Raw genomic sequence first — 489,069 nt, 5'->3', positions numbered from 1 at the left:
CTTTGAATACGTGTAGGAATTATAATTCAACCTAATTAAATTTTTAGTCTAATATTCATAGCGCGCCACCGGTCTTCTGTGCCGCGGTGGCAGAATTATTTTTGCGAATGTCTTTAGACCGGGCGGAACATGATCCCGTGTATTTTTTTTTTCGATGAGTCAAAAAAGTTCTATGTGACTAAAAAGGCTAATCACTCATTAAATAATATACCAGTCAATGAACCCAGTCGTGGTTTCAAATATAATCAGGTAACTTTTAAAAGCACTCTTTCACCTTTAACAAACCAATATTTCAATTTTACAAATAATGTTGTTACAAATCGACAATTAAAATCTCAGATCTAGCTTGTAGAATCTCCTAGCTAATTTATAAGGGCCGGTCCTCGTATCGATGTAGTCATAGTGAGGCGTCGCGAGGAGACCTATTTAAAGTTTAAAATTTGGTAAATATAACAAAAAGACTTCTGTTTGCTATTTGAATGGAGTAAACTTAATTTAAGTTCAATTCAAAACATCGAACTGTTGATGCTAATACCAAATAAAACGCACCTTTTAATTACGCAGGTAAATATCGCGTATTATGTCCATGCCACCCATGATCGAAAACAGTGGAAGAACGTCAAATGTGGTCGCGATCCACAGTAGTGAGGGAACGATATAGAAGATTAAACTAAATAGCCTTTCCGATAAATTTCCACGAATTTTGGTACCGACAAACAGATTTGTCCATGCCGCCCAATGATTGCTAAATTATATATAAAAACACGTCCAATCTTCTTTGAATAGTGTTGACGCGTGACGGAAGTGAAAAAATTAAGGCGTGCAGTCGATGAATCTTTATTTACTTATTAAAGCGTTACATTAGTTTTTATTATAGTAATTTTATTGGCGCTTCCAGTCGTGTTTACTTGTGTATTATATTTAATATTAATTACGTGAATATTTGTATTTTAATATGCATTACAATTTATGAGCGTCTGTCTCTTGTATAAGATATTGTGTATAAGACGTTCGTAGTACAAGTTCTAGTAAAATAGATGACGTTATATCGGAGATGTATTGGTCATGTTTGTGTTAATCAAATGAGAAATAACACATTGAATATTTTCTCTTGTACATCTTCAATTTTTGTGTCTCTTAATATGTACATCATCTACATTTGTTACAAACTAGTCGAATAGTTTTTTATGTATTTAAAATAGTAAGCATTTTGCACAAACGGTGGAGTGTACTGGTGGTAGGATCTCTTGTGAGTCCGCGCGGGTAGGTACCACCACCCTGCCTATTTCAGCCGTGAAGCAGTAATGCGTTTCGGTTTGAATGGTGGGGCGCCCGTTGTAACTATATTGAGACCTTAGAACTTATCTCAAGGTGGGTGGCGCATTTACGTTGTAGATGTCTATGGGCTCCAGTAACCACTTAACACCAGGTGGGCTGTGAGCTTGTCCACCCATCTAAGCAATAAATAAAAAAATAAAAAAAAGTGAACAAATTTTCAAACTCCCTGAATCTCATTTTGTGACTTCGAAATATATTCCACATTAATCTGGGTGATTTTCGTTTGTTTATTGCTAATCAATTTGCTTTCCGGCTTGAAGGGGACGATTAGCGGTTTATTTTCATGTAATTGAGACTATGAACTTATATGACTGGGCGCGTAATGGTATTTATTATCTTATGCTGTTTATGGGCTCGATATCGACTTAACATCAGATCGACCGTGGGCTCGTATCCATGAACATCGAAATAAAATCGTTAATCTGTAAATAGAGGCTTAATGTTGGCTTAATGTTCAAACAGATTTAAACTTATCTAGATTAATTAATTCTCTATCTATCCGCTGGTAACCTAAGGGGCTATTATAGCTACGTCCGGACGGGTAGCGAGCTCACGGGCCCAATCTGAAAGAATTGGCTAACGCTATTTCCCGAGCGCTATGACAATGACATGTCCTTCTTCAAACGAGGTTTGTGCAGAGTATTAAACGGTAGGCAGCGGCTTGGCTCTGCCCCTGGCGTTGCTGACGTCTATGAGCGACGGTAACCACTCACCATCAGGTGGGCCGTATGCTCGTCTGCCTATAAGGCAATAAAAAAATTAAAAAAAAAAAACCGCTAGCCCTAGTAAGAGCAGTGCTTCACAGAATCTATCTACGGATCGGATCGCGACCCATTGAGAAGATTGAAAAACTCAGTGGGTTGTGTCCAAAGGTGGGTTCGCTTGTCGAACGAGGACGGTGACTTGTGCTTGAGGGATAACAAGACTTTACAAGACATGTTTCAGGCGACGGCGCCTTTGCGTTACCTCGTCACCTGGATCGGATAAGAATCACTGCAAAATATTCTTTATTTTACTGATTAATTTTCAACTGTCAAATAAAAAAATATTCTTTAGAAGAACAGTACAATATAAATTTAATATAAGCATTTGGTAGAATCAACTCAATAGATTCGCTTTTAAATTTCTTTCTTCGGCATTTGACCCTAGCGATTTTTATCTAGAACGTTCAGATACTTTGTAAAATATGGAGTAGGTATATTTTTGAAAACTAAATTATATGTTGTATCGAGTGTTATTTCCATGTTCTTATATTATTATAGTCTTTGTATAACGTCTTGTGTGTATACTGTAATACTATCATTAGCTTTTTAGTCGTTTTGTGCTGTTACGAAAATAATCATGATGACTGTTCTATTTCAAAACGATGTTTTCAATTAAGATTTTTATTTATAATATGATTGATGTTTAACTTCTACAAAAAAAGTTCTACAGTTTTCTTAGTAGATAATAAAAACATGCTTGGTGCTAAAATTCCTACTTCACAAATTATGAATAGTAATAATCAATTCACATTGTGACATCAAAATATTATATTAACAAAAAGTAATAAATATTATTAATGAAATTCGCGCCTATTATTGTAGACTACTCAACAATGTTTTTGGTCAATGGTTATATTATACAAAAAGAATGTTGCGACCAAAGGCAAAAGATTTGTTGAAAGGCAAACGTGACTAAGCGACAATGCGTGAACTTTACAGTAGACTAATTTAAAATTGAAATACCTGAAAACAAAATGTATTTTAACGAATCTAGCTGTAGTAGAATCTAGCTAGTAGCTGTAGGATTGAAATGATTTTAATAGACCTAGAAATATATTTTTTTTGCGCATCGAATATGGTTATTGCCTATCATTTATGTACAAAGCAGTTATTGTCGCTTAGTCACGTTTGCCTTTCAAGCGTCGATATGTATAAGCTTGACAGTTTTATCAAATAAAATAATAAAACAAAAGTAGACATTAATGTAAAAAAAAACTGATTATTGTTAAAAACATTTCTTGTTCCAGTTGTCGTAAAAGCTTGATGCAAATTGAAATAATGTTATATTGCTATGCAGATAAATGAATGTGTTTTATCCAAGCAGTTTAATATTCATTAATATTACGGGTGATAATTATTTATGTTTGCAATAATCTTTTGATTGTTCACTAGCGATTGTCTTTTATCTTTAGTTTATTTATACACCGATGATATGCGCGTCAGTAACAAAATATATATTTGTTGACAAAGGTCAGACTTGAAACTTATGTAAGCGAAGGAGCAAAATCGGGGCAAGCTTATTTCGAACTGTTGACGGTGAATTAATATTTGATTACTTGTTAAACTCGATTTGATTACGTTTTCTTTTATTTTTAAGAATTTGAATAATAGATCATTCGGATACGGATTGTATATTGAATCAGACAAAAGTCTTACATATTATAATATGTACATACATATATATAAAGTATAGATGTGACGTTTTAAAATAAGACAGTCATTACGATGTACATAAATTTATATCTGTTTATATTGATGTCTATGAAATGAATTTAATGTGATTGTTATACGCTTAATCTAGTTCTTATACCTATAAATATATAGAGCAGGCCTAAGTCTGAAAATAAGCCAAGCTTTATTGTATTTTTCTTAACGGACTTGTGTTTTGAACACGGAAAGCGAAATCCAATAATTTTTTTGTTAAACAACATTTATCTTCATATAAATTATCTTAGATCAGTAATTAGTTCAAAATAAACATTCTGTGTTTTTATTAATTTCAAATTGTCTTCAAAACCACACACTAATAATACTAAAATAAAATTAAACAAATTTTAATATAATGATATTGACTTCATTGATGATTATTTTATCGCTGCTAAAAAATTTCAGAGCTTATGTAGAATTATGATTATTTTTTATCGTCGAGATAAACAACGTTTTGTGCCAAACATTTTAAAGTTAGAAAAAATACTGACGGCAAGTACAGCTGGATATGCTCTGGTCATCTACTGGACATAGCTAAGCCTATCTTCGTCGCAATGACCATTACTGAAAGCTGAATACAGATATAGAAATATTAATTTATAAAATATATAATTTCACTCATTGTAAGTTGTGTGATTAAAGCTTATTCGCGCCATTCAAGTTCTTATCGACGCTTGAAAGGCAAACGTGACTAAGCGACAATAACTGCTTAATACATAAATGATAGGCAATAATCATATTCAATGCGCAAAAAATATATATTTCTAGGTCTATTAAAATAATTTCAATCCTACAGCTAGATTCGTTAAAATAGACTTTTTTTCAGGTATTTCAACTTTAAATTAGTCTACTGTAAAGTTCACACATTGTCACTTAGTCACGTTTGCCTTTCAAGCGTCGTTATGTAATGTGGGAAAAAAATAGCATCGGAGACCTCGGTCAGGTCTTCATCGAAAACTTTTAGCGCAATTCAAACCTTAACGGATAATTCGATGTTTGTAATTATATCCTTTTTACGATATTCTGGTTTATAGTATTCCGGGTTCGAAGTGGCCTCGATTTCCGTGAGTCTCGTGAACTCGCCGAAAAGAGATTTAAGGAGAGTCGGTTGTGGTATAGAGCATGAGTACTCTTGGGCGACATCGCCAAGGTTCATAAGCTTTTTGAAAAATTCCTGCCAGCGACGAATAAAGTCAAGTCGCTGTAGTGTCTATCGTGTATTAGATAGTGTACTTCCAGTAGGATTGGCCAGGAATGCAACTCCGAAATAGTAAAATTGCCAATAATATGGAATAATACCTTTTTTATCCCGTTAACAGTCCTAAATCTTGATTATGTTTTGATAATTAAACATACATCATACTTATCCATCTCATTGATACATTATATTTTACATATTACGTATTATGTTTTTTTAACAATCGTTTCAATGTTTGGCAGTTATTTTTTTTTATGTTTTTATTTTTTTTATTAAGATCCATCCACAAATCATCTATATACGTTTAAAATTTATTATAATTATTTGTAGTACATTAATTGTATACAACGTAATGTGTCGTAAACAAGTCTTGATGCTGAATGTTAAAATTAATTTTGGTATTCAAATGTGTCAATGCTTTATGATAAGTAGATTTTTTTTGTATTGCTCAGAGCCTAAGCAAATTTTGAAGAGATCGATACATACTTGACTGAGTTTTTTTTATTTTTTATTGCCCCTGTAGGCAGACGAGCATACGGCCCACCTGATAGTGAGTTGTTACCGTCGCCCATGGACCTCAGCAATGCCAGGGGCAGAGCCAAGACGCTGCCTGCCGCTATACCACTATACCTACCGCTGTGTGCGACAAGACTAACATTATCTTTCTATAGAGTGTGTTATAAGAATAAAACAGAAGAAATTAGATAATTTTATTACTGGTTGTAGGACCTCTTGTAAGTCCGCACGGGTAGGTACCACCACCCTGCTTATATCTGCCGTGAAGCAGTAATGCGTTTCGGGTTGAAGGGTGGGGGGGCAGCCGTTGTAACTATACTGAGACCTTTGAACTTATATCTCAAGTTGGGTGGCGCATTTACGTTGTAGATGTCTGAAGGCTCCAGTAATCACTTAACACCAGGTGGGCCGTGAGCTCGTCCACACTTCTAAGCAATAAAAAAATCGTTTGAATTATCGGAGAGGTATTGTAAACAAGGCTCATGCCTCGATTGAAGTACCAATGCAGAGAAACGATAGCCGGAAAGAAAATAAGATATTCAACATTTGATTAGGCTCGTATTCAATATTGAATTTTTAGAGGAAGCATTATATTCGATGTAAAACATTTATCAAATTGAATGTAAGTAAAAAAATATTATGTAATGTGTACGTAAGGTGTAAGAATTATTTATAGTAAATATTGTAATTATTTTTGTGAAAGTCATCTTGTCAATAAATACATTTCCATTTAAATGTAGTGTTTTGTTTTAATTTAATTAAAACTTGTATGTGCCATTTTAAAGGGTTATGTTTTTGCTTAAAAACTCGTAAGATATTTGGAAAAACGTGAACGTAAAAAATACAGACAAATATATTCGAAATAGTTTTTATTTGGATTAAAAATTAAACTAAGCTCGCAGGAAAATTAATAATAACTGAGAGTGATATTTTATTTAAAGAAACAAAATTTAATTTATCTTTTTAAATAAATTGTAATAAATCTTTCAAAATATTATAAAATTGTCCCTTTTTCCTGTAAGGGAAATTAAATGATTTATAACATTATTAATCAGTATTTCTTCAGTTCCTCTACGTTATCTAGATCGTCAACGGAACCCGGGAAAGGTGAATATTTGTCCCAAGTTTTGATGAGCTCATACAAAGCGTCTCCGGGGCAGGCCGTTCTCCTGACCTGCCTGTGTCCGATAATCTTATGGGCCGGTTTCACGAAGCCGAGTTCCACTCCGGTCGCAATCAGCGATTTAGCAGCTGCGATTTGTTCCACCGATGGAACTGTGACTGTAATTTAGGCAATCAACATTAAACATCTAATATTGACGTGACAACGTCTTATAATTCGATGGAGCCGGCTGCACGCACGCAAAACATGACTTATTGAGGCGTTCCATTTAAGGCTTGAAGGGCAAGCGAAAGCGCGCAACGAGCGACAAAGAGGCACAATCGGCCTCCGCGTTCGGCAGCGTTCGACATCTGTCTCTCTCCTACTTGAGTGAGCGATGCATCCGCGTGGACAGCTGCTATACAATAATACATTTACATGTTTTCGTCAAGTATGAAGTTCAGTGAAAAGTGAATGTAGTGTCATTTGTCTATACAAAATATCTATCAAACAAATAAAATTAAATATTTTTTTTAAAAATGTAACCATTCCTTCAGTATTTTCTTATGACGTTGTCACGTTCAACTATCGTCAGTAAACCGACTTTACAGACAACCGATTTTTTTTTATTGGTTGATTTTATTGACCCCATCATCACATGTTTACTGAGTATTGTAAATTTTCGCACCTAAAGGCCAATTAGAGAGAAATTATTATATAAACATAAATATTAGATAATTATTATCTAAAGTAATTTTATAATTCCTTAAGGATGTTTTTGAAGTAAGGATTACTGGTGGCCTGGAGGCCTTTCCAGTTTCACCAGGATATTTGTTAAGTTGTATGTTCAAAGCCTTATTTTTATCCCACCCATCATCTCCAACAACAAAACATCAACTACTTCGCGGCAGAAATGAGAAGGTTCATAGCACCAGTAAATTATTCATAATACATTTCAATTGCCATGAATAAATCTATATCTATACTAATATTATATACTAATATTATAAAGAGGAAAGATTTGTTTGTTTGTTTGTTTCGAATAGGCTCCGAAACTACTGGACCGATTTGAAAAATTCTTTTTCCATTAGAAGCCGACATTGTCTCTGATGAACATAGGCTACTTTTTTATTTATTTTTTTAATTTTTTTTTTTGGTTTCATGTGTGTTTTAATGTTTCCGAAGCGAAGCGAGGGCGGGTCGCTAGTGCTAGATAAAATGAGTGTATTTAGGAAATATTTGTACTTAGGAAAAGTTCATCACGCCGTGAATCAAATACACCGAGAATATGACACTTTAGGCTACGGACGCTTCAATTACGTCCGATAGTGCTCTCCTTTCCGTTTAAATTAATAATCATATAATTTACTCCAAATAGTAGATAGTCCCACAGGACAACCCTAGTGTAATCTATACCAATAAATAACATTGGAGTGTCTGTCTGTTTGTAATAATAAAATAACCACCCTTTACTAAAGTAAGTATGTATTCACAGTACCAAAATAATATTATAATTTAATTTATATTTTGTCTGTCTGGCTGTTTGTTCCGGCTAAACTCTGGAACGGCTTGACCGATTTTGACAGGACTTTCACTGATAGGTAGCTGATGATATAAGAAATAACTTAGGCTACTTTTTTTAGACTCAATTCGCCCCGCGGTATCACCCGCAGTACGACAATAGCCGCGGGTAGCATCGTTGGACTCAACTAGTGCGACACTAAATTTAAAAAAATATGTAAAGAAACGCATGACATTAAAAAGTTAGGCGTGCTCTTACATCGGTAGTCTCCAATAAAACATATTCCAATACTGATATTATTGAAATGTAGCGAATGTGCCCCTCGATCGGTCCATCCTCGGCCTTCATAGACAGCGCCGTCGCCTCCCACTGCGAAACTGGAAAAGCAACGGTCTCTTTTTGAATTCGAAAATATCCATCCAAAACTTATTTTAAATTATTATTAACTGGTGCTAGGACGTCTTGTGAGTCCGTACCGCAACCACCACCCTGCGTATTTCTGCCGTGAAGCAGTAATGCGGGGGCAGCAGGGTGGGGAAATAATAAAAAAAAAAATTACCATATTGAATAATTCAATAGATACTTTCAGGTGTAGGCAGAGCTCGCAACAAAAGTTTTTTCGTGTGTTGCGATTTTGGTAAATTTCATATTGATAGCATAAACATTATTTAGATGATCCTTTGCGGGTAATTGAAAAACGGATTACTAATGGATAATCAAGAGATTGATAGACACAAGTAATCACTCACTATTACAAAAAGTTTAATGAATATTGCTGATTTTTTCTTATTTACTTTTTAGGGTGCATTGTGTGATGGCCGACTTCTGGTTCAAACCGGTTCAAAATATAAGTCTAAAATAAAAATACTACTTATTCGAATCGCCCGTACTTTTGGAGAGTTAGTTGAACCAATTTCATTTGTGGAACAAGATTAACCTCTATATATGTAAGATAATTTCTTTCAACGTAATTTCGGCAGCTTCAAGTTAAATGATTAACTAGAAAATTTTCATACGAATTACATTAATAATCGAGGACAGTAGAATAAATTTTATTACTTCGGCCCATTGTTCCAGGTCAAAATAACTAAGAATAAAGGTTATTTTAAGTACTTTTTAATCATTTATTTTATTATTTCATTAAAAGTGTTTTAATAATGCAAATTAACGACAACTTTTTAATTTTAAGAGACAGTATTTTTAAACAACGATTATAAATTCGATTAAAGTGATGTCTTTCTTACTTGTAGCCGATGTCCCACCAGTTATTATCTATCATATTATAATTCTGCATGCCCCTCATGGCGCTACTGCACTGTTCTCTAGTGTGACAGGCGCCCGGGATGTACGTGTGATGGATCACGACATACGGCACGGGAGTTCTTAAAGGTGTCGTCTGAACTGGCGTTTTTGCTTGCCACTCTGTCCTCATCACATAACGAAAATCGTAAGTGGTGACGTCGTTTGTCGATGGATCCGCTGTGAATTTTTGTTTTATTAATACATATGCCTAAATAATGTTGCCCATATGATAACAGTACAACATCTCAATGCAGTCATCTACCAAGAATCTATATGTTAATACGTGAAGCAAAAACTTTGTATCCCTTTTTACGAAAATTGCGCGGACGGAGGAGTATGAAATTTCCCACACTTATAGAGAATATAGAAAAGAAGTGCACAATGCTAATATCTTTTTAAAATAATGCGTAAAAGGTACATTAAATCAATAAAGAAAACATTACACACACTACATACCATGTATTTGACGCACACACGCATGCATACTATTTATTGTCAAACTTTTGTTCTTGACGTCTGTTGTCAAATTGAGAATAGAATATGGTTTGTCTTTGTTAATATTTTTTATAGTGTAGTCTTGGCGAAATTTGTGATTATAGTAGTATAAAATACAATCATAATAGTGTACAAACTTACAATTCCCATTAATGATAGTCGAATTTCGACTACTGCGGGACCTTCCTTTAAGAAGGAAGGAAAGAAATCCTTTAAGATAACGACAAACCAATAATATTTTTCACTTATAATGGTGTTCTAAAGTTTTAAGTTTCGCTTTCGTTGTGAGATACATCGTGTGGATGCGCCATAACAATGAGAGTAGATTGAGTTGTTACGATTGGGTATCCCATTTTATCTATTTAATTCTGGCGGTAAATAATTCGACAGTAGGAACATCTACAGTTTGACTTCGAATGTAAAATTCCGTTACGTAATATTATGTATATTAAATGTGTTAAATGTACATAATCCATGTAAACTTTCTCACAATAACACAAGATAGTGTAGATAATGACAGAGGAAAGTGGTAGGCAGCGGCTTGGCACTGCCCCTGGCATTGCTGACGTCCATGAGCGACGGTAACCACTCACCATCAGGTGGGCCGTATGCTCGTCTGCCTATACGGCAATTAAAAAAAAAAGTGAGGATATTGCACGGCCCTTATGTAATTACATATTATGTATATTAATTTTACCTTTATCAACTGAAGGGTATCCGATAGAGGAACTTATAATGCCAAATAAAATTAATATTGCGATCATTTTCGTCGAAGTTGTTGAACAGTCGAGACAAAAATCTGCAACACAAAATGTTAATCTATCTATATACATAAAAATGAATTGCTGTTCGTTAGTCTCGCTAAAACTCGAGAACGGCTGGACCGATTTGGCTAATTTTGGTCTTGAATTATTTGTGGAAGTCCAGAGATGGTTTGAAAGGTAGATAAATATGAAAATGCTCGGAATTAAATAAAATAAAATAAATTGTTTTTCCTTTGCTGGGTCTCCCGTCGGACGGATTCCTATTGTTTGTTGTAAGTTTATTTTATACAAAAGTCTAGGACTTTTATTTAGCGATTGAGGCACTACGATGTCTGCCGGTTCAGCTAGTTATTCATAAAAACAACCATTTGATGATCACGTATGTTATATAATATTATAGTCAATTTTCTAGGTAACGATATCAAACATAAGAGATAACATAGAATGTTATGTGATAAGATTTTCATCTTTGGTATGTCCGTTGGTTATCATAATTTATCGGACGGATGTGTGATAGAAAAGCCTGTGTTCCATACAGTATGGCAAACGGAATGCAGTGAATGTAGAAACGATTCTACGAGCCCTAAATTCGACGCAGTAATTACGTGCAATTTAGATAAATCAATTTGATTACATGATTCTACGTTTTTACCGCGTTAAAGTCATTCACTAACAGATACTAAAATTAAAATTATTTTTACGGTTTAATTTCGCGTTTTTTTTTCTCTACCATTATGTTCGTTCCGAATTTTTTTTGAAATTTAGAGTTCGTATCCTTTACAGTTTTCGTGGCGGCACGGAAAACAGTTGTGCGATGAGTTAATTTTAATTACAGTCAAACCTGGGTAAGTGAGAACTGGATAAGTGAGAAAACTCTATAAGTGAGAGTAATAGCCAGGACCCGTCATTTTAAGCTCCCAAAACCTCTATTAGCGAGAAACAGAAACCTCTGTAAGAGAGAGTCGTTTGTCCCTCATGGACCTCCGTAAGTGAGACTGCTACTTATCTATACCTCTATAAGCGACAGTCGAGCTTTATTTAAATACTAGCGACCCGCCCTCGCTTCGCTTCGGAAACATTAAAACACACATGAAACCAAAAAAATAAAATTAAAAAAAATTAAAAAAAAGTAGCCTATGTTCATCAGGGACAATGTCGGCTTCTAATGGAAAAAGAATTTTTCAAATCGGTCCAGTAGTTTCGGAGCCTATTCGAAACAAACAAACAAACAAATCTTTCCTCTTTATAATATTAGTATAGATATAGATATAGATATTATTTAGGAGGAACAAATGACAAAACAAATTCTGCTATTTTATGACTCATTCTTAGCTTTCGTGGAACTTCCTACCATTGTTTTTGTATTGTTTTCTCGTCAATATTGAACCTATTCTATTTTGTGGAACTAAATAACGTTGTTATTTTATCGCATTCTTTTCGAATGGACACGTGTCCCTGTGTACCGTCCTGTTTGTCGGACTTACTCTTTTTTTTTTAATCGTTAATTGCGAAGAAAAGTTCTGTTCTGCATCATATCAAAACGGAAAATTAAAGTACTGTCATTAAGTGATAAACTTAAAATAGTGAATGCGTTTCAATCCGGAAAATCGCGAAATGAAATTCAGAGAATGCATTAGCGAGAAACTCGGCTTAGTGAGAAACCTCTATAAGCGAGAATGAGATTGTGCTCCCTTGAACTCTCGCTTATCCAGGTTTGACTGTATTTCTAAGTCTCGCGAACAATGATGCTAGTTACTTTAATATGTATGTTTTACGTATATATGTATGTTCTAGAAACTGTTCCATGGGTATTATTATTGATACCAGTACACGAATGCCTTAATTACGTCACACGCGTCAAAAAGTCATAACCATGACCACGTTTTGTTTTCTTTGGCAAATGTATTAGTGATTAAAAGCTCAATTTAATCACGCTTATTCGGATTTTTGTTTGGTTTATTTCATATTTTTCGATGCGTTTTTTTCCTTACCTATTCGCTGGCAGCAGCTATTTCAGCTACGCCCTGGGCGGGTAGATGAGCTCACGAGCTCAACCTGAGAGAATTTGCTAACAGTAGGCCTAGCAAGAGCAGTGCTTCGCAGAATCTACTATCGGATCGGATTCGCGACCCACTGAGAAGATCCGGCGAGAAACTCAGTGGGCTGAGTCTGTGTGTCCGACATGTCAGCGACAAGTTAGGACACCATAAATAATACAGTGCTCTTGCACAAAATATTTGTGAGGTTAAGCTGTAATACTTTCATTCGTTATTAAGACGTCTAGCGAGAATTGAATCTTACGTATTGGTACCGTAATTCACTTTACCGATGGGTTCAAGTAAATTCAATAAATAACATTTAATGTTTGTCTATTTATTTAGTTAAATTTTTGTTTTTTTGTTACTCATTTTCTTCGTCATTGTTCGTTTTTTTGAGGGTATATACTGTCCGAATTTTAATTAAAATAACTCTACAATATTTTAACTCAATACATGCACAATAACTAAACTACAATAACTACAACTATATATTTTATTGCTTAGATGGGTGGACGAGCTCACAGCCCACCACAGATATTGTTAGAATTCGAAATTTAAAAAAAACCCGAATATTTACTCCGCTAACTGACTCTGGATGATGCGGAGAATATGCTGGCAATGTATTCTATCAAAATAAATAGGACTGGTTACATTTACTTTATAACGTGCATCAAAGTGAGCATTTAAATTTGAATCCCTTAAAGCATTCATTATATTTAATAGGAAAGCAGTGTATCTTAAACTCGGAATCACCTTAACTCGGAATGATTAATATAAAATAATGATAAGATTTATATAAAATAACTGTAACAAAGTAATAGTTTCACCTCCTACAATTTAATAGGGACAAGCGCGATAGTGAATAACTATTCAGAGAATACTTTACTTGATCTTTATTATTATACAAAATGAGTGGTCATTATTTCCCACAATACGTGGCGTCTATTAAAAATAATCTTTGCAATCCTGAATAATACGCATTCATAATATAACTGACAAAACTAATCAAGTAACACAAGTAATAAATAGTACTATTTACAGGTTTTAAATTTCCCTAAGATAAATTTCCAATTAATTGATACAAGTCAAGATATTCACAATATAAATTTGACAATTGAAGCCATAGAAATAAGTGCGAAGTTTAATTTATGAGAAAGAATTTAGCTAGGTATATTCCGGAGATTGGTTCCTATTATTTACGTTAGTAAAATTAATAACAAATAAAATAATCCATACCTTAAAGCGACAAATTACACAAAAACTAATTTACTTTTGAAATTACTTGAATGTAATTCTAGTATTTCATTGAAAAATTATAAATACTAATTGTAAAATTTTATGCCGTCGTACAATCTAATTCAGTTCGGGCGTAGTTTCGTTCAGATATTATAACACAGCCTCTGAACAAATGTTTGTTATATAGTTATAGTATACGGATGTTTTTATAGCTGCGTATTCGTCGAGGTGAATCCCCCTGAGAGCAATATCACGACGAAAAGTCATACACGAAACGGACGAAAGAAATTAGTTTAAATTCTAAGCCGACAGGTTTTGACCGAGAATACGTCCGTTGTTTTTCTAAATGATTTATTTTTCTTTTTAAAGCAACCATATTGTTCAAATTTGTATTCCTGATATTTTTCATATGACGAGTAACTAGTTTGGGATTATGTTTTTCACTGTTACTCTTATTAATATAAAAAAGCCTGGCTTATTAATTACTAGTAGTATCATTTAATAATAAAATTGCAGGGTTAGAGGCTCTGTGAGAAAATATATTGAGCATTTTCGTTGTGTTCGAATACGATTTTTGCATTTTGTTATCATTAATGTTTAATCATTAATTTTAATCATTATCATTGATTTAATTATATTAGGGTCAATATTAAATAAAATGTAAAAGGAGTGGAACGAAATACATAAAGTAAACAATAACTTGAGATTTCAGATTTTTCCGTACAAAACTATCGAATTTCCAAGCTTAACCAATTAGACGTGTCTTGTAAATAATTAAATGAATTAATTTTTATTAATGACGATTAGATACAATGAAACATATGAGTCGTCTATTATCAAAGGTGGCAATCTGTGCATTTGGAGAAAAAAAATGTTATTGATATGTCAATACAGATTGATTTGAATATAATCGTCTCCTTCAAAGAATACGGTTCAAAACCTGTATTAAATAAAGATTAATACTTAGCCTGTTATTTATCTAAGATGTCGTTCAGAAGAGTTTTGTGACTGCCAATGGAATACAAAGTCAATAATTCGTTTTTCTGATTTACCAATAATTGTCCAAAAGTCACATTGCCGGCTTTGATAATAGTCGACTCATATATACGTTAAGAACGAAGTTCTTTGGTTGCCTGTGTGTGATTTTGTGTTGAAATTCCTTTTGTTATGTATGTACATTTACTTTATCCAATAAAGGCCCACGTTACTGATCTTTAAAGGAGAGAAATTGTATAATTAGAATAGTGTTGTATCAAAGAAATGCGTATAGCCTTCAGAATCATCTGTACACGTGATAAAGTTCTGTTGTTAAATTCAGTAATCACACGATTTTTCATACAAATATAATGAATTTCACATGCAGAGCAAAATCGTTAAAAAACTTTGCTTAATTGTACATTTGAAACAAAATCATAAAAACAGTAAGTGTACAAAATTACTCCTTTAATCAACCTGAGGTTACATGTTTTGTGTCCGTGGTTTTAAATTTAAAATTACTACTCGCTCACAAATTATTTTGCAAAGCATAAACTTTTTACCCTTCCTTGTCTATATATATACGAAGTTGCATCTTTTGTTAAAACTTGTCCCAATAGATTCACCAAGATGTCTAATGTGGCAAACAGAAATCGACGCGACGAAAAACTATGTGTTCCAAAATCCAAAACTACCTTAAAGAATAATAGTATACTAGGTATGAGCGTTAGGATATTTAATTAACTACCAAAGAAATTAAGAGACTTAGACGATTTTCATTTTAAGAAAAAACTAAAAGATAATCTCATTAGTGGAAATTATTATCACATAAATAATTTTCTTAGGGACGACATCTATACTAATATTATAAAGAGGAAAGATTTGTTTGTTTGTTTGTTTCGAATAGGCTCCGAAACTACTGGACCGATTTGAAAAATTATTTTTCCATTAGAAGCCGACATTGTCCCTGATGAACATAGGCTACTTTTTTTCATGTGTGTTTTAATGTTTCCGAAGCGAAGCGAGGGCGGGTCGCTAGTTGAAAATAAATGGATTTTTTAATTATTCGTTGAATTAAGGATGAATGAATGGTAAATTATATGTCGGCGCAAATATGACCTACTGATCATCAACTAATTACTCTGTGATAAGAAATTGATGTTAAACAGTTCCTTTTATTGTAATTTCAATACTTTAAAACGTGTTTGAAAAACGTGTAAACCCGCTCACGTGTTTGAAAAACGTGTAAACACGCTCACGTGTTTAAAACGTGTCAACACGCTCACGGGTACGAAGCCCCATAAATACGGCCGTGCTGTCTAGCACTGATTGATTCGTGTCCAAGCCGTTGTACTGTACGGATATATATCTCTGTAACGTTATTATGCTTCTCGTGCAATATACGAAGTTTTCGTGAAGTTCTCGTGAAGTTTTGTTTCGGAAACCCAAACATGAGTCATTCGTCAAGAAAGTGATGACCGCGACGTCAGCAGTGCTGACGTCACACTTTTTAAAAACACTACGGACGTCCCGTTTCCGTCATATATAATATTATAATATCTTGCACAAATTAAAATGGAAATCTATATTACTACTACTAATCCTACTTCTTTATAAAAAATCATAAATCATCATAAAAAATATCTAACTTTAAATGACATGTATGTCGTATATAATGCTTTTTACAGTGATTAGTTTACTTACGCAATAAGATTTTTAATCACAGGTATAGTAACCGGCAAACATCTTGAGCAAATGACCTTGACTGCGCAGAACCGAATTTTAGATCACTTTGGTGGTGAGGGTGAGGTGCGACGGCAGGGGAAATCGTATCGAGCGCTTTATTGGTAGATCAGTCGAACCTTGCGTCCCGCACCGCGCCCTCATTCCGCTTGCTCCCAAAAGTACGCTTGCGTACAGTGGAAAGTTATTATATTATTAAAGTCTATCGTTATTAATCGTTAAGTTATTTGTTATATTACTTGTGGACTTTGTTGCCATTGCTATTTGTTGAGTGTTTGTTGTTTTTTTATAAAACATACACTATGCCGCGACAAACCGGTGTAGTATTCAAAAGAAAGGGTAGAAAAATTGTGTACGACGTATATTGCTTCATTATAAAACAGGGGAAGAATGATATGGAAAAATTAAAACAGACTTCGGAAGTAACAAAACCATCAGTGAGGACTGTTAGGTGCATTATTAAGGAAGCTAAAGGCTCTGGCTTGCTCGCCGTGTTTCGGACTCCGGGTAAGAAAAGATCAGGGAAGAAGAAAGTTACCGGAATGGATAGTTTCGTTCAATCTGTAATAAAAAGATGTAATCATAATAACTACATAACAAGCAGCGAAACTCCGTACCGTAGAAAGGCTTCGAAAATTTTAAAGAAGATATAAATTTTAATGGCTCGGAATGAAGCTTACGACGTATTATGAAAGAGCTAGGCTTTAGATGGAAAAAAAGAACAGAAAATAATCGGAAGCTGGTAATTGAAAAAAGTAACATTCGATTACTACGAATCGAATATCTTCAAAAAATAATTAATTATAGACAAAAAAGAAGACCGAATCGACCGAGTTGTAAACTACACCGATGAGCCCTATGTCGACTAATCACTATGATAGCGACTCGGGTGATGAAAACAGTGATGATGATGATGATGGTCAAGATTATGATAACGAAAAAAAATATACAAATACCAGCTTCGCTTCAACTGAACCAAGACCTGGCAACAGCTCTAGTTTTGACTTAATAGAAGGAATATCTATTTTACCCCAAGATTAAATTATTACAATTATTAACCTACATTTTTTGTTGATGTTCTAATAAATATATAAAAAAATACATATGTTGATTTTAATAATTTAATTGCATTATGACGCAGAGTATATAATGTTTTTGCACGTGAGTGTACCATGCGCAAACTTACCCCCACTACGTCAACAAATGCTCAAGAAGTTTGCCGGCTATTATACGCTGTACTGAACAACATGATTAGGATATTATGGTGTTTACCATCGGACGGTCGCTTAAAAACTGATTGGACATTCTCGAATGACTAAAATAATTCACATAGAGATAGAGATGTTGATCTCAACAGGTCTCAAATATTTAACTAAACACAATTAATAATATTTTAACTAGATTTTGCTCTGTATAGTAGATTCAGGCCGATACTAAATCTTGAGAAATGCTGTTGTATATAATAATTGTAGCTCTGGAATGAGATTATTTTGGATTTTTATCGAGTTCGAAGAAAGATGTGTATTTGTGTTGACGATGAGTGATTGGTTATTGATACTGGCAGTGGCAAGGAAATAAATAGCCAAGCCGCTGCCTATCGCTGACGACGACTTCAAGCTTCGTGAAGAGCGCAGATGTTTGAATTAGGAACGTCAAAAGTGTCAACGAGCGACGTCTGCTATGACACTTATATGTAGTATACAATTATTGTTATTTTACGGACAGGGGGCCGAGCCTTAACGAGGTGTCCGCAAGTAGGGGGCACGCGGGGTATGTGGAACTTGATGGCCTGCAGATGTTGGGAGCATGTCGTGGGTCCAAGGATGTTTTAGGAACTTACCCATCAAACGACTCCCTTTGCATTCTTTTACCCGAAATTCGATCTGTGGTCGGGGTCAAAACCCGAGCAGAATAGGAAGGGTCCCGCGGCCAACACTACAAACAGACCAGCGATACCACTCCGAGGACGCCCGACCGACGGGTCGTCGAGGCGATCGTCGACGACCGATGACGCCGGTCTCATGTTGTATACACCGGATTAACCTCATCATAGCAGCTATAACTCATAGCTTTATTATTGGTGGTAGAACCTCTTGTGAGTCCGCATGGGTAGGTACCACCGCCCCGCCTATTTCTGCGGTGAAGCAGTAATGCGTTTCGGTTTGAAGGGTGGGGCAGCTTTTGTAACTATACTGAGACCTTAGAACCTCAAGGGGGGAGGCGCATTTACTTTGTAGATGTCTATAGGCTTCGATAACCACTTAACACCAAGCAATAAAAAAAATGTAGGCCCTCTTATATTAGTCGGACAAAGGATAAAGGAAATTGTATTAAATTGTAATAAAGATTTTCGTTTATCAATTTCGTACAGCAATTTTATATGATGTCTATAGATTTTTTCGTTTTTATTAGTGCATGTTATTAGAACATCTATGTTTTTGAAAAGTCTATTACTGTACCCGTGGACCTCCATGAATTTAGTCTGAAAGGAGCAACTATAGTCTCGTCTGAATATTCTTAAAGACGTAGCTGTGTAAATGTCGTAGTAGATATTTCGTATTTTCTTGTTTCCTCGTTCAAAATAAAGCGTTATCAAGATTATCTTTTTATAAATTTTGGTTATGCCAGCCTTTACTTTTATTTATACTGGGTGTTAGGAGACAGCTTCCGAAAACGAAGACAGACGACAGTACTAATGACAAATTTGATGACGAGCCGGAAAAAAATCGATCCTGATTTTAAAAAAAAACTTATTTTTAAAACGCTTTATTAGTATTATTTACGCTCCATCATGTTAGTAAAGCTAAATGAAACGATAGTTTCATAATAATACATTACAAAAATCGAGTTTATATAAACTAGGTATCTTTCTTTAAATTTTTACTATATAATTTACGTAGTTCATGTATAGCTTAACTTGTCATTTTGGTTATTATTCATTTCCACGTGCTAATAATTTGGCAAAACAGTGTATCTAATTGGAAAAAAACAATTATTAAAATATTCTACCATAACATAAACAAATTGGTCACCATACATGAAACTCTTCGTGTAAATTCCTGAAGGTAAAAAAAACTTGGTGTTGACATTTACACATAAACTAAATGTTTGTTTCTTTATAGAAACTTCAAAAATTTTCTTTTTCTTTTTCTCCACCTTATCCCACTCGGTGGGGTCGGTACAGCAATTTTTTTCTCTTCCTTTCTCTTCTATCAGTCGTCAGCTCAACACTCACTCCTCTCTATCTCTCTCATATCATTCACACACTCCATCCATGTCTTCTTCGGTCGATCTCTTCCCCCTCTACCTTGCACTACCATTTCCATACATCTCCTGGTGATATGCATCTTATCTCTACGCATCACATGTCCATACCACGCTAACCGTTCAAACTTCAAAAATTATTTAATTTATTGTCTTTCAATCGTTATGATGAGTTAAAAGCTGTCGAGACTACGTATTTTACAAGAACTCCTATGTTGAACTATTGTTCTAAATTATAATTATTATTATTGGTTTTGGAAATTCGTATATTGTGCTGCGTAATCGATTAGCGTTCGACGCAATGTGGATGCAATCTGCCGGTGGATCGATTGTTAGTCTGTGAAGTACCATGTAGTCCTGCCTATTGCTGTCGTTCTTGTTTGAAGAGTTGTGCGTTAGATTAGAAGAGGCCGTAAACCCTGACGCAAAATGTGTCAGCGAAGTGCTGCTCTTGTTAGGGCGGTTGTTAGAAAAGTCTCCGAGGCTGTGCCCCAAGTTCTCACCTAGACATTTGGTAAAGCTAGTATAACCCATTGAGGCTACTAGCAGTAGGCAGGCAAAAGAAGGAAGCAAAATAAGTGTTGGCGATTATATTGGACGTAAGCTAGTTGTCCCAATTAGTGCAATAAAAATAACTTGGCCATACCGTGCTATTGACAAGATCCCTTGCAAAACCTGTACAATATTTATTTAGACTAATATTAAAATTAAAATTAAATTTCTAAGGATTTATGAGCAGAAGTGTACTTGTATACTGTACTTTTGAACCACAAAGTACCTAAGATCACTTGGAGCTACCCAGTATCTGCATCCTGTTGCAATGTGATGACTGACGTAAGTATTCTAGAACCATCATTACATGTTCGGTACACAAATCTTATCTTATTGTTATTATTATTATACCTTTAAACGAGCAATTTTTGTATAATATATATAATCTGAATCTCGGAAACGGCTCCAACGATTTTCATAAAATTTAGTATACAGGGAATATCGGGGGCGATAAATCGATCTAGCTACGATTTACTTTCAGAAAATGTCGTTTTATTCGTGTTTTCAATAATCATCTCTTCCCGACATCTATTGGCGAATAATAATACAATTTTTCTTAATTGAGGGCAACTAACTGCTTTAAAGACACGACAAGATGGCGTTATAAAAAAAAAAGCGAGTGAAACTCGGTCATCATCTAATTAATAATTAATTATGCCGATTTCTAGGATATATCATCGCATTGTGTTGATTTCATTATTACGTCATATTTGTGCAGTGACATTGACCTACACTTAGTAACATTTTCCTAAGTGAAATTTTCCTTTACATAACTATGTGTATTGTGTTGTTTTTATTGGCATAAAAAGGTAGACGAGCCACGATAGTGTGACACTATGTATCGTATTTTGACTGTTAAGTATAGGATCGTGGGAATTGATCCCACATCGGGCAAACATAGGCTATTATGTTTGTTTGCTCTTTCTCTAAGTTTCTTATTATCTATGTATATATACGTCAACGTATAAAAGTATGATATGTATATTAATCTCTGGTTTCCATAGTACAGGGAATCCTAATTTGGGACCAGATTTACGTGCGTGACTTCTTCCCGGTTATTATTATTATATATTCCTCCCTGCGTCGTATTCCTCATTGCTGAGGGTCGTGACCACCCTTTTGTATCACCTTCGCACGCACGATCTTTCTCCATCCATTCTTGTCTTTGGCGGTGTGAAGGCCGTTGTGAAACGTGGAATCAAGAGCAGTGCGGATCTGGTCGGACCAACGTATTGGGCTGCGCCCCCGAGGTCTTTTCCCATCTACCTTACCAGTCAGTCCGCACGGGTAGGTACCACCACCCCGCCTGTTTCTGCCGTGAAGCAGTAATGCGTTTCGGTTTGAAGGGTGGGACAGCCGTTGTACTGTAAAACTGAGGCCTTAGAACTCATGCCTCAAGGTAGGTGACAGCATTTACTTTGTAGATGTCTATGGGCTCCAATAATCACTTTACATCAGGTGAATCGTGAGCTCATCCACCTAACTAAGCTATAAAAAAAAAGATAAGACCCCCGGTGTACTTGTAGGGGAACTCGATGCGAAAATCTATCTCGGCATTTAGTCGGCTTTCCAGGAACCTCCTGTAAATTATAATTTAAACAAAAATAGTAAAGTATGTTAAAAGGTTTCAGTGAGCTATAATGACAATACTCCATTGCCTACAATTTACGCGATTTTACAGGCTTAATACTAGTTATGAACAATTATGAGCAATATATCATATTTGTCATAAAGTATTTTGTAGTACAAAGAACGATGTTCGTCATTTTTTTATACTTTTGTTCGCCATTACACAATCCTAATAACTAACACTAACAATAATGGACAGAGCCAAAAGACAAATCTCACCTCATTTAAAAACAAATATTAGTAAAGGCTACGTTTTTTGTTTAAAGCACTGAAACATTACGCCATAAAAGTAATTTTTGAAACATTACTTACTATTTTTCTCAAGCAAACATTGATCGCATCTAATTTGTGTGTGGGAAATATTCAAACCACTATGATACCAACTAAGGTGGCCAAGAGACATGCGCAACACTGGAAAAGTGTCACCTTGTCCCCCACTGGCCTCGGGTGCCTTATTCAAAGCTCAAACGTAGATTGTTGAAAAAGTTTAGACGCAATACGAAAATAACCAAATTAGGGCTGCGCTAATGTCTTGTTTGTAATTAATTATATAAAAAAAACAAAATTATTTCATCGGTGGTTACTAAGACAGTGATAGTAAGTACTATGGTGCCAAATTAAGTATATGTTTGGAATCAGCACACTCTTCAAAGAAATGTAATGTAAATAAAATATAAGATAAAGGGAGAAAAAAAATGGGGATTGAACTGGATTGAATGCGAAGCGTTTAATTAATTAATTTAATTTTTTGATCTGAGATGCATTAGTGAAAGACCTATTTGTGGGGCTGACGTATTTAGCTAAATTCATAACGCAATGCTTCGAATATGTTAGATCTGACTCCAATCTTAACCGCATATTACCAATTTATGTATTTTAACTTTTTATTTATTGCTTAGGTGTGTGGATGAGCTCATAACCAGAGTGGCGTTAAGTGGTTACTGGAGCCCATAGACATTTACGACGTAAATGCGCCACCCACCTTGAGATATAAGTTCTAAGGTCTCAAGTATAGTTACAACGGCTGCCCCACCCTTCAAACCAAAACGCATTACTGCTTCACGGCAGAAATAGGCAGGGTGGTGGTACCTAAACGCGCGGACTGATCTTGGGATAGTGAGATACTCGCTACGAGTATGTGGTTCATAAGCTGGTGTTAGGAAGCTCTATAAGCGACCGCGTGAAGTGCCTCCACATGAGGAGTCTCTTCTGCCTATTTCGGCTGCGAAGCAGTAATTCGTTATAGTTGAAGGGCAGAAGTTGAGTTTTTCATTTTGAGATCTCGTGTATCAGGTCAGGCTGTGACATTATTAGGCTCCGGTGAGCAATTATCGCTGGGTAAGCCGTGAGCTCCTAATCTTTAGCAATGACTATTTTGGAGGACAAGGGCAGGAAGAACTTGGGAATGGGTAAGTAATTCAAAACAAGATGCGTCATGAAGATAAGTACGATTAATGTAGTAGTAATAGCAAGACGTGACCTTAGCTACGAAGCCGTACAACCTAGCCTCAATATAAGGTTCTATATATCCACCAACAACGTAAATATGTATCCCAAAATAAAATCAAAATCAAAATTTTGTCTGTTTATTTAGTTCTCTAAAATTAACGTGTCCAGGATGATAATTATCCCAGGTTGAAATCTCTTCCAGCAGCGCTCCTCCCGGACATTCTGTCGTCATAGCCTGATTGTGTCCTATTAGCTTGTAATCGGAGCTAATAGCTCCCATTTCCACTCCCGTGGACAGAAGCTTTTTTGTCGTAGCCAACTGCTCAGCTGAAGGTGTCTCGACTGAGAAAAGAAAATATAAATATTTATATGTGAAGTTTTAACGAAATCAATACGGATTCTCTAATATTAAATACCAAAGAGGCATTTAAAGCTTCAAATAGGAATATGCTTCTTTTTCCTGCCTTTATCCCACTATGGGAGTCAAGGCACTATGTATCCTTTTCCGTTCAGACCAATCATTCGTCCTCTCCCACGGCACTCACACCCTCATTCACACAACCCGTTCTAGTGTTTTTAAGATTCCCCTTCGTCACATTACCGACTACTTTCATACCCAGGGTCATCTTTGGTCACATCAAAAGATCACGATGTGTGTGTGGGTGCGTGTGTGTGTGTTTTTCCTTATTTTATTTTTATTTCATAGACGGACGGATGAGCTTCTGGCTGACCTGGTCTTAAAAGTAAGTAACTGCTTGCGGGATTCGATGCACCGGCATAGTATTCATTATTCGATACGAATACAGTAGAGATCTTATTCTTTAGGCTACGACGAATTCTACTTTTAACTAAATTGGTCCACAAAAGTGAGAACGCACAGTTTTTTTTGCTTAGACGGGTGGACGTTCTTACAGCCCATCTAGTGGCTAGGTTACCGGAGCCCGTAGTCATCAACTACATCAATCATTTTTATAGCATAAGTGGCTGCCCTCTTCGAACCGAAACGTTTTACTGCTTCGCGGCAAAAATAGGCAGGGTTGTGCTAACTTTAAGGGTTCATAAGGTACCCTACCACACATGACTGTGCGTCTCTAATTATGTGTGTGTGTTTTTTTATTTTTTTTTATTGCTTAATTGGGTGGACGAGCTCACAGCCCAACTGGTGTTAAGTGGTTACAACGTAAATGCGCCACCCGCCTTGAGATAATAAATCCTACGATCTCAGTATAGTTACAACGGCTGTCCTACACTTCAGACCGAAACGCATTACTGCTTCACGGCAGAAATAGGTAAGGCGGTGGTACCTACCCGTGCGGACTCACAAGAGGTCCTACCACCAGTAACAAAAATAAGTAAGTAAGTAAAATGTAAAAAAGTAAAATGTAAGTAAGTAATGTAAGTAAGTTTTGAAGTCGTCGTGGCCTAAAGGATAAGACGTCCGGCGCATTCGTATCTAGCGATGCACCGGTGTTCGAATCCCGCAGGCGGGGGTACCAATTTTTCTTATGAAATACGTACTTAACAAATGTTCACGATTGACTTCCACGGTGAAGGAATAACATCGTGTAATAAAAATCAAACCCGCAAAATTATAATTTGCGTAATTACTGGTGGTAGGACCTCTTGTGAGTCCGCACGGGTAGGTACCACCGCCCCGGCTATTTCTGCCGTGAAGCAGTAATGCGTTTCGGTTTGAAGGATGGGTCAGCCGTTGTAACTATACTGAGACCTTAGAACTTATATCTCAAGGTGTGTGGCGCATTTACGCTGTAGATGTCTATGGGCTCCAGTAACCACTTAACACCAGGTGGGCTGTGAGCTCGTCCACACATATAAGCAATAAAAAAATTAAAAAAAATGTTTGTGGTTTACCTCTCCAATCTCCAATCAGGCAAATGCCGATGCTCAATTTATTGGCTGGTCCAGCATGAATACCTATGACGTTCCACCCGCGGCCTTCGTACGCCACCCCATCGCCGCCCACGCAGAAACTGTAAATAAAATATTAATTTGTTCATTACTGTAACTTGTAACATAATCTGTGGATTTATGTTGAAGATGGTGTTTCATAAAAAATAGCAAGTGTCATAACAGTAATTTTCGCGCGCACTATGACATGTCCTTCTTCTAATAAAATATTTTTTACTATAGGAGCTTTAAATATTTAAATTGTAGACAAAAACTGTTTATTCAACACGTCTTTACAGCCTCCAATTATTTACTTGTCAAGTCATCGAAGTTCACAGTTCACAATTTATTTATTTATTTATCTAACACTGGATGTTTATTTAAAGTTTTGCATAATGTGTTTTTACTGAACGTTGATGATTTTCAAGAGTTTATTATTTTCCCTAAGGAAAATGATAGTTGAAAATGTCCAAGCGGATCATTTTAGTGGTTTGTAAAAAACTTGTTTGTCTTGATGTTACAATTTTGATTTTAAGCCTTAGAACGATTTACATTGGGGATCGATCTGGGTCGTAGTTGAAATAATTCCGAAAAAATATAGCTTATTGTAAAATACAGCGCATTAAATATTTAGAACATAAAGTGGTTGTGTCCTAAAGAATAAGATGTCTAGTGCACTAGAATCGCATGACACGACCACGACAGCATTTAAATCCCTCGAGAGTGTATTAATTTTCCAACAAAAAAAAAAAATTAACCTCAAGTTTTCGAATTACTTCCATAATTATCAAATAATATCGTATATAATAAAAAAAGTAAGCTGCGTAACTATTGAGAAGTAAACCTCTGTGGGTTCCGATAATCACTTAACATCAAATGAACCGTAAGCTCATGTGAATGGAACAAAAACCTTGTAGGGACACAGTTTAGCAGCGTATGCAGTTTTGTATATCGCTTGCATTTAGTCACCCGACACGGCAGACACTGGTGAATATACGGAGTTAAATTGTAATCAACTTGTTTCATTAATAAGGGCAGTTTACTATTTACCTTGCTAAAGCTACCGTGCAAACCTTAAAACAACATTCTACAAACTGCTTAAAACGTTGCCTAAAACTAACGAAGGTGATTAAGTATATTTCACTATTGAAGTAGAACTTTTTTAGGCGCGTTTAGAATAAAATGTAATTCGCAACAGATTGGTTACGGCTAGAGAGAGAAGATACAAATTAGGAAGAGCGAGAGTGAGAAAATAGACAGAGCGTCTCGCGAAAACCTTGACCGCGGAGAGAGAGAAAGCGAGCTAAGTAGTTGCTCTTTTACACATTCTGTTTTCGGGCATCAGCCACTAGATGGCTTGTTATTAGTTTCTCATTGCTCCTGTAGATGGCAGTAGCATAGTAACTATCTTATATTTATTATTAATGAAGGATATGAAAAAAAAACATATTTTTCTATAATATATAATTAAAAATATTATATATAAATAAATGGTAAAGAGGTCGTTCCTTATATACACAGCATTCTCTATTAAAAGATAAATTTGATTTAAATTTCATTTAAGAGTGAAAAATGAAGAAAACAACAAATTTTAATACTATACAAAAGAATACTACGCAAAAGAAATTTCACTTCTATCACGTGCACCAAGTTGCACGGGCGCCATTTTTTTTAACAATTTGAATGTAACTCTACGCATCCTTCCGTTGATAGAATACAAAACGAACTCATTATATGTGAGCACAGCTATTAATGAACACACGACCGTATTTTAAAATGTGTCTCGCACCCTTACTTATTAGAAAGATTCCATGAATGAAAATCTCGTACATTTTTATCAATAGTTTTCAACACGTGTTCGAATACGTGATCCGTGTATAATGTGTACTACTTTATTGTGGCTCCAAAAGGTTATCATTGCCAGCACGTCATCACAGTAATGTTAGGTTTGAACAGCAAAGGAGGTCGTGTCAACACAATCGCAATTATTTTAGCGTAGTTGGGGTACGTATTAATCTACGGAACGTTGCAGAGGTCACTAATAAATGAGATGTTTTACGAGGACAAACGATAAAATATTCCACAAAGATTACGTACTTTTGAATACATTTATAATCGTGACTTTTAATTTTAAATAGACATAATGATACTTTTAAAATTCAGTGCAATTTAAATTTTAACTTAAAACAATTAGGATCTAGCCAATAGTTTTTAAGATCGCATTTGTACTGTTTCGTCATCGACTCAGTTCGTTCGAAATTCGATTCTAATTACAGACACTTTAAGATCGCATTTGTACTAACTGTTTCCACAACTATGCCCGTTCAATTATAATCTCTGCTTCGCATCGACATCAGTTTCAATTTGGCATACACATTTAGATGTCGAATTTAAACGATAACCAACCTTAACCTGGTACATTTACAGCCCATTTCTAAATAAAATCTCTATGATGGGATAAGGAGAAAGAGAATCACGGCTCACTGCGGGAGTTAAATGGTTACCAGAGTCCACAGACAAAAACAAAATCAATGCTTCTACCTACCTTGAAACATGACTTCTAAGATACAATTTGACAGAACAAATTGGAAATATTTTGATTATGTCTATGGACTTAAGTAACCACCACGGACCATCGCGTAATTGATCAAATTAGAACCATAAGGTCGCGTATCCATGGTCAAATTTTCAAATTAATCAAATCACGACTTTCATGTATGTAAACAAAAGGAAATAACCCAAATAATAAAAGTGATAAGTGATTGGGGAAAATAAAATAAATAAATAAACTTACTGGTATCCAATGTCACCCCAGCCTAAGGAATTGTGGTATTTCTGCATGCTTCGCATATCTCTCATACATTGGGTTGTGGTGTTGCATACAGTCGGAATAGCGGTGTGATGAATAATGACGTAGGGCACTGGCTTGTTCAGAGGTCTTGTGTCTTTGGAAGGAACAGCGCCCCAGCAGTCGCGTGAGCAAACCGGGAAATCCACGGATAGATGATCTGTTGAAAACAAGATAATACAATTATATCTCTAGATCGATTGATATATTTTTTTTCTTAGATGAATGGACGAGCTCACAGCCCACCTGGTGTTAAGTGGTTACTGGAGCCCATAGACATCTACAACGTAAATGCGCCACCCACCTTGAGATATAACTTCTAAGATCTCAGTATAGTTAAAACGGCTGCCCTACCCTTGAAACAATGAAGCACAATTTTAATTTTTTATTGCATAGCTAATAAATATTTCCATGGCTAAACGTTATTCGTTGCTCGTCCTGGGTGAAGGCTGCTCACAACCCGCCCGATGGTAAGCTGTTATCGGAGTTCGTACGAATCACAATGTAAAAGCCACCACGTTGGAAATGAGACCCAAATGTCAATTTTGTAATGCAATGACTGTACCGCGCCCCAAGCCAGATAGGCAAAAATAAGCATTCTCCCTCATCGGTAATTACAGAAGTCAAATATCTTTAATCAGTATCAGTTGATATTCTACGAAGTATTCCAAGATGATTCACCTTTTTCGATAAGCCGAGGATGGCTCGAAGTGTAATCACAAAAAACTATGAAAATACAAAATGACAGAAACATGATTACTGTAATACTCAATTGTAAATAATGAAAAAAACAATTTGCTGTCCGCTATTTATATCAAAATACTAAGGCGCAATACTCGAATGAACTGAAGTGAGAATCATTACCGAGGTACTTTCCCGAGATCGAATTTCAAGGGAATATTGCTCGTTTAATAATATTATTTAAATTCGGCGAAGTTACCATTTAAAACGATAGGAATAGAAGAAATTCGCAGGAAGTCAATATACCTTATTGTGTCAATCCTTTTACTGTTTCAGAGGATATTTTTGTGGAATGTCCTTGCAGCCATACGTTTTTTTCCAAATAAAACTCAAATGTTGTTGCTCACCTTCGAAAAAAAAAATTTAACATATTATTGTAGTAAAAATTTTGGTAGATTTCATAGTTAAAACTGTTATGTAATAAAATTGATGTTTAATACCTTAATCTCTGTCTTGTTCTTCTTTGAACTATGACCTTGGTGTACTTGTATCAAGATACTAATAAAGTGCGAAAGGGTTCAAATAGCTGGGGCCAGTAAAAAAAATTTTTATCCATATTTTATACAAAAATACTTTGCTCGTTACGTTACTACTTATGATTTCACCGAAATCATATCATCCTCATCACCCGCCGACAGTCATCCATGATTATCACATCGTTCAGGGTATAATCTAGTACTAAAATCAAACCCACGGAATTTATTAATGTAAATGCATATGTAATATGTATATTTTTTTTTCTTTATTGCTTAGATGGGTGGACGAGCTCACAGCCCACCTGGTGTTAAGTGGTTACTGGAGCCCATAGACATCCACAACGTAAATGCGCCACCCACCTTGAGATATAAGTTCTAAGGTCTCAGTATAGTTACAACGCCTGTCCCACCCTTAAACCGAAACGCATTACTGCTTCACGGCAGAAATAGGCAGGGCGGTGGTACCCACCCGTGCGAACCCACAAGATGTCCTACCACCAGTAATTACGCAAATTATAACTTTTCGGGTTTCATTTTTATTACACGATGTTAGTCCTTCACCGTGGAAGTCAATCGTGAACATTTGTTGAGTACGAATTTCATTAGAAAAATTGGTACCTGCCTGAGATTCGAACATCGGTGCATCGCTCAACACGAATGCATCGGACGTCTTAATCCTTTAGGCCACGACGACTTCGAAGTGGAGTATAATTGAGAATGAATGAGAATGAGTCACTGTACAAATTGTACTTACCCCAGGTACAATATTTGCAAGTGACTCATTGGTTCTGATATGAAAGCGTGGGAAAGTCACTGATACGCTACAACTGAAAGTTTCATTTCGCGTTCAACTCGGTTACGGAGGTGTGATTTTTATATTATCTCCGATACTACATATTATCTGGCGAGCGGTGAGCTCAAAAGCTACCTATAGTAATAAATGCAGTATTTTTTTAATTATTAATTAACTGAGCAATAAACAATTGATTTTTTATTTAAAAATTAAACTGAAATCAAATCACTATGTGAAAATAGAGACATTCTCTTTCATATTATTTTTACCAGATTTCTTATCACGTTATTCGTTAAAGTAATCATTTTGGAAATATCAACACAGAGAACTCAGTATTTTTTAACATTGAAATTAAATGCTTTTATTTAATCGTTAATATAAAAATAAAGTTTATCTTTAGCAATAAGATGAGTCGAATGTTTTTCTTTTATTGCTTAGATGGGTTTACGAGCTCACAGCCCACCTGGTGTTAAGTGGTTACTGGAGCCCATAGACATCTACAACGTAAATGCACCCACCGATATTCAGACCCATATTGTCGAGTCAAAAAAACACGGATCAGATGAAGATCAGAACGAAGGTCACATCAGTATGAAGCGGCACAATGGCGCTCAATATTAGATGGAGAGCGTGGGAAATCGAGTAAGAGACCGTGCAGGTCCCTGCTATGGTAAAAGACAGATCCATCGTATCTGGCGATGAGTTTCATTATCCTAATCACGACGCAGTTCCCTTGGAATCGCAACGCCACGGATTTAGCTCAGTCTCCTATACTAGGAAGTTATCAATTTGGTAATGCATAATTCTAAAACTTTATTAAATTATTAAAAAAAAGAACACCTAACCTAAAAGTACATGTTATTATCCGCAACATGCTTCGTCAGATAATCAAAAATGGTAATCTAAGAAAAATTCAACGACTTAAAAACGCTACTGCTAAATAATAGAATCTTGTTCTTTGTAAGAGAACCACTAATGAGCACAGACTATTTTTTTGTTTGTTTCTTTCATTGAAACAACGTTTCGAGGATTAATTGGCCAGCTGATTCCAGAATATAAATTTTTAATGAAAGAGAATCAATCTTTCATTGCCATTCATTGATATTTTTAAATAAAAATGTCAACCCTTTTTATATCTTTTTTTGTCCTCAAATGTCGTGTCCATGTTTGCTTTATTGAAATGGATAATTTAGTCTATATTTTTATTGACTCCGTATATGACTCAAATGTTAGCTTTCTTAGGTTTTATTGATAACCTCAAAACACTTTTCTAATTTCAACTTGAAGTATGAAGATAGTCATGACCTGAAAGCTGTTAAGACTTATGGTCTTGTTTGTTTGTTTATCAATGCGGTGTAAAACAATTCGAATAAGTTTTCAGAGACATAGTACTTAGTTCGTAGAATAAAATAAAAAAAATATATTTAATGAACGGGTTACATTGGTGAAAGGACTAGTATGTCACATCCTATTAACTGAATAGGCCCAAACTGGTTTACACGGGAGCCCTCTTCTTTAGCGTCACGAAGCTATTCAACAAAGTCTGGTACGACCATTTGATCTACAAATGGTAGAATATGGCGGTCATTCTTGTGCTCATTTTGCGAGACTTTGTTAAACTCTTCGTTTTCGGTCGAAGGACCTTCGTCCCTCATGCCATCCAATTATGGTCAGAGTCCTTCAAGACTCCGCTTTCTCTCTGCTCCTTTTCAGTCTATTTATTGATGACATTATTAGGTAGCTACCGTCCCAGTTAGCCTTCATTCATAATAAGACCGTTTACTATTCCTATAGGAACAAGTTCTCCATCGTAACGAAACTTCAGACTACAGTCCTAACCCTCGGATAGTGGTTCCGGAAGTTTTTATTTTATTTTTTTATTGTAAAGATAGGTGGACGAGCTCACAGCCTACCTAGTGTTAAGTGGTTACCGAAGCCCATAGATATCTACAACGTAAATGCCGCCATCCACCTTGAGATACGGGTACTAAGATCTCAGTATATTAGTAGAAAAAGATCTAGTAAAGCTACAACGGCTGCCCCACCCTTCAAACCGAAACGAATTACTGCTTCACGGCTGAAATAGGCAGGGTGTTGTGCGCACTCACAACAGGTCCTACCACCAGTAAAAGTAAAGAGATGCATTTAACACATCACACCCGGAAGACACATCTTCGGCCAATCAATACCCTAAGAAAATTGATCGATCGAGGCAGATAGATCAGTTATTAATTAAGGAAAATAAAGAAACTTGATTTTCATGAAATTACAATAGCCTTTATTCAGTCCGAAATCGTGTTATTTTATTTTATATTTTAATCCCAATTAAGTGAAAAGTGATCCCATTTTGAGATTTCATCAAACAATCTCTGTCCAGGGCATTCAGTGGGAGTGACTTGTTTGTGCCCGATGAGTTTGTAATCAGATCGGATGTGACCGAGTCTCATACCAGCTTCGATCAGGTCCTTGACGGATTGTAGCTGCGCCTGTGGCGGTTTATTAGCTGGAATGAGATTGGACATGTTAAATTCAACAATGTAATGATATCTCAAACTTAATGTAATTACTAGTTAGATTAATACGTTGACGAAATAGCGAGCAGTAATCGCCGTATGCTGATGTTTACTTAGTGTGGGAACCAAATGGCACCAAAAAAACCGGATTATACTCGAACAAGGAAAAAGCAGAGATAGTATTCTTTATTGTACATCAAAAAATAAATAAACAATGCGATACATTAAATACAAAAAAAGTACAATTGGCGGTCTTATCGCTAAGAGCGATCTCTTCCAGACAACCATCAGGTGGACAAGAATCATTTGGAAACGAATTACGCGCGGTGTACTAATCCAATGAAATACATATACATACACACATACATACATATATAATTCGTAAATATACAAACAAATACACAATATAAATTACTGTTTACAATACAAAAAATACTGTTTGCCATTTCACCCAGCTGGACCGAATAAATAACCTTAAAACTTCTAAAATTATGATTAAGTCAATGGCCAATATCAGATTTCAACGATAAACCCCATGGCACTCTGTTTAGATTTGATTAAATTCCACTAGCAATCCTGGCAGGTATGTAACTAAAAAGAATATTGGATAAGACGGGACTACGTCAATCGTCGTAATAGAACATTTTCCATATTTAAAATGTATAGCTGAAGGAATATTTACTAATAAAATCTCCAATCAACAAGATTCCGATGCTTCGGGTGTTGACGCCGAATGTGTGAGCTCCAAGTGAACTCCAGCCACGGCCCTCGAACACAGTTCCTTCTCCGCCGACAGCGAAACTGTTAAAAATATTAAATGCATAAAATTGTAACTTTCGGCTTTATGAAAATGTATTAAATAGAAAATCCGGATACATAGTGTATCCGGTTGGAAGAACTGAATGAAAAAATTACTTTTATTCCAAACATTCCAAATTTTCAAAGGTCATTTAATATTTTGGAATCTTGAATTGAATTGGAATTGGAATTGGAATTGAATTTTGAATTTGAATTTGAATTTGAATTTGAATTTGAATTTGAATTTGAATTTGAATTTGAATTTGAATTTGAATTTGAATTTGAATTTGAATTTGAATTTGAATTTGAATTTGAATTTGAATTTGAATTTGAATTTGAATTTGAATTTGAATTTGAATTTGAATTTGAATTTGAATTTGAATTTGAATTTGAATTTGAATTTGAATTTGAATTTGAATTTGAATTTGAATTTGAATTTGAATTTGAATTTGAATTTGAATTTGAATTTGAATTTGAATTTGAATTTGAATTTGAATTTGCTGTATTTGACTCGAGCTGTGTTGTGTACATATATGTATGTCACACAGGAAAATGCTATGGATCCCATGAATTGTCTATAGGACCAATGCATCAATACTCACGAAGCTCGAAATTTAAACAAAGCTTTATAACATCTGCCTCAAGCGAATCCTACGGTACTTCGAACACATTTCCAGGAAAGACGGAGACAATCTAGAAAAATTGGTGATTTCTGGCAAGGGGAAGGAATAAGATCGCGAGGGCGCAATCCAATGCGTTTTTTTTTTTATTGCTTAGATGGGTAGACGAGCTCACAGCCCACCTGGTGTTAAGTGGTTATTGGAGCCCACAGACGTCTACGACGTAAATGCGTCACCCACCTTGAGATATAAGTTCTAAGGTCTCAGTATAGTTACAACGGCTACCCCACCCTCCAATGGCCTGACCAGGTCCGCACTACCCTTGATTCGACCGTCTAGGATACGTCGGACTAGCCGAAGACAGGACGAGATGCTACAACATCGTGAGAACGAAACTCATGGAAGAGGTGGTCAGGACTCTCAGATATAAGGAGCGCGATACATAATATTGACTTTGAAATTCAGTTCTATTTATGTCACATATCTATATATTAATACGTGAAGCAAAAACTTTGTATACCTTTTAACGAAAATTGCGGGGACGGAGGAGTATGAAATTTTCCACACTTATAAAGAATATAGAGAAGAAGTGCACAATGCTAATATTTTTTTTAAATAATGCATAAAAGATACATCAAATCAATAAAGAAAACATTACACGTACTACCGTGTATTTGACACACACGCGCATGCATACTATTTATTTATTGTCAATCTTTTGTTCTTGACGTCTGTGGTCAAATTGAGAATAGATTAAATATTTTTGTCTATAATGTAGTCTTGGCGAAATCTGTGATAAAAGAAGTATAATAATAGTATTTGACAATAGAATCATAATAGTGTACGAACTTATAATTTCAATTAATTATAGTCGAATTTCGACTACTACGGGTCCACTAGTACATAATATTCGATTGATGGTGGGATGATAATATCGAAATGCAAATTATCTGTTATATTATCTCCGGTTATCGTGATTCAATTTGCGTCAAGCTTAAGTGAAATTCGATTATAATCACAAAACCTACGTCATTTTTTATTGGTATGCGAAGTCACTCGGCATTTTTTGTCTTTGTGTTTTGTATGATAATCTACCAAATCTACGTACTTTACCGATTGTGATTTACGTAGTTTTTTTTTGGATCTTGCGTTATCATATATCACTTTTATTACGCAATGCCACGTAAAGTACTTACATACCTACGATGATTGTACTGTAAAAAAATTTATAGGCGTGTACTCCGCCAAAACATTGAATTGCTTATTATCTGTATATTAGGAATATGAAGGTATTAATGTATTTTTTTCATTTTTTTTATTCTTAAATATAGTTATTTTTTAGTTCATTTTGTGATATTTTACGGCAGGCTTGTGGAGAGTATTAAGCGCAGGGCAGCGGCTTGGCTCTGCCCCTGGCATTGCTGAAGTCCATGGGCGACGATAACCACTCACCATCAGGTGGGCCATATGCTTTTTTTTTTTTATTGCCCTTGTAGGCAGACGAGCATACGGCCCACCTGATGGTGAGTGGTTACTGTTGCCCATGGACTTCAGCCAGGGGCAATGCCAGGGGCAGAGCCAAGCCGCTGCCTGCTCGTCTGCCTACAAGGGCAATAAAAAAAAGAGATTAAATTGGTCTAAATATACAGACCTTTTTATTTGCTCATCTACTAAGATTTATTATTATTTTTTCTAATATCGTACATAAAAACGTATCGTATATAAAAACACAATCAAACCCACGAATTTAATGAATTTCTGTGTGATTAAGGCGTATTCTGAGCGCAAGGGTTTTTTTTATTGCTTCGATGGGTGGACGAACTCACAGCCCACCTGGTGTTATGTGGTTACTGGAGCCCATAGACATCTACAACGTAAATGCGCCACCCATCTTGAGATATCAGTTCTAAGGTCTCAAGTATAGTTACAACGGCTGCCCTACCCTTCAAACCGAAACGCATTACTGCTTCACGGCAGAAATAGGCAGGGTGGTGGTACCTACCTACGCGGACTCACAATAGGTCCTACCACCAGTTCAGTTTTTCGATAGAAGCTATATGGCTGTTGCTAATTCAGTCGCAGCTTGACTATCATCAGTTTATATCCGCGGGAACGTAACGATTGATATATATTTTTAGGCTTAATTTTCTTTAATGCATTAGATGTTACTAACTGATATCCGATATCTGTCCAGCCATTGGTTACTTGGTGAACTCTCTGCATGTTGCGCATATCTCTCTCACAGTTTGCCCGAGTTAAGCATATTCTGGGAATATAGCTGTGATGGATCACTACTATGGGCACTGGACTAACTCCGAGGGGTGATGACGCTGTCGATGGCCTTGCACCCCACTCCTCTCGGCTTACGAAAGGGAAGGAATACGCTGGAAGAAAGTAAGATCATTGGAATTTTAAAGAATCGAGTCTAATAAGTAATTTTGCTGCAACAAAAAAAATATATATACCCCGGTTGATTATTTTTGACTGTCCTGACCCTCAAACCTTTATTTTAATTTTTAAGCATCAACTTTTAAGCCCAATACAACAAATTCGCGGGTTGACGTTGCTTTTAAATTTACTTAGTGTGTTATTAACTAAAGGAGCATAAAGTTAACGGACATCTATGCATTTTATGTTTCAGTTGGAATATTTCAAACTGTTCTTGATGTAATATTGATAATAACCATATCAATCTAATATTTACTTAAATATTTTTTTAAATTACAGACTATAGGTTGAGGGCCTAAGAAAAAAACCTGTAATGCGAATGTAGCGATTTGCCATTACGGAACAGATTTCGATGCAGATAATAGCGATATATACATACATATATAAATAATAATAATCTATGGCATACTGCTTAAAATTATGACTCATTAAATAAATAAATTTACCCGTAGAAGTGGATCAAAACAGGATTTTTTGTCATTGGAAGCGACAATTTATCTGCATCGCTGCTTATCTTATTTTTTGAGGATCATTTACTGTTTTAATTAGTTTTTAAAATTTTAGAATTACTTACCACTAGCTGTTTGTATTGGACTAGGTAATGCAGTCACTACCGAGATTAAGCTGATGGCAATGAATAAAAATCGACCAGCCATCGTTCCTGAAAATATTATAATATCCTTTATTCATATTTTATGTATATTTACTTTTGTATAGGCTCTATACTATTTATCATCTATACTATTTATCAATCTTATTTTTTATTATTATTATTTGCTACCATAGTCCGTATGTATTTTGTTACGTACGTATTCTAATACTGTGAGGCAATATTCAATATCTTATCATTCGACGAAGATGCAATCCGATAAAGAATAATAAATTACTTTGATTTCGATTTGATTTCGATAATATTGACGTCCTGTTTAATTATATCAAGACGAAAATTTTCCATATTTTATTATTTAACTGCGTAGTTCAGAATAGTGCCATCTCATCCTTTACTATGGCTGTCGGGAACTAAAGGATGGTCTAGAAAACAGGCAGAAGCGTTATGTTAATATTATACGCCACTTGGTGGTGGAAAGGCGTTTTATAAGCCCACACAGGAGGGTATCACCAGTCTGCCTATTCACGCCATGAAGCATTAATGCGATCCAAATTATGAAATGGATCAGCTTGCAAAAACAACCGAGACTAAAAATCTGTGTGTGTATGAATATATGTACATTTGTAACAAAGCAGATGGCAGCATTTCAGTTTTGACATTTATGGACTCTGGTAATCTGTACTTCTATACTAATGTTATAAAGAGGATAGATTTGTTTGTTTGTTTGTATTGAATAGGCTCCGAAGCTACTGAACCAATTTGAAAAATTCTTGATGAAGCTACACTATTCCCGAGTGACAGAGGCCTTAATCTGTTTTGAAAAAAGTGGGGATCCTTACTAAAACTCAAATAAATTAGAATTACTACGACTTTGTAGAACACATTATTATTTACAAAAAGTGTCGCGACAGCGTATGTCTAACTATTATAGTTATGCAATAAGTGTTCTTTTATTTAAATAAATAAAAGAACGTCAAACATCGTTGAAATTTTTGTTAAATACCCGAACGGAGCCAGAGTGGGTCGCTAGTCACTTAATATTGGGAAATGGGGTTGCTATCCATTTAAAGCAATAAAGAACAAGTCAATGAAATTTGAATTTTAGAAGGTATATTGTTTTTATTTATTCGGGCAGTCGTGGGATAAAGGTTAATTTCCCAAAACACAATTCAATAGTTCACTAAAAGGGAACAACTATATAATTTAAAATCTTTGGTCTGAATAATTCAGCTTTGCAATTAGCATTAAAATTTTATTTAAAGCATATTTCGAACACTACTGTTGAGTTTGTGAATTATTATTACACAGTATGCGTATTATTATTACTCAGCTCAGTTATTTTTAGGTAAAGGGGCTCGTAAGCATGCAAAGAACACACATTAAATCCTATTATTATAAGTTTACTTAAAAAAATAGTTTTAGAAAAAAAAAACAATAGTATTATCTAAATCCAATGATTGACTGGAAGAAATCACTTTCAGCGAAAAGTCCACCCATTGTATTTCTTTAGTTTTAAGTTTAATTTTTATTATTCGTTTTTTCTATATAACATCGCTATCTTTGTGTACCAAACACCATTTTTTTTTATTATATTGCACTATTTTCAAACTTATAATAAACATTTTTATTTTAGGCAAAATTTATTTTTAAATTATATTAATTGAAATAATAATATAATGTCATATTCACCTTTTCATTCAATACAAATACCTTATTTAAGGCAACATCTAACAGACTAATAGTTATTATTTGGATTGGATTAAGGAAACTGATTTTCAATTACTAATATGCCATTAATTTTAATAGTAAAATATATATTTTAATTAAGATATTTTCTATTGAAAAATATTTTTTCGATGCTCAGTACATTGTTATTGAGAAATATGTCTCACTGTTCAGAGACTTTTTAGGGGATGTCTCTAGCAAAGCGATCCATAAATTTTCATTGTTTTTTTTTTTTTTTTTTATTGCTTAGATGTGTGGACGAGCTCACAGCCCACCTGGTGTTAAGTGGTTACTGGAGCCCATAGACATCTACAACGTAAATGCGCCACACACCTTGAGATATAGTTCTATGGTCTCAGTATAGTCACAACGGCTGCCCCACCCTTCAAACCGAAACACATTACTGCTTCACGGCAGAAATAGGCGGGGCGGTGGTACCTACCCGTGCGGACTCACAACAGGTCCTACCACCAGTAAAATTGTGTTAAAAGCCGACCTAACCTAATAGGTGTATGGCTCTAATAAAGAAAAGAAAAAACGTGAAATTATTATAATGATATTTGTAGTTAAAATAAATAATATATTCCAAACTTCTAATCTAAAATTGAATGTAAATCCTAAGAAAGATTTGAATACTTACCAAAATGAAATTAAATAATTCACAACACAGATATAAATAAATAATATACTATGTAGGTACTCACGTTTATGACCAATGAATCAATGTAATTTATTATATAAATTCTTTCTTTATATACGTACGATATTTAAGACGCTCTACTGTTATATGTTGGTGTTTTTAGATAATTATCCTAACCAAATGAAACTATGAATACGATTAATCTACGTCACCGATAAAGGTAGTGTTATTATCTTGAGTAGGGCTGGTTAATACCCATTTTATTTTGATTAATCGATAACGTTAGAAGTTAATGAACTGTTCGAAAAATTAATAATCAAACTTTATTCGATTTAAATTTATGTTCTATGTGTTTAAAGAAAAAAAATCTATAATGTGTTAATCGTTTTCGATAAAGACGTATTTATCATTTAAATCCGCAATAGTTTTAATAGGTAATTGAAAACCCGCTTTTTCCGATAGCGAACTCTTGAGAGCTGCTTATCATTATAAGACTTTTATTAATTACTAGCTGACCCGGCAGACTTCATAGTACCTCAATCAATAGATAAAAAACATAAACTGTTGTATAAAATAAACTTAAAACAAACAAAAGGAATCCGTCCGACGAGGAACACATCAAAAGGAAAAACAAAAGTGTTATTTTTATTTCATTCCGAGCATTTTCACCTTCTTTGGGCTTCGACAAATAATTCAAAACAAAAATTAGCCAAATCGATCCAGCCGTTCTCAAGTTTTAGCGAGATTAACGAACAGCAATTCATTTTTATATAATAATATATCTAGATAGATAGATAGATAGATTACCGTTACGTTAACTAATTGTTGAGTTTAATTTAATTATTGAGCCTTTTATAAAAGAGTTTCTAATTTCTTCACAAACTTTGTGAATGCCATTACATTTAATTTTAGAACTGGCGATTGTTTATCAATGGCAAGATGGTCGTTCAAGGAAAACCACATTCTATTTTAGCAATCCTTATTAGTTTTTTGTTTGTTTGTAATCAATGTGTTCGTACATTTTTGTGTTATGCTTGCTACAGTTGCTGTTGTCAATTTAGGGAAGATTTTTGTCTTAGCACGCTATAAAACGTTGATGATACTCGCCTTTTTTATAAGCGGTGGCCGAGTATTAAGAAACTGGTTTATTTCATTTATTAGCGATAGTAATGGCGAAGCGAGGCTTTTATTGCTTAATTTATTTGCTTTATGCAAAATTAAATAAATAAATACATTTTGAAATAAAAAGGTGTTTTAATCTAGCTTATCGTATCTATATTATCGTAGGGTCAGGTGAGAGACTTATCTAATTTTAGCGTTATAATAATGAGAAACAGTCAAAATCTTCATCAAGATAACAATGATTTTGAGTTGGGTTGTTGTTTGTCACGTGACTGGGAGCGTGGATTCTTCTGTAATCCGGCTACTCAGAGATCGGGTACAGAGGATAGGTTGAGACCGAGATACATTGGCACTGAGTGGTCCATGTTTTTTTTCTCACGTACTAACGTCAAATAAATAATGCGATTGATGACGATTGTTAGATATCAATCAAAGTAAATGAGATGTTTTGTCATCCTGTCTTGTGCTTGCTCCTTGACATCGCTCTAGGTCAGACTGTGGCGGTCTTTATCTCACTCTCCATAATGCGTCGCCAAGTGTGTACAGGCGACCAGGTCTTCTCTTGCCACGCGGTTGCTACTCAAAAGCAAGCGTTGCTGAATTGACTCCGGTGTACCTATTCAGCGCCATTTCCGATGGGCAATGTCTTGCGCGTTGGAAGTTTGGCTACATTCTGTCCAGAGGTCTTTATTAGATATCGTTTCTGGCCAGAATCTGGGGAGTATCGATCTCAAGCACTTAGTTACAAGCACCTGTAATTGGTTCGTGAGTGTCCTGGTCACCTCCAGGTCGCACATCTATACAGGAGATACAATTTTGACAATGGAATCGAATATGGTCAGCTTGATTCGACGAGTCAGGGCACTTGACTCCCAGACTGGTTTCAACTGCGCGAACGCACCCTTGGCTTTCCTCATTCGTGATTCTATATTTCTCGTCTATATTTTACGAGTACACCCTTGGCTTTCCTCATTTGTGATTCTATATTTCTCGTCTATATTTTACGAGTACTTGAATTAAATTTCCACGACTCACCGACACCGTAATTTATTTGATATTGTTTTTTTTTGTACTTTTGTCATGTAGAATAAGACCGGTTAACGCTACTTGTAAATTCACACGTCAAAGAGATTTACAGTTAGAGTTGTTTATCAAACTAAAACCGTTGATTGAAACTTAATTACAACCAAAATAAATCTTGAAAAATTGACGTTCAAAATATTGATAAGCACGTTTGACTGAATAGTGTCTGATATGCCTACACGAAAAACCACAAGAGGATTTTTTTTGGGATCTAGGTATTAGAGGGTTTGGGCTGAAGGGGTATTATTGACAAATTTCCGAGCGCTTAACAGGTCAAGGGCAGCTGATTTATATATTTTTTTAACAGACAGCGCACCAGCTCAAATAATAGTCTGAAAATGAATGCGTGTCGCGACATAGTATAAATATTAAATCGGACTACAAAAAGAGATATGTGTGTTAATCTTTATGTGTTTGTGTTAACTTATAATGATTTATTAAAATAAAAAAGGGCACAAAGGAGTTAGTTATTACGAGTATATCATAATTAAGCGAATCATAAAATGTGAATAAATATGTGACTAAAGCTGGTAATGCAGATAATTTTCTGGAATATTAGTGGAAAAAATATATCACTATTTTATTATTCTTGAAATTTGACGTTACACTTTTTCCGATCTAGCCCCTTAGTGTGTAATCAAAACGCGCGATAAGGAACTCGGTTCACACAAAAAATCTAATACTCAAAACGATCTTTTGATCGTTACTTTAACAAGTTTTTATGGTTACTACTCACCGTTGTTTATTACTGTGAAATACACGTTGCATGAATGAGAATATTATTCACGTGTTTCAGATAGATATTATTTTTTTTGCTGCGTGTTCCATGATCCTAAAATAATAGTCGAGAAGTTACGTTCAAATCGCCCTCATTAAAGCATTTAAATGTATTTGTGCACATTTACACGTATAGAATTCAATGTTATTTTATGTAACTAGTATTTCTAATCGGTCAGGTTCTTTCCCGGTTAGAAGAAGATGGAAATGTTGTTAGAAAAATGTTTGCACAGTGAGTTCGATATGGTTTTTTGTTCATTATATTTAACTAGATGATGACAGAGCTTTGCTGGGTTTTTTTTTTGATAACGCCATCTTGTTGTGTCTTTAAAGCAGTTAGTTGCTCTCAATTAAGAAAATAGTATTATTATTCGCCAATAGATGTCGGGAACAGTTACAAAGTTGATTATCGATTAAGTTGATTACTGAAAACACGAATAAAACAACATTTTCTGAAAATAAATCGAAGCTAGATCGATTTATTGCCCCCGAAATCCCCTGTATACTAAATTTTATGAAAATCGTTGGAGCCGTTTCCCAGATTCAGATTATATACAAAAATTGCTCGTATAGGTAAAAATCTTTTCAATGTTTTTACTGTTTCGTGTTTAACACATTCTTTCGAAAATTTTTAAACTAATTCGATTGAAACCCTATCTGGTGTTAAGTGGTTGCCGGAGCCATGAGTGACTGAGTTCTAAGGTCTCAAATTTTACAGTACAACGGCTGCTTCACCCTTCAAACCGAAACACATTAATGCTTCACGACACAAATAGGTGGCGGATACTAACTTATACTTTATATAGGCAAAGAGAGACAAGCAGCACACTAAATACTCCAAGAACGGAAAAGGCAAGGTCCAGCGTTTTGGAACAACCAATCGAACAGAAGCTTCTGTATATTAGACTTTATATTCATCAGATATCACACCTATATAGTAGGGACACGACATATTGTTCTATACGTACAATTGCTTATATAAATAGCACCCATTTTGAAGGCACACACATAAACATATATCTATCTCGTTCTTACTCAGCACTTTAACTCGCAGGAAAACAATATAACAGTATTTCAGTGCGTACATAAAATGAAACATGAATATACGTAAATGTCTAATGAGGCCGAAAATCCGCCATGTTGAGCGCACCAAATGTCATTGTCACGTCAGTTCGGCCGTCTGTTTTGGGCATAAACCTATTCAGTGATCACAGCTCACTGTTTTTGGTCACCGTCATTTCTTGACATTTGTCATTTTTAGGCTATATCTTTTTTGGTGTTCCATAATACACAAATCCATACTAATAATATAAGTATGAAAGTTAGTTTGTTTATTACGCTTTCAACTATTAACTACTCAGCCGATAACAATAAATAATTTATACACGATGTCAGGGGTACTGTATACCACAAATACTTTTCATGTCGGAAAAAAATTAAGATCATTAGCTAGATTTTTGAAAAGGTTGAAGAATTATAAATGTCTATTTCGGCTATTTCTATCCGTTTTCACGTTGAGATGTCTTCGCTTGGTTAACTCCTTCAATCTCTGGGCGGGTGCTCACCAGATCTTTTTTATTATTGCCAGATCTTTTCTATTATTGCCTTTATAGGAAGACGAGCATACGATCCACCTGATGGTGAGTAGTTATCGTCGCTCATGGACGCTAGTAATGCTAGGGGCACAATCAAGTCGCTGCCTACCACTGACTATTGTCTGCGAGCTTGGTTTGAAAACCATTTAAACCCATTGTGGATGAACGTAGTGGTTTCAGATAGTATGGATGAACTCTAATCTGCTGGCGGGAAGTTTAATGGTAAAAAAGAGTAGAGATCACCCAGGATAATGCATCAGACCACTCCCCGTGGAACATACGGTATAAAACACAGAAATAGCCGAAGTCCCATCGAAAACGCAGAGGTACGAAAAGATTGTGAATAAAATTATTTCCTTACATTATAAGTTAGATTATTTTTCGTTATCTTGTTGTTTTGTCGTATAATTGTAAAGAACGTTGTGTACAAATTCAGCACTTTGTCTTGTTTTGTCGTGCGCAAATAACTTATTTTGAGAGCAAGATTTTGTTTCTTTTTACTTGTGTTTTTTATGTATCTTTTTAGCTTGTGATGTGTATTGTGAGCCTAATAAATAAATAAAAATAAAAAATAAAATAAAAGATCCATCTAAGAGGTTCCAGTAACTTTCATTTGACTCCATCCAAAGCCCTTCGTGTCGTGAATCACGTTCTCACGGAGCTTTTGTAACCTCTGGGACTTCTGTTCTCTCTCTGTTTTGTATAGTATGTTCCGTGGGAAATGCTCTGAAGCATTATTCCAGATTAACCTTTTACTAATTCTTTACCGTAGTACAGCCCATGAACTCTGTCTAGGTAATCCTAGGTAGCCCTAGACAGAATTCATGGATACTATTTGAAACTACTCCGTTCATCTACGGTACTTTCTGTGCCTACTGCCTGAGACTGCTTTCTTCAAACGAAGTTTGAAAGGATTTCCCAGCAGTAGGCAATAGTTTGGCTATTCCTCTGGCATTAATGAATGAACAAAAATAAAAATGGTATTAAAGGATTAAACCCTTTCAAATACTTTTATAAGGAATTTCTACTTAAATAGCAAAGTGCGGAGGCAGGGATTCTGTAGATTATGCCACATAATTTTAAATTTAGGTATTATTAGATTTAAGTTTATAGATTAAGATTACAGGCAGCGGCAGAATAACAGCGATAGTTTCGGCTATCACAAAGCTGAGCCGCGGCCTTTTTAACTCCACTGTGTTAGTATAATATATTGTAATATTGTTTAGAATTAGAATTTTTATGTCATATTAATTGAAAATTTATTTGTATTGTGGAGTAAATAAATGCAATTATTATTATTATTATTATTTTCATATGTTTCCCGTTTCTCAGTTCAGTCTGTCGACAGAGCCGGTGGAACTGTATATCCGGGCTTTTGGCCAAGTAATGTACATTAGTTATGAGTTAATAATTATGCTAGTTTTTTTTATTATTATTTTTTTAAATTTTTACTTTCTCAGCTTGCGCTGGTAGTACTTTAGCGACATTTACGGACTCGCTCAAGTAAATGTCACCGTTTCTTGGGGTCGGCTAATTAAGTGTGTTCTACTATTGCATTAAATGGTTGATCATCTATTTGCAGAAACTTTCTTACGATTCTGCACGTGTTTAATTATTATTATTATTATTATCATTAACTTTAAAAGAGCAGCTGGAGCTATTCTAACATCAGTTTTCCTCATACCGTCAAGGTGAAAACTCAAGTCTCACTCAACTCAACTCATTCTAACATCAGTTTTCCTCATACCGTCAAGGTGAAAACTCAAGCCTCACTCAAATCAAATAAAATTATTTCGGTATCAAAAGAAAGGTAAATGTTAAAAAAAATATTTATAAAAATTGGACGGAAGAAAATACCTTAACCACCCGTGACCACGAAAACTGTACAGTATTCGAAATGTCGAATGTGGTAAAGCGAAAATAACAAACTCTTAAGCCGTAAAACTATGTCTATGATTAAATGAAGACGAAGATAATACAATATTGCTGTGTCAATATGTATTGTGTTAAGGTCTGGTAAAACGTAATACAGTCAAAACCGTTTACTGCGACATCGTTTAGAACAACATGCCGGTTATAATAACCTAGAACAAAGGTCCCGGCTGAATGCCATATGACCGCCTTATTAAAAATATTGCTTTATACGACATTGCTAATAACGACATACCTCATAAAACGACCACATTTAACTAATATTTCGGAGAATTAGATCTGTTAGAACGACCGACTAAGCTGTATTGTAAACAATTTGAATAGGTAGGTATCGTCATTTGTCTTCAATGGCTATTAAAATCAGGAAAGAAAACAATAGGATTTACTTTAGTGTAGGGTCTTTTCTAATTCTTAGAAACAAAACACGTGCATGCGGTAGAGTCAAAGCCCGCTTCTTCATATCTCTTCAGTTAGTTTGTTACTTATCTATACACAAAACGCACCAAAACTTTGTGGAGTTATTCGTGAAACTTTCAAAATGCCGCAAAGAAAAAGAAAACAAATTAATATTAAAGAAAAATCGCGTATTATGTAAATATTTTTTTCCAATAATTCCCTATCGATTTGTTTGTACTTGCACGATACACATTAAACATCACCGGTTGTTACGACTATCGGTTTTTACGACTGAATATGAGCAGTCCCTTCGATGTCGTTATAACAGATTTTGACTGTATAAGCTTTTCGAAATAAATAGTTTAAGTGTATAACATTCCCTAATGATGATAATTTTTTTTATTTTAAATATTTTCTAAATTTCGAATTATTCTAACATACGGTGCGAAGGAATTTTGGGTATCCACTGCGTTCACTTGGCAATTGAGAAAAATAAACAAACTTCAAACTTAACAAACAACAAATTCCTTTATTCAGTTCATAAATATTATTAATATGTACTTATTTTAAATTTTAATCATCCCAATTCAGTGAAAAGTGATCCCATTTTGAGATTTCATCAAACAGTCTCTGTCCAGGGCATTCAGTGGGATTGACTTGTCTGTGTCCGACGAGTTTGTAATCAGATCGGATGTGACCGAGCCTCACACCGGCCTCGATCAGATCCTTGACAGATTGTAGCTGCGCCTGGGGCGGTTGATTAGCTGGAATGAGATTGGACATGTTAAATTTAACACCGTAATCGGTACCTATCTCATGTTAAATGTATAATAATTTACTAGATATTTTTGGAAGTTAAAGAAATATTTATAGGAACGTATGCTAATCGTCAATACCAAGCGCCCTATGAAATTTTATTCTCGTTGAATCTGTTCAGATCTGATTAACTACTACTAGAAATCAATCGCGTGTAACCTCTAGCTCTAGACTCTAGGACGTAACTCAGATCTTGGACAAAAGGGAATTTGGTTGGTCAACATTAATAAACTCGATTTTTTGGTTTTCTAAAAGCAATGTTCAATCACATTTATAGTTATAAAAGAATATTTACTAATAAAATCTCCAATCAATAAGATTCCGATGCTTCGGGTGTTGACGCCGAACGCGTGAGCTCCAATTGAACTCCAGCCACGGCCCTCGAACACAGTTCCTTCACCGCCGACTGCGAAACTGTAATTTTTGATAAATATATTAAACTCTCTCTCTCTCTGACTCTCTCTTGTCGTAAAGCTACCGGCAGAAAGTAGCGGAGCAACCCTTCAAAATTTTAAAACACCTTCGAGTAGAAGCATAAAATTGGTTTCAATTCGGGTCCTACTTGTCGCTGTTTGAAAGGGGTGATTCGTGGCAGGCAATTGCCACTTCTACACTTGTAGACTTTTAGAAGTTAACAATTGTCGACTTGTAGAAGGGCACCAACACCAACGGCGACGGTTCAATGCGGAGAGAGTAGTGTGATTAGTGCGAGTTTTTTAACTTCTCGATAGCGTAACAGCCTGGCCACGGGACATTCGCCGATACGAATATTCGCGCGGTGCGAACGGCGAAGCGTCTAGCGACTAAAATAAGAGCATAGAAATGTACCTAACAAGCCACGCGCACCGGCGACCGGCGAAGCGACCGGCGGAATGTACCGAGCGAATCGCGCGGGCGACTTACGATGCTGCGGGCGAGCAAAACAAATGCATGATTATGGACGGCGCAAGCCACGGAGTCGAGCGGTAGTCGCGGCGAATAGTGCAGTGATTAAATGAGTTTAGTTGTTTTCGCCGCGAAAAATGAACGCCGAAATTTTTATATTTTTTATTTTATATTTTTAAAGCCGTCGTGGCCTAACGGATAAGACGTCCGGTGCAATCGTATTGAGCGATGCACCGGTAGTCGAATATCAGGCGGGTACCAATTTTTGTAATGAAATACGTACTCAACAAATTTTAATGTTCACGATTGATTTCCACGGTGAAGAAATAACATCGTGTAATAAAAATGAAACCCTCAAAATTATAATTTGCGTAATTACTGCTGGTAGGACCTCTTGTGAGTCCGCGCGGGTGGGTACCACCATCCTGCCTATGTCTGCCGTGAAGTAGTAATGCGTTTCGGTTTGAAGTGTGGGGCAGCCGTTGTAACTATACTTGAGACCTTAGAACTTATATCTCAAGGTGGGTGGCGCATTTACGTTGTGGATGTCTATGGGCTTCAGTAACCACTTAACACAAGGTGGGCTGTGAGCTCATCCACCCATCTAAGCAATAAAAAAAAATGTAGCTGAAATATTAGCTAGACCAGCTATTTGGAAGTCTAGCCACCCAAAGTATTTCTCGTACTTCTTGTGGAATTCTCCATCTATAGGTATACTCCGATTCTTATTCAAATCATGTACTTCACAATATTTTCCAAATAATAGGTCCTGAACCAAATACTATTAATTTGTAAGCAATATCGAGATAATTTCGATATAGACATTTCGCTGTCGGACTTCCTTACTAGTCGCGGCGGCGAACGTGAGTACCCGTGGCCTGCAAACGGTGCTGCGCGAATGGTCGCCTCGTCCACCGCTTCGCTGTTCGCACCGCCGATCCCCGTGGCCAGGCCGTAAAAGTTAACTCAAATTTGTATGGAGTTGGAATAGATTTCCTTTGTTTGCCGCTAGGGGCGCTGTTCCAGCTCCATACAAATTTGAGTTAACTTTTACGAAAAAACTTGCACTAAGCACATAGATCTGTCTTTCTACGTTTGCCCCATCCATTTTTCAAGCTTTGCCAATTTGATGCTAACGTCTAAAGCTGTTGCTAACTCAACCGTAGAATGAATATCCTTAGTTCATATCCACGGGAAATTATGATTTATATTTAATTAACATATATATTACGAACCTATATCCAATATCTGCCCAGCCATTAGTCTCTTGGTGCACTCTTTGCATATTGCGCAAATCTCTCTCACAGTCTGCTCGAACTAAGCATATTTTGGGAATGTAGCTGTGGTGAATCACTACTATGGGCACTGGACTGACTTTGAGTGGTGATGTCATTGTTGGTGGCCTTGCACCCCATTCCTCTCGGCTTACGAAGGGGAAGGAATAGTCTGGAAGAAAGTTAAAACATTCGAATTTTAAATAATCGTGTCTAATTTGAAATCGAATCGGATTTGACATCTAACTACCTAGTCAGGTCATAAATTCTGTCACATGTTTAATGTAAAATAATTGAAACAAGTTTATTCATTATGTAACCATTCATATACCAAAATGAACTTAACAAAACATAGATTCTTATGACACTAAAGTTTATTCAAAATGACCTCCGTGATTTTGAATACAGGCCTTCAATCTGCGCGGCCAGTCGTCTATCGCAGCACGAACGAGGTCCATGTCAATATCGGCGGCTGCCTTAATCAAGGATGTCTTGAGTGACTCCAAATTGGGAGGAGGCTTTGAGCACGCCTTTTCCTCCAAGTGTTGCCATATCTTGTAATCTAACGGATTCAAACCTGGACTGGAGGAGGGCCAGTCTTCGTGCCGGATGAAGTCGATTTCACGCGCCGCCAGTCAGTCTTGTGTGCTCTTCGCTCTATGAGCTGGCGCCGAATCTTGTTGGAATACCCAGTGCCTGTTATTGAACATGGTATGAGAAACAGGTTCCACAAGGTTCGTTAGGACTGTATTTTGATACACAACTGCATTCGTTTTCACACCTTTCTCACAAAAATGTACCTCTGTTAAGCCCCAATAAGAAACTCCCAACCATACCATGAGGGAGGATGGAAAATGACCTCGTTGGACACGCGGAATACGGTTGCTCGCTTCTTCACTACTGTGTGCGTACACCTTATCATTTTGTTTGTTGTAGCTCTCTTGTACGGTAAAAAATATTTCATCCGAAAAAAGAATTTCCCGATATTTTTTTCCCGCGTACCGCTTCAACAAAGCGCGGCATCTCTTCAGTCTCAGGTCCATTAGACGAGCATTCAAACGATGTCCTGTTTTTCTTCGATATGCCCGAAGCCCTAAGTCTTCATTTAACACCCTTTTCACCGTGGTTCTGCTTAACCCCATCTGAAGGGCCAACAGTTTCTGCTTACGTTTGGGATTTCTTTGAATTCGCGCCTTCACATCTTTTATCACTGCTGGAGTCCTAACAGACCGAGGGTGACCACTTCTTGACCTGTCATCTACACTAGAGTCTTCATTGTATCGTGTTTTTCTTCGATATGCCCGAAGCCCTAAGTCTTCATTTAACACCCTTTTCACCGTGGTTCTGCTTAACCCCATCTGAAGGGCCAACAGTTTCTGCTTACGTTTGGGATTTCTTTGAATTCGCGCCTTCACATCTTTTATAACTGCTGGAGTCCTAACAGACCGAGGGCGACCACTTCTTGACCTGTCATCTACACTAGAGTCTTCATTGTATCGTTTGATGGTACGATAAACGAATTTTTTGGTTATATTCAAATTTTTCAGTATGTTAAAAATTTGAATTGGCGCGTAACCGCGACGATGCAACGCAATAACTGCAACACGGTCTTCTTTAAGCGTCCACTCCATATTTAAAAATGAGTCAAATTCTAAAAGTATACCTTTTTTATTTTCATGAACAATTCGAAATTCGAATTCAATAAACTTTTTTGTGGCCAGCATTCTAAAAGAAAAGTTTTTACTGTGTGACAATACTTATGACCTGACTAGTTATAATCAAATATGACTTGGGTTAAGTACCGTTTTTGCTATAGTTAAGTAGACGAGGTCACTAACTCAGTAATAGCTGCCAGACTTAATTCATATTTCATCGTCTCAATTGTTTAGCACCACAATTATTGTCCTAACCTAGAAACCATCACTGTTTCTAGACAGGAACAAAAAGGTTTTTTTTTTATTGCCCTTGTAGGTAGACGAGCATACGGCCCACCTGAGTGGTTACCGTCGCCCATGGACTTCAGCAATGCCAGGGGCAGAGCCAAGCCGCTGCCTACCGCTTAATACTCTCCACAAGCCTCGTTTGAAGAAGGACATGTCATAGCGCTCGGGAAACACCGTGGAGGGGAGCTCATTCCATAGCCGGATGGTACATGGCAAAAAAGACCTCTGGAAACGCACTGTGGATGACCGCAGTGGCTCCAGGTAGTATGGATGAACTCTACTCCGGTGGCGGGCGGTGCGATGGTAAAAACGAGATGCCGGTATCATCTCGAACAATTCCTCAGAGAACTTAATGGGTTCAATTACAGCCTAATCATTCTATATATTTGAAATCAAATAAAACAAATAAGCAGGGCAGTGTTTTTTACCAAGTGTGTCTGTGACCATGGTCAGTACAATAAGCTCAAATTGTCAACTAAAACTTTGCCACCCACCTTGAGATATAAGTTCTAAGATCTCAAGTATATTTACAACGGCTGCCCCACCCTTCAAACCGAAACGCATTACTGCTTCACGGCAGAAATAGGCAGGGTGGTGGTACCTACCCGCGCGGACTCACAAGAGGTCCTACCACTAGTTAATATTAATTTAAAATAGTAATATTAAATAGTCATTAAATTTTTTTCTTATATTTCGAATACTTAACAATTGTCGTGGTCACTGACGACTAAGGTTTTATTCGTCGAATGTCAAATGTAATGGCAATAACAAAAAAACGCGGTATTAAACCGTAAAAGTCGACAAGTTGAAGGTGTAAATTGCGTATTAGCCTTTCCGGAATCCGAAATGGCTAAGTCACTTTATAAAATAGTGTTGGTGGGCCTTCAGAGACGATAACAGTTTTCTTTATTTTTTATATAATTTTTTGGTACTATCTTTTGTTGCACAATGGAGTGACATATTCACTAAGTGAATAAACTCCTTAAATAAAGATAAAAAAAAAACTTTATTTATATCCAGGTTTTTTGTTAATAAAACTATAAGCATACTCTTTTAATTGTTTTTTTTTTTTTTTTTTTATGATTGAAAGTTTACTGGTGGCCCGAAGGCCTTTCCAGTTTCACCAGGACAGGTGGGCGAGCAAAGGCTCAGCCAAGAGGGGCGGGATTTGCTAACAACTGCCCGAGCGCCTCCGAAGGAGACCTAACAACTCAAGAGCAATTGTTTCGCGAATGAATCTACTACCGGATCGGAATCGCGACCCGCTGAGAAGACCCGTTGAGAAACTCAGCGGGCTGATGCATGGGTTAGGTTGCACGTCGACCTCTTTGTCGAGTTCGACGAGTACGGTTACCGGGGTCCCTAAGCCTGCCCCTAGTATTAGAGCTGAAGGCATCTAATGCAACGGTTATTGGATCTGATGGATCCGTAAGGACGTGTCTAGGGCGTCGACGGTGACTGGCTCCTGCATGATCAGGATTCGGGGAGTAGTCAGCGGCGGCAACGATAAGGCGATTATCATGACGCTTTTAATTGTCTTATGAGGTCACTAAAACTTCAGAGGTCACTTTTGTAAAGTGCGAGTGTAATCATTGATAAGAACTAGCTGTGTAAGGTTTGCAATTACAGTAATTTTAAAACCAGTTAGAAATATTTGAATAATTGCCATAACTATTTTAATTGTACAGAAAAAATAATACATAAAATGACATGAAACTATATCTTACAAGTTAATATCGATGTTTCTTATTTGTTCGAACATTCAAATTGGAATGCTTTTATATTTTTTTATTAGATTTTTTTAAACTGCACACTGTTACAAACAAGTAGATAACAGTTGAGACCCTTAAAAAATTAAAAAATTAAAACTGTAGACATATCGGTATACAGCAATTTTAGAACAAAAAAAACGATCTAATACATCTGATCTAGTCGAGATTAAAGTCAACACAACATTTTATATTACATATTATGTACACTTAAATAAGTAGTAATAATATACTCCGTATCTGGCAGGTATATTCATGTCCGGATCACTTGGCACACGCGCTCAACTAACACATAATGACTTGTTAGCCTTACGTCACAGATGTCGGATATCTATGGCGTACGGGGTCACTGCCAAAATTATGACTCATTAATTAAATAAATTCACACGTAGAAACGGACCAAAACGGGATTTTTTTTCCATTTGAAGTAACGATATATCTTTCTTACTGCTTCATGGTATTTAGGGGTTTTTTTATTTATTTTGCCACACAGAAAAAACGTCTGTAATATTTTAGAAAAACTTACCACTAACTAATTTTATTGGACTAGGCAATGCGGTCACTGCCGAGATTAAGCTAATTGTAATAAATAAAAGTCGACCAGCCATCGTACCTGTAAATAATGAGAATAAAATAATAAAACATTTGGAACTAAAATTTGCTGACATACTATAAGATTGCTTAGAATAGAGTTTGAAAATTCGTGGTTAATAGCTCGTGGCTTGGACTTGTGTCTTTAAATAGAAATGGTCTTTGGAATTACGTCTCCGAAAACATTCACACATTGATGATGATTTTATGCAATATTTTCTTATTGATCTTCGTAAAGATTCTTCAACCTGTAATCGAAGTTTCGGTCTTTGACGCATATTTATTATTCGTTATAAAATATGCTGTGTACTACTTCAATTGATTTTTATTCTTTTTTATGCGTAGATTGGTGATCAAGTTCACGGCTAACTTGACGTATAGCGGTTACCGGAGCACGTAGACTTATATACATATTTCGTTAAGTATGTATTATTATATCGTGAGGTAATACTAGTAATGTAATATTCAGTATCTTATCAAACGTTGTACATGCAGTACGATAAGGGAATAATAAATGACTTTGATTTTAATTTGACTTTGATATGGTATTGACTTCCGGTTTAATTACATCAAATTACATCGACGTGACGTTATTACTTTAAACTACTTTGTTCATAGGTATTTATTTGGTTATGTTTTTACGGTTCAGAATAGCAACAACTCATCTTTTTCCGTGAGTACCGAAAAGGGTGTGACTATGGGATTCACTAGAAAAAGGACAGAAGCGTTGTTGGGTAGGTATATACACAGGATATTGTGATCGCTAACCGAAGTTAATTGGAGGTAAGGCGGGATTTGAGTACACAGAAGTAGGTATCACTATTCCGCCTATTCTTACGAAGCATTCATGCATTCAGAATCAATAAATAGAATATGCAAAAATCAAATTTAGACTTCGATGTCCAAGATGGGGGGGGGGGGGGTTGGAATTCACGTTGTGATATCTCTAGGCTCTTTTTCTTCTTCATTGCTTAGATGGGTGGACGAGCTCACGATCCTAGTGGTATTCGGTGGTTACCGGATCCAATAGGCATCAACAACGATCGTGAATGCCGCTACTCACTTTGAGACACGAGTTCTAAGTATCAGTTTTACAGTACAACCTTCAAAGCTTTTTTTTTTTTTTTTTTTCTCGGGCCGTGGGCCGAACCTCCTACGAGGTCCCCGCGCCTAGGGGGCGCGCGGGGTATGTGAGACTCAACGATCTGCAGGTGTTGAGAGCAGATCGCGGGCCCAAGGATTTTAGGGCCCACCCACTAAACGACTCCCCTGCACTCTTACACCCGACGTTCGATCTCCGTCCGGGGTCAGAGTAGGGGGGTTCCCGCGGTCAACACTACAACCAGACACGCGGCGCCACCCCGAGGACGCCCGACTGACGGGTCGTCGAGGCGATAGTCGACGACCAACGACGTCAGTCTCCGCGGTACGGCGGCCCTACCAGGCCGCCCGGGCGGTGCCGCTGGTGTTCCGAGATACACCGCCGATCGGGACAACCTTCAAACCTGCCGCAACCTACAAACCGAAACGCATTAGTGCTTCATGACAGAAATAGGCAGGATGGTGATACCAACCAGTTTGGCCTCACAAGACGCCCTACCATCTGATATTCCGCAAATTACAATTTTTACGGGTTTCATTTTTATTATGCGATATTATTCCTTCACTGTGGAACTCATTTGTGAACATTTGTGGGGTAAATATTTCATTACAAAAATTGGTACCTGCCAGCGAGATTCGAACACCGGTAGAGTCACATCGCTCGATACAAGTGCTCTGTGCCTCTTATCCTTTAGGCCACGACGTCTCAAAACGGCTCTGGTAACCACTTATTACAATTACAAAGAACCTTGTCTGCCTATTTTAGACAAAAAAAAACCATTCAACTTCCATTTTAAATTTAAAATGGAACGTTTTTCTCATTAATTCAGGTAGTGCAGGCAAAAAGTTAGATTTGCAAAACACAATTTAGTATTCACTAAAAGGGAACAAACAGTATGAATAAAAACCTTTGGTCTGAATATGTTGAACTTCGCAATTGGCATTACGTAGTGTTAATATTCATATAAAAAATTCATTTACTTCTCCTATTGTTTACTCATAAGTGTGAAAGCTTTTACTATTTTTGAATATTGATTATTTTGAATATATTGAAATTATAATTTTTTTTTTTATTGCTTAGATGCATGGACGAGCTCACAGCCCACCTGATGTTAAGTGGTTACTGGAGCCCATAGACTTCTACAACGTAAATGCGCCACCCACCTCGAGATATAAGTTCTAAGGTCTCAGTATAGTTACAACGGCTACCCCACCCTTCGAACCGAAACGCATTACTGCTTCACGGCGGAAATAGGCAGGGTGGTGGTACCTACCCGTGCGGACTCCCAAGAGGTCCTACCACCAGTGATTACGCAAATTATAGTTTTGCGGGTATGATTTTTATTACACGATGTTATTCCTTCACCGTGGAAGTCAATCGTGAACATTTGTTGAGTACGTATTTCATTAGAAAAATTGGTACCCGCCTGCGGGATTCGAACACCGGTGCATCGCTTCATACGAATGCACCGGACGTCCTATCCTTTAGGCCACGACGACTTCAAAATGTATATCGATACTTTATTGTTGGTTATTTTTTTGAAATAGAATTAATATAATACTTACTATATGAAATTTAATTATTCACAGCACAGAGATATTATAATATACTATGTTTTCACTTCTGTGATCGATCAATCAATGTGACTTAGTACATAAATTCTATCGTTATGTTCGCAAAATGTATAACAAGCTCTATTTATATATGTGGTGTTATTTTTTAGGTATTTAGTCTGACCAATGACATAAGCCTAATTCGACGTCACCGATAAGGGTAGTGTTTATTAATGTATTGAATAGGGCTGTCAGGTTAATACCCTTTTTAATTTGATTGATTGATAACATTAAAACTTAATGAGATGTTCGCATGATTCATTCTTGAGATTGCTTCAAATTACCTTATTTTTTATATAAGTGAGTCATTCAGACAAACTACGTTAAACATTTACGATACAAATGTGCTTTTCGAGTAAGTTCGTAGTAATTTTAATAGGTATTTCATGATAGGTACTCTACTGGTGGTAAGACATCTTGTGGGTTCGCACGGGTAGGTACCACCACCCTGCCTATTTCTGCCGTGAAGCAGTAATGAGTTTCGATTTTAAGAGTGGGGCAGCCGTTGTAACTATACTGAGACAGCTTGCAAGTGCGAGAGGCATAAATGCGTGAACTATAATGAATGAGAAAACTTAGATTAATAAGATCCCGTTGAGCCTATGAACGGGGAAAGGCAGGATTATAAAATAAAAAAAAAACTATACTGAGACTTTAGAACTCATATCCCAAGGTGGGCTGTGAGTTCGTCTACCCATCTAAGCAATAATAATAAACAAATAAAAGTTTCAAAACTACTATTCTTGGGGATACATTCATTCTTTTTGTAGGAAAGCAGAGAGGGCGCGTCGGTCATTAAGGCATGCCCCCACAATTTGGATTCCGCGCGCGAGATTTCGCGTACTTGTGAAATTAACTTAATTTAATGAGTTCGTGATATTTCACGAAAGAGTTTCTACTATCTTCAAAATGTTTTTGAATGGCATTCCTTTACCTTTAAAATGGCCGTTTGTTTGCAAATATTAAGGATAACTAGATTCTATTTTAATAACTTTAGATCTAGTATAGAAGCGAATGTTTGTCCGTTTTTTTATTTGGTTCGTAATCGATGGTTTGTATGTAGATTGTTTTTGTACTTAACACAGTTGCTGTTGCCGCTTTGAGAAGGTTTTTGTCATATCACGATTAAAGTTGAATGGACGGAGCGCGAATAATATCAACATGTAGGTTTGTTTCATTTATTAGCGACAGTAATTTTTTTGTTGCATAGATGGGTAGACGAGCTCACAGCCCACCTGGTGTTAAGTGGTTACTGGAGCCCATAGACATCTACAACGTAAACGCGCCACCCACCTTGAGATATAAGTTCTAAGGTCTCAGTATAGTTACAACGGCTGCCCCACCCTTCAAACCAAAACACATTACTGCTTCACGGCAGAAATAAGCAGGGTGGTGGTACATACCCGTGCGGGCTCACAACAGGTCCTACCACCAGATGGCGACGTGAGGCTGTTATTGCTTAATTCATTTGCTTTGTACAAAATGAAATAAGCACTTTTTGAAATAGGAATATGTTGTAATCTAGCTGAAGTGACAATAGTGTGTGTTGAGTAGGTAAATCCGATCTCGCTTGCAGGTGGTTAAAAATATAGTTTCGAATACTGTACAGAGTTAGATAAATACCCAAGTTCAAGGTTAATGCAGCTGAGCGTATATTTATGGCTTATAGGATCCACGACCATCAGGCGAGAGTTAAGATAATAAGAGATAAGTTAATAAGGAAAAAAGGCAAAATAGTCATCACGATAACAGTGATGGATTGCTGTTTACTAATGTGAAATAAATAATATGATTGAAAACGATTGTCCCACACTAATTAAAGTAATTGAGATATTTTGCGAGCACTTGAATTAAATCTCTAGGAATCAGTAGTACCGCGATTTATTTTTTACTAGTTTCGATTTCAGTTTGATTAGTAATCTGAAGCTTATTTCGTGCCGCGCTGACTCAGCAACGGTAAGTTAGTTCAATCAGAAAAAATATGAAAATAATTTTTGGCAATTTTAATACGTACTAGAGGTCCCGCAGTAATCGAAATTAGACTATAATTAATTGGAATTGTACCTAAGTTTGTACACTATTATGATTGTATTTTATACTTCTATAATCACAAATTTCGCCAAGACTACAATATAAAAAATATTAACAAAGACAAACCATATTCTATTCTCAATTTGACAACAGACGTCAAGAACAAAAGTTTGACAGTAAATAGTATGCATGCGTGTGTGCGTCAAATACATGGTATGTAGTGTGTGTAATGTTTTCTTTATTGATTTAATGTATCTTTTATGCATTATTTTAAGAAAATATTAGCATTGTGCACTTCTTCTCTATATTCTCTATAAGTATAGAAAATTTCATACTCCCCCGTCCGCGCAATTTTCTTAAAAAGGGATACAAAGTTTTTGCTTCACGTATTAATATATAGATAAACTGAAATAGTCTAAACAGATTGACAAGTTTGTATGGTTACTCTACTGATAGGCATATATGTACATGTTTGATGGATGATAAATCTAATGAATAAAATAAAATTTATTCTGTATTTTCCTGATAGAAGTTAAGTTTTATGCTGAACATTATTATTCTAACGTAATAGTCAGGAACTGTGTCTGTTCAAATCGCCTTCATTAAAGTAATTTAACTGTATTTTTCCACATTTACACAATCAGGTCCGTGTTATTCTAGTATTTCTAATCGGCCAGGTTCTTTCCCGCTTAGAATAATATAGATATTTTGTTAGAAAATCGTTTGTAGATGCATTCGCGAACCAGCTGCTCTTGAGCTGTTAGCTTTCCTCCAGAGGTTCCTCTTTCGGGCAGCTGCTAGCAAATCCCATCCCTCCTGTCTGAGCCCATGCTCGCCCACCTGTCCTGGTGAAACTGGAAAGGTCTCCGAACCACTAAAAATCCCTCGCTGCCTAAAAAAGCCTTGTCCTGTAAGTTCGGTATGTTTTTTTTTTTGCTTAGACTGAATAAGATCGAAATCCTCATTCTAATAATAATATTTTTTTTAACAATTTGGACATCATCATCATTTCATCATTATCCTGCCCTTCTCCCAGTCACCTGGGGTCGGCGCAACATGTTTTCTCCTTCCATACTCTTCTATCATATACCATTTCTTCGCTCACTCCCCTCCTACCCATATCGTCTTTCACACAATCCATCCATTTCTTCTTAGGTCTACCTCTTCCTCTAAATCCTTCCACATTCATAGTTAACACTCTCTTAACAACCTCATTTTCATTCCGTCTCATCACATGTCCATACCATCCCAAACGTGCACTCCTCAGCTTCTCTGTCACAGGTGCCACTTTCAGACTTCCTCTAACATATTCATTCCGTATTCTATCCATTCTCGTTATTCCACACATCCATCGCAACATTCGCATCTCTGCTGCATGCAATCGCCTTTCATCCGCCACTTTCGTTGTCCAACACGCTGATCCATACAAGACGGCAGGCCTTATTAAGGTCTTATATATCTTCCCTTTTAGGGGAAGAGGGATGTGCGAGTCACATATGGTGCCCGTGACCTGCCGCCATTTCATCCATCCTGCGTCAATTCTGTGCCTGACAGTACGATCCAGTTCACCGTCGCTTTGGATAACAGACCCTAGGTAGCGGAAGTCTTGACATACTGGCAAAGGTGTTCCGTCGAGGGAAATGGGTGCAAAATTGGAGAGACCGCCAAAATCACAGAACAGATGTTCGGTTTTCGATCTGCTGATTTTTAGGCCAACACTCTCCAACTTGCATCGCCATTTCTCCAGTATGTTTTGGACCTCGAGCCCGTTTTCTCCGACGAGCACTATGTCATCGGCAAACAGCATACACCAAGGGGGCTCTTCCTGTATCTCCGATGTCAAGGCATCCATCACAAGCAGGAAGAGATAGGGACTTAGTGCAGACCCTTGGTGTAAGCCCACTGCCACATTGAACTCGTCGGAATTCCCCGCGGCGGTTCGTACATACGTCCTGGCTCGACTGTACATGGCACAGATTAACCTCACATACTTACCAGGTATACCTTTCTCATTCAATGCCCACCACAAAACTGCTCTAGGTACTCGGTCGTACGCTTTCTCTAGATCAACGAACACCATATGCAGATTCCTGTGCACGTCGCGATGTTTTTCGCACACTTGGCGGAGTGCAAATATGGCGTCCGTTGTCCCGCGACCAGGCATGAACCCGAACTGGTTTTGGGTGATCTCACTTTCATCTCGCAATCGCTTTTCTATCACTTTCTCCCAAACTTTCATACTATGAGATATAAGCTTTATTCCCCGATAGCTGCCACAGTCTTGCACATCCCCTTTATTTTTGTATATGGGCACCAGCGTACTGATGCTCCATTCCGTAGGGATCACTTCTTCTTGCAGCAGCTTATTGAAGAATAAAGTCAGCCACTTATATCCGTCTTCTCCCAGTATCTTCCATACTTCCACTGGTATACCGTCTGGTCCTTCCGATTTTCCATTTTTCATACTTCTCACTGCTTCTCTAACTTCATACATACTAATCTCATTCACAAGTCCGACGTTCTCTGGCTTCCTATTAATCACTCTATTCCAGTCGTTCTCCTCATTCATTAATTTTTCAAAATATATCTTCCAGCGCTCTTTTATTTCGTCATCTTTCATTAAAACTTTACCTGTCTCATTTTTCATACATCTGACATGCTTAATATCTTTCGCTCTTTCTTCTCTAGCTCTTGTAATACGGTAAAGTTCCTTTTGTCCACGAGGTCCATCTAAAGCGGCATACAACCGTTTCTGAGCGTCAGACCTGGCTATAGCAACTGCTTTAGTGGCCTTTTTCTTACATTCTCTATACTCATTCTTCCTAGCTTGCCTCTCACTTTCATTACCTCTTTCTAGTTGCCACTTTTTGAATGCATTCTTCTTTTCTTTCAATTCTCTCTGTACATTCTCATTCCACCACCATGTATCCTTGTCAATTATACCTTTCCCTTTTGATTCGCCGAGCACAGCCTTAGCTGTCTTCCTGACACTATTTTTATACACAAATAAACAAAAATACAAATTTTTTATACACATACACAATGAATAAAATTAATCTATTTTATTCATTTGTTGGTTATTATGTAATGCGATGAAGAGAGATGATAGAAGAGAGGGATAGAAGAGAAGAGATGATATAGATTGAGTGGTTACCGGTGCGCTTATATTTTACAAAATGATTCCTATCTTAGACATGCGGTCAAAACTGTTTAATTTTGAAAAAAAATTCCAAAACGGGGTATTTCAAATTAACTCTGAGTGATATTCTCCTGTGACACACACACACACACACACACACACACACACACACACACACACACACACACACACACACACACGCACGCACGCAACACGCACACACACGCAGACACACGCACACACAGAGTCTGTATACGATATGCATGTGTTGAAACGTATTACTATATTTTAATAAACAACAATTGACGTGTAGTGTTCTTCGAGCCATCGGTCGCCGTCTATTTCTACCGTGACGCAATCATACGTTTCAACAAATAAGATGGGATTACCGATATATGAATATTATTTTAAAATATCCCCATAGTCAAATTTGTAGGTTTCTAACTTTGTAATCTCTGAATATTCATTCATATCATAATCTTCGTGCTGTGTTGTAACTATACTGAGACCTTAGAACTTATATCTCAAGGTTGGTGGCGCATTTACGTTGTCTATGAGCTCTAGTAACCACTTAACACCAGGTGGGCTGTGAGCTCGTCCACCCATCTAAACAATAAAAAAAAATCGAGAGCATTTTGTTATAAGCTATAAATTTCGTCGTCATCCGTGTTTAGAGACACGCACAGCACTCGTGCGTTCGGGTTTTAAAGTCGTTATTCTTCTAGCTGATATCTCAAGGTGGAAGGGATTCATAGGTTAAAGAAACAAGAAATAATCTCGGAAAACTATGCCTCGTCTTGTTTCTATAATCGCCGTCTTACGTTCGTGGCAGTAAGTCGTTTACGTACTTAGTCTGGCCATAAATACTGTTACAACTAAAAATAAACAAAACATTACATTTGAATTTGGAATCTGTCATTTTTATATGATTGGTCATTGAGTTTTCTCATTTTGGCGCCAATACATTGTACAATATTTTGCGATATTAAAATGGAGTGGGGTTATAAAGAGAACCGAATCGCTGTGATGCATTACACAAAGTAGGTATGGAGCCAAATGCAATTTTTAAAACTCTCCATACGCTTGGTATTGGTAAAATGTTTGTGTACCGGGCTATTAATGAATTATGTTCAGTTTTAGAAAGTACGGCTTGCTCTAAGCGCCATGATAATTTGGAGTCCCTAAAACAATCCGTACGATTGGCAGTGAAAATTTTTCCCATGGAAAGAGTGCGTGCTTCTATTGATAACTGGCCTCAACGTTTAAAGGACTGTATTGCAGCCAATGGAGACCACTTCGAATAAGCTTTTTATACTTTAAATTGTTTTATATTTATGTATTAAACTAACACACTGTAAAAGTAATAAATGTTATTTGCAATATATATTTTTTTTCTTTTGTCTCAGTATTTATGGCAAGACTAGGTATAATAAAACAATTTTATCACTAAGAAACGAGAATGTTTGTTTTTGTGAGCCGAATATTTCGACTACGATATTCTGTGAAGCGGTTATAATTTTAACTTTTTGATATGCTGTCGTGAAGGCGTGATCTATGGTCATGCTAAGATGAACTCAATCAGTCAACGGCCGTGAAGACACGGGCGTGCCGGAGAAGCAGGAAATAACGTCACGACGAAACGTATAGGAGCAGCAACGATAGACGGAAGTGAAACGCCGTTAATAGCTTATAATGTTAACTAAACAATGGTACTATATCTTTTAGTTTTATTGCATTGATGGCTCACACTCCACCCAGGTTTAGCTATCGTAGCTCATAGATATCACGACGTAACTGACGCCACCCAGTTACGGATGTGTAGTCATAAATGTTAATTGTATTGTTAGTCTAGTATAGTAATAGCTATCTCGACCTATCAAACCAGACCCAGAAATTCGCGCCAGAAATAGGCAAATTGTTGCTTATTACTAGTGCGGGCGTCAATCCTATTATAAAATACATTGTACCATCCATAATCTACTAGACATACAAGTTATACGAATTTCTTTTTTCAATAAGTTGTACGAAAGTATTTTTTTAATAAGCTACTAGCTGATCCGGCAGACTTCGTAGTGCCTCAACCCATAAATAAAAGATCTAAGCTTTAGTATAAAATAAACTTAAAACAAACAAAAAGAATCCGTCCGACGAGGGACACATCAAAGGGAAAACAAAATTGTTATTTTTATTTAATTCTGAGCATTTTCATATTTCTCTGGACTTTCACAAATAATTTAAGACCAAAATTAGCCAAATCGGTCCAGCCGTTCTCGAGTTTTAGGGAGACTAACGAACAGGAATTAATTTATATATATATAGATAATAATTAACTTAACCTTCAGTTTTGCTGCCATATCACGAACTTTCTTTTGAGCCTCAGTGAGTTCACGTGAGCCCCAACGTGATACAATCCTTCTGATTCTAAGATGAACGGATAGAATTAAACGCACATTTTTAAAATAAGCTGTTAGATAATTTATACTGAATATCTTCGAATGCAATTCGCCTCTTATGAACCAATTGAAATTAGAATAAAAATTGTCACATCATTCTCCGTCCACCAAATTTACTCGACTGGTCAAATATTAAGTGTATAATCTATGGACTGGGCCTAAAAACCAACTGTAAGCAGTCGCTTTAGAAGGTCGCTTTTTGTCTTTGATCTCCATTCAAATTGAATGACACTTCTGACTTTAGTCGACATTGGGACATTGTACAAAAAAGGTCGAGTAAATGTGTAGACCTGTTTTTTAAAACTACAAAAACGCAAAATTAAAATTAGAACCTTCATTAGAAAATTAAATGGGTTTTCTAAATATTTTTTTGTGATGTAGTAACTGCATGTCTGTGTCTTAATGTTTGATAAGGTTTTCTTTTTTACTAAATTTTTCGCATGACTCAGTCTAACAAAATCATCATAACCATTATACAGATAATAAAGGGATTCCTTTCAATAAAGATTACTTATTCAAAAAAAAAGATAAAGAGATAATGTGACGAATGTTATTGTAAGAATATCTGAAACCGGATTAGGTGCCAAATGCTGAGTGGCTAATATCGTTACCTGGGAAAACCTCTAGGGACTTTTTTCAGGTTGCCCTCAACATATTGGACATAAAAGAGTAAATTGTTTGGTTTCAACCTTATCGTGGCGACCTTCATTAAGGATTAATGACAACATTTAGTCAGCTACCGTCTAAACGCTTGTTGGTTATTTATGAGTACCACATATTTTTTTCTGATTTATATTGACATGATATATATAATTTTTTTATGATTTTGACCTAGAATAGCAACACCTCTTTCCTTCCCGGGTTGCATGCAACATACTACTATCGATAATGGGCATTTACCAGTTGCAAGGCATATTGTAAGCCCGCACGGTAGGTACGCAGGTTTGAAGTCGTCGTGGCCTAAAGGATAAGACGTCCGGTACATTCGTGTTGAGCGATGCACCGGTGTTCGAATCGCAGGAGGGTACCAATTTTTCTAATGGAATATAATCTCAAAAAATGTTCACGATTGACTTCCACGGTGAAGGAATAACATCGTGTAATAAAAAATAAACCCGCAAAATTTTAATTTGAGTAATTACTGGTGGTAGGACCTCTTGTGAATCCGCGCGGGTAGGTACCTACCACCACCCTGCCTATTTCTGCCGTGAAGCAGTAATGCGTTTCGGTTTGAAGGGCGAGACAGCCGTTGTAACTATACTTGAGACCCTACAACTTATATCTCAAGGTGGATGGCGCATTTATGTTGTAGATGTCTATGGGCTCCAGTAACCACAACACCAGGTGGGCTGTGAGCCCGTCCACTCATCTAAACAATAAAAATAAAAAACAACGACATCTTAGCTATTTCTGCCGCGAAGCTTTCATGCCTTCCGGCTTGAATGACAAGTCAGCGGTCATACAACGCAATTCATCATTATGCCTCAACAAGGGTGGTGGCATTTATGTTGTTACGCCTATGATCTCGATTTATTTCTTAACAGCACGTGACCCCTGGCTCTTTCACTATAAAAAAAGATGTGTGATGTCGTGGGACACCGGAGAGGAACGAAGTTCCATATATAAAAATAAAAAAAAAGAATTACGAGAAAAAAATCGCGCGGTGAAATATCGCTGTGCGGAAAACAAGGCCTTATTCCACGGACTTTTTCTTACGGTTTTTACTATCACGTCATTTTTTTCAGTTCGGTCGCGCAGCAAAATCCGTATCTCCTCCAAGCCTGCCGTAAGGAACTTCGTTCCAATAAATATAATATAAAATTAATAATATAATTTAGCGCAAAATTCTTCTAATACGTGGTAACTAACTTTTTATAACTTTATGTAACTAACTATCTTTTTGGAAATGTTTTCGATAAAATCAAGACTGTGATGTAAAGATTTTAAGAAGTGAATTGATCTTTAAATGTAATTCTTTGTATTCTTTTAAGCTTTATGTATTATATAATTAGAGTAAATACATTTTTATGTAAAAATAAAATGTATGTATATTTATTATAATACTGAAGGATGGATAGAAGCGGTATTATAGCCCAAAACAATTGTACCTATACATGAATGGAGAAGAATATTTTTATATTATTACAGTAAGCATATTTTTTCCATTTTCATTACAAACTTTGAGTGCTAAAAAGTTTACTAATTTATAATAATATATTCATTATTTAAAATTGATTATTAATGTGTACGACCATTCTGAGTACGGAACCCTACATTTCACATGATCTGACACACATTCGTTTCATTAAATTTGCATCTTCATCAATCATTTTTTTATTATTACTTAGATGGGTGGACGAGCTCACAGCCCACTCGGTGTTAAGTAGTTACTGGAGTCCATAGACATCTACAAAGCAAATGCACCACTCACCTTAAGATATAAGTTCAATTTTTTTTTTTTTTTCCTACCTATGCTGATAGCCTTGAGAGGCTATTTCAGCTTCACCCTAACGTTTATAGGTGAGCTCACGGGGCTCAAACCAGAGCGTTGCTAACACTGACCCTAGCAAGAGCAGTGCTTCGCAGAATCTACCACCGGATCGGAAACGCGACCCACTGAGAAGATCCGGCGAGAAACTCAGTGGGCTGTGTCTATCTATGGGTTAGTTCGCTGGTCGAGCCCCTCGTCGCAAGCGACGGGTTCGACGAGGATGGTGACCGGATAAGTTCTAAGGTCTCAGTCTCAGTATAGTAACAACGGCTACACCACCCTTCAAACCGAAACTCATTACTTCTTCACGGCAGAAATAAGCGAATCTCTATTCACATTTAATACAATAATATTAATATTAATTCCTCTCGTTTTGTTTTGTGCATAATGTTTAACAAAGATAATTAATGAATAGAGACATTTGTTACGAAACTGTAATAAGAAGGCGATCGTAAAATCGGATCATCTAAACGACACGTAAAGTTTTCACGGCACTGGTTTCGGCGCGCCTATTTATAAGTTCCAGTGGCCGACATCAAATTCCTCTGGTAGTCGCGAGCGACGCGCCGGATAAACGCGGCGTATTCATAACTTTGAAAAACGGGATGAACTCTGTGAACTGTTGTGTACTGTGATTGTCGAGACACACTCCGGAATATAAAAAAACACAAGTAAGACATATTTATATTTCATGGTGGACATTTACAAGCTTTGTACTCGTTATGTATTTATTTATTTTGTTTATAGATTAATAATTATGTTTAAACTAGTTGCATGTAAAATTTTCTTATGTAAGAAGCACTTTTTATTATTACCACATTATTTTTCTTTATTGTACGTGTTTTTTGAATGTAGCATTACATAAGCTAATAATTAACGTGAATGGTTCAAATTCCTTATAAATAATTACCTAACATTTTTAACCCAAAAAGGGTAGTGAGAATTTTGTAAATTAACGAGAACTTTCAGTTATATGTAGACAACCATGCAAAGATTATTAAGAAATGCTTGTTAATGAAACAGTATTTATTCTAACAAAAATTTCAGCTAGGTAATTTCTCAATTTAAAATCTAGTAGAGTGCAACGGACATGACGTCACAGATGCGGATGGGTAATAAAGACGCGTTTTGATCTTTTATTATCTTATGTTTTTAATCGTTCGTATGTTGCCAAATGCTGTTTTTTTTTCAAGTACAATGTTACTATTTTTTATTTCCTAGAACAAAAAGCCTTGGTCAATTTTGTAGATGATGTAAGATTTAATTATGAAAGTAAACTTGAATTAAAGTGTAAACACGAAGCCCGTTACTGTGTTTGCTTTGAAATAAAATTTCAATACATAAATATAACAACTAGATCACGAAAACAAATGAAATCACACAATATTAATACCACAGATCGTACACAGCTTAGTGTAAATATTTATAATCACAGAACAATACAGAATTTTACGTGAGCGGGTTCGTTTTTGATGCCCTTCATCAAATCAATGCTCTTTACAGTTATATTAAAGCGTTACTTTGGCATTTACTTTGAGTTAAATAAATAAAGAACACAATAATATATGGGAAAGGTAAACAGTATTTCATTATCGGATTTCACGTAGCACAAACATCACAAATTAGAATGGTAATTTGAAATAAAAGACAACATTGCTTCTACTTTTAAATTTTAAACCAGTTACCTTTCTTTTAATTTCCCGTCATGCCTTGTCATATTAGTGGTAGCAGAGCCTTTCCACCACTGTGATTGAAACTTTGACTTAGGAGGGGACCTCGTTGTGTCCTCTGTAACTGCGTGTGTCTCAAAAGCCTTGATGCTTTTAGGTACCACAAGCACCGGTCACCGTCCTAGTCGAACCCGTCGCTTGCGACGAAGGGCTCGACGTGTGAATCAACCCATAGACACAGCCCATTGAATTTCTCGCCGGATCTTCTCAGTGGGTCGTGTTTCCGATCCGGTGGTAGATTCTGCGAAGCACTGCTCTTACTAGGGCCAGTGTTAGCAACGTCGTTAGGTTTGAGTCCCGTGAGCTTACCTACACGTCAAGGAGAAGCTGAAATAGCCTCTCAAGGCTATCAGCATAGGTAGAGAAAAAAAAAATGAAAAGCCTAGCACCAGATCGTTTGTAGAACTCATTTATCTATACTTCTATACTAATATTATAAAGAGGAAAGATTTGTTTGTTTGTTTGTTTGTTAATAAGCTCCGTAACTACTGAAGCGATTTGGATAATTCTTTCACTGTTTGGACGCTACACTATTCCCGAGTGACACAGGCTATAATATTTTTTGAAAAAAATTAGGAATTCTTACTAAAACTCCAATAATATAACCCAATGGGTAAAAAAATTACCTAAAATTTTACCTTTACATTGCGTGCCCTGCGAAAACTATTGATGATAGAATAAAATAATGTACTAGGACTTTGTGGAACACATTATTATTTACAAAAAGTGTCGCGACAGCATATGTCTAACTATTATAGCTATGCCGCAATAAATGTTCTTTTATTTAAAAAAATAAAATAACGTCAAATATCGTTAAAATTTTTGTTAAAGACCCGAGCGAAGCCGGAGCGGGCCGCTTGTTCAATAATAAAACTAAACGGTTCGTCTACTACATTCTTAGTTTCGAAACATTACTTATAGCTTTTGAACATTCAGTGTGCAAAATTGGTGCAATTAGCTGGTAATAATATCTTAAAGATAATGAAACTCGTCGAGGACTTTTTGGCGGGAACGCGAGGAGTGAAGTTGTGTGATTTGTTTTATTTTGTCTATTTAGCGTTTCTTCAGGTTTAAATGTGTAATAACAGTGGTTTATTAACTGTTTAATATCTGTGAAAGTGCACAAATGTGGGAAAATAAAACAAAGCCGCTGGACGCAACTTCTCGGGATCCTCCAAAAAGTCCACTGAAAAAATCTTAGTAAATGACCACCATTTTACTAAGATTATATTTCATCCCATATCATCTCATTTCATTTAATTTCATCCCAGTTGATTAATGTCTCAAATTAATCATTTTCATTTCATTTCACTCCATATATCATTTTTCATAAAAATAAGAAAATAAATTAAAATAAGACATGACTTAAAGGTCTTAGTTACCAGGTCATAAAATCACTTAAAAAAAAATAATGAAACTCGTTATTTTTTTCTTTTCACGTAGAATATTCGAAGCATTGAACTGAATAATGCAATTAAATTTTTAAGACAAACAAAATATTCTACATTGTGACTGTTTTTATAGTTTAATTTCATAATTTTCATAATGTTTACTGTTTTCATTTTATGATTACATACCGTCATTTGGTAAAATTGCAGTTTTCGTATTCACGGACGACCAAAGCACAGAGTACTGAGAATAATTAATGTTTTATTCATCGATTCATTTGAATCAAAGAATATAATTGAATGTATTATTTTATTTTAAAAACTTACCATCTAATTTGTTATAAAATTTGTTTAGTGTCATTTAAATTTAAACCGTAAATAAATTCGATAAGGGCTTTTGTAATTACATTTACGAATTACAATAACCGATATAAATAATACGGTAGATTGTCAGTTATATTTATCACAGAATGTATTCGTTAGATTTATAACAAAACTCCTTTCCGCCTCATTAACTTATTTGTTTAGAACGTTATTTGGCAAGAATATTATTATTTGAATTTATCGCCTTTATTTATTTATTACCCTGTGAATTCCAATAGAAAACTATTAAGCTGTAGGTATCTACAACCCTAGTTGGATGTAACTACCATTCAAAGCGGTTTTTTTTATGTACATAATTTTTACATATTTGTCGTCGTCGTGGCCTAAAGGATAAGACGTCCGGTGCATTCGTGTTGAAGCGATGCACCGGTGTTCGAATCCCGCAGGCGGGTACCAATTTTTCTAATGAAATATGTACTCAACAAATGTTCACGATTGACTTCCACGGTGAAGGAATAACATCGTGTAATAAAAATCAAACCCGCAAAATTATAATTTGCGTAATTACTGGTGGTAGGACCTCTTGTGAGTTCGCGCGGATAGGTACCACCGCCCTGCTTATTTCTGCCGTGAAGCAGTAATGCGTTTCGGTTTGAAGGGTGGGGTAGCCGTTGTAACTATACTGAGATTTTAGAACTTGTATCTCAAGGAGGGTGGCGCGTCTACGTTGTAGATGTCTATGGGCTCCAGTAACCACTTAACATCAGGTGGGCTGTGAGCTCGTCCACCCATCTACGCAATAAAAAAAAAAAAAAAAAAAACATAAATACCTACAAAATTAAATCTAATTTTAGGGTTTAATCTCGCCCTGACCGTCAATAGGCCGTGACCACGAAAACCGTACCTACAGAACTCGAAACTTCGGAAATATAATATAATGATATTTAAACAGACGAGACTAAGCCGTAAAAGTAGTCTTAGTTATGTCAACAAATCGAGAAAACCGAAGAAAATACTGTCAGTACAGATACTTTTTAACAAGGAGTTAGGTGGGTTTCAAGAAGATGAAGACAAAAGTTCTTTCATTCATATTATTATTCCATTTTTGATTACGCTACGCAAACATAGAATCTATCGTATCTAACCTATCGCTAAATAATTAACAGAGCTCATAGATATCACAACATGAATGCCGTCCAGTATCTTGAGGCATGATAGAAACAAGCACGGTGTTGATATCTATCTGTTCAGGCTCATATTACGACCTAAAGGTTTTTTCTTTTGTTTGATTTCTAATAGTATCAGTCTCTCTGTCTTCAATCGGTCCCTCATTGCTGTGGATCGAACTAGTTGTCTCCATCGATCCCGTTCTGTAGGTTGGTGGAGTGCGTCGCTGACAGGTATTTTCAGTTCCTCCGCTATTTGGTCCGACCATCGTTTGGGACCTCTACCCCTAGGCCTTTTTCCCTCGCTTTTACCGGTCACCACAAGGCGTTCCAAATTGTATCAGTAATTACACGAATTTAAATTAATTCCAATTTGATTTTTATTACACGATGCTATCTATCCCTTCTTCGTCGAAGTCATTCGTGAACATATTTTAACTAAGTATTTCATTATTACTCATTTAAAGATAATTATTCTATAGCCACGTATTTGAATAATGCACGGAACTTAACGAATGCTGCCGTTCGTGTATAGTCAATAGCTTTAACACTTCTAAGGATTGGCCCTCAAGCAATGACAGCGATTGAAAATCTTACGCCATTTAATTAATATATTATAAATGCATCTACACTTTCATAAAGGTTACAGATAAACGAATCGGTGAGTGAATGAGAATTAATTTAGTTTAATTTATTAATGGGTCACTGAGACTTTCCAATAAAATGATGAATGATGAATTTTAAATCAGAAATACGAGAAAATTGGGAAACCCGAGTATCCATTGTTTACAAAAATGTAACTCTCACAGTCGTCAATATCCTCGTTACCATACGCGTACATAAATATTAAAATCTGGTCACAGAGACTACAAACCGTCTTCTTCTTGGAGGTATGTAATCGGAACTTAGCTCGTGCATCTTATTTTTTTTGAAACGGTAAACAAATCACACTCGGTCATTCGGCCCCAAATTAGAATACCCTGTATTATGGGTACCAGAGATTGACATACATACGTATCATTCCGATAGAGGCACCCGTCACGTGCGGACGTGCTCATCGACCACTCGTTCGCCCGGTCTTTGTTCGGCCGGCTTTTGTTAGCCCGGCCATTGTTCGCGCGGCCTGTGATCGTGATACATCTGCCGACCAAGTGTTTTTCCTGGAAGCTTTTATTTTTTTTCGTTTTAGTTATTTTTGTGTTCGTGGTACATTTGCCGACAAAGTGGTTTCCTGCAAGTATTTATTTGTTTTGTTTCTTTTTGTTATTTCTGATTTGTTTTGCTTTTTCTTTGTCCTGTAGTAATCGCGCCGCATTGCCACCTGTGTTCAATAGAACCGCTCAGGTCCGAGAAGTTGGGGCCTCGCCGCAAGGCGAGTGTTTTCAAAACCCGGGGCCGCCCCACCTGGGTACTCAGCGATCATGGACGCTGTATTCGCGGAATTCCTCCGACTTCACCACCCACAGCTCGCCTCAGAGTTTCTGGCCTTCAAGGCCAATCACACTGCGAGCCCTCTCGAGGACTCCGCCGCGCTCGCTGCTCCTGCGTCGCCTGTACCTGCGTGCAAAGCTTCTGCATTGAGCAACGCAGCCTCCGTCGTGCCTGCCGCGCCCGTGTCGCCTATACTGGCGAGTAAAGCTGCTGCGTCGTCCGCTGTGACCATCGTTTCAGCTGAGCGATCATCCGCGGCCTCCGTCGCGCCCTCTAAAACACCTACACTTGCTCGTAGGTCGCCTGCACCCGCCTCCTCATGCTCCGACTCTGACTCGGACATGGAGGTTGACCTCGCCCCCGCCTCATCGACGGATGGATTCACCCTGGTACAGAAGGGTAAGAAGCGTGCCGCGGAGTCCCGAGCTCCCGCGGCCGCTAAAATTAGCAAAGCCGCGAACGCGTCGCGCCCCCGCCCTCAGACTCCCGTTGCGCCCCCAGCCCGTGCCACTCCGTCGCCGCGTCCGGTGGCACAAAATAAAACCCAGACCCCTCCCCCGGTTATCCTTCAGGAGAAGGCAGCTTGGGATCGAGTTTGCTTGGCCCTTAAGGCCAAAAATATAAATTTCACGAATGCCCGTAACCTCGCGAACGGCATTCAAATTAAGGTTCAAACACCCGACGACCATAGGGCCCTCTCTTCTTACCTCCGTAAGGAACGTATAAGTTTCCATACTTATACGCTCCAGGAGGAGCGCGAACTCCGCGTTGTAATACGCGGAATCCCTAAAGAGTTAGATGTAGAGCTCGTCAAGGCCGATCTGTTAGAACAGGGCTTTCCAGTGAATTCTGTGCACCGTATGCACACCGGTCGCGGTAGGGAGCCATATAATATGGTTCTAGTCACCCTCCAGCCTACCCCCGAGGGTAAGAAAATCTTCAACACACAGGCCGTCTGTAGGCTCTCCGGTATCGCCGTCGAAGCCCCCCATAAAAAAGGCACTCCTAGCCAGTGCCATAACTGTCAACTGTACGGGCACTCTTCCCGTAACTGTCACGCGCGCTCCCGATGTGTTAAGTGTTTGGGCGATCACGCCACGGTCCTCTGCGCTCGCGACCAAAAAACCGCGACGGAACCGCCTAGCTGCGTCCTGTGTCAAACACAGGGTCACCCCGCAAATTACCGCGGATGCCCCCGAGCCCCGAAAATAAATCGCCGCGTCGCCCGCCAAAACCGCCTCCGAGCTTCCGGCCCAGACATCAAAGCCTCGGCACCCTCTGTGTCGCAGGCTAAGCCAGCGTTCGTTCCGGCGCCGGTGCCCAGTGTCTCGGCCTGGGCGAAACCGCTGCCGTATATGAACACGGCTACAATTCCCTCCTCCGCGATTCGTCCCGCCCCCGCGACTCGTCCCGCCCCCGCGACTCGTCCCTCTCCCGCGACTTGCCCTCCGACCGCGTCCGACAATCTCGCTTTAGCGATCGACTTCTTTCAGTCGATCAACTTTGAGCGCGTTAACGCTTTGGGCGACGCCATTCGCGCTGCCTCCACTGCACAACACTTTATCGCCGTTGTGCAAGAATACGCCGACGTATACGCGTCATTAAATACGTACGTCCTCCCCTCACTCCGCCGGTAATCAATGGCGTATATAAGTAGAGTAAAGCCCCTATCCGTAACGATAGGATTTTTTAACGCTTACGGTCTCGCAAATCAACGTGATCAGGCTTCTGACTTTTTGCGTGACCATCAAATTGATATATTTTTAGTGCAGGAGACCCTACTTAAGCCCGCGCGCCGTGACCCTAAAATCGCGAACTATAACATGGTCAGGAACGACAGGCTCTCTGCTCGTGGTGGTGGTACCGTCATTTACTATAGAAGAGCCCTGCATTGCGTCCCGCTCGATCCTCCCGCGCTCGCTAATATCGAAGCATCATTGTGCCGAATCTCACTGACGGGACACGCGCCGATCGTTATCGCGTCCGTTTATCTTCCACCGGATAAGATCGTTTTAAGCAGTGATATCGAGGCGCTGCTCGGCATGGGGAGCTCTGTCATTCTGGCGGGCGACCTAAATTGTAAACACATCAGGTGGAACTCACACACCACAACCCCGAATGGCAGGCGGCTTGACGCGTTAGTCGATGATCTCGCCTTCGATATCGTCGCTCCGCTAACCCCGACTCACTACCCGCTAAATATCGCACATCGCCCGGATATACTCGACATAGCGTTATTAAAAAACGTAACTCTGAGCTTACACTCGATCGAAGTAGTTTCAGAGTTAGATTCAGACCACCGTCCCGTCGTTATGAAGCTCGGTCGCGCTCCCGACTCCGTTCCCGTCACGAGGACTGTGGTGGATTGGCATACGCTGGGCATCAGCCTGGCTGAATCTGATCCACCATCGCTCCCGTTTAGCTCGGACTCTACCCCGTCTCCTCAGGATACCGCTGAAGCCATAGACATCTTAACGTCACACATCACCTCGACATTAGATAGGTCATCGAAACAAGTTGTAGCGGAGGACTTCCTTTACCGCTTCGGGTTGCCCGACGATATTAGGGAGCTCCTTAGAGCTAAGAACGCCTCGATACGCGCCTACGACAGGTATCCTACCGCGGAAAATCGTATTCGAATGCGTGCCTTACAACGCGACGTAAAGTCTCGCATCGCCGAAGTCCGAGATGCCAGATGGTCTGATTTCTTAGAAGGACTCGCGCCCTCCCAAAGGTCTTACTACCGCTTAGCTCGTACTCTCAAATCGGATACGGTAGTAACTATGCCCCCCCTCGTAGGCCCCTCAGGCCGACTCGCGGCGTTCGATGATGACGAAAAAGCAGAGCTGCTGGCCGATACATTGCAAACCCAGTGCACGCCCAGCACTCAATCCGTGGACCCTGTTCATGTAGAATTAGTAGACAGTGAGGTAGAACGCAGAGTCTCCTTGCCACCCTCGGATGCGTTACCACCCGTCACCCCGATGGAAGTTAAAGACTTGATCAAAGACCTACGTCCTCGCAAGGCTCCCGGTTCCGACGGTATATCCAACCGCGTTATTAAACTTCTACCCGTCCAACTCATCGTGATGTTGGCATCTATTTTCAATGCCGCTATGGCGAACTGTATCTTTCCCGCGGTGTGGAAAGAAGCAGACGTTATCGGCATACATAAACCCGGTAAACCAAAAAATCATCCGACGAGCTACCGCCCGATTAGCCTCCTCATGTCTCTAGGCAAACTGTATGAGCGTCTGCTCTACAAACGCCTCAGAGACTTCGTCTCATCCAAGGGCATTCTCATCGATGAACAATTCGGATTCCGTACAAATCACTCATGCGTTCAACAGGTGCACCGCCTCACGGAGCACATTCTTGTGGGGCTTAATCGACCAAAACCGTTATACACGGGAGCTCTCTTCTTCGACGTCGCAAAAGCGTTCGACAAAGTCTGGCACAACGGTTTGATTTTCAAACTATTCAACATGGGGGTGCCGGATAGTCTCGTGCTCATCATACGGGACTTCTTGTCGAACCGCTCTTTTCGATATCGAGTCGAGGGAACCCGCTCCTCCCCACGATCTCTCACAGCTGGAGTCCCGCAAGGCTCTGTCCTCTCACCCCTCCTATTTAGCTTATTCGTTAACGATATTCCCCGGTCGCCGCCGACCCATTTAGCTTTATTCGCCGACGACACGACTGTTTACTATTCCAGTAGAAACAAGTCCCTAATCGCGAAGAAGCTTCAGAGCGCAGCCCTAGCCCTAGGACAGTGGTTCCGAAAATGGCGCATAGACATTAACCCAGCGAAAAGTACTGCGGTGCTATTTCAGAGGGGAAGCTCCACACGGATTTCCTCCCGGATTAGGAGGAGGAATCTCACACCCCCGATTACTCTCTTTAGACAACCCATACCCTGGGCCAGGAAGGTCAAGTACCTGGGCGTTACCCTGGATGCATCGATGACATTCCGCCCGCATATAAAATCAGTCCGTGACCGTGCCGCGTTTATTCTCGGTAGACTCTACCCCATGATCTGTAAGCGGAGTAAAATGTCCCTTCGGAACAAGGTGACACTTTACAAAACTTGCATAAGGCCCGTCATGACTTACGCGAGTGTGGTGTTCGCTCACGCGGCCCGCACACACATAGACACCCTCCAATCCCTACAATCCCGCTTTTGCAGGTTAGCTGTCGGGGCTCCGTGGTTCGTGAGGAACGTTGACCTACACGACGACCTGGGCCTCGAATCAATTCGGAAATACATGAAGTCAGCGTCGGAACGATACTTCGATAAGGCTATGCGTCATGATAATCGCCTTATCGTTGCCGCCGCTGACTACTCCCCGAATCCTGATCATGCAGGAGCCAGTCACCGTCGACGCCCTAGACACGTCCTTACGGATCCATCAGATCCAATAACCTTTGCATTAGATGCCTTCAGCTCTAATACTAGGGGCAGGCTTAGGGACCCCGGTAACCGTACTCGTCGAACTCGACAAAGAAGTCGACGTGCAACCTAACCCATGCATCAGCCCGCTGAGTTTCTCGCCGGATCTTCTCAGCGGGTCGCGATTCCGATCCGGTAGTAGATTCATTCGCGAAACAATTGCTCTTGAGTTGTTAGGTCTCCTTCGGAGGCGCTCGGGCAGTTGTTAGCAAATCCCACCCCTCTTGGCTGAGCCTTTGCTCGCCCACCTGTCCTGGTGAAACTGGAAAGGCCTTCGGGCCACCAGTAAACTTTCAATCATAAAAAAAAAAAAAAAAAAAAAAAACATACGTATATACGTTTAAATATATACATATGTGGATAATAAACAGCCAGACAAAGTGCAAGCAAACCTGTTCATCACACGAATGTTTGCTCGATGTGGGAATCGAACCCACAACCCTCGGCGCAACCGTCAGAAGCGCTAACTACTGCACCACCAAGTCAGACAAATTGAAGTATACGATCAACTTTTTATTATATGTTTAACACAACCATAATTTTTGGGGGTCATCTGCTATCGGAGCAAGGTTTATCTGTTATACCTGGAACTGCTTCTTTCATCCTAAAGCTTTTCCCGGGATATTTCTGTCGCGTACCATCCGACTCTGGAATGAACTCACTCTCTCTTTCTTGTGTACGTCCTTGTTCAAGCAAACGGTTGGAAAGAAGTCCCGAACGACTGGCAGCAATATGGTAGATAGCGGTAAAATGACATGTGAACTCATCGTCGTTATTATCGTTAATACGCTGTTTTGTACCTTAATGCTACGAAAACATGTACAATGAAATTGAATTTTAAATTGCTAGATGTTTTTCTAAATTTTCACAAAAATAAACAGAGATTCATCATTAACGCTCAACACATGCATTCACTGCCATTATATTTTTTTTAGTAGAACGTAAACATGAAAAACGCTTTCCGTTGCGTATTGTTCACGTCATTTCAACGACGTTCGGTGATTTATATTAGTGTTGCTCTCACACGAGTCACCTCGATCTTTAAAAATGTCACTTTTCTCTTCATCAGGGTATAAAGGCTCGTTGCCCCGACTACCTCCAAGTACTCAATCACTTTATTTATCTACAGTGGTAATATCCGCTTTTTTTTTTTTTTTTATTGCTTAGACGGGTTGACGAGCTCACAGCCCACCTGGTGTTAAGTGGTTACTGGAGCCCATAGATATCTACAACCTAAATGCGCCACCCACCTTGAGACATAAGTTCTAAGGTCTCAGGTATAGTTACAACGGCTGCCCCACCCTTCAAACCGAAACGCATTACTGCTTCACGGCAGAAATAAGCAGGGAGGTGGTACCTACCCGCGCGGACTCTCAAGAGGTCCTACCACCAGTTCTTTAGTTGCGTTTTTCTTTTCATATTATTTCGGTCTCCGCGCTTAATATCTCCTAATCGTACTGATGGTGGAGAGCATTATAATCCGATTAGACAGGTAGGGTAGTCGAATTACGATACTACTGAGATATCAATTACTAGCCTCAAAGTGAGCGGCTATATTCAGTTTGAGATATCCATAGTCTCCAGTAACACAAAATAGACGCAAAAAAACCGTATCTTGTAATTAATTAGCTGGACATATAATTTAATATTATAGTCATAAAATCAGGGTACTCCTTAACCTATCCAAAGGTATATAACTACATATTTGACTATACATAATATTAGAGAGCTTTCTTATTAACATCAACCAAAAGAAATCTTCATACTTTTGCATATTTTTGTTCGTTTTGTATGGCTCATAAAAAGATCCTCTTGCCTAATTAGCTTAACATAATTCAATTTGAACGGTTACAATGTATTTTCCGCTTAATCTGCTTCAGGTGTTAAATAGACGCGGATTCTTGTCAAATGACAGAAGTACACTATGAATTTATTTATTTACAGCTCAATAAAACATAGAAAAGTGATTGTATATCAATATACCTAGTCAGGTCATAAATTCTGTCACATGTTTAATGTAAAATAATTGAAACAAATTTATTCATTATGTAACCATTCATATACCAAAATGAACTTAACAAAACATAGATTCTTATGACACTAAAGTTTATTCAAAATGACCTCCGTGATTTTGAATACAGGCCTTCAATCTGCGCGGCCAGTCGTCTATCGCAGCACGAACGAGGTCCATGTCAATATCGGCGGCTGCCTTAATCAAGGATGTCTTGAGTGACTCCAAATTGGGATGAGGCTTTGAGCACGCCTTTTCCTCCAAGTGTTGCCATATCTTGTAATCTAACGGATTCAAATCTGGACTGGAGGAGGGCCAGTCTTCGTGCCGGATGAAGTCGATTTCACGCGCCACCAGCCAGTCTTGTGTGCTCTTCGCTCTATGAGCTGGCGCCGAATCTTGTTGGAATATCCAGTGCCTGTTATTGAACATGGTATGAGAAACAGGTTCCACAAGATTCGTCAGGACTGTATTTTGATACACAACTGCATTCGTTTTTACACCTTTCTCACAAAAATGTACCTCTGTTAAGCCCCAATAAGAAACTCCCAACCATACCATGAGCGAGGATGGAAAATGACCTCGTTGGACACGCGGAATACGGTTGCTCGCTTCTTCACTACTGTGTGCGTACACCTTATCATTTTGTTTGTTGTAGCTCTCTTCTACGGTAAAAATTTTTTCATCCGAAAAAAGAATTTCCCGATATTTTTTTCCCGCGTACCGCTTCAACAAAGCGCGGCATCTCTTCAGTCTCAGGTCCATTAGACGAGCATTCAAACGATGTCCTGTTTTTCTTCGATATGCCCGAAGCCCTAAGTCTTCATTTAACACCCTTTTCACCGTGGTTCTGCTTAACCCCATCTGAAGGGCCAACAGTTTCTGCTTACGTTTGGGATTTCTTTGAATTCGCGCCTTCACAGCTTTTATCACTGCTGGAGTCCTAACAGACCGAGGGCGACCATTTCTTGACCTGTCATCTACACTAGAGTCTTCATTGTATCGTTTGATGGCACGATAAACGAATCTTTTGGTTATATTCAAATTTTTCAGTATGTTAAAAATTTGAATTGGCGCGTAACCGCAACGATGCAACGCAATAACTGCAACACGGTCTTCTTTAAGTGTCCACTCCATATTTAAAAATGAGTAAAATTCTAAAAGTATACATTTTTATTTTCATGAACAATTCGAAATTCGAATTCAATAAACTTTTTTGTGGCCTGCATTCTAAAAGAAAAGTTTTTACTGTGTGACAATACTTATGACCTGACTAGTTACATAGTTCTTAATGCATCTCATAATTGTAGTATGAATGGTCGTTGTAAAAAGTTCCGAGCGTGTTGACGTAGTTGTGATACTAAATATAATAACTAATGCTTATGAAGCAAAGTGCGTTTAAAAATAAATCTCTAGAATAATTACGACGATGACTCGCGATCAACGGAATTTCGCACGAGACTCCGTTCTCGACAATAACGTAGCACACATTAAAACCTCTACTAGCACACATTAACGGCCGTCTGGTGTAGTGGTAAGTGACATGGTCACTACACAAGGGGGTCGCGGGTTCGAATCCCGCCAAGGCAAGATATTTGTATGATAAATATAAATGTCTTTTCCAGGGTCATGGATGTATATTAAATATATGTATGTGTATAATAAAAATCTTACATTTATATCCGTTATCTGGTACCTGTAACACAAGTTCTTTACGAACGGGACCAGTTAACGTGGCGTGATTGTTAGTCAATATTTATTTATTTATTTATTACTATATAACTTCAAATGAAACAAATCAACATTTTATCTGATTATTGGAATGGAAGAAGGAAAGTATCGCGTATTTTATTATACCTGCATATAATATACTATTACTAAAAGTGTATTATAAGAGATTGCTGTACATGCCTGTAACTGGCTAATATACCAGTACCTAATTTTATACTTGTTAATTTTAAGCTTGAACGTTTTGTGTGTATTGCTGTTGGTGTGTCTAAATAAATAAATAAATCATTACCAAAATATGATCTTAAAATACAACACTCCATTTTAAATAATTTATATGAGAAAATGGACGTAGGTCTTCCAAATTATTTTTGAGAATTTTTTCGCCTATGGTATTAGGTACTGCTTCTCTGGTATTGATTTTTTTCCTATCAGGAAGCTGTCCAACCGTTGGAAACAGTAGAAGTCTGTCGGCGCAAGGTCTATTGAGTACGGTGGATGACGCAAAACTTCCATCCCTAAACTCTTGTAGCTTGGAGACCGTTTGTTGTATGTATGCGTATGAGGCTGGACCTTTGTCATGTAGTGAGGACGACCGATTAAATATGTATCAGTTTATCACAATACACATCTGCAGTAATGTTGGTGCCATTTGATAAGAAGTTGTAATGAATAGATAGATCATTAGACCACTAGGTATTGCCGGGTTGCTGACCAGATTCTAACCAACAGGATGTCCGCTTACAAAAATAACCCATTTTTAATCGCAAGCGATTATGCAGCTCAAAACTGCTTCGTTTCTGTGTCTTTTAAGCCCGCACGATAAACCTTGATATGTTCATAGCGCTGATTATCATTCCAGTTCTATCATTGCCAGTTTGACGCAAATGAACTAATATTGTTTGGATGTCAACGTTTACAGCTGCTTAACTCAGTATCCTTAGCTTTCCACAATTGCCTTTGATTCGTGGTTGTAAACTTTAGTTTTCGGGTGACTATTTGGTGAATTTTTTGATCCAAATTTCTGATCTGAGACCCTCAAACTAATAATAATTTGTCTGATGCATCTGTAATGTTTACTTCGTACACGTCAGTAATGTTGTTAGTTGTTCGGGCGATTTTGCTACCGCAACGGAATTGCTACTTCATAATTACTCGTACTTTTAACGTGTCCATATTGATGGTAATGATTCAAATGCAGTGAAAACGAAACACTAATCAATAATCAAACGACTGAATTTGAAAATAGACTTCCATTTTTTTTTAAATAAAACTCATTTGCATTTATTGCCAGCCATACATAAATAACGTTTCAAATTGCCAGTATTGGTAAAACGGCAACTTCATAGGTAAAAACACATTATTTTATTTTTTTTATTGCTTAGATGGGTGAACGAGCTCACAGCCCACCTGGTGTTAAGTGGTTACTGAAGCCCATAGACATCTACAACGTAAATGCGCTATACATCTTGAGATATAAGTTCTAAGGTCTCAGTATAATTACAACGGCTGCCCCACCCTTCAAACCGAAACGTATTACTGCTTCACGTCAGAAATAAGCAGGGTGGTGGTGGTATCTACCCGTGCGGACTCACAAGAAGTCCTACCACCAGTAAAAATCTATAATATAAATAATATATTAATAATATAAAATTGTAATACACAGCTGTATCCTGAGCTAATTCGGTACTATAATTGCTATAATATATCAAACGGCGAATGTTTTTAACAGTACGAATCTAAGATTAGCAATTTCAGCGGCATGTGACTTGCCTCAAATATATATTTGTTAGAATGAATGGTCGATCTATTCGGGCCAAGTCCTCCAGCTGCTATTCATGAAGATTTGCCGTTCGGTTATAACAACGTCATTTATAACAGAAAATCTTACGATAATTATTACAAATACATACTTTAATTTAATTACTCATTTAATATATTCTTATAATACAAGCCTTTCTTAAGATATACAAATATAGTTGTTTCTTTTTTATTTATTTAATGAATATGTTTTTAGTATCCTTGACAATAACCTTGGCTTTTTAAGCTTTTTCATTTACACTCATTTTCGAAAATAAACAATTTCTTAAATTTCTTATCTCATTCTTTCCCCAGAACCCAGTATGCCGATTGGGAACGTCAGCAAAGAGACGGCACCCAGACGGGACAGCTTCAGGCCCCCCTGGGTTAAGGAGAAAGACACAGAGAGTCCACCAGCATGGACTCAGAGGAAGCTGAAGCCTGTGGACAGCTTCGGCAAGACAGCGACCGCGGAGAGCACTGATGCGGCACCTATCACGAAACCTTTAAAACGTATGTATTGTAGGCTGAATGAATAGTCCACCATGCGGGATCACTATGATGACGTTGCCTGTGTCCACCTTGAAGCGGTCGTTCGTTCGATTTCAAAGGATTTAAAAACCGTCATTTCAATACAGTGGACATTTCAACCTCATTTCTCAAGGTGGGCCGCAGAATCCATTGCGTTTATTGTTTTCGGAAATCGCTACAAGGGTGTCTATATATCGTCTATATCGTCTATAGAATCATAACTTCAGACTGAGAGCGGTAGTAGGCGAGCGCCTTATATTTATGATTTTCAAAGCAATTGGGTCAAAATTATATAGGATTTGTGTGTATCGAAATGAGTATTGCACTCGAAGAGAGGCGTATGCCCAGCAGTGGACAACTACGGGCTGAAAATGTTCAAGGATACACCTATCCCGGAAATCATTTTAATACGAACACATGAGACCATATTCTGTATTGATTAATGGGGATATCACGCTTCACACAGGACCCCGTGTTTGCTTCGCGACAAAAACTACAGGATAATAATTAAAACAATCCAATTTGTGCCGCAAAATAATATTGTTTCGGTTTGATAAGTAGGTACGACAGATGTGTATTTGAATATTGAAAACTTGCAACTATTCCTGAAGTTCGCATATAATCGACCAGACTGTACTAATTTTTGTATTGGTAATGAGCCGAACCACCTTATTATTTCAATTTTTATTTCTACATCTAATAATTTAGATGTTTTTTACGCACTGAAAATGCGATTATTATAATTTATAAACGCATAAAAAATTGGTGGCTTTCATCTAGTCACATCCGTCATATAACAAAATGTAGAGTCAGCAGTGTAAATAAGAATATCATTTAATTTTTAATTTAGCAAATGTAAACAGTACCTATATTATGTACTTCTTCGAAAAATTTATTTTAGTAAAAGGTACGGAATACAAATTACTATATTTTCTAATAATAATTAAACTACAATATTTGATAAAATGGGCTTTCTTAGATTACAATAATTTTGTAAATAACTAATTGTGTAATTGAACCAAATTAAACAATAGCTGTTTCTTAGATGAAAATAAATGTTTCATGAAAGGAAGACTACGTAAAAAAAGCTTTTTTAGTTATGACTGTTATGAGTAAGTATTTCGAAAATGTATGCTCACATTTAGCATGTAAAACGATTACGTTTTTTTAGCTTCTTATTTTTATAAGAAGCTAAAATTTCTTTTGAAAGAAATTTTTGTTTTTACGGAACAACAAAAATCAGTCTTTTTTTGTTGACGCTACTGTAACGGAGGGCAATAATTCAAATTACGTTATTTGTAACAGTGTATTTGTGGGTATTCGTGTTGATATACATACGTGTACACAAATGACGTCAGCAGCCTGCCAGAAAGTTTGGCAGGAGACACGGCCTCTGAATAATTGACTCCGAAAACGTTCAGAAGTTTGTTAGTCTGGAGTGTGGAACCGAATGACGTTGGCGTGCCCACTTACGGGAACTAAAGTGTAACGTTTTGAGGCCAGTTCCTTTGAAAATTTTTCTAACGCAGTGCGTGTAGTTCTTGAGCTGGAAGAGTTTGTTGTGTTTCTCAGATATACCGGATAACCCTCACTGTAAGTTCGGTCTTATCTAGGTTTGTACGCATACCTATAATTTATAAGCTCAAGGCATTTGCCAAATATTTCTGCCCTGACGTCTTAGTGGATTTGATTTTCGAACACTTTTTTTTTTTTTTTTTAAATAAAATTAAATTTATCATCAACGATTAAGATAGAAAGAAAAGCAGCGAAATGAATTTATTAGGTACAATTCGCTATTTAGTGACGTATCGCAACGTCGAAGTTGTTAAGAAGATATTTCGAGCACGACGCCAACCATCCGGGATATTTTTAGAGAGGACAGACTTTTTACAAAATAAACGCAGTTGTTGGGGTTAGCTTCAGATTCACATGATACACAACGATACTCCCCGAAAATAGCTTTAAAATAACGCGAATGACCCGAAAAAAGGGCGCAGAGTATGTCACACGTTTCACATGTACTTATCAAGTACTAATTTTACAAGTGTTATTGCAGTATCTTCTGAAATAAAAATGAAACACAATTAAATTCCTATATGACGCTGCAAAAACGCTAAGTCGTCGTGGTCTTAAAGATATGCATGCACTAATTAATATCTACTGCAAAAACGTCGGTACTGAAGTCCAGCATTCGGATACCATTTTTTTTAAGGAAATACGTAATTAGCACCTCTTCGCGAATAACTTCTACGAGGAACGAAAGGAATAACATAGTATATTAGAAAACAAACCAATAATAAAAAACCTAATAATAATTGATAGTAGGGCGAATTATGAACCGGCACGGAGAGGCACTATCATCTTACCTACTTCTCTCGCGAAGCAGTTAAATGTTCGGTTTTGAAGGATGAGGCAGTTACGAAATAAAATTCCAGCGATTCCAAGATTGATGATGGCATTCATATTATGAAACTTATAGACTTCAAAATTTATCAAAAAATAATAGGGATGCTGCTTTTGTAGCTTTGCAAAACTTTTCCTCTTTTTGTCGATTTTATACACAATCTTGGCGTTTAAATAGGGAATTTGACAAATAATATCGCTAGAATAACGAAGGCCGGCAATCTTGGCAGCAGCCATGTTTATTTACGTACGAATGCCATCATTGCACCGTGTCGGGGCTGAAACACGTGTTCCGATCAATTCTACAATTCTTTGTCGTGGATTGAGAAAAATATCCTTTCTTTATTTATTTAGATCAACTTTGATTGGTACACAAGTTCAGTATCCAACTGGTGATAAACATGTACCCGAATCCGTGTAAGCCACAATTCGGAAGCCACCGCTCATTGAAATGTGAAAGCCCTATACCTTGGGATTGTCCATTTTCACAATAATTATCCTCAAAACTGATTGAAGATGACTTAGGATCAAATTTAAGTAGTGAATACAAATTAAAATACTTTAATGAAGAGGGGTTGTTTTATCTTCTTTCTACGGGAAGTAGAAGTTTTTGCTCGAGTAGTCGTGTTCGATTAACACTTCTTTTGATCAATAATCGAACGAAAATGGAAAGTCATGAAAACAAAGATCGTACAATCTACGATCGTCTTGACTACTACTACTACTACATGATATTTTGTTATAGATTATTATTATTATTATAAAAAAAGTGACAGAGTAGCTATAGACAGACTTCTTTGTAAATCTCGTCATAACCTGCTTTACATCTTTAATAGCTTATTTTTTCGGTACCATACAATACTTTGAAATCTGTAGCGCGGAAATTGGTAATCTATATAAAAGAAAAATTGATCAATATCGTTCAAAATATCTGCTCCTGAAGTAGATAATTTTACGAGATAAATTTATAGAAACTGCGTGCGAAGCTACGGTTAATATTTTAAAATTTAATTAATCCAAGTTCTTTTTTCAGCGGTACTTAAAAAGCAGGTAACAATAAGAGAAAAATCGGAAAACGGTTCGTCTGAAACGGTAGAAGAAAAACTAGTTAAGCCTTCAACAGCAAAACAGGCTGATAGAGCAAATAATCCCACAGATGAAAAATCAAGATTTACAAAACCAGCCCTTAAAACTATTGACAAGTCTATCAAATCAGAAGACAAAGTAACCAATGACAAAATTCCGGAAAAATCAACTTTAAAAAGCGTCAGAACTATTGATGACAAAGCAAAAGAAAAATCAGTAACAATTGTTGATAGAAAACCAGATAGAAATGGTACAGATAAAGCAAATAATTCTGTCAATGATAAGATTACAAACGATAAAGGTTCTACTTTGAATAATAATACGAAAACCATCAACAAAGTAGGAGCACCTGAAAAATCAATCTCAAAAACAGTTGCACCGAAATCAAGTCAAACATCTGAAAAGCCTGCACCTAAATCATCTACTGAAAAAAATTCAAAATCACCAGCGGTCGACAAACCTGTTACAAAATCATCTGAAAAGCTTACATCGAAAACTACGGCACCTGAAAAACCAGCACCTAAAGAGATATCTCAAAAAACTGCTGCTCTTGAAAAAACTGAAGAAGTAACCAAGATGGCTACTAAACCTCCACTTGAAAAAACCCCATCCAAGGTAACATAAACCACTGCATATGAAATTCTTTATAACTAATTACTAACAGGTTTCAATTTCTGTATATGTGGTCATTATCCACACTACATAAAGTCCTGTTGTAATAAGTGGCTGCGATACACGACTTACTAGAGCAAATTGAAATTATTGCATGGCATAGGTTGCTATCCCATCACTTACTCATCAACCAGGTGGTAATAAAGAATCTCGTTGAATTTTGGTCATATTGTTCATTGTTTCATATTTCACTTTCAACTGTTTACAGGTTTTGCGCAAACCACCTCTTCAAAAACAACCTTCAAAAGATGAAATACAAGTAAAAAAATGGAGGGATCCCCTGCTGGAGCGTGTAAAGGAAAACATTGACAAGACTTTAAATAACGAAGTACCCAAGGGCCACACTTTAACTAAAAATGAAAGTTTAAGAAGTGAGTATCAAATAATGACATTTCCAATCTATTAGCTTATCGATAACTATATTATTCATTATCTTCGGCTATTTGGAACCCTCTGCTAGGCATAAGTCACCCTTGTTTATGCCAGAATACTTTATCCGACATATGCAACTGGGCCGTCGCCTGAAACATGTCTTGTCGGATCCTTTGGATCTAATCCCGGTGCTTATAGGCTCCTCAAGCACCGGTGACCGTCCTCGTCAAACTATTCGTCGTAATCGACTAGCGAGCGAAGTAACCCAAAGACAGAGCCCACTGGTTTTCTCGTCGGATTTTCTCAGTGGGTCGCGATTCCAATCCAGTGGTATATTCTGCAAAGCACTGCTTTTGCTAGGGCCAGACTTAGCATATTTTTTCAAGTTGAATAGGTATATTGAAAATGTATGTCCGAATTATTATGCGAAAATAGGTTTTTTGCATTTATTTACATTTACATTTTACATTGATGTAAGTTAGACTGTAAGTACAGATTGATTTCCAGATGATCACAAATACCTACCTAATTTAAATTACACTTTATTTAAATGCTACTGAGTTATCACAATTGACAACAGGAGAAACTATGAAATACTCTTCATAAGCCTTATTTGGAGAAAATTATATCATAGGGCTCGAAGAACATGAAGGAAGGAAGTTCATTTTAAGGGTTTAAAAATGGATTTCTAGTAACGCACAATGGGCACTAACAGGAGAGGTTAAATTTATTTAAATGCGACAGTACTTAAAGTTTTAAAGCAATTTTTTTTATGTATTTTTCGATATGCGAATAATATGAGACTACATGGTATCACAAAGACAAAAATATCAATACTATAAATAGCTTGAGCAAAGAGTATTTCATGTTTAGTTTATCGTTTGATTTATTTTCATACGTCTACGATTGATAAGTATAATGATTCTAGTTCCTGGCTCATAAGTTGGTGGACCTGATATGACATATAAATCGGAATACTAAAAATACAGATATTTATTTCTTATCGGACCGCGACGAAACAACGCAAAGCTGCCGTCGCCTGAAACATGTCTTGTCGGATCCCCCAGATTCACTCTCGGTGCTTTTAGGCCTCACAAGCACCGGTCACCGTCCTCGTCCAACTCGTCGATTATGACGAAGAGCTCGACGAGCGACCTAACCCATAGACCCACTGAGTTTCTCGCCGGATCTTCTCAGTGAGTCGCGATCCCGATCCGACGGTAGATTCTACGGAGCACTGCTCTTGCTAGGCCTAGTGTTAGCATTCTCTGAGGTTGAGCCCGTGAGCTCACCTACCCTTCCTGGCGTAGCTGGAATACCCTCTTAGGCTACCAGAGAATAGGTGGGGAAAAATCAATACAAAAAAACCACCTTAATTTGGTATATTGAAGGCTAACTAGCTCATGCTCATGAATGCGTATAGCATTCAAGAAATGAATATTTTAAAGATTTATTGAAGTGAATGATGAAGTTTCCGAAGAAAATCTGTATGCAATTAAACAAAGGCAATACTGTTAACCACAATTTTCTCGTCTGTTTGGCAACAGATTTTCTTTTTGTGCTACTGTGTTTTCGATATTTTTTTTGATAAGAGTCAGTGTTTTTCTTATTTTCAATTTTTTATTATTTCAATTTTGGTAAAACACCAAAGAAGCAAAATACATATAAGGAATTCAAATATTGAAGTATTCGGTGAATGCTAGCTTAACAAAATATCTAATGATTTTGACTATATGTGCTCACTATCACAAATTGCAATTAGAAATTAGGTGCAGGCACATTTACTGTAATGGGATGCAAGCCGTCCTCAAGTGCATCACCTAACGATCTTTACTCTTTGATCTCTTGTGCGCTAGACTACTTGTGGTCTAAATGCGACCCAAAATAGTATTGGTAGTTCCGCGTGCGTCGCGAGTTCATCAGGTGCGAATGCAAATAGTAGTTCGAATCTTCAGTAAGACTGAACAACAGCTAAGACGCGAACTTAGTTCACTATAAACACCTGAGTTCAATTGATAAATTGAATTTCGCTTAGTTCAGTGGCAATCTCATATTCTCCTACATAAACTTATTTCATTTTTTTATCTTTTTCTTTTATTCTTATCGTGCGGTGATTAATAAATAATACAGTGAATTATGGCTGAAACAGAGGAAGGAGAAATGTATAAAGGTTAGTTATAAAAATAACAAGTCATAGAGTTACTGGTAATTTTATAGATGTGTTTAAGTCACAGGCTTTACTTTGTTTGTTTTAAATTATCATCAGCTATTTTTACGAAAAATCTATTTGGATAGTATTTTATTTAAAAATAAGTAAAATCAAAAAAGACAGATATGATTAACTACCAGTGAACTAAATGCTACAATTAAATAGACGAATAAATATGTTTACAAATCCGATTGCATGACTTCTTCGCGGCAGAAATGAGTAGGATTATGTTACCTACTCTTGCGCACTTACGCTATACGACGGTGAATTTAACGTGAATTTTATTTCAGAAAAAATGTTATAAAAAAAAAACTTTGTACTGTATATTTATAAATATATTTACTTGACATACTTTGACTACGCTCAGAAAAATCTCTTAAAGTAATAAATAGCATTAAATCAATTAAAAGCGAAATTAAATACCTCAGGTTTGCTAAAACCAACACCACCACCTATGCCACCTCCTTTACCACCAAAGATGCCACCACCTCCGGAGTTCAAGAAAGCACCAGTCGATCCTGCTAAGTTGAAGAGATTGGAGCAGCTCCGAAGCAGGCCAAGGAGGCGGCCTGATTGGAGTGACATGATGAAAGAAGTAGAAGAGGGTAGAAAACTGCGTCACGTTGAATGTAATGACAGGTAATAAATGAGTAAAATTGAATTGTTGTTGCAGTTGGAATGGTTTTTCATAAATTTAAACATTAAGTTAGATATTATCCCGAGATAAGTAGCACCATACATATTGTTGTAGATGGACAGTAACACCTTAATCTCCCGGTAGGGAGATTCTACAGCTTGTTTGTTCTTCTACACTAAGAAAATAGAATAGAACAGAATATAATCTAAGTTAACTAAACTACAATTACGAAGGGAAGCTAAAAATGTGGCTCTCCTAAAAAGTCATAATCACTACTTATTTTCTTGAATCTTGAAGGATGTAAAATTCGAAGTGAATTTAGAGTGCATTCGAATCTTTATTCAGTAAAACTCGACATGATTGCGATAATCGAAATGTGACCAAAAATTGGTGAGCTATCTTTATCACAAACAAAAGAATCAAACTATAAAATACCAACTTTCCAATTTTACTGACACATTAATGATTAATATTTACAGATCAAATCCGATAATAACAAGGTCGACCATTGTAAAGAACAAAGGACAGTTTATTTTCGAATCTGAAAAACCAAACACGCATAATGAGCTCCTGAAAGAAATCAACAAGGGTATTAAATTGAAGAAAGTAAAAACCAATGACAGGAGTAAACCTAATTTGGAAGGCTTGAGGAAATTCAGAAGACAGATGACTATAGAAGAGCAAGTGCAGAAGTCTATGTCGCAAGCCAATCTCGCGGCGTCGCCTTCGGGAGTACTTGTTCCAGAGGTGTGCAGCATAAGTTCCACTATTACATAAAAAAAAAACATAATATATTCTTATTTATATGCATAATTATATTCAGGGAGCCGCACCTCAAGAAGAAGAAGAAATTGATGAAATGGACGACATTGACAAAGTCAGAGATGACTTACAATCCACAAAACAGCTGTTGGCTATGGAACTAAGGTATTATTATCAGTTCTTTAACGTTATTTTGTAACGGTGTACCTTTAAAAATTCAGAATGGAACGGTTTTCTCGTGACTCAAAACTATAAATCTTTAATAAAACATGAAACGTCTTTAAATTATAGAACAAAAGAAGCACAGGAAAGGGAAATTAAGCGATTACAAACTAGAATACAAAACTTAGAAGCCGAGGTAGCTAGGGAACGCGCTATTATTAAACAAGAACAGCAGAAAACAGTAATATCAGTGACAGATGCCTACGATGAAAGATTAGTTAAAAATCTTAAAGAAGAAGTAGAAAAAGCCAAAGAAAGTGCTGATAACTTAGAAAAGAAATATTTAGAAGCAGCAGAAGAAAGAGATACTGCTATAACAGAGGCAGAAGAATTAAAGAGAAGAAACGCCGAATTAGAAAAGAAATTAGAACAAGCAATGGCCGTAAGCATTGTATAGTTATAGATTTCACTATTAATCTAAAATAGAACGCATTCATTATCCAACAATAATGCCGTCAGAAAACTCATTTTTACGCCATTAACAATTAAGCTTTGCTAACGTTTCAGGGTAATCTTGAAGACTTGTACACATCAGAAGAGCCCATGTCGTACTATCAAAAACGACAGCTAGACTTTGAGAAAGAGTGTAGGTTATTAAATATCGATACTAATTCGCCTGAAGCACAAGAGCTAAGAAAAAAATCTGCTGACGCTAACAACAATACAACTAATGCTGCTTTTACTAACACTTTCGAAGATCAGGTATGAACAGAGGGTATGCGTTTTGGGAAATAAACTGTAATAACTCTTTCCTTGACAGTGTTTTTGCAATAAATGCTTCCTTCAAAAGCCATAGAAAAATATCTATGCTTTTTAATTAATTATCATTTTGATTTTTATTACAATTTACACAAGCGAGGTTTGGGACCATTTAGATCAAGCAATGCGAACATATCGTCTTATTTTTTTTTTCTAAAGAAATATGCTACAGATACGCGATCATGAACAACTTTTACGATGAACATATAATAAAAACATACACATAAACGGATTATATCTTAGAATAAAAACAAAACTGCAAAAAAAGTCAAATCTACGGGATAGGTCACTACTATTATATAATCTACTGACGGTAGGGCATATTACGAAAAGGAGATGAAGGGATCATCTCTAAGCTTTTTAAAGCTCTTCACTTGTAGAAAATACAGTAAATATCAAAGTCTACTCGTAGGCCCATAGATTCAGAACGATTCACTAAGCGTTTTGATACAAAAAGAGATGAAGTAGAAATATTTTTACATGAATATATACTTACTTGTAATTTATATACACATTATGTACTGATTGAACTACAGATATCTAAGACTATTTAAATCTACATATGTTTCATGTGCTCCGTTGCCTCCTGCAGAAAAAGAAAAAGAGTTTACCAATTTAAAACCGGATTTGCACATTTTCAGGGTATTATGCCAACAGGTGTGGGTTCGAGACGTTCGAGTCACGCTATCAAACAACTATCGGTTACAAAAGATGACAGTTTTGAAGAAGAATCAGAATCTGAACCGGAGGAGGTAAATTTTCATAAGAATTAAAATACATCAACTTTACAACGTCTACGCTATGCTATAATAGCATTAGACGTTGTACAGTTGATTCGATTTTACTAAACTTTTATTTGATTTTATTTTTTTCCAGGAGGAAAGTGAAGAAAAGAAACAAAAGAGGCTTGAAAAGGAAGTGAAAAATATGAAAAATAAAATCAAACATTTAAAAGAGAAACAGGACCATATGAAAAAAGAACGTATGGGCTTCAAAATGGCTCTTAAAAATCAACAGGCTGCACTGAAGTGTGTTACTTTGTATTATTATTTGTGAATGTAATGAATCATTGTATGGCATTACCTTGAAAATATAAATAAACAACTTGTAACTAACTAGGAGCGAGTGATCTCGCTAACCAGTTACATAAAAATCTAAAATTCATCTGTTCCCATCAATACCAATAATTCAACTTAATCTACGATATCTATATCTATACTAATATTATAAAGAGGAAAGATTTGTTTGTTTGTTTGTTTCGAATAGGCTCCGAAACTACTGGACCGATTTGAAAAATTCTTTTTCCATTAGAAGCCGACATTGTCCCTGATGAACATAGGCTACTTTTTAAAAAAAAAAAAATATTTTATTTTTTTGGTTTCATGTGTGTTTTAATGTTTCCGAAGCGAAGCGAGGGCGGGTCGCTAGTTAAAAATATATACACTGATAAATACAAACGTTTTCACCCTTTTAGGGAAGAAAAACGTAAATACAAAGAATTGAAGCGTGAAGTTGATAAGATGGCGGCTATGATGAAAGAAGTTGGTTCGGACGAAGAAGAAGAGGAAGAAGAGGAGGAAGAATCCGAAGAAGAAAAGAAGACAGAGTCAGAGGAAGAAGAATCAGAGACTGAAACAGAACAAGACACTGAAAGCGAGACTGAGAGCGAAAGTGAACCAGAAGTAAGATTTTGGTTTTATTATAAACGCAACGAAAGGTTTTGTAATTATGTTTGACTACTTGGATATTAATATTTTACTATTCGTATTATTTTCAGGATGCTCCACTCCCGAACAAAAAAGATAATCTGACAAAGCGAATGAAACGACACGAGACAAGAGTACACGCTTTGAAAAAAGGAAATGCTTTGCTCATGGCCAATGTAGATCGGCTCAAAGACGATGTTTTAAAGCAAAGAGAAGAATCTGTGTCGTTACAAAAGGAGCTTGACTCTTTAATTGATGATCTTGAGTAATAACATTAGTGGAATAACGTAATACCTAAAACAATACTAGCTTACTACTTAATAAGTATTAATAATTACAGATGTTATAATACTACCGATAATGCCTAGCTTTCTAATAACGTTATTGCAAAGTTATTATTTGTTTTGAGCCACCGTTGCAATAATGTTTTCATGTGTGAATTACTCTTTAAGCATTATGACTTTAAATTATAGTAATATAGTAATTATAAGATGTTGATCGAATATGAACTATTTAAAACTTCTTTTTCTGAAACGTTATATGATTTCAAATTATAATAATCAACTCAGTTGTACTTACTGAAAATTTAACATATCAGAATGAGATTTAAATATTTTTATACAATTTATTTTGTGATATGTTTTCATAAAAAAAAGTTACTTCAAAGGATGTGCATTATTATTTTCTAGCAGTTAGAATAGAAACAAACGAATTGCCTTTAATTTAGAAATGCAAATGCATAACAGAAAAATAAGACATTGTAAGTAAGTGCTTGTTTCAATATTTTTTTAAACGAGCTCTAGGTATAAACTTAGAAGCAGCTGTGCAAAAAGTTCGTTTTTCGTCGCAAGGAGTATGTATTTCGTCGCTATACGCTAACATGACAATTTGTACATTTCAACGCGCCTAATAAAAATCATGATATGGAACTTTTTCCAAAAAGTTTCGAGCTATTTATTACAAAGTCGGATTTTATTTTCTATAGGTACTAGTGTTATTAATAGTTTATAATAAATATTAATTAAAAGAAATTTTCAAAATCATTCGATAACCTAACTGCTTTTTTTGTATGCCACTAAATTTAAATATTTGCATCATTCATTTTATAGGATTTGTAAATATTAATTTAATATTAATACAGACTTCCTAAACTTTTGTATGTATACAAAAAAAAACAATAAATTCTTAAATTGCATACTGTGAGATCGTTTTCTTTATCATTTGACTTTTTACTAATGTAGATATGTAAGGTTTTGTACTATATAATTACTGAAACACGTAGACACGTGAATCTTGAAATTTAAAAAAATAAGTATTTTCAGTATATTATAATATTGGTTGTACAGTTTTTCAAAAGCAGAGCATGACTTTTTTTATTTATTGCTTAGATGAGTGGACGAGCTCACAGTCCACCTGGTGTTAAATCGTTACTTTTTTTTTTATGATTGAAGGATTACTGGTGGCCCAGAGGCCTTTCCAGTTTCACCAGGACAGGGAAATACTGGAGCCCATAGATCTACAACATAAAGGCCGCCACCCCACCTTGAGATATGAATTCTAAGGTCTCAGTATAGTTACAACGGCTGCCTCGCCCTTCAAACCGAAACGCATTACTGCTTCACGGCAGAAATAGGCAGAGTGGTGGTGCCTACAAGTGCGGACTCGCAAGAGGTCCTACTACCAGTAATTACGCAAATTATAATTTTGCGGGTTTGATTTTTATTACATGATGTTATTCCTTCACCGTGGAAGTCAATCGTGAACATTAATGTATTAAGTACGTATTTCATTAGAAAAATTGGTACCCACCTGTGGGATTCGAACACCGTTGCATCACTAGAAACGAATGCACCGAACGTCTTATCCTTTAGGCCGCGACGTCTTCAAAAGTTACATGTTACATGGCAATAATAAGCAAGCTGCTGATTTTTCGTACACCTTACTACCAATTCTTGTAATGTTCTATGTAATGTTCATTGAGGTCCATGTAAATTTCATTGAAATTATTTCAGGATTTTACCAAGGCATTATTTGTTTCATTTCTCCTCATTTCGTCATGTCTTTTTTTAATTGCTTAGCTGAGTAGACGATCTCCTGGCCCACCTGGTATTAAGTGATTACCGAAGCCCATAGACATCAACCACGTCAATGTCGCTGCCCAGCTTGAGACAAATTCTAATTCTCACCTTTTTACAGTTTAACGGCTACCCCGCCCTTCAAACCGAAACGTGTTATTGCTCGCTTGATACGACTATACCGGACGTCTTTTCCTTTAGGCCACGACGACGTCAATTTCATTTCATGTAATAAATTTCAAATAAAATAACTTAATTACACTTGCTCCGTTTTAATTGAAACGGTAACCATCACAGATTAAAATATATTTTTGCAAAACCCGAGTCGCGCTAATTACAATTTGAAGATAATCTTATGCAAGCACCGAAAAACATCTTTCAGATCGTCAGTGTACCGAGCAATGACGCCCCTATCTGGAGGTATGTTACAGTTGGTGTTTCCTAAATACTTTTTATAAAACAGATATGGATTTGATTTCTGAAACCAACAAAGATGCGGCCGTATGATAAAATCCTTTCGCCTCTTCTAACAAAAAGCTACGGTACTCCTTTGACTTTGACACTCAATTTGATTACTCAAATTTAAATCACAAAACAACAACGGTCGCCCTTAAATCTGGCAAAATATCAAATATTTTGTCGTTGGTATCTAGTTTTTTTTATTTAAAGTACATCATTTTATAATAAAATATAAATGCAGTGTTAGGATTTCGTGTATTGAGTATCATAAATAAAAATGGCTCCGACGGATGCTGAGATACCGACCACTGTACTGTCTTCTAGACCAAACCCGCGAAACAATCTAATAATGTTCAAAATATTTCAAAACGTCCAATTTAATGTTGTACAACACAAGAAATATGTTAAAGAAATGAGTAAACTATATAGGAAGGTAAACTGGCTGCTAGTCTTTAATTAGTGAATAATGTTTTTGTTTTATTCGTCTTGTATTCTCACTGTTCATAAACACCAGCACAAAATATTTATTTTCTCACTTTCAACTATAACTGTATTAATTATTATTATTATTTATTTATATTTATTTAAAATCTTATTAATTTTATAATATTTTTTAAAAAAGATATTAAAAATACAATTTTTAAAAAACACTATAAAAATAGATTGCCGCTGAAGGCGGTGTCTACGACACAAGCCCCCGGTGGGTAGGACGTCAGAGTGAGAAACCGCCTCACAATGCGTGCAGTATCGAGGATAACTGCTTTCTATATTAGGCCCTTAACCCAGCTAGATAACGAAAGTTTCTTAAGATGTTGATAGAAACTTTTCGCTATCAAGCCATGTACCGACACAACTATTGGAACAATGATAGTTGAATCAACATGCCACATGGCGGTAGTCTCGTGGGCCAGGTCTAAATATTTTATTAATTTGTCCTTTTCTGCCTTCACGAGGTTCTCGTCATGAGGAATGGTAACATCAACCAACACTGCTCGACGCGCAGATCGATCTATTATCACAATATCAGAGGCTTATTGGCAACAATATACATATCTGTGATAATAGATCGGTCCCAGTAGAGCATAACATGACCGTTATCAAGAACTGTTATTATTATTATTATTAATACAAGGTATTTAGGCTTGTTCAGTTGTTATAATTTTTCTGTATGTACCTGTTTTGAATTGCAATCCAAATTGCTATATTAAATATTTAAACTTATAATTTATATGGTTGTAATTTGTTTTGTGCATCAATAAATGAAATTATAAAATTTGTAAAATAAAAATGGTCATATGAGTGGAGTGGAATTCGTGAAAGTATCAACTGAGATCAATATTGCTCTCAAAATTCTTTTGTCAATGTAATTGCGGCTTGCTAATGGATGAAATATATAAATTCTGACAAAGGCTGACTTTTTAAAGTATCACAGTAAGAAGCAAATATTTTATTGGGTGGAGAATTTTGAATGAAAAAACAACATAAAAGAATAGACATTTCATTTTACTGGTGAGATGAAAATTATGTTATTAGATGTCTATCAGCTCTGAAAACAATTTGACACAAAGTGGCTGGTCAGCTCGTTCAAATTAAGTACTATGATGTGCTCCATTTATTTCACTGCAATCTATTCATACTGATTATTTCTAACATTCTTAAAATATACATTACAAGTTGTAAGTTTATTAAAACATTTACAGTTAGATGAAGAATCATTCCGTGAAAGTTTCAAAAATGCCCTTATGTATCTGTTTACTTTTGGAGATACAAGTGCTAATGTTGATCGTGTAATACAGTTTGTGGCTACATATTGTACTTCTCTAAATGATGAAGAAGAATTCTTGCTGTTTATCTTTGAAGTAATATTTGATGTAAGTATGATATTTACTTTATTTGATCAATATAAAGATAGAGTCTAGAACTTTGTTTTAGTACTTTTTAAAATATTTTAATCACATAATGACAGAATGAAATAGTGTGTATCATTCAGCTGTTGTTTTTAAAAATAGTTCAAGAAGTATCTACTATTTACTTATTTTTGGTTCAGTTCATGGGGTGGGGGTTGGTAGTTCTTGAAGGCAATACAATTTACCATATTCACATTGCCATAGCTGGTCTCATCTAGAAGTTTCTCATCTGAAATCAGGAAGCTAATGATTGTGTACAACAATTTAAAAAAAAAACACTTAAAAGAAAATTAACTACAATCTAAATCAGCTCAAGTTCCCTTCATAATCTTTTATTCCTGTGATTTCAGTGTCAATGTGTTTCTGGACAATCTGTCAGGTATAGAGCCAGTCAGTTGCTGGCAGCCGTATTAGCTGCTCTTGGTGAAGATGCTTCTCTTGATGATGATTTGTGTGATAAGCTTCTTGCGTCACAGGTGAGTCTTCTCTTGTGCCTGCATTGTATCTCCATTATGAAAAGCTACCTGATAACTAGAATCCTATTTATTCATTGATTTTGATTTCCACGTGATCCAATTGAAAGTGAAACTGAAAAGCTAAAAAGAAAAAACTAAAGCTGAAAAGAAAAGAAAATTTATATTATTTATTTAAATTTATTATTGCTTAAATGGATGGACAAAGTAAAGGTCCATATAGAATATTATGAAACTTCCAGAGCCCATAGAGATCAACCACTTAGCAAAATGCAATTAAAATTTTCAATCATATTGTGTAATGGCTGTCAAAGCTTTGCTCTTGAGTTGAAGATGCTTCATGGTAAATGTGGGTAGAATGGTGGTGCCTACCTGTGTGGGCACACAATTTGTCCATCAGTGAATATGAATCCGTACAAGGAATGCCAGTTTGAAACTTTTTTTTAACTCTATGTAATATATATTTTTACAACTTTATCTTGCGTTTAGATAAACACATTTATCTATAAATACCAGTAGCTAATGGGTTAAAGTAAAGTCTGAAATTTCTCATTTTGGTCAGATGCAAAGGCTTCAAGACACTCGTGGGGCAGTACGTTGCCGCGCTGCTTTAGCTCTTCAACGTCTACAAAACCCAATGGAGCCCGACGATGAAGTCACCAGAGCCTACCGTTTTCACATGAGCTGTGACCCTAGCTCTTCAGTAAGAAGGTTGGTTGATAAATATAAAATTAAAAGTAATATAATTAGTACTGGTAGTTAATATACTTAATGACAAATAAAACTATTGAACTATGCATGCATGCATACACACACAACATAATAATATTATTTATATAATTTATTCTTTAAATCTTTATTTTGCAGAGCTGTAGTCATGTCAATAGCCAAATGCACTCGAAACGTACCATTTGTGTTAGAACGTCTGTGTGACGTCGACGAGGCCGTACGACGTGCTGCATTCTTGTATATAGCAGCACTAAATGTAACACAGCTTCGCGTTAGACAAAGGGTTTTGACACTAAAGGTAAATAATATGAATACCCATATTCTTAACAATGTCATTGATATACAAGTAAATTTAAGAAGGGATACAGGATGTTACATTATAATAGATATTGGTATTTTTCTCACAATTTTTTCCCACATGCCATCCATTTTTTTTACTATTTATTACTGTCGTGAAAGAAAAACACATTCCAGTATGAAGATAAAGATGTCCTGTATATTATTATACTTTACAAGGTCATAGTGCATTTTTGAATTGCTTAGATGGATGAACGAGCTCACTCTCCGCTTATTGTTAAATGGTTGTTGGAGTACATAGACAGGAATGTAAACGCCGCCACCCACCTTGAGATATGTTTTTATAGTTCAACGGCCGCCCAACCCTTCAAACCGAAACAAATTACTTTTATACTGCAGTACTGATATACGGCAGAAATAGGCAAGGTGGTGATACCTTCTCGTGTGGGCCCCCAAGATGCTGAACTAAATTACCACCACTAAATTTCCCTGCATATCCTTGCTTAACTAAATGAAAAGAATGAATTAAATATTAAACAACTACTTTACTACTGTTTATAAGGTCGGCCTAACAGAGCGTTCCGTTCGAGTTCGGCGTGTTGTTGAAGAAATATTGATTCCGAGCTGGCTAAGCTCATTTCAAGGGAACATCATACATCTACTAAAAGCTATACGGTTAGACAATGCCCACGACGCCAAAGACTCCCAATACGTAGCCGGTAAACTTCTGGAGTCTTTGTTTAAGTAAGCACCTTCAGTATTTATCCTATAATTAATCAAATAGCTAAATAAACGCTTTACGCCTTTCATAATAATAATAAATAAAAACAAAATATTTTCAAAAACTTACCGAAATTCTTTAACTCACAGGCGACTTCCCATCTCGGAACTTCTAGAATGGTTACCAACAGAGAAGAATTTACGATTAATACCAGCGGACAAGCTGAACAAGGAAACCGCTTGGTACTGGCGACACCTGACCGAGCACTTGCAGAAAATCGACGACGACGAGACCCTGGAGACCATACTGCCGGACCTCGTTGTGCTCACTGGCTACATAAGAGCGTAATTAAAAATATTTATTATTGAAACTAAATACATGAGCTTTCGAATTAAACTAGAAAATAAGCTACAAATTCACTTGTAGTGTATATATGAGTCTGCATTTAATCTAAAGTCTAAAGCAGTATATTTCAACGGAAGAGCCCTTTGGACAAAGACACTGGTGCTTTGATTTCGAAACTGAAGATGGGCGCCGGATATTACATTGTCCTGTGCGATAAAGGATTGTTTACTCATACACTGTTCACACTCATAAACTGCTGCGGACACGCGACTCGAGACGCTTCGAAATCTCAATTACACTTCAGTACAAAAAGTTGTATAGTGACACTATTCCCTGTCTACCATACCAATACAAGATGGATTAGGGGATGAATTAAATTAGCATATCTGGTCTGGTTTTTACTACAGACCGATCCCCTCCTTGCGTCTATAATCCTCAATGCTGACAGACGTGGCCTCATAAGGCTTTCTTGTGAAAATACACGCGGTGGGGTCCCGCGTTATTCCATGCAGTGCTTTTCGAAAAGACTTAGTTCTTCGAGGCCGCTGAAGCCTTATTTGGGTCTGACTAATTAACCGCCGCCAGAAATTCGTCGTTGACCGTTTTACGGTGGAAAGGTCGAACTCCAACTCAACGCTTCTCTTTTGTCATCCGAGCTTGAGGCCGGCATTAGCAGAGTTACATACCGATCAGGTAACAATAAAGAAGCACGTTAGTAGTTGCAGGATTGATGCTGTCAGTCTTTTTTTTATGGGATTTTATGATCTAGTAACTAAGACCTTTAATTCATGTCTTATTTTAATTTATATTCTTATTTTTATGAAAAATGATAATATGGAGTGAAATGAAATGAAATAAAGATGATTAATTTGAGACATTAATCAACTGGGATGAAATTGAATGAAATGAGATGAAAAATAATCTCAGTAAAATGGTGGTCATTTACTGAGATTTTTTCAGTGAACTTTTTGGAGGAACCCGTGAAGTTACGTCCAGCGGCCTTGTTTCATTTTTCCACATTTGTGCACTTTCACAGATATTAAACAGTTAATAAACCACCGTTATTACACATTTAAACCTGAAGAAACACTGAATAGACAAAATAAAACAAATCACACAACTTCACTCCTCGCGTTCCCCGATGCTGTCAGTTTTCTAAAAGTACAGATAATGAAATGTTTCAGTATCGTAGAATCACCGTGCCCGTCTGAAAGCGAAGACCCCGTGGGGTTCAGCACGCGGCAGTATGTGCTGCACGAGCTGGGCAGCATGCTGCGGGCCTACGACGCGACCGACCCCGCGGGCCGGGTCGCCCTTCAAGCACTCATCACTGACGTTCTCACCGGTGAGACTCGATTGTAAATCTATATATTAACTAGAGGTCCCGCAGTAGTCGAAATTCGACTATAATTAATTGGAATTGTAAGTTTGTACACTATTATGATTGTATTTTATACTTCTATAATCACAAATTTCGCCAAGACTACACTATAAAAAAATATTAATAAAGACAAACAATATTTAATCTCAATTTGACAACAGACGTCCAGAACAAAAGTTTGACAATAAATAGTATGCATGCGTGTGTGCGTCAAATACATGGTATGTAGTGTGTGTAAAGTTTTTTTTATTGATTTAATTTAATTTTTATTAATACATATTTATTAAACTGCTCTTTAATGAGCATGACGAACACCAAGAAAATTCACATTAATAAATCGAGGGGTGAAAGGCTTAGTGAACCTTTTTTTTATTGCTTAGATAGGTGGACGAGCTCACAGCCCACCGGGTGTTAAGTGGTTACTGGAGCTCATAGACATCTACAAAGTAAATGCGCCACCCCTTGACATATAAGATCTAAGGCTAAGGTCTCAAGTATAGTTACAACGGCTGCCCCACCCTTCAAACCGAAACGCATTACTGCTTCACGGCTGAAATAGGTGGGGTGGTGGTAACCACCCGTGCCGCCTCACAAGAGGTCCTACCACTAGTACAATAGAATACAATAAGTACCTTCGGCGCGTGAGATGTTCGTTGTCCTTATACTATGGATGTGCTGTTGTGAAGTATTCAAGCGTCTTGTATGAGAGAGCTGGAGCTGATATTATACAATATACTTCGATCTCATATCACACAACTTATTAATAGCAACTAAGTATTAATAATCTTTCGCCACATGTTATACATAATATGAAGCTAGAACTGGCTACATATGGTTATATAAAGCTTTTTTAAAAGCAAGGTATAAAATATGGATATGTTTTTTCTTGTTCGCTATTTAAAATGTTATTTGAACCTTATTTCTCTATGAGGAATACTCATGTTGTGATTAATGCCTACTAACTTGACGACTACTTAACAACAAATGGGCCGGTAGTTTGACTGCCCATCTAGAACAATATTAAAAGCTGCGACCTTCGCATCGTGCCATGCTTAGCTTCTACAGCATATTTATTCCAGGTGACTACGGTCCACTGTGTTCGGACGTGATCCGCGCACTAGTGGCAGCTTTAGAACTGGTCGTGCCCGAAGTGTCTCCTCGCATGGAGGTCATCAGCGGCGTCATATCCGCCTTACGGGATCCTCCAGAAACGGAAGCGCCCCCTATTATACCTCCACCGGCCGTTGACACTAACGAAATGAAATTACAGGTACTTTAAAAATGTTAAAAAATGACACCTCATAAATATTACAAATAGAATAGGTAGTATAATCCTTCATGTAAATTTTGGATCTAGTATAATCTGTCATATAATCTATAACAATAACTACATATATGATCTAGTAACTTTTTGGCGGGAACGCGAGGAGTGAAGTTGTGTGATTTGTTTTATTTTGTCTATTTAGTGTTTCTCCGGGTTTAAATGTGTAATAATGGTGGTTTATTAACTGTTTAATATCTGTGAAAGTGCACAAATGTGGGAAAATGAAACAAAGCCGCTAGACGTAAATTCTCGGGATCCTCCAAAAAGTCCACTGAAAAATCTTAGTAAATGACCGCCATTTTTCGTCTCATATCATCTCATTTAATTTCATCCCAGTTGATTAATGTCTCAAATTAATCATTTTCATTTCATTTCACTCCATAATATCATTTTTCATAAAATTAAGAATATAGATTAAAATAAGACATGACTTAAGGGTCTCAGTTACCAGGTCATAAAATCTCTTAAAAAAATATGATCTAGTATAATCTGTAATTGAATATGCAATTTCGAAAAGGGCACATGTTGCATATTTTGTCAAATACGTTTTTTCATATACATCTAGTTTTGAGGCTTACCTGCACCCATTTTATAATAATTCCAGTAATTTTCAATTGCTAATTAACACTAAAATATATCTCAAAAGTAAATATTTTAAATTTTACACTGCTTTAGAAAATAATCAGTTTTTTTCATTTCCTGAAAATTCTCTGAAAATTTTTTCAGAGATGTGCCCATTTCGAAATTGCATATTCAATTATTCATTAACCCTTAGAGCGCGAACCGTCGATAGATCGACTCTCTATTAATGCGTATAAAGTGCAGAACGTCGAAATACCGAATATTGGCGCAGTTCGATTATAGGTATTAGGTATCGACCTGTACGGACGTGTCTTAGCGCGCGCATGCATAACGTTTTTAATAAGTTAATAACATTTATAAATAACCATGTAAAATTATTTTGCTGTGAATTTAGTATTGATTTGTTAAGTTAAAATTTTTGCAACGTTTTTTTTTCATAAATCCTTTAGCAATTTCTGCTAAATGTGTGAAAATGAGCTCAGCACTAAAAGGATTATTTTTAGTTGTATTGCGTTAGATACGAACACGCGACTCACTTCACATATGAATTTTAGGAATTAAATAGCATTTAAATAGAATATGTCCTATTTTAGAAACGTACCGCGTCATTGCTGGCAGAGTTGGACAGGGTAGCGGTACCAACCGGGAACTCGCAATAATGTCCATATATTCTGCCGCAAAGCAGTAATGCATACCAGTTTGAACAGTGGCACTGCCGTTATACACATAGAATAAAGTTGTTACTATTATCTATTTCATAGAATTTCAAAACAAATACTTTACGGATAAGAAACTTCGGCAATTTACCTTCCAAAACTATAATAGGTATATTATTATATCAGTAGACTTTCTTTAATATATTATTATATCAGTAGACTTTCTTATTTCTATGCTGCCGAACATAGGGGATGCCAAGGACAGGGCCAAACCTTTAAAGCACAAACGTCATCATATTAAAGAGGGGTTTCATTCCTTGATTTAATGGGAAAAGAAAAAAATATTTCTGAGATCGTACAGAAATCTTGTGCAATTATCCCAAATAATCCTTTGTACTAGTTGGTGTGGTCGATATTTCTCGATGGAACATTTAATACAGTAAGGCTCATTATCATTGGTCGTTAATTCAGTCGTTATACAGCGTGCGGGGTATACCCGAATACGGGCTATCGACTAATTAAAGTAGGCAATCTATACAATCTTGATCTATATACAGCATGCGGGTATTTCCCGCACACGGCGTAACAAATTCATCGGTTGGTGTACGGGTATTCCCCGCACACGGCCTAACAACCAATGAAATTCATCGGTTGGTGTAAAGCGGTTGGTGTAAGTCGACTCAGTTTACGAATATGATTCTGATTTTGTACGGGAGTATAATGAAAAGTAGTAGAAACGTATCGAGATTACCCAATGTTTATGGAATGTAACAAGTGATTTATATAAAAACCGAAATGGATAGCAGCTACGTGTGCTCAGTACAAGTCTTACAAAACAAATGCGTGGTGAACAATATCCAACAATCGGCAAGCTGGTCCTATCTATCGACTAATGAAAACAGCTATCGCGTGCTGGTTCTGTGGCATATGCTTAAAAGGAAATCCCCCGTACCCCGAATGTGAGTTCTAACGACCAATGAAAAAGAGCCTGTGCTCATTATTAGCATTCTAAATATGATTGCAAGCCCGCTGGACTGCATATACGTGAATCGCTGCAGTGCTATGTCTAATGCGATAGTACGTACAGCTGATGATGTGACTCAACTTGACGTGATAACGTCTTATAATTCGATGGAGCCGGCTGCACGCACGAAAAAACATGACTCATTGAGGCGTTCCATTTAAGGCTTGAAGTGCAAGCGAGAGCGCGCAGCGAGCGACAAAGAGGCACAATCGGCCTCCGCGTTCGGCAGCGTTCGACATCTGTCTCTCCCCTACTTGAGTGAGCGATGCATCCGCGTGGACAGCTGCTATACAATAATACATATACATGTTTTCGTCAAGTATGAAGTTCAGTGAAAAGTGAATGTGGTGTCAATTGTCTATACAAAATATCTATCAAACAAATAAAATTAAAATTTTCTTTTGAAAAATGAAACCATTCCATCAGTATTTTCTTATGACGTTGTCACGTTCAACTATCGTCGGTAAACCGACTTTACAGACAACCGATATTTTTTTTAATAATTAGTTTTATATAAATTCTAACATAGTTTTTTTTAAAAGTTGTACCAACATCTATGAGTCTTATATCTTACAATAAAGAAATAAGTTATAGTAAAATCAGGTGGTCTAAATATACCTTAAATTGTTTAAATATGAGATTCAGATTGTTTTTTTATCAAAATAACATTTTACAGCGAGCAAGACTTCGTGTTTCACTGAACGTGGCAATGGAAGCGCAGGAAGAAGCCGTAAAAGATCAGAACTACAGCCTCGCGGCCCAGTGTAAGGCTAAGGTAACTAACCAATTTTCTACAACTTTACATGTGGTAGGACCTCTGGAAAGTCCGCACGGGTAGGTACCACCACCCTGCCTAGTTCTGCCGTGAAGCAGTAATGCGTTTCGGTTTGAAAGGCGGGGCAGCCGTTGTAACTATACTGAGAACTTAGAACTTATATCTCAAGGTGAGTGGCGCATTTACTTTGTAGATTTCTATGTGCTCCAGTAACCACCCATCTAAGCAATAAAAAAAAATCTTTCATTACCTTATTCATAAACAGTAAATATTTACCCAGACTCGCTTCAGAACCGATCTCTACTTTTATTTAATATGTTTTAATTTAGTTTCACTTTTACCCTGGCTTTAGGTAGAAGACATACAAAAGAAACTGGAAGAATTGAACATACAACCAACGCCGCCTCCCCCAGCAGCACCGGTAAGTTAACTTAAAAATATCTCACACAAATATGTCGATCGGCTCGTTAGAGTAAGATTTGTTATAGAACTAGGTGTCCTTCCGCATCATCGCCTATATTATTTCGCAGGGTTCAAACTATTTCCATATCGAATTTTGTCGAAATCGGCTCAGTGATTTGAACGTGAAAACGTAACAGATAGACAGAGCTATTTTTGTATATTATATTATTATATGTGTATATTATATTATGTAGTAGTATATTATGTAATGTTTATTTGCTATGTAACGTCTAACATCTAACAGTATAAAAGTAAATCAATTTTTTTTTATCAATAACATTTTTTTGACATCCGATTTTAATGAAACACTCAATGTACCACCGCCGTCATTATATAATTGGGAATATTCACTCATGTCTCAGCATGGCAGCATCGTTGAAGCTATGAAGTCAACCATTGAAGTTTAGAAAGACCAGCCAGCCAGCGTATTTACAGCAATAAAATTAAAAACAAATTTTAGGACGATTTAAATAATAATACAATATTTGTTTAGACGATAAGAGAGAAACTGTCGGATGCCGCGACTCTGAACAAATGCCTCACGATACTGAACAGCGCCCTCGACACGCCACAACTGCAAACCGTCACACCGATGCTGAGGATGATCTTCAATGAGTTGGAGGTCAGATAACTTTTTGAACGTCACTAATAAAAACTTATTACTTCTAATTAAAAAAAATGTCTAATGTATTAAATTTTCTATAGGTCGAGATCTTTCAAAATCCCGAAATAATCGAAACGGCTTTGGAGACTGTAGCTCTATTCGGTATATTAGACAAGGAATTCGCCAAAGAAAACAAATCATTCTTCTTTGCAAACGTAAGTTATACACACAAATTTGAATAATTATATTCAAATTTAACAATTTAGCAACAAATTAGCGTCTTGATTATAACTTGTTGTCTGGCTATACTTGCTGGTAAAATATCACAAGACTACGGCCGAGGAGCCACGAGTTTCAAGTAAAATATAAAATATAAAATTTTAACGATTATTCGTTAAAATCATAAATTTATAAAATTTATCTTTTATAAAAAGATACTTAAAATCAATCAAAGATGTAAGTAATGATTTTAGAAACCTTTTATTTTATTATAAATTTGTAATATCTACGCTTTTGAACATTAAAATTGCTAAATACATACTCTGCACACATAATAAGTAATACTGTTGAGCAACAACTTCAGTGATTTATTAAATTAATATTTTTCATTTGACGTGGGCTCGTTTAATTTATTTGCCGCGGGTCTGAAATATTATAGCCACGCTACTGCTTATAATGATTTATTTCTCATAGCTCACTATCAGAATTATATAACTAATTTATTGTCAATGCAAAACTATGAATTAAATTTGGGTTATAATTAAAAATTAATAATTTTTATTGAAAAGGAAGTTATTTTTGTTATCAATTGTTCATAAACCTAAGCCTAAATTGTAAACATTTTGAAAATAATTAATCCGAAATTAAGCCGCAAAAGTATTTAATACAATAAAAAGTAAAAAAAAAAACTGTCTTCATTCCGTAAGGACAAACTAAAAATAGATTCTACAGGACGTATATGTCGTCGTGGCCTAAAGAAGACGTCGCGTCCGGTGCATTCGTGTCGAGCGATGCACCGGTGTTCAAATCCCAGGCGGGTACCAATTTTTCTAATGAAATACGTACTTAACAAATGCTCGCGATTGACTTCCACGGTGAAGGAATAACATCGTGTAATAAAAATCAAACCCGCAAAATTATAATTTGCGTAATTACTGGTGGTGGGACCTCTTGTGAGTCCGCACGGTTAGGTACCACCACCCTGCCTATTTCTGCCGTGAAGCAGTATGCGTTTCGGTTTGAAGGGTGGGGCAGCCATTGTAACTATACTGAGACCTTAGAGCTCATATCTCAAGGTGGGTAGTGGCATTTACGTTGTAGATAACCACTTAACACCAGGTGGGCTGTGAGCTCGTCCACCCATCTATGCAATAAATAAATAAATCGACGCCAATAATACATTGTTTTGTTTCACAGTTGATAGACACTTCAAACGAAGCCGTCGTATCGACGGTGCTGAAGTGCATAGTGGATTTGTTATGCGTGCACGGCGCTAAGGTGTTCGAGGACGAAGCGACGGAGCTGACCTGTGACGTCACCGACTCTGCGAACGCCTCACGAAAACGGAGCACGTATATAGATGCTATTGATGACGAAGGTTAGTCGCTATATCATTTCCATTTCTTTATTTTCTTGATGACAGCTCCTGTGGATACTTGAGCGAGCATCTTTTTTACATTATGTATACATAATTATTAATTAATAAAAATATGACGCTTACGCAAGTACAAGGTCATAGCAGAGTCGGAAAAACTGATAGGGATGGAGCTATCGATAAACGTAATACGATAACAGACCCGATATTTTTTTACAAAGTGTAAGAAACTAAACGATTGCCGGATAACTGTCATCGAGAAAATAAAGAAATGGAAATAGTATATAAGCCAAAATCCAACCGCACCATGTGTAATTATAATAGCACAAGCTCAAACCACTGTGTTATAATGGGAATTATCAGAGCTCTATAGGTCAGTTATAAAAATACTGCAATTGATCAATAAAAAAGTGCAATCAATAGACATCCCGCCCTGCGTACTCGTATTGAGATGCGGCTATGCCAGTATTCGAATCTTGCAAACAGGTAACGATTTTTCTATTAAAACACGTAAGTCATGTTCACGGTTGACTTGTCTTCTTCTTACTCAACCCGTATCCACCTAATGCTTGGTTTAGGTCTCTTTGAATGCACCTTATGCTCTTCGGTCTCTTGCATTTTTCATCCAACCCCTGCCAACTACTTTGACCAGGTCATCGGTCCACCTCATTGGCTGTCTGCCTACGCTACGACGTCCAGTACGAGGTCTCCACTCCAGTACTTTTGTACCCCACCGATTGTCAGTGCGACGACATATGTGGCTGGCCCACTTCCACTTTTTCTGAGCAATCACTTTGGCTATGTCTCTATCCGCTTAAGCCTGTAAACAATATATTAAATTGGTTCAATTCGGTTGCAGGGAATATATCAGAGTCAGCAATATCAATGTCACCGAATCACAGCACCGTCATAGAACTGCTCCTGAAGATTATGGACAGCGCAGTGAGTTCATCTCTAGTACTCTCTTGAACTATTTGTAATGTAGATGATTGGCAAGATTCCCAATTATGAACTTGTTTGTTTTTAATTATGTTAAATGATACATAAAATCAGAAATAAAGACCCATTAATTTACCTTATTTTAAAATTTGTATCTGTAATTTTCTATAATAATTGGCTAATTGGTTCACGTTGTTTTTAACGATATGTAAATACTCGGGATAGACTATAATTTATCCAAAGAACGCAAATAAATAAGCATTAATAAAGACTTAAAACAATAATAATTGCAATTGCATTATTTTTAATTCTATAAAATAACTTCATTTTTGTGTGAAGCTCCATTTTGTAAATTAGTACACTGAAATTAAAACCAGACACTCTTGATCACTACCAGCTTAAAAAAAAACATGCAAGCTACACGTGCAAGCTTACATTACTATATTTTTTCAAACAGTGCGCCGCATACAGACTGATTATAGTGGAAGGGATGTGCCGCCTTCTACACTTAGGTCATTTAGAGTCACCGGCGATTCTTAGCAGACTACTGTTGCTATGGTTCAACCCTGCTACGGGTAAGTCTATGATTGAATTACAATTTTTTCTGATTGCTCGTATACGTATGTAAACTCAATTCCAAAATTTAAAAAAGTTTGATTATAGAATACATTTCTTGAAAATTGTAGTATCTCGCTATGCTCTTTGCGGAACTCGAACTTTGAACTAATCAGCCCAAAGTAATGAACATTTTCCAAATATGATATGACCTAAAGGTCTCTGTTACCAGGTCATAAAATTAAAAAAAAATGAACTAATCAGGTATAGTATTAGTGTAAGAAAAAATAAAAATAAAAGCTATATTATTTTTATTGTTCCATAGTCGATGAAGATATGCTTCGTCAAACAATCGGGGTGTTCTTCCAAACGTTTCCAATGTGCGTTGATGGCGCTCAAGAACAAATACAGGTATAACTTACTTCATATTAAAATAAGTAGTATTTTTGACGTGACAAAGTCTTATAATTCGATGGAGCCGGCTGCACGCACGAAAAATCATGACTCAAGCGGCGTTACCTCGCTCTGAGGCGTATTTTCTTATGACGTCACGTTCAACTATCGTCAGTAAACCGACTTTACAGACAACCGATTTTTTTCTGTTTATTTAAATTAAAATTAGAGGTGGGTTTGTTGTGATTCGACTTGTTACAACAGTACTGCATATTTATGGTCTTCAGGATCCAATACCCGTTACTGCGATGCCATTGAGAATAAAATCATGTATCAGTATAGTATTCAGTATAGTATAACTTACCTTGGCCAATAAGACTGACACTAAATTAATAATAATAATAATAATATTTATTCAAGCCTCTTAAAATGCAAACACGTACAAAAATTTTTAACACTAATATAATAATATACATGGCTTTTTTATGAGGTATACAATAACAAAATTCCCTGACTTTTATGCTAGGAAAACCTGTGTTACAAAAGTCAGTGGTTCAGTGCTAGGTCACCAGGTAAAGAAAGTTAACCAGGAAGAACGATCTGTAAGAATATAGTACGTACGTGTGTGTGTGTGTGTGTGTGTGTGTGTGTGAGAGAGAGAGAGAGTGTGTGTGTTAGAGTGTTTGTGTGTGTGTGTCATACAATAAATTATAATAAAATATTAAGTTAAAATTAGCTACAATAAATGAACAGTATGACTTGTTCTGTTTCAAAATAGTCTAAGTTTAAGAGCCAAGACTTCTTCAGATTATTTTTAACGTCATACCTATTTAAGCCATCTATCTTTCATCATCAAATTACCTTATTGGTCTGGTAGTTACTCTATCTGGATACTGTACCATATGGCTCAGCTTCGATTCTAGAACAACATGAATGCGTGATACAAACCATAAAGGTATATATATCTATTATATAAAATAACTTGAATATTTGTGTGAAGCTAAGACGCAAATAAACGTAACCACTATTATTAATATAAATACCCTTATAGTTTAGTGACGCTTGTTGACTTTTTTTATTTTTATTTAACAGAAAGCAACTTTGCCCACCATACGCGCCCTGGCGAACGCACCAGCCAGTTCTCCTCTATCAGAAATCGACCAAGAAGCCGTCGTCAGATTCATTGTGTCGCTAACCAAAACTAATTACGAAGTGAGTGTGATCAATTGAAATGGAAATAATTTGTATAATACAATTAACAACAAATAACAATTGGTATAATACAAATTATAATATATAAATTGTTTGGAAATGAGACATTAAACTTTAGATTGAAATAAGCGGGCCACATCGGAGATGATACCAAACCGTTTGAGATTGTGAATTTGGCAGGAAAACGGGTGGATTTGAAATTTCAAATTTGGAAGATAAATTATTATTATTCTTTTGTTTTAAACAATTTTTATAATTTTTCTCTCAAATCTTGGAGTTAATTTATAAAAAAAAAACGAATGCATTGCATAGCAACAACAAATATAAATCGTAAGGTATACTATGCCATTTATTTGAGGACGGTACTGGGAGATACGGTTGGCATAAAGAGAGAGAGGAGAGTATTCTTTATTATACACTAAAAAAAGAAATAAACAATGCAATACATTAAATACAAAAAAGTACAATTGGCAGTTTTATCTCTAAAAGCGATTACCTCCAGACAACCATTAGGTGGACAAGAATTATTTGGAAATGAATTACGCGCGGTGTACTAATCCAGTGAAATATATTTGTATGTAATATATACATACAAATACACAACGTAATATAATAATAATTATAAAAACATAATGTAACATAAACAAAATGTTATGTATGTAATTAATCTAAGCTTTTCCATTTGAACAGTTGGAAGACAGCCAGGCGGGCATGGCGACGGTGCTGTGCCAGTACCTGGTGCGGCGGAGCGGGGCGCCGGAGTCGGGGCTGGCGTGCCGCGTGCTCGCACTACTGGCGCCACCGCGGGACGTGCGCCGCGCCAGCGAGCTCGCCGCCACGCTCAGAGACCTCTGCGTGGTAACGGACAACTTGTTCTTTCTTTGTATCGTTATACTGGTGGTAGATAGGACCTTTGAGTCGGCACGGGTAGGTACCACCACCCTGCCTATTTCTGCCGTGAAGCCGTAATGCGTTTCGGTTTGAAGGGTGGGCCAGCCGTTGTAACTATACGACCTTAGAACTTATATCTCAAGGTGGGTGGCGCATTTACGTTGTAGATGTCTATGGGCTCCAGTAACCACTTAACACTAACTAGGTGGGCTGTGAGCTCGTCCACCCATCTAAGCAATAAAAAAAACAGGCAACATTTTCGAATGTATTGAAAAATGGTACGTGTATATTAATGGTCTGGTGAAATAACTTAGAATGGGCACAGGACTTTTAATTAATATTTTTATTGATGAGACATTAATCTCAGCCTCAAATCTGTTGTATAAATAAAAGCTGTACCGACCCCTTCTAACCGGAACACATTACCGTTTTCCAAATTTACGATACGTTTTACCTCCAAATGGATCACAAATCTTCCTCACTTTTCTACTTATATAAGGCAATAAATTTTTAAAAATTAAATAATATGTTATTTTACCTACACAGAATTTACCCGATAAACAATCGTGTCGAAACTTAACACGTTACTTGGGCGCTTTGGAAGCTACCGAACGAGCCAGTCTCCACAAAATTTCGAGTGAGTTCTAATGCAGTTGCTTTTTGTAAGAATATAATATAGTATTTGTAGCCTTTTTTAAGAGATTTTGTGATCTGGTAACTGAGACCTTTAAGTCATGTCTTATTTTAATTTATATTATTCATATTTTTATGAAAAATGATATTACGGAGTGAAATGAAATTAAGATGATTAATTTGAGACACTAATCAATTGGGATGAAATTAAATGAAATGAATTAAGATGATATGGTGGTAATTTACTAAGATTTTTTCAGTGGACTTTTTGGAGGATCCCGAGTAGCTACGTCCAGCGGCTTTGTTTCATTTTCCCACATTTGTGCACTTTCACAGATATTAAACAGTTAATAAACCACCATTATTACACATTTAAACCCGAAGAAACACTAAATAGACAAAATAAAACAAATCACACAACTTCACTCCTCGCGTTCCCGCCAAAAATCATCAGTATTTGTAGCGGTAGCTGTTATTGAACAGAAGATATTTGACAGATACCTAAATTGCGAAGTCCCGAACAAATAACACACGGACCGTTAGTTTACACAATAACTTCACTCGCTCGATAGAATATCTTCCGTTTGTCGATTACCTATATTCAATGTTCACCCACTTTTGTTCTTGTATACCAAAAATTGTCAATACTTTTGATGTTAATACCAAATTGTACCGACAAGCTTGTCCGGCAGTAAACTTGTTTGATACAAAACAAAAATCTTAAATATTTTTGAAATTAGTAACTACCTATATCTAATGTAGGCTCATTAAATATGTCTCAACTAATACAGAACACAAAGCGCTTATTATTTATTACCTATTTAAATAATAACCTTAATTGCATTCGAAGAGCAAACGAGGTATTGAGAGAGAGAGAGAGAGAGTATTGATGAAATATTCTATGATATTTCGGGGGGTGCGCTAATTTAAACCGTAAGCATCTGAAAATAGAGAGTACAATAATCTCATAATTGTAACACTGTTGCTTACCCAGTATATAATATTGCAGGCATAGCGGAAGGAACGTTACAGGATGACACGATGGTGATGGGTCGCGCCACCACGTCGTTACGTAAGAATTTACTTTTTTTTAAATTAGTCTCTATTGCATAACAGTTTACGGTTCATATTATTATAAAGCTAAAAAAACAAGGATTTTCTCAATTCGGCCGTATTTATATTTGTGTTATCCCACAGCTTTTGAGTGAATCGTTTTGGATTATTCTTTTTCTATGTGAAAGCTGCCGCTTCTCATGTGGTCCTATTTAAATTTTATCTAGATCTGATCAGTAGTTTTTGAGTTATCTTTGATAGATCATATTAAATTGATTTTTACATTGACTACACTGATGATATTCTTTTTTATTATGTTCAATTCAGTTTTTTTTTTCTTCGTAATATTCGTCTAATATTGTCTGAAAATAGTGGTTCAATTTGGTAGATAAGATTATTTATTATTAGCACATATACAAGTATCCGTCCATATCGGTACTACGATTTATTATTTAGTTAGCCACATTAAATTATTATTACATTTCTATACTATGTTTAAAATGCGAAAACATAAAAAACAAAAAGTTCTTAATAGATGAAGAAATTAAAAAAACTATTGTCGAACACGATCGTAAGGATCAGCAAAAATATTAATAGTTAAGTATGTACTGACGGTTACGCCTGAACATAAACATAGCAACATTGCGTTTCAATGTCGATCATTATTATTATTATTTTTATTGTCCTTGTAGGCGGACGAGCATACGGCCCACCTGATGGTGAGTGGTTACCATCGCCCATGGACTTTAGCAATGCCAGGGGCAGAGCCAAGCCGCTGCCTACCGAATAATTGTAAATAAATAATTACCTTAAATAAAATAACTTTCAGCACAACCGATAGCGCGCAGTACGCACGTGGTCGTCAACGAAACCGTCGAGGAAAAAGACGAAATCGATGAGACGTCTCCAACTGAAATCTTCTGTAAGATACCAGAAGGTGCGTACTGTTATATCCGGACTTCAGTGCCGTAGATATGCAGACCCTACCGTATTCCTGCTGCATCAGCTTTGCCATATCCTTATCCATACCATACCTCATTACCATTTCCGCTCCACTCAATCAGTTCGTCTCCATCCTTCGCCGCGTTCACGCCTATCACTGTATCCATACAATTCTAAATCTTTTATATTTCTCTAGCTGACCCGTCAGATTTCGTAGTGCCTCAATCGATAAATAAAAGACATAAACTTTTGTATAAAATAAACATAAAACAAACAAAAGGAATCGATCCGACGGGGGACACATCAAAGGAAAAACAAAATTGTTATTATTATTTAATTCCGAGCATTGTAATATTTATCTACCTTTTAAACCCTCTCTGGACTTCCACAAATAATTCAAGACCAAAATTAGCCAAATCGGTTCAGCCGTTCTCGAGTTTTAACGAGACTAACGAACAGCAATTCATTTTTATATATAGAGATTACTATTGAATAAGTTTTAATTAAATCCAGTGTAAATTAAAATTTAGTTTTTTTTAAAAAGGGATTTATACAATCCCGTATAACAGCACGATGCTTTGTATTTTTTTTTACATTTATTAGATTCCTATCGTATTTACTAATAAATAGTTCTAACTAATAAATAGTAATAACTAATAAATATTCACGATAGTTATTTTCTATTGTTCACTTTGCATTAAAAAGCATACTCGATGTTTGACGATTTACGAATAACCACTTTCATTTATGAATGGATATTATCGTGTATTATGTAGTCCCGCCTTAACTCGACTAACTTATTGTTTTTATTTAAATATGTTGGTCGATGTGTAGAATACCATACTCTATACCTAAATGTTTTACAGAAAAATCACAAACTGAAGAGAGTAATACAAAGTCCAGTAGACAGTCTACCGAATCAGAATCTGTTCCAATACGAGATACCAAAGATATATTGTCGGATTCTAGCAGCGGAGTATCTCCGGTGAAGAAAGCTAAAATATCAAAAGGTGTTTATTTATAATTAATATTCTTATTTAATTCATTAAATATCTAGTATAATAATAGTACTTCTGAAAATTATATGCTGATTAATTATTTTGAACTCCTATTATGAAGCATATGGCCCATTTTATAGTAAATACAAAATGTCTAATATTTTTTTAGTATTGCCTACTTTTATAGTTGCCTATCAGCCAGTAAATACCTCAAAAGCCTTATAAAACAGTAAAATTATCTTTAACAGAGTTTTCAGACCTACATTAAAAAAATGTTTACAATTATTATACCTTTATTGTATGTGTATGTATTTGCCTTTTGTGACATTTTCGTAAAGTATAAATCAAATTAAATGCAAATAAACGTTTTACAGTACCAAAAAAGAAGATGCCGGCGAAGAAATCGTCTACCATTGAAACGGCCAACAAAGCGAAAGTCACAGAAACCATCAAAAAGTCCAAACAGAAAAGTGAAGAAACTGAAAAGGGTGTCAAACGAAGTCGATCGCAACGATCCCTGGTGGACGTCGATAGAGGTGAGGTACCGTTACCGAAATAAGAATATAAAATATGAATTTTATAGACTTATTTGTTTGTGTTTTATCCATTCACGCATCTAATTAAGTTGCATTATTTTGCGGTCTCGCTAGTAAAACAGTTAGCGCGCCTGACCAAGTATTGAATTCCCGTATTGAGCATTAGTTTCCATGGTGTAATATAGTCGACGTCGCCCTGAGCACGTTATTGCGCATCCTCCCGATCCATTAACGGTGCTTTTAGGCACCACAAACACCTGTCACTGCTCTCGCCGAACCCATCGCTTGCGACGAAGGGCTCGACGAGTAAATTAACCCATAAACACAGCCCACTGAGTTTCTCGCCGGATCTTCTCGGGCGGTCGCGTTTCCGATCCGGTGGTAGATTCTGCGAAGCACTGTTCTTGCTAGGGCCAGTGTTAGCAACACTCCCGGTTTGAGCCCTGTGAGGTCACCTACACGTTAGGGCGAAGCTGAAATAGCCTCACAAGGAGAAAAAAGAAAAAAAAATGGTATTGGGAATCCTAGCTTGAGGCCAGATTGTAAATTGCCGTCAACTTTTTCATTATTAGTGTTTAGTAGTGTAAACAATCACATTAACCGAAAAATGTTCAGTTTCATCCAAAGGTCAAAAAGACAAAGAGTCTAAAACAAAGATGGCCTCTCCGCCGCCGAGCGTGCCCGCAGAGCTGGACGTGTCGAACGTGACCGTGCGGCGCTCCGCCCGCACCACGCACTCCTCCAGCCGCGAATCGACCGTATCGAATGGGACTCAACGAAAAAATAAAAAAGGTACAATTCAATAAATAAATTGACTGTGCCCCTGCATTATCGATGACCATGAGCGACAGTCACTCACCATCAGGTGGACCGTATGATCCTCTGCAAACAAGGCAACAACAAAAATTGAGAGGTGTCAAGGTACACACGGATGGAATGAAGTTCCTTTCGATTAATTAGTGAAGGAATTGTAATAAAAAATTTTAAGTTATAATAATATTATGTTTTTTATTATTAACAAATATAATGTAATATAAACTTAATCTATATTACTATCAAAAATTTTAAGCATTTATTATTGTCTGTATAAACTCTCTTACATAACTCTAATGAACTAACTAATGAACAATTTTTTTTTTTAATTAATATGTCTAACTAACTAATGAACAGTAAATTTTTCAATTAATATGTCACTTCATAATTTAAAAAAAACTTTAAATATTTTCCAGGAGAAGTCAGAACAGGAACACGCTCGTCGGGGCGCAGTAGTACGGCAAGCAGCTCGCGCGATTCTCTCCAAGACTCGTTCGACGATACCACACTCCACACTATTGTTTACGACAAGGAAATGGTAAGACTTTTTAATACGCTTTTATTAGCTTCAGACGGTACGTATGTAACGGAATCTTTGAACATGATTTTGACCACTTTCAAAACGTCGGATTAACTCGAAATTTGATATACTTATTAAGGACCTAAGACAATTCAATATTTAAAAAAAAATGGAAAAAAAATTAAATTCAACTAAAAAATGGAAAATAAATAATAGTTTAAAAAACTAACAAAATACGCTTTAATAGAAAATATATAGAAATTTTATAGAAAATAGAAGAAAAATATTTTTTTCTTACACTATTTTTAAAACAAATTTATTAAAATTTATTATCAATTTTTTAGTTGAATATGAAATTTTTTAAATTTTTTTTAATGCAACACTTAATAAAGTTGGCGACAATTTACCAGATGGTGGGCACCAGAGGGCGCTGTCTGTGAACGCTAACATGATCGCTCGCGCGGTGCATAGCTTGCTTTAACGAAACTATGAATATTAAATTTCGAGTTCAATTCGAATTGAAATTAGTCAAATATAATTCAGTCAAATACAAAAAAAGAGACGTATTACAACCTACATTACCTATAAATTCGTATGGAGCTACGTTATAATTCAATCTAAGAATTCGATATACAGGGTGTTACAAAACTACCCGTAAAGCCAAAAGGAGGTTAAATGGGACCTTATAACGAGTCCATTCACAATATTTAAGAACCGTAGTAACGCTGTATAACATACCCTAAAAAAATTACTGATGTGTAATCCCTATTTCAGTAAAATTAAAGAGTAAACTACGCAGAATAGACCTACATTTCTACCTAATTCGCGGAAAGACAAAAATATTAAGAGATTTTAAATTAATAACATTTTTTTTTCCAACTTGACATTTTTTGAAGCCAGTACTCAAGTATAATGACATCTTTGGAGCAAACATTTACGAATGAAAAATGGAGAAACTATTAAATTAGACAATTATTAGGTAAAATAGGTACCTTTATATAGGCCTTTCTGTTAAATAGTCTAGATCCCTGACATACCAACTTACTAGGGAAGGGTTGACAAAATTTTTAGGTTTGATAATTAATTATGTTTTTTACGGGATATTTTGTAACACTTTGTATATTCCTCGCGGCTAGGCATGCGCAAAAGTCTGGCGTGACAATGAATGGGCTCGGTGAATATAAAGTGAACGAATTTCGAAGTGAGGTCAAAGAGAATAGTTTCCACCGAGCGGGTGGTATTGCTCGGTAGACTGACGGTCCGAGTTCGGAAATTGTATATATCGTCGCTGTCAAACCAAAATCTGCGATGTGCAAAAACTCTATTTTGAATTAACGAGTAAAAACATTTTCGTATAAAATTTTATAAGAAGGTGAATTTTTAAGAACTATATCAAGTGAAAGCTATAGATAAATATTAAAGCTATAGACACATAATAGTTTTTTTTATACGGTAGATAGGGCTCTGAATTATATGAAAAGGTCAAAAAGTAAATATCTCAAAAAGTGCACATAGCAGATTTTGGCTTGACAACGACGATATGCAAGCTTATTTTTAGGAGTTAGCGAGGTTCAGGCATCCATCAAATATCTTGACTTCTATGATAGCTACCCGCTACACGAGCGCACGGCTCACCTAGGGCTAAGTGGTTACCGGAATCATAGACATTAATAACATAAATGCCGCTCCAACCTTAAGAGATGATTTCTAACTCTTAGTTTTTTAAAGTTATGCGGTCAGTTGAAGTCAAGTTTGTGATCACCTCTATAATTCATAATATGGCACCATATACAGTGACATCGTACATATTTTTGTGATTAGGAAATAAAATCGTACCGAAACTAAAGCTATTAAGATATTAATTTCTTATTCGTAAAATAATTTGAATCATTAATTGAACAGGAACAAGAAATATTGGACGATTCTAGTGAGCTGATGGAGAGTAAACGAGCGTCAAAAGGAAACGTCACAATACCTGAAACACCGGAGGCGAGCGATGAGTAAATATTTGTATTCACTTTCGTTATTAATTTTTTTTTTAAATGGATTTCATGACCTGGTAACTAATACCTTTAAGTCATGTCTTATTTTAATTTATATTCTAATTTTTAGAAAAATGATAATATGGAGTGAAATGAAATGAAATGAAATGAGATGAGATGATATGGGATGAAATATAATTCAGTAAAATGGTGGTCATTTACTAAGATTTTTTCAGTGGATTTTTTGGAGGATCCCGAGAAGTTACGGCCAACGGCTTTGTTTCATTTTCCCACATTTGTGCGCTTTCACAGATATTAAACAGTTAATAAACCACCGTTATTACACCTTTGAACCTGAAGAAACACTAAATAGGTAAAATAAAACAAATCACACAAATTCACTCCTCGCGTTCCCGCCAAAAAACCCCGTTATTAAATAAAGCCAGATATTAACGGAGCAATTTAGGTCTGATCTGCTATTAGGAGCTAATTTCTTTATTCTCTACCTAATCGTTGGTAGCCTAAACAGCTATTCCAACTACGCGCAGACCGGTAGGTGAGCTCACGGGGTTCAACCTGAGAGAATTTGCTAACATTGGCCCTAGTAAGAGCAGTGCTTCGCTGAATCTGCCACCGGTCAGAATCGCGACCAAGTCAGAGATCCGACGAGAAACTTAGTAGGCTGTATCTATGGGCCAGTTCACACGTCAAACTCTTCGAGTCGTCACGTGAACGCCCGCACCCACCTTGAAACATGAGATCGAAGTCTCAATTGTATAACGGTTGCCTCACCAATATTACAGAAAAACTATAATAATAGCTTCCGGAGGACAACGATCGACTTCCACGAGCTGATCTGATACTGACTACATGAAGGGAGGCATTATTGTAAAATATTTAATGACACAAGAAAAATATTTTTACAGATCTGAACCCGAACCAGAGACAATAAAACCGAAAGGGAAAAGAAACACAAAAAAGAAATAATTATAGCAAGTAGTATATTTAATAAAACTATTTTATAAACATCTATTTGTTTCATTGTAGTATCTGGTTTTTTTTTGTTGATTTCGTTGTTTTTGTAACGGTTTGTGTTCACTTTATTCTCTAATTGATACTAGCTGCGCATCTGTCTCTGGTGGTTTTCAACTGTTCAATTACCTGTGTTACCTTGTCATATACTTTAGATTTTTGGCTGTTGCCGTGATTTCCTTTGCATCTAGAAATTACGTTAAATAAAAAAAGTAAAGTAGTTACGGCTTGTGGGTTGTAATGCTAAAAGATAATACAAACGTTATTACAAAACAATTGAGATTTCAATATATAATTCAAGTAAGCGACGATCACTTCATGGTGTACTCGTCTTGATTATTTTTCACCTGGTCGTGAAACTCAACCGTAATTACTGATATCTATCTCGTTGTAAGTGTTTAATTTTCTCTTTGGTTTCATTATTAACATTTTGAAAAGAAAAATATTTCGTTTTTTTACATAACATAACCTAAAGCTCGGTAAAATCTGAACAATAAAACAAGTGAATATTTTGGATGACAAGTAGAGGACTAAACTGGTGGTAGGACCTCTTGTGAGTCCGCACGGGTAGGTACCACCACCCTGCCTATTTCTGCCGTGAAGCAGTAATGCGTTTCGGTTTGAAGGGTGGGGCAGCCGTTGTAACTATACTGGGACCTTAGAACTTATATCTCAAGGTGTGTGGCGCATTTACGTTATAGATGTCTATGGGCTCCAGTAACCACTTAACACCAGGTGGACTGTGAGCTCGTCCACACATCTAGTCAATAAATGGTACTTAAGTATTTTTTTGTCTTTGCCTGTTTATATTGTTTAACCTTTGCCTTTTATTAGGGACTCAATTTATCAGTAAATATTTTGTTTAAGTGAGTGATTGTAACATATTGAATAAGATTTTTTATTTACTTCTTGGATGGGTGGACGAGCTCACGGCCCACCCGATGTTAAGTGGTTACTCTTACTTCCTCACTAATCTGTTTTCGCTATAGAACATAACCGTAGAGCTGGAAACATCCAACTACAGCGTGCGATGTTCTAGACGCACCGCGCTGTCGTGTTCAATCATATAATAAGAAATCTTAAATATTGAGTGTAATCTTATTACATACATATTCTAAATTAATGTTTTCGCATTTGTTTATCCGGTTGACTTGATACTTGGAATAGTTATTGTTGGCATTTCCTTAGCCCACTGAGTTTCTCGCCGGATCTTCTCAGTGGGTCGCGTTTCCGATCCGGTGGTAGATTCTGCGAAGCACTGCTCTTGCTAGGGTCAGTGTTAGCAACTCTCCGGTTGAGCCCCGCGAGCTCACCTACAAACGTTAGGGTGAAGCTGAAATAGCCTCTCAAGGCTACAAGAATAGGAAAAAAAAAAAAATATTTGGCATTTCAAGAATGGTTTTTATAACTGTACCGTCGGCTTAATATAAGTGTCACATGAGTAGTTTTAACAAATAAGTCTATTTCACACATTTACCGATAGCCTATAGAAACGAAGAAACAAAAAAGGAAAAACGGAAATAATTCTGGCGTGTAATTTATTTATTAAATTTGTTATTACAAACATCAAATTTGTTTAATCGTAGTATCTCTGGCTTTGTTCTTGTGGGTTGTTTTTGTGCCAGTCTGAATTCGGTTTGTTCTGCCATTCATGCCAGCCGTGCCAGTTTTTGTCCCAAGGTTTCCATCTTTGGTCCCACTGGTGGTTTTTGTTTGTTTCCTTGTCTGTTAACTTGTCGTCTTTATTTTCTTGGCTATATGTGCCAAATCCTCCTGGCCTAAAAATAATATGAATTTTAAAAAAATAGTTTTATAAGAATAATATATTTAACCAGCTGCTTCGCTCATGTTAATGTTTGTCAATCAGATGATGTGCCCACAGGCTGAGTATCCGCTGAGTTACTCGTCGGAACTTATCAGTGGGTTGCTATTCCGATCCGGTGGTAGATTCAGCGAAGCACCGCTCTTGCTAGGGCTAACAAGTCCCTCTAGGTTGAGCTCACGAATGAGCTGGCAGGACTTGGAGCCAAAATGTGCATAGGTAGCTGGAATAGCCCCTTAGACTACCAACAAATAGGAAGGAGGAAAAAAAAGGAACTATTCTATAGCTGCTAATTGGAAAAACGCAAAACTTGCATACATACATAATGGGAGTAATATGCCTTTTTCAAATACTATATTATTGTGCATTTTTTTTCTTGGCCCCTTCTAATAGTGGCACTATAAAGTATGGAAAATTCTCTTGAAGGAAATTTAAATTTATAGTGTTATTTCTTCGCCGAAAAAATATCCTCTACAGATAGTATTTATTGAAAGGTATCAAATTTTCTTTCGTGTGCCCTGGACAAACTGTATGCAAAATTCTATACGCATGTTTAATTGGTAACGGATTAAATAGTTTCTTTATACTGTCGTTGAGACAATCCAGTTTTTTTGCTATATTTCTTCTATTTGGCTACAGTACCTGTTCTCATTATTGGCGCTGGAGTCGCTGGGGTGACCGAATCGATTCCCAAGTTCCGCTGGCGTTCTCTTCGCTTGTTGGTATCTGATTGTAACAAATTCTGCTGCTCTTTCCGCTATCATTATGGTAGGTGCTGCCGTATTACCTGTATTATTAATATTCAAAGTTATTTCGATAAAAACTCACGAAAGTAACGTTGGACTGGAAAATAAACGACAAGGGTCCGTCGCCTGGTATGTAAGACGCCGTACAATATATGAAGCCGTCAGTGCAATAGTGGCCTAAGCTTACCACAGCTAATATGGAGATAATGAAGTTCGAATTCACCTTTACAATACTTTGGAGGCAAAAAAATACGCGCTAAAATGATGTTTACAAAGTCTTCTGTTATCTATGGATGAAACTAGGGATAGGCCGATTTTGCATCAAAATTTGTTATGCTTTAAATAAATTGCAATACATAATCACAAATATGAATTGTGGGTTAGGTCACTTTTGCGCTGATGGCCTCATATGTTGTATTTCAAAATGAATTGATCGTGTGAAAATTTTTCTAAATAACTTTATAATAATGAAATAATGAAAATAGAACTAACAAGTTTCTAGAAAAACGTATTTAACAGCGGTAGGGATGTGTGAAAAGGGATACTGTGAGCTCATAATAATATAGATTCATATCAACATCTCGTGTGCTACGAAAGATTACGACAGCTTTTATTAAAATACAAAAGAGACCTCGTATTAATATCTTATTATGGACAACGGTACTGTCTGACTGTGACACTAATAAAAACTTAAGATCGTGTAGTTAAACGTCCGTCTATCAAAGGTGTCATCCGCTTCAAAATAGAAAAGATAGCAGGCTAAATAATTGAAACACACTGTTTCGCAAAATTTTAAGTAAACTACGAGGTATCAGGTGCTGCAATTGTTCTTCCTACAAGGACTAACATAACACTTCAACTCGTGTAACGAATTATAATCTATACTAATATTATAAAGCTGAAGAGTTTGTTTATTTGTTTGAACGCGCTAATCTCAGGAACTACTGTTCCCATTTTGAAAAATTATTTCAGTGTTAGATAGCCCATTTATTGAGGAAGGCTATAGGCTATATAGCGTCACGGTAAGACCAATACAAGTGGAGCACCAATATAGAATGTTTCTAAATAGGGGTATAAATAGCTCCTTAACATTCTATAATTCAAAAATATTGTCACTTTCTACGTAAATGAAGTGGGGGGTAAAATTTAGCGTTATGCTAAAGTAACTATTCCACGCGGACGGAGTCGCGGGCAAAAGTTACTGAAATCATACCTGACGGAACCGTTGGCATTATTGACGCATCAGCCACGCGTAAACCTGAAATTCAAGAACAAAACCTTAATTAATCATCTTTACGTCAACTATATGCGATTTTAATAAACTAAGAAAAATTTAATAAGCTAAATTGTTGGTCAATTTATTAACCTTTAATGAAATTTCTACATAGTGTCGAAAAAAAAAAAAAAAAAAAAAACATTCTCGTAATCCTCAAGGCTTTATTACAAGACATATTATGTAGAACTATTAGATTTCTTGAAAACCTACCCTTTATTCCATGAACCCTAAGCTGCATATCCACTACAGCCATCGGGTCGGTACGCGGCCCCATCTTGCAAGTACCAACTTGGTGGTTTTCAGGGGCGGTTTGATGTTGCGCCAAACATCTAAAGAATTCAGGTGTCGGAGAAAGTCCACCGCCCTCACATTCATTCCCATATCCTTCTGTTGGAGTCATTCCATACTTTTCACGCATTATCTATTAGAAAATGCACAATTACAAATTTTTATTTAAACACTACTTTACCCCGATTACGTTTTACTGTGATTGACACTAAATTATTGACTTAAATACACTCACTATTTGAAATAGCTCAAGCACCACTTTTGTTACGTTGTTCAGAAACTACATAGCAGATATCTTCCTAGGCCTCCCTAAATTTTTTTTCTTTTTATACTATCTGCTTCAATAACTTTGGTTAAGGAATTCCGACAACAATAACGATTTTGGCCCGATGTTCGATGACATTTTTTGTATAGATAATACGACAAGACTGATTCTTGAGTGATGATCGTATTGGGAAACGTAAAGTGAAACACGCCCCCCTCCCCTCCCTCTTACGTAAGGTGGCCCGGTAAAAAATGTTGTGAAGACCCCTAGACTGGGCTCACTGATTTAAATTGGGAGTGACCTATGTCCAGCAGTGTCGACATACGATGCTGATGTTTGATGCTAAACCTTACTAAAGCTTTTTTTTTATTGCCGTTTAGGCAGACGAGCATACGACCCACCTGGTGGTGAGTGGTTACCATTTATCATGGACGTCAGCAATGCCAGGAGCAGAGCCAAGCCGCTGTCTACCGTTTAATACTCTCCACAAGCCTCGTTTGAAGAAGGACATGTACATTATACAAGGTACATTATTAATTATATGTCCATAATTACCGTAGTGTTAGCTAGTTTATAAGCGATTTGAGCGGCCTCAACTAGCACATCCATCTCGTGCTCGTCATAAAAGTAGTTCGGTTGCATGAGCGGAGGCTGCGTTGGATCAACGGACTGCAAAGTGAGGTAGCCGCGACTGCGTGGATGTAGAGATATCGCTGATATCCTGTAATTCAGAATACACGTTAAAATATCTAAAAGAAAATTGTAAAATGTAGATTATTTTATATTAAAAACGAAATAAATAAGACTTCAGTTAATAATTACTGATTGTTTACTCCTGAAAAATACGTGAACTTCCTAAACGAATAAGTTTTTAATAAGCCTTAATAAAATAAAAAAATATTGGAAACAAATCACGCACGGTCATCCGGCCTCAATTTAGGATTCCCTGTATTATGGATACCAGAAACCGACAAACATACTTATAAACGTTAACACCCAGACAGAGAGCAAACAAAACTGTTTAATACACAATGTAAGCCCGATGTGGGAATCGAACCCAATACCCTCGGCGCAAAGTTAGGGGTGCTAACTAATGCTCTACCGATTCAATCGAACAATAAATATAATAATCAAGATTAAATAAATACTACTTACGATATCTCCTTCTTATCTGTAATTTCTTTCACTTTCACGTCATCAGGTATTACACCGTCTCCACAGGTGGCATAATAACCGCCAAAGAAGAATTGTATGTCAGGATGACGTCCGCCCGAAGGCGCGTACCGAGAGTTAACAATACCTGTTAACTGAAGCGTTTTGATTATAGATACATATAAAAAAAATATGTTAGATTTTCTAGAAAACGATTTTTTTTCTTGCTTAGATGGGTGGACGAGCTCACATCCCACCTGGTGTTAAGTGGTTACTGGAGCCCATAGACATATACAACGTAAATGCGCCACCCACCTTGGTATATAAGGTCTGAGTATAGTTACAATGGCTGCCCTTCAAACCGAAACGCATTACTGCTTCACGACAGAAATAGGCGAGGTGGTGGTACCTACCCGTGCGGACTCACAAGAGGTCCTACCAACAGTAATAAACAAACAATAATGAATAATAATGTAACAACGAGTTTAAATCTATTTAGACTTCATTAATATAAATTTGTGATGTGTCGTGAGCTTGACTCAGATCTAGGATAATAAAAAAATTAAAATTATACAGCTTCCACTTCGTGTTTCATGGTACGCGATGGTATCTTTGTGGTCTGCATGAACTCTATTTAACCCATAATGTGTCTAACTAGTGCATTAAAATATGATAATCCTCTTATTAAGCGATACACCATGTAGTTACAATATCGCTAGAAGGTTACCTATCAATCCTTATTTACTGGTGTTAGGACATCTTGTGAGTCCGCACGGGTAGATGCCACCGCCTTACCTATTTCTGCCGTGAAGCAGAAATGCGTTTCGGTTTGAAGGGCGGGGTAGCCGTTGTAATGTAAAAACTGTAGGTGTCTATGGGCTCAGGTAAGCACATAACACCAGGTGGGCCGGAAAGTCGTCCACCCATCAAATCAATAAAAAAAAAATTTGGAGCAGTAGCGTAATAATAGGTGTTTATATTGGATCCAGGCGACGGAGTAACACAAAGCCGCCGCAGCTCGAAATATATTTTACGACCACGACGGTCCGCCTTCATGTTTTCAAAACCATCACTAAAAGTGAACCTTAAAATAAATTTCACTCACTTGAGACATTCCAGTTCCTGACATAGGACCCATTCTGTTAAGCATATACTCCATAGCGGTTGCCCAATTCAATACAGGCACATCGGGCTCCTTTGTCAATGTGAAGGAGAGCTGAACTCCGACATGATTTTGTAAGTTTTGTCCTACACCTGGGAGCTCTTGTATAGTTGGTATATTAAATTTATCAAGGGTCTCTCTTGGCCCCACTCCAGACAGAAGTAATATTTGCGGAGAGTTCAATGTCCCTGCTGATAGTATTGCCTGGAAAATATAATCTTATTTGTATATCAATACACTCATGATAGTCGAGTGCAAAGAAAACTATTGCAATCTGACTTGTAAATATTCCATTTTGTGTACAATATTATCTTTAAAAGGAATAACACATCATAATCCGACTATTTGCTAATGTTAGTATTTGAAGTTCCAACATAGGTTTAGTTGTTTTGCCCTTGTTATTTATTTTTATCAACATATTGTAAGCAACCGTATTTTTAGGCATCTTACTAATTACCTCTTTTATAACTCCGACTGTTTTCGTTTGACCATCTTTTATGTACTCAACAGCAGTGACTTTCTTTTCAAGTGGATCAATGATGACCCTTGAACCCATGGCGTTAAGTAATACGTGTAGATTCTCCCTGTGTGCCGCAGGACGGAGGAATGCACGAGCCGAACTATAGCGTGAACCTCCACTACAATTAAACACATCCTGTAGTCAAGGTTTAAATTTATGACACTTTAAGATATCGGTTCCCATTTACAACAAAAATCAATGACATAATCGAAAATAGTAAGATTGTATTTAAAAAATTATATCAATAACGTCTGTTAAAAATTTATCTACAGTAATATATAAATCAACAGTGGTTTTTACAGATGTTCCGTTATAACTACTGAACCATGCATCCGATTGACTTCAAACTTGGTATCCATGTAGAAAAAACATGTACTTAATGGATAGGCTTATATTTATGAGTGTTGGACTCCCTACACCAGTTACGGGTGCGTTAATCATGAGAATCTTTGTGAGGGTGAGAAATAATAATGTTAATTTTAAATGCCTAGCGAAGCGGACGGGTACAGCTAGTATATGTTATAAATTTTCATAAATTTTATATTTGGTTCCAATTCTAGTTTAGATTTCGAGCATTTATTTCAATAGAAGTAGTGGCATATACGCTACGGTATCTGGTAATCATGAGATGGACTGTTGCTTAGAACTTTCCATATACCGCAAACAAAAAAATCTTATTATATAATATTTATTTTATACTTTAGAAACCTTTGTGTGGTAATTGGTAATTAACGTAACTCACTCGTTCATAGCTTGCGCGATTGTGAATCCTGTTATCGTTTCCCCATTCAGATCACTAGTAGGAGGATATCCGAGCTCAATTGCAGCTGAGACCACATCATGAGCGAACTGCGGCGCATACCGGAACTGCGAATTTAAGGCACAATGTAATGGCATGACATGACGAAGACACAAATCTAAAATGCAAAAAGAATATATATCTAGATCGTAAAATTGTAATAATGTGGACCCAAAGCGTAGAAACCTGTTTTTTTTTTCATAAAATAAAAATGCGAAAATGACGTACATCAAAAACTGCGGCAACAAATTGTGTAAAAATATTTTGGGGGTGACAAACGGCTTTTTTTTCGAATTGAATTGTTAAACTAATCTTTTAAGGGCTAGTTTTAGATATGTTTAATTAAATAGATACCCTCAAAGTTCACTTCTACGTTTCGAAAACCGTATTTAAACCACGATTAAGAACTTGGAACTAGAATTAAAATCAGTTCTGGATCGCAATCTCCTCGACTTCTTTATTTATACTTATAATGTCTATCTACCTTTTGCACTGGCATGAGGCCACCAGTTGTATGATATTGACTAGAAACCCCATTCCCGATTTCCTTATTGTCTTCGCTTTTTAAGAAGTGCGGAAGTACATCGAACCACGACCAACCCTCGGCGCCGTTTACCGCCCATCCGTCGTAATCGGCAGCGTGACCTCTCATATACATCATGCCGTTGATAACACTACAGCCACCTAAAGTAAATTTCAGCGCATGAAGATTGATTCAGACTAAACAAACATTCAGATTTCTATTCGGTTTTTGATACTTTACTTCGAATAGCCGAGTTATGTATCGACAAAATGACCAACAGTAATTACCTATAGTGATAGTAACTTAATTTTGAGTCTATTTAATACGATAATAGCATTAAAATGTAGAAGGTAATGACTGAAAACAATATACAGAGAACAGGCTATAACCTTGTGTGATATTTACAGGGATCCTAATATCATAAAAACTATAAAAATTGGACGCCTACGATGAGCAGGACATGTAGTTCGAATGGAGGAGACCAGAATGTCAAGACAACTAGTATAGACGGCTGTAACGGGCTGTAAGGCCTAAGATGGTGAATGACTGAAAAGAACTGTTGATATCCATAAGCGACGGTAACTACTTATTATCAAATGGGCCAGATGCTCGTCGATGCAATTAATAAAATTAATTTACCCAACATCTTTCCTCTTGGCCACGAGCATATTCCTCCATTTGCGAGGCATGCTTTCTCTTGAGGCTCAGTATAATACAGCCAATCTGTGTCATTGCGACCCCAATAAGCGGTCACCCAAGATGGCACCGCTGATTGAATAGGCTCGTCTCCTCCGGCTTCTAATAGTAACACCTGGCAACAATATTAAACATATCTTTCAATAAGTTATTAAAAGACGATGTTAAGGGACTCTCAAAGCCCATAGACACCAGATATAAGGTAGAACTTCTGCCGCATAAATAGACGTAGTACGTTTTGGGAAACTGTTTTAGATTGACATATTGTGTTAAAAGGCCAGTTAATGTATATTTATTTACGCGGTTTTAAGTGTTTGCTAAATAAAACCATAAGTATTTTGTGTGATAATTCACGTGACCATCAAACAATGCAGAAGCTATTACGATGTGATACGAGGCCTTGATTTTTTCTAGAAGATGTAACATCGAGGTAATTTTGTATATACTCGTAATTATAAACTGACCGCAAGGTGTTTTGTACGTCAAAAAAACACAAATCCTTTAATGAACCACGAATTGCTTCTTAATGTAGTATACTTTGCAAAAAAATCACAATCATAATTAGTTTATACCATAAATAAAAACATTATTGTAATAAAAACAGTAATATGAGGAAAGGGCATCCTAAAATGACTTGGTGAATGATACAGATATGATATCTGATCTGTATGAAAAAATAGGTCATTCTGCGCCGACCCCATAGTGTGATAATTGTAAGAAGAAGACAATTATAAATAAAGCCCTTTACACTCTGCGATTCTTAAAAAGTAATATTTAAAAAAAATATATTGTTCATGATCGCAATCCATGTTTTCATTACGGAAATTTCACAAACGAAAACGTAAAGAAATAGATTTCAGCACTGGTGAAGTTAATTAAGTTTATTCTACGATAATTTTTTAAATAATTTAATGTACAAAATACATGATTCGTTTACGATACGATAAACTCTTTTTTTTTAAATGCACTATAATTTTTTACATTTCTTGGAGTTTAGGCGACTTGGGATCGAAATCTCTATTGGAATTATGGAGCAAAATTGCAACACAAACAAGCCATACCGTAATGCCGGAACCACACTGCGCTATTAGCTATTCGTTATGCGAGCTATTCACGCGCATACGGCGAAGTGTGGAGAGTATATTCGTCAATATTCGCTTTATTCGTACGCATAACACATAAGGACGAATAGCAAATATGTACGCGTATCCTTCGACTTGTCGGTTTTTTGACACACTTCAAAGGACAGGAATAAGGCGAATATGCGCATCGACTGCCCACACTTCGGTGAGTCATTCGCTCGCTTGTGGCGGTCGTATATCGACGTGTCTTATGACTTGTAATCATCCACCAGCGTTTTCTTTTCGGTCTTTTAGGTCTTTTAGGTCTTTTAGTAACTTTGTACAACAAGTATTGGTAAGAAACATTTAGGAAATAATAAATGGCGGCAACTCTCAACACGTCCATCGCTCCACGCAAACAAGACACATATTTGCCTTATTTGGCATAATTCAGCGCACAAGTTCGAAGTGTGGATGACATGTTTCTTGCTTGCGCGCTTAACATATATTTTGGCGAATACGGCGTAGTCACATAACGAATAGCGCATAACGCAGTGTGGTTCCAGCATAATACCAAGCAAAGCGAGCTCACAATATGCCTCATACCTAACGTGACCATACGTCCCGCTTTGGGCGGGATTGTCCCGCTTTCAGGCTGTCTGTCCCGCTGTCCCGAACGAGAACGAAAATGTCCCGCTTTCATTTATTTGTTGTGCATGTGTATAATAGAAACTTACCGAATACTTACTTATCCCAAATCCTTATTGTATTACAAAATACATACTAAAGTAACTAATTTTGCTGTAGAAAACTAGTTTTTTGTTGCGAAATTATTTATAAATATAATTTTAAACGAGGTTGGTGTAAGAATTAAGAGGCCAGTGAAGGTAAGATACCATAATAAATTATTTCAAGTCATTTTAGACCATATATTTTATTTTGCACTTAAATATTGTATTTTACTCCGACGTACCCTATATATGTATTTATTTATACTAGAGGTCCCGCAGTAGTCGAAATGCGACTATAATAATTAATTGGAATGGTAAGTTTGTACACTATTATGATTGTATTTTATACTTCTATAATCACAAATTTTGCCAAGGCTACACTATAAATAATATGTGGTGTCGTGGGAAACCAGGTAGGAACGAAGTTCCTTCGGCTAATGTAGAATCGACACAAATTGCAAAAAAAATCGTGCTCATTTTTATGTAGGTTTTCTTGATTTTTCTCTTAAATTTTGCTGATTACTTTTTATTTAAGTACAAGAAAGTATTTAGGAAATTCAGTATTTTAGGAAATAATAAATTACTTTAAATAAAAAAACATCGTAATTCAAATTATCAACTAAAATAACAAAATATGTCTCTTTATTTTTGTTTGACAACATAAAATTACATAGAAATAGAAAAATAGAAATAATAATAGAAAAAGAATGGATGAGAGAACGAAAAGAAAGAGGGAGAAAGAGAAAGGTACTACTCGCTTGTGTATGCGACGGTCGCGCCTGCGCACGTCTCATTTAACGGTTTTATTCCACGCACTTTTTTCCACGGATTTTTTCTTACGGTTTTACTATCACATTTTTTTCAGTTCGGTCGCGCAGCAAAATCTCTATCCCTCCAAGCCTGCCGTAAGGAACTTCGTTCCAAAAAATATTAATAAAGACAAACAATATTTAATCTATTCTCAATTTGACCACAAACTTCAAGAACAAAAGCTTGACAATAAATAGTATGCAGGCGTGTGTGCGTCAAATACATGGTATGTAGTGTGTGTAATGTTTTCTTTATTGATTTAATGTATCTTTTGTGCATTATTTAAAAAAAAAATTAGCATTGTGCACTTCTTCTCTATATTCTCTATAAGTGTGGAAAATTTCATACTCCTCCGTCCACGCAGTTTTCGTAAAAAGGGATACAAAGTTTTTGCTTCACATATTAATATATAGATACGAAATTCCGTAGACGTCCCGCTTTGACACGAAAAAAAATGTTCACGTTACTCATACCACATAATCGAACGTTTTATAGTCAACTACTAAAGTACTTTAAAACTGCGTCGAATTTGTACGTTAAGGAGAATAAACTGCATGTGCGAACACAATCGACGGAACTTCGCTTCATCAATGATCGTAGTTGTAATAAAACGCACAGTCTGGAGTCCTAAGTTGTTAAGTCTTATTTTTGGAACGAAGTTCCTTACGGCAGGCTTGGAGGGGATAGGGATTTTGCTGCGCGACCGAACTGAAAAAAATGTGATAGTAAAACCGTAAGAAAAAATCCGTGGAAAAAAGGGCGTGGAATAAAACCGTTAAATGAGACGCGCGCAGGCGCGACAGTCGCATACACAAGCGAGTAGTGTATAATACCTTTCTCTTTCTCCCTCTTTCTTTTCGTTCTCTCATCCATTCTCTTTCTATTATTATTTCTATTTTTCTATTTCTATGTAATTTTATGTTGTCAAACAAAAATAAAGAGACATATTTTGTTATTTTAGTTGATAATTTGAATTACGATGTTTTTTTTTTATTTTAAGTAATTTATTATTTCCTAAAATACTGAATTTCCTAAATACTTTCTTGTACTTAAATAAAAACTAATCAGCAAAATTTAAGAGAAAAATCAAGAAAACCTACATAAAATTGAGCACGATTTTTTTTGCAATTTGTGTCGATTCTACATTAGCCGAAGGAACTTCGTTCCTACCTGGTGTCCCACGACACCACATAATTTTTTACCTTGAGCACAGCGCACCAATTACCCAGCAATGTCACGCATTCCTCCCATTCAGAAAGCCATAGATTCGGATCTGGGTGCGTAAGGGCGTGGATTGAGATCCGTGTCGTATATAACATCTAAACATATGTAAAAAAATATTGCTGAACCAATGTTCAGCGAAAGAAAATTCTTTACGGTCACAAGGTTCGAACAAATACCTTTTAAATTTAATTTTTTATTACTAACGCTATTTTTAAATGTTTATAAATTACGGTAACTACATGACATTAGGTTGACCTTGAGATTATTTAATTTAGAATAATAAAAATCATCTTGCATGGCTGTGCATTACTGGACTCGAATTTGTCAGGCACTTTACCTACGGTTATAAAACCTTAATTGCTGAGTCTGGATTGAAAATATTACCTTCCATTGAGGATTCTCCGAGAGTCTTGCAGCCACCACTGCACCAGCTGTCCCACCGCCCACGACAACAAAGTCGTAGCTATCATCAAGTTGATCTCTGCTCTTGATTCTGTTGCAAGGGTCTGCTAAATCACAGCGCCCATTGATGAATGACTCCAATATACTCATGAAGAGTAGGAATTGGCCAGGACAAGACCCCGCCATTGCTGGCCCCACCTCTTCGATGGGACATGCGCATGCCTAAGGTAATAGATTAATTTGTTAAATTGCATTTTGTGTATTAACAATGAATGGTAAACAAATAAAGTTCACATTACAATGTGAACTTTTTTTTATTGCTTAGATGGGTGGACAAGCTCACAGCACACCTGGTGTTAAGTGGTTACTAGAGACATCGACAACGTAAATGCTCCACCCACCTTGAGATATAAGTTCTAAGGTCTCAAGTATAGTTACAACGGCTGCCCTACCCTTCAAACCGAAACGCATTACTGATTCACGGCAGAAATAGGCAGGGTGGTGGTACCTACCCGCGCGGACTCTCAATAGGTCCTACCACCAGTAAAAAACTTATTTATTATTGCTTAGATGGGTGGATGAGTTTACGGCTCACTGGGTTTTAAGTGGTTACCGGAGCTCATAGACGTAACAACGTAATGCCGCCTCCCAATTTGAGTTTGTAGTCTCAGTTTTATAGTACGCAAAACTCTAAGTTATCTTATTTAAGTATTAGATTTGATTTTGAGGTCGAAAACAACATAAATTAAGGAAGCTACATAGAAAAAAACAAGAATATAAATTAAAATAATTATGATTAATATTAATTTATATTAGTTTATATTAATATTAATATTAGATTAAATTTAAATAAAAAAATATACAATAGTCCTCGTCGATCACAATTTCAATTACTATACAGATTTATGACTTACAAGCGTGATCCGTAAGATAACTTGTTACACCAGACTATCTTTTTTTTATTGCCATTGCAGGGAGACGAGCCTACGGTCCATCTGAACCATGAACGTCAGCAATACCAGGGCCAGAGCTAAGCCACTACCTACCGGAAATCTATCTATCTTGAAAACTTAACCACTAGACTGACAATAGAGTTGTTCGCCGTTGCTTCACAGTTGTTTAAAATTATAACAGGACTAACTAACAGGATAACTAGGTTCTTCTTTGATGATGTGGTATTTTCTATCAAGTAATATGTATATAGGTGATTTTATTTTAAACCTTTTATATAAATAGCTTAGTGTCTGTACCATATTTTATTAATAATTTTACTTTGTCTTTTGTCTTTACGGCTTTGTCGTGTTTTTCTTCAAACAAATTTTGAAAAGCGACAATATGATAGGTAGCGGCGCTGCCATGCATCTAGTACCACTATACATGAGACAGGATGGGCACTTACCACCATGTTCTTAAGCTGGTTTAGTTTTGATCAATAAAACATAACAATGCTTAACCTACACTTATCCATTGAAATCTGTGTTTTTGTTACTGACGGTAGAGCATCTTGTGAGTCCACATGGTAGGTACTACCCTGCCAAATTCTACCGCGTAGCAGTAATGCATTCTGACTCGAAGAGTAGGGTCATCATTGTACGATAAAACTGAGTTTTCATTGTCATGATGGGATTCATGTCTTAAGGTGGGTGGCGGCATTAACGTTTTTGATGGGGTAACCACTTAACACCATGTGAGCATGGTGTCCGTTCAACCATTTATGCAATAAAAAACCAGTACTATTAAAGTGAAGAATGAACAAATCGCGATCAGGAATGAAATGTCGTGTATTTCCTTGTTAGCCTGATTTTACAGTCACGCAATATTTAATGGTGACTTCGTGATATAATTAGAAAAACTGAATTGTCCTATTATCCTTGGTTCTTGTAACTCACTGAACTACACAAAGAAGATCAATAGAATGCACGCAGGTATGGATAATAAGAAAAAAAATTCTTCCGCGGTGTCGCAGAGTAACTTAGACGTCGGGCCGTCGGAAGTGTAGTATACGAGCGGGCTGTAAGCGACCCCTAGGAACACCTCGAGAATATAGAAGGGAGCTCCTGGCCCCTTCGTCTAGCTTGCGGTAGTGTGGTCCAACCTTAAGTGGTGCGGGAGTACACATAACAAGTGCCTCTCGCCTTGGGTTGCCTATGGGGCTCCCCCATTTGCAACCCTTCGCTATTCCCTCCCGTGACTTTTTTCTGGGTAGAGTTTTCATCCCCTCTCATTCCCGAGCTTCGCGATAAAGAGGGCCCAAGTTGGAAGTAGCATACTTAACGCCTTAAGCTGCCTCTGTGAGCCGGAGCAATGCCAGCCTGCCAAAAACTATCAAATATGATTTCACAAACTATCATTGTTCTCGTGTAAGTATTATCCGGCAAAATCATCATCCCTGCTCCATTGGATAAAGAGTTTCTGTCCGGGTAAAGGGATTTTCCTCGTGGCTATCCGTGTCCGGTAAACACGATGACCCGTTATTGTTATTAAAATTATTATTTTTATTGCCCTTGTAGGCAAACGAGCATACGGCCCACCTGATGGTGAATGATTAAAGTCGCCCATGGACTTCAGCAATGCCAGGGGCAGAGCCAACCCTCTGCCTACCGTTAAGTACTCTCCACAAGCCTCGTTTGGAGAAGGATATTTCATAGCAATCGGAAAACACCGTGGAGGGGAGCTCATTCCAAAACCGGATGGTACGTGGCAAAAAAGATCTCTGGAAACGTACTGTGGATGAACGCAGTGGCACCAGGTAGTATGGATGAGATGATGATGGAAACGAGATGATGGCATCATCTCAAACAATTGGATGTTGGATTAGTTTAACTACTACAAAACTGTCAATAAAAAGTACAAATTTTGCCACATCATGGCGATACGGCGTTGTCACCGATTTGTGTATAATAATTCCGGCATGACTTGTCACCTTAGGCGAGGTCGCGTGCGTGCGAAGTAGCAATTAATTTATTTGTAAAGTGCTTCCGATATATGTACATACAAAAGAACACCCCCAGATATTTTCAGGCATAAATCACCAAATCTCCTTATAATATAATAATTTCTTCGTTTTTCGTGATATATAAAATATATAAGACCTTAAGGCCTGCCGTCTTGTATGAATCAGCTTGTTGGAAGACTAAGATAGCGGATAAGGCGATTGCATGCAGCAGAGATGCGAATGTTGCGATGGATGTGTGGAGTAACGAGAATGGATAGAATACCGAATAAATATGCTAGAGGAAGTCTGAAAGTGGCACCTATGACAAAGAAGCTGAGAAGTGCGCGTTTGGGATGGTATGGACATGTGATGAGACGAAATGAAAATGAGGTTGGTAAGAGAATGTTAACTATGAATGTGGAAGGACATAGAGGAAGAGATAGACCTAAGAAGAAATGGATGGATTGCGTGAAAGACGATATGGGTAAGAAGGGAGTGAGCGAAGAAATGGTATATGATAGAAGAGTATGGAAGGAGAAAACATGTTACGCCAACCCCAGATGACTGGGAGAAGGGCTGGATAATGATGATGAATAAAAAAAGCGGGATCAAACCGCAAAAGTACTTTTAATTATGTCAGTATTGGTCAATTCGTGACTAACACAAGGGCGAGCTCAGCTCACCTGTTAATTAGTGTTTATCAGAGCCCATCGAAATCACAATGTGAATACGGCCACCCACCCGCCTTACTCTGCATTGAAGGGCGACACTATAACAGCTAAATACTTTTAACTAATTAGTTTTAATTGACACATTTTAATATTACGAACCTCTGCTGCTCGTATCATCTTCTGTCTTCAAAAAAGATACCTGTAAAAAAATGTAAAAACCATCAATGGTTTCCAATGTTACAATTCGACCTAAAAAAAATAGGAAAGTTCAACTCAGCACGTACCTAACTTCTTTTTGTATCTTGTGTTGTACTTTTTGTAAATTATGTGGGGCAAGTACATACTCTTATTAAATTATGTGAATTACTCGTATATTTAATGTAGGACACATTCAGCGGTGGATTTACACTAGGAGCAGTCGGGGCAAGTGCCTATGGCGGCAATTTTTTAGGGCGGCAAAATTTTGAAAGTGAAAAAAATTTTTAATTGTTAGAAAAAAACAAATATTTATTTATGTTTTTGGAATATATAATAAAATTTCTGCAATAAATTAGTTATTTTAATTTTGAAAAACAAAATATATAAACTATATTAATATACTTACTAGTTTAAGTAAAATTCCAGTATTGGGGCGGTTTTTTTTCCGGTGCCCAGGAGCGGTATTAAGTTTAAATCCGGTCCTGGACTACTACTACTAGCAATAGGACATATTAATAAGCCGAACGTGTAAGTACCGTTAATCTGTTCATTACTACCGCGAAGTAGCCATAAAATTCGTCGTAATAGGGGTCTAAGAGATTCACCGGAGAATGCATGGTACCGTTTTCTGTATACTATATCAGGCTACTGCAATGACCAACGCGCATCCACCATGATAAGGCGTCTAAGTCCACACGTGTATATACTACCCTGCCTATTTCTGCAGCGGAGCAGTCATACCTTCTGATTTGAAGTTCCGATGTTTTACAATACCATTAACATTAGGACGGGGTGCACTATTGACTTTGCATAACTTGAATCTGTGTTGCATAACCGCACCGTGACTACATAACGTATTGAAAACCACCGAAAGATTAAAAATATATATTTATTAATTAACTAGCTGACCCGGCGGACTTCGTAGTGCCTCAATTGATAAATAAAAGACCGACGGGGGACACATCAAAGGAAAAACAAAATTGTTATTTTTATTCAATTCCGAGCATTTTCATATTTATCTACCTTTTAAACCTTCTCTGGACTTCCGCCAGTAATTCAAGACCAAAATCAGCCAAATCGGTTCAGCCGTTCTCGAGTTTTAGCGAGACTAACGAACAGCAATTAATTCTTATATATAGAGATTATCTAAGTATTAATTTCCTGTAAACTTTTTTTTCTTGTCTTACTGAAAAGATCTATTGATACCAAATAAATTACGAACCTAAAATTTATCATACTTCTTCTTGAGAATTAATCTGAAAACCAGAATTTTAAAACGATGCAAATATCCCTTACAGTTATAAAAATGAGAAGGTTATTAAACTTTGAACAAAGGCATTACCATCAGAACCAGTTATTTATTTATACAAACAAATATGAAACATTAGGAATGCAAGCTCAAACACAGAAAACTAGTTACCTACTTTAAGAAATTGTCTGTTTCATGTACAGTTATGATTTTGTTTACTTGTATTAATCAAGCACATAAGTAAACTAAGCATAGTCTAAAAAGTTCAAGCATAGTAAAAACCAAAAGTTACAAAAAATTGACGTGATAGTAGGTCTTTTTCGGTTAGTATTCAAAAAATCAATTAGGAATAGGCTTTTTTTCAGTAAATACAGTAATCGCTTTTTACGGCCCCTAGAGAAAGAGATAGTATGATGCTATTCTAGGCATCTAGTCTAGAAGGGACAAAATCCAAATATATAGCAAGAAACACACACGGGAATTTGAATCCCCTATTTTTTTGCTCATTTTTCGTATGTTGCCAAGAGGTTAGTGACACTTCCATTAGTTAGAGTTCATCCATACTACCTGGAGCCATTGCGGTCATCCACAGTGCGTTTCCAGCGGTCTTTTTTGCCACGTACCATCCGGCTATGAAATGAGCTCCCCTCCCCGGTCTTTCCCGAGCGCTATGACATGTCTTTCTTCAAACGAGGCTTGTGGAGAGTATTAAGCAGTAGGCAGCGGCTTGGCTCTGCTCCTGGCATTGCTGAAGTCCATGGGCGACGGTAACCACTCACCATCAGGTGGGCCGTACGCTCGTCTGCCTACAAAGGCAATAAAAAAAAAAAAAAACTTCCAGTTATCATAACTATTTACGGCTTCTTAAAACGCGTATCTCCGACTTTGTTGCCGCTACCATTGAAAAATTTAGTCCATACATTGAGTGATTGTAAATCGTGCAAGCATTTCCTTATCGTCTCTATTCAATAATATTCTATATGATAAATAAATTATAATTGTTTATGAAAAATGAAAGAACTCGTCGCGACTCCCCAACCAAAACGTACGTAACTTAACCATCCTACATCTAAAAACTGCCACCTCCATAATAACTTTAATGCATACTTTATAAAGTACTAGCTGACCCGGCAGACTTCGTAGTGCCTCAATCGATAAATAAAAGACCTAAACTTTTGTATAAACAAAATTGTTATTTTTATTTAAATCCGACCATTTTCATATTTATCTACCTTTTAAACCTTCTCTGGACTTCCACAATTAATTCAAGACCAAAATTAGCCAAATTGGTTCAGCCGTTCACGAGTTTTAGCGAGACTAACGAACAGCAATACATTTTAATATATATAGATACATAAATATCGTTACATCGTATCTTACTTTACTCTATCTTCAAGTTTATGATATTACTTCATTTCGACAAAATAATTTTGTACATTATCATACATTTATTAGCTGGTTTGCGCTTTCAGATGGATTTAATATGTTCGTCTTACAACTTTAAAGTAAGTGTTTACAGCTATAGTAGCCGTCTTTCAAGGGTCACCTTTTTAAGAGCATTGAAATGCTAATGACACATCTTAACAACTCTTACAGAAAAGTTATATACTTACAAAACGTATCGGAGATAATTGTCATGTATTTCATTGTTTATATTATTATTATTATTGTTGTTTTTTTATAGTATTTATAGCCCACCCGTGTATACGTAATAATATGCAAAGCTGTGTAATAATACCTTGTTCTCCTCTGCATATCAATCGAGATTCTTTTCTTTTTGTTAAGTCGTTTTACAGTTTTCAATAAAGTTTGAAAATGTATTTTTTCCACCTCTACAAGAATCAAATGTCAATAACACAACCAAAAAGAAAACGTAATACAAAAAACGATTCTTGAGCTGTAGGTAATTATGTTCAAATTTCAACCACAGGGTGAATAGTTGCATATGCATAAAAGAGTTGAAAATAATAGTTTAAAAAAACTAACAAAATACGCTTTTATAGAAAATCCAACTAAAAAATAGAAAATGTACGAAAAATTGATATTTGTTTTTTTACAATAAAATCATTTTTTCTTCACTATTTTTAATTCAAATTTATTTTCTATTTAGTATTTTGTTTGTTTTTTTTAACTATTAATTATTTTTCATTTTTTAGTTGACTTTGAATTTTTTCAGTATATTTTTTTAAATTGAAATTGGTATTTTAATTTGAATTTAAATTGATTGTCATCGGTCCTTAATAAGTATACCAAATTTCGAGTTAATCCTACGTTTTGAAGGGGGTCAAAATCATGTTCAAAGATTCTCTTACATACTAACATACACACATCTGAAGCTAATAAAAGTGTATTAAAAACCGAATTAGCAAACGATAAAATAATGTGATTTTAAAATCAAAATTTATTGTATAAATAATTATAATAATTCTCGTTTTTCTGTCTACATTTCTTAAGGGTTGCTTTACGTATTTATTCTTTAAAAATATACACTACGATCAAATAAAAAAAAGTCTAATAAAAATATACGAACCTGTATAAATTTTGTCACTCACACTATAATAATATAAATGGTAAATGAAGATGAGCGCGCGTTGCAGGTGAGTTTGTTACCGCGGACCGCGTCAAACTAACGCAGTCTGTATGAGATGATTGTATACTATATCAATTCAAAGTACGGGAATTTTACCTGGATGACGATTTTATTTTTTATTTTTTTATTGCTTAGACGGGTGGACGAGCTCACAGCCCACCTGGTATTAAGTGGTTACTGGAGCCCATAGACATCTACGACGTAAATGCGCCACCCACCTTGAGATACAAGTTCTAAGGTCTCAAGTATAGTTACAACGGCTGCCCCACCCTTCAAACCGAAACGCATCACTGCTTCACGGCAGAAATAAGCAGGGCCTACCCGCGCGGACTCACAAGAGGTCTTACCACCAGTAAATCTGTAAAACTGTTTAAGCGTCAAAATATATCGCTCCTGTCAACAATGCATGATACATTTAAATGGCCACGAGGATAGGCGGATAGAACACACATGTAATTTTTTACTGAAACCTGAAAATGTCGGTATTAATGAAATTTAAACTTCATTGTGAAGAAGTCGTCATACAATGTACCTATCGCGGTGTTCGAATCCCACAAGCACGCGAGCAAGGGACCAAACTATCTTAAGTAATTAATTTAGCGGTATTTTATTACCTGATACTGTTCCGTCAGCATTGAGGTCATTCATTACCTAGTGGAAGATTCAAACCTCAACATTGCATGACATGAGAAGATGAGTAGATAACGTGGAGGCAGCAGCGGAAGCATGAAATTTGAACATGATGCTTAGCTTTTGCCTGGCGTCGTGGCGTCGATGCTTGGCGGCGATGAGTCATGGAAGTCTATGCTCGACTTCTGCAAGTGCACCATCTCGCAGAAGGAGGCGGCGGGGCGAGTGAGGCAAAGCTCTCCTCACTACGCAGAAACCCGCCGCCGCCGAGCAGGGGGTCGGGACCGGGGTCGTATCCGTGACCTGGCCCCCTAAGAGCTAGGGGTCCCACCCGTTTTGTGCGGAGAGAGACCCAGACGTGGGGTGGCTTGCTTTGCACGCTCACCCGCAGTAGGAAGCCGGGTGATGGTAGAACGCGTTCCCCCGACCGCTCTGGGGGAAGGTGTAACGCGGCGCCATCAAAGCGGGCTCTCGGCCCGCTGAACGAGGGAACCGGTGGTCGTGTCGCTGGCGGCCGCCGGTCCGGCGTCCGTGGGACGGTGGGATGGATGTAATGTGCTCTGCGTCAACCCTGTCCCGCCGTTTCAATAGCCCCGACTGGGCTCCGGCCCGGTCCGAGGTAGGGCGCCGGTTGTGAGCGGCAGGAGTTTTTAGTGAGGTTCAACTCCCACATACCCCACCGGCCGCGCGGGTGGGGATCCGGCGATTTTCTCCTGTGGAAAAAAAAAATGATGCTTAGCTTTAGACTAAATAGCAAAATAATTCAAATCCAATATGAAACCATCGCAATATGTGCGATAAAATGACAAGATTTCGTACTTGGATGGGTGGACGAGCTCACAGCCCACCTGGTGTTAAGTGGTTACTGGAGCCCATAAACATCTACAACGTAAATGCGCCACCCACGTATAGTTACAACGGCTGCCCCACCCTTCAAACCGAAACGCATTACTGCTTCACGTCAGAAATAGGCGGGGTGGTGGTACCTACCCGTGCGGACTCACAAGAGGTCCTACCACCAACTTACGAATAGGTAGCTTATTCTCTGTTTATCCTATGATTATAGTACTTTTTGTTATTATTTTTTGTCAAACTCTTGTCCAGGTAAATGACCGAAGTCAAAACTCAACAGTGATTTTATTTTGAACGCAATCATTACAGTACATTTTTGTAAAAAAATTCTCGCAAAATGGAAGGATTTCATTAATAGGTAGGTACATGTATACATAAAAATCACTGTTTACTACACATACAAATTTGAAGACCTGATTCGTTTTTGGCTGTTCCTATCAAGGCCTAACAAATAACTCCTGCAAATATTTAGCACTCACATGCAAGCAGAATAAAAATTTTCATAAGTAATGATGACCGTGTAATTTTTTAATAAAGCCTGGTCACTGTGGTCACTCTTTTTTTTATATCTTCATATCAATAACTCTACTTTACTACACGGAAGTAGCAATATTTTTTCCATATTTTTTTTTACATAACCAGTACCGAATTGGTGTGATTTCCATTTAGGCATACAAGTTTTTGTTAATTGTTCTGTTATGACTTAAAATCATATGATTAGTTTACTTTTGTTTACAAAACTCACGGCCGTGAACTAAACGTGCAAAGGATTTTGACATGCCAACTAATGATAAAATGTAGGCATACTTACCTTACTATATTTCGTCTTTGTCAGCAACTTATCGTCATCGTCCATTATTAGCGATAACTCTCTTAGAAAACACTTAATTTATGTTTGATGAGTTCTTACTACAATATTCGAATGGAGCTCCTAACTTTTCAGCGATATTGCGATCCCCATAAACATGAACACTATGTTAAAAATATTATATTTCCATGGATTTATTATTGCCTATAGCTATTGCCTATAGCGTAAGCCTTAGTTTTTGTTGTTGTTGTAGAAACACACTGCCCTCGTAATCTAACAACAATTCACTACCAATAACAAGTCACCGGAGACATTACTACGTTAATCCCATCACCTCATTCAAATACGAGGATTAAATCTCAATTTTATAGTATGACATCCTTCAAAACGGCACACATTGTTGCTTCACGACAGAAATAGGCACGATGGTTCCTTGCCTAATCAAACCATCTGGGGTCACAAAACATCCATTATGAAGTCGTCGTGGCCTAAAGGATAAGAAGTCCGGTGCATTCTTGTTGAGCGATGCACCGGTGTTCGAATCCCAGGCGGGTACCAATTTTTCTAATGAAATACGTACTCAAAAAATGTTCACGATTCACTTCCACGGTTAAGAAATAACATCGTGTAATAAAAATAAAACCCGCAAAAATTATAATTTGCGTAATTACTGGTGGTAGGGCCCCTTGAGTCCGCACGGTTAGGTACCACCGCCCTGCCTATTTCTGCCGTGAAGCAGTAATGCGTTTCGGTTAGAAGGGTGGTGCAGCCGTTGTAACTATACTGAGACTTTAGAACATATATCTCAAAGTGGGTGGCGCATTTACGTTGTAGATGTCTATGGGCTCCAATAACCACTTAGCACCAGGTGGGCTGTGAGCTCGTCCACCTAAAAAAGCAATAATTTTTTTTTTTTTTAAATTCACAAATTAATACTTTACGCAAATGAACACGACAGTTTTCCTTTTGTGAACGTGTAATGTAATTTACCTGCTCAAGCCAAAACCATATTTTATAATGATTTTGATGTCTGATTGCCTATTAGTACTCTTAGTCTAAAGTAAAATATGCCATTACATTTTTTATTGCAACATTGAAGAAAAGAACATTTTGAATTATTATCATCGGCAACTTTTATTCAGACAAGCTCCGATATCAAATATTTTTATCTATTAAGCGCAGAAACTCTGTAACCGGGGAAATAAAGATTCCCATGAAGGCAACAATTAGAGGCCACGAATGCTTCGTCGGTGCAATCACAAATCACAATACGTGGCCATTACTAATGCACATGTTCCGGTCGTTGTCAAACTGGCGCGGCTTATTTAACCGTAGTGACATCGTGCCGAACCGATTTCTGGTTCAAACATGAAAAGCAAACACAATGCCAATGAATTGCTTGGATATGTGAAAAACCTTGTTTTTTTTGTGATTGAAGTATTACTGGTGTCCCGGAGGCCTTTCCAGTTTCACCAGGACAGGTGGGCGAGCAAGGCTCAGCAGAAGGGGTGGGATTTGCTAACAACTACCCGAACGCCTTCGAAGAAGACCTAACAACTCAAGAGTAGCTGCTTCACGAATGAATCTACTACCGAGTCTGAATCGTGACCCGCTGAGAAGATCTGGCGAGAAACTCAGTAGGCTGATGCATGGGTTATTATGTTATTATTATGTTGCACGTCGAACGAACCCTTTGCCGAGTTCTACGACTACGGTTACCGGAATCCCTAAGCCTGCTCCTAGTGTTAGAGCTGAAGGTATCTAATGCAAGAGTTATTGGATCTGATGGATCCGTAAAGACCTGTCTAGGGCGACGACGGTTACTTGCTCATGCGTGATCAGGACTTTCTTGAAAACCTTGGAAAAAACAGGTTAAGCCTTGTTTCGACTACTTAACCAAAATTATGAGCTACCGTAATGAAGAATGAAAATGAAAGAAAGCGTCAGTGATCTTAGAAGTAAGACGCCCGGTCATCAAATGTTCTGATAGTTACTATTACTCTAAGCACATTATGCTTTATTTAGTACTTAACAGGCATATGCAAATACCATCTTGGAATATTATGTTTATAAAATTTGGCTAGGTGGTGCTGTGTTGCGCATTGGTACGACCCAGTATGCCTATTCATTTCTATTCGGGTCCCCAATGCCACAAATGATCACAAATAACCACGAGACTGGTAAAGCGATCGATGTAATGACCCAATTCTCAACTTTTACCTAGTTTGCACCCGCATTGTCAGATTTACTACAAAATTATCATATCCTACATATGCGGAATGCTGTATAGATAAAGTAGATAGATAGTAAAGATGTCCCGTATGACAACATAATAACTTACTAGATCCCGATCATTGATCCTCATTCACGATTATTGAAATAAATATTCATAATGAATAATCACAAAATTAATGTAGGTACATTATTGTTCGTTTGGTTGCACACGACCAAACCTGATGGAAGCTGGTTACCGTCGACTTCAACTTAAAACCCTTTAACCTCAAGAATGAATTCCGTTCCACATTTATTTTCACTATGAAAACTGAAAATAACAAGTTTTAAAATAGCAAAACTTTAAAATAACAATAATTTTCTTCCTAAAAGAATACTCTGAAGTATTCATTATAATTCTACTACCATAACATTCCAACTTCGCTGTTTTCGATACCTGTTTTGATCACACATTTGATAAACCCAAATAATTTAATTTAAAATCTCTCGGCTTTTTTTTTTGTATCGCGTACATTAAATCTTATGGTAGGTACTTTAATTGCACGGTCCTCTTTTTAATCTGCCTCAGCTTTAAACAATGTATCAAAACCTCCAGGACCGTCACAAATTGAAGTGCGACTTGCTTTCTAAGAATCAATTTTGTTTTATTAAGATACTAGTTGACCCGACCGACGTTGCTTGTCCATTTAAATATCGTTTCCTAAAAAACCTCATTTATAATTTTGCTAAAATTTTAAGACCACCTTCGGTCCGAACCTTCTCACATGATCCGATTACGAACGAACAACATTTCCTTTTTATTTTTACATATATGCAGAACAGGCAACGTGAAACTGTCCGCTAGACATTATGTTGTGAAAGTTCTAACTGGAGTGCCGACTACTAAATTATTACTTTTTACATTTATTTTCCTTTAATTCAAGGAAAAAACACCAAAAGGATGACATAATGGTGATGTCCTATTTTTCAAAATGCCCTTGGTATTTCCCCACCGATAACTGAATACTGATATTTAGGTACTGAACATATATTGTTTTTCATTATGTTTAGTGTAGTGATTTAATGCCATTTCAACTTTGAATACGGTTTCCTATTTCAACAAATAAACTAAATTAAAATAAACAAGTTTGTTAGTTATCGTTATTATTTTTTTTAAATTAAAGGGCAATTGCGGCACTTAGTGTAAATTTTTAAAAGGTTAGTATATATCTAACTGAAGTTAAAAATAAAAACACAAAACTCACGAATAAGCGTTTGGTTGATACGAGAATGCCTTAATTGTAGTTTCTATATATTCTGCTATATTTATAACTAAATATTGAGGTTTGCGACATAAATGGAAATCATATTGGATTTCAAACTTTAAAATGTTAAGGGGACGTTGACATTAATTTCAAAACTCGTTTGAGCGGTTCAAAAAATGAGAAACATTTCACTTAAAACAAATTCTTTTAAATTAGGATGTCCTAAATCCAACGCCAGTTTAACTATAATGTAGAAAATGAACCGAATTATTGTTACGAGAAAAACAGCACTTCAGATCTAAATATAAACTTCCATTCTAAAAAAAACATATTTTTTTACTTAACCATAATGCATGACAGCGTGCTAAAAATGTATTAAACAAAGTATGTACACTTTACTAACTATTTAATTTGTGTGCTTATTACGTTTTTATGTTTACTGGTTTTTTGGTTACTATTAGTGTACTTAGTAAATTAGGTAGGATGCGTTCGGAAATATTATTAATTAGTACAGTTGAAATAGGCGCAGTCATCGATATAATGTCGTAGTATATGCCTTGTAAATACCTTCTGATAAGATTACTGATTTGTGAAAAAAGTGTAATGTGCCCAACAAAAATGTTTTGAGAATAAATGTGTGCGAGAAATTATCGGTCCTTCGGGGGCCCCTGAGAATGGGGGCCCTGGGCACGGGCCCCGTGTGCCCTTATGGTAAAGACGGCATTGATGAAAAGGACTTACTGTATATGCAAGCTAAAAAAAATGTATCATAAAAACACCGTACTTCAGATCTAAATATAAACTTCCATTCTAAAAAAAACATATTTTTTTACTTAACCATAATGCATGACAGCGTGCTAAAAATGAATTAAACAAAGTACACTTTACTAACTATTTAATTTGTGTGCTTATTACGTTCATCGTCATCATCATTAGATTACATATAAATATAAACGTGCCGGGTTATAAACTTCCCTATTATTAAACAATAATAGATTTCACGGTTCTTTATTCTTTGTGTTATAAATGTGAATTTAGTTAACGCAAAGATGAGAATACCTAACTATAAAACGCTGTAGTGCACGGTTGTTCCGGGGGACCGACCGGATTTCCAAAGCCTGCCCTCAATCGGCAGTATCATACAAAACAAGCGCCCTCTCGGGACGAGAAACTCGTAGAATGTTTGACCCAAAAAAAGAATGCACTGTTATCCGCTTTTTTCATCACGAGGTTGATGCAAAAAGCCTGTATTATTGTCCGTTACTTTTTATGGAGCCGTGGGGTATATTAACAAAATAATATCTTAACTTTCACGTTTCGTAAATTCAAATTTGAATTGGACACTCCTCGTCTGTTTGCAAAATGAATAATGAAAAGCAGGGACGTCTTAAAACAGGCTGGGGCCCTTGGGCACACAAGAATTTGAGGCCCTTTTGGAAAGTAAAAAAAAACCGAATTATAAATAACATTTTTTTTACTGAGTATGACCATTTATTACAGGTAATCAAATATAGTATGATATAATGTGTCATTAACGATATTAGAATGCTGCTGGTTTTTTGGTTACGATTACGATAACGAAAACCGTTATCGTGATCGCTAGATGCTGTACTTAGTAAATTAGGTAGGATGCGTTCGGAAATATTATTAATTAGTACAGTTTTTTTTTTTTTTTATGATTGAAGGATTACTGGTGGCCCGGAGGCCTTTCCAGTTTCACCAGGACAGGTGGGCGAGCAAAGGCTCAGCCAGGAGGGGTGGGATTTGCTAACAGCTACCCGAGCGCCTCCGAAGGAGACCTAACAACTCAAGAGTAGCTGCTTCGCGAATGAATCTACTACCGGATCGGAATCGCGACCCGCTGAGAAGATCCGGCGAGAAACTCAGCGAGCTGATTCATGGGTTATGTTGCACGGCGAACTCTTTGTCGAGTTCGACGAGTACGGTTACCGAGGTCCCTAAGCCTGCTCCTAGAGCTGAAGGCGTCTAGTGCAAACGTTATTGGATCTGAGGGATCCGTAAGGACGTGTCTAGGGCGTCGACGGTGACTGGCTCCTGCATGATCAGGATTCGGGGAGTAGTCAGCGGCGGCTACGATAAGGCGATTATCATGACGCATAGCCTTATCGAAGTACCGTTCCGACGCTGACTTCATGTATTTCTGGATAGATTCGAGACCCAGGTCGTCGTGTAGGTCAACGTTCCTCACGAACCACGGAGCTCCGACGGCTAACCTGCAAAAGCGGGATTGTAGAGATTGAAGGGTGTCTATGTGTGTGCGGGCCGCGTGAGCGAACACCACACTCGCGTAAGTCATGACGGGCCTTATGCAAGTTTTGTAAAGTGTCACCTTGTTCCGAAGGGACATTTTACTCCGCTTACAGATCATGGGGTAGAGTCTACCGAGAATAAACGCGGCACGGTCACGGACTGATTTTATATGCGGGCGGAATGTCATCGATGCATCCAGGGTAACGCCCAGGTACTTGACCTTCCTGGCCCAGGGTATGGATTGACTAAAGAGAGTAATCGGGGGTGTGAGATTCCTCCTCCTAATACGGGAGGAAATCCGTGTGGAGCTTCCCCTCTGAAATAGCACCGCAGTACTTTTCGCTGGGTTGATGTCTATGCGCCATTTTCGGAACCACTGTCCTAGGGTTAGGGCTGCGCTCTGAAGCTTCTTCGCGATTAGGGACTTGTTTCTACTGGAATAGTAAACAGTCGTGTCGTCGGCGAATAAAGCTAAATGGGTCGGCGGCGACCGGGGAATATCGTTAACGAATAAGCTAAATAGGAGGGGTGAGAGGACAGAGCCTTGCGGGACTCCAGCTGTGAGAGGTCGTGGGGAGGAGCGGGTTCCCTCGACTCGATATCGAAAAGAGCGGTTCGACAAGAAGTCCCGTATGATGAGCACGAGACTATCCGGCACGCCCATGTTGAATAGTTTGAAAATCAAACCGTTGTGCCAGACTTTGTCGAACGCTTTTGCGACGTCGAAGAAGAGAGCTCCCGTGTATAACGGTTTTGGTCGATTAAGCCCCACAAGAATGTGCTCCGTGAGGCGGTGCACCTGTTGAACGCATGAGTGATTTGTACGGAATCCGAATTGTTCATCGATGAGAATGCCCTTGGATGAGACGAAGTCTCTGAGGCGTTTGTAGAGCAGACGCTCATACAGTTTGCCTAGAGACATGAGGAGGCTAATCGGGCGGTAGCTCGTCGGATGATTTTTTGGTTTACCGGGTTTATGTATGCCGATAACGTCCGCTTCTTTCCACGCCGCGGGAAAGATACAGTTCGCCATAGCGGCATTGAAAATAGATGCCAACATCACGATGAGTTGGACGGGTAGAAGTTTAATAACGCGGTTGGATATACCGTCGGAACCGGGAGCCTTGCGAGGACGTAGGTCTTTGATCAAGTCTTTAACTTCCATCGGGGTGACGGGTGGTAACGCGTCCGAGGGTGGCAAGGAGACTCTGCGTTCTACCTCACTGTCTACAAATTCTACATGAACAGGGTCCACGGATTGAGTGCTGGGCGTGCACTGGGTTTGCAATGTATCGGCCAGCAGCTCTGCTTTTTCATCATCATCGAACGCCGCGAGTCGGCCTGAGGGGCCTACGAGGGGGGGCATAGTTACTACCGTATCCGATTTGAGAGTACGAGCTAAGCGGTAGTAAGACCTTTGAGAGGGCGCGAGTCTTTCTAAGAAATCAGACCATCTGGCATCTCGGACTTCGGCGATGCGAGACTTTACGTCGCGTTGTAGGGCACGCATTCGAATTCGATTTTCCGCGGTAGGATACCTGTCGTAGGCGCGTATCGAGGCTTTCTTAGCTCTAAGGAGTTCCCTAATATCGTCGGACAATTTGAAGCGGTGAAGGAAGTCCTCCGCTACAACTTGTTTCGATGACCTATCTAATGTCGAGGTGATGTGTGACGTTAAGATGTCTATGGCTTCAGCGGTATCCTGAGGAGACGGGGTAGAGTCCGGGCTAAACGGGAGCGATGGTGGATCAGATTCAGCCAGGCTGATGCCCAGCGTGTGCCAATCCACCACAGTCCTCGTGACGGGAACGGAATCGGGAGCGCGACCGAGCTTCATAACGACGGGACGGTGGTCTGAATCTAACTCTGAAACTACTTCGATCGAGTGTAAGCGCAGAGTTACGTTTTTTAATAACGCTATGTCGAGTATATCCGGGCGATGCGCGATATTTAGCGGGTAGTGAGTCGGGGTTAGCGGAGCGACGATATCGAAGGCGAGATCATCGACTAACGCGTCAAGCCGCCTGCCATTCGGGGTTGTAGTGTGTGAGTTCCACCTGATGTGTTTACAATTTAGGTCGCCCGCCAGAATGACAGAGCTCCCCATGCCGAGCAGCGCCTCGATATCACTGCTTAGAACGATCTTATCCGGTGGAAGATAAACGGACGCGATAACGATCGGCGCGTGTCCCGTCAGTGAGATTCGGCACACTGATGCTTCGATATTAGCGAGCGCGGGAGGATCGAGCGGAACGCAATGCAGGGCTCTTCTATAGTAAATGACGGTACCACCACCACGAGCAGAGAGCCTGTCGTTCCTGACCATGTTATAGTTCGCGATTTTAGGGTCACGGCGCGCGGGCTTAAGTAGGGTCTCCTGCACTAAAAAGATATCAATTTGATGGTCACGCAAAAAGTCAGAAACCTGATCACGTTGATTTGCGAGACCGTAAGCATTAAAAAATCCTATCGTTACGGATAGGGGCTTTATTCTACTTATATACGCCATTGATTACCGGCGAAGTGAGGGGAGGACGTACGTATTTAATGACGCGTATACGTCGGCGTATTCTTGCTCAACGGCGATAAAGTGTTGTGCAGTGGAGGCAGCGCCAATGGCGTCGCCCAAAGCGTTAACGCGCTCAAAGTTGATCGACTGAAAGAAGTCGATCGCTAAAGCGAGATTGTCGGACGCGGTCGGAGGGCAAGTCGCGGGAGAGGGACGAGTCGCGGGGGCGGGACGAATTGCGGAGGAGGGAGTTGTAGCCGTGTTCGTGTACGGCAGCGGTTTCGCCCAGGCCGAGACACTGGGCACCGGCGCCGGAACGAACGCTGGCTTAGCCTGCGACACAGAGGGTGCCGAGGCTTTGATGTCTGGGCCGGAAGCTCGGAGACGGTTTTGGCGGGCGACGCGTCGATTTATTTTAGGGGCTCGGGGGCATCCGCGGTAATTCGCGGGGTGACCCTGTGTTCGACACAGGACGCAGCTAGGCGGTTCCGTCGCGGTTTTTTGATCGCGAGTGCATAGGGCCGTGGCGTGATCGCCTAAGCACTTGACGCATCGGGGGCGCGCGTGACAGTTACGGGAAGAATGCCCGTATAATTGGCAGTTATGGCACTGGCTAGGTGTGCCTTTCTTGTGTGGGGTTTCGACTGCGATTCCGGAAAGGCTACAGACCGTTCGGATGTTGAATATTTGCTTACCCTCGGGGGTAGGCTGGAGGGCGACGAGAACCATATTATATGGCTCCCTTCCGCGGCCTGTATGCATGCGGTGTACGGAGTTAACCGGTAGGCCTTAACGAGCTCGGCATCCAACTCTTTAGGGATGCCACGTATAACGGCACGGAGTTCGCGCTCCTCCTGGAGCGTATACGTGTGGAAACTTATACGCTCCTTACGGAGGTAAGAAGAGAGGGCCCTATGGTCGTCGGGTGTTCGAACCTTAATTTGAATGCCGTTCGCGAGGTTACGGGCATTCGTGAAATTGATATTTTTGGCCTTAAGGGCCAGGGAAACTCGTTCCCAAGCTGCCTTCTCTTGAAGGATTACCGGGGGAGGGGTCTAGGTTTTATTTTGTGCCACCGGACGCGGCGACGGAGTGGCACGGGCTGGAGGCGCAACGGGAGTCTGAGGGCGGGGGCGCGACGCGTTCGCGGCTTTGCTAATTTTAGCGGCCGCGGGAGCTCGAGACTTCGCGGCACGCTTCTTACCCTTTTGCACCAGGGTGAATCCATCCGTCGATGAGGCGGGGGCGAGGTCGACCTCCATCTCCGAGTCAGAGTCGGAGGACGAGGAGGCGGGCGCAGGTGACCTACGAGTAGGTGTTTTGGAGGGTGCGACGGAGGCCGCGGATGATCGCGCTGCTGGAACGGTGACCACGGCGGACGACGCAGCAGTTTTACTCGCCAGTATAGGCGACGCGGGAACGGCAGGCACGACGGAGGCTGCGGTGCTCGATGCAGAAGCTTTGCACGCAGGTACAGGCGACGCAGGAGCAGCGAGCTCGGCGGAGTCCACGAGAGGGCTCGCGGTGTGATCGGCCTTGAAGGCCAGAAACTCTGAGGCGAGCTGTGGGTGGCGAAGTCGGAGGAATTCCGCGAATACAGCGTCCATGATCGCTGAGTGCCCAGGTGGGGCGGCCCCGGGTCTTGAAAACACTCGCCTTGCGGCGAGGCCCCAACTTCTCGGACCTGAGCGGTTCTATTGAACACAGGTGGCGATGCGGCACGATTACTACAGGACAAAGAAAAAAAAACACAACAAAACGGAAATAACAAAAAGAAACAAAACAATCAAACACTTCCAGGAAGACAGTTTGTCGGCAGATGTACCACGAACACAGAAATAACAAAAGGAAACAAAACAATTAAAAACTTCCAGAAAAATTAGTACAGTTGAAATAGGCGCAGTCATCGATATAATGTCGTAGTATATGCCTTGTAAATACCTTCTGATAAGATTACTGATTTGTGAAAAAAGTGTAATGTGCCCAACAAAAATGTTTTGAGAATAAATGTGTGAGAGAAATTATCGGTCCTTCGGGGCCCCCTGAGAATGGGGGCCCTGGGCACGGGCCCCGTGTGCCCTTATGGTAAAGACGGTATTGATGAAAAGGACTTACGGTATATGCAAGCTAAAAAAAATGTATCATAAAAACACCGTATGTTTGTAATTGAACTAATTCCCGTTTATTTTTTTGTAGCAAAGTGACGTATTTAAATTCAGATCATTATCAAATCAATCAAACTGTTTATTCTAATTGGTCCTACTGAAATCCTTGAGTTCTCAGTAGGACGCGGTTCCGATCCGTAGTTTTTTTTTATTGCTTACATGGATGGACGAGCTCTCAGCCCACCTGATGTTAAGTGGTTACTGGAGCCCATAGACATCTACAACGTAAATTCGCCACCCACCTTGATATATAAGTTCTAAGGTCTCAGTATTGTTACAACGGCTGCCCCACTCTTCAAACCGTAACGCATTACTGCTTCACGGCAGAAATAGACAGGGCAGTGGTACCTACCCGCGCGGACTCACAAGAGGTCCTACCACCAGTAAAGATTTCGGATAAACAAAACCGCCTTACAAAACCTACCAGCAAAGTATTTAAAAGCGATTGCTAATAACAATTGTTATAAAATTTGTTTTCCAAATGGAATAAATTGTTTAATAAAATGTCTGTGCGGGGAAAACGTTTAATGTTTGGAATAAATGTGTGGATGGGAGGGAGTGGAAAATTCTTAGTAATTTATTATTATTAATTTTAAAAAAAATACTTAGTAATGAAAATCGTTACTTAAAGGAAATCGTTTTTGATAAAATTACTATTGTTACTATTGTATATCTATATATTAATACGTGAAGCAAAAACTTTGTGTCCCTTTTTACGAAAATTGCGCGGACGGGGGAGTATGAAATTTTCCACACTTATAGAGAATATAGAGAAGAAGTGCACAATGATAATATTTTTTTTTAATAATGCGTAAAAGGTACTTTAAATCAATAAAGAAAACATTACACACACTACATACCATGTATTTGACGCACACACGCATGCATATTATTTATTGTCAAACTTTTGTTCTTGACGTCTGTTGTCAAATTGAGAATAGATTAAATATCGTTTGTCTTTGTTAATATTTTTTATAGTGTAGTCTTGGCGAAATTAGTGATTATAAAAGTATAAAATACAATCATAATAGTGTACAAACTTACAATTCCAATTAATTATAGTCGAATTTCGACTACTGCGGGACCTCTAGTACTAAGTTATTTTTTCATTCATTATTCACGCTAACTATGAAATATACTACAGCTGACGATCAGCAAAAGAATCGTTTTTTTTTTTTTTATTGCTTACATGGGTGGACGAGCTCACAGCCCACCTGGTCTTAAGTGGTTACTGGAGCCCATAGACATCCACAACGTAAATGCGCCACCCACCTTGAGATATAAGTTATAAGGTCTCATGTATAGTTACAACGGCTGCCCCACCCTTCAAACCGAAACGCATTACTGCTTCACGGCAGAAATAGGCAGGGTGGTGGTACCTACCCGCACGGACTCACAAGAGGTCCTACCACCAGAAAACCACGACTTGCTTAGTTTAATAAATATAATAATAAGTAACTGGGAACATATCACGCACGGTCATCCGAACCCAAATTATAATTCCCTGTATACCAGAGACTGACATTAGACTGAGTTGCTCGCTCCGGGCTTTTCAATATTGCAATAATTATTACGTTAAAATACCTCGTGTAAATGAATATTTAAAAAAAATCTAATATTAAAAAAATATGTAATAGGTATTAAAAAAAAAGACATGCCCGCTGAGTTTCATTTATTTTGAATAAAAAATTTTGACTATTGACTATTGACATTAATACTTATGTATGTATAAGTATATACAGATATAGAAAAAATACACCCAGAGAAAGAGCAAACAAACATGCTCATAACACGAATATTTGCCCGATCTGGGAATCGAACCAATGATCCTCGGCGCAACAGTCAGGATCGCCAACTACTGCACCACCACTGAGTCATTAAATGATTATAGTATTCTGCTTGCTTTAGTTTAGTACTTTATGGAATACTTAAAGTCGTCGTGACCTAAAGACTTAGACGTCCAGTGCAATCGTATGTAGCGATGCACGGATGTTCGAATCCCGCTGGCAGGTGGGTACTAATTTTTCGAATGAAATACGTACTTAGCAAATGGTCCACGATTGACTTCCACGGTGAAGGAATAACATCGTGTAATAAAAATCAAAACCCGTAAAATTATAATTTGCGTAATTACTGGTGGTAAGACCTCTTGTGAGTTCGCCCGGGTAGCTACCACCTATTTCTGCTGTGAAGCAATGCGTTTCGGTTTGAAAGGCGAGGCAGCCGTTGTACTGTTAAAAATAAGACCTTAGAACTTCATGTCTCAAGGTGGGTGGCGGCATTTACGTTGTTAATGTCTATGGGCTCCGGTAACCACTTAACATCAGGTGGGCTGTGAACTCCCACCCTGTCCACCCATCTAAGTAATAAAAAAAAACTACCTTTTACTGTTATTCTCTATTTTTTATTGTTCTTTCTATACCATGTATGTCTGGTGGTTGTGAAATCTGGTATTTTTTGGCTTCAAACATTAGCCGAGGAAGTACGCTATATTTGGCGAACTCGGAGTATACACACTTCGCTGACTTTTTAACATGGTTTTATTAGTTTGGTATGTATGTGTAATTGTGCTTCTATTTGCACTGCAGTGTTTCCTATAATGAATGATGGAGCACTGACGACAGTAGACGAGCCTTTTTGAGGACATGATCTATCTTTCTTTTGCGATTCATAGCGATTCAAAGCATTTTAAATTGGCATTTTATTCCTTAGATCTTATTCCGACAGGTTTCTGCTGTTAGCAAATTCCTTCCCTCGTAGCTGAGCCTTTGCTCGCCCACTTATCCTGGTGAACCTGGAAAGGCTGCTGGGTCGCCAGTAATCCTCCATTCCAAAAAAAACCGACAGGTTTTATTATCCAATCTTACCTCATATAAAGGAATCAGTGAACGTGATTTCTACTGACTAACAACCGATCCACTTAAAATCTTGCACACGCATCAAGCTAATTTCGCTCTAATATCCTGACCAGCATCAGGAGAATGAAAAATATGAAATTTTTTATAGTTCGGTTTGCTATTTAAAGGTTTTTTTTTTGTTTTTTTTTTTAAACTACCTATATATTTTCTTTCACTTTCTTGAATTACTGTAATTAAATTCTCGAATCAAGATAAATAAAAATAAGCAGTAGTTCAATTATGCTCTAAGTCAAATCAGATATTTTTCATCGTTTTCCATTCTCTTAGAACAGACCTGTCGGTGTATTGGAATTGCGTTGCATACTATTCAAGCCAGAGATTAACAGCTGTCATAAATATTTTTACTATTTTATGGCACTATTTTTATTATAATAATAATGATGTTTCAATGCAAAATTATAACAATTATTTTGAGTAATGTCCATAAATCATAAATCATTCTCATGTAATGTCTTACCCGTTGGATCAATAAAGAAACAAATCTGCATTTGACTGGTGAATTTCGAGATAGTAATTTTATAAGGTAGTCCTATTTTGTTTTGCAAAAAAAAATTATCACATTTATTATTTAAATTAGAAGAGATGTATCATTCAATAATGATGATGATTTAAAGAATGTGGTTGTAGTTCAAATAAAAATCACATATTTTTAAAAAAGTTCTTAGTTTTTTATTCATACATGTTCAAGTTCGCTCTACTAGAGTTTATGGTACACAGTTCACATTCAACTATATACAGCTTATCATAGTTTATTTTTTTTTGGTTTTTTCATTATCGTTTTGTATAAAAAGCTTTGTCAGGCAATGTCGTAATCAGTTAAAGAGGTAGGAGCTCAGTGCCAGCCGTGGCCGTGGGGTGCCCAGGACTCTTCGGGGGCAGCGGCGGCGGCGTGGGCGGCAGCGTGGTATTGAGCCAAGTGGGAGGCTCTTGCGTGTTGTACCTCAGGGGTGTCGACTACGTATTGACCGTCGTGGGTCAGTTGAATGTGAGCCTAAAAAAAATCAATACAATGCAATCAGCTTTCAGTCTTAACAATATGAGCTGCTAGTTATAAAATATCGTGTTGATATATCTATACTTCTATACTAATATTATAAAGAGGAAAGATTTGTTTGTCTGTTTGTATTGAACAGGCTCCGAAACTACCGAAACGATTTGAAAAATTCTTTCACTGTTTGGAAGCTAAACTATTTCCGAGTGACATAGGCTATAATATTTTTTGAAAAAATTAGGGATCCTTACTAAAGCTCCAATAATGTAACCCAAGGGGTAAAGAAATTACCTAAAGTATTCTTTACATCGCGTGCCCTGCGAAAACTATTGATGATAGAATAAAATAATGTACTACAACTTTGTAGAACACATTATTATTTGCAAAAAGTGGCGCGACAGCGTATTATAGTTATGCCACAATAAGTGTTCTTTTATTTAAAAAAATAAAATAACGTCAAACATCGTTTCAATTTTTGTTAAATACCCGAGCAGAGCTGGAGCGGGCCGCTAGTATTTCAATAAAGCTATATATGTTTTAGGTATTCAATAAATGTGTATTTTTTTTTTACCTGGGGACCAGTCCATTTGCCGTAACCAGCAGCGTAACCGGCACCGTGGGCGAGGGGAGCTGAGGCGTACGCGAGGGGTGCGTAGGATCCGGCGTGGGCGAGCGCGCCGTGGGCAGCGTTAGCGTGGGCGGCCGCGTGGGCAGCGTTGTGGGCCGCCTTCAGGTGGGCTACCTCGGGGGTGTCGATCACACGACCGTCATGAGCAAGGGGAGCGGGACCGTACTTGTAAAGACCTGTGAAGTTATTTTAATATCGATCACCATACATTGTAATGGCAGATTAATTTCTTACCCTACAAATTAATTTTTCTATAGTGAATTATAATAAGTAGTGTTCCCGCAGCAGTCGATTTTTTTTTATTTTTTATTCTTAGATGGGTTTTATTCTTAGACGAGCTCACAGCCCACCTGGTGTTAAGTGGTTACTGGAGCCCATAGACATCTACGACGTAAATGCGCCACCCACCTTGAGATATAAGCTCTAAGGTCTCAAGTATAGTTACAATAGTTAATAGTTAGTAGTTAATAAGATTTATCATCAACGTACCGGCAGCAGGAGCGCCGTAGTGTGCGTCAGATGCGTATCCGCCGTATCCGGGACTCCATGCGCCATGAGAAGTAGAGGCTTGTGCGTGTGCGGCCAGATGGGCGGCCTTAGCGTGGGCTACTTCCGGGGTGTCGAGGACGTATTTACCATCCGGGCTGAGTTGGATGGGGGCCGGGGCGCCTAGGTAGTAGGACGCCTGGGCGAGGCAGAGGGTGGCTGCGAGGATAACCTGTAACAATCCAGACAACACATTAATTACTAACAACATCAAATTCAAAAGATTGTGGCAAACAATACTACCAATTATGCATTTGTTATGTATAATTGGTAGTATTGTAGTATATAAAGTGCTTTTATGGAAGAGCGGAGTCTATTAGTACAGACTTGCACGCTTAAAAGGAGACTCCAATCAATGTATTGGTTTGACTCGCTTTTGAAAATAAAGTTTTTTGTTTGTACTTTACAGTGAACATTAATTGTATGTGTCGTAAATTAGAATGAACAAATAAAAGGAAGTATGTATGCATATTGATTGGCACGACACGTTGTGTTCTATTAAAACTGAATGTGGTAACATGGTTTATGCAAATTCTATCGCTGTTTTGACGACATTGACCGAGAAAGAATCGGAGCGAAACTATACGATTTCACGCTGCGTTCAAAAAAAAAAAAGTTAACAACACATTACGTGGTTTGCGAAAATCATTTAAGTATACGTTAATGGTCTACGCTTAGAAATAGACGTACGCATTTAGACGATAGTATTTTGTTTTATAACATCACTTTTAGAATTCAGAGGCTTTACTGGTGGTAGGACCTCTTGTGAGTCCGCGCGGGTGGGTACCACCGCCCTGCCTGTTTCTGCCGTGAAGCAGTAAAGCGTTTCGGTATGAAGGGTGGGGCAGCCGTTGTAACTACACTGAGATCTTAGAACTTATATCTCAAGGTGGGTGGCGCATTTACGTTGTAGATGTCTATGGGCTCCAGTAACCACTTAACACCAGGTGGGCTGTCTCGTCCACCCATCTAAGCAATAAAAAAGGCATTTTGCGTTTAATAAGTCATCGGAATCAAAAACCTTAAGAAACATTCAATCAAATTTTTATTTCCTGAATTTCAAAAGGAATGGATATTATTTAGAAGTAATTTCAATGGTTACATAAATTTTCGATCGGACACGAAGAACCTGTTCCTACGTGAGTTTTTAGACTCCTACGTGTCTATTCAGCGCTTATTTCGTGCCAACGTCGAAACACCAAAGGCAATATTTTGACATGCATTATTAACTGCTATTACACGGATCAATGAACTTTCTGAATCTGAAAACATTGTGTGTTTTTTTTAAGTAAAATGAGACATTAAAATTGCGTAACCCATTAATTATAGCCTTTGAGATAAATTTAAGCTAGAATAAGACTTTTAGTAAGTCAGGCGCGTACCAGTCTTACGCCTCCGATCTGATATAATTCTGTGACATAAAGATACAACATTACAGTTTAATGGTAGCTCTTAATCTAGAACTATGTCAGCTTTGTGCGAACAAAGATCGTATCGTGCAAAACTAATCCGTACTTTGTTAATTTTTAATCTAGTTTCTCACGGAATCTTATACAGTTGGTTACAATAATTCAGTGTCTGCATTACATCAATTAACCCTATTTCATAACGATTACCTACAATCCATGTGAATTTCTAACTCTACAAACACAATATTTACGAAATCAAACCTAATTAAGAATTATTATATTTTTTATAACTATATAGGTATTTGCGAAAGTGTGCTTCTATCACTCTAAAAAGATACAAATTTTTGTACCCATAATTTTTGAGTGAAAAAAATTTATAAGATTAAAAATGAGACGGAATTCATTGTTATAGAAATTACAAAGACAACACGAGCACACGCGGTAGGCAGTTATTTGAATATGTTTTTTTTTTTTAAATCATTTATTCGTTCGTAAATTTCGTTCCAAAAAAGAAAATTCAAACATCATATTGTTTATTTTTCTATTATATGTAGTATCTGTGTTTTGAAGTAAAGTACACTTTGTAGATACTTGAAAAGATATGTCTTCCAATGACTGCCGGAATTACGGTCAGGTGGATATACAAATAGAGCAGGTTTTGAAATAGCAGAGCAATTAAAAGTAAAGTATTCAATCGAAAACAGGATAACTTAGTGAGGCTAAACATTCATTACGACTAATTGATTTGAATATAGTTTGCAAAATATCTTATGCTTGTTCCAGTTAGTATATTATTTATTTGAACTTACGCCATTAATATTGAACAACAAATCTGTTGATTCTTCTTTTCTGAATATACTGGGTAATTTAAGAAAAAAAAAAAAATTTGCATGTTCTGTTCGGATAAATTTCAATTCATGTCATTGAAATTTTTTAAAAGCAACAAAAGGACGACACTATGTAATTATTTTAATATTTTTAAGTACAAAACTGATTTTTTTATTTAATCATTCAAATTTAGAAGCTCGATATTCACGATAAGGTACATTATCTAATCGGTATGGTCTGTTTTTCGTTAACGTTTCTATAGTTATGATTCTAGCTCACTCAAGCACGCGAGGCAATTCGATCGAACGATTCACGCCACACTCGACGTTTGCCAATACATTTTAGTTTTACGAAATAGAAAGCACGAATTGTTTTCTACGGGCAAAAACTTATTTTGAAGTCGTCGAAGCGTTGAATTTCCATTTTGGTTACAGTTACAATTCCTGTTTTTGTGTTCCTAGCCTTGCGGACGAAGACGAAACCAATTTGTTCTTGAACGCCGCTAAGAAACGGTGATCATGAGATTTCTAGGTGTTTTTGCGCAAACTAAAATATGATCTACCTTTCACACTTTTACAAAGAATATATGATGTTACGTAAAATAGTAAACGATCTCTGAATATAAAAATATGCATTGCCCTGTTAATTGTTACTTTCCATGCAATTAAATTAAAATGATACTTGCTTTATTATAATTTTAAATGCCGCCACTATTATGATGAATTTAGCAGCAGCGCAAAGGCGCTAATATATACAAAATGCAAAACTTAGGATAACCAAAGAATATGAGCTCTTGTTTTTAAAGATTTAAATAAAACCATTTCATTAATTTTCGTTTAGTATCCACAGGAAAAATAATCTAAACTGTAATGAATAAATTTCATTTATAATTAATTAAAATATTACTTTGGTACGAATTATAACGAAAACTTGTCTTAAGTTATATTCGTGAAGGAAAAACAATGATTTTAATGCCAAAACAGATATACATATTTGATATGCAAGTGATAGATTGATTTAAATATAAAATGTATTGCATGTCAATTTGAATTATTACAACGTAAAATATTGGACGCATAAATCAACATTAGTATGAAAATACAGGTCGTTCGTTCTTATTAATATAAACTAGGCTGTTTCATAAAACAATTGACGTTACGAAAATGTATACGAATAGTTCTATTAGGCAACATTGTAAAACTTGTAAAATATAGACCATTGTAACGGACGTGACGTCAGCTGTCATGCCCTGCCGCCAGCCAAGCCGCCAAGCCATATTAACACGCCCCCTTCCGCCATAGCCACCGCCACCGCCGCCAGCCAAAGCCAACGAAGGGGGGATAGTGTTAATAGAACAAGCCATGCCAGCCATTTCTAACTACTTTTCTGCATTCTTGCACAAATAAAAGAACTTGTCGTTACGCTGCTGGTTTTTATTGTCACATCATTTGCAACAATCAGAAGTGGCATAAAGAAATGAAACAACGTCATATACACGCTCAGATGTCTCGGTCTTCTGACAAGTTTGAAGAAGATGAAGCTCCTATTTCACTGGCGAGGAAAGTGTTGAAAAATTGCTTCAGAAAGAGGTCCACAAGGCGATACTTGAGCTACAGGATGAAGAACCTGGAACAATCAAATCAAAGGGACTTCGACGTCGTCGGACCAAAAGCGCCTGCCGCCCTGTCCTTCCATCATTCTGGTTCACGTAGAGGGAAACTAAAAGAGCAGCAACGTGGTTACTCCACTGCGGCACTACGAGCTTCACGGCGCTTCACGAGATTCACGGCTACGAGCTTCCTTCTCCCTGCCTGCGACGCTGCTGAACGGCGAAGACAGCTACATCAAAGACATCAACATGGGCTCGGAGACCATCCTGTGGCCGCCGGGCGAGGTCCTGCTGAGGGCCAACAGCTGCGAGGAGCCACAGCCAAACAGCCAGGTGTGTTGCATTTCTACTTGCCATAGCCATGCCATTACAAATATTTCGAGATTTGTGGGTAGAAATAAAAAAAATTAAAAGGAGCCATTAAATATTAGGAGTCATTCAGATTAAAAAAAATACAGTATAAGCATTGCTTTGCTACGAATACACATGATTTAGGTATTGCCAATTTAGTTCAAATGCAAATTAAGCTTACTAGTGATCAGCCCGTGTATCGCCACTTTTAGACATCGGCATTATAAAATAATCTGAATCTAGTCATGCTTCACCAGTGGTCTTATTAAGAAAAAGAACGGCGACAGTAGGCTATGCGTTGATTATCGTGCGTTAAACGCTATGGTAAAATATAAAAGTATCCACCGAACAGTACTGCACGAGTTTAGATTTAGCCCAGGGCTACCATCAATTGAGCATTGTGCCAGACACACAACTGCTTTCATTACACCGCAAGGTCATTATTTCTAGTACACTAGAATTCCTTTTGGTTTAGCAAATGCGCCATCTGTATTCATGCGTTTCTTCTTTATCTCCACCTTATTCCACTAGGTGGGGTAGTTAAATGCGTTTAATAAATAAAATAATTGAGTCTGTGGGTAGAAAAGAAATGGGTAAAAATAAATGTAGGTCAAATCGAGATACTAGCAATTTTAAACGATTTACATCTACCCTCAGTTGGTATAAAATCGGGTTCAATAATTATTGAGAAAGTACTTGGGAAATTTTATGGTGGAGACTTAAAATTAAATATGAGTAAATGCTCATTCTTGGAGGAACAAGTCACTTATTAGGTCATGAAATATCTTCAGACGGTATACAGCCGGGTGCAACAAAAATTGACGGCCGTTTCGCAGTGTCCTGTGCCAAATAATGCTTATAGTGTGCGACAGTTTATTGGTTTAAAAAAAAAAAAAGATAAATCATGGGTGTGGGGCCGTGAACAAAACGCGAATTTCGAACAACTGAAAAACAGCTTACGTTTCAAACCTGTGCTAGCTCTGTATAATCCTATGCTTCCTACAGAAATACAAACCGATGCGTGTAACTTAGGAATTTCTGGTATACTATTACAAAAACAAACTGACAACTCACTGCGGCCTGTTATACTATTTTAGCCGGGTTACTAGGAAGGAAGAATGTGTATCATAGTTAAGAGCTCATAACCTGGCGGTCATACAATCGCTACGTAGGTTCCGTGTTTATGAAGTAGGTAAACATGATATAGTAGAAACTGATTGTACTGTGGTTTGTGCTACGCTTACCAAACGCGACATTATACCATGCATTGCGCGATGGTGAGTTTTGAAAGAAGATTATGACATTAGTGTTGAGTATAGACCTGGTGAACGTATGGAAAATTTGTAGACGCGCTTAATAGGCATCCTGTTGACATGATGAACGTGAATCGTCTTAGTTACTGATTGATTCTGTACTGTGCAATGTCAGGACGAAAAGCTTAGTTCGATTATAAAGCAATCTATACTAACATTATAAAGCTGAAGAGTTTGTTTGTTTGAACGCGCTAATCTCAAGAACTGCTGGTCCGATTTGAAAAATTCTTTCAGTGTTAAATAACCCATTTATTGAGAAAGGTTATAGGCTATATAACGCTAGCACCGCTAAGACCATCACTGGGTCAGCTAAGACCAATACAAGCGAAGTACCAGTAAGTAATGTTTCAAAATCGGGTTATTTTCCCTTTTGAGAGCTTCCGGTGCGTGCGCTGCAGAAACTGTTAAAGTTTCGCTAAAATAATGTGACAGAATTGTACCCCTTTAAAAGATCTAAAAAAAAAATGTCCGCGATAGCATATGTTAAGGTTGGCTCACTATAACGTTTTTTTTATGCTAATCAATTTGTACTAAAATAAAGCATTCTTTGTGAACTATATTCCACGCGGACGAAGTCGCGCTGATGTTAAAGATAATTATGAATGAACTAGTTCGAAAATTTTTTAAGGGAAATAGACTCGCAGTCCCTTCGGCTAAATGGAAAATTGTACAAATGCACTATGACGACATTTGTCACGTGGATCTAAATCATCGTTTAGCTCTGATTAAAAGCCAATATTGGTTTCTTAAAATGACACGCTTTATTAGGAAATACGTGGCAGCATGTCTTTATTGTACACATGAGAAGGATAACTATGTTAAAAAAAAGAAGACTGTCTATATCCGATCTCTAAACCATCTGATACTATGCGCATGGTACAAATATATAACATGATGCCCTTCTGTAGGACATCTAAAGGGCACCAACCAGTACATGATCGTAATGAAAGATGCGTTGTCTAAATTTGTGATAGCTGAACTAACGCGTACTGTAAATTTAATCGGGACCATTCGTGCATTGAAAAATATATTAATAGGGTTTGTCCAGATACCCGAATCACGTGGTGACAGACTACGGGAAAGCTTTTACGAGTAGGTACTTTAAAAAAATATATCAGAAGATAAACAGTTTAGGCATACGTTAAACGGTATTGCTTGTCCGCGCGCTAATTGGCCAGGTTGAACAAACTAAACATACAATTTTGTGTTGCGGGCAACTGATCCTAGTGAAGCTTCAAATAATTTAGTGAACTCCATTAATTGAGGCACAAACAACACAATTAAAAGTAACAGCGGCTACAAGCCTTGTGATTTAATCTTTGCGCGCTCTGGTAGGTCAATATGTGATGTTTCGATTCCTGGTCTCGAACCAGAAACTGTTGACGCACGGCGTAAGATAGCTGCAGCTAGGATAAAACAAGCGAGTACACACAACATTAATATAAAAAAAAAGCTCATGTTTATAAGAAAAGGCATTTTGTATCATAGAGACAGGCGCCAACTGGTTAGTAGCGCCGCTAGGATTAATACCAAATTAGACGATTTGTACTCAGGTCCGTATGTAGTAACTAAAGTAGTAGGTAACAATTGTTATCGAATTAGAAGTATATCTAAAAGGTTTACGAAGTTATAAAAACTTCACTGGCCTGGTATCAACAGATTCATTAAAGCCCTATAAAAGTATAGCCCATGTGTCCGATAGCGCTAGTAGTTCCGATGAGCAGCTCGAAACTGAAGACCTTATTGATTTATTTGAGAACTAAATGTTTTTGTGTGTTCCCCATTGCGGGAGCAATTGTTGCAGGATGGCCGAATGTAACGGACGTGACGTCAGCTGTCATGCCCTGCCGCCAGCCAAGCCGCCAAGCCATATTAACACGCCCCCTTCCGCCATAGCCACCGCCACCGCCGCCAGCCAAAGCCAACGAAGGGGGGATAGTGTTAATAGAACAAGCCATGCCAGCCATTTCTAACTACTTTTCTGCATTCTTGCACAAATAAAAGAACTTGTCGTTACGCTGCTGGTTTTTATTGTCACATCATTTGCAACACCATCAAATTGTCTTTATTTGTCAATTGAGATTTAAAACTGTTTTGGAAATAAATAAGTATAGACAGATATTGCTCGAAAAAAATTCAAAAAGCTTACAGAATGCTCCAAACATTCCTGTTCAAAATATAGGTATGTTTAATATTTATAGTAGAACAATACGTTCACATGCATTACGGCGGTTCAATGTTAAGCCTAGAATCGAGTGAACAATCTCGATCGGGCGCAATCAAGCGAACCGATAACTTTTACATCATTATAGAAAATTGTAAAGGACACCAGACAAAGGTAAATGCTCCATAATTTTGTGGGCGTGCCCCATATCAGCTCGCGTTTGCATTCGGTTGCAAAATAAATGTTTCGCAAGCGATCGGAATTATCATTCGGCGAAGTAGTGCACAACTGGTGCAATACATTGCTCAAGGGGAAGTAGGCGGGAGAGTCTATGGTGTACGAAGGTCGTGAAAACACGGAATCACACAAATCGTTTCACGCTTCGTTACGTTTTATTGGGTATCGATTTTTTTTTTATTTAATTTTTTTTTATTGCTCTTACGTGTATCGGAATATAGTGCATGAGTGTTTGTGAAAGCGTCGTTTCACGGTCGTTATTGATGTAATTATTTATGAAATGCATCACCGTCACGCCAATTGAAATACATGAAACTTAAATTTTTAAGTTGATTATGGTATACTTCTCCGTAACACTATTCTAAAAGTTGTGGCAGTCTGACAATTGTATATGATTTGTTTTCGATAGAGCAAACAGTGTTATGAAACTGTGCGGAGTGCACTGAAATGTTGCCCGCCTACCAAACTCATCGCGAAATGAAGATGCACACGCCCGCCCGACTCCGCTACAGTTTTACTCGTGAATATTCAATTTAAATGGATCGTTTAGATCTACGTTTAACAATTAAAATAATTTTTAAGCATTGCACTGCGAATTATATTTATTTATTTGAGAATACGTAATAATTAAAATTGTTCCAAATATGCATTATCAAAATAATTTGTTTCGCGCAGTTGATTTAAATTTATAAATATAGCATTAAATTCTATATATTTAGTTAAAATTACTTTCTGAATAAGATTTAAACAAATTTCAAACGTATGATATATAAATAGTTATAAAAATATTGAAGAGTATTTAAAGTGGGCGACCAACGAACCGGATGCATTAAATAATTCATTAAGTACATTGTACTCAAAGGCTCGATATTGAGAGCTTATGACTCAATATTGTAGGTTGTATGTACATGTATGAATTAATTAGATATTCAAATTTCACTATTTCAACCTGCAATACGATACAGGTGTGTTGGCTTCGAGCCCGTGAAGGTTGCGGTCTTAAGGGCGTATGGAAAATGTGTCAAATGATATCCTTGGTAATTGGAAACTTCGGAAATAATTAATATAAGGTCCAATACCGTACGAACGAAATAAACCTTAAAGCTTTTTTTAATTAAAATCTAAATACTCACCAAAGACTGCATGATTAGTTTGTTGTAAATTTTAATTTTTCAGAGATCTCAAACGAACTAGCTGGGCGCTGCTGGATAGCCAGTACTCGCCAAGAAATTTTCGCCTAAGCAACGAGTGTTTGCAACCACCTTCCAAGACGGAATGTCGATTGGACACAGTCAGCCCCTTTATATATGAAAGACCCCGCTTTGGCCGAACGTAATTGGAAACAATTAACTGGCGGGCAAGTGCAATGCTGTAATTTTTAATTTGTGAGATGTGCACTGGAATTTCCGCCGGAACCCGACCGCCGCCTAAGTGCTTGGGGTCTTTTTAATATTATTTTTTTTAGTTTCTATTCGGCATTGATTTTCTATTGTATGAGAATGCTTGGAAAAAATATGTTCTCGAGTATTATGATGTAAAACTAGATGAACATAGTCAGATGTAATTACTCTTTTTTTAACCGAATCAATTAGTAAATTAGTATTAGTAAATTTTCGCATGGTTCAGGTATGCATTAATTTTTGTAATGTTTTAGTTTAATTTATAATAGGTGTTGCCATGCTAAGTGTTTTTTTCTCATTCGTATGTAAAATGTCAATCATGTCATAAAATGTCAAGAAACTAACATGATTTTAAATTAGGAAAATGAATTAGTGGTTATTAATTTGTCTATTGATAATATCGGTTATTCAAAAACCATGACCCATATACTTCCTGTATTTTACTTTCGATCGATTCAAGTGATATAGAAATTTATTTTCGTTTTTAATAGTAGCTGTGTTTATCACAAATAAAGGTGTTTTAAATATACGTGATCTTTAAAAGTTAATTAAACTCAGTGATGAAAAGTTAATTCCGTTTTTTTTTTGTTTGCTTCTGTGAATGGTAACAACACCGACCATTAATTAGGCATAGAAATAATTAACATACTTAAAATGCAGTAGTTTCGAAATTCAAATTCAAATGTCCTACTCTCTTGATATTACTTAAGGTGTCTTCATATGTTATTGTTAAATTATTAATTGCAGTTCGTAAAAGTTGGTGTTTCATTAAAGAAATAGTAAATGTATTTTTAGAGCTTGCCTTCCGATCAAGTGTGAAGAATGCTTTGTTAAATATTACTGTTGTGTTGCATTATCATGCCATGGGATGATGGGATACGACTAAGATATTACAGGGTGTATGTATTTTGTTGGTATTGGTACAAAATAAAAATTAAAGTTAAGATTCATTAAATCGAATTTTTATCTTTCAAATAGATACGGCATTTGTCATTGAGTTAGATGATAGATCAAGCGACAAACTCATTTCTAAAATTACGAGATTGTAGTTCTGAGACGACGTATAATTGGAGTTAATTAAAACACAATAACGATATGGTTATGAACATCCTAATTAAAGAGTAGGGAATTCTAAATGAGCTGACCATTTAGCGTCTGAGTGGCGGGAAACCACTCACCACTCACCACCGTTAATTGGGAAAACAAACTTGGGCAAACATACTCTATCTTGTGTTCAATTACCGAAGTCCATAGATATGCCAAGTGAATATTGCCCCTGAGGCATAATGTCGAAATCGTACTAGTATTATAATATAACTGCTCAAGGCCTATCCCGCGAGTGCTAAAGCCAATAAAACAAAACCGTGAATAAAGCCGCTCCAATAGAGATGTTAACTCAAAATACTAAATCGATTGGAAATACGAATACGTCCTGAATCTTCCCAAATTTTCCAAAATGTTCTATTCTTTTAGACGGTGATACGAGCTCACAATGTTAATGCTAGCGCCCACCTTGAAATATTTCAGGAAGATCAGTAATATTAAAATAGGGCTGTCCTAAACTTTACAGTGAAACCCGGGATTTATTGACGGCGGAAATAAAATGTATCCTCTGTGGATACATTCTATCTGTACGCATAATGCCTTATCGTTAAAATGTGGTGATATTAGACTCAGGAAGAGTTTGGCAGGGAGAAAATAATAGAAGCTCTTAGTTTGCTTCGTAACTATCAAAAATCGAACGATTGTTTCTTGCTCACAACTGTTATTATCTTATTAATTGGCAGTAGTCGTAATATACCTACATTGCTATGTCAAGTTTGCCAATAAACATTTTACAGTAACACAATTGTAAGATAAACGTAATTTCTTAAGTAATTCTCAATTAACTAAATTTATATTTAATCTGATTTTATAGAACTATTTTTTCTAATAAAGCTCTTGTTATTTATAACTTTATTATATTTGTAAAATTGAGCGCCTGCCTGTACACATCCACATATATGTTTATTACACACACAAACACACATGTAATTGAAGTAAAATTTATTATATACTTTAATGTAGCATCTGTATTGATACTGACTTTGTAGGTGCAACTAGTAAAATAAATTATTGTTCTTCCATTGATCGAAATTCGACCATAATCACTGACAGTTCAAGATTTCAATTCGTTTTATGTGTCACGTTTTTTTTTTCTTTGTTTTGCAGAATTTTGAATGAAAAATTGAAGACGCCCAATAAAAAAATTATGATAGAATTAAAGCTCATCAATAAATCGGTTGTCATTTAGCTGCTTTTTCTTTGCGTATTTGTATATAAATAAATGAAAGTCAGATGGATAAAAATTGTAATGTGTACAAAATTAGGTATGTGTGTGTGTATTTTTAACACAAAAATTATATAATTCGTTTCTCGTTTCGTGATTACGACAATTCCTAAAGCGTGCTTTCAAAATACACCTGATAACAAACATGAAATGATATAATAGCATAGAACGCTGAGGTTTAAAGCCTAGACAACAGTAGGTACAGGATTGGACTGATACTCGCACGCTCAGAACCAAAAATAGAGGAAATGTTATTATTATTTTTTTCGTTCTGGAAATCCTACACGTATATACTTATATACATAGGTTTTTTTTACATTGCTTTTTTCTGACTACGTGTATAGATGTGTCGCAAACTATTTGCTGTTGCGATAACCGTGACTGACAGTGGTACTACAGCGTTAATACCACCACCAACTTTAGAACACGATGTGAGAAACTGAACTCCGTTAGAATATCCTGCCTAAAGAGAGAATACATTTTGCGTTACATCGACAAGTAAACAAAATAACAGCACATCGGTGCTAAGTGAAGCCCATACACATCACTACGAGACTGCTGCATAGCCATCACGAGACATGAGGTCAACGTCTCAATTGTCTTATACAAAGGCTATCCCCACCCTTGAAACTTAAAAAAAAACTATCTCGCGATAGAAATATATAGGATTGTGGTATCTCCGCGTGCTACCTTCCAAAGCGCCCCGCCATCAGTGAATACACAAATTTACTGGTGGTAGGACCTCTTGTGAGTCCGCACGGGTAGGTACCACCACCCTGCCTATTTCTGCCGTGAAGCAGTAATGCATTTCGATTTCAAGGGTGGGGCAGCCGTTCTAACTATACTTGAGACCCTAGAACTTATATCTCAAGGTGCGTGGCGCATTTACGTCGTAGATGTCTATGGGCTCCAGCTCCAATCACTTAACATCAGGTGGGCTATGAACTTGTCAACCCATCTAAGAATTAAATATTTATAACACGGTGTCCTTCTTTTATTGTAGAAATGGTAAATATTTTCAAAGAAAATAGTGCCTGTCTGTGGGATTTGACATCTTCATAGTCACATCGCTTTGAGTCGTAACAGCCTCAAGGGTAAAACTCGTAGTGTACCCGCATACCTGTCAGCGACGCACTCCACCTTTTTTTTCCTACCTATGCTGATAGCCTTGAGAGGCTATTTCAGCTTCGCCCTAACGTGTGTAGGTGAGCTCACGGGGCTCAAAGCAAAGTGTTGCTAACACTGACCCTAGCAAGAGCAGTGCTTCGCAGAATCTACTGTGGCGGGTAGCCATCATACAACGCAAGATAATTGACAGATGCCTGAATCTCGCTTACGACATTTTCAAGGTAAAGCGCATATATACAAAGTTCCGAACAACAACATTCGGACCGTCGGTCTACCGAGCAAATATCCCCAGCTCGGTGGAAGATCTTCCCTTTGTCGTATATTCCTACAACCTGGTGACCCCGACGTGATGTGAACACGCAACCTTCTGATTCATCATCAGCGCATCAAGAACTTCGGCTACCACAATCCCCGCATTCTCGCAGATAAAAGCACGTCATTGACAGTCGTCCCACAGCAAGCCAGCATCGCAGCCTCAACAGAACCATCGCAGCCGACTCACCGCACTTCCTGGTCCTACGGCACGCAACTTCACTGCCTCATCACGCCGCTACAGTTCATCGCAGCCCACGACCGGATCATCAACGCTTGGGGTCACACATCTCCGGCGTGGCAACTCTGCATCACATGGACTACGCACGACACGCACGCAACGCTCAAGCTCAGTCTCGACTCACCGCAGACTTCGAGCAGCACTGGCGACACGCACGCAGCATTCAAGCTCAGCCTCGACTCACCGCAGGCTTCGAGCAGCACTGGCCCTTGCAAGCTAATCTCTGCACGGACAACGCTAACTAAAAAATGACACGACCTCCAGTCTCGGAGGGGAGTGATGTGGCGGGTAGCCATCATACAACGCAAGATAATTGACAGATGCCTGAATCTCGCTTACGACATTTTCAAGATAAAGCGCATATATACAAAGTTCCGAACAACAACATTCGGACCGTCGGTCTACCGAGCAAATATCACCAGCTCGGTGGAAGATCTTCCCTTTGTCGTATATTCCTACACTACCACCGGATCGGAAACGCGACCCACTGAGAAGATCCGGCGAGAAACTCAGTGGGATGTGTCTATGGGTTAATTCGCTCGTCGAGCCCTTCGTCACGAGCGACGGGTTCGACGAGGACGGTAACCGGTGCTTGTGGTGCCTAATAGCACCTTTAATGGATAACGCACTCCACCAAGCTACAGAGCGGGATCGATGGAGGCAGCTAGTTGACGGAATCGGACGGAGTCACGATCCTCAGCAATGAGGGACCGATTGAATAGAGAGAGTACTCGCATTACGCGACGATGTACAGTTTTCGCAGGCAGGTCCCACATTTTGTAATTAAAATACATGAATTATGAACACATATTCCATCTTCGGGCCGATGAATTGCCAATGTTATGTACGCGATTATTGTCACATGCATCAGGCCATAAATTAAATTGTTTTATTTTCAATGTTAAATGTTTGTGATGTGGCAATACTTTTTTTAAATAAATAAATAAACACATGAATGAAATATTTACGAATGTTTTTCACGACGAAGGAATCTTGGCCGACTCGATCACGTTCCTGCACCAGTTCTCGGCTTGCTTCTCGTGAATAAGCCCATTTAATAGCAGTTGAGACGCTCTTAATTGTCGCCTCTTTAATAACATATTATGTCCATCTAGTTAGCGATGTTCCAACCTCCGCGTGCCTTACAACTACTGATTTGGCTAAAGGAATGTAATCTATATATATAAAAATGAATTGCTGTTCGTTAGTCTCGCTAAAACTCGAGAACGGCTGGACCGATTTGGCTAATTTTAGTCTTGAATTATTTGTGGAAGTCCAGAGAAGGTTTAAAAGGTAGATAAATATGAAAATGCTCGGAATTAAATAAATATAACGATTTTGTTTTTCCTTTGATGTGTCTCCCGTCGGATGGATTCCTTTTGTTTGTTTTAAGTTTATTTTATACAAAAGCTTAGGTCTTTCATTTATCGATTGAAGCATTACGAAGTCTGCCGGGTCAGCTAGTGCCGCAATAAAAATCAAAATCACTTAAAAAAATCTATTTATAACAGCTCAAATAAACGAATACGCTGTTGCTCCATTTCATTTTAAATTAATAGACTGTATGTAGTGTTACTAAAACTTGAACTCGTAATAAATCGAAATAGATTTCTGGTCTTAATAAAATTGTATTATAATTGAGGTCTTAAAATTTTACATCAATTTGACATGCAAATTAGAACGTTTTGCGTTATTGAGGACAGTGGGATATGTTGAAAACGTTAAAATGGCAATTTTTTTTTTATGTTTTCACGTTTTAACCACTTAACCGAAGGTCATGAAATTTTGCATACACGTCATTTGGGATACTGCAAAAGGACATAGAATGCCTTTCATAAAAGTATAGCTTTTTTTTTTAAAGAGATTTTGTGACCTGGTAACTAAGACCTTTAGGTCAAGTCTTATTTTAATTTATATGCACCGGACGTCTTATCCTCTGAGCCACGACGACTTCGTATCTTCACGATAAGTGGATACCAGAAGGTTAATAAGCTCCTCTATTAAAGTTATTGTGTAAAGTTAGGTTTTCTTTGGCCTCGAGTATCATACGTGGAATTCACTTGTTTTTTTATTGTTATGCTTTTATTGCCTTTGTAAGCAGACGAGCATATCCCACTGAGTTTCTCGCCGGATATTCTGAGTGGGTCGCGTTTCCGATCCGGTGGTAAACTCTGCGAAACACTGCTCTTGTTAGGGCCAGTATTAGCAACACTCCGGTTTGAGCCCCGCGAGCTCACCTACATGTTAGGGCGAAGCTGAAATAGCCTCCTAAGGCTATCAGCATAGGTAGGGAAAAGAAAAAGAAAAAAACGAGCATACTGCCCACGTGATAGTAATGAGTGATTACAGCCGCTTATTGACGTCTGTCGTACCAGGGGCAAAGTCAAGTTGCTGGCTTCCGCTAAGTACTGTCGAGATACCTCGTTTTTATTTCTAATGAACATTCTAAAGGATAAATACTTTTAAAAAATTTGTCTTTTAGTTTTAGAATGACAAGAAGGCGTCTCACATTGTCTGGTCCGTCGCGCTGCGCAGTTCCTGGCCACACAGATCCTCGTGTCCAAGGTAAACGTGTTAATATTGTGTTACAATTACTGTGAAACACTATTTTTTGCCTTTACTTTATTTATAGGTTCTTATTTCTTTTTTTTTTTTCTAGACTCCTGAACTAGCTCTTGGCCTGTCTAGTATTAAATGAGCACCTAAGTTAATAGAGACGATCATCACAATACAAATGTCACTTTCTGACAAGTAGAAAACTAACTCTGAAATTCAATTATCATTCAGTCATATTGTGATATTTAGATTCAATTTACCACTTAATATCAGAGGGACCGTGAGCGTGTTAACCCATTAATATAAAAAGAACCAAAACCTTACACTTAACGCATTAAAAACCATAACATTTTCAATCCGCAATAAAATATAAGGACGCAAAAATGAGAATTGTCGTGTCGCCCATATATAGATGACGTTGATGTCTTTTGAACGAGCACGATATGAATGGCTTCATTTTTATCGAATATTTTATCTGCACTTTCCTTCAACTCATATATAAATTTTACTATAATATGTATTTTTTAGTTCAACTTTCTTAGATATAATGATATTTGTATTAGCACGTCAAATAATACGTTATTGTGAAACTGTTTGAGACGAAAATAAAAAAATGCACGTCCTTTCTTTTTATTGCTTAGATGGGTGGACGAGCTCACAGCCCACCTGATGTTAAGTGGTTACTGGAGCCCATAGACATCTACAATGTAAATGCGCCACCCACCTTAAGATATAAGTTCTAAGGTCTCAGTATAGTTACAACGGCTGCCCCGCCCTTCAAACCGAAACGCATTACTGCTTCACGGCAGAAATAGGCAGGGTGGTGGTACCTACCCGTGCGGACTCACAAGATGTCCTACCACCAGTAAATGTCTGTCACGTGTATTGAATAATATAGAGTTTTTAAGAATGGTTTTTTTTTTGAACATTTTCATACTAATTATTAATACATCTGAAATACTAAGATCGCTTTATGAATGAAAAAAAAACACTCACATAATATCTACAAAGAAACTAAGAAAACAATGTACACAGAACATTCTCCTGATCTAAATCAAACTCATTATTCGAACTAACAATTAATTGATCAGTTAATGACCTGTCATTGTTTCGCGTGAAAGCCGAACTCCGAAATCGGTACATGCAGTACATGTTATTAAGTTCTACATAACAAAGATAAAAACGTTAATCGTTTACTAGATGTGCAATTTATTGGGCGTTGCACAATATTGGAACCGGAACTGTGATAAAAGGTGAATGATTAGCTCTCCGCGAGTGTCGGCAACGCCTTGTTCTATTACGTTTTGTAATATTGAAACATGTAGTTCAAGCAACAACTAAATAGGAGGCCCAGTGCGAAAATGTTGGAATGATATTGTCATTAATTTTAGAATCGGTTAGTTAGCACAGATTTTGTCTTTTTTTATTGCTAAGATGGGTGGACGAGCTTACGGTCCATTCCTTGTTAATTAGTCACCGGATCTCATAGACATTAACCACGCAAAGCCGCCATCTTGAGACGTGAGTTCTAAGTCTCAGTTTCTACAGTATGGCTACCCCACCGTTCAAGCCAAAACGCAATACAGATTCATGGCAGAAATAGGCAAGTGGCGGTACCTGCTTGCGAGCTCCCAAGATGCTCTACCACCAATAAATGTCTCTGCCCAACTCTCTGCCCATTCTAATCTAACAATTTACCTAGAATCCACAGTCAAAAGTCATTAAGATCAAATTAGAAATTAATAATCAAAATTAAACTGAACCCAAATACTTTGTGTAACGTAATCTCATGCATATTTACTTTTCGAGTCGATTGTGCGCGAACATAATAGTTTATTACGGCTCCGAGTGGGTGGCTAAATATTTGATTGAACTTAGACATTTAATCTAGAACAGCAGGGCCATATATCAGGCTCGCCGTTCAGTTTATTGTTATCAATACATTCGCAGACAATTAGCATGACTCGAGGAAATACTGCCGAATAAATCAATGCTTTTTTTTCGGGCAAAAATGCCGAGGTCTTACCTTTGTTTGAGTTTTAGTTAAATTTACAGATACTACAAAGACTACTTTGATTTGTTGTCGTTCAAACTACAGTCGAGAGAAGTGTTAGATGGGGTGCGTAATTCTTAAAAAGTCTTCTGCTGTCCATTAGTTAAGTTAATTGATTTTCCAAACAATATCGGCTAGCGTTCGAGAACCAGCAATGTATATCTCGTCAAAGCTTGAGGGAATCCTAAACAACCTAGCGCGAGATAAAAAAAAAATTGCTTATGTGGGTGGACGAGCTCTCAGCCCACCTGGTGTTAAGTGGTTACTGGAGCCCATTAACATCTACAACGTAAATACGCCACCTACCTTGAGATATAAGTACTAAAGTCTCAAATATAGTTACAACGGCTGCCCCACCCTCCAAGCCGAAACGCATTACTGCTTTATGGTAGAAATAAGCAGGGTGATGGTACCTACCCGCGCGGGCTCACAAGAGGTCCTACCAACAGCCCCACGAGCCAACTAATGTTTTATATTGAGATAAAACAACAGAAAAATTACTATTTCATTTCTATCGTACTAGGATTTATCAGCATGAGAACTTAACTTTTTTTATCAGGAACAGTATATCACAGTGCAATAACATACACACGAAGTAATGTAGTCTGAATCCAAAAATAACTAAATTATTTAGTTCACTAAGCACAATATCATGAATACAGAAAAAAAAACTAATTTATCTGTTCTAATCAAATACTTTCGTTTTAAAAACTTTTTAATAACAATAACAATGTATCAGATGAAGGTAGATGGCGAGTAGCATCGCAAGAACGCCAACACACGTGAACTTGGTGCGATGATATTTACTTTACATTGCGTACAGCAGAAATCGTAAAATAATTAACTTTTTTCCTTAGAACGATAGGCCAATAATCACCAAACTTTTTAATACAAGTTCGATAAACAATATAGAAAAAATTACAAATATAATTTTTTTTAAATTTCGAAGTATTTTTCTCAACAATGCAAATCTTGTGTGAGTCAATGTCATTGAATACTTTTAAAGAGTTTCTAAATAGAAAACAAATATTTACGTACGACTACAAACCATAGCCCTTATACAAGCAAGGTCACCGACACAATGCTGTGAACTAGTTTTCGCTACTGACTTTTATCTTTTTTTAATAAATCATACGAGATAAATATTGTATGAAAAAGCTATTTACTGTAACGGGTTGGGCATATTGTTAATTTCCATAGTACAACTGTCTTGCTTGTTCAAAATTCAAAACTGTGTCTTTTCTTGCAACAATACCTGCTTAACTGAGCTACTGTAACTGTTACCGTAATTACGAATCCACAATTTTTTTGTCCCACTTACAATAGACATAATAACATTATTATAATCACTAGAGGTCCCGCAGTAGTCGAAATTCGACTGTAATTAATTGGAATTGTAAGTTTGTACACTATTATGATTGTATTTTATACTTCTATAATCACAATTTTGCCAAGACTACACTATAAAAAATAGAATATTAACAAAGAAACAATATTTAAGAATTACAGACGTCAAGAACAAAAGTTTGACAATAAATAGTATGCATGCGTGTGTGCGTCAAATACATGGTATGTAGTGTGTAATGTTTTCTTTATTGATTTAATGTATCTCTTATGCATTCTTTTAAAAAAATATTAGCATTGTGCACTTCTTCTCTATATTCTCTATAAGTGTGGAAAATTTCATACCCCTCCGTCCGCGCAATTTTCGTAAAAAGGGATACAAAGTTTTTGCTTCACGTATTAATATATAGATTATTATTATATGACAATCGATAAAACATATAAATGTTGACCAGGCTTATGTCAAAACATGAATCAAAATCACACATCTAAATTAGAAATAATGAAGATTCTCAAAAAATAAAATAAATGTTTTGGATATAATTAAGTATATTCTTTAGAATAATAAATATTTTTTAATCCATAGCATGAATGATTCATTCAAATAAAAATCCTGACAAACAAACACAAATCTTGTTTATGGTCACAGTATAGATATATCAGAGCTTCAGAGTCCTCGTGGTGGCCGTATAATAATAGATTGGTTAAATACGCGTTCTAAAACTTATAAATGTCAGCCCTTTTTCGTGACATCGAACTTGATCTAAGTTAAATGAAGCGATTGAATGTGTATGATAAACTAAAAATAGGTAATATAAATTTTAATATAATTAAAATTGATTTTGTGGGTTAATCTCGGGCTTATTTGCTACGCTAAATAGTGTAAAAATTATTAAAACTCTGCTCCTAGTCGTAATTCTGTCAAAATAAACAAATTATTATTACAGCCGAAATCCGCATTATCAAAATGTACAAAGCCTGATCCCAATACGTCCAATTCCCTTTCCTACTAATCGTAATAAATAGCTAAAAATTTACTGGAAATTCCTCGATAACTCTCCAAACACTATATTATATTGTAATCATAAAAACTAAAAAGAAATACGTTCAAAACAATTATTCAATTGATCAATTGATTCAACTTAAAATCCAGAGACAAACACAAGTAAATTTTACGAATAAACTCCATTATCGAAACGTAACAGAAATAATTACAATAAATTATGTTTATGGTAATGAAAAAAACTGGTTTCATAAAAGTACAAAAATAAAATTGATCGAAATACCAGAGATCCCATTTGGTTATTGATCGCGACGCGGCAATGAAAAAAAAAAGACATAAAAAACTTTTCCGCACAAACATACAGGTTGAAACGTAACCAGAAATCATTCGTAATCAGAAATAATTACACTATTCTGAATTTTATCGGTCGCTCTGCAAAGAAAGTTCAAGACGGACAATCGAACAGTAAATGTCAATGATATAAAATTAATCAAAAAAACATTTCGTGGAAGATATTTTAATTAAGCTTAATTAGGATGACTTGATAGTGACTTGTTCTTCAGTTCACATTTTAAATATAATCAGCTTTTGGACCCTTCCAGTCGGTTTTAATTAAGGTTTAATCGTGTATAAAGTGCATTGAAATCCGGAATCGAAAACTGAGTATAATGTTGGGGATTCCTAACAAGATAGTCATAAAAAAACGCAGAAAAAATACGTTGTAGTTTAAGATTCAAAATTAACAGTTTTTAGTTTTAGCTACCACGGAAGATACCTTGCCCTTGTAATACAGAGTACATTACAGAGTACAGAGGACCTTATTGTCGTGTTTTTTTTCTAACAGCTGTGTGTACAAAATATATTAAATAAATAATTAAATAAGATATTTGACAGATACATAAAATACAATTAAAGACGAAAACATGTCCATAATGTTGAAGTGGAAAAATGTTATTGAAAATTCTTATTCGAGGATCTATTTAGCCTTGCGTTAACTATTTACATTTCACAAATCCAGTTTTTGTACAATCATATTAGTGGATGAGAGTTTTTATTTTAACTCTGGAATAAGATGTATCCTATCCGTCAAACCAAATTAATTCACTGTAGATATTTCACGGCAAGCCTTGCCTATAAAAAGTATGAGTTTTTTTTTGTTAACATTAAATTTTTAAACCTCTTAGAATATACATACAACAGAATAACAGTAAAGTGAAATATCTAATAGTAAATGAAAAACAATTTTTAACACTAACTTATACAACACAGATAGGAATAACATTATATATTATATTTAGCTAAAATTTATATTCCTGTCTCCACTTTGGTACGGAATTTAACACTCAATTATAAAGAGAGTGTGAAACAAATTAATACGATTCATTACATAAAATAAAAAATCTTAAATATAATCCACTAATTGTCTGATTGTTTCACTTTGGTTTTTATTAAAGTTATGCGTTTAGTTATAAAAAAACAAACCAAAAATTAATTGTTATTTCATCATAAATCATAAAACTAGAGATAACTATGTAAATTAATTGAACGATAATGTTTCCGAGTTCAGGCGGGAACGAAGGGCGGCTGGTTGATTGTGAAATAAGGAGACACAGTAGGGCTGCCAAAGTTTTTAACTTTTCTATAACACGCAGCCTGTAGAGTGTGATAAAGATTTGAGAATGAAATTTAAAAATTAAAATTTTTATTTAATTTATTACAGATTTGTTACAGTAATATATCTGAAATTTCCATAACAACTCTTTAACACAGTTAAAAGCGGCTTTTTCGCCATTTTTTCTTGTTTGTTTGAGTGGTACGAGGGTTGCGCATGTTACTAAACCTGGCGTATTGTAGAGCATCCGTTGATTTATTTTATCTAAACATAAATTATTTTCCAATTCAATAACCGAAACAGTCCAAACCTAAGAGCCACTGGTAAACGTAGGTAGAGCTCTCTTGAGTGTCCCAGAGTAATAATAACACTTAACAGTACTGAAAAAAAACGAATGAAATAAAACAATCAAGATGTTTTTTTTTTTAATGCATAGATAGTTGGACGTGCTCAGTGGAGCCCATTGACATCTACACGTAAATGTGCCACCCACCTTGAGATATAAGTTTTAAGGTCTCAGTACAGTTACAACGGCTGCCCCACCCTACAAACCGCAACGCATTACTGCTTCACGGCAGAAATAGGCAGGGTGGTGGTACCAACCCGTGCGGACTCACAAGAGGTCCTACCACCAGTAATTACGCAAATCATAATTTTGCGGATTTGATTTTTATTAGGTACACGATGTTATTCCTTCACTGTGGAAGTCAATCGTGAACATTTCTTGAGTACGTACATATTTCATTTAAAAAATTGGTACCCGCCTGCGGGATTCGAACACCAGTGCATCGCACAACACGAATGACGGACGTTTTATCCTTTAGGCCACGACGACTAAGATGATGAACGTTATATTTGCAACGCGAAAATAACATCCCTAATATAAGTGACCGGCCCAGATCGAATTCCGCCGAATGTCACGCAATCACTGACTCTTGACATTCAGAACTTGGACTGCCCTCCGTTAGAGCGATGCAAGATCATATCAGATAATTCCATTAAGTACTACATATGCATTCGTTCAATAACACTCATTGGTATTCGATATTTGTCTACAATCGAACTATTTGAATGTGAAGAATTTAAATAAAAGAAATTTAACGCAATTGGACTAACAAATCATCTCGAGATCCCAGCCATCAACTTATCTTCTGGAGAGATCGTGTCCATTACAAACACTCTATTAATTTTAACACGCTTTTATTATCTCGGTTATTAGTTATATGTTTGTTAGTATGTAACAAAATCTTTGAACGTCATTTTACTTTAAAGCCCAAAATCCAAAAGAAAGTCCAAATGACCCAAAATTTTCACAATGATCATAATGATCACGATATACATAATAATTTAAAACTTCTCTCCTAATCAGTATCAATAAGATAAAAAATAATGAAATGAATTGTCAGTTCGTAGAAAGTGTTTATAAGAATTGTAAATTGTTTCGAATATAAACTACTTTAGATAAATAATCAATTGAACTTTAAAAGTATCAATAAAATACTAAAAGTATTAAAGCTTACAGTTTCCGAAGGTCATCACGAGAGACATGTCCAGTTCAACCATAACCATTACAATTCCTTTTAAGATGAAACGCCTCGGGGCTTATCTCGAACGCGTCAACGGCACGAGGAACACTTAAAATATAATTTATTAATATAATAAATCATCGTAAGTCCACAAGGCCCAATTCTGTCCTTAATTTGTTACCTGATAAATAGCGTGTTCTTTCGTGCTGGCTCCTACAAAAATTAAATGATTTAATGATATTTATTTTAAGATAAGATTTAATTTAAGATTGCGATAGCATCTTTAACTTTTACATGCACAATGTTCTATGCGCTCAATGTGTAAAATCCACTTTTTTATTTGTTAACAATTAACAGAAATCTTCAAATATGAATGAAAGATATAAAACAGGACGTAAGTTATTATTCTCAACACCACGCCTTTGAATAACAGGCTGAAAGTATCAAATATTAAATATAGGAGACGAAATATTAAATATAACGCTTTCTTAACTTTCATCACCAATTAAATAGTTTCATCATCTACACTTAATAAATTAGTCAACATAATGAAATCAACAAAGCAAAATATGTAAATGCTAATGAATTACTTATCGTCTACTCAGATATACTTTGACATTTCGTGTCAAGAAAAGTGACAACAGAGACAAGGAACAAAAAATTATAACGTTGATAGATACACACCTAGAAGTATTCGAAACATATTTTATTAATAAATTATTTGTGCACAGCCTTATTTAATAACAGAAGTAGACTAGGATTTCCTGTGGTTAGATATCCAATTAATTAGAACATTCATGTAAGTATGATTATGTGTGTAAGTTATCTATCTATACCTAGCAACTATAAAAACCCAAATCTATTTTAAACTAACCAAGTTGAATATGGTATAAAATAAAACAGAAATAAATTCAATTTGTTGAAATTCCTACTTCTAGATTCTTCTCTCTTCTCCTTCTTTCTTTTTTTGTGATCTCTCAAGTTGTCATTAATATAGCATGCTGATGAATGACATCAGAATGATATACCATAAGTGTTGCTAAGTTATCATATCCGACCCGGGCGATGGGGCAACACAACGCCGCCATTTGAGCACTCTTGCTACATTTAGGCTTTCCAAACACCGATCACCGTACTCGCCGAATTCGTCAAATTCAAAGATTCAGAATCAGAATAGATTTAGCGAAGCACTGATCTTGATAGGTCAAATTCTCTCAGGTTGAACCCGCAAGCTCACCTACCCGTCCGCGCGTAATTGGAATAGCCCATAGTCCACAAACGATTAAGTAGAGTAGGAACACAAAATTGAAACAGCTATCTCATTTAAACCTTCAAGATGCTGAATAGACGTGAACCGCGGTAGCTTTTATTTCAGTGAGTACGAAGACTGTAAAGTATTCAAAACGGAAATAACTTACTGGTGGTAGGACCTCTAGTGAGTTCGCACGGGTAGGTACAACCGCCCTGCCTACTTCTGCCGTGAAGCAGTAATGCGTTTCGGTATGAAGGGTGGGGCAGACGTTGTAACTTTACTGAGACCTTAGAACTTATATCTCAAGGTGGATGGCGCATTTATGTTGTAGATGTCTATGGGCTCCAGTAACCCCTTAATGCCAGGTGGGCTGTGAGGTCGTCGACACATCTAAGCAATAAATTAAAAAAACTTTATGACAATAAAAAAGATGCGAGATTCTTATGTCTATATTATCCTTGTGGACCTTAGCCTGGTCCAGTATGTCTCTGCAGACTGATCTGTTCAGGGATTTCTCTTTCCAGTTCTTGACACCTATAAGTTTGTGGTCCTGTTCTACGCAATCTAACCATCGGAGTTTGAGCCTGCCACGGCTTCTGCGGCCCTCTGGTTTGCCAAATAGTAGCTGTCTTGGCATTCTGGTCTCCTCCATTCGAACTGCATGTAGGCGGTGTTTTCCAAGCGCTATGACATGTCCTCCTTCAAACGAGGCTTGCGGAGAATACTTAATGGTAGGCAGCGGCTGGGCTCTGCCACTGGCATTGCTGACAACATGAGCGACGGTAACCACTTTCCATTAGATGGGCCGTATGCTCGTCTGCCTACAAAGGCAATAAAAAAAAGGCCATAAGTGTGTCTTGCCCATCGTAGGCGTCCAATTTTTATAGTTTTTATGATTATGTATATAAATTTTATTTTTTATTATTTATTTTTATTTTTATGTCTAATCTTCATTATTTGTATGACTAGCAAATAAAATACTAAAACTACTTTACAAAAATTGAACAAAACATTTTTCCAAATTAAAAAAAAATACATTTGTGGAAAGCGTTAGGAGTGAAACCTTAATAAAAATGATAACTCATTCTCGCGCTCACTAAATTTTTGTGTCTCTTTTTAGTGTCGCTCTTTCGTTACATCGACTTTCAAATAACAACTTCTAAAAGTTCCAAAAATTTTTCATTTCAATTACTTCGTGAAAAAAAAAATTGTCGGTAATACCAAAGGCTCTATAACATTTCTATACCGACTCAACTAAGAAACTTTGATCAAATCATACTTACATAACGACTTGTTTATTATCTATTGACACCTATGATTGACGTGGAGCACAGGTGTTTAGATCTATCAATGTTCCTTTCAACATGGCTGTATCATATCTATTCTTACTAGATATTACCTGCGATATCTGTCGTAGATTGTAAATACCCTTAAACAACAACGGTAACCACTTTCAACAACTGGTGTATGGCCGTATATTGTCCATCATCAACTCGTCTTGTTGTTTTATAGATTGAGTAATCATTATTTCATGGTGTTTTTTTTTCTAATTTTTATTCTAATCAAAATTAGGCTAAGTTAAAAATGATCTAAAAATCCAGTGACTGGATTGTGCACATGGCAATACCTTTTGATTTCGCATAACCACATGCCGTTAAGTCGACCTGAAGCTCGTCTGCCTTTGAGGGCAATAAAAATTGATAATAATACCTTTTAGGTATATGTATATTATCTTACTGGTATTTAATTATATACTAGGGAAATACAGAAGGTATTATTATTCGCACATCGGCGTGGATACTCAGAATAATTCCAGACTAAATAGGATACCTCAAATCAATGATACCAAATTAAACAGTCCTCTAAAGCTTTTAAAAATTTGGTTAACTTTCTCAAAGACAGACTTTTTTTAAATTCTGGAGATTCCATTTACGGATACCCGGTCGAGGGGGGTAACGGAATCCGGTGCCTCCAGAGAGGAATAGGGAGACGAGGAGGGCCAGACAAAGACAGACCTAATATTATTACGGTCTAATTATAACATTACTTTTTCTAACGTAGCTGGTACGTAGATATGGCTTGCCAATTAGACTACAACAAACGCGTTTTTCAGCAACCGAAATTGCTGCCTACCAAAACTATTTCGGAAATTTCAAAATAATATTCGAACGTATGTTCGTATCGTATGTTCGTATGTCCGTATGTTCCATAGGGAGTGCTCTGAGGAATTGTTCGAGATGATACCGACATCTCGTTTTTACCATCGCACCGCCCGCCACCGGAGTAGAGTTCATCCATACTACCTGGAGCCACTGCGGTCATCCACAGTGCGTTTCCAGAGATCTTTTTTGCCACGTACCATCCAGCTATGGAATGAGCTCCCCTCCACGGTGTTTCCCGAGCGCTATGACATGTCCTTCTTCAAACGAGGCTTGTGGAGAGTATTAAGCGGTAGGCAGCGGCTTGGCTCTGCCCCTGGCATTGCTGAAGTCCATGGGCGACGGTAACCACTCACCATCAGGTGGGCCGTATGCCCGTCTGCCTACAAAGGCAATAAAAAATAAATAAAAAAAAGAACAGAAATAGTTGAAAAAAATCATTGAGAGCAAGCAACCCTGCCCCGGCATCAGAATTTTAATTATTAGTAACGACAATCGTATCCACAGACCACCTGTTGCACATTTTCGTGCATGCACTTTAGCAACTAGGTACATTGCGTTCGTCTGTCACGTCACAAGAAGTCAGAATAATCAAAAAATACCGTTCAATAATGAACTCTATTGCCTTAAAATTGAGTTCATTACCTTTAGAATTTTCGATGGAACAGCTGACTGCGTGCGTGTGTCTACTATTGGATTTCTCGCTCCATTTATTTCTAAGCCATTATTAATCAGCTTAAACGCATTACAGCAGTTTTTCTGTATCGTTTTTGTTGTTCGACAGTAATGTTTTATTGTGGGAAAATTAAGTTGTTAAATGGAAATGTCGATCAAAGGGAGGAAATGTCATTTTTGAACCATTTGTGGTATAAAAATGTTATTGCAAAATGACTTACATTGTAAACCAACGTCGCATTTCCACACGTATTGTAGTAATAAGCCGTCTGTATTTACATTAGACTACCTACTTTATAGTAAACTAATTACTGTCGCAACGCCGTCAAATACTTCAGTGGCTTTTAAATATACACGTGTAGAAATGCTCAGTGGGAAACAGTACACACCGGAGGCATCTTCGATGAATATTTGGATAGTATATCTAAAAATTTGACAAAAGTCTAACATATTTTTTAATCGTAAAGAATGATGAAATTTGTTATTTTAACCTTTACATTGAGTGTTTTAAGACTGTGTATTCAAACGAATTCTAGGTCTGCAACAATAATAATCTTTCGTTTGTCATTAATACATTTTTAAAAACGCGTCATTAAAACAATTGCAGATCAGAATGTGATTGTTCACGATTATCAATATTTTCTTGGAAGCTCACCTTTTCTGTAAAATACCATAACTATAAAATAACTCGGTAATAAAATAATAAATGGTTACGAATAGATTTAATAAGTATTCTTACAAACTAGTAATCTATACTTCTATACAAATATTATAAAGAGGAAATATTTGTTTGTTTATTTGTATTGAATAGGCTCCGAAACTACTAAACCGATTTGAAAAATTCTTTCACTGTTTGGAAGCTACACTATTCCCAAGTAGCATGGGCTATAACCTTTTCTGAAAAAATTAAGGATCCTTACTAAAACTCCAATAATGTAACCCAAGGTGTAAAAAGATTACCTAACATATGCTTTACATCGCGTGTCCTGCGAAAACTATTGATAATAGAATAAAATAATGTACTACGACTTTATAGAACACACTATTATTTACAAAAAGTGTTGCGACAGCATATGTCTAACTATTGTAGTTATGCCGCAATAAGTGTTCTTTTATTTTAAAAAAATAAAACAACGTCAAATATCGTTGAAATTTTTGTTAAAGACCCGAGTGGAGCCGGAACGGGCCGCTAGTAATTGATACAAATACGTTCTTAACCTAACACTTTTTAAATACTTTTCAATATCCTATTTCTAAATTGCATTCTAACATGCATACCAGAAATGTGTTGTTTAAAATACATTAGATTACCATTGATTAAGATTTCATTGTGTTATCGGGGTCTAGTCGTGCATTTCTTCCTCCAGAACAAGACGTCGCCGTCGAGCCGAGGTTAAGATAGATATCTTGTCCAAATCTTGACCCCCTGAGTATTTCGGGTCCCAGTTTGTAGGCTGGCTTGGAAACGGACGAGGGAGCAACCGGATGACGTACAACAAAATTCCCTGACCCACGCTAGTTTTGACACGGGTTATTTGGCAACGGAGGTTTTCGTCGGTTCAACTCCAACATTTTTTTATTGCCCTTGACAGACGAGCATACGCCCATCGCCCATGGACTTTAGCAATACCAGGGACAGAAGCTTTTATTGGTGATAGGACCTCTTGAGAGTCCGCACTGGTAGGTACCACCACCCCGCCTATTTCTGCCGTGAAGCAGTAATGCGTTTCGGTTTGAAGGGTGGGGCAGCCGTTGTAACTATACTGAGAACTTAGAACTCATATCTCAAGTTGGGTGGCGGCATTTACGTTTTAGATGTTCATGGGTAACGGTAACCACTTACCATCAGATGGGCCGTATGCTCGTCTGCCTACAAAGGCAGTAAAAAATAAAAAAAGGCCATAAGTGTGTCTTGTCGATCGTAGGCGTTCAATTTTTATAATTTTTATGATTGAATATATACATTTTATTTTTTATTATTTATTTTTATTTTTATGTCTAATCTTCATTATTTGTATGACTAACAAAAAGCAAATACTAAAACTCCTTTAAAAAAATTGAACAAAACATTTTTCCAAATTAAAAAAAAATCACTTATGGGAAGCGTTAGGAGTGAAACCTTAATAAAAATGATAACGGTAACCACTTACCATCAGGTGGGCCGTATGCTCGTCTGCCCACACGGGCAATAAAAAAAAAGTAATTGATTTAAAAAATTGTAATCGGTTAGCACTATCTGAGGATTCTTCTTTGTTCTTATCTGAGGAGGCTTCCGATGAGAGAATCCGTTTTACATAATACATCACAATTCATTCTTATATCTCTCAATTTGAGAAATTTTAAGATCTTAAGTTACCTACCTACCAAACCTACACACTAAAGGAAGGAAAAACTTAAAGCATGTTCCTTAATGCTCATAAACTAATTTATGTTTTATATTTTTATTTTATGAATTTGCTGTTTAATTATATTATGTTAATTCTTTATTTACTCGATGAGCTCTCCCCAACATTTATTATAAGTTCCTGTACTTCTATATTATCGAATGCCACATGAATTTCCCAATCCGACGCTATAATGTTTTGGGTTCTTTTCACATGAAGAGTTTGTATCATGAGCAAAGTAACGTCAAATCATCATGCTGATTTATTATTTCGTTGTTTTCTTCCAGTTTTTTTATTTCAGTTTTCTTCCTCTCGTCATTCTTATAGTCCGAGTTTTCAGTAGAAAAACCGCATCCACACTAAACATTAGATTAATATTGCGAATTGTCTGTCATGAGTTAAATCGAAATCCGCTTTAGAATTTTAACAAGTTAAGTTTCTATTCGAATAAAATAATTCGAAAACAATTTAAAATAAAAACATTGCATTTCCCAAATGTCACAATAAATTTTAAAATAAGAAGCTAGAAGATCGTAGAATGGCCTGTGAAAAAAATATATATTACACTTCTTAAGCCGTGCAAGGTTCAATTTTAATTTATAGCGGCAACTACATTAGACAACGGATTCATTGTGTACTAAAAACTCTAGTGCGTAGAGCATCGCAGTAAAAAAAAAAAGGTGTAGCTCTTTCGTCACATGTTTCAAGTAAAAAACGCATTATCTTATTACGAAGCAAATGTTTAGCTGTTAATTTTTTAATAACGTCGTATTAGCTAATCTAGTAACTAGACCATGCACAAGCAAACATTCAAAATTCACGAATTTTTCGACGCTTACGTGATCTTTGTGGTTCCGCACTGGAGTTTTCAATGATTAAAAAAATATATTTACTCTATATATATAAAAATGAATTGCTGTTCGTTAGTCTCGCTAAAACTCGAGAACGGCTGGACCGATTTGGCTGATTTTGGTCTTGAATTATTTGTGAAAATCCAGGGAAGGTTTAAATGGTGAGAAAGTATATAAAAACAAACAATTTTGTTTTTCCTTTGATGTGTTCATTGATGTGTCTTTTATTTATCGATTGAGGCACTACGAAGTCAGCCGGGTCAGCTAGTATAATATAAAATTACAACTATTAAAAAATAACAAAGCCTGATTGATATTTAATTGAGGCAGTGACCACTATTCATTATAAAGTCAACACTATATTATTATATTGACCAAAAACACCGTTGCGATTTGAGATTGTAACTTAACACCACGTACCAATATGAAACTCGTTTGAGACGGAATAACGTTTGATACAATAGTTTATCGACTGTTAAAGTCGGAAAACTATTGCTGACGAAATATAAACAACGAATCTTAGTGTAAAATCTATAAATACCTAGTATACACAAATTAATGATTCACTAATCTACTTTAATCAAAACTTTGGGAAGCACTGTTTATCAATAAATTATGTTAGAATGTTTTAAGAAAATTGTCTAAAACTTTAACTTCTTTTGTAAATTAACACATATTTTATGTACCGAATTATTTATTATCTGGCTCTAAGATGATATTTTCGTGCGTATCTGTACGTTTGATGACGCCATCAAACGTACAGATACGCACGATACGCACCTTATCACAATATGGCAGAATAAGTTCCAGAAGCACCAGTAGTGGCACTCGATCTGAAATGCGCATCTCGTAAAGAGCACCACAAGCTTTTAATATGAACTCATTAATATCATACCATTTAACACGATAAATGAGATATGAGTTCTAAGGGCTCAGTTTTTACAATACAACGGCTGCCCAACCCCTCAAACCGAAACGTATTACTGCTTTTCGGCACCTACCTTTCGGGTGGTACCTACCCGTGTGGACTCACAAGACCTCCTACGACCAGTAATGGTAACCTCCTGTTAAAATGGCCGTTTCAAACACATTACAACTGAATATTGATACAGTAATGTAGATTTACTTTAAATTCATTGTATTATCATTTCCTTTTAACTTCATAAAATAAATCGTACAGAACGAACAAACTCGCGTTAGTAATTTCAATCTACCTACTAATTAAATTTGAAATTCAATAACACATAATAATATTAAGTTAGTCATCGATTTGTAAGCAATTGTTAGATGTTTTAAGACTATTTACGAACGTTATTGGTACGTATGAGTTGGCATATCACCTTGGATATTATGAGAAAACTTATCACTCAAATAAAGCAGTAACAAGACTAAGATTTTATGAAACTACCGTGATTTTAAACTATAAAAAGAAATGAATTTTACAAAAGTGTACACAGCAATATCTTTTGCTCTGCTCTTGCTGTAATATTTTGAAATGTTTTTATCATATCGACCATTTAAATAATTTGCCTTTTCAATCATACATACGACAGAAATAGGCGGGTAGGTACCACCACCCTGCCTATTTCTGTCGTGAAGCAATAATGAGTTTCGGTTTGAAGGGTGGGGCAGCCGTTTTAACTATACTGAGATCTTAGAACTTATATCTCAAGGTGGGTGGCGCATTTACGTTGTAGATGTCTATGGGCTCAAGTAACCGCTTAACACCAGGTGGGCTGTGAGCTCGTCCAACCAGCTAAGCAATAAAAAAAAAAAAGAAAAAAACATTTAAAGTTAGCCGATCGATATCTCGCGTTCAGTCGTGGTTTGAAATTAGTTACGGTTTGAAATTAAAATTTACTTCAATGGACGAAATTGAACGCGACTATGTAATTATGATTTTAGGCAGAAAAGTGTAAAAATACTGTTATCAGATTTTAAAGAAACATATTATTTTCGTTACATCGTCGCACACGTCAAATAAATACAGTTCACAATTTAGAAACCGAAAACTGCCTTATTCACGCACACTTTCACTCCGCATTATAAATCTAATTTATTTATTCTGTGTTAGCACGTGGTATATCACCAGCTAGATTGCTTCACAAAAAAAATCGTGCATCAAAAATTTTATTTAGCTACGTGACAAATTGCAGTTGCAGCCATCGGCGTTCCTTGCGATTTTAAACCAGCCTGTCTAGTTACTTAACTGTGTTTTGTCACGCGAATTGTGACGAAGGAATTTGAGTTATTGAGCCTTAATTTAATTACATTTTATTTTCATTATTGATATTAAAGTTGAACACGACATTTATTACTACTAGTAATATCAAATATAATTCATAAACTAAGATATTGGAATATAATAAAAACAGATTTGAATCCCAAAAGAGCAATAAAACTGCTCGTTTACACATTAAAATCATACTTATTCAAATAATGAAGCTACAGAACCATCGAATCACAACACTTTTGAGAAACAGTGTAGGTTGAGAAAAAAAATGTAACCGTCACTATATTTTAAAATCTACATGGTCTATTTTAATGACTTATAAAGGACGACAACATAATGAAAGCATTATTTAATGTAGGAAAATTAATAAGATCGAGGCTAACCACCATCGGAAGCCAAATTAAGATAATTATGGCGCGATCATGTGATCCTATAATTTGCTTGGGGCTCTAACATGCATTTTTAATGTTGAGTTATTAGGTATAATTATTTCGATTTACATGTGTAAGGTGCTAATTAGCTGCTAACAAAAAATCTAATGCAAGTGTATATAATATACATATATATACAAGTGTATATGATGTAAGTATTCAAAAAGATTTTTTCATTTTTCGTTTCTTTGCAAGGAAAAAGATTTTTCTAGCTAGCAGTTATGTCTACGGGATTTGTATAATAATAATAAAATTGGAGTTGAGAAGTTGAATGTAGAAAGTTATACATATAAAGGTACGTATTTCAGTCTTTTGTTCCTATAGGTTAAAATTCAGAATAACTACAACAGTCGTTGCGCGATAATTGACTATGCATCCATAAACAAAATAATTACGATTAGAAAACAAAAAAAAGGAGTAAATTCATTGAATTAGCCAATCGTGTCTCTAGCTTACGAAGGTTAAAAATCAAGCTATTATTTCCGAAACACACCTACGTATCTTGTAAAACAAGACATTGCACTTATCAATGTCTCAAATCTGATTAGACAATGGGGGGAGGAGTTGAATCCGCTAAGATGTTCACGGACAGTCTCAATGATATTGTTCAATTGTTACATTGATTGTTATTGTAAATTATCGTTTGATTAGTCAATACTACCTTACATTGAAAGCTTAAACAATTTGACATCGGAAGCACGCCTAAAAGGGCTTAAAAGGTGTAGAGAGAATGAAATTTTGTTTTATTAATGTTGATATGACGTCTGTGGCAGCCTCTACGTTGCATCTATTGGTAAGGTAAATTATTACATTATAGGTAAATTATTGCTATCATTTTAATAGATATTTTGATTTCATGACGTAGCATTTCATTAAATTAGTGAGTTAGTCTATTCAATTATATCAATGGCAGATTAAGCAATTTAGCAGATGGGCATAAGATGTTGTCTGTGACATAATAAAATTTTCTCACATAACTATTCGGATTCTTCACATATTACTTAACAACAAACGTTTTTTTTTTCATTAATCTATTAGATAATTAATTTATTATACTATTAGAAGACGAGAAGTTTTTTTTCAAATATATAGTACACAAATATAAGTATGTATATTATAACCATATTGTTGTATTTCCTAATCTGCAGTTGCCTAAAATAAAACACGCCCGCACATTGTGTCATTTCGACTAAACTAGAAATTCCATAGAGACCTTCTATTTGAATTAAGTCTGTCTTGAATTACTTTTGACAAATTCGATTTTTAATATTCGAAATCTTATCACTCTTGTGACACTTCTTGGAGTTTTGTACAAAATAATATAATAAATGTTATGCAAAAATCGAGCACATTTTTCAGAGTAAGAAGTATAAACTCGTGGTAATTTTTGAGAGAAATTAGTGATATTTTTTATAACTAAGCAATCACAGTCTAGTTCTTCGTAGAGCAAGTATAATGGAGTGAACTGACATATTACTGTCTATGAAACACTGATGTGCAGAACCAGAGTTATCGTACTATGATATACTACGTAATATATGGGACGTGGTGACCTTCCAATATAACTCGCAACTTAAAATACCACTACGAGAAAATAATATGCACTGATTTTGAGGTGAAGCTAAGAGAAGTGCTCTTTTAGTAGTAGATTTTTAAAAAAAATTAAAGTATTTTTTTTTATATTTCATAGTTCGCTCACTGCGCCAATCTAGAGTCTAGGTATCTTGTGCATTGTCAATACATACATACAGACATACCTTAGTTGTGAAATCTCTCAAAAACAAATAACTACGTGCCAACGTTTTAATAATATTGTTATTATAAGCTTAAATGTCGACTTGATTGAGCTATTGTGCTTTACTGATAACCGTACCGATAACTACACAGACCCGATAGATAATTAATTTAGTTCATTTGACAACTTACAAGAACCGTGCTAGACGATATCCACAAACTGGTTCTTATAAATTCGACTCTTAAAAAATATTAGATGTTACAAACTTTTTTGACTGACTCGGTGGTGCAGTGGTTAACGCCCCGCACTATTGCGCCGAGAGTCGTGGGTTCGATTCCTACATCGGGCGTTTTTCATGTTTCCGTTCTATTAAAATGTATAATGGCAATGAATGCAGGTGTTGAGCGTTAATAATGAATCTGTTTATTTTTAAGGTAACGTGTTTTAGTTAGTTAAATTTAGAAAAACAACTAACAATTTAAAATTCAATTTCATTGTACGTCTTTTTATAGCATTATGGTAAAAAACAGCGGATTAACGATAATAACGACGATGAGTTCACATGTCATTTTACCGCTATCTACCATATCGCTGCCAGTCGCTCGGTACTCCTTTCAAACCATTTGCTTGAACAAGGACGTACACAAAAAAGAGTGAGTGAGTGAGTGAGTTCCAGAGTCAGACGGTACGTGACAATAATATCCATTTTTATCTATATGTGTAAATATTTGAGCGTATATATTAAATAAGTATGTCAGTCTCTGATACCCATAACACAGAATTAAAACAGATTTAGGGTACTAACACAGTAATTTGATCAGATCATTAGAAGCTTAGTTTGATATAGATCATAGTGACTTACGTTTTATCAATCGACAAACTGACAATTAAATGACAGGTTCAAAATTGTACATACTTTATACATGTGTGTAAAATAAGAAATAAACTTTCGGTTTGTTTCTGTAGAAACTGTAGAGAAAATGGAGAAATTCGGATAGTTATATGGCACTAGTTTTTTGTACTATTACTTCGAGGTCGATTTCTGCCGTGACGTAGTAATTTATTTTTATTTGAAGAGCGGGACAGCTGCCAAACTATGCTATTTAGACTTAAAGCTCAGATTTTTCTCGAATTTGTCTTTTAATACGAGGTCATCACAATCGTGAATGCGACCACTCACCTTTAGACATGACCTCGAAGTCAAAACTGCATCAAGAAAGCATCCTTCGCGGCAGAAAAAGAATGCAGTATCTACCCGAGTGAGATCACAATCTGAACGACGATTTATTTTAAAAACTTTCTAAATTTACCACAAAATGCTATAAAATTAATTAAGTTTCAGTACTTGACACACAAGCTGTCTAAGTTCCTCAGAGAAAAAGATATCTTCACCGTACATACTTACCGGTTTATGATATTTTATACAACGGATTTGTATGAAATAAAACTTTTATTAAATTAAACCAATTGTTGTCCTATATGGTATCCTATTTACGGTACTTCGTGTCGTTGAGGCGGCCTTCCTCATTGCTGAAGTGACTGTAAAGCAGCCTTTCCTAAAGTGGGCGATAACGCCCCCTTGTGGGCGCTGCAGGTCTAATGGAGGGGCGGTAAGAGACCCAGAAAAAAAAAGAGCAGTGCTGTGTAAAGGCTTGGAAGGCGATTTGTAATTTCATCTAGGAGGACTATTAGACACCGACTGAGCTCTCGCTATAGTGGTTATTTAATAGATGGAAAAATGGGGGCGCTAAAAAATTATTTATTCTCAAAGTGGGCAGTACACAAAATAAGTTTGGGAGCCCCCGCTGTAGAGCAATAAAGAACGGCTATTCCCACAATGGTTTTGTTGTCGAAGATCTTATTACATTCACCCGGATGACTAACCGTTGCAAAATCATTATTAGATCGATCAAGTGCAAAACAGGCTTCAATAGACTGCAAAACGGGCGAGGCATGCGGCGTTAACAAAAGGTACTTATTTGTAACGATTATGTTGTATCGGCGTATAAATGAACTAATTTACGTACCGGTTTAGTAATATTTTAGATGTTATTAAACTAAATTATCTCGTAGGTAAATACTGCATGAGACTAAAGTATACAAATTGGTGTGATTAAGTGGCAAATATCGTGTATTAGTATTCGAGCCGGTAGATGACGTCCCGGGCAACGGATAAAATAAACTACATTTTGTTTAATATGAATACTTACTCAGTTTTCCTTTTTTAATTATTATTTTACAAACAAGTTTTTTTTATTGCCTTGTAGGCTGACGATCATACGGCCCATCTTATGGTGAGTGGCTACCGTCGCCCATGGACTTCAGCAATGCCAAGGACAGAGCCAAGCCACTGCCTACCGTTAAGTACACTCCACAAGCCTCATTTAGCCACAAGTATTTAGTGAATTAAAAAAAACACTTGACTCGAATTGTTGATTTTAATGTTTTGGTTTTTATTACTCAAAACCTATTAACTACATATTAGTAAATAGGAGTTATAATACACTCATGAAAACTTTATACGTAAAACCGTACAGTAAAATGTACTTGTAGCCATTTTATTGTATTTTTTCCTGTCTATTCGCTGGCAGCCTAAGTGGCTATTCCAGCTACGCCCGGACGGGTAGGTGAGCTCACGGGCTCAACCTGAGAAAATTTGCTAACACTAGCCCTAGCAAGAGCAGTGCTTCGCAGAAGCTACCACTGGGTCGGAATCGCGACCCACTGCGAAGATCCGACGAGAAACTCGGTTGGCTATGTCTATAGGCTAGTTCGCTCGTCAACTTATATCTCGAGGTGAGTGGCGCATTTACGTTGTAGATGTCTATGGGCTCCAGTAACCACTTAACACCAGGTGGGCTGTGAGCTCGTCCATTCATCTAAGCAATAAAAAAAAAAAAAAAATAGAACTCTTCGTCGTAATCAACGAATTCGACGAGGACAGTGACCGGTGCTTGAGGGTCCTGAAAGAACAAATCCGGGGGATCTGATAAGAATGCTTAGGGTGACGCCGCGACGGCATGACCAACAATTACGTTCTAAGAGAGTTATTATTTAAAAAAATTATTGATAACTCTATCTATGTCAATGCTCGACCTAATTTCAGCGGAGTCAGAAAAGTAAATTAATTAAGAAGTAATAAAACAAACTCTAAAATATTGTGAATAGAGTCGATTACGTTCTCAAAAACCAACATTTCAAGAACCAACTTCAAAAACCAACAAACCAGAACATTTCAAGTGACAAGTCAAATTGATCGCAGTCGGAAAAACGCTTTATTAATTACGTGTCAAAGGCACATCACTCAAGCAGCATTTACCCCAGATACATATCGAGTACCTACCTTAACAACAAATGGTTACGGATCACGATCAATCAACTTAATCGAAACGTAAAGAACAAGGTTTTTTGAGATCGTCGATGTTACACTAAGCAGAACAAAACCATAGGATGGAAATATTAGTATTTGTTCAAAAATGGTTTAAGTTATATATTTCTACTTGTGTAATAATCCATAAATCTCAAAGTCGCTCAGCGAGCCATGAAAAGAGCCATGCTCGGAGTTTCTCTGAAGGATAAAATCCGGAATGAGATTATTCGAGAGAGAACTAAAGTCATCGACATAGCTCAAAGAGTCAGCAAGCTGAAGTGGCAGTGGGCTGGCTATATATGCCGCAGGACTGACGATCGCTGGAGCAGACGGGTTCTCGAGTGGAGACCGCGCAGCGGAAGACGTAACGTGGGACGCCCCTTGGCTAGGTGGTGCGATGACCTCCGCACGGTGGCCGGCAAGAAGTGGATGAGGAGAGCCGCAGACCGGGCTCAGTGGTGTGGATTTGGAGAGGCCTATGTCCAGCAGTGGACGACTGTGGGCTGTTGATGATGAATAATCCATACAGTGAAAATGCTATATAGACATTCTAGAACTGCATAATGGATGCGGAATTGTATCTATGATATAAAAATTAAAACAACATATTGATGTGCAATCATTAACATCTACACGCTTGGATCACATATCGTCTTCTCGCATTAAAACTGTATAATCTCAAAACTTACTAATTTTACAGGAGAGTTTTTTAAAGGTTTAACATGTAGTATTTTTAAAATTAATCATATTTGCAACATTTTTTTTTATCAGTTACATTATCTGTCTTTTAAAGTAAGATAAAATTTTGTTAGTAGTAGTCAAAACATAGGTAAACTAAAAAAAACAACAACCTAAACTACGCTCTTTTGACAGTATTTATGAGAAAAATACTGGTGATACCAAAAGTTTACGCATATTTAACTCAATTTCGAATATTTTTGGAAATTGTACACTTTGAATGCGAAAAGGCGATATGTAAGTTAAACACGAGCCAAACGTGTTTGAGATAGTATATAATAGATAGATAGTATTGTATTTCTTAAAAATTAATCCTAATCGGTAAAAGTGTCTCTCGAAATTTAATGCAATCTGTATTTAACATTCTTGGTCAGCGTTAATCTTTAATCAATTAGTTATCTTGTACCAGTCTCAGTCCAACGCTATGACAAAGATCAGGTAACAGGATTTTGGATAACTTCTCGACAATTAAAGGTCACGGTAGCACCACTAGGTAGATGCGCCTATACCGAAGTTCAAACCTTACGATATACACACTTTTTCTAAACAGGCAAGTATAAATCCAAAATTACGTAACGAACGACTTCCAAAATGCAGGAATAGCATCATGCAGTAAAAATCAAACAAGGCAAAATTCATTCCTACGCATTTATTTTTCTAACCTTTGCTGATAGCCTTGAAAGGCTATATCAGCGTTACCCTAGCGTGTAGGTGAGCTCACGGGGCTCAAACCGTGCTGTTTAAGGTATTGCTAATACTGGCCCTAGCAAGAGCAGTGCCTCGCAGAATCTACCATCGGATCGGAAACGCGACCCACTGAGAAGAGCCGGCGAGAAACTCAGTGGGCTGTATCTGTGTGTTTCATCCGTTTCGCTTTTAAACATAGAAAAGTTGTAATACAATTTTCACTTGGATCCGATAACTCAAAACGAGCGTTAATATTCAACACAACCTCACCTGCAAAAACAATGTTGTTTATATAAGGTAATGATGCTAAAAAACACCAATGTTTGGGATTAACTTTTCCAAGAATCCAACTTTTTTTTTTGTAAACTCAAATCAAATACTGCTAAAGAGAGAGTGAACATATAATAATGTAATTTTATCGTTCAATAGCCAATGTTTATAGCTCACATGAAATAAGAATGTTAATGTTAACCGTAAATGGGATTATTTCCATAAGTCTCGCGTGTCTTGGCTATAATACCTGCCAAGTTGAATGTTCGAAAAATCTTATAAAATGTATACACATTAATTGAATAGACACCATTTCTCATAGCAAATATCCAAACATGGCTAAGTAGGACTAGTAAATAAATCGAGGTAGTTTTTCGCAGACAGTTTCACGACTTTATTGTCCTTGAAACACCTGCCCATAAGTTATAAAGTGGCTACCGGATTCACTGGTCATTGCGCATGCTACCCACCTTGAGACATGAAATCCAAGTCTCAATTTCATTTATGGTTACCTCCGACACGCGAAACAGGGAATGACGTCTAAAATCATCGATTTGCTGAATGCCGATGCCAAATCATCTAAATTTTATTTTGTTAGTATTCCATGTGTTATTAATAAGCAGGCAAATTACCTAGGAAAAGCACTTAACATGCCCCAGCTTCACACGACCAAGTTGGTGCGAAAAGAGAAAAGGTATGTTTTTTCTCTCTCTCTCTCTCTCTCTCTCTCTCTCTGTCTCACACTTAGTTTCCTCCTGCACTCATAGGAGCCGAGACTCGTAGCTACGATATCTTGTTTGGATAAAACGAGAAAGAGAAAATTTTCCATCGATCGCTTTTACTCGGTAGATCGACGGTCCGAGTACGAGAAATTTTTTTAAGAGCTACCACACATGTGGTAGCACCTCTTGTGAGTCCGCACGGGTAGGTACCACCACCCTGCCTATTTCTACCGTGAAGCAGTAATGCGTTTCGGTTAGAAGGGCGGGGTAGCCGTTGCAACTATACTGAGAACTTAGAACTTATATCTCAAGGTGGGTGGCGCATTTACGTTGTAGATGTCTATAGGTTCCAGTAACCACTTAACACCACGTGGGCTGTGAGCTCGTCCACACATTAAAACGAAGAGCGTAATCAAACGAAATTAGATCCGAAGTTTAAAGGGCCGTTTAAAATAGTTGAAGTATTGGATGGTGACCGTTACACATTGAAAGCTTTAAATTCAAAACTTACTTACAAATACCCACACGATAGGCTAAGAAACATGCCAGCAGGTCACATACCAGTCGAGGTTGATCTAAATGATGATGATGAAGAGCAAGCTTAAATTGTGGTGATAACTCGAGTAAGGATAGTCTATCGGCCGTATTGTGTTCGACCGTACCAGTAGCTATTACGTAGTCGTAGCCCGGTAGAAATCGGTGTCTCTTGAGGCAACTCAAGTAGTCCGTGGGTGCGCGGTGCGCGTTTGGCTCTGGCGGAGGTCGGGGTCTGTAAAGACCATCGTGTGTAGTCAGCGGGTGATGCACACGGGCGATCCACGCTGTGGATGCGCATCATGAGGGCAATTGCCCACGATAATAAATTTTAATGACGTCCTTAAATATTTTCGTTACAAAATATTATTAATTAAATAATTCAATTACAAGTTTATAAAAAAAATCTGCCTAATAATTTGCAGAATATAATTACCGATATATTTATATGTAAATTTATTTAATAATAATTATTTAACATAGAACAGTGTGTAAGAACCAGAATCGCCGTCGGCATGAACAATTAAGATCTTAGATTCCAGTACAATCAATTACGCTAAATGTCGACTTGTTTTTTGTTCTTCACGTCAGCATAGAATTAATACAAAACAATGTAAATGCTTTAGCGTTTAATGACAGCTTCATGTGTTTTTTTTTTAATACTTAAGAAAAGGAGGGAGCGGACAGCTCACCTAGTGTTAAGTGGTTATTGGAGTGCATAGGCATCAACAACGAAAAGGCCACCATCAACCATGAAAGATGGATTCTAAGGTTTCAGTTTTTACAGTACAACGGCTTCCCCACCCATCAAATGGAAACTGCTTCACGACATAAATAGACAGAGCAGTGGTACTTAGCCGCGCGAGCTCACAAGAGCCCCTGTCACTAGTAATTACGCTATTTAAAATTTTTCTTGTTTAATTTTTATTACACAATTGCTATCTATATATTAATACGTGAAGCAGAATCTTTGTACCCCTTTTTACGAAAATTGCGCGGACGGAGGAGTATGAAATTTCCCACACTTCTAGACAATATAGAAGAGTGCAGAATGCTGCTTTTTTAATTATGCATTAATTATACATTAAGTCGATTAAAAAAAAGTACACACTACCATGTATTTGACACACACACATAATAACATTGTTTATTGGTTAATATTGTTTATCTTTAATATTATTTGTCTATAGTGTAGTCTTGGCGAAATCTGTGATTATAGAAGTATAATAGTATTTGACAATAGAACCATAATAATGTCCAAACTTATAATTTCAATGAATTGTAGTCGAGTTTCGACTACTGCGAGACCACTAGTATGTTTTAAATTAGTACCTGCCTGCGGAATTGGATCACCGGCACAGTCGCATCGCCTAACACGAACGCACTGGTGGTAGGACCTCTTGTGAGTCCGCGCGGGTATGTACACAGGCCTTGCCTGTTTCTGCCGTGAAGCAGTAATGCGTTTCGGCTTGAAGGGTGGGGCAGCCGTTGTAACTATACTGAGATATTAGAACTTATATCTCAAGGTGCGTGGCGCATTTACGTTGTAGATGTCCATGGGCTCCAGTAGCCACTTAACACCAGGTGGGCTGTGAGCTCGTCCACACATCTAAACAATAAAAAATATAAAAAACTGGACGTTTAATCCTTTAAGCCATCCGTTATGGTTTGCTGAGTGAGGTAGCTACTGTTGTGAGTTGAAGTCCCAATTGTATTGTATAATATAGACTATATTCGCGGCTGGAAATAGACGGGATGATCGCACCGCACAATTACAATACGTCCTACCAATAAATGCCAGTTGGCGACCGTAGTACACTAGCTCATATCACTCAGAAAATCCTGCTGCTTTTTATCCGATGAATCCCATAATCACCTTCTACAACGACAACGGGAATGCATGAGGTATATGATAACACCCCCCGTGAATAATTTTATTATAAGGCCAATTTTCAATTAATTTGAAGTCGTCGTGGCGTAAAGGATAACACATCCGGTGCATTCTTATCTAGCGATGTCCCGGTGTTCTGATCCCGCCGGTACCAATTTTCCTAATGAAATACGTAGGTACTTAACAAATGTTGACGATTGACTTCGACGGTGAAGGAATAACATCGTGTAATAAAAACCCGCAAAATTATAATTTTACGTTATTACTGGTAGTAGGACCTCTTGTGAGTCTGCACGGGTAGGTACCACCACCCTGCCTATTTCTGCCGTGAAGCAGTAATGCGTTTCGGTTTGAAGAGTGGGGCAGCCGTTGTAACTATATTGAGACCTTAGAACTCATATCTCTAGGTGGGTGATGGCATTTACGTTGTAGATGTCTATGGGCTCCTGTAACCACATAACACCAGGTGGGCCGTGAGTTCGTCCACCCATCTAAGCAAAAAAAAAACAAATAAGGAGGCGAATTTATTTTTTGTATACTTATTTCCGCGCCAAAGCAAATGCATTCCGTTTGAAGAGCACTGCGGTTATTCAAAAACGATTGAAACATCAATCTGCCTTGTCAGGATGGGTAAGTGAATTGATATTGTGATGTTTATGAATCTAATACACCCTCAATACGGAGAACCGAAAACGTGCCCACGCGTCAGAGCAAAAAAATTATTCAAATAATAAACCATTTACTACGTTTTGAATTTCAACGATCTTATTATGACTGAGTGAATACGTGTTATAGATTCATTAATTTACAAGTTCGAGAACTATGTACCAATTGACACTGGCGGAACACGCTAAACGTCTTTATGCATCATTATGAAATCTTTCTAGAATTTATTACATCAATTTACCTGTACATAGGTATGTTAATATTTCGCGTGACATTCAATACTTTGCGATATGTAGATTATAAATTTAAAGCTGACTTCTAATCATTAATTATTTAACATTCTCAGCATCGATCGTCAATTTATCTCCTCTTTTTTTTTTAAATCAGATCAGATTGCTCAAACTGATGTGAATTAGTTTTTGAAGCCCATAGATTTGACAAAGTCATTAGCGCCTTCTCAACATACGCCTGCCGATTGTTCAAAGCGAAACTAACGAATTGGTTCTATATAAAATCGATAAAAAAAATTAGCTTTAATTATGTATAACATGACTGATCCCATGACTGTTTCGCGACAGAAATAGACCTGATGTTGATACCGGGTCGATGTAGTGCGAGCCATACTAGCGGTAATTACGCAAATGAATTTCAGATTTGATAATAAAGAATGATGAGCACTATAATTGTTCATCGTGGAAATTATTTGTTCGTGCTAAGTATTTCGTTAGAAATATCGAAACTGCGTGCGGGATTTGAACACATAACACACAACATCGTCGTCTTCGACGTCGCCCAAAACACGTCGTTACGGATCCTCCTGATCCATTAACGGTTTAGGCACCACAAGCACCGGTCACCGTCGTCGTCGAACCCGTCGCTTGCGACGAAGGGCTCGACAAGCAAATTAACCCATAGACACAGCCCACTGTGTTTCTCGCAGGAACTTCTCAGTGGATAGCGTTTCCGATCCTGTGGTAGATTCTGCGAAGCACTGCTCTTGCTAGGGCCAGTGTTAGCAACATTTCCGGTTTGAGCCCCGTGAGCTAACCAAGATGTTAGGATGAAGCTAAAGTAACCTCTCAGGCCTATCAGCGAAGGTAGGAAAAAAAAATATCATCGTATAGCTGGATACGAGTACAACGGCCACCCTACCCTTTAGGCCACGATGACCTTTTGTATACATATTTCGCACTCTTAATATCGTGGGAGACCACTTCTCTCCACCACATGTTTCTATTCCACAAATCGAGCCTCATGATAAAACCCCTATAGAGATTATTATATATTATATATTAATTGTATACAATTAACAAAAACTTAGTTTCGCTGGTCATAAAACAATTAAGATTAAAGTTAACGTTTTCCCCGTAGTTAATTACCGTTATTTCATTAAGAATTTACATGATTTCGATCTCTGTATATAAATTGTTAAATTGCAATAATTTAATGAATGAATATGAAATAGTAAAGATATCAGTACCTGATAATTAGACCAAGGTTCTGTTGAATATATAGATAAGGCTAATGCGTGGACATTGGAAGATTAATTAAATTTAAAATACTTCGGATCATACATCTATATGAGAATTCCACCACTTTTGATTTAAGGAAACAGACTTATCTGGCCCTAGATGAATAGACGAGTTGTCTGCCTAATGTTAAGGCTTCTAGAGTCAAGATTTAAATTAAGGTCTGCACGTGAATCTTAAAAAACGAGACTCAACCCTTAGCTTTGCTGACTATAACGACTGCCTTACATTTCAAGTATCACTCTCCCGAGTCACAACAACTTCTCTCAACCAAAAGTTATTTAGTTCTAATTAAAAGAAGGCATAAATCTTAACACTTAATCAAAACCAGTTAAATTGCAACAATTTGTTTCAAGATCAATAAATATTTGAATAATCAATGAAACAGCCTACACTAGTATTCTGAGAATATAGTGTCTAAATGTTTAAAATAGTTCCGTAACAACAGTTTTGATTTTTTGATAAATATTTTGTAGTTTTGCTTTTAATTGTTTGAGCAAACAACCATTGCCAAACCAAGCAGCAGTAGCATTGATAGCATTGATTACAAACACTATTAAAATCATTTTCACTGATTACCTATCTTGGTAAAATCAGAAAAATCATACAAAGCCGATTGAGATATTGTCAGCAAAATTAATGCAAAATATTTCGAATAATTCGCGCATCAAATGCATGTTAGATGTACCTTCAGCTGCAACTAAAGTGTGAACGGGTCGATCATTTTCCATGTGATAAAAGCGAAACATTTTTGATGATTTTGCGAGCGAGAGAGAACCATTTAGAAAATGGCCATTTAGAAAACCATTTAGAAAATATTTCGGCACTTATAAAAAAAAAAAAAAAAAAGTATAAATCATTTAATTCAGACCATCATAAGACCATATGTTGTTAGTAGAGTAATACTTATAACTATGTTAGTAAAATTAAAATTAATATTAGCAAAATGATTAAAACATTTAGACATTTAATTCATAAATCTGCGTTGCTTTGAGGCACTAGGTAATGTCTAATCTAATCTAATTTTAAGACTAATTTAGATGGATGGACGAGCTCACAGCCCACCTGGTGTTAAGTGGTTACTGGAGCCGATAGACATCCACAACATAAATGCGCCACCCACCTTGACAAATAAGTTCTAAGGTCTCAAGTAAGTTACAACGGCTGCCCCACCCTTCAAACCGAAACGCATTACTGCTTCACGGTAGAAATAGGCAGGGTGGTGGTACCCACCCGCGCAGACTCACAAAAGGTCCTACCACCAGTAATTGTTCTGTTCCTCTCGTGTGAGATTACGGCACACAGGAGAACGCAATAATTGCATTATATTAATTAAGATGTATTGCAAGCGGCCGGCAACTTGATGGGTCGTACATTTTCTTCTAACGGTTATATTAAAGAGATATAAAGAAACCTACAAATGCACTTGGTATTCGCTCTTAATTATTGCATTCCGATTCAACCTTAAATTATTCCTCTGATCGCGCTCAAATTAGCACAAATTGATATAAAACTATAAGTTTGATTATATTTCTATAGAGTAGCTTTCAAAATATTTAAATTTTGTTCTGTTAATACATTTTTCAACCAATTCAACTTAAATTACAAGTTTTTATAGTTCTTTAAATATCAATGTATAATTACAATTTCGGTTGTAGAGATGGTGGGTTTTAATCAAATACCTTTTTATTCATGAAAATATATATTGTTTATTCATAAACTAAGCTGCGGATAGACCTTTAAAATTATTTAACCAGGATCATAGTAAAAAAATTAAAACCTACTGATTCACATTATACACATGTTCTCGAGTTCTCGACTGGTGTCCGCGCATCATAAAACACAACGTGGTTAGGTAGCTTCCCACAAGGTGAACCGACATCATCATCATCTTTGGCCTTACAGCCCAGGGTGGGCCTTAGCCTGGTCCAGTATGTCTCTCCAGACTGCTCTGTTCAGGGCCTTCTCCTTCCAGTTCTTGACGCCGATATTTTTGAGGTCGCACTCCACGCCATCCAACCATCGGAGTTTGGGTCTGCCACGACTTCTACGGCCCTCTGGTTTGCCATAGAGCAATTGTCTCGGCATTCTGGTACTCTCCATTCGAACCACATGTCCTGCCCATCGTAGGCGTCCAATCTTTATAGTTGTTATGATATTAGGATCTTTGTAAACATCATATCTCGTTTTCCTGCACAGCACCGAATATCCGTCTTAGAACCTTACGCTCGAACACAAGTAGACGGTTCTCATCCTTTTTGCTAAGTACCCATGTCTCTGAGCCATAAATAAGAATGGGTCTCAGTAGGGTTTTGTATAAAAGGTGAACCGACGTCCTGCTAAAAGTCGCAAGAATCCGCTGGATGCGGGTTGGGCAGGACTGGCCATTGTGGAGAACCTTGTGGGATGCCTATATTCAGCAATGAACATCTGTGGGCTGATGATGTTGGTGAATATAATACTGCATTAACATCATATTAGATTTTATTACTGGTGGTTGGACCTCTTGTGAGTCCGCGCGGGTGGTTACCACCACCCTTCCTATATCTGCCGTGAAGCAGTAACGCGTTTCGGTTTGAAGGGTGGGGCAGCCGTTATAACTATACTTGAGACCTTAGAACTTATATCTCAAGGTGGGTGGGGCATTTACGTTGTGGATGTCTATGGGCTCCAGTAACCACATAACACCAGGTGGGCTGTGAACTCCTCCACCCATCTAAGCAATAAAAAAAATTCAATAGGCTTTATCAATTTAAAATTTAACCGTCATAAATAAATCTAATCAGAAACAATTATAACAGATAATTAAAACTTTATGCTTTTAACATTTTATTTTATGTATTAACGCTTAAATCACCTATCTGAATCACGGGTAACGGCTTTTAATTCTTTAACATATTCTTTTGACTTTGCTTAGAAACGTTTTCTTTAATATGGAACAGGTCACGCTGCAGATATAATGTGCATTTTTAATTAAGACCATTGCCACACTAGGCCATACGCAATGTCATTATCGGCAGGTGTTACGACTTACCCAATTCTTTTATATGACAAATGGACATAATATAATATCTACAACGCGCGCAACGCACTACGAGTATAATGGCTGTGAACTTAACTGTACAGAGAAAGGTTCGTTCACACTTCACTGAAATTTTATAAATCATTAGTTGGCAAGCGAGCAAGCGGTTTCCATTTCAACAGTAAGTACCCTATTTATTGGTTAGCTGACGAGATCGGTACGCATCAAGACCAAAATACAGCCGTCCAATTTAAATTTGTGGTCTTCGTCTTTATTAAATTGTATAATGATAGTCCCAATCTTTAAACCGGAACAAGAGTATACTTTGTGCCAGATATGAGTGATCTTGTGATATAAATCCGTACAAACTCACAATTCAAATTCAATTAAATCTAAAGCCTTACAATAATTTTATAACAATTTTTACTTTTTTCTTACAGTTTTTATATAAAAAGCATACATTTATTTATATACTGTCAATTTAGCGAATGATTTTAACGGTAGAATTATTTACTTATTTTTTAAATCAAATCATCTGAGACCTTAGAAGTCATGTCACAAGGTCGGTGACGGCAATTATGTTGTAGATATCTGTGTGCTCCGGTAAGCACTTAATACCAGGAGGGCCATGAAGCTCGTTCGCCCAAAAAAATATCATTATTATTATAATTTACAATTGCAATTATACATATAACGCATTATCGTAATTATTTCTCTGACATTGCGTAATCAGAAATTATATTAAGAACAGATACTTTGACATCATATCTGAAGGTGAACAATGCTATTCTGCATGCGGACTTCAGTAACCGTTTGATAGCGTTGAGTAGTTCCTTGACTAACGCTGACTGAAGATGAAGAGGTAAATTTCTTGTTAATAATTTTTGCATCGATTCGGTGAAAAGCTATTTTTTTAAATATTAAATCTGACAAAGTCCCTAAAAAACCAAGCTATATGAACTAACCATTTAAATACAGACTACAAAGATAGATTGGTGCAGTTATTTGTATCGACTTATATTCTAGAATAAGAATGTTTGTATTCGTTTCCGTGTGATTGTCAGATCCGTTTTAATAGATGTACTGAAACACCTTGGACATAAACACAAGCATAGAAATCATTTATTTAATCGCCTATTTAATTTATTTCTAAATATAACTTTTAAATATTACTGGCTCTTTACATTCATTTAATTACTTTTGTTCATTAGCTAGTTACATACTTTTAGTGTATTAATAATAATTGCTCTTGATGTGAAATGCGATTTTGTGGGAGGCGTTTTATTATTTTCAGTCTTTCTGGTGGACCATGTTGGTTGATTGAAATCTTTGACAGTATCTATTGTGGCCCTTACCTATATTATAGAGAGATGGTATTGGTAAGAATTCTTGGCACAATCAGCTCACAAAATGCATTTGCACAACCCACCACGTATCGTAATAAAAATCAGGTGACGCATGACATTCTGCAAGCGAGATTTTATTAAAAAACTTTGCAAAATCTGTTTTTTTATTTATTTTTTAAGTTATTGCATAGATTTTATCGTGGGCCTTGAGTGCGGCTTGAGAGCGGAATCATGAAATTCCGTAACGAAAAAAACCTTACACCCCTCACTGCGCCTACCATGTAGCTCGCGTTCAACACATTCACACGTTTCGCTTGTGTAGTGTTTGTGAATAAGCGAGTGGCGTGACGTCACACTGCATGCGCATCATGAAAAGTCTGCCCATCTCTCTCTCGCGCGGTCTAGCTTATGAGTGTGAAGGGGACAGTTAAGGTTTTGCTTTTATTAATGTTTAATATAGCGTGGTCTTGTTTTATTATTGTTTTAATATTAAATTATCATTGTCTAATTATAATTGCATAAGTTGATAAAAAATGCTATGCAATAGGTTTACCGCGGCAGTTCCCGAGTGCCACACGTTTTTTATTTCTTAAATGTGTGGACGAGCTCACAGCCCACCTGGTGTTAAGTGATTACTGGAGTCCATAGACATCTACTACGTAAATGCGCCACCCCCCTTGAGATATAAGTTCTAAAATCTCAGTATAGTTACAACGGCTGCCCCACCCTTCAAACCGAAACGCATTACTGCTTCCCAGCAGAAATAGGCAGGGCAGTGGTACCTACCCGCGCGGGCTCACAAGAGGTCCTACCACCAGAATAAAAAAATATTATTAAAAATATTGTCTTAAAAATATTAAACATTGTGCTATTTTGTTTTAATCATTATTGTGGTAAATAATCGACATTCTTGAATAGCGTGCGTATCGGTCGAATGAACATTATAAACGTTGCACAAATTAGATTAAATCTTCGTTAAATTTATTGGAAATGTGTTTATATTCATGATTTCGTTACAAAAGCAAGTGCAACTTGTTTAAATTTCCTGTTCTATTTTTTGTTGCTGCCTGTAATAATCAACGTCAAGCGGATTTAAAACCTAAAAAAATCATTCCAATTTTACGAGAATAATGATATACTACGATTAACTAATAACAATATCATTAAAGTCAGATGCAACAACATCATTATATTTTAAGTTTAGTTTCGTTCCACATTCTATTTGGATCACTGTATTTGGATCCCAAATAAACATACTTGAACTATGAGAAAAAATCAACTACATCCTAATATTTGTTAGCAGATATATTTTCAAAAACACTGACCGACTTTGAGCAGGAAACAATCCGTGGTAACGGTTGCTGATCAACCAACCCTTAAGAAGAAGGGATCGTTATTATCAACGAATTCCACTGGCCGGGCGCATTTCCCAGGTCGTATAATTTAAGTATCATGATAAAAAGAAACGCATTGTAGCGCAAGCTATCAAAGAACAGAAGATATTTGACAAATATGTAAATTGCTATAACAATATAAATTTGTATATATAAAAATTCCCAACAATAACATCAGACTATCGATATACCGATCAATTTAACTGGCGCGGTGGATGTTCTTCCATTTGTATTATAATTACGTCTTACTTACTATCTATTAATCCAGTTTACAAACCATCTCTGTTTAGCCATTACTGCGTGATTGTATATCAAATACCCGAACATACAGCCTTTCTCATTTATAATAAAAATATAGATAGCATCTTCCGGGGTTTCAAAACAAATGCAAAATATACTGTGAGCGCTATTGATATTTAATTTTCATCTATTAATTTATATTAAATAAATAAATTCTCGTCGAACCCGTCGCTTGCGACGAAGGGCTCGGCGAGTTAATTAACCCAAAGACACAGCCCACTGAGTTTCTCGCCGGATCTTCTCAGTGGGTCGCGTTTCCGATCCGGTGGTAGATTCTGCGAAACACTGCGCTTGCCGGGGCCAGTGTTAGCAACGTCGTCAGGTTTGAGCCCCGTGAGCTCACCTACTTGTTAGGGTTACGCTGAAATGGCCTCTCAAGGCCATCAATATAGGTTGGAAAAAAAAATTACTCAAAGACAAGATATGTCTACAACAACCTATGTTCCTGGAAATTTTAAATAACACTCAGTAAAACTGCTAATTATGATTCATGGCGAAGTTCAGAGAACTTGAGCAATGTGCCATGAACATAGCCACCGCAAGTGTTAATGCATGCTTGACTGTCGCTTACCGAGATAAAGATAAACAGCAGCCTCAATCACAGAGGCCCACGCTCATATAAATGCAAATCCACGAGTCTCTTTTATAGTGACTTCTATTTTTCATGCATAAAGGTTTTAGAGACTAAATCGATAGGACAAGGCAACTTTTGTCACTTATAGAGTTTACTAGCTGCTAGCTTTACTGTATACAAGTGTAGCGTGCTATGTATAGAGGCTTAAGGCTCGACCATTCATACATATATTTCAATTAGTAAATGTAATTTTCTCTTCAATTGTCCGAGTATCTGGACATTAGACTGAGCCACGCACTTCACTGTGCCACTTACCGAAAAAGTGGCTACAAATTACAAAAAAAGGTTACAGGCGGGCGTATCACGATGCTAAGCAATGAGCGATCGACTGAAGGAGGAGGAGAGTTTATTTTTATCTATCCTTACACGATTCTTGTTCAATTGAAGAGATTGCTCTTGGCATAAATATGGTTTTAATTATTTTAATTATTTACTAAATATTAATTCAAAGCCAACTAACTTTGTGCGGCCATTTGACTAATTGAGAAAGGAGTTAAAGTCGTGCAATATTCATTTTAATCCACCCTAAGATACGATAACGAATTAATCGACAGGTCACCTTGTTCACAACAATATTACGACTAAATCGCTTGTATTGATTTACAGAGATAAATCAAATCTGTAAGCGCAATCATTTCATTTCGTAATATAAATTTTGAATAGATTAAAGTCAATATTTTCGGTCTCAATACTCGTTCAGTTGTCAGCATACGGCACACCTGATGGTGAGTGATTGCCGTCGCCCATGGACGCCAGCAATGCTAGGGGCAGAGCCAAGCCACTGCCTACCGTTAAGTACTCTCCACAAGCCTCGTTTGAAAAACGACAAGTAATAGCGTTCGGGAGACACCGTAGAGAGGAGCTCATTCCAAAGCCGGATGGTACGTGGCAAAAATATCTGTGAAAACACACTGTGGATGAAAGCAGTGTTTCTAGGTACTATGGGTGAACTCTACTCAGATGGGGGGCACTGCGATGGTAAAATCGAGATGATGGAATCATCTTAAACAATTCCTCAGAGCACATGAAGACGCATAAAGAGATGATAGATGACTGAATCATACCAAACAAGTCCTCTGATCATTTCTCATGGAAGATAAAGTACCACCCAACGAGCGTACAGGTCGCCAGTGCTTCCAAACTATCCATGAGATCTGAATTGGTTTTTTGTGTAATATTTCCGATATTATCTACAACTAGTATCAACATAGTACAATCCGTACATTTTGAGAGTCTACCTCTATCTCGGTTTCATACTTTCATTGCCAGCTATCATACATACACGAGACTAATCAGTCTTGACTATTCAAAACGGCAATATTAGCAATGGAATCTCAACATAATAAGGGACTGATATTCACAAGCTAATCTAAGCTTAAAGCAAGCTAACCTGCTTTTTTTATTTTTATTTTTATTGCCGTATAGGCAGACGAGCATACGGCCCACCTGATGGTGAGTGGTTACCGTCGCTCATGGACGTCAGCAATGCCAGGGGCAGAGCCAAGCCGCTGCCGCTGGCTCGTAGTTAAAACGGTTTTCTTATTTAAGTATCTCGATCATATAATGACCTCTGATTTCAGCGATGACCCTCATGAAGGCGTTGTTGGTAAGGGCGAATATGCTGGCTCGCAGGTTTGCTGGTGATAGTGATGGAAGATCCGGTGAGAAACTCAGTAGGCTGTGTCCACTAGGTAGGTTAGTTTACGCGTCGAACTCTTTGCGATAATCGACGAGTTCGACGAGCACGGTGACCGGTCCTTTAAGAGCCTAAGAAGCACCGAGAATGGATTCGGGCGACAGCGGCTTTGCGATCGCATAATATGCTAGCAGCAGCCATGATAAGTAGGTTATCGTGTAGCGCTACTTTGTCAAAGTAGTGTTCTGACGCTGCCTTAAGGCAGGCGTGCCATATAGGCTCTAAATTTAGATCATCGTGAAAAGTGACATTCCTCACGTACCACGGTGCTCTGACGGCGATCTTGCAGAAAAGGATGACCTGGACAGAGTTTATGCGAGCCGCGTAAGCGATCACTACATTTGCACGGGTCATGACAGAATGTATGCACGTTTTGTAGAGTGTCACCTTGTTATTGTCACCGGTGTATTCGGTATCCGCGGTATGTCCCGGATGGAGTACCACTCGTGCAGTGCATCGGCAAGTAACTCTGGCTGGTCATCGTTATTGTAAGCTGGGGATTTGCCTAAAAGGCGTGTGATGGGGGCTTTCCAATTTGAACCCGCTTCTGTAGCTTTTTTTCCAGCCTTGAGCTTTTTTCCAACCAGCTTTTTTGAGGCTATATCAGCGTAACCTTAACTAATAGGTGAGCTCACGGGGCTCAAACCTAACGACCTTTCTAACACGAACCCTAGCAAGAGCCATGCTTCGCCGAATCTACTACCGGATCGGAAACTCGACCCACTGAGAAAATCCGGCGAGAAAGTCAGTGGGCTCTCTTCTATAGCGTGTCAGGGATGATCGCGGATGCACGAGTAAATTGTTTTTACGCAACTATGCGTAACAGCTATGCATCCCCAGTGTGCAAAGTGCGGGATGGTTCTAATAGAGTCTTAAATATGATTGCATGGTAGTGAGTCGCGGTGCGGCTTAATATATGTATGTACATTTTTAATTAAGTAGGCCTAAATATTCTAACATCCTTTTTTTTAAATTATACTTATATTTATGAGTCACTTCACTTAAAAAAGAAATATATTATTATTGTGTTAAACGTAAATACTAAGTTCATGAGGCATTTGCAATCTGAATCATAAGCAAATAAGAAAAACTTCTCAGTAAATTTTCAATTTGCTTACATTGCGCACAGAGTCGAATGTTAATCACTGTCGATCTTGATTACGCTATCGTGTTGACTAGCAGTGCTACCTGTTTTCGAGAGCGGTAACTTACTTCTGGCTCAGTGTACCTGAAAGCTTATTCAAAAATAAATAATATATTAAATCACAAAACTGCCAACCGTTTTGTATATTTTACTTATATAACCGATACAAGAATGTCGGGGCGCGGTTAATTCCAACCACTGGAAATGAAATTAAGCAATCTGTTGAATTGATTCAATTTACATACAATCATTTCCGTGGAACCATTATTTATTGCCGTCGAAGGCAGACGAGCCTACGACCATACCATATATGATTCCGTTGCTTGCGAACATAGGCTGGTGGTAAGACCTCTTGTGAGTCCGCAAGGGTAGGTACCAACACCATGCTTATTTCTGTCGTGAAGTAGTAATGAGTTTCGGTTTGAAGGGTAGGGCAGCCATTGTAACTATACTTGAGACCTTAGAACTAATATCTCAAGGTGGGTGGCGCATTTACGTTGTAGATGTCTATGGGCTCTAGTAACTAGTTAAAACCAGGCGTGACGTGAGCTCGTCCAACCATCTAATCTATAAAAAAATATACTATTTGGGGGCAGAGCAAAGCTCGCTTCTACTGCCTTTTTTTCTGTTGCTACCGCAGCGTAATCACGCGAGCCCATCTGAAAGGCTAGCCGTTGTTTAAATGCAAGTGACATTTCGGCCTAATGTCTCAGAGCGATATATTTTTTAGTTATTTCACGCTTATTCAATGATACGATATCGAAAAACGATTTCAAAAGACCTCTTAATAAAAAAAATCGAATGCCTACCAGCATTCGAGTGTTTCCAAACAAAGCGAATATTAAGCTCGAATTACCCAGTCGTATTCCATAAGCATTACTAAAACGTCCGACCTTTAATAAGATCGACCCACATTATGACCTTTAGCACCACACCCAAAAGCATTACTTTATATCGAAGTTTCTATTTATAAACCACAAGTACCTACTGCATTTAACTACTTTTAATTCACCATGTATGCATACAGAGTGTGATTCTACAGTGTGAGGAAGCTTCGATTTCGTTGATTTTGCAATACATCCAGGGACGTCTTAAACTAGGCTTGGGGCCCTTGGGCACACAAGAATTTGAGGCCCTTTTGGAAAGTAAAAAAAGCGAATTATAATTTTTTTTTATTGCTTAGTTGGGTGGACGAGCTCACAGCCCACCTGGTGTTAAGTGGTTACTGGAGCCCATGGACATCTAGAACGTAAATGCGCCACGCACCTTAAACATTTTTTTATTGAGTATGACCATTTATTATAAGTAATTAAATACAGTAAGATATAATAATATTAATTATATTAGAATGCTGCTGGTTTTTTGGTTACGATTACGATAATGGTTTCTTTCGGGATTTCTGTTGAGCAAAATATTCCATTATATCTTTAAAGTCAATTTTTTGACGGATATCACTTTCTATGCCCATAATTGACAAATTACTCAGCCGTTCTTGTAACATTGTTGTTTGCAATTCATTTTTTTTTCTCTTAAACTGCGAAAATGACCGCTCTCGACTACAATTGGTAACCAAATTGTCGGTCCTTCGGGGCCCCCTGAGAATGGGGGGCCCTGGGCACGGGCCCCGTATGCCCTTATGGTAAAGACGGTATTGAATACATCTAATATTTAAAAAGAAACAGTTAAGATACACTGAAGTACTCCATTAAAATAATATAATATGTGTTTACTGGTGATAATCCGGTCATCGTTCTCGTCGAACCCGTCACGTGGGTCACGTTTCCAATCCGGTGGTAGATTCTGCGAAGCACGGCTCTTGCTAGGGTTCGTGTTAGCAACGTCATCTGGCTTGAGCCCCGTGAGCTCACCTACTAGTTAAGGTTACACTAAAATAGCCTCTAAAGGCTATCAGCATTGATAGGAAAAAAAACGGATAGTTTATTATAATAAGCACAAGTAAAAGCCACCACATAACGTCTATCCCATGGCCGCATGACATTTAGGCCGCATGCCTGCTTCGCAGTAATGTTAACCGTTTACCGCGGCTTTAATTTGGTGACTCATGACCTATTTCTGCCGTGAAGCAGTAATGCGTTTCGGTTTGAAGTTCAGTTTGAAGTGGGGCGACCGTTGTAACTGTACTGAGACCTTAGAACTCATATCTCAAGGTGGGTGGCGCATTTACGTTGTAGATGTCTATGGGCTCCAGTAACCACTTAACACCAGGTGGGCTGTGAGCTCGTCCATCCATCTAAGCAATAAAAAAATAACGTTTATTTTATTTAAATCAAACCCGCAAAAATATAATTTGCGTATTTACTGGTGGCAGGACGTTTTGTCAGTCTGCACGAATAGGTAACACCACCCTGCCTATTTTTGCCGTGAAGCAGTAGTGCATTCAGCTTCAAAGGGCCGAACCGCGGGAAAACATAAATATACTTCGATCTTTTGTCTTAACAACAGTTGTGCGTGCTTTATCAGTAAGTACGTAGAGCCCAGAATATCCTGGGAAACCAATATCTTATATAGCGCCATCTATTAACAGTCGCTCACAACTTAGAAGCTCAACTACATGCATCTACTCTGGTCACACTAGAATTGTTATTACCGATTATCAGGTTACTTTCTGGCCGAAAACGAAGGGAGATAATTTGTGAATTCTTAAAATTTGTGAATTCTTAAAATTTCTCATTTTAAATATCTCTGTCTTTCACTTCGTTTTAACATTTAAATCTGTACTAACGATGACGAATCAATCGTTTAATGTCTGTGCACTTGTACAATTGTGGAAAAATGTAATAGCTAGACACAGCTTCAAGAACTCTTTACAAAATTTCATTGCAGTAAATGCCTACTAGTTTGATTTAATTAGCGTTCACTTTCATCCCGTAATCAACTTCAGATAAATTTACTTGATTTAGTTCTGCTCCGTTTCACTTTTTATTTACAAATTAGGCTAAAAGACAATAATCCAGGCCATTCAATAAATAAAAAATATACACATTATGTACCGGCCGGTGATTCATACGTGGGCGGTTATCTGTATACCTACCAATTCATCCTAGTATGATGGCCTTGAAGACTTATTTATAGTCTGTGCTACATTTTTGATAGAGTTGCCTGATACGTTATTGCTGGAACTATGCGGAATATTTCAAAATGTCACTTCTTATCAATTACAATTTTCTATTTACTTAACTATAAGATTATTAATATTTTTTTCTAAATGTTTACAAGATAAAAAGGCCTGTAATTATAAAAAATTACAGCATTTTTAAATAGTGTTACAATGTACATACATACATCCGTACATTTGGAGCTTTTGAAAGTAAGAAACAACTGCTAGTTTAATATCGCTTTGATTTCCGACTTTACAGAACTTCCGACGTTTCTAATGCTTTACTTTTCATGTTCACAGATAACTTGTAAATTGATGAAAAAATTGAAGATTTAAAACTCTCAGTAATTGCACTATAGTTTAACAATGATTGAACAATTTACGAAACACCTGACTTCTAATTAAGATAATATGCTGAACAATATCGTTATTAATTAAAATTCGTTTTTACTGATTATAACCAAAAAATATGTATGGACAGATTTAAGCTCCTGGTATTCATAAATGTAATAAGGCTTAAGACATATTGCATGATCTTGTCACGAGCTCGCTCTGTCTATGATTTTATCTACACTAATATTATAAATACGAAAATAACTTTGTCTATTGTTTTAACACACAATAACGCTATGGGAATGACTCGAATCCCTAATAAATAATTTAAGCTACTTTTTATCAAACTGTTGAGCATGAATCTCCACTCACGCGATATAAAATGTAGCATTTATAGTATAGTTACCCCGCAGGTAAAGCTGGGGTCATAAAGCTAGATTTATTTTAAGAGTACACACACTTAGATATGTAAAAGTATTATACGTTATTTCAGTGTTTTTCTTTTTGTTCGTTAGCAACATCTGTAGTTTCACCTTCATCTTGTACTGTACTGATGTACTCGGTAATAAACACAATAAACAGTTTATTGTTGGGTTGTTTTCGTTAAGTATTTAGAAATAATTCAATCAAAGATTTTACTCTAAAGGTATGTGTAATAACTATATTTAATATATTAATATAATCGTAATACTCGTTGACGTCATGATAGATGAAACAGAAATAACTCAATATGTTGTGAAGTTCGCATATTAGTAATAATTAACGGGGTTCAGTAGATTCCCGCACTAACAATAAGTAAATGTAATTTTAACTAATGGATAAAGAACGAATGAAAGAGCATAGGCTATTTTATGTAGTCCATAGATATATTCATAAGTATGTATGAATGAGTGTAAGATGTATTTTTACATTATTCATGTAATGTAAGAATCTATAAAGACTATATATTCTTCTGTTTTATAAAAGACATTTTGAAGTTGTCGTGGCCTAAAGGATAAGACGTCCGGTGCATTTGTGTTGAGCGATGCACTGGTGTTCGAATCCCGCAGGCGGGTACCAATTTTTCTAATGAAATACGTACTTAACAAATATTCACGATTGACTTTCACGGTGGAAGAATAATATCGTGTAATAAAAATCAAACCCGCATAATTGTAATTTGCGTAATTACTGGTGGTAGGACCTCTTGTGGCTCCTCACGGATTGGTACCACCGCCCTGCCTATTTCTGCCGTGAAGCAGTAATGCCTTTCGGTTTGAAGGGAGGGGCTGCCGTTGTAACTATACTGAGACCTTAGAACTTACATCTCAAGGTGGATGGCGCATTTACGTCGTAGATGTCTATGGGCTCCAGTAACCACTAAACAACCAGGTGGGCTGTGAGCTCGTCCATACACCTAAGCAAAAAAAGTTTTAATGGAATAATTACCGTGTGTCACGGTTATTGCGTTTGGAACGTAAAGTATCATTATTATAAATTGCAAAATATTTAAGGCGAATATAAAACATTCGATTTTATCTCATAATTTAGTTACTTACTCTACTTAGTAATGGTAGAGTACGTACATACTTAATCTTTCACATGCCAATCACGGTATTCTCATATTAACAATTTCCTTAAACTATACTTTTAATTTGAAAAATATATTTTTGAGTTATTTATTGCTTGATTGGTTTTACGCGTGTGTTAAAATACCTATACTTTATTTAGGAAGTAACAGAAATCTATGCTATAGGGGCAAAAAATCTCACCTTTCGCCTGATGCTAGTTAGTTACCGGAGCTCATAGACACTACAAAATAAATGTCTCCGCCTACCTTCAGGTGTTAAGTGGAGGTCTCTATTGCATCGGAATAACATTAACAATTATAAATCCTCTAAACTGAATCGGAAAACGAAGTAGGCAGAACTATATAATACGCCTAATGCCTAATGCAGTACGCTGGTACTGACTTTGCAACACGCTCGACCACTACTGCAGAAATTTTGGGACGTTCCGCACCGATATTTTTTACGTTGTGTATATGATCATCACCAAGACAGAAAAGAAGCCCGCCAAAAGTAATGTCACTTGATCAATGTTCTTATCCCTTAAGTTTACAAATAACAGATTATAAACAAATTCCAATCATAGATAAAATGCTAATTATCAAAATACCCACAAATGTTCATCTAATAATACGATTACGGTATGGTTAATTGGGGAATGTTTTGGAATAAAAATATTATTTGAATTAAAGTTACTTTTTTCTTTTTTCAGTTGGCGACCATGGCTTCAACGGTGTTAAAAGGAGACACTCTAGGACAAAAACATAAACATTACAATCAATTATTAAACGATGCGCTGTCTGGTAACATTAAAATATCATCTCATCCGGACGATGATATCGGTAACTTACTTCTCATAGATATGGCTAGCCAAAACAAAGATGTACACTTCATTTTGAATGCGTTCAAATCAACAGACATGCTCTACGTCTCGTGGGCTATTAAAAAAAGCAATTGGCTTATTACTGAGAAAACGTATAGTAACTTCATCAACCCCAATTATTTAAACTCCGATATTTTTCCACATATGATGACCAAGGCTATTAATAAACTTATGTTACACATAAGATTGCATTTGAAGGACGAAGAACGTGTTAAAGAATTTTACCGAAACGAAAAGGTACCTAGCGACGCAGCAAAATGGCTGTGCAACTGTTCTGTGAAGTTTATTGAAGATAACATTAATAAACACAATAACGATAATCGTTTATTAAAACGTTTGTGTGAGAAATCAATAAGCATCCTGGAGAAAATCGATAACCATAACTCCGTGCTTTTACAGAAAACCACGTTCTTTTTGAAAAATGAGACAAATAGGTACTTAAATATTGTAGAACGCGTTCCATACTACAACAGACCTACGTTCAATGCAAAAGCAACGGACTTAATTATGAAAAAATGTCCAGAGCGAATCATAAACAATTTCGAAAAATACGCAGTTAACATTCATATGCCCACATTCGCTAGATACTTAAAAAGTGAAAATATCAGCGAGTTTTTAACGAAACAAATAAAGTCAGCAGAAGACGATAGTAATTTGAGTATGTTCTTGAAATCGGATCAGGTACTTTATCTGTTTCAAAGAATCCGTCCACCTCAACGTTATGAATTCGTCAAGGCAATGTTCCTCGATGACAAAGATGAGGTGAACGAAAACGATCCGAAAAAACAGAGCATACAATTGTTTTTTAATAAATGTTATATGGAAAAATACATATGGTATAAATATGCACCATTTGATGTCGCATTTGTTGCAATAAAAAAAAGCCTTCAAGTTGAATCGTCTGCGAGAGATAAGAAAGCTATGCTCCAAACACTTATTTATTGCGCAAAACAAAATCTTTCAGACATTCAGACTCTGTTGCGTTATTACAGCAAGAAACACATTAAAGACTCGTTCAGTTCTAAATGTAACTTTGTTAGTGAGCTCTCGAAAAACACTGAAATTCACAAATATGATGAAACGACATGGGATGTTTTAAATGAAATATTTAGTGGCATGGGGTTATACAATCCATCTTCCGAGAAGGATCAGAATTGTATTCAAACAATAATCGTTTACAAAGTTTTACACAATGAAACAGTTCCAGAAGTGATTATGAATAAATTCGAATTTGAAACACTGAGCGCCTACAAAAAACTAACCGAAGAAGATGGTGTGAAAATTTTTAATTTTTTGTTTGATCATTTACTGACCAAAGTGCAAACAACTGTTTCTACACAGGATGAATTGGCTGATCTGGAAAGTAATTTAATTAACACGTTGACTCTATTGAAAGATTGGAAAAAAAATATTTCAGAGTATCCTAGCATTATCAATAAAATTAAGGAAATCGCTTCGATTAAAAGAAAAAATGTGTGGACGCTAGACCTTGCTGATTTGTACAACGTACAAAAATCATGGCGAAAGATTATGTTTGAGGAATCTATAATTTTGAATCCATGTGAAGAGGTTTGCGTTAATGCGTTGAAACATGAGCCGAGTTTGTTGTCGCGATACAATACAGAAGTACAAGCCTTACAGTGTAACGATAATGTGTCTCTAAAACAAGTACTCAGCAAAATACGCATTTACTGGCCAGAATCTTTAGGCTTGTGCTGGTCGAATGAATACATGGCCCGACTCAAAACATTAAGCAATCACAAAGCCCTAACTCGAGGCCTTTGCTATTTATTGCCTCACACTACTTTAATTGACGTTATCGTATCCTTTATTCCTAAGGAGAGCAAGATTGATTTACACAACGTAGATGAAGTCAGTCTTAGCTTACAGAAGCATTTCGCTAAAAACATGCATTTAGCACGTCCACAACCTAAACCAGAGATTGTCATGAGTTATGCTAAAGGCGATTACGTGAAGTTTACGTTGCCTTCACTACTCGCCGTATTTCATAATTTAAATGCTAAAAGTAGTCGTGAGTGTTTGCCAGAACTTTTAGATGCTCCAGTTTCTCTGCAAAAGCACATTATTCGTTTAGCTTTCGCAGAGCTCGAATCTCATGAACTTAAAGTAATATTCTTGAACTTATGGCAAACATCGAAGAACAAAACAATTCGAGGGATGATCTTTGAGTTCACTTTCAAACTGTTATGTAAAACAAAGGACCCAATTGAAGCCAAGAACTTGTGGGATACCTTTGAAGTCTTCATTGATAATTTAACTTACGAAGACGATAAAAAACTGTTCGATTTACTATCAAAAGTCGAAGATGTACCTGGTAATGTGAAGCCCCATTTCCTTGTAAAGAGTTACGGGTTCCTAAAACGATTAATTTCCAACGTGGTCAATGACCGTGGGACCTACGAATGGTATTTGGAATTGCTGGAACAATCCACAAGAGAAATAATGGAACACATGAACAATGAATTTATCGAGAATATAATAACGGAATTTCTTGAAAAAAAATTTTATACGTTTCAAGGGAAATCAGGCCCTGTTAGGTCATCATACGGTATGACAACAGTTATTTCGGCGTATCTTTTATGCGCTAAGGACATTGAAAGCCAGCAGAGGAAACAGGAAAATATACTTAAACCTCTAATTAAACGATCTTTAAATATGTGGAACGAATATCGCGACGGATGCTATTTCATAAGACAAAACTTTCAAGAATTACTCTACCAATTCACAATGGATCTAAACTATTACGTTACATCAAAAAATATGATAATCCCCACAGAGATGTTCACAGAAATACTAACGGAGTTGAACACTTTGCCAGTTTCCGAAAACTACGTCATGGTAACAGGCTGGAAATTAACATTAACTTTGGCAAAATTGTTAGAGAAAACAACTAAAGCAGAATGGGACTTGAAATGCACAGAAATATCACAAGAATTTGCTGAAAGCTGTGTTGAATATCTGAAGCAAGATGTAAATAGTCATTTTCCATGTATTTATGTTCTTTTTTCACGGGCACTACAGAAAATCATTGACATATCCAGAACTGACGACTGGAAGTGGCTTCTACTTGAAAAGATGCTCTCAGATAAAGATTTCATCCAATCGTTTTTAACTGTTAATTGTATTTTAACGAAAAACAACGGGCAGGGATGTGAATCGACTAAACAAAACATTACCAAGATCACCAATTTAATTAAAGAGCATCCTTCGGTTGAAGTGAAAATGCATTATTATTATAAGTTTGGTGATGGTAATCGCGGTTGCAAAGAAGAATGTGTACCGTGGGCACGATGAATGGAAACTGTTGTTATTTGAATGTAGATTTATTTGTGAAATCATTGTTAATGTACGTTGTACTAATTGTCAAATTTACAAATTGCCAAAACTTTAATGTGCTGCGATATCAAAGTTTTGGCGCACCACAATTATATATATATATATCTATGTATGTATATCTCAAAGCAGGCGGCGCCGCGGCGGCGGCATTTGCGTTGTAGACGTCTTTGGGCTCAGGTAACCACTTAAAATCAGGCAAGCCGTGAGCTCAAAAAAAACATAATCTAGCTTTTTTTACACTTTTGTTGTTAATCGATAATTGTATACATAGAATAATTTACCAAATTTTGTACCGCGCAAATACTTTTACAAAATTCAAAGCCATTTAAATTTTTCGCGTACTATAATAAAATCACAGGCTAAAATGATAAATCGAAGACGCGTACACGTGTACACCATTTTGACTTAATAATGAGCAAGAAAATAAATGCCTATCTCTACCACCAAGCAACCGAAGCAATCCTTTGTGTCGGTTTGAACAACAGAATAGACAAACTGAGTTCGGATAATATTACAGAATCTATGGTTTCACTTGATACCTACATGTTTGATGCGCGAATTGTGAGATAGGCAACGATATTCACCTTTCGGCTCTGTAAACGTCCAAACTTTGGACGTAACGCGTTTCTCGTTCATTTAACAAAATGAAGAAACAATGATGGGCCTGCCTACAAATGACTTTTTTACACTTCTACCTACATGGCTACACGAATAAACCACAAACAATAATCAACTGATATTATTTATGTTTGACTGTCACTGACAGTAATGTTAATTAACAGTAATCCATAATTATTATTATTACTCTAATAACGGATTCCAAGAGTAAAATTGTTATGAAAATTACAATGTGTTGTGCTTATTATATTGTTTTATTTCTATCACAAAATTGGAAGACGCACCGGTGTTTTCTAAAGAACGGTCATTTGTTACTTCGCATGTTTAGAAGTTAGGTACCTATCTAAAATTTTGCGATAATGGCCAGTGTTTTTTGTGAAACATGAATGTGTTATCAGAAGAGGTTCCATTCAAAAAGTTTAACATTTAAGTGCGCAGTTTTCAGTAGCATTTTGTTTCTTTCTAAGCTCTCCGTAGTTTCTAATTTCGATCTCAAAACGGTTTGATATTTCTTTTTTTAATATTACCTATATCACTTTTGACTGTCTACGAGAATATCTAACAAACTATAGTGGTTATATGAATTTAAGCTTTACAAACATATATTAAAGCTTTTTTTTGCAAAAAAGATATTGAATGTTTCGATTTCTTCAATTTTATGTCTCTTGAGAGGGTTTGAAATCAAACGACCATTTCATTTTATTTTCTTATATTTATACTTAAAATTAAAATATTTTCACATCAACTACAACGATCAATTATGTCCATATTGGTGTGAATTTACTGTCTCCTAATCCTATGTTTTGCAGAATAAAATTCTTATCTAATGCCATTAATGCTCCTTACGGGTAGCCAAGCACTCGACAACACATTCCAAATGACACTACATAAAGGTTACAAATTATGGTTACTAATAGAACAAAACTATTTCACATTTCCAAATAAAAACGGTTATGTTGTAACCATTAAGCCAATGACGTCATCGCAATACGTTTTCTAGTGACATCCATCTTCAAACATCGAACACATTTTATTAAGTGTCAATGTACATTTATAAAACACACAAATATATACAAAAGTACACAAACAGTAAACTACAGAATGATGGACACTTGGTGCGTTCTGGCTCTGATGCTCAATTATTACTGTGAATTGGCTGTAAAATATAATGATGAATAACTTGCGCTTTCCATTAGTTCCACTTTCAGTTCGAGCCGGTTTCATAGCAGATGTTTTATACAAAGCTCAATCTTGTAAATAGATGTAGTATTCTTTAAGTAAATAGATTGGTTCGTAGCTATTATTTGAGATTTGAAATGTATCGATAGAGAAGGAATGACAACAATAGTATTGCTATACGATGTTTTTAAACAAAATCTTGTAGAATCTAAGAGAATCTAGAGTCTAAACGGCGACAAATTCTGCAAAAGATCAAATTTTGGAAAAAAATGGTTCTCGAAATTTAAAACGATCTATATAATAAAAAAAGCTCATAAAAACAATTTTACTGTGCCTTAAATATTCATCCCAATATACCTTACAACTAAGAAACTTAATTGTACCTATGTGTTGCTGAGGTCAATATTTTTTGTAACTTTATAGACCGGATTACGATGCCAATAAAAATGCCTAAATTTGACAAGAAAGCTAACAACGAAGTTTTTGCTAATCGACATCATAGCATATGACTTACTGCACACCTAACTAATGCAGTATCGGTTAAAACGCGAAAACATTGAAAATATATTTTAATTTTTAATAACTTTTATCAATGTGCCATATATTTCATCATACATGTAGGTAGTGTTTCTGTAGTCAAAATATTATACCTACATAGAAAATTATAAATTGTGGTATATAAAGAATAATTTTATTTGCCTCGCCTTAGAATAGTTTATTAGACAGACTGGAGAGATATGGTTTTATGAGAACATTTTTGCTGTGATTAATATTTAAAGTAAAAATACTTTTTTTCTTATGTACTATCGTAAAGATATAAAAATAATGTTCCATTTCAAATCGCTTTTCACAAATAAAAACAGTAGCGAAATGAATCCTTAAGCGAAATACAGTCCAACCACAACTTAGAAGTTCAAGTCGATTTTACTGAATCAGTTTAAATTTTCTAATTTGTAATGTTACAAAAGGAATGATACAATTGGGAGTGTGATAAAAAAACAGCCATGGAACAATTTAAGTTAGTTTTTCCTGTGAAAAAATAGTCAAAACTCATCAATAATATAATTCTAATAAAAGTGTTCTCATTTCAGGAATACTCCCACCTTCTTTTTTTTAAATTAGTCCTGAAACAAAAATATCTTTTTTTAATAAATTTTAGACACTTCATTATAGCTGTGGCTCTGGCATTGTTCACGTCCAGGAGCGAGGATGACAAAAAAAGGCCACCTAACGAGTCAACCGCATTGCGCTATGAACAAAGCGTGTTTGTTACCAACGCTTTTTCGTATCAGGATAAGACGCCAGATATAGTGTTGCAACTAATAAAAAAGTCATTAAATGACTAATATTGTGACCCACAGATATACCTAATACTTTCTTGTATCTGTCACACATTCCTATTGGAAAGATATTATTTAGCTGACTTTGATGACAGAACAGAATATAGTCCACCTGATGGAGGGTAGTCAACATCCCTCTATGAATGTCACCAATACCAGGAATAAAACCAAGACCTGTCAAGGAGGACTTTGATCTCAAATATCATTTGAAAAAGATACAAATAAGACTATGGACATGAGACAATTACTATACAATTCAACTATAATTTCAAATTTACATCTCTATGGAATCCGGTAGGCACATTAATAGCTCTTCAAAGCTTTAAAACAGAATGTTTCATTGCTAAAAATTAATACTGATACTGATATTAGAAATCCTGTCAGAAGTCATACTTATTTAGTCTTCATTATTTCCTTCATCGAGTGCTGGTGTGTGCCATGTGAGCCTTTCTTCATAAAATTGAATAACTACTTGTGGGCACCGCACATTAGCTTGTTTTGCTGGTACAAGATCTGCTTCATCTGTTCCTTGCCATTTCATGAGGAACATGAGTTCACCACTACTATCCGTAGCGCCTAAAATCAATAGTAAAATAACTTAAAATTGCTCAGCCACTATTATCTGTAGCATCTAAAATCAACAATAAAATAACTTAAATTCGCTCAGTCAGTATATTACACATGTATGACTATCAAAGAAAATAAGATTACCAATTATTTTTTCTGGTTCTAATCCACGATCAAAACCAGATGCTTTCTTGTCATCACTTTTGGCTTTCTTTGCACCTTTGAGATCAGGTGTGGCTGCGGCTGATTTACGCTTCTTTGAATCCTTATCAGTTTTTGACATTTTTCCCTCTGAAATTTAAATGGTTCCAATGAATATTGAGTTTGAATACTTTAAGGTTCCATTATAACTTGACTCATACTGTTTTTTTAAACTGCACCCTCAGTCTCTATTTAGTATTTGGGACTAAGAGTTTGAAAAGCTGATGAAACGACGACTAGCCAGAAGCAGAGGTCAGATCGGTCTGTAGTATATCACACTTCAATTTCGGTAATTGTTTTTCTACAGGGGAATACAAGGTTTACAACTAGGTTTCAAACATATGACTTGCTTTATAGTAATTTAGATCATTAGATACTTTTTTCAATATTGGACAAAAAGGTCATGAGGATTCAAAACACCTGTGAACTACTAACTGACTACTTAAATATTTTTTTATCTTTATCTATAATGCAAAGATTTGATTTATAATTTAACTACATCTATTGAAAACAATACGTTTTTAAGATCTATTTTATAAATGTAATTATTTTTGACAACAGGAATTTTGAGACAAAGCAAATTTTCAGTTAACATAACTCAAACATCTCCTGAATGATTATGTATAATAAAGAAGTTTAATTGCACAAATGATATCAACAAGTGGGTATAACAAGTAGGGAAAGTGGACAAAATTCAGAATATATTATGGAGTACTGATGGCAAATGCGAAATTTAGAACTTGGGTAATAGGTAGTATGTATAACTTATCATTATGGCCATAGGCCAAAAGATATAGACAAGAAGTGTGTGTTCGCTGTGTCATAAATTACAATAAATGACAGGGAAGCTATTAGGCACTTAAAAAATTGCTGGCTTTCCTTTAACATGATAATTGTTATAAGATTCTATCACAATAAGGTATTTAGGTGAACTAATAGAGCTTGAGTATATTGCTGTACTGGAGAACATAAATTATTAAACAGTATTGATAAAATATGAATATTACCAGCTTCTTTCTTCTTTCTTGCTTCTTCAAAGGCTTGTATAAGATCTGGACAATCAAGATTATCCTCTGGTTCCCATGTATTATCTTCATCACTGTATCCTTTCCATTTCAAGTAATATTCCAACTATAAGTTTTTTACAATATATTAGTCTCATTAATTTGTATAATATTGAGGGAGGTTTAAGCGACATTTTTGATACTTTATAGGATAGCCATTTAAAGTTTAAAATTTTGACAAATATCATAACATTCTTCAGCTATTTGAATGATATAAGCATAATTGATGTTTGATTAAAAGCATCGAACTGTTGCTAATACCAAATAAAACTGACCTTTAACTACAAAGATAAATGTTCCATATTAATTGAAATGTCGCTTAAAACCAAATAGCCCTTCACCCCTCTATTTGTATACATGATTAATTATAAATAATATAGAATTCATCTATATATATAAAAATGAATTGCTGTTCGTTAGTCTCCCTAAAACTCGAGAACGGCTGGACCGATTTGGCTAATTTTGGTCTTGAATTATTTGTGGAAATCCAGGGAAGGTTTAAAAGGTAGATGAATATGAAAATGCTTGGAATTAAATAAAAACAAAAAAAAATTTTTTTCTATGATGTGTCCCCCGTCGGATGGATTCCTTTTGTTTGTTTTAAGTTTATTTTATACAAAGTTTAGATCTTTTATTTATCGATTGAGGCACTACGATGCCGGTCAGCTAGTAATTTTATATATTGCTGTAGCTCAGTTCAGGGCATTTTTTTTAAAATTGGCAATGTAATTAATTCAATTCAGAATATGAACGATACTAACAAAGTTGTATTTTCTTCACTATAGAACTATAGAAGATAGAGATTGCATCCAAAATTAAATTACTATTATCAATAAAAGATCTGAGTGTGAATAAAAAATAATTTGTTTTGATCACCCATTATGTAGAACTGATAGCAAAACTTGAGTAACATTAAAAAAATTTTTATATCAATAAACTATACTCACAACACCATTCTTAATGCGCCTGTCCAGAACTTTTTCAACAGAAAATTCCTCTTCGGCTTCTGGTTCATTTTCTTTTTTCTTGTCGGCCATTATCTAAATCACAGAAGAAAAAAGATTAGACATCGTGAAAGAGAGAGTATACAATGTTACAAAAGTATCAAATAAAATAATGTCACATATTGTATACTAGTGGCCTGCTCCGGCTCCTCTCGGTTCTTTAACAAAAATTTCAATGATATTTGACGTTTTTTTATTTTTTTAAATAAAAGAACACTTATTGCAGCATAACTATAATAGTTTCTACAAAGTCGTATTACATTATTTTATTCTATCATCAATAGTTTTCGAAGGGCACACAATGTAAAGATTATTAAAGTTAAGATTATGTAAGGGCTTTTGAATGAATTTTCATCTGTACTGTTTGGCATTATGCATTATCTACAATAGTGGATGAACACTTATAATCTATTGTCAAAGTACACATTGTATCATATCATATTGTACACAGAATATAATTGTAGGTTTTTTTTTTTTTTTTAATATAATTACACAATAACAACTCATTAATATAATCAAAGAGGCACAGGACACAGATGTACATAATAATATGTGAATTATATGTTAAAACATTAATAGCACAACGTATTATCTAGATGCGTTTGCTGTGCTTCATGCTTATACATATACCTAAGCTATTTATATTTAATGTCTAAGGTGTACCTACATGTACAACCCACAACACTATCATGTATATCACTTTGTAACATTGTGTATTCTTCACTTTAATTTCTACCGTGATGGAGTCAGAGTAGCCCTTGCTCTCTACGTCATATTTTCCTGTTTTTTTCATGTAATAAAATGTCCCTAAACGTAACATGTCCTTAAAATTTTACTCTCATTTCTAGCACACTTAGATTATTGAATGGCCATTTATGAAGATTCATTTCAATAAATATTGTACATTTTATATACTATTTTAAACCACTACAAGAACACAAGAAGACGTTGAAAAAGAATAGAGCAAACTTTATGATATAGTTCACTGTTCGTTTTCACACTTAACCTTTACCTACCAGATGTTTAAAATCCTAGTGAAGTCGATAACATTAAAACATATCTTGATCTTGTTGATAGGAATACTAGTTCGTTACAGTAATTTATAAGATCTTGATATGAATAGTGTATCAAATCACGAAAATGAAACCCAAATACGAGCATCGATGCGTTAAAAAAACACGACGTTTTATGACTAAAAATTTTTGGTCTAACAAATCCAGAATCACGAAATATACTAATTTCCTAACTCTTTGCTGTTTTATAGTAAATGTAGCTTCTTATCAAACCGTTTTATTGAATTTATACTTGTCTGGTTTATTCGTATGCACGGTGAAGCGTCCCGCCATTTTGACAAGATTCCAAATAACCACAAGTTATTGATATTATTTTTATACTTTCATTTAAAATAGGATGAAATATTTATTTCCTATGAAAGTATTGTCATTTTTCTTGGTCGTTTATCTTTTATCTCACCTTTTAAGGCTTAAGCAATTATTATGTTCACTTTGACAAAACACATACACCGGCACAATAATATTGCACAGATCGCGGAGACCGGGGTAGATACTTACCATAGATAATACTAGATACTAGGATACTATATAGATTCTAGGGGTGAGGCGTATTTATCGGAACAGTTAAACGGAACAGGTTCGTCTATGAAAAAGCTTGGAACTATTGTCTATAGACCGAAACAACTGTTATGCTGGCCACTGACATGCGCGCAAATATTCGTACATTGTACGAATGTTTGCGCGCATGTGAAGGGCCGTAAAACATTCATTCGCAAACCTAGCGGCTGTGCAAATGGGTTCGCATACTCAATTTGCGAACCCGTTTGCGCTTCCTCCTACACTTGTTTACGAATGTCTCACGAATTTCTCCTCCTTTTTAATTCGTCAATAGAACATTGAAGAGAAAAAGAGTTTTTAATTCTTTCCCAGACATCATTAACAGCCATGCTGTTTTTATGGGATTTCTTTTGATGAAGATACGCTACACAGTAGACGTCACGAACTATGAAAATGGCGTATAGTATACGTCCGTTACCTTCGCAATCGTCGGCGCAACTGGGCAAGCGAATGTGTGGGAGACTACGCGAAGGTTCGAGGTTCGCGCGCATTGATGTCCGTTAAAAAACCGACACAGCTTGGAAAACCACGAATGCAGCGAAAACTTTGCGTAATCATTCGCAAATGTCGTCCTACACTTGTGGGTTTGCGTATTCGTGCGCATGTGAATGACCGGTGTTACAACTGTTCCACATGAATCCATATGTTGCATTGTTCCGTTCCACAGCAAACAGCCAGAAACGAAACAGTTTGGAATAAGCTCTTTTCCTTTTTCACGCACAGAAATAGAAAAAGATAGCATATACATCCTGTTCCCAAACATGCTCTTTTCTCCTTTCACTTATTGTAATATAAAAAGATAGCAATAACATTAACATGCGTGCACATTTTGGCAAAACTAGTTTCACATATCATTAATATTAATAAATTAAGTGGTCAGTCCTAAGCCTGAGAAAGCATGAAGGATTGTTTTTAATTTAAAAAATGTACTAAAACCATTTCATATGTATGACTGTTCCTTTATGTGGAACATATTCTACTTAAAACATTATTAAGCCTGTTGCAACACAAGAGGCTGTTATATTGGAACAGGTTGTTATATCGGAACAGGCTGTTATATTGGAACAGGCTACTGGAACTGTTCTTTCACTGAAACAGGAACAGGTGGAACAGGTCCCTAATTTCACCTGTTACAGACCATCCCTAGTAGATACTTAATTAGAGATTTTTAAGGGATTTTATGACCTGGTAACTAAGACTTTTAAGTCATGTCTTCGTTTAATTGATATTCTTTTAATGAAAAATGATAATATGGAGTGAAATGCCATGAAATAAAATGAAGATGATTAATATGAGACATTAATCAAGTGGAATGAAATTACATGAAATGACATGAGATGAGATGATATGCGATGAAATATAATCTTTTTTTCCCCTACCTATGCTGAAAGCCTTAAGAGGCTATTTCAGCTTCTCCTTGACGTGAAGGTGAGCTCACGGGGCTCTAATCTGAAAACGTTACTAACACTAGCCCTAGTACGAGCAGTGCTTCACAGAATCTACCGTCGCATCGGAAACGCGACCCACTGAGAAGATCAGGCATGAAACTCAGTGGGCTGTATATGTGGGTTAATTTACGCCGAACCCTTTGTCGGAAGCGACGGGTTCAACAAGAACGGAATAGCACTGTTAGTGGATCCGAAATGCTGTGCTTAGGGCGAAGTCGACCGTAGGATCCGTATATATATAGTTATCAGCGGACACGACAAAAGCGTTTTCGTGTCGTGTCACTTTCTCGAAATGTTGTGGATCCACTGCAGTGTTCTATAGCCTGCTTCTGCGTGAATATTTGGAGAATATTTTTTTTCTAAGCTATTTTATCAAGCACCAAATTTGTATTAATTTGCAGGAAAGTAACTTCTTTCCGGTTTTATTTAATACTAGGATTAGTTTCCTATGTTTCCATATTCATGCATAGTGTATTTACTATGGAAACTGTAGCCTTTGGACTCACGGTTCACCGTTGTAGTGTAAAGTCTAAAATTGATAGTTTTTTCTTCTCCTTACCGAATATAAATTTCCTACTTCTTACTATTAATGACATTGCATAGACATATGTACTTAAACGTTTAATGGGTATTTATGGCCACTAATATTTAAATTCGTAACGTTTAGTTTACCCTCCTAGCTGCAAAAACTTAGTCGTTTTTGTATATTACCGGTTCGTATCATTTTTCGAAAAATAAACGGTTTTTAGGATTTCCTAAAACCGGTAAACCGGTACCTATTTCTACACACAGAGATATAGGTAACGACATTAGACAACAGAAGGTCCGCTTGAACTTATATGAGTCGACTATTATCAAAGGCGGCAATCTGACTTTTGGACAATGATTGGTAAATCAGAAAAACGAATTATTGACTTTGTATTCCATTGGCAGTCACAAAACTCTTCGGAACGACATCTTAGATAAATAACAGGTTAACTATGAACCTTTATTTAATGCAGGTTTTGAACCGTATTCTTTGAAGGAGACGATTAAATTCAAATAAATCTGTATTGACATATCAAGATATTTTTTTTGTCCAAATGCACAGATTGCCACCTTTGATAATAGACGACTCAAATATGAACGAATACATCGATCCCTGAAAATCCTTCTGGAAAGAATCACACTGGCCATAGATTTTTTTGTATGTTCTATAGCAAACGATGTGAACATATACCATATTTAATCAAAACCTTTGATGGCACACTTGTTTTTATCAAGGTCATTGTGTACATTACCTAAAAGACATTATTAGTTCTAATCTTTAAAGTATTGTAATCTATGAGCTTTTAAGAAGAATCTGGTAATTGACGCCTTGTTACATTTCCTAACGACAAATTAAGATTACCTTAAATTACAGTAATAATTATTTAAGATAGCTTTGCAAATACACAAACTTTAAGCAATATTCGTATATTAAGTAATAAGACCTGTTCAGTGTAATATCAATATTTGTCTTTCACTTCGTTTTATTAAATTTTTATACGAACCACTTTTAAAAAAGGAAATTTTTACCCTCTTAAAACAGTTTTGGCTCCCTTCATGATTACGTGCAATTTATAGTATGGATTATGTTTCCTTTGCCTGTCTCATTGGAGGAATCAAGTAAAAAAAGGGCCTTGGCTGAAGTTGACTGAAATCTGAAAAAAATTGTCTATGCTGTGTTACGGGAAAGTTGTAAATAATTTCAAAGAAATTTTTAAACAAGGTCCCTTAATTATAAATTGTGTTGGTTTAAAATACGGTGTTATTATTATAATCTAAAAAAATTGTGAGAGTGATGAAAATTTTTATAAATTCACCCATATGAAACAAAAAACTATCATTGCGCACGATACCTCAACGCCATTTTGAAGCAAATTTTGTATGTAAGTGCCAAGTATTTCGCAATATTTTAGACACTAACCCTTACGAAAGGGCTGCGGTAAATTATTGTCGATAACAGTGAACTGCGAAAGTACACGGAGCCGGGATTTAGTGATGAAGTGTATCGATGAACAATCAAAATCTGTGGTGCCATCGAGGTGGGTTGCAGTATCGTTTAACTGGAGCTAACATTAATTAAATTATTTAGTGAAATTAAAGTGACATAATAGACAGCCTTAAGGCTCGGACTTGTTATTAGTGCAGTTAGCACAATTGGATATAGGAAGGTATTAAAAAGATAGATGTCAGAATTTGGCGTGACTGGTGTTATCGTTGGCGTTTCCGACAATTGCAGATAGCGGACGTCGCGGAGGATGGCCTGGGGCCACAGGACTGTTCTAATTAAGTGACGGACGCCGCCGGCATCCAGCTGGCACAGGCTGTAAGTTTAAACCTTATCTTATTTGAACAATGAAAACTTACATTGATTTTTTCACATGGTTACAAATGAATTAAGTTCACACATTTTCACATTTCATTTAAAACAATACAAAGTACTTCAATAGAAAATAAAGTTAAGTTTAACTTTCAATTTAATCACAGTTCAATGGACTTCCAACCATAAGAATATGATAAAATTATTAAGTTCACCCATGCATATGGAGTTATCATTGTCATTATAATTGAATTTGACAAGAAACTAGCTAAAGCATTGGATAAAATCAAAGTTATCATTAATCAGAACTTTCAATTTTCTATTTGTTTGATAAAATATATATAAATTAAAATTTTGTAGACCTTACTAATATGTGTAGTGTGTAAGTTTTGTTGTTGTTTTTGTTACATCATATTGTAACTGAAAGATAGTATCAAATGTATTATTCAACTAAATAATGATTCAACTAATTTTAAAATGATATTGTATTGATAAAATGTGATTATAGAGCAATTTAGTACACACACTATTGCTTGCATATATTAGTGATCAAGATACAAATATTACATATGAAATCTAAAGTTATCTTGAAATTAACAGAATGTCATGCAAGAGTTATCTTCAGACAATCTTTATTCAGCTATTTAAATTTAACAAAATAATGCCATTATAATATAAATGTGCTATTTTGTATGTGTTTCAAAAATGCATAAAGAAATTAAATTGAAAATTAACGGTGTACTTACATTAGATATTTTTTCAAACATAAATTAAACAAACAGCTTTGATTGAGTAACAGTTTCTGTAGTTGTTGCAAGATCAATTTTATTCCTCAGTGAGAGGTCTTTTAATTGAGAAACTTCAATTTTTTTTAACTAGTTTAATGGTCTTAGTCTATCCTTGCCCACAATATGCCCTACAGTCGGTACTCTAAATCAAAATTAGAGTGAAAGTTAGGTTATAAGAATGGAGGATGAGGTGGAACAATAGTAGATTAGTAGTTGCAACTAGTAGTATATATATATTTATATATATTTTAACTTTTATTTGAAAAGAACAAAAGCAGCATTAAATATCTAAACTTCTTGTATGAAAACTCAAACATTTGATTTGAAAACAACTAAAGGACAAGAACTGAGTTAGGTAGTTTAGTTACCACCGAAACTATCCAAACATTAGATTAAGACAAAAGTTAAGCATTCTTAACAACATAGTGCAATCAACTGATTACAGCTATGATGAATATGAAGTGATGTAGTTATGATTGATAATGATAAACATAATGCTATGATACTTTACAGACAAAAATGCCAAGACCAGGCAGTCTAAAAGATCCAGACATTGCTGAGCTCTTCAGCAAACATGATCCAGAGAAAATATTTGAGGACCTACGAGAGATTGGTCATGGATCATTTGGGGCAGTGTATTATGCACGCTGTAATCTTACAAAAGAGATTGTGGCCATTAAAAAAATGTCATACTTAGGGAAACAGAGTGAAGAAAAGTGGCAAGATATACTGAAAGAAATTAAGTAAGTAAAAGTACTACTATAATTATTATGGGCTTAACATAAAAACACATTCCCACAAATTAGTTCTGGATAGTGAACAACAAACTACAAGAGATCCAAATTAATGTTGCCCTTTCCCTTTAAATTATTCAAGTGATAAATAAAAGATAAATAAAATATTCTTTCGCTTTTCTAAAGGCAAATTACTAGATTTGTGTTTACAAAAATAAAATATCCACGATAATATTTTGCTTGCTTTAAATCAGCCTTATAGTTGGTAATAAATGTGGCAAAATTATAAACTGGTTTTTCTCAATTGGATCAATCAATTATTCAAATAGGGAAGTTGACAATTATCAAGAAATGAAAACTGTAAATGTTTTTTAAGTTCAGTTAACATTGATTGCATTTCATTATGAATCTGTTTTAAATTATGCACTGAAATGCTCATATTGAACCACGTCACATCTGTGATGTAATTTATTGTCAAACACTGTTTGTATTTAAGAATAATCAAGTATTTTCTTATGAATTATAAGATATATATAAAATTTGGTAGATTTATGAAAGTTGGGTATTATACCAATATTAAAAAATCAGCAAGTTCATTTGGATTCAATCATCAAATTCAATTGAAATAAAATCAACTTTTCTATTAAATTTTAATGATATAGCCATTTGTTGAAAGCAAGACAATTGCTGAAATTTCTTTTTTTTTAGTTAAAATGATTTCATTCATATATCTTTAATTTGTAAATGTTATTCATGTATGTGTGTTCACAATCCTCAGTAATGAGGGAATGCTGAAGAAGCAGAAGAATGAATCCCTCATTGTATTGACATTACTTTTCAAGTAACTTGTTAAAATGAACATAAATGTGCAGAAATATATATACACACAAATAAAAACCAATAAATATGTTACTTGAAAATGTTGTTTAAAACTATATAACATTGCACATTCTAAGGATTTAAATATGAGTATTCTTTAATGAAACCTGATATGAATTTTATGAGCCAACAATAAACATCATTTTTGAAGAAAATTGATTTGTTATTAGGAGATAATTATCATTTTGTTTGAAATTGATAATTATTTAGAAAATCTATAATTAATCTATAAAAAATAATAATCATTTAAATGTGCAGATTCCTGAAACAACTGGACCATCCAAACACTATAGAATATAAAGGATGTTACAAAAGGGAACACACGGCATGGCTGGTTATGGAGTACTGTGTCGGTTCTGCGTCTGATATAATTGAGGTAAAATATCCTTATAATACATTAATTTCATAGCATAAGCACATCTCTAAATCTACCAATTTCAGTATATGCCGAATCATACATCTTGCATACAGGTGCACTTTATAAGAATCAATGTTTGCATTGATTTCTTAGGTTTTTTAGTTTTTTTATTATTGCTTACCCAAAATTAGCAAAATAAAATTTTCTCATTACCAGGTATACCCAAGGATGACCTGTTCTTTCTTTTATAACCCAATTATTTTTGTAGTTTTATAAAGTTCTTTCAGTGTTATTAGTCATAGAGGTCGTTCGCAGGTCATAAATTATGGCCATCATCTACCTTGACCCTTAACTTAGTTCAATTATTAGTTTTTATCAACAAGTGTAAGCGGTGTTCTTTTAGTGGCCTTGATTATTGTTATACGGTACATTTAAGAAATGAATGTTTTCCCTAATTTAACTTTTTACAACCTAAGCATGATTGAACTTTCGAAACAAAAACCTTTGTGGTTCAGAGTTTTGAAAGAAAGGATTAATGAAGAATTAAATTTCACAATAATCGGCATATAAAAATAACCAGTTATTAACAGAGAAATCCTCACAAATTTTGAGGTGACTAGTCATATAATATTAAAAAAATCTAAATATTGGGAAATATTTTACCAATATTGCAAAATATCACTAATTGGAGATATTTTCTCTAGGCCAAGACCTAGTTTTGTGCTTGTAGAGATTACAAACTAGAATAGTGACATAGAACTCGTCAGAATCAAAATACTTTGATTTTTTTTAAAATAAATAACCACCATGTAGCACATTCAACATTCTAAGAACTGCAATTACTAAGTGGCGTTCGATTTGTAAACTAAATTTATGAGATCACAAAACTTATCTTAGGTTTCTGAGAAAATATGTGAAATCGACTACAATCGTATTATACTATTATTATTTATGCGTCATATAACTGTGTCGTTATAGTTTTCCAGTTAAACATTTCAAAATACGTAGGTGGATTTTATCGTGTCATTTTACTGTCATTGAAGACAGACGAGCCTACGACTCGGATGATGATAAATGGAAACTGTCGGCCATTAAAAGAAAATAAAATTGATGTAAAATTAAATGAATCTATGAAAATACAATTAATCTGAAAAAACCTCATAATTTTTTATAAGGACCACACTATAAATAAAAAAAATTGCAGTTAAGCACATAAAATAAAATTTTTATTAATATATTTAAGTTACGTGTTTATAATATTTATGTAGTATTCACTATACGATACGTCTATATATACTAGAATCCTGCAAGGTAGGTTTCGGTCTATAGAATTAGGCAAATTTTATGTCGTAACGTAGAATAAAAACGTATTAATATTCGCAAATATAAAATATAGTAGATAATATAACGCGTCTTATGAATATATTATGTAGAAAGTGTACAAACAAAAAGTTGAATGTGATGCAATAAATTTAGTATTCAGATATCGGATTTTATCAGAGTTATATATGTCATAATAACTTTCAGAAGAAAATAGGTAATTTAGTTTTCTTTCGGTATTTGAAATAAGTGTGAAATGTGATTCATAGTTAACGACTTACTCATCAAGGTGCCACTAAGTTTGCGACATCGTGTCTCAAAATTGGCAGCTGCATTCATTTATTGATGTCATTGGGCTCCAGTAATTGTTTGAAACTATGCTCAGCTGTGCTGTAAGCTATACAATGAAATACGAATTATGTAACCTGTTGTGTAGCGAATATTTCCATTCTCAAGTAATAAAATAACTCAAACAGAGCTTTCGAAATCTGAATTTTTAATTTATTCAAAGCGCATGCCGCGACGCGTAGTCAATATGCAAATTATAATAAAAAGTATCAAATTGTTATCTATTATATAACAAAAAATTAGTTCCACTTTTTTTTAAGCATTCGTGAATAGTTCACACCTTCAATACTATTTGTTTATGGGCTCTAGAACCCGATAAATAATGACTACCATCGCAGAGTGCTTCGTTAAATTTTTGAGTCCAGATAATTTTGAACGACACAATCTTGCGGAGTCAACGGTGTGAATGTATAAATATATATTGTTTTGTTTAGGATTTAAAGTATTGTATTATGTTATAACCTTAAATTGTTTGACTATTAAACAGGTTCACAAGCGTCCGTTGCGCGAAGAAGAAATCGCAGCCATATGCGAAGGGGTCGTTTGCGGTCTCTCGTATCTGCATAGTTTAGGTCGGATCCATCGCGACATTAAAGCCGGTAACATTCTCCTCACCGAGAATGGAACCGTGAAACTTGCAGATTTTGGTAGCGCAAGTATCAAGTGCCCGGCTAACAGCTTTGTTGGGACGCCCTACTGGATGGCGCCAGAGGTCATACTGGCCATGGATGAAGGCCAATATGATGGCAAGGTAAGTCTAAGTTTCGGTATCTTTTTCGGTGACGTAAATGGACAGAAAAGGTCACGAACATAGATTTTGTCGAATGTAAGTTTTGCTGGTTGTCCCGAAGTCTTCCCTAATTCATGAGAGCAGGTGGGCGAGAAGTCTTATTAAGAGCTGTTTGAGCGTCGACAGTGACTGGCTGCTGCGTGGTTGGTATGTTATATCACGAAGTAGTGGTCCGAGGTTTACTTCATATACTTACGGTTGGGTTCAAGGTCCAGATCATCGTAAAGTCGCTCGATTTAACTTAATTCGTTATTGGAGCTTAAGGGTACCACGTGGTAAATGCTGTGAATATGGGGATGCCTTCAGACATGCGGTCTAAATTCTAATTGTATTGCAATAATAACTTTTTTTTTGCTTAGATGGGTGGACGAGCTCAAAGCCCACCTGGTGTTAAATGGTTACTGGACCCCATAGACATCTACAACGTAAATGCCGCCACCCGCCTTGAGATATGAGTTCTTTTTTTTCCTACTTAAGCTGATGGTCTTGAGAGACCGTTTCAGCGTAACCGAGCGAGTAGTTGAGCTTCCGGGGGCTTAGACCTGACCTTGTTAACACGAACCTTAGCAAGAGCCGTGCTTCGCAGAACCTACCACCGGATCGGAAAGGCGACCCACTGAGACACGAATGCACCGGACCTCTATCCTTTAGGCCACGACGACTTATCGATGATATTAACTAATAAGTATGAAATAATAATCTTATCCATCACATGTGAATGCATATTAGTTTCGTGTCAGGGTGGCAAGAAAATAAATGTTAAAAAAGGCATTACTCCATGTCCACAAAAATATATGTTGGTTTGAAATAAAAATCTGGTTAAAACTCTTTTCAGGTGGATGTGTGGTCACTAGGCATAACATGTATAGAACTTGCAGAGCGTAAGCCACCGTACTTCAACATGAACGCCATGTCTGCTTTGTACCACATTGCACAAAATGATTCTCCTACATTGCAGGTTTGTAACAAAATTGTGCATAACAGAAGAAATCCATTAAAAACATTTGATCTACCCTTAATCTTTTATTTTACGTTGCAGGCTACAGAGTGGACTGATATATTTCGTTATTTCGTAGAAGCTTGCTTACAGAAGAATCCACAAGATCGGTTGTCCTCCACAAAGCTTCTGTCTCACGTGTTTATCACACGTCCTCGTTCCCCTAACGTTTTAGTGGATCTCATACAGAGAACAAAGGCTGCCGTACGGGATCTTGACAATCTCAACTACAGAAAGATGAAGAAAATATTAATGGTGGATGTAGACAACGAAAGTGCTATCGGTATGATTTATTATTGAGGTTAATTTGTAAATAACTGCATTTTTATTTATCACACTCGGTGTGTTGATGAGGTAACAGGTAAATAGTAACAGGAATCCATAGGAATCACAACATGATTGCCGCCCCATCTTGGGACATAAATAAAAATTTCAATAATATTTTAGAATTGTTGTTCCACCTTTTAAACTAGAAAACATGACTACTGCATGACAAAAACAGGCACAATGGGAGTACCTACACTCTTGCAGGCACGGGATGTGCCTTCCACTAATAATTACTCTGTTGTATTTTATTACACAATATGTTTCATTCATTGTATTCTGAAGACATTGATGAACAAGTGTTATTGTATTTTATTACCAGCACCCAAAGCCACCTTTGCCTATTGTGAAACAAAGTGACAATACTATATATATACTATAACTCTTGCAGGTGACAGTGAAGAGGCAATTGAGGAACCTTCAGGTGGGGACAGTTCTAAATCAAATTCTGCGACGTCCGAACACAGCGCTGCTGGAGCTTCCAGTCAAAGTTCATCATCAGGTAGCTTGAGAAGACGACCTCATGCTGTAAGTAACAAAGAAAATTTAGTCATTTCACTTTATTAAATTCAAGTATCCATAAGCTAATAATGAAATAACATTGATCACACCTAAAATAAATCAGATTAAGAAGTAGGTGTATGAAAATATTTTATAATTATTTTATATTGTAATTAACATGTTTGCATTCTACCCATTTTTTATCGCACTAGATGCGACACAGTCTATTTGTTTTTAATTGATTATTTTAGATATTAATTAAATGTATAAACACAACTGAGACCTCAACCACAGGTCTCAAGGTGGGTGACAACAATCATTTTCTCATATCCGTGAGCTCATGACTGCTTAGCAGCAGAAAATATAGGTTTCTTTTTTGCTTAGATCAGAGAATGAGCTAATGGGCCACCTGGTGTTAAGAGCTTATCGGAGCCCATAGACACCAACAAAGTAGATTCCGCCACCCACCTTGATTCTAAAGTCTCAGTTTTTACAGTACAATAGCTGATCCACCCTACAAACCGAAACGCAAGAACTGTTAAAAACTACTCTACCTACAAATAGTACCAATAATAAGGAATTCCTTGATTTTTATCTATCCTAATCAATATATGCACATGCAGACAGATTTATGTACTTACAAACAGATCTTTATTTTATTATTATTTCATTTAATTCACTTTATTTAACCAGTCAAATATTGTTGTAAAGTAATGTGATATTCAAATGTTTTAAACAGTGAGAATTTGTTCAAAATTTAATTCAATTTTATAATTAACAAGAATAAATTCATTATACAAATAAAATAACGATTAAAAACCTCTTTTCAGATAAACGCGAACCACCAACACCAGCAGCAATCACAATATCAATATGTGAACCATCAACCATTATTACATTCCACAAGGTAAATTATATTGAATTATTTTATGTAGTATAATGTTGTGTGTAGTTAAATGCTGTAGTTAGAAAACGCTTAATTTTTTTTTGTGTGCTGTATAAAACAAGTTCTCACTTTGGTGTCAATGACAATATTTTTATTAATGTAACATATATTTAAAACAAAATTAAAATAAGTACCATTTTGAACACCAGAAGGATATTGCATCAAAGTTTTTGACAGTATGCTGTTGCTTGCATTGTGTTGTAGTTTTGTTTGCATTTAATTTTGCGCTTTCACGTATGCATGTCCCACACTAGATAGCACCATTACCTTTCAGAGCGAACAAGGGCTGGCTTTACTCATGTTGGTGTTTCGTACGCAGAGAGAGCGAGAGCCCTATTCCTCCGCCCAACGATGACTACGTGAACAAGGACGTAATGAGAGAATATGCCAACCGGGACTCGCTCGGGGACGACTACGGAGATGACTACGCCAACAGGGACGCCATCCGCGAGGCGCGCGAGCGAGACAGGGAGAGAGAGCGCCACTCTAAAGACTACAGGGAGTACGTCAACGCGCCCTCCACCTGGCAGCACAGTGGCGACGACAACCGGAACACGCAGCGACGCCAAACAAACAGAAGTTCGTATTCTTGTTCATTCTCTCTAGTCTATGGTAATATGACAATGATTTTTTTTTTGTTGCTTATATGGGCGGACGATCTCACAGCTCACCTGGTGTTAAGTAGTTACTGGAGCCCACAGACATACACAACGTAAATGCGTTACCCACCTTGAGATATAAGTTCTGAGGTCTCAGTATAGTTACAACGGCTGCCCCACCCTTCAAACCGAAACGCATTACTGCTTCACGGCAGAAATAGGCAGGGTGGTGGACCTACCCGCGCGGACTCACAAGAGGTCCTACCGCCAGTAATAAATAAATGATCTCGTAATGAACTGAACTTTCATGTCATTTAGACAATACGTCTTGATTAATCAGACAAAAAAGCTCTTATCCTTTAATTTGTAAAATTTATTATAATTCCGCAGGTATAAGCAATAACGTTTCAGCGGCGATGTCTCTAGTTTCCGAGCACGGAGCAAACAACTTTGCCACGATACGTACCACCAGTATTGTCACAAAACAACAGAAAGAACATAACCAAGTATGGCTAATTGTCATTTCATTATTACTTTCCTTATTACCATAGTTGAAATTTAATACTTTTAAATCTGGTCGCATAATGTACCGTTATTGTCTCGGTCTCATTGTAGTTAACTTAAGTATGCTCCGCACTATATACGAAATTACCCAAAAATATACGAGTATGAAAAGTTAATGGTTACTTTGTCTATTTTATTTCACGTTGTTTCATGCAACATTTATCTAATATCAGTTTTGACTGTCCGAGTTAAAATCCCATAATCGAAGACGAAGTCTGGCTGAATATTTAGTGAAGTTAGATTTGTTGATACACGCCCCCTGGACCATTCTTTCACTTAGAACGAAAGCTTAAAAGTACGTGCACGCGGACTGATTAATAAGATGATAATAATTTTGCATGAACAGGAAATGCACGAGCAAATGTCTGGCTATAAACGTATGCGGCGTGAGCACCAAGCTGCCTTACTGAAGCTGGAGGAGCGGTGCAAAGCCGACGTGGACGCGCACAAGGCGCAGCTCGACAGGGAGTACGACTCGCTGCTACAACAACTCTCCAGGGAGCTGGAGCGGCTGCAGGTACGCAATATTTTACAGCTTTATATAAATACATATACAGATAGGCTTTCATTTGTACTAGTACAATTAAAAAAAAAATCCTTCAGAATCATTCGAAACATTCAAACTATAAACTTTTTATTACAATTATACAGTACTAGCTGTACACATCCGCTTAGCTGGGCATTTAAAATTAACATTATTTCTTCTCACCACCACAAAGATTCTTATAATTAACGACTAGTGTAGAGAGTCCAACACTCATATAAATATTAGCCTATCCATTAAGTACATGTATTTTCTACATGTATACCAAGTTTCAAGTCGATCAGATGCATGGTTCAGTAGTTATAACGGAACATCCGTAAAAACCACTGTAGATTTATATATTAGTATTGATGTTTGCATTGCAATGATACAAATGATTAAAATTTTCTAATTTAATTTAAAGGAGCTAGAAATAAAATTATAAAAGAAAAATCTAGAGTTCTATATTATTTTTGTTTGATTATTTACAGACAAAACACGCTCAAGAATTAGAAAAGAAGCTGAAACAGAATACGGCTGCAGAAAAGAAGTTGATAAAGGACATTACGACACGACAAGATCAAGAGCGTAAGGCTTTCGAAACTCAACGCAAAAGAGAATACAAGGCTAACAAAGAACGGTGGAAAAAGGAACTAAGCATGGATGACGCAACGCCCAAGAGACAGCGGGATGCTACCTTACAGTGTGTATTTGTACTCTCTACTACATAAACTGACGATTGTTTCCATATGCATCTTTGGCCACTCTAAGCAAAATAAATAATGCAACACCCTTTATGTAGGTTATCAATATTATGTAGTCGGTAAAATGATTTTTTTATAATGGCAATTCTTATATTCAGGTCTCAGAAGGACAACCTGAAGCAAGCAGAAGCTGCAGAAGAAGCGCGACTCGTGCGATCACAGCGAGAGTACCTTGAACTCGAACTGAGACGGTTCCGAAGACGTCGGATGCTTGGACTGCATCACAAGGAACAGGAGCTACTCCGAGAGGTAACAACTATTTTATGTGCACTCTTCATTGCACAAAGCATAACCCTTGTTAGAATAGTTTAGCATAATTGTATACCTATTTAAAGACGTCTACTAGCAATGCAAAAGTAGAGAGCAGAGACATTTAAACTATCTATGATTAGCAATGTCAAAGTTCACTAAGAAAGTTTTTTCCATGCGTTTCCAGGAACTAAACAAACGCCAACAGCAGTTAGAACAAGCGCACGCGATGTTGCTTCGGCATCACGAAAAAACGCAAGAGCTCGAATACAGACAACAGAAAGGCGTTCACGCGCTTAGGTACTGTTCACAGTTTTCGTTTATCACCTAGTATTGTTAGTTAGTGTTGTGATAAGATTAATTTCAAAACATATTACACTATAAATAAAATTATTAATATCCCTTCCCTTTGCAGTTCATCATTAGAATAAAGAAAACAATAAGATTTCTAAAGAACATTACTGCTGAGGTTTTTATGAACTATCAAATTGATTGTTAGCATTCTTATTCAGCAGTCTTATTCGTGTAAAATAATATTTATTTAACAAGGACTTTTGACTGCCTTGGTCGTGCAGTCGTTAGTGCCCTGGACTGTTCCACCAAGCGTCGCGGATACGATCTGTGTGGTGTGTAGTTCTACACCGTGCGGAAATATTTTTATTTAAGTATTTATATAAATTATCCACTTTAATAGATTTCACGTGTACAGTAGGCGCGCGAGTTCATGTCCATCCTGAGGAATGCGGTAGTGCTGTGACCTAGTTAATAATGGTAATGGCGATAGTAACTACCGATTTAGTCAACAGCTGTCAATTTGGTTTAATGTAACTTAAGGTAATTTTGCAATTTACGAAATAAAATAAATGTGATAAGTAATTACTTGTTTATTTCTAATAGAGAAAAATATTTTTCAAATTTCAATTCAATCACTAACAAAAGAAAAGACAACCGACAGATCAGAGTCGGAATCAGTACGAGTCTTTTTTCAGTAGGTTTTTTTCTATCTGAACTTGTTTGGTTGCGAAGTAGTCGTGGTTAAATGACACAATAGCGTTAGCGTAAATTTTCGATATCGATGAGCGCGCGTCACAACTGTCAAGAACAACACTCGACGTCAGACAAATGCCCCCGCATTGCGCAGGTGGGCGGAGGCGGGGTGAGCTGCCCCCGCGCGTCGCCATTGGCCCCGATGGACATGAACTCGCGCGCATACAGTACGACCGCAAACCTTTAAACCCCTATTCATTGTTTCATTTATTGAAAATAAATAAAATTACTTTTCAGAGAGGAACAACTCTCGAACCAACATGCGACGGAGCTTTCAAATCAGCGCGATTACATGCAGAGAGCCGAACACGAACTCACAAAAAAACATGCATTACAACTCAAACAGCAACCCAAAAGCCTTAAGGTGTGTGTACTTTATGAATTATATTATTTTTGAATAAAACTGAAAATTACTTGTAATTCTAGTCTAATACAAATAATTCACATTTTATTTTATCCTTTTTAGCAAAAAGAAATGCAAATACGTAAACAGTTTCGTGAAACCTGCAAGATACAGACCCGTCAGTACAAGGCGCTCAAAGCGCACATATTGCAGATCACTCCTAAGGTACGTGACTATATTAGGGCTTAAAATATTTCTAAACGTATTTACAAGGAATGTAACTCTTACATAATTAAATTAAGAAAAATCGAAAGAAATACCAAAAAACTCTAAATACAATTGCCAAACAATATTTAGAAAATGGAAAAAACTTGATGTTATAGTATCGTAGTAGTATCGACTTTGATTACATGTGTCCACATATAAATATGAAATTTCAGTAAAATATAAAATTGCCTATTGAAAATGGAATGCCGAAGTAAAATCGAGTTACAGTGAAGCCTCAAAATTTTAAGTTTATTGTACAAAAACATTATTTTTAAAAATAACAGTAAAATATGCAATTAGAAAAGGAATTCAATTTATTTTAGTACTCTTTTCAAATTTATTCAATTTAGTTTATTTTCGTACAGTAAGTATCTCGAAAGTAACGATTTTATTTACCTGATTAGAGTAAACTATTTGTTTAGTGAAGACTTTGTTTTAGATGAATTGAAGATTTTTTTTACTTTTCTAAAAAGTAGTAGTTTCATTTTATTTTAATTATTAACATACTAATACAGGAGCAACAAAAAGAAGTAATTAAGACGCTGAAAGATGAGAAGCGACGCAAACTTGTGCTGCTCGGTGAACAATATGACCAGAGCATAACTGAAATGCTTCAGAAGCAGACCGTCAGACTTGACGAGAGTCAAATGGTGAGTTGTTAAAGTGCTATTTGTTTGGTTGTCATAAAATAAACAGTATCAAATAATAATAAGCCACAAATTTATGATATTTCATTACTGTTTCCAATATTATTACACAGTACACAGGGACATTATTATGAATTTCAAATTATTCATTTATTTATTTATTTTTTATTGCTTAGATGGGTGGACGCGCTCACATCCCACCTGGTGTTAAGTGGTTACTGGAGCCCTTAGACATCTACAACGGCTGCCCCACCCTTCAAACCGAAACGCATTACTGCTTCACGGCAGAAATAGGCGGGTTGTTGGTACCTACCCGCGCAAAGTCACAGAAGTAATTACGCAAATTATAATTTTGCGGATTTGATTTTTATTACATTAAGACTTATTAGGAATGTGTATGACTTTAATTACAGATGGAATGCCAGCAATTAAAGATGCAGTTGGAGCATGAATTAGACATGCTGACTGCCTACCAGAGTAAGAGCAAGATGCAAGCCGAGGCGCAGCGCAACCGCGAGCGAAGGGAGCTCGAGGACCGGGTCAACGTCCGGCGAGCGCTACTCGAACAGAAGGTACTTCCTAACTACATAACAGTACTTAACGGTAGGCAGCGACTTGGCTCAGCCCCTGCATTGATGAAGTCTATGGGCGACGGTAACCATTAACAATCAGGTGGGATGTATGCCCGTCTGCCTCCTCGCGTCGTTTCCTCGCTGCTTACGGTCGTGACCATCATATTTCGACAGGATTTTACTCCTTGTAATTTCTCTCCAGCGCCTCCGATTATTGGCCGCATGAAGGGCTACTAACAAAATCAAATCAAATTATACGAATCAGGATCAAAATTTCAAAAAATTTTAATGGCATATATATGGCTGCATATACGAACTCGTGTGCTACTTGGAGTAAATCTGCTACTGAAGCCGGCAATAAGATACGAGACATGGCAGCCTGGGTGTTGACATCTACCGTGTTCTTCTTTTTGCCATCCTGCTGCAGTTCAACTTGAATTGTCGTTTGACTTAGTTATATTACAACATGAAATCTATACTATAATATATAAATCTACAGTGGTTTTTACAGATGTTCCGTTATAACTACTGAATTGTGCATCCGATTAACTCGAAACTTGGTATCCATGTAGAAAATCCATGTACATACTTAATGGATAGGCTAATATTTAATATGAGGGTTGGACTCCCTAATAATAATGACAATAAATAATAATGTTAATTTTAAAAGCGCAGCGAAGCGGGCGTGTACAGCTAGTAATATATAAATCCACAGTGGTTTTTATGGATGTTCCGTTATAACTACTGAACCATGAATCCGATTAACTTCAAACTTGGTATCCATGTAGAAAATACATGTACTTAATAGATAGGCTAATATTCATATAATATTTATATGAGTGTTGGACTCCCTAATAATAGTGATAATAAATAATAATGTTAATTTTAAAAGCGCAGCGAAGCAGCCGAGTACGGTTAGTAAATAAATGAAATCGGTGAATCGAGACGTGGAATTAGTCTGTTGAATCATCACGCTGTTTTTTTTTTTTTATTGCCCTTGTAGGCAGACGAGCATACGGCCCACATGATGGTGAGTGGTTACCGTCGCCCTGGACTTCAGCAATGCCAGGGGCAGAGCCAAGACACTGCCTATCGAGTCAAGCCGCTGCCTACCGGTTATTACGTTTATTATTATGTTTGTAGATGGAAATGGAGATGGCTCAGTTTGCGGCGGAGCGAGGCGAGCGCACGCGGCTACTGCACGAGCGCCACGAGAGGGAACTTGCACAGTTCGACAGTGAGAGTGTGCGTCTCGGCTTTAGGTAAACTTCTCTGATGTGTTTCCATAATTTCCATTAAAATCTCCTTGATACAAGGCAACCTGGTAAATTAGAATTTGTAAATATAAAAAAAAAACCTTCATGATATGATTGCTGTTCAATTATATGTATTCTCAAGCATGAATACTATTTTCCTTTCAAAATATGTAACTTACAGTTGCACTCCATGCAGTGCTGACTTCAGAGTTAAATTGACCCTCGCACTAGATGAATTTCAATAGAAAGGTTACAGGTTTCCGTACATTAAGATTGACTGTAATGTATGGTTTGAAAATTAACTGCTTTTCTTAGGCGCTGAGGTATTTATATTAATATGGTTTGAACAAAGCCTCACCGGTGTATTTTGTTTTGGTTGCGTTCTGTTACACACTACTCTACAAAGCAGCTTTGCCCTAATCAGCTCGTTTACGAGCTCACTGTGTTTTTCCATTAGAGTCATCATTTTTAGCTTTCTTGTAAAATCAAATTGTATTGAAAACCAGTTAGAATCTGGAAGCCGTCGCGAGCATACATAAGTTTGAGAAGTCAACAATAGTGTTGTAAAATTGGGAAGTCTAATAAAGACAGTTTAGTCGTGAAAAGTTTTTGTGTTTTTTTAAAAAGAAGTTTGAGAAGGGCCGTGTAACAGTTCCCAGCACGTGGCTGCTGAAACCACACCTCATCTGTCATCGAAAGAGATGAAAACATTTCTTTATTTTAGGAACACTCCTTTATACGCGAATAAACATTGTGTAATAAAAATCAAACCCGCAAAATTATAATTTGCATAATTACCGGTACCGTACTCGGTTTGAAAGGTGGGGCAGCCGCTGTAACTATACTTGAGACCTTAGAACTTATATCTCAAGGTTACAACGCATTTACGTTGTAGATGTCCATGGACTCCAGTAACCACTTAACACCAGGTGGGCTGTGAGCTTGTCCACCCATCTAAGCAATAAAAAAAAAGTAATAGAAACTTTTTTCTATGAACAGTGCACTGGCGATCGCAGAAGGGAGCCGCGAGGGTTACGGCGAGGAGGAGCAGTCGCTGTCGGGCTCGATGTTGTCGCTGGCGCACAGCAACTCCTCGGCGAGCTTCGCGGCCGGCTCGCTCTAACGCCGTCTGTCCCTCTCATGCTGTTGCCAAAATCGTAATCTTCACTCATATAAATATCTGCATGTACTACGGAGAACTTGCGCATAAATATATCGACGCTTGAAAGGCAAACGTGACTAAGCGACAATAACTGCTTTGTACATAAATGATAGGCAATAACCGTATTCGATGCGCAAAAAAATATAAATTTCTAGATTTATTAAAATCATTTCAGTCCTACAGCTAGATTCGTTAAAATAGATTTTTTTTTCAGGTATTTCAACTTTGAATTAGTCTACTGTAAAGTTCACGCATTGTCGCTTAGTCACATTTACCTTTCAAGCGTCGATATGGAGATTTTTTTAAAACACTACTAATTGTTATAATCATGAAAAGTTGATTGCCGAACTATTCATTGATAATATTTTTTATTTATTTAATAATATACCACGTCAATTGAAGTGATGTCATCCCTTAATTCAGTTGAAGTGAGGATCAAAATAGTGAAGGATAAGAATGAAACAAAGGTTTACTCATTTTTGTCAAGCGTAGTAGTATGGTGTACCATCTTAAGTGTTGTTGTTATATTGTTATTATTGCTGTTTATAAGCTGAAGGAAGACACCCTTTATAATCCATAACATACAGATTATACAACATGGATTATAAAGGATGTTGAGTTTGAAGACGTGATGTTGAGAAGCTTAGATTGAAATGTTAGAAGTAATTCAGATATATTTAAAAATAAGCATTCATTAGGCACATGAAAAAGCAAAGGCTTAGAATATGTTGAACAAACATGTTTTTTTATACAAATTTCACGGACAACATTCGATTCCATTTGCGAACGCACTATTGTTTCCAGAGTAAAGCTTAAAATAAAATTAAGGTCAGGTTCGTTTGATAGTTACATTTGTAGATTGGACTTTCTTTTGCTCTTTTGCTTAAATTACGCAAGATGGACAAATCGTCTTCTCGCATTAAAACTGTATGATCTCAAAACTTACTAATTTTACAGGAGAGTGTTTTAAAGGTTTAACATGTGATACTTTTAATATTAATCATCTTTGAAACATTTATTTTTTATTTTTTACCAGCTACATTATCTGTCTTTTAAAGTAAGATAAAATTATGTATTAATTTTGTTAACAGTAGTCAAAACATAGGTACTATTAAAAAAAAAACTAAAACTAAACTACGCTCTTTTGACAGTATTTATGAGAAAAAAAACTGGTGATACCAATGATGCTTCCGCATATTAACTCGTTCTCGAATATTTTTGGAAATTGTACACTTTTAATGCGAAAAGACGAAATATGCTAATTTAGTCAACTTGGCTTCAATTTCAATCGCTCGTTTTGATGGCTAATGCAGCATGTCTTTGTGTGTGGTTTCTGTAGTAATTTAAGCGGGCGTGAATTGTTCTTAATGCATTAGGAGAATACTATTACAAAAGTAAGTGCACCTGCTAACAAAGATGGTCCATCTAAGTTGATTGTTAGCTGTTTCTACATATTTTTGGTTTTGAACCAGAGCTTAGAAAACATTTTTGTCATTAAAATCAGACACCTTTCTCCAAGGTAAAAAAAACCTAATAAACAGCTTTTGTTTTAGATAAATAAAAATCATGTGTCGAGTCAACTTTGCGCCAACTTTTGATTTGGGTTGATTAATTGAACAATTTTTGCATACGTGGTTTTAGATATTTTGCGTTTATGGAATTTAAATGTTTATGATCAAAAAATATATGTATTTTTGCAAGTCTGTTGGCAATGGATGCTGAAAAAATATTCAATAATGAAAAGAATGCATCAATGTTTCGTGACGTGATTGTTAGATGGCACATTCCAGTGTTTACTTGAAATCCATTAAAAATATTCAACCATATAATAATATAAATAGTTTATACATTAAAAGCTTTTCCGAAAATATGTCAACATCCACATCACGTACTATGATACAGCGACATCACTTTAATTTATGTTTAGCACAGATTCCGAAATACACAAGAGTGGTTCGAGAATCGATACTTTTGTAAACGTGAACGCGACGCAACTACATTTTTTAAGATGCCACGACACTTCTTATACCTTAACAAAAGAATCCTTAGTAATGTGTTAATGTGGAGATACTTTCTAATTCTGTACGAGTACACACTCATACGATCACGTTTTGATTATATTTTATTCGTTGAAATACGTCTAGCTAAATGATAATTAAAAATATTTTAAAAAATATTAGTGTTTTTATGATTCGCAATGTACTTTTGTAACAGAAAACGTGCGTACAGAATTAAAAAATATACGGATCGCATTTCATGTAAACGCTTAAAAGAAAAGTAGGATTCTATTATATTTTGTATTACAAAAATTTGGAGATGTAAAAATTAAAACAAATAAGAACTACCTCATTAGGCTTTTAAATAATGTTTATGATAGGCGAGTCGTTTGTATACCTGCAGTGTATAATGTCACAATAAACGATTTGGCAGCAGCATTTGAAATTAATCTCCCTACTTATAGACTGTACAGCCCTCCCACGGGAAAATAGTGTTTAATGTAAAGCTTTTTAGGTCTAAAACCAATAACGCAAGCCTAATTTATTATAATTTTACATAATATTCTTTAGTTACGTCTTCCAAATGTACACGAGCGGCAATTTTAGTAATTTTTTTTTTATAAGTTTAATGGGGAGGGCGAATCCTATTTTACTACACCATTAAGTTGATTGCACTCCATGTAAATAATTATAGTAAGATAGTAGCGAAGGGCTCGGCGAATTAGAGAAATAAAATATGAATATTAAATACTACATGTTTCAATTTACACGGCATTTTGTTTTCAACCAAACTGATTTATATCTACCACAGTATGTATAACCATGCATTAGATGCAATGGCCATTTTCTAAACTTATCTATATTTTTGGTGAAATTAAATCTTCGCTATATTGTGCAAGGTTTTTCTTTTAAACGAATATAGCTTGAATAATTAAATATTCAATAATTTAATGATTTCGTTCGTCGAGTTATTGCCCACGCAACAATATATTAAATAAACTAATTATATACCAGTTTTTATTTTCATTTTCAGTTCAGTTAACATCAAGACTTTACCAAATTCCTTTAGACCATGTTTAAATTATAATGTTTTGTTTTTAAATATGCTCATAAATATATTGTTGCGTGACGAACAGTTATTGTAAATAAATCTCGGCATTAGAGGCATAAAGTCTGATAATCACGTTTACAACAAATTTAATAGTTTGATGTAAAATGTACATGCGATCACTTTAGGATAAAAATACAATAAGCAGATTTTGATGTGAAAATTTATTTAACTGTTATTTAAAATACGATACAACTATAAAATGACGCTACAATGGGAACCGCGTTTATCCATAGAATAAGTTGCGAGAGAATGAGATTGAATACTTTTGAAGGATTCGCCTCAAGCGTGGTTGATATGTGCGCTTAGTGCTAGTTTCTTAACTTTCTCGATAGCGTAAAAGTTAGGCCAATTTTGTATGCAGTTGGAACAGCGCCCCTAGCGGCAAACGTACGCAAACGATCCCATTCCATACAAATAGGAGCTAACTTTTACGTTATCGAGAACGTTAAAAAACTCGCACTAAGCACAATGGTTTTTTTTTTTGTTATTGCTAAGAGTGAACGCAACGTTATGTTTCTAGTGTCGAGAAATCTTGTGTGTTGAGAGTTGAGCTAACTACGGTCGTGTGCAAAAGTGTGATGGTTAGGAAACCTGCCGTAGAAAGATACGCTTTTCGAGTAGAATTTTTTAATCGTAGTACATTACTGTTCCGTCGATTTTATGCACGAGCAAATGTTTTTTTTGTTTTCTTTTTTTTCTAAATTTGTAATACTGTATCAATTTGTGCAATTCACGTTGACTGATACTAGAAATTGTGAGTCACTAAAAAATTTCGAGAGCTTGTTATTCGATCTCTTTAGTGTTAAGTAAATTTTCTGATTTATAAAAAAAAAAACATTTGGCCGTCCAACAACACTTGAGATGTAATGTAAGTTTGTGCTTGAGCTTGAAAACGACGGAACGGTTGTATAAAAGTGGCAAAGCTGTTACATAGTATATCTCGTCTTATTTTCGATAACTTAAATTAAGTTTTCGTAGTGAAAAACTAGCCGCTGATTTTTCATCTTGTTAACGCATCGGCAAGATTAGAAAAATTCAATTGTAAAACGGTACGAATTTGGTGAACGTCAAAATGACTTGTTAACTTAAACGTCTTCAAGGTTTATGTTTAGAAGTTTGACAGAACGCATTGTCTAGACCAGGGGTGGGGAAATATTTTGATAGTCTGGCCGCACTGCAGATGAAAATTTGACCTCGGGCCAGTTTTTTTTTCTAATTTTATATTGTGCGACTATTATACATACTGCAATTATTCAATTAACATAATTATATTTTTAAATAGGTGGCGCTGAAAGGAGCGGTTATCCGGGAGAAAATTTTGGCTCCCTACCGGCCCTGATAATGTGTATTGCAGTACTATTGCTTAATATTTTATCTAAAAAAAATTATGCACCAATTTATGTTAGATAAAAACGAATATTTGTGTTTTTAATAATAATATATACAATGCTTCACGGGCCAGACAAAATTTTACTGCGAGCCGGCATTTGCCCAGGCCTGGTCTAGACGAAAGGCGTGTGTGTACGTATGCTAATAGCAAGCCGAGACCCGCGCGCTACCCACATGCGCACGAACACGCTCGAACAGAGAATTATTTACGTTTAGATAGTCAAAATTGTGAAGTTCATATCATTAGTTTACTTTTAAGAAACAAATTTTCATGTAAAAAGTTTTATGTATTTAAAAAAAGCGAAAAATTTTATATTTGTTTATTGGCCTGGAATTGTCTTTTTTTTTTTAAAGTTTCCATGTTGGTAATTATTATCGAAATTAGTCTTTTAATATTCAATTAACGAGTGACGCGTTTTATAAATTAATTAAGAGCAGGTGCTTTTGTAAGCGTAATAATGAACAACCGACTGCCAATTGTTTTTTGTAAATATAAAGTATTATATAAGTATTAGTGACCACACCGTTTGCCTTAGAAAATGGAGGAGCGCGTGGGCTTCGGCAGATTGTATATAAGAATTAATAATATTAAATTACGTAGATAGTTTGTTACTCGCGTAACGTGCGAGCGCGGCGTTTGTGCACGTGCCCGCCCGGAACACGTGCTATCTTTATTTACTATCGAATTTAGTGCTCTTATACATAAATGTAATGTCTACTAAGCTTCTTACCAGTCATGTATGTATAGATGAATACATAATATTTAATTTAACTCTGATTTTAGTCATAAATATCCAAATTTAGGTAATACTATTTTAAATTTTATTTTATATTATGATTAATAATGTTTTCTTCCTATTATCACATTGCTTGTAAGCATCACACGATGTGATCGTAATTGTATTTAATTAATTGAATCTGCTGCAGATTTATTTTATTAATTAGAATTTTCTAGTTTCAAAACTTAGTGAACGCTGATATTATTGCAGCAGTGTCACATACTTACCTCGGGTCTTTATACAATTCGCTTCGTTTATATTAGATAATGCAAGACGCGAGTTTGCGACACTGTTAAAATTAGAAAACTAGTTTTTACCTCCACAAATTTCCACTTTCTGAAATGACCAAGTGAATGACAATAATCTATAGATTACAGCCTAACTCGACTCGTCATTTTGTTCTAAATGTATAATAAATTTAAAAGATTTTAATAGTAGAGTACAGCTTCGAAATTATACAATTGAATCACAACAATAATTGAAATCTATTTTTTTTTTCTTGTAGTATTTCTAAAATACTGATAAATCTGTATGCTTAGTGCGAGTTTCTTAACGTTCTCGATAGCGTAAAAGTTAACCCAATTTTGTATGCAGTTGGAACAGCGCCCCTAGCGGCAAACGTACGCAAACGATCCCATTCCATACAAATATGAGCTAACTTTTACTGGTGGTAGGACCTCTTGTGAGTCCGCGCGGGTAGGTACCAACAACCCCACCTATTTCTACCGTGAAGCGGTAATGCGTTTCGGTTTGAAGGGTGGGGCAGCCGTCGTAACTATACTTGAGACCTTAGAACTTATATCTCAAGGTATGGCGCATTTACGTTGTAGATGTCTATGGGCTCCAGTAACCACTTCACACTAGGTGGGCTGTGAGCTCGTCCACTCATCTAAGCAATAAAAATATATATTTATATATCGAGAAAGTTAAAAAACTCGCGCTAAGCACACCCACGGCTGTACTCAGTTGGTTCGAATTACTTGAAATCGATGCACTATGGAATTGAATCGTGAAGCTGTATGTAGCATTCGCTTGTGTACAGTAGATTTTCGCTACAAGAAGCGTTGATGCGTAGTTGAAGGCTTGCTGTGTCTTGGTTCGTGGGTATTCAACCTTCCTAGTTTCCGAAAGAAAGAACAAAAGTGATTCCTCTTGTGAACTTAATTTGTAACTGGATGAGGTGCGAGTATAGTTTGTAGATTACTGTTTTCTATCCATGATTCCCACCACTTAGCTGATTAGAGTTGATCTTATCAAATTTAACGCTTTTCTAACATTACACAAACGAAATAGAAGTACCAAACATGTAGTTAGAGGTCACGTATTATTATTATGTACATTGTAACGATATAATTTTTTTTTTTTATATTTTACCATTGTATAGTCGTTTATTGTATCACCGATAGTTAGATATTTTGACAGAGAATTAACATGGTGCGTTACGACGGCCGCATTTTAATACAGAGAATAGTTTGCGGCACGTTTGGTGCGCCGTTGTTTATTTTATTTTATTTTTTGTTATATATATTTAAATAACACAATCGACTTGTAGTTTTAATAATTATTATCATTAATTATTATATTGTAATATAATCTTATTAATGAAAAAAATCAAAGTGAAAATAAATAATAGAAGGAAAACTAAAGCTGATTTTTATTGCACTGATTATCATTGTCATGGGAGATAGCCTACAACCCACCCGAAGGTGAGTGGTTACTATCCTTCAGGAATGCGTAGAACAAATAGGTGACTTTTCAAAATATTAGTACCTAGCTTAGGGAATATACCAACTACGCGCGGACTGGTAGATGAGCTCACAAAGTTAACCTGGGAACAGGTGATAATTTTGATTAGTTTAAAAGCAAGGCTTTTACAACATATCCCTAGAGTCTACTTGGCATTAAATACATATTTCAATGCGCTTTGTTTTTTTTTCAAGTTATAGATCGAAATTATCACCTGGGTGTTATAGTCATGCGTTCGAAACGTATTTCCAGCACTTTAATATTATAAACGGAAAATTACTTTTTTTGAGCTTCAAAAAATATACCAATTTCAAGTGTACTAGGAATGAATACTGTTCGGGTGGATTTAAGGTAGGAGTGGAGACTGGATCACTAAGAATCATAATGATTCCATATGGAAAATATTATGGTTCTTAGCTGACCCTTACAGTTATAGTAATAAATGTAATAATAATAAAAATTTCAAACACAAAATTTTAACAAACTGATTTCTATTTACCAACAGTGTCGAATATACAATATTATTATATTAAAAAAAAAACTTAGTTAAATCATAGTTTATTCTATTCGTGTAAAAATACTAAATATTAAGACTGAAACGATTTTATAAATGCTGTAATAAAAAAATAAAAACTAAACTAGAAAAGTTGATTTCAGTTTCAAACTATATTTGTTTATTTAAAACAACATGCCATACTTGTGCTTAATTCATAGTTGCAGTTTGAAATCTTATTACGCTATTTGAACTTATATATTATAATAACGTACATACAATTAATTACGGAATACGATTTATTAGAAGTTTTATCGAGATAATTTCTTTTAGATATTTTGTTGACGTTTTCGTATTCGTTATTGTATTATATACCCTTATCGAATAAATGAAAAAATAAAATAATTCAAGGATTTCGTAGATTTTTTCTTCTTTAAGTCATATCACGATTCACGACGAGAAATAGTCATCAAGTACCATAGTCTCAAACCGTTTGATTAGTAACTAAGACTTTTCAAGATTCAGTAGTCTATTGTATGAGTAAATCAACCCTTTAATTGAGACGTTTCCTGAGATAGTTGCGGGTAACAGGAGGGACATTTGATATTGCATTAAAAATATACTTTCATTTTCGGACTATTGCAGTAACTGCTAATGTATCCTTACCGTCTCATTACTTACATGTTAAAAAGTTAAACATTAATAATATATTCAAATATAATTTTTGGAGCCAGAAATGACACCATCTTGCGGCACCGCACAACTACTGATACCGTCTCAGTGAAGGGGGAGACTTACAATCTGGGAGTTGCACTACCGTCGATTCGATTATTGTGTAGGAGAGAATTCAGTGGGTTCTAAGATACGACAGTGCATCTCTCTGATCAGAGGCACCGTGTATGCGACACACTCATCCCAGCCTGGATTACGCCATGTACTCTCTCTAGTTTCACGACGAGCTTGCAAATCTTTATAGCCTGGAAATTGAAAAAACAAAACCTTTTAATTGCATCCCTTTATCTTTATTAATAATAAAAAACACTATAAAAATTATGTAAACTTTAAAGTATTCAAAACGTCTCAAATTATATACAGAAATCATTAATACTAGTAAAATGAGTTTTAATAACGATATATTATATGGCAATAGTTAATAATTTGGAATCAAGATTTTGTCCACAAAGACAGCCCCTGGTATCGAATACAATAGTTTCTACGTGAATGTCATGCCATGTAGGCGCAAGGTCGTCTGTTACGACCAAAAATGTAGAAACTAATATATTTTGAGATTAATTCTCGCACTTACTAGCGAGAGTAGGTAGGTACTATTTTACATATACTTATAAATGAAAAATTGTTAGCACTACTATTGTAATTTAGGTGGGGAGTACGTATGCTCGATAATTATTATAACAAGAAATTAGGTTTTCTTGGTGTTTATATATATTTTTCCACGATTGTATCCATCTGTTCCAGTATTATTTTAATGTATGTTTTATATAGTAAAAAAAAAGGCACCTACCCCTACAATTTTAATCACCTCATTTTAATCGTCTCACCCATTAGAGCATGGACGCCAAAACATACTTACACCAAATATGATGAACATTGTATAATCGGCCAATTTGTGAGAAATAGCCCGCAAACGCCTCGTTTTGCGCGCGTCGGTAAGTGAGGCCACGCGCCCAATTGTTACCCCACTCAATCATAGTTCCAGGTTTTAAACTAAAACGTAACGTTCATAAATTACTTAAGTTTACGGAAAACTCCAGAAGGATTCCTTAAGCTCAACTATTTTTCATGAATCAAAATCAAAAAATAAATTATGCTATGATGCACATACACCATTAACCTAATCCTCCAGCATAAGTTTACTTGATAGATTTTTGTACTTTTAAACAGGTGCATAGTTGCAACAAATTTGTCAAGACTACAAATTCTGATGTATTGAGATGAGTCTGAGCTTACATATAGAATTTCTTTTTTTTCTTTTATCCTACCTAATCGTTGGTAGCATAAGGGGCTATTCCAACTTCGCGCGGACCGGTAGGGTTTGTTTCATTGTAATTAGTAATTAGTGACAAATAAACTAATAGGAAATGTTATATTGGAAAACTATTAGTGGAATATGGGGCAAATGCTTGTATTTCATTAAAAGACTAAAAGGCCTTGTGTATTAAATTATACAATAAATTATGACGAGGGTGTATACTAAAAAGACTCAGATGACTGCGTGAAAGAAGATATGCGAGGGAAGAGTGTGAGTGCAGAGATAACATATGACAGGCCTTAATGAAAAGAGAGTACATACTGCATTGACCCCATATAGTTTGGATAAAGACCTGCATAAGAAGCTTTTATCCCAAAAAAAATGTAAAATGCAGTGTAGGTAAATATTTGAGAGAATAGAAAGGGAATTAAATAGACTAAAATTACCTGTATGATCGTATTTCGTAGATGTTGTTGGGAGACCGTGCTTCTCCAGCTGGCCAAAAGCTGAAAGCTAGCAAGTATTGGAGATGTCTGGACCTGACCATTTTGCCTCTCTCACTTTCTAGCAATTGGTAACTCTATAGAAAAAGCAGCCAATATGTTGAATAAATAAGGAAGCATGTTAAATAAAGACTACTTTAACTCAGGGAAATTGCAACATATTGGACATTCTTTGAATATTATAGTCATGCGGGAATGTGTCATTTTCTAACCATAAGAGATAGAAACCACTGAGATTTTGCAGTTCTTATGCTCATTTGCATTTAAGAACAATGAAATTTCAATATTTCGTCATATTCTCAAATCCACGCAAAAATGTAACAGAAAGATTGTTTTTATTTGATAAGGTATGTACTATAATCAAACTGTTGATGCTAATACTAAATAAAACACACCTTTAATTACAAAGATAAATGTCGCATGTTAAGCAAAATGTCACTTAAAAAAGTCTTTCACCCCTCAATATTAATTTTATCAATATACTTTATCATGATCAATAAATTTATTAGATAAGAAATTGTAAATTTTTATGGATAGTACTATGGAGTTGACTAAAAATCCCAGGTTAATATTCAGTCCTTAGAATTACGGCAATGAATGATGAGATGCACACCTTTCAACATAAAAAGGCAAACTTTACTATTGAAATTCAGAGCTTTATTTTTACTACTATAAATATGTTTGAGGACAAATTTCATTTGATTGTGTCAGCACATCGAGTGGCAAGTGATAAGATTAAATGGTAGTACTAATCACAGACTAACAGAAAAAACAAAACAGTCCTATTTTTTCCGCATGAGTTTAAACAGAGAAATCAACATTTAAATATTTGCTTTTACAACTTACGGAATCTTGTTTAAACAATTGTTTGGCTTTGTCAATTTTTTCAAATCCACCAACATATTTGAATAAATGCAGAGCTTGGTCCATATCTCCAACTGATACTGTCCATGATCCTACAAGCTCACAACCAAGTTCTGCTTTGTGTGAATGTATTAGATCTACATGCTGCTTGCTAAAAATCATTACAAAACTATCTTTTACAGGTTAAGAAATATTTTAAGAAGTAGTATGTCATTAATATTAAAAAACATAATTGATTTTTTTCTTTAGAAATGCATATTGTCATAAAAATCAGATGTAAATTCATCCACTATATTCACTTTAGTTTACAGATTTATGAAAGGATATGAGTGCTTGTCCAAACAGGCTCATATCCTATGACCAAAATTGGGAAGTTATTTTTTTATTGCACATTATTATTCTTTTTAATATTACTACAAAATAAATTTTTGAAAAAGTTCTTTCAACTGTTTTTTGTACCTAAAATTTATAAAAGCGGGTCCATTTAATAGATTTTTAGTCAAGGTTCAATAAGATAACAAAACTGTAAACAATTACGTGCGCTAGCGATGTCGCCGATTCATAACGTTATGTTCTATTTGCGGAATGTTGCATAACAGGTCATACGTGGTCTAGTAAGTGCCAATCCGTGACAAACTTACATAAGGATATCAAAATAAATACATACTAATTTTTTAAATAGTTGTCCACTGAATCCGGTCTTATGTTGTGTGTATGAAGAGCATAAATTACTTCCTTGTCACTAAGCATTCGACTGTGTGACTCTTTTGTCGGTTCGATTCTTCGAACTAGTAATTTCGAAAACCATCCATCGTCAGTGTTTAATAGTGCACTTGTAGATATCACCCTTTAAACATATTCACATTATTTAAAATGTCACAAATTAAGAAAAAAACATTACAAATGACAAAGTGAATTACCTGGCATTTTTCGGCACTAATTTACTATAAACTGATAACTTATTAAGGGAATTCATGATAGCTGTTAAACAAGAGAGGCCAACCTAAACAATTGCTGAACTAAATTATTCAGAATTGATAAAAAAAACACCTTGTTATCATCAAGATTGACAAAATCACTTGAAGGTTATCTCGGCTTGAGAATAGATTTTGGAGGTTTAGTGACATCTATTGAGCATGACCTTAACTGAAAATGTCAAAAATGTCAGCGAAGAAATTGAGTCTGATTTGGCCATAGAGTTACTAGATACTTATTAACTCCATGGATTTGGCTCATTTGCATTGAAATTACTTTTCAGATTAATATAAGATCTAGAAGATACAAATTATATTTACGTAAAAAATATTAATAACACATTCAAATTAAATATATTCTATTTTTTTATATTGCATTTCCGTCTTATTTCATTTCATCTTAATCCATACAATAAAACTACATTTGGTTTTTCAATTTAAATATGTGCTTTACTTTTCTACAAATTGATTGTTTTGACTTCCTCCTTCGCCCATTTAAGTGGCGTACTTATGCGTCACCTATGATGTTATCTTTTATTCTTTATTTAATCTAAGTCATTTAATTCAATTACATTTTACAATCAATACTGTTTCCATTTAATAGGCTGTTAAGTTTTGATTTAATAGGCTGTACTATCTTATATGTTTGATCGAAGTTAGATTTAAAAAAAAACTGGCATTGACAAATGATAGAGATTGTTGACATTAAGGGATTTGTTATTTCAGTTATTTGTATTTTATCAATCAATGGAATAATTATTTTCTTATCCAACTTTCTGCAATTAGCCAAAAGTCAAGCGGTTTCCAGGTGTTGCAAAAACGTCCGTCATGGGTGAGTTGAGTTAGACTGAAATGTTATATCAAAATTGTATTCAAGAGTGGGTGGTGTTGCGACTGGATAATTTTGTGATCATGTGTATTTTCTTAGCTTCCAGCGAGGTGACGAAGCTACAACAACATTTGACGTTGCTAAAGGAAGAGTATGGGAAACTGCAGAGTCATTGTGCTGAGGTAGAGCGAAAGTACACTCTGGCAGCGGCATCCGCCGGCGACCTCAGTGAAACTAGCTTTGTGGCTCGACTTCTAATGACCGTAGCTACACTATATGGTAGAGAAACTTACTCTGACATCAAGATCAAACTGCAAAACAAATCCATGCCGGGACATAAATTTGTTCTGAATGCTCGTTCTGATGACTGGAATGAAGAAGCTCTAAAAGACTTTGATGAATTAGGTTTGTGAATTTATTTTTACAACTTATTTTCTTAATTAAACATGGAAAGTGGAAAGTATAATAAGATTCCAATAAATTGTGTGGTTATGATATGTGTTGATTTTTTTTTTGTTTTTTTTCAGACTGGACGTCTCTACCAGATGATGTAGGGTCAGCCCTATTGAAATGGCTGTACACAGATGTTGTTGACTTAAGTAGAGGAGACTCTTTTGCTTTACAACTGATGAAATCTGCAGCAGGTTTCAAATTGTATGGCCTGGTGAACAAGTGCGAACAAGCTCTCATTGCATCAGTTGGTGTAAGGTGAGAAATAAAGCACTTTTATTTAACTACTAGCGGTACCCGTCTGCTTCGCTGGGCATTAAAATTAACATTATTATTTCCCACCCCCACAAAGATTCTCATCATGAACACCCCTGCAACTGGTGTAGGGAGGTCAACACTCATATAAATATTAGCCTATCCATTAAGTACATGTATTTTCTACATTGGTACAAAGTTTGAAGTCAATCGAATGCACGGTTTAGTAGTTATAATGGAACATCCGTAAAAACTACTGTAGATTTATATATTAGTACAGATGCATCTCTTTAAACACTTTCTTATAATATTCATCTATTGGGTAAAATTTTGGACGTGTAGTCTCAGCCTATAATAGTACCATCTTCTCTTGTGGGTGGCAAAAGAATCGGTTGCAACTTAAATATATGCCACCAGATAATTGCGATACCCAACTGCCAGTTACTGGTGGTAGAGTTTATTACAAGACTACATGGGCAGATACAACATTTGCCTGTATCTGTAGCAGAGAAACATTCATGCGTTCTGATTTGATGGTTGGGACAGCTGAAGACAATTTTATTAAGAATTCCTCTTTTGTGGGTGGCAAAAGAATGGGTTGCAACTTAAATATATGCCACCAGATAATTGCGATACCCAACTGCCAGTTACTGGTAGTAGAGTTTATTACAAGACTACATGGGCAGATACAACATTTGCCTGTATCTGTAGCAGAGAAACATTCATGCGTTCTGATTTGATGGTTGGGACAGCTGAAGACAATTTTATTAAGAATTTTATCTCAACTTTCAGGTGTGTGTGTGTGTATTTATTTCCAAAATTGGCAATATAAATCAAACATGCCTGGACTATTCTAGTTATTTTCCTAATTTAAATTAGTAGACAAAACTCTCAGTATAAGAGCACATAAAAATATGTAACTACAAGCACACACAAAGTTACATTAAAGTTTTTGATCTGTTTCGTCCAGAACCTACAATAATATTATTATTTCTAACAGGAGCTGTGTTAAGTTCTATTCAGCAGCAGATGAGATTGGCGCCAACGCACTGAAAGAACACTGTTCAGGACTTATTTCTGCACATTGGGATGATCTAACAGGTACATACACCATTTGACCGATATGCATTTTTTTTTCACGTCACCAAAGTTTATTGACAGACAAACTATCCAGTTGACGTGTAGAACTCGCTAGAGATGGTTAATGTTAATAATTACTCTCCAAACCTGAACATGTTACTACTTTGTAGTAAAAATCAAAGTGGATGTTATCCTATATACACTGTTTGTGGCTCTGCAATCACTATTCGATCTTCTCAATCTGTCGCGATTCTGATCCGATGTTAGATTCTACGAAGCACTACTCTTGCTAGGGCTGGTGTTAGCAATTTCTCTCATGTTGAGACTTTGAGCTCATCTACTAGTCAGGGCGTAGCTGGAATAGTCCACTAGACTACCAGCAAATAAGCAAGGGAAAAATACACCACCATTATATAAGCAAATAATTAATTGGAAATGATTTCACCATGCTACTTGCGCACTGCCTAAATCTCCTTTGAAACGTGAACCCCAACATCTAAAGGAAGTTGTGTCATAAAACAGAATGGTGAGAATATTTTTCTGTTTGACAGGCGATGATTTCGCGCATATGTCATCAGCGCTTCTCTATCGGATGCTGAAGAGCAAAACCCCGCAACCCCTCCACGGAGCCGTCAGACTGATGCGTGAGGACGTCGTCTTTCTGTGTCTGGTCGAGAATCACGCAAACGTGAGTACCTTTTTCTATGGTCTCCATCATTTACTGAATAATGAATTTAAACATACTTACGTTGATTGAAACCACAATTAATCTTATAAACTTATAATTCAGCAGAAAAAAACTACTACATTTTATAACTGTGCAGTAATGTAGGGCTTACGTTACGTTTACGTTATGTAAATTACAATATTGTAATTAGTAGGCTAGGACCGAAATATTTTGTATTTATATTTAAAAAAAAACAATTATACTATACAAGCAAAAAAAAAAAAAAGACTGTCGTTTTATCTAATTGAGGATTCTTCTGACTCCGATCTGTTAGCATAACTAGATCCATCTCATCTGGAGTATTATCATCATTATCATCGAGAATTAAGAATTATAGCTTACCCTAAAAATAGTGAATGTAAAGTAAAGAAATTAACGTGGACATTGCTTTTCACCAAATTTAGGATATGAAGACGAAATTTAATTTATTTTATTTATCTAATCATCTAATAAATCTAATCTAAATCCAAAATAAATCTAATCATCTATCTAATATATCTCGGCAGCAAGTTACTGGTTTTCTTCGATTCAACAAAGAGATCTTATATTTGGTTGTTGCCTCTCCTTCTCCTTCAGTCGTGCTTCTCATGTCTGAGGGTCGTGACCACTTCCATATATGAGTTTCGTCTACGATATTTTGGCATCTCTTCCTGTCTTCGGCCACCCTGAGAGCATTATACCTGTCAATAACCCTTTGAAATTACATAGCGGAAAACCGCGGAAAAACTTCCAACACTTGATCAGCTCTCTCTTATTGGCCTAGATAATACTAGTACCTGATGATGAGCGGTATTCGAAACCATGGACAGCCCCAGATATGCCGTTACCTAGTTTAAAACAGATCGAAAAATTGCGATCCGAGCGGAGGATATTATTCGGATTAGAACGCTTGACTGCATCGAGGCTGGAATAGCCGGGACCATGTAATAGATAAATACAAGAAACTAGTAGTACTGGAGATTAGTATAAGTAACTTTAGGTGTACATATTGTTACGCGCTGGGGTTCGGGATAAATAATAGTTCCACCAAGGTACAAAACTAAAACTTTATTTAACACTCAGAACACTTACAGAGCACCTTACAATTCGTAATTCGCTTCTTTCGCTTCGCTTCAGGTGATCCGTTCGCACTTTCACTTCGAGTAGATCCGATTACTAACTAACTGCCTTCGTGACATCCCTATAATTATCGAAAACATTCCTCACAAGTACTTTCGATATGAGTCCGCCATTTGACAATAGATGGCGTTGTATTTCTCGAACGTTCTCGATTTTACTAGGTCTTATGATATTCGTTTCTGCTATTCGACGATAGATGGCGTTGCTCTTACCGACGCCGGCGTAACAATTCTGTCATATAAGATCCTATAACTCTATTATGGACGCGATGATGTAAGCCCACGGAAGTAATATTCCATATTTACTCGAACTATTTATTCGTAGTGCCTCAATCGATAAATAAAAGACCTAAACTTTTGTATAAAATAAACTTAAAACAAACAAAAGGAATTCGTCCGACGGGGACACATCAAAGGAAAAACAAAATTGTTATTTTTATTTATTTCCGATCATTTTCATATTTATCTTTTTATCTTTTAAACCTTCTCTGGACTTCTACAAATAATTCAAGACCAAAATTAGCCAAATCGGCCCAGCCGTTCTCGAGTTTTAGCGAGACTAACGAACAGCAATTCATTTTTATATATATAGATTACCATTACTTTAACTAATTATTGAGTTTAATTTAATTATTGAGCCTTTTATAAAAGAGTTTCTAATTTCTTCACAAACTTTGTGAATGCCATTACTTTTAACATTAGAACTGGCGATTGTTTATCTATGGCAAGATCGTCGTTCAAGGAAAACCACATCCAATTTTTTTTTTTTTTTTAGTTAGTTTTTTTTTGTATGTAATCGATGTATTCGTTCAATTCATTTTTATATATGTATATAGATAAACAAAACATAATTGATTGAAGGTAAAATCATAACAACAAACATCCGCTCTGAGGAATGATTTATTTTTAATTTAAAGCAAATGTCATATAATTAACAAATTACTACATTATTTTAGACGACGCACACAAATTAAAAGAATTTTATTCAAGGCACATATTATCAAAATTAATTACATTCAGTTAAAACGCTCTTAATATTTCAAATTAAACTCATAATACCGTGACACAATATTGTTTTTAAACCAATAATTATCAATTAGTAAAAGTTAAAGGATCTGCCACGTTTATAGCTGTGTTGGTGAAATTACATCAAAAGTTCTGTCAATTTATTAAAATTTTATCCATTGTCTCAAAGAGAGCGCTTCAAGTGATAAGACCACCGATTGTACTTTAAAACGTTATTGTACATTTTCTTTTCATGAATTATTTTGGCGTATAAAAAAAGTCTATTCATTTATCTTAGTACAGTAATTCCCTAAAGACGGTCCTCTCCCAAGTAAAGAAAGAACGTTACGAAATTTTCTGAATGTTTTTATCGCTATGTTTATACGTCGCTGTGGCTTTGGGATGCCATAATCACCAGTAACGCTACACCATGCCTTACCTGATCTTGTTCTTTATCCTCTTCTATTATCAATGGTAATTAAACACAAGAGCTAACAGTCTTAATATAACTATTTACTATGTATTAACGTATGACTAGTGTTGGTATGAAATGAAACATTTATATTTTAATTTGTTTTTTTTTTTTTTTGGTATAAAAACTTAAGGGTAGTTTACGTTTTGTGACAATTTTCATTTGTGTTGTTTTTTTTTATAAAAAGTTTTTTCGTCCGCCTCGTGTAGACAATGCACATAATATTCATGCTTACTGATTGAGACGTTAAGGCCCCTTCCATAATATTTTAGCGAATACATAATTTTATTAATAAAAGAAAAAAGAAAATCGCAAAACGGTAATTATCTTAAAATTAATACGACACTTATTGTAATCGCTGAAAAATAGATAGTTTAAAACATGGCCTTCAAAATTACCACTCGTGTCTTATTAACACGACGTGTAATGCAATAAAAATAATGATAGAAAGGTGAAACCAGTATTTTGGATGAATATTAATTTATGCTTTTAAAATGAGTACTGCAAACTGATATTTAAAGCTACTTGAAATTAAGCTTAAATAAAACTTTGTTACGATTCAGGTATTTATACCTGTAAAACATTAACGCAACTAAACCATCTAATCTAGCGATCTAATATATTCTAATTTTTCTACAATGATAAGCTTTAAGCTTTTCGTATATAATTTTAAAATAATTTTTAAACGATCATTATGGCATTTTCATTATATGATATCGATTTTCTATAGCGTAATGTATTATTATTATTAGCATTAGCATAGCAAAATTCATTAACTTGTAAAATTTAGCGAAACGATAATTAAAATAAGAACCAAGAAAGAGTTGAGGGTCAATCGGATAGCTCCGTTACATTTGTCTCCCTCGCAGTAACAATAAATGGTTTTTGTCACCCTCTCTGAGTCACTCGGGTCTTCGAAGCAAGTCGCGTTGTATGCGTCGTAAATCGTCGAAACATATTGCCATTTTCCATTGATTTTCCTCTGCTCGCCGTTCAGAGTTTGCGACGCGCAACCACGTTGAATTCCAGTGGAGTTCACTTGAAAAAAAAAAAAAAGAAACATTTATTGTTTTTCATGGGCAGTTAGACTCGTCTGACGTTACCGGGTTACCTTCATTCATTTACCACAAGCTATAAGTAAATATTTGTAAATAAAATATTTAAACGTATTTCGAACAGTCAAGCTCGCAATTTAGAATTACAAATTTTTTTATTGCCCTTGTAAGCAGACGAGCATACGCCCCACCTGATGGAGAGTGGTTACCGTCGCCCATAGACTTCAGCAATGCCAGGGGCAGAGCCAAGCCGCTGCCTATCGAAAACTACTAGAAACCTACTAGTCTCTCTATTAGTCTTTTTTTTCTATGTATGTAGTATGTACGTTGCCATTAACAAATTTTAATATGACGTACTTTATCTCGCTGTGATAGTGACTTTATCGCAATAAAATTACACTTTTCGCAACCAAATACAGCTGATATAACGTGAGCCCTCATTTAAAGCACGCTCCCAATAATTATTCTAAAATTTTACGCGAATCGAAACGCAGAGTATATCTGAAATATCATTTATGATGCTTGCATATTGAATATTTTCTGAAACTATATTGAATATTTGAATGTAAAATATAACAGCGGATCTTTAAGCTAATAAAAAAATTTAAAAACTTTTTGTTTTAAACGACATTTGATCAATTTTGCTGGAGAGCTAGGTTACCTTAGGACATTTTTGACATTACAATAGAAACCAACGTTGGCAAAAAACAATATTCGCTACTGGTTACTAATGTTACATAACGTAGCATAACAAAATATAAATCTAAATCTAATAGAAAGGAAAATTCTTTCGAAATGTTTTTAAATATTTAACTCGCTAAATATACAATATTATAGTATTTCACGCATTTATATGAAAGCGGTCATATTATGTGATTAAGTAGATTAATTTATTATAAATATTATAATATTTCTTAAATATTTTTATTTGTTATGAAATATTTTTTTATTTTATTTCATAAATGAGTCGTCTATTATCAAAGGTGGCAATCTGTGCATTTGGACAAAAAGTTTTTATTGATATGTCAATATAGATTGATTTGAATATAATCGTCTCCTTCAAAGAATACGGTTCAAAACCTGCATTAAATAAAGGTTAATACTTAACCTGTTATTTATCTAAGATGTCGTTCAGAAGAGTTTTGTGACTGCCAATGGAATACAAAGTCAATAATTCGTTTTTCTGATTTACCAATAATTATCCAAAAGTCACATTGCCGGCTTTGATAATAGTCGACTCAAATATCATATATGTAATAGAAAACGAGAATCATTGTGTCTTGTACCAAATACGTGCTGTATTACGTAATTGAGAATGCAAATATGACTTAGACATTTAAAATTAATAATTGACATTTATTTCGAAGTAATCACAAAATTCTGGTTCTGAATTCGAAAAATACGGTTTTCCTGTATCCTAGTAAATGAACAATAATGTTTCTGTTTGCGCAAAAATGTATGTGCATTACTTACAGGAAGTCACGTTTGTCTACTGATGTTAAAATGTTATAATATTGTACTCACTCGTGCTTTACAGGGAAAACTAATCAGAAAAATAAAACTAGTCTCAAAATTGGTACAGGAAATGGAAAGATGCGGAACTCTCGGTTAGGTCCTCCGCGCCCTTACCAGTTTTTTTTTTAATCGTTTCTAAATAAGTCGCATAAAAAGTTGTTTAGTTGTGTTGCCATATTAAAAGTAAACCATTTTTCCTTAAGTGTAGCGTAGTAGTTGAATGTTCATACATGGAAACTACTAACGCACATTACGTAATATCAGGGTCTATTACCCTCGTCACGATAAATCATATATCAGTATCGTATCAATTCGATTCATTTTCGTCATTGATATGATTAAATTTAATCAACTCACTTCCATTATCGACCCGTAGGTAAGTCTGTTTCTTGAAGCACATAGTTGAAGAATGACATTCGACGAGGAATTTGTCGCTGTAGTCAAAATTTTCGCACAGGTTACTGGTCTTGTATGGGTCTTCGGGATCGCATTGATAACAACGCAAGCTCGTCGAGGCTGTAAACAAAATGATTGGTTATTTTTTAAATTCCCGGAAAATTCCGCTGAAAAAAACACGTCGAATATTTTTCAAATGTACTCGATGTACTATTACTAACTACAACACTATACTGTGCTAGCAATATACAAAAGCGTGAAGACCTAAATAAGTACTTAATTTGATTACGTAGTTAGTTAATAAGTCGTGGTCACGTAAATGATCATGACGAACCCAGACTGTGTGTCCGGTCACGCTAAGGGATAATAAGTACATTAACTAATTTCGCTGAAACTATTGATTCGCTTTTGTATTTAATTTGAAATTATTGTGCGCGGCAGTAAACTCATTGTCACGGTAACTCAGAGAACATTTTGAAAAGCAAAAATTGACTAGAGACTGTGTTATTCGACTTTTGCTTAGTGATTTTTTTTTCTTCAGACGAAGAACAAGTTCACGGCTTTCCCGCTGTTGTTTCTTACGGGACTCCCCATAGACAAAACCCACTGAGTTTCTGCTCGGATCTTCTCAGTGGGTCGCGATTCCGGTCCGGTTGTAGATTCAGCAAAGCACTTTTTTGCTAGGGCTATTGTTAGCAAGTCCTCCTAAGTGTAGGTCCGTGATCTCATCAGCCAGTCCACCCGTAGTTGGAATAGCTTCTTAGGCTGCGAGGGATTAATTAGGGAAGGGAGGGAAGGGTAGGGGAAAATAAATACGGTACTTGATAGACACCAGCAGTGTGAATGTTGTTGAATGGCTGTTTCGTGACATAAACAGAATGGTGCTACCTACCTGTTGAGGTTCACAATACGTCTTGTAATAACGTTAAGCAAAGTAGCGAAACACCGCTACAGTTGTTACATTCACAATACTGTCTTTCCTATTGTTACTGCTCAGAAATGCCCAAAATGATTACAAACAAACGACGTTATACTCTTAGTATTAAAAACATGATTATTCTACCGGAACGAATACTAAAAAAATATGAATTTGCTTCCATATATATTTATTACATCCATGTTATTATATTGTGGGTGAACAAAATTTACAATGTAATTTAAATGATTTTTTCTGTACATCAATTAGTCTTTTCAAAAGAATTTTAATTTTTTGAAGCCAATGATTTCAGTACAGCCCAGAATTGACCTTCGAATTCTTTGGATTTTGAATTTTTCGTTTCTCATGATCGTCGAGACGGAATTCCTCGCAAATCTAACCGCTTAATTAATTCGAATAACCTCTGTTCAATTGAATGAAGTCGTTTTGAACAATTAAAGTATAATTTGTCGGAGAGCACATAATAAATATCTATGAATAACGCCAAAACCGTCCGTTGTGAGTGCTATAAGTGAAAAAAAGTGTCCACATACTAATTATTATTATACTCGTATAAGGAATATTTTTTCTTTTATTGATTTCGATCTAAATACTATTTGTATACCCAAAAAAAAGCATTGAATTTTGGCTATTATTTTTACCAAAAATTAATCCTGATGACTTAGTAATTTATGTGTTGTAGTTGATCTCTGTTCCAATCACTCTTCCATTGTAACTGGTGCCCATAGATACCACAATGCAGCTACCAAGAGCTTATGCGAATAAAAAACAGTTGAACTGAGTAAAATGGGCTAGCAAAAATCGGGTTACCCCAGTTTTTATTTTTGACCGTGGTTCTAGAAACGCTATTTAAGGTTACGGTTCCAAAGTCTAAATCGGCGCTGCAGGCCTAATGGGGGGCGGTAAGAGACCCAGAAAAAAATGGGGCCGTTGTGTAGAGGCTTGGGAGGCGATTTTTAATTTCATCTAGAAGAACTCTTAGACACGACTGAGCTCTCGCTATAGTGGTTTTTAAGTAGTAAGTAAGAAAAAATTAGGGCCGTAAAAATAATTTATTCTTAAAATGGGCAGTAGACAAAGTAAGTTTGGGAACCACTGGCTTAAATGAATAAAAATAATGAAAATTAACCACAATAACCGAAAAATGGTTACAGTTTGACCAAATTTCTGGGTTTTTCTTAAATGCCATAATTTCCAAACTGCATGGGATAAAAAAAAAATCTGATTTTTCTCATGATGGTTAAAATTAATCCTGTCACCCCGTTTCGGCTTGTTGATGAGTTCTGGGACACCCTGTATATGGAAGTCGCAATTGTGTATCTGGTATATTTTTCACTTAACATTATGTCATGTCATTCGGACATTCAACTCATTCGGAGTTCAGTATAATACATTATATACATCAATTTATGGAATTATCGATTAAAATAAAAATCATAATTATTATTTTAATTACATTGTTTTTTTTTTTTGTAAAATAAGGCGTAACTACTTTATCGGTAGTGGGTAGATTTTAATCGATTAAAGGCAAAATTTGTAATTTATCGTTTCGATCCTCGATCGAGAACCTTTGATTCGTTTATGTTCGATTTAGCCTTCGTTACGCCTACAAAGACGTGACAAAATTTTGAACCACATGTGTTCGGACGTTAATGTATACATGTATTAAGTTCGTTGCCCACATGGATGATTTTAATTCTCTTATAAGTATGTCTGTTTATGGTCAGGTGTTCGTTAACTGCCCATTGTGCCCATCGTTGTATTTATGCCTTTTTAGAGGCCATTATAAGAGTGTGTAATAAATAATTAAAATCACCCAAATATGTACTTCGCTATACTAATTCATGTAGGCAAATCATTCTGTAGGAAAATACTGTTTTGGTATATATGTATAATAAAATACTCATCGTATTATTTATGCGATGTTCTATATTACTGAAACATGCGAATCAAAGACAATTATAGGCGCATCCTACAATTCTACAATTAAATGACCACATTATTGATTTCAACGAACAAAAGAATATCATATGGTCCGGATTAAGAACCTACTTCTTTTGAAGTCAACTAAAAAGATACAGAATATATTTTATAACCGTTGAATAAAAAATATGGCAGATGGTCGCCTCAATTTTAAATACAATTAATAATAAGCTAAATTAACAGATTAGGTTTAGGATCGTTTCATCTCTAATTTGCCTTGCTTTTATTCTTGAAACATCTTTCAGTTCTGTTTTTTTAAATATTGAATGGTTCTAAATTTGTTTAAAATAAAGATAGAGACAGAAATAGTAAGTAGCACAAAGTAAAAAATAAAAATATGTGTCAATTTTTATAGATATCATGAAAACAATATTTTAAATGTGACAATATGTGTTGATAACACCGTTTACGTGCTTGTGATAATGAACACTAACTTCATAATATGGCATTGTATTTATTTACTTGCATTGTTTAATATAAATGAACGGATCATTCAAGAGATTTTTGTTCTCGAAAATCTGATCTTGACCGAACTCTTAATTTATTTATGAAAAACATTTACTTACCTTTCCAAAATAATGCAAACGTTAATAGTAATACGACTAATTCCATTATCGAAGCACTTCTCTGTTAAAGATACACAAAACACGAAAAATATTTTTATAATACAAAAACAAATCTAAATGTTTAATTATTTAATTGACATTTACGAGTAGTTGCGTATTCACAAAGGCCGCGAGAGTGCGAGTGCTATACACCCGTGCCCGACTGTAAGGCCACCAATACAGCTATACGCCACACTCATGATTCACAGGAAGGAAGCCCAGTGGCAAAACGGGGCATGTCCAAATAGTTGAAATAAGGTTCTTATAACTGCACGGATAGCGCTGAATCACACGATCGATGTTGGCGCCGGCGCGAGACTGAAGCAACTATCGGCGGCTCTTCTGTTGTTTGATCGGTTGAATAATAGTTCTCGCAATGCCCCCCAGTAGCGGCCGCATGCTTAACACAATTCAAACAATTTCCGTTATCGCGAACTTTTTGTCAATCTGTATGATGGTCAGGTTCTGTAGGATTGTGAGACGGACCATCTAAAGAATGCTACCCGGGACTAAATCGAAGCTCACTATCTCACCCTCCAACCCGAAATATATGATTACTTCGTCGCAAATATAAGTAGGAAACGTGGCACCTACTCTTGCCAAGATGTTGATACCAATGTGTGCTTAAGATACTGATTAGGAGGATTTTCAGCTTCGTCGGATTATGGGAAGTAGCCTAATAGTTTCTCGTGTCATTAATGAGAGAAGCGATGTCAGAGTTAAAAAATAATAATTAAATTCGATACCATACGATTCCAATTTTTCTTTTCAAGGATTACTTAAATATCTCCATAACTATAAGAATAATCACGAAAGTTCACTAGCTTTTATTTCCAGTTTTTAGTTTGCGGACTGTCAGGCTGCTATTTTTAATCTTTCCGTGAACTCTGTGTGTTTGCAGTTTTTTAAATGTATTATTTTAAGAAATACCTGTTGGCAACGTATTTCGATCAGAAAATTCAAAGCATAAAATATTTTGTGTTACCTAGGGTTATCACGAGTACGATACGATTCAAACACTTTCACGACTTAATCTTGCATTTGTTTTATTCATTTTACAATCATTATTTGAAATCTTCTTCTTTTTCTTTCTTTCCTATTAGGGTATCTAATAGGGTGTAGGGTTCAAATCAAATTTTTCCATTTGCATCGGTCTTGGGCAGTCTGTTCTAGCTCCTCCCACGTCATGCCCAAGATGCCCAGTTCCTGCTCTACGACGCCAAGTGGTTCTGAAACGGCCTCTCTCCTTTTTGCCAGACACTTTCCAGGTCAGTGCTATCTTGGATAGGTGGATATTGGGCTTTCTTAATGCATGACCAATCCAATGCCGCGTAAGGATCTCCCCCTATATTGGTGTCTGCTTGGTGATCCTCTACAACTCGTTGTTAGTGATCGTCTCAGGCCAAAAGACTTTCAACAGTGGGAGTAGGCATTTATTCACAAACACTTTGTTTGAAATAATAAATTATATTTAAGTATATTATGTTTAGAACGAATCAGTAAATTTATCTCGATAATGTAAACTTAATAAGCTGAATGTAGATCATTGTTTACAATTTACTAAAATACAGTGTGCAGTTGATTCGTTGTCTTAGATTTACAATATGTTTTATTAGCCTTGTTTCATAAGCCGTTTTGGTGGAACTAAAGCAAAATCGCTAGCTAAAAATGCACACTTGATTGATTTGTTTATTTTTTGTTAACACAAACGGCTCTTGAACCGGTTCTGTTCCATAACATGTTTTTGTTTTAAAAGTATTTCCTTTATATTTATTATTTTTATATTTTATATTATTATATTTTTTATAATTTTCACCACCAGGAGGGCCGTATGCTCGTTTGCCTACAAGGGCAACAAAATAATAATAATTCAACACACAAAAACGTTAGTTTTCTTAATTATTGGTGAAAGAACGCATAGTGTATGCTCACGAGTAGATACCACTATCCTGGTCATTTCTACAATGTAGCAGTAATTCGTTCCAATTTGAAGGTTAGGACAGCTATTATACTAAACAATTAAACTTAATCCTCATGTCTCAATGTGGGTCACGGTTATTATATTTATGAGCTAGGGTAACTACTTAACATCAGTTGGATCGTGAGCTCAGTAACCAATCTAAGGTACAAAGGTACCTCAATTGAAAAGGTCATGAACCGCAATACTATGAAGTGTATTTAATAATAACTTTCTTTACCCCGGTAACCACTTAAAACCAGGTGAGCCGTGAGCTCGTGCACCCATCTTCGTAATAATAAAACCCGCACAGTTCGCAATAAAAAATTATCTAAGATAAAGAAAAATGGTTTTGTTAAGCTATTTTGTTTACGGTAGGCACCGGTTTGGCTCTGCACCTGGCATTGTTGAGGTCCATGGGCGACTGTAAACACTCACCATCAGGTGGGCCGTATGATCGTCTGCCTACAAAGACAATAAAAAAAAGTATCACGTGATGTCATACGAAAATATTAAGATGGCAGAATTACATATAGGTATGTTCCATAAAATGTGACCCATTAAAACATTTGGAAACATTGTGGTAAAATACACAGTACGGCACCACTTCCTTTGCTATATACTGATAAAAAATTTAGATCGACAGCCGTTTTTGTTCGTTTTACCAGTTCCGTCCTTGTACTGAAGAGAACTGAAATTTTAAATAGGTACATTCGTAACAAAAATTGTAATACATATACCATATACTTTAATGATTAATTAAATACTTTTGTGTTACGTATATTAGTTAAGTCAAAAGGTAAAAGTTTGGTAGGCAGCGGCTTGGCTTTGCCCTTGGCATTGCTGAAGTTCATGGGCGACGGTAACCACTCACCATCAGGTAGGCTGTGTGCTCGTCTGCTTACAAAGGCAAAAAAAAAACATTTTGGCTTCGACATTAAAATATAAAATGGTACCTAATTATTAATTAACGTGACCACGAAAACAGAAGCTTTTATTTATTATTATTTAAGGGATACTGGTGGCTTTCCACTTTCCAGTTTCACTAGAACAGGTGAGCGAGCAAAGACTCAGCCAGGAGAGAAGGGATTTGTTAAAAATTAAAAACTAATGTATTCGTGACCACGTAAACTGTCCAGCATTCGTTACGTCGGATATAATATAATGACAATAATAAGCGTGAGATCAAATCGTCAAGTCTTATGTATTATGTCTACGACTCGTGAAAACCGAAGTAATTACTAAATTTTAGTTCTATTTCTAGTCCCGCCACCTTCTGCTCTGCCAGACCAATGATGTGTACTTTCGTAAATTTCTTCAATATAAACACAATAATCTCTTTGTTTGTAATGAAAAAGCTCTCAGTTTTATTACTCATTCGCCAGGAACCGCATCCTCAGTATAAATCCATTTAATGTAAACGGTTACGTTGTATGAGCAATAATGTGACGTCTGGCCGGGAGAGTTCAATGAACCGAATCAACATCCCTCTGGATAAATATCTACCTATATTATCGTGGTACCTATATTATATTGAAATGGAAGTGAGCGGGACATGTTGCACGATTAACTGATCATATATGGACCAAAAAAGTTACATTCTGGAACGGTCCCTTAGGCAAAAGAACAAGAGGTAGACCTATAACAAGATGGGAAGACGACATTAAAGCAATAGCCGGTCCAAACTGGAAAAAAGTAGCTGAAGACAGAATCAAATGGGCATCACTGGAGGAGGCCTTCACCCAATCTGGGGTTCCGGTAGATTAAAAACTACATATTATTAAGTAAACATAATTATATAATATTAAGTAAACATATTAATTATATTAAGTAAGCGATAAAAACTGTATAAAAAATTATACTAAAATCAAACATAGATTTAAGTTATGTAAATTTAGTGGAAATAAAAAGGCTTTATTATTATTATATTATCGTAGGTATTACACCCGGATGACCCCCATACTTTTGATAGTAAAAAGTTATCTCGAATTGTTATTTTTATTTTCAGACTGTATTTAACCGTGATTAGAAATTCATAACCTTACCTGGTAGCGTAGTAACGCATTAAAATTAGCGCCATTACTTGAAATTAAGAGCACTAAATTATCACAGAACCTCGCGCCGCCGCGCCGCATGGATCGGCCGCGTGCCAATAGATCGTTCAGTAGTGATTAATAGAATTAATTAAAGTTAATTAAAATATTATCATTATGGTCGAACCATGTAGAAGTAGTCATGGCTGGAGGATGCCATGCTGGAATCGAATTTCATATCCATTTTTTTCCTTCGAAGGCAAAAAAGTTCAAATCTTCTATTTCATTTTACTGTAGCCATTATAAAACACAACATATCTGACAGATTCCTGAATCTCGCTTATGAAATTTTCAAGATAAGTTTGCTTATTAGGTAAATACAAGTTCCGAACAAACAACATTCCCCCTCAGACACAGCCCACTGAGTTTCTCGCCAGATCTTCTCAGTAGGTCGCGTTTCCGATCCGGTAGTAGAAGCACGGCTCTTGCTAGGGTTCGTGTTAGCAACGTCGTCAGGTTTGAGCCCCGTGAGCTCATCTACTAGTTAAGGTTACGCTGATATAGCTTCCCAAGGCTCTCAGCTTAGGTAGGAAAAAAAAAAACAACATTCGGACCGTTGGTCTACCGAGCATTATCACCCGCTCGGTGGAAGATCTTCCTTTTGGCGTTAAACCTACCAAAGTACCTTCATTTTTACTGGTGGCAGAGCGTCTTGTGAGCCCCAACGGATAGATACCGCCATCCTGCTTATTGTTGCCGCGAAGCAGAAATGGGTTTCGAGCATTTGAAATTGTTCGAACACTTAAGTTGTTGATGTCTATGGGCTCCGGAAATTACTCGAAACCAGGTGGGCCGTAAGACTGTCCACTATTCTAAGCAAAAATTGATTTTAATATTATTATGAAATTAACACCCGGCCTCCTTAATTGAATATCATAGCAATCGTCGGATCTACGTAATTATGAAGTTACACCACCTGTAATGCATCTATGCAGAAAATGTAGATAATTCAATAGATAAATAAAAGACTCGAATATTGTATTTGTTCGTGATGTTCTTTTAACAATCATAGATCTTACCGGTTACTTAGTTTTGTTATCAACCATATCTCATAATACTCGTAATGAGAAATAGTATAATTTTGTTGCTGTAAATAAAAACATAAGCTGTCCGATATATAATTTGAACTTACCGTTCATCCGTGTGTCAAGTGCTGACTACTAAGCCACGACAAGACTACCAAAAACTTATATTCATATACTCACAAGTGCTCCCGAAAAGTTTGCCTCTTTTGGATGGTTAGGCGGGAGTGTAGGAATTGTATAAACAACAGACGCATTATAAGTATTAGGCTTTTATTACTTCCCTCTTTTATCACAATAATAACATTAAAATTTAATATAACTTAAAATCGGTACGAAATATATTATACTTTGTAATATTTTAAAGAAGGTTTAAATGTCTATCGACATACAGCTCTCATGATAATTCGAACAAAGTTTAATCTGACTACTTATTCTTATATGCAGTTACCGTAGTTCGTTCATTTTAAGATCAAGTTTTTATTTCATTATAGACTTTCATTACATTCTGGTCTAAAGGTGAATAGTCAACACCAAGCTATGCTATGCTGTGCTGTCCTTTGCTTTGCTATGTTCCGAATCTATTGGCACTACACTGGATAAAATGACTATGAGAATAAAAAAAGAAATTTTTCAACTTGCGTTAATTTACATGCCAATGGATTGGTACTCATCTCCGTCGAGATGGCTACTGCAGCAGACGTATTCAATAAACTCCCCTCCACGGTGTTTACCGAGCGCTTATGACATGTCCTTCTTCAAACGAGGCTTGCGGAGAGTCAATGGTAGGCAGCGGCCTGGCTCTGCCCTTGACATTGCTGACGTCCATGAGCGGTGGTAACCACTTACCATCAGGTGGGCCGTATGCTTGTCTGCCTAAAAAGGCAATAATTTTGTTTTAAATGAGTCATGCATTTTTAGAATACACTATATCAAGTGGAAGTCATGAGGAAGTACATAGAGAACATTAAACATGAAACTGGTACTACTCAATACATGAAGATTTTGAAATTAATCACTTTTATTAAATAACTATTTTTATATTTCCTGCAACATTCATTGAGGTATTTATCAAAATCACCGATGGTTCCCAATGTGAATGTTGTTACATAGAATATGTAGAAACTCGAAAGACTTAAAACGAACTCGTCCAACTAAACCTATACAAATACAACAAAAAAACATGTCTGTTTTCGTATTATTTACATAAAAATATCACAAATAGCTCTGCGATGAGTCGAGTGAGCGTAATGCGTCATAAATATTAAACTACCTAAGGCAATATTGACAACTACCTAAGACTGTTTATGTATTTCATTAGATTGAACACTACAATGAATCCCATAATGTCGGTGTAGCCTTCGTGAGTCACGGATGGCGAAGAGTTGCAGAGATTGCTACGGCAATAGCAGTATCTGAAAAGAAAAAAAAAATTGAGAAGATCAGACCGGAACAAACGGATATTTTTTCTTATTCACAGTCTACATATTCACTGCCATTGCGATAAATGCTTGTTCACGTGGTATTATTTAATTGAAATAACGTAATTCCGTAGAGATAAAATTTAATTAATTTTTTCACGTAAACAAATAACTTGCATTTAAACCAGGACGTTAGTTACGTGAATAACAAAACAAAACAAAGTAAAAAAACATGAGTCATGATAAATTCTGCGATATACTATACGGACGTTCACAGCAAAAGTTCAGATGAGTAATAATGATCGATCAAATTAAAAATAAATACAACTAACTGCATATTAAAATGGTATGTTTTTATGTGATACTACGGCCCGCTCCGGTTCCGCTCGGGTCTTTAACAAAAATTTCAACGATATTTGACGTTGTTTTATTTTTTTTAAATAAAAGAACACTTATTGCGGCATAACTATAATAGTTAGACATACGCTGTCGCGATGCTTTTTGTAAATAATAATGTGTTGTAGAAAGTCGTAGTACATTATTTTATTCTATCATCAATAGTTTACGCAGGGCACACGATGTAAAGAATATTATAGGTGATATTTTTACACCTTGGTTTACATTTTTGGAGTTTTAGTAAGGATCCCTATTATTTTTTTCAAAAAAGATTATAGCCTATGTTACTCGGGTATAGTGTAGCCTTCAATCAGTGAAAGAATCTTCAAATCGGTTTAGTAGTTTCGGAGCCTATTCAATACAAACAAAGAAACAAATCTTTCCTCTTTATAATATTATTATTTATTTATGTCATATAACAATTCAGTGGAAGCGTTTTGAAGACACATTAACCGCATTCAGATTTTCATTTCGTTCTGAGTTGAGGTAATGTGATTTGAAATATTGTTTCGGTCATTAATAAGAAGGTTTTGTGTACTTAGAGCAATACATAACGTAATTCATATCAAAAATTGAGTTTATTGATAAAGTATTGTTACTACGACAAATTCCGCAAACAATATATTGTATTATGTTTCATTACCTTGTAGGAGTTGTTCTCTGTCCTTTGTCATCAATATCCTGGCAGCCTACTTTGTATGGCTCCATGACTTCCGTTTTCGGGGACCAAACACCATTCTTGTACTCCTGGTAGTCATATTTTTGAGGTGCACAGTCGCGGAGGATCCCTTTTATTCTAACTGGGAAACAATGAATTAGTTTATAATTTGGAAGACATTCTACAGTCTACAGTTACGAAAGAACTTCGGGTTGTATAGTTTGGTTAAATTGGAATACATCGTCTACAATTGCTTTGAAATTATGAAACTAACCTCCGTTCTGAATATCAAGATGAAATTCCTGTTTCATGCACATCGTAGAGTATGGACATTCGACAATAAACTTGTCTGAGTGGTCGAAGTGGACGCAAAGTCGATTCGTGTTGTTGTAGTAGTAACCGAGTGGAGGGTTGATCAGGCACTGGTAGCATTGCAGAGATTGAACCCCTAAAACAAAGTATAAAGGTATATTTGTAAAAGTCGTCGTGACCTTAAGGATAAAACGTCCGGCGCGTTCGTGTCGAGCGATGCACCGGTGTTCGAATCTCAGGCGGGTAGCAATTTTTCTAATAAAATACGCACTCAACAAATGTTCACGATTGACGTCCACGGTGAAGAAATAACATCGCAAAATTATAATTTGCGTAATTATTGATGGTAGGACCTCTTGTGAGTCCATGCGGGTAGGTACCACTACCCTACCTATTTCTACCGTGAAGCAGTAATGCGTTTCGGTTTGAAGTATGGGGCAGCCGTTGTAACTATACTGGAGACCTTAAAACGTATATCTCAAGGTGGGTGGCGCATTTACGTTGTAGATGTCTATGGGCTCCAGTAACCACTTAACACCAGGTGGGCTGTGAGCTCGTCCACTCACCTAAGCAATAGATTTCTAAAACGGAGAATTTCAATTGCACTTAATTTTGGAATATATTATTGTATAAAATATTCATTTAATTGCTGTGAATCAATCGGGTTGGAACCGCTAAGTTTAATCATCGTCTTCCAAGACTCGTTGCTGCCGAGCAATGTACGCACAACGGTCGATAGTGACAAGTCCGTTCCAATTTGGGCAATGAAGATACGACGTAACCCCTCTCAAGCGGAGCAGGCTGCGAGCGTTTGCTTCACGTGTCCTCGTCGTAGGCGCAATGATGGCATTCCCATCGTCGGCTCCACCCCGGCAATAAAGTGCAGGTAATAGCCGAAACAACCATCACTTGTGAGGACATGTGTCAGACAGAAGGTGAGACGTCTTCGGTGTTTCGTGAATCACCCAGTCCGCTAGGATCGTCGTCCTCAGACCGGCAGTCGGGTCCGCAAGAATTATTTATTACTATAATCTATATATTAATACGTGAAGCAAAAACTTTGTACCCCCTTTTTACGAAAATTGCGCGGACGGAGGGTTATAAAATTTCCCACACTTATAGAGGAGTGCAGAATGCTAATATTTTTTTAAATTATGCGTACAATAAATAAATTAATAAAACATTACACACACTACCATGTATTTGACACACACACACACACATATATATACACATATATATTATTATATTACACGTAATCTAAGTTGTCTATATCGAAGTGTCAAAAAAAATTCAATTATTTATTTGTTTATTTCATCAGTTTCGTAAATATCTATCTATAAGGCCGTGAATAATGTCACCAATATTGTTGAAGTGTATTTTATTTGCGTCCGTTTTAAAAGGTTTCTGCGTAGATTTAGACTACTACGTCGATTACGAGAATGAAAAATACGAAAACACAGAGATATCACTAGATTCGCGTAAATCTGGTGATAATGATGAATTATTGCATAACAACAGGTCACTTAATAATGTCGTACAACATACTGAATGCGTCGGTAATAACAACTCAAGTATACTAAATCCTAATAGAATTTTGGCAAACAATACATCTGTTGTGAACGAAAGCCTTATAAAGAAATCACAGGTGATTGACGATATATCTTGCATAAGAAATTCGACGGATTTGATTCAAAAGTTATATTTTTACGACCTTTTTGATTATCCTTCATCAACATTTCAACATGTTGAAAATAGTACAAATATTGCTTTTCATGCCACTGGTACTATTTTTCAGAATGGCAAGGATAATAACTATAATAGCGCTGAAGGAAACAGTACACTCAATTTCAAAAATTTGCAACCAGCCGTTGTTAAATGGCCAATCAACCAAATCAATAATGATGTTTTGCCAGTAAACCGAATCAATGCTAACGTATGGTATGTTGCAGAAGACTATCCATGTTGGAACTTACCAATACTATACGGTAAATTACCAGAAAGAAAGAGGGCTTCCTCTGTATTTTTCACGAAGGGACAACTATTAGAAAATGTCATTGATGACGGACTTCAAATACCACATGATTCAATTTCATATACTAGATGGCGCTACCAGAGAAGTAACAAGTGGTGTCAAGATGAACCGTGCTACGGTGACCATACGCTATGTTTGTTTCCAATTAAAAAGAATTCTGCTATGTGTGACAAAAACTACGTAGTGGTAGCACCGAATAATAATGAAAGGATCGTCTTAGTCAATACTTTGAACTCAATGCGAAACGAGATTGCCCGTGGAACATCTAAGGACTATAAACATTTGCCTACTGCCGCTAACATGAAGCAAATTATGTACGACCAAGATTTGGAAAAAATGGCAAAGGCGTGGCTCCAGCAGTGCTTGCCCGGTCATCCCCCGTGTTCAGCACTCGGATCTAACTATGTCACGCAACTAGAATGTACAAGATATGGAAATGATTGCTGTATATATAACAAAAAATATAATTATGGATCTAAATGGTAAAATTTTACAAAATATATTATTAAAGTAAAATGTTTTCATATTTTAAACTGTTTCTTTATCTTTAAGCATACCTTTGCCGGAGTGTTTCGTGCCTGCAATCGTTGGTTGTGTCCATGTTTGGTTTTTAAGCGCTGCTCGGAAATTGAATAAACGTGATATTGAATGCGGACATATATCAGCGTCAACTTTTCAAACAATACAAATACTTCGGGCTAATACTGATCGTATAGGATGTGCGTGCGGTAAGAAAACAAACGGTGATGTAAGAGTAGTCTGCAATTTTGCACCAGGGGCACATTTTTACATAGAAACAAAATTATATTGTGGTTTTATTCAACATGAAGATCTCATGAAAAACATATATAACTACATGGAAACTGACAATAAAGATGAAATGATCTTGTCATTATTAAAAATCGAATTTAAAATGATATTTCAACATTTGCCGCGTTTTTATAATGTAACAAACATTACAAATTCAGTACATTACGTCAGTAAAGTATTGGATCAATTAGAACATTTAAATATTCGGAAGATATATAAAGAAAACTGGTATCGAAAACAAACAGAAATGTATTCGAATGAAACAGAAGCAATGATTGCCAGGCTCGTGACCAAATATATTTTTCATGAAGATGATAGAACTGTGTGTGATACGGATAGACCTGTATACATTATTGGGCAACCTGCATCTCAATGTGTTGAAAAAAGTCGAGGACTTACGTCACTTTGTTACGATTTTAATGAACCCACGCCTGGGTACAGGCTCGCGGCCGTTGTCGCACCGGCAATTTTATTTCTCTTAATACTGTATAATTTATTCAGTGGAGTCATGAGACAGAATAATTATTATTAAAGACTTAACAATATTTTACAATAAAAAGTCATGATAATTTTAAAAAAAACAACGTAGTTGGTTAAGACACTAAAATAATTTTCGACTTATTTTAATTGGTCCTTCATTAAATTTTACCAGGAAATTATAATTCAGGGTACCTTAATAATCTGTGGTATTGATAATTAGAATAATACGTATGGGATCTCAGCCTTTCGACTACAGATACTGTCCCTGTACTGAGTGACTGTACTTCTTGGCATAATGCTACTGCGACTTAACAGCCGTCAGAGAAAACAATTGAGCCTTCAAGGTGGTCGGCAGCCTTTACGTTGTGTAGCCTATAGATGTCGAAAACCACATAACACCAGAACAGCTGTCAGTCTGTTCACTCAGCTAAGCTATAAAAAATGTTTTCATTAGTAAATAGTGAAATACATAAATCCCTTGGAGCCTTTATTGCCTAAACGCTGGTTAGGGCTTTTTACCGAATAAAACCAACGATGTATAATTGTCTATAAAAAAAAGTAGTGAACAGTGTAAATTAAAAAGTTATGTATTGTGTTCATAGTTTTCTATTCTTGTAACAATCGGAACAAATTGAAATCGTTCCATTAAAATAGTTATCACTGGCGCACGCATTTTGTAGACACACTGAATCTGTTCTCAACTTCGAAATTAATTAGGAAATGAATAATTATACACATTTAAGATAAACAATTAAGTAGGAAAATCGACACCAAACTCGGCTTCTGCAACATGTTTAAACAGACAAGAAGCTAATAATTGCTAGTCGGGTCGCGCAGACCCAGTTTTGTTATAGTTTTATACTTAATATTATAATATGTTCTTGTATAGTTGGTTAACTAAACCATTTTTATCATAATTATAGAATGAAGAAAACACTTTTACCTCTTTATATCACTGTTTTGCTATAGTAAAAGCGAAAACGGTAGATAATCCACTTCAGAGATATTCACCGCTATAGATTTAGTCAATAAATCTTTTTTTTTAATGGTGGTAGAACGTCTTGTGATTCCGCATGGGAAGTACCACCACCCCGCCTATTTCTGCCGTGAAGCAATAAATCGTTCCGGTTTCAAGGGTGCGACAGCTGTTGTACTGTTAAAACTGAGACCTTAGAACTCTTGTCTTGAGGTGGGTGAGGCATTTACGTTTTAGATGTCAATGGGCTCCAATAACCACTTAACACGAGGTAGGCCGTGAACTTGTCCACCCATCTAAGCAATAAAATAAAATAAAGTTGTTAGATTGGCACAACTGTTTTCCATTTTGGCCGGAGCTAGAGTTGCACCTGTCATTGCAGATTTAATACAATCCTGTTTTTAGTTATATCTTAAATAGTGTGCATTACCAATTTCATAATGGACAAAGAGTTATATCGAATAAGAAGTTTGTCTTAAATTATGCTTCGCTAATAGAATTTTGTGTTCGGAGTCATTGAAAATGTTAAAGAAGGCTTACGGTGAATCGACTTTATTACAAACATGTTATATGTGCATAATATGTATAACTTTGTGCAACCCTTATGGGTGGCACAAAGCGTACAAAAGCGAGCTAGATGTAATGGAATATTTACCTTGTTCTGGCTGCCCATCAACGTCTGCAACTAAAATTAACGTCGCAACAGTCTGTAACTAACTAACTCTCTAACTAACAATCCTCATTTAAGTTTGAGAGAGGAGAGGGCCGAACTTTCAGTGTTTCATGAATCAGCTTATACCGTTTTATATAATCATTTGGGTATGAAACATGTTACACGTCTTAAAGTAGGATGGGGCCCTTGGGCACACAAGAATTTGAGGCCCTTTTGGAAAGTAAAAAAAGCGAATTATAATAACATTTTTTTACTGAGTATGATCATTTATTGTAGGTAATGAAATACAGTATGATATAATATGTCATTAATGATATTAGAATGCTGCTGGTTTTTTGGTTACGATTTCGATAACGGTTTCTTCCGGGATTTCTGTTGAGCAAAATCTTCTATTATAAGCATAGTATATGCCTTGTAAATACCTTCTGATTACTGATTTGTGAAAAAAGTGTAACGTGCCCGACAAAAATGTTTTGAGAGTAAACGTGTGAGAGAAATTGTCGGTCTTTCGGGGCCCCCTGAGAATGGGGGCCCTGGGCACGGGCCCCGTGTGCCCTTATGGTAAAGACGGTATTGCATGTTACCAGCTAGTTCCAAAAGACCTGAGTTTTCTTCACAAATTCAATCGCATAAGAGTCGTTGAGGACATGTTAGAATGAGTCGATTTCGACTCAACATTAAAGAAACTCAATGCTACTGATGACGAGACATACCTTTACGGGTTTGGTAGGCAAACAGTCAACAATATTGGGAGTGGCGCCTTCCATTTAAACCAAAACCGAAAAAACCATGCCAATCAAACCATGCCGATCAAGTCAATCAAAAGTCAAAGTCTTTGCTTGTTTTGTTTGACTATCGCTGTGTTCGGAATTCTTGCCGGGAGATCAAACAGTAAATAAATAATATTATTTAAGCGTTATGGGGAATTTGTAGAAAGTAAATTCTTGGTTTTTGTACCACGATTATGCACCTTCCCATAAGGGAATCATTGTGAACGAATTTTTCACCAAAAACCCAACAAGTAACCAACCACCTTATTCACCAAAGATCGCTCCACCCGACTTCTTTCTTTTTCCTAAACTCAAATTATCACTTCGTGGCACCATGAAGGAGCATACTTTGCATGAATTACTAACATTTTGTGTATTTTCTCGGAATTTTCTTGATAGAGTAGCACAAATGCTCAGAAGAAAAAAGAAAGATATTTGTTCGCATATTTATCTAATTCATTTCATTCTTTGTAAATATTAAGATGTACGTATTTGTGTACAGTGAGAGATAAGATGTAAGGCTACACGTATTTCAGCCTACTTAAATCGCTCAAGTCCAATGAACTTGAAATTGTTGTGAATGTTATTTTTAAAAATTTGCACCTCCCACAAAACTAGTTTTAAATGATACAAGATACATTACAACATACGTTAAACACTAACCTGTATTTGTCAAGGATAATATAATCAAAACGATAGCTATCAAGTACTGCTCGGTCATATTAAATTTCACTGTCACTTTTTTATTATCACTTCACCAATTACACGACGCGTTGTGTTTCTTCGGCGAATGATTGCAGAGATCTGAAAAGAAAACAAAATGATAATATGGTATGTCAAGGACTTTGAAACGACTTGGGTCAGGTCGTTTCGTTGGTAAGCACAGAAACAACTTTTGTGGTCTAGATGCGTCTACAATTACTTAATGCAATGCGTGCTTGTATTTATGCTGCACTTATAATATATCATTTCAACAAAAAAAATGTTAAGCTTATTTTATCACAGTTCCAAGACCTTTTTTTTTTTTTTTTTTGTATACTTTTACTGTATTATTTAATATTTTAGCTAATACAACTCGCGCATAGTGATGTGCTTGGAACGGTCATCGTTATTGCAGCTATGCCGTAATGCATCGGTAATACTCAATATTATAATAATATTATGTACTGCGTGGTGAATTGGCGCAGTTGCCGGTCGTGTTCGTTTCAAGGTCCTAACATGTTTGCCTGGCCTTTCTCTGAATCAAAATGTATACGTGCTAAGATATCGATCGAGAATTATAAATTAATCTGTTTTTTTAATCTAAATATGTTTTGGATTTTGATCATATTGGCATTCCATATGAAATACTTTTGCTTAAGTTTTTGTATGAAAATAATTTTTATTTTAATTCAATATGTGCTGTTGTATGTATGTTTATAAAACATGTATTTGTAAATAAAATTGTATACGTATGATTAGGTTTTCTATTACTTTAAAAAAAATTGTAAGAAATCCTAGTGCTATTATGATCAATTTTGAATTTCAAAAGCTTAAGTACGATTGAATAGAATAACCTTCAGCCGTTTTATTTTTATTCCAAGGAATATACTAGCAATGCTATTAATTATGAACTTTACTCGCTTGTTGTAATTCAAATCAGTTTCTAATTATTCAAATTTACTGACTGGATTATATATTAAAATTACCTTTGTGTAATCTCATAACAACTTGAGGCTAATTGGAAAAGAACTGAACTGCACAAATTCACGTCATAAGAATTACAAAATACCGCTCGGTATTGCGTACACAAACGTCAACCATGCAATAGTTTTCAATACAAAATGAAACTAAAAATTCACGTGTGCAATGCAACAAAGTTAATACACTTTGAAAGTTTCTTAAGCGGCAAGCGTTTAATCTCCTCTTGTATGTATATGCATGAAATATTATTATTAAAAAAAAAAAAAACCGAAATGTGAGAATGTTTGAAGCACACATTGTTCACAATTGAAAAGTAAAATTGTTAATTCTATTATTTCATATGACGTTAACACAGTGACACAAATATTATGATCAGCATTTTGGTGTTAGTCTGTTTTATTGATCCGGTTTTGGTGTTTCTGCAACATGCTAAAATTACGTCAGCTATTTTTCTTTAACAGCAGGTTAAGGACAAAGAAACCTGTTGAGCTATTTCGTCTGTCACAAGGCCTATTCACGCGTACCGTGTACGAATTCCGTGAATATTTAAACTAACCATTGCTCATTCTAATATTTAAAACTAAATCAGTTTGTTCATTTACATTTATTTATTCAAATTTAAATACAAAAAAATAATTAAGTTAAAGTAAAATTATTGAAAAATCGGAATAGAAAAACGTGCTCAATAATAAAGAACTTTCTCAACAAGTACCTTTGCTGAATTTGTGGTAAATGAATATTACTTTCGACTTAAAAATATTAAATATATCAATATATTTTCAGTATATAATTTTATCAATCTGGCTACTAAGTAATATAGAACAGTAAAAAAAAACACGACACAATTGTTAACTCTGAATCGCGTGATATCTATGATATAATAATTTGTAACAGATCATGTGGGATTTTATTAATTAACGTCTATTAATTCAACCGTGACGTGACTCAAAAGAGTGAACCATACGTAGGTGTTATTGGTCACGTGAAAAGCTTGAAACTTTTAAGCTCTGACTGCAGGAAGATTAGTTATCTCTTTGGAAAAAATAAAGAAAATTTTAATATTGTGTGAAGCCGTTGCCGAAATGATAAGACGCATGGTATACACGTATTGAACGATGTGTCGATTTTTTTATTTCAATGCAGACCAATGCATTTCACAATTCCACTAATGGACTCTGAATCAAATCTGATCAAGTCTAATTCTACCTTTAAAATTATTGTAATAAAAGTACTCCACTGATTGTATACGAAGTGTCTGACCGTAAATTAAATTCGCTAACACTAAATGAATACATTTGAAATGAGTAAGAGTTCTAAGAAATATGTTACTGTTGCATACGAATAGAATATACATTAGTGCCAACTGCGCCCACACTTGTAAAACTTAAGAGTTCAAGCATTCAAGTTCATTCACACGATGAGTAATAAAATTGTATGATGTATTTATACAAAAACCATATACACCATTTTTAAATCTTTTTAAATTTATAAAGATGAGGGTAGTTCCAACTTGGAATTTAAGTTAAAAAACCGGACTTTTTGGCGGGAACGCGAGGAATGAAGTTGTGTGATTTGTTTTATTTTGTCTATTTAGTGTTTCTTCAGGTTTAAATGTGTAATAATGGTGGTTTATTAACTGTTTAATATCTGTGAAAGTGCACAAATGTGGGAAAATGAAACAAAGCTGCTGGACGTAACTTCTCGGGTTCCTCCAAAAAGTCCACTGAAAAAATCTCAGTAAATGACCACCATTTTACTGCGATTATATTTCATCCCATATCATCTCATTTCATTAAATTTCATCCCAGTTGATTAAATCTCAAATTAATCATCTTCATTTCATTTCACTCCATATTATCATTTTTCATAAAATTAAGAATATAAAGTAAAATAAGACATGACTTAAAGGTCTTAGTTACCAGGTCATAAAATCTCTTAAAAAAAAGTAAAAAAACCTTAAGATAAAAAAACCAATACTGAGTTGTATCTACACATATTATGTTCAGAACGATCTGCGAGATATCGTAATATAATATATAGATGGTGGTAAAGCATATTGTAGCTCTATATCGGTTTGGTAATAACCTCGAAGCATTCTTTTGTTCCGTCGCTTCGCTGTAGAAATAGGTATTATGATGACGTGGAAGCTCAAAATGCAAGCCCACCGAGTTCCACGTCGGTTTTTTTTTTTATTTCCCTTGTAGGCAGACGAGCGCACGGCCCACTGGTGAGTGGTTAGCATCGCCAATACCAGGGGCAGAGCCAAGCCGCTGCCTACTTCTTCTCAGTAGGTTCGCTATTCCAATCCAGTGGTAAATTCTGCGAAGCACTACTCTTGCTAGGGCTAGTGTTAGCAAATTCTCTCAGGTTGTGCCCGTGAGCTCCCCTACCCGTCCAGGCGTAGCTGGAATAGCCTCTTAGTCTACCAGCGAATAGGTAGGGGGAAAAAAAATCATAATGCAAATTATCTATAGTAATTAATTACATACTTAAAACATAATAATTGAGCCATCATTAAATCGATCTCTCCCGAGGCCTAACAGCTTGGGTATAGCTGCTTCGCGAATCTACCACTAGATCGGAATCGCGACCCTCAGCAGATTCAGTGAAAAATTCACCAGGCTGATACTACTGGACAAGAGCCTAGTCGAACTCTTCGACGAGTACCGTGAACTTTTTTGTGGCTGCTACTAGCGATAGAACTAGTATCATATTGCTCATAGGGAAAAGGAGCGAACGAGGATATCAGAGTTGCATTCCCATGCCTTACAAACTTCTAATATATAAAATTGCTGGATAGACAGTTATCAGTCAAGATCCTCTGAAATCTGTTTTTATTGTATAAAAACTCTGTAAATATGTAGTTTAAAATATACATTACTGTACAATTTAACCTTTCAAACTCGCTTGATTATTTGTGTATTTATTCATAGCATTCTAGAAAATAACATTGAATTTTTAGAGGTTAATTAATTCCTTAAACGTAAGTAAAATAATTAAACACTCATACATAGAACAAACGTTTACGTCTACGTTTTCATAAGTACAATTACCATTCTGATAAGTTTTTTTTATTTTTTATTGCTTCGATGGGTGGACGAGCTCACAGCCCACCTGGTGTTAAGTGGTTACCGGAGCCCATAGACATCCACAACGTAAATGCGCCACCCACCTTGAGATACAAGTTCTAAGGTCTCAAGTATAGTTACAACGGCTGCCCCACCCTTCAAACCCAAACGCATGACTGCTTCACGGTAGAAATAGACAGGGTGGTGATACCCACGCGCGCGGACTCACAAGAGGTCCTACCACCAGTAAGAATCTGTATTATATGCTACCTACGTGTGAATAGGGATTGAAATCAAAATGGCATTGACTCACGCTGATTGACTCAACTCTTGTCAATACATATTATACATTGCAACCTTGAATAGTTTATTAATGCAGGTGAATCAGTCAATGTCTTTAGTTCAAAGTCAAAAGTACAATAAAATTTTATTGGGCATTGTAAGTATAATACAAATCGTGAATTTAGTTAGTCCCTATTGTAAGCTTGTGCTTGCTATATTTAACGCGTAATAAATATTTCTTCATAGTTATCACAGACGCTTTTAACATTTACATTATCTTCTATTATGCGTCTAGCTTCCGTATGCGGACTTTATGGAGCAATCAGACTATTCCGGGGCTCTGATCCTCGGACGGGAGTGAAAATTTTAAAGTTAATACGTTCATACTTAAGACGTCTTGGCGATAAATGTTCAAGCATTATTTATAGATTTACATACTATAAGGCGTATTGTGAATTCGCATGTGTATTCTGTCTATTTTTACCGCAAAAATTTACTGGTGGTAGGACCTCTTGTGAGTCCGCACGGGTAGGTACCACCGCCCCACCTATTTCTGCCGTGAAGCAGTAATGCGTTTCGGTTTGAAGGGTGGGGCAGCCCTTGTAACTATACTTGAGACCTTAGAACTTATATCTCAAGGTGGGTGGCGCGTTTACGTTGTAGATGTCTATGGGCTCCAGTAACCACTTAACACCAGGTGGGCTGTGAGCTCGTCCATCCATCTAAGCAATAAAAAATAAAAATAAAAACAATCATGCGTTTTAGCTTGAATTATTGGACAATAATGATAAAACCCTTGTCTGCCCAACTAGAGAAATACAATTTATATTATACGGTGCAGTTAAAAAAGGCTTTCGGTTGGCCTTAGGTTTTACTATATGCCCACGCTATTGTCCATATATGATCGCTTCGTGTGTTCCATACAAATGCTAAAGAAGATCGAAGTTCTAATTCTACTATATCTAAATCTAGGCAAGACGTGTTACAAGCCCATACGGGTGGGTAATACCGTCCAGCCTATTACTGCCATGAGCTAATCAGGCACTTCGGATAGAAGAGTAGTGACAGCGGTTGTACCAAACACCAATAGTATCCATAGGCAACCAAACAACAATTTTTTTTTTATAAGGAACTAGCTGACCGGCAGACTTCGTAGTGCCTCAATCGATAAATAAAAGACCTAAACTTTTATATAGAATAAACTTAAAATAAACAAAAGGAATCCGTCCGACGGGGGACACGTCAAAGGGAAAACAAAATTGTTATTTTTATTTAATTCCGAGAATTTTCATATTTTTATACCTTTTAAACCTTCTCTGGACTTCCACAAATAATTCAAGACCAAAATTAGCCAAATCGGTCAAGCCGTTTTCATGTTATGTCGTGACAACGGAAAACGGGTTTCATTTTTATATATATAGATGAAAATTTAATAACTATTCACGTCAAGCAAAACGTCAAGGTAATTCTATGTAATCAATCGTTTTGTATTTATTGTAAGATTTATGATTAGCTCATCGTTTATTTTGGCCTCAAGTGACGTAACACGTAATGAAATTACAATCAGCTGAGCTTTGTAAAAATATGCGCCTAAATTTCAAAATATTATTAATAAAAATTCTTCAATTTCCTATTCTTGTCTCCAAGGAGGCAGCGATATTTAAAACATAGCGGTAAAAATTTCGATAAATAGATACACCAGTTTGGCCGTGAACTCATTTTCCTAACTTAACTAGTAAAATTATAAATATGTTCCTAACTATAGTATTCATAAAGATATGGGTACAATTTCTTAGACGATCCACAAGCTCGTGAATCATCTCACAACTAGATACTAGTACATACATACAACTATATAGTACATAAAACGTGTCAGTACAAAGTGTATACACGATACAAGAGAATTATGTTTACTAAGCTTAACAAGATCACGGTTGATCTGTATGCTTTACGTCACCGAATACCTTGCTGCTTGTACTTGTATTTAATAGTTAAGAGTATGACGAAAACAAGCACTTAGCTCTCGTGGAGATCACGCAGATACTCGATGTGTGATCAAATGACGTCATTGTTGTATTATTGAGTTAAACATTTATAATAACACTATCCTAGAAAATAAAGTAATAAAAAATATTGTATTGTATTGATAAATTTGATACTTTAACTATAAATGAGACCTTACAACTTATATCTCAAGGTGGGTTGCGCATTTACGTTGTAGATGTCTATGGGCTCCAGTAACCACTTAACACCAGGTGGGCTGTGAGCTCGTCCACACATCTAAGCAATAAATAAATAGAAAAATAATATATATATAAATTTATCGACTTCAATTGTTAATAAAGTAATACACTCAGTTTTCTATGGATGTTTAAGTATTGAGTTTTGGTAATAATAGTAATGTTGGCATAAAGGTTTTTCGAAAATTATATTATTATAAGCACGCAACTTACTTTGATGAACTATAATCAGCATACAATTTTCAATACATTCTCCAAACACTTTTTGGCCAAGATAATACAAAACGTTGTCAATACGAAAAACATATAAAATAATCAATAATAGATGTACTTTGATATAAGGTTAAACGTATTATGATGGAACGCTCAATTTGATTCCATAGAATTTACACAGACACTTGTAGTAATTAATTAGTATCGTAAATCAGCACGTGTGTTGTGCGTTTCGTGAAAGAACGCGAGCGGGTCCGTATGTCGACAAGAAACAACTGAGCAGTTTAATGATCAGTGCTCACCGCTGCTGCGGTGCTGGTAAACACGCACGTTTCGATTCATTTCGTAAGGCCGGCTGTCTAGCGTTTTATTTGCGGGTCGCCGCCGATCGCAAGGATTTTGGTGCCAAAAATGTATAGTTTGCGCGTTGAATGGGTTAGAGGATGTTTAAAGGCTTTTCACAAAAAAAAAAAAACAACATATTGGTGCATCAAGCATCGTGTACTTGCACTTGCACTGCCATTATAGAGGGACCGGCATCTTTGAGCCGCATGAGATTGAGTTTTTTTTTTTTTGCTTCGATGTGTGGACGAGCTCGCAGCCCACCTGGTGTTAAGTGTTTACTGGAGCCCATACACATCTACAACCCAAATGTGCCACCCACCTTGAGATATAAGTTCTAAGGTCTCAGTATAGTCACAACGGCTGCCCCACCCTTCGAACCGAAACGCATTACTGCTTCACGGCAGAAATAGGCGGGGCGGTGGTACCTACCCGTGCGGACTTACAAGAGGTCCTACCACCAGTAAGATGTGGATGTCCTGAGCCACACGTGCGCTACACTGAAGGAAATAAGATGGGTTTTTTTTCCTACCTATGCTGATAGCTTTCAGAGGCTATTTCAGCTTCTCCTTGACGTGTAGTGAGCTCACCGGGCTCAAACCGGGATGTTGCTAGCACTGGCCCTAGCAAGAGCAGTGCTTCGCAGAATCTACCACCGGATCGGAAACTCGACCCACTGAGAAGTTCCGGCGAGAAAGTCAGTGGGCTGTATCTATGGGTTAATTTACTCGTCGAGCCCTTCGTCTCAAGCGACGGGCTAGTCGAGGACGGTGACCGGTGGTTGAGGTACCTACCTAAAAGCACCGTCAATGGATCGGGAGGATCCGTAATGACGTGCTTAGAGCTAAAACGGCTTATATTACAAGTCAGGCTTCGATGTTTCAAAGCGAGCTGCAGCATTCACGTCTTCATGCTATTGCATGCATAATATAAGCTCTAGTATATTAACCATTTATGAACAGATGTGCCGTGAACTCGCTTGTCTATCTAGTAAAAAATGTTATAGTTGTTTTTTATCTTCAGCTGTCTGTGAGTAACTTCATTGAACTTATACATGACTTAACCTAGTATCCATCACATAATAAGTAGCCGTTCGCGGAAGCTGGAATAGCCCCTTAGGTTACCAACGAATATGTAGGGGCTTAATAAAATAATAATAATAATAATATTTATAACAAGATTATTACTTGCCTTTTGGTCTGCTTTGACTATTCATTTAGGTAATGGCTGAGCACCTGAAATCTTATGATCGTGTTTTTTTTTTAATTTAATTCGATTGACCACTTATAAGTACCCTATGAAAATAGGTGGTAAATGATCGTTTTGAAATAAAATGCGTGAACACGTGTTCTATAATCAGAAAATGAATGACGGGGTTTTGATGCTTTTAATAAAACTCTTAAAAAGATAAAAATGTGTATATAAATAGAACAGACTGTTTGCGTACGTTGGAGAAACTGCACTGTTTTTTTTTTTTTTTTTTTTTTTCCTACCTAAGCTGAGAGCCTTGAGAGGCTATGTCAGCGTAACCCTAACTTTTGTAGGTGAGCTCACGGGGCTCAAACCTGATGACGTTGCTAACACGAACCCTAGCAAGAGTCGTGCTTCGCAGAATCTACCACCGGATCGGAAACGCGACCCACTGAGAAGATCCGGCGAGAAACTCAGTGGGCTGTGTCTGAGAGTTAATTTACTCGTCGAGCCCTTCGTCGCAAGCGACGGGTTCGACGAGAACGGTGACCGGTGCTTGAATTACCTAAAAGCACCGTTAGTGGATCGGGCGGATCCGAGATGACGTGTTTTGGGCGACGTCGACTGCTTTCCATTCTGTCCGCAGGATCGGGAATGTAGTTACCGGCGGCCACGATGAGAGGGTTCTCGTGTCGTGCCGCTTTATCGAAGTGGCGCATGGACGCCGACTGCAGATACTTACTGATGGACTCTAAGTCCAGGTCGTCATGGAGGTCGACGTTCCTGACGAACCACGGGGCTCCGACGGCTATCCTGCAAAAACGGGATTGAATAATTTGGAATGACTTTAAGTGAGTGCGGGCCGCGTGAGCGAACACTACACTTGCATAGGTCATGACGGGGCGTATGCAAGTTTTGTAGAGCGTCACCTTATTTCTAAGGGACATTTTACTTCGCCTACATATCATCGGGTAGAGACGTCCTAGAATGAAGGCGGCACGATCGCGTACCGTCTTGATGTGGGGGCGGAATGTCATCCTACTGTCGAGGGTGACGCCTAAATATTTGACCTTCGGGGCCCACGGTATGGGCTGGTCGAACATCGTGATTGGGCGAACGGCGGGGGCGGGGGTATTGACGCGCCTAGTCGGAAGGGACTGCACTGTTAATCTCAATTCTTGATTTATCTACTTGATGTTTTAGATATAATTGATGGATAGAAATCAATAACGAAAATGTAGTCGACTATTATTAAACATTTTAAAGATTAACTTATTCTCTTAAAGGGTTTAAACGTTATTATAAATTACGATTCTCGAATAACTGTTTCTCGAAGTATTTACGAAATTCTTATGGTTCAATGATTGCGTCGAATTTTATCGGTTCTCACAAATTATGGTTTTCCATGAATATTTTGCAACGTAAACAACATGACAAAATATTTAATGGAATAATAGTTAAATACTGGTTAATACAAAATTGAATTTTTCCGTCTTCGGCAAGGTCAAATGAGGTTAATGTTTTCCGCAATATATTTTGTATTTTGTCTTTGTTATAAACCGTTCGGTTGTTTTATTTCTTGTTATTAAGTTGGCTAACCAGAGCTCTGTTGCCATATTCGTTTTTACATTTCCCCCATATGAAATCTATATATTAATACGTGAAGCAAATCTTTGTATCCCTTTTTACGAAAATTACAGGGACGGAGGAGTATGAAATTTTCCACACTTATAGAGAATATAGAGAAGAAGCGCACAATGCTAAAATTTTTTTTAAATAATGCATAAAATATACATTAAATCAATAAAGAAAACATTACACACACTAAATACCATGTATTTAACGCACACACGCGTCCATGCTATTTATTGTCAAACTTTTGTTCTTGACGTCTGTGGTCAAATTGAGAATAGATTAAATACTGTTTGTCTTTATTAATATTTTTTATAGTGTAGCCTTGGCAAAATTTGTGATTATAGAAGAGTTTATATTATAGTCGAATTTCGACTACTGCGGGACCTCTAGTTAAATTAATTTTACATTAACAAATTACGCAAGGATAATAATTGAATGTTCGTTACAAATATCGCACAACGAATTGTGTAATCGTGAAAGTAGACTATTGTAATTCATCAAGTTACATTGACGAGTGTTAATGCGACTTGAATTCCGAGCGCTAAGTCTGTCGCGCTCTGTATAATAATATCGGTTCGGTACTTGATTTATTGTTTATCGATGTATATGGGCCGAATAGTAGTATTGGGATTGCGAATTGGAAGTTGCAAAGTAGGTAAATCTTCTGCAAGGTGCGCACGGACGACCTGGTGATATGATAGGGTACATCGTAGAACCGGTGATTGTGGCGAGCCTTTTAGGAGACCTCTTTGCAACAATGATCGCCCTTAGGTGTAAATATATAAAAATATACGAGAGAGCAAAAATGAAAATTTATTCATAATATATAATATTTTTTTACTCAATTATATATTATAATTCTAGCAAATTCATAGCTTAACTGGTCTTGTTAAGTGATTAATGGAACGCATAGAAATTCTTGTTTTGCTGCAGATATTGGGGGAACGTAACGTAATTGTGTTTCACCCACCATTTATTTACGCCTCGAACGCAAGTATTGTTTTTGTCTCTCGCTACTTTTAATCAATTAGTACCCGTTGTTAACTTAAGATGATCATCCGAACTATTACGTCATAGATTTAAAAAAAAAACGCGTGCAAAGGTACTTCATTTGCTGTAGTAACTTTAAAAATATGTTATTTCTCTCTTCTTCCGTAATTAATATTTTAAAAGAACTCAATATTTGATGGTCTCACGTTTTAATATGATGACATTAAAATTTCCTTGAGAATTAATTACGCAAACTAAAGACACTCATTGTTTGCTGTTTTTAATTGCTTGACATTTAAAACTGCATCAAACGTATGATATTTTGCATAAGAATGTACGTTATTGAAGTGAACTTCATATAATAAGATACCTACCTACATTCTACATGCAATAAACATTCAACGGACCAGACTTTGTTCTGCACTTCACCTGTCGCCAATCAGTTGTTTTGACGTTACCGTTGCGTGCTTCCGAGGTTGAACTCGGAGGGGGTCGTCGGATTTTCTAATGCTGCCCGTAACTTGAAACGATTAGAATAAAATTATTTTTACGATTTAATCTCGCGTTCTATATATAGTGTTCTCGAAACTTCGAATGTTTTACGGTTTTCGTCGTCACGGACGACGATAGTTTTGATTATGTCTACGACGCACGGAAACCGAGAAAAATATTAAATGAATTTGTGAATTTAAGTAACATTAAAATAAATTGTAATTCAGTTATAATAATAAAAATATGTTTTTATTTTATTTAAAGCGTTAGGATGGCAGGATTTGTTGATCATTGTATAAATTTTTAATTAATCTTTAGTAATGGATATGGTACAAACATCCCCCCCTTAAATATTGTACTGCAGGCGTACTAGTGGTTTGCTAAAATACCCTACTGACTATCTTAGTTCTTTATCGGAGATCGAACGTCTGAAATGAGCCTAACGGTATATGTATACGGAGTACGACACCTCTTCGTTCAAGTTAGCAATATGGCGATTATTGTCTATGGATTGATTGCTTATTATGGGGGAAAAGGTTTTCTTTACCAGGCTAAGTTTAAAAGCTCAACTTTGGGTAATAACTCTCCCTCTAAAAAGTGTTTTTATAACCCTATGTTATGAACAACAGAAATTACAAGTTCATGCCACAACCTGCCTTGAGACATGAGGTTGAAGCCTCAATCATATTGTGCAATGTCTGAAATTAGAAAGCAAGTTTGACTTCGCGGGGGAAATATGCAGGACGGTGGTAGGTACCGCGGTGTACCCGAAATCATAATAACTTATCGCCACTTCGCCAATAAAAACATTTCTTATTTCGGCCCTGCGTGCCTCGTATAGTAAGTTAACGATTGCCTAATACTTCCTAAATGAATGCAGATGTAACGAATTAACACTGTACAAATACCGGGCAACCTCTAAATATATTTTGACTACAAAATTACTGTTCAAAGTAAATTTTTCGACTATCTATTTTTGGTTTAAAATACGTTCTCTTTTTGTTTTTTTGAATGATATGCAAGTTTTTATGATACTTACATGCACTGAATAAGTTGAATGCTCCCAGTCATTTTTTGCATGTACAAGATTATACATGCAAATTTTTAATGTACAAGAGGTCAATTCACTCAAGAGTTCAGTCACTCTGTCGTATTATCTTATTTGATCTTTACATTATTTAGTTATTGTTCTTTTTAAATATACTTGAGACCTTAAAAATGAAATTTAAAACTCAGGTTTCATTGTTACAGTTAACCGATATAGTGAACGCTATGTCTTCAAGAGGAGAATTACCATTAGAATTAGCGTTGCGAGGCCGAAGCGCTTCTATAGCGACAACTCTTCTACAGCATTGTGCGGACCCCGACTCCAGAGGTCCGCGTGGGAGGACCTTGCTACACAGGGCGATAGATTCACGAGACGCCTTCTCTGCCAAGTTTCTAGTTGACAACGGCGCCGACCCCAATTTGACAACCAAGTAAGGATTTTATCTATTAACTGGCAGACAAGATCTGCTCATACGTCTGTTGTCGTCCGCCTCAAGACATCGTTAGGTCGAAATCACGCATGGGACAGAACAACCGCTAATTTATCGTTAAAATCGAATCACATTTCAGTGATACCAACAGATACAAAGACAAAAGGGAAGTATCACAGGAGTTGGTCTAACAACACATTGCCCGCCGAGTTTCTCGCCGGATCTTCTCAGCGAGTCGAGATTCCGATCCAGTAGTAGATGCATTCGCGAACCAGCTGTCCTTGAGCTGCTAAGTCTCTTCCGGAGGTGTTCGAGCAGCTGTTAGCAAATCCCACCCCTCATGGCCGAGTCTTTGTTCACCTACCTCTCCTGATGAAACTGGGAAGACCTCCGGGTCATCACAAATCCTTCATTCATAAAAACATAAAAATAAAAAAGGTCTAACTAACGACACGCTCCTCTTCTGGCACTAGCGTTATACTTTAATAACTGAAACACATAACAAACATAAGCACAAACGCATAGCGGATAAACAGACATTGATTTTCATTTATATAGAGATTTGTAAATGAATGTTTCTGTAAATTTCATCAATTTTATTAATAGTACCGTAATATTTTACAAAAAAACAAAAAATCTAGATTCGTGAACCACAAGGTCGTTCGTCAAATTGATATCATAATATCGTCTGTATTTTGGTTATTAAAAATATGTTTTTTTTTTCTTTTCAGAGAAGAAGGTGACACGGCATTACATCTGATCGCTTCCCTAACCACGAGTTCGTGTGACGAAGAAACCATGGAACAAATGACTGAAATAGCTGAAACAATGATACAGAAAAACGCGGACATAAACAAACAAAATAGAAAAGGATTGTGAGTAACGCCACGTTATTTTAAGGTCATGCCAGAAGTTATTTAGAATGTCGATCCTTTAGCGTGTCACGTATTTTGTTAATTATAAATAAATAAATAAATAAATATTTACTAACAATCACGCCACGTTAACTGGTCCCGTGATAAGTTCGTAAAGAACTTGTGTTACAGGCACCAGATAACGGAAATAAATGTAAGATTTTTATTATACACATACATATATTTAATATACATCCATAACCCTGGAAAAGACATTTATATTTATCATACAAATATCTTTCCTTGGCGGGATTCGAACCCGCGACCGCCTTGTGTAGTGACCATGTCACTTACCACTACACCAGACGGTCGTTAAATGCGCTTTACGCTTTATTTGTGTACGTTTTATTTTTATTTATTTGGTTTCGTTTTGTTTTTCTTAGGGATGTATTGTGAACTAGTACAAGTACATACCACCATACTATACTATTTCTGGTGCGAAACAATCGTATTTACGTTAGAAATTGATAGGTTTAAGGTGTAGGTTAGTGATTGTATTAACAAATAATCATATCTGCGACCTCATATCTCAAGGTGTGAACCTGTTTGCACTCTGGTTTATAGTCTCTGCTAACAAATGAATATCGTAAATTCGTCTATCGATCTAAGAAGTAATTAAAAAAAATATTGAAATATACACACGACTAAAATTACGCATTAAATGCTCATATCGATTAGTCGAAGGTTTTTTTTTGTTACTTAGTCACGAATCGAGCTCATGGCCTACTTGGTTTTAAGTGGTTAGCAGAGTGCACAGATATCGTACAGAAGTCGTCGTGGCCTAACGGATAAGACGTCCGGTGCATTCGTGTTGAAGCGATGCACCGGTGTTCCAATCCCGCAGGCGGGTACCAATTTTTCTAATGAAATACGTACTCAACAAATGTTCACGATTGACTTCCACGGTGAAGGAATAACATCGTGTAAAAAATGAAACCCGCAAAATTATAATTTGCGTAATTACTGGTGGTAGGACCTCTTGTGAGTCCGCACGGGTAGGTACCACCGCCCCGCCTATTTCTGCCGTGAAGCAGTAATGCGTTTCGGTTTGAAGGGTGGGGCAGCCGTTGTGACTATACTGAGACCTTAGAACTATATCTCAAGGTGTGTGGCGCATTTACGTTGTAGATGTCTATGGGCTCCAGTAACCACTTAACAACAGGTGGGCTGTGAGCTCGTCCACAAAGCTAAGCAATAAAAAAAAAAAAAAAAATATCATAGCGAGACATCAGTTCTGAGTTGTAAATTATAACGGCTATCCCACCCTTCAAACCGGAATATGAAATACCGTTTCGCTGCGGAAGTATACAGAGTGGTTGTACCTACCCGTTTGGGTTCACAATAGGCCCAACCACAAGTTGATTCCGATAATTGAAGTGAAACTTCTAATGCGACTTCCAACAAGGTTGCGTTAAACATTTAACGCTACCATACTAGAAAGAGATAGAGCGAGAGTGAATGCGTGGCACTCAATATACATGTTACAGGCCAGCGCGAGCGTTAGCTATGAGTAGCGTCCAATATTTTAATAAAGTATTTAAAATATACATATTCATTTTTCTATCTATAATTTAAAATATATATAATATAAATGTTGAATATGTCGCCTCTCTTATACATAGCATTCCCTATTACAAGAGCAATCTGATTTAAGGATGAAAAATGAAGAAAACCACACAAATCCACATATCGAAAAAGAAGTTTCACTTCATTCACGTGCACCAAGTTGCACGCGCACCGTTTTTTTTGCTCACAGTTGCACTATAAAATCACTCGTTAGTTTAAAACAAATAATTTGCCACGTCTCAAGATCGAGGTAATTCGATCGATATAAACCGAAATATTTGCAGCACACCCCTACACCAGGCGGTCATAGCGAGGAACCAGAGGATATTCGACATGTTACTGAAACAAGCTTCGCTGGACGCAAACTTACGTACTATAACGGACGAACACCCACCGCTGTACTACGCGCTGGTCGACGACAGACGAGCGTCTATATCGTCTAGTGAGACTTTAGTTATGAACGGCTCCAATCCTTTCGACGCTCCGGTAACCAATAAGGACGCCTTTAGCGAAGATCCCGTGGAAGGGAAGAACGAGGGCGTTGTAGAAAGATCTTTCGCCGCCAAGTTATTGGAGAAGGGATGCATACCGAATCCTTTGTACTCTGGCTGCGGGGACAGTCTTCTGCATATATTAGCCCAGGGGTGGTTTGAGGTGAGTTTGCCTAACAAATATTCATACTATGATAAAAAAGTGTGTGTGTCCGCTCCGACGCACGACTGGAGTTTACTGGATATAAAAAATTAAACGAAACAATACGAGAAATAGTTCTATATTACGACAACACGATACACTACAGATTATTAACAAATTAACGAGACACAAAACAAACGACTAACAAATATATGAAAATACAATAATGAGAGAAACGCGCGATCAGTACGAGGCTTTGTGGCGGACTGCCGGCGCAGCAGCCCGGCGTCACCTGCGATAACGCGGCCGCGCGTTGGCTCCTGATTGGCGCGCGCACGCATCACGCAATCAGGAGCCAATCAGGCGCATAACGCATTTCGTGTGACATGCTAGTACGATTTTGATTGGCGCGCGCACGCATCACGCAATCAGGAGCCAATCAGGCGCATAACGCATTTCGTGTGACATGCTAGTACGATTTTGATTGGCGCGCGCACGCATCACGCAATCAGGAGCCAATCAGGCGCATAACGCATTTCGTGTGACATGCTAGTACGATTTTGGTCCCCATAATTTTCATACCCCGGGCCTATATATGTAAATCGATTCTAAAGGAGTAAACTCCAAAAAAAAAACAAAGTCTAAGGCATTGTTAATATTTCCAAAAAACTGTGTATTTGACCACCAAACCTCGTCGATAACCAGGGACTTTCATGGTTTTTTGAACTACATATTTTAAAAAATGCCTTGTTCTACCATGATGACTATTAGTTTTTCAAAAATTACATAACGTCGCTGTCAAACCAAAATCTGCTATGTGCACTTTTGAGATTTTTATTTTTTACCTTTTCGTATACCTAGTTCACAGCCCACATCTACCGTATAAAAAAAAATGTTATGTGTCTATAGCTTTAACATTTATCTATAGCTTTCATTTGATATAATTCTTAAAAATTCACCTTCATATAAAAAATGTATACGAAAATATTTTTACTTGTTTAATTCAAAATAGAGTTTTTGCATATAGCAGATTTTGGTTTGACAGGACCGATATGCTTGTCAAACATGCGAGAGTCGATATCGAGTTCCGTGACGTAGTTGGTATGGTCACTAAGCAGAGCACTCGACTAAAGTGGTGTTCCCTTTGACGTCCCTTGTATGTATATTTACGGATATATGTATGTATGTGTTAATGTATGTGTACATATATGTATGTATGTGTTAATGTATGTGTACATATATGTATGTATGTGTATATGTATATATATATACACATACATAGTAGTTATTTTCCAAATGATTCTTGTCCACCTGATGGTTGTCTGGTTGATCGCTATTAGCTAGATAAGACCGCCAATTGTACTTTTTTGTATTTAATGTATCGCACTGTTTATTTGTTTTTGGTGTACAATAAAGAATACTCTCTCTCTCTCTCTCTCAGGATTCGGCTGTGTTCTTGACTTCCCATCTACACGGTGAACTGAACCACACGAACGAGGCCGGGCTCACAGCGCTGCACGCAGCCTGCGCGAACGGACTGGCGAGGCTTGCCACCGCGCTGCTCGAACACGGAGCCCGGCCAAACCTGCAAACCACTTACGGGGAACAAGAGGACACCGTTTATAGGTATGAATAAATGCGCATCTCTCGGTGGTGGAGTAGTCAGCGGGCCTGACTGTCGCGCCGAGGGTCGTGGGTTCGATTCCCGCATCGGGCGAAATTTGCTTTTTTTATTTTTTTATTGCTGGAGTCCATAGACTTCTACGACGTAAATGCCCATCCACCCACCTTGAGATATAAGTTCTAAGGTCTCAGTATAGTTATAACGGCTGCCCCACCCTTCAAACCGAAACGCATTACTGCTTCACGACAGAAATAGGCAAGGTGGTGGTACCTACCCGTGCGGACTCACAAGAGGTCTACCACCACTAAGATGTGAATTGAAGATTGTGTGATGAATAGGTTTGTGTGCTCTTCGTCTGGGTGTTTATTACCTATGTATATATACATTTAAACACAACAATACAGAAGATCCAAAATTGGAGCCGGATACCTGATTGGTTCCCAGTTATTATTATTAGTTATTACATCTTTGATCTGCTCATTCATAAATCAGTTTAAATGTATCTTTTTATTAACAGTTCAGTATCGATTGACTCTAGACCGAATGAATTGCTAAGGTCAATCGTATTGACTGTCGAATCAAACGAAAACCTACCGTAGCGTATCATATTTGATGCTAATAAATAAACAAATTGAGTTGGGATAAAATTATAATTGAATTTTTATTTGATATATTTAAGTCGAGCAAGTAAACGCGACTAGAAATCCGTAAAGGCCCTACCATGCCCTATCAAATCAGTAATCGCGATAGAGGAAAATCTATGAAAGGAAATAAAGTGAACATACAAACACGACGAATGTAGGAAAGTTTTATCACGAGGATTACCGAAAGACGCATGTTTCTATCTTTTGTGTTTCTTTTATTTATTTAAACGTTATCACCGATTTGATGACTAATCTATATCTATACTAATATATAAATCTACAGTGGTTTTTACGGATGTTCCGTTATAACTACTGAACCATGCATCCGATTGAGTCTAAACTTGGTATCCATGTAGAAAATACATTTACTTAATGGATAGGCTAATATTTATATGAGTTTTGGACTCCCTAATAATAATGACAACAAATAATAATGTTAATTTTAAATGCGCAGCGAAGCGGGCGAGTACGGCTAGTTTTTAACAAGTACGTACTGTAGTTCGTATCTGCTTGAAGTTTTGAACGAACTGGGGCCTCTGAACATTTAATGGTATTTGGGGAGGCTTAACGACGGAGGAAAGATCTTCCACCGAGCGGGTGATATTTGCTCGGTAGACCGACGGTCCGAATGTTGTTGTTCGGAACTTGTATATATGCGCTTTATCTTGAAAATGTCGTAAGCGAGATTCAGGCATCTGTCAATTATCTTGCGTTGTATGATGGCTACCCGGCGCAGGTACATATTTAAAAAACTATCGAACAAGGAAACTCTTATCGAAACAGTGTCTCTTAAATTCGCAGGCAAACGCCCCTGCACCTTGCCGTGCTAAATAACCACGAGGGCGTAGTTCTGGCTATCATAGAACATAAAAAGCTAATCGAGAAGGGGGACTATCCTTCTGCAGACCGCAGCAACGTCAGCTTGGTTCCTAATCTCAACTTGAAGAACTCTGAGGGGGACACGCCTCTCAGTCTTGCCCTATCTGAAGGTAAGTGTTTTAGGAAAAATCTATAGGAACAATTTATTTAGCTTCTCAAATCGCTTTTACAAAAAAAGTTCATTCTATTTTCATTTTATTAAAAAGGAAGGAGGTTCTCAATTTAAATATTTTTTTGTTCTCTATCACATAATAACTAAACACAGTAAGACTTTATACTAACCTCTCTTATTGGAAATTTGTTTCATACAAGCACTAACATTCATTAGTAGAACTTTTTTTTTCTTATTTGGTTGGACGAGCTCACGGTCCACCTGATGTTAAGTGGTTACCGGAGAACATAGACATTGACAACGTAATGCCGCCACCTACCTTATGAGTTCTAAGGTCAGTTTTAACAGTACAACGGCTACCCCACCCTTCAAACCGAAACGCATTACTGCTTCACGGCAAAAATAGGCAGGGTGGCGGTACCTACCCGTGTGCGGACTCACTAGACGTCCTACCATTAGTAATTACGCAAATTATAGTTTTTCGAGTTTAATTCGTATGAAAAATTCTAACAATACAGTAACCATAATTCAATGTTCAGCACATTGTTAACGTCTACAGACAATTTTTTTTTATTGCTTAGATGGGTAGACAAGCTCACAGCCCACCTGGTGTTAGGTGGAGCCCATAGACATCTACGACGTAAATGCGCCACCCACCTTGAGATATAAGTTCTAAGTTCTCAAGTATAGTTACAACGGCTGGCCCACCCTTCAAACCGAAACGCACTACTGCTATATACTAATTGTTTGGATTGCAGCTGGGAGAATGTGCATTAGAATCACAAACGTTCTGAAATATTTTGTTGCCAACCCAGGTCACAAGAACCTAGTGGCACCGTTGGTCGAAGGAGGCGCCGACATAAACGTTCGGAACGGTAAAGGCTTCACGCTGCTGCACCAGGCCATCGTCGAGGAGGACTCCCGGACCGCCATCTATTTGTTAGACCACGGCGCAGACATGGACGCGCTGTGAGTTATATATACACTCTCTTTTCGATCGGTCCCTCACTGCTGAGGATCGTGACTCCGTCCGATTCCGTCAACCAGCTGTCTCCATCGATCCCGTTTTGTAGCTTGGTGGAGTGCGTCGCTGACAGGTACACTCGGTTCCTCCGCTATTTGGTCCGACCATCGTTTAGGACCTCTACCCCTAGGCCTTTTTTCCTCTATTTTACCGGTCGCCACAAGGCGTTATAATTTATACACATCCACTGAAAATATGAATATGTCAATCTACTGTGCGAGTGATATTTACACAACTAATAAAAGTACTAATAAACAAAATCTTTTTCAGATTTTCTCTAAATTAAAAAAAACATAAACTGCTCTTAACGATAAGACTGGCCTGATATTGGATGTTAATTGTGTTTTGGTCCGGAATAAAGTATTGTTTCTCTCTCTCTCTCTCTCTCTCTATATATATAACCTTACTACTAATACTAAATAGTGCACGTGTGTCAATCTGGTTTGGGTAACTATAAGTGTCTATAAAATGAAAAGGTTAATCGATTGGTAATTAAAGAGCATTGTCTTGAGGAATTCCAAAGAGAATCATCTAAAATGGAGTGTGTGGATATATCCTGGACTGAAGTAAGATTTCGGGACAAAAGGTATACAAAAGACTCCCGGAACAAGATGTCTTTAGAATTTTGTAAGTGGTGGTAGTGAATGACAGTGGTATAGAATGCCTTTTGGACGTAGTCTTTGCTTACGTTGGACGACTCGCGGTCGATGTCTGTCATTTCAATATCATTTGTGATTTCGATCGAGATATAAATTTCATTAGAATGATTAATAAATTAGTTACCAGCGAAATTCCTCTCCATCAGGACGGAGGCTGGCGAAACTCCGTTACAACTAGCCATACACTGTCGTCTAGGCCTGGTCGTGGAAGCGTTGTGCGTCAGAGGGGTGGACATGAGTCGCCTCGACGCTAACGGAGTGCCTCCACTGTGGGCAGCACTCGACTCCGGACAGGAGGAAGTCGCAAGCGTTAGTAGACTTTATCTAAACAGGAATAACGACGAATTTCGTTTGACAATAACTGGAGTTGTCTATTTCAGATTTTGGTCAGAAACGGTGCTGATGCAGACTGCTGGGGTCCCGGACCGGACGGATGTTTGCAAACGCTTTTACATAAGTAAGTTGAATGTAAATTTTTTTTTTGAGTTTATGGCTCGATAATAATATCTAGACCTTTAGGCCATAATATAAAATTAATTTTTGATAGTAATACCAATTTTAAATTACACATACATATACATAGATAAAATGGTATACGTTTTTAGCTTTGGAATTTAGAATAATAGATCAATGTTAACAGATACTAAATAATTTATTTTTTAATTGGATTAACAGCTGAACAAGCTCATCGTCCACCTAATGTTAAGTTGGTGCCGAAACTCATAGACATCACAACGTGAATGCCGACACCAGCCTTGGAACGCGAGGCAGAAGTCTCAATTGTATAAAAGCAAATACGCTGCACGTTTAAAAACTCTGAAATAGTTTTTTTAAGGGATTTTATCTGGTATCTAAGACCTTTAGGTCAAGTCTTATTTTAATTTTAATGAAACTTTTTTGAAAAATGATATTAAGAAATAGAATGAAGTTGATTAATATGAAAACATGGCATGAAATGAAAATGAAATGAAATGAGATGGGATGATATGGGATGAAATATAATCTCAGTAAAATGGTGGTCACTTACTGAGACTTTTTCAGTGGACTTTTTGGAGGATCCCGAGAAGTTGCGTTCAGCGGCTTTGTTTCATTTTCAAATTTGTGCTCTTTCACAGATACTAAACAGTTAATAAACCACCTTTATTACATATTTAAACCCGAAGAAACCTTCGATCAATAATAGTACTAGATTAAGGATCAGGAACAAAAATAAGACGCTCCAGTGGCCACGTTTGCAGACACGAAAACATCTTCATTTCTTAGAAAAAAGTTTAATAATGTTAACGACTTCAGTTTATTATAAACCTTAATACTCAAACATAAAGTTTAATTACCATTGCAAAATATATGTATTTAGGTCCTTTCGTCAGAAAAAGAATATTATGGAATAAATTTAAAATGTCACTTGAACATAAAAAGTCATCAGTACAAAGATATTTATTCTAAAATGATACTTAAAGCCTAATTTATAAGGTTAAAAATATTTGTTTAAAATTTCGTGCTTATTGTATTGTGGAACTAGATGTAGTTCTTGGTATTACATTTCAATGCTCAGAACACAGTAAGTATTGAAAGACATAGAGTTGCAGAATATACATATTTGTTTTAGGTTTGTTTTGTATGGTCGCAACTATTTTTGACCGATTCAAAAAAGTAGTAGATAATATTTTACATTGCCGCTATTACAACAAATAGGTGATAAAAAATAAAATTGAATAAAGTAAAAAAAATATGAAAGGAAACACGAAACATGTTTTCCACGTATTCTTTATACAGAAGTAATTAAAACAATAATGTAGGTTTAATTACCTTTAAACAGATTCAGTTTGTTATAAAGCTGTCTTTTAGAAGTCATTTTTATATGAGCGGTTTCTTTTTTACAAATATAATGTAATCTTATATCAATGATTTTTTCTATAATCAGTTTAATTTAGGCTTATTTTATGGCTGTGTTCGTTTCCCCCAGAAAACAAATCCTTTTCAGCATATACGCTTAAAATATTTACACATACATATAAAGTTTTTTAATACTTTTTTGCATTGATTTGCCACCACCATTGAACAATTCTAGAATTTTTATAAGGGTTCTATATTTCTTCTCCTCTTTCTTTCGCGACAATATATAACCATTGTGCACAGCGACAAGGGGCTACTAGGAAATCTACAAACAAAAATAACATTATAAAATAACAAAACTACTCTATGCATTCCCTGTCCAAGAATAGGTGATGTTTGTTACAATAGTTGGTGCCTTGTTGCAAACATTGGCCAAACAATCACAATATTCGTAAATTGTGTTTTATTTACAATATAATTGTGTTTATTATTTTATGAAAAACACTTAATAATATAAATTTACCAAAAAAAGATATTCCTTCCAAAACCTTGGTGTTACGGTGGTTTTTTACTCAGTTTTTGAACGCGCATTGCAGCGTTTTGAAGTCTTAGTGTTGGCTATGATTGGACCATACTAATTTGAAATAAGACCACAAATTTATTTGTGGTCTTATTTTTCGGGCCGTTTTTGAAGCGCTAATCGCGAATCTAGTACTATTATTGATCGAAGGAAGAAACACTAAATAGACAAAATAAAACAAGTCACACAACTCACTCCTCGCGTTCCCGCCATAAAGTCACAGCCCGCTGAGCACCACATATCTTCTTCTTCTTTAGTTTTTGGCTCCGGCACGGTTTGTGCATTATCCAGCGTCAAGTAATAAGATTTTTTAATTCGCCATTTTAATTATTTACATTTGATGAATAAAAAAAAACAAAGAAAACTTAATCAATTGTCATAAAATTAATTGTAATAGTAAAATTACAGAGCCATAGATGAAAACAAAGAAGTACTGGCGACGTTCCTGATCCGGTCCGGCTGCGACGTGGAGTCGCCGCGGCGCGCCGGGCCCGCGGGCGAGGGCGCCGACCTCGCCGCCGACAAGCAGACGCCGCTACACCTCTGCTGCACCTGGGGACTCACCGAAGTCATACAGGTCACATTTATAATCATTGTAACAAAAACTATCCCCTATATGACTTTTTCCTACCTTTTTTTTTATTGCTTAGATGACGAGCTCACAGCCCACCTGGTGATAAGTGGTTAGTGGAGCCCATAGACATCTATAAAGTAAATGCGCCACCCACCTTGAGATATAAGTTCTAAGGTCTCAGTATAGTTACAACGGCTGCCGCATCAAACCGAAACGCATTACTGCTTCACGGCAGAAATAGGCAGGGTGGTGGTACCTACCCGTGCGGACTCACAAGAGGTCCTAACACGAACCCTAGCAAGAGCCGTGCTTCACAGAATCTACCACCGAATCGAAAACGCGACCCACTGAGAAGATCCGGCGAAACTCAGTGGGCCGTGTCTGTAGGTCAATTTACTCGTCCAGCCCTTCGTCGCAAGCGATGGGTTCGACGAGAACGATGACCGGTGCTTGAGGACCATATGGCTCGATTCGGCGGGGTCTTAAACGGACGTCGGACACCCGTGACGAGGTTGCTCACTCTAAATCCTTCAGTAGGTGTTTTGAGTCTTATGCTATCGAAGCCATTTGTACTGGCTGTTTTTTTTTATTTATTTATTATATTTTACAATTTTTAACAATGTACAATCCGCCTATTTCGCGTCGTCTTAAAATAGCCCAATCCAATGTCTTGTCATGGGTGTCGTAAGAGGCAATAAGGGAGACGCTTAAGAATGGGCACCATCATCTGAGACCATGAGGATTTACTCATAAGGATCGTAGTGTAAGCTCCACAGGTAGATACAATCGTCCCGAGTACCTATTTCGGTCGCGAATCAAGGTAGGTGACGGCTTACTCACGTTGTGCTATTTATAGCCCCGGTAATAACTTAACACCGAACGGTGGGTTCATTTACCTATCTACGCAAAAATAAAATAGATTTTCTAATAGATAGCAATTGTAGCTAGATCGAGGAAGTCAGCAACTATGCATATTGATAATTTTCTGTACCGACTGCATCTCCAATTTTTTTGTATATAAAATGACAAACAGAATGAATCATGAATGAATTATCTCTTTGTTTGCAGACGCTACTCGAGCACGGAGCGAACATCAACGCGAAGGACTCGGAAGGTAAAACTCCGCTTCACATCGCAATTGAAAACCAACACGCGGCCATCATCTCTCTCCTTCTAACTCAGCCGAACATTGATCTGTCGGCGAGAGACAACAAAGGCGTTTCACCTTTCGCGGCTGCGCTCATCGCGAGGAACAATAAAGCCGCTCAAGCTATACTCGAGAAGAATCCATCTGCCGCTGAGCAGGTACGCAACTAATATCTTGTCTACCGAAGCCATAGTAACTTCTTTAACAGATATTCAATAGAATTAAGTCAGGTTTGGGGGGACGAGTGGGAGGAGCGGGGGTGTCAGACAGCGTGTGTTTGCCGTTTGACATCGCTTGGAAAACAATGAATAGTCACTGTTTCCGTTGGTCGCCCATTAGTTTTCACTTATTTCTTGACAATATTTGCAAAAAACACGTCTATGATTTTTGATCGATTCTTGACAAATTGGTGGGGCCCTAAAGGAAAATATGCCGTAGACACTTGGTTTCTATTATGGCGTCCAACGTTTTACATTAGACAGGTATTAGTCTACATATAAACAATGTCATCATCAATCATATGTTCATAGACCTTCTCATTAACGAAAAAATTACAAAGGTACTTTGTCTTGATTGTACAATGCGACGATAGATTGTCCAAGCACATTTCGAATTTCTAGGGTTAATTTGAAATCTAATATCGCCTTTTTGCATTAAAAGTGTCCATTTTCCAAAAATATTCGAAATTGAGTTAATATGCGAAAACATTTGGTATCACCAGTATTTTTCTCATAAATACTGTCAAAAGAGCTTAGTTTAGTTTTTCTTTAGTTTACTTATGTTTTACTACTATTGACAAAATTATAACATAATTTTATCTTACTTTAAATGACAGATAATGTAACTGGTAAAAAAAAAATGTTGCAAAGAATTAATATTAAAAATAGTACACGTTAAACCTTTAAAATACTCTCCTGTAAAATTAGTAAGTTCTGGAATCATACAGTTTTAATGCGAGAAGACGATATGAGATTTTTTTTTTTTCTACCTAATCTGATAGCCTTGTGAGGTTATATCAGCGTCGCCTTAACTAGTAGGTGAGCTCACGGGGCTCAAACCTGATGACGTTGCTAACACGAACCCTAGCAAGAGCCGTGCTTCGCAGAATCTACCACCGGATCGGAAACGCGACCCACTGAGAAGATCCGGCGAGATACTCAGTGGGCTGGGTCTGAGGGTCAAGAGATTTATACTAAAGAACGTATTCGTTTCAGGTCGACAAGAAAGGTCGCAACTTCTTGCACGTTGCCATTCAAACGTGCGACATGGAAAGCGTGATGTTCCTGCTCTCCGTGGAGGTGGACGTGAACTCGCGCGTGCAGGACGCCACGCTGGCGCCGCCGCTGCACCTCGCCGCCAGCGCGGGGAACGAGGTCCTACTCAGGAGCCTGTTGTTAGCTGGTGCCCGGCCCAACGACAGGGACGCGCATAAGTAAGCAGCCCGCCGAGTAGTAGTAGTAGTAGTAGTAGTAGTTTTATTTTTCTAAATGGAAAGGCAAAGGTATCACACCATACAGCCAAATCTTTTATATATATATTTTTTTTTTTTATGAAATATGACTACGCTTGAAAGGCAAACATGACTAAGCGACAATAACTGCTTTATACATAAATGATAGGCAATAACCATATTCGATGCGCAAAAAAAATATATTTCTAGGTCTATTAAAATAATTTCAATCCTACAGCTAGATTCGTTAAAATATTATTATTTTTCAGGTATTTCAACTTTAAATTAGTCTACTGTAAAGTTCACGCATTGTCGCTTAGTCACGTTTGCCTTTCAAGCGTCGATGATATTATGAAATGAAATGAAGCTGATTAATAGGAAACATGACATGGCATGAAATGAAATGAATTGAATTGAGATGATATATAATGGGATATACAGACCACATATCATTACTGTTGTTGTTGTAGTCCTAAGGTATCCCGCTGGTACATAGCGCCCTCACGAGTTGTGTCCGCTTGACCCTGTCTTGCGCTTGCTACTTGACGTCACTCCAGGTCGTGCCGCTCTATACGGTGCGTGCGGAGAGTGACCAAGACACTCACAAACCAACTACAGGTGTTTGTAAGCGCTTGAGATCGATTCTCCGCATATTCAGGCCAGTCAATATCTCTAATAAAGACCTCTGGGCTAAATGTGACCAAACCCCAATCGCGCAAGACATTGCCATACAATCTTTATTATTTCAGAAATTGATAAACATTATATAATATAATAATATAAATAATAATAATATATAATAATAATAGCTAAAAATCCAATAAAAAAATTTTACGGTCTACGCTGTGTGCTCCTACCTACTCTGTATGTCAATGGTTGGTTTTACTTTAAACTTCGATCTGAGACGCAAAAATAAGAGATTGAATTAAATCTTCAAACAGAGTCAGATCTTAAATCTCGAATGAGTTTGAAAGTGATTATAAATACGCTTTCCGCACGTTCTATTTTAAACTTTGTTTATTGTGAATGTTTAATATAGTTTAACTTTTGAGAACATTTTTTTACATAATATATTAATATTTTCAAAACCAATTTTATATGTTTAAACACCAAAGTAAAGTCATATTTATGAAATTTAATTTTGTAGGTACATTTATATTTACTTACCTACAAACTTACCTTGTGTTGAGGGTAGGAAAGCATCAAACTAAAATAGATTCTCGATCCTCAAACGGAACACGTTCATAGACGCACGGCGCTGCACGTGGCGGCGGCGGCGGGACACGCCAGCATCGTGTCGGCCCTCGTGAGCGGCGGCGCGGAGTACGGCGCGGTGGACGCGGCCGGGGACAACGCGCTGCACGTGGCCGCGCGCGAGGGACACGTGGCGGCCGCGCGGGCGCTGCTCGCCGACTGCGACATCGACGCCGCCGCCACCAACCTCAAAGGTCTCTCGCAGACAGCCGCGCATGCGCAGTGGGCTTCGTGCCAGTTTTTTAACTTTACCATACCCAATCCTGTGTGCTTAGTGCGAGTTTTTTAACGTTCTCGATAGCGTAAAAGTTACCCCAAATTTGTATGGAATGGGATCGTTTGCGTACGTTTGCCGCTAGGGGCGCTGTTCCAACTGCATACAAAATTGGGTTAACTTTTACGCTATAGAGAACGTTAAAGAAACTCGCACTAAGCACACTGTAGACTGAATGGTAAACAGTCGGCGTCGCCCAAAACACGTCATTACGGATCTTCCCGATCCATTAACGGTGCTTTTAGGTACCACAAGTACCGGTCACCGTCCTCGTCGAACCCGTCGCTTGCGACGAAGGGCTCGAACGAATTAACCCATAGACACAGCCCACTAAGTTTCTCGCCGAATCTACTCAGTGAGTCGCGTTTCCGATTCGGTGGTAGATTCTGCGAAGCACTGCTCTTGCTAGGGTCAGTGCTAGCATCACTCCGGTTTGAGCCCCGTGAGCTCACCTACTAGTTAAGGTTACGCTAAAATAGACCCTTAAGGCTATCAGCTTAGGTAGGATAATAAAAAAAAAAAACTTCGATCGCGTAAAAGTGAACTCAAATATGTATGTTGAAACAGCGCCCCCAGCGGCAAACGAAGGAAGCACACAGTAGTCTTTCACGACGGGTGCATTGTAACGTGCGAGTTATACGCGTAGTGCCGACTGCGCAGACGCTAAAAACTCGGCTTAAATATTAAAATTGACGGTTGGCATCACTGGGACAATTTTTTTCTTTAAAAGGCAATGTGTTCATACGTGACCTACTTAAAGAGGTTAATGACTTTCTACTACATTACGTCCTCCGGTCTGTAATGACATCCGTAATCGACCTTAGTGGATACTTTTTTTTATTCTTACTTACATTGGAATATTGAAATTTTCATCCATAAATTTTAATAGAAATAATATAGTGAAAGATTGTATTTGTATGTATTGTTTTTTTCTTTTCCAGGAAGGAATCCATTACACGAACTTTGCTGGTGTAAAAAGGATAACGCGGCAACGATATGCGAGATATTCTTAGAGTTTATGCCTGACTATCCAATCAATAGAACCGATTTACAGGTACGTAGTCAGTGCTACATACCTACTAGTTTAGCTTTAAAGTAACTTTGTAACGACACTTTTTGCTATAGTATAGCAATACTAAAAAAGGAATTAGAAACTTAATTAGAATACAAGAAAAGTTATTGAGAAACAGTTTTGCCGAAATAATATTTTTTGATGTATTTAAAACCGTTTTAATAAACAATTGGCACACTTAAAGTTTAACGTTAAAGTTTAAAGAATATGGAAAGGAGACTCTTGGTATCTTTATCGCGAAGGCAATGTTAATAAAGAATTTGTAAGCATCCATAAGCTATGACGTCATAGTTTGCAATGGAAGTCATTATATCTAGAAATATCTTGTACAACGGTCTGAACGAAACATTTTATTTTCTCTGATATCCGTGCTTGGCTTTCATAAGACAAAAGATATAACAAACTATGCTTTTATGATATGAAATTGTAATGTATAATATTTGTGATGCAGGGTAATTCACCTCTACTCCTCGCTTATATGAACGGTCAAGGTGCGATGTGCCGCGTTCTCGTCAAGGCCGGCGCTTGTCTCGCCCAGGAGAACAAGGAGGGAATATCCATATTCAACTATCAGGTTAATCATAACTCATTGCTCACTGATATATCGGTTCGGGTGCAGGTTGATACAAGAAGATTGCGTGCGTGATTGTGTGAAGGATGAATTTTCGCTCGTTATATCACGTTTCGTATTAGAGAAATGGACGTATAAAACACGAATCCCGCAGGCGGGTACCAATTTTTCTAATGAAATACGTACTCAACAAATGTTCACGATTGATTTCCACGGTGAAGGAATAAAATCGTGTAATAAAAATGAAACCCGCAAAATTATAATTTGCGTAATTATTGGTGGTAGGACCTCTTGTGAGTCCGCGCGGGTAGGTACCACCACCCTGCCTATTTCTGCCGTGAAGCAGTAATGCGTTTCGGTTTGAAGGGTGGGGCAGCCGTTGTAACTATACTTGAGACCTTAGAACTTATATCTCAAGGTGGGTAGCCATTTACGTTCTAGATGTCTATGGACTCCAGTAACCACTTAACACCAGGTGGGCTGTGAGCTCGTCCACCCATCGTAAGTAATTTTATAAAGCGGGTATGGATTTTAATTAGCGTGCAATCGTTAACAGGTAGCAACAAAGCAGCTGCTGCACCGGCTGCTGGACTCGCTCCCCAACGAGGCGCCGTGGGCCGACAGCGAGCTGTGCCAGGAGTGCGGGACCAAGTTCACTATAACTATGAGGAAACATCACTGGTAAGCTTCTCTTTGAATTCTCTTATAATACACTCTTTTTTTTTTTGTATTGAAGGATTACTGGTGGCCCGGAGGCCTTTCCAGTTTCACCAGGACAGGTGGGCGAGCAAAGGCTCAGTCAAGAGGGGTGGGATTTGCTAACAGCCGCCCGAGCGCCTCCGAAGGAGACCTAACAATTCAAGAGCAGCTGCTTCGCGAATGAATCTACTACCGGATCAGAATCCGCTGAGAAGATCCGACGAGAAACTCAGCGAGCTGACGCATGGGTTACGCTATCGGGGTCCCTAAGCCTGCTCCTAGTGTTAGAGCTGAAGATGCATTCCTTTGTCAACGTAGGCTGTGAGCTCACGACCCTTCCAATGTTAAATAAGCAATGAAGCCCGGTAACTACTATGTCCAAGTTTAGGCTTTAGAAGAATTTACCAAATTAACTAATAAAATACGTATCCAACTCGAAAAATGTCCAAAGTTAACGTCGTATATGTCTATGGGCTCCAGTAACCACTTAACACCAGGTGGGCTGTGAGCTCGTCCACCCATTTAAGCAATAAAAAAAAATGTCAGCATAGGTAGGAAAAAAAAAGGATAAATACTTAATTTATTTTCAGTCGACATTGCGGCAGGCAACTCTGCAGGAAATGTTCGAATCAAGACATTCCAATAGTAAAGTTCGGAATGAACAATCCGCAGCGAGTCTGCGAGATCTGCTTCAACGTTCTGCAGGTCGGGGCCAGTTAGGCGGCGCGGCCGGACCACACGATGTGATATTTGCTTTTGATACGATTTTTGTGATAACACGTTGAAGAATTCGTTTTTAACGTTAGCCGTATACGTCTCTTCCAATTCTCTGAGGTCCCGATTTTTTTGGTCTCCGTCAATTATTAGGTAGGTTTTATAAGTTTTGTTCGTCCTTACAGTAAGTGTTTTATGTTAAACGTAATAATATATAAAGGTCATTATTATATGAAGAGAGTATATGGCTAAGTTGTGAAAACTATATTTATCAACATTTCCAAGGAAATAGTAACTAAACTACTATTTGCTTAAATTTTGTTATTTTAGCTTTTGAATTGATTTTTAAATGTTATTAACGTAAAATAAACGAGGCTGATAGTAAACTGCAGACCAAACAACCTTTGAAAAATATTATTAATTAAATGTCAACGATGATTATAATTTGCGAAATTTTATTTTAAGAAATCACCCATGTATGTATGTGTTTATAATTTTAGTATTCTTAATACTGATAGTATAGTCTATTGACTAGTTTTACTTGATTTGAAGTCACAATTTTAAACTTTGAAATTAATTTAAAAATTATACTCGTAGCTAAGCGTCCATTAGATTTACGGCTGAGTGTAACGTAGTGCCTCGAATTTTTTCATTATAAAAATACTACACCAAAGTCTGAAATCGCTTCATATTGAAATTTCCGTATAAAAAAGACATTACTATACGTACATTTTTGTTTTTCTCTTACTATGTTACTTTTCTTAATATTACGATGGATTCTTTTTAGTTCTTGGAGTCGATCATAGAATTTCATTCAAATTCTCAAAGATTTTAAATGTAAAACAAAAAAAAAACTAGTTGGCTATGAGAGCTTAGAGAAAGACTTAGGTACTTATGTTCGATAGAAGGTAAAGTGCAATTTCTTTTCAGATCTATTGTGTTTTGTGATATTCCAAAGCTTTTAAATTCTATGAAGCTCTTTATAATATATTTTTCTTTGAAAATTTTATATAATATTGCTAATATAAAACATTGTAATCACATTTATTTTGTTTTAATTAAATCTTTAAATATCACATGACCCTGTAACAATTAATTATGCTTATGAAAATAAAATAGCTAACTTTTTCCATAGTAGGTACCTACATTTGTGTGTTTGTTTATGTGGATATGGAACCTAAAATATTACGAGATCCTCCCAGAAGCAACTTAGGTTAAAAAATGTTTTTGATGTTTACATTACTATTGATCACCAGATGAAGCCACTCCCTGGTATGTCGCAGCAACTATTATAAAAATAATTGTGGGGACATCATTGTTTGTATTGTCGTTGTCTCGTTCTCACGCATTTTACCCGTCCGCGAAAAGTTGGAATGATCCTTCCAAGGTATCAGCGAATACAAGCTTAGTCAGTCAGTAGCTATGACTACAATAATATATCTAAGCATCTTGAAGTCGTCGCGGCTTAAAGAATAAGAAGCCGGAAGCATTCGTGTTGAGGCATCCAACGGTGTTCAGGCGGGATTCGTACTTAACGAATGTTCACGATTGACTTCCTCGGTGAAGGAATAACATCGTGTAATAAAAATAAAACCCACAAAATTATAATTTTCACAATTACTGGTGGTAGGACGTTTTGTGAGTCCGCACGGGTAGATATCACCATACTGTCTATTTCTGTCGTGAAGTAGTAATGCAAGGGTGGGGCATTCGTAGTAAAAAAACTGAGGCCTTAGAACTCTTGTCTCAAGGTAGGTGGCGGCATTTACGTTGTAGATGTCTATGGGCTCCGTTAACCACTTAACATTAGGTGGGCCGTGAGCTCGTTCATTCACCTAAGTAATAAATAATGTATTTGGGACCCATTTTTAGTATTTAAGTATTAGATCACTAACTATATGTGACCTGATATTTTAAATTTTGCAAATTTACTTGCATTATATTTACCTAGTTTCAGTAGCATAGGTAGATAGTTCTGTTTTTGTTTCAATCTGACAACGATTGAAACCCAATAATAAATTACCATTTCTATTATCAAATCAGGGTACCTAACTAGAATTGTCTCAATTTAAGAGTACAAAATATTTACGATTTCAATGCCTTTGCTAGACGCCGCGACGTAGTGTCATAAATTGCAAATATGAAAATTAAATATTTAAATAAATACATACATAAAATAAAAGAATAAGAAAGACTAGTGACAGGTAATTATTTTTATTTACAAATTAACAGTAACAACATTGGTGATTCTCACATTTTGTACATAAATAAATTTACTAAAACTACACGCCCAATAAAATTACGGATGTGGCTTCTATGATCTTGAAATTAAGGTTTAAATTTTCAATTCATTACTTTAGCCTCTTAAACAAGTCCTTGGTGACGCATTTGTCAAGAACATGGACATAGTCAATGAGTTCTTCTTCACAGGTTTCTGCAGTTTTAGATCTGGAGTTTACACGATCATTGCACTCTTGATATTTAGCCCACATGTTTTGGGCATCAGGCTTTTGGGAACACTCTTCCTAAAATACAAAAATATTATAATTAATGAAAATTCCAAACTCTCACTTAATTCTTCTAACAACTCAAAGTAATTATACATTTTAAAAGAATATTAGTATTAACTACCTAACTAGATGGTGTCAAATATCTATTATAAATTAGAAGTCTGTATTTTACATTGCTTTACTAATAAACAGCTACTTGCAACTTCTGAGCAATGTCTCACTTCTCAAGAGAAATAATATGTAAGTACAATACGGTAGTAGTAAGTATAGTGAATGGAAAATTAAATGCATACATACATATGCCATACAGCTGTGCCAAATCTATTGCTTTTGGACATGAATCTATCTGAACCACTATACCAAGGTGTAAAAACCCGGGTGCAAATCTGCACAAGTGGTTGATTAAATTTTACATTTTTTTTTCTTTTCAATACAACCAAAACCTCATTTATAAACACAATGACTGGCATATAGGTCACCGGTGCCCTACATGATGGACTGAAGTAATTATATTGACTTTTCTCTTCGATCTTCTTAGCAAAGTGCCAGAATATCTAGTACTCTAGAAAAGATGAATCCGAACATGCTGAAAATTAATCTGATTCTAAAAGACCTAAGAGATCTAAAAGCCTAAAACACACATTAACAAACAAAAGAAGGCAGAGTTGGGTAATCCAGGCTTATAGTAACAAAAATCTACATAATTACTTCAGTATAAAATAGGGCACCCACCAGTGACCTACACAATGTCAATTCTGTTAAAATTAAATAATAATTGTAATTCAACATTATTTACTAACTTATTTTTTTTCATCCATTCACAATATGAAATTAAAAATAAATGAATTAAAGAATAAGTGTTAGAGTTCTTGTTACAAACTCTTCTCTTGTAAAACTTCTGCTGTTCCTTTCCCACTATTTCTTTTGCACAACAAAAATGGATCCTAGAAGTTCCATAGTAAAATATTATTATATAAATGTTAATTACAAATTAGCCAAATTTCTTTTTTAGATTCTCCCCTTCTCCATATTATGACATAAAGGTTACATGTGAATTTTTTCTACTGGCTATAAAGAGTTTGTGTCTGTATAAACTCAACTTGAATTTGAAAGTCGTAAGTTTTTTAAATATTAGATTGTAACGGCACCAATAGGGAAATTTTACATAGGTAGCTTTGAAGTTGTATAAACCAGAAGTGAATATTTTAAGTGTGTTTTCACTATTGTAATGATGTAAATAATTAAATAATATATTTTTATGACCAATAATTTTCTACGGCAGTAAAAAATTTAATAAAATTAACAAGTTTAATCAATAATTGAAATGAAACATGAGGAACTATGAATTTAATTTTTTTTTAACATTTCATTCTCATTCATATTATATTAGGTTTCTATCTGGTCCTAATTGAAGATTTAAATTTTAAGACTTCTAGAAATGAAGCAACTGTTAATAAACTTTATTGAAATGTCAATTTCAAAATGCTTTCTCTCAACTAGAGTTTAATGGTCAATTGAGTCCGAAGGAATGTAGTTTTTTTTTTATATTGAACATTCTATCTTTCCACTACCTTCAAGTCATTAAGCAAATTTACAAGATCTTTCTTTAGCGACAGTTCTCTCACCTTGTTAGGATTGAACAAAATAATTGTAATTTTTTGTGATGTGGTTTTGTGGTAATGTTGTTAAGCAGAATGTTGTGTGCTTATTTGTTCAATTTTCTAATGATAGATTCACCATTAACGAGGTAAATAAATACAAATGTGTAATTCATTTTTATTTTGATTACTTATATAATCTTTTTATTTGCCTAACTTATTTTTCGTCTATTTCCCTTACAGACATAGGTCTTTTGACAGAACTAGATGTAACCTCAAAACAAACATTTTCTGCGATAGATTCAGTATTTTATAAGGGCCTTGTAAGTATAAGAATTTGTTCTCCTACCCTAAGAGACTGCTGCGGATCCACCAACTCCTCCTCCTCTGCTTCCTCTGCCTTAACCACGGGAACGAATTTGTCAGACATTTTGTCTAAAAAGAAACACTATATTATGCTCTCTTATATTATTTTTCAGTAAGCGATACTTGATTTATACAGTTTGTTCTTTTTTTTATATATTTTTTGAGTAAAATAAGATTATTACCCTTTACGATGACGCAACAGCCGCGATTTTTATAAAAGGTCTTGATCAAATATTAAGTGTATAATCTGTGGTCTTGATCATAGATTATACTCTTGATTCTTGTCTTTTAAGCCATAGTTTTTACATTAGTAGTTCTATTTATCCAACAAGAAAGACGAAAGGATCATACCATACAAACTTATTATTTATATGTTCTAATAATTGAAAAATAGACGAGAAAAATGTTATCCATTTAATGCTATGACTAATTGACTATATGGTGACTATATAGTAAAATTGTGGGTATTTACTGAGGCTTTAATATACTTTTTGAAACAACCAAAACAAGTGATGAAACGATACAAACAATTGTCCCCTTTGATTCATGCTAAATTGTTAATAGGTATTGTTAAAATGATTAGTTGCTGCTCTGTGAGAGTTGCGTACAATGTGTCTTTTCAATTTGAGTATAATTTTCTTGACTATTGAAATAAGAGAAAACCTTTACTGAATATAAGGTTTTAATAAGCTAAAATTAACAGTAAAATTTGCTTTGATTAGATTAGATACATTGACAAATAACGAATACAACAGATTGACAATGACGTCAACTTATGGCTGATAATTTCAACTAAGAAGTTTACATCATTCTCCCGCACTATTTTAAAATATAATCTTTCAAAAATCCTGGCGTTTTATGGACGCGACCAGATCTACGAAGTGTTGGCTCCGGCGGTGGTGATGATGGTAATTCTGTCTCTAGCTCTCTGCTATTATCAAGTACCACAGGTCCCGTTTCATTAGATGAAGGAATCTCCAAGTTTTGGTCTTCTGTTTCCGGAAGTGGTTCTGCGACGTTATGATAATCAATAGTGTGTTCATTATCTATTCGCAGATCTACCCTTTCTGAACCCAATGGTGCTAGATAAAAACCTTCCCTATTCTATTGAAGAAGTCAGAACAATGACAAAATCTTGTCGAACCTGCTCTGAAATAAAACCTAGATTCTTCCGAAATACCTTTGATGACCAGAGGAAACAACGACCAGAAGAAAGTATTGACACATATTTACAAGCTTTGAAACTACTTTCCAAAGATTGTGATTTTGTGGCTGTTGATGCAGAAACAAACAAAAACGATAGTGTACGCGATGCTTTCATATCCGGTATATCATCGCATAAAATCAGACAAAGGCTTTTAGAAAACTTAACTCTAACACTTGATCAAGCTTACAACCAAGCACTCTCTCTAGAAACTGCAGAGATCAACTCTCAAAACTTCAATACTGTCTCTTTAAATTCTGTTGCTCCAAAAGAACCAAGATTAGTCTCTTCGAAATCACAAACTCTGCACAACGAGACTTGCTCTTCTGTTAATAATCCTCGACGGCAAAAATGTTTCTTTTGTGGGGGTCAAATACATCCTCGTAAGAACTGCCCTGCCTTTAAAAAGACTTGTCAACTCTGTAACAAGAAGGGGCACTTTGCCACTGTTTGTAGAAGCTCTTCTAAATCTACAAATTCTGTGGTAGTAGGTACTGAAGATCTTTCCGCTTGTATCACAGCAGCGTCACCTTCTTCATTACGTAAAGCTACTGTACCCGCTTATATTCGAGGAATAAGAGCAGAAGCACTTCTCGACACCGGCAGCTCCATCAGTTTTATAAATGACAACTTTGAAAGACTATGCGGGTTAAAAAGAAAATCCTGCAATCAGACTATTTCTATGGCCTCTCTTAATTATACTTCACAAGTAGAAGGTCAAACTTGGCAAACCCTGAAAATCGGAAATCATAGATATGATAATGTGAATCTTCTTATCGTGAAAAATCTTTGTGCTGATATAATTATCGGCCATGACGTCCTCGAAGAACATTCATCGCTAGAGTTCTCTTTCGGTGGGCCAAAACATCCACTTCAAGTATGTAACGTAGCTGAAGCATCAGTACCAGCTGTACCGCTTTTTGCGAATGTATCTCACAACTGCAAACCTATTGCTATAAAGTCTCGAAGGCACAACAAAGAGGATAGTGAATTTATTATAGAAGAAATCAGAAACCTTATAGCAGAGGGCGTGATTGAAGAAAGTAAATCACCGTGGAGGGCCCAAGTACTAATAACAAAAATCGAAACTCATAAAAAACGCCTTGTAATTGATTACTCTCAGACAATTAATCGTTACACAGAACTCGACGCGTACCCTTTACCAAACATTGAGGACTTAGTTTCGAAAGTTTTACGCCAATGTATCCAAGCTCTCATACTAGAGCTATCCGGCGGGTCGATATCAAACCTTTCAGGGCGGAGATATCTATCCATTTTTGTATACTCAGTGTTAAACCGTATTTCTTTGCGGCATTCATTAAACTAAGTTATGATCGTGTTCTTCAAGAGTACAGCCAGAAATAGTTATATCATCAAGATACGCATATGTGTTTTGAAGCTTCTCTTTTCTTATAATCCAATCGATTGTTCGCTGGAAGCTTGAAACACCATTTGTGACTCCAAAAAGAATACGCCTGAACTGGTACAAATTTCCCAGTGCTTCAAAAGCGGTAAATTTCCTTTCTTCGGGTAGTATAGGTACTTGATGGTACGCGTTTTTCAGGTCTATTAGGCTGAAAAATGTATTCTTTGTCACTTTCTTAACTTGATTTAAATAAAAAAAAAAATTTTTTAAAAGGATTTTGCGAAGTTTTTTTTATTTATTTTACTATAAACTTTATTTTAAGCTTATGCTTTTTGTTTTCATGTATCATGTGTAAAAAAATTACGACTATATAATTACGACATAGATTTAATTTTTGGGAGGCTTATGCTTCGCTAAAGTGGCTTTTGAAGGTTTAGGCCGTTTTCCAATTACAGCAGAAGAGCGCATTATGCGGCATAATGCTCAACTAAGCTTCAGCATAATTCGGCATTGTGCGTCACTGAGTCGCATTATGCTCTGTAATTAACCATTATTTAATGGTAGTTTTCCAATTAGCATTATGCCGTATAATGCGCTCTTGTGCTGTAATTGGAAAACGGCCTTATGTGTGCGAGATTTGATGTCCACGGGCTCCAGTAACCACAGGTGGGTCGTAAGCTCTTCCTCCCCTCTACACAACCAAAATAAAAAAGACAGGAAATCTACAAACAACGATCATGTTGCAAATCTGTTCCGTGACTCGTAACAAGCATTATTTGTATTTCTGAGGGAGGTCACATCCTTCCCTTGTTTGAATCGCTGTCTATATTTGTTTTTCTCAATCACGAGGTTTTTTCAATTAAAAGTTTTGTGACAGCAGCGCCATCTAAGCTTATGATGTATCTAATTGCACGATGAAGATTTTATGCCCACTAGCAGATGGACCATAACTTGCATGCTATTTTGATGGTTCTTAATTAAAATTCTTTCCGCAGTCTTATTACATTAGTGAATTCAGGTGTGAAGTGTGAGACAGCTATTAAAATACCTTTAAGACTTTAAGCTGGTTCAAGATAGGAATGCCATTCATTTTGTGATATCTATTGACTCCTGTAATCATTTTACAATAGGTGGACCGTGAGCTCTTCCACCTGTAATAAAAAAAGCCACATGCAATCTCCGTTTGAAAGCTTATGCCCATACTTCGAAAATTATGATTTGTTTATGGAATTTAAACTTTTTCGATCTGGCAGCTTCTGAGGCATTGACATTGTCAAAATGACCAACATGAAAATGTGAATATCAACCCATGAAGTATTTGATTTTTGTAATCAAATCTTTAACAAATAATATTTCAGAAACATCATACTTCATAGCAAACAATTTATTGTAGTCAACTGAGTGTTTCGATAGTCGAGTTATTGTAAAACTATTAAAAATGGTTTTCGTATTTCCTGAAGCGAAATTAATGAAATATCATCTATAAACATTATCAAATCCAGCAAAGTAAGTAAATTTTACAATAAATTCATAGTCCGTATTTGATGTAATCGAGCATAAATTCTAGGAAAATATAAATAATAATTTATTTCCAGTCTTGTCTACTCACTCATTTGGGGAATTTAATACATCGAAACAGTATAATAACAATGATCTGTAACACAATTTTGAAATGATTAACATTAATTTCAATATCTTATTACTATGTCATTTGTTTTGTTTTAATTGATATTTGTTCTTAAGAAACACTAAAAGATAAATAAATTTAGCTTATGAGTTTCTCATATGGTTTCATGGAAGTATATACTGTTAGAAATACTAAAAATAAAATAAAATGTTACTTTGAAATAAAATGTTGAGGTTATGTACTGCAAAATAAATTACTGTTTAATCTTCCAGAATGAATGGAGGAATGGAGCATAGAACACCTGGTCACAATGTAGTGCTTCACAAAGCACCTAAAAACTACAAATTACTTATGGATCCATTTCTTATAAAAGGAGCAACAAAATTGTATCGTTATGATGGTTTTGTTCCTGGTGACCCTACATATCCACCAGTTCAAAGTAGAGATCCAAGGTCTCAGCTATCCAGAATATGGAACAGATTGGAACCAGCTGATTTACCTGTACCTAGGCAAGTACAACAACAAAGTTAGACAACATTGAATCATAGACATATTACATTTAAATATAAGTATGTATTCCATTTTATCTCAAAACTTTCATTATGTACATTCTAAAAAACGAGTATTTTATTGTAAATATCTAAAGAAATTCACTAATAGTGTCCCAAATACTAAATGTGAACTAGAGATCACATAACCTTTACTATTATTATCTACTTATTTTAAAGTACCAATAATAATGTTATATTGCAAAATTTTCGTTAAAAAACCCTTGAATGAAAATTTCACTCTTAATTTACATAAAAACTTTAAAAAAAACAAGAATTTCCTTTAATTTACGTTTTCTATTTGAGTTTTAATGTCTTTGTTTTTATAATAGCTTTTTGCTGTAGTACCAACCTACAAAAATTTGACGCATCATAATGGCGGGAATTATAAAACGAACATATGCTTTCAGGTTCAAGATTGATAAAAACTATGTCGGAACGCCTCCTCAAATTGAAATTACAATAGGAAATTTGAATGATAATATCGATAAAGCTTTTTTAGCTGATATGATGAATAAAGTTGGCCCATTTGAGGAATTAACTATATTTTATCATCCAGTAACAAATCGTCACTTAGGATTTGCTAGAATAGTTTTTCAAGAAGTAAAGTACTCCAGGATGTGTGTGGAAAAATATAATGGGAAATCTGTTATGGGCCAGGTATAATAAAATTTTATGTTATAAATCAGTAATACTGTAATTTCAGTTTAAATTATATCACAAATACAGTTTTATACCTTTATTGCCATATTGCTTCTATGCAAATATTTACTATTCTGAAAATGTAGATTTACTGTACAATCTCTAAATGATAGTTTAGATTAGTTATTAAAAAAATATTAGAAGATAGTAACTTGATAATAATGTTAGGGATTTAAAGAAATTTTGTAACTTTCCATTAATTTATTTAGATTTAGATTTTAGAATTTATATTTATGAATTACTATATCTTAACCAAAAAAAATATACAGTTATAAAAATTTGAAAATTGGGGTGTCAGTTACTAAATTTCCAAGAAACAAAAATTAAAGTTTATCTTCTGATAAAATGTGAAATTTCATATGGGAAAAAAAAGAAAGTCATATTCAAATATGGTACTAGACAGGATTATATTTTATTAGATGTAAGATCTGTAAATGGAATCAGGGGTGAATTGGATTTAATCCTGTTAGTTAGTTCTGAGTGTTTGAAGTTACAAATTAAGAAGAGCACTGTTACTTTCATAAACAGTAAATATTTTTACGGCATATGTTAATTCAGTCCAAAGGGACAGATTTTCTTTCTGTTCATTGTCAGTAATTGTTGTGATCAACTTTTATTTTCATCTAATAATAAAATAAAAAATCAGTTAATATTCTGATATCACATGATTCTGTGCTGTCGTTTAGTAATAATAGCCTTTTTTATATGTTCTTATAGGTACTAGAAGTCTTCCATGATGCATTTGGTAAAAAATGTCAAGAGCTCTTTGAAAATAAGACAATGGAAAAGAAACCACAGCTGTCAACTATAATTCCTAAGCCACCGATACTAGAAGAAGTGAGAATTCAAAAACCATTGGATCCCATGCTCACAAAGCGATTAGAAGATACAAAAATTAACGAAAAGGTAAAACACATTATGATCAGGAGTCTAATGATGAATTTTCTGCATCTCAATTTTGTGTATTTTGAACAAAATAAGTAATTTACAGTAAAATCAATCCAGTAAAATATGAAAGTGCTTTGAGACTTATCTCAGATTTGAACTATATTTTGATCATATAAAACTATTAATGTATAATTTGCCAAATAATGTTTTAATTACATTACATGTAAATTAAGTACATATTTTCCGAATTTTCCTAAGGATTTACCATATCCCCGCTACAAAGATGTGGAACAGAGTGATAGTAATACTCGGTGGTCTGATGATGAACGTGAGTATAGACATCGGCATCGTAGTAGGAGCGACAGAGACCGAGATAAAGATAGAGATAGAGAAAGAGACAAGGACAGAGACAGGTGAGTAGTAAAAATTTGCAACAAGGAACTGTTTTGTTGTTAACCAAAATATAAATTATCTTTCTATCTAATTATAAATTATCCCGTTAAATTATTATGAAAATGAACATGAAATCGATATCGAAAATTTCGTGGTCTTAAACGAGAAGATGACTGATGTACTCTTGGGCAGTGTTGAAAATCCTCCAGGCAGAGACCTATTTTTTACCCATTATGTACTTAGCACATATTCATGAACATTTCATATTGAAGAAAAAATATTGTTTAATAAAAATAATAAACCTGCAAAAAGTTATAAATTTGTATATAATATACGTTGGTGATTACTGATTAGACAGAAACCTGTTAAATACTTCAATTGTATGTATCAAATAAAGTGACATGATGCTTGTTTATACAAAATTTCTAACAAACAAGCATAATATATGCAAACTTCAGTATTTATAACTTAATATATATAATATATTATTTGATAATAATATATATTTTACAAGCAAACGATGCCGAAGGAAATGCAGGAGAAAGTATGTATTACTTCTATCTTGTTTATAATTTATTTAAAGTGGATCTAGAAAGATACTGCTTGAAGAGAGGTGGCATTAACACTGTACTACCGACGGGCCATAAAATGTTGTAAATGAGAATGACTTGTACTTTATGCAGTATTATTTTATAGTTTGATTTCTATGTTCTGAGTGTGACAGACACTTTAATTATGTAGTCTAATAATATAAACTTCTTAGGTATAGAGAAAGAGAAAGAGAAAGAGAGAGGTACGCGCGCAGTACGACGGATAGTACTGAGCCCGCTTACACAGCGCCGAGTCACGCCCCCGACGTGTCCTATACCCCGGCTCCTGCTGTACCATATGATCCTTACTACCAACAGGGGTGAGTAATATTTTTTTTATAGTTTAGATGCATGAACGGACTCACATGGTGTTAAGTGGCAATGGACTGGCCCATGGACATCTACAACGTAAATGCCGCCACCCACCACGAGAAACGAGTTGCAAGGTTTCAGCTTTAACAGTACAATAACTGCCCCCACTCTTCAAACCGAAACGCATTACTTCTTCACGGCAGAAATAGGCAGGGTGTTGATAACTACCCGTGCGGACTCACAAGACGTCCAGTAATTACCCAAATTGTAATTTTGCGGTTTGATTTTTATTACACGACTAGCGACCCGCCCTCGCTTCGCTTCGGAAACATTAAAACACACATGAAACCAAAAAAATAAAATAAATAAAAATTAAAAAAAAGTAGCCTATGTTCATCAGGGACAATGTCGGCTTCTAATGGAAAAAGAATTTTTCAAATCGGTCCAGTAGTTTCGGAGCCTATTCGAAACAAACAAACAAACAAATCTTTCCTCTTTATAATATTAGTATAGATTAGTATAGATGTTATTCCTTCACCGAGGAAGTCAATCGTGAACATTCGTTAAACCTTTAGGCCGCGACGGCTTCTCTTTGATTAGTTGATTATTAAACATAATTGAGAATCGAAGCTAGTAATTGTCCTATGTTTAAATTTGTTCCACAACAATCGCAACCGACTGGACAAAAACATCTGCTTTTATGAAGATCTGTCTTTTATGGTGGGAGACACTTGTGTTCACATTTGGATTTTGGACGAAAGGAAGATCTTCCACCGTTGTTCGGAACTTGTATATATGCAAGCTTATCTTGAATTTGTCGTGGGCGATATTTAGGTATCTGTCAAAAATCTTGTGTTGTACGATGGCTACCGCCACACACTCATGGAATACAACATCGACGCTTGAAAGGCAAACGTGACTAAACGACAATAACTGCTTAAACATAAATGATAGGCAATAACCGTATTCGATGCGCAAAAAAAATAATTTCTAGGTCTATTAAAATCATTTCAATCCTACAGCTAGATTCGTTAAAATAGATTTTTTTTAAGGTATTGCAACATTAAATTAGTCTACTGTAAAGTTCACGCATTGTCGCTTAGTCACGTTTGCCTTTCAAGCGTCGATATAAATGTGGTTTCCTGGCAGGTACGGGTACGGGTACACCGCGAGCAGCACGCCCGGCGCCGTGTGGTGGGGAGACTGGAGACACCCGCAGCACGGACACCACTCACATGTTAGTACTCTCCTACATCTGCTACACGTCTCTTGTACAAACGTCTCATCGTCATCTGTGATCTACGTCAAAGTCGATCGTCATAAAAATTATAAGAGAACCGAAGAGCCTATAATTTGTTTCTGTATAATTAATTTAAATAAATAACTTCTTGGGTTGATTTCATTAACTTTTAATAGGTTTATAATGGATAATAATTTACTTATGAAGTTGCCGTTTTACCAATACCGGCCGTTTGATTTATAATTTATGTATGGCTACCAATAAATTTAATTAATTTTATTTTTAAAATATGGAATTATTTATATTTTCATATTCAGTCGATTTGGTTTTCACTACATTTGTATCTTTTTCATCAATTCGTGCTGGTTAGTCGTTTTCGGTCGTGATAAAAATACGATTTCTGTCACGGTAGCTCATTCCTTAATTCCTTGAGATTGGCACTGTTCTGTTTGATTCCTACTAAAGATAGTGCTGTTTCACCTCTAACCTTGGAACGTTACAGTTACCATTGGCTTTTAAGAGATGATTTCGTATAATATTCTGCAATTCTGAAAAAAATAAACAGAAACAGGGTATTATTAGTGTACTAGCGACCCGCCCTCGCTTCGCTTTGGAAACTGTAATTTGTTATTGATTTCTACACTATTTAATGGATGTTATTATACATATAAACCTTCCTCTTCAATCATTCTATCTATTAGAAAAAACGGCATCAAAATCCGTTGCGTAGTTCTAAAGATTTAAGCATACCTAGGGATATAGGGACAGAGAAAGCGACTTTGTTTTATACTATGTAGTGATAACATGTTATTAACCAATTAGAAGAATAACACGTTTTGCATATCTAATTAAAATAAGCGTCAATATGTTTTGATTATCCCTTCATCATATTATTTTTGTGTTCATCTCACAAAATGTAACTAAAATGAATACACATCATTGTTTTCCAACATTTCCTGACAGTGATCAATTAAAAAAAAATTAAAAATATCTTCTCGAATACAATGTTTAAATATCGAATATAAAAAAAAATGGTAATAAAGTTGGAGGGAGCCACGAGTGGCGCTAGTTGGACCGCCGCGCCCGCCCCCGCCCCGGCTCCCGCCCCCGCGCCGCACCCGCCCCCCGCCGCCGTCACCGCGCCCCCGGAACGCTCGCCCGAGCCGACCCCGGGACTCGACAATCATAAGGTCACATCTTCACTCATACAATGAACTATTATAAACCATAGGGACATATATTCTATTTTTGTATGCACATTGAGACATTACGAAATTTCACAACCTCAAAAAACCGTTCTGCTTACAGTAAACACAGTCGGTAGTCTGGCGCTCCGTTTACAACGGGATTTTTTAACGGAAACTTGGCGCCAGATTCTACCGAATCTGTGGATCAATGATTTTTTTGTTAGGTGTCAGGTGTAATCCATACTACATTGTCACTAATATTAACATCAAACCCATTATTTTTGTTATTTTAACATGCATGCGTGTCTTATGTCAAACGAATAACTTTATTCATTCTATGTAGGCATTGTACACAAAAACACTACATAAATTCGTTTATTAAGCAAATATTTAAATTATGTTTTACTGCAGGAAACGCCGTCGGTTGAGAATAAAGTGGTTGATGTAGTGGAACCTCATCCTCCCGAAGACGAGGCAGACGGCAAAGAACCTGAGACGAAGCCTCCCCCTCCTGCTGAAGAATCTAAAAATGTTGATCTTGATACTAGGTAAATTATATTATGATAATATTTCTAAACAAATTCACAATAGTTTTCTATATTGTGTTTTATTTAACTTCAGCTTGAGCTAACTCAGTGTTACGACCCCGTCTCACTTTACTTGTGGACTTTGGATTGATAAATCAGCATAGCAATTAATGGGGGGCTTATGTTAGTGAATGAATAAAGCATATCAGACTAGATGTTATGTGGCTACTGGAACCCATAGACGTCACAATCTTAGTGCCACCATCGACCTTGAGACATTAGGTCTAAGACTCATATTTATAACAGATGTGATATAAAATTTTGGCATTCAAAATTGATCACGTACCTATCATATTTTTATTATTTTTCTGAGAACTATTTACGTAGCGTGAAAAGCGTTCCCGGGTGCCAATGCTTGCAGCTGGCCAGCGAATCCATTAAAATCGTTTATATCAATCATTTACAATACACTCACAGACACTCTTAATAGCCTTGGTATATGAAAAAAAAAACAGTGTTTTTATTTTAACAGAATAGCGATGTTGCTCAAAGGCGCTACCGGCGGTGGGGGGCTCGCCCCTCCTTTCTTGTCTCTAGGAATGTCTTCGGAAGAAGAGGACGATGATAGATTGCCTTCGAAAATACCAGACCTTGATGCACACAACCCTCCCACTGACGATGAAGGTATTTTAAATAAAAGTACATTGATAAAAGTTTTTTAAAAGTGGTAGTTGCGTTGACTTCGGTTTGTGTGACAGAACTATATACATTAATCTTACAAAAACGTACTAAATCTATATATTAATACGTGAAGGAAAAACTTTGTATCCCTTTTTACGAAAATTGCGCGGACGGAGGAGTATGAAATTTCCCACACTTATAGAAAATATAAAGAAGAAATGCAGAATGTTATTTTTTTTAATTATGCCTAAAAAATACATTAAATTAATAAAAAAAACATTACACACACTACCATGTATTTGACGCACACACGCATGCATACTATTTGTTTATTGTCAAACTTTTCTTTGCAGTCTGTCAGTTATAGTCTGTCAAATTGAGAATAGATTAAATATTGTTTTCTCTTTATTAATATTTGTCTTAAAGTGTAGTTTTGACGAAATCTGTGATTAAAGAAGTATTTAATAGTCTTTGACAATAGAATCCTAATAGTGTACAAACTTATAATTTCCATTAGTTATAGTCGAATTTCGACTACCAGGGTGACCATTAGTACAGTTCTATTGCTGTCGTATTGCTCATACTGTATATGTGCTTCAGTAATAAACGAACACTAGGTGAGCCCGTATCCTGATCTACAAATAACAAGGTACATAAGATCGAAGTGGATAGCGAGTTTTTTTTTTTTTTTGCTTAGACAAGTGGAGGAGTTAACAGTCCACCTGTTGCTAAGTGTTCGCTGGAGCCCACAGACATCAACAACCTTCAAACCGAAACACATTACTGCTTTAAGTTAGGAATGGACAGGGTGGTGGTGCCTACCCGTGATCCCAAAACGCTATACCATCAGTAGCAGTACAGTCTAACTGCAGATTTTAGTTTTATTATCTTCTGAATGTGACAAACTACATCTATAAAATAGATAAAAATTATGGATAAAAATTACAGAATGAAGAAATACCGGAAATATTCATTGTCTAAAATTTGAGAATGATAATTGAGTTTTTTTTTCAGGTTCAGCCAGTGAAGACAGAGAGAGCATAGTATCTGTTTCGCAAACAAGCGAAGTCGACCCCGAGCCCTTGTCCACAACACCCTCGCCGTACTTATCCAGAGAATTATATTTGGAGTGTCTCAAGATAACCGTGGCTAAGGTAGGTGCCGGTTTCTAGTAATACCTTTTTTTTGATTGCTTAGATGGGTGGATGAGCTCGTAGCCCACCTGGTGTTAAGTGGTTACTGGAGCCCATAGACATCTACAACGTAAATGCGCCACCCATCTTGAAATATAAGTTCTAAGGTCTCAGTATAGTTACAACGGCTGCCCCACCCTTCAAAACGAAACGCATTACTGCTTCACGGCAGAAATAGGCAGGGTGGTGGTACCTACCCGTGCGGACTCACAAGAGGTCCTACCACCAGTAGGTATATAGTATACCTAAACAATCACACTTGTATTTTTTTTTTCTTGTAGATAGTCAAATCTATATTTAGAAATTATCTACAGATTTAAGTAAATTTGAATTTCGACACGTTCAATATGCGTTACGTTATGCTTGTTACGTGCAGAAAGCGAGACAGCAACAACGCAAGCTACTTCCGGCGATAGACAAGATCGGGTCCGACATATCGTCGTCCGAAGACGAGCTGTTGACGGGCGAGGAGCCGAGGCGCTCTCCGGCCGCGCCGCCCAGTCAAGATCGCGACCAAGACAACTTAGATGACGATCAGGTAACGTGCTTCGCGAATCCACTTGAATTACCTTCGACCAGGCGATTGCGAATATTTAAATTAATATAGAGAACTCGAACGAGTTGGGGGAGTTGTGAGAATAAGTCAGTTGTTTCAAATTCAATTAGGTAACATTTTCCTGATCATTGATTATATCGTTTTATAATTTCCGATATTTCAAATACTAACTACATTTTTCTCCTACCTACGCCGAAAGTTCGGTTTTCCTCCCGCTGTACAGGGAAGAAAGTGTAACTTTTTCTCCCTGGGTACTGACAAGTGCGCATGCGCGTTAGTGTCTACGTCTGCTCTCACGCACCTAAAATTCTCCGCCATTGTTGTGCTCGGGTAATTTGCAATATTGTCTTTAGTGTAAAAGTGAAATAAACAAAAGGCAATAAAATTTAATAGTGAAGTATTAAACAAAGATGAGTTCATCAGACATTTCTTATTCAATTAGTAGTAGTTTATTTAAAATTAAAAAACAGTTTAATTGTTCTTTTATGAGTATTTCTCCGAATGTTGGCAACTTTACACACAGGAAGAAATGTCCTACTTTTCTCCCGTGGTGCACAATTTAGAATTAAAGACATTTTGAAATTTCTCATTTACGTTGTGCGTTGGTGTTTCTTGTTATGTTTTTAAAAGTTTAAACGAATTTAAATTTATTCAGATTTTGTATCGTTTTACCTAGATGTCTCTGTCATCGTTATCTTCAACGGAGGCTAAAATTGAAGAGCAAGTGCCCGCAGAGGCGTACTACTACCCGCCACATCCGCCACATCCGCACTACTACCAGCCGCCGATGTGGCCTCATACAGGTATAATAATAAAATAAGTTAATTTTACTATAAGTGTCTGTAGTTTTTTTTTAGTTGTGTTTTCGATCTATAGACAATTCTTTTTTTAAAGAAATGTTTATAAAATCCTAAAAATGGTCGCATAAGCAAACCGCTCATCATAATATATTATAAAAAAGTGCAATTTGAGAAGAACATTTAAAAAATGGACATTATGCATCGAATAAGAATCCATTATATTAACTGTCGTGCATGTGCGCAGCGTACCCGCCCCCTCCGTACCGGGCGGGCGCGGCGGGCGAGGTGCCGTACGGTGCGGCGCCGGGCTTCCCGCCGCCCGTGCTGCCGACACACTACGCCACCTACAGCGGCCCGCAGACACATACGCAGGTTAATAACCGCATTTTTTTGTTATTGCTCTTGTATGCAGACGAGCATACGGCCCACCTGATAGGGAGTGGTTACCGTCGCCCATGGACTTCAGCAATGCCAGGGGTACAGCCAAGCCACTGCCTACCAAGCATTTGTTCTATACAGGCTGGAAGGAAACTACTATCAGAGCTAAAATGGCAATAAATATTGATTATTTAATAGAAAGAAAAAAGACATTTAGCTTAACTTAAGCTTAAACTAATCGGTTTGCTTTTTAGTAAAAATTATGCATTTCGTGAACTCGGGGTTGTCCACGTCTAGATTTGGAAGTCGACAACACTCGTTGGCATTTGGCTAACGCCTTGTACGCTACTGCAAAACTTTGAAAAATCGCACGTGGTTTGCCCACCAAACTTTAGTCGACAAAATTCTAATAAAGTTTCACTAATCGTATCTCTATACGATTTTGTACTTGTATGTATTAACTTTACAACTAATACGACTTACATAAAATGTATTGTTGTGTTTCCAATTATAACTTCATTGAACGATGCCGTATTTCCTAGATCGTAGATTTATTTCAAAATAAAACAACTATTTTTCAGGAATTAGATAATCCCCACTTTTCAACGATAAACAGCGTAATAGAACGAGTCACGGCTGAGTTAAAACAAATACTGAAGAAAGACTTCAACAAGAAAATGATAGAGAACACCGCCTTCAAAAACTTCGAGGTTTGGTGGGACGAACAGAGCAGGAAAATGAGACAGGTCAAGCCTAAAGAGGATAACCAACCTTTACAGGTAGGACGCAACGTTTTGTTTTTTGTAGATTTCGCATTAAATTTCTCAACACAGTACTGTATATCTATTTATATATTCTTGTTTGTATTTACTTTTAAGAATGCAAAATGTTGTTTGCTGTAAGAATGAATTAGTCTACTGGTATTCTCATACCACATTCCAAATATTTTTGCCTAATTTCAGGATATTTCCAATAAAAAAGAGGAAGCTGTGGATTCTATAAAGTCGATAATGGAGTCTCGAGAGCTGGGTCTAGATCTGGGTGGTTACGGTATTGGTATAGGTCTGGGCTTGCGCGCTGCTATACCTAAAATGCCAAGCTTTAGAAAGAAAAGGAAGATTCCCTCGCCCGTTCTTATGGATGAGGACTCGTCGAAGAGGCTCAGTGATCAGGTATATAGAGTACAAATTCTTTATAATATTGAACAATCCCCTCTTTTCAGGTATTCTTTTAAGTCCACACTGGTATGTACCACCATCCTGTTTGTTTTTTTTAATGCCGAGTGTCTCTGAGTATAGGTCGACCTTAGTAGAATAAGCCACATATGACCGGATTACTTTGTTGCAAAATAAAATAAGACTACTGATAGGCATGTATAAGTAGCACTAGGTGGCTGGTATTGCAACCAGTATATGCACATTAATTCGACCGGGCTTATTAAAGTGCAAAATTCTTTCAGTCACTCATGTAAGAGAATCATTAAGAATATTGAATATGTTTATTACAGGAAGAGATGGTGCAGCATTCGGACGAGGAAAAAGAAGTTCCAACCAGCCCTAGGAACAGAAGTACAGGATCATATTTGTCTAGGAGTAGGAGACGACAGTCCAGCAGTTCATCTAGGTTGTATAAATATCTCATTTATAGACTCTTTTTTTTTGTACAATTGATTTATATCTTTTTTATTATTAAGTTACCAGCTTACTTTGTAGAATTTAAAACACGAATCAAAAATATATCAAATTCTTGAATTTTATTAAATTTAGACTACATGCATATTTCTATGTTTACAAAATTTTCACCAATTTATGACATTAATAAATTTCTAAAAATAACTTTATACCACAGGTCATCATCATCATCATCAAGTAGGTCGGATGAGTCGGAGGAATCAGAGTCGGAACACAAGGGTCCCGCGCCCCGGATATATTCTGATACTGATGACGATTCAGAACTAGACGAGGCTGAGGTAATCAATCATTTAATTGACAGTGTTATTCTTTTTTAAAGGAAATTCAAACATTCAATCTGTTTTTGACATAATCCTACTATTATAACAAAACGTGTTAAATGTCGGTAAACAGAACTTATATTTACACATTTTTGTAATGACCGGTGAAGGAGCTCGCAGTCCACTTATTAGAACATCGCTGGAACCCATCGCACCGTGAATGGCAGCACCACTTTGATACTTGAAAACGTAGTCTCAAATGTATTGTATAATGGCTGTGGCCACCCTTCCAAGTGGAACCCGTAACGCATCACGACAGCAAATAAACTCCCATCCCGCCACGAGTAATTACGTAAAATTACAATTATTCGGGAATACTCTTTATTAAGAGAAATTGTACGTTAATAGAAGCCTCTGTAATGTACATTTTTTTTATGGCTTAGATGGGTGGACGAGCTCACAGCCCACCTGGTGTTAAGTGGTTGCTGGAGCCCATAGACATCCACAACGTAAATGCGCCACCCACCTTGAGATACAAGTTCTAAGGTCTCAGTATAGTTACAACGGCTGCCCCACCCTTCAAACCGAAACGCATTACTGCTTCACGGCAGAAATAGGCAGGGTGGTGGTACCCACCCGCGCGGACTCACAAGAGGTCCTACCACCAGCTTACTTAAGTATTCCCTTTATTTGAACACGCCAAAGTTTAATCGCTAGATAGATACGTTGCACCGGGCGTATTATCTGTCTTTTAATGTTGTAAGCTGGAATTGAGAGGGCAGACTCTGTCTCTTTCCGGCAATGCGAGTATTGGCTGTACTTATAGCCAATGCTTACGGCGCTTGATATTTGTATTGTAAACAAAAGTATTTGTTTGTCCGCAGCTCAAGGTTGTGTCAAATAAAGAAAGGTTAAGACGTGTCTACTCGTCTTCCGACAGTGAAGAGGAGAGCAGAATGAGAGGTACTCTTTTTGTCTTACAAAGTCTTAAGTTCTAAAGGACGCAATGATTATGTTCTTAACATAGTTATCGCACACCTAAATTTCCTATACTATTTCTATTCAACAAATTTTTCGGCATTCAAGGAATCATATTATTTTAATTACAACCATAGTCGATACCAATACTTTAAGAATTATTATGAATTTTAGAAAAGACTCCAATACCGCCTGTAGAAGCGTCAGACACGGAAGAGAGGTTAGGATCGCCCATCATGTCTCCTGAAGAACCACGAGATTTGATACTAGATCGAGTGTACTCTGACTCTGAAGAAGAGAGGGAATATCAGGTCCGTTGATTGAAGATCCTTTTTACAATTAGTCGTACAGTTGCTTTAATTAGTCCATATTAAGGTGATATTGCCACAACAAGCATCTATTTGTGGTTTTATTTGTGTTGAACAGTGCTCTCAATCCTCGAGAATGAAAATTCTGAGTTTGGCAAACCAACATAGAAAAGAGAAAGATGGTTAAATTACTTATTTTCAACGTGGAGTACTCATTGGCATGTTGTATTTTGGTTTGAAACGTGCGGCATACAATTGAGATTTTGACCTCAAGATGTTTGTGCTCAAGGTAGACGTGTATTATCACCATCAGATTAGTTCCACTACGGACCCTTAATATCGTTTGCGATGATAATATCCAATTTTATAACTGTAAAATTATGGGACTATTCACGTGAAGAATCCAAATAATCTTTTCTAACAAACGTAAACAAAATTTACAGGAAAGACGAAGACGAAACACCGAGTACATGGAACAAATAGAGCGAGAATTCTTGGAAGAACAACGACAGAAAATGGAAGTCGACACCCAGCCGCAGCCTGAGAAACCTCCCGACGACAGGTGAGCTGGTTTTTAAAAATCCGTATTATTTTACGCCTATGTACAATGCAATAGACCTCATCTCTCAATATGAGAGGCGGCATTCACGTTGTGATTTTTGTGGTGATAATACATTACTTACTAAGTAGACCATGACCATGTCCGCAAAGAACAAAAAAATATATACTTTCATTTTAGATTCACCACCGTCATACTCATTATTAGAAATAGCCTGAAGCTAATAAACTTTTACGAGAACAACATTATTCAAACAAATCTTATTCAAATATTTATTTAGCTAAAGACAGATTACCTATCTAATTTGGCCGTTTTAGCGAGATGTACGGTCTGTTTTATTATTGTGTATTCAATAAATACAAACAATCGACGCTATAAATGAAGAACACTTTCGAAAAAAAATCAAATAGATTGTCATAATCACACTCTCATTTCACAGTACACACGACAGCAAACCAGATGCACCCATAAGCAGTCCAATTAAGAATCACATTAAATCTCCCGAGAAGAAGCCGGACACGGAAATCGAAGATGGCGAGATCACTTCGGAGGACGAGACGCTCAAAAGTCGCAGGAAGAAGGAACGACGCTCTAAGAAAATTGAAAAACGACAGCGAGCTATCTCCGCAAGCGACAGTAACACCGAGACCGCCAATGGAGTTAATGGTGTTAAGGATGTAAGCCAATTTAAATAATTCAAGTACTATTTAAGGTATGTGTTAACGTTTTCAAAGGCGTTGGTAGAAAATGTTGACTGTCTCACGTGAATGTCAGCAATCCCAAGACGTTCTGGACCCTCTTTAAGCTTCGTTAGAAGACGGACGTGTCACATTGAATTGGTTCGTTTGTTTGTTGATTATTGTAATGAAATAGTTTAGTTGAATTAGTTGAATGAATATAGTTTAGATTGTGAAACAGTAGAATGTTTCTAGTTTCCTTCCGGCTTCCGATTCGAGACAGCACGAGTCGTACTTCTACTCAACCCTATCAGCCGGTTCACCATACACCCACACCTTTATGTACAAATTCTCCAATATCTTATTTACTCACATGATATTTATCTACATACAATATGTATACCTTTATAAATTCACGTACACAAATCGGTATTAAATTTTTATCTTTATCCTGCATCACAAAATCACCTCATCAAGTTAACATTATTCGTAAACTTTTCAGCCACCGATTCTACTTTCAACCTCCATCGATTTACCCAATCCTGAACTTATGTTCATTCTAGTTACATTAATATTCTCTAACAATTCATTATAGAGAGTGTATTGTATGTTGCTATATATAGGTGCTCCGTACTTTGCTGTATTTTGTTCTAGGCGCATTCGTTTGAGACAACGGGATAGTATTTGGGCAAAGAGACGAAGTTGTCGATATCATCGACTCGGCAGAGTCGTTAATTTAAGTTTATGATTTGTAAATATCCTATTCGCGTCTGAATAAAGGCTTTTATTATTTATTATTATAACAATTCATTATGTGATAGTAGAGCTATTTGAGTTGAGATACATGTGATAAGGTATGTTGCAGGGCGGCAGCGCTGTGTCGGAGACGTGGTCGCCGCAGTCACAGACGTCACAAGCGTCACAGGCGTCACAACTGTCGCAGGCATCTCAAGCGTCTCAAGTGGCGCTCGACCACTCGTACTGCAGGCCGCCGCCCGACGCAGAACCGAGACTCTCCAACCATCTGCATCATGATCACGGTGACGTACCTATACTATTATGATAAATGTGTCTGAACATTAAGAAGGTCTATATTGTTACGCGCTGGGGTTCGGGATAAATAAAAATTCCACCGAATTAAAAGTTAAAACTGTATTAGCGTTTAGAACACTTAAAACACTCAACAAACACTTTAAAACTCTCAATTCGCTTCTTTCGCTTCGCTTCAAGTGATCCGTTCGCTGTTTCGCTTCCAGTAGTTTCGATTACTGATTGACTGCGTGCCATCCCTGCAACGCTTTTATAGTCGATACCACATCCCTACGATTATCGAGAATATTCCACACATTTCGAGCATTGTGCTTCCGCTATCTGACAATAGATGGCGTTGTACTTCTCGCGTGTTCTAGGTGCTACTAGATCCTTTGATATTCGTTCGACTATTCAGCGATAGATGGCGTTACTCTTACTGGCGTAACAACATAAATGTACCGCTATGTCAATGGAGAAAGATTAAACTTTATAAAAATTCATTCATGGCTAAAATAAGCATAGACGATAAGCATATTTTACATGTTGATTTCGGCGACAGCGACCTGCTTCTAGTGATAGGTGGTGCAAATGATGCAAATAATATTACTGAAACATAGAATATAAACTAAAGCACAATGCTAGCCACATATGACGTCATGCATTGTGATTGATATTAGACTTATGTTTATAAATGATTAAAACTTCACAAAAATAGTAATTTGATCATTGTTTCAACTCAATTAACTTTCGAAGTTAAATTATAAGTGAAAGTTAAATTATAAGTGAATTACGCTTTGGTGGTCTTTTTTGATAATGGTATACTAGTGTTGGTATCCGCTTAACTACAGGTCGACGGTTTTTTTTGACCGCTTAAGAAGACTCAATACTATTATATCTGTTCTGTAATTTCGACAGCTAACTAAAATATTTCGTCTGTTCCTCATTAGGTTACACATGGATGGCCGAACCAGAAAGCACCTCTCCTGTCCCGGAGCCACCGCAAACTGAATCCAGTAACCAAGAGAAGAGACCTTATAAACGGAAACATGAAACCAAAAAATTATCTGAGATACAAAACAAGTGAGTATTAATATTTAGATATTATCAAATCAAGCTTTTTTTTCTTACCTAAGCTGATAGCCTTAACTAGTAGGTGAGCTGACGGGGCTCGAACCTGGCGACGTTGCTAACACGAACTCTAGCAAAGAGCCGTGCACTGCAGAATCTACCACCGGATCGGAAACGCGCCCCACTGAGAAGATCCGGCGAGAAACTCAGTGGGCTGTGTCTGAGGGTTAATTTACTCGTCGAGCCCTTCGTCGCAAGCGACGGGTTCGACGAGAACGATGACCGGTGCTTGAGGTACCTAAAAGCACCGTTAGTGGATCGGGAGGAACCGAAATGACAAATCAAGCAATTGTTGATTATTATTTAAATTCTTGTCGTGATCATTGAATGATACAATAACGAATTAAGACGTATTTGTAACGCGAATGTATCTGGGGAGCAAGTAGAATGAAATGTACCGTTTGCAGGCTACACGAGCCGGCGGCGGGGGGCGTGCAGTTCGCGGCGCGCGAGATCATGGGCGAGATGACGGTGATGTACGAGTTCCTGACGCGCGGCATCGACCGCGAGGACGTGGAGTACCTGCGGCGCGCGTACGAGGCGCTGCTCAGCGGCGACGCGCACGGCTACTGGCTCAACGACACGCACTGGGTCGACCACCCGCCCACCGACGTGCTCTACGGCCCGCCCAGGAAGAAGTCCAAGCGGCACAACAACATCTACGAGGACCTACAGGTCTCAACCAGACTTAGTAACTTTATTCACTAAATTAAATAGGGGGCCTGACGATGGCGTCAAAGAAAAAAAAGGGGGGGGGGTCAATTGCTTTGATCCAAAATATCTAACACGCTCAAAATTCTACTGTGAAAATATTTTGGAATAATAAAATGTTAAGGAGCTATTTAAGTTACCAAAAGCACGCTTTTTAATCGACTTCAAAAGAGAAGGTTATAAGTGCTCCGCTCGTATTAATCTTAACGTAATGTTATATAGCAGCGGTCGGGGAACTTATTTAATTATTACCCCAAAATATTTTTGCATGGCGAAAAACAAAAAACGAAATCGCTTCTTTTTAGCATCTTTCACATTATAGCCCCCCAATAAAATACCTGGGTCAATCACGTGAACTTCATGTTTCCAAATAATGTGTTCCATCTCATTCTCTTGCCGGCTGAATCCTATACATTTATGTGTTTGTGTCCCTGGACTTATTTTTTCGTTTCGTTTCATCGAGTTTGAAATCACAACGATACTAAAGAAGTTTCACTTCAATACATACTTTTTACTCACGAAAATTTCATTCTTACCCCCCAAAATTTCATTATACCCCATTTGGGGTAATTTACCCCAGTCCTCCGACCGCTGTTGTATAGCCTATGGCCTTCCTTAATAAATGGGCTATCTAACTCTGAAAGAATTTTTCAAATCGGACCAGTATAGTTCCTGAGATTAGCGCGTTCAACCAAACAAACAAACAAACTCTACAGCTTTATAATATTAGTATAGATATCCAGGTTGTTCAAAAATTCGTATTCACATCACCAGCAATCATAAAACGAAATTCATTCAAATCGTCATATGATTTATCTTAAACAGGGTCACTCGAGTGGGTCGGCGCGGACGGAAGGATACTACAAGCTGGACGCGAAGATAAAAGCCAAGTACAAGTATCACCACGGGCGCACCACCGCCGCCGCGATACAAGCGCCGCCTGATGATAAGAAAGCTTCCAAGATGCAACTGCTATCGAGGGAAGCTAGGTCCAACCAGAGGAGATTGCTCACGGCTTTCGGTATGGATATTTTTTAAATATTTTACATTTCAATTTACATCTGAAAACGATCTAGTATGTATGAATACAAGTGAACGTCTGTTTGTGTTTATGTTCTATGACAGTGATGGGCAAAGTACGGCCCGCGGGCCATCTCCGGTCCTCGGAACTATTTAATCCGGCCCGCCGAGAGTCCATCCATCCTAAATATTGTAGTCAGCATTTTGGCGCGTAAAATAAAATCTGACGTTTATAATTGAAAATCTTAGAATTTTTAATGAAAGCTCCAATTCGTCAGGGGTGTTTTGAACTTTTATTATCTCATAATTAACTTGCCATCATTATAATTATGTCGACAGTCTTCACAAGTATTAGTTTGTTTATTAAAAAAAAAAACATTATTTTCACTCATCTATCGGTGAAGCTAAACTAGCCGCGTAAAAACAATTTCATATGTCTCACGCCTAACAAGGCGTAAAAGTAAAAGGTATTTTGTTTATTAAAAAGCTTTAATACAAAATGCATTTTTTCTATAATTCTGGCCCTCCTCTAGAATTTCTTAAACTTTGTGGCCCGCCATTAAAAATTTTTGCCCACCACTGCTCTATGACTTATATATAAACCTTCCATCTGATTGTGATGATTGTAGCACTGTACTTATTAGCACTCTCTTTATCATAGTACCGTCTACAAACGATAGGTGGCGTCACAGCATCTTGAAATAATCAATATTTATCATACCGTTAACATTAGCGATCGGGTTTAAATTATCTATTTAAAAAGGGATTGTGTAACTTTCTGCCAAGAAGAATCAGAATAGTATAGTTTACTTCGAGCTAAAGTAGTCCTAAGTCTAAAGTTTTTCACAGAAATTGAGATAGAATACTCCTTTCTCTAAATTATTATGGCGGAAGTAAAGTGTCATCACTTTGCATGAAGAACGAGTAAATAAGTTCGCTATTGCTTTACACGCTATAATGTTGGCTTTGATGGTGTGATCTACTTCGAAGTTTTTTTTTTTTTATATCAAGTTTTCGTGTTTTTGTTGGAGCAAAATGAGTGTGTTAACGTGACTTTGATTACAGGAACCGACACGGACTCCGATCTTCTGAAATTCAATCAGCTCAAGTTCAGAAAGAAGCAGCTTAAGTTTGCTAAGTCTGGTATCCACGACTGGGGCCTGTTCGCTCAGGTATGTCAATACCTTCTACAGCTACATTAGTACAGTCGAATACTCTGGAATATAAACGCCGATGGAGTAGGCAGCGGCTTGGCTCCGCCCCTAGCATTGCTGGAGTCCATGGGCGACGGTAACCACTCACCATCAGGTGGGCTGTATGCTCGTCTGCCTACAAAGACAATAAAATTAAAGAATAAAAAAAAGAGTAAGAGGGCTAAGGTACTCGTGTCTAGCGATACGACGTGAGGGGCTCCGTTCTACGTAAATATCTAACTAATATGTGTTCGAGAAGGTTTTCTCCGATGAAGGATAACATAGGAAGGAGGAAGGAAGGATAACATTGCCAATTGAAAATGTAACCCTTCGCCTTCGCATTGTAAAGTTGTGAGATTAGGTATTTTTGTACTGGTGGTAGGACTTCATGTGAGTCCGCACGGGTAGGTACCACCACCCTGCCTATTTCTGCCGTGAAGCAATCATGCGTTTCGGTTTAAAGGGTGGGGCAACCGTTGTAACTATACTGAGACCTTAGAATTTATATCTCAAGGTGGGCGGCGCATTTACGTTGTAGATGTGTATGGGCTTCAGTAACCACTTAACATAAGCAAAAAAAAAAACTAATCAGTCCTGATCCTATTTCTGTGGTGCGAATACCTAGTGGAGTATCCGGTCATGAGACAGAAAAGAGCTAGTCAACTGAAGGTATTGCGACATTGCAGGAGCCGATAGCGGCGGACGAGATGGTGATCGAGTACGTCGGGCAGATGATCCGGCCCATAGTGGCGGACGTACGCGAGGCGCACTACGAGGCCACCGGCATCGGCAGCTCCTACCTCTTCCGCATCGACCTCGACACCATCATCGACGCCACCAAGTGCGGGAACCTCGCCCGGTTCATCAACCACAGTTGTAATGTGAGTCCGACCAATGTGTTTATTGCAAACAGGGAAATCGATCGCCACGCTAAACTGAGGCATATAAAATCAAAGGCAGCTAAATCCAAGTCTGTCAAATATTCAGGTAAACGATAAAAATCGGCCCTAAACACGTCATTACGGATCCTCCCGATCCATCGAAGTGCTGCTCTTGCTAGGGCCAGTGTTAGCAACACTCCCGGTTTGAGAAGCTGAAATAACTTTGTTCGGATAGCTACGATTTTCTTTATTTTAAAGCAGATTTATAAAGAATGAGAATATTACTAATAATCTGAATGTTAAATGATAAAACTTCGTTTATTAGTACTTAGTACAGAGTAAAAATAAAATTTTTAACTGAATTTGTTAGAGATTTAGCTGCATTTGTTATAACATGCTAACACTAAAACGTGTCCAACTAACTAAACAAGATAGCGCCATTGTTAATCCATGTTACGACATTAAGGCGTTTAGCTGCCTTTCATTTTATAGGCCTCAACTGATAAGTGACTGAGTACTGGACGATAAGGTCCAATTTTGACACTATCATGGTAAAGTAATTTGGGACCCGGGTACATTTCTTCTATCTTATTTTATACTAGCTAAGTCCCGCGCGGTTATTATCGTACCGCGGGTGACGCCGCGGGGCGAAGTTAGTCTTAAAAAAAGTAGCCAAGTTACTCCTTATATCATCAGCTACCTATCAGTGAAAGTCCCGTCAAAATCGGTCCAGCCGTTCCAGAGATTAACCGGAACAAACAGACAGACCAAATTTCAAAAAAATGTTATTTTGGTATATGTACTGTGTATATATAATATACTTACGCATTTGGTAAATAGTGGTTATTTTATTATTACAAACAGACACTCTACTTTTATTTATCTGTATAAATAATTGCAATAATATTCTAGCCCGTCCTTATCGCATTAGCTTTGTGGGTCACAGTATCATTTTTTTTTGTGTGTATCAAATTTAATTAACAAATATTTTTTTGTACTTTTTCAGCCGAATTGCTACGCTAAAATCATAACAATTGAGTCACAGAAAAAGATCGTGATATATTCAAAACAGCCGATCGGTGTCGACGAGGAAATCACATACGACTACAAGTTCCCGCTCGAAGACGAGAAAATACCGTGCTTATGTGGCGCGCCGCAGTGTCGCGGCTTCCTCAACTAAACTCCTGTACATAACCCTCATATGTTTTTCCGATTACATTATAGTACGAAATCCTACTAAAAAGATTTTAATGTAAAATTATGATTTGTCTATTAAGACTAATTTCAATCCAAATTCCTCAAACATCTAAGATACATCATATTACTGGTGGTAGGACCTCTTGTGAATCCGCGCGGGTAGGTATTACCACTCTGCTTATTTCCGCCGTAAAGCAGTAATGTGTTTCGGTTTGAAGGGCGGAACAGCCGTTGTAACTATACTGAGACCTTAGAATTGATATCTCAAGGTGGGTGGCGCATTTACGTCGTAGATGTCTATGGGCTCCAGTAACCACTTAACACCAGGTGGGCTGTGAGCGCGACCACCCATCTAAGCAATAAAAAAAATCGTAAATGTAGAAAACGAATTGTTAATATCAAGATGACGAACGCCACGCTATCCATTACATAATACATTAGAAACTTTGAACTCTAGCTCCAATAAGGGTCGTGCCATGCGTCCTTATGTGTACGCTCCCTAATTCAAGATCAATACAAAATATAAATAAATAGCTATTGTTGCTCCTCCTTCTTTATGCTCGGTGCTGTTTTATTGTAGTTAATTAAATCTGTATTTCAGAAGTCTGATTCTTTATTGAAGCCTTTCAATCTCACGCCTCGTATTCTTGAATAAATGGAATAAAATTATTAAGGGTACTAGAACCTAATTTCAACCGATCATCTGTAAGCATGCACCGTTAATTTGGTAGGTACATGAATATTAAAAGATCTTGTAAAAGTTAATTACGTCATGTTAACCATTTATATGTCTGGTTATTATTTGTGAATAACAATAGAAGAATCAAATTATAAATTTACACACCATTTGTATATTTTATGTAAAACCCCAAAAAATTCATTAAAAAGAAATCTGATGAAATTACTTTAACGCAGCGATTGTAACGTAAGCTTACTTCTGAACTGTCCATGCCTCAAATGTTTTTCTTTAGGGTGTGATTCTTTCTGAATTGTAAATCTTACTTCTTTATTCAGTATACGTTTTTAAAGTGTAGCATAGCATCTAATCACTGCCTTGGTACGTTTACGAGTAATAAGTTATATTCGGAGTTGTGCTTAGCATGTAAGCAGCTTCAAGAGAATCTATTATCAGTCAAAAATTTCTATAAAATAATAAAATCTCATTGAGAAGGTCGTGTTGTTTAAAAGCGACCCAGTGTAACATGTAGAAGTAGCCTCATTGTATTATATTATTTTGACTGAATCTAAAGATATGATTGACTAGTGTAGAACGTCGAATAACTAACTTGTATTATATTATGTTGTAAATTGTTTGTGTAAAAAGATCTCTGCTGTTACACCACATATTAATAGTACACTATTAAAGTACATGATCTTGTAACGGAGTTGATTTCGGTAGAAATCTCTTATGATTGGTGTTGTGTAGGTAGGTATGTTTTGTTGTAGGTAGGTGTTGTGTAGGTAGGTTCTGAATTCCACTTCATATGTAATTTTAAATGTATGTAAGTTTGTAAATAAAATATAAGACAATTTTATGGATAATGGTTTTTATGATTCTAATATTGAGTGCGCAAAAAATAAAAGATATAATTCTGAATTATTGTTGTTGATATTGATAATACAAACGCTCGGATTGCGGCAGTGCAAAAAAAAATTAGATGAGAAATTAGAGGCCACAGCCTGAAAAGTGCAAACAATACGCGTACGATTAGTGCAAGTTAAATGAGTAGTTTTATGCAAACCACTTTTTATTGATTGAATCAGAAGTACCTATTTGAATTCTGAGAAAATTTCATAGGGTGAAAAACGTTCTGCCTAGTTCTTCTAGAATCTAAACACATACTGCTACATATAAAGCAGTATGCTTGTGTTTAGATTTGAAGGGTACAATACCCATCATTTCATTAAATTGAGCATTTGAATTGTGATTAGATATGAAATGGACAAGATGAAAATTATAACGAATACCCATGTAGTAGGTAGTGTACCATGTAGTACTGCACAGAATATTCTCATACCAAATACCGCTGTATCTTAAGAGGAAAGTCTTTGAGCAGTATACACGGTAATGAGACGTGTTCGCTTACAGTAGACCTTACGAGAAGACTCAAAATCACTTTCTGTAATGGAAAGGGCTATAATTGGAGTTTCCTTGCGACCTCGAATTAAGAAAGAATCGCAGGAAATCATGTTAGTCTACATCGATTGCAAGGTTGAGATCGTAGTGGGCACGGCACATTGCAGGTAGATCAAATACCCGCTGGTGTTAAGAGGTGCGGTGACGTTCGTTGGTTGATAATGAGGAGCTTTCCAATTTATGTCCGACGATACTAGGAGATATGTACGTTTACGGTATCCGAGGGCGGAGCTTGACCGTAGTAACAGATAATTGAATCTATTGATCTACGTAAGATCGTACTGTTATACGGAATTGAAAAAAGATCTTTTTATAAAAAGATTTTAATATGAAATAGACATACAAAGATTTCTACGACGACAATGACGGCAACCATGCCGTCTGGAATTAGGAATAGGACTGACTGGATAGGGAGGGCATTGTTCTCTAATAAAAGATCGTAACTGCTGATGCTATTCGGGAAAGGTGATGATGGAAGCAAAGCTAGGAACCAGAGGATATTATAATAGTACGCTACGTATTTCTCTAAATGGACAAATCTTCAAAGCAGTTTTCGTTGAGTTTCACAAGTTCTATAATGAGTCTATTCGAAACGTGTAGCAATCAAATTCGTAAATGAATAACTAGAAAAAAAATATAAGCAATTTACTTAGAATTCACATTTTAATAACATATAATGTTTACAGTAAAACACAATAAAGATAAAAGCTAATATATACGAAATCACAGACGTATTAAGTAAAAAACCGACAAAATTCTACAATTACAACGTAAATTGAAGCAAAATAGAAAGTACCAAAACTTTTCTGCATACTTAAGAAAATCATTAAAATGTCGTGCATACAAACTAAACCATTTCTTAAAATTAAAAATAAATAATAAAAAGTTTTTGTTGCGCAATCAGATGATAACACTGCAATCTAAAATTAATTAAATAATTACAATTACAAATTGGAAGTAGAAGATTTCTCGAACTGAGACATTAATATTTTAAGTAACCTTAGCATTAAAATCAGGTACAGAGATTTTATGAAAGCCAAAACAGCATAAGTCATTTATAATTAGTTTTCAAATTTCTACGCTAATGTTAAATAATGGAATAAGATTAATACGAGTACCAACAAGAAAGACAATTGTCGTCGTAGTTTATGAGTTAGGACAAACATTTCACCAGTTTTGGTTTTAAGTAATTTTTGGCTATATTCTTTCGCTACAACTTCTAGATTAAAGATACATTAATATGCAATATAAAATTACATTTAACTTAGTCGAACAGTAAAGTGAAACTTGACAACAAAATATTCGTATATTATTGTAATGTTGTTCGCTTTACTGAAAACGAACTTGTCTAGTAAACATTTCCGCACAAATATCCGCCGTGTGTTTTGAGGACTCGGTCGTCTTTTCTTCACTTTCAGTCGAGTCTGAATCGAATTCAGAGGTCGAAACCGGAGATTTGCGTCCCTTTGATAACCGTTTGAGGCCCACTTCTGTGGTCAATATTTGTTTAATGACATCGTCGGGCGATTTATCTTTACGTTGTTTCTCGCGAAGCTGCCGCGCTCTCATTCTTATATCGGCCAAGAATCCCGTGTGAGCTTCGACACTTTCTTGAGAGATATCTTGCGGAGATAAGTCAGACATTGATTGAGCCAAATCTGTAGACGAACCTTTAGCTGATACAGTATCTAATGATTCAACCGACGCACCGATACTCCTAAACGCGGCCATTCCATCCAGTAGGGATACTTTGTACCCGTCCTCGTCTCTCGTTCTTAGAATGATGCCATTTTGGGTCGCGCCCAAGAAAGTCGGCTCCAGAAGTTTTAAGTTAAAAATTTGGGGCGAGTAGCATTCAGTCGCGCTCGACGTCAACGAGTCAGTGTCACATGTGCAAGGCGGAGCTTTATAGGCTTCATCATTTATATAAATAATAGTCACTTTCTCCTCTCCTACGACGTATAAGAACGGAGCGACGAATTCCCACTCGTGGACCGCCAGACTCCATTTGGGATCTTCGTTGCGAGTACGTCGCCCGTTGTCATCGACGAAGACACCACATTCAGCGTAACAGAGCAGAATCTCAACGGGATTCTGTCGGATTAACAGTATGGCTCTAGGGGGAGACCCGTTTTTAGCTGCGGCAGCGATGCTTGCATCCTCCGCTGCGAACGATTCGAGGGGGCCGGATGGTAAGTTCACTTTTAGGGGTCTCTCAGAGGCAATGTAAAGAGTCTCATCGGTGAGCAGGAGCGAGAGCGGCGCGCGGTCCACCGAGAGCGAGCGACACACCTTGAACTCTGAAGACGGGCCGTCGAAGCGCAGCAGAAACACTCGCTTCCCGCAAGCGACGGCCGCGCAGGGACCCGACGTCACATCCTTCGCGAGGCACTGCAACCATCACAAACGTAAAAAAATCGTCGAACGATACCAAACCTTTAACCTAAAGGATAAGATGCCAGGTGTACCCTTATCGAGCGATGCGATTGGGTCAGTGTTCAAATCCCGCAAGAACGTAACATTTTTTTATATAGAAATACGCACTTAACAAACGTTCACCAATTACTTCACGACAAAGGAACAGTATCGTGAAAATAAATCAAAACGGACCATATTTATAAATATATGCGTAATTAGTAGAGGTTGCATTCAGTGGCGTAGCTAGGTAACCAAGGGCCCTGGGGCAAATTAAAAAATGGGGCCCCATTGCTATGTAAACTGATTAGGTTTGATCAAATAAAAATATGAAATATACCAATACTCTAAAAATGCTAAGCTACTTAAGCTTTTTTTCGTGCACTGCAGGGCAGGTACTAAAAATATTAAACAGTAACAACATAAATTACAATTAATACTTGGTGTAGGTTTGGCTAATAAAACGAAATAGAGAAGATTCAAGGGTTTATTATATAATGGTCGGGCCTTTTTTTTTTTTGGGCTGGGCTCCGAACCTCCTACGAGGTCTCCGCGCCTAGGGGGCGCGCGCGGTATGTGGGACTGGTCCGCGACTGCGAGACCGCCGGCCCAAGGACGTGTTCAGGGCCTTACCCACTAAACGACTCCCCTGCACTCTTCGCCCAAGTGTCCGATCCCCTCCGAGGTCAGAACCCGGATGAGGTAACGGGGTTACCGCGGTCAACACTACAACCAGACAGCGCAGCTCAGCCCAAGGGCGCCCGGCCGACGGAGCCTTCGAGGCGAATCAAAGGCTCTGAAACATTGGCCGTCTCGGTACGGCAGCCCGTCAGGCCGCCCAGACGATGCCGCTGTTGACCCGGAATACCCCGCTGGACCAGAACCAGCCTGCAGGGTCGGGACGCGATACACCGCGTCGGTGTATCGTATCTCCTTGGCGGTGCGCTAGAATGCTAGTAGCGCGTCGCGCGGCCTCTACGAGCTTACTCCGGATACAGTGCTAATTTTTTAACCGTTCTCGAAAAAAATAATCCTAACTCGAATTCACAATAAAACACACCTCGATGAATAATAAAACGCACATATTATGTGTTCCGTTTGACGTCCGAAGTCCATTATGAGAGTACATCGTATGATTTCCACTGCAGGTCGCTAAATTTGACTACTTCCGTTTCCTAAGTCCCACCTACAGCGCCCTCTATAACGTCTGGAACCGAACCAACAAGCAAAGACAAGCCGCCATATTTGTCATTGTTGCGTCGTTTTTTCCCACGTGCAGTCGTTAATATTTTAAGAAGTTAGTAATTTAAAATGTTATAAGCAACTTTCGAGATTTGAAGTAGAAAGTTTGTTTCAAACAAGTGTTATGATTATCTTCCGTTTCGTGAAACCTCCAAGGCTCTACAATGAGTGATGAGGTTATCGCGCCTTTTCAAAGTAAAATTTAAGTGAGGATAGTTCTTCGATTTCTTCGGATATTTGTTCGGGTTCGTCGGAAAATAAAGACGAGGGACCAGCAAGAAAACTTCGAAAGCGTGACTGGTCGCGAGATCTGAATAAAAGGTTTGACTTACTGTCGCAATAATGGGTAAGTCATGTGAATAATATTTTAACTTCGAATCATGCTATTGCTGGTCGTGCACCAGTGGTCCCGCCTTTACACTTACAAATACCAACATCTTATAATAATAATGTCTGATGTGGTTTCAACTTCCAATCGAAATTAGACAACGACGAATAGTTTTTACGTCCGCCACCAGACCGTCCGTTACCAGAAGCGGGTAGGTTTTGAAATTTGAGCGTTTCTATAAAAAACCAGATATGCAAAGATTTGACTAGCCGACTTGGAACGCGGTGCAGTATTCAGAGGTTCAAAAAGTTTTCCTTGGCACAGAACGAATGCGTTATGCTGCCATACAAAACCTTGCCGACTGGTCAAATTCAGAGAATTTTCAGCTTAATACTTCCGCCATTTACGAAAAGTTTAAATCGCTATTCGGTAACGATTTCGCCTATAAAAGTTTCTAACGATATCCTTCAAATAATTTTCGGTAAGCGAGCCGAGGTTATACGATAGCGTCGTCGATATTTCATAAAGAAATTAAAGGATAGATATATCAGGGAAGATATAGAGAAAATATCTTCTTGTGATTATATGTTTAACCCCAACTTATTATTGGCATATATACAGAAAATTGGTGGTATTGATAAATTACAAAAGCGGCACCATCTGCTACTCGCATCCGGCCCGCATCGCCGGAACCCTCGGCTTGTACTGCCAATGCAAAGCCATGTCGAGCTAGGCCACATTCCAATACATCTAAAGAGGCCGAAAACCGATATTCTGAGCGATGTTATCCAAATAATTCCTCAGCAAGAAAAACGGGGGGAGGGGGGAACAAGTACAAAGTGGAACGAAAATCAGGAAATAAAAATAAATCAACAGCATTTTCAGGCGGATGTCTAAGACTATATCGAAACACCTGGACTCGATCCACCAAACGTAATATTGAAATTAATAATAACTTGATGTCAATCAAAATCCAAAATTTAATTCAATAGAGTTTTAGAACCCGCACCCCCGGCACCGTCTTTCATATTTCCTCTTTTCATACTTCCCAAGACCAATAAAAAAATCGAACAATTTTCAACCTCAGGGCATTGAACAAGTACATGAAACAGTCGTTTTCACCTTTTCCACCATCAACGAGTTCCTAAGTTTTATAACAGATTGGAATGTCAAACTGGATTTGAGCCAGGCCTATTATCATCTATCAATGAGGTTTCTCGGGATCAGTTATCAGGGTCGTCTACTTCAGATGATATGTCTGCCATTCGGCTTAGCTGCACCACCGCGGATTTTTGCTTCAGTGACAAACTGAATAGCCGAAATACTTCGCCAGAAGGGTCTGCGACTAGTGATTATCTGCTTGTACACCAGGGCAGAACACCTCCCGCCATCGGAGCAAAGCTCATCCATATTATCTGGAACCGCTGTGTTCATTGACAGTGCGTTTCCAGAGGTCTTTTTTGCCACGTACCATCTGGCTATGGAATGAGCTCCCTCCACGGTGTTTCCCGAGCGCTATGACATGTCCTTCTTCAAACGAGGCTTGTGGAGAGAATTAAGCAGTAGGCAGCGGCTTGGCTCTGCCCCTGGCGTTGCTGAAGTCCATGGGCGACTGTAACTATTCACCTTCAGGTGGGCCGTATGCTCGTCTGCCTACAAGGGCAAAAGACTTGTTGAAATCTCAAGTAACTATACTGAGACCTTAGAACTCATATCTCAAGGTGGGTGGCGGCATTTACGCTGTAATGTCTATGGCTCCAGTAACCACTTAACACCAGGTAAGCTGTGAACTCGTCCACCCATCTAAGCAACCGGTTATGACACTGACGAGCTTGATAGACTTTCTGGGAATCTTATGGGACACCAAATCCAAGACAAAGTCCCTGCCCAAGAATTTGCTCGTGCGATTTGCTGCCGGCGGTTGGAACCTAAAGCAGGCGCAAAGCCTCTTAGGATATCTCAACTTTGCGACTTTCATCACCCACCGGGGAAAGTTGCTTTGCCGAGTCCTTGCAGTACCACAGCAACAAGCTCAAGAGGTATCCTCATTTACCAAAGCAGTATTCGGACGAGGTACGTATAGAGCTGGATTGGTGGTTAGAGAAAGTCAGTCAGAGCACACCAATTCATCCACAGAGAATGGCCACGAACCACGTCATCACCGACGCGTCGGACATTCAGTGGGGAGCCCTTGTAAACAACAGAACAGAATTTTCCTACATAAAGAACGAGGGAGGAACCCGGTCACGATAATTGCTAGATCTGACTGGAAAATTGATTAACTTAATAGACCACCTCAAAGTTGTACTTCTCCCTCACCACCTACCGGGACTGTACAACACTGAAGCCGGCCACCTCTTACGCAATCGCGGCGGCTTGGAGTGGTATCTCACAGAAAAAGCAACCACTAGGCTATTCAGCCAGTGGGGAACTTGTTCGCGTCTCGGACCGCTCATGGGTAACAAACTATGTTGCTCGTGGTAGGACCTCTTGTGAGTCCGCGCGAGTAGGTATTTTGCTCTAAAGCAGTAGTGCGTCTCTGAAGGGTGGGGCAGCCGTTGTAACTATACTTGAGACCTTAGATCTTATATCTCAAGGTGGGTGGCGCATTTACGTTCTAGACGTCTATGGGCTCCAGTGACCACTTAATACCAGGTGAGCTGTGAGCTCGTCCACCCATCAAAGCAAAACTCGAACGCCTGCCTCTACAACGCGTTCAGCAGATCTTGGCATTACTGACTAGCATGGCCGTTTCCGCCGCTCAGTCTGATATCCAGAGTGCTGGACCACCTCAACTCAACCTCAGGTCGGTACATACTAGTGGTACCCAAGTGCAAGAAGCCCCTGTGGAGGCCACACCTGAAATCACCTGCCCTCAAGCGAGCGAAGCTCAGAGATCTGAACACCAGTCTGGTGGACACTGACAATGCTACCGCCAGGCTAAGTCAGCAATCTACACCTGGAAGCTTGGCTCATTTTGGGTGGGACACGCTGACAGGGATATGGACATCGGCAGGAGAGAAACTTACTATTATCGTGCTGGAGAGAGTCTACGATAAGAACATATGCCCCTATTTGGAATAAGGGGTAAGGTTTTGTCAAGAAAATGTATTAATTCTCGTGTACCCGAATTAGCAAATGTAGCTAGATTTCTCTGTTATCTGTATTTATCTCATGGTCTCTACTACCGGACCATTCTAGTTTATAAGTCTGTTATATAGCGTCCGTTTGTGAAACTATATCGGATATAAAAATAGCTTCGAGCCCGACAGTGAAACATACTGAAATCTATTTCCTTGACAAAGCCTGCACCTTCTAAATTAACCGATATTTGGGTCGAAAACTAATTGATCTTCACACCAACAGTCCAGTTGGACATTCGTGGCTGCTCCTGACCAATTGATCATCGATGCAGTATACTGGCTACGCAATCTAGTGAATATGACACAGCAAACCAGTGGGAATATTAGTAATCTATTCTTAGCAACTAAAGGCTCCACTAAGCCAGCTACTGCAGCGAGGATTAGTAGTTGGCTAAAAGTCTTTTAGGAGACTCAGGTATTCAGGCCTCAGTTGGAAGCTGTAGAGCGCTGGTGAAAACTTTAAACTGGGTAGGAAATTACCAAATTAATGATATTTTAGCTAAAGCTAACTGACAACTTGAGCATACTTTTAGAAAGTTCTATCAAAAACTTATTAATGCATCAAACACTGATATAAATTCTGAGAAATCTTTCTCAGTATTTTCGTCCTAAATCTTATTAGGTCGATTTGAATTAAGTGGGTAATATTATACGGTTACCTTCAATTAATTTAAATTATGTGCTTAATTTAAGCTTTGCTTAATTAAACATAATAAGTCACATTGTTGCTTTTTAAATAAATATTATTTTATTTCAAATACAAGCCACCAGGAGATAACAAACAGTCTCTCATAATGGACTTCGGACGTCAAACGGAACACATAATATAGAAATTTTACCTTCCAATAAAATTTGTATTATGTTTCCTAAGACGTCCGAAGTCCAGATAATGTCTTCCTGGGGCTACATCCATCATTATGAGCCGAACAATGACAAATATGGCGGCTTGTCTTTGCTTGTTGGTTCGGTTCCAGACGTTATAGAGGGCGCTGTAGGTGGGACTTAGGAAACGGAAGTAGTCAAATTTAGCGACCTGCAGTGGAAATCATACGATGTACTCTCATAATGGACTTCGGACGTCTTAGGAAACATAATACAAATTTTATTGGAAGGTAAAATTTCTATATTATTATCACTATCCGTCAAATTGACAACACTGCCAACCTACAGAAAGAATTTAGGGGAATTCCCTAAGCATAACATTTGAATTTCTCTCATCTGAGATGTCAAAAGTGGGGTAGCAGCCTGTCATATTTATTTTGAAAATAGGAGAAATTTCCAAAAGTTCAGTTCGATCGAGATTTTTGGTAAGGATTCGAGGGCCCCCTGAGCTTGAGGGCCCCGGGGCACTGCCCTGCCTAGCCCCTGGGTAGCTACGCTACTGGTTGCATTTATGGTAAGCTCGCATAGGTGGCCACCATGATTCTTCACATTTATTTGAAGGAACCCTACAATACGATAGGCATACATCTGAGATTTCGATCTCTCAAGGTCGGTAGCGGCACTCACGGGTGACATCTATGGCTAAGTTCATATTATCGCGCGGTATCGCGCGTCACCGCGCAGTGGTAGCGTTCACATGACAGAATGTACGCGCGAGAGTCTGGCATCAACATTGATTGAGAATGGACGTGGAGGAAGCAATTTGCTTATTAATTTTATACCGAAAACTGAGACGTCGGAGAAGAAGACAAAGACGATACTGGGTGCATTCTATTTTAATTGAAAGACTTTCTTCAAGCCTTTTTGTAACTTTATATCCCGACCTGAGACTACACGAATAAAATTTTTTAACTACCTAGTTTAGGATGTCAGTTGCATCTTTTCATTTTTTATATGATTGCGTTGAAAACTATTTAATATCGATAGACACAATATCGCCTTCGCTAGGTACTCATTTTTCTTTGATCTATGCGTCTGTCCGTCTCAAACCGCACGGATCAGCTGAACTGGTAGATACAGTTTTGCAGAGCTTGTACCGCGCGCGCCACGCGCGGTACAAGGACTTGCGCGCGAGTCGCAGCACACCGCGCGGTACCGCGCTATTATGTGAACAATAAATACTGCTTAGATTGATCTTGTACCGCGCGGTCATGTGAACTTAGCCTATGAGTTCCGGTAATCACTTAGCACCAGGTTCGTCGTGTGCTTGTTCAGAGGTTGAGGCAATTAAATTTTATTTTTTATTTTTTTTATTGCCTATATGTGTTGACGAGCTCACAGCCCACCTGGTGTGAAGTGGTTACTGGAGCCTATAGACATCTACGACGTAAATGCGCCACCCACCTTGAGATATAAGTTCTAAGGTCTCAAGTATAGTTACAACGGCTGCCCTACCCTTCAAACCGAAACGCATTACTGCTTCACGGCAGAAATAGGTAGGGCGGTGGTACCTACCTGCGTGGACATTACACGAATTACACGTACCTTAATAATGTGCGGAGTTCCAGCGTCTGGTAAGGTGAGCTCGGTGACGGGCAGCGCGGGGCGCAGGCTGGCGGCGCGGCGCAGGGCGGAGAGCAGCGCGGGGCGGGCGGCGTGCAGCACCGCGCCGCGCCGCAGCAGCACCGCGCGCCCGCCGCACAGCTGCAGCGCCGCCACGCGCCCCGCGCCCGCCACCTGCACGCAGCCGCGCAACGAGCGCAGGCCCTCCGAGCAACCTGACAGCATATTACTAGTGTTCAACTATCAATCGTTACTCTACAAACACCGTTTGTTATAGCAATAATGGCTTGGAGCTAAGAACAGAACAGAACAGAACGCTTGAAAGGCAAACGTGATTACGTCTATTAAAATAATTTCAATCCTACAGCTAGATTCGTTAAAATAGATTTTTTTCAGGTATTTCAACTTTAAATTAGTCTACTGAAAAGTTCACGCATTGTCGCTTAGTCATGTTTGCCTTTCAAGCGCCGATATTGTTAAGCCGGTAAGAGTACCGCCATCTATCGCCGAATAGTCGAACAAATAACGAAGGACCTACAACGCTCGAGAAGTACAACGCCATCTATTGTCAGATAGCGGGAGCTACTACTAGAGATGTGCGGAATATTCTCGATAATTCTAGGGATGGGGTATCGGCTATAAAAGCTGCTCGGAGCGAAACAGCAAACGGATCACCTGAAGCGAAGCGGAACAAGCGAATTGAGAATTTTAAAGTGTTTGTGAAGTGTTTTAAGTGTTCTAAGTGCTAATACACTTTTAAGTTGTACTCCGGTAGTATTTTTATTTATCCCGAACCCCAGCGCGTAACAATAGCTTCACACCGAGCGCAAGCCGTCCGAGCAACAGTTTGCATTAGTAATATCCTATGTTCAACTGTCTGTCAATCGTTACTCTTCAACACCGTTTATAGTGGCAATAATGGACAATATTTTCACATTGCGCTGTTTAAAAGTACTAGCCATACATTTAAGTCTACTTTACAAAATATTGTTGAGTCATTAATGTATAAAAATCTTAACTGAAAATCTAATACTATGTTTAATAGTTCATGGGATTTCATCTGTAATAATCTCTATATATAAAAATGAATTGCTGTTCGTTAGTCTTGCTAAAACTCGAGAACGGCTGAACCGATTTGGCTAATTTTGGTCTTGAATTATTTGTGGAAGTCCAGAGAAGGTTTAAAAGGTCGATAAATATTAAAATGCTCGGAATTAAATAAAAATAACAATTTTGTTTTTCCTTTGATGTGTCCCCCGTCGGACGGATTCCTTTTGTTTGTTTTAAGTTTATTTTATACAAAAGTTTAGGTCTTTTATTTATCGACTGAGGCACTACGAAGTCTGCCGGGTCAGCTAGTCTGTAATAATAAACGTATTCCATACCGATGGCGACGACATCTGGCGCGAAGTACAGTGCAGAGAATGGCTTCGTTTCCAGTCGCGCTAGGACGGTCGGCATGTACCCAGTCGTCGGAGCAGGAACCGCTTGTAATTTAGAAATCCATTCCGTTCTGTCAGATATAGTGGAACACACGACTGTGGCCTCGCTCCCTCTGACTGAATTCTCCAGCTTAACCTGTATAAGGGATTGTTTTCTTTAACCACTTTAGTGATGAGCTTATTTTCTCATATTTTGCAAATATAGTTAAAGGATTTTTGAAAAAATTACCTTATGTAAAATATTAACTCAAAAAAAATATACAAAAATCAATGTTAATTTAACAGCAAAAAAAAATTAAATGATTATTTCTAAATGTTATTTATTAACTTAATAAAGCTTTTAAAAATGTGCGTGTACTAAGACACGTCCGTACAGGTCGATATCTAATACCCTTATGCAAGCTGTGCAAATAGTCGATATTCCGACGCACAGCACATTACACGAATTAATAGAGAATCGATATATCGACGATTCGCGCTCGAAGGGCTAAGCTTAAAAAAATAATATTTGAAGATGAAATAAGTTACCGTAAACGCCCTATTAATTTCGGTCTGCGGTAAGTTTTTAGCGTCGGGAGACAGTAGCGTGGCTCGCAGCTCGCGCCCGCCGCCCGCGAGTCTCAACGCGCCGTCCGACCACCGCGCCGCCATCGTGTCGCGTCCGCCGTCCGACCTGCCCCACGTTACCAACATTAGACACGCGAGCGAGTTGTGTACTTAGTGCGAGTTTCTTAACGTTTTCGATAGCGTAAAAGTTAACCCAATTTTGTATGCAGTTGGAACAGCGCCCCTAGCGGCAAACGTACGCAAACGATCCCATTCCATACAAATATGAGCTAACTTTTACGCTATCGAGAACGTTAAGAAACTCGCACTAAGCACACAGGAGGCAACACGTGCATGAATTGTTTATTGAAACGATTGTTATTTGAAATTGTAATTAGGTCTAATGTAATTTTAAGGTATTGCGATTTTTAATATAGAAATTCATTTCATAATTGATATGAAGTTTTAGTTAAAAGTTGAGACACCTAGAAAAAACTACCCACGAATCCAGGTTTGTTATATTTGCTTGTAAAGAAATATTGGACACGGTAAATGATGATGATGATTTGTTGTTCAGTTATTTAGGTAATGCAGCTTTTTATTTATTCCTTGTACAAAGGAATATTACAAAAAATGGTACAATAGAAATAGCGAATACAGAAGGACAAATTGCATTATGCATTATTACAACTATGAACTTTATGGTTTTTCTTACCCTCCGATTTTTCGTTTAAAAGTGTGTAAGTTTTGGGCTGAGATGTAACATTCCTTAACTTATAATATTTACCATATTATCTCCACGGAATTATCTTCAACTCCATCTGGGGTGTCTATGTATTTCTTCAGTCTAAAAATACAACAATATGTGTTAGTAATTTTAAAAATAACTCACAATACATAATCGAAAAAAAAATTATTTACCCATTAACTGAGGATTTAGTTTTCGAATTACTTGTTTTCGGTGTAGGAGGACAACTGTAAATAAATATATTTACTTACTAAACAAAATGTCTCATAGATAAATTTGTCAAATATCAGACAAAACTTATTCATAAAGACAAACTGAACACAATTTTTTTTTATGACAGACGTATGAATTTTCATTTAAATATTATTCAATTAAAAATTAAATTAACTATATATGTATATGTCGGCGCAAATATGACTATTTACCTACTGATCATCAACTAATTACTCTGTGATAAGAAATTAATGTTAAACAGTTCCTTTTATTGTAATTTCAATACTTTAAAACGTGTTTGAAAAACGTGTAAACCCGCTCACGTGTTTGAAAAACGTGTAAACACGCTCACGTGTTTAAAACGTGTCAACACGCTCACGGGTACGAAGCCCCATAAATACGGCCGTGCTGTCTAGCACTGATTGATTCGTGTCCGAGCCGTTGTACTGTACGGATATCTCTGTAACGTTGTTATGCTTCTCGTGCAATATACGAAGTTCTTGTGAAGTTCTCGTGAAGTTTTGTTTCGGAAACCCAAACATGAGTTATCGTCAACAAAGCAATAACCGTGACGTCAGCAATGCTGACGTCACACTTTTTAAAAACGTTCCATCTGTATCTCCCCCGACATATATATATTTGGCAAGGTGTTATAATTAAGTTGATGGATTACTATTACTTGATGATTTAAAAATAAGTATAATTTTGTTGGTCTAGATAGATAGACCATTTTAGATAAAATGTCTTTTATACGTCTATTCTCAACTTTCTTTCTTATCTCTTTCTAGACTTGTTACAGTGTCACATACTTGACGTCGCTGGCACTAGAGGCGAGTTTCGCTCGTAGTCTTTCTACTTCTTCGCGTAGTTCTCTGCAAAGGAGAAGGCATTGCTTTGAAAGACGCAATTCACGTTGTTCTGGGGTTGCTTAACTTCAGCTGGTGGTAGGACCTCTTGTGAGTCCGCACGGGTAGGTACCACCGCCCTGCTTATTTCTGCCGTGAAGCAGTAATGCGTTTCGATTTGAAGGGTGGGGCAGCCGTTGTAACTATACTGAGACTTTGGAACTTATGTCTCAAGGTGGGTGGCGCATTTACGTTGTGGATGTCTATGGGCTCCAGTAACCACTTAACATCAGGTGGGCTGTGAGCTCGTCCACCCATATAAGCAATAAAAAAAATACAAAAAAGCAGGGCAGGGAAAGTTTGCGACTAATGAATCACCGAGGTTACCTATTGGCACGCCGCAGTGGTGGTGAAGCGGCTGACCTCCGCCCGGAGCGACCGAACAATTTATTGCTCAGCGAACACTTTTTGCGATTAGCTTCCTCCACTTTGGCCTGTACAATATAATATTGATAAATTAATTTCTGTTAATTATTGGAGTCTGCTTCTGGAATTTTAATAGATCTATTGTAATAATTTAGTTATTCAATTCAACATTCACTACTTTTAAGTTGATAGTATTTGTGCAGAATACATTACCTGTAGGAAGTCGATTAGTTTGGCTTGTTGTCGCAGCGTAGCGTCAGCTTTGGTTTCCCTGGTGCGCCACCAGGCCGTTGCGGCTTCCGCAGCCTCCCGAGCCGCCGCTAACTCCTCCTAAATTAATAATTAATTTCATATTTGTTTGTCCAGTCTCTTTCACAGCTCAAGTTACAGAGTAGGAAGCTTGATATCAGGGCCGGATTTAAACTTAATGCACCGGAAAAAAATCTGCCCCAATACTGGAATTTTACCTAAATTTATAGTTTACATATTTTATTTTTCAAATTTAAATTAACTAATTTATTGCGGAAACTTTATCATATTATGTCATATATTCCAAAAATATAAATAATTTTTTTTTTTTTTTCTAACAGTTATAGATTTTGTGTAAGGGAAGAAAAATCGGTTATTATTTTAAATCGCTAAGGAGATAAATTGATTAAATCATTTTGATTATTAATTTTTACCAAAAGTGCCAAAATTTATTCACAAATATTGGATGAATTAAATTTCCTGAATTATAAATTAATTTTTTTTATTAATTATTACAATTAATTAATTTTATTGAGCAATATCGATGACTAAAAAAAAGCTTTACTTAAAAAATTTGGCACCCTAAAAAATTTACCGCCCTGGGCACTTGCTCTGACTGCCCCTAGTGTAAATCCATCCCCGGCTTGATATACAGCCAGTGGTAGAGTTTGAATAGATGTACTAATATCTCAAGAGGGTCCTGTTCTTCAAATACAAAGTAGTTATAATGAGAGCACATGTCGAGAGGGCGGCGGTACCTGCGCGTCGGCCAGCGCGGCCTGCAGCTGCAGCGCGTGCGCGTGGTGCTGGTGCGCGCGGGTGCGCAGCGCGGCGCACTCCTCGTGCAGGTCGCGCAGGCGGCGCGCGGCGCCCTGCAGCGTGCTGTCGGCGCCGAGCCGCGCGCTCTCCAGCTCCGCCACGCGCCCCTCCAGCGCCAACACCTGCTCCTCGCGGTTGTCCAGCCGTTCCTAAGGGCGAAATTATCGAACATCATGACTATGTATTTACTCGTCGACGTTTCCGAGAAAGGTGAAATTCTTATAATAAAATATGAACTACCATATCTACACATTTTTTTATTTTATTGCCCCTGTAGGTAGACTAACATACGCCCACCTGGTAATGAGTGGTTATCGTCACCTATGGACTTCAGCAGTGCAAGGGGCAGAGCCAAGCCGCTGCCTACCGTTAATTGAACAATTTAACTCGATTTTGTTGTTAGTTAAGACAAGGGCTTATCTATAACTCGCGCATTAAGACATATTAGCACACTGATTAATGCGCAAGTGATGAACGGTTTTCGAACACACTTGATAAATCCATTAAAAATTTGGCATTGACAGCACTATTGATATTATCAATATTGATTTTTTTAGCAAAAGGTCCCCGCTTTTTTACTCTAGCAAGGATATCGGCTGACAAGCAAACGCGCTACAAGTAACAGCCAATAATGAGCCGCGGATTGAGCACGTTCACGGTCTCAAAGCGAGCATGTGTGTACGTGCCCGCAGCATCTGCAGTTGATCCCGGGCATGCTTGGCTTGTTCCTGCGCCTCCTCGTGCAGTGTGCCGGCGAGCGTGGCCGCCGCCCCGCGCTCCGCCGCCTGCTTTTCAACCTCACATAGTCGTGTTCGACACAAGTCTAATTCCGAACGTGCGCGTTGTAGCTCATTCTGAAATTAAAAACATGAAGATAAATAATCTCGTATTTTGAAAAGGTACTGAATAATAATTCACTATAAAAAAAATTTTTAATGAGACTTTCAAAATATACCATATAGAATATAGTTGTTCTTCCATTTATTTGCGAATTTCAAAACATGCATAGTCTTACTCAAAAAAAGCTCTATATACATCAACTATCAAATTTCATATCATTTTACATTAGCAATAATTTTAGGTTAATTTCCATATCGTACCTCAAGATCTTTGTTTTTGAGTTCATGGATATCGGTGAGTTTTTCCAAGTCTGTCAGTTGTTCTTCTAACACACTGCAGGCCTCCTGTAAGGCCTTGTTATTCTGCAAAGAAAAAAAAACAAATGGCAATTTCTCGTTTTACCAAATAACTTCAAAAATAATAAATATATTACACAGTACTATTTTTTAATAATGAGTACATCACTGCAATGGCACTGATTTTCAACTAATAAATTAATTTAATTTTAAAAGATACACATGTTATTTTAATACCATAGTTACAATGAGATACTAAATTTTGTATTGAATGAAATCTGCATTGTCTCCGAAAATTTTATATACCACAATTCGAATAAAACAAAATCACATGTACCAAATGAAAATGTCTATTAAGTGTTGTTAAAGTATTGGCTGGGATCGGGACCCCGTGTCGTCCGTGCAACAGATCCGTCGCCAAAGCGAATCTCACTCTCTTGGACCAGGCGCCGTCCTTGTTACGAACAAAGGACCCGCTGCAGATGTGCCGCAAGTAAAACGGCTTCGGACGTACGGCTGGCTTTTGAATGACGTTTATTTTACATTTATATGTATCCATTATTATTATATACGGTCTGTGTGTATTTATTTTTATAAATCCAACTATCACCTTGCCTCTCGGCAGACTGTAAAATGAACGATACATCCTCCACGTATTGCGAATTTGTTTTGTAAACTAGAGTATATTGTTATTTGAAAACATCAATGATCTGCTTATAAATATTTATCCAATGATTGTGTATTTAAAACATAAAACATTATTATCTCGTTACGACACCCACCTATTCAATATTGTCTTGATCGTTTTGTAGCTTAAACCGACAGAAATATATAAATAAAATTATAAGTCCAACCTTATGGGAAGCCAGAATAATGGTAATACGTAAATGATGATTCGATGTGGCGGGTACTTTTTTCTAGGTAAGGTTAAAAATATTTTTAATATAAAAAAGCATGTAAAGATTATTTTGATTGTTTTGGCATAGATAATCAAATTTAAAAAACGAGCATTTTGTCTGAATATATTTTTTTAATCACACGATTGTTGCTGGTCGAGTTACTACTCTAAGAGCAGATCAAATCAAGATCTTAACTCAACGCCTCCAAATTTTTGTGTGTGTGTGTGTGTGTGTGTGTGTGCGTGTGCGTGAGCGTGTGCGTGTGCGTGTGTGTGTGTGTGTGTGTGTGGATAAGTAGTATTTTTGCAATGCATTGGAAAAATTTAATCGACACCGTTCGGCCATAAGCTGTCAGCTGTTCTGTATTAAATAAAAAAATTCGACTAATGAGCGAATGTTGAACTTCCACGTTTATAAAAAATTATATCGATGCAAAACTTAACTATTGTTTACGTATCGTCGCGTGATCGCACCGTCACTCATTAGTTACAGGCAAAAGTTTGAATCTTGTAACGTTTCCTTAAATAATCGATTTAAGTATAACACAAGAATTTGGTTTTTTTTAAAAGCGATTTTATGACCTGGTAACTAAGATCTTTAAGTCTTATTTTAGGTCAAGTCTTATTTTAATTTTAATGAAAACTTTTTTATATTAAAAATGATATTATGAAATGAAACGAAGTTGATTAATATGAGACATGGCATGACACGAAATGAAATGAGACGAGACGATAGGGGATGAAATAGAATCTCAGTAAAATGGTGGTCATTTACTGAGACGTTTTCAGTGGACTTCAGCGGACAGAGGATCCCGAGAAGTTATGTTCACCGGTTTTTTTTCATTTTTTCACATTTGTGCACATTCACAGATAACTAAACAGTTAATAAACCACCGGTATTACATACAAGAATTTGAGAAACTAAAAAAAAACTACCTAATTCAATCTTTACAAGAAATAGCTCAGACTGTTATTCGAGTCGCAGGAGATATCCTTACAATTCTCATAATCCTCAGACACAGCCCACTGAGTTTCTCGCCGGATCTTCTCAGTAGGTCGCGTTTCCGATCCGGTGGTAGATTTTGCGAAGCACGGCTCTTGCTAGGGTTCGTGTTGGCAACGTCGTCAGGTTTGAGCCCCGTGAGCTCAGCTAATAGTTAAGGTTACGCTGATATAGCCTCTCAAGATAAGCTAGGAAAAAAAAAAAACAATTCTCAAATTGGTTTACCTCAAACAGCTCGGTGTTCCTGTGTCGCAGCTCGTGCAGCTCGTCCCGCAGCTGCGCCCGCTCCCGGCTGGACAGCTCCTCCTGCTCCTCGGCGTGCAGGCGCCGCTTCTCGCTGTACTGTAGCTCGCTCTTCAGCTTGCGGATGTCGTTACGCGACCTGGTGCACGCCACGTAATGTACGACAAAATGACCATCGAGTCCATATGACGCATTAGTGATGCATGAAGTCGTCGTGGCCTAAAGGATAAGACGTTCGGTGCATTCGTGTTGAGCGATGCACGAATACGTACTCAACAAATGTTCACGATTGACTTCCACGATGAAGGAATAACATCGTGTAATAAAAATGAAACTCTGCCTATTTCTACCGTGAAGCAGTAACGCGTTTCGGTTTGAAGGGTGGAGCAGCCGTTGTAACTATACTTGAGACCTTATAACTTATATCTCAAGGTGGGTGGCGCATTTACGTTGTAGATGTCTATGGGCCCCAGTAAGCACTTAACACCAGGTGGGCTGTCAGCTGGTCCACCCAACTAAGCAATAAAAAAAACTAAAATGTGGTGTCGTGGGACACCAGGTAGGAACGAAGTTCCTTCGGCTAATGTAGAATCGACACAATTTGCAAAAAAAAGAAGGAGAAAGAGAAAGGTATTATACACTACTCGCTTGTGTATACGACTGTCGCGCTCGCGCCTGCGCACGTCTCATTTAACGGTTTTATTCCACGCACTTTTTTCCACGGATTTTTTCTTACGGTTTTACTATCACATTTTTTTCAGTTCGGTCGCGCAGCAAAATCCCTATCGCCTCCAAGTCTGCCGTAAGGAACTTCGTTCCAAAAAATTAGCACAATAACAAACTAAATGATATTTAAAAATACATGTTGGAAGTGAAACTGATAAGTTTGTTATCTCATTGTTTATAGGCTCTTTTTAGAGGCGCTTGTTCGTTTTGAGTTTCAAATTACAACACCACATAATAAGTTTTTAATTAACATAAAAATACATTTTATAAATCTATTTATATATATTGTTTTCGAATAAATTATTTTTCTTCGTAGATATAGTTCGTATGCAAGTTATTATTACCTGTCAACTTCAACCTGCGCGATCTCGTGGGTTTTCTGTAATTTTTCAAACTGCTGTTTCAATCTATCCAGGTCCTTACTCGCTTGTTCATATTTCGGTTTAACGGATGCTACTTCGGTTTGCAAGTCAGCACATTTCCTTTCGGCAGCCTTCCGAGCCTCTATAGCATTGGACAGGCGTTCTTCAACACGTTTCAAGTCCCGAGCGGTGGATTTTGCATCTACCGATAGTTCATTGAACTCACGTTCCTGTTACACGAAATAAAAATTTGCATTAATAACAGGGTTGTTTTCCTTTTTTCATCAGTAGTTAGTTTTTTGTAGAACTTACCTTGCGCCATCTTGCCAAATTCGCTGCTCTGGCTTCTTGACGGAGTGTTGCTATTTCTTCAGCTTTTGTCTGTAATGTAAAAAAAAGTTTTTTTTGCTCATATCTATTGTGTTGTATGGTTGTATAGACCCGATAATTGTTAAACATAACATAGTGTATCATTCCATTGTTATTATAAGTTTGGCCAATTTAATCATGACTGAAACTTAATTGCTCCATAAATCTATTACAGATTACCATTAGCCATGGACGTTGGCAGCGTCAGGAAAAAAAGCCAAAGCATCGTCTACTGAGACGAAGTGTTTTATTTAGTTGTTTGAATAAGGACACTTCATAAAGCTATAGAGAAACGTACAGTACCCGACGATACGCTGGTACGACAGAGATAGTGCTCAACGGAATCGAAATAAGACGATTCTTTTTCCAAGGGTCGATGTGCAATATTTATCGGCGGGGACTGTATATAGCATAAAGTATGATCTCCGACATATTATATGTTAAAATTGAGACCTGCAATTGTTTCTCGGCCCTCTCGAGCTGTTCCTTGAGCAAGGCGAGTTGCGCATGCGCGGCGTCGGCGAGGCTCTCCGTGTCGCTGTGTGCGTCGGCGCCGTCCGCCCGCCGCGCCGCCTCGTCGTCCGCGTCCCGCCGCGCGTCGTCGCGAGCCGAGCACCGCATGCACGCGCGGCTCTCCAGGGCTGTCACCTCACGTTCTAGTTGACGAACTAGTTGCTCTAGAGTGTTCACCTAAAAGATTTATGGTATGTATCATAAATAAGTTTTAATCAATTTTAACCATAAATATATAGATGTAATCAATATCAAAGAACACAGTCTATTATATTTAACGTTCAAGTGAAAAATACATCTCAATTAAAATATAGAAGCTTACTTTTCATAGCTTTATGAGTTAACAAAAATACACATAAAAGTTTATTTTATAGATTTATATTCATTATTAATTCTATTGGATTTAAATCTGTTACAACATTCAATCAGGAAGGTTCAATTGTATAATATGTACAACAGCTGCCCTATTCTTCAAACCGGAACGCATTACTGCTTCACGGCCGAAATGGACAGCGTGGCGGTACCGACCCGTGCGTGTTTACAATGCACTCTACAATTAGTAAAGGCCAGTGGGCAATTGCAGTAACGTGGTAGAATCGGAGAACACTCCTAGGCAGTAGTTCTTCTATGAATCCCTCTACCATTTATTACAGATACGGGAGCAGCTGGGGTTGTGCCTTCCTAGGCTGAAGTGTAGTGTATTTTTTTTAATTGTCACATTCAATTTACCTTCTCACGGTGCCTAGCATCCTCCTGCAAAGTGTTAGTGGCTCGAGCGTTGGCTTCAGCGAGTCTCTCGTTGAGTCGCGACTCTGTGCGAGCGCTTTGTTCTTCTAAAGCTGTTTCACGTTTCACAGCTTCTTCGATGCCACGTTCCAGCTCCTGTTGAGGACATTCAAGTTGTAATAATAAATTATTAATTTCACACAATATATCCATAAACGGTTCGATATAACATTTACTTCGTAAAAAACAAAAACACAACTTCTTCTATAAATTGATAAACTTCTTAGTGTCGGTTCTTTGGTTTACCCGATCAGGCTTACAAGCTGCTGTATGACTGTACTCGCTAACCAACCACACTTACTCACCGCTCTAAAACACTTATTCGCTGCCCTATCATACTTACTTGCTGCTCTATCACATTTCATCACTGTTCTATCATGTTTACTCGCTGCTCTATCACATTTAATCACTGCTCTATCACATTTACGTGCATTTCTATGACACTTTCAAGCTGCTCTATCACACTTACTCGCTACTATATCACACTTACTCATTGCTCTGACACACTTATTTGCTGCCCCATCATACTTAGTCACAGTTCTATCACACTTAATCACGTCTCTATCACCGTTACGAGTATATGCTGCTCTATCACACTTAGTCGTTGCTCTATCACACTTAGTCACTGCTCTATCATACTTAGTCGCTACCATATCACACTTACTCATTGCTCTAGCACACTCATTCACTACCCTATCATATTTACACGTCTCTCTATCACACTTCCTCACTACCATATCAGATTTACTTATTACTCTATTACACTTACTCGCTTCGCTATCACACGTTCCGCGTATATAATGCCCTAAAAATATAACAGCAGTGCAATCGTGTGCTTACCTGTACTTGTGCTAGGAGGGTGGACACCCGCAGCCTTTCTTGAGCCAACTGTTGTTGAACGTCCTTCAGTTCATCGGATGTAGCTTCTTTCATACGTTGTTTTTCACCAAGAGTTGCCTAAAATACATTTCTTTCATTAAAAAATTCATAGTTGAAGTCAAGCTAATCATAGACACACTAAACACAACAATAAGCCACATATGTGTTGTGATTAGTGCTAATGATTGTATAATGGTTGAAAGGAAAGGAACATGGTTGACTGATAATTATAATTAAAGACACGAGTTGATGAAGGGGTTAAGTACCATTTTAAGATTTTGAGTTTTTACATTGAATGAAGGTGTTATGTGCTTATAAACCATATTAGATCTTAAAACTCCGGGTTTAAAGGCTATTTTTAGAAATTGCATGTAATAAAGGAGTTGTGTACAAAGAAAAAGTACAAGTAACAAAAGTTTGTTGCATGTTTTCTCAATATTAACAAATTGAATCATATCCCCTTCATCGATTCATATCTTCAATTATAATAAATAATAATAAATATAATTCTAATATCGGGAACTTATTACAATTACAAACAGTGCTTAAAACCAGTTCAATAGCAGTCTAATTATAATATTATTAAGACTTCTTTTCAGATTCTTTTGTTTTAACACCCCATTATCTCTATAATAATATTTAGTATAGTTGTAAGGAACGTTGTTGTACAAATTCAGCACTTTATCTTGTTTGTCGTGCGCACATAACTTATGTTGCAAGTCAGATTTTGTTTCTTTTTACTTGTGTTTTTTATGTATCTTTTTAGCTTGTACTGTGTATTGTGAGAAATATAAATAAATAAATATAAATAGTGATGACCCATAGCATAGTATACATAATAATAATTTTAGAATGAGCAGTGTCTTAGCTTCATTCACCTTTACAGCAGCCAATTCTTTCCTGGTCTCATCAAGTTCGGCCTGAAGACATCTGTTCTCTTCTTGAATGCTAGACAAATGTTTTTCTAGTAGTTCTTTAGCGCGTTGTTCCCGAGCCGTGGCGGCTTCGGCGGCGGCGAGACGGGCGGCCGCCTCACGACTCTCCGCCTCTCCCCCGCTTAGAGTTTGTCGGCGGATTGCACGCTCCTTCGCTACTGAATCCTGGAAACAATAAAAAATAATAATTTAAAAAAAACTAACAACATACTCTTTTATAGAAAATCCAACCTAAAAATAGAAAATAAATTTTATAATAATAAATTTGAATTAAAAATAATGTAAGAAAAAATGATTTTATTGTAAAAAAAGCGTGGGTTGCTTTTCAAGATATTATAAAAATAACCCTTTTAGTCATATCTGTTCATAAAATATTTATAACTACTGATACCATGCATCATTTTTTCTTACACTATTTATTAATTCAAATTAATTAAAATTTATTTTCTATTCTTTAGTTGGATTTTCTATAAAAGCGTATTTTGTTAGTTTTTTTTAAGCTGTTATTTATTTTTCATTTTTTAGTTGAATTTCAATCTTTTCAATTATTTTTTTTAATATTGGATTGTCATCGGTCCTTAATAAGTATACCAAATTTTGAGTTGATCCGACGTTTTGAAGGGCGTTGAAATCATGTTCAAAGATTCCGTAACATACTAACATACACACGTCTGAAGCTAATAAAAGCGTATTAAAAGTGAAGAATGCACATAGATCAAATTGTAATGCTTGACTTTCTTTAACCTCATGTTATTATTTGCCCTTCAGTTTCTGTATGTCCATCTATCTGTGAGGTTTATGTTGCCGACGATTCCAATTCCAAGAAAACATTTAGTGCGTACAGTATCCTTAAATATTATTATTATTATCCTTAAATTTTATACGAAAAATATTCAGGGTTTCTGTGTAGATTTGTAAAACTATAAAAAGATTGTTTATTAATACAAAATTAACGCAATTTTCAAGACATTATCCATTGCGGAGCATCCGATATTTAGATTCTTACTAATACTTTACTACTTACTAATTACTACTAATATAACTAACTTCAAATTGATTACGTTAACTACGTATTTTTCTAATAAAATAGACGTTAAACATGAATACCGTAATCGAAAAACATACACTCACAGACTTTTGATCTGTCGAATATCTTGTGTTCTGTGATGGTTACCGCCCACACACTTATTTCTACTTTCCGCTATACAATACAATATATAAAGATATACAATATATACAAAATATATACATTGCCCGCAACTTCGTCCGCGTGGAATAGTTCACAAATAATGCTTTATTTTAGAACACATTTGGTCAGCATAAAAACGTTATAGTGAGCTAACCTTAACATATAGACATTATGCTATCGCGGATTTTTTTTGCATCTTTTAAACAAGAACAATTCTGTCATACAATATTTTAGCGAAACTTTAATCGTTTCTGCAGCGCACGCAGCGGAAGCTCTCAAAAGGAAAAAAACACTGATTTTGAAACATTATTTATTGGTGCTCCACTTGTATTGGTCTTAGCATGATGTTATATAGCCTATATAGCCTTCCGCGATAAATGGTCTATCTAAGATTGAAAGAATTTTTCAAATCGGCCCAGTAGTTCCTGAGATTAGCGCGTTCAAACAAACAAACTCTTCAGCTTTATAATATCAGTATAGATATATAAAAAATGTACACAATACATCTACAATATATAAGTGACGGCTTTCACATTGTTAAATCACTTACCATCAGATGGGCCGTGGGCTCGTTAACATATGTCGTGCAATAAAAAAAACTGCGATACCAAAATTATTTCTAGCTTCTAAATACCTATATGCATTCGAGTACATACATCTACTTTCTTAAACTTACAATAGCCTTCACATTGATCTCTGTTAATCTTCGATGACGTAATTCTTGAACGTGTTGTCTTATGTTCTGATGTTTTGAGTAACATAATGTTATTAAGGTGAAGAGAAAAAAAACAAAATTTTTAACATAATGGCAGACACGTTTAAAAAAAATACCATCAAATTAGTTGATAACAATGGATTATCAATGTTACTTTGTAATCTAATTCGATATAAGTAAATAAACCCGAGAGTTCTCACAAGGGATTTGGTAAGTCTTACGGGTGGTAGGACCTCTTGTGAGTCCGCGCGGGTGGGTACCACCACCCCGCCTATTTCTGCCGTGAAGCAGTAACGCGTTTCGGCTTGAAGGGTGGGGCAGCCGTTGTAACTATACTTGAGACCTTAGAACCTATATCTCAAGGTGGGTGGCGCATTTACGTTGTAGATGTCTATGGGCCCCAGTAACCACTTAACACCAGGTGGGCTGTGAGCTCGTCCACCTATCTAAGCAATAAAAAAAAAATATAATTCTCGCATTAAGTCATTCAAAACGAATTCAATGCCCGTAGCCTGATGAGCTTATATTATTAGCTTATGACCTTAGATGTCAGATATATTCGGGTCGCTACGTTTATAAACGAAGCACGGATTCAAAGTCGCCTATTTTTGTATTTTGTAATTTAACATAATAATAAAGTGATAAGTTCACGGACGTATAAACTTAATAAATATTTACAATAATGAAATTATGTATCTCGAAAATAAAATTTGCACAATAAATGAATTAAATATAAATGCGTAAATTATTGTTTCGAGGTGAAAGGTTCCTATCTGGCTACATCTGTTGCGCCAACATTTAATATTTTTTACTACCGCGGGTAGTACACTCGTTAATAATGAAACAATTGAGGAAGGTCGTGAACTCGTGATCTACCTTATACTAAATTTCTTACACTTTTAAATAATTAAATAAGCTTTTGTTTAAAAATTTAATTGTATTTTAGTTTAATTATTAGAGTTTACTGTTGGGAGGACCTCTTGTGAGTCCGCACGTGTATGTACCACCACCCTGCCGTGAAGCAGTAATGTGTTTCGGTTTGAAGGATGGGGCAGCCGTTGTAACTGTACTGAGACCTTAGAACTTATATGTCAAGGTAGGTGGTGCATTTACGTTGTAGATATCTATGGGCTCCGATAACCACTTAACACTAGGTGGGCTGTGAATTCGTCCAACCATCTAAGCAAAACAGTTTCTTTAGCCTTGAACGAAATTCAAGCAACTCTGAGCCATAGATGTTTGTAATCAGTTACCTTGTAATGTTGGTGTTGTAGCCTCTGTGTCTCAGCACTGGCCAGCGCTCTAGCACATTCACCCTGGAGTTCCACCACCCTCGTTTCCAATTCTCGCACGTTTTGCTTCAACTCATCCCTTTCAGACACTAAGCTGGCAATTTCGGTTTTGGCTCCCCGCAGCTCGGCGCCGGTGCGCTCTGCGATACCAGAGCTCAGCTCTTGGTTCGTCCGCTGGAGGACCATGCGTTCTTCCTTTTCCACTTCCACTTGTCGCTCGAGTCGTCTGTTTGTAAATACGGAAATCGGAATTAATTACGCTGTCATAAATGTCGCGATGTCCTGTCAAACTTCGCTGTGTGCTACATTTAAGAAATGTAATCGTTTTTTGAGATCTGTTGTGAACCATTTGTCGGAATCTGATGGTATTAATAAGAAAGGCAAAAAGACCTTTACAAACGTTTAACTTAATCAAACGAACTGGTGGTGGGACCTCTTGTGAGTCCGCGCGGGTAGGTACCAACGCCCTGCCTATTTCTGCCGTGAAGCAGTAATGCGTTTCGGTTTGAAGGGCGGGGCAGCCGTTGTAACTATACTGAGATCTTAGAACTTATATCTCAATGTGGGTGGCGCATTTACGTTGTAGATGTCCATGGGCTCCAGTAACCACTTAACACCAGGTGGGCTGTTAACTCGTCCACCCATCTAATCAATAAAAATAAAAAAACCTTTCTCAGATTTTTCTTGACTCTCGAAATTTCCAGAACAGATTTCGATTATATTGTCTACTTAGATCTGCTGTGCAAAACAAAATGAAATGAGATCTGTTGTGAACCATTTGTCGGACACTGATGGTATTAATAAAAAAGGCAAAAGAACAAGAACTTTCAACTACAAACTTTCAACTTAATCAGAGAAACGACTATCTCAGACTTTTCTTAACTCTCTCTAAATTTCCAAAAAAGATTTCGATCAAATTGTCTACTTAGATCTGCAGTGCATAACAAAGTCAAAGAAAACAAAAAAAACAGCCTAACTATTTGTGTACACATCGAAAAAAATATGTACGATTAACTATCGAATTACTGTAAAAACCTTCCCTAGAGTCGTTTTTTTATGGAGACTATAATATCAGCGTCACCTGGCTAGGGTTAGAGTCGTAGTAACGATTGTACCAAATTTGATTACTATCGGATGAACTGTTCGGCATGCATAAAGAATGATTAACGTCTGAAGTCTGAAATCGTTGTGGCCTAAAGGATAAGACGTCCGGTGCATTCGTGTCGAGCGATGCACCGGTGTTCGAATCCCGCAGGCGGGTACCAATTTTTCTAATGAAACACGTACTTAACAAATGTTCACGATTGACTTCCACAGTGAAGGAATAACATCGTGTAATAAAAATCAAACCTGCAAAATTATAATTTGCGTAAATTACTGGTGGTAGGACCTCTTGTGAGTCCGCACGGTTAGGTACAACCGCCCTGCTTATTTCTGCCGTGAAGCAGTAATGCGTTTCGGTTTGAAGGGTGGAGCAGCTGTTATAACTATACTGAGACCTTCGAACTTATATCTCAAATTGGGTGGCGCATTCAAGTTGCAGTTCTCTATGGGCTCCAGTAACCACTTAGCATTAGGTGGGCTGTGAGCTCGTCCACCCATCAAAGCCAAAAAAAAACCTTCATTTTTATTTATTGAGTTAAAGAAGAGTCGCGATAATTAGTCAAAGTTGGTATTGCGTGGTGATGATTGTACGCACCGGTTCTGCAGACTGAGCGCCGTGATATCGGCCTGCAGCCGGAGCCGCAGCCGCTCGGCGTCGGCCTCCAGCTCCCGGCGCGCGCGCTCCGCCCCCGCCAGCGCGCCCGCCTCCGCAGCCGCCAGCTTAGTCTGCAGCGACGCTATCTCTTTACCGCGCATTATCGCTAATTTTTCCGCTGATCTGTATCAATAGCAACACACTTTCAATAACCATAATTTTCAAACGAATCTATATCTATACTAATATATAAATCTACAGTGGTTTTTACGAATGTTCAGTTAACTACTAAATGTTTTTTTCAATTGCCCTTGTAGGCAGACGATCATACGGCCCACCTGATGGTGAGTGGTTACCGTCGCCCATGAACTTTAGCAATGCCAGGTGCAGAGCCAAGCCTCTGCCTACCAACATGCATCCGATTGACTTGAAACTTGGTATCCATGTAGAAAATACATGTACTTAATGGATAGGCTAATATTTACACGAGTGTTGGACTCCCTACACCAATTGCGGGTGCGTTAATGATGAGAATCTTTGTGGGGGTGAGAAACAATAATGTTAATTTTAAATGCCCAGCGAAGCGGTCGGGTATAGCTAGTATATCTATATATTAATACGTGAAACAAAAACTTTGTACCCCTTTTTACAAAAATTGCGCGGACGGACAAGTATGAAATTTCCCCCACATATAAGAGAATACAGTGAAGAATTGCAGAATGCTAATTTTTTTTTAAATTATGCATTAATAATACATTAAATCAACAATAAAAAACATTACACACACTACCATGTATTTGACACACACACACATATGTATACTCTATGTTTATTGTTCAACTTGTTGCTTATAGTCTGTGCTAAAATTGAGAATAGGTTAATATTGTTTATTTGTCTATAGTGTAGTCTTGACGAAATCTGTGATTATAGAAGTATAATTGTTCGTTTAAGTCGTCGTGGCCTAAAGGATAAGACGTTCGGTGCATTCGTATATAGCGATGCAACGGTGTTCGAATCCCGCAGGCGGGTACCAATTTTTCTAATGAAATACGTACTTAACAATTGTTCATGATTTACTTCCACGGTGAAGGAATAACATCGTGTAATACAAATCAAACCCGCAAAATTATAATTTGCGTAATTACTGGTGGTAGGACCTCTTGTGAGTCCGCACGGGTAGGTACCACGGCCCCGCCTATTTCAGCCGTGAAGCAGTAATGCGTTTCGGTTTGAAGGGGCAGCCGTTGTAACTATACTGAGACCATTGAACTTATATCTCAAGGTGTGTGGCGCATTTACGTTGTATATGTCTATGGGTTCCAGTAACCACTTAACACCAGGTGGGCTGTGAGCTCGTCCACACGTCTAGGCAATAAAAAAAAATTGTCTTTAACAATAGAACCATAATAACTTATAATTTCTATTAATTATAGTCGAATTTCGACTACTGCGGGACCACTAGTAAAAATGAATTGCTGTTCGTTAGTCTCGCTAAAACTCGAGAACGGCTGGACCGATTTTTTTTTTTTTTTTTTCCACAGGAGAAAATCGCCGGATCCCCACCCGCGCGGCAGGTGGGGTATGTGGGAGTTGAACCTCACTAAAAACTCCTGCCGCTCACAACCGGCGCCCTACCTCGGACCGGGCCGGAGCCCAGTCGGGGCTATTGAAACGGCGGGACAGGGTTGACGCAGAGCACATTACATCCATCCCACCGTCCCACGGACGCCGGACCGGTGGCCGCCAGCGACACGACCACCGGTTCCCTCGTTCAGCGGGCCGAGAGCCCGCTTTGATGGCGCCGCGTTACACCTTCCCCCAGAGCGGTCGGGGAACGCGGTCTACCATCACCCGGCTTCCTATTGCGGGTGAGCGTGCAGAGCACGCCACCCCACGTCTGGGTCCCTCCCCGCACAAAACGGGTGGGACCCCTAGCTCTTAGGGGCCAGGTCACGGATACGACCCCGGTCCCGACCCCCTGCTCGGCGGCGGCGGGTTTCTGCGTAGTGAGGAGAGCTTTCCCTCACTCGCCCCGCCGCCTCCTTCTGCGAGATGGTGCACTCGCAGAAGTCGAGCATAGCCTTCCATGACTCATCGCTGCCAAGCATCGACGCCACGACGCCAGGCAGCGACAAGTCAGGTCCTATCTTTGCGACCAGGACACGGCGCTGCACTTCCCAAGCGGGGCAGACAGCGAGCGTATGCTCCGCCGTGTCCAGGTCGTGTCCACAATGGTGACACCTCGTCGTCGGCTCAGCCCCTATCCGGCGCAGGTACTTCTCGAAGCATCCGTGCCCGGTCAGCACCTGCACCAGACGAAAGGTGAGACGTCCTTCGCCACGATTCACCCAGTCATCAAAGACCGGGTAAACCGCCTCGACGGTCCGTAGCCCCCACGTGGGGTTGGCCAATCGCCTCGACCACGACTCGAGCACGGACCGCTGGCTGGACCGATTTAGCTAATTTTGGTCTTGAATTATTTGTGGAAGTCCAGAGAAGGTTTAAAAGGTAGATAAATATGAAAATGTTCGGAATTAAATAAAAATACAATATTGTTTTTCCTTGGATTGTCCCCCATCGGACGGATTCCTTTTCTTTGTTTTAAGTTTATTTTATACAAAAGTTTAGGTCTTTTATTTATCGATTGAGGCACTACGGAGTCTGCCGGGTCAGCTAGTAATTTATTAATTCAAACATTCAAAGATTTCATGAGAAAATTAAACATTATTTGTATTACATATATATTCAGATATATTTTTTACAACTCACTTAAACGTTGCTAAATCTATAGCGGTGCAGTCATGTGATGCGTTGAAGCCGCCGGTGCTGTCATCATTTACGTCAGTAGCTACGTACGAATAACCTGAAAACATTTTTATAAGATACATTTCAAGAATTGAAAAAAACATCGTCAGATGTAGTAGCTGTGAATATATCTTACCAACAAAGGGTAATTGTCCAGCGAACGGTGGACGCGATCGAAAAGGCGTGGCCGACGGTGAGGGGATCCTTCGTTCTGGTGGATGAAAGAACGACGCATCCTCTGCGCCGCGGACACAGGGCACCCACGGAGGTACCTGGATAGTTCACGAAATTGTTTACTGCGCCTGTTTCTATCATTTTGTAATAGTTGGGCGTGATTTTTTATATCAATACCATCTTTGTCTAGACACACCAATATTTCTGCTAAAATCCTACCAATGCTTTGTTGCATAAGTTTATTTTCAGAAACTTTTCAAACTTATAAATTATTTCGACTTAATTATATTAGTGACCTAGAGATATCGGGCAATAAGTCGAATATTCGAGATCGGAATCGTCTTGTTGTTAAGTTTTTTTATTACGTATAAGAATTACTTACAGTTGATAAAAAATATAAAAATTAATTTCTCTAATTAGAAAAGTTATTATTATTCTTATATATAAATTAGCTGTAATCTTTTTCGACAATGCAACACATAAGTGTGTGTGTACCTGATCGCGGACATTGTGCACGGGCAGGTGCGCTAGAGCGGGGTGCTGCAGAGTGTCGAGGTAGTTGTAGCGGCGCGACACCGACACTCGCAGCAGGCCGCCCACGAGCGCGCGCCACTCGGTGGACGGGCCGCTGGGGAGGGGGTCGAACGGAGGGGCACCATCTTCACGTTCGTACCTGTACAATATTATCTATATACTAGCTGTACTCGTCCGCTTCGTTGGCCATTGAAAATTAACATTATTATTTTTCACCCCCACAAAAATTCTCATCATTAACGCCTAACGTAGGGAGTCCAACACTCATATAAATATTATCCATTAAGTACATGTATTTTCGACATGGATACCAAGTTTCAAGTTAATCGGATGCATGGTTCAGTAGTTATAACGAAACATCCGTAAAAACCACTGTAGATTTATATATAACTAGTCAGGTCATAAGTATTGTCACACAGTAAAAACTTTTCTTTTAGAATGCTGGCCACAAAAAAGTTTATTGAATTCGAATTTAGAATTGTTCATGAAAATAAAAATGTATACTTTTAGAATTTTACTCATTTTTAAATATGGAGTGGACGCTTAAAGAAGACCGTGTTTCAGTTATTGCGTTGCATCGTTGCGGTTACGCGCCAATTCAAATTTTTAACATACTGAAAAATTTGAATATAACCAATAGATTCGTTTATCGTACCATCAAACGATACAATGAAGACTCTAGTGTAGATGACAGGTCAAGAAGTGGTCACCCTCGGTCTGTTAGGACTCCAGCAGTGATAAAAGCTGTGAAGGCGCGAATTCAAAGAAATCCCAAACGTAAGCAGAAACTTTCGGCCCTTCAGATGGGGTTAAGCAGAACCACGGTGAAAAGGGTGTTAAATGAAGACTTAGGGCTTCGGGCATATCGAAGAAAAACAGGACATCGTTTGAATGCTCGTCTAATGGACCAGAGACTGAAGAGATGCCGCGCTTTGTTGAAGCGGTCCGCGGGAAAAAAATATCGGGAAATTCTTTTTTCGGATGAAATAATTTTTACCATAGAAGAGAGCTACAACAAACAAAATGATAAGGTGTACGCACACAGTAGTAAAGAAGCGAGCAACCGTATTCCGCGTGTCCAACGAGGTCATTTTCCATCCTCGCTCATGGTATGGTTGGGAGTTTCTTATTGGGGCTTAACAGAGGTACATTTTTGTGAGAAAGGTGTAAAAACGAATGCAGTTGTGTATCAAAATGCAGTCCTGACGAACCTTGTGGAACCTGTTTCTCATACCATGTTCAATAACAGGCACTGGGTATTCCAACAAGATTCGGCGCCAGCTCATAGAGCGAAGAGCACACAAGACTGGCTGGCGGCGCGTGAAATCGACTTCATCCGGCACGAAGACTGACCCTCCTCCAGTCCAGATTTGAATCCGTTAGATTACAAGATATGGCAACACTTGGAGGAAAAGGCGTGCTCAAAGCCTCATCCCAATTTGGAGTCACTCAAGACCTCCTTGATTAAGGCAGCCGCCGATATTGACATGGACCTCGTTCGTGCTGCGATAGACGACTGGCCGCGCAGATTGAAGGCCTGTATTCAAAATCACGGAGGTCATTTTGAATAAACTTTAGTGTCATAAGAATCTATGTTTTGTTAAGTTCATTTTGGTATATGAATGGTTACATATTATGAATAAACTTGTTTCAATTATTTTACATTAAACATGTGACAGAATTTATGACCTGACTAGGTAAGTATAGATTAGTATAGATTAATACGTGAAGCAAAAACTTTGTAACCCTTTTTACGATAATTACACGAACGGTGGAGTATACAATTTCCAAACTTATAGAGAACATAGAAAGGGAGTGCAGAATGCTATAGTAACCGGCAAACTTCTTGAGCAAATGACCTTGACTGCGCAGAACCGAATTTTAGATCACTTTGATGGTGAGGGTGAGGCGCGACGGCAGGGGAAATCGTATCGAGCGCGTTATTGGTAGATCAGTCGAACCTTGCGTCCCGCACCGCGCCCTCGTTCCGCTTGCTCCCAAAAGTACGCTTGCGTACAGTGAAAAGTCTATCGTTATTAAACGTTAGTTATTTGTTATAATTGCTTGTTGACTTTGTTGCCATTGCTATTTGTTGAGTGTTTGTTGATTTTTTATAAAAAATACACTATGCCGCGACAAACTAGTGTAGTATTCAAAAGAAAGGGTAGAAAAATTGTGTACAACGTATATTGCTTCATTATAAAACAGGGGAAGAATGATATGGAAAAAGTAAAACAGACTTCGGAAGCAACAAAAACATCCGTGAGTACTGTTAGGTGCATTATTAACGAAGCTAAAGGCTCTGGCTTGCTCGCCGTGTTTCGGACTCCGGGTAAGAAAAAATCAGGGAAGAAGAAAGTTACCGGAATGGATAGTTTCGTTCAATCTGTAATAAAAAGATGTTATCATAATAACTACATAACAAGCAGCGAAACTCCGTACCGTAGAAAGGCTTCGAAAAATTTAAAGAAGATATAAATTTTAATGGCTCGGTATGAAGTTTACGATGAATTATGAAAGAGCTAGGCTTCAGATGGAAAAAAAAAACAGAAAATAATCGGAAGCTGGTAATTGAAAAAAGTTACATTCGATTACTACGAATCGAATATCTTCAAAAAATAATTAATTATAGACAAAAAAGTAGACCGAACCGACCGAGTTGTAAACTACGCCGATGAGCCCTATGTCGACTCATCACGATGATGGCGACTCGGGTAATGAAAACAGTGATGATGATGGTCAAGATTATGATAACGAAAAAAAATTTACAAATACCAGCTTCGCTTCAACTGAACCAAGACCTGGCAACAGCTCTAGTTTTGACTTAATAGAAGGAATATCTATTGTACCCCAAGATTAAATTATTACAATTATTAACCTATATTTTTTGTTGATGTTCTAATAAATATACAAATAAATACATATGTTGATTTTAATAATTTAATTGCATTATGACGCAGAGTAAATAATGTTTTTGCACGTGAGTGTACCATGCGCGAACTTACCCCCACTACGTCAACAAATGCTCAAGAAGTTTGCCGGCTATTATAATTTTTTTTTTTAATTATGCATAAAAAATACAGTAAATCCATAAAGAAACATCAACAAACGCACACTAAGTGCCATGTATTTGACACACACACGCATGCATACTCTTTTGTTTATTGCCAAACTTATGACAATTAACTGTCAAAATTAAGTAGTAGTTCTATTTTGCAAACTGAAACTTTAATTATTTTTTTTTAATGATAAAATGGAGTGAAATGAAATGAAGTTGATTAATTTGAAACATTAATCAATTGGCATGAAATGAAGTGAGATGATATGGAATAAGACATAATCTGAGTAAAATGGTGGTTCTTACTGAGATTTTTTTAGTGGACTTTTTGGAGAATCCCGAGAAGTTACGTCCAGCGGCTTTGTTTTATTTTTCCAGATTTGTGCACTTTCACAGATACTAAACAGTTAATAAACCACCGTTATTATACATTTAAATCTGAAGAAACACTAAATAGACTAAATAAAACAAATCACACAACATCGCTCCTCGCGTTCCCGCCAAAAAGCCTCTGTCAAAATTAATATTATTTGTCTATAGTGTAGTTTGGCGAAATCTGTGATTATATTATAGAAGTATGTTAGTGTTTGACAATAAAACCATAATAATGTTCAAACTTAGTATTTCAATTAATTATAGTCGAATTTCGACTACTGGGGGACCACTAGTAAACTATAATTTGTGCTCATTTATGATTCATTTCTTCATCTTTCTTACCTATTACCCTCAGCTGGGGTGGGGTGTAGGGGCTCGAATCAAATTCGTCCATTTATTATTCATAGGTAAGACAATGAGTTCTAAAATGAATTCCTTTTTTTCGTTTATATTAATTACAAGCTACATGTTTTAAGTTTTCCTTTTTAATATAATAACCTTCTTATCTCGTTTTAATAAAGTTTAAGATATCTCGACTCAAACACCTTATCGACCCCTAAAATATTTTCATTTATTATTCATTGCATTATTACTGTTTATTGAATTGTTATTACTTTTCATTCGCCAAAAACCGTTGAACTTGAAAAAATAATTACTGTTTTAAGTTTATTTTATTTTATTGATTGCTTAGATGGGTGGACGAGCTCACAGCCCACCTGTTGTTAAGTGGTTACTGGAGCCCATAGACATCTACGACGTAAATGCGCCACCCACCTTGAGATATAAGTTCTAAGGTTTCAAGTATAGTTACAACGGCTGCCCCACCCTTCAAGCCGAAACGCATTACTGCTTCACGGCAGAAATAGGCAGGGTGGTGGTACCTACCCACGCGGACTAACAAGAGGTCCTAAAACCAGTATAATTAAATAAATTTTATACAATAAAACTTACTTGAATGCCACGAGTACTTCTGAGCGCATTGTGAATTACAAATATTATTAAATATTTTTTAGTATTTAAGCTAGAAAAAACTATGAAGAATTATACACGTCTATATTATAAACACGCAGTGTCGTCAAAACAAAAACTTACTTTTGTATGTTATTGAGAACGTCCATCACGGAATCTTCGTCGTCCGAAGAGAATGGTCTTCTCAGAGTCACCAATTCGAATGCAACTACACCCAGTGACCAGTAATCGCACGCCGTCTGTGTGAACACAACAGTATATTTTTAACTTGTAACGTTAAATCTACACATATAAATAAAATTGGAGTGTCTTTTTGTAATATTGAAATAACCGTTTTTTACTGCATATGAATATATATACGGTACATACACCAAAATAGCATTTTTTACAAGTTTTGTCGGTCTGTCTGTTTGTTCTGGCTAATCTCTGGAACGGCTAAACCAATTTTGACGGGACTTTCACTGATAGGTAGCTGATGATATAAAGAGTTTTACTTAGGCTTTACTTTTTTTAGACTAGCTTCGCCCCGTGGCGTCACCTGCGGAACGACGGGATATAACATCGCGGGAGTCAGCTATCAATAATAAAATTTAATGTTTCCGAAGCGAAGCGAGGGCGGGTCGCTAGTAACATATATTTTGAAAAGTAATTTTGATAACGCTCATAGGGAAGGCGTGTCCTGAGCCCGCACGGATAGGTCACACGGTCTTGCCCATTTTTGCGGCGAATCAATAATGCTTTCCGGTTTGAAGAGTGGGACTTTTTACAATACAATTGGAATCTGTTCCTCATATATTAGAGCACTTTTTGCCTTATAATCTATATGGGCTCCGTTAACCTATTAACATTGGGAACGCTATCTACCTGTCTATGAAAATAAAAATAATACTTTAAAATATTTTTTTCCATTTAATTCAAAATGCCGAAGAAATGCACAAATTTTTTTTGCTTAGATGGATGGACGGGCTCACAGCCCCCCTGGTGTTAATTGGTTACTGGAGCCCATAGACATCTACAACGTAAATGCGCCACCCACCTTGAGATATAAGTTATAAGAGATATAAGGTTTCGAGTATAGTTACAACGACTGCCCCACCCTTCAAACCGAAACGCATTACTGCTTCACGGCAGAAATACGCAAGGCGATGGTACCTACCCGCGCGGACTCACAATAGGTCCTACCACCAGTAATTACGCAAATTATAATTTTGCGGGTTATATTACACTATGTTATTCCTTCACCGTGGAGGTCAATCGTGAACATTTGTTAAGTACGTATTTCACTAGAAATATTGGTACCCGCCTGGGATTCGAACACCGATGCATCGCTCAACACGAATGCACCGGACGTCTTATCCTTTAGGCCACAACAACTTGTTCAGGAATGTAAAACACACACACACACACACACACATTAATTTATCTTACAAAATATTCTATAGTTATATATCCACATCAACCGTGAATAAATCTGCCACAACCATGTCATTCAATATTGTGCATAAAAAACAACTATATACATAGTTAGTATGTTAGTACGTAACTTTATCAACAAAATGCTTGTAGGTACTATCTATGCAATTGAAGATGCTAGGGATGTGACAATTCAAATTCATATCAGAAGTATGGAACAGTTGTGATTCTATATACAAATTTTCGTTACAGAAATATTTATATACCAGGTAGTATTTTGATTTCATAAATACAACTTTTTCAGATATGAGTAATTTATAAAACTGTATTTTTTTTTATTACTGTATAAAATGTTATTTTTATTTTATTTTTATATTAGACTGTGCGACTATTCTTGAGATACGTTTATGGGACCGTGCCTTACTCGACTCTATTGAATATGTAGGTGAATTACTTTCGGGGCCTATCTGGTTTTAAGTGGTTGTTTACAGGAGCCCAAAGAGATCACAATGTGAATACCGCCACCCAGCTTGAAATATAAGTCGTAATAACAAGTATACAATATATATATATATTGTATAGCTACTCTTCTGCCCTTTAAATCAAAACGCATGATTGTTTGGCGGTAGAAATAGGTAAGATAGTACATACCCGTGCAGCCTCACAACACTACCACCATTTAAAAATAGGATTGTTAATTTGATAATTTCTGAATCGACACTATTTTACGACATCCCACATGCCAACTACACTAACAGTACTACAATATCATCACATAGAAGTTTCTAGAATTGAAATTCTAGTAACTTCTCTGGATGGAATTCAATGGATGACACAACTTAGAGAAATCTGCCCCCATCAAATAAACGCTAGTGCATTGTAATTTTAGATTTCTACACTGGTAGCCAGGAAATCTCTGTTTATGGATGGATTAGTAGAAACCAATCGTCTTTATCCCACTTGACACTACCGTTGGCCACAAAACCAAATAGATCAATCTAAAACATTTATTTAATGGACTTTTTTATTTAATTGTAGACTTTCCATATTCAATTGTGTTTTGTAATTAATTCTTCGTGTAACTTTGAAATATTGTATGTATATTAGTGCTAACAGTCTGTAACATTGAGCTGTTTCCGATCATGAGTCTGGATGGTAGGTACTGGAGCCCTAGAATGCCTTCCTCAAAGAATTAAGAACCATTTGTTTTGTTTTGACAAGTACTAAAAATGAAACTTTTTGTGTTTCTGGCATTGATGTATTTTTGTGATATTATTTCAGGAGTTAAAACACTACTTGCTTTCTTCATTTCTGGGAGCAGTTCTCTTACATACGAACAGTTACGAACTGATTAGTTATACATTGCTCTCATAACCTTACTTAGTGTACTAAACGTGGCCAATATTAGAACTTTAGAAACCTCTAAATGAACAATATTTTTAGATATGTATGTGTTTCTAAATATTGTTTCGCATTATAGCGTTATGTACGTATTGCTTGTCAACATTGGGGTCATTCCAACAATGTTGGTAAAACCGGGCGTGCGCCACACGACTGCATTTTTATCTGGTCATCAATATTATAGATACTCAGGACTGATTTTGCCGTTTTTTTTTCTAAAATTATGCGAAAACTTTGTAAAACAATGTGATAAATTATACATCAACCAATAATGGTTGTATCACAGACAACATTGATGTCATTACTGGCTTGATATAATGAAACAATGTATAGAAGTTGCTCGTTTAGAGGTCTCTTAAGCAAAAGCGCTTGTCGTGCAAACCCACAATGGGCTGGTCGTGTATCCCGCGACAGTATTGCAGACACACAGTGTGCCGAGCCGCGCAGTCCGCCGCCGCCAGCAGCTCCGGCGCCACGTAGTCCGCCGTGCCCGCCACCACCGCGGCCGACGCGCCGCCGCCGCCCGACAGGCGCAGGCACGAACCGAAGTCGCCCAGCTTCACGTGACCACATCTTAAATAAATATCATTTGTTTTATAACTTTTATGTCTATCATTTAATCTGTTTTTGTTGTTCATTCGTACATTAACTTATGTGGAAACTATTGTTACGCCGGTAAGAGTAATGCCATCGATCGCCAAATAGTCGAACGAATATCGAAGGACCTAGAACACTCGAGAAGTGTTCAACGCCATCTATTGTCAGATAGCGGAAACGACTACTGGAGATGTGTGGAATATTCTCGATAATTCTAGGGATGAGGTATCGACTCTAAAAGCTTTGTAGAGATGGCACGCAGTCAGTCAGTAATCGGAAGTACTCGAAGCGAAACAGCAAACGGATCACCTGAAGCGAAGTGGAACAAGCGAATTGAGAGCTTTAAAGTGTTTGTTGTGTGTTTTAAGTGTTGAATACAGTTTTTAGTTGTACTTTGGTGGAATTTTATTTATCCGGAACCCCACGCGTAACACTATGTATGAAAATATTTAAACATCTTTAGAAAAATTGCTATCAGGAGCACCTATCGATCATAGAAGCTCTTTAATGGCAGATGACAGCCAAATCTACTGTGATCGTTTAAGATGTGAATAAATATTAATGAGATCATTTTGAATGAAATATTTTTTATGATTATCGCAGTTATGTGACGGCCAAATGACATCCTCGAATATTAATTCATTTACCTATCAATAAATATGTTGTGGGGCTTGACATCTCTATGTATGTAGCCCATCCCATGCAGTGCCTTCAGAGCATGTGCAACTTCGGCAATGTAGAATGCGGCATCTCGTTCTGATAATGGATGGTTTCGACGAGACATCAGCCCAGCAAGATCTCCACCGGAACACAACTCCATTACTAAGTATAAATTGTTGCTATCCTAGTGAAGGAGACATGTACATATATATTGAGTGATCAAAGTTAGTGAACGAAAATTTTGATTCCAGATTTTAAAGATGGTTCTCAATTAAAGATGTATGTGCTCTAGTGGGTCATTATCAAAAATATATTTTTTCAATCCCATGGAAGGGCAAATCAGTAGTTAACAGCGCCACAATATCACGGTTTGTCGGTTGCGCATGTTAGCCATTGAAGCCCATCTAGACTGAGCCAAAAACTCTAGATAGCATAACATCGGGGACTGCCTGTAGCTCTTTCAAATCAGCTACAAGGTTCTGTGGTCTTCAAATCACTACACAAAAAAACTTGAATAACTCAGACAATAGTGTGCAAAAGCTAGGATCAAGAATGTTTGTAATTTTGTTAATATCTGTTTCCCAATATCAACATAAGAGGACATAAACTGAGATTGAGCTTTTAATTCCAATACAAATTTTACAACGATTTGAAGTCATCACTTTCTTTTATGAGCATAGCATTTTAATACTACTTTTGATAATTTTTATACACTTTTTGATATACATATATATATTTTTTATCAAGAAAAATATTTTTTTTATTATACCTGAAAAGCATACTGCAAACGTGGGATCCAAGGACTAGTCGTTGATGCCAACACATCCCTCTCATCTTCAGTGCAAGCAATGGCACGTTTCCGTGATTGTTCCTTGCGTAATGTTTTTAGGGCATATACATCACCACTTTGTTTTTCTCTCACCATCTGTTGATTATTGTAAATATCTTAAAAATTCAATGGATATTAGGGTAATGCAGTATGTTAAGCCCAAACTGATTAGTACTATCATCTAATAACCACCTATAATTTTGTTGCTATAAATCAACCGTCTGGTCTGGTTAAAAGAGTAGGATATGTATAACCATAAGGATATTGAAAAATTCCAATAAAAAAAATTAAGTTCCATTTTGACTGTTTTAAGTATACTGTTACAGCAAATGCTTACATTGATGCTTATGCTTATAACTTATGCTATCTAATACCATTAATTGTGAAAAAATATATCTCCAATTTAAGTAAATGATTGAAAAGTACAATTGTTTTTATCCTTAGTTTCTTTTGCCTAATCTTCCATTCTCAAGTCAAGATATCACATCTTTTACCTCCAAATTCATTGTATTATAATTTTTTTTTATAGTTCAGATGTGTGGACTAATTCACGGCCCATCTGATATTAAGTAGATACCAGAGCCCCATAGACATCTACAACATAATTGCGACCACCCACCTTGAGACATGAGTTCTGATGTGTCCGTTTTTACAGTACAATGGCATAGCTCATACTTACTCTATATTTTACCCAGGTAAACAATATGTAAAAAAAGAAGATATTCTACTTACGTTTACTTCCCCAAAATATCCACGTCCAATGGTTTGAACTACTTCAAAGTCAGAAATACAAACTCTAGTCCTTCGCAGTTCTGCCAAAGTGCTGCGGTCTACAATGATGTTATAAAATATAGACTATTATGTAAAAAAAAAACTTGAACAATTTAGTAAAAGTATTGTAGTATAAGTATTGAGATATCATTTAGGTGTTAAAATTTTAATTGGTTCATTTTTATTAGTTAACGTGTATTTTTATAATTTTATTCTTTTAAGTGAAAACATCAGTGTTTGCGATTTTTACAGTGCAAAAGATATTGAATTTATTATCAACTGACACAAATGTTTTGAGTTACTCCAAAAAACAGGAAAGTAAATTTGGAATTTGTACAACAGCAAGAATTTGTTATCAAATTTTAGTTAGTAATAGATATTGAATGGTTTTAATTAAATAGCTAGAAGACTAGGTTGAAATTCCCAAAACGCCAGCAGGAGTGTGGTGGTGTGCTAAAACTTACATTTATCCACAAAAGCCCGAACCAATTCATCAGTTTTCTTGATAGGATCATCGTTACATTCATCGTATAATACTGTAAGTGCGTCCAACAATGCTTCTCGGTCCACTGTTTTCTTGCTTCTACTTACACCACTTGTTGCTTTGCCTAGTATTTGTCGATTTAATCGTGCTATACGCACAGCTATTGCTTCCTTTGAAGGTTCCATTTTGCCACTGTTTTTCTACACCTGCTAGTTAAAGTTCATTGATTTTTTATTCATGCTTATTGTTTATTTTTAGACTGCCAATATTTTGCCGTTGCTTTTTGAATATCGAATTGACATTTAAGTAAGACAGTAGTAGTAGTTCCATTTTTTCAACTGGAAAGGCAAAGGTATCATACCATACTGCATAATCTTTTGTATCTATCTATGCCCTTCCACAGATATTAAACAGTTAATAACCCACCGTTATTATAAATTTAAACCTGGTGAAACCAACAAAATAAAAAAATTGACATTCGTATGTTTGATTCCCCCATTAGAAGGCAAATGAAACATAGTTCGTACTAATATATATTTTGTAACAAATGCTGAAACTATGTTTGTTTTAGGAAAAGTAAAGTGGTTTTAGAGAACCTGAGAAGCCAGCTTCAGTAATTTTTAGTTATTAATGGTGGCCATACTACGTGGTACTACACGAAATCAACGTCATCTGTTTTGTTTTTTTCAATGTAAACATTCGCAACTTAAATTATGTTCAGTTATCTAAATTGAATGTAATCTCGTTCTCAAGTAATGAAATCTTCAAAAAAAGTAAAATAATAAAATAGATTTTCTCCTCTATTTCGCAACCGATTTTGTTTTGTATCTTTGAATATAAATATTTCGATATACCTAGTCAGGTCATAAGTATTTTCACACAGTAAAAACTTTTCTTTTAGAATGCTGGCCACAAAAAAGTTTATTGAATTCGAATTTCGAATTGTTCATGAAAATAAAAATGTATACTTTTAGAATTTTACTCATTTTTAAATATGGAGTGGACGCTTAAAGAAGACCGTGTTGCAGTTATTTCGTTGCATCGTTGCGGTTACGCGCCAATTCAAATTTTTAACATACTGAAAAATTTGAATATAACCAAAAGATTCGTTTATCGTACCATCAAACGATACAATGAAGACTCTAGTGTAGATGACAGGTCAAGAAGTGGTCGCCCTCAGTCTGTTAGGACTCCAGCAGTGATAAAAGCTGTGAAGGCGCGAATTCAAAGAAATCCCAAACGTAAGCAGAAACTGTTGGCCCTTCAGATGGGGTTAAGCAGAACCACGGTGAAAAGGGTGTTAAATGAAGACTTAGGGCTTCGGGCATATCGAAGAAAAACAGGACATCGTTTGAATGCTCGTCTAATGGACCAGAGACTGAAGAGATGCCGCGCTTTGTTGAAGCGGTACGCGGGAAAAAAATATCGGGAAATTCTTTTTTCGGATGAAAAATTTTTTACCGTAGAAGAGAGCTACAACAAACAAAATGATAAGGTGTACGCACACAGTAGTGAAGAAGCGAGCAACCGTATTCCGCGTGTCCAACGAGGTCATTTTCCATCCTCGCTCATGGTATGGTTGGGAGTTTCTTATTGGGGCTTAACAGAGGTACATTTTTGTGAGAAAGGTGTAAAAACGAATGCAGTTGTGTATCAAAATACAGTCCTGATGAACCTTGTGGAACCTGTTTCTCATACCATGTTCAATAACAGGCACTGGGTATTCCAACAAGATTCAGCGCCAGCTCATAGAGCGAAGAGCACACAAGACTGGCTGGCGGCGCGTGAAATCGACTTCATCCGGCACGAAGACTGGCCCTCCTCCAGTCCAGATTTGAATCCGTTAGATTACAAGATATGGCAACACTTGGAGGAAAAGGCGTGCTCAAAGCCTCATCCCAATTTGGAGTCACTCAAGACATCCTTGATTAAGGCAGCCGCCGATATTGACATGGACCTCGTTCGTGCTGCGATAGACGACTGGCCGCGCAGATTGAAGGCCTGTATTCAAAATCACGGAGGTCATTTTGAATAAACTTTAGTGTCATAAGAATCTATGTTTTGTTAAGTTAATTTTGGTACCTATATGAATGGTTACATAATGAATAAACTTGTTTCAATTATTTTACATTAAACATGTGACGGAATTTATGACCTGACTAGGTACAATACAATATAAAAATTTAAAACACTAAATTTCTACCCTGTTAAGTAGTGGCAAGGCATATTGTAAGCTTGCACGGGTAAAACCACCATCCTGACTATTTCTACCACGAAGCAGTTATGTTGCGTTTTAAAAGGATGGACAGCCGATAAACAAATTAATTCAGACTTTGATTTGAAATCTAAAATAAGCGGTGGCAATGACGATTTCTATGGGCTCCGGTTACTTTAAAGACCCGTTTAGTGATTCATGCTATAAAAAACACTTTAACAAAAATATCAATGAGAACACTTAAGCGAAAATGCAATATTTAAAAAGGAAACAATTAGAAGTCTTCATGGTTTAAAAGAGTAAGACACTCAGTGCAATCGTATCAAGTGAGGCATCGGTGTGTGAATCCCGCAGAGAGGTATGTACCTACCAATTTTTCTAACGAAATACGTACGTTGTTCACGATTGACTTCCGCGGTGAAGGAAGGGTGAAGGAAGGACAGCGTGTAATAAAAATGAATAAAAATATCAAGCAATAAAATAAATTGAGGTGTAAGTCATTATCGTCCAATTCACTTACCTACTAGTTAGTAATATTAAATGCTTAATGTATATTTGTATTCAATAATGCTTCCTATGTACACTTAAGCAGATGCATAAATGCGTAAACGCATATGTAAATAAATTATATTGGTATGTTAAAATTTGTATGACTGTACTTTATTATATCTCAATTATGTAAAGATTATTAAGGACGGTTAATTTTTATTAATTCTTAATCACAAACTTCTCATAACTTATTTTACTATTTTTGATCGTCTCATTGGCCCACTGATTGGTGACTGGGTTCGATTGCCAGCCTGATTATCCACCTATGTGAAAGAAATTTCGTATTCGGAGTTTTGATGTATCATCGATAGTTTCCGGCACCCATAACACAGGAAAGAATTGTAACTTGTGGCAGTTACATATTTTATTTATTTATTGCGTAGCTGGGTGAACGACCTCACAGCCTACCCGGAAAGCGGTAAACGACGCCCATAAAAATCATTCTTGAATGTCACCATTCACTTTGAGACATGTGATCTAAGCCTCTATTGTATTCTGGATTGGCTGACCCATCTTTGAAAGGTACACTAATTAGCGGTAGAAATAAGTAGGAGAATATACCTGCGAGCTTACAGCATTCGTTGGGTTCTGGTAGCTACGTAACAACAGGTGAATAATTTGAAGTCGTCGTGGCCTAAAGGATAAGACGTCCGGTGCATTCGCATGTTGCGATGCACCGGTGTTCGAATCCCGCAGGCGGGTACCAATTTTTCTAATGAAATACGTACTCAACAAATGTTCACGATTGACTTCCACGGTGAAGGAATAACATCGTGTAATAAAAATCAAACCCGCAAAAATTATAATTTGCGTAATCACTGGTGGTAGGACCTCTTGGGAGTCCGCACGGGTAGGTACCACCACTCCGCCTATTTCCGCCGTGAAGCAGTAATGCGTTTCGGTTCGAAGGGTGGGGGTAGCCGTTGTAACTATACTGAGACCTTAGAACTTATATCTCGAGGTGGGTGGCGCATTTACGTTGTAGATGTCTATGGGCTCCAGTAACCACTTAACACCAGGTGGGCTGTGAGCTCGTCCATCCATCAATGCAATAAAAAATAAATAAATAAAAAGGTGGGCAGTGATCTCGTAAACCTATCTACGTAATAAACAAAATACGTCCTACAGTACCAGTTCACGCCGATCGGGGAACGCAGCACAACATAACACCCAGTGAACGGTGGTACTCGTTCTCCAGTGAATCCCTTGTCGCCTTTTTCGAAGTTCGTGGGAAGAGATGGAGTAGCGCTACTTTAGGCCGATACCTCACAGCCAAGTACCGGTTTTTGTTTTTGTTGCCTGAATAGCAATTATGAACACCTAACGCCACCATTAGCCATGTAAGTATCTTAAGACTTCTTCACACTCATTACAGACAATATGTTAAGTAAAGAGTTTTTCATAGTTCAATCAATAAAGGCGTGTCACGCGTTTAAATAAAAAAAATCAAAATAAGTCAACAATATTTTTAATAGGCAAAACATTTTAGTAGGCATTTCAATGCCTTTTGACCAGGCCTAACTCCATGACCATCACCAGGAGGAGACTGCCTTCTCACAGGGACTGGAGCTGGACGAACGCCCTCCTCTGACCCGCGGCACGGCGCCGAGAGGGAAGAAGAGCTCTCCCTCTCCCGTTCCAGCGCCTTCTCGCATCCAGTCGAGCATCGCCTGTCAGAACTCGTCGCTGCCGAGCATCGTAGCCAAGACGGTCAGAAGAAACAAGTCCGATCCTATCTCCGCAACGGGGACGCGGCGCTGCTCCACGAAAACGGGGTAGTATGCGAGCGTGAGCTCTGCCGTATTCTCGTTACAACCATTACAATGGTGGCACTTTTGCGTCGGCTGCCTCCGAGCGACGAGGTGCAGGTAACAGATAACTGAAACAGCCGTATCCCGTGAGCACCTGCGTCGCCCGGAAGGTGAGACGTCCTCGGTCGCGATTCACCCAGTTCGAGAGAACCGGGCGAATCGGTTCGACGGATCGTCGCCCGTAGGTGGGGTCCGCCAGGCGGCGAGACTACGTCTCGAGCACGGCACGCCGAGATTGAACCTTCCGCACTCGAACTTCCGCCGCGCCAGGACGCGGCTGCCCCTGAAGCGGAGATCGCACCGCCACGCCTAACCGGCAGCGAGCGTGTTCGCTTCCAGGTCCTAGGGAGGCATCCCACCCACTCTAACCGGCGCCATCTAGGTGGGCTTCGGACAGCCTGCCGACCGAGAGGGCTGGTGGTCGTGGCCCCGACGACCGCCGATCCGGCGTCCCGAGGGGGAGGGTGATGGGAGAGATGTGCTGTGTTGAGTTCTGCCTCATGCGAGGTTTGGACGTTGGTTGTTGAGCGACAGGAGGTTTTAGTCAGTTCGACTCTGACATACCCCGCCCGCCATTCCCAGTGGAGGGCCGGAAGTCCGGCGATTTCCTCCTGACAAAAAAAAAAAGGGAGGCATCCCGCACGCTACCTCGAACGAAACTGTGCGGTACCCGCGAGCCACTCTGCCCGCAATCGCGCGCTGCGGACGTCACGACGTTGTTGCGGCTTAGGGCGTGGCAGCACATGGGAGCGCCGTACAGTGCCATCGACCGCACCACCATGTCATAATACAACGGCATATTTTTTTTCGGACCGGGTCCGAACCTCCTACGAGGTCCCCGCGCCTAGGGGCGCGCGGGGTATGTGGGACTTGACGATCTGCAAGGTGTTTTTTTTTTTATTATTGCTTCGATGGTTGGACGAGCTCACAGCCCACCTGGTGTTAAGTGGTTACTGGAGCCCATCTACAACGTAAATGCACCACCCACCTTGAGATATAAGTTCTAAGGTCTTAGTATAGTTACAACGGCTACCCCACCCTTCATCGATACGGGTGTACTGGACATCTCATCCTTTAGAACACGACGATTCGCGGCAGTAATTTGCCGCGTACCCGTATCCTCTACCAAAGTCAAATATACTTATTAATGTTTACTACTACCGTGGGTAGGCCTCACACGAGGTGGATCGACGACCTGCTAAAAGTTGCGGGAGCCCTCTGGATGCAGACTACGCAAGACTGATTATTGTGGTGAGCCTTGGGGGAGGCCCGTGTACAATTGTGAACGTGAGTGGGTTGATAAAAAAAATACTTAGTACAATATTATTTGCTATTATCATGAGACCTGAGACTCTGACCTCACTATAATTTTAAATGAATCAACAATAAAAGAAAACGTCATAGCAAGCAAGTAAGCGGACGTTCATAATAATGTGTTTTTCCTCGTTTTTTCAAAGTCACATCTTTAAAAGTGCTAGATTTTATCATATATATTTTTTTGCGGTATTTACTAAAAATTAATGTTTTATTAAATATATTTTTTAAATATATTAGCCGTGACATCCGATCTTTAAGCAGTCTTACAAGTTGGAATTTGCGGCGTCAATGTATACTATACCTAAGTCGTAACGTTTCTAACCAGCATGCTTATTTATAAAAGGTGCCGTGTTCAACTTGTTCTCAGTTTTCTTGTAACTTAGCTGGTGTGCACATTCACATTATTTGATTGATCACAGACGTGAATGATTGTCGCGGTGTGAACAATGGCGTTTTTGCAAGGGCCATCGGTAAAGCAGGCGGAAGTAATAAAGCAGGAGTTAGGGGAAGGACCAGGAGACTTAGAACGAGGAGTCAGGGACCTGCAGAATATGCTGGCAGCCACTCCTTACCTACCAGAACCAGAAACTGTTGGTATGTTAATTTTGATGCTAAACTGATTATTTATTGCCAATGAAGCGCGCGTTACGCGCGTATAGGAAGTTCTTTTCGAGCAACTATCACGTTTCAAATTTTGCAGATAGATATAATAATGACATAAAATAAATAAATATCAATAAATAAATAAAGCTATGTAATAATACTATAAAACTAAAGATTACAGATTACTATAACTTACTCTTTATACTGCGGGCCTAAACTTATGCTTTTTACCTATTTTAGTATTAAATTTGGTGCAATGGAATGTAACATTTCGTTCTTAAATAATTTCAAGAAGTAACAAGAATTGAGAATTGAAACCGCTTCTAACCGAGGTGTACTATTACGAAAATCTCAGAAACTACTCAACATACCTATAGTGTCGTAAAGCAACATGGTTGAAAATTCTTTAACTGTTCGATTTCAAATACTTTTTAAAGACCCTGGTTTAGAAGCATTTATTTCTTCTTTTATACCAGCTTAATCTTTCTTTGTATTTTCTTTGTGAGAATTAAAATAATATATTTACGTTATATTAAAATTGAATAGCCACCTACTTACTTAAATACCGGCTAAAATAAAATTCTTGCGGGTTGTTAGCCTTTACAATACAGGCAATATAGGTAACCCAATAGGCACATTGTTTTCTTAAATGATACAATAATAAATCTTTTTTTTTAATTCAATGCCGATGCTAGTTCCTGTATAAAGTTCAAGAAAAATTCAATAAAAAAAAATATATTTTAAAGCGAAATTAGGGTAGGAAAATTAATTGTTTATACTGGACTTTTATATAGGTCGACCGATTTTTTTCATGAGATGAAAAAATACCGCTTGGTCCTTGTCGCTTAACCAAGACGTTAAGTTTTAGCTGAGAGGGGAGTTTACTAGGAATCGCCCAAGGGTCTCCGAAGAAAGCCTAACAACTCAAAAGCAGCTGCTTCCCGAGTACCTACATGTACCACCAGATCGATATCGAACCCCATTGAGAAGATCTGATGAGAAATTAAGTGAGCTGATGTTATAGGCTATGTTTTACACCGAACTGTTAAACAAGTTCGATGAATACGGAAACTTATAAAGTGGCTGCTACTAATGTTAGTACTAGTAGCGTCCAATAGTATCTAGGGTAGATTAGGAGGCTCCGTAATCTGGGATCCAATTCGGCTGCTGTATAGTTAGTGGCAGTCATAAAAAGTGATTATTCGTGTCACGTCATTGATGCGCAGTAGTGTTCTCTGCGCAGTAGTGACTCTGTCTTGATATACTCGTACTAAGAGACGGATGCGAAAGCGAAATTACGAACCTTGTCGAGAAGGAACGATTTACTCCACTTGCAAACCATGAGGTCTGCTGAGGAACCTGGACAGGTTTAGGGGAAGGCGTATTCATTCATTGCATTCGTGCATTTCTCCAAGACGTCCTATAAGTACTTGACCTTTTCGACCCAGGAAATTGATTGACGGAAAAGGGCGCTCAAGAGTGTTCCCCCAGCCAAATCGGGAAGAGATTCGCATCAAGCTCCTTTTGAAAGAGTACAGGTGTGCTTTTCGTTCACGCAGGGTACGCTTTGACACGCCACTTCTAGAACCACTGATCTACGGTTTCTGCTACAATTCGATGTGACTTGTTACATCATTCGTATTGCCCCCAGCGCGTACCAAGCTAATTCTAAATACCTTACCTTAGAAAGTTGAACGTTTGATCACCTTAGCTTAGCAGTGGAGTCACTTAATACAAAACAAAACCTTCAAATTATTTTAAGTTTTGATAATTTATAACTTTAATTACCATAATGATATAACATTGTGTGCTCGAACAATATGTCGAAATCTGTCTTTATTAAATTGTATCTAATTAATTTAAACTTTAATATTCAAATGCCAAGTTCACATATTATACATATAAAAGTTGCCTTTTATCGATATTAATATATGTATTATCGCATAGTGTATCTGAAACAAATATTTGATACCTTATAAGTGTAGCATAGTTTTTGGAGCAAAACCAATGACCCTGTCGTAGTCTACCGGTTTCTATTCCGATTTCACATTCACTTATATTATTAGACAGAGATAATATTATCACGAATACTTCAGTAAAATGTCATCATTAAAATAATTTGTTTATTTCGATTCGCTAGAAACTTGTTTAGCATTTATACTATCGATAGAGTCACGATCACACACATACATAACACAAGCCTCTACTTTTAAAATATTATTTCGATCTCGTCAAGGGGATCCTATTCGCCTTGTTTCTGTCGGATATTAAAACATTTTGCAACAATCGTTTATTCTGGTTTTTATTTACGACGTACTTTACATCGTTGCATGATTTAATTATATTTTTAAAACACTAGTCTCGTCGTAGAGGTCCCATATTTTATGTATTAACATTTTAATGGCGGCTATGGTTTAAACGTTTTCAAATCAAAATTAAGGCCAGCTTAATGGAGATGGGTTATTAGTTTAGTTTATACTCTTGAAGCTAAAAAAAAAATCTAACCAAAAGGCTTAATCAGGGACCGAGCCAATAAAATGTATGACTTTGTTAGGTTTTACAATAACTATAATTGAATTCTAATTTAAATTAACTTTGGGGTAAAATTAACGTTTTATTAATTAGCTGTGCAAAATGAATTGCTGTTCGTTAGTCTCGCTAAATCTCGAGAACGGCTGGACCGATTTTGCCAATTTTGGTCTTGAATTGTTTGTGGAAGTCCAGAGAGGGTTAAAAGGGTAGGTAAATATGAAAATCCTCGGAATTAAATTAAAATAACAATTTTGTTTTCCCTTTTATGTGTCGCCCGTCGGACGGATTCCTTTTGTTTGTTTTATGTTTATTTTATACAAAAGTTTAGGTCTTTTATTTATCGATTGAGGCACTACGAAGTCTGCCGAGTCAGCTAGTAACTTAATAAATTCATGACGATTCCGCTAACTTTTCCGACAGCATTCGCCGAACCCATAATTGAACGCGCGCCGGTCAGTAATAGTCCTGATCTCGAGAGTGAGCGCATTCCACAGCTGAACAGACCGCACAACGAAAGAGTTACGAACATAACTATAACTAGGTATGGGACAATGAATTAATAGGCTATGGATGGAACGTAGGCCCCGCGCATGGCTGGAATAAGATAGGAAATAGGGAGTAAGATAGGAAGAAGTTTCGGGAGACATAAGTAAGGAATGAAGAGTCGTCTGTGCACGTAAATTACGATGCTGGCCAATCGGAAGAAGCTTGAGCTCAGCACGATAAGAAGATATACGATCATATTTACGAAGATTAAAAATAAATCGAATGCAGTAATTAAGAAGACGATCAAGTTTACATATTAAGAATTATATTAATTAATTAATATATTAATTAATCAGGTAAAAATAACACACATCACCGTAATCAATTATAGGGAAAATCAAGGCCTGTACCAGCATAGTCTTAGTCGCTGATGATAAGAAATTTTTGAGACGATACGGAGCACGAATAATTCCAGAGGTATTTTGTCCAACGTAAGATACCTTGGCTTTCCAGTTGAGTGTGGAGTCTATGTAAAGGCTTAAGATCTTAACCTTAATCTAACGGAACTTAGGGGAATCACTGCACCAATATAGATGGGATTTACGTAGGAACTTACGAGTAGGAGCGTTTCAACACTCCTCACAACCTACACATAAAAAACCGTATTTATGGTATACGGAAGTAATATATTTCCACGGTTTGATTATGTGACCTACAATAATAATTATTCGAACAGTGTTTGGAACTGGCTAACCTTTGAAATTAATAACTGTTACGTTTGAACTAATATTATACACATATATCGGGTAATTGATCACATCTGAAATATCGTTGAATTATTTGACCTTTTGGACATGAAGGTTTTTTTAATATTAGTAATACATATTTTGGGAAGATATACGACGAAAGGAAAATCTTCCACCGAGCGGATGTTATTTGCTCGGTAGACCGACGGTCCGAATGTTGTTGTTCGGAACTTGTATATATGCGCTTTATCTTGAAAATGTCGTAAGCGAGATTCAGGCATCTGTCAATTATCTTGCGTTGTATGATGACTACCGCCACATCACTCCCCTCCGAGACTGGAGGTCGTGTCATTTTTAGTTAGCGTTGTCCGTGCTGAGATTAGCTTGCAAGGGCCAGTGCTGCTCGAAACCTGCGGTGAGTCGAGGCTGAGCTTGAATGCTGCGTGCGTGTCGCCAGTGTTGCTCGAAGTTTGCAGTGAGTCGAAACTGAGCTGAATGCTGCGTGATTGTCGCCAGTGCTGCTCGAAGTCTGCGGTGAGTCGAGACTGAGCTTGAATGTTGCGTGCGTGTCGTGCGTAGTCCATGTGATGCAGAGCTGCCACGCCGGAGATGTGTGACCCCAAGCGTTGATGATCCGGTCGTGGGCTGCGATGAACTGTAGCGGCGTGATGAGGCAGTGAAGTTGCGTGCCGTAGGACCAGGAAGCGCGGTGAGTCGGCTGCGATGGTCCTGTTGAGGCTGCGATGCTGGCTTGCTGTGGGACGACTGTCAATGACGTGCTTTTATCTGCGTGAATGCGGGGATTGTGGTAGCCGAAGTTCTTGATGCGCTGATGATGAATCAGAAGGTTGCGTGTTCACATCACGTCGGGGTCACCAGTTTGGGAAGATATACGACGAAAGGAAAATCTTCCACCGAGCAGATGTTATTTGCTCGGTAGACCGACGGTCCGGATGTTGTTGTTCGGAACTTGTATATATGCGCTTTATCTTGAAAATGTCGTAAGCGAGATTCAGGCATCTGTCAATTATCTTGCGTTGTATGATGGCTACCGCCACACATATCATGTTTCTGGAATAATAATGCTTCGGAATGATAGTTAATAAACTATTTAAAATTTAAAACACTTTTACTAGCTCGATATGTATGTATATGTTTGTTTGTATGTAACGGAATCCTTGAATGTCATCACGATCTTCAGTCAGACTTCAAGACGTCCGATTTACTTGAAAATTTGCACACGTATCATGGATCGATGACAACACAAAATAAAGTAGCTCTCATGTACCAGTATAGAGAGTTTAAAAAAATGCTGCGCGTGCAACTTGAGAGTAAAAAAATGCTGCGCGTGCAACTTGAGAGATGTGAAACTTCTTTTGCGGTGGTATTGTGGTTTTCTTCATATATTTTTTTAAGCTAAGTTCACACCGTTGGCCTTGCAATGTTGTAGTCTATATGAAACCCAATAGTTGTTGCTAAACTAAATAAAATATAGGATAGTTACTTAATATGTTACATCTACAGGAGCAATGAGAAACAAATAACAAGCCATCTAGTGGCCGACACCCGTAAACAGTGGGTCGCAATACTCTCTGACTATTTTCTCACTCTCGCTCTTCCTAATTGGTATCTTTTCTCTCTAGCCGTAACGAATCTGTCGCAAGTTAAATTTTACTCTCAACGCGCCTAAAGAAGTTTCACTTCAAAAAGATGAAATTATTTGTTACTTGATAAATTATCTTGAAAATATCCAGGTAAAATAATTCGCCTATATCAACCTATGGCTATATATATACTAAATATGTTTCTGGTAAGCTCTTAAGTAGTATATTCTCTTTTTTCTGTTTTTCTCTTATGGTTTAGGAATATCGAAATTACGAATTTAATATAATACTGAAACTATTAGATTTTTTTTAAATAACACTGACACTATTATACTATGAAATATATTATTAGCATTAGAATTAATAGAAGCTATACATACATGATTATTAAAGTGGAAGAAATTATGAGGCTTCCGTTTCCACGATGAAACAATAAAATGTTGTAATACCATCTGAATATGCCTTTGTGTATCATTTCGTCTTCTCGTATTAAAACTGTATAATCTCAAAACTTACTAATTTTACCGAAGAGTTTTTTAAAGGTTTAACATGTGATATTTTTAATACCTATTAATCATCTTTGCAACTTTAATTTTTTATTTTTTACCATTTACATTATCTGTATTTTAAAGTAAGATAAAATTATGTATTAATTTTGTTAATAGTAGTCAAAAAATAGGTAAACAAAAAAAAAAAATACATGTGTGCAATTCACACGTGGTAGAGTGAAACCTTCCAAAATTAAAATACAATTATCCTAAACGTCTTAAGTATATGTAAAATTTTGTCATTAGTAAATAATTGTAAGGTAGCGCCCTCTGTGAATTGATATTTTAATTTCACGTATAATCCTAAATTAAAATTTACTACAAGAGCTTTCATACGCACGTTAGTATTAAAAAATCTCACAGATGGCGCTGTATTAAATAGTATGTATATTTCTGTCTCATTCTTTGCTGGCTTCATCCTACACATTTTTGTATTTGTGTCTCTTACCTGTCGTTTTTTCCGTTGCATCCGGTTTGAAATCACAACGATTCTAAAGAAGTTTTCACTTCAAAAATAAACAAAAAAACTAAACTACGCTCTTTTGACAGTATTTATGAGAAAAATATTGGTGATACCAAATGGTTTCGCATATTAAGTCAATTTCGAATATTTTTGGATTTCTACACTTTTAATGCTAAAAGACGATTTGTGTACTTCTAGTATTTCTAACGGCATTATAGACCCGAAGTCTCACGAGTATTAACTAGTGTGCACCACAACTGGTCAGGATTAAATGCCATTATCATCCCAGGTTAAAATAATGAAAAAAATCAATTTCGGAGAATCAGTGTCACATTACGTCGCCTAAAATGAGTCGACTATTATCAAAGCCGGCAATCTGACTTTTGGACAATTATTGGTAAATCAGAAAAACGAATTATTGACTTTGTATTCCATTGGCAGTCACAAAACTCTTCGGAACGACATCTTAGATAAATAACAGGTTAAGTATTAACCTTTATTTAATGCAGGTTTTGAACCGTATTCTTTGAAGGAGACGATTATATTCAAATCAATCTGTATTGACATATCAATATTTTTTTTTTGTCCAAATGCACAGATTGCCACCTTTGATAATAGACGACTCAAATAACCTTCTTAGTGGGTACTTATTTTAATCACGGTTGGAGGTAATTTTCGTAAGCGTGAAGTCATGCCTTCAATCAGTCTTAAAATTGCAACATCCTATATCAACTGGCCGCAATATTACCTAGTTTCACTTGATTTGTATTCCAGCCTCAAGCAGCTTTCGTAGACTTGCCATGAATGTTTGTTGAATGTAACGATCAGCTGAGAGTTTACTGATTATCCAATAATTAGGACCTGTTTTATTGTTCTGCATTTTTTTTACCATGTTCGCCATGACATGAATTCGATGACATGAGGTCTAATTGCATTGAAATAACGAACCGAAGCTGCTTTCTTCATATCAATACATTTTACAAGATCTTTCTGTATTAAATTGTGCAATGCCTAAAATTGTTTTATCAAATATCAAATTCGGTACACTCATACCCAAGCCTCGCAAATATCCACCCTTTAATTTTATGAATGTGTAAGGAAGTTTGTTTGTTTGTTAGTTTGTTTGTATATTTGTTTGTGCTTCTTGTAAGAATCAATGAATCAATCTGAAATGATGTTTTTAAAATAATAGTTTTAAGTCAAGAGATTGACGTAGCCTAACTTTTATCGCGAAACTGTTCCGCGCCATAAATTGGCAGGAGCAGAGTTGAAACTTCGTATCAAATAGCAGTGTTGATTTACATATTATAAAAATACGTTACAACGCTCGTACCTGTGCTTATCTTAAGATTAATTTAAAATTTAAATAAATTAGCAATAATTATAAAATTAATGGCCACAATATTTATAGTGTGTCTAGAAAGTGTAAAAGACACATATCTACAAAACATTTTAACCCATATTTTTAGGTAAGTACGGATTATTGTTTGTATTTGATAGTAACACCGTAATATCATTGTGACAATGAAATTCAACGACTTTAAATCAAGTAAAAAATAATATTATACATTTTTTAAAGTCAACATTCGATCAACAACATAGCAGAATTTAACGAATAATATAGCCAAACAAAATTCTCGAATACGCAATTTTTTTGTTGCTCATTATTTTTTCAATCAATCAAATTCAACAGCAGTACAAAAACTAAGAACTGTGACAAAAAAAAAAAACTTCCACAACAAAAGAGGATCTCAGTCATCGGCTCAAATAAACTAATCGAGCAATTAAATCATTCTGCCGTATATGTGAAACGAAAACAAATGTCTTTATTTACATCATTGTTTCGGACAATGGCACTTATTTACAAACAGACTTCCTCACGATGGACAAACAACGCATTTTAATTCTAACTTTGTGCACTGTACTCGTAAAATTACGTGAGTATGCAGACGCACCTTGACCAAGTTGGTGACATAGTTTAAAACAGCTGTAATCGAATAATTTTATGGGACTTTCATCAACTATTGACTTTTAAATAAAACTGCTTTGTGTAGAAGTGTAATAAAAATATTTTAATTTGATACGCCCGTCGCTAATTTTGAATTAATTTAATAATTAAAATAAAAAACTTCAAGATGGATATAAAAAATACAAAATTTAAAAACAAAAGCGACTTCAAAGAAACTTACAGAATAAAATAATAATTTTATCAGTACAGACGAGGTCAATTAAATTTGCATTATTAAGAATATCTCAAAAACTGCTGATTAGATGTTAATAAATATTTAAATGGGACGTGAAAAACGGCTTTTAAATTAAACAGGAATCATCAAAATCGGCGCACTTAGAAAGAATTTCTGAGGTAACACACACATAAAAAAATAAATTAGAATTGATAACCTCCTACTTATTTTTAAAGTCGTTAATGAAATACTTGCCAACAGGTAGTAGACTGATTTTCTGGTTTATTATATAAATAAAAAAGGTAACGTTTTCGTAACTAGAAATAATTTCAAGAATTCATTTACTGTCTGCATGTCTCTATGTGGGTGGCTTGCATGTCGCAACGCTAATGAGCTCCAGTAACCGTCTTATACTAGGCGGATCGTTTAGTTCTTTTAGCCAATTCTAAATTCGAAGATTTAAATTCTGCAAAGCACTGCTTTTGCTAGGCCGTGTTAGCAACAATCCCGGTTTGAGCCCCGCGAGCTCACCTACTCGCCCGGTTACGCTGGCATAGCCTCTCAAGGCAGGAAAAAAGGTAGGAAAAAAGAAAAAAAAAAGGTAAACGAACCATGCTGACTTTTATAATATTTTCCAGTTGGTTATTTATTATACACCTACGCAAAGCGATAAATTTACATTTAAAATGATAAGAATTTGATTTAATTACACGATGTTGTTGCGCTTTAATGGAATACGGTCTTACTTAAAATACATTACTACGTATTTCGTTTGGTATCATTTACCTATCCTGACCGCAATCGGATTGATGCCTTCGAAATGTGGTGCTGGAGGAGGATGTTGGGTATTCCCTGGACCGCACGCCGCACCAATGTATCCATCCTAAACTTTAGAAACAAATAAATTGTATATAAAAGGATATTTTGAAATATGCGGATATATACAATACTAAAATTAATACATACACAAAATCTCGAATCACTACAATGCCAAAGCAAATTCCTCATATTCCTCGTAGCGACCTCTAGTTTTAAAATAGAAAAAGAAATGTAAGAAAAATGGAAATATTAAAAAATGTAATTTTAAGATATTATACATTGTAATTTATTAATGTAAATTTTTATATTGGTAATGTAATAATTAGATAACGTAAAGAAAATGTAAACATAATTATATAAAATGTACAACGAAAAATGTGACAGATAGACAATGGAATGCGTATAAGAAGTGAAAATGAAAATATATCGGGAAAAAAGTGAAGAAATAAAATGTATAATAATAGACATATAAGTAAAATATAAGGGAATTAAAGTATAAGTATAAGAAGGGAACAAACGAATATTATATAATTATGGAAAACGAAACATGAATCCAACATTACAAATAGTAAAAAAAAAAAAACAAGATAATTGGAAAAATACCAAAATAGCCTAAAAAAATGACCCTGACAATTACTAGTCAGGGGAACGCGCAATATATTAAAATAAAAAATAAAAAAATGTATCCATCCTAGCTCAGTTGAAGATTCTGACTAGACTCTCCACCATTTGCATGCGAAGGATACTTGAATACTTTGGCCACATCGCAAGGAAAGAAAGTGACAACTTGGAGAAATTGGTGGTCACTGGAAAGGTCGAGGGCAAGCGACCAAGAGGCAGGAACCCGACCCGTTGGACGGACCAGATTCGTGCAGCCCTGGATACCACAGTGCACGATGCTCTGCACTCAACTGCAGATAGGAACAGATGGCGGTGCACTATAAAAAACAAACTGTTTCAATGCCATGACCACGACCCTCAGTAATGAGGAAACTGACGCAAGGAGGAGGACCTATCCGGAGCCAGAACCTCAACATAACAACAACACTACTAATACTTATAAAGATTAGAATTTGATTGATTTTAATGAAATTGAATATATGAAAATCCGTTTAGGTAGATTATTAAGATCACGGAAATAGTTAGAAGAAACCAGCTTTTGTAAAAAATAACTCATCCTTTAAAAAAAAAAACAATGTTGAGCTTGATATACTGACGTAATATTATGACTTTACTGTTTAAGCACAGAACAGATTTTGGTCTTGCGGTTTTAATAGTTATTTTTGAATTACATATTTTAATGTGTTTAAAAAATAACAATGCATAATATAATATTCAGCTATTATCAAAAGTGTATGCGACCCGCTTCTACTGCTATTCTTCCGTATTAGCAAATATCTTTGCTTTTTTTAATTGCCACTGTAGAAAACGAACACATAGCACACTTAATGGTAAGTTGTGACCGTCGCTCATGAACATCAGCAAGTGTTACTAATTAACTAAGTCTTTTAGGTAACTATTCGATAATAGTCGATAAGAGGACGAGAATCTATCTAAATATATAAAAATGAATTGCTGTTCGTTAGTCTCGCTAAAACTCGAGAACGGCTGGACCGATTTGGCTAATTTTGGTCTTGAATTATTTGTGGAAGTCCAGGGAAGGTTTAAAAGGTAGATAAATACGAAAATGCTCGGAATTAAATAAAAATAACAATTTTGGTTTTCCCTTTGATGTGTCCCCCGTCGGACGGATTCCTTTTGTTTGTTTTAAGTTTATTCCTAGACAATAGTTTTGGTCTTTTATTTATAGATTGAGGCACTACGAAGGGGTCAGCTAGTTGAGAATAAAATTCATATAGCTTATCATGTCTAGATACATTTCGTTGCATGACAGTAAAAATATATGACGTGAAGAGAAAGATAAGTTTTTTCTCCGACGCTACGGAATTGGAGCAAAGAATGAACGTATACACAAACACATAATATGGCCATGTTCAATAATTAATCCTCCGTAAAATGATACTTATTTATGAAAAATTTGTGTATCGACAAAACCTTGACTGTGTCAGCACTTATTCGTCATCTATACTTAATATTATAAAGCGTTTGTTTATTTGAACGCATTAATCTCAGGAACTACTGGTCCGATTTGAAAAATTCTTTCAGTGTTAAATAGTCCATTTACTGAGGAAGGCTATAAGGTTATGTCACGCTAAGACCAAAACAAACGGAGCATCAATAAAGAATGTTTAAAAATCGTTTTTTTTTTCTTTCTACGTAAATGAAGTCGCAGGTAAAATTTAGCGTTATGCCAAAGTAGCTATTCCACGCGGACAAAGAAGCGGGTAAAAGCTAGTAGTCAATAAACTACGAGTACCACAGAACCGTTTGTGTTGCAAATCATTTAATTTATTGCTTAGACGAGTGAACAATCTGACGGCTCACCTGTTTTTTTTTTTCCTACCTATGCTATTTCAGCTTCACCCTAACGTTTGTAGGTGAGCTCACGGGGCTCAACCGGAGAGTTGCTAATACTGACCCTAGCAAGAGCAGTGCTTCGCAGAATCTACCACCGGATCGGAAACGCGACCCACTGAGAAGACCCGGCGAGAAACTCAGTGGGCTCATCTGTTTTTAAGGAACCCATAGACATTAACAACGTAAATTGCCCCGCCCACCTCGAGATAAACAACACAACATATATTCAATACCCAAGATGCAGTACAAAATGCGTTTTAAGAGTTTATTGGTTTCCTGACTTCTTCAAGAAGGGCATTGAAAAATTACCACTGCGTTGGCAGTCATTCATTGATACTATGCGTCCATATTTTGATTAATACATTCCCGATCCTGCGGATAGAATGTAAAGCAGTCGACGTCGCCCCAAGCACGTCATATCGGATCCTCCCGATCCACTAACGGTGCTTTTAGGTATCTCAAGCACCGGTCATCGTTCTAAATTCATTAACCCTCAGACACACACACAGAGTTTCTCGCCGGATCTTCTCAGTGGGTCGCGTTTCCGATCCGGTGGTAGATTCTGCGAAGTACGGCTCTTACTAGGGTTCGTGTTAGCAACGTCGTCAGGTTTGAGCCCCGTGAGCTCACCTACTAGTTAAGGTTACACTGATATAGCCTCTCAAGGCTATCACCTTAGGTAGGAAAAAAAAATTGATTAATAGAAATGTTTATCTTTTTTAATAAATTAATTAACATAAACGGAAATTGCGTAGATAAAGACTTAAATGTAAGTATAATGTAAGTCACCAGAGTTGTCATTTCAGTATTTTCAACATGACACGTCCATAGGAAAATCTACTGTTTACTGTGGAAATGATTCTGTGTTTTTCCAAGATATTAGCATAATTGAGTTGTTATTAATTCAATGTGTTTTTTCAAATCGATTTATTTCGATCGCATATTTTTATGCTTTTCATATTCAAAAGTTTCCATCCTATTAACTTCGTCTCACTTAATAATATATAGTTAATTAATAATTTGTGACCTTCACGCTTGGATCGTGGTCATTGCATATTTTATCTTTTAATCAACAGCTAACTATGAATAGTTTCTTGAGGTGAAACATTGACCTCTAATTAAATTATTTTACGCAACATTATCTTCACAATAGTTCAGTCCATCTCACCTTCTGATCCAATAGGGATGGTTCGATTGAAGGTAAATTCATAAGTTACAGAATAGAACAATACATTACCATTCTCAATACATCCTCGCATTGTTGGAACAAAGAAAACTAGAACTTGTTTTGTTGACGTCAGATGCTGTTTTAAAACTTGTTGAATCGGTTTATCGATTGTCGTTTTTTTATTGCTTAGATGGGTGGACGAACTCACGGCCCACCTGGTGTTAAGTGGTTACCGGAGCCCATAGACATCTACAACGTTAATGCCGCCACCCACCTTATTCTTTAGGTCATGAATGTAATGTTGAATTTATGTTATTCATGACACTTTAATATATATAGTTCTAAAACCCCATTTTCAGTTACTTTATTATTTATTTATACTATTATGTATTACCCTTTAAATGTATACAACCCGTTTTATAATAAACGTCAAACAGTCGACTGACGCAGAGGCAGCAAGCCCACTGTTATCGAGCTAGCAGCAAATCGCATCATAGTCTGAACTGATGATGATCATCCAGATTAAAAAAAAACCTATTTTGTTAAAAACCCAGATCGTATTAAATCATATAAGTTATTAAAATCTTAAAAAACAAGCACATATTGAAAGCATGGCTAAGTTTGTTAAAGTTGTATAAAAAAGAAAAATCCTACCTAATCGCCAGTAGTAATGTAATGCAAATTGATCGGGAGCCCGAATTCGAAGAAGATTTCGAGGTCGCAAAAGCGTTTGACAAAGTTTGGCACAACTATTTGATCTTGAACAAGTGCGTACCGGACAGTCTCGTGCTCATCTTACAGGACTTCTTGTCAAACCGCTCTTTTCGTTATCGAGTCGAGGAAACCCGAACCGTAGTCAAACCGTATCTCACCCCACATTAGGCGTAAAAACCTCACTTCCCCGAACACCCTCTTCAGTCAATCAATACCCTGGGCCAGGAAGGTCAAAACCTGGGAGTCACCCTGGATGCATCAACGACATTCCGCCCCCACAGAAAATTTGTCCCAATAAGGAGACATTTTAAAAAACTTGCTTAAGACACATCATCGGTCTTTGATGACTGGGTGAATCGTGGCCGAGGTTGCCTCACCTTCCGTCTGGTGCGGGTGCTGACTGGGCACGGATGCTTCGGGAAGTACCTCTACCGGATAGGAGCTGAGCCGACGATAAGGTGCCACTATTGTGGACACGATCTGGACACGGCGGAGCATACGCTCGCTGTCTGCCCCGCTTGGGAGGTGCAGCGCCGTATTCTTGTCGCGAAGATAGGACCGGACTTGTCGCTGCCTGGCGTCGTGGCGTCGATGCTTGGGAGCGATGAGTCCTGGAAGCCTATGCTCGTCTGCGTCTGGGGGACGGCGGGATGGATGTAATATGCCCTGCGTAAACCCAGCCCCGTCTCAATAGCTCCGACTGGGTTCCGGCCCGGTCCGGGGTAGGGCGTCGGCTGTGAGCGGCAGCAGTTTTTAGTGACGTTCAACTCCCACATACCGAGATCCGGCGATTTTCGACGGTCATGATATACGCGAGTGTGGTATTCACTCACGCGGCCCACACACACGTAGACACCCTCCAAGCCCCTAATCACGTTTTTGCTGGTTAGCCGTCACGTAAAAGTTTTACACAATTTGATAAGTAAAAATATTTTCTTCGGTATTCTCGATCCGTAGACATATTATGTAATCAAAATTACTTCGAATGTCGACCTTCATGATTATCTTAGTCATCGGTGACCACGAAAACTTTTAAAAAAGAAACGTCATAACTTGGAAATATAACAATAAAAACTCATAATCAAATCGTAAAAGTAGTCTTAATTACGTAAACGTAACTATAATTAATGGAATATGTAGGTATTTATTTTTGTCTGTTAATATTGAACATATTAAACGTGCTGACTTTGTCCACTGCAAATATATCAATAAGAGATTTTTTCCTCTAGATGAGTGGACGAATTCACGGGTCACCTGTTGTTATATGGTTGGGTTACTTTGCTACTACGGTACGTACATACGTATGTATTAAGGCTAATAGACCACTGAGCACTTCGTCAAAAATCTATTTTTTTCATGTGTTTATGTTCGTGAACGTGTATTTTTTTATTGCTTTGATGGTTGGACGAGCTCACAGCCCACCTGGTGTTAAGTGGTTACTGGAGCCCATAGACATCGACACCGTAAATGCGCCACCCACCTTTAGATATAAGGTATAGTTACAACGGCTACTCCACCCTTCAAACCGAAACGCATTACTGCTTCACGGTAGAAATAGGCAGGGTCCAAACGAGATAAAAGTATCTATGTAATGTTTTTTCAGAATTCTTTATCAGTGTGTCGATGTTACAGACAAACATCTATTGGAGCTATTCGTCCGAGGATGTCGAATGGACTTGGATCGGGCTAGATCAAAACTGGAAGCATTTTGTATAGCTCGCAAACGTCATAGGGACCTCTACGAATACATATCATTGAACGAACCTCCTCTCAACGATGTTTGTAAATTTTGGTGAGATTTTGCAAATGCTATCTACTTTTTTTTTAATTTTTATGCATACATAATTAGTATATCGGAACGATATGAGATCGCACTCAAACCTCGGGTAGCAACATTCACACTGTGATGTCTATGAACTCTATATACCTAGTCATCGCTATCTATCCTAAAAATAAAGTTAAAGGGATCTCGAAAATACGAATTATAATTTTATTATCCCTATTTATATCAACTAGCGGTCCCCCGGTAGTCGAATTTCGACTACAATTAATTAAAATTATAAGTTATAAAGACTATTATTTTACTTCCTATAATCACAGATTTCACCAAGGGTACATTATAGACATACAATATTAATCTATTCTCAATTTGACCACAAACTTGGAACAATAGCTAAAGTTTGACAATGAACGAAGAGTATAATGCGTGTGTGTCGTGTTTCTTTTATTGATTTAATTGGGCATATTATTTGGGCATAATTCATAAAAAAAATTAGCATTCTGCACTTCTTCTCTATATTTTCTATAAGTGTGGGAAATTTCATACTCCTCCGTCCGCGGAATTTTCATAAAAAAGGGTACAAAGTTTTTGCTTCACGTATTAATATATATATACTACCGCTTAAACTATTACGACTATTAACATTAACGTTTTCTCAACAGTGACATCGCAACTCTCCCAAAACTGACCGATGAAGGTTTGAGAATAACTGTATTCATAATAAAACCCGGATACCCCGAGAGTTCTGCTGATGTGACGGCAGCAGTTCGCGCCACATTACTCTTGAGCGACGCTCGTATGAGGGACGAAACACTTATAACCGGGGACGTGTTTATTTATGAGGTTGGTATACCACTATTTGAAACCCTTGTAGCTGAACGGAAGAGACGACTAGGTTTTGAATTCCATAGTCTTAAACAGTTAAGACATGGACTGAAAAGTATATCCGATCAAGGTTGTAAAGCAGTTTGACCGATAGTTAGTAGTAGCAACTGAAAATGTTCATTTTAAATCACATTAAATAAAATTTATATTATATACATAAAAAACATTCGTTCGGATCGCAGCGCATAAAATAAAAGTTACATTGTTCCAAAATCTTCTATTATAATAATAATTTAAAAATTAATTAACACTTGTATTACGCCTTGTTCAATTTTTTTAACCGTCTTCGCCATCTTCTTTTTCTCTGTCATTCTGTCTGTCATTCTCTTCTCCCTTTCTTTCCGTTTTCTCTCACTCACATGTTAACGTTCCGTTCCACACTCTTTTCATACGTTCCGTTCTTACCAATCCTAAGTACTTAGAATTAATTAAAACCAACCTTATGATTTATTTTATTTATCAGTCTCCTTTATGTTGATAGTTCATTAAAAGCGTGATTGCTTCTCAAAGCGCTCTTTTTATTATAAGCTGCGTAATTACGTAATTACACTATGTATATTAAATTCGTAGTTGAAATGCAATGGTTTTGTGTGTGTTTTTGAAATATTCTGAGCTAAATAAGATAGCCAATCCTGTAGGTTTCAAAGGTTAGAGGATCACTAGTGGCTCGGGTCGCTGCAGCTGCCGGTGCAATCAGACGAGGCATCCAACTCGCACAGGCGGCTTATCCTCAGAGGCTCAAAAGGATCCACGTTGTTGGAGCACCGACGTTTCTGGCATCGTCTTTACAGCTCATGAGGAATTGCGTGAACGAGAAAATCAAGAGACGGGTAAGAATGTTTACTGAAATTACACCATGCATGTGATTACTCCAAAGCTGGTTGGATTGGATTGCCGTAGGATTGAAGTAGGCAGCATTCCTGTGCTTCTGGCATTTCTTCTCTGTCAAGTGGAGTCCACGAAAGATATAATACCTATTCGTGTCTGTCTGTAGCGAGGAAAATTCTTATTCGATCATTAGTAAAGTCCGGCCTTGCAATCCTATCCTTTCAAAATTTAAATAGAGGATATTACTGTATTAAAGGTATGCAAATTAATTTGTTACAATTATACGATGAACGCGAACAATTATTTAATTTTAATTATCACAAAAAAAAGATTGTAATAATACCTAGTAGCTTAGTGGCCTTAAGAATAAGAAACGTAATGAAACATGTAGTTAGCACATGCTCATACTTTAGTACAACCCCTCCTGGCTGAGCACTTGCTCGCCCACCTACCCTGGTAAAACTGGAAAGGCCTCCGGGCCACCAGTAATCTCTAAGATATAAAAAATAAACTTTAGTACAAACACGAAGGAATAACATCGTGTAATAAAATTATTCCTGCAAAAATTACAAGTTTTGTTAAAGATAGTGGCCGTAGTGTAAGCCCGCAAGTACCATCAGTATTTGTCCTCCTCTGGCGCCTTTTCCTGTATGTCCGATGTTAGGGCATCCATTATTAGGATGAACAGGTAAAGGCTTAAATGAGCAGGGCTTGATCCCTGGTGTAAGCCTACCGCCACACTGAACTCGTCGGTATCGCCAGCTGCGGAGCGTACGTACGTACCAGCTCTACCGTACATAAGTCCGCTATATCGCTGGTATTACCCTGGCACTTCTATCACTTTCGTGCTCCACCACAGAACCCCAATTACGGGCGCTTAATATACCGAGACCGAGAGGGTACTATTGAACAGGAGCACCATGCTCAGAATAGTCCTTAATCATTTTATATTGACGTCAAACCGAATTTCCACTAACATAAGTTGTAAGTATGTTTACCGAAATAGTTATAACTTTTTTATTTGAACAGCCGTAACCTTCGATAGTTACTGTGTTCATGTTTATTAAATTGTCTGTTTTTATTAGGAATTTTGACGTAGTCACTCACGTCTATAGAGAATTTGCAAACACTCATTTTAGAGTTCGGGTTTTTTATTGCATGCATCAAAGGTCAACGAACGAACCTGTTCAACACTTGCTCGTTAATCCATGTTTGATTTGAATATTATTAATTTAATTGAAATCTCTTAAATTTAATATAAAAAAAAACAATAATACCTATATGTATTTATTGTCCTAATATATATAGGCTCCATTTTAGTGTAATATTACTATACCTACATACCCTATTCTATTTTATATACCTACTCTATGTACTTAAATTCAAATAAACTTATTGTACGACAATTCCTAAAATTTAAATTTCAGGTAGGTAGCCTAATCTACACTAATTTCCTAATTTTGTTTCGTGACGTTAAATAAAGTTGCGTACCAGTTTTTTTTTTTAAATGTCCCCTCAAACTTTCAACACCCGTCCAAAAGTAGCCTTATTACGTGTAATCTTATTTGTGGTGAAAATAAATGACCTACCTAACTATAGAATATAAATCCATATACCATGCCATATACCAGCGGTCGGGGAACTTTTTAAATTATTACCCCAAAATATTTTTGTGTAAATTGATATTACCCCATGGCGAGGAACAAAAAAAAACGAAATCGCTTCTTTTTAGCAACTTTCATATTATAGCCCCCATGATAATTTTGAAAAGAAAATAATGACTAAAAATTTAATTTAAACATAACTTATTCAATTTATTAATGTAATACCTAGTAATACATAACGGTAATAATAATAATAATATATGTAATATACAGTTGAGGAAAAGAAATCGCCCCCACAGAAAATATAAGTAAATGATAATTTCTTGTTATTTTATAATTCATATGATATTTTATATCACAAAAGTTTCATTTTTATCCCCCAAAATTTCATTTTACCCCATTTGGGGTAATTTACCCCGGTTCCCCGACCGCTGCCATATACAATGGGGCAACCCTTTGCTTGGGCGATTTAAATTGAATTGATCATTCCAATTAAGAATACATCAATTATATTATCATTGTTTCTTAATTTTTTATATTGGTAGCCGATGGCCTATTTTACATTTTATATTTTTACTGGTGGTAGGACCTCTTATGAGTCCGCACGGGTAGGTCCCACCGCCCCGCCTATTTCTGCCGTGAAGCAGTAATACGTTTCGGATTGAAGGGTGGGGCAGCCGTTGTGACTATACTGAGACCTTAGAACTATATCTCAAGGTGTGTGGCGCATTTACGTAGTAGATGTTTATGGGCTCCAGTAACCACTTAACACCAGGTGGGCTGTGAGCTCGTCCACACATCTAAGCAAAAAAAAAAAATACGACTAGCTTCAAAACTGATGTCTGTTTTTTTTTTGTTTTACTGTTTTAACAAACGCCTAATAAAAATTTACTTAATTTAGGGACCCAATTAACCTTATCAATTTATCATAATTTTAGATAGGTATAACATGAAACATGAACTTCCACAAGTTCTACATAAATATCTAATAGAAGTTATAAATTCAAAGTTTCATAATTTTAAACAGTTTAAATCTAAAAGGTTCATTGATGACTCGAGAGATACAATGAAGGCCCGTTTTGTATTGTGAAAACGGTATTAGGTATAGTGTTATTACAAAATGGCACGCAGAGCTGTTTTATCGATATCTGCATTCTTCAAGGGCGAATGATTTAAATTAGGTTATTGAGTCATTGAGTGCTTTAAAATGCAAACAATTATAGTACATATTTTTTTTAAATCTTAAGGCTTAAAAAACTAAGCCGATTTGGTCTGAATATAGCTTTGTTAAATAAACAAACACATCTGGCCCCAAACTAAGCTACTCGGTAGTATGGGAACCAGTGGCTGATAGGCATACTCATATACATTGAAACCTATACATATTAAACCCAAATAAAGACTAATCAAACTTGCCACTCGAATGTTTGCTTGAAGGGAAAATCGAACCTACGAGCCTCTGCCCAGTTAGGAGCACAAATTACTACGTCACCGTGTCAGTCAATGCAAAAAATAAGATTTAATGTTGGTATTGCAAGCTATTAAATGATAAAAAGTATTCATACCATCTAAATCTATTGTTTCCAGTATTACTTACACTCAAAAGTGGAAGAATTGTTTGAGCACTTCCCTGCACGTGTGATCCCTGAAGAATGGGGCGGAGAGGAAGAATCAGTAGAAGCACTCGTCAAGAAATGGAGATGTCGCATTGATGAAAGTCGGGACTTCCTACGCAACCTCAACGAGATGGGGGCCAGTACTGCAAATGCATCGGTTCCTGATACCGACATTTATGGCACGGTCGGCGCATTTAGAAAATTGGAAATTGATTAATTGTTTCGCAAACAGGCACAGATAAAAACTTGATGATTACTTACATTACTATTATATTAAAAATAAAATAACACCATCACCAAAGAATTTTCCAGCAAAGTCTTGGTAAGCTCATTTGGTCTGGAAATTGAAAAAGATATATTCTATAATGAAAATAAAGAAACTTAAATTGTAGGGTAGGTAAAAAAATATATTCTAGAATAAAGTTAGTTAGTAACGTAAGTATCTTAGTTAATTAAACGTCATTGTGATATTAGTTCATAATTGAACTAAATTGATAAACGATATTTTATAGTTTTAAGTTTAGTAATAATTCGGCTGGTTTAGTTTGGAAAAAATAAAAAGAATTTATTCAATAACGATTTGTTTTTATTACTAGCGTAAATGTTCAAGAGGCCTTGTCACCCGGATGTAAGGGCTACGGTCGCTCACTACACCTTGGGACTCTCAAACCTTTTTGAAAAAGAACGCTCGCCATCATAGCTGTGAAGTGGTTCAGAGCCGGGTTAGTGGCAAAAATGTTGCTTATTGAACCTCGAACTTTGACAGGTCAGATTTATGAGACGAAATGACGTGTTTTGGGCGACGTCGACTGTTTAAAAATTCGGTCTGCATGATCGGGAACGTAGTTACCGCTGGCCACGATGAGAGGATTCTCGTATCGTGCCGCTTTCTCGAAATGGCGCACTGATGCCGACTGTCGATACTTACTGGTACATGTCGTCGTGGAGGTCCACGTTTCTGACATACCATGGGGCTCCGGCGGCTATCCTGCAAAATAGGATTGGATTATTTGGAGGAGTTTCAAGTTTGTACGGGCCGCGTGAGCGAACACTACACTTGCATAGGTCATGACCGGACGTATACAAGTTTTGTAGAGTGTCACCTTATTCCTAATGTCGGTCGATGGTTGAATGCAAATATTTAATTAATTATTTTCTATTTACTACGTTTCTCTGTTTTTTTTTTTCAAATTGTTATTTTTGTTTTACGTTTTACTTTAATTAATTTAATTCTAAGCGATGCGACGCCACAATCGTTTGTAGTTGTTTAAATGCGGAGACATTTACTTAAATGGTGTTTAGTTGTAAGTTTAGATTTTATATAGTTTAAGTTCACTGTTTGTCTTCCATTTAAAATAAAATAAAAATTTAAAATATCCTAAAGAAAGAACCTAAAGGTACGTACGACGCATACCTACAATAAATATTACATTCTTATTAAAGTATAAAATTATATGTTTATATTATATAACTTTAAGGCAAATAAATAGTCAAATATGACAGTATGCTGGAAGTACTGATGATCCTATGAACACATTACGTACTGATTTGCACTAAGAAAGTATTAGGTATATATGATGTAACTATGTACTTTTTATTCAAATATGCACTTCGATTCAATTTTCGCAAATAAGCAGACTATTACAGAGATGGACTGCTGTTGATCAGAAAACTAATTTGACTAAAAACTTATTCGGTGTATGGGTGGTGAGGATGTGAAGAACGAAGATTAGAAGCACAGAAATACTATCAAGATTGATTTATTTCTGTGATTAGAAGTATGGGTGTTGCTAATGTAATGAAATAAGCTTCAAAGATATGTAGACGAGAGAGTATCAGAGAGAATATAATGATAACACAGGATATTAAATGTAAGGTCATAAATTAATGGATAGAGAGTTACTTTAGATGAAATCGGTAACGAGAGATATGACCATGTTTACTTAAGTCGAAATTGGTTCACAAGCAGCTGTTTGAGATGTTGATCTAGCACAATTACAGGATTTTGACATATTATTATGTTAGAGTAAGACACATCGATAATCTAATCGATAAAATGTAAAAGAGATTGAAATAACAAAAGCTCAATGTAATATGGAGAAAAAAACTTAAAACAATATAAAGACCATGTAGTATTGTTAATTTTTGGTCAAATTGCTGCAGTTTGAGAAATCCAAATGATGGTGTTATGAATTATTAAGCCGAGGCATTTCATTTCAGAAGTAAAACAGATTGTCCATTCGTAATTTAAATATTTAAAGCTTATAATGATTGTTCTATATTAGGTACATAATATTAGTAATACGGCATTCCCGATCCTGCGGAAAGAATGGAAAGCAGTCGACGGCGCCCCAAACACGTCATTTCGGATCCTCCCGATCCACTAACGGTGCTTTTAGGTATCTCAAGCACCGGTCACCGTTCTCGTCGAACCCGTCGTTTGCGACGAAGAGCTCGACGAGTGAATTAACCCTCAGACACAGCCCACTGAGTATCTCGCCGGATCTTCTCAGTGGGTCGCGTTTCCAATCCGGTGGTAGATTCTGCGAAGCACAGCTCTTGCTAGGGTTCGTGTTAGCAACGTCGTCAGGTTTGAGCCCCGTGAGCTCACCTACTAAGTAGTTAAGGTTCCGCTGATATAGCCTCTCAAGGCTATCAGCTTAGGTAGGAAAAAAAAAAGTAATAGGGCGGAAGCTGCCAATAACAATCATTAATATGTACTCATTCTTACCACTGCGTCACAACTCACAATACAACTAGAAAATTTTAATAATTGTAAAATGGCAAGTGTGATCCTCCCGAGCTTGATTTATGTATCAAAGTTATCAAAGTAAGTGGTAAATCTACACTGTTTGTTTTAATGTTATGAAGAAACTCATTCATTATAAAATGTTTAAGTCATTTCCTGATCTGGGCTGTTCCAATTTAACTTTTGCAAATATTTTCGATTAATTGTGACTGATTCACTTTCCGGTTCCCATACTTACGGTGGAGTACGCTAGTTTCAACAGGTAGGTAACGCTGGATTTACACTAAGTATCGCCTTATGACACCGTGAGAATCGCCATTACCTTTAGTCTACATAAATTTAGTAATAGTTCGAAGCATTATTTTTTTAGAGTACCTTACTCCCAGTTGAAAACTTTAAATAACGTTTAATGAGTATTGTAAGATGACATCAAAAGAAAATCACAGAAAAAACGGAATAAAATTAATTATTAGGTAACTGAAAAAAAATCACAACTGCATCCAAAATATTAACTAAAACCCGAAAACCATGCTATGCTAGTTATGTAAGGGGACAAACAAATTCAATATAACGACATATATAACATAGAATATAACCGTAAGAAGTAACAATGTACTTTCAACGCATAAGTAAAATCTAATTTGTTGCTGACGGTCATAGCTACGATACATAACTTCCACAATCCACAGTTGAAAATTTCGCGAAACAAGGACGATGAAAAAAATATATTTTGAGTTTGCACTAATACACTGTCGTAACCAAGCTAGTTCTACCAAGTGGGACTCCGCCCGGCTGCCAGGTGCTTGTTCAACAATGGTGAAGCCAAGTCTACTTGCATTACATTACGGAACACAAAATAGACTTTTTGGCGGGAACGCGAGGAGTGAAGTTGTGTGATTTTTTTTATTTTGTCTATTTAGCGTTTCTTCAAGTTTAAATGTGTAATAACGGTAGTTTATAAACTGTTTAGTATATGTGAAAGTGCACAAATGTGTCAGTAAATGACCACTATTTTACTGAGATTATATTTCATTACCATATCATCTCATCTCGTTTCATTTCATTTAATTTCACTTTATATTATCATTTTTCATAAAAATAAGAACATAAATTAAAATAAGAGTTGACCTAAAGGTCTTAGTTACCAGGTCATAAATTCGCTTAAAAAAAAGGAATTCAAAATTTTATTTTGATTCGTGGCAATGATTTATGCGTCAAATGTCAAAAATGACAACAGCAATGACAGATAAAATAATGTCATGTTACGTGGCCCGGGTCGAAAATTGAAGCATACGCACGCTCAAACGTAAAAGACCAAAATAAAACAAAAATTGTATGTGATTATTCACATTTAATAAAATGAAGTACTTAAGAATATCACAATGGCTGGTAGTAACTTTGTTAAACCTAGTTAGCAATGCGTACAGCTACACAGTCACAGTTGATGCACATGCCGAAGAGTGCTTTTACGAAAATGTAGAAGCCGATACCAAATTGGGTAAGACTATTCAGCTGAAATATGCTTTATTTGGTTTATCTTACACCATTTGCACTCAATGAAATCAAATACAAGTATGTAAAGAAGAAATAACAAATAGGTTTTTGTTTATGTTACATACCCTAAAATCTGTATGTTTGCACACGAAATGATAAACAATATGCGTGAATGAAAACGATACTTGCCGAATTTTCTGAAAGGGGATGCTTGAATTGATATATTTGGTCATTAAATTAGATCTTTTTATTATTTAATTTATTCAATAATGTTAATGTAATTGTAATATAATCTTGATATTTTCAGGATTATCGTTTGAAATAGCAGAAGGTGGTTTCTTAGATATTGATGTGATAATACTAGGCCCTGATGGCAACGTCATTCATAAAGCAGAGAGGGAGTCATCTGGTATTTATACATTTTCTGCTCCAACTGCAGGGAAGTATACTTATTGCTTCAGTAATAAAATGTCATCCATGACACCCAAGGTTAGTATTAACTTTAGACAATAGTAAGATTTCCTGTTCGATATTGTACAGTAATTTTATATGTAACAGTAGAACCTGTCACAAAAAGTCTGTTTTGAAAATAGCAAACAACATTAGCTCAAAATTATGTAACAGTTAATATTTAAAAAATTATGAGCTATATAAAAATTGTGAACATCTTGCCATCTTTACCATCAATAGAGGTGAAATCCAAAATTATTATTTGCATCCTTTTTATTATTTCTTCCTTTATGGATGAATCTTTAATATTCTTGCTAGTTATATAGTTAAAATAGCTTATTGATGTTCTTTTTTAATTCAACTTAACATAAACTAAACATAGCTTAAAATTATTTTATCAGATACATTAACAAGTACTTTCATTTGGTAAAGCATGTACAATTTTAATGTAATATTTTGTTAATAGGTGGTAATGTTCAATCTTGAAATCGGAGAACCACAAACTAAATCTGGTAATGAAAATGAAGCTGACCATAATAAACTTGAGGACATGATCAAAGAACTTGCTACTACATTAAGAACTATCAAACACGATCAAGAGTATATGCAGGTATACATTCTTGTATTATCTTACAGATAAATGATACCGAAAATAGATTAAAATATTAAAGTCTTATTTTTTATTACATTAAAATCATTCCTAATAAAGTTATGCAAAATCTCAAGAATATACTAATTTCAGGTGCGTGATCGTATCCATCGTTCAATAAATGAAAGTACAAATTCACGTGTGGTGATGTGGTCCATATTTGAGGCTTCAGTACTGCTTGTCATGACTATTGGACAAGTCTACTATCTCAAGAGGTTTTTTGAAGTGCAGCGTGTTGTGTAATGTTAATAGACTTATTTTACATTACACATGTTGGTGTGTGAAGTGTTGTATGACATTTAAATTATTTGTTTATCCAATGAGATGAAATAAGTTTTTGTAATATTAATAAATTTAAAATCTCCCTCTTTGTTTAATTCAAAACCAGAGAAATATTTAATGTAAATCAATATATTTTTCTACTAATAATGAGTCTACTAGACAGTATTTTATATTTTAAATTTAATTTAATTGGGAACAACAAAATAATTTACTTCTATTTTAAGCAAGAAAGGTATGATGACATATGATGAAATTCTAAAACTTTATCAAATTATAAAAAAAAAAAGAACACCTAACCTAAAAGTACATGTTATTATCCGCAACATGCTTCGTCAGATTACAGAAATAAAGTTATCAGCAACATGCTTCGTCAAAAAGTACAATACTTACTTTCAGCTGCAAGCGTCGTCATAAGTAACATAAAGGTCAACGCTAATAGCAATGCGCGCGTAGGCATCGGCTAGTCAAACAAGCCACTCTGGATCGCACCCGGCCCGAAAGTACCCATTACGCTAGCAGCATTGCCACGCTATTATATATATTTTAAATATCTAATTGTCAATGTATCAATAGTAGAAGCATGACTTAATGCACTTATTTATTTTGTTTAGATATCATTGCTGAGCATTTAATACAACATCTGTACAAAGTTTTCTGTGAGTGTTTTCTATTTAAGCCTTTGAATTCTTTTTCATTTTATTAAATAAAATTCATTTATTTGTTTTTGGTGATTCAATTCACATTTTGTGTGATATATTTTTACCCCTTTTATTAGGGGTAATTCCCACTTCTAGAAAAAGATTAGAAATTCTCCCTAGGGAACAAACAAACACGTTTGTTCGTTTTATGTGACATAGAGGGTCAAAGGAGTATTATCATCACTTTACATACACTGTGCATTATGCCTAATCCAGTTCCTTTCTAGGTATTTTAGGAAAAACCGTTTTACTGATGTTAGGACATCTTGTGAGTCCACACGGGTAGGTACCACCACTCCGCCTATTTCTGCCGTGAAGCAGTAATGCGTTCCGGTTTGAAGGGTGGGGTAGCCGTTGTAACTATACTAAGAAGTTAGAACTAATATCTCAAGGTGGGTGGCGCATTAACGTTGTAGATGTCTATGGGCTCCAGTAACCACTTAACACCAGGTGAGCTGTGAGCTCGTCCACCCATCTAAGCAATAAAAAAAAAGATGTTGGGTATAAGGTGAAAAAAAGAACAGATTAAAACAACAAATTTTATTTAACAAACCATCACCAAAATATTCGAGATTTTTTTTACTACATGAGAATTGCTACCAAAGAACTTATTTCACAAACAACAAAAAGGAACTTAAGGAAAATTTCTACACCCACTTAAACAAATTGGGCTAAAAAAGATTAAGCCTTTTCAATTTGACATATTCATACATTTATAGGTACTCTGTTTATAAAACTATTTTTATTTAGTTACATTTAAAGAATTTCTAATAAATTGAAACTATTTTCAATGGAGATAATTTTCGAGGTATGATTTCGAAGGAAAGGTTTTATTAGGATCTATTTTGAAGATGATTATTTGCACTTTAATTCGGCCAAAATACATGTTTTTTTTAAATCCATAATAATATTTTAGTTTGTCCATGCTAAACCGCTAATTAGATGAACCAACTCTTAATGCATCTTTGAAAACCTACTTTTCATTTATTTAAAGTATATCACGATATATATACTTTAAATAAATATAATATATATACTTTAATATATGGTTAGCATACTCTCCAAACAAACTATGTATAATTATTTAATTCTAAATTTATACCTCTGACAATTAATTTAGATAATAATAAAAAAAATGTAAAATGTATGCAAAAGATCTTTCAATTACCTATGCAAATATTGCATTCGAGACTCAAGGAAATAATTTATCACAATCATCACTTGATTCCTACTTTTAACTAGGTAAAACAAGCTATACAAAGAACTAGGAGACCTCATAGGGATTTCACAATTAGAAATAAAAAGATAACATACACATTTAAAACTTATAAACAATATAACACTGAGCAAGATTTGAGTTTGTTTTATATACTTTGGCACAATTCACATTTAACCTACGTTAAGGTAGCTTACAGACTAATTCGTGTAGTTCTGTTCATAATCCAAAATGTAATTTAATTTCTGTTATAGTTTAATCTTAAATGTTCAATTTACACTAATAGTTTTGCTTTTAATTTTCGTGACCGATACGCATGTAAGTATCCAACAAGGTATCGCGTGCATTCTCAATGCAAGGCTTTCGTAAACATTCGATTTAGTGAAGATTACGTCAATCTTTTTACACAGTTTTACTTCAGCTTAAGAATGAATGGCTTTAAAAACCGAATACATGACATCTAATGTGTTTTGGTAAAAAAAAAACGCCAGTAGAACTATAACTTGAGATTAAAAATCCGCGGTTCCATTGCTGTGCACAGGGACGCTTGGTATGTCTTACTTAGCTTCACTTTGTATGAAGGACGGCATGTAAAAGGCACAGTTTGATGATGTCGTTAGCCCCTTGTTTATATTAAACACCCGACCGCGCGTGGGGCGAGGTGGGAGGGGGGGGTTTAGCAACGTCAGTTAAAACATAAATATGCTGCGTAAGGAATAGACACGCAGATGTAGAAATGTATACATTTCTGGACGCCGGACGCGCATGTGATTTTTGCGTACATCCTACGCAGCAATGGAATCGAAAAGAGAGAAAACATGCAAACGAAGAGAAGTGTTTTTAAATGGGAATACCTAGTAGGACGTGCCAGTTATATTTGAATAGGGGATTAGCCTGCGCTGTTGTGTAGCGTCCCGGTGATGAGCGCGGGCACGGTGGCGCCGGCCGGCAGCCGGGGGTGCGCGGGGGAGGCGGCCGGCAACTCCACCAGCACGCTCGCACCGCACGCGCTCAACAGACGACTACTGCACTGTACGTGATACAAATTAAATTAATATTTATGCCCTTCCTGCACTTACACGAAGTAGCTACGTAGCTTTTAGTAGTCGTCGTGGCCTAACGGATAAGACGTCCGGTGCATTCGTGTTGAAGCGATGCACCGGTGTTCGAATCCCGCAGGCGGGTACCAATTTTTTTATACGTACTCTACAAATGTTCACGATTGACTTCCACGGTGAAGGAATAACATCGTGTAAAAAAAATGAAACCCGCAAAATGATAATTTGCGTAATTACTGGTGGTAGGACCTCTTGTGAGTCCGCGCGGGTGGGTACCACCACCTTGCCTATTTCTGCGTGAAGCAGTAATGCGTTTTGGTTTGAAGGGTGAGGCAGCCGTTGTAACTATACTCGAGACCTTAGAACTTGTATCTCAAGGTGGGTGGCGCATTTACGTTGTGGATGTCTATGGGCTCTATGGGCTGGCCAAAAAAAAAAAGTTACCTGGTTGCCCAACAACTTCACAGTGGGCATGTCGTCGTCCTGGGACACGTCGATGTCGGCCCGCGCGTACTCCGGGCGGGGGTCGAGCGCGACGCCGTGCGCGAGCTTGGCGCGGAGTCTGGGCCACGAGCCCCCCTTGCCGCTGCACACGCGCAGACCTCGGATCACGAACAGCAAACAGCAAACGTAGGCAGAAACTGGATTACCTATCGAATAATTAATAAATTACATTATTTTTTATTAAATACCCGATTCTTGCAACTTGCAAAAAGGTATCCGAAATTCCCAGTGCACTTTATTAGTCTAAGATGGTCTGTTCTATAAGTTTTGAACAGTGATTGCGTGATTGGTGTTTGCTGCCTGTGTTAACTTTGTATATTATTGTTTCTTCTTCTAGTATGTCTATTAGAACAAACAGTCTCCGTTGCAGCAAATATAATTGATGGCTGGTCCAATATATCTGCTATATTATATTATATATTTAATAAACATAAATGTAATAACAAAGAAATATTTTACCCGGCAATGCAAAAATAAATTTAGTTTTTCCTTCAAACTGGCATGTCGCAAAAGTCGACGGCTTGCCAGGCTTCATGCGAACGCGTCCATAGTGAAGTGTTGCACCGAAATCCTGAAGTCAAAATTTAAAACAATTCGACACCAATTTAAACAATTTAAAAGTAACCACGGCTAGTCCTTCAAAGCGAAACGCTTACCGCTTCCCGGCAGAAACAGGCAGGGTAGTGGTACCTACCCGTGCAGACTCACAAGAAGCCCTATCACTAACACTAAAAAATCTCTTCAAAGTCATCAAGCAAGTAGGTATATACCAGTTATAGTCTTATCTTTATTGGTTCTAGATTTTTTTCTAATCTATTGTACAGAGTTTCTTCACAATCGAATAGAAAGTATTGGAACGCACGGATGACAACAAGAAATTCAAAACAATTTTTATTTCGAATCGGAGGTCATATATGTAATGAATAATCAAATAAATTATCACCAGTTCTTTAATGAATCCACATTTTGAAAATAACTAGGGACCCAAAAACAACGGGCTTGTTTTTTTTAAAATATATTGTTTAAGGTGAAGAAAACTTTTAAAAAAATCCAAATAAATAGGTACGCAGCTATAAAATTATTGTATGTATGTATTGTCATCGATCATTGATACTTATGCAAATTTTCAAGTTAAACGGGAATCTTGAAATCGTTCAAAGATTCCGTTACATACATACATACATATCAAGTTATCGACGTCCCACTTGTCCTGGTGAAACTGGAAAGACCTCAGTGCCACTAGCAATCCTTCAATCATAAAAAATAATAATCTATCGACGTTAAATAATAGACTGACAATAAAATTTCGATTAATTTACAAGCTCATATATTTGTAGACTATTTTAACTGTAGGTAAGTCTAAGTAGTAACTACTATCTCTAGGTGGGTTGTAGATGTCTATGGGCTCCAGTCAGCACTCAACAGCAGGTGGGCTGTGGGCTCCTCCACCCATTTAAGCACAAAATAAAAAAGGATGCGTACGTTTAATAATACTGGCTTCAGTAAATCTTTCTCGCCCATCGACACGCCTCCGGTGCAGACCAACACGTCGGCCTTGGTCAGGGCGGCCGATATACCGGCCACTAGCTCTTCGGGAGAGTCACGACAAATACCGCAATCTATACTCTGGTACCCGTGCTCTCTGCTCAAAATATAAATATTATTTATTGATTTCATTAACCTTTTGACTGCCATGTAAGTCACCCTACGTAGCGCACTTAAGTAATTATGTCGATTTTTGTTATTATTTTTGGTAGGCAGCGGCTTGGCTCTGCCCCTGGCATTGCTGACGTCCATGAGAGACGGTAACCACTCACAATCAGGTGCCGTATGGCCGAGCATACATGCCGAGCAGGTATGCTCGTCTGCGTATACTACAATAAAAAAAAAACAATGTACGTTTTTAGGTAGCATTCTGATGTTGGCGACCATGGGGGACAAGTGACCGCGACTAGCGACCGCGGCCCTGGTCGCCTGTCGCCTGACTACCAGTGGCATTCCGATGTCAGCGACCGCGACCGACGGCCAGTCTGCCCGCAGTTTTTATTGTATACAATTGTGTTCTAATGCTCATATCGGACAATTTATTCGCAACTAGGAAAAGAGCTATACGTATTTTATTAGAAGAAGAAGAAGACGATACACTAATTTTGTTGGCCTTGCTTTCGAAAACAAGAATTTTGCCAATTTCTTCCCAAATATTGTCTCGAATAACATTATCTTGAAATGACTGGAGTGACGAATCGTATATATAGGTGGGTTTATGGACACTACATCCATGTATAATTCGTCATCGTGTGTGAAAAATGATGACATTTTCACGTGCAACGTGGGAGGGTCGCGCGGCGGCACTGCTCCAGTAGCAGTAACGTCGCACGACCACGCGCGGCGGCACTGCTCCAGTAGCAGTAACGTCGCACGACCACGCGCGGCGGCACTGCTCCAGTAGCAGTAACGTCGCACGACCACGGTCGCTTCCTAGCCTCATCCACAGGTTGCGCGACCGGGTTGCTTGCGTTGTTTAGGGTTCCATATAAATTAATACTAAGCAGTAAGTCGCGCGACCCGGTCGTAGTCTCCTGTCGCAGTCGTCGGTCGCGGTCGCCAAAATCGGAATGCTACCTTAACACGGGAGGTGTTAATTTTTTTTTGTTTTGTTTGTTGGTTAACATTAATTCTCTTACTTCAACAAGGCGCTCAGCATCGCTCTATTGGAGTCCCGAATGTGTGCTGGCCTGAGTTTCAATTCGGACGGTTCTTGTAATTCGTTTCCAGTTGACATCAGCGCCACCTACAATTAATTCTAGGGTGTTAATAAACTTGTTCTTAATTCGAATCGTTTTTCGAGAAACTTTATATTTTCAACGGTCATTTAATTTTATTAGCATTGATAAATGATTACTGTTTTGAATAAACACAACCGATCTGATTTATTAGAAGTGATGTGATCAAAACTGATAGTACCGTGGGACCGACGCGAACAGTGACCGACTGGTAACCAGCTCCTGCTAAAACTCCAATTTTAGCTGCATCTATAGATTCGCCTGTAAAATGATATTTTTAAATTAGACAATGTCTTACTAAACAACGAGACTCTTTCATTGGATAAGGACTTCTGCAATCCATAGTCTTTTCCTGCATAAAGTATAAGTACTGACTGCAAACAGTATAAAGCTCATTTAACACGTTGACTGCCATGATAGACCTATGCCCTACACAGTGCACTGAAGTAAAAGTCGATTTCGGTTACTAGTCGTTTTGATTGTCTAAGTTTGTCTTGTTTAGTTTGTTAATGTACATTATTTTAGTCTTAGAAGCAGATTCACTATGAATATTTTCGGATTCGTCTTTTCCAGAGTCTACTGTTTGTTTACTGGTGGTAGGACCTCTTGTGATTCCACACGGGTAGGTACCACGGCCCTGCTTATTTCTGCCGTGAAGCAGTAATGCGTTTCGACTTGAAGGACGGGGCAGCCGTTGTAACTATACTGAGAGCTTAGACCTTATATCTCAAGGTTGGTGGCGCATTTACGTTGTAGAAGTCTTTGGGCTCCAGTAACCACTTAACACCAGGTGGGCTGTGAGCTCGTCCATCCATCTAAGCAATAAAAGCAATAAAAAATATATTATAATAGATGTTGCGGCGCCTTAGTAACAGAAATCGGCATAATTACTTCAAGTGCACCACGTAAGGTACAGGTGACCTACATGGCAGTCAACGTGTTAAAAAAAACGATAATAATTAATTTAAGTACTATGTAGGTCAACTTCTATTATGATAGACAGTACATACCCGCCCCCATTTAAGTACCTAATGCTACCGAACTACTACTACTTCACTACAATAACATTGAATTAAATTTATTTCATTGGGCGTTTTAATTTTGCCCTATTTAGTCTTAATGCAGTGATTCTCAACCACTGTGCCGCGGCACTTTTGTGTGCCGCCAAATTTCAAAAGTGTGTCGCCAAAGGACAATGCCCATTTTCTATGGGCGTTTGGGCCCCTAAAAAAAGTTTGTCGGGTGATGATGATTTTAACTTAATGTGATAGACAAAGAAATATCGTTTCATATTCAGAAAACGATTTTTATATTCTCACCCAGGTTTAAGAGAAATCTGTTTTTTTCTGCAGCTAAAATTAAGTTGTTAATTGTTTTCTTCGAAATCAATAATCGCTCTCATCATTATTAAATAAGTTAATTGTGGTTAATGTTGCTAGAAATAAGCCCTTACGTACATTTTATTATTATTATATCCTCATAATAATAATAAAATGAAATGAAATCCGGAAGCCGGCAACGATATTGTTGTTGTTGTTTTTAAATTCGCCAACAAGCAGGCAAAGAGCGTAGCCTATACAGCCTAGTCTGTCGTAGTTATATTTTTTATATATTTTTTATGTTAATAAAAATCCGGTGTATTTCTTTTTATTGCTTTTTGGGAGTTTTAACGTCAACTTGATGAATAGCACATTGAGTGAGCGTGAATTTCCGCAGACCTTTTATCTTGAAAAAAAAAAAACAGTCACTGCTATGTTAGCCACAGTTTTATTCCAATGCCTCAATAATCGTGAACAACGATTATTGACGTTTAATACACAAAACAACACCCAATTTGTATATTATACATCACAATAAGCTATTAAAAAAACATTAAAATAAAACTTCAAGTGACGCTTCACTCGGGTTGCTGCCAAAACTCTCTGATCATATATAATAAGAATAGAGTAATGGTAGGCCATTGAGATTTTTACTAATGGAATCATTAATATCTAAAATATTAAATAATTCATGGTTTTAAGTAATAATTATTATTACAATACATAAATATTGAATTGAACAACAATAAACTAAAAAGTCTGTCAATTATAACCATTAGCTATTTTTTTAATTTGTTGTTCAAGTCACAGACAACTCTTTCGTTTGTCAGCATATAGGTTTACTATAAGGCTGTATGGGCTAATTTTCCCTTTGTCTATTGGCGAATTTAAAAACTATGGCACTCAGTTTTGGGATGTTAACAAATAAGTAATTTATTTTTTTGTGAAACAATGCCAGGGTGAAAGAAATGTTGATACATAAACTAAACAACATGAAAAAATAAGGCATAGTTTTTCAAGTACAAATAGTTTTGTCATGAAGTTGGCCCATTTTTGGGCATTGTCCTTTTGCAAATATATAATATTGTTAATATTATTAAATTATATCATTTAAAAAGAAAAATATTTTTAACATGAATATATATTGAAATCCACAAAAAAATAAATGATTTTATTATTTGCTTTGCAACGCGGTTTTTCTTAGTGCCAAATTATGATGAAGCGGCATCCATAGCAATAGGAATATTTCTCAAGTCAGCGCACACTTGCCACTTCTGCGTACAAAACGTGTTGTTTTAGTGATAGTTGGGATTCACAAGGTGTTGCATAGTAGTTACTGCATCTTTTCTTTCGTTAAAATTGGCAAATGTATGTGATTCGGTAGTAAGTAAATAATTTTTATCTTTTTCTTTGTATGCCGCCAAATTTTGAAATCGTTAAATATGTGCCGCAACAAAAAAAGGTTCAGAATCACTGTCTTAATGAGTTGAATAACGTGATACATTACCTTTGTCTACAAGCGTGGCCCCCATTGCTATATCAAAACCAACAGGTCTAACATCTTGACCTGGCTCAGGTGCGATCAGTATCTCGATTTCCAACTCAGTCACGCCATCGTCAGACGCTAATAGCAATTTTGTATCCTCAACCTAGCAATTTTTACAATTAAACTTAATCGATATTATCTACAGTTTTCTTATTCCATTTTATATCGATTTGAATCACTAAAGATTCCATAACAATTTTAATAGCGATCGCATTAATTATGACTCACTTTTGTAAACAGTAATTATAGAGAAACGCGGCTGTGTTCGATCTCCAGAAAAATATTCAGCTGTTTTATCTCTGAATGAAATTAGAAGAAATCTTTTTCTACGATTTATCTATGACAAATTAATTTTTCAAATAATTATGGAAGTTCTATAATATTAAGAATTATAAGTCGCCTCTTTAGTTTTTCCCTATGTAACTGGTAGCCTCTAGAGGTTATTAAAGTTTCACCGCTTTGGTAGAAGAGCTCACGGGGCTCGGCCTGAGGGAATTTGCTAACACTGACGGATCGCAATAGCGACTCACTGAGAAGCTCCGGTGAAAGAACTGAGTCTTTGGGTTTTGGGTTTTGCCTAGTGTCTCAGTGGGTTAGGTAGGACGACGAACGCGTTCGACATATTTGACGAGAACAGTGATCAAGGCTTTGAAGATTAACAGCACCGAGAGTGGATCGGGAGGATCCGACATGACGTGTTTAGAGCGACAAAAACAGTGCATTGCCCCGTCGTCTGGGTCGGGAACCTAACTCAAAAATTCACAATGTATATCAATACACAAACAATCATTGGTCTTTCTGAATATGTATTTATCGCATTATTTCAATAAGGACATTTTTTTAATTTTCAGCCAGCCCGCCAGCCAGTTCCTTTCTACCTTAAGGAGATTGAAAACAGCGGAACATTTTAAATGGATTTTGCAAATCTCCACACGCATTTTTCCTCTTATGTACGTTCTTGATCACCGGATTTACCAAAAACTTTTCAAATTATCTTTACAAAAATTTAAATTAAAAAAAAAAAATTAATGTAAAAATCAATATATTGTTCCGTGGGTCGTATATTATAAATTATAAATTCATACTTGTACAACGCAATCGGCACCAGCCGGTAATGCAGCGCCGGTATTGATGCGCACACACTCGCCCATACAAAGCGGTGTAGTCGGAGCATCACCCGCTGTAATAGCAGCATTCACTTTTCTAGGCCCAACACCGTCCGTACTCAGACACGCATACCCTGAATATATTATTAAAAAATAATGATGAAAATATAATACTTAGAATAAATTTAGAGTAAAATTTACTTAAAAATAATGTGATTTATTTAATTATTTTGAATACAGTAAAAGCTTTTCGCGCTTCCTTTATTCGCGGTTTTCACTATTCGCGAATTAAAAAATGCTACCCAAATACCTACCATATTTGCGGATCTAAACGGCACATCGGTACCTACTTAAACATTGATAAAAGAATTCTAATATAAAAGGTATCCGACCGAATATCCTTTATAAACGAGTTGTCAAATGGACTAATAAAAAAGTAGAATAGACGTTATTAAAATTATGCATAAAGTATTTTTTTATTTTGTCATCTAAACTACTTAACCTAACTTTTGTCAACTAAATATGTAAATTACCATTCCATATTCACGGTTTCTGTATTCGCGGCATATTTACGAAGCATATACCCCGCGATAACAAGCTTTTACTGTATGGAATTACATTGTAAATGTCAGTCTGTAACTATTTAAAAATAAAAAAAAAATAAGATAGTCTTTTTTTAAAATCTTGATCATGAATTATGTAATATTTTTTAATTATGTGAATAATTAACAGAAATTAACACACTTCAACCATTTTATAACAAGACACTTTTATAACAATAAAACTGATGATTAATGGAAACTCCAATTGAATCAACAGCGGCTTTACTTAATATGTTCACGTATCCAATGGAAAATTATTCATTAGATATTAAGTATGTTTTATATTTTTTGAATTTATGGGAAATGGAAAGTTGATGAATATGCATTTTTATAAAGTTTCTTATTTGTCTCAGTTGATGGTTGATAATTCTATTTTGTATTCAAATTTAATGAACCATTTTATTGAAATTATACACAGCAGCCTAATTTAGGGTCAGATGACTGTATGATTTGTCCCTGATTATTAATAATTTTATTTAAAAATACCCACCATCTTTAACGGAAGCTGGAAATGGCGGCATTGGCTCTTTTGCACACAGAGGTTGAGCAACTACCCTACCAAGTGCTTGATCTAAAGGTACAATCTCTAACATTTCATTCCACTGCCCCATTACTGAATCTACAATCTTACAGGCTTCAGCCATTTCAATCATTGGATATGGGGATGCTCTTGGTCTTAGTGCTATCTTTGTAATATCTACGTTGCTCCTATGTGGACACAAATGACTAAATTGCAATGAATCATGTATTGTTCTAACTTCTGACAATTCATTCCGTACTAATGCTATTGCATGAGGCAGAATTGGTTTGATGACTTCAAAGCATTCCAAGACAGCTTTTTTGCTTCCTGGTAAATTTACGATTAAAGTTTTATCACGCAATCCTGCTACAGATCTTGAAAGCATAGCCATAGGAGTTTTTTTTAAGCTCTCCAGAGTTAAGGCTACAGATATACCGGGAACTTCTTTGTGTATAACAACTTTTGTAGCCTCTGGAGTGACATCCCTTGGGCTTAGACCTGTTCCTCCTGTTGTTAGAATTAAGTCTAGATTACTATCACAAAAATATTTCAGTTCCCTTTCAATCATTTCTCGTTCATCAGGTACTATTATTGTGTGTAAATTGGAGTCAGGAAATAATTTTTTAACTAAATCGCAAAGTGCTGGACCAGATTCATCTTTGGAATTATCTTTGAAACAGGTGTCACTGACAGTGATGACTGCTACTGCTTTTATCATTTTCTCCTATTTAAATACAAAAAATTATTATAATTTATTAATACCTAAAGAGAAAACATGGAATTATGCATTCGTTCGAAAAAATAATATTACAACCACTTTTGATAAATATTATAATGTTATTCACATTTATTAGCAATTTTTTTCAATATTTAATAATAGTGAATTTAAAATTACCAGACTACCAACGGAAAGTAGGTAATGTTAATACAAAATTAACTTTAAGCTTCTGGCGGGTACTTACAAAATACTTCGAAATTTAAATATATTTTTTTGTTGTTAATCACAACTTTTGTGTTCACTATCACTAATTCTCTTACTTTACTTTACTCAGAGACTATCAAGAGATGTTTACGCATAAATTAATTTAAACAATTGATAAGCGAGCCAACAATTACAATCAATCACGCAGATAATGACTGCTTGCCAGTGTTTGCGAAAAACTGCAAGACAAAGGGTGGCCAGGTGTGAATTTCCCAATTTCCCCACTTTTTTTTATAAATTCTTTTTGGCACCGTTACGAGTTTTAACTCGAAGCCATAAAAAATGTAGCATGCACAAAAACTGAAATAAGAACACGACCGTGTTAATGAATAACTGACCCTCCAAGTCTGACCCTATAAGTCGTCGTGGCCTAACGGATAAGACGTCCGGTGCATTCGTGTTGAGCGATGCACCGATGTTCGAATCTCAGGCGGGTACCAATTTTTCTAATGAAATACGTACTCAACAAATGTTCACGATTGACTTCCACGGTGAAGGAATAACATCGTGTAATAAAAATGAAACCCGCAAAATTATAATTTGCGTAATTACTGGTGGTAGGACCTCTTGTGAGTTCGCGCGGATAGGTACCACCGCCCTGCCTATTTCTGCCGTGAAGCAGTAATGCGTTTCGGTTAGAAGGGTGGGGCAGCCGTTGTAACTACCTATATACTGAGACCTTAGAACTTATATCTCAAGGTGGGTGGCACATTTACGTTGTGGATGTCTATGGGCTCCAGTAACCACTTAACACCAGGTGGGCTGTGAGCTCGTCTACCCATCTAAGCAATAAAAATAAATAAAAAAAAGAATTTCGCTGGCAGCAGAGGGCCTCTTTTTTCACATGCTATCGTGAATAAGAAGAACTCTTTTGAATTATGAGTCTTGACACAAAAGTAATATCAAGAGTCTAGATTTGGTCAAAATCCTCGTGTCGTAGTTATTAAGGTGTGTATGTACACAGGAGAGAATTAAACTTAATGCATCATCGTATCAACATCGTATCATCGCACAAACAGGCTGTAATTGGAGGGTCAGTAAGAATTTTTTTTATTGCTTTTGTAGGCGGACCAGCATACGGCCCACCTGATGGTGACCGTCACTCAATGAAGTTCAGCAATACCAGGGGCAGAGCCAAGCCGCTGCCTACCATTAAGTACTTTCCACAAGCCTCGTTTGAAGAAGGACATGTAGCGCACAGGAAACACCGTGGAGGAGAACTCATTCCAAAGCCGGAATGTACATGGCAAAAAAGATCTCTGGAATCGCATGATATGATTTTTGTATGAGGGAACGTATAGAACTCCACGTCATAGTGAAATAGTCTCTAACTATGGTACGATAAAAAAAGGATTATGTGGTTTTATGAAACCACGGTAAAACTTTTTTTTAACTTATAGAAATTTAACTCTGAGAAACAACATTTACATTAAGCACTGACAAAAACAAACAAAATAGCGTGGAGCATTGGCACAAATGAATAATAGTCTATACACTACACAGTCAGCTGCTGCGAACTATAGGCGCCGCTATATTGGCCGTGGCTGCTCTGGCGAGCGCCTTTCATTTTATCCCTAATGCGCGGCCGACCATCACGCGACATGCAACATACAGACGAAAAAGTTTGAGACGATATAATAAAAGTTTCACTTTATTATAACTGAAAAAAAATGTAATGCCATTTAATCCTTAGTCTTCCGTATTGGCGTATACCCTCGAGACGTGGCAACTAATGCGGCGTGGTAGCCAGTGCGCTTGCCTGACTTAGATCTCGTAAAACAAATGTGTAACGTGGAGTACAAATTGAGAAAAAATCCTACCTCAGTTAACTTCAGAACAGAGATCTTACAAACGCATTTTTAGAAGAATATAACTAAATCTAAAGATTTTATTGATAATTTGATTAAGGATATACCAAGCATAACAAAAGAAGCGGTTCAAAGAGCTTAATTGAAAATTTTCTAGTTATAACGACCTATAATTTAATATCCCTGATCCATTAAGTCAGTAAGAGACAGAGCCGCGTTCTTACTCAGTCGAATCAAGAAGTAAATTGTCCGTGCGTAATAAAGTGACATTCTACAAAACTCGCATACGTTCCGTCATGCATGACCTGTGCAAATGTAGTGTTTGCTCAATCAATATCACCCGTATGTTTCCCGTAAATTTCAAATTCTTCAATCTTTCCACCCTACCGCTATGTGAGCAACCAATAATATTCGTGCACTGCATACCTACATATTTATTGTCTCAAAATACTTGTTTTTCTTGTCTCTCATTTTTCGTGGCATAGACAATACGCCTATTCGCGATAAAGTCTCGTTTGACGACAAAAAATTCAACATTTTGATCGAAGAATGTAAATAATACTAGCTTTTGCCCGCGATTTCGTCCGCGCGGAATAGTTACTTTGGCATAACGCAAAATTTTACCCGCCTCTTCATTTAGAAAGTGAAATAGTTTTCAATTCGACCATAATTTTTTATCTCTGTATGTTCACCGATTTCTCGAGAATACTTGAACCGATTCTAATAATTCTTTTCTTTTTTTTTTCGAAAGGGTAGAATTCCCAGAATGGTCCTGTTTACATCAAGATCTGATTATGGGATGTTGGAGAAATCCAGAAAAATCTATAATTGTCAAAGCCTATCTTGAAGTGATTTGGGTGTTTCAATGTTGAAATGAATAACGTATTTATTTGGATAGGGATTAATATCATCTTTATAAAAACACCTTCACGAATAATGCTTTATTTTAGAACAAATTTGTTAGATTGTTAAATTAGAGCCAAGTTGAGCCAACCATAATATATAGACATAATTATGCTATCGCGCACCTTTTTGGATCTTTTAAAGGGGAACAATTCTCTCATACATTACTTTAACGAAACTTTAACCGTTTCCGCACGCAGTGGAAGCTCGCAAAAGGGATTAAAACCTCGATTTTGAAACATTCATTATTGGTGCTCCGCTTGCATTGGTCTTAGCGAGATTATAGCCTATAGCCTTCCTCGATAAATGGGCTATCTAACACTGAAAGATTTTTTAAATCGGACCAGTAGTTCCTGAGATTAGCGCGTTCAAACAAACTCTTCAGCTTTATAATATTAGTTTATATTAAATATGTTAAAGAAAATGAAAATTATTCATTTTGTCTACTAATATGTGAGTGGGATTGCGTAGGTTAATGTTTACAAATGTAGCCGGGCACTCCATCCTCGTGCTGTTCCGAAAAAAATTCACTATTACGATTATTGCGAGTTACGTCCCAGTCCCACTTTACTGCCATGTTCTCGTCAACTATTTTACTTACATTTAATCATGATATAGAACATTTAGGAACGAGGGAGTCTCATCAAGCACCATCCTTTTTGTCGTTGTAATTAATCTATCTATCTATATATATTATATAAAAATGAATTGCTGTTCGTTAGTCTCGCTAAAACTCGAGAACGGCTGGACCGATTTGGCTAATTTTGGTCTTGAATTATTTGTGGTTGTGAAGATAGGTAGGAGTCCAGAGAAAGTAGGGTTTAAAAGGTAGATAAATAAGAAAATGCTCGGGAATAAATAAAAATAACAATTTTGTTTTTCCTTTGATGAGTCCCACGTCGGACGTATTCCTTTTGTTTGTTTTAAGTTTATTTTATACAAAAGCTTCGGTCTTTCATTTATCGATTGAGGCACTACGAAGTCTGCCGGGTCAACTAGTCGAGAATAAAACTACAAGAAAATAGCATTTAATATTTTATTATTAGCATACTAAAATGATTCAAACAAACTATATCATGATTTCTTTATACTTATGATACAAACATTGAACAATATTATCGTTGAGACTGACAGTAGTGCTTGCTCGTATCAGCCGTTGCAGTGGGACGTAGCAATGCAACGCTTTTGAATTACCAACTATAATGAACTTGTGCTTCGCCCGAGTCACGCTCACAGCTAATCTCCGCTCGTCGTTCAGTATCTCTCCTTCCTATTAAATAAATGAACATTACAAATATAATTTCACCTTTATTGCTATTGCTATTTTTACTGGTGGTAGGACCTCTTGAGTCCGCACGGGTAGGTAGGTACCACCACCCTGCCTATTTCTGCTGTGAAGCAGTAATGCGTTTCGGTTTGAAGGGCGGGGCAGCCGTTGTAACTATACTGAGACTTTAGAACTTATATCTCAAGGTAGGTGGCGCATTTGCGTTGTAGATGTCTATGGGCTCCAGTAACCACTTAACACCAGGTGGCTGTGAGCTCTTCCACCCATCTAAGCAATAAAAAAAATAAAAAAATTGACAGAAAAGTTCAGAAATTAAAGGACTACGGTATATCTCAATATAATTCATCATCAACGGCCAGATACGACGTCGAAGTCTTGAAGTAAAACGGCTGCCCTACTGCGGAAATGGAATAGAACCACGGACGTGGCTGTTTGAGCTTGTGGCTTTAACAGGCCCATTGAAGACCGAGTAAATTCTCAAACTCCATGTTTAGTATATTTATTAAAACAATTATAAACCAGGAAAAGGTCAAATATTAAACAACCGTTCGTATAGTCCCCGGCACGTAACTTGGCAAGAGTCGTAAGATTCGCAGAAGTCGTTTTTTAGGTCTCTTTGGTTGTCAAGCGGGACGCGGGGAAAGACGTAGCACCGTTCCGAGCGCACAATTGGTGAATCAGTCGACCCTCCCCTCCCACACCGCGTCCACGTTCCGTTCGCTCCTGATTACACATGCGCCTACTAAGTTGTAGGAGCCCTTTGTTTATATTGAGTTTTTGTTACGAGTTGTTATTATTGTTTTAAATTTAGTTTTTATTACGAGTGTTATTCTTTTAAATTTGTTTGCAATGCCAGGGCCAAATACCAATGACCATATAGTCGATTCAGTCACTGAGCTTTTTATTATTTACGCCAGTGACGACAGCGACTCTTCGTTATGTCGACCATGAGGAGCCAACTCCTTCCACCAGCTCAGGTGCTACCATAAATTTAATCCAAGGGGTAGCACTATTAGAAAATGATAGTGACGACGGCGACACATAATTTTTAATATTAAGTATATTTTTTTAAATAAACTTCTTAACTTTTAATTGTATTTTATTTATAACACCTAATACACTTCACGAATTCCTCTCTTTTCTTTAACTTTCTTCTAAACACAAAGGCTTAAAAACAAATTACGGCAAATAAAAAATTAAATAAAATTAAATTAAATTACATGCGGGCAATAAAAGTGACCATTTTTTTGTTGCAATGTGCATCATGCGCGACATTACCCCCCCACTACACCAAAACCTTGCCAACTTACGTGCCGCTTACTATACTATGAAATGGAATATTAATTCACTTATACAGAGCAACACAACACATCACAAAATAAAGCAAATTAGACACTAGTCTAGCCACAAATGCCTACTAACACTACATTTAAAGACCGAATGTATTTAATAGATATTAAAAAAAAACATTTATGGTGTTATTTGATTCACTAACCTTAACTTTATGATCTTCGCTTACATTCCATTTGGTACACGAATATATTATAATGGATTTGTCTCTGCCTTGAAACTGATCAACGGTGTTAACTTCTACAGAGTAGGGCGCCAATGCCCTGCGCAGTAATGACACTTGTTCGCGATATGGTGCTATTATACCTATATTTTTAGATGAAACGCCACCCTGAAAATAAATAATGGTATATGTTTAACAATATTTTTTACCGAATATAAACTTATTGTTTAGATGGGGGACGAGCTCACAGCCCAACTGGTGTTAAGTGGTTACTGGAGCCCATATACATCTACAACGCAAATGCGCCACCCACCCTGAGACACAAGTTCTAAGGTCTCAGTATATTTACAAAAAAAAACAATTTTTTGTGGAATTACTTAGCTAGTAGTTTAGTACTATCATAATTAGGTAGTGGGCCTTATTATAAGCCCGCACGGGTGAGTGTTTGGATATAGGGTTTAGGTACGTATCGAGATTCTGGATCTGTTTCTACCATTACACATTTTAAGAAACAAATTTTTTTTTCTATCTTGACGAAAGGTTAATAGCAAAACATGACAGATCAATATCTTGAGGTATCATTGAGTTTATAGTTCAAGCATCGGGTCAACATCAATTAATTGATTCAATCAAATTAAATTTACTGTACAAAAATATATTTAACATGTAACCTCTTTGAAGCATTCCATCAAGTCGAGAACTAGGCAAGCTTCGGTTTTGTTCCTACACGAGCGGCTTTCATTTTCAAAATCAAACACATTTGTAGATTTCATGTCCAAAAACAATACAGCGTCTTCAGGTTCTGGACTGCAAGCTCTCTTTAACCATTCCGTTTTTGATGATAATTTCTGAAAAAATGTTAGCAATCCTTGATATGACCGACCTTTAAGGTCAGGAGCATCTGTAAACTAATGAATATCCCAACCATATTTGTTGACTGTATTATTAGGTAAATTCAATTACTGATATAAAATAAATGCAAGGGGGTAAAGGTACTACATATTACGAAACGCGAAGATTTTTTATGTTTAAGAAATAAACGTCTGCTCTATGTGCTTAGTGCGAGTTTTTAACCTTCTCGATAGCGTAAAAGTTAGCTCATATTTGTATGGAATGGGATCGTTTGCGTTTGCCGCTAGGGGCGCTGTTCCAACTGCATACAAAATTGTGTTAACTTTTACGCTATCGAGAACGTTAAGAAATTCGCACTAAGTACACGATATCATATTAGATATGTGAGAAGCCGCGACAAATAGAAATTTATAGGCCACAATTTAGCTTTTAGTTTTAAATAACCGTTACTCACAATTTACCATTTATTGTTGAGTGGTGAAAAAATGTTTTGGTCGTGTCCACATTAGGCGATTCATCACAAGTGGATGAAAATATTAATATTTAATTAATAAAACATCATTGTTTTTCACATTACATATTTCGTTTCAATCTTCGAAGACAACCGAGCTAAGGATGCTACCTAATTGCAACTGGTCATCGCGTTTTTCCCCTACTTAATCACTGTTAGCCTAATGGGCTATTTCAACTATACGCGGGCTAGTAGATGAGCTCGGTGAACTCAACCTTTAAGACCTTGTTAACTACTGAGGGTCATCACCGCTCATGACATGACTGTTTAAGTTTATTCATTAACAAACCACTTACCATTCCTGTAGTAGATTTCGAATGAGACAGACATAAAAAAAAAAAACGTTAACCACTTTATTATCTACGTCGATGCATTCACGGTATTATATGAGTCGTCTATTATCAAAGGTGGCAATCTGTGCATTTGGACAAAAAAATGTTATTGATATGTTAATACAGATTGATTTGAATATAATCGTCTCCTTCAAAGAATACGGTTCAAAACCTGCATTAAATAAAGGTTAATACTTAACCTGTTATTTATCTATGATGTCGATCAGAAGAGTTTTGTGACTGCCAATAGAATACAAAGTCAATAATTCGTTTTTCTGATTTACCAATAATTGTCCAAAAGTCACATTGCCGGCTTTGATAATAGTCGACTCATATGTGATGCCCTTTGAAAATGTAAAAATCGTCGGCTACTTTTATTTTGTTCTCAAAAGCTGAGTGTCAAGAAGAATAGCAAGAATGACAAACATAACATTTTTCTCACATAACATTTTTCTCATGTCTAAGGTAGCTTTCGATAAATTCGTTCTACATAATATTATTATGATGCCAGCTTTGTTCCCACAAATTATTAAGAGTACCTTTTTTAACGCTGGGGAATCCATTTACGGATACCCGGTCGAGGGGGGTAAGAGACCGAGTTATGTCGGACTCCGGCGCCTCTAGAGAAGAACAGGGAGAAGAGGAAGACCGGGGTCCTCCTTCGAATTCCTAGAGTACCTACTAAATAAATTCGACCGTGATATCGTTATCATTATATCTTATGTACTGTAAGTTTTACCTGCATATCAATACTGAGTGTAGCTAGAGCAACTTGTCCGTTGGCACATTTCAAAAGCGAGTCATAAGCTACTTGATTCGCTACATCGGTTATAGCTTGATTCATGCGATATTGCAGATGCAAGGTGCAAGTTGCTTCTTCGTCCATTAATCTATGGAACAGACTCTCTTCCATGCCGAGACGCCTAAAAAAAATTATAGGTCACGTTAAAATACAGTAATTATTAGAGATGTTCGTCTGTTAATTACACTAGAAATGAAAATTTACATTCCAGCAGCAAAACTGGTGTCCTGAAAATGTTAGCATGTGTTGTTGAGCGGTCAAACTTAAATTTTGAAGACCAAAATTGGAAAGAGCTTTCAGCCGTGGTGATCGTAATGTACCGGCTTCTTTTAATCAGTTCTTAATTTTTAATGGCAGTGTTTGCAGTACAAGGTATGTAATATTACCTTATGATTAAGATATAAAAAAAATGGTACGTGTAGATCAAAATCAGACTAGTGTGGGACTAGATTTATCGAGGAGAATCGGATTGGGGAACAATTTATTTACAGTCGAATATAAAAATCGATTTGCCCCAACACCATGCGAGTAATTGCTTTACCACATTCCTAAAATCGTAGCTTTACACAACTTATTAACTGCACGACTCGCACCGGTGATCGACGGACACTTGGAATCCGTTTTATTTTTCCTACCTAAGCTGAGAGCCTTGAGAGGCTATTTCAGCGTAACCTTAACTAGTAGGTGAGCTCACGGGGCTCAAACCAGACGACGTTGCTAACACGAACCCTAGCAAAAACCGTGCTTCGCAGAATCTACCACCGGATCGGAAACGCGACCCTATGAGAAGATCCGGCGAGAAACTCAGTGGGTTGTGTCTGTGGGTTAATTTACTCGTCGAGCCCTTCGTAGCAAGCGACGGGTTCGACGAGAACGATGACGGGGGAATCCGTGAAGAACGGCTGCCATATTGATTGAGGGTTTATTGTGAATAATGGATTAGTATTAGTAGATTAATCTCTATAGATTACTCTTTACTCTACTAAACGTTACTCTATAAAAAAGTCATAATAAGGCTTTTGTAGTAGAAACGCGGTAGACTACAGAGCGAAGAGGAGCGCTAAACACAACCCGTTTTAGACAAAAGTACTTGAAATAGTAACACATTATGAAAATACGAATCACCTACCGCATTGCTCACATATACATTTGCGCCGCGGTTTCATACGTGATATATTTTTAATACATAGATAAAATCCGAAATGGCTTTTATATATGAAATCAATTCTAAACGCGTTCAGTAAGTTATGTAGTACAGAACAGTTTTTTTTTTTTTTAATCGGCCTAAACTACAAATAGGTACCTTGCGGCGCGACTTTTCACGATAGGCGGGAGTTGTTTGGGATCGCCAACTAGCAAGAATCTTCTAGCAGCAAACAGCGGTCTCAATACCGTGCACTGTAATACCTGAACAGAATCAAATAAGCTATTTTAAACACTAACACGCATGCCCTCAATCGTGGCTTAAAACTATACAAAAAATCTGCAAAAAATTTAAAAATCAATCGAAAACAAGCGACCACCAATAAATACATATAGTGAATCTTGTGTTATTCCGAACACGATTTCACTAAAAATTGAGCTCGTTCCCTTAAGTATGTTGTGAACATTATCGAAATATCAACTCAATAGAATCACACAATGCTTAAGAAATGTCTCTTTTCTTTGCTTCGAATTCCCATTTTAATACTTTTAAGCCGTAAAAATTACAAAACAAAAAAAAAATCGGTATCGCGAATCCCGTATCAGAGGCACAAAAATAAACTACCACAATGCGCTTAGTTTTAGAGTTTTTTAACGTTCTCGACAGCGTAAAAGTTAACTCAAATTTGTATGGCGTTGGAACAGCGCCCCTAGCGGTAAACGTAGGGAAACGTTCCAACTCCATACAAATTGAAGTTAACTGTTACGCTATCGAGAACGTTAAAAAACTCTAAACTAAGCACACTGAAGGACTGACCACAAAAATATTAAATAAGATAATATTGGTAGATATTTATAATATATAATATGGTGGTGGATATTAATCAGTATTGGTATTACCCGTACGTACCTGGGTAGCTTCATCAACAATGCACATGTCGAACGTTGTTCTAGAGAGTATGGCGTGCGTGGACCCCAAGCATGTTACACCAATGACTTCCTAAAACAATTTTTACACGTGAGGTTATATCACGTGTTAAAAGTTTGTTTATCGCTCCGGGCAATTCAATATTGTAGTAATTGTTACGTTATAATACTCATTGTAAAAAATCTTATTTAAATAAAAATATCTAATATTAAAAAATAAATAAATAATAATTTCATATTTAAAAAAAAAAGACATGCCCGCTGAGTTTCTTGCCAATTCTTCTCAGGACGGAGGCTAGTTTTTGTGAATTGGCGGTAGTTCTTTTGACGTTCAACAAGTATGTACTTTCATTTATGTTGAATAAAAATTTTTTGATTTGATTTGATTTATACTCGTAGTATTTGCATTCCCGATAAAATAATCCAAAATTTATTATTATTCTACTAGCTGACCCGGCAGACTTCGTAGTGCCTCAATCGATAAATATAAGACCTAAAGATTTGGATAAAATAAACTTAAGCGAACAAAAGGAATCCGTCCGACGGGGACACATCAAAAGAAAAACAAAACTGTTATTTTTATTTAATTTCGAGTATTTTCATATTTATCTACCTTTTAAAACTTCTCTGGAATTTCACAAATAACTCAAGACCAAAATCATCCAAATCGGTCCAGCCGTTCTAGAGTTTTAACGAGACTAACGAACAGCAAATCATTTTTATATATTATATAGATTTTCATATTTCCTATTCCTAAAGCGGGGTAGCATGATACATACAGCGAAACTGAGAAACGAAACTTAAAACAGAACTAATTTGAATTTAGAATTTATCGTCAGCCATAGATAAACTTCGCTTCAAATGGCCAGTATTCGAAAACAGGAACTTCATAGGTAAAAACCTATTATTAGGGAAGCCATAAGCTCCTTAACCGCATCCATGAATATTTGTAATGTCATACTGCCTTTTAAATTTACCATTGAATCGTACAGTCTTGCTAGCTCTTCGACGGTGCGACAAGAAGCTGTTAATTGTTTCTCGGTGCGATGTAGCAGATTTATATCAACACGTGCCGTCGAACCCAACCGCATCACTTTCATAGTCTCTGGTAATCTGCAAACGTTCAATTCGAGTTTAAGAATCGATTTAATTTAAGAATGTTTGCTCTTTTATCATATGGAATTCAATATGTATCGGTATCATGACCTTCACATGATGAAAGTTGTAATTACTTAATAAGGTGCTCTCTTCTTTTTAGTATCCACTTCCGAATTTACGAATATGTGCTAATAGCAATATAATAAAGTCTGTTTTATTTGTATGTTACCTCTAAATGTTACATGTACATATATAAATCTTTCATTCTTCAAACAAGGCTTGTAAAGAGTACCTACTCAGTAGTAGACAGAGGTTTGGCTGTACCCGTACACTGCTGACGTCCATGAGAACGGTAACCACTCACCATCAAGTAGACCGTATGCTCATATGTCTAGAAGGGTAATAATAACAATTTATAACAATGTAAATCATAGTGTATGATGTCTTTAATACTCACCTACTCAACAGAGTGTCGACCGCCGAGTGTGTGTGAGCAGTCACTAGTACTCTTTGTTTGAGTCCAACTAGCATTTGTATTAGCACGGAAATGGTTTGAGTTTTCCCTAAATCAAAGAAATATTAATTATACAAATTTGTTGGCTAATCAATTTTATTTATTTTATTGCTTATATGGATAGACGAGCTCACAACACACCTGGTGTTAAGTGGTTACTGGAGCCCATAGACATCTACAAGGTAAATGCGCCATCCACCTTGAGATATAAGATCTAAGGTCTCAGTATAGTTACAACGGCTGCCCCACCCTTCAAACCGAAACGCATTACTGCTTCACGGCAAAAAATAGGCAGGGTGGTGGTACCTACCCGTGCGGACTCACAAGTCATCCTACCATTAGTAAGTTAATTTTATACAGTTTCATATAAATTAGTGATAGTATCTATGGCACTTAACAACTAAGAAAAAAAAAAAGATTTATAAATATGTATATACCAGTTCCCGGGAGACCTTGGAGGAGTGCGTAATCCTGAGCAGAAAGTGCTTTTAATACAGCTCGCTGCTGTTCGATGTTCAGTGAGCGCATGAGCTTGATGCCGAGCCGGCCGACCTCGCGTGGTAGCTTCGCCTCAAACTGAGGTTTCGTTTTGTCTATTATCAAACTGAAAATAAAAAAAATATTGTCATTTAAAATGGACCGAACTCTAGACAAACTTGATATTGATATCAACACAACGTCAATACCATAATAAAAGGTGTTTCAGAATGTTTTTTCTTTTTGAATTGACTACTCGATACTGCCATATGATCCGGACTTTTTTGGCCACAGAAATGCAAAACCAGTATGGCAACACCTTTTTCCAGCAAGATAGAGCCACTTCTCATGTTACAAATGACTCATTAGCTGCTCTTCAAGATTTATTCCCTGGAAGAGTGATAAGTCGCCGAGGAGACATCAAATGGCCACCGAGGAGCCCTGATTTAACGCCTGCTGATTTTTTCCTATGGGGCTACCTAAAAAGTAAAGTTTACAATCCATTGCCATCCAAACTGAATATTTTGAAGCAAAGAATCACGGAAGAAATCAACTCTTATTCCAAGAGCGATGCTACAGCGAATGATTGAAAATTTTAGCTCCATGTTAAATGAGTGTGAACAAGTGAATGGTGCGCATTTGCAAACGGTTGTTTTTCAAAAATAAACTTCAAGAACTGCTCTTTAATTTAACAATAAATAAAACGAGTTCTAATAAATATTGTCGTTTTTTATTTAACATCTAAAAACGAAAAACATTCTGAGACACCTGTTACATATGTCAAGATTAGGTTGAAATCTCAGATACATTAGAATAAGGGTTTTAAATACCGCCCTTTAGATCCTATGGTAGTAACAATGAAGCCATCAGCTCGACTAAGCATTTATGATAGTTAAAACTATATGCAGCGAGCGAAAATATATTCAACAAAATTATACTTACGTTCGAAGCCGCTCCGATCTTTCACTGTATTCAAGCAAGACGCCGAGGTTGGACAGATTTTGTACAATAGTTGAATAAGACTCATACGAATCGATGTGGTACAATGTGTCTTCGCCAAGACGTTTACTCAAGTCTCTGTAAAATAAATAAAATTGGTGACACGCAAATTCGTATTTATAAAATCGATACCTCCAATGAACACTAGTCTAACTCAAAATTTTGAAATTTTCGTTTTTCACGCAAATCGCTTCACTATTTTAAAAGTATTACAAATCATTATCGAAGCAAGAGTAAATCAGCTAGTTACACAAAAAAAAAACTATAAATATATCTGCAATAATAAAGATTTTATCAACTTTTTTCGTTTAAACGCTCCTCCTGTAAACCTACGAATTTGGAGTTAGCGTAGTGTTCATTGCAGGCATCGAAATTAGATATGATTATGATTTAGTATTTTCTTCGGTCTTCGTGAATCGTAGACATAAAAATACTTTTATGGTTTATATACGGTTCGACTCGTCAGCAGTTCGCGACTCTAAAAAAAACTAAAAAGTATTCGACGCCTCGGAAATAATAACAATAAAGAAAGCCATAAAGTCGTGAATTTTATTTTTATTTTGCTGTGACGTGTGGGCGAGCTCCGGGCCCACCGGGGTTTAGCAGTGACAATCCATAGACGTCAAGAACTTCACCCTTCAAACCGAAACGTGTTAATGCTTCACGGCCAAAATAGGCAGGGTGGTGGTACCTACCCGTGAAGAATCACAAGATGCTGTATCACCATTAATTTTAGTTTAGTAGTTTTAATCAGACTAATAGCACTACAAGTGAAACTCTTCATGAGTACTGAATAAATCATCAACACGAGATTCGTCTGAAAGTTTTCTGTATTGGTCATTGTCATATGAAAACTATGCCTTATTGTTGTTTACAGACATTCTAAAAGCAATTAATATTTTACCTTTCCAAATGTATCTGCACTTCATCGCTACTAACTGAGCTGACAACTCCCGCGGCTACCCACGGTCTGCCGTCGATGCTGACTATTGCGAATTCCCCCTCTTGAGGTCCTTTCTCTCTATTTAATCTAACACCTAAAGTGAAAAAGTTTGCATCAAAATTACTAATGAATTTGAACGTTATAATTTGGCTTTTAGGAACCACATTCATATAACATTGAAAAGGTCAATGTGCTGATGCGCTCGTGGTAGGGGCGCCGCACTGTGGGACGAAAAAGTGCGTGCCGTCTCAAAAAGAGGTTTAGGGAATGTTCGACATTGAATATTCTGTTACTCTGTTATTCTGTTACACATGTCTAACTGAATGTCTGATACATATCGACGCTTGAAAGGCAAACGTGACTAAGCGACAATGCGTGAACTTTACAGTAGACTAATTTAAAGTTGAAATACCTGAAAAAAATTATATTTTAACGAATCTAACTGTAAGATTGAAATAATATTAATAAACCTAGAAATATATATTTTTTGCGCATCGAATACGGTTATTGCCTATCATTTATGTACAAAGCAGTTATTGTCGCTTAGACACGTTTGCCTTTCAAGCGTCGATATTATTTTAGCATGTAAACATCACTTTTTTCTAAATAAAACTTGACTTGCAAGTTGACGCTCAAATTAATGTCTATTATGTAGAACAGAATTCCACCAGCTTACGTGGTCATATTTTGAGTAATTTCAATGCTTAATCTATAAGTGTGATATATGGTTAGAAAGGTAATTTAGTATTCTATTTAAAAAGATATGTGAATAAACCTATACGCAAAGGCTGGACAGGAATATATTCTATTTTACAATTTTAAAAAGTTCTTTTTATAAACTTCAAAAAGACTTTTGACAGTTAGCGCTCTTTTTTTATTTATTTTTTATTGCATGTTTCATTTTTATTACACGATGATATTCCTTCACCGTGGAAGTCAATCGTGAACATTTGTTCAGTACGTATTTCATTAGAAAAATTGGTACCCGCCTGGGATTCGAACAGCGGTGCATCGCTCAACACGAAATCACCGGACGTCTTATCCCTTAGGCCACGACAACTTCAAAATTCTGTCTGCCGATGTCATAATTTTATTAGCATCATATAAAAAACTCATACAAAAGCCAGTGCAATAAAAATTGGAAGCATTAGTAGTTAGTCCGGACGGGTAGGTACGGCCGTCCTGACTATTCTGCCGCGGGCCGCGGAGCAGTCATGCGTCCGGTTTCCGAGACTTACTATTTTATTTGTATTTCAAGCCTGGAGATGGGTAGCGATATTCACGATGCGAAATACATGGTTTTATTTATTTATTGCTTTGATGGACGGACAGACTCATTGCGGTAACCTTTAACCATTCTCTAGATTAGATGGACCTTTTCTGAAAACATTGCAGAGGTCCACAAAATTTTCTCGTAATGCAGCTATTGCAATCTTATGTAGTATGTATGTTGTTGTTTTCTTTTATTACTATATCCTTACTAACTTATTTTTAAGAAATAACTGTTACTAACATTTATATGGATCATTATCTGAAATAAAGAATATAATAATAATAATAATAATAATTAAACATCAGGCGAACGGTAAGTACAGTGCTTTTAGAATAATAAAATAAGTTTTTTAACTAAATTAATATCGACAAAAAACATTAACATAAAGAATTACCTGAACGTCGAAATACGTGAAGATGTTTTTCACCCGATTGCTCCACTGTCTTTATTTTGAGATTGGGAATGCAAGTCCCTCTTTTTTCTCTACAAATAAATATTGCATTGTCACTTAATTCGTTTCATATTATTAACTATATTTTATTGTTGGAACGTTAAGCATTATATCAAATTTAGAATAACATACACACAAAAAAAAACGTCAAATGTGGATGGGTATGTCACTAAATTCGCAATAAATTATTTTTTGTTAATATTATATTAGCATCGTCATTCATCAGTTTTACGTACATACTTATAAGCTAACATGAACACGTTTTGTTGTTATAAGAAAATTCTCATTTTTCTACGGAGATCCGGAGCCAGATCAACTTAGATGTAAAATATGTTTTATGTATTACAGTATTTTATCGTTGTATCAATTCTAAAGCTATGCTTTGTTTTACAATACTTAACCTTTTTTCAGCACTCTCAGTCCACAAGGCCTGTAAAGGTGATGAATTCGTTTGAAATTTCTCTTCCATCTTAAGTAAAGCAGTCCAATGAAAGAAATATTTTATGTGATCTTTGGATAAGTGTCCTAGTGCTTGGCCTTGTAACTTTGACAGCGGATGATTTTCAGAGACTGTTGGGCCTCCCGAATACCTAAAAAAGACAAATTTCTTCAACCAACGAGAGCCCAGCAAATAGTTTTTACTCCGTCGTCTCCTAACTTAGATATTGTACACTAGTAAATATGGAACAATATTCTGCGCTCGCATTTTGACCGTTCCCATTACGAGCCATGTGTTTTAAAGTTTTTGCGAAATAAATCACGTGAATATGATTTTTTTTGTGATTATTTGGTGATGAGGTTCACATTTACATTGCAAAACGACAGTGAACCTTATAAATTTAGCAATCTGCGAGGCCCTAAAACAAATATGCGTGGAAAACATGCCAGCGCAAGCTTTTCTGGAACAATAAGGTTTTCACAATGTACATCATCTGGCAATAACGGAACCGCCGATCACTTTATAGACAATGTTAGTATAACACTTAATGGCGTCAACCGTAAACGTCGATAAATTATCTCGTATTTTTTCAATCTACTTTTTTGATTCGTCAAACCCAATTCACCATTAAAAGTATCTTCCAGAAAGCATATTCTTATCGAATGTCAAAGCCTGGAATTGTACATTCATTTACATTCATGTACATTCATTACAGTCATATGTGCAATAGATTTTTTTTTTATTGCTTAGATGGGTGTACGAGCTCACAGCCCACCTGGTGTTAAGTAGTCTCAAGTATAGTTAGAAGTATAAATTACTAAGTTAATGTAACAAGATATTGTATCGCTTACCACAAATGCACAGAACAAATGGATAAGTACGGACATTTAGTGCATGCTCTCTCATGATTGATCGGTTCTGGTAGCTTTTGCTGAAGTAAAAATGAGGCATCTTCAATATCAGTTAACTGTTCTGAAAATATCATATTTATCTTATTTAGATACCTACTCCTCAAAGAAGTAGAACCTACCTTGTATCTCAAATGAATCTCAGCATGATCATACTGTACTTAAAACTATAATTTAATCGGCAAGATTTGAGTTATTAGAGTAGAAGATATCAATATCTATCTAACCTGGATCTGGATCTTTGGGATCCGAAGCGAGATTTTCAACTAACTGATTCCTCAGCATTACCAAGTCGCGCCTCTCTGGGTATCCACAGTTAACCTCCCTCACGTCTACTTTGTCTCTGTAAATATGATGATACTCATCGAAATTTTAATTATTCTTATGACGTACAGCGCACGTCCGCACGATTACATGGATTACTATCTTTTTTTTTTCTACCTATGCTGATAGCCTTGAGAGGCTATTTCAGCTTCACCCTAACGTGTAGGTGAGCTCACGGGGCTCAAACCGGAGTGATGCTAACACTGTCCCTAGCAAGAGCAGTACTTCGCAGAATCTACCACCGGATCGGAAACGCGACCCACTGAGAAGATCCGGTGAGAAACTCAGTGGGCTGTGTCTATGGGTTAATTCGCTCGTCGAGCCCTTCGTAGCAAGCGACGGGTTCGACGAGGAGGGTGACCGGTGCTTGTGGTACCTAAAAGCACCGTTAATGGATCGGGAGGATCCATAATGACCTTTGCAAGTTACTATACATTCGTAGGCCTATTCATTCGTCGTTCGTTACAAAATAGCATTTAGTCGTCTAATATACGACATAAATCCACTCCTAATGCTAAACTTCATCTTCAATTATAACTTCTACTTACTTCATCTAGTATATATTCTGTACGCTAAAAATTACCTCAAATAAAGCAACAGTCCACGTTGTAAAGCCACAGTGGGGTCTTCGTTTCTGTGTAAGCTCAGCATCATTCCATACATTACGAGCTGGCCGCGATGTTCTGCCGACACAGATGCCTTTCCACTTTTCAACTCTAAAGGAACTATGGCTTTCTGGAAACCTGGGAAAATAAATCGCATATCAGGTGTGGATTATCACAAACACAAGAATTTAGAAAAAGAAGATGGCAGCATAATGATAGAAGTCATTCTGAACGAAGCAATCATATGTCTTAACGTTGAATCATACCACACTAGATACTTAAAAAAACATTTTTGTTAACAATACTCTGATTTCAAAACACCGGATTCAAGTGACAAAGTTACCATGTTATTACAAAGTTGACAAAGTTAACATTAATGGCACATTTAGTTGTAAGTCACTTATTGTATTGTATAATTTTGGTAACAATTTAATACCAAATTGAGCCTCGAGGATATTTATGAAAAGTTAAAAATAATAGAATGTATCTTTTCGTCTTCCTACTAATGAAGTACTGACATAATACCTAAATCAAGTCAAGTCACAGACACCACTATATGTGTATCAGGTATATATTATTATACATATTAGGTCATACATATAACCTAGGCATTTACCGCTTTCCATAAATCTGCAATAGACTCAGCATCACAGTGTGCTCATAGATCGAATGTAATTTAAAATTCGTTAGCTGTACGTCAGCAGTTCCGCTCTATGTGCCTAGTATTATTAGCGTCACAACTTATAGCTAGTTTTAATTTAAATACCTCCTATCTATTTAAAAAAAAAAAAAAAACTTGACCCCACCATTTTTTTCAGGTACAGTAACTTGCAAAGTGGCATCGATCTTCCCTTTCAGTCCTAATTGTGGACAGCATATATTTTCTTCTATATCCAAAACTTTATCAATATGACCGTTCCAGTTTTCTTTGTTATTCTGCATCTGTGTGATAAATGTTTTAAATTGATTCAAATCTACATAAAATTTTTAGAAAAGTAAATAACGTTATGTTTACTGTTCGTGCTTTTATGAAAAGTAAAATAATTATATCACTGAAACCAGAGTGTAATTTTATTTATTGAAACATTTTTAAGACGAGGTTGTGAAAGTCTGTTCTAAAAAACAATTATTTAAATCAGTGTACATTTAGTCTTCGGCGAGTTCAAGAATTAGGTTGTATTAAATTACTCACAATTCCATGGCTGGCCTTGGAAACGACATAGCTCTTCATGAAATCGTTGAGAGGCTGTATGTAGCACTGCATGCTTGTCCGTGTCTCCTCCTCGGTCATCCCCGCATCGTACAACATCTGTATGGACTCCCTTATCATTCTATCAGCTTCTAAGCGTAACTGAGTTATATCTGATATTTGTTGTGTCAGAGCCTTTTGTACTAGTTCATGTACCATTATTCCAATTGTCATCTACAGTAACAGAAAAACTTTAATTGTTATGGGATATGATTAGGACTTTATAGGATATGGACGATATGGTTGATCTATACTAATATATAAATCTACAGTGGTTTTTACGGATGTTCCGTTATAACTACTGAACCATGCATCCCATTGATTTGAAACTTGGTATCCATGTAGAAAATACATGTACTTAATGGATAGGCTAATATTTATATGAGTGTTGGACTCCCTACACCAGTTGCGGGGGCGATGAGAATCTTTGTGGGGTTGAGTAATAATAATGTTAATTTTAATGCCCAGTGAAGCAGACGGGTACAGCTAGTAATAATAAAATCTATAGAGTATTTTTATGTATTTTGAAGATCTGGGGCTAACATGTTCGTGCGAACATGACCTAAAAATCTTCTAGGTGTCCATTTTCAATGAGACGTGAGATCATTTACTCGTCAAGAGGAGTATAATTTTTTTTTATAAAAAACTGACAATGATCCATCGTCGTCACCCAGCTGCTGATGCTCCGCCAGACTTACAGGGCTCGAGTGCCACTAGTATAACACAACTGTTATATGTAAAGTTTCCATACAAGATGTTTGTTCACAGACGAGCAAGACTTTATGATTTGTTAGTACAACGTCACCAGCATTGGTGATAATTCCTAAGTGAATATTGAGACAGCCATTATTCAACATTAACGAGACTTGATGTTCGCGTCATTCACTTAGAGATGTCTATGTGCTCTGACAATTACTTTACGCGGTAGGCAGCGGCTTCTGCGGTAGGCAGCGGCTTGGCTCTGCCCCTGGCATTGCTGAAGTCCATGGGCGACGGTAACCACTCACCATCGGGTAGGCCGTATGCTCGTCTGCCTACAAGGGCAATAAAAAAAAAACACTAGATGTGCCGTGAGCTAGGTCGCCCGTGCACGCTGTCAATACAAAAAAACTCACCGCCGTATTGGCAGAGTCTATTCCTCTCCATCTCTCTTGGAGTACAGCTTTTCGCTTACAAAACACTCCAGCCACAACACTCGTGCTCGATATCAAGTGGTCCGGCCGGAGGATGAGCAGCCCAGTTGTGTCGTTTAAATAATGTTGCCCCGTTTCATTTTTAACTGCAATCACACTGATTATATCGCCTGGACTCAAAGGTATTGATTTCCTGAAAATAAAACACATAACCATCATTTATATATATAGCAGACAAATTATTACAATATTGAATTGATTGAGAAATATTAAGGGTTCCCATCCTCAAAAATAAATCGATCATTATATGTATTATATTATTTTGTATGTCATTGTATATCATTACTGTATTAAGAAATGACTAACTAAATAAATAAATATGCAAACTGTGATTGCCCCCACCTTGTCATGAGCTCTAAGCTTCAGTTTTTATAGTACAAGAGCTGCTGCATCCTTCAAACCGAAAGACATTACTGCTTCATGGCAGAAACAGGCAGAGTGGTGGTACCTACGCATGTGAGCTCACAAGACGCCCTACCATCACCAAACTAAGAACTTTTACTCAGAACACAAGTTTCATTTACAGTCTAGTTTTAATATAAGGCAGATGAGTAAACTTCCCAAATACCAAATTTCCAAATTTTCATTACATCAGAACTATCAATTAAATAGTGGAAGTAGCTTTCTAAAACATAGGTCTTTGTACAAGAGTGAAGTACTGCTTCCCTCTGCTAAGAACTGTTCAGCAATTGTTTGAAGTCAACTTTACTTTATCTATGTGATTAAATAATTTCAATTTGTGCATAGGGCATATGAAACTATTATTATATTTCTTTCAGGATGTTGTAGTTTTTGTTTTACACTTAATCAACACTTACCAAAGTACCTACTGCGTGAAACCAGTGAACTCTTGCATAAGATATACATGCGCCCAATCAGTAGAATAACTTTTAAATTTACCAAGAAGAAGTTTGGATTAATATGTTTAACAGGTATTCGTGAACCAGCTCAAAGCCCACCAGAGCTCAGGGGCTAAACAGCACATTTTTGAATCAAGAATGATCATGATCCTTAATTGAAAATAATAATACAAATAAATATTAACCATATCCCTTCAACAAAACAAGTGCCAGTCATTTCACCGCTCTTTAAAAAAAGTTCCATTTTGTTTTCATGATTTTTCAAACTGATTACCTCACATCTCTGCATTTTATTCAGATTTAAATTGTCAAAGGCTGCCTGGAAATTAAAAAACTTATATAAAAGTAGATAAAAGAATACACTTAAGAAAATTAAAAATTAACCAATACTAAATAATTAAAAAAACTTTTTTTTTTAATAGCTCAGGTTTGCAAACAAGTTATTTCATATTATCTTATAGGTCAAATTGTGTTTTCTGTGAGCTCCATGCTGACTATTTAACTGTCCGTGGGCTATGAGGTATTAAGTCCTACGACCACAATGTCTTTAGCTGGGAGTCAAACATATCAGACTTTCTAATAGATTATTATTAATGTTATTTGTTGAACTAGGTATTATTAGTAATTAAGTACTAAAATGCTTACTGCATCCTCTTCGTGCTCCCAATCATCATTGAAAACATCACTTACATCATCTTGTTCAATATCTTTTTTGTCAAATGTGTCACATTGTAAATTTGATATATCAGGTAAACTGTTGAACACTGGAGAATGTTCAAGTTCTGTAAATACATGATCAATTAAAGGATATAATTTTTTGGTAAAATAACATTAAGGTTTCAAGGGAAACACTGAAACTTTTTTTTTAAAAGTATGTAGCATACTTTACGCAGAAATAGAATTGAACTGTCTCATTTCTGTTACACTCACTGAGACCTAAGCACGATTTTCACAAAAATTCATCAATCTTCTAGCTTTAAAAATCAAAGCATTCTACTTTAGGAGCATTCTTTTTACTTAAATGATATTTCTTGATTTAAAAAAAAATTTTAACAATTTCACTTTCGGTAAGTAATGTTTTTATTTTGATTTGATTTTTATTACACAACATTCTTCCTTCTCTGTGGAAGTAAATCGTGAACAATTGTTAAGTACATGTTTCATTAGAACAATTGGTACCTGCCTGCGAGATTTGCACATAGTTACATTACCACATACAAATGCACTGGACACTTATCCTTTAGGTCATTACATCTTCACGGGTTAGATCTTTAAGGGTTACGATTTAACACACTGAAATTTGAATATTTTAAGCCCAAATCTGAATAAAGCAAAATAGAACGTGTGTACCTAATAGTTGTGTTTTAAAGTTTTTCCAGCAGAGTAAGAAATCCTATAAGATATTTTGCAAATATTTTTGTGTAAAGAGTACAAAATTATTGTAGTTTTCTATTCCAGGCTGTCAGCAGATTCCGTATTAACCGAACTTACTAAATGATAACGTTACTTACGTTTTGAAGGATCTTTAGTTTCTATTTTAATTTGCTTTAATTTCTTATTCGTATCTCTTTCTTTATTCATTAATTTAAGTTTAACTGGCTGCGAGATTAAGTGATCATTATCGAGGCACGTAGCCTTTCTTTTCGCAGATGGTAAATAATTAGTTTTTCTGGATATTGCGACATTATTAGGACCATCTGAATTTTTGAAAAATGCAGTTATAGGTTCTTGATTTTTCGATGTAGAAGATTCCTGACTCTAAAACCCATTACATTTAATAAAAATGTTTACTAAGGACTTAATTTGAATAGTTACGATTAGCCCACCTTTTTCATGCTTATATAAATAACGGCCGATCTGCTTAATCTATATAAGTAAGTATGTCCTTTGCTATTTTCTAATTAAAAAAAATTTTTGGCCACAAGCCAAATTTCACCTATTTATGAAACACTAATTCCCCTGATACATTTAATATTAATATCCCAATATGTACATATGTGCTTAATCACAACATAAACAATTTTTTTTTCTTCAATATGGCAACTCTCAAATATATTAAGTGTATAATCTATGATGGCAACCATAGATTATACACTTAATAAGTAGGTATCATAGCCATAGTAGTAGTAGTAGTTTTATTTATCCAAATGGAAAGGCAAAGGTGTCGTACCATACAGCTTAATCTTTTATATATTTTATTTTATTTTATGAAATATGATACTATGAAATGAATTGAAGTTGATTAATAATATGAAACATGACATGATATGAATTGAAATGAGATGAAATGATATAATATGGGATACTTTAATGCAAAATGATAATATGAAGTTAAATGAACTGAAGATGATTAATTTGAGACATCAATCAACTGGGATGAAATTAAATGAAATGAGATGAGATGATATGGGATGAAATATAATCTCAGTAAAATGGTGGTCATTTACTGAGATATTTTCAGTGGACTTTTTGCAGGATCCCGAGAAGTTACGTCCAGCGGCTTTGTTTCATTTTCCCACATTTGTGCACTGTCACAGATATTAAACAGTTAATAAACCACGGTTATTACACATTTAAACCCGAAGCTTGCTAATTGTAAATGCCATTGCTCTATATCAGGTTCTCCAGTACCAGACTGTTCCAATAGTCAAAATCAATTTTCTAGTTCTACCTCTAAGCCCGTTGTAAACAATATAATGAAACCTGCGCTTACTAAAAACATTATTAAAATATTCAGTGATGAACTAGGGAAAAATATGGGTGTAGCGCTGAATGATCTGTGTTTGGGACAATCTGTCATAAATTATTGTATGCCTGGGGCTTCATGTACCCACATACTCAATAAAATTTTAAATGTGACTCATTGCCCTAACACAACAATAATCATAATGATTGGGAGAAGGGGAAATGCAGATATAAGAGATATAAAATATCAAATAAATCAATTATTAACACTACAGGTGAAAAAGATCATCATGTTTGCATTTCCATTTATTCAGAGTATGCCAGCAGAAAATAAAATCAGACATTGCATTAATGATTTCATGCAGACAATTTCTAATGTTAATAATTATTATGTCATGACACCATGCAAATCAGAAAATATATTTTATACTATTGACATTAATTGCATGATAAAAAATAAATGTATTATTATGACAAAACCTAACAAATTCTATTTAGGTAGCTACAATTTTAGACAAGTAGCAAACTCGCTACATTATTTTTTACACATTTATCTAGCCATAAATTTGGCTAATCAACCTACTGCTTCTTTTGAGCAGAAAAAAAATATGACATCTATTAATTTGGAATCCGTTCCAAGTACTTTAAATTAATTACTAAGACAACAGAGTTTACCTCTTGCAGTAAATATGATTTATCTGGACACAGCCCATCAACAAATAATATTTCTTTGAAAACAACTGTGATCAACCTGGTGCATCAGAACTTACAAGGTTTGATGGGTAAAGAACTTGAACTTGATTTGCTCCTAGATTATAATAAAGTCAATGTTCTATGAGTTACTGAACATTGGCTTAAAAAATATGAATTAAATTGTAATTTTAAAAATCACCAGGTTGTAAGTTCCTTCTGCAGAGAGAATGCTATACGAGGTGGCTCACTGATCATTGTTAATAAAGATTATAAATGTAAGGAACGTAGAGACATTGTGAGCCTCTCTGTGGAACGGATTATTGAAATGGCATGTGTAGAGCTTGAGCGATTCATTGTTGTAAGTGTGTACAGGCCCCCGAATTCGTTATATGATTTTTTTGAAAATATAATGGAAAGTGTTTTATTAAAGCTTTCTGTTTCTAATAAACATGTTTTTATTTGTGGTGATTTTAATATAAATTTATTAGAAAATACAAATGCCACTATTAGACTCAGAACATTGTTAAAATCATATAACCTTAGCAATCTATTTTCAGAGCCCACAAGAATAACTAGCACATCGGCAACCTGTATAGATAATATTTTCACAAATGTAAAACCTTTACATAAATGCATTATTAATCATTTAAGTTCAGACCACAGTGGACAATTCTTATCTTTTAAAATTAAATCTGTTTCAGATGTTAATAGTACAAGAAAGCTACCGTTTGTTCCTATTAATATTAGACGTTTGGAGAAGCTTAGAGGTAAAGTTTTGGCAAAAATTCCGAATGTTTGTTATAGTGAAGATCCTAATGTTCATTACATGGATTTATTTAATGTTATTAGTTCTGAATTTAGTGCCATCTTTACTTCTAAAACTCTGATCTTACATAATAAAAGATCATTCAATGAATGGGCGACTGTTGGAATTCACAAAAGTAGGCAGAGATTATACGATCTCTATCATGAAAAATCATATAATCATAATAAGTCATTTCATGAGTATGTCTCTAAATATTCCAAGCTGTTTAAAAAAGTCTGTACATTGGCCAAGTCATTGCACTTAGGCAATCTTATAAAAAATGCACCTGACAAAATTAAAATGACTTGGAATATCATTAATAGGGAGACTGGGAATGTCAGAAACAGCAATGCTGAATTAACTTTAAAAATCAATAATCTGTTGCAAATGATGTGACAATAAAAACCAGCAGCGTAACGACAAGTTCTTTTATTTGTGCGAGAATGCAGAAAGCAGGTAGAAATGGCTGGCACGGCTTGTTTTATTAACACTATCCCCCCTTCGTTGGCTTTGGCTGGCGGCGGTGGCGTTGGCTGTGGCGGAAGGGGGCGTGTTAATATGGCTTGGCGGCTTGGCTGGCGGCAGGGCATGACAGCTGACGTCACGTCCGTTACATTCGGCCATCCTGCAACAATTGCTCCCGCAATGGGGAACACACAAAAACATTTAGTTCTCAAATAAATCAATAAGGTCTTCAGTTTCGACCTGCTCATCGGAACTACTAGCGCTATCAGACACATGGGTTATACTTTTATAGGGCCTTAATGAATCTGTTGATACCAGGCCAGTGAAGTTTTTATAACTTCGTAAACCTTTTAGATATACTTCTAATTCGATACCAATTGTTACCTACTACTTTAGTTACTACATACGGACCTGAGTACAAATCGTCTAATTTGGTATTAATCCTAGCGGCGCTACTAACCAGTTGGCGCCTGTCTCTACGATACAAATATGCCTTTTCTTATAAACATGAGCTTTTTTTATATTAATGTTGTGTGTCATTATTGTACTCGCTTGTTTTATCCTAGCTGCAGCTATCTTACGCCGTGCGTCAACAGTTTCTGGTTCGCGACCAAGGAAACATCACATATTGACCTACCAGAGCGCGTAAAGATTAAATCACAAGGCTTGTAGCCGCTGTTACTTTTAATTGTGTTATTTGTGCCTCAAATGACGGAGTTTAAATTATTTGAAGTTTCACTAGGATCAGTTGCCCGCAACACATAAAATTATATGTTTAGTTTGTTCAACCTGGCCAATTAGCGCGCGGACAAGCAATACCGTTTAACGTATGCCTAAACTGTTTATCTTCTGATATATTTTTTTAAAGTACCTACTCGTAAAAGCTTTCCCGTAGTCTGTCACCACGTAATTCGGGTATCTGGACAAACCCTATTAATATATTTTTCAATGCACGAATGGTCCCGATTGAATTTACAGTACGCGTTAGTTCAGCTATCACAAATTTAGACAACGCATCTTTCATTACGATCATGTACTGGTTGGTGCCCTTTAGATGTCCTACAGAAGGGCATCATGTTATCTTTTTGTACCATGCGCATAGTATCAGATGGTTTAGAGATCGGATATAGACAGTCTTCTTTTTTTAACATAGTTATCCTTCTCATGTGTACAATAAAGACATGCTGCCACGTATTTCCTAATAAAGCGTGTCATTTTAAGAAACCAATATTGGCTTTTAATCAAAGCTAAACGATGATTTAGATCCACGTGACAAATGTCGTCATAGTGCATTTGTACAATTTTCCATTTAGCCGAAGGGACTGCGAGTCTATTTCCCTTAAAAAAATTTCGAACTAGTTCATAATTATCTTTAACATCAGCGCGACTTCGTCCGCGTGGAATATAGTTCACAAATAATGCTTTATTTTAGAACAAATTTGGTTAGCATAAAAAAACGTTATAGTGAGCCAACCTTAACATATAGATATATGCTATCGCGGACATTTTTTTTTAAAGGGGAACAATTCTGTCACATTATTTTAGCGAAACTTTAACCGCTTCTGCAGCGCAGGCACCGGAAGCTCTTAAAAGGGAAAATAACCCGATTTTGAAACATTTACTGGTACTTCGCTTGTATTGGCCTTAGCGTGACACAATGATGGTCTTAGCGGTCTTAGCGTTATATAGCCTATAACCTTTTATATAGCCTATAACCTTTCAATAAATGGGTTATTTAACACTGAAAGAATTTTTCAAATCGGACCAGCAGTTCTTGAGATTAGCGCGTTCAAACAAACTCTTCAGCTTTATAATGCTAGTATAGATTGCTTTATAATCGAACTAAGCTTTTCGTCCTGACATTGCACAGTACAGAATCAATTAGTAACTTTAAGATAATTTACGTTCATCATGTCAACAGGATGCCTATTAAGCGCGTCTACAAATGTTCCATACGTTCACCAGGTCTATACTCAACACTAATGTCATAATCTTCTTTCAAAACTCACCATCGCGCCATGCGTGGTATAATGCCGCGTTTGGTAAGCGTAGCACAAACCACAGTACAATCAGTTTCTACTATATCATGCTTACCTACTTCATAAACACGGAACCTACGTAGCGATTGTACGACCGCCAGGTTTTGAGCTCTTAACTATGATACACACTCTTCCTTCCTAGTAACCCGGCTAAAATACATAACAGGCCGCAGTGAGTTGTCAGTTTGTTTTTGTAATAGTATACAAGAAATTCCTAAGTTACACGCATCGGTTTGTATTTCTGTAAGAAGCATAGGATTATACAGAGCTAGCATAGGTTTGGAACATAAACTGTTTTTCAGTTGTTCGAAATTCGCGTTTTGTTCACGGCCCCACACCCATGATTTATCTTTTTTTTTCTTTTTAAACCAATAAACTGTCGCACACTATAAGCATTATTTGGCACAGGACACTGCGAAACGGCCGTCAATTTTTGTTGCACCCGGCTGTATACCGTCTGAAGATATTTCATGACCTAATAAGTGACTTGTTCCTCCAAGAATGAGCATTTACTCATATTTAATTTTAAGTCTCCACCATAAAATTTCCCAAGTACTTTCTCAATAATTATTGAACCTGATTTTATACCAACTGAGGGTAGATGTAAATCGTTTAAAATTGCTAGTATCTCGATTTGACCTACATTTATTTTTACCCATTTCTTTTCTACCCACAGACTCAATTATTTTATTTATTAAACGCATTTAACTACCCCACCTAGTGGAATAAGGTGGAGATAAAGAAGAAACGCATGAATACAGATGGCGCATTTGCTAAACCAAAAGGAATTCTAGTGTACTAGAAATAATGACCTTGCGGTGTAATGAAAGCAGTTGTGTGTCTGGCACAATGCTCAATTGATGGTAGCCCTGGGCTAAATCTAAACTCGTGCAGTACTGTTCGGTGGATACTTTTATATTTTACCATAGCGTTTAACGCACGATAATCAACGCATAGCCTACTGTCGCCGTTCTTTTTCTTAATAAGTGAAGCATGACTAGATTCAGATTATTTTATAATGCCGATATCTAAAAGTGGCGATACACGGGCTGATCACTAGTAAGCTTAATTTGCATTTGAACTAAATTGGCAATACCTAAATCATGTGTATTCGTAGCAAAGCAATGCTTATACTGTATTTTTTTTAATCTGAATGACTCCTAATATTTAATGGCTCCTTTTAATTTTTTTTATTTCTACCCACAAATCTCGAAATATTTGTAATGGCATGGCTAGGGCAAGTAGAAATGCAACACACCTGGCTGTTTGGCTGTGGCTCCTCGCAGCTGTTAGCCCTCGGCAGGACCTCGCCCGGCGGCCACATGATGGTCTCTGAGCTCATGTTGATGACTTTGACGTAGCTGTCTTCGCCGCGCAGCAGCGTCGCAGGCAGGGAGAAGGAAGCTCGTAGCCGTGAATCTCGTGAAGCGCCGTGAAGCTCGTAGTGCCGCACAGTGGGTTACTCCACGTTGTTGCTCTTCTAGTTTCCGTCCACGTGAACCAGAATGATGGAAGGACAGGGCGGCGGGCGCTCTTCGTCCGACGACGTCGATATTTCTTTGGTTTGATTGTTCCAGGTTCTTCATCCTGTAGCTCAAGCATCGCCTTGTGGACCTCCTTCTGAAGCAAATTTTTCAACACCTTCCTCGCCAGTGGAATAGGAGCTTCATCTTCTTCAAACTTGTCAGAATACCGAGAGATCTGAGCGTGTATATGACGTTGTTTCATTTCTTAATGCCACTTCTGATTGTTGCAAATGATGTGACAATAAAAACCAGCAGCGTAACGACAAGTTCTTTTATTTGTGCGAGAATGCAGAAAGCAGGTAGAAATGGCTGGCACGGCTTGTTTTATTAACACTATCCCCCCTTCGTTGGCTTTGGCTGGCGGCGGTGGCGTTGGCTGTGGCGGAAGGGGGCGTGTTAATATGGCTTGGCGGCTTGGCTGGCGGCAGGGCATGACAGCTGACGTCACGTCCGTTACAAATCGAATAATAACTTCTCATCAAGAAGTGGCCAGTGCCTTTGAGCACTACTTTGCTGATATCCCAGCTTCTACCACAAAATCTTTAATTTCATCTCCTACCGTCGCCGAATCATTACTGCAAAATCATGTTGATAAATGCAGTGTTAACTTTAAGTTCACAAATATTGATATAAAGGACATAATTGATAATTTCAAGCTCATTAATATTAAGAAAACTGGTGATTTATGGGGAATTTCAATTAATGTTATAAAATCCATTATTGATATAATTGCACCTTACCTTGCTACAATATTTAATGACTGTATTGATGGTGGTGTGTTTCCTGATCTAATGAAATATAGTAAAATAATACCGTTATTTAAATCTGGTAGTACTTTTGACCCCTCTAACTTTAGGCCCATTTCAGTACTACCTACATTGAGTAAAATTTTTGAAAAAAATATTCTGGAACAACTTTTGAACCACTTCAATTCCAATAACCTGCTTCATAACAAACAATATGGATTCACTAGAGGTCGGTCAACTATTGATGCAGGTGTAGATCTCATTAAAAATATTTTTCAGGCTTGGGAAGAGTCGCATAATGCCCTTGGGGTTTTCTGCGACTTATCTAAAGCTTTTGATTGTGTTGAGCATAATACATTGTTGAGGAAATTACACCATTATGGTTTTAGGGGCGTTTCATTAGAACTTATTAAATCTTATTTATCCGGAAGAATCCAAAAGGTAGACGTTAAAGGAACGAGATCTTCCGGTGTCTTACTTAATATGGGTGTTCCTCAGGGTTCCATATTGGGTCCCTTCCTATTTCTTGTATATATCAATGATTTACCTAAGTTTATTGAAACCCGTCACGAGGTCGTATTATTCGCTGATGATACATCATTATTGTTTAAAATTAAACGACATTTGGAAGATTATGACGATGTGAATGATGCTATCTCGCGCGTGGTACATTGGTTTAGTGTTAATAATCTGTTATTAAATAACAAAAAAACAAAATGTATAAAATTTACTACACCTAATGTTAGACAAGTTGACACTAATATTACTGTAAGTGGAGAGACACTGGAGCTTGTGGATTCGACAGTTTTTCTTGGTATAACAGTTGATTCCAAGCTGCAGTGGGGTCCTCACATATGCAAGTTAGCGAGTAGGCTTAGTTCTGCAGCGTTTGCGGTAAAAAAAATACGAATGTATATTAATGAAGATACGGCACGCTTGGTTTATTTTAGTTATTTTCATAGTGTTATGTCCTATGGCATTTTGCTATGGGGCAATGGTGCCGATGTCGAAACGATTTTCATCCTGCAGAAGAGGGCTATTCGTGCTATTTATAATATGCACCCGAGGGAATCCTTGAGGGACAAGTTTAAGGAAATCAAAATTCTAACTTTAGCGTCCCAATACATTTTTGAAAATTTATTGTACGTGCGTAAAAACATTGAAGAATTCCCCAGAATCTGCGATTTGCACAACAAACATAGGCTTGCGTTGCCGGCGGCTCGAATTAAGAAAATAAGCAACTCTTTTAGGGGGCTGGGTGTACAGCTTTTCAACAAGATCCCACTAAACGTTCAACTACTACCTGTTCATAGATTTAAGAAAACTGTTAAGGAACGTTTGTGCAACAAGGCATATTATAAAGTTAAGGATTATTTACTAGATGGCACTACGTGGGAATGAGGCGCTCGCTCCTGGCCTTTTCATTTTTCATTATTATTATTATTTTTTTAGACTTGTTTTTTCTTTTATTGTGAATATTTCTATTTATTTAAAAAAAAGAATATATTTGAGAAAAAACAAAAAGAAAAAAAAGCCCGCTGAGTTTGTTTCGCCGGTTCTTCTCAGGACTGTGGCTTTTTTTGGAACCGGTGGTAGAGTTAACATTGTTATTTGTATTTTGACATTCAACAAGTGTGTCATACTGACATCTAAGTTGAAATAAATGATTTTGAATTTGAATTTGAATTGAAGAAACACTAAATAGACAAAATAAAACAAATCACACAACTTCACTCCTCGCGTTCCCGCCAAAAAGTACAATACACGTACCATGACATGGGGTAAATTGGGATCCTGGGGTAAATTGGGACAAACCTGCGGAAGATTCTCAAAGTACTTGTAGCACGGAATCTACCTAATTTTCTTTAAGGTAATATTTATCAATGTATAGAAGAAAAACCAAGTTAATTATGGAAGTACTAAACATGAGTTAAGTTGGTCCCAAAAATTCGTCAAATTAAATTTAAAATAGTGGTTGAAAAGTGCGTTTTAAAACAGCTTAAAGAACTTTTAAAAAAAGTGATATTATCGTTATTTTTTCAATAAGATCACAGTTTATATAAGTTTTTAATACACCTGGAAATACCACAACAAACGGTAAGTTGCAATATTCTTATTTTAAATACAATATTTCGACAAAATAAAAAATGTATATTTTTTCCTTTCTTTTTGGGGAAAATTGGGACGTATGTAGGGTAATTTGGAACGAGACTGGAAAAATTAGGGACGAGAAAACACAAAATTGGAACGCCAAAAGACAAAATAGGGATGGCTTGTTAGGGTTGTCACTGATATCTTATAATAGATTTTTTAGCCTATACTATCACTTAATTGCGTGATGTAAAGAAGGTTAATGTGTTTATCAGTTAGTTTATGTAAGTATTATAGGTAAAAGAAAAGTATATATATAATTACTTTTTTTTCGCGACATTTACCTTGTAATATCTGCCCGGTCGTATGTTCTTTATAGCAATAAAAAAAATTAAAAGTTAAAAGAACTCAAACGAATCAAAACTTTTGTTATTTCAGAATCTATTCACGCATCGAATCATGATTTTGTTAACATTCACAATGAACACACACAAATAAAAACAGGCCTCAGATTTTAAATGTAGCATTAATTAAAAATCCGAGATATCCAATTATGAGTGAGTGAATTAATTGAGTTTAGTTATTTAGCTTAGAAAGAATTTCTTTTATTTTTGTTATTATTGGCAGTAATCAGATAAAGCTGTTTTTTTATCTTATTCACCTGATATCTTACTCTTGCTCAAAGATTATTTTGAAAATGTTGATTAAATAAAATTGTATTATTGCATTTCCAGTCCTTTTGTTTTCTATTTTTTATTCTATTTTATGATTTTGTTTCAGAGTTGTGATTTTTAAGGAAATTAAATAATAATTTTATAAAATATAACATGCACATACTTTTTTTAATCATTGTATTGTTGATTATCATTCACGTCACATCGCTTCGGAATAGAAACTAGCTTAATTTACACTATGTTGTGTATTGTGCTTAAATTATGGATTGTGTTCATCATTTCGGTCCATATAAATAATTATATGGCACCTACCTATATATCGCAGTACTGCGAGTTGACAACCCTTACAAATATCCCAATTTAACCCTTAACCGTGTCAATTTACCCCGGACGCTGGGTAAATTGGGACGGCCATTATTTTACTGATTATTTCTTTAAAATGAATAATTAAAATAATGTTACGGTTTTTATCACCTAGGTACGTTCAAGACTCAACTTATTTCTTTGGTTGAGCAGTGACTATTTAATTGGAACTATTTTAAAATTCAATCTGAAGGTCGATTTTGTCCCTATTTACCCCATTGTACGGTAGTGATTACATACTCTTTGGTACAATAAATAAACAATAACTCGCTTTTTTCTTTCTTCTTTTTGGCTTTTACTTATTAATGTATTTAGCCACTGACAGTAATAAAGCTCGGGAACCAAAGCATGATAAAATTGTAAGAATTAGGTAACGGAAAGGACAGAGGATTAGGAAGTAAAGGAAAATATGGAATATATATAGAAATTATTAAACTCGATCATGTTTATATAGAATATATTTTTATTAAATTTTAATATTATTTTCAATTATAAATTTGGATAATAATTTATAATAATTTTGCTTGTCATCATAAAGTAAACATTTAACAGAGGTAGGAAATGGTATTTTGAGGAAAATTAAACTGCTCAAAAAAGAAGATTTGTCATATAGGGGGCAGGTAAAAAATATATGGTTCAAATCCCCCACGCTAGTACCACAAGAACAGGCGTCAAAGTCTATAATTTTAAGCTTAGCAAGGTAGACAGGTGTACAATGATGCCCCAGTCTCATCCTAATTATTATACTACAACACAATTTACTTAATTTTATTTTAAAGAACCATGGTTTACGCCTAATATTAGGTACTAAATATCTCGTCTTCAATTACACCTTTGAATATGGTTCCATCCATTATCCATAACTCTACTCTCTACCCAGCAGACGCGTGAATGACGTTAAGCAGTAATAATAAATTCATGAAATATTTTTTTCGTTTTTTTTTCATAAGTGACTTTATTACTACAATTAAAATAAATGCAGTTTATATGTTAGTACATGAGATTAAAATATTAAACTTAAAATCAACACTACTGTGTACAGGGTGAAAGGCAGCTATCTGAAAACTTAAACCATGAACTCAGACCATAATTTTGAGCAGCTATTATTGTTTTTCAGGAAATAAAAAATCGACCTATCATACAAGGTTGGTAAATTCAGCGTGTGTAGGTATGTAGTGTAGCAAAAAAAGTATTTTCATTTCCTAAAAATCTTTGGTCTGGTCCGACTTCATGGCTTAGAACCATTGTGAAATGCATAATGTGACTGTGCAAATAACACGGTAGAACAGGGCTAGAATTTTGCAGTTATTAAATTACGCGTAGGGGTAGGACAGAGTGAAAATAATATTAAGTCGACTTGGAGATAACATAGAATATTTATTCAGTAATCACTAGCATACAAATTAAATCAAAATTAAACTATGAACTACGTACCTCTAAAAATAATTAGTTTATTTAGCTTTTTTGCAACCCATTTTTTTTTAAATTCTCAATAAGGTATTTCATCGATAAAATCTTTTTTTTTTGCCTTTTATTTTGCCGCTGTAATATCTTTATCTTAAATAATCGTTTATTCGCGAGATTCTTCTTTAAATCTAGTTGTTTTTTTAGTTTTTGGTGTTGAGGACTATTAAAAGCAGATTCAATTTCAGGCGAAGGTACACTTATCGGAGTGCTGCATGAAGGTTTTAATTTTTCTGAGGCCGACAGACTGGCTTTGTTCTCCAAAATTTCATTCGCGATATAAAATTTATGTTCACAATTCGGACATTCTACCTGAAAAAAAAGAACAGGTTTCTTTATTAATTAGAATATTTTTGTTTCGAAACATACTTAGTACTTGATGGTATATTTTTCTTAGATTTAGCATTTTTATTTTCTTTTAAAATGTGAATAATGCTTTTCCTTTATTTTCTAAATTAGTAAATTCAGCAAAAATACAGAACTTGCTAGGTTATTCACTTTAAAATTCACCAAATAGTTTTGTAACTGGAATGACGCAAACCTCGTAAAACCACTATCTTACCTTTTTAATCTTTTTTTCTTCCGTGTAGCTGCAACCAGGCTCTTCAAGGTCATGTTCTTTATTAATTTTTTCATGCATTTTGTTGCAAATATTTACTTTATCCGTTGTTTTCTCCTGTTAAAAAAATATTTTTCTTGATAATATATTTATAGCAATTACTTTTACGGTAGGTAGGCAAAAAATTCAGTTGTACATTAAAAAAAATCCACTGAAAGAGATAGCCCCGTGAACAGATATATCTTGGACTTAGGATAATAGTTTTAAAGATCTTCTCGTAAGAAAAACTTTCAGAAAGTAAACTAAAATATCCATAAAACGTTGAGTTTGTGTGGGAGTTATAGTTTTTTTCTTTACAGAGAGTTGCTCAGAAATATCGTCTTGGTTCATTTTTCAAGTTTTCCGAAAGCTATCTCTTCCCCCCCTTTATACTTAGAATAGAAAATTGTAATTTCAATAGACAAACTCACCAATTTCCTTTTTCTCTGTTCTATATTACTACAATTAGGTGAATGTAATTCCCTTAAATTAGCTTTATTTTTTACATCTTCCCGAGGCACTGAGGACTCTTTCTGTAAGATACAAATACAGTTATAAAAATGGAGATATATTGATTCAAAATGTCAGTTAATTTTAAAGTAAAATGATTTTGCACCTTCTAGATTTGATACTAAAACGTCGTTGAAACGTCGTTATGATACGAAAATAACGACGTTTCAGATTAGATTCTATTATTGATAAGTAATAAAAAAATATTACACCTGCAAATTTGTTGTACACGTGGTAGATAAAGGTTCCAAAAAGTCATTTGAGTGTACATTCAATGGAGTAACCATCTGTAAAATATAATTAGTAATGTATAATTTTAAACAACATTATTACAGGAAATTATACAACATACTGACAGTGCAAATGGGCAACGCAGATTTTTTTAATCGCACACGACTTCCATTTTCAAGTGCGTACATGTCCTCTTTTTGAAAGTGTATGCTGCATATTGTGCTATTTTTGCAAGGCGTCCAATTTGTTTCATTTCTTTCCAAACGTACTGCGGTTATCCATTTTTTACGTTGAATTTCATTTGTCGAAAATCTGCAGTAATAAAATATTTTGTTATCGCTGCATAATATCATCCTTGCTACTTAAATAAAACTTATGTTTTATCTGAGCAGTATAAAGAACTACTACTGCTTCGATCAATAATAGTACTAGATTACGGATCAGGAACAAAAATAAGACGCTCCAGTGGCCACGTTTGTAGACACGAAAACATCTTCATTTCTTAGAAAAAAGTTTAATAATGTTAACGACTTCAGTTTATTATAAACCTTAATACTTAAAAATAAAGTTTAATTACCATTGCAAAATATATGTACTTAGGTCCTTTCGTCAGAAAAATAATATTATGGAATAAATTTAAAATGTCACTTGAACATAAAAAGTCATCAGTACAAAAATATTTATTCTAAAATGATACTTAAAGCCTAATTTATAAGGTTAAAAATATTTGTTTAAAATTTCGTGCTTATTGTATTGTGGAACTAGATGTAGTTCTTGGTATTACATTTCAATGCTCAGAACACAGTAAGTATTGAAAGACATAGAGTTGCAGAATATACATATTTGTTTTAGGTTTGTTTTGTATGGTCGCAACTATTTTTGACCGATTCAAAAAAGTAGTAGATAATATTTTACATTGCCGCTATTACAACAAATAGGTGATAAAAAATAAAATTGAATAAAGTAAAAAAAATATGAAAGGAAACACGAAACATGTTTTCCACGTATTCTTTATACAGAAGTAATTAAAACAATAATGTAGGTTTAATTACCTTTAAACAGATTCAGTTTGTTATAAAGCTGTCTTTTAGAAGTCATTTTTATATGAGCGGTTTCTTTTTTACAAATATAATGTAATCTTATATCAATGAATTTTTCTATAATCAGTTTAATTTAGGCTTATTTTATGGCTGTGTTCGTTTCCCCCAGAAAACAAATCCTTTTCAGCATATACGCTTAAAATATTTACACATACATATAAAGTTTTTTTAATACTTTTTTGCATTGATTTGCCACCACCATTGAACAATTCTAGAATTTTTATAAGAGTTCTATATTTCTTCTCCTCTTTCTTTCGCGACAATATATATCCATTGTGCACAGCGACAAGGGGCTACTAGGAAATCTACAAACAAAAATAACATTATAAAATAACAAAACTACTCTATGCATTCCCTGTCCAAGAATAGGTGATGTTTGTTACAATAGTTGGTGCCTTGTTGCAAACATTGGCCAAACAATTACAATATTCGTAAATTGTGTTTTATTTACAATATAATTGTGTTTATTATTTTATGAAAAACACTTAATAATATAAATTTACCAAAAAAAGATATTCCTTCCAAAACCTTGGTGTTACGGTGGTTTTTTACTCAGTTTTTGAACGCGCATTGCAGCGTTTTGACGTCTTAGTGTTGGCTATGATTGGACCATACTAATTTGAAATAAGACCACAAATTTATTTGTGGTCTTATTTTTCGGGCCGCTTTTGAAGCGCTAATCGCGAATCTAGTAGTATTATTGATCGAAGTACTACTGCATAGAAAAAGTAATCGTACATATTGCATAACACTATCCATCATCAATAGTATGAAATTTTACGATGTTTGTATACTTACTTATGAAAGCTAATTCCACTGTTTTTCATATCTGTATGGCTTTTACACCATTTCACGACACACGATGGCATACTTGCAAAATCAAAACGCGCAAAATAATAATTATCTGGTCAACCGAAAACTGACGCAACACAACCGCACGACATGAGTGCGACAGCGAACTGGCGCGCCGTTCTGTAGCTATTTTAAGCCCCGCCCTCCGCGGCGGCTATTTACGTGGAACCATTTTTGAAGCGTAATTACTATTTCTCTATAGTTTTATTATTCGTAGTTGGTATGAAATTAAACCACCCGCACAAAATTTGAAACACTCATCGTTTATTGTCCAAGGACAGAAATCACAAAACACGAAAAAAGAGAAACAAGTGAAGATAATGTGATACATTAAGCGACAGTAGATGTTATTGGAAACTACTTTTTTAACGTAAGCCAAAGTTATCGTAAACGCGTCAGGGTCTCGCAGTAAATCGACCAGCTGATTTAGAGATAAACTCGTGTATCGTAAGTTAGGATTCATTGCTGTCGGCAGTCATCTGTATCCGCGGTCGTGAAAATCCGGGACTCGACCGCCCGCCGGTTCTCCTTGTAGGGACGGACCACCCAAATACACATAAAGCTGCCTACTAAAGGCTTATTATACTTGGCTAAATTTAGTCGACTGAATTCAGTTGCTACTGAATTCAGTGAAGTGTAATAGCATTAAGTAAGTTAGCGTTAGCCTACTAAATTCAATAGCAAGGATGGTTTCTGACTGACTAAATCATTTAGAAGCCTAATTAGAAACGCATTTAGGAAGGTGTGATCACGTTAAGTTGCTTAATGGTTTCAGTCGTCCCATAGCTCTCCGTCCGTAAGGACATTTTAGTTTGTTTTTTACTTCCGAATAAAAAGTATTAATTTCGGTCACCTTTATTTAATGTTCCAGACATTTATAAATAGCCCGACATGTTTCAGGGATAATTTTTGTCATCAGGGGTTGGGATATTGAAGAACTAAATTTTAAATTTTGATACGAATTTCCTGTTGCAAGAAATCTTAATGTTACAACCAATCTTTCTTTTGGACTTATACTATCGTAGGATTAGATATGTAATAGTTATATAATAGACTATCGTAGGATAGTATCCTGCTTTTGAATAAACGGTGTCACAAGGTTTAATATTAGGTCAAACGAGCTCGAATCCATTTATAGATAATTTCTGAAGTCTGCTGGTTCTAAATCACTCATAATGTTCATATTTGCAATTTTTCCGCGGAGCAATAAATATTTCTTCACCCATATTCTTCTTTTTTGACGTGACAACGTCTTATAATTCGATGGAGTCGGCTGCACGCACGAAAAAAGATGACTCATGCGGCGTTACCTCGCTCTGAGGCGTTCCATTTAAAGCTTGAAGTGCAAGCGAGAGCGCGCAACGTGCAACAAAGAGGCACAATCGGCTTCCGCGTTCGGCAGCCTTCGACTTCGACTACTTGAGCGATGTATCCGCGTGGACAGCTGCTATATAATAATACATTTACATGTTTTCGTCAAGTATGAAGTTCAGTGAAAAGTGAATGTGGTGTCAATTGTCCATACAATATATCTATCAAACAAATAAAATTAAAATTTTCTTTTGAAAAATGAAACCATTTCATCAGTATTTTCTTATGACGTTGTCACGTTCAACTATCGTCAGTAAACCGACTTTACAGACAACCGATTCATTCATTTTCAATTGAGCCGACAGCGGCGGCTACGCCAGGACCAATTTTTTATTGTCTAGACAATATTGGGGGCATCCTCGTACACACACGACACGTCCAACTTCGTCGCGCTTAAACTGACAATTGATTCAGTAACTGAATTTAGAACAGTGTAATCAGAAGCTTCTAAAGCTGCAGTCGCAGCAATCGAATAAATTTAGCCAAGTGTAATAAGCCTTTAAAGTATGCCTTAGACAACGGCTACTTTAAAATATACTTTAAAAAATCTACATATGAAATTTTTAGCAAAAAATACTAACGTTATAATCAGTTATACAACATTTAAAAGACTTAGGCCTTTTTGGGTTTCTCTTCCAGTTGATGATCGTGATACATGTGCTTGCACACAAATCCTTCGTCATCCTTTACTGCCGCACTTAGACATTTAATGGTTACTTAACCGATTATTTAGCTCTTTTCTTTTCTTTTAAATGGCTAATAGTCGATTTCTCAAAAATTTTACTAAAGAATTAGACCTTTTATATTGTATTGTTTCAAATAATTAAAAAAAATTTAAGTTGTATCAAATACTTCATTAAAAATGAAGAAAAATTACAAATACTAATAAACTACGAATAATAATTTAAAACATGCTACGGTATTTTCAGTAATTTTTTTTTGGATATACCTATTCTTTTCAACCTAGCCATAACCGAAAAGGCTAGTATTTAGATAATACTAATTCTTTTTTATTTATTTTTTATTGCTTATATGGGTTTATTGCGTATATTGCTGACACGAGCTCAGAGTCTACTTGATCTTAAGTGGTTACCGGAGCCCATTGACATCTACAACATAAATGCCACCACCCACCTTGAGATGAGTTCGAAGGTCTCAGTATAGTTACAAAGGCTGCCCGACCCTTCAAACCGAAACGCATTACTGCTTCACGGCAGGAATAGACAGGGTGGTGGTACCTACCCGTGCGGACTCACAAGAGGTCCTACCACCAGTAAAGTAACAGTAACTATTCGAATTTAGACTACTATGAGAACAATAGTTTTCATAGTTAGACAATGTAGGCAATATTATTATATTATATTATAGTTGTTGCAAAGATGTACGAGCGCGCGTGGCTTTTATTTGTAGCAATTGTAGTAATCGTAGATACCTACATATTTTCGTTAGTGTGTACCCGACGCTGACGGAGCGGTCAGTATAGTAATCGGCAAACTTCGTGAGCAAATGACCTTGACTGCGCAGAACCGAATTTTAGATCACTTTGGTGGTGAGGGTGAGGCGCGACGGCAGGGGAAATCGTATCGAGCGCGTTATTGGTAGATCAGTCGAACCCTGCGTCCCGCACTGCGCCCTCATTCCGCTTGCTCCCAAAAGTACGCTTGCGTACAGTGGAAAGTCTATCGTTATTAATCGTTAAGTTATTTGTTATAATTGCTTGTGGACTTTGTTGCCATTGCTATTTGTTGAGTGTTTGTTGATTTTTTATAAAACATACACTATGCCGTGACAAACTGGTGTAGTACTTAAAAGAAAGGGTAGAAAATTTGTGTACGACGTATATTGCTTCTTTATAAAACATGAGAAGAATGATATGGAAAAATTAAAACAGACTTCGGAAGCAACAAAAACATCAGTGAGTACTGTTAGGTGCATTATTAACGAAGCTAAAGGCTCTGGCTTGCTCGCCGTGTTTCGGACTCCGGGTAAGAAAAGATCAGGGAAGAAGAAAGTTACCGGAATGGATAGTTTCGTTCAATCTGTAATAAAAAGATGTAATCATAATAACTACATAACAAGCAGCGAAACTCCATACCGTAGAAAGGCTTCGAAAAATTTAAAGAAGATATAAATTTTAATGGCTCGGAATTAAGCTTACGACGGATTATGAAAGAGCTAGGCTTCAGATGGAAAAAAGAACAGAAAATAATCGGAAGCTGGTAAATGAAAAAAGTAACATTCGATTACTACGAATCGAATATCTTCAAAAAATAATTAATTATAGACAAAAAAGAAGACCGAATCGACCGAGTTGTAAACTACGCCGATGAGCCCTATGTCGACTCATCACGATGATAGCGACTCGGGTGATGAAAACAGTGATGATGATGATGGTCAAGATTATGATAACGAAAAAAAAATTACAAATACCAGCTTCGCTTCAACTGAACCAAGACCTGGCAACAGCTCTAGTTTTGACTTAATAGAAGGAATATCTATTTTGCCCCAAGATTAAATTATTACAATTATTAACCTATATGTTTTGTTGATGTTCTAATAAATATATAAATAAATACATATGTTGATTTTAATAATTTAATAGCATTATGACGCAGAGTAAGTAATGTTTTTGCACGTGAGTGTACCATGCGCAAACTTACCCCCACTACGTCGACAAATGCTCAAGAAGTTTGCCGGTTATTATACCTAGCTTACAGTACATTAGCTACCTATAGCCTACATTGCCGCGTATACAGATTGGTCACCTAAGGGCGGCATGCAGTCGTACTTTGTAACAACTATACTCAGGTTTTCTTTTGTACTTCACATTGAGCGTGAAATGAAATGACAAATTAAAAATTTGATAAAATAAATTAACTTTAATTAAGTATATATTTAATAACATATTATTATATTTACTTAAAGTAAATATGAATGATACCGACTTAGTGAAATCAATGTATTAATAAAATATATTATTTAAAATAAGTATTATCATTCTTACAACAACAATTATTAGTAGTTATTTAACTTCATAATTTTTATTTTTTTTATTTTCATGGATTGGTTAGGACTACCAAATAAGCACTGCTATTGGTGGTAGGCAAATACTCATACCACCACAGGGTAAGTAGGCTCACGTAACTCATTACACACAGTAAGCCATACTTCTATGAAACAAATAAAACCTTAAAACAATTCTATACGTGAGTTGTCAAGCTTATTATGATAATGGATTTGTACGATAGGTGATGGATGTAATTTTATAAGTTCTTTGATACTTTTAAGTTTCTCTTTGTCCTCATCTGTACCTGTAAATGGAATAAATGAATGTGTCACAAAAATGTAGGTACCTTCCGATTCACTGGACTGAAGAATATATTTTAACAAGTCATTTCTGTTATAGTAACAGATGTTTCTTAAGAATTCTTCGAAAGTCTCGCCAAATAACGTGACTATAGCCAGTGAATATGCTTTCACATTTTCGTTTAGAATATCTATAATTTCTTTGGCTAATGGCACTGATATATCAAAAATAAATTTTTCCCATAATTTTTCATGCACGCTGTCATCTAGATTACCAGGTTCAAAAGCAGGCAATAATTTTTCATTTGCATGAGTTACTTGTATAAATGCTAATGTCAGTTTCCAAGCAGTAAAAGTTTGATAATTCTCTACCATTGAAAGTGAATTTTCAAGCTTAATTAAAATATCTTTGAACATTTTCAACGGGATTACATTCTTCTTTTTTAAAATCGTATCTTTCACGTTTAACGTTAATGATTCAAGCAGTTTTTCAATGTTACATCGAACATATCTTTTTTGTTCATGTTCCTCATGATATCTCGGTAAATATTTATCGAGTAATGGTGATAGAATTCGTTCAAATCGTTCATTTTGTTCGGCAATGTCTTTACATTGAAGTAAATAAGATGCGATTACAGAAAAATATTCACATTTTATGGTGTTAAGCGTTTCTGTCATAGGTTTAATCAAAATCTCCTCCACGAAATCGCTTTCTAACAAATCCATGACTTCAGGAGCATAATCTATAATCCTATCCAATAGATATTGACAATTAGCTTTTGGAGGTAATGATTTCAGTAAAATGTAACTTCTCATATAATATCTTCCCCTTATGGATAATGGCACCGTTTTAACTTTACCCAACATATTGTAAATGTTTTTATTTTCTTCACTGGATAGATTTTCAATAAAAGATTCTAAAATTTTCCAAAGTTCTTCAGCTTCAGCATCATTTTTTTCTTTACACAATCCATCAAATGTTAGCTTAAAAAGAACAGCGCGTATGCTTGAATTTTTTGTGGACATCCACAAATCTAACAACAATGGTTTTAGTTCTTTAGACTGAAGTTTGTTAAAAGCAAAATTAATACCAATTTTTTGTAAAGACACTGGTGCATTCATAAACAAAGGAATATCCATTTTAGTTTGAATTTGGCTGGAGTTTTGTAATATAGATGTTAAAGATGGAACAGTGAACTGCAAATAGTCTCCTTTGGCATAAAGTAATACAACTTCTATAGGGAGAAGCGGTCTGGACATGTGCATGAGTTTTGCTATATTTTTACGAATACTAAGTAAACGCTCATTCTCTCCACTCCAGTTAATTTTTTTTTCTCTCGGGGCATATTTTTCCAGTATGCTCAACAATTCCTTTTGTGAAAGTAATGAAATAAGATTTTGAATGAGAAATTTATGAACACTCGAATTTTCGAGGCGTTCAAAGTGGTATTCTTTCCATGCAATAGCAAGATTTTGCGGCCAATATGTACGCAATTTACTGAGAAACATTCTCAATGACATTGTTTCCTTTTCACACAAAGTCTTTATGTCATTGTTGTGTAGAACCAATAAATTTGGATCATGTTTCAAAGCATTCATAAATACTATTTCAGTAGGAGAAAGTGCAATAGATTCCTTAAACATGTGTCGTCTCCAGGCTTTGTTTAAATTATACACAAATGAAAAGTCCACATCCCAGGAGTTATCTTTTTTAATTCTCATGAGTTCTTGAATTTTATTCCAAACAAAGGGAAAGTCAGATATGTGTTTTTTCCAATCTTGAATTAATAGCAGAATATTTTTTATTATTCCAATATTATCCACAAGAGATGTTTTATCATTTATTTCTTGACTAGTTAATTGTGTTTGTAAGTGATCATATAGAAAACTAAACAATTTTGTTTTCTCTTCTTGATTTAGTATCTTTGCAAATGATTTCATTGTATTGAAAGAAAATTTTTTAATTACAATTTCTTGATTTGTTTCACCAACAATAACATTATGAACAATAATAATTTCAATACATTTTTGCACATTATTTTCAGATTCAACATATACTTCCATACTATGAAAGAGTGTATTTAGGAGGGACCAAGTTTCATGATTTTTAATAGCTTTGATATTTGAAATAGCAGTGTTTACAAATTGTATCTTAAATTTAAAAGGTTCATTAATATGTTTATCATGATAATACTGGAGAACTGTTCTTATATCATTCAAGTTATTTCCAGCACACTTAAGCAAAACAATCATCATAGAGTTTCTTTCTATGGGTGATGATTCAGCACGTATGAGTTTCTTTATCTCTACAAAGGCCACATCAAATGGTGCAAATTTATACCATACATAAGAATTTTGAACACTGTTGGACTGCTTAGAACTCATCGCAACACCTAATCTGTCACAATCGCCGAGCTCTTCTTTAAGGTCTTTATCAATGAAAATTTTCTGTATAAATTCAAATCTACCTTTTTGAGGCATGCGTTTTATAAAGTGTATCAAATTATTATATGTGTATATGAAATCAAGTTCATCATTCTTGACATGTTTTAATAAAAAGCTTTGTATTTCATCCGGTTTTAAATATTTTGAAAAACATTCACAGTCTACACATTTTGCGAATTTTGGAAAATTATCTAATATTCGTTGTGGACATTTTTCCATAAGAATCTTGGTATATTTTGGCCCAAAAGCTGGAAGCCGGTAATATTGAACATTTTCAAGCAAATCTAAAAATTTCTCTGGTTCTTTTTTTATTAGAAATAATGTTTTCGACATTGTAGAACCATAGAAGCGTCCAGTTGTCTCATTAAATATCTTTAATATTGAAAATGACTTTTCGCACAAACGCTTGAGAATATGTACTGGCAAGTCATTGCTTTCTTCTTTGATTACTGTTTCTATGAAGCCTAGAGAACAGTTTTGTAACCATTTGTAAGCATCTTGAGGTTGTCTATCTTTGACATAATGATAAAATTCTTCAACCCTTATTTCATCTTTTAAATTTAGTCTTATATGTAGCATGAGTTTGTTTATGCCTTGTTTCAACATATTTGGGAACAATTCATTATGAAGGTATGTTGGGTTTATGAAATGAGAGTATTGTTTGTCCTTTATTAACCATGTGCTGTGCTTAATAGCTTTGGAGATATATAGCATATCTTTACATTTAAAGACTTCTAGTATATACTCTGCTTTCCTGGTTTTGCAAGCTATCTCTATTTTTAACAAATTATCAAGGTCACTCTCATCAGTATTGATTGCATCTAATGATGTATTAGCTGCATCTTTGACTAATTTGTTAAATTGCTTATGTTTTCGCCCTAAGCTCACATCTTCTAATATTAAAGATGGCATTATGCAGATCTGGAAAAAAAAAACAAAAATGTGTAAATTGGCAAATACATGTTTTATTTAACACTAGAAAAGTGAAGGTGATATTCTTTGTGATATATATCTAGGGAAAAACATTAAATAGTTTTCAGCTAACCCTGAGTATTGACTTTGGATCTTTGAATCTTACATGTGATATTAAGAATGAGTATGATATCAATATTGTAGTTACACGACAAACAGAGTACATAACCATGTAAACTAAATTAAAGATTTTATTGGTGAGTGAACTTATGTAGTTGCTTTCTTGGAAAGATCAAACCTATCCAGGTTCAATTTAAAATTATGTATCTCCTATCATAAATTTGATACAGGGCATTAGGTAAATTCAATTCTCATGTATAGTAAGTTTATTATATTTTAAATGCTTAATAACCTTTTTTCAGCTATTTGAATGGAGTGAACTTAATGCTAAGTGAAATACCAAATAAAACACACCTTTAATTGAAAATATAAATGTTGCATACTAAGCAAAATGTCATTTAAACCAAATAGCCTTTCACCCCTCAATATCATTATCATTTAATCACTATCTAATGATGAAGTTTTTTTTTTTATATTGTCAAATGATATTGTAGTAACTTAGTAAATAGCTCAATACTTAATTAACATTCACTTCACAGTCACTTTTCAAGCAATGATTTAACACGGTTCAGTAACTACATTTAGATGGGTTTTCAGTTCTGTGTCGATGTTTACGTATTAGTCGTCATGTAGGTACGTAATAGAATTATGAACAGGACGAACAACGGTGCTGTGATTTAAAATTTGAAACCGGGTGATGATAAGACAAAATCCCATAAAGACTCTGAAGACAAAACCTCAGACTCTTGAAATATGTTCACGTCATACATACAAGCAGCTATGAATCATAGAAAGCAGACAGAAAAAGAGAGCGTTTAAAGTTCACAGGTCCATTTGTAAATGTTGTAATCGACGAATTAGGCACTGCATTACTGAGACAGATTTTATGTCCATACTTTAATACTTTTACTATGTATCTGTTGTACCTAGGTAGTTTTTATAATAGTGGAATAGGATGGAGTCACTGAATCCAAAATGATAAACATGAAAAACGGCAACATAGGTAAGAGATGACAAATAAACTTAACATGGTAGGTACGGTACATAAGGTACTTACTTTTTAATAAAAAGTTGTTTACCTCGGCGTGACAGATATTTCTTTGAGTAGTAGTAGTAGTACTAGTCTAGTAGTATAATCGTATTTTTTATTAGACGAAGTCAATTGACGTTTATGTACTGCGCTGTCAGTTTTTGATGAAATAAAAATAGTGTTGTGACAAAGTGAATGATTGAAAAAACTCCTGAATTAATGAAATTGTCTCGATTGTCTTGTGCAGAGGTCAGCAATGCGGCGCCCCC

At 36.6% G+C, this 489,069-nt stretch overlaps 27 protein-coding genes and 2 long non-coding RNA genes across 52 annotated transcripts; 12 read left to right on the top strand and 17 right to left on the bottom strand.

The window, feature by feature from the left end:
• Nucleotides 1-6,377: 6,377 nt before the first annotated feature.
• LOC114246818 (peptidoglycan-recognition protein LB-like) lies at nucleotides 6,378-14,159 on the bottom strand. The gene is made up of 5 exons (XM_028179522.2): nucleotides 13,984-14,159; nucleotides 10,642-10,743; nucleotides 9,392-9,626; nucleotides 8,406-8,524; nucleotides 6,378-6,804 (listed from the first exon to the last, which is right to left on the bottom strand). Exons 2-5 carry the CDS (start codon nucleotides 10,706-10,708, stop codon nucleotides 6,575-6,577), a joined length of 651 nt encoding a protein of 216 aa, XP_028035323.2. The 5' UTR covers nucleotides 10,709-10,743; nucleotides 13,984-14,159; the 3' UTR covers nucleotides 6,378-6,574.
• A 9,546-nt stretch (nucleotides 14,160-23,705) lies between these two features.
• On the bottom strand, nucleotides 23,706-29,185 carry LOC114246778 (peptidoglycan-recognition protein LB-like). Its single transcript, XM_028179466.2, has 4 exons — nucleotides 29,033-29,185; nucleotides 28,298-28,511; nucleotides 25,468-25,586; nucleotides 23,706-23,937 (listed from the first exon to the last, which is right to left on the bottom strand). Exons 1-4 carry the CDS (start codon nucleotides 29,103-29,105, stop codon nucleotides 23,717-23,719), a joined length of 627 nt encoding a protein of 208 aa, XP_028035267.2. The 5' UTR covers nucleotides 29,106-29,185; the 3' UTR covers nucleotides 23,706-23,716.
• Nucleotides 29,186-32,631: 3,446 nt separating this feature from the next.
• LOC114246805 (peptidoglycan-recognition protein LB-like) lies at nucleotides 32,632-42,675 on the bottom strand. Of its 3 annotated transcripts, none has more exons than XM_089733561.1 (5): nucleotides 42,657-42,675; nucleotides 37,315-37,401; nucleotides 36,466-36,676; nucleotides 33,557-33,675; nucleotides 32,632-32,864 (listed from the first exon to the last, which is right to left on the bottom strand). In XM_089733561.1, the coding sequence occupies exons 2-5, from the start codon at nucleotides 37,394-37,396 to the stop codon at nucleotides 32,677-32,679; spliced, it is 600 nt and encodes a 199-aa protein (XP_089589687.1). In that variant the 5' UTR covers nucleotides 37,397-37,401; nucleotides 42,657-42,675; the 3' UTR covers nucleotides 32,632-32,676. The 3 variants fall into 3 exon arrangements, with proteins under 3 accessions (XP_089589687.1, XP_028035304.2, XP_089589686.1); XM_028179503.2 differs by lacking the exon at nucleotides 42,657-42,675 and adding an exon at nucleotides 39,780-39,935 and having other exon boundaries at nucleotides 32,633-32,864; XM_089733560.1 differs by lacking the exon at nucleotides 42,657-42,675 and adding an exon at nucleotides 39,716-39,863 and having other exon boundaries at nucleotides 32,633-32,864.
• A 4,454-nt stretch (nucleotides 42,676-47,129) lies between these two features.
• Nucleotides 47,130-56,719, bottom strand: LOC114246804 (peptidoglycan-recognition protein LB-like). The gene is made up of 5 exons (XM_028179502.2): nucleotides 56,566-56,719; nucleotides 53,834-53,920; nucleotides 49,557-49,767; nucleotides 47,732-47,850; nucleotides 47,130-47,384 (listed from the first exon to the last, which is right to left on the bottom strand). Exons 2-5 carry the CDS (start codon nucleotides 53,913-53,915, stop codon nucleotides 47,194-47,196), a joined length of 603 nt encoding a protein of 200 aa, XP_028035303.2. The 5' UTR covers nucleotides 53,916-53,920; nucleotides 56,566-56,719; the 3' UTR covers nucleotides 47,130-47,193.
• Nucleotides 56,720-67,285: 10,566 nt separating this feature from the next.
• On the top strand, nucleotides 67,286-95,311 carry LOC114246799 (uncharacterized). 2 transcript variants are annotated; one of them, XM_028179495.2, is made up of 12 exons: nucleotides 67,286-67,398; nucleotides 83,071-83,268; nucleotides 86,723-87,390; nucleotides 87,656-87,818; nucleotides 90,457-90,667; nucleotides 91,145-91,412; nucleotides 91,489-91,592; nucleotides 91,719-92,031; nucleotides 93,050-93,160; nucleotides 93,285-93,436; nucleotides 93,883-94,090; nucleotides 94,186-95,311. In XM_028179495.2, the coding sequence occupies exons 2-12, from the start codon at nucleotides 83,079-83,081 to the stop codon at nucleotides 94,381-94,383; spliced, it is 2,586 nt and encodes an 861-aa protein (XP_028035296.2). In that variant the 5' UTR covers nucleotides 67,286-67,398; nucleotides 83,071-83,078; the 3' UTR covers nucleotides 94,384-95,311. The 2 variants fall into 2 exon arrangements, with proteins under 2 accessions (XP_028035296.2, XP_089589873.1); XM_089733747.1 differs by lacking the exon at nucleotides 67,286-67,398 and adding an exon at nucleotides 92,157-92,351.
• Nucleotides 77,435-226,113, top strand: LOC114246752 (uncharacterized). Its single transcript, XM_089733746.1, has 3 exons — nucleotides 77,435-77,525; nucleotides 220,079-220,110; nucleotides 221,724-226,113. Exon 3 carries the CDS (start codon nucleotides 221,733-221,735, stop codon nucleotides 225,207-225,209), a length of 3,477 nt encoding a protein of 1,158 aa, XP_089589872.1. The 5' UTR covers nucleotides 77,435-77,525; nucleotides 220,079-220,110; nucleotides 221,724-221,732; the 3' UTR covers nucleotides 225,210-226,113.
• On the top strand, nucleotides 96,760-122,017 carry Cap-G (Chromosome associated protein G). 2 transcript variants are annotated; one of them, XM_089733745.1, is made up of 28 exons: nucleotides 96,760-97,081; nucleotides 98,349-98,519; nucleotides 98,906-99,031; nucleotides 99,591-99,739; nucleotides 99,896-100,055; nucleotides 100,617-100,798; nucleotides 100,925-101,119; nucleotides 102,305-102,465; nucleotides 103,581-103,771; nucleotides 106,764-106,862; nucleotides 107,215-107,283; nucleotides 107,818-107,946; nucleotides 108,030-108,143; nucleotides 109,345-109,525; nucleotides 110,382-110,464; nucleotides 110,919-111,036; nucleotides 111,342-111,427; nucleotides 112,502-112,621; nucleotides 113,312-113,479; nucleotides 114,059-114,149; nucleotides 115,155-115,217; nucleotides 116,028-116,135; nucleotides 117,007-117,150; nucleotides 117,513-117,674; nucleotides 118,290-118,466; nucleotides 118,907-119,025; nucleotides 120,910-121,007; nucleotides 121,916-122,017. In XM_089733745.1, the coding sequence occupies exons 1-28, from the start codon at nucleotides 96,926-96,928 to the stop codon at nucleotides 121,974-121,976; spliced, it is 3,681 nt and encodes a 1,226-aa protein (XP_089589871.1). In that variant the 5' UTR covers nucleotides 96,760-96,925; the 3' UTR covers nucleotides 121,977-122,017. The 2 variants fall into 2 exon arrangements, with proteins under 2 accessions (XP_089589871.1, XP_089589870.1); XM_089733744.1 differs by having other exon boundaries at nucleotides 118,904-119,025.
• On the bottom strand, nucleotides 123,543-143,233 carry LOC114246813 (glucose dehydrogenase [FAD, quinone]). Its single transcript, XM_028179517.2, has 14 exons — nucleotides 143,082-143,233; nucleotides 139,264-139,303; nucleotides 135,481-135,720; nucleotides 131,214-131,385; nucleotides 130,536-130,735; nucleotides 129,995-130,119; nucleotides 129,190-129,370; nucleotides 128,676-128,936; nucleotides 127,574-127,725; nucleotides 126,974-127,139; nucleotides 126,076-126,286; nucleotides 125,803-125,847; nucleotides 124,486-124,630; nucleotides 123,543-123,799 (listed from the first exon to the last, which is right to left on the bottom strand). The coding sequence occupies exons 2-14, from the start codon at nucleotides 139,279-139,281 to the stop codon at nucleotides 123,598-123,600; spliced, it is 2,118 nt and encodes a 705-aa protein (XP_028035318.2). The 5' UTR covers nucleotides 139,282-139,303; nucleotides 143,082-143,233; the 3' UTR covers nucleotides 123,543-123,597.
• Nucleotides 159,417-170,138, bottom strand: CPH30 (cuticular protein hypothetical 30). Its single transcript, XM_028179531.2, has 4 exons — nucleotides 169,980-170,138; nucleotides 160,879-161,107; nucleotides 160,333-160,565; nucleotides 159,417-159,761 (listed from the first exon to the last, which is right to left on the bottom strand). Exons 1-4 carry the CDS (start codon nucleotides 169,989-169,991, stop codon nucleotides 159,603-159,605), a joined length of 633 nt encoding a protein of 210 aa, XP_028035332.1. The 5' UTR covers nucleotides 169,992-170,138; the 3' UTR covers nucleotides 159,417-159,602.
• A 448-nt stretch (nucleotides 226,114-226,561) lies between the features above and the next one.
• Nucleotides 226,562-232,820, bottom strand: Hp1b-l (heterochromatin protein 1beta-like protein). 3 transcript variants are annotated; one of them, XM_028179499.2, is made up of 6 exons: nucleotides 232,698-232,820; nucleotides 231,168-231,260; nucleotides 230,164-230,287; nucleotides 229,100-229,246; nucleotides 228,782-228,964; nucleotides 226,562-228,172 (listed from the first exon to the last, which is right to left on the bottom strand). In XM_028179499.2, the coding sequence occupies exons 2-5, from the start codon at nucleotides 231,255-231,257 to the stop codon at nucleotides 228,786-228,788; spliced, it is 540 nt and encodes a 179-aa protein (XP_028035300.1). In that variant the 5' UTR covers nucleotides 231,258-231,260; nucleotides 232,698-232,820; the 3' UTR covers nucleotides 226,562-228,172; nucleotides 228,782-228,785. The 3 variants fall into 3 exon arrangements, with proteins under 3 accessions (XP_028035300.1, XP_028035301.1, XP_089589875.1); XM_028179500.2 differs by having other exon boundaries at nucleotides 232,530-232,749; XM_089733749.1 differs by having other exon boundaries at nucleotides 232,241-232,740.
• Nucleotides 232,821-235,948: 3,128 nt separating this feature from the next.
• On the top strand, nucleotides 235,949-255,370 carry Tao (Serine/threonine-protein kinase Tao). Of its 11 annotated transcripts, none has more exons than XM_089733740.1 (21): nucleotides 235,949-236,213; nucleotides 236,567-236,653; nucleotides 237,949-238,178; nucleotides 239,307-239,424; nucleotides 241,562-241,825; nucleotides 242,700-242,822; nucleotides 242,904-243,144; nucleotides 243,577-243,713; nucleotides 244,517-244,593; nucleotides 244,952-245,211; nucleotides 245,622-245,737; nucleotides 246,142-246,312; nucleotides 246,810-247,021; nucleotides 247,181-247,331; nucleotides 247,519-247,631; nucleotides 248,616-248,742; nucleotides 248,845-248,946; nucleotides 249,504-249,638; nucleotides 250,049-250,207; nucleotides 251,351-251,469; nucleotides 252,463-255,370. In XM_089733740.1, exons 3-21 carry the CDS (start codon nucleotides 237,955-237,957, stop codon nucleotides 252,584-252,586), a joined length of 2,973 nt encoding a protein of 990 aa, XP_089589866.1. In that variant the 5' UTR covers nucleotides 235,949-236,213; nucleotides 236,567-236,653; nucleotides 237,949-237,954; the 3' UTR covers nucleotides 252,587-255,370. The 11 variants fall into 11 exon arrangements, with proteins under 11 accessions (XP_089589866.1, XP_028035278.2, XP_089589867.1 ...); XM_028179477.2 differs by having other exon boundaries at nucleotides 244,907-245,211; XM_089733741.1 differs by having other exon boundaries at nucleotides 235,949-236,369.
• Nucleotides 255,371-260,121: 4,751 nt separating this feature from the next.
• Nucleotides 260,122-264,666, bottom strand: Nipsnap (protein nipsnap). The gene is made up of 6 exons (XM_028179525.2): nucleotides 264,418-264,666; nucleotides 264,165-264,344; nucleotides 263,480-263,648; nucleotides 262,577-262,710; nucleotides 261,732-261,865; nucleotides 260,122-261,117 (listed from the first exon to the last, which is right to left on the bottom strand). Exons 1-6 carry the CDS (start codon nucleotides 264,471-264,473, stop codon nucleotides 260,969-260,971), a joined length of 822 nt encoding a protein of 273 aa, XP_028035326.1. The 5' UTR covers nucleotides 264,474-264,666; the 3' UTR covers nucleotides 260,122-260,968.
• A 478-nt stretch (nucleotides 264,667-265,144) lies between these two features.
• On the top strand, nucleotides 265,145-323,384 carry LOC114246790 (ankyrin repeat and FYVE domain-containing protein 1). Of its 2 annotated transcripts, none has more exons than XM_028179485.2 (21): nucleotides 265,145-265,303; nucleotides 265,400-265,705; nucleotides 265,828-266,008; nucleotides 267,006-267,106; nucleotides 267,637-267,773; nucleotides 303,889-304,115; nucleotides 304,847-304,990; nucleotides 306,880-307,249; nucleotides 308,670-308,854; nucleotides 310,298-310,485; nucleotides 311,246-311,456; nucleotides 312,317-312,479; nucleotides 312,551-312,627; nucleotides 314,995-315,163; nucleotides 316,229-316,465; nucleotides 317,522-317,739; nucleotides 319,006-319,205; nucleotides 320,227-320,339; nucleotides 320,809-320,931; nucleotides 321,485-321,609; nucleotides 322,218-323,384. In XM_028179485.2, exons 1-21 carry the CDS (start codon nucleotides 265,300-265,302, stop codon nucleotides 322,345-322,347), a joined length of 3,609 nt encoding a protein of 1,202 aa, XP_028035286.2. In that variant the 5' UTR covers nucleotides 265,145-265,299; the 3' UTR covers nucleotides 322,348-323,384. The 2 variants fall into 2 exon arrangements, with proteins under 2 accessions (XP_028035286.2, XP_089589860.1); XM_089733734.1 differs by having other exon boundaries at nucleotides 265,146-265,303; nucleotides 311,303-311,456.
• LOC114246794 (uncharacterized) lies at nucleotides 271,117-277,041 on the bottom strand. The gene is made up of 3 exons (XM_028179489.2): nucleotides 276,860-277,041; nucleotides 273,335-273,493; nucleotides 271,117-271,445 (listed from the first exon to the last, which is right to left on the bottom strand). The coding sequence occupies exons 1-3, from the start codon at nucleotides 276,903-276,905 to the stop codon at nucleotides 271,180-271,182; spliced, it is 471 nt and encodes a 156-aa protein (XP_028035290.2). The 5' UTR covers nucleotides 276,906-277,041; the 3' UTR covers nucleotides 271,117-271,179.
• LOC114246793 (uncharacterized) lies at nucleotides 282,230-298,266 on the bottom strand. Of its 2 annotated transcripts, none has more exons than XM_028179487.2 (5): nucleotides 297,988-298,266; nucleotides 291,165-291,305; nucleotides 284,720-284,893; nucleotides 284,431-284,587; nucleotides 282,230-283,385 (listed from the first exon to the last, which is right to left on the bottom strand). In XM_028179487.2, the coding sequence occupies exons 2-5, from the start codon at nucleotides 291,220-291,222 to the stop codon at nucleotides 283,262-283,264; spliced, it is 513 nt and encodes a 170-aa protein (XP_028035288.2). In that variant the 5' UTR covers nucleotides 291,223-291,305; nucleotides 297,988-298,266; the 3' UTR covers nucleotides 282,230-283,261. The 2 variants fall into 2 exon arrangements, with proteins under 2 accessions (XP_028035288.2, XP_028035289.2); XM_028179488.2 differs by lacking the exon at nucleotides 297,988-298,266 and adding an exon at nucleotides 292,190-292,314.
• On the top strand, nucleotides 285,677-287,425 carry LOC114246791 (uncharacterized). Its single transcript, XM_089733925.1, has 3 exons — nucleotides 285,677-285,692; nucleotides 286,161-286,405; nucleotides 286,556-287,425. The coding sequence occupies exons 1-3, from the start codon at nucleotides 285,677-285,679 to the stop codon at nucleotides 287,276-287,278; spliced, it is 984 nt and encodes a 327-aa protein (XP_089590051.1). The 3' UTR covers nucleotides 287,279-287,425.
• On the top strand, nucleotides 287,325-288,183 carry LOC149501287 (uncharacterized; the record flags this gene model as incomplete). Its single annotated transcript, XM_089733924.1, has 1 exon — nucleotides 287,325-288,183. A coding segment is annotated over one exon (810 nt), but the record flags the coding sequence as incomplete, so codon positions are not given.
• Nucleotides 323,385-324,539: 1,155 nt separating the features above from the next.
• LOC114246795 (cytochrome b-c1 complex subunit 6, mitochondrial) lies at nucleotides 324,540-327,142 on the bottom strand. The gene is made up of 3 exons (XM_028179490.2): nucleotides 326,998-327,142; nucleotides 326,799-326,884; nucleotides 324,540-324,866 (listed from the first exon to the last, which is right to left on the bottom strand). Exons 2-3 carry the CDS (start codon nucleotides 326,877-326,879, stop codon nucleotides 324,693-324,695), a joined length of 255 nt encoding a protein of 84 aa, XP_028035291.1. The 5' UTR covers nucleotides 326,880-326,884; nucleotides 326,998-327,142; the 3' UTR covers nucleotides 324,540-324,692.
• Nucleotides 327,143-327,891: 749 nt separating this feature from the next.
• Nucleotides 327,892-329,346, top strand: LOC114250971 (uncharacterized). The gene has a single exon (XM_028185094.2). The coding sequence runs from the start codon at nucleotides 327,892-327,894 to the stop codon at nucleotides 329,344-329,346; it is 1,455 nt and encodes a 484-aa protein (XP_028040895.2).
• A 1,390-nt stretch (nucleotides 329,347-330,736) lies between these two features.
• Set1 (SET domain containing 1) lies at nucleotides 330,737-354,239 on the top strand. Of its 3 annotated transcripts, XM_028179450.2 has the most exons (30): nucleotides 330,737-330,891; nucleotides 331,285-331,521; nucleotides 331,971-332,220; nucleotides 332,980-333,168; nucleotides 333,409-333,563; nucleotides 334,058-334,087; nucleotides 334,307-334,453; nucleotides 335,595-335,682; nucleotides 336,729-336,875; nucleotides 337,284-337,420; nucleotides 337,932-338,083; nucleotides 339,095-339,234; nucleotides 339,650-339,811; nucleotides 340,506-340,632; nucleotides 340,874-341,001; nucleotides 341,589-341,786; nucleotides 341,970-342,179; nucleotides 342,515-342,630; nucleotides 342,856-342,976; nucleotides 343,843-343,921; nucleotides 344,111-344,247; nucleotides 344,688-344,806; nucleotides 345,243-345,480; nucleotides 346,346-346,520; nucleotides 347,460-347,592; nucleotides 348,048-348,315; nucleotides 349,177-349,372; nucleotides 350,437-350,543; nucleotides 351,251-351,445; nucleotides 352,452-354,239. In XM_028179450.2, exons 2-30 carry the CDS (start codon nucleotides 331,286-331,288, stop codon nucleotides 352,623-352,625), a joined length of 4,554 nt encoding a protein of 1,517 aa, XP_028035251.2. In that variant the 5' UTR covers nucleotides 330,737-330,891; nucleotide 331,285; the 3' UTR covers nucleotides 352,626-354,239. The 3 variants fall into 3 exon arrangements, with proteins under 3 accessions (XP_028035251.2, XP_028035252.2, XP_028035253.2); XM_028179451.2 differs by lacking the exon at nucleotides 334,058-334,087; XM_028179452.2 differs by lacking the exon at nucleotides 336,729-336,875.
• Nucleotides 354,240-355,423: 1,184 nt separating this feature from the next.
• On the bottom strand, nucleotides 355,424-396,764 carry LOC114246781 (uncharacterized). Of its 2 annotated transcripts, XM_089733731.1 has the most exons (31): nucleotides 396,436-396,764; nucleotides 395,933-396,030; nucleotides 395,141-395,296; nucleotides 394,359-394,555; nucleotides 393,501-393,687; nucleotides 390,424-390,539; nucleotides 385,860-386,037; nucleotides 385,327-385,462; nucleotides 385,155-385,248; nucleotides 382,386-382,568; nucleotides 380,648-380,912; nucleotides 379,356-379,421; nucleotides 377,434-377,655; nucleotides 376,517-376,633; nucleotides 375,620-375,772; nucleotides 374,831-375,067; nucleotides 374,321-374,389; nucleotides 373,991-374,238; nucleotides 372,903-373,059; nucleotides 370,741-370,842; nucleotides 370,327-370,494; nucleotides 369,580-369,789; nucleotides 368,786-368,902; nucleotides 368,534-368,640; nucleotides 368,111-368,173; nucleotides 367,262-367,315; nucleotides 367,128-367,187; nucleotides 366,323-366,467; nucleotides 365,738-365,930; nucleotides 364,335-364,567; nucleotides 355,424-357,170 (listed from the first exon to the last, which is right to left on the bottom strand). In XM_089733731.1, the coding sequence occupies exons 1-31, from the start codon at nucleotides 396,638-396,640 to the stop codon at nucleotides 356,109-356,111; spliced, it is 5,598 nt and encodes a 1,865-aa protein (XP_089589857.1). In that variant the 5' UTR covers nucleotides 396,641-396,764; the 3' UTR covers nucleotides 355,424-356,108. The 2 variants fall into 2 exon arrangements, with proteins under 2 accessions (XP_089589857.1, XP_089589858.1); XM_089733732.1 differs by lacking the exon at nucleotides 379,356-379,421.
• Nucleotides 396,765-402,707: 5,943 nt separating this feature from the next.
• Nucleotides 402,708-423,830, top strand: LOC114246814 (alpha-tocopherol transfer protein-like). Its single transcript, XM_028179518.2, has 5 exons — nucleotides 402,708-402,941; nucleotides 418,324-418,483; nucleotides 419,134-419,314; nucleotides 419,995-420,186; nucleotides 423,376-423,830. Exons 1-5 carry the CDS (start codon nucleotides 402,794-402,796, stop codon nucleotides 423,619-423,621), a joined length of 927 nt encoding a protein of 308 aa, XP_028035319.2. The 5' UTR covers nucleotides 402,708-402,793; the 3' UTR covers nucleotides 423,622-423,830.
• Nucleotides 423,831-427,387: 3,557 nt separating this feature from the next.
• Nucleotides 427,388-429,111, top strand: CHOp24 (transmembrane p24 trafficking protein CHOp24). Its single transcript, XM_028179519.2, has 4 exons — nucleotides 427,388-427,651; nucleotides 427,955-428,136; nucleotides 428,564-428,707; nucleotides 428,840-429,111. The coding sequence occupies exons 1-4, from the start codon at nucleotides 427,513-427,515 to the stop codon at nucleotides 428,987-428,989; spliced, it is 615 nt and encodes a 204-aa protein (XP_028035320.1). The 5' UTR covers nucleotides 427,388-427,512; the 3' UTR covers nucleotides 428,990-429,111.
• A 1,140-nt stretch (nucleotides 429,112-430,251) lies between these two features.
• Nucleotides 430,252-441,578, bottom strand: cin (Molybdenum cofactor synthesis protein cinnamon). The gene is made up of 10 exons (XM_089733733.1): nucleotides 441,343-441,578; nucleotides 440,351-441,104; nucleotides 439,238-439,392; nucleotides 438,114-438,255; nucleotides 435,469-435,548; nucleotides 435,189-435,295; nucleotides 433,987-434,146; nucleotides 432,964-433,075; nucleotides 432,445-432,650; nucleotides 430,252-431,972 (listed from the first exon to the last, which is right to left on the bottom strand). The coding sequence occupies exons 2-10, from the start codon at nucleotides 441,096-441,098 to the stop codon at nucleotides 431,832-431,834; spliced, it is 1,851 nt and encodes a 616-aa protein (XP_089589859.1). The 5' UTR covers nucleotides 441,099-441,104; nucleotides 441,343-441,578; the 3' UTR covers nucleotides 430,252-431,831.
• On the top strand, nucleotides 437,504-440,074 carry LOC149501286 (uncharacterized). Its single transcript, XR_016324367.1, has 2 exons — nucleotides 437,504-437,989; nucleotides 439,004-440,074. It is a non-coding gene; the product is annotated as an uncharacterized LOC149501286 (long non-coding RNA).
• Nucleotides 441,579-445,095: 3,517 nt separating the features above from the next.
• On the bottom strand, nucleotides 445,096-464,867 carry Dna2 (DNA replication helicase/nuclease 2). The gene is made up of 23 exons (XM_028179509.2): nucleotides 464,601-464,867; nucleotides 464,286-464,532; nucleotides 463,420-463,556; nucleotides 462,960-463,093; nucleotides 461,837-462,047; nucleotides 460,665-460,895; nucleotides 460,279-460,414; nucleotides 459,451-459,610; nucleotides 458,771-458,886; nucleotides 458,487-458,607; nucleotides 457,598-457,786; nucleotides 457,140-457,228; nucleotides 455,434-455,566; nucleotides 454,473-454,607; nucleotides 453,491-453,657; nucleotides 452,997-453,102; nucleotides 452,419-452,554; nucleotides 451,425-451,514; nucleotides 450,675-450,778; nucleotides 449,309-449,492; nucleotides 447,546-447,722; nucleotides 446,857-447,042; nucleotides 445,096-445,343 (listed from the first exon to the last, which is right to left on the bottom strand). The coding sequence occupies exons 1-23, from the start codon at nucleotides 464,607-464,609 to the stop codon at nucleotides 445,143-445,145; spliced, it is 3,399 nt and encodes a 1,132-aa protein (XP_028035310.2). The 5' UTR covers nucleotides 464,610-464,867; the 3' UTR covers nucleotides 445,096-445,142.
• Nucleotides 464,868-467,371: 2,504 nt separating this feature from the next.
• LOC149501285 (uncharacterized) lies at nucleotides 467,372-470,711 on the bottom strand. Its single transcript, XR_016324310.1, has 2 exons — nucleotides 469,517-470,711; nucleotides 467,372-467,582 (listed from the first exon to the last, which is right to left on the bottom strand). It is a non-coding gene; the product is annotated as an uncharacterized LOC149501285 (long non-coding RNA).
• A 5,507-nt stretch (nucleotides 470,712-476,218) lies between these two features.
• Nucleotides 476,219-481,790, bottom strand: LOC114246782 (uncharacterized). Its single transcript, XM_028179469.2, has 6 exons — nucleotides 479,563-481,790; nucleotides 477,790-477,976; nucleotides 477,646-477,720; nucleotides 477,355-477,456; nucleotides 476,888-477,001; nucleotides 476,219-476,637 (listed from the first exon to the last, which is right to left on the bottom strand). Exons 1-6 carry the CDS (start codon nucleotides 479,631-479,633, stop codon nucleotides 476,317-476,319), a joined length of 870 nt encoding a protein of 289 aa, XP_028035270.2. The 5' UTR covers nucleotides 479,634-481,790; the 3' UTR covers nucleotides 476,219-476,316.
• A 2,056-nt stretch (nucleotides 481,791-483,846) lies between these two features.
• On the bottom strand, nucleotides 483,847-488,966 carry LOC114246756 (uncharacterized). Of its 3 annotated transcripts, none has more exons than XM_028179436.2 (2): nucleotides 488,828-488,966; nucleotides 483,847-487,659 (listed from the first exon to the last, which is right to left on the bottom strand). In XM_028179436.2, the coding sequence occupies exon 2, from the start codon at nucleotides 487,648-487,650 to the stop codon at nucleotides 484,177-484,179; it is 3,474 nt and encodes a 1,157-aa protein (XP_028035237.2). In that variant the 5' UTR covers nucleotides 487,651-487,659; nucleotides 488,828-488,966; the 3' UTR covers nucleotides 483,847-484,176. The 3 variants fall into 3 exon arrangements, with proteins under 3 accessions (XP_028035237.2, XP_089589987.1, XP_089589988.1); XM_089733861.1 differs by having other exon boundaries at nucleotides 488,850-488,955; XM_089733862.1 differs by lacking the exon at nucleotides 488,828-488,966 and adding an exon at nucleotides 488,697-488,820.
• Between the last annotated feature and the right edge of the window lie 103 nt (nucleotides 488,967-489,069).

The sequence above is a fragment of the Bombyx mandarina genome, chromosome 16, assembly GCF_030267445.1.
Source record: "Bombyx mandarina strain Sakado chromosome 16, ASM3026744v2".
Taxonomy (NCBI): domain Eukaryota; kingdom Metazoa; phylum Arthropoda; class Insecta; order Lepidoptera; family Bombycidae; genus Bombyx; species Bombyx mandarina.
The sequence above is the reverse complement of the archived record's forward strand: the minus strand, read 5'-3'. Positions and strand labels throughout refer to the sequence as shown.

Coding starts and splice junctions, on each gene's coding strand:
- LOC114246818 (XM_028179522.2), bottom strand. CDS start 10,708: ATGATCGCAATATTAATTTTATTTGGCATTATAAGTTCCTCTATCGGA. Junction 9,627..10,641: donor ATACCCTTCAGTTGATAAAG/GTAAAATTAATA, acceptor AAAAATTCACAG/CGGATCCATCGACAAACGAC. Junction 6,805..8,405: donor TTTTATTGGAGACTACCGAT/GTAAGAGCACGC, acceptor CCTAAATTACAG/TCACAGTTCCATCGGTGGAA.
- LOC114246778 (XM_028179466.2), bottom strand. CDS start 29,105: ATGTTTCTGTCATTTTGTATTTTCATAGTTTTTTGTGATTACACTTCG. Junction 25,587..28,297: donor TGGGGTGACATTGGATACCA/GTAAGTTTATTT, acceptor TTTTATTTACAG/TTTCTGCGTGGGCGGCGATG. Junction 23,938..25,467: donor CCTGATTGGAGATTGGAGAG/GTAAACCACAAA, acceptor TTCTTTTCTCAG/TCGAGACACCTTCAGCTGAG.
- LOC114246805 (XM_089733561.1), bottom strand. CDS start 37,396: ATGGCTGGTCGATTTTTATTCATTGCCATCAGCTTAATCTCGGTAGTG. Junction 36,677..37,314: donor TCCAATACAAACAGCTAGTG/GTAAGTAATTCT, acceptor ACTTTCTTCCAG/CGTATTCCTTCCCTTTCGTA. Junction 33,676..36,465: donor TGGACAGATATCGGATATCA/GTTAGTAACATC, acceptor TATTTTTAACAG/TTTCGCTGTCGGCGGAGAAG.
- LOC114246804 (XM_028179502.2), bottom strand. CDS start 53,915: ATGGCTGGTCGACTTTTATTTATTACAATTAGCTTAATCTCGGCAGTG. Junction 49,768..53,833: donor TCCAATAAAATTAGTTAGTG/GTAAGTTTTTCT, acceptor ACTTTCTTCCAG/ACTATTCCTTCCCCTTCGTA. Junction 47,385..47,731: donor ATTGATTGGAGATTTTATTA/GTAAATATTCTT, acceptor ATCTCATTCCAG/CTAATCAACCGCCCCAGGCG.
- LOC114246799 (XM_089733747.1), top strand. CDS start 83,079: ATGCCGATTGGGAACGTCAGCAAAGAGACGGCACCCAGACGGGACAGC. Junction 87,391..87,655: donor TTGAAAAAACCCCATCCAAG/GTAACATAAACC, acceptor AACTGTTTACAG/GTTTTGCGCAAACCACCTCT. Junction 92,352..93,049: donor CTAACACTTTCGAAGATCAG/GTATGAACAGAG, acceptor GCACATTTTCAG/GGTATTATGCCAACAGGTGT.
- Cap-G (XM_089733744.1), top strand. CDS start 96,926: ATGGCTCCGACGGATGCTGAGATACCGACCACTGTACTGTCTTCTAGA. Junction 100,056..100,616: donor AAAGGGTTTTGACACTAAAG/GTAAATAATATG, acceptor ACTGTTTATAAG/GTCGGCCTAACAGAGCGTTC. Junction 115,218..116,027: donor TCGCGCCACCACGTCGTTAC/GTAAGAATTTAC, acceptor AATAACTTTCAG/CACAACCGATAGCGCGCAGT.
- LOC114246813 (XM_028179517.2), bottom strand. Junction 127,140..127,573: donor ACAGATAAGAAGGAGATATC/GTAAGTAGTATT, acceptor TCTGAATTACAG/GATATCAGCGATATCTCTAC. Junction 125,848..126,075: donor TAGGGTTCATGGAATAAAGG/GTAGGTTTTCAA, acceptor CTTGAATTTCAG/GTTTACGCGTGGCTGATGCG.
- CPH30 (XM_028179531.2), bottom strand. Junction 160,566..160,878: donor CTACGGCGCTCCTGCTGCCG/GTACGTTGATGA, acceptor ATAACTTCACAG/GTCTTTACAAGTACGGTCCC. Junction 159,762..160,332: donor GCAAATGGACTGGTCCCCAG/GTAAAAAAAAAA, acceptor GATTTTTTTTAG/GCTCACATTCAACTGACCCA.
- LOC114246752 (XM_089733746.1), top strand. CDS start 221,733: ATGGCTTCAACGGTGTTAAAAGGAGACACTCTAGGACAAAAACATAAA.
- Hp1b-l (XM_028179499.2), bottom strand. CDS start 231,257: ATGGCCGACAAGAAAAAAGAAAATGAACCAGAAGCCGAAGAGGAATTT. Junction 229,247..230,163: donor AAGAAAGAAGAAAGAAGCTG/GTAATATTCATA, acceptor TTTAAATTTCAG/AGGGAAAAATGTCAAAAACT. Junction 228,965..229,099: donor AGAACCAGAAAAAATAATTG/GTAATCTTATTT, acceptor TATTGATTTTAG/GCGCTACGGATAGTAGTGGT.
- Tao (XM_089733736.1), top strand. CDS start 237,955: ATGCCAAGACCAGGCAGTCTAAAAGATCCAGACATTGCTGAGCTCTTC. Junction 243,145..243,576: donor AGACAACGAAAGTGCTATCG/GTATGATTTATT, acceptor TAACTCTTGCAG/GTGACAGTGAAGAGGCAATT. Junction 245,212..245,621: donor GCGACGCCAAACAAACAGAA/GTTCGTATTCTT, acceptor ATAATTCCGCAG/GTATAAGCAATAACGTTTCA.
- Nipsnap (XM_028179525.2), bottom strand. CDS start 264,473: ATGAATTCCCTTAATAAGTTATCAGTTTATAGTAAATTAGTGCCGAAA. Junction 263,649..264,164: donor GACAACTATTTAAAAAATTA/GTATGTATTTAT, acceptor AATGATTTTTAG/CAAGCAGCATGTAGATCTAA. Junction 261,866..262,576: donor TACGAAATACGATCATACAG/GTAATTTTAGTC, acceptor GTTACGTTTTAG/TTTAAAACCTGGAACTATGA.
- LOC114246790 (XM_028179485.2), top strand. Junction 265,706..265,827: donor AAAAGACTTTGATGAATTAG/GTTTGTGAATTT, acceptor GTTTTTTTTCAG/ACTGGACGTCTCTACCAGAT. Junction 304,116..304,846: donor GACCCCAATTTGACAACCAA/GTAAGGATTTTA, acceptor TTTTCTTTTCAG/AGAAGAAGGTGACACGGCAT.
- LOC114246794 (XM_028179489.2), bottom strand. CDS start 276,905: ATGGAATTAGTCGTATTACTATTAACGTTTGCATTATTTTGGAAAG. Junction 273,494..276,859: donor GTTTGCATTATTTTGGAAAG/GTAAGTAAATGT, acceptor TTTTGTTTACAG/CCTCGACGAGCTTGCGTTGT. Junction 271,446..273,334: donor CCTACGGGTCGATAATGGAA/GTGAGTTGATTA, acceptor TTTTTTTTCAAG/TGAACTCCACTGGAATTCAA.
- LOC114246791 (XM_089733925.1), top strand. Junction 286,406..286,555: donor GCCTTATAAAGAAATCACAG/GTGATTGACGAT, acceptor ACTATTTTTCAG/AATGGCAAGGATAATAACTA.
- LOC114246793 (XM_028179487.2), bottom strand. CDS start 291,222: ATGACCGAGCAGTACTTGATAGCTATCGTTTTGATTATATTATCCTTG. Junction 284,894..291,164: donor ATTATCCTTGACAAATACAG/GTTAGTGTTTAA, acceptor ACTTTGTTTTAG/GGGTTCAATCTCTGCAATGC. Junction 283,386..284,430: donor CAGAGAACAACTCCTACAAG/GTAATGAAACAT, acceptor TTTTCTTTTCAG/ATACTGCTATTGCCGTAGCA.
- LOC114246795 (XM_028179490.2), bottom strand. CDS start 326,879: ATGTCTGACAAATTCGTTCCCGTGGTTAAGGCAGAGGAAGCAGAGGAG. Junction 324,867..326,798: donor ATCCGCAGCAGTCTCTTAGG/GTAGGAGAACAA, acceptor TTTGTATTTTAG/GAAGAGTGTTCCCAAAAGCC.
- LOC114250971 (XM_028185094.2), top strand. CDS start 327,892: ATGGTGCTAGATAAAAACCTTCCCTATTCTATTGAAGAAGTCAGAACA.
- Set1 (XM_028179450.2), top strand. CDS start 331,286: ATGAATGGAGGAATGGAGCATAGAACACCTGGTCACAATGTAGTGCTT. Junction 331,522..331,970: donor GCTGATTTACCTGTACCTAG/GCAAGTACAACA, acceptor ATATGCTTTCAG/GTTCAAGATTGATAAAAACT. Junction 348,316..349,176: donor ACATCTACGAGGACCTACAG/GTCTCAACCAGA, acceptor TATCTTAAACAG/GGTCACTCGAGTGGGTCGGC.
- LOC114246781 (XM_089733731.1), bottom strand. CDS start 396,640: ATGGAACCTTCAAAGGAAGCAATAGCTGTGCGTATAGCACGATTAAAT. Junction 385,463..385,859: donor TGCACAATGTCCGCGATCAG/GTACACACACAC, acceptor TGAACTATCCAG/GTACCTCCGTGGGTGCCCTG. Junction 368,174..368,533: donor CCACTGCGGCGTGCCAATAG/GTAACCTCGGTG, acceptor TCTCCTTTGCAG/AGAACTACGCGAAGAAGTAG.
- LOC114246814 (XM_028179518.2), top strand. CDS start 402,794: ATGGCGTTTTTGCAAGGGCCATCGGTAAAGCAGGCGGAAGTAATAAAG. Junction 402,942..418,323: donor ACCAGAACCAGAAACTGTTG/GTATGTTAATTT, acceptor TCGATGTTACAG/ACAAACATCTATTGGAGCTA. Junction 418,484..419,133: donor AACGATGTTTGTAAATTTTG/GTGAGATTTTGC, acceptor TTTTCTCAACAG/TGACATCGCAACTCTCCCAA.
- CHOp24 (XM_028179519.2), top strand. CDS start 427,513: ATGAAGTACTTAAGAATATCACAATGGCTGGTAGTAACTTTGTTAAAC. Junction 427,652..427,954: donor AGAAGCCGATACCAAATTGG/GTAAGACTATTC, acceptor TGATATTTTCAG/GATTATCGTTTGAAATAGCA. Junction 428,137..428,563: donor TGTCATCCATGACACCCAAG/GTTAGTATTAAC, acceptor TTTTGTTAATAG/GTGGTAATGTTCAATCTTGA.
- cin (XM_089733733.1), bottom strand. CDS start 441,098: ATGATAAAAGCAGTAGCAGTCATCACTGTCAGTGACACCTGTTTCAAA. Junction 435,296..435,468: donor CTGTTCGCGTCGGTCCCACG/GTACTATCAGTT, acceptor AATTAATTGTAG/GTGGCGCTGATGTCAACTGG. Junction 432,651..432,963: donor ATTTATTTTTGCATTGCCGG/GTAAAATATTTC, acceptor ATTATTCGATAG/GTAATCCAGTTTCTGCCTAC.
- Dna2 (XM_028179509.2), bottom strand. Junction 457,229..457,597: donor ACTGAGAGTGCTGAAAAAAG/GTTAAGTATTGT, acceptor ATTTATTTGTAG/AGAAAAAAGAGGGACTTGCA. Junction 455,567..457,139: donor TCACGTATTTCGACGTTCAG/GTAATTCTTTAT, acceptor TTTTCACTTTAG/GTGTTAGATTAAATAGAGAG.
- LOC114246782 (XM_028179469.2), bottom strand. CDS start 479,633: ATGCCATCGTGTGTCGTGAAATGGTGTAAAAGCCATACAGATATGAAA. Junction 477,721..477,789: donor CTGCGTTGCCCATTTGCACT/GTCAGTATGTTG, acceptor TATATTTTACAG/ATGGTTACTCCATTGAATGT. Junction 477,002..477,354: donor AACAGAGAAAAAGGAAATTG/GTGAGTTTGTCT, acceptor TTTTTTTAACAG/GAGAAAACAACGGATAAAGT.
- LOC114246756 (XM_028179436.2), bottom strand. CDS start 487,650: ATGCCATCTTTAATATTAGAAGATGTGAGCTTAGGGCGAAAACATAAG.